At 43.2% G+C, this 576,716-nt stretch overlaps 3 protein-coding genes and 2 long non-coding RNA genes across 34 annotated transcripts; 2 read left to right on the plus strand and 3 right to left on the minus strand.

Moving 5' to 3' along the window:
• Positions 1–46,955: 46,955 nt before the first annotated feature.
• Positions 46,956–50,052, minus strand: LOC148162028 (epididymal-specific lipocalin-10-like). The gene is made up of 7 exons (XM_088020370.1): positions 49,944–50,052; positions 49,148–49,289; positions 48,635–48,797; positions 48,528–48,550; positions 48,326–48,390; positions 47,078–47,176; positions 46,956–46,984 (listed from the first exon to the last, which is right to left on the minus strand). The coding sequence occupies exons 1-7, from the start codon at positions 50,050–50,052 to the stop codon at positions 46,956–46,958; spliced, it is 630 nt and encodes a 209-aa protein (XP_087876496.1).
• Positions 50,053–70,330: 20,278 nt separating this feature from the next.
• Positions 70,331–311,167, minus strand: LOC148162029 (putative phospholipid-transporting ATPase IIB). 30 transcript variants are annotated; one of them, XM_088020417.1, is made up of 12 exons: positions 310,832–311,160; positions 289,958–290,131; positions 284,547–284,651; positions 283,173–283,323; positions 279,969–280,069; positions 271,888–271,996; positions 271,306–271,469; positions 261,800–262,037; positions 241,807–242,060; positions 241,019–241,196; positions 237,683–237,736; positions 232,797–234,652 (listed from the first exon to the last, which is right to left on the minus strand). In XM_088020417.1, the coding sequence occupies exons 1-5, from the start codon at positions 310,945–310,947 to the stop codon at positions 280,004–280,006; spliced, it is 612 nt and encodes a 203-aa protein (XP_087876543.1). In that variant the 5' UTR covers positions 310,948–311,160; the 3' UTR covers positions 232,797–234,652; positions 237,683–237,736; positions 241,019–241,196; positions 241,807–242,060; positions 261,800–262,037; positions 271,306–271,469; positions 271,888–271,996; positions 279,969–280,003. The 30 variants fall into 30 exon arrangements, with proteins under 30 accessions (XP_087876551.1, XP_087876543.1, XP_087876534.1 ...); XM_088020418.1 differs by lacking the exon at positions 232,797–234,652 and adding an exon at positions 235,659–236,332; XM_088020408.1 differs by having other exon boundaries at positions 237,683–241,196.
• LOC148162030 (uncharacterized) lies at positions 87,709–96,950 on the minus strand. The gene is made up of 3 exons (XR_015767221.1): positions 96,821–96,950; positions 95,094–95,174; positions 87,709–87,975 (listed from the first exon to the last, which is right to left on the minus strand). It is a non-coding gene; the product is annotated as an uncharacterized LOC148162030 (long non-coding RNA).
• LOC148162031 (uncharacterized) lies at positions 210,383–221,679 on the plus strand. The gene is made up of 3 exons (XR_015767220.1): positions 210,383–210,978; positions 220,330–220,505; positions 220,746–221,679. It is a non-coding gene; the product is annotated as an uncharacterized LOC148162031 (long non-coding RNA).
• A 177,646-nt stretch (positions 311,168–488,813) lies between the features above and the next one.
• LOC148162032 (putative phospholipid-transporting ATPase IIB) lies at positions 488,814–511,451 on the plus strand. Its single transcript, XM_088020369.1, has 3 exons — positions 488,814–488,938; positions 507,713–507,825; positions 510,986–511,451. Exons 1-3 carry the CDS (start codon positions 488,815–488,817, stop codon positions 511,310–511,312), a joined length of 564 nt encoding a protein of 187 aa, XP_087876495.1. The 5' UTR covers position 488,814; the 3' UTR covers positions 511,313–511,451.
• Positions 511,452–576,716: the final 65,265 nt, after the last annotated feature.

Here is a 576,716-nt window from a genome sequence, read left to right on the forward strand (position 1 = left end):
ACCCACAGAGCTATTGTGAATACTGTGGTCTGTAATCTTCAGTAAGGTGTCTTCCTGTGAATACATAACCAGATGGCAACCTTCATGGACTCACTGATGATTTATGTTTTCCTAAATCAACATGTAAGTGGGAGGTTTCCATGCCATTAACTACTTTTCTGTGCAATTTATAGTAGTGCCTGGAGCTGTTATAAGCATGGATTGTTCCCAATTTTTTTTAACTAAAAGAGCTCCAGTGTACATCTTTACAAATATTTGTCCTTAGGATAAATTTCTGCAATTCACTTTCTAGGTAAGCACACTTTAAAAGTTTTGAGAAGATGTTTGCTGATCCCGAAAAGCTGTGTGAATTCCACTAGTGGTTTCACTTTCACTGAGGGGCTCCTCTTCCCAGAATGTATCTTCATCAACTGTGGGTGGTACTTAAAACCTGCCAATTCAAGGAGTGCTTGGGTGTCACAGTTGGTTAAGTGTCCAACTCATGGTTTCTGCTCAGGGTCATGAGATTGAGTCCTGCATCAGGTTCCATGCTCAGTGCAGTCTACTTGAATTCTCTCTCTCTGCCCACCCCCCACCCCCTGCAATAAATCTTGAAAAAAAAAAAAGTTCCAGGTCAGAAATATGAAACATTTCCCCTCTTAAATGTACATTTCTTTAATTACTAGTAAGGATAGACATTTACAAAACATACTCAGAGGTCATTCATAGTTATTTTTTAGTAAATTGCCTACCTATGTTTCCTTTGCCCATTTTTACAGTGTTTTCCCCTCCTTTTTTTTTTAATTAAAATTTTAATTCCTGTTAGTTAACATACAGTGTAATATTAGCTTCAGGTGTAAGTGCAGTCCTTCAGCACTCCATACACTGCCCCGTGCTCATCCCAAGTGCTCTCCTTAATCGCTATCACCTATTTCATTCATCCCCCAACGACTCCCTCCCCTCTGGTAACCATCGGTTTGTTCTCTATAGTGAAGAGTCTGTTTCCTGGCTTGCCCCCCCCCCCTCTTTTGTCCGTTTGCTCATTTGTTTTGTTTCTTAAATTCCCCATATGAGTGAAATCATAGGGTATTTGTCTTTCTCTGACTGACTTATTTCTCCTGCATTATACTCTCACTCTATCCATGTTGTTGCAAATGGCAAGATTTCATTCCTTTTTACACTTGCAGTTTTTTTTTAAGTAATTAGTTGTCTCTCAGAGGTTAATTGCAAACATTTTCCTCCCATTTGTCCTTTAATACTGCTTAAACTGTTTTTTAACATGAAAAATTTTAACATTTTAGTTTAATCATATATTTGAATCTGGCCTTTGTGGTTTCTGTCATGCTTGAAAGTAGAAACAAATGGAGTCATGGTGCTCTGAAGACCAAATGAATTCAGTAAAATTAGGACTAATTATTAACTGAATAAAAAGAAATTACTCCATTTTTTTGCTTAGCAATTGAAAAAAACTGAATAAGCAAACTGAAATTGATACAAAACATAAATCCTCTACTGAAAAGTCAGCTATTATTATGAAAGGCAGGAGGCAACCTGGAAAGTAATGGCTATGAATGTTTTGGTGAGTTTTTTTTAGATGACATGTTTTTTGTTATTAAAAATACTTGGATAATATATAATTTAGAAAATGGTTTTTATATGTATTGTCTAAAATGTTTGAGGAAGACTGTTTGGCATGGTTCCCCTTGGCCCTAGCTTTCTGTAAAGCTATAGGTACTATAGCACATACATTTTTCAGGATTGGGCTCCAGGTGTTCTTACCAGCAGTGCAGGTGGTCTCAAGCTGGGCTAACCAGTATGACAGGTGAACTGGCCTTTGTTTCCAGTTTTACTGAGTAGAAATTGCATGCTATACTTAGTGACCTTCACATACTCTAAATCAAGGCTATTTCTTTTATTCTGTTTATGGACTGTAAGTAAGAGCTACTAACACATGACATGCCATATATTTGGAGGCCTTAACTCTGGAAGTAAATGTATTTGTTTTATTGGTAGTCTTTCTCATTATAATGTAAGGTCTGTAAGCTCAAATATTTTGTTTATAAATTAGGGCTTAGAACAATAATTCCCACATAGTGATTGCCTAATAAACCTATTGAATGAATATGTGATAGACAATAATTTTGAACTCCAATAAACCACATCATCTGAAAGTTGGGGAACTAGAGGAAGAACCTTCTAAATGATGTCACTGCTTCTAAATGTACCCTTAGGAATAGGTTTCAGGAGGCCTGGGATGTAAGCCCTGGAAATTTTCCTTGAGGGTTTTATGACCCCTGGCTTTGTTTCTGCTAAATCTTTGGTAGGTCTGTATCCTTTGCTGCATGTAGTGAATTTCGTAAATCTTTTAAATTCATCTTTCTCTTCTAAATTCATAGCTTTCTTTAACCTTGTCGATGACATTCAAGGGAGTGCTTATTATTAGTCCCTTAGATTGTCTTGGGGTTGAAGATTTGTCAACCTTAGACATACTTGCTTCTTGGCTTTTAAAAAATCATTAATGGGGCCAAATTATGGTAATACTAAGACATGCCCTGAGGCATGTTCTGTGTTCTAGACACGCTCTTCCTCACTTCTATTGTGGAGGAGGCGTCCAGGTTCCCCCTGGGGGTCAGAACTCCCTTCCTTGCTGGTTGATTGAGAGGCATGAGGACCGCAAAGTGCTGGACAGTAGTCTGAACTTCCATTTCAGTGGAATCATTGTTGTGTCTCCTGGTGGAAACGTTCCTCCCTTTGGAGCTAGAACTCTAGTCTAGCAGCACTGGTTCCTAAGGTTACAGGAACAGGAGACAGAAAGTTTGCTAGTGGGTCATTACGGATAATGGTGAGTGCTACCACTTCCGATTCTACTCCTCGATTCTACCTGTGAACCCCGGCGATGGGAGAAGTACCACCATATATTGAATACAGATTCAGGGCGAATACAACCTCCTAGAGTACCTTTCTTCAGCCCTGCGAGGTATGGCCACCTAGCGGGCACCGTAACAGTCTTCAGAAGGACATTCCACCATTCTGTCGAACCAGCTGCTTCAGGATCGTGGGAAACATGCATGACCAGTGAATTCCGAGGGCATGGGCCCATTGTTGTTCTTCTGCTGTGAAGTATTTCCTAGATCAGAAGCACTGCTGTGATGATGGTGGGCAAGGCATTCTGAAAGTCCACAGATAGTAGTTTTGGCAGCAGCTTTGCGCGAAGTTCAAGGCATATCTGTACCCAGAGTAAGTGTCTGTTCCAATAAGGACAAATTGCTGCCCTCTCCATGATGGGAGTGGCCCATTTCAGTGAACCCACCACCAGGTAGCTGGCTAATCTCCCCTGGGTATGGTGCCATATTGAGGTCTCAGTGTTGGTTTTTGCTGCTGGTGATTAGGCATGCAGTTGGTAGCCATAGCCAGGTGAGTGTGATGAGTAGACGTGCACACTGCTGAGCCCGTGCCTAATCTCTACCCTGCCATCGTGGCCACTTTGCTTCTGAGCCCATTGGATCATGACGGGTGGCGGGGAAAGAGGCTGACTGGTATCTGCAGAACAGGGAGTCCCATCCACTTGATTATTAAACTCCTCCTTTGCCAGGGTCCCCTTTTGATGAGCAGTCACATGGGACATGAATATCTTCATGTTTTTTTCCCCATTCAGAGAGCACTGTCTGTACTACCTCTGCCCCAAATTTCAATTTCCTTGTTACCAGTTTTCTAGTCATGTTTCTTCCTGACCTTCTAGCCAGATCACTGGACACAACCCATGAATTTATAATTACGTGTCTGGTCATTTCTCCTCCCAAGCAAAGTGAACAAACAGGGGCATCGGGAGGATTTCCCTTCACTGCTGTCTCAGAGGGCTCTGGTGCTGCAGCTGTCCACTCTGGGTGGTGTCGTGCAGAACCATCTGTAAACCAGGCCTGAGTCTTTTCTTCCCTCTGTCAGCTGATTGTAGGGAACTCCCTATGAGGCCCTAGGCGCTAGCTGGGGAAGAGAAGTAGTAGAGCAGGAGTGGAGACCATGGGCATTTGGGCCACTTGTTCACGTAACTTACTTGTACCTTCAGGGCCTGCTTGGGCCTGATCTTATGTATACCGCTTCTGTTTGATGATGGAGTATTGCTGTTGCATGTCTGATGTTACAGGTCGGTGGGTCAGATAACAAACACCCTGTTCATCATGGGCAGCTCCAGTCACATGGTAACTTGGTGGCTCATGGTCAAGTGTTCAGTCTCTTCTAAGGCCCAGTAACAGGCCAGATTTACTGTGTTAATTAAATTAAATTACAAGTGTTACTTAAACGAGAATGGTTATCTGTGCAGGGCTGTCCTTCAGGTATATCCCAGAGGGGCTGTAGTGCTGTAGGGCTTTGCTCTAAAGTCCTACGGGCCTATGCTGTGATCCATCTATAGCGCCTGCCAAAGGCTCCACGCAGCATTCCTGCCTGCCGTGGACACTTCAGGCGTCGCTGGGTTTGCGGATCAGATGGCCTACATAACAGAGCAACTTGTACAGCGGCCTATACTTGTTGCAGAACCTTCTCTTGTTCTGGACCCCACTGTAAACTGGCAGCTCTGGGCGTCACTTGGTAAGTGAGCTGCAGTAACACACCCAGAGGAGGAATAGGGGGCATATATTACCTTCAAAATCCCAAGAAGCCCATGGACTTTGTGCCTTTCTTGGTTGTAGGAAGAGCCAGATTCAACAACTCATCCTTCGCCTGAGAACAGAGATCCCCACGTCCACACACCACTAGACCCCTAGAAATTTCACTGACATAGAAGGCCCCTGAATTATTTTTGGATGTATTCTCCACCTTCTGACATGAAAATGTCTTACCAATAAGTCTAGAGTACTTGCTACTTCTCGCTCACTACATCCAGTCGGCACAGTGTCATCATTAGTATGGGCCACTGTGACATTTGGTGGAAGGGAAAGGCGATCAAAATTCCTGCAAATTAAATTGTAACAGGGCTGAGGAGTTGGGGTGTCCCTGAGGTAAGACAGTGAGGGTGCTTTGCTGGCCTTGCAGCTGAAAGTAAACTTCCTCTGGTGGGTCTTATGGACAGAGATGGAGACAGAGGCCTCTGTCACATCAGGAGTCATACACCAGGTACCACGGTATGTGTTAATTTACTTAAGCAGTGAAACCACATCTGGAACAGCAGCTACAGTGGGAGCCACCACCTAGTGAGGCTTACAGTAATCCACTGTCATTGTCCTAAGGTCTGTCTGTTTTGGGGATGTGGGAGTCACTACTTCTGCGTCTTTCAAACCCTTGATGGTGGCATTAATCTCTGCATTTCCTTTGGGGATGTGGCATGACTTTTGGTTTACTGTTTTCCTAGTTAGAGGCAATTCTGGGGGCTTCCACTTGGTGTTTCCCATTGTAATAGCCCTTACTACACAGGTCAGGGGACCAGAGTAGGGGTTCTGTTAGCTGTGAAGTATATCTATTCCTTATGCATTCTGGCACTGGGGATATGACCACAGACCTGGTTTGCAGACCCTCTGTGACACATGTGAGACCTGAGCTAACACTCAGTTGACCAGCTGACCTCCATAAGCCTTTGCTCTGACTGGTGGGCTGCAGTGATGTTTTGGGTCTCCAAAAGCAGTCCCTGAAAAGTCTGATGATTTCCTTTACCCCACTGCAGTTATATCATCCATATTCATTTGTCAATCATTTACCATCTTGTAACACTTAACGAGATTTTCTTAAGTTGTTACTTGTCTTTTTGTGTTAAGCTTTTGTGAATTTATGCCAAATTCTTTAAGGTCTCAGAATATGTCTGAAATTCTCTTAATCTCCCACGGATCACTGCTCCAGTACTTCCACACTGAAATTGTCCAATAAAGATTCATCGTTGAGTGAATAAAAGTTATTTATTGTGTCATTAGGAATACCTTGGTAAAAAGGAACTTAATTTGAAAACAAATGTAATGGCTTATCCTGTAAAATTGTCAGTATGGATGGTTTTGATCACTTGTGCCTTTAGTGTGTAAATCATATGGATTAGGCCACTGTATGTGTTGATAATGCTTTAGTATGTATAAAAATATTTAGTTTGAATTAAATATAGTGTCTGGATTTGGGCCACTTGGGTTTGAGATATTACATGTTAACCAGATTACGTCAGAATGCCACTTCACTTCTGTGGGCCAGAATTTAATAACATAAATAAATAAAATATTACCCTTAGTTTTAAATCTGTATCGTGTAGCAAGATGTATCTCTGTCTACAAGGGGAAAATGATTAAAATAGCTTGGAAAATGTGATATACAAAAATGATATTGGAGCTAGAATGGGGCAGAGTGGTAATCTGGTCATTGGCAGTTTTAGCCCAGGGTCTTTTTTGCTTGTCAGCTGGATGTTGTGAGGTGTGTCCCATCATTCACTTAGTGTGGGTATGACATGCCGGCAACTATAGTTATAGGATGGTACAAAGAGAGCAGAGATGACAAAATGGTAGCTAAAATTTGTATTGTCACTTTTATTGTTAAAATTGAAAAAGGGTAAAAAATGGACAGAAAAAGAAAGCATCTATTTGTATTCACTTTCTTTGTATCTTGTTAAAAACTTAGCAGAAAAATACGAAACTTTTCAGTTCCATAAATTGAAAAACTGATACAAATGCTTAATGGGTTTTCCTTTCGGGGTGATAGACATGTTTGGGGTGAGATGGTGGTAGTGGTAGCATGATTTGTGAATGCACTAAATGCATTGAATTACTTCCTTATTTAAATGGTAATTTTATGTAATGTGAGATTAAAGTTAAAAAATAAACAGGAATAAATCTTTGGAAGGTAGGAGAATGATGGAGTTAAGTTGTAGCCTTAAATAAAGTCAGGAAATAATTCTTCAGTTTTTTGAGGTATCCCCCACTGGGGGCCAATTTTTGCTAAGCCGTTCATACTTATTTATGAAAGAGACAGAGACACACGTTTATAACATGATTGCCTAGTTGACATTTAGGTCTGTTAAAAGATAACCACCATGAACCTGACTAGTCTTTTCAAGGTATGGGTGTTTTATTTTGATTTTTCAACAGGAATAGACAATATGCTATTGTGGATATCATGAAGGAACTATGCAAAATCCATCTTTAATTTAGCCATTTTCAAGTCCCACAGAAGATTAAAAAAAGACTTCTAGATTATAAGCAATTAAACTTAAAAATAAGTATTACATCTACTTATGTATAGATATTAAATCAAAGTCAGTCCTTCATAAAGTTTAATATACCGTTATTAGTTAAATGTTACTAGTAGTTTCTAATTAATTGGTCTTAATAGTCATTTGTCATAGTATGCATCACCGTAGTTACGGGATATTAATGGAGGTATTGTTTATAAAAATTTTAAAAATGAAACAATCTAAGTGTCAAAGTAAGAAATTTGCTTAATTGAATTTTGGTAAATCCTAACAGTGGAGTGCTTTCTTGGCCATTATAGATGATGATGTAGAAGAGTATTTGTTGATAGAGAAAGATGTTGAAAAACATGTTTTTCCCTGGGTGGTAGGATTAATTACAGGATATAAACATTTTTTTGGTGCTTGTATTGTATAATATTTCTGCAATGGACATGTATTGCTTTTTTGTTACAAGAAAAAAGTTATATTAAGGTAAAAAGTTTCACAACTCATTGCTAAAGTTGTTTTTTAATTTTTGTTTTTCTTCTAATAGACGGAAGCTGTTCTGATTCTGAGGTTCACACAATACTTACTGTTCAAAAGCAAACTTGTCTTTCTCTAAGGCTTCTGCTTTCTTGGTAGAATTTTTTTATTATATAACTCACTTTTTGACAATAGCGTTAGATCCTCAATTCCACTGCAATACTGATTTTAACTTAGATTTGTCATTTTAGAAATTATTGAATATGGCTGAACTCTGATTAATTTTCTGTTTTAAATTCATGAAGTGTTTGGTCTATATGATAAAATTGTAGATCATTTGTTTCATAGTATTTTATGTCAGATTTTGGAATATTTTGTGACTCCAGCAGATGGAGCTAGAAGTTAATGCATCCTATGGTGATCTGGCAATTCAGTTTGGTTTGGTTTGAAATGAAGTATTCCAGGATTAGTAAATAACCTTTGTTTAAGTTCAGATACATCTTTGGGAGATAGGCATAGGACATCTTTCAGAAAGGTTGTCACTGATACTGATTTAGACAAACTACAAGGTTTTTGAATTTTTTGGGTTATATTGAGGGATTTTAGCTATATGAAGTAATTTTAGCCTTTTGAAGTAGAGAAATTTGATTATTTTTATTTTATAAATTAATATGTAGTCATATAAATAAGTTATATTATAAATATTAGTCCTAATTTAAAATTAGGAAAGTTTCATCAAAATTACAGAATAATTCTTAAGCGATATTTATGTATATATGTCTGATGTATGTTTGTAAACTGTTGGAAACTAATTAAGTCTTAATTGTCAAGAATATAATTACTACTTAGGAATGTATGTTAGATATATTTCTCTATATTAGATGTTTTTCTCATAATAACTTTAACTTATATGTTATAGATTTAATAATTAAATTAGCATAAGCTAAGCCTGAAACTTTCACATTTACTTACTCTGGTAAATAAACTTAATTCTTTGCATTTAATTATTTAGACTTTGAATAAAAACTGGTTGTTTGTGTAGATGATTATTCTGTTAAGACCTCAGCTCTCAAATTCTTTGTGTTAAGTGAATATTTCTTGCAAAAATAAATACAGTGGAGGTTCTGTATCACATATCCCTTTCTACAATTGTGGTTGTCAAAACCATTAGTAGTAATGTTGAGTCTCCTGGAAAAGGGGCAATTGGGGGAAAATAAAAAAAAATTTAAATGATATATGTATATATATACACACACACTTATGTATTATATATGCACACATATATCGCATATACATATGTACACACATATATTACTTATATATAAAGTTCAGTATGTAAAAATGTAGGCATCTAATTTCCTGTCAAACTAAATGAGTTGGTATTCAGAATCTTTGTGATCATACTCATCATTTTCTCCACTTGTTCTGCAGACATTGCTGCTTGTTGATATCTGTTGATACAGATTTCTTTATTTAGCTTTTCTTAATTATCTTCATTTTAAGTGTGTAGGTTAGTCAGAGCAGATACTTTTTCTGATTTGTGAGCTTTTGCCCAAAGCAGAGTTTTATTTCTTTTTTCTTTTTGTCAAGATTTTATTTATTTATTTGACAGAGAGAGACACAGCGAGAGAGGGAACACAAGCAGGGGGATTGGGAGAGGGAGAAGCAGGCTTCCCGCAGAGCAGGGAGCCCTATGCGGGGCTTGATCCCAGGACCCTGGGATCATGACCTGAACCGAAGGCAGATGCTCAACGACTGAGCCACCCAGGCGCCCCCAGCGTTTTATTTCTTAACTTTTGATTTTCAGAGAACAATTTGTAGTTTTCCCTGCATGAAAGGAGACATATATGATCAGAAGGATGAATTCTGGGAGTACGTGTATTTATAGTTCAGTAACAATAAAAAAGTTCCTTTCTGTGCTACGAATGTTGTTTCAAATTACAAAAACTAATAAAGTTTTACCCCTTATTATAAAAGTATAGTGGATTTTAAGCATTCAGGGGTTTATATTCATGGTGGCAACTATTTGAGAGCAAGCTTTGAGCTCCCTCCTAAGTGGTAATCTGTGACTTGGCTGAAGCTTGGATTTGAACTGTGTTGTCAGTGAGGCTGGTAAATAGAGTGAATGGCATGGCTGACGGGAAGCCCAGCATTTTGTTGGGAGATTACCTAACAGGGATTTGGAGAATTGTGAGTTTCACAACAAGGTTTAAATATATTTCATTTTTTTTAAGGGTCTTTATTTGCTCCTTATAGAAAACTAATAATATGTAGAAAAGTAGGAAGCAAATCATCCATAATTTTAGTACATTCACATTGTTAGTAATTTGGTGTATTTCTTTGCAGCTTATTTTCTGTTTCTGTTTTTGGTCGTTGTTTATATATATATGTTTATATATATATATATTTAAAGATTTTATTTATATATGTGATGAAGAGAGAGACAGCGAGAGAGGGAAGACAAGCAGGGGGAGTGTGAGAGGGGAAGCAGACTCCCCGCTGAGCAGGGAGCCCGATGCGGGGCTACATCCCAGGACCTTGGGATCATGACCTGAGCCGAAGGCAGACACTTAATGACTGAGCCACCCAGGCACCCCTGTTTTTATATATTTTTAATGTGTGTATACAGGTTTTTGTTTTGTAAGCTTTTTGGGGTATAATTAATGAGAATCATGCTTTTTAAAAAAATTTTTAAAAGATTTTATTTGAGAGAGCAAGTGTGAGAGACCATGAGCTGGGGGATTGGCAGAGAGAGAGGGAGAAGCAGACTCCCTGCTGAGCAGGGAGCCCGAAGAGACTCGAAGAGACTCGGGGCTCCATCCCAGGACCCCAGGATCATGACCAGAGCTGAAGGCAGATGCTTAACTGACTGAGCCACCCAGGAAGCCCCTAATGAGAATAATTCTTTAGGGAAAGGTTGAGAGCTGATTTTAGCTGTAAATCACTGTCTTGTCTTTATCAGGTCAAAGCTGGTGTGCATTAGAATTTTTCAGTTGTTTGGAACATTTACATTATTTTGAGATGGCTGGCGGGAGGCACTGACATTTGTTTAGTATTTGGTATGTTATTTCTCTTCTTTATGAGAGCCCTATGAGTTAAGTTGTAGCCTATTTTATGAGGACACAGAGTTGAAGTTCCTCTTCCAGCTCATGTATAGCTGATAGATGCAATCTTAGGCTAGTCAGACATAAAGTGCCACTTACTCAGACATCTGGCCTCAGGACTTTTAGGCCTTTTAAATCATGAATAGTGTGAATGCCTTGTTTTGTTAGAGGACATTATAGCACACAGAGTACATATAGTACAGTCAGTGTTTTATCAGAGTTGGATTTGTTAAAACCTTTCTGTGTTTGATGTTTTCAGAGGCTTGGGTGTACATGTGCTCACATATAATGTAGAAGTGCTACATGTAGAAGTGCTGAATTCTGTTTCAGTGTCTTTCAAACTAGTGCTGAATTCTGTTTCAGTGTCTTTCAAACTGATCAGAAGCTCCACTAATTTTGTTTTACACCGATGGATAGAATTAATAAGCTGTCATATTCTCAGTTTAAACATTTCCTTTAGTAAAATCTTATTAAACTGATTGCTTTTTTCAGCAGATAATATTAACAAAATTCAAAATATTGTGCTTTTTTCATCCAGAATGGTAAGTGTGAGATCCATACAGTAGTGTAGAAAGAGCAAGAGATCTTGGATCTAATCCTTTGTCCATTATTTGTAAGTTTTGGAATTTGTGTGGCATTTATTTAACCACTTTTAAAAATTTTTAAAAAAGAATTTGGTTTCTGAGTGAATTAAACAAGGGATCTCAAAGTTCTTTTCTGCTCCAAAATTCTGTGTTTACTTGTTATTCTTGGTGCATTAAAAGTACACTTTTGCTTATTTTGAATAAATCTTAATTTCAGAATCTTACAAATGTATGTCTACCCTGCTTAAGTATTTTGCTAAAGAGATCTTTATTTAGACCAGTAGAAACAGGAAGAGAGGTCCTTTTAATTTAACACAATTCTTTGAGAAGATATAAAACTGGTACTTTTTTTCCTAAGTGATTTTTTTTTTCCTTTCAGAGTGTAAATTGAAAGTAGCAGGTATTGAATAGTATAATAGGAGCTTAACAAAGTGAGGCTTTGCAATGATTTCATTATGTTTAATATGTTTTTGGACACTATGTTTTTTTAAAAAAGATTTTATTTATTTAATGACAGCGAGAGAGAGAGAGAGAGAGAGAGAGAGACAAGCAGGGGGAGTGGCAGGCAGAGGGAGAAGCAGACTCCCTGCTGAGCAGAGAGCCCGATGCGATGCGGGACTCGATCCCAGGACCCTGGGATCATGACCTGAGCTGAAGGCAGATGCTTACTGACTGAGCCACCCAGGCGCCCCTAAGATACTATCCTATTTGATTAGAGTGCACTTTCTAAATGTATCAAAGAATATAATGGGCAGGGTATAGAAAAGGAAGAAAAAAGAATAAGCATGATGGTTTTGTGAACTATCCTAGAGGCCCACTATAGAATGTGTACTGGAGCAGTTATATTTTAGGAATTTAGGGCAAGAGAGTAAAGAGAATGGATATTTTACAATAGGGTAATAGGGAACAATTTTGTCTAAGACATAGGAGTTGAGGCTTAGGCTTTATTGAGTTGTGTGTTGAAACAATTTAAAAAAGGGTCAAGGACCTCAGTAAGTATTTGGGAAGTCAACTTCAAACAGTGGGTAACTACCCGTTAAAAACAGCTTTTTAAAGATTGACAAATCCATGAGGACAGTGAGTAAAGAATGAGTGATCTGCTATGGTATTTTATGCCCAGAACATTCCCTGTGTTTATTGTTTTATCAAAAACTAAGGCTCAGGTATGAAGTAAGAAAAATTAAAATCAGCATTCAAGTTTAAAAGGTACATATAGTCTGGCCAAGATGAAGTAAGAGAGACTGTATATACCCTGTCACCTAAAACAACTAAGTTTTCGAGAAAACCTAGGCACTGAAGAATAACAATTCAGCATATAAATAAATACATTCAACTGCTGGAGGGTGCTGCCGAGAGAATGGGGGTGCAGGCTATAGTTGGGGGGCAGGTGGCTGGAGGTTCTGGGCAGAGTACTAGACAGGTGAGAGTTGCACAGAGAAACATCTTGTTTTACAGATGAATAGAATTAAGGGACTATCATAATCTCAGTTTAAACATTTCTCTTTGTAAGATCTTATGAAATGGATGTTCTTTTGTGGGGGGAAGCTGAAATGAAGGTTTTCGTGAGGTTGCATTCCTTATTGGAGGCTCTGGGGAAGAATTTGCTTCCGGGCTCATTCAGGTTATTGGCTGAATTTGGTTCTTTGTGGTTGTAAGACTGAAGTCCTCCATTTCCTTGCCAGGTGCTGGTCTTTGCCCTAGAGGCTGCCCACCTCTTATGTTTTTCATGTGACCCCCTCCAGAAAAAGTGGCTTGAGTTCCTCCCTGATTTACCCTTCTACTGCTTCTCTCTGACTTCAGCTGGAGAAAGTTCTCTGCTTTTAAACGTTCATTGGGTAGGTTTCACCCACCTGGCTAATCTAAGATGATCTGTCTCCCTATATTAAGGTCTATAGCCTTAATAATTATATCTGCAGTCTTTTTGGCATGTATACTGGATTGAATAATGGTCCTCTTTCCTGCCCACCCTTCTTTCCCCCACCAGGTCCACCTAGAACCTCAGAATGTGGCCTTATTTGGAAATAATGTCTTTGAAGTTGTAATTAGTTAAGATAAGGTCACACTGGGTTAGGGTGGGCCCTAATTTAATTACTAGTATCCTTATAAGAAGATAAAACAGAGACACAGACACACCTGAAAAAGGCCATGTGAAGACAGGTAGATTTGGAGAGATACTTCTATAAGAACTAGGAATGCAGCTACCTTGTCTCTACCAGAGATAAGGAAGGATTCTTGTCTAGAGCCTTCCGAAGGGATATGGCCCTACTGATACCTTGATTTTGGACTTACAGCCTCCAGAACTGTGAAAGAACAAATTTCTGTTGTTGGAAGCCATCCAGTTTGTGGTACTTTGTTAGAGCAGCCCTAGAAAACTAATATACCATGTAATGTAACATATTCACAGATTCCAGGGATTAAGATACGGACATCTTTGGAGGTTCACTCTGCCTACCTTGAGTCTACAACTGAGTACAAAGCAGGAAAGGAAAACTCATAACAAAGAGAAAAATAAGTCAAAACTGACTTACAATTGACACAGATTCAGAATTGGTAGACAACGTTTTCATGAGGTTGCATTCCTTATTGAAGGCTCTTGGTAAGAATTTGCTTCCAGGCTCATTCAGGTTATTGGCTGAATTTTGTGGCAAAATATAAAAGTTTTTATTATATGTCTTTTAAAAAGATAATTGGGGGCACCTGGGTGGTTCAGTTGGTTAGCGTCTGACTTCGGCTCAGGTCACGATGCCAGGGTCCTGGGATTGAGCCCCTGCATCGGGCTCCCTGCTTAGTGGGGAGCCTGCCTCTCCCTCCCCCCCGGTTGTGCTCTCTCAAATAAATAAATAAAATCTTTAAAAAAATAAAAAGAGGGGCGCCTGGGTGGCTCAGTTGGTTGAGCGACTGCCTTCGGCTCATGTCATGATCCTGGAGTCCCGGGATCGAGTCCCACATCGGGCTCCCGAGTCTCCCTCTCCCTCTGACCCTCTTCCCTTTCATGCTCTCTCTCTCTCATTCTTTCTCTCGAATAAATAAAATCTTTAAAAAAAATAAAAATAATTGGCTGCTTAAAAAGTAGTAACAATGTATTGTGATTTTATAGTATATACAGGCAAAATTCATGACAACAATAGCACGGAGGCAGAAGGAAAGAAATGGAAATATACTATTGGAAGGTTATTATGCTGTACATGAAGTATTATATCACTTGAAAGCAGATTGTGATGAGTTAGGGTGTATGTGATAAACCTGCAGATAACCGTAAAATAGCTCAACAAGGAGATACAGTCAATAAGCAACTGTAAGAAATAAAATGGAATCATAAAAATTAATCCAAAGGAGCACAGAAAAAGAAGAAAAAGGGAAGATAAATGGGACAAATAGAAAACAAAGAGCAAATCAATAGACTTAAACCTGACCATATCAGTAAACATTAGTGGTCTAAACATTCCAATTAAAAGACAGAGATTGGGGACACCTGGTTGGGTCAGTCGGAAGAGCATGTAACTCTTGATCTTGGGGTTGTGAGTTCGAGCCCCACGTTGGGTGTAGACATTACTTAAAAATAAACAAATAAATAAACTTAAAAAAAAAGGCAGAGATTATCAGACTGAATAAAAAGGAAGGACTCAAGTATATGCTGCCTACAGTAAACCCATTTTAAATATACAGACACAAATAGGTTTAGAGCAATAGAAGAAAAAAGGTATACCATGCTAATTCTAATAAAAAGAAAGCTGGAGTAGGTATATTATTATTATTAGAAAAGGGTATAGATTTTGCCAGGCATAAATAAGATCATTTCATAATGACGAAATTCATCAAAACATAATAAACATGTATCTACCTAATAAGTAGCTATTAAATACATAAAGCAAAAACTTAATAGAAATGAAAGGATTAATGGTCAAAATCACAGTTCTATTCAGATTTATCAATATCTTCTTTTTAATAATTGATAGAACAAATTAAGAAGACAACACAGAAGATTTGAATAACATTCTTAACTAATTTGGCCTAATTTGCATTTATAGACCACTCTGCCCAACAGTTGTAGAGTATACATTCTTTTAGCACAGTAGGCACATTTACCAAGAGAGACCATATTCTGTGCCATAAAATAAATCTCAGTACTTTTAGAAGAATTTAAGTCATACAAGATAGGTTCTCTAATGAAATTAAATGGGAAACCAGTAAAAGAAACATATTTAGAAAATCACTCAATTATTTGGTAACTAAATAATAGGTCAAAGAAGAAATTAGAAGGGAAGTTTGGAAGTTCTTTGAACTTAATGAAAACAAAAATAAAACATTTGAAAATTTATAGCACTAAAATGTCTATTTTAGAAAAGAAAAAAGGTCTCAAATCAGTGCCCACAATTTCCACCTTAAGAAAACAGGAAGAGGGGAACAAATGAATACCGAATTAAGAAAATTGGAGGGCGCCTGGGTGGCTCAGTTGGTTAAGTGGCTGCCTTCGGCTCAGGTCATGATCCTGGAGTCCCGGGATCGAGTCCCGCATCGGGCTCCCTGCTCAGTGAGGAGCCTGCTTCTCCCTCTAACCCTCCCCCTCTCATGTACTCTCTCTCTTTCTCATTCTCGCTCTCTCAAATAAATAAGTAAGTCTTAAAAAAAAAGGAAAATTGGAAATAAAAAAAGGATAAGGGGAGAAATCAGTGAAATAGAAAACAGAAAATACAGAGAAAGTGAGATCGATAAAATTGATAAAGCTGCAGCAAGGTTGATTAGCAAAAAAAAGAGAAGACACCAATTACCAATATCAGGAATGAAATAGATGACATCACTATGGATTCTACAGGTATTTTTTTATTATTATTATGTTAATCACCATACATTACATCATTAGTTTTTGATGTAGTGTTCCATGATTCATTGTGTGCGTTTAACACCCAGTGCTCCATTCAGTACATGCCCTCTTTAATACCCATCACCAGGCTAACCCATCCCCCCACCCCTCTCCCCTCTAGAACCCTCAGTTTCTTTCTCAGAGTCCATAGTCTCTCATGGTTCGTCTCCCCCACCTATTTCCCCCCTTCATTTCTCCCTTCCTACTATCTTCTTTTTTTTAAAACATAAAAGGTATTATTTGTTTCAGGGGTACAGGTCTGTGATTCAACAGTCTTATACAATTCACAGTGCTCACCATAGCACATACCCTCCCCAATGTCTATCACCCAGCCACCCCATCCCTCCCACCCCCCCACTACTCCAGCAACCCTCAGTTTGTTTCCTGAGATTAAGAATTCCTCATATCAGTGAGGTCATATGATACATGTGGATTCTACAGGTATTAAAAGGATAATTAGTGCACATTGTGAAAACCTTTATGCCAATACAACACCTTAGAGAAATGGAAAAATTTGGAAGGCAAAAACTACTAAAGTCTCTCAGACATTGTAAAAATGTTACAAATGTTCTCACAAATAAAACTGTAGGCCAAGAAGACTTCACTGTCAATTCTATCAAATATTTAAGGACGAAGCAATACCAGTTCTACACAGACTCTTTTAGAAAATTAGAAATGAAGGAACACTTCCTAATTCATGGTGCCTAGCATTACCCTGATTCCAGAACCAGACAGACATTACATGAAAAGAAAATTACAGACTAATATCCCTCATGAACATATATGCATAAATTCTAAACAAAATTTAGCAAATCAAATACAGCAATATATAAAAAGGATAATACAGTATGACTTTTGAAAAATCAGTGAATGTAATTACTATATTCAAACCCTAAAAAAGAAAAGTCACCACAATACATGCAGAAAAAGCAGGAAAGAAATTCAACATTCATTCTTTTTTTTTTTTAAAGATTTTATTTATTTATTTGACAGAGACATAGCAAGAGCAGGAACACAAGCAGGGCGAGTGGGAGAGGGAGAAGCAGGTCTCCTGCAGAGCAGGGAGCCCGATGCAGGACTGTATCCCAGGATCCCGGGATCATGACCTAAGCCGAAGGCAGATGCTTAACGACTGAGCCACCCAGGCACCCTCAACATCCATTCTTGATAAAATCAGCAAACTAGGCATGAAAAGGAATTTCTTCATCCTAATAAAGAGCATCTGTAAAAACCATACAGATAACATCATGCTTAATAAAGACTGAATGCTCTTTTCCCTGCGAATAGAAATAAGGCAGGGATGTCCCCTCTCACCACTTCTATTCAACATTGTTCTGGTGATTTTTAGAAAGTAAAGGACATTGAGGTTGGAAAGGAAAAAGTGAAACTGTTTCTATTAACAGATGATAGGGTTTTCTATATAGAAATTGTGATGGAATCTGTTCTTAAAAAGCTATTAGAACCAATAAATGAATTTGCAGGGTTGCAGGATACACGATAAATATACAAAACTCAATTGCATTTCTATATTCTCGCAATGAATAATTGGATATTGATTAAAAAAAACAAGCCCACTTGTGTACAGTAGCATCATAAACCTGATATACTTAGGGATGTGTGGGACCTGTATACCATAAACTATAAAACACTGCTGACAAAAATTAAAGAATGCCACAATAAATGGAGAGATATACCATGTTCATGGATAAGAAGACAATGTTAAGATGTCAGTTTTCCCCAGATGGGTCTCCCAATTAAATGCAACCTCATTCAAAATCCCAGCAGGCTTTTTTTTTTTTTTGTAGAAATTTAAAATCTGATCTGAAATTCAGATAGGACTTCAAAGGACTTAGAATAGTCAAAACAACTTTGAGAGAGAACAAAATTGGAGGACTTACTACCCAACCCGAAGACTATATTAAGGCCATAGTAATCATTGATGGTGTGGTATTGGCATAAAGATAAATAGATCGACTCGATGGAATAGAGGATCCAGGAATATATCTACACATATATTGTCAATTTACTTTCAAAGAAGGTGCAAAGGCAATTTGGTGGAAAAAGGGTATTCTTTTCTACAAATGGTGTTGGAGCAATTGGATAATCATAGGGAAAAAAATGAACTTCAGTCCATACCTGGCACCATATACAAAAGTGACTCAGAGGGATCATAGATCTAAATGTAAATCTTAAAACTGTAACCCTTGTAGAAGGAACCATAGGAGAAAGTCTCAGTGTTACTGGGCTAGACCATATAATTTCTTGGGTAAGATGGTCTGTAAAAGAAAAAATTGGTAAATCGGACTTTGTCAAAATGAAGAAATTTTGTTCTTTGAAAGATACTTGTTAAAAAAATGAGAAGACAATCTACAGATGGGGAGAAAATATCTGCAAATTATATACCTGATAAAGGACTTGTATTCAGCATATATAAAGAACTTGACAGACTCAACAATAAGTAAACAATCTAATGAAACAATGGGCAACAGACTTGAAGAGACTCTTCACCAAAGAAGATATACATGGGTGGCAGATAAGTTAATGAAGATGTTCATGTTATTCTTTATTGATTAGGGAAATGTAAATTAAAACAGTAAGGAGATACCACTTTATACTTGTTAGAATGGCTAAAACTGAAAAGATTCCTCATAGCATATTTTGGTGAAAACAAAGGTTTTGTGTTTTGTTTGTTCCTGTGTCTCCTGTGCTTGGAACGGTGCCTTCTAAATAAGGGTGTTGAAAGAACGTTGGTTTCCCATTTTCCAAAGCACTGAATGATAAGTGCATGTGATAGATTGAATTTATGCTTAGCATAATTTTATCTTTAACTTTTGATTTTATAAGTATTATAGGCATTATTTTGGCACGCCTGGGTGGCTCAGTTGGTTAAGCGACTGCCTTCAGCTCAGGTCATGGTCCTGGAGTCCTGGGATTGAGTCCCACGTTGGGCTCCCTGCTCAGTGGGAAGTGTACTTCTCCCTCTGATCCTCCCCCCTCTCATGTTCTCTCTCTCTCTCTCTCTCTCTCTCATTCTCTCTCAAATAAATAAAAATCTAAAAAAAAAGTAGGCATTATTTTGAAAATTGTTTTAAATTTGAGTGTTATACTATAAAAGGTATAAGATGTTTGGCCAAACGTAATCCCAAAGACAGACTTAGTCTTCTTTTTCTAAATCTATTTTTATTGTCATCTTAGTATCTTTTTATTGTGGTTTTACAAGAGTACAGAATGTGTCAAAAAGGGAAAAGGTAATATGAATTTGCCTGCCTCTCTTACATTTTCCTTCCCACTTAGAATTGCTTACTTAAACTTCTATGATATAGTGGTTTTTAAAAATCCCAGGAGTTAGTTCTGCCACTGGCTCTGCAACCTTGGCTAAGTTATATAACCAGCCTGTTCCTCTGTCTTGTTGGGGGATTCCTATGAAGAGTATGTGAGTTTGTATAATATTGGTAAATCACTCAGAATAGTGCTTGGCACAGAAGGGCTCAATAGATGCTAATTATTACCCTTAGTGTTTTTACTAGGCTTAAGTTAAATGATATTATGCATGTACAATGTCTAGTAGAGTATCTGGCATTTATTAAGTGCTCAGTAAATGCTAGTGGATCTAATTTAAATATTCAGTTGCCAGTATGTCTAAAGAGACTGTGTCTTTGGATCTCTGCATTTGTCATATCTTTAGTGAATTTGTTTTAGGACATGAGGAAAAATATTTCTAGTTTCTATATTGGCTTTTCCTAATAGGTTACAAGTTACAAAGTTACAGAAATTTGGATGTGTAATTGTTTTCTCATTTCTAAGTTTAGGTGATTCGTTAGTCCACTGTCCTCAAGTTTATGTTTATTTTTATTAGTAAAAAGTATAGATCTTCGACTAATACCATAATTTAGCATAGTAATTTTTTTTTACAAGGCCTGTCTCTAATCTTTATTCTTTTTTTTGCTATCTCCTTATAGGCTTGTGGAATCTTGCTCCTCTCTTTTCCAACCTTTGTTTATTTGTGTTGATGCCCTTTGCCTTTTTCTTTCTGGAATCAGAAGGTTTTGCTGGCCTGAAAAAGGTAAGGGAATCATATTTTGGAATTAAACTTGTCAAATTAAGAAGTATACGTCATTCATGTTGAACTAGTAAAAGCAGGCTTGAGCCACCATTTGAAATACAAAAGTTTAATTAGTAATAATAACATCTTATTAATATTAATCATGTTGACAATACTATTAATAATAGTGCATATTGAATGATTTTGTGTGCCCACAGGGAGGAAGTCATCTTTTGGCCTTTGAATGTTTACTTGGTGGAATGTTTGTAGAGAATAAAGCTGATAAAATAGCCATTCTTCCTTTCCTAGGCTCTCTCGCATTTAGTTTAAAGCATGACATGAAATTCTCAAAATAGTAAAACATATCTTGATGTAAAAGTTATTTTATATCTAGTATTTTCAGAAGAGTAGCATTTTATAAAATCAAACATGCCCTGGAGATAGTCAAATTCTCAAGATACTGTGAGTTACTGATCTTAGTGAATGTGGGAGGTTAGAAGTGAGCAAAACAGGAGACTTTGCAAGGGCATCTTAAACAATCAGTCCAGACTGTATCACTGGTAATAACTTCATCTGTCTTTGAATATAACATTTTAAAGTGAAATGAACAATGTTTCTGTTTATAGCTCGTGGAGGTCTTTGCTATAAACATTTGGAATATAATACAAAGATTTATGTAGTTAATACTTTTTGGCAAAAATGAGTTCTAGGTTACAGTTTATTTATAGACACATTACACCTTTTTAGTTGTTAGTTCTATTCATATTGTGATACATGAAGTGAAAGTATGCCTATGTATCTTATTGTTGAATAATACTATAATGCCAGTTCCATAAATTTGGCAAGGGAAGCCATAAACTGTGAATTTATATGACTTTTTATTTCATATAACTTTTTGTAGGTACTTAGGAATGAAATTGTTTAGTTTCACATTTTGATAAGTCTTCTGATTTTAAACCTTAAGTGCAGCACTTTTTAGGTCTGTGTGTTGAAGGATGCTGGGAAAGAGTCACAGAGGTGATAAAGTATTGTTTTAGTGGATGCACCTTTTTGCTTTCTAGATATTATTCCATACTTGAATAGTTTGAAGCTGAAAAACTCAGCGTTGATTTCATATATAGTAAATGTGCTGAGATCAGAATGGATGGTTGTATTTGGTAGTCAACCCTGACATTGAGAAAACTGGCTTTGGTATATTGGAATTGTTTTTTATCATGATGTATTTGAATTATTTAAGTCATCTGTATAATGTGAAAGAATTGTGTAGTTTCAGTTTAAAAAGCTCTTTGAGTGTTTATGACTTCTTGAAGAAATTATAGGAGTTTTGCTGAATGGGATTCAATACAAACCTTCCTTTTGTAAGGAGAAAACTGAGGTCCAAATATATTAAATATTATTAAATTGTCTAAGGGCCATATATGTACAATTCCAGAACTGGTACTAAAACCTAGGGTCACTTTTAACCACCCCAAAGTGGTTGTGATCTTCACACGTCAACACTGTGGAGTGTACTGAGGCCGCCCAAGGGGATGAGGTGGCCGAGGACAAGTGAGGCTGGAGCAGAGAAGAGGGCTACACGGCCTGCTGCGGGGGGAGGAAGCGGAGGGGACTGCTGAGCAGGTCCTGCCAGAAGGCAGGGGAGCAAGAGAAGTGTGGTTTTCTGGGAGCCAGAAGACAGAGTTTCTAGAAGAATGGAATGGAAAGAACATCAAGAAGAAGTGAGAGCATAGGAGACACTTGAGAAAGCGATTTCTGTATAATTTTAGAGCCAAAGCTTTTGATGGATATTCATTCATTCAACAGAGTTTTACTAAGCACCTACTAGAAAGTAATTATTATGCTACTGTAGGACCTTGCTGGGGACAGAAATGAAGTCAGGGCTTCTGCCTCCCAGGGGTAGGCGGAAGGAGAAAGAAGAGGTGCAGTCTGCCAGGACGCAGTGTGATGGACTTTCATACCGCTGCGGTCGGGGGCACTGTGGAGTGAAGAGCTTGATTTGCCTAGGGAATTGGGGGAAGGCACGGGTTCTGACTGGATTGCGGGAATGGCTGACCCTTAGCTACAGAAGGGAGAATTGGTGAGAGATCAGGGTGCGTGGAATCTTGCTGGGGTCACATCCTGGAGGCCTTGAATCCTCTGCCAGTTAGTTTGGATTTTGTGCTCCATTATCTATAGATAATGGAGTTGGCAACAGAATTTTGAAAAAGATTTTTGCATCTACTGTTTTATTTGAGTATGGAGATAAATGCACATGTCAGAGTTTAAACATACGTCACTAAGGGAAGGAGTACATGTGGAGACACCACCATACTGAATCGGTCACGCACCTTGTCCTGCTAAACAGCCTTGCAGCATAGGTCCCCAACATTGTTGTGCTGATGTTTGCGTTAAATATGCAGATTGTTCTTTTGTCCTATCTCTGCCTTGTGTGTAATCTTGCCAAGTACAAAAACAATTGGTAAAGCTCAGTGTTAAGTGTAATTTCATATTTGGTAGTATACGCTTCTCTACCTAATTTATACTCTTTATAAAATTCTAGTTTTTAGTTAAATAGGTTATTTTAAAAAACAGTGTGTAATGTGGACAGACCTCTTGTCTCCAAATTGTCTTCCTCCCTTGTTGTGAACTAACCAACTAGAAGAGGGACTTGGCTACATTTATTGGAGTAGAATTACCATCTCTAGAATAAAAAAAAAACTGACAAAAACCCCAGTGACATGTCACTGTTCTCTTGTTCCCCCTTGTAGACTAAGGTCCAAGGGGAGAAGCAGCTTGAGGAAGGACACAAGAAGGTACTTGAAGATATTTCATACCTACCACTGTAGAGCATTCTTTCCTCTAAGTTTTTTACGTCTAGTCTCTCTATACGCACTTAAAAGACTATTCTTTTCTAAGGACATCTTTGTTAGTCTCCTCAGAATCCCTCAACATCACCAGCCCCATTTCGTGATCTCAGAGGGGACTGATGTGTTGGATGACTGTAGGGTACAGTCGACATGACCAGTCCAGGTGATTCCCCAGCTCAGCGAAGGATCTAAAGGAGGGCAAGGAGACAGAGCTCAGGATGGGTGGTTACCATTTGTCCAACTTGCATCTCTGGACAATGATTGGGCGTTGTAGGAACCAAATGAAAGAACTTGGTCTTTAAAACTCTTAGAGGAGGGAAGGGAAAATGGGGCTGTAGCCTGGAGGCAGAAGAGGCAGAATGATTCTGCTCTTTTTGCACTGAGGGGCCTGTGGCAGAGAGATGGAGGGTGAGGGTGCTAAGGTGAGGAAATCTGCCCTTTGAGTCTCACAGCCTGGGCCAGTTTTTCATCTGGACCTCACGTTCTCTTTCTGTAAAATGAGTATAGTAATGATTGTTACCTTACTGTATTATTTAAGGATTAAACGAGAGGAGATTATTCATGTAGAACACACAGCCCAGGGTATGGTAGCTATTAGTGCTGTCATTCTAGAGCTTAATGCATTTCACCAGTAAGTGTTCTATGGGGCCATCAGAAAGCAACGGAGTACAGTACAGTCAGTTCTTAATTATTCACATATTATCTTGGGCAATTTTAAGGTTACAAATTATTTTTCCCATTTTGAAATGACATGGACTGAAGCAAAATCAAACCTGCTTGAAGATAAGGTGCATTCTAGACCCTATTAGAATTGTTTGGAAAGCTTTAAAATTGAGGTAATTGTGACATATTATTTTAAATATTCATATTTTTCAGTTTTAAAATCAATTACGTGAAAGTTGCAGGGGTTATTAGCATTGCATGGTTAAGTCTTAAATGTGTAAACTATGTTTGAGCCTTTCATTGTTAGGCCTTTCTCTAATACACGATCCTAGGAGTTGAGTTGTGCAGGTTTTACATCGTGTTTGTTAAGATCTGTAGTTCTTTACACAGTGTTGTAGACTGTATCCCAGACTTGTACTGCTGCCTCACTGAAGCGAATGTATCACAGACATTGACTTTTAACACAGCTGGCTAGCAAGGATATTCCTTTGTGTATATCCTTTAAAGCTTTTTGCTCATTGGCATTAGACACATCTAGTCTGAAGGGATATTGAAGAGGGCTTAGAAAACACTTCTAATTGGTAGATTCCGCACAATGATTTGAGTAATGACAAACTTGAAATATGGTTAAGTTAAATTTCTTTTTTATTCCTTTGGCCACCCTCCTGGTGCTGTTTTACTATGTCTAAGTCTGGTGGAGTCCCTAAATGGCATATGGCTCCACCATACTCCCATTGATTCCCCTGGGCAATCGATTTTAAAACAGCCCCTTGCATATTGTGCCGAGACGCGGAAATTGGCCACTGGCCACGGGCGGATGTAGAGCTTCAATTGAAAATCAAATTAAGCAGAATTCTCTACTTAGTTTTTAATTAAACCACTATGTTAATTCAAACAGGACATTTTAGGCCTGGGGGGTTGACCATGCCCTTTTAAGGGCTTTAAATAAGCCTTTCTTCTCTCTCCTTACCATGGTGCATGTTTCTATTTTATTAGGACCATCTCCTCACTATTCCCATTCTTTATATTCTCAAGGGTAGGAGAATGTAAATGCTTTGGATAAAGCAAACCATTTTTTTAGTAAGAAGGTAACTTTTATGTTAGAACTCTAACTTATTATTAGCACCTAAATGTTTATCAAATTTATATTATTAGTCACCTTTATGTATTGTGTCAAGCATTATATTTGTTCATGTGTGTTTGAACCTGATCCCATGCTTGCATCTTAATGTTTGTTTCAGTTCTGATAAAAACGGTTGCATCTGCTGAGTGTTGTGTGTTGTGGTGGAGATCCTTTCTCTGCAGTTTTTGTCTTGGTCACTCAGTCATATACCAGAGTACAAGGGTATTGGGGCCGACAGCACTGCTGTTCCTGTCACACCTCAGATCAGCTGTGTGGTTTTCTCTTCCCATTCTGCCTCGGAGAGGCCTCTGGATTATGTGGGATGATGTCAGAAGATGTTTGCTGATTGCATCGTGAACTCTGAGGCTCTAACCTCCGGCCAGGGTTGAAATAAGGGTTAGGAATATATTTATTTCATATTATATTTTAACATCTTACTTTGAGTTCAGATGTTATGAAGTAAAAATTCAACAATTTAATGAAAGTGAAAAAAATATAATCAGTGACAGATTAATTCGCAAACCAAAGATGTTTCTGGGAGTAACTTTATATTGTGCCTCACCTTAGTGCCTATCTTTGATTTGAAGCCTTGGCATAAAATTTAACATAAGCGACAGCAACATCCTGACCAATTATCCAGCTATATCCAGACATCCCCAAATGTCCAGAACATAGCACACGGTCTGTAGGATTAAGAGGTTAACTCCTATAACTTCAAACGAAGTGCTTGATAATAAAAGCAAAAAGTACAGAATTTGAGGTAACTTCCTTTCTTAATTAATTAGACTGACCAGGTGGAAGCGAAGAGCCCGGTGCCGGTGCCGGGAAGGCCTATAAAGCTCAGCACTGTGGCAGCACAATGGAGGAGGAACAGAGATTGTTTGAATATGTTTCTATCCTGTGTCACAGTGTGAAATTGTCCTGGTTTATGTCCCTTTTGGCAAACTTACATAAGAGTGACCTTGTAGTGTATTTTATGACCAGATGACTTTTCCCCCCAGTGGCTAATTTGTATCAGGCCTCCATCTGAAAGAGACACAGAAATGAGTAGGAAGTCCAGCTTGGTCTCAGGGAGCTTTCATGGCATTCTTTCGTTATTTTTGCTCGTTTTTGCCACTGATCATCCATAAATTGTTGGACATGAGTGAATAAGGAAGTGCTGCTTAGTGTTAGCGGCACATGCGCGTGTTTGGCCTGGTTTTTGTGGGTGAGAGGAAATCACATACAAAAAGGAAAACTCCTGCTGGGGAACTTGCAAGGAAATTTACCTTGGGTGCGTTTTGATCTTGGTGTTTATTACAGAAAATGGAGTCATATCTCACTAACTGTTGTTATGTGTTAATTTGATTTTCCCAACACCTTCAAGAAAAAAAAAATCATTCAGTAATTTATTAATAGAATTCCTCTGCCCTCCCCCACTTGGGAACACTCACTGTTTTCCATAGAAACAACATGGATAAAGATGATTATTTTTAAAACGTTTGATTCTGGTAGTCTTGTTATGCTCAGGGTTCTTTTTGGAATTGTTAATCTACTGTAAAAGGCGTGGTTATAATGATTTATTGAAGCTTGGCATATGGGATCTCAGAGAAAGATGTATAAAAGTACTACTTTGAGGAAAAGAATACATTTGTTTCATTTAAAATTATTTGAGTTTATAAAGATTTTGAACTAAAAATCATTTACTTCATGAAATGATCTTAATTTTGTCACTGTTCTTAGTATAATGGCATATTGGAGGGAACTAAATTATAATTTCAGTAACAGTAACTGTTACTGTTAAATAGCAGCTGTGTTTCTAAAAGTTATCACTGGTATACCCATATACTTTGAGATGGTATGAGTGTTGAATTGGACCAATATATAGCACTTTCATCTTTCTGTCCTATCAGAAAATGAGAGATTTCTACTCTAAGGCTAAATTTTCTCTTTATTTGCATAATAGTATAGTGGACAAATTGTGAGCTTTGGCATTTAGACTGACTTAAATCCTGACTCTTCTCCTTACTGACGTGGGACTTCAGGCATGTTTCTTAGTGTCTGCATCTGTAAAATGGGCTGGCAGTACTTATCTCGGTGTGGAGTTGCTGAGGGTCTTGTTTGTCTCACCTACCATATGAGATGCAGTAGGAGCAGCCACTCTTAGTAAGTGCTTAAATGTATTGGCTATGTGGAAGTTGATATGAAACATCAGGAAGATTTGTGTAGGATTATTTTTTACATATGATAGCAAAGCTACATATAAGATACTATTGTGGTGTCAACATAGCTTTATTTATTTACTTTTTGAAATAGGAACTGCCTTATCTTGTAACAGTATAAGTTGTAAAAAAATAGGTATTATGTTTAATAGGTAACTAGACTTCAAACTTTATTTTATATGATGAATAAATTATTAACTAAAAGTCTCACAATTTGGGGCTCTTTGTTAAATGAAGAGTTTTAGTATGGAGGAAATAAAAAATAGGTTCAGATTTTAAAGTAATTATACTCGTAATTAAATTGGCCCTGCTACTTCCAACATTCATGAAACAATTTTATGGAAATAATCATTGTCGATTAGAGTCTCTTTTCCAAAACTTTTCTTGGGAGGGGACTTGAAAACTATCTACCCTTGGCTGGAATAAACTTTATTTGAAAGTAAAATTAATGTCTAATTTCATGCTGACTAGAGAGCTGCTTACCTGGTTATGGCACGTTATGGCACATGCCCACAGGTCCACAGGACGGCTGGAGTTTGGGCTGTTAAAATCTGTTTGGCATTTAAACATATTTATTTGTGTATAAAATAATTTATTCAGCATGGTACAGTGTTAATCTTCTGATCTCTATGAAATGTTTGCCAGTGTATAGTTGAAACTTGGTATATTACTTTACCAACCCATTTATTTGGCCCATTTGTATGGGAAATAAATGTTGCATAAGCAGATAAATCAAAGGCGATTGGATTGTTTGATAGTTTTTTTTTTTTAAAGATTTTATTTATTTGACAGAGAGAGAGAGACAGCGAGAGCAGGAACACAAGCAGGGGGAGTGGGAGAGGGAGAGGAAGAAGCAGGCTTCCCAGTGAGCAGGGAGCCCGATGCGGGGCTCGATCCCAGGACCCTGGGATCGTGATCTGAGCCGAAGGCAGACGCTTAACGACTGAGTCACCTAGGCGCCCCTGATAGTTTTGACATTAGGGAATATTTTAGGTTGTGATATACCTACTTTTTTAAAAAACTGAAGTTATTAGCAGTTTCATTACTTACAAATTTACTGGTTTGCACATCTGGTAAGCAAAGGAAGTTCTTATCTAAAAAAGACAAGTTCTTACTGTTCTAGAATGATTGAATTTTAAAGCACTGAATTGTCAGAAGTATATATATGAATGTATGTTCTTTTAGTTATTAAAAATAAGATTAGCAGGCAAAAACTGAAAAAATAAGGCTATATCAACAGAAGAAAAAGTTAGAATTAAGTACTGAAATGACCAGTTCTTAGAAAACATTTCCTGTTATCTTTTTTTTAGAACACAAAGAAGAAATTTGAAGTTGTTCAGAATGCTAGATTTAAATACTTGTATACTTTCATATTTTAGTTGGGATTACTTGATATTTAATGTTTCTCTTTACACATTAATTAATGAGTATTAATTTTTATTATAAGCGTGGGATTTTTTTTTTAAACAGGTGTGGGAAGGGCTTAAAATTTTTTAAAGCTTTTTTGAGTTATCATAAAGATTTGTCTGATCTCATGATGACTTTTGTTTCCTTCTTAAATGCCCAGAATTAAATTATACTTCTGATTTATTTTTTTTAGAAGAGATGTAATAAAGTACCTTACCTTGTAGTAAGAACTTAGTGCATTAGATAGCTTAAAAGTACTGGATTCACTACTATGAATAACTTCTGAATAAGTGTTCTGAATGTTCCTCTTTTCTTTTTGCCGTTACCTTAGTTCAGGCTTCATCATTTTTTGCTTGGATTTATTTAAACCACTGTCCTACTGTTTTTTCTGCTTCCAGTTTCCTTCCTATACAGTGTAATCTCCACACTGCCTTCCAGCATTGTTTTCTTAATGATATTGTGTAACTAACCTCCATAAAATCTTTTGATAGTTTTTAACTGCCAACAAAATGAAGTCTAAAATCTGTAACGTTATATCTACAACTCTGGAAATTTGGCTTCCATCTGTCATTTTGGCCACATTTTTCAGGAGGCTCCCCTGTTCCCCAAGCTGTATCCCCCTGAGCTCCTCACCTTGCCCAGGACTTTCCAGGTGCTTTCATGGCCTCCCGTCTTCATGTGCTGTTCTGCCAGGAAGCCCTCTACTCACTTCCCAGTGGAATCTGTCTTTTAGTGCTACCTCCTGGTGCTCCTTAAGTCTTTCCGGTGGGCCTCCTTTGTGGTGACCTGCTTCCTCCCCCTGCAGTTAGGGATTGTAATTCTATTGTGATTGTTTGTAGGTGTGTCTTTTTCTCTTATTTACCATGGTATTCCCAAATATATATACTTAGCCTACTGCAGACAAAGCTTTTGTACAGGAAAAATAAAGCATAAAAGCTGAGTAGGTCTTAGGTTCCATTGGTTTGTCAGAGGAAGGATCTAAAAATGCATCAATGCTCCCCTTTCTGGAGGGGGCTGGTTATGGGTTCCTGCGTGGTTATCTTTCAGGGTGTGTTATTTTTAGAATCATTTTAGAACCTCAACACAAATGAAGACATGAGAGTTTGCATTGTTTTAGTACAGCTTAGGCTTTTAGTCCAGAACCTCCAGGTTAAATTATAATGAGGCTCTTCACTAATGAAGTGAGTCTTTACAGGATCTTTACCATCCTTGGCTTGGTTTACAAAACCGTATCTCCCCCACCCCATCCTGGTTCTTTAGCTGGCTGTTAGGAATGAGCCCCACAGTCACCACCGTGTTTGCCTGTTGGGTGAGACTGGTAGTTCTAGCTCTCTTGTTGTGCTAGAGCTCAGCCTGACTGTAGCCTGCCTGGCAGGATGTTGACCACCTGCCAGGGTGTGAGGTCTTCCTTCTCCTGGCCATGCCTTTCAAGGGCCACGTGTTCAGCAGTGGAGCTTTCCTCTGTCCATAGTGCTCCATTCCCAGTTTCCTTCTCTGCCTGGCCTGTCAGTGGAGGACTAGCATGCCTCCTGCGTTGGAGTGCCTGAGAGGCAGGAAGACAGGTGCTAGTGTTTACTTGTGATAGAAATTGATGAAAAGTTAAACTTTGAAAATAGCGTTAATATTGTTAACCTAATGTCTTCTATGCCAAATCTGATTCTCACATAGAATAGGCACTAGCCTCTTTTTTTCCCTGCAGTCAGGTATTATTGAAGGTTCATGCTTGCTTTGTATTTTATTGTTTTTAAACTGCTTTCATATATTTCATTTGATTTGTTAAATATCTGAGAAGTAACCAAGGCAAGTTATATTGCACATTTCTTATAGATAATGTCTTGAAGCCCAGGTTTCTTGGGAAAGTTCCAGGACATGGTCCATGGCAAAGCTCGTAATAGACTCCGAAGAGTGTGTTTTCCCTGTGTTAGTATTTACTAATCAAATAATTCTCAAACCTTCTAAAGATTAGAGAAGGGTTCCTGCAGTGCAATTCTAAAAAGAGATCTCATAAAAGAACTAAAATTACATAAAATTAAAAATCAGCTCTTCATTCATAGTAACGACATTCTAAGTGCTTGATAAACACGTATGGCTAGTTGCTATCTTATTGGATAACACAGAACATTTCCATCATCACAGAAGGGTCTTTTGGACAGCACTTTTGTATGCTATTAAATCATAAATAATTTGTTTCATCTATATTTGTTTTGTCTTTAATTATTTTGTCTACCATCTAAACAGCAGAAGACAGAGTAAGACCCAGCTTTAAGGATCTATGTGTATAGCACCTCATTTTCTTAGAAGTGATGCTAATGAGATTTGATGTTTATGTGTTGTTGCATTAATGCACCTGTTTCCCTGTTGCTGGCCTGTACTTCTGTTAGCAAGTTCTGACTAAGAGTGACACGATCAGAGTTGTGTTTTGCAAAGATTGCATTCCCACTGCAATGTAGGCAACAGGTCAGGCAGAAAGAGTTAAGAGTTGCATTTTGGACTACTAGCTAGCAAAGTAGGGAGTTGTCCAGGTGAGTTGGATGTAGTGGCAGAAAGAGAAGCGGATGGATTTAGTTGTAATGACACAGTAGAATCAGAAGGACTTGGTGTTTGAATAGATCAGAGTCCAAGGTGTGTGTGAGAGAGAGAGAGAGAGCGAGAGAGAGAGAGAGAGGGTGCAGCAGCAAGGGGGATGATAAGGATGTTTGCAGCATCTGGAAAAAACAGTGGGTAATGGTGCCATTAATTGGGGTATGTAACACTGAAGGAGCTTGTTTAGGGGATAAAGTGATGAGTTTGACTTTAGAATTGTTTATGTACTTGTGAGATACTTGAGGGGAGGTGGCCGTTTAGATGTATGGATCTTGGTCTCAGTGGTGAGATTTGGACTAAAGATGGAAACTTTAGAGCTGTTGGTTACGTGAGGAGCCGAGATCACCCAGGGGAAGAACAGAGCAGTCTATCTGGTGTCTTCATCACATGAACTGGCTTCGTCAGAATTGACTGAAGTGTCTTTGGGCTGGTTCTCAGGGATTGGCAAGCCCCTTGGTAATGCTGACATACGCTGAAGTTTGAGAAGCACTAATCCGGCATGTTGAAAGGATGAACATCTAAGCCTGAGCCATGGAAAAAAGGGATCTGAGGCATTTTCCTTTATATAAAGAATGAAAGAAAGAATGGAGACAGAGAAACCAGAGATAGGGGAAGGAAGCTGAGGGATGTGCAGTCTCCCCAGTTATGTCCTACTAAGGAAGAGGTAAGGGCAGCTGCAATTTGCTAGAAAGCAGGGGATGAGATTTAGGGTCAAGGAGAATGGAAAACATTTAAAAAATCATTGAGGGAATCGTTAGCCAGAGATCAGCATAAGTATTGCCAGGTAACAGCAAAGACCCACTTTGGAATGTAGTAGCACATGTTTCTCAAGATTTTGTAAATTTCTTTCACAGGACTGAGAATTCAAAGGAATGAGCCACCAGTGGAATTAAGGTAGTCTGGTGGAAATCAAAGGGACCAGGAATATTAGAATATTATTGGTCCTGGATTTTCATTAAAATACACAGTTCAACATAGGGTTTAAGCAAGTGAAAACAAGACTGATTGGAGGAGTTGGGTGGATTGAGGGAGTGGAGGTTATAATGATGAAGACACAGTGTAGGTTAGAGAACTGGAGGTATCAGAGAAATATGGAGCTGAGAGACGAGGGAGTCAGGCTAGTGGATGTGCTGTCTTACAGGTCTGTGAATGATAGGTGACAGATGGAAAGAAGTTGATAAGCTGGCATTAGGAGAAATAAATTTAATCCAGAAACACAAATGATAGGTGAACTACAAAGCCTTGGAAAATTTAAAAACAAAGGCAGTAATTTGAGCTGTTACAGTTAACCCTTATATTGTGCTTACTAAACACCTAGCCTAATGCTAAGCATGTTACTTATTTTAACTTATTTGATCCTTATAATGACCCCATAAGGTAGGGATAAACCTATTTTATGAAGAAATAAACTGATGCACAGAGAGGTTTAGAAATTTGCACAGTGTTACACAGTTGGTCAGTGATGGGACCAGGCTTTGAACCCAAGCAGTCTGTTGCTGGAGTTGGGGTCCTGAACTAGCTCGCTATACTGTCTCATAAACTGAAGTTGGATATTTTAAAAATTATTTTTCTGAGTGTCAATCTCTTGGAAGTTAGTTCTTTTAAGAAAAAAATTAAAAATTAAAAACAACAGGGCGCCTGGGTGGCTCAGTTGGTTAAGCGACTGCCTTCGGCTCGGGTCGTGATCCTGGAGTCCCGGGATTGAGTCCCGCATCGGGCTCCCTGCTCGGCGGGGAGTCTGCTTCTCCCTCTGACCCTCTTCCCTCTTGTGCTCTCTATCTCTCATTCTCTCTCTCTCAAATAAATAAATAAAATCTTTAAAAAAAAATTAAAAACAACATTAATTTGTTCTCATATTACTTAAAGCCCTGCACATTCACTCTATGAAATTTGGAAAATACAGAAAAGGACAAAGTATACAAGAAAAATAGTTCCTTGTAATCATAGTCTTTTTAGTTGGCCTTGTAGGGCTTGGTGTTACACGAACATGATAACACCCCTACTCTCTGGGAGAAGGGGCTATGACCAAGCTCCACCTGTAGCTCAGCCTCTGACAGGCATTAGCACGTCAGGTCCTTGGGGGACTCATACTTCTCCCACTTGCCTACTGCTTGGGTAAGAGCATTCCCTGCTAGATCTTGGGAGTTTTCTCATTGCCCCTAACCCAACCTTGTGGGCCCTTATTTGTTCTTCTCTAGAAAGCCATGTTAGCTGCCTACCCTTGTCACCCAAAGCTGCAAGAATTGTGGAGGGTCTGAGATTTTACTGTACTTGCAAGCTGACAGTCTGCTAGATTCCTGCATGGTAGTTGTAGACATGAGACTCCTGGATCAGAGACAAAGGACTTCGTTACTCAGAACAGGCAAGCCATGAGTTTCCTGTTCTCCAGGACAACACCCCCACCCCCCAGCTTCATGGGGGCAGTGTGGCTCAGGTGGAGGCTGTTCCTACAGTGGGCTCAAGTCATAGCTGAGGAATCTCAGGGGAACCCACAAATGGGCTTCAAGCAAACTTGTCTGTGCTTTGCTCTGTATGAAACAGACCTGCTTCAGAGAGACAGCGTCTCTATTTTCCAAGGCTGTTTGCTATCCAGACATCCTTAATAAGATAGTCCAGGGGCTCCTGGGTGGCTCAGTTGGTTAAGCATCCAATTTGATTTCGGCTCAGGTCATGATCTCAGGGTCATGGGATTGAGCCACTTGTTGGGCTCCACTTTCAGTGGTTTGTCAGCTTGGGATTCTCTTTCCCTCACCCTCTCCCCCTCCCCCCTGCATGCATGCATGCTCTCTCTCCAAAATAAATAAATCTTAAAAAAAAAAAGTCCAGAACAAGGTCTATCCCTGCCTCTGAGATGCACAGAAATGAGAAAGGCCCATGGAGCATTAGCTCCCGAAGCAGAATAACATATTTGAAGAAATATACATTTAATTGCCAACAGATATTTCTTACCAAAATAACAGAGGAAGTGTATAAATCTTATGGTAGATTGATTCCCCAACACTTAATATCATCGTAATGGTTATATACTTATTACGTTATTACAATTGTTTAATAATTATATTATTAAAACACTTTTTGGGGACAGTGGGTCTCAGATGGTTCCAAGGATCACTACTGTTTTGTATCAAACATGGTTGCAGTGTTTAGCTCATATGTCATAACACTTAAGACACATGTGTTAGGTGTTTTGGGAGCCCTTAGTATTCCTAAGTTCTGGTTGGAGGCAGGCAGGATTTGGGCTCCAGTCAGAGATAGGAGGAGACAAGCTGAAAGGGTGTTACACATTCTCATCAAAGCACCTGTGCTTTTTATCTGTTACAAGCTTTCCACGTAATATTTGATGTGTAATAAGAAGATTCTTGCTTACAAAAAAAGACTATTGCTCAGAAAGAGAGAAGGAAGGAAAAAGAAATTACCATTAAAAGGTGGCTGTCTGGGCCACCTGGCTGGCTCACTTGGTAGAGCCTGTGACTCTTCATCTCAGGGTTGTGAGTTCAAGCCCCACACTGGGCGTGGAGCCTGCTTAAAAAAGAAAAAAGGGGGGTGGTGGTCATGTTTTGGTATCCTAAGTGGTTTGAAAGTTGTGAAGTGCGGGTTTGGAGAGTTCTTTCGGAAAGCTGGAGTGTGTTTTTTAGTAGTATGTTTGGGGACTGTTCATATTTCATCTTACTTGAGTCATAACTACTGTTAGATCTGATGCGTTAAATAAAATACAAGCGTCATTTACTCTGGTCCACCGACCTCCCTACTGGAAACACTTAAGGTGTGCTGACTCCACACCTGGGGACATCTTTTAACCGGCCGAGGGCAGTCCTGTGTAAGACTGGGCTATAAGAGCAGGCCCCTGCAACTCTTTTATCGAGAGACATGGATTTACTTCTAATTTTGTTTGTTGTATTCCATGTACATTATAGTATAAAACAACAATGTGAATCTTTGAATTTAGGTATGGATTCAATCATTTGGTGACTTTTCAGGAATATAAGAAAGTTGTTTTTATTCGTTTGTTTGTTTGGCTTGTCCAATAGGTTTCAAGTTTAGAAGCCTGGCCTCTGGTTTGGCCCTGAGGTCAGAATTTGTTTTATATTTAAAACAAAATTGTGCAGAAAGATGGTTTATTATATTCCAGGCACATGAAGTAATGGCGGTTTTATCTAATGTGAAGAAAGAAGTGTAGTACATAATCGATAACCGTGCACTGCGCCTGGCCTTGGTTTCTGCTGCGGGCTTTGCTCAGGGAGTCCCTGGGCTGCTGGCGGGAGCAGGGGGGACACGGGCTTCGGGAGCCGGAGGTGGTCGCTGGCAGAAGTCGGGGAGGGGGCACTGGCCGCTGCAGGGCGGGGGGAGAGGGGAGGGGGGCGCTGGCGGGAGCGGGGGAGGGGGCGCTGGCCCTGTGGGCTTGGGGGAAGGGGGTGGGGACGCTGGCGGCTGCACCCGCGGCTGCGGGAGCGGTGCAGGTGGCTGGCGCCCGGGGACTGGGGGCTGTGTGTGCTCGCGGGGTCTGTCGCTCCCATGGCTGCTTGGCCCCGGACCGTGGTCGTCCTCGAGGCCCTTGCTTAGAGCCACAGACAAAAATTCATCAATCTGTGTTTTAAAACCCGTTTTTGTTTTTTCTTTTAAGATTTTATTTATCTGAGAGAGAGAGAGGCGGTGATGGAGATAGCAAGAGAGAGTACAAGCAGGAGGGAGAGGGAGAAGCAGGTCCCCACTGAGCAGGGAGCCCCGCGTGGGGCTGGATCCATGACCTGAGCGGCAGGCAGGCACTTGACAGGCTGAGCCTCCCAGGCACCCCTTAAAACACTGCTCTGAAAAATGTTTTCATGACGAATTTTTTTGGTTTTTTAAAGCTTGATGGTATTCTACATAATTTGGTAAAACAAAGGTAGTCTAAACATGACACTGTAAAGCTAGTGTTTTCTGTCTTCCTTATAAATAGAAATTTCTTCCCTTTCCAAAGAATTTTTCTGCTTTCTTACAGATAGAAGCCTAATTAATCATGAGATGAAATGAAATACAGTTATATCTCCATTATCTTTTTCAGGGAATCCGAGCCCGAATTTTAGAAACTCTGGTCATGCTTGTCCTGCTTGCGCTCCTCATCCTGGGGATGGTGTGGGTGGCCTCCGCGCTCGTTGACAAGGACGCCGCGAGCATGGAGTCTTTGTACGGTCAGTCAGCTTCTCTCCGGGACCTTGAACCGGCCTATGACTACACGTTCGCTGTCGTGAACGTTGTAGTGATTCTTTGTGTGGTCAGCCCTTGTTGTTAATTTACAGAGTTAACAAGTCTTTAGACAGGTTTAAGAAAATAAATGAGTGTTCCTGTGTTTGCTGTATTCAGAACGAGCAAGCAGCTTTTTAAGATTTTTCTTTGTTTCTTAGTTGGTTTCTGTTCTTAAAATTCCATGGAGACTTTTTTTCTCCCTCCAAACAGGTTTTGCAAAAGGGGTATTTCCTTTTCTGTTTTAGATCTTTTTATTGTACAATTTAGAAATTATATGGTTTAGTAGACTCAAATAGACAATTATGATGTTTATCAAACATTATAGTCAACCTATATCTTAATGTACAATATTTTGGATTTACTAAAATATATTTGTGTTTCTTTACAGATCTCTGGGAGTTCTACCTACCCTATTTATATTCCTGTATATCTCGGACGGGATGTTTGTTACTTCTCTGTAAGTATTTTTCTGGCTTAATGTTGATGGGAAAATGGAGTTCTTTGTTCTAGAAAATTATACTAAGGTTTCCTGATGAAATTACTTAACAGCTTGGAGATGTTTTTAAAATTGGCCCTTAACTTTTTTTATGTTAAGATAAATTTTGATAAACTGAAGCCATGAAATAATACTCATGTGTTGTTCTTTAAGGAAAGCCTCTCTTGTGGAGAGACACACACACAGGCCCACACTCACTGAAGCATTAGATTCTACTTTTGAGTGGTAACATAGACCCTATGTGGTGAATTTGTGGTTTAATTTAGTTAAAATGTACTCAGTTTTACCTGAGGCATTACAGCATATCTCAGGGATATTATAAGCAGATAAATGTAGTTAAAAGGAGTTAAGATAATAGTTGTTTGGTTCTCAACTCCATCAGTACTTGAAATTTTAATCTGTTCTTTAGTTTTTTTTTTTAATTTTTTAAGTGAAAATACTATTATTCAACTGCTAGAGTCTTGCACGTGCTAAGCCTTCTTCAGTCTTTGGGTATCTTTCATCTTTCACCTGTCATCCTCTCTAGCTTCTTTATTGATGAAGGCTCCTCTGATAAAACACTGAGAGAATCTAAATTTGAGGCAAGACTTTTCTTACAACGATCGTCTTGGAGTCTGTTCTGTATTTTGCACTAGCCATTTATCAGCCTCCTCTCTGTGACCTCTCCTGCAGTGTGTACCCCTGTTGGCCTTTCCCGCATGTTCACAGTGATGGGTCAGTTGCTGGTGAAGCGAACAGTAAGTGTGTCATCTTGTTTGTTAAATGTGTTTACATTTGAACATCTTTTAGGTTGTGAATTAGCAATCAGAAACATTAGTGTATTTCTGTGGGCTTGTGACCTCCTTGTTATTGTTGCTTTTATTTTAATCTTTTTCATCTTTGGAAACAAATTTGTTTTTGCTTTTAAAATACTAACTATAGACACTCAGGTAGAAATTCTTCTAGCAAATTTTAAGACAAAATTTACAAATACTTACAGATATTTTAGGTGTCTGTTGCATCAGTAGTAACTCTGTTATGTTTCAAAATTTACCACATATATTCCTTGATTTACAGAGCAGTTATGTCTCTGAGAAGTTGTCTGCATGTTACATTTTGATTATACTTTTCACTTGAATCTCAGAGTTGCCATATATTCATTTTTGATTTTCAGTTGGTAGTAATTCTTAGCTGCATTTAAGGAACTTGCCATTTACATTCTTTTCATGGGTCCTCACTGCCTACAGACTCAGGTCTGAATGACTCACAGCCTCTTCCCTCGTCCGCTGACCTCCAGCCTGTGCTCCTGCCCCCGCGGCTCGGACTGCACGGTCGCTGCTAATGGGCTGTGCTCCCAACGGGCCGCGTGCTTTCACTTAGCAGGCGTGTCCGGGGCTTTCTCCTGTCAGTGCCCCCTGCCTGCTCCAGCCGCCCGACCGCCTCCTGAAGGCCGGGCTCTGATGTTGCTGCACCCACTGCCTACTCTTGAACCTTGCCTCACCTCTTCTTTAAGTTGAGATAATCAAGCTCCTTTCTCTGCACTTTTCATATTCCCCTTTGTTAGTACCTATTAAATTATTTTGGTTATATGTTTGTCTTTCCTACTGAGGTGATTAATCAGAAAAAATTTGAGAAAATATTGTAGTAGGCATTCCTTTAGTAATGCTTGCTTAATTTTGAAAGATTTAAAAAAATAAGTGACAAATAATTTTTTCCTGTCTTTTAAAAAAATAAAATTGGATTATTTAACTTGCTACATAAATGTATACACACTCAAAATATGCTATCAAATCTTGAAATTCACTTCCTTCTTGAAGAGGTTTCATGACACTGCATTCTTAATTTTTTCCTGATTCTCTGGCAGAGCTTTTCTTTTTGTTTTTTGGTCTCCTTTTCCGTTTTTATTTCCTAGCCCCCTAAGATAGGCAAATGTTCCAAGTTCTGTCCTTGGTCTAAAGTTGCTCTGCTCTGTTCTCCTTACCACCTCTGCCACTTTCATGACACTTCTAAATGTGTAGCTCTAGGGAGCAAAAGGCACCGAAAACAAACTACACCACATTGTAAATGCTATACCCGAATACTCAACAGAGCTAAAAGCTCAGCTTATAGAAAACCAAACTACTTACTTAGTGCCCTTCCCAAAGCTGATTTTTGTCCTAAACTTGTCTCTTTATTAACATTATTCTCGAAACTTTAATTATCTTCACCTCTTTTCTTGTTCCTAACATCCAATATTAATGATACTCAATTCAGTGTAGGCTCTATGTTTGTGATAAGTACTATATTTTACACACATTTCATTTAATTGTGTTAACAAACCCATAAGTTAGGTGGTGGTCTTATTTTATGGCTGAATTAACTGTAGTTCAGGGAGATTAAGTCACTTGTACGAGATTACAGATCAGTCATGATGGGGTGGGATTTGAACCCAGAGACTGGTTACAGACCCTGGGCTCTGGACCACTGTTTTGTTCTGCCATAAGCTCCAGAATACTCGAACCGCTTTATTGCTGAGTATACTTCATACCTCTTCATCTCTGTGTTTTGCTTACAGTGTTTTCTGATCCAAATGCCTTTCCCCTTTTTAGTAAGCTAAGCTATCAGCTAAGAGGCTACTATTATGAAAAACACTCGCCAAAACTTTTTTCTTCCCACCTAGAATTTGGGGGTCTTTCTTCCTCTGAACTTTTGTAACATTTTTGCTTCAGTTATGACAGTTATTTTCACCCTATAATTATTTTTTTGAGTTCATTCTGTTTTTCCTGGACACTAGAACGTAAGCTGTTTGAGGTCAGGGACTGTGTTTGACTCATATTTAGGTCCCCATCAGCTCAGAGTGTTTAAGAGTATAGGCTTTAAAAGGAAGATAACTTTTCTTTGCCAAACCCTTGTTTCTTGGCATATTATAAGATGGGGGTGATAACAGTCTGTTTTACATTGGATTGTTGTAGCATCAAGGGGATGAGGCACACAAGCATTTAACACAAATATCGGTGTGCCATTCATTGTCACTCACTCACATGAAGACAGACCCATGGTGGTAAGTCACTGATGGATAGTTTGCATCGTAAGAGGAAATCTTTTTGTATGGGCTAGACCTTAGGAAAAGTAAAAACTGGATTGTGATCCAAATGGTAGAAATGGTGAGAATATTGATGGGAAAGAAGCTTGATATCATGACCCAGAAAGATAGGGCCCCTGCCTACTGTAGGCTCAGAGCCTGTCTTGGATTAATTTAGCCCAGTCCGCTGCCTGTACCGGTGCTGTCCATCTGCCCAGTCTTTCCCATTTAGGACTCAAGGGTCATCTCCTGGGGGAGGCCCTCAGTGGTGGCCTGCTGAAGTGGGTCACCCCACCCTTTTCTCCTAGGTCGGTCAGCTTTTGTACTTATTTATTTGTGTGTTGGTATTTATTCTTATTTTACTATTTTATTTTGCTGTGAGTGTTAAACCTGTTGATAATAAGGGATTATCAATATTTGTTGAAATACTGGGAATTATTGGATTGCTCTAAATAAATTTTATAGAAATTAGGCAGATTTGATACCTGATAGGAGTTACATGCTTTGAGACTGCTTTTTATGAATGTACCTCATCAGGGAGCTGAAAGGATATACCTATATAGGGTTTCTACCCTTTTGCTTTGTCCATCAACTTCTCACAATTTATTGTTTTGTTGGGAATAAGTAGTTTGGGTTTGAATGACATTAAATATATCAGCTCTGGGCTTCTTTCAGATTTTCCCCAGAGCTAGGAAGATATTTAGGATCATTTCAAGAAGGATACCTATGTTAACAAAGCTAGAATTAAACATATTTTAGCCTTTATCAGTTGTGAAGATAGTGCAGATCATATCCTATGTAATTGGTGATTGATTAGTGGTTCTTGTTTTTTACTAGTGTTGTACGGTATGGTAGTGGGTGGGGTATATACAAGCATAATATTTCTCTCGGGTTATGTCTACAGAATGATTTTGATAATACCAGTATTATCGGGTCGGAGCTGGACGGGCTCTAGTCTGTGGGGGCACTGGCTCAGGCTCTCGAGCTGCTTCCGTGGCTGGCTCGAGTCAGCACTGGGGCAGGTTCCAGTGCGTCAGATGGTTCTAGATCTTAGCTGCCACCAGGGCGGGCCCAGCCCCATGCCTCCTGCAAGGTCTGGTGCTAGAGATGCTCTAGCTCTGTATCGCCCCCTTGCGGACTGTAGGTGAGATGCTGACCTACGGGTTGGGCTGGGAGCTCCGAGGGCAGGGAGGGTGTCTGGGGGTCCCCTCTGCATTCCAGCAAACAGACACAGGTGGGGATGCTGCACGAGTGGATGAAAGAGTGAACACAAGTCTGTGGCCCAGATCTCTCTTCTGTAAGCAACATCCCCCACATCAAGGGGCTGCTGGGGGATCCCTGTGATTCACTACAATGTGAACTGATACCACTACCAGGCACTGTTCTGGGGTTGGGGACCCAGCGGTGAGGAAGCACGGTCCCTGCTCGCGTGGGGCTGGCCGGAGCAGAGGTCAAACGAGGACTTCACGTCCCTGGCGAGAGTCTCTGATCAGGTGGGATCAGGTGCCGGGAGCAGCGGTTCAGGCCCTTCCCCCTTTCGGGCAGCTCAGGACCGACCTGTATGAGGCACGAGGTGAAGGTCATGCAGGATCCTTGGGCTGAATCCCCCCGTAGCCATTACCCCCAGGTAGCCGGTCCCGTCACCGCCCCGAGTTTTGTCATCCATGAAATGGGCAGGGGAGGAAAGCCGTTCGTGGGTTCAAGAGCCTTATCCAAGTGCGGAACCGGATCTAGATCATCTCTGGAGGGGGATTCAGCTCTAGCACCTGCCCCAGAGCTCGAGGCAGGTCCAACAGCGATGCGAGCCGCAGCTCCCGAGACTGGGGCAGCTGCAGCTTCAGCTCTCGCGCCAGCTCTGGGATCAGAGCCCGGTGTGCAGCCTGAGCAGCTCCGACACCAGCTACGGAACTGGCCAGCCAAGGGCCAGCACCTTCATCATCACACCCTCGCCATCGTGCACGAGGTCAGGAGAGGGGCTGGGGACCGAGAGGGTCCCTCCTGGGCAGGTCACCCCGTGTGCTTTGGTCACTCCATTCAGAGCTCCCCCTCCCCACCCCTCCCACAGGTCACAGCCCCGGGCGTCCCCACCCCTGCTTCCCAACCAAGGCTCAAGGTGGACAAGCAGACCATGGATGTTGGAATTCGAGACTTGTACCTTAAACACTGTATACGTGTTGACCCACAAACTCCCCTTTATGGATTCTGTTGCAAATAGGGGATTATGGACACGGGTCTTCCCTTCAACAAGCTGGGATTGAGCTGCTCACAGTAGGTGATGGGTGCACCTGCAGGCTGGGATGGGTGCTGCGCACTGTCCTCCCAGACAGGGGTGCCGTCACCCTTTCCTCCAGGGGACCTCCGCTTCCTCACGTTCTCCCCAGGGCTGCTGCTCCCCAGACCAGACACCTGCCGGTCTGAGGGTGACCAGCGCTGCCTCCATAGAGTTTTTTTTTTGCCAGAGTCCTTCCCTGGTAGCTCCGCTTCTCTGACTCCCCCCGTGCCTGTCCCCACTTGGACTTGCATGCGTGTGGTCTCTCCCTGTGGAACCCAGTGACTTGGAGCGTGGTTTGGACCAGAGTCCGCTGAAACCTTTCTCTGGCCTGGGGTTGTGAGCAATGCATTGCCCTTTGGGGTGTGTCTTCCAGCTTTCTGCATTTCCCTGGTTTCTGTGTGGGCCACAGGAGGAACCAGCCCTGTCCTGTCTGGGGTCAGGCTGAGGTGTCCCAGCAGGAACAGGGGTCTCGGCCCCAAGTTTGTGCGCATAATTCCTAAAGTGGCCTCTCTGATTACGTCTGATCTGTAACCCCCAGGCATTTCAATATCAAATAAGGGAAATTCTGTGTCCAATAAATACAGAAGGAAACGAGTTCCCTTTGAAAATAGGGGGGCAGACGCAAAAGCCCCTATTGCGTGATTCCACGTACAGGAAACACCCAGGAAAGGAACAGAGAGAGAAAGCAGCTTAGGGGTCGCCAGGGGCTGGGCTCGGGGAGAAATGGGCAGGGAGGCCTTCTGGTTCAGGGTGTCCTTTGCGGAAGCAGATATTGTGCAGCAATGTTCTGGGGTGCGGTGGCACAGCATTGGGAATATAATTAATGCTCCAGACTTGTCCAACAGAAAACAATTAATTTTATTTAAAATAAATAATAAACAGCGTAGAGGATAAGGAAAGATAATATAACAGTTAATATGTACCAGAGAGAAAGAACACAGGGGGAGGGGATGAAACAATCTGGCGGGGCATCAGGGTCGGGTGATGGAAATAAGGGGAATTGTACAAGGGGCTCTCCCCACGAGGATGTGGGCTCTGGCTGTGGTTCTGGGAGCCCTGCAGGAACAGGAGGATGGGCAGGGCCAGATGCAAGAGCAGGGACAGGGGCCGGATGCACAGTAGGAGCTGGGTCATGGGCAAGTACAGGAGCACAGGCAGGGCCAAGGGAAGGGCCCGCGGCCCTGGAAAGCAGGGGAAGGGGCATCGGCAGGAACAGGGACCCAGGCAGGGGAAGGGGCATCGGCTCTGGCAGGGGCAGGGGCAGGAGCAGGGACCCAGGCAGGGGAAAGGGCATTGGCTCTGGCAGGGGCACGGACAGGGACACAGGTAGAGGAACGGACAGGTGCAGGGGCAGGAGGCGGGTCATGGGCAGGAATGGGTGCACATGCAGGGGCAGGGAAACGGGTAGGGAAAGGGGAAGGAGCTGGGTCAGAGGCAAGCACCGGAGCACAGGGAGGGGCAGGGCAATGGACAGTTGCAGGGGCAGAAGCCGGGACATGGGCAAGAACAGGAATACAGGCAGGGGCAGGGGAAGGGGCAGGATCCAGGCCAGGGGCTGGGTCAGGATCCGGAGCAGGGGCAAGAACAGGTGCACAGGCAGGTGCTGGGGAAGTGGCACCTGCAGGGGCACGGGCAGGGGCAGGGACATGAGTGGGAGCAAGATTTGGGTCAGAGGCGAAAACAGGGACACAGGCATGGGCAGGGGAAGGGGCAGGACTTGGGTCAGGGGCCAGAACAGGAGCACAAGCAGGGGAAGGGGAAGGGGCAGGTGCAAGGGGAGGGACAGGGTCTGCAGCAATGGCACATAGAGGAACCAAGGCAGTATCTGGGTCAGGGGCAGGGACAGGGGCACTGGCAGGGGTAGGGATGGGTCAGGATCCAGGGCAGGAGCGGGGTCTGGGGAAGGAGCAGGGCCACAGTTCGGGGCAGGCACAGGGGCCCTGGCTCCGGCAGGAACAGTGGCAGGAACAGGGGCAGGCTCTCCGGGCACAGGTTCTCGAGCAGGCCCTTCCTGGTCGGCGTCAGGCTCTCCGTGGGCAGGTGCCGGGTCAACTGCCGGCTCCTGGGCTCCTGCTGAAGTCTCTGCAGGCACCACCCCTCCCTGGAGAGCTGCTGATGGAGTTGGAGCCGGCTCTAGCTCCTTAGGTCGTGGAACGTCTGTGAGAGGAGAAAAGCTCACCCCCGTGCCTGCTCTCCGTGGGTATTTGCAAGACAGAGCCCAGCCCAGAGCCTCCCAGAGAAGCTGCAGCCAGGAAGGAGCCCTCCCCGGGACGTCTCCCCGACTGCAGTCCACCCGCTGGGTGCTCTGCACACAGTCTTTGCTCCTGGCCCCACACCAGCCTCTCGGGGCTCCTCCCTGTGGGGCCGGCCCCGACCCGTCCCCACACACCCACAGGCACCCCGCCCCAGGCTTCTCAGCCTCGAGCTCGGTCTCCGTGGGCTCCATTCCTGGAGCACAATCCACTCAATGACCACCAGGGACAGTGGTCTGGGTGGTGTCGGAGGCCTTCCCCCGCAATCCCCAGCACCTGCTCCTGGGGACCCCTGTGGGGTCACGCCCCAGGTCGCGGAAACGTCACGGCTGTCCGCCAGCCTCCTCCCGATTTCATCCGTGGTCTGCAAAGACAGGGACGGGTAGCCGGCCCAGAGGCATCACAGCCCTGCCCAGCCAGCCTCCCTGTCCCCCTGCCCTGTCCCCCTCCTGCTCCCAGATCAGACACACCTGTGCGTGCCCAGCCCTGCACGCGGTACAGTGACCCCCGCTCCAGGGCAATTGGGATAAACCCAGGGCAGAAGCTCGCATCCGCACACACCCCGTCCCACCCAGCCACCCTTGACCTTGAACAAGACCTGCCCACTGGGTATCTGACCCCTCATCAGCCTGCTCTTGAATGGGGTTGGCCCACCCTACATGACCCCTCTTCACACACACACACACACACACACACACACACACGGGTGGGGACCTGGGGCTGCACAGGTGGATTAGACCCTGTGGGGCTGGGTGGCCGGCTCTGGGGCTCCTGGTGTCACCTTGTGGTCTTTCCGACCAAACGGCCAGAGGCGGTGGGGAGCCCTGAAAGGACATCTTGAGACAGCATTTGCTGGGCGCGCTTTCTTCCGTCGGCAACCTCCGGATCTGGGAACACAGCACGTGAACATCTTAGTTTCACTATCTGCAATGTAATGAGCTGGGCCGGGGGCTGTCTCTGGAATGTGGGTTCCTGGTTACCTGGGTTCCAAATTCTGATGGGCTCTGTTGTCAGGGAAGTGAGGTCACCATGGCCGGGGTCCCCTCACCCAACTTCCTCCTCAGACAAGAGCCCCAGCCGCGAGGGCCCCTCCCCCAGCTGTTCAATGCTGACCCCCCCCATGCCCCATCTATACAGTGACACCCTCCCACCCCACCCCACCCACAGCCCACGCAAGGCCTGGGTGCAGCCCTTGTGTGAGGACACAGAGCTGGGTTCACCCTGGGCTCCTGCGCGTGCCCAGGGCTGTGACCCTCGACAGACCCTGTGCAGGCCCTTCTGCACTTGGGGTTTGGCCCCTTGACATGCTTCACTTAGCCGCTGAGGCAGAAATGCAGTCCTGTGCTGAGCCCTTCCTCCCAGCCTGCTGTGGCCTCGCCTGCTGTGGCCTCGGCGTGGCCGTGAGACGAGCGGGACGTGGCCGCCCTCGGTGGGAGGGGGACACGGGCAGCAGAGCCGGCACGAACCAGTCACGGACAGTCACCCCCCAAGGCGGGCGCAAGCTGCGGAGACCCCCGCCGCCCAGCAGGGCCGGCCTGCGCCACCTGACCCCACGCTGCCCAGACGGGAAAGCTAAGTACATTCGTGTCGGTTCATAGCACAGAGATCCTGTGGGTGGTCCTTACGTGGTAGTAGCTGACTGATGCCATTCTACTGTGTTCTCCTCAGGTGGCCCTAACCGCACCAGCGAATTGCATCGCCAACTACATACTGGTGACTCCACGTGTCCGGCTCCCACATCTCTCTGTCCTCTGAACTCCAGCCCCCCACGTGGCATCTCCGTTTGGGGGTCCTGGGCTCCAAGCTCAGGCCCCGAGCCTGCCCGGGGCTCCCTGTCCTCGGACTGAACCTCCCTCCACGGCCTGTGCTCTCCCCCCCCTCACCCTTCCCTCCGCTTCCACCACTCTGGGGTTTTTCACAAGTGCTCTCCTCTTCCGCGGAAGCCCACACAACTTCCCTAACTACCTCTGTGCCTCAGCTCTCTTCCGAATGTCCCTTCCTCCGAGAAGCCCTCCCTGACCCCTCCTGCTCCACCCGGCGTGAGTCAGACCTGCCGTTGTTTTACGCTCTCTCCAGACACTTCCCCGAGTCTGCGGTCGTGTGAAGGGCGGCTGCGCTGGTGCGAGCCTGTCCTGGCATCAGATCTCTGAAACTGAATTTGCCAGTTTGCCTCTCTCCGGCAGCTAGCACGTGCCTGGCATGTCACGGGTGCTTGGAAATGTTGGGCGAATAAGTGGAAGACTTCCTGAGGAAGTGTAGGACGTCAGGGCCCACGGGGACTGGTGGCAGACGCGCTGTGGGACGCATACAGAAGGACGACATTGGTCCAAGAGCCGTGGTCTACTTCCCAGCAGAGAAGTGTGGCAGACTCTTTCCCCCACGGAATCTGGAGGGCGTGGGCAGAATGGGTCCGGTCGGGCATCCTCCTGCCTGGCCAACACCTGCCCTCCTACCGCCTTCCTATCCCCATCTCTCCAAGATCATAAAGGATCCCGCTTGGGCTACGGCCATGGCCCTGGACTTCACCCCATCAGTGGCCTGGGGTATTCCAACGCGTCCCAATAGGCCATTGGCTGTGCAGACCTGCAGTCTTGAGCGATGTTCCCGGGGTCAAGGGGGACCGCGGGTGGAGCCCCGAGGGGACGGGTGGGTGGACGCGGGCTCTCAGGGCAGGATGGTGTGGGCACACGAGGCTGCAGGAGGGAGAGAAGCACTGAGCTCGACGGGATGGATGGGGGCCGGGCGTGCTGTTGGCCTGCACGGGAGGGCCCGTGGCCGTCTGTTACCATCTTTTGGGAGAACAGTCACACCGTTTGCGAGCTCCAAAATCTCACATATGTCTACGAATTTTTTCATGCTCGGGAAGCTGGACCTGCTCTGTCTGCCTGCAGTTGAAAGCAGAGTCACAAGGTCAGAGTCCCCAGCTCTGGCCCTCTGGGGCCGTCCCTGAGCCCGTGGCCATCGCAGCGCCCTCCGAGCTGGCAGGACAGAGAAGCCAGTGTGCTGCCAAGGGAGGGGGCAGCAGGCGGGTGATGGGGAGTGTGCCTCTGTCCCCTCTGTGCTCCGAGGTAGGGGGGTGTCCCCAGTGCAGCCCCAAGGCGGGCACCACACAGGGCCACTTGGGGAGGCCCCTCTGCTCACAGGACCCATGGGCCGGAGCCTGATGCCCCTCCCGCTGCGCTCCTGGCCACGCCCTCCTCCACGGAGACTCCACGGGACCCCTCCGACCTCTCCGATGGCTGTCCTGCAGGCCTCGGTGCCCCGAAGTGGGTTTGTGCCCCCTTCCCCCCACCCCTCCCTGGACAGCAGCTCCCCGCCCACCCTCCCTTCACCACCTCCCCCTGCTTCCCAGATCCTGCCCTCAGCCCAGGGGGTCCCCTGCCTCCATGCAGAGGGTCAGTCCCACTCCGGGCCTGTTGCCCTCTGGGCTCCGCCCGTGCACTGGCCGCCCCCGCTCAGCCCCGTGGCAGCCACACCGGAGACCCGCCCACCTGGTCCCCCCGTCCGGGCACCACGCTCCGCCCGCCCACCTGGCCACCCGTTTGCTGTGTGTCCCGGCCCTGACCTCCTACCTCCCACTTCCTGCCAGCCCGCAGCGCAAGGGCCATGACAGGAACGGATGTGTGTTCGTGTCCCCCCAAATTCATCCATCAGAGCCCCAGAGGGATGGTGTGACGTCCTGGGGCTTTGGGAGGTGTGTGAGGTTAGCTGGGTGCTCATGATGGGGTCAGTGCCCGTATAAGAAGAGGAAGACACCGGAGCCCTCTCCCCGACACTTGACATAGTGAAGAGGCGGCCATCTGCAAACCAGGAATGGGGACCTCCCCGGAATTCGCCAGGTCGGCGCGCTGAGCCGTGAGAATCATGTCCATCGCGGGCGCCCGTGCGGTGCAGTCTGTGGTGCTCTGTCAGGGAGCCCGAGATGAGCTCTGTCAGGTGCTTCCATACCTTGCCCTCTGAGCTTGTCGCCCCTCCGTCCCCCACCTGACCCGCACCCCGCACGCCCCCTCCCCAGATTTTTCCACTGGACTCACTGAGGAGCAGCAGGGTCTTAGAGGTCCGGCCGGCCTGGCCCAGGCGCACGTAGACCACGCCGTAGCTGTAGTCGGTGGACAGCACGTGGAAGCCCTCGACTCCCTTCATTGGACCGGAAGAGAAGCGTGGGGCCGCCCGATCAGGCCTGCACAGCAGGGGCAACTGGGAAGGGTCAGGAGTCCCTCCCACACACCCAACCACCTTCCAGGCCTAGGCTGCGGGCACTTGCATGCTTGTGGGCTCTGGGACCGTGGCCTGCCTGCCCGCCCCGTGGGCCGCTGTCCATCCCATCCACCCAGCCCTGGGACAGAGGAGCGGCCTCTCCCGGGCCTGTGGCCGTGAAGCCGGGGACACAGCCACCCCCAGGTCTTTCTCTCCAGGCCCGGGCCTTCATACGCATAAGTATTCCTGAACATCGCCTTTTTCCTATCTTTCCGCAGAATTAATGTGTGTGACTGACACCCCTGTGACCTGGGGGGGGAGGGGCTCGGCAAGGCGGGAGCCCTTTGTTGGCTCTGGTTTCCTGGAATTTTCCAGTTTGGTGCACGGTCAGTCCCACAGCTTAAGGGAAACCCTCGGAACACCCACTCTCTGCCGAGTGCTCCCGTGTACGTGGTGGCCTCTCCCAAAACCAGGCCTTAATTTTTAGGGGCAGGAAGGGTTTCGGGGCCGCAGAGATGGTCTGTCAGATGTGCAGGTGATCGTGGGTCTGGCTCCCCCCGCCCCCGGCTCCCTTTCCCCTCTTGACAGGGAGATGTCTTGGCTGTTTGTGGTCAGGGCTCCGTGAAGAATGTGCTGGGCCCCCTCCCCGGTCCACTCACCGGCTGAAGGCAAGGACCACCTTCAGCTGGCCCGCTTTGTGGACCTGCAACATCGATGCCCCCAGCTTCCTCCTGTCTCTGCCTGGCAAGAATCTCTGGCCCTCAGAGGCGACAGCCAGAATGTACCAGAACCCTGAAAACTGTGGAGAGCGTGCTGGCGTAGCTGCCCGTGCCAGGCTCCCAGCCGGGCCCTCAGGAAGCCACCGGACACTGGCATTGGCCTGAGGCCCGGGCCGGGTCCAGCACCCACAGGTCGGCACAGCCCCTGCACAGGGCCCCGGCTGCCCCTCTGGGCCTTGGCGGGCAGGTGCCGGGTGTGCTGGGGCCCCGAGGGCTGGGCTGTGGTTACCATCTGCTGGAATTCCCTTCCCGTGATAGGCCTCCCCCTTCCTTCCAGCTCGGCCCTGGGCCCCATCCCTCTGACTTCCTGCCACAAACCCACATTCCCGGGGAGTCAGTTCCCACGACCACCTCCACTAGAACCTTCCACCTGCCAGCCATCTGGTTGTTCTGGAACACGCTCTGCTCGTTCGGCCTCTGCCCACCTAGCATCCCCGGGGCCCTGAGGCAGCACCTGCCTGGGGCCCTCGGCCCTCCCCCCTCTTGCGTGGCCACCAGCTCCTCAGAGAGAGGCCAGGGCCTGAAACTCCTTCCGCCCTCGCGGCACTGCCCCCTGTTCCAGGATGGCCCTTTGGAGATTTTCAGGGAGTGATCTTCCAGCCACCACACACACTGCATGCCTGGCCCCGGTCGGCCTGGCTGTCAGCCTTGGGGAACGCAGGTGTGTGGCTCATCTTGTTCCAGGTGAGGTTGTGGGACTCCCTGGGTAGCTGTCCCTGCGGCCGGGACCCCGTAGCAGGCATAAGCGCCAAGACCAGCACACACGTCAGCCTCCCTGGTCCCATTGTCACCCTCCTTCCTCGGCCACCGGGGCACTGAGTTTAAGTCTCCCCACCCACCTGACCCTGCCGTGGGCGTCCAGCCAACCCAGAGCCTTGAGCCAGCCTGGGGTGGGTCAATGTGGGGGGAGAGGGGCTTTGGGACACAGGCGGGCGGCCTAGGGGCTCGGCCTGGCGGGTGCTGCCTGAATTTGAAGGCCATCGTGTTCCCCTGTGAGACCCCTGGGCCTCCCATCCTAGCCCCCGCGGAAGAGAGGCAAGCAGCCGGGAGGCGTCCCTGTGAGTCACTTCATAGAGATATTTGCACGTGAGAAGCAGGACCACGGTGACGATGGGGCACAGACGGCACCAGCGTGACAGCAGGGCTCTCCGTCCCGAGCAGGTGCTGACGGACAGGGCTGCTGGATGTGTGTGAGCGTGCCCACCCCTAGCCTGCACGCACCGCCCCTCTCCATGAGTGATGGGCAGCCCCCAGCCCAGCTTCTGCCACGACGTCAGGCACGGCCCCACCAGACCACAGGAGGAGCCACAGGCTCGGTCCCTCTGGAATGCTGCCCCCTGCCCTTGCCCCAATGCACCAGGCCTGGGAAAGCCACACTCTTGTGCCCTGGACACTGTGGCACCCCAGCCGCGCACCCTGGTGGGCACCCACGCCCACTGCGTCAGCCCGTACCTGTCCAGACCCCCGAGGGTCTGCTCTAACTCAGACAGACAGTCCTGCCTCCAGCCCAGGGACTGTGGTGACCTCTGCTTGCGGAGGAGCTGCCCCCAGCCCAGCCCCCACTCAGGAGCCAAGACCCACGTCCACGTGCCCCCCACCCAGAGCTGGTTCTGGGCTGTATGGTCCAGCCCTCGGTGAGCCCCACGCACACCTCCTCCCCCTGCACCGACCGGAGCCCCGAGAGGGCAGCGCCCCGTCTGACATTGCCGTCCGCCCTCGGCACACAGGTGAGAGGCATCTGTAGGGCCTTGTGGGATCGTTTTATTTGGAACTGCCATGAGTCCTGAGAGCAGCCCGCCCCACACCAAGCTCCCAGGCAGCTGAGCAAGGAGGCCAGCGCCTGGCCAGCCTCACAGGACTCGGTGGGCACAGTCCCACCGGGAGGTCCATGCATTCACTGAAACCCAAGCAGAGCATTGCAGGACCCCAGATTCACCTCGAGGGGTGTCAGCCCCGTCCCGGGCCCCGGGCCTTCTCGGGGCAGAGCTCTGGGGTGTCGGATCTGGGGTGATGCTCAGGAGGACAGCTGACCTGGAAAGCCTTGTGTGCACAGGTGACTGGGGGGGAAGAGGACTTGTGAGGGTGGGCACCCAGGACACACCGCGGCCACCCCGCTCTGCCCACGGCCTCGCCCGAGACGGGGCCGGCCCTGCAGGCCTGTCTTTGGGCAGGAGCAGGGGACTCCGTGTAGAGCTCCCCACCCCCACCCTGCCTGACTCCCTGAGGCTCGGAGGGACCCCGAGACCCACAGAAGTCAGCCAGGGGCCCGTGGGCATCGGGTGACACTCACGGTCCGGCCTCAATGTGGCCTGCTGCTGAGACAGGAAGCCCAGGACTGGCTCTACCTAGCAAAGAGGCGCAGGGCCTCCTGGCTGGCCAGCTCTGTCCGGCCTGTGGGGCGGGAGGGGAGCCCTCACCACGTGTGCCCCGTGCCCCAGCCACCCCTCCTGCAGGGGGCCGAAGGGCAGGGATGCTGCTCTGGGACCCTGGAGGCCCGGCGCTCAGCACAGTCAGCGGGAGGTTGCCCAGCGTGGCCGCCCGTGGCAGGGAGTTCGTGGGGCCGGCCCGTGGTGTCCACCACTTACTGTACAGCTCCACGGTGTTGAACGCCTCATCCTTGAACTCTAGCTGGGTGAACACAATGGCGTAGTCCCTGAAGTTGGTGCCCAGCCCCCGGTAGTCCAACACTCCTAGGCCTAGGAAATACGTGCACCCCCCAGGGCGGAGCATCAGACCTCACGAGAGGCCCCCCCGGAAAGCATTGTCCCATTGACCCCAGAGCCAGCACACAGAGGGCCTCAGGGACAGATGCCCGGCGAGTGCCTGTCCCAACTCATGCCGGGGGAACCCTCCACCGATCATGTCCCCTCGGGGGCACCACCCCCGACGGAGGCCCAGGGTCACCGCGGGGCACGCCAGGGTGAGCCCTCTGTCTTCCAACCTCTGATAATAAAATCTTTTTGACATTAAAAAAAAAAAAGAAAGTTTTCCAGTGTGTGTCTTTCAAGGATGCCTGCGTCTCATCTAAGCTCTCTCAACTGTCGGCAAGCAGTTGTTACTAGTGTTCCCTTAAAATGCTTTCAGTTCCTGAATTATTCAGGTGTCAGCCCTCCTCTTCCGTTCCTGATTTTAGAGTCTTTGTGCCTCTCCCATTCCCTCTCTCTGCCCCACCGCACCTTCTGAGTTTGGTCAGTCACCTACTGCTTTATGCACTTGTGGTGCTCTTCCCAAAGAACTCGCGTTCGGTTTCACTGTTTTGTCCTTTTCTTGGTATTGTAGGTTCTTAGGGTCAAAATTTAAGCACCGACTTGATATTTTTTCTATTTCTATCCAGGCATTTACCGTCTAAGTTTCCCTCGAAACAGGACTTTGGCTCCGTCCCATGAATGTTGGCCTGTGGTACTCTCCTTTCCATGCAGCTCAGCAGACACGTCTCGGCCCCGCCGGTTATTGAGAGGCCTGCTGCTTCGTCCGCACGTGGTTGTGGGGCTCCCGAAGTGCCTCGTCGCTGCCCTTCTCACCTCGCTCCCTGTGGTGGGAGCGCGTGCTTCGTGTGAGAGCGATTCTCTTCAATGCTTCGCTCCTCGTTTTGTGACCGAGCACTTTTTGCACCTTGCAGGATGTTCCGTGTCCCGCTGAGGAGGGTGTGCATTTTGCCGTTTGCAGCACCGAGTGTGGTGGGTGCTGTCGGGCGGTCTAATCGGTTGGTGGTGTAGGATATCGAAATCTCCAACTACACCTGGAGGATGGACCATTTCTCCCTTCAGTTGTACCCGTGTTTGCCTCCTGTGTTTTGGTGCCAGGTTGCAAGGTGTGTGCCGGATTGTGCATGCTGTTCTATCTTCAGCGCGGTCCTCTAGTGCTCCTTTCAGCACCGTCATCTCAGACTCCAAGGAAAGGGGGTGCTCGGCGGAAAGAGGCCCTGGGGAGACCTGCCTACCTCTGGGATCCGTGGGGACGTCTGGGCGATATGCTGCGAGGGCGGAACGCCCTGCCCCCCTCCCTGCGAGTGAGAGAGAAGCCAGTGTTGGATCAGGTCGTCCAGATGCTGGTGGGATGCTCAAAGCACCTGCCAGAGGGAGGCGGCCTCCACGGGAGCTGATGTGAATCACACGCGAGGGACGTGGGCAGGTTGGGAGGAGCAGAGCGGAGTGATCCGGGTCCCACGGCTCTTTTCCAGGAGGAACACAAGGCTGCTCACGTCGCACCATGGCCTTCCTCCTGATACCGCCCGACTGGGTCCTCTTCGGGGAAGAAATGTGGACCCCCAACCGGAACTTGCAAGCAGCCGCGGCAGCAGGGAGCGACCTGTCCCCCGGCCGGCAGCTGTCCCCCACGCCAGCACCCCCATCGTCATGACAGGACTGATGAGCTGCCCCTCCACCCACACCCTCCCACTGAACCCCACCTTGTGGGGAGCTGCCCTCTCCCCACTTTATGAACGAGGAGCCATGTAGCTGGGGAGTCGGAAGGCCAGCGGGGAAGGCGTGCTGTTAGCTTCCAGAGGGAGAAGATTCGAGAACTATGGAGTAAAGGCCCGTGGCTGCTCTCCCGGGGCCTGGGGACAGGGCCGGGATTTGCTCCCTGGGGCAGCCTCTGCTGTGCTGTCCACACACAGGCCCCCCGCTGGCTTCTGGGGGGGGCAGCCTACATGCAGCACTGTGCGCAGTGACGCCCTCCTGCCACCTCCGTGGATGGGATGTGTCCCCCGGGCTCTGGGGGTAACTGCCCCTGGCCCTGCCCAAGCCCCTGCAGCTGCGCCAGGGAGCTCTGGGCTCCCCGCGGGGGCCCCTGCTCCTGCTTTGCACGGGGATGGATGGAAAGCCATCCCTGGCGCACCCTCCTCAGCAGTGGCCTTTGGTGGCTCTTTCCACAGCCCTGGCTTCCCAAGCCTGAGAAGCGTGATGCTAGGGGTCAGGGAAGCGGGGGCCAGGTAAGTGGGGTGAAGGCAGGGTCACGAAGCCTGACGGCCTCGGGGACTGGCTGTGTGCCGGGGGGCAGTGGGGGCTGCTTCACGGGCTGGCCCCGCACCCAGGCTGAGGCATCGGTGATCTGGGCCTCAGTCTCATCTCCCCGCTCTGCCCAGAGCGGACAGGCCACTCCTGTGACGTGTCCCTGGGAGGACGGACCCCCACCTGTCTGGCTTCAGCCTCGACCTCTCCTCTGACCTCCCACCTCCTGCCTCCAGTGTCACCTATGTGTCCCACCGTGACCCCCTGCTCTGCCCCGCTCCTGCTCTCAAGTCCCTGATTTAGTGAAAGTCCTCACCTTCCCCCAGCCCAAGCCAGGAAACAGGCAATCCTCCCTGCCTCCCCCCACCCCCGACACTGCTCAGAACAGGCCGGCCTCTCCTGCCTCTAGGTACCTGTCTGTCCCCACGGAGTATCTGCGTTCCCTGCCCTGCTCTAGGGGAGGCCCCGTCGTCTTTCCGGTACCTTCCAAGCTGTGTCCCTGTCCTCCGCTGCACAGAGCCCATCCTCCTTCGGGAGCCAGAGTGATCTTTCCAGAACAGACCTACGAGCCCCTCTGGGATCTGTTCCCCTAGTGTCAGCCACCTGCTGTGGGTCACAAACCACCCAGTTCGTGGTGGGAGATGTCCCAGCCACTGACGCCCACAACTCCCCAGATCCTGGGGGTGACTAGGCTCAGCTGGGCAGTTCTGGCCCAGCCCTGTCCTGTGAGTGTAGACGGAGGGTGCCGGGCTCGGGGGCAGCTTGAAGGTGTCCTCCCATTTCCAGGGTGGGCGCTGGCTCTGGGCTGAGAGCCCGCCTGGGCCCTGGCTCGGCCTGTGCTCCTTCTCAGCCTGTTTGGCGGTTCCGTGATCAGTGTCTCCAAGACACACACGGTTGTGTTGATGAAGTGGCTTCAGAGGCCCCACAGCACCCACGCCGCTGCACAGGATTTGTTAGACCCTCAAGAGCAAGGCCAGCTGGGTGCAGAGCCTGGGGAGGGAGACCCCCTGGATGGGAGGGGCCTCAGGCGCAGACATGGTCTGGAAGCAGCAGCTGCTGGGTCTCAGCTCAGGAGCGCGTGCAGACACGGGGGTACAGCCTGCGGGGACAGCTCCTTCTGGAAGGACCCAGAAGCTTGGGCACCTGTAGCAGCTCCCCAGCCCCACTGACCGGGCGCAGCCACCTCCCTGCAAACTCACATCACGCTATGTGATTTTCAGGATGCTTTACCCCCAGCCAAGGTGCTAACATCCCCGGGAATACATTCACTGAAATTTCCCCCCCTCCCCTTCCCTCTCTTCCCCTCCCTTTCTCAAACTTAGGGAAATTTAAGGTAGACAAGGAAGGGCGGGCTGATTGAAAACTCAGCGGGTGCACGATTGCCAGATTCTTTTCCTCTCCCTGTTTCTGAGATCTCGATTTGGAGCCCACAGATTATTCTCTGTCACTTTCTCTCTCTGTGCCTTGCATTTCCTGCTTTCTGTCCCTTGCCCACCAAAGAATGTGTGAGGGGGGCTTGTTCCCTCCCGGGGGAGGGCCCCCTGGCTTTGCTGGGAAATCCCTGCTCCCACTCTGAGGTCTGGCAGGGACCAGGTTTGCTTAGAGTTGGAAGGGATTTGCATAGGTTTGCGTTTGGGTTTCTTGCAAGTGTGAAGTGCTTCTGGAAGGAGGGTGCACCTGGTGGGCCCCTGAAGGCATGGGTCGGGGGATGGTGAGGTTCCAGGTGGGGGTGGTGAGCACCAGGGCCCTTGGTGCGCTCACCCTCCTCCCAGCTCGCACATTGCCATGCTGTTCTCTTGTGTTCCCGAGGAACGATGTCCTTGCCCTCACTCCTTGCCTGGCCCCCATCATCTGGGAAGGGACCTGCAACACTGACGTCCTGAATGAGCAGTTCTAGCTCCAGAACGTCACCATGGGACTATCGGTGTGTTGAGCACAGAGTGGGGGGACCCCGTCCTGGGGATTAATGCGAAAGTGCATGCATTCAGCAGTCTTACTGGGCTCTCGTGGGCCCGGTGAGGGGACAGCCCCTGGCTCCCTCTCAGGAGGCTGCCCGTCACAGTGGGTGACAGCCCCCGCCTGCTGCCACTCCCCTCGGACAGACACAGCCCTGACCCCAGGCCGCTATCCTGCTGAGTCAAGGGGCAGAGCACCCCAACAATGGGACTTCCGGGGAGCCCCCCACCAGAGAAGTGGAAGGGGGTCACGTGTGCCCTGTGGATCGGTAGCGAGGAGATGCCTGTCGGGCTGGCCCCTCCTGTGTGTCTCTTAGAGGATGAGGCTCAGGAGGGCACAGCCTCAGACAGCACTCGGGTCAGACAGCGCTCGGTGCCAGAGCCCAGGCCCCTGAGAGGGAGCTGAGCAGTGAGGCCCTGGGACCCCAGCGGACCCAGGAGCGCGCTGGGCATGGCTGCCGGCAAGTGGCCTGGCCCCTGGGAGCCTCTGGAAGACGGGGCTGGCCACAGCATCGGCAGTCAGAGCTTCCTTCCTCCACAGAGCTCCCCGAGGCCCACAGGATGGCCTGAGGCCCGTGCAACCCTTTTCCCAGGCCATCGCAAGGGAGGCATTCAGCCCCATGTGAGGGGGAACTAGGAAGGGCCCAGGTCTCCTGAGAGTCATCCTCCAGGTCCTGGAGAGCAGGGACTGAAATCACCAACCAGACCCTCACGGCCCAGGGTCCGCGGCCAGCGCCAGTGGCCCTGTCCCAACGCTGCCCGCACAGGCGGACCTCATGGGTCCCCCTCTGGGCCGGGAGCGCAGCCCCGGGGCGAGGGCAGGTGCCGGGCTTGCATGAGGGAGCCCTTGCCAGCAGCGTCCTTGAGGGAAGGGGCCGTGAAACCACACTCACAACGACTGGGCCTGGCCTTTCCCCTGGTGACCTGATCCGGGCCTGCGGGTTGTGTGCCTGTCCCCTGTTTCAAGGCAGTGGCCGCCTTCCCCGTGTGAGCCCTTGACTAAGCTGCCAGGTGTGGGGAAGGCCCAGGGAAGTAGCCTCAGTGCCTGCTCCAAAAAACCAGACTCAGAGGGCTCACCACACTTGCCTGACGATGGGGGAGCTGCTGTCCCCACGGTGGGGAGCAGGTAGACCCCTCACAGGGGGACCAGCCATGTGAGGGCTTTGGACTGAGGGAGGGGCATATGTCGACCTGGATCCAGAAGCTGACCCCCTTGGATTCAAGGCTGGGGTCTTAGCAACCCCCCTCAACTCCCCGGGTCCTCTTTCCCCTTCCCTGTCCCCGGGCTGCACCTGTTTCCCGGTCTGGGGGAGTTGAAGGTGACCCCTCCTAGGAATACCAGTGGTAGATTGAGGACCTTGTCAGCCAGAGGCTCAGTAGCCTTCACGGGGGGACCTTCCAGGGGGTGCAGCCAGCTGTGGGGACCAGCGACAGCCCACCCAAAGCAAGAGGGGCAGGTGGCTGGCCCTGCTTCTTCTAGCCGGTCTGTTGGGCCAAGGAACGAGGGCTGTGCCCAAAGGAGCTCTAGTCCTGGCAGGTGGGGAGGGGACCCGCAGGGGGGCGGCCAGGGGAGGGCACCTTCAGGGTTTGCCCGGGAGCTCAGCACGGGGCAGTGTCCCTGGCTCCAGCATGCTGACTGTGTGGCTGCATGGGTTTCCAGCCTCCCAAGCCTCGGGCTCCCGTTTGTAAGATGGGGTGCTGAGGGCCCCCATCTCTGGGAGCGGAAGGGAGGGAGGGCCCGCCGGCCGACTCTCTCAGGACAGGCCAGGAGGGTGGCTGTGGCTTAACGCAGCCCGGGGCGTGTCCCAGTGACGAAGGTGAACACGTGCACGGCCCCGAGCTCTGGGGTCCTGCCACCAGCCTCTGGCAGTGACTCTCCTCCCGCCCTATCCCCCGTCCCTGTAGCTACGTGGTCTTCCTGGAGCCGTTCCTGCAGCCGGCAGAGAAGCAGTTCACGGCGGGACACAGGGTCACCTACTATGTCTTCACCGACGGGCTGGCTGCTGGGCCCGAGTGCTGCTCCCGTAGGACCAGAGAGTGCTGGTTCCAGGTCCCCGGGGCTCCCTGCTGGCAGGATGTGCCCATGCACCGCATGGAGATCAGCAACTTCTCGCATTCGCCCTTCCTTCGCAAGGTGGACTACCTGGTGTCCGTGTAGTGGACATGAAGTTGAGCGACCACGTGGGCGTGGAGAGCCTGTCCCTCCTCTTAGGCACCCTGCACCCCGGTTTCTCCAGGGTGACCTTCTAGGACTTCAGCTACGAGTGCGGACAAGGTCCCAGGGGCACACCCCAGGGACCCGGGTGACTTTTACTACGCAGGAGGCTTTTCTGGGGGTTCGGTGCCGGAGGTTCCCCGACTGACCTCAGCCTGTCACCAGGCGATGGTGGTCGACTGGGCCAATGGGATCGAGGCCCTGTGGCATGATGAGAGCCACCTGAACAGGTATCTTCTCTACCACAAGCCCACCAAGGTCTGTCCCCAGAGTACCTGTGGGACCTGCAGCTGCTGGGCTGGCCCGGGGTCATGAAGAAGCTGAGGTTTGTGGCCATGCGCAAGAGTCACCGGGACATCCGCAACTCGTATGGGGCTGACCCCGACTCTGTCAGGTGGTGCCACGCCGAGCGGAGCTATCAGAGCAGATTCCGACCTCTGTCCCCTCAAGGGAGTCTCTGGAGCCCGGCACTGCCCACATGGCCATGTTCAGAGCCCCTAGCGCCCCCGCTCTCAGGAGGTCTGCTTGGGGGCCCAAGTTCCTCTCTTTGTGGTCGGTGTGTTTGGATCACTTCTGGGTCATTTGTAGCTGTGAAGGGGTCCAACGTGTATGTCGGATGTTTTCGGTGTCAATGCTGCAAATAACTGGAACTGCACCACAGAAACCCACATTTCAATTTATATTTGAACACCTGCAGAGATGGAGACTCCCCTTCCTTGTACTTTTCTCATATTTATATTTCAGGGCTCCCTTCTGCTGTCTGTCCGTGTTGGCCCCATCCATCAACTTTGCTGACACCCTACTACTGATCGATGCAGCTCAGCACCAGAACGGCTCTGGTGGACGGCTGACTGCATGCGCGGTCATTTACCAGCGCTCACGCTATGACAGTTATCGGCCGACTACACCTCCTCTCCACTTCAGCAGCTCATTTCATCAATAACTTATCTCATGGCCTTTTCCCTTTTATCCAGAAGACAGCAAAACAGAAACATTAAATAAAACGTTTTCACAATATTTTAAACTACTTATTTATTAGTATTGATGGCGTAACTTTCAGTGTCCTGGGTGAAAGGGGTTTTAACTTTAAAGGAAGATACAGAAATCGTAAGGTGACTGGTAGAGGGAAAGAGGTGAACAGCCTTACAAATAAGCCCATGACTGCTCACAGGCTGTAGTCACCCAGTAAAGAGAGGGCCTAAAACTTCCACTGTGGTGGCTTCTAAGTTGCTTAGATTCAGAAGACAGAAGCAGAAGATGCTGGCTGAGTTTTCTGATATCTAATAGAACCTGTTAAAAATCACTTATCCAGGGGGGCCCGGGTGGCTCAGTAAGTGAAGCGTCCAACTCTCGATTTCAGCCTGGGTCACGATCTCAGGGTCATGACACTGAGTCCACGCTTGGCGTCTGCTTAGGACTCTCTCTCCCTCTGCGTCCCGCCCACCTTTTCTCTTCCTCTCTCTCCCTCCAAAACAAAACAATCACTTGTCCAAAAAGCAGCTGAAATGATATGGTTATTTAACCGTGACATTGTTCAAGTAATTTCAAATGGTTAAAATAAACTATTAGATATTTATAATTAAAACAACAAAAATAAAACTGGATAGTGATGGGGAGGTTGTACATACTGACAAATGTTTGAAAGAGATTTACTGATAGCTTCAAAAATGGAAATACAGACTTGAAGATTTGGCAGCAAACCAGCAGACACGGCCAACTTGTACCCCAGCTCACGGGGCGCGGCTGCACCCTTCCTCACCACGGGCTCACACACAGCTTCTCTTCCGGGTGCACTCCAAATCCACACAACACCTACGACACTGAGAACATTCTTCCAGGGACCCCTGACCTCAGTAAGTGTTTCGTCTAATGATCAGAGAAGCAAATGAGCAAAATCCGAAGGAGTAAACAAGTTCTGGGAGACACATGTAGGACAGGGCTGACAAGTAACCCAGACTCAAGATTCTAAAGCAGAACCCACACTCGATCCCTTGGGGCACACCCCATGTCCTACTCTAGAAATGAGATGGAGCGGTTTCTGTGAAGGTGAGAGGGACGGGGATTCAGCTGGAAATGAAAAGCAGGTACCACCTGCAGTTCAGGGAAAGAAGACCCGTAGCATCCAGAACAGTCTCCTTTACAAAGCAGTATCCTAGCTCTGTGAGTGTAATTGTCTTTTCTGCCATGATGGGGATCCCTCTGAACCTCAAGGACCAAAGGACCACAATTACAGAGACCCCTGGGCAGGAGGGGGACAAAGTGCCAGGGAGAGGAATTCGGAGACATGGGATTTAATACAAGTCTACTTCTCTGGGGCCTGGCTCCTTTAGAAAATACCTTCCAAAGATCGTTACGGGGAGAAACTAACAGAACACTCCAAACTAAGAGGAAATAAATAGGGTATCTACTTTCTTGATTAGGAACTGTTCCACACTCCTCACAAAATATACAGAGACATACATGCATAATAAAAAGTCATTTCTCTCTGAACAAGAAAGTTACTAATATATACTGAGCATCTACTAAGTGCCAGTCCTGGCCTATATATATTTGAGGTCCTGTTGGACCGTCGGTAGGGAACAGGCCCCTATTTCAAGCTTAGAGGTGCACTGCCCTGAGGTCTCACCGGGACAGGCAGGATGAACGGCACAATGCCATCAGGAGGCCCATCTGACTTCAAACCCCTCTGCTGTACAATCACATAAAATTCACCAGAGTTGATGAGTGAACACTCTGAACTGTTACACAAACATCAAACATGTTGAGTGCTGGTTGTTGTTCAGACATGTTTCTTTTTTGTGACTTGGCTGACCTAATTCTGTGAAGTCCAATTACCCTGTAGCATGCACCACCCCTCTCCTGTCCCTGACCAGATTTGTATTCCTGGCTTTCTACGGGCTGCTCCTGGCCCCACACCAACTTCCTCTTGGTCAAAAGTGGTGTCTGAACTCACTGAGTCAGATTTTCACCCTTTACCACTGGATACATGTGGCTTAGAGGCTATTCTCCCCAACTGGGAAGTTGGTTCTTGATTCTGCCCCTAGTTCAGTCAGGAATGGACCAGCACCTTGCAGGTGGTCTCTGTCCACGCTCCTGGGCCCACAGCCATGGTTCCGGCACACGTACAATCTTCTAGACCAACGGGGAGGCATGCGATTCTATTTCTAAGCTCAGCTTCACAGGAACTACCACTAGCCGTGCGCAGTACACCCAGAGACTGTGCTCAGGGCCCCTGAGACAAGCAAGGCTTTGGCTTTGCTGATGGATGTGTGTCCTGGAGGCCTTTTCAAGACCGTCTCACTCTGACCACTCCTGAGCAGAGCAGACTAGCACATGCACGCAGTGTAGAGTGTGATTCTGTGGGACTCCTTCAGGCTGAATCTTTCCCTGGTTCTGGCAATAAAGTTTCTCACTGGGCTGCTCTGTCCTTTGTTGGTACGTATCATGGATCCTCCCTTTGAACGACGGACCACCAAGCTCTCCGCTGTTTTCACCACCTCCCGTAGGCATGAACTGGAGCAAGGTCTGCAAAGGTCTGGGCCAAGACACGGGGAATGGAAGAGGACAGCACCCAGCCTTATCTGGAGGGGCCCCTGCTGGCTTCTAAGTGGGCGCTGGGTTAGGGGAGGAGTTGTGGCAGCCCTTCCGGCCCTACAAGCTAGCCGGTGGGGCTGACCAGCTGGGGCTCCATTACTCCCAGACTGTCAAAACGGGGCAGTGCTCCTGCCTCTGAGTGGAAGCTGGTGAGCAGAAGGGAGGCCCAGTCCACCAGGCCTGGGGAAGTGGGCAGCTAGTGGACACCCCTGCAGGGGGACGCCCTGGCCTTAGCCTGGCAGCAGCAGGGACATGGAGCCAGCCCCTGAATTCTTGGCTGCACTGGCAGGAGCAGAAGCTTCTTCCCCACGGAGGCAAATACCACAGAATCAGTTTGTTCTTACTGAGAGCATCTCTGAAGAATATTAATTAGTCTCAAAAGATACATAACTGAACACTTAGGGATTCTCTTCAATGAAAAGAAAAAAGTCCTCCAGTGCTTTTCAACTAGGGGTGATTTCCCCCCTGGGGGGGCACTTGGAAACTTGTGGAGACCCTGTTTGTTTTCAAACCCGCTGCTGGTATCTTGTGACCTGGGGCAGGAGTGCTGCTCAGCAGCCTACGGCAGGTAAGACCAACGGCCCCAGTGAAGAGCAACGTGGCCCAGAGTGTCAGCCGCGCTCTAGGAGAGGGTCCTGTTCCCGGGGCACAGCGGGAAGGGCCAGTCTTGGGCGGAACACCAGCCCTGCACCTCACTCACCGATGCTCCCTGCCAGTTACCTCGCCCCACTAAAGTTTCCATCTGCACGGGGGGAAAAAATCGGACTGACTTCAGACTTGCGTTGTAAAATTTAGAGGAAAATCTACTGAAGTATGCCAGTGAGAGCCGTATGTCTGGAACTCATTTAGCGACCTCTTTCTCAAGTCTGGGGGACTAGTGAAGGTAGAACGTATCTTCACCGAGCCCAGTCCAGGACACCTCTCACATAACGTCCTAACACTAAAATGGGTCTGTGCAAACCCACATCCGTGCTAGACGCATTTTCCCTTGAGCGCTCTGTTAGAAACTGTAGTCCTGCACATACCACGAGCGTTTTCTTGCTCTTACTACTTTTCTCCGCCAGCCAATGTACCTTCAACTAATCACAGTTCAGGATCTGGAATGTGCCCCACGCAAACCCTTCACCAATGACACTTCCAACCCTTGGAGCGGCTCTCTGCCGTGGTGCTGCCAGCAGGATTCTAGGCGCCTCCACAGAAACCAAGTCACTTTCCCAAGGCTCCAAAAGACGGAGCGCTATGAAATGACTTCTCAATCATCTACTGTATCAAGAGAAGACTTACCCAGGAGACCTTTGTCTGATTACATGTACTTTGAAAGATATATCTAAATACATAAATAAATTTTGTTATGCATTACTTGCCAAAGGACCTACCACAAGGAGAATATTTTACAAACTGGTTTCAACTAAAAAGGAGAATAGGGAAATTTGTAGTGGATGTTATTTTACAGTTAAACAGTTTTTCAAACTTGATTTTTTTTCCTCTTAAAATATATGCATGTTTATACATGTGTGTGTATGTGCTTATGTGTGTTCTGATTCAAAAGTAACCACATACGGATCGGATTCTAGATTCTGTCGGACACATACTTTGAGATGTCAGTGCCAACAGCTCTGCTCTAGGTTTGCTTTCTAACATAGAAAATAAGAAGGGAGAATCTCTAGAGACTCTTATATTTCAAACATTCTGTTTCTAAAAGTGAAAGTAATACCTAGGTTCTGTAAACTTATTAAACACTGGAAGCAATACAGTTGTCTTTCTTTAAAGAAAAAAGGACATCTTCATGTTAAATAATTATATGCTGCTTTAAAAATTTAGGGGCAGGGCGCCTGGGTGGCTCAGTTGGTTGGGCGACTGCCTTCGGCTCAGGTCATGATCCTGGAGTCCCGGGATCGAGTCCCACATCGGCCTCCCTGCTCGGCGGGGAGTCTGCTTCTCCTTCTGACCCTCTTCCCTCTCGTGCTCTCTGTCTCTCATTCTCTCTCTCTCAAATAAATAAATAAAATCTTAAAAAAAAAATTCTTTAAAAAATTTAGGGGCAATAGACATATTACTTATTTTCGAGTACAGTTCACATTACTAACTTCGCAGTAACTGACAGAATTAAAGAAGAGAGAATGAACTGTAGCAAAATCAGAAGTATGGCCAACTTGCCATGTCTTACACACACCATATCTAATCATGTTTAACAGCAAGCACTAGCTACAACTGAGGCCAGTGAAGGCTCAGCAAAAATGAATTATTAAATTGGTCTGCTTATATCCCGTTACAGACTTCTTATGAATACTTGATTTTATTTTGTATAACTGACAAGAGCTGACAGGAAAGGACAGGTTTAATGACAATCAAATGAAGACCAACTAGACTATGTGTCCCACAGGAGAGCTGCCTCAAGTGGTGATAAAGTAACTGATGGGACACGACGAGACTGAGCACCGTAGTCTGTCATATACGGTGGTAAGTTATCCTGTAATATTAGTAGATTGTCTGCAACAGCTCATGAATCCAGTAGCTCTGAAAGAGATGGGTACAGTATATGCCCAACAAAAGAAAAATAGACATTGACTTCGCATATTTAATACCAGATCGTTTGCCATTAGACTTAATTTCTAAATCATTTATATGACTCAATGACGGCATGAAATTTTTAAGCTGGTGGGAAGATGAATAGCACCAGAGAGAGAATGTGGATGAGTACAGTGTCATTTACCTACCCCTGCCCCACTAACAGGTGAGGCCGAGCTATTGTAGTAGGTCCCAAACACTTAAACTATAAGGTCATCACTGAGGAGACAAGTGAAAAAGATATTGGCATTTATAAGAGATTGGTGAAAATTAGTTCTAAAGCATTAATTTCTCTTAATAGACTAAAAGAACTGTGTGCATTCAGGAGATATTTGATCTGAATTAAGAAACTGATGAAGCAACTGATTAATTGGAATTTAAGCCATCAGTCCCCAGATCCATCAACAGCTTCATCTGCATTCTAAACAATTAGATGCCGGCCCCACAGAAAGCCCTGTGTTAATACACAGTCAATAGGACACCACAAAGAGACTCCCTGAGCTGCAACTGTCCAAGCTCCGACACACCACACAGATTTAAGACTTTTATACTGGCGAGGGTTTGAAGATTTTTATTTTAGTAGACAATGCACTATCAGATTCTTCTGAACTGAAACTGAAAAGTAATAATATCAACAGTATTGATACACAAAAAATTCTGAGTATGTGTACTTTTGAAAATGAGACAATTAAAAAACTTAATCACTTAAAGTCACAGAAACAGAATTTCCAAAGCTAAGAATTACTGACTTAAAGCAGTATCATGACACACATTTTATCCAGCTGTGAAGCTATTTGGTCCATTTCAGAAGAAAAACAGCATGAAATAGCAATCTGACATTTTAATACCTGTACATCTACAGTCAGTGAATTTTAACAATTTAAATTTAATAGAAAAAAATAATGAAACCGAGAACTGTAAGCTTAGGGGGCGCCTGGGCGGCTCAGTCAGTTAAGCGTCTGCCTTCGGCTCAGGTCATGATCCCACCATCCTGGGATCGAGCCCTGAGTCAGGCTCCCTGCTCGGCGGGGAAGCCTGCTTCTCCCTCTCCCTAAGATGCTCCCAACTGCTTGTGCTCTGTCAAATAAATAAAAATCTTTCAAAAAATTTTTTTAAAAAAGTTTCCCAAAGAGATCCAGGACCTACAAAATATTAAGTATCATTATACTACAACATGTCCCTATAACATGAAACCCAAGGGAAAACTAGAGGGAAAGAAAATGTTTTTAAAACGTCATCAGTTTAGGGCACCTGGGTGGCTCAGTTAGTTAAGCGTCTGCCTTCAGCTCAGGTCGTGATCCCGGGGTCCCGGGATCGAGCTCCACATCAGGCTCCCCCTGCACGGTGGGGAGCCTGCTTCTCCCTCTCCCTCTGCCCGCCACTCCCCCTGCTTATGCTTGCTCTCTCTCTCTCTCCATCAAATAAATAAATAAAATCTCTTAAAAAAAAAGCCATCAGTTTAGATATGTTATTTATCCAAAGCTAACATAATAGTATCTCATTTGCCTAATGCTCTAATATACTATCTATGGTTTGCTGGCTATAAGTCATTCAGAGGCTGAAGAACTAAAACTGCTGTTAGTCACACGATCTTCAACAAGGCATTCATATTGTTCAGCCCTCAGACTCCTCCTCTAGAAAATGGACAGTTCTCATCATCTTCCAGTTTTAAAGTGCTGGATTTCCTTCATCTTTTATCCCCTCACGAAACCTGTATTTCCTTTAAGTTAATTATCTAAAAAACATTTCCATATTTAGGATAATGTTCTTAATCTCATATATATTTCTACCACAATCATTAGAAGGGCCATTAATATGAAAGCATTTCTCAAATGCAAAGAGTTTTCTATTCATTATATTGAATACATTTAGAAACAAAGACAAACATCATAAACAACAGGTGATGTAAACAGGGATGGCAATGTGAAAATCTCTGAAAATCCATTTCTCCAGAACTATAATGAAAACATCAGTAAAAATCATCCAAAGCAACTTTTTCAGAACTCTCGAGAATAATCCAAGCCTTGCAACAACCCCAGATGCATTTACTCGAGACACGTGGCTACATGGAGCTACAGAAGAGGTGAAGACCAGGCCTGGAAGCGGCCAGCTAGCCTCCTTTGGCCAGCCCTCAGAGCAAAGCCCCATCTCACTGGACAGGAAAGGGAGTCCAGCTGTATTTCTGAGAAGAAAGGGAATGGACTGGAAGAGAGGAGCTCTCTAGTCGGCTCCACAGGAAGAACAAAGGAAGAACAAAACCTCCCGTTGAGTAACACACAACAAAGTAAATGTATCAAGTGTATCTGATTATTAGGTGTAGCTGAACTCTTCTGTTAATGGCAGCCTTGTCTTACAATGCAAATAACCATAACTACAGTTGAAAAAACATTTTCCCCCCTCAGAATACCCCTTTAAAAGATTGCTGTTTACATATGGAGAAAAAACTAAATTAACAACTCTAGCGCCTGGCTGACTCAGCTGGAAGACCATGCGACTCTTGATTTCAGGGTCATGAGTTTGAGCCCCATATTGGGTGTAGAGAATATTTAAAAATTTTTTTTAAAAATTAATTAATTAATTAACAACTCTACAATTTAACTTTGTCCTTTCTAGAGTTTTCACCACACTACCAATAATACATACGCTGAGCTTCCAAAAAAATAAATAAATAATATGCTGAGCTTCCTATACAAATACTGTCCATTCGGCAGGGATGTCCACTATCACCACTGCTCTTCAACACAGTATTAGAAGTCCTAGCCACAGCAATCAGACAACAAAAAGAAATCAAAGGCATCCAAACTGGCCAAGAAGAAGTCAAACTCTCACTGTTTGCCGACGATAAGATACTTTATGTAGAAAACCCAAAAGACTCCACCCCAAAACTGCTAGAACTCATACAGGAATTCAGTAAAGTGGCAGGATATAAAATCAATGCACAGAGATCAGTGGCATTCCTATACACCAACAACAAGGCAGAAAAGAGAGAAATTAAGGAGTCGATCCCATTTACATTGCACCCAAAACCATAAGATGCCTAGGAATAAATCTAACCAAAGAGGCAAAGGATCTGTATTCAGAAAACTATAAAATACTCATGAAAGAAATTGAGGAAGACACAAAGAAATGGAAAAACGTTCCATGCTCATGGATTGGAAAAACAAATATTGTGAAGATGTCAATGCTACCTAGAGCAATCTACACATTCAATGCAATCCCCATCAAAATACCATCCACTTTTTTCAAAGACATGGAACAAATAATCCTAAAATTTGTATGGAACCAGAAAAGACCCCGAATAGCCAGAGGAATATTGAAAAAGAAAAGCAAAGCTGGTGGCATCACAATTCCGGACTTCCAGCTCTATTACAAAGCTGTCATCATCAAGACAGTAGGGTACTAGCACAAAAACAGACACATAGATCAATGGAACAGAATCGAGAGTCCAGAAATGGACCCTCAACTCTATGGTCAGCTAATCTTTGACGAAGCAGGAAAGAATGTCCAATGGAAAAAAGACAGTCGCTTCAACAAATGGTGTTGGGAAAATTGGACAGCCACATGCAGAAGAATGAAACTGGAACATTTCCTTACACCACACACAAAAACAGACTCCAAATGGCTGAAAGACCTAAATGGGAGACAGGAGTCTATCAAAATCCTAAAGGAGAACACAGGCAGCAACCTCTTCGACCTCAGCCGCAGCAACTTCTTCCTAGAAACATCGGCAAAGGCAAGGGAAGCAAGGGCAAAAATGAACTATTGGGATTTCATCAAGATAAAAAGCTTTCGCACAGCAAAAGAAACAGTCCATAAAACCAAAAGACAACCGACAGAATGGGAGAAGATATTCGCAAATGACATATCAGATAAAGGGCTAGTATCCAAAATCTATAAAGAACAGATCAAACTCAATACCCAAAGAACAAATAATCCAATCAAGAAATGGGCAGAAGACATGAACAGACATTTTTCCAAAGAAGACATCCAAATGGCCAACAGACACCTGAAAAAGTGCTCAACATCGCTTGGCATCAGGGAAATCCAAATCAAAACCTCAATGAGATACCACCTCACACCCGTCAGAATGGCTAAAATTAAAAAGTCAGGAAAGACAGATGTTGGCGGGGATGCGGAGAAAGGGGAACCCTCCTACACCGTTGGTGGGAATGCAAGCTGGTGCAACCACTCTGGAAAACAGTATGGAGGTTCCTCAAACAGTTGAAAATAGAGCTACCATACGATCCAGCAATTGCACTACTGGGTATTTATCACAAAGATACAAATGTAGGTATCCGAAGGGGTACGTGCACCCCAACGTTTATAGCAGCAATGTCCACAATAGCCAAACAGTGGAAAGAACCAAGATGTCCATCGACAGATGAATGGATAAAGAAGATGTGGTTCATATATACAATGGAATATTATGCAGCCATCAAAAGGAATGAGATCTTGCCATCTGCAATGACGTGGATGGAACTGGAGGGTGTTATGCTGAGCGAAATAAGTCAATCAGAGAAAGACATGTATCATATGACCTCACTGATATGAGGAATTCTTAATCTCAGGAAACAAACTGAGGGTTGCTGGAGAGGGTTGGGGTGGGAGGGATGGGGTGGCTGGGTGATGGACATTGGGGAGGGTATGTGCTATGGTGAGCGCTGTGAATTGTGCAAGACTGTTGAATCACAGACCTGTACTTCTGAAACAAATAATGCAATATATGTTAAAAAAAAAAAAAGAAGGAGATAGCAGGAGGGAAAGAATGAAGGGGGCGAACTGGAGGGGGAGACGAACCATGAGAGACGATGGACTCTGAAAAACAAACTGAGGGTTCTAGAGGGGAGGGCGGTGGGGGGATGGGTCAGCCTGGTGATGGGTATTAAGGAGGGCACATTCTGCGTGGAGCACTGGGTGTTATGCACAAACAATGAATCATGGAACACTACACCAAAAACTAATGAGGTAATGTATGGTGATTAACAGAACAATAAAAAAATTTAAAGAGAAAAAAATACTATTTATTTCACAGTCAGAAATGCAAGGCAGAAGGAACTTGGGTATTACCTGATAAACCTCTCTTCATTTTAGACATTAAGAAAATGGGTGACCATGTGTCTAGGTCATATAATTAAAAATTGGCCAAAGCAGACTAGATTTTGGGTTTCCTGACTTCCAACACACAGTTCTTCTCCTTGACCACATGAGGCTTCCGTCTCATTTCCCCTTTTCCACCTTCTCCTCACTGGTGAGAGCTCAGGTCATATAAATATCATGTATCCTGCGAAGCCCACTTCAACACACCTACACAAACTGCCTGCTTCCTCTTCTGTTCCCCCACCCATCTTAGCCCCCTTTGTATCCCAAGAGACAAGTAGTGCCTGGCACATAGTAGGTGGTAAATAAACGTTTGCTGAATTAATAAAACTGCAAATACAGAATAGCAATCAAATTTCAAGCAACATCATTTAATTACTTCGCTATCAATATAGCTTTGAACAAAAGCACTCATTTGATATAAAGGTTGTGATAGGATTATTGATAGGATTATATTTTTTAAAACAAACATATAAAGATTTTCATTTTAAATATCAACAGTTAAATGTGATTTAGAATTAATGAATTCAATGTATTATCATTCGAAGAAAACTTTTTATAAGAATAAATTTAACTTTTACCTTTCAAAATGAAAATTAAACTGCTAAAATACTAAATGATCAGCAATTTAAATACAAATATAAATACCTGCTTTTCTGAAGTCCTAAGAAATACCATGTCCAATGGAATTCTTTGATTCTGCAGAGAGTAATATAAAACACTAATTATCTATATGCAAGTTTATAAAATAATACCATTCTATTACAAAGTAGAAATAGCTAGTAAAAACAACTAAAAAAAGTTATAATTAAAATTTATACTGAAGCAATTAACATTAATAATTTGTTTTAACAATTTGTATAATTTATATTTAAATTCATTTTTTAGTTGGATTTTTTTTTAAAGATTTTATTTATTTATTTGAGAGAGAGAGCATGAGAGAGAGCATGAGAGGGAAGAGGGTCAGAGGGAGAAGCAGACTCCCTGCCGAGCAGGGAGCCTGATGCGGGACTCGATCCCGGGACTCCAGGATCATGACCTGAGCCGAAGGCAGTTGCTTAACCAACTGAGCCACCCAGGCGCCCTTTAGTTGGACTTTTTAACGATTCTTTCCCGTTAACAAACCATGAAAACAGCATTTATGATGACTTGAAAACGTCTCCATTTCTGAAAAATGTTAAATATTGCCTTTTCTGTGGCCTCTTTAACTGAACTCATACATACAATATAGCAGTTTTTGCCCTATAATAAATTATGTCCTCCCTAGTAGACTAACCCTCGAGAGTGAGAATAGGATTCTTCCAAAGCCTAACACAAAACAAAACACATCATAAATAAAACACTTACTGAATGTTGAATAAATGAATAAATGTACAACTGAGCAGACAAAAAAGTCAACCCTATAAATTTGAGAGATATTCTTTTATAAAGCAGAAAAGGACAAAAACTCAAAGGGACTTACAGCATATAAACTTAGACAAGTATTTGCTATTCGTGCATTTATTTAATCATTACTAATAATTTTGTCAATTGGAAAAGCTGTATCAAACTAAAGGAAAAATATATAATAAGAACACAATTTCATGAAGTACTTATATTTTTGGAGACCTAAGTAAAGATTTACCCACACATGAAAAAGAAATGGATTACCTGTCAGTAAGCAAGCAATAAAAACAAATATAAGTCGTTAAAGGTGAAAACGATATGTTGTGGGATAAAGCTACCTTTTTCTAACATGAATAAAGAAAGGTCAATTATTAAGATCTAAAGAACTCTTAGGTCAAAAAAGAAATCACAACGGAAATTAGAAAATATTTTTAACTGAATGATAATAAAAACTCAACGCAGCAACGTGTGTGAAACCATTCTGCCAGAGCCAAAAGAAAATGTTAAGAGGAAAATATTCACAATTCAATGCATACAATATATAAAGGAAGCTAAAAATACGAGCTAAATATCCACTTGAAAGCAGGGACAGGGGGAGCCAATGAACCCCAAAGAAAGTACAAGGATGTAAGCAAATATAAACACAGAAATTAATGACCTAGAAAACAAGTATATAAATAGAAGTAATGACAAGCAAGAAAGTATTTTTTAAATACGCCCATTTCAGCGATAAGAAAAACTAAGGTGAGACTATAACTAACGAAAGGCAAGTTCTCTAAACGAAAACTATCAAACATTATTGAAAGAAGTTAAAAAAAACCTAAACACACAGAATACATCATCCTCCAAAATCAGAATCTAAAGATGTCATGTGCCCATCAACTGGTAATATGTATTTAACACAAACCCAATCAAAATCGTAACATGTTTTTTGAGAGGAATTGACAAGGTATTCCTAATATTTAGAGGGAAATGCCAAGGCCAAGAATGAACAAGACAAATGTGAGAAACGTGGAAGGTGGATTCTACAATATAACAAAACTAAAGTATTAAAGTAGAGCAATTAAGACAAGATGGTATTCCTCTAAGATAGATAATTATACCAATGGGAACAGAGAGACTCCAGAAGGGAGGCCCACATAAGAATGGACACTAGATTAATGAGAAAGGCGCTCCTGCAGACCAACGAGGACACTGTGGTCTTCTCAATAAACAGTCCTGAGAAACTAATTTATTAGGTATCTATAGGAGATGACAGGAGCTAATAAATACTAAAGCTCTGTATCAATCAAAACATAAGAATATATTCCAAATGATTTCTGCTTCTAAATGTCAAAGTCAAAACTATAAAGCCCTAAAAGATATTACAGATATTTTCACAACTTTTTGGCAGAGAGTAATTTCTTCCCCACCAACCCTAACAAGATTCCTCCTTCTCCACAAACAAAAATTTAAAAAACAAAACAAAAATCCCCAACTAACTCCAAATGAAAAGATTAATAAAGTGGACTTAATCAAAATTAGGAACATCTCTTCAACAAGGCACACCAGGGAGGAAAAAATAATTGCAACATATAACTAATAAGAAACTCCCAGCCAGAATACACAATGGCCCATAAACAGTTAAGAAAAGAAGGGATAACTTAGAAGAAAAATGGCAAGGGATTTTAACAGGCTCTTCCCAAATAAGAAAGATTCCCCAAATCCTATGAAAAGGTGTCCAACTTATTTTTCAAGAAAATGCACGTTAAAACCACAACTACTACATAAATATTGGAAATGCTAAGTTAAAAAGGCTGACAATGCCAAGTGTCAGCAAACATGTGAAGCAACAGGAACTCTTCCACACGCTCATTACAGTATAATTGGATACATTACCTTGCAAAAGCATTTGCAGTATCTACTGAAGTGGAACATCGCACAATCCAAAACCCAACAATTCCACTCTTTAGGTATATAAACACTAGCAATGTGTGCCAACTGAGTCAAGTATGACATGGAATTATCATTTCTAATAGGCAAGACTGATAAGCTACCCAAATATCCAGCAACAGTAGAATGGATAAAAGACATACTACGTAACAACAAAATGAATGAATTACGGCTACCCACAACAAAATGGGAGAATCTCACCAACAGTACCGGGTCCAAAAAAAAAAAAGAGCACTCACCTAAATATACCCCTCTACCCCATGGAGTTTTCTAGGCACCCATGTTGAAAAGCAATTAACCACAAATTTAAGGCTTTGTTTCTGAACTTTCAATTCTGAATTTTTGCGAGTTCTATGCTGTCTAGATTATTCTAACGTTGAATAAAGTTTTGAAATGGAAAAGTGTGAATACTAAAATTTTATTCATCTTTTTCAAAACTGTTTTTCACTATTCTGGGTCCCTTGTGTTTCCATATAATTTTAAAATCAGCTTGTCAATTTCTGCAAAAAAGTCAGCTGGGATGTTGAGAGGGATAGCCCAGAATATGTAGATCAATTTGGGGAGTACTGCCATTTTAACAATATTAATACTTCTAATCCATGATATATAGGATGTCTTTCCATTTACTTAGGTGTCCTTTAGTATATTTTGACACTGCTTTGTAGTTTTCAAAGTATGAGTGTTGCACTTTTGTTGCTTATTCTTAACAATTATTTTATTTATAAGTATTTTATTCTTTCTAATGTTATCATAATGGAATTTTTTTCTTAAAATAATCACTTGAGCCTTTGGGTGTGTCTATTTCTGGGTTCTCCACACCATTCCACTGATCTTTATTTCTTCTTACACACTGTGTTGGTAAATAAAGCTAGGTAGTATGCCTTAACATCAGGAAGTGACCCTTCTCACTCTATTCTCCTTATGAAGGCCGTTTTTGCCATTTTAGCCTTGACAAATTAGTTTTAGAATAAGCTTATTGTGTCTAAAAAAGTAAAAACAAAAAACAAAACTTCGGGGCACCTGGGTGGCTCAGTTGTTAAGCATCTGCCTTCGGCTCAGGTCATGCTCTCAGGGTCCTGGGATCGAGCCCCGCGTCAGGCTCCCTGCTCCATGGGGAGCCTGCTTCTCCCTCTCCCACTCCCCCTGCTTGTGTTCCCCCTCTCGCTGTCTCTCTCTGTCAAATAAATAAATAAAATCTCTTAAAAAAAAAAAAAACCTCGCTGGGAGATTTTAATGGGAACTGTATTAAACCTATATTCAGTTTTAGGAAAACTTCAATTTTATAGTGTCTTTGATTACTTTCACGAACACAGTTATTTTCAGCATACCTACGATTTTGTTTTCATTAGTACTGCCTATAAGAGTACTTCATTTTTAATTTCAGTTTCCACATGTTGGAAATGGGATTGGTATTTGAGTGGTGATCGTATAATTGGCCACTTCGCTGAACCTATTCATTATCATTAGTTCCAGGTTTTTCATCAGTTCCTTGGGATTGTCTATATACACAATCATGTCGTCTGCAAATGGGGACATTTTTAGTTCTTCCTTTCCAATCTGAATTCCTTTAATTTCCTTTACTTGCCTTATTCTATGTACCTAGAAATGTCAGTTAAATAACAGTGGTTAAGAACAAACATCCCTGACTTACTCCCAGCCTGAAAGGAGAGGCATTCAGAATTTCACTGTTAAGTATGATGTTGGCTCTATGTTTTTACAGATGCCCTTTAAATATAATTAAGGTAATTACCATCTAATCCAAACTGTGGATAGTTTTTATCATGAATGGGTGTTGGATGTAGTCACATGTTGATATGATCCTATAATTTTCTTTTAACCTGTTCATAGAGTGGATTACACTGGGTGATTTTAGAATGTCGGAATGGGCCTTAAGTACCTGGAATAACCTCCACATCATCATGATGTCGAATTTTCTATCTATATTGCGGATATCAACAGGCAATTATTTTCTTAAAGAATTTGTTTTGTGTCTCTATTCACAAGGGATATTTGTTTTCTCTTGTTGTGCTGTCTTTCTCTTGTGCTGACAGGAGGATAGTAACTGGACTCCTAACACGAGCCTGGGCAGTGTTCCATCCTCAACTATATTCTGGAAACTACTGTGTAAAAATGACACTAGTCTTCTTTAAAAGTCTCAAGGAATTCTTCATGGAAAACATCTGGACCTAGATATTTCCTTCCTGGAGATTTTAAATTGCTAACTCCATTTCCTTACTGTTTGTAGAACCATTCATACGATCTGTTTAATTCTGACCGAGTTTGGATAGTCTGTGGTTTGGGAAGAATCGGTCCATCTCATCTAAGCTGGGGTACAGCTGTCGGTGGCGTATTCCGCAATGACCCTTTCAATGGCTCGGGACCAGCGGTAATGTCCCCTCTGTCATCCCTGAGATTAGTGAATGCTTTTGCTTTCACTGATTTACTATCTTGTCTTCCTATTCTCTGTTTCACTGATCTGCTCTGATATTTATTTCCTTTCTTCTGCATGCATTGGTTTAATTCTGCTCTTCTTCTTCTAGTTTCCCGAGCGAGGAACTTGGATTATTAATTTGAGATCTTGAGTCGGCACTGACTGCTATGAAATTCCCTCTCAGCACTGCTTCTCCCTCTCCCTCTGCCCCTCCCCACCTCAGGCTCACTCTTTCGCTCTCAAATAAATGGATAAAATCTTGAAAAAAAAAAAAAGAAAGATGCAACCACTGGGGGGAACTGGGTGAAGGATAAGCAGGACCCCTCTATACTAAGTTTGCAATTTCCTGTAAAGCTATAATTATTTCAAAAGAAAAGGTTTTTTTTTTTTTAAGATTTTATTTACTGAGAGAGAGGGGGGAGTGAGAGAGCAGGAGCAGGGGAGAGGGGCATGGGGAGAGGGAGAAGCAGGCTCCTGATGTGGGACTGGATCCCAGAACCCTGGGATCATGACATGAGCTGAAAGTAGATGCTTAACCAACCGAGCCACCCAGGCGCCCCCAGAAAAGTTTTTTTTTTAAAATAAAACAAAGTAAAAGGATGAAAATTATATACCATGCAAATACTAATCAGAGACAGCTGGGAGAGAGAGAGAGAGCAAAAGAGAGAGACAAACCAAGAAACAAGTGTTAATAACAGAGGACAGACTGACGCTCACCAGAGGGAGGTGGGTGGGGGAGGGACACAGGTGAAGGGGATGAAGGAGGGCACTTGTGTTAAGCACAGGGTGACGTATGGAAACCTGAAGCTGATATAACGCCGCATGTCAACTAACTGGAATTAAAATAAAGAAATAAAAATAAAGAAAGCTGGTATCATTTTATTGAAGATAGACATTATGAGCCCACATAGAAGAAATATTATCAGATAAAGATCAATCCAACAGTAAGTTAGTAACCCTACACTCGCATCATCTAATAACATACTCTAAAATATATAAAGCAAAACTGACATAATTTAAAGCAGTAGACACATCCTCAAAGATGTTGAGACTCACACAAGTTTCTCAGTAACTGATAAGTAAACTTCGAATATGAATACAGAAGATTCAAACAAGACTATTAACAAATTAATCAAATAAATGGATTTGAATTTAATTAAAAGAGAACATTCATGATTTCAGAATAAAGCTTATCCCTGCTAATTTTGAAAATTAATCTGATTTATTCCCACTTGGATTTCTAATGCTTCTGAAACAAATCTTTCAGAAAATGAATAGTGTATGGTTCCTTTTCAGTGACCTAACTACAGGAAATGATTGAGTGGCTTTCACAAATAATTCTTCATTTAATGCTACATGTTTATTTGCATGCTTTTTCTTATAAATATTATTCAAATAACAGGTTAAATCCCACTCCCAGGAGTAGGCCAGGAGCTAAGCAAGACAGACAACACTGTAAGAAGAACTGAGTGTGCAGCCTGAGAGGAACTGAGCCTCCTCACTTGTATTGATAAAGGCTGCTGACTCGGGAGCTTGGGCATTAGAACTGGTTATGAAGATAAATTGTAGCATCCCAGTTCCCTGGGATCTTCAAAACACACACGCGCGCACACACACACACACACACACACACACATCCAGAGGCAGCAGGCTGGGTAAGTTTTGAGATCCCAGACTTTAACTTTTTTTTTTTTTTGTGATCAGTATAACTTTTCTTTCTTTCTTTCTTTTTTTTAATTAACATATAATGTATTATTTGTTTCAGAGGTATAGGTCTGTGATTCAACAGTCTTGCACAATTCACAGCGCTCACCATAGCACATACCTCCCTCCCCAATGTCCATCACCCAGCCACCCCATCCCTCCCACCCCGCACCACTCCAGCAACGCTCCCTTTGTTTCCTGAGGTTAAGAGTCTCTTAAGGTTTGTCTCCCTCTCTGGTTTCGTCTTGTTTCATTTTTCCCTCCCTTCCCCTATGATTCTCTGCCAGACTTTAACTTTTAAAACAACCAAATGAACAAATCAATCTGTGCACGCACAGATGTGTGTCTGATCTGGGAGCAACAAGGGAACGGGGCAGGGGGACAGGGAGGTTGGCGGGGCAGGGCTGTGATGCCTCTGGGCCGGCTACCCGTCCCTGTCTTTGCAGGCCACAGATGAAATGGGGACGAGGCTGGCAGACACTTCCTCCTACTCCATGAGCTGGGGCGTGACCCCACAGGGGTCCCCAGGAGAAGGGGCTGGGGATTGTGGGGGAAGGCCTCCGAAACCACCCAGACCACTGTCCCTGGTGGTCATTGACTGGATTGTGCTCCAGGAGCCGGAGCCCATGGAGGTCAAGCCCGAGGCTGAGAAGCTTGGGGCTGGGTGCCTGTGGGTGTGTGGGGAGGGGTCGGGGCTGGCCCCACAGGGAGGAGCCCCAGAGGCTGGTGAGGGTCCAGGAGAAAAGACTGGGCTCAGAGGGCCCAGCGGGTGGATGGCAGGCGGGGAGACGCCCCAGAGAGGGCTCCTTCCTGGCTGCGGCTTCTCTGGGAGGCCCTGGGCTGGGCTCTGTCTTGCAAAGGCCCATGGAGAGGAGCCATGGGCTGAGCTCTTCTTCTCCTCTCTCAGCTGCTCCACCATCTCAGGAGCTAGAGCCAGGCTCCACCTGTGTCCCTAACTCGTGTGAGGAGCCAGGTGCAGGGGCAGAATCCATGCCACCTTCCATGGGGCTCTGGAAACACAGGAACTGTCACTTAGCTCGGAGGCATCACAGCCCTGCCCGATGTCCTCACTGTCCCCCTGCCCAGCCCCCCTGCTGCTCCCAGATCAGACACACACCTGTGCGTGCACAGCCCAGAGTCTCCCAGAGATGCCCCAGGTAGGAAGGAGACCTCCCTGGGACGTCTCCCGGACTGCAGTCCACCCACTGGACGCTCGGAGCCCAGTCTTTCCTCCAGGCCCCACACCAGCCTCCGGGGCTCCTCTCTGTGGGACCAGCCCTGACCCTTCCCCCCACACCCTCAGGCACCCAGCCCCGGTGTTCTCACCCTCAGGCTCGGCCACTGTGGGCTCTGCGTGCTCCAGCTGGGTCAGCAGAAGGTGGGCTTGGTGCTCCAGGTCGGAACAGGGCATGTGGAGCTGCACATGGGCCACCAGCTGCTTGAGGCAGGGAACGTCTTTGGCTGACAGAAGTCCTCCGAGTCTAGTCCAGCCATGTGCCCAGAACGGAGGAGATGGCCCTGGAGGTAGGTGGGCAAGAAACAAAGTCAGTGGCCGGGCCTGCCCTTCCACACACCCCCTGGGGCAGCCTTGGGGATGCTCCATCCAGAGGTCAGGCCCCCCCAGCCCACCCACACTGGACATCCAGGCAGGGGCAGGTGTGGCCAGCAGGTGCGGGGGGCCGGCAATCTGCATGAGAGGGAGCCCTCCATCACGGGTGTGAGCACCCCTGCCTTCCTCAGGGGAGCGTGCCCCACGCCTCTATCTGTCTGTGGTCCCTCCTGTTGAACTGGAAACCCAAGGAGGGGGTGGTGTGGGTGCAGTGTCTGCTCTGTCCCAGCGCTGGGGAATCACAGAGGAACTGCAGAAGTCTGTGAGGGAAGAGGGAACCCAGCGGGTCCTGGGTTGGGGCTTGCTGCGCGGAGCCCACTGGCTCTAGCTCTGCAGGGGGAGCGAGCGCCTGCTCCGTGTCCGGGGAACACCCGCAGCTGACTGTGGAGCTGGGCCAGCTCGGATTTTGCAGTGGCTCTAGCTCTGGAGTTGGTGATGGAGCCGTAGTTCCAGCGGGCTTACTCACACTGGGGCGCACTTGGCTCCAGCTCCCGGGCTCCCAAGCTCCCAGCAGTGGCACCGCAACAGAAGATCAAATGCCTCGAGCTGCGGAGCGGGCTTTGGGCCTGTAGCTGCTCCTGCATCCACGTCGACGGTATAGTGGTGACCAACCCCGCTGCAGTGGCCAGTCCGCCATCTGGAGATGGTGCCCAAGCAGTGAGGACGCACGGTCCCTGCTCGCGTGGGGCTGGCCGGAGTAGAGGTCAAATGAGGACTTCACGACCCAGGGGAGTGTCTCTGATCAGGTGGGATCAGGTGCCGGGAGCAGCGGTTCAGGCCCTTGCCCCTGTCGGGCACCTCAGGACCGACCTGTATGGGGCACGAGGTGAAGGGCATGCAGGATCCTTGGGCTGAATCCCCCCGTAGCCATGACCCCCATGTAGCCGGTCCCGTCACCGCCCCGAGTTTTGTCATCCATGAAATGGACAGGGGAGGAAAGCCGTTCGTGGGTTCAAGAGCCTTATCCAAGTGCGGAACCGGATCTAGATCATCTCTGGAGGGGGATTCAGCTCTAGCAGCTGCCCCAGAGCTCGAGGCAGGTCCAACAGCGATGCGAGCCGCAGCTCCCGAGACTGGGGCAGCTGCAGCTTCAGCTCTCGCGCCAGCTCTGGGATCAGAGCCCGGTGTGCAGCCTGAGCAGCTCCGACACCAGCTACGGAACTCGCCAGCCAAGGGCCAGCACCTTCATCATCACACCCTCGCCATCGTGCGCGAGGTCAGGAGAGGGGCTGGGGACCGAGAGGGTCCCTCCTGGGCAGGTCACCCCGTGTGCTTTGGTCACTCCATTCAGAGCTCGCCCTCCCCACCCCTCCCACAGGTCACAGCCCCGGGCGTCCCCACCCCTGCTTCCCAAACAAGGCTCAAGGTGGACAAGCAGACCATGGATGTTGGAATTCGAGACTTGTACCCTAAACACTGTATACGTGTTGACCCACAAACTCCCCTTTATGGATTCTGTTGCAAATAGGGGATTATGGACACGGGTCTTCCCTTCAACAAGCTGGGATTGGGCTGCCCACAGTAGGTGATGGGTGCACCTGCAGGCTGGGATGGGTGCTGCGCACTGTCCTCCCAGACAGGGGTGCCGTCACCCTTTCCTCCAGGGGACCTCCGCTTCCTCACGTTCTCCCCAGGGCTGCTGGTCCCCAGACCAGACACCTGCCCGTCTGAGGGTGACCAGCGCTGCCTCCATAGAGTTTTTTGTTTTTGCCAGAGTCCTTACCTGCTAGCTCCGCTTCTTTGACTCCCCCCGTGCCTGTCCCCACTTGGACTTGCATGCGTGTGGTCTCTCCCTGTGGAACCCAGTGACTTGGAGCATGGTTTGGACCAGAGTCCGCTGAAACCTTTCTCTGGCCTTGGGTTGTGAGCAATGCATTGCCTTTTGGGGTGTGTCTTCCAGCTTTCTGCATTTCCCTGGTTTCTGTGTGGGCCACAGGAGGAACCAGCCCTGTCCTGTCTGGGGTCAGGCTGAGGTGTCCCAGCAGGAACAGGGGTCTCGGCCCCAAGATTGTGCCCAGAATTCCTAAAGTGGCCTCTCTGATTACGTCTGATCTGTAACCCCCAGGCATTTCAATATTGAATAAGGGAAATTCTGTGTCCAATAAATACAGAAGAAAACGAGTTCCCTTTGAAAATAGGGGGGCAGACGCAAAAGCCCCTGTTGCGTGATTCCACGTACAGGAAACACCCAGGAAAGGAACAGAGAGAGAAAGCAGCTTAGGGGTCGCCAGGGGCTGGGCTCGGGGAGAAATGGGCAGGGAGGCCTTCTGGTTCAGGGTGTCCTTTGCGGAAGCAGATATTGTGCAGCAATGTTCTGTGGTGCGGTGGCACAGCATTGGGAATATAATTAATGCTGCAGACTTGTCCAACAGAAAACAATTAATTTTATTTAAAATAAATAATAAACAGCGTAGAGGATAAGGAAAGATAATATAACAGTTAATATGTACCAGAGAGAAAGAACACAGGGGGAGGGGATGAAACAATCTGGCGGGGCATCAGGGTCGGGTGATGGAAATAAGGGGAATTGTACAAGGGGCTCTCCCCACGAGGATGTGGGCTCTGGCTGTGGTTCTGGGAGCCCTGCAGGAACAGGAGGAGGGGCAGGGCCAGATGCAAGAGCAGAGCCAGATACAAGAGCAGGGACAGGGTCCGGATGCACGGTAGGAGCTGGGTCATGGGCAAGTACAGGAGCACAGGCAGGGCCAAGGGAAGGGCCCGCGGTGCTGGAAAGCAGGGGAAAGGGCATCGGCTCTGCCAGGGGCAGGGGCAGGAACAGGGACCCAGGCAGGGGAAGGGGCATAGGCTCTTGCAGGGGCAGGGACAGGGACAGGGACCCAGGTAGGGGAAAGGGCATTGGCTCTGGCAGGGGCAGGGGCAGGAACGGGGACCCAGGCAGGGGAAGGGGCATCGGCTCTGGCAGGGGCAGGGGCAGGAACGGGGACCCAGGCAGGGGAAAGGGCATTGGCTCTGGCAGGGGCAGGGGCAGGAGCAGGGACACAGGCAGGGGAATGGGCATAGGCTCTGGCAGGGGCACGGACAGGGACACAGGTAGAGGAACGGACAGGTGCAGGGGCAGGAGGTGGGTCATGGGCAGGAATGGGTGCACATGCAGGGGCAGGGAAACGGGTAGGGAAAGGGGAAGGAGCTGGGTCAGAGGCAAGCACCGGAGCACAGGGAGGGGCAGGGGAATGGACAGTTGCAGGGGCAGAAGCCGGGACAGGGGCAAGAACAGGAATACAGGCAGGGGCAGGGGAAGGGGCAGGATCCAGGGCAGGAGCTGGGTCAGGGGCAAGAACAGGTGCACACGTCGGGGAAGGGGCAGGTGCAGGGGCAGAAGCCGGGACAGGGGCAAGAACAGGAATAGAGCCAGGGGCAGGGGAAGGGGCAGGATCCAGCGCAGGAGCTGGGTCAGGGGCAAGAACAGGTGCACACGTCGGGGAAGGGGCAGGGGCAGGGGCAGAACCCGGGTCAGGGGCAAGAATCGGAGCACAGACCGGGGCAAGGGAAGGGGCAGGCTCCAGGCCAGGGGCTGGGTCAGGATCCGGAGCAGGGGCAAGAACAGGTGCACAGGCAGGTGCTGGGGAAGTGGCAGCTGCAGGGGCACGAGTAGGGGCAAGGGAAGGGCCATCGGCTCTAGCAGGGGCACGGGCAGGGGCAGGGACATGAGTGGGGGCAAGATTTGGGTCAGAGGCGAAAACAGGGACACAGGCATGGGCAGGGGAAGGGGCAGGACTTGGGTCAGGGGCCAGAACAGGAGCACAAGCAGGGGAAGGGGAAGGGGCAGGTGCAAGGGGAGGGACAGGGTCTGCAGCAGTGGCACATACAGGAACCCAGGTAGTATCTGGGTCAGGGGCAGGGACAGGGGCACTGGCAGGGGTAGGGACGGGTCAGGATCCAGGGCAGGAGCGGGGTCTGGGCAAGGAGCAGGGCCACAGTTCGGGGCAGGCACAGGGGCCCTGGCTCCGGCAGGAACAGTGGCAGGAACAGGGGCAGGCTCTCTGGGCACAGGTTCTCGAGCAGGCCCTTCCTGGTCGGCGTCAGGCTCTCCGTGGGCAGGTGCCGGGTCAACTGCCGGCTCCTGGGCTGCTGCTGAAGTCTCTGCAGGCACCACCCCTCCCTGCAGAGCTGCTGATGGAGTTGGAGCCGGCTCTAGCTCCTTAGGTCGTGGAACATCTGTGAGAGGAGAAAAGCTCACCCCCGTGCCTGCTCTCTGTGGGTATTTGCAAGACAGAGCCCAGCCCAGAGCCTCCCAGAGAAGCCGCAGCCAGGAAGGAGCCCTCCCCGGGACGTCTCCCCGACTGCAGTCCACCCGCTGGGTGCTCTGCACAGAGTCTTTCTCCTGGCCCCACACCAGCCTCTCGGGGCTCCTCCCTGTGGGGCCGGCCCCGACCCGTGCCCACACACCCACAGGCACCCCGCTCCAGGCTTCTCAGCCTCGAGCTCGGTCTCCGTGGGCTCCATTCCTGGAGCACAATCCAGTCAATGACCACCAGGGACAGTGGTCTGGGTGGTGTCGGAGGCCTTCCCCCGCAATCCCCAGCACCTGCTCCTGGGGACCCCTGTGGGGTCATGCCCCAGATCCCGGAAACGTCACGGCTGTCCGCCAGCCTCCTCCCGATTTCATCCGTGGTCTGCAAAGACAGGGACGGGTAGCCGGCCCAGAGGCATCACAGCCCTGCCCAGCCAGCCTCCCTGTCCCCCTGCCCTGTCCCCCTCCTGCTCCCAGATCAGACACATCTCTGCGTGCCCAGCCCTGCACGCGGTACGGTGACCCCCGCTCCAGGGCAATTGGGATAAACCCAGGGCAGAAGCTCGCATCCGCACACACCCCGTCCCACCCAGCCACCCTTGACCTTGAACAAGACCTGCCCACTGGGTATCTGACCCCTCATCAGCCTGCTCTTGAATGGGTTTGCCCCACCCTACGTGACCCCTCTTCACACACACACACACACACACACACACACACACACACACACACTGGTGGGGACCTGGGGCTGCCCCACCCTACGTGACCCCTCTTCACACACACACACACACACACACACACACACACACACACACACACACACACACTGGTGGGGACCTGGGGCTGCAGAGGTGGATTAGACCCTGTGGGGCTGGGTGGCCGGCTCTGGGACTCCTGGTGTCACCTTGTGGTCTTTCCGACCAAACGGCCAGAGGCGGTGGGGAGCCCTGAAAGGACATCTTGAGACAGCATTTGCTGGGCGCGCTTTCTTCCGTCGGCAACCTCCGGATCTGGGAATGCAACAAGTGAACATCTTGGTTTCACTATCTGCAATGTAATGAGCTGGGCCGGGGGCTGTCTCTGGAATGTGGGTTCCTGGTTACCTGGGTTCCAAATTCTGATGGGCTCTGTTGTCAGGGAAGTGAGGTCACCATGGCCGGGGTCCCCTCACCCAACTTCCTCCTCAGACAAGAGCCCCACCCGCGAGGGCCCCTCCCCCAGCTGTTCAATGCTGACCCCCCCCATGCCCCATCTATACAGTGACACCCTCACACCCCACCCCACCCACAGCCCACACAAGGCCTGGGTGCAGCCCTTGTGTGAGGACACAGAGCTGGGTTCAGCCTGGGCTCCTGCGCGTGCCCAGGGCTGTGACCCTCGACAGACCCTGTGCAGGCCCTTCTGCACTTGGGCTTTGGCCCCTCGACATGCTTCACTTAGCCGCTGAGGCAGAAATGCAGTCCTGTGCTGAGCCCTTCCTCCCAGCCTGCTGTGGCCTCGCCTGCTGTGGCCTCGGCGTGGCCGTGAGACGAGCAGGACGTGGCCGCCCTCGGTGGGAGGGGGACAATGGCAGCAGAGCCGGCGCGAACCAGTCATGGACAGTCACCCCCCAAGGCGGGCGCAAGCTGCGGAGACCCCCGCCGCCCAGCAGGGCCGGCCTGAGCCACCTGACCCCACGCTGCCCAGACGGGAAAGCTAAGTCCATTCGTGTCGGTTCATAGCACAGAGATCCTGTGGGTGGTCCTTACGTGGCAGTAGCTGACTGATGCCATTCTACTGTGTTCTCCTCAGGTGGCCCTGACCGCACCAGCGAATTGCATCGCCAACTACATACTGGTGACTCCACGAGTCCGGCTCCCACATCTCTCTGTCCTCTGAACTCCAGCCCCTCACGTGGCATCTCCGTTTGGGGGTCCTGGGCTCCAAGCTCAGGCCCCGAGCCTGCCTGGGGCTCCCTGTCCTCGGACTGAACCTCCCTCCACGGCCTGTGCTCTCCCCCCCTCACCCTTCCCTCTGCTTCCAGCACTCTGGGGTTTTTCACAAGTGGTCTCCTCTTCCGCGGAAGCCCACCCAACTTCCCTAACTACCTCTGTGCTTCAGCTCTCTTCTGAATGTCCCTTCCTCCGAGAAGCCCTCCCTGACCCCTCCTGCTCCACCCGGCGTGAGTCAGACCTGCCGTTGTTTTGCACTCTCTCCAGACACTCTTCCCCGATCTTGTGTGTTGTGTTCTGGGATCTCTCACCTGCTCAGGAAGGGCCAGACGGGCACACAGGGAGGATGGCCTGCAGAGATGGGGGCAGTTTTGGGGGACGCACCAGCCCTCGAGGAGCACCCATGGCCACCAGCAAACCACCAGGTGCCGGGGCAGAGGAAGCGGCAGTCTCCATCCCAGCCTCAGAAGAACCAGCCCTGGCTTGTGAGCCTTCGGGTGGACGGGAGCGGCACTCCTGTGGCCACCTCCGGCAGCCACTGGGCACCGCTGTTCAGCTCAGCACAATTCTGATGAAAACTCCATTGTTTATTCCTCGTGCAATGAGACTTTGGGGTCTTTGTTTCCAGGTCTGGGATCACTCTTGGGTGTCGTCCAGATATTTTAGCGTCTCGTCTAGGAGCCCTCATTGTAGTGGACTCTTCTTAAATCCTCGTCGGAGACACGGGTGCGGAATGTCCTTTAATTCCCTCTGATGTGTCCACGCTGAGCGAGCTCTTCAGCAGTCTTCTCGAGCCTGGGCTGGTGTGTGCAAGGCGGCCATCCGTCTTGGAGCACAGTGTCCTCAGCTTCTGCTTGCCACCACACCCTCCAGATGACCAGCGACCCTGTCCCACTGTGTCTGAGTCACGTTGGTGTCCCAGTTTCCCTCGGGAGCCAGCGCTGGAGGGCTGCATTTGTATTTCCCCTTCTCACCTCGGAGCCTGGGAAGGTGGGGTGGGGCTGAGGACACAGCGCAGATCAGCTGAGGCTGTGTGCAGGTGTCTCTACAGAATCTGAGCGCTTTAGTGATGTGCCACCCTGAGGTCAGCAGGGCCAAAGCCAGGGGAAATGTCATCATCTGCCTGGAGACGGGAAGGGGTGAGGGGCTGATGGAGGACCCTAAGAGTGAGCAAGAGGAGCATCGAGCCGAGGATACTGGGCTTCTGGGGGACACTGCTCCCTGATGGAGCGGAGGGGAGGTGACATTCTGAGCGGAAAGAACCTGGGTGAACTGAGTGGGGGGGGGGGAGTAAGGAATAGGAATTCCAGGACTGAGCGAGGCAGGAGGGCAGGTGATTCCACCCTCAGGGGTGCTTCCCTCCCTGAGTCTCAGCTTCCTCACCCGTGGAAGGAGGAGCACGCTAGCACCTATGGCAGGTGCCCTGCTGACTAGAAAGAAACCTCTGCCACGTGGCCGGCCATGTACTAGCTGGAGAGGAGGGGGCTATCGCGGGCATCCCGCCGGCCCTCAGAATGTCCCTTCCAGCCCCCCTGGCGGGGACGCAGTGTGGCGGCCCAGCCATCCTAGGGCACAGCCCTGGTGGCACCAAGGAGCGCTCAGCCAGCTTCCAGCAGGGGGCGAAGGGACCCCGGGGCCAAGGCGGTGAATGAGGTGCTCCACCTTGGGCGGGGTGGCCAGGCTGCCAGGGCCTCCTGCTGCTCCGGGCGGGGCCGCGGCTCTGTCCGGGCCCGGGTTCCGTCCGGACGTTGGGCTGGCCGAGCAGGGGACCCGGCTTGGGGAGCGGGACTGGGGACCCAGGCTGGTGCTCACGGGCAGGTCCCGGAAACCCCGTCTCTCCACCCGGCGGGGTCCTCAGGCCCCCAGAGATTTCCTCTCCGGACCCTGGTTCTCGCTCCCCTCGCTCCATCGGGCGTTGGGGAGTCGGGTCCCCCGGAGCCGTCCCAGTCCGACCCCGGGAAGCCGCGGCGCAAGGTCGCAAGTTCGCGGAGGGGCTGGGGTGCAGGCAGCGCCAAGAGTACGCGAGGAGGTCTCCGCGGGACCCGGGGCCATGGCTGAACTGCCCCAGAGTCAGGCCGCTGAGGGGCGGTCCCCGGGTCCCCTGGCAGGAGGGGCCGCGGCAGGGACGACGAGCAGCGCGCCCGAGGGCCTGCAGGGGGCGCCCCCATCCGCAGGGTGCAACGGGAGGTCCGGAGCTTCCTGGGACCGGTGTGCTGGGAGCCGGGAGACCGGGAAGCCGCGGGCGCCCCTGGGGTCAGCGGTCCTGGTCCCGCAGAGTTCCCCGGTCCTGCCAACGCCCCCTGTGCACCCGCTTCGGGCTCTCTCTGCACTGGGGTGCTCGGGGCTGGGCGAAGGGCTGTGCGGCCTGGGCTGGGGTGGGGAGCCGGCGAGCGGGCGCAGTGGGGGCCGCCCCCAGGACTCAACCCTGGGCGCAGAACACGGGAGAACGCGGGCTCAGGTGGGGACAGCCCTCCTGTGGCCCAGGCGCAGGGGCCCCGGGGCTCGCGGTGCGCTAACTTCCAGACTCTGTGCACCTGCGTCCTAGGGCAGGCAAGTGTTTGGGGGGTTAAGGTAGAACAGAGGCGTCACCAAGGTTGGGGGAGGAGGCCGCGGCCTGGAGTCTCTGGAAAGAGCTGTTGTGGGATGTGTGCTCAGGCTCGCTGTCCCCCAAATCACTCCCGAGTCGTCCCTGCTTACTGTCAGCCCGGGCTCTGCTCCTGTCACTGACCTTCAGGAAAGCCGGGTGGTGAGTGTGCTTCTCATTTCACTGGTGCAAAACTGGCTTAGGGAGATCAGAGTCGCCCTCCCGGGTCATAAGGCAGGAAGGGCCAGACCGGAGCCTGGGATCCAGGTCTCTTCAGCAGCAGCCCGTCCTTCCTGGTTCTGCTCTCAGCCTCCTTTATCATAGTTTGTTCCTTTTTTCCTTGAAAAATTCTTTCACAACATTGATACAATAAACCACACACGAAGCGTGCAGCTTAGTAAGTTGTGACCCATGTAGACACCTGCGGATCCGGCGCTCCTGTCAAGGCAACAACGCACGTGTCCCCCCACGGGCTGTCCCTCAGGCCTCTGGTACTTGCTGTGGAACACAAAGGCAAAAGAAATAGGGAAAAGAAAAATCAAACTTCCTTACAGTTCACAGCCCATAGACAAGTCCTTGAGACAGGCAGCGTGACCTTCCCCTGGGAGTTTAACTGCCCCAATGTTCACACTTGCTGGAGGCAGAAGACAGCCTTAGTTTGACATTAGCCTGACCTCCAGGATCCTGTAAAAATCCCCTTGGAAACTTCCTTTATCTCTGCGCCCCCACAATATGTGTTAGCCATCATCCCCCAAGCATATGACTGTTGATATACATCTGGAGAGTCTCACGACTAAGGTTTTACTGGGTGGGAGTAAGTGACGTTTTCCTAACCGCAGCTAGCCCCTTGGGGTCCTGGAAACCTTGCTTCCAAATTCCTTGGAGACTTAGCAGTATCCATTACACCCCCTAACTTGAAAGTATAGGATCAGTGTCTCCTCATGACCCCAGTGCAGCTCTCTCTACCCTCGGGTCCTACCCCCGTGCTTTAATAAATCTACCCTTTTTGAGCTAAACACATCTCAAGAATTCTTTCTTGATCGTTTTCTCCCGGACCCCATTTCCCAGCGTACTCTGCTGTCTAGGTTGACCTCAGGCTACGGGGACCAGTGCTCTACCTGCTCTGGGACTCTTGAGGAGCAGGGGCTCTGTCCTTGGTCTCCATACACTGTGGTTCCAGCAACATCTAGCCCATGACTGACCCCATGCAGACCTGAACATAGAGTTCAGGGCTTTTGAGAAACCTGGCAAACAGTCCCCATTCTCAGATTCCCTACATCCCTTCATCTGTTTATTTATTCATTCCACCGATATTTTTAAAGATTTGATAAGTACCAGGAGGCCTGGTGCTGGGTGGACACCAGGTGAGGAGGTGACCTGAGAGATATGAATGGGGAGCTACATTAGTTTTTCTTTTATTGTTTGTGCTTTTGGTATCCTATGTAAGAAATCAGGTTCACTCAACAGGTTCTCACTCTGGATGAGGGCTGTTTATGGCTGAAGCCGGGAACAGCCATGGCCGAGTGGATCTGCACTGAAAGCTCCTCGGCACCTCGGCTGCTCCTGGAGAACACACGCCACGGATCACAAAGAGGGTACGGGGTTGCGGCTCCCTGGCGATCTGAGAAGAGTCTCAGAATCTCAGAGATCGTCGTCTATCAAGCCTTGGTGCTCAAAAATATGACAGAACACCCAGGCCAGATGTGAGGAGACAAGGGGCAGTATGATTTCCGAGAGGCTGTGCATTTTGACTGGGGGATGGACCCACCGTGAGCTAGTTCAATACTGGAGTCCATCAGGCTACATTCTACATGAAAAAAGACGCAGGCAAAAGTGCTCCAGGCAAACAAAACATAAATGCATAAGTAACTGATTTACTTTGACAAGAGTAATTCCACACTAATAATTAACATAAAAGAGTTTTCATTTCTGGTCTGATTATTTTCAGACCTCTTATGACCTTAGCCATTTCCCACCCAACGGCCTTCCCCAAGTGCTGCTGCGTGATTCCCGTTGGTGGATCTTCCTAACTCCATCAGAGGTCAGCACTTGTGGCTGACCTCCCGGGAGCTTCGGTCTCCTCCTCCAGTCTGGCCTCCTGGGCCAGACACAGCCCAGCTGTGGATGCTCCCTGGGACTACTCATCCCCATAATCAGATCTCTGGTAGCACTTCCCTTTAACTACACATACTTCCACAAGGTCTATAAAATAAAGACTGGTCAAATTTTGCTTATCAAAATGTTTTTCTCCACTGTTTTTATCTAAATGTGGTAAAACTTGCTGACATGGCACCAACTACTTTGGGGAAAGCAGAACAGACTAAATCAAACGACTGACCAAAACCAACGACCAAGAAAGTAAACAGTCAACAAAGGCAAGTCTTTTATCCAGCAAAGTCATCAAAGGACAAATAACCCCACGGTACCTGCCTGTTCTACCTCAAGCCTTCCTTCCCACACTCTAAGTGGGTTCTACTGAGTTCCAAGCAGGGACGGGGCGGTGTGTGTGGAGCCCTGAGGTTCTGGGTCGGGCAGGAAGGTGTCCTCAAAGAGCCAGGGTGGGGGCACGTGGAAATGCAGTCCTGAAGGACTCCCAGAGATGCACTCTACACTCCTCTGTGTCCTTCAGCATCTCTCAGAGCCTTGATACTTGACTGATGATTAACTGTCCTTACAAAACAATGCTCTCAAGAAAACAGCAAGGTGAGACACATATTCCTCCCAAAGGATAATCCTATAACTTACATGAAGAGCATTTTAAACTATAGAAGAAGCTGCTGTGAATTGCCTGAAGTGAGTGTTGGTCATCAGATTTCCCTTAAACAATGATCCACCGCAGGTAAGCTAATTTTTCTTCAATTTCCTTTCAAAATAAGTATGGCATGATGGTAGGAAATGGCACCATAATGACTAGAATTTAAATGAATTAATTCTTCCCAGACTATTGTTAAGTACCTATAATCCACGGCGGCACAGCCCATCTTCCCACCTGCCTGTCACGACGACAACAGGCCTCAGGCAGGCTTTAGCTCACGTGTCTTCCCAGAGCTCAGGGGCTCACGCTCCATCCTGGGGCCCCACTCCACGAGAATGTTCCACGTGCACAGGGCTGCGTGCACAACGTCTGCGTGAAGTGCCACGATGTCATCTGGCCTGTGTGCAAATTCACCATCTTTGTTTCCTCTCTAGATGCACAACTAGTGACGGACTGTGGGCCGGAGACACACGGAGTACTGGCGGGCACGCGGGCAGAGCCTCGCCTCTCAGCCAGGCCAACTCAGCACCGCCAGGCCGCTGGCCCCACGCACCGCCCAGTGTGGCCCTTGGAAGCTCTTTCAAGGCGAGATACATCTGGGCCCACTGGGGTCTCTGGCTGAAAGGCACCCTCTCCACGGTGAGCCCTCTGCATGAATGACTCAGGCTGCCGGCCTGGGGTGCGGCCCTGGAACCTCTGCAGTCTGGCCCACAGCTGGAACAGGAGAACCGCTCACGGCAGCCAACCACCATCATTCTTGTTCTCATGTCATGATGAAGCATCTACTTCTCATTTGGTCTCATTTCTTTCAAATCCAAGCAAAAACACTGTTACAGAATAGCTGACTTGGAGGCTGCAGATCTTTCCCCCTTTTGAAATCCAATCATTGGAACAGCTTTCTCCAACAGGAGGTCATGTCGGCTCCTGGCCCCTCAGCCACTGGTCACACAGATCACCATCTCAACAGCGGAGGAAGAAGGCAGAAGTGAATTTCACAGCCTGTCCACATGGAGCTCGTGAGTGGGGTAGGGGCAGAAGAGTGACTCAGGACCGGTCAGGACGGTCAGGGGCAGGCTGCGCCCACAACTACTACGGAGCTGGCTCTGGCCTGGCCGATTCCATGAGTGAAGAGTAAGATCTGGACTTTGGCAAGCATCTTCAAAGCGACACCCCATCGCTCCGAACACACATGGGAGTGTATGGAGTTGGAATAAAAAGGGCGGGGCCGACGTGTTCAGGGTCATCCTGCACTATGGTCTTGCACATCAGCAGCCCAAACTGACAAGTCACTGTGCTTTCTTTTCCAGTGTTTCTGTGAGCCTCTGCACCTACACATCAGGGACCCACCATCTGCCTCCCTCACACAGACAGGAAATAGCTTCCCCAGGGCCCTGAGGCGGCCTCAGCACCTGACTAACAGCAGTGAAGTCTTGTGCTACAAGTCACCAAGTTTCTCATTTAAAAAACTATCAGCTGGCCAAACAGGGTAAATAATTTTTCTTAGAGGGGTGGGGCAGAGAGAGAGAGTGTTAAACGGGACAACCTGAGATCATGACCTGAGCCAAAATCAAGAGGCGGTCGCTTGACTGACTGAGCCCCCCAGGCGCCCCAAGACAGGGTAAATTCTTGAGACGACAGTGCTCAACATCTGACTGGGATCTGTAATTAAAATGCAAAGTATGCATTTAATATTTTTAATGGGAAACCAATTTGGGAATAAAAGGCTTCACTGCAACTATATTTTTATATGGCAATAAATAGAAAATGAAATTTTAAGAAGGTAACAAATGAAACAGCATCAACAAAATCTAACTACCTAAAAATAAATCAAACAAAAGGTGTACAAAACTCTACAGAGAACTACTGGGTATTTACCACAAAGATACAAATATAGGGATCCGAAGGGGTACGTGCACCCCAATGTTTATAGCAGCAATGTCCACAACAGCCAAACTGTGGAAAGAGCCAAGACGTCCATCGACAGATGAATGGATAAAGAAGATGTGGTATATATACACAATGGAATATTATGCCGCCATCAAAAGGAATGAGATCTTGCCATTTGCAATGACGTGGATGGAACTGGAGGGTGTTATGCTGAGTGAACTAAGGCAATCAGAGAGGGTGCCTGGGTGGCTCAGTTGGTTAAGCGACTGCCTTCGGCTCAGGTCATGATCCTGGAGGCCTGAGATCAAGTCCCGCGTCGGGCTCCCTGCTCAGCAGGGAGTCTGCTTCTCCCTCGGACCCTCTTCCCTCTCGTGCTCTCTATCTCTCATTCTCTCTCTCTCAAATAAATAAATAAAATCTTCAAAAAAAAAAAGAAAAGAAACTTATAAGTTAATCAGAGAAAGACATGTATCATATGATCTCACTGACATGAGGAATTCTTAATCTCAGGAAACAAACTGAGGGTTGCTGGAGTGGTGGGGGGTGGGAGGGATGGGGTGGCTGGGTGATAATTGGGGAGGGTATGTGCTACGGTGAGCGCTGTGAATTGTGCAAGACTGTTGAATCACAGATCTGTACTTCTGAAATAAATAATGCAATATATGTTAAGAAAAAAAAAAGAAGAAGATAGCAGGAGGGGAAGAATGAAGGGGAGTAAGTTGGAGGGGGAGACAAACCATGAGAGACGATGGACTCTGAAAAACAAACTGAGGGTTCTAGAGGGGAGGGGGGTGCGGGGATGGGTTAGCCTGGTGGTGGGTACTAAAGAGGGCACGTTCTGCGTGGAGCACTGGGTGTTATGCACAAACAATGAATCATGGAACACTACATCAAAAACTAATGATGTAATGTATGGTGATTAACATAACAATAAAAAATTAAAAAAAAAAAACTCTACAGAGAACTACAAAGCTGCCATCAGATCCAAATCCTGAGAGAAAATCCTTGTGCCCTCTCCTGGCTCTGGAGGTGACTGTGCTATGTGGGGTACTTTTCCTCACTACAGAAACTGGAGCTCACAGTGTTTTCTTTCTCCCCTGTGTGCTGCGTGCACGAGCTACAGGCAGCCCGAGCTCCCTGCACCTGACCCGTACGGTTTGGGGACACAGTGGGACGGGAGCAAATTCAGGTGACTGCCTTCATCCCAAGCAAACCGGAAGTCTAGAGGACTCTTTTACATACACCAATATTACAATCTCTCTTCTAAGCTGAAAATCCTTAAATGGCTTCTTCCTTCTTCTGACAAGACCTTCAGGAAGGAGCCTGGCTACCCTTCCCCCACATCTGCACGCTCACTCACATACAGTCTCACACGCTCGGCCATGCACACAGGTCACGCACTGTCCCATGCTCAGTCACGCACTGTGTGAACTGCGCTTTGCAGCCTGGCTGTGTTCAGCCAAACTCTCGCTCCCTCGCACTGATTTCAGGGGGATTCCACACATTGTCTAGCAGACATTTCCAACTCTTACCAAGTGATAAGCAATATAAATCTGTGAAACAGAAAGGAAGTAAGCAAATATTATACCAAAATATTAATAGTGGCTAAGTTAATAACTTTTTTTTTAATTTTATCCATTTTTTTGACAGAAGAAAGATTTGAGAGCGCACAAGCAGGGGGAGTGGCAGAGGCAGAAGGAGAAGCTGAGCAGGGAGCCTGATGTGAGGCTCAATCCCAGGACCCTGGGATCATGGCCTGAGCCAAAAGCAGACACTCAACTGACTGAGCCACCCAGGCGCCCCCTAAGTTAATAACTCTTATCGTACTAAGGAAGCCCTTTGGAAAGGCTTTTTCTCAAATAATGCTAAATTGTCTTTAATTAGAAGATGCTTTCTTCATAAATATTTTTACAAAAACACATAAAGATCTCGGTATTCTCTCCAGACCTCATTATGCACTGCCTCGTCTCCCTCATCTGTTTCCATGAACACCTTGAACATACTGTTACCGAAGCACTCGTAAAAATAAAGTTACAAAGCAATGGCCAATGACTATCTCCTCCACAGGCATCCTCATTTTTACATCCCCATAATTTCCTCATTATCTGGCATTAGCAAGTGCTTTCTCAGATGATGACAACTGCTCACTAATCCTGGTACGTGAACAAGAGGGAAACGAAGCAGACTATACCAACAGAAATCTGCAGCAATTAAAAGTAAACTATAGACATATACTAAAACCCCTTAAGGATTATATATATATTTTTAAAAGATTTTATTTATTTATTTGACAGAGAGAGACACAGCGAGAGAGGGAACATAAGCAGGGGGAGTGGGAGAGGGAGAAGCAGGCCTCCTGCTGAGCGGGGAGCCCGATGTGGGGCTCGATCCCAGGACCCTGGGACCGTGACCTGAGCCGAAGGCAGACGCTTAACGACTGAGCCATCCAGGTGCCCCCACAAACCCCTTAAGTATTATGAAGCATTTATAATATCAGCTGTTAAAATCAAAAGTTACTGAGTCCTCCAAATCTGATTGGGGAGTCACTGGGGAGAAGGGACTTCAAGCTATAGCAAAACACCATGATCGTGCAAAGAATCCAATGAAGCACACACGTGTACATGAGCAGATGCACAGCCATCCAGTCAATACAAACCAGGAAACAATGTGGGTATCACAGTCTATTAAATCCTATCCAAACTCACACTGAACTAGTGAAAGTACTTCATCTTACTGGCTCGTAATATTTTCAGGGAGAAGGACTTTCTCCAGAGTAAATATGCTAAACAAAAACACTGGACTGAGTATATCCCACAGAGACTGGATGTGGGAAAATTTAAGAACTTGAAACATTCTCTAGGCTTTCCCTTTTCAGTTCAAAGCTTCTGTTCTCATTTATTCAAATTTAAGGTTTGCTGTTTTTAACTTATATACACAATGAATATATTTGTATTTAACACAAGATTTAACTTACCCTGGTAAATGTGCCTTCAAAACTATGAATATCCAGTTGTGGCTTCTGGGCATACACATAAGCACTGACTGAAAAAAGGTCCTGGAATACAGAATATCTGAATTCATTACATTATAATTAGACAAAATTACTTGGAAATTTTTCATTCACCAACTAATATTTTTCATATGTTATGTACCAAAAGTGATGGTCGGTTTTCCTATACTTTGTGTGCCAACACTAGGTTAGGATGGAGGATAACTAAGGGAAATAATTTTTAAGCTCAACAGAGGTGTGGCAATTTCTCTTGGTTCTAAAAGACTACTACTTAATGATAGCTGTATGTCGAGCACTTGGGAGTTGCTCAAAAGCTCCATGTTGCCTGGGGCTGTCCCAGATTCCAAGTTTAAAGGTGGAAATATACTTCGTGGAGTTCTGTCATACTGTGTATGAGTACTCAGGAGTTACATGGGTACCCAAGAATTTAGTGGGATTTAAATAATCCTCACAATTCTGCATAAGTTCTATAAAACAATTTAGCAAATTCCTAAATTTACTTGCATGTTTTTCTAACAGCTACTGCATTTGCCATAAACAGGTGACTTCCTTGAAGCTATGAACATACTGCATTTCTCCCATGTGCCTGAAGCACATCCCCACGATCTACATTTATAAAATTGTATGGGAAGGCTTTAACTATTCACACATCACAGCAACTTTCCCAGAACTAGCTCTGAAGTAGAAAAAAGTCGTTTAGATTACCCGACTCACAGGCAACAGGTAAATGCTTAAACAGTAAGTCTCTGGACATGACACTGAAGCACCTTATTTTAAGGCAATTTATAAAAGTACATCTGTTGATTTATAAATTTTAGTTTTTAAAACTCTATATAATTTTATTAAAATAATGTTATAATAGGTGAAAATGTATTGATAACAAATTTTACTTTTTTAATGGTGCATGATTATGTTTACCAGGAGATCACAAAGAATTTATAGTACCAAAAAGTTCCTTGCCTGTATGGACTTTAACCACCAACACCCACACAGGATTCTGACTGTACTGCCTACTAGACAGCCCAAGGGCGAGTGACTTCCCATTTCTTCTGTGTGGTGATCCCACACATCCTAACGTGACCGGCGTGTAACTGACATTAGGAGACAAAACTCCAAAGCACACAGGTAGGAAGCATACCTGAGTTCACAGAGGGAGGATGCAAATGATCATGTGGATGTAGAGTGACCTACTGAATTTGTTATAATCTAAATATGCTCCTGTATTTTTCAAACTGATTCATGTGGACACAAGTAATATTCTTAGTGGGTGAGTTACATCCACCAATGGAGATGATACTGGAGCCTTTCAGAGTAAACTATCAGAAGTCTTTGAGTTCTTGGGATTTCAGTTGTTTTAAAATATATATATCTATTCTTAATTGGCTATCAGAAAGCTGGACAAGTACAATGCTATACGGAAGTTTCAGAAATCTGTCCTTATTACAGGCCTGAAATTTAAACAAGACCCACATCAGCTAGGAGGGAAAGAACCCCAGCCCGCTGTGTCCCCATGCTCCTCGCCAGGGCTGCTGCCTGCCTGCCCTCAGGACCCTGAAGCCACAGTGCCCTGGCCCATGCGCTGCCCGCATTGCCAGTCTCCCTGCTGCCCTCTGAAGGAAGACTAGGATTCCTTTTCCGTTTCGTTAATAATCTACGCGTTAACAACGGGCATCACGTACACCTGAAGATACCTGAAGGCATTTGGGGTCTGTTGAGTCCAGGGTTCCAGATGATGGGACTTCCAGGCCATGCTGTGAGAGCTGTGCTAAGACGCAGCATCAGCCCTGCTCCAAGGAGGGCTTCAAGATACCTGAAGGTACTCAACTGGAAAATGAAAAGAGACTTCTAAGTTTAAGGTAAATTCTGTAATACAAATGCAGGTTTGATACAACAATCTAGCGACTACTGAAAAAACTAATGGAAAAAGAGAAAACGAGCCACTCACACAAGAACTCGTCAGACTCAAGCTCACTGCACAGCAAGGTAAAAGCTGTGGATGGAGGGCCGAGCTGGTGTCTGAACAGGGTGGGCTTCCCAATGTGTCCTGAGTACGAGGCACCCCCCTCCCCCATCTCCACCGTCCCCTCAAGCCCTCCTTGGAGCAGGGCTGATGCTGCGTCTTAGCACAGCTCTCCCAGCATGGCCTGGAAGTCCCATCATCTGGAACCCTGGACTCAACAGACCCCAAATGCCTGCACTTGACTCTAAGCTGGACCCTACGTGGTCTGCCAGGGCCGTTTCAAGCATGGCACGATCAGCGCCAAGCTGAATCGAGGAACAGGCTCGCAATCAGAGCTGGGACCTGCAACAGGTGTAAGAATTCACAAGCCCTGAAGGGAAATTAACCATTAAAACAAGCCGGATGCTAGCTGGGCCATCTGGTTTCCCTGAGCTGCCCACGATCAAGGGCCCATGCTCTGATGGGCCATCTGAAATCAAGATGCTAGGGGCACCAACTTGTGACCCCTGCCCAAAGCTGCAAGAGGGAGGTCCATCCCATGCTGGTGACCCTCCACAGCCCCATCTGTCTCGGGAGTGTCTGGCTGCTGTTAACTTGTGCTTGGCATTCCAGATCAGCTGCAGTTTGCAACAGTGGACCACGAGCCTGAACCCACTTCCCTCACCTCCCCCTGTATGCACCTGAGAGTAAGGTAGTTTGATTAGTAAGTGCCGCTGCCCCAGAAAGTACATGATGTCTGTGGGCCATTCCCCAGATAAATGATGGGGACAAAAGCGGTGGTGGGGTATGTAAAGCCATTTTGAAATGGTCTGAAGATTCAGATTTCCTCTTGACCAATTCCTAAACATGATGTGTCTTCAGGATTAAGTTGTATGAAAGTATTTTCCTGTATGGGGAACCTGGGTGGCTCAGTCTCTTAAGAGTCTGACTCTTGATTTTGGCTCAGGTCATGATCTCAGGGTCATGAGCCTGCTTAAGATTCTCTCTCCTTCTCCCTCTGCCCCTCTGCCTCCACCCCCCCCCACACTATCTCTCTTTCTCTAAAGAAAAAAATAATTTCATGTAAAAAATGCTTTGTGCTTCTTCTTCTTTTTGTTTTTTAAGATTTATTTGAGAGAGAGCAGGAGAAAGAGCGAGCGGGGGTGGGGGGAGAGGCAGAGAAAGAATCTCAAGTGGACTCACCGCCAAGCACGGAGCCTCAATCTCATGACCCTGAGGTCCCTCGATCCCTCAATCTCATGACGTGAGCCAAAACCAAGAGTCAGACACTCAACAAAATGAGCCACCCAGGCTCCCCAAATGTTTTGTGCTTCTTGCATAAAACCCTTTCAGCTGAAAGTCTGGGAAGACAACATGAAGACCCCTGGTGGCACAACACTGGGGAGGAGCAGAGGAAAGAGGGCACTTTTGCTTCTCACAACTGTCGGCAGGCTCTCCAGTCCAGCAGGAAACCCTCCTGCTGCCAGTGATTGGCATCTGAGATTCAAAGGGGCTGCCAGGCCTACAGCACGTCTGGCAGCTGGGATTTCTCACTTGCACATGGTGGTAAAAGGTGAACGGTACTGTTTTAACGGGCTCTGGCCAGGGCCTATACGAGGCAGACCTGGCAGCAGGCATGCAGACTGGTCTCACCCGGCTGCGTGAGGTCCCAGAACAATACTGCTAGCACTTCTCCTGTGAAGACACCTTGGCTGAGGCAGTAGGCTGTGCAGAAAAAGGAACGCAGACTTGAGAAAGGCCTGCTCACAAGCAAGGCTGGCCCTTGGGTGAGGTCTAGAGATGTGGATTTCAGGAGCATTCCCACCATTCCCAGATAAGAAAGACTCCCTGTGCCTGAATGATTTATTCAAGCAGCGTGATTTATACCGAACATAGGCTTCCTTCTGGGAGTCTGGCACCTTGACAAGTGCCAGACAGAGGAATGCCTCCATGAGTCTCTCCTGTGTTTCCTTGGTAGGCACCATCTCACTTGTGTTCTCGTAACGAGCTGCTGGGGGTGTGCAGCGCGTCCTGTGAGGGTCCACTGGGAGGCGCTCCGGAACCGTGCACCATGCTTCCTCCAGATTCACCCCAGGGCCTTTCACTCGGCTGTCTGTGCCCTGGGTCCTGTTGCTAAAATCAATCATGGTCATGAGGAGGACTATGTGCTGAGTCCTGGGGGATTCTCCCCGGTAATCATTAAAACTGGGGGTGGTCTTGAAGGTCCCCCAAAACAGAGAGTTGACCATTTTTATAGTTCTCATTTTCATTTTTTGTTATTTGTTATATTTTGGGTTTGCCTCAGAATAAATGTTTTAGCGTGGCTTCCGCACTTAGAAAAATCACAGACTTGAAGGCATGAAGACTCAGAGGCCAAAGATGGGGGTAACCACAGCGGCTGAGGAGCGACGGGGGACGTGGAGACCTGAGGTGGGAGAGTGCCTCGGAGGGGCCCTAACTCTGGCATCCTCTCACCCCGACCCCACATGACCCACATGCGGGGCGGCTTTCCAGCAGTCCAGCTGAAAGAAGTGAACAAAGACCCCCAATTGCAGGGAAGCTAGAGCTCAGAGTTCGACTTCAGCCCAGTGAACTACCAAGTAGAACAAAACCAAATTCAAAAAACAGTACCCTTTAGAAGACCATAAGGCAATCCAGAGTGTCTATAATGTATCATTAGAAATGCTGAAGACACCATCCAAACAAACTTCTAGACGTATGAAGACATAAGAACACAAGATCCATATTCAGGAAAGAATTCCATCAATAAAGACGAATTCTGAGATGAGCAGATATCAGAATTAAGAGATGAGATTTTCAAAGCAATTTCAACATCTCAAAGAATTAAAGGAAAATCTTCTCCTAAAGCAATGGGAAACCACAGTACAGAAAAAAATATATATTTAAGGAAAAGAACCAAATGGAAATTCTAGCGTTAAAAAAATACAATATCTGAAGTAAACTTATTGGACGAACTTAACAGGAGATTGGAGATGAAAGAACGTTTGTATCCTTTGGGTAAATACCTAGTAGTGCAATTGCTGGGTCGTAGGGTAGATCTATTTTCAGTTTTTGAGGAAACTCCATACAGTTTTCCAGAGTGGCTATACCAGCTTGCATTCCCACCAGCAGTGTAAGAGGGTTCCCTTTTTGGAGAAGGAAGGTCTTGGTGGGAACGCTGAAGGGAAGCACTGACTCTGAATAGTAGGAAAGAGGATATGGAGTAAGTAAAGGGGCTGGCCCTTGGAATTGGGGATTGGAGAGGGGAGGAAACCCAGGCTGTAGCCAAGAGCTCTTCAGGGAATGAAGTGGGGGGATGTCTGGAAGGGTGGGGTGGGGCCCCAAAGTCCAGCTCCTGAATGCCAAGTTAAGGAGTTTAATTTAATTCTACAGTTAGTGAGAATAACTGCATTGCAGTACATTTAGCTGGGGAGAAAAACTGTTTTGGGAAGATTTATGTTTTAGAGGGATGCAAAAAAGAGTGTGTTAGATAGGTGCCAGAGAAAACTGGGATCCCTATCTCTAGCTTGGTTGGGGCTTATTTGCACAGTAGTGGTTGGAGGATGCCCAGGGGTGGTAAGAAGGGACCAGCCCTGATGCACAAGCACTTTTCAAAGTAGCTTCATAGCTTCTGCTGTCCTTCTGGCCAAAGCAAGTCACCTGTTCAGGCCCAGATTCAAGGGGGTGGAAAATAAACACCATTTCTCCTCTCCCTTCCCTTCTTCCCTTCCATTTCCTTCCCTTTCTTTCTTTCTTTTTTCTTTCTTTCTTTCCTTCCTTCCTTCCTCCCTCCCTTCCTTTTAAAAAGATTTTATTTATTGGACAGAGAGAGACAGCTAGAGAGGGAACACAAGCGGGGGGAATGGAAGAGGGAGAAGCAGGCTTTCTGCTGATGCAGGGCTCTATCTCAGGACCCTGGGATCATGACCTGAGCCGAACGCAGATGCTTAATGACTGAGCCACCCAGGCGCCCCAACACCACTTCTTGATGGAAGGAGGGGCAACACGGCAAGGCAAACAGGAGGCGTATAGGGAGGGGTGAGGTTCTGGCCATTTTTGAAGCCTCCTACCCTGGGCTAAGGGATGAAGAAAACATAAAGTTCTACATGCTTGGAGGTTGGGTTAGAAAGAGCAGAAATACATGCACCCACTTTGTGGAATGCGCCTAAATACCTTACATCTTAAAATCTGATCTGCTTACCCTCTGATCTGGAGAGATTAACCCAGAAGTTATGCAGAGCATTTTGGACAAGTATTTAACCCAGCTCTCAGAATCCGGGTGTCTCGAAAAACAGACTCAGATACTTTGTCTTTTCCTGGTTCTTTTGGATTCTGAGACACTTTAAAAATAAAAGTGAACACTGCATTTAAGCAGTTGGAAGCATTCCTGGTTTCTAATCAGCCTATGGCTGCAGGGGCACTCCCTCAGAACAAACCTCATGTTCTGAGTCCTCCCACTACCAACAGTTTACAGCCTACTGCATCATAAGCACAGTATATGGGGTTGACACGATTTTTGGAGACCTTAAAAACATTTTTTTTTGAGTCATGAAAACATTTTTAATTCAAAATTGCAAAAGATACTGAAAAATCTAAATGCACATATATCATTAAAATAATTTGAAGGCAATTTCTATGTATTTTTACTTCCTTAGAATTTTCGATTAGAGATGGCCCCCAACATCACACAGCCAATAGCAATTTAAATGACTTCTTTATAGTCAAATAAATCCAAAAGTGAAATGATAAATATTCCTTCAAACTTTTTTCATGGCAAGAATCCAAAAAATCCAAAAAAGATACTGAACGTACCATGGGGATGAATGACTGTGTTCGGTAGGTCTGGAGGTCCCTAATATAAACGTCTGCTGAGGGTCTCCGGGGGGTCGTAAAACACCCCCGGGGGCAGGGAGGCGACTCTACCGAGTTGGCAAGGGCCTCACATTCAGGGCTATCTACGCTTCCCGAGCGGGCAAACCCGTTAGCAGAGCCACAGAAGCCAGGGTTCCAGGGGTCCGCCCAAAACGTGTCCGAAGCCAGTCCTTCCTGGCCTTTGACCTGCTTTGGCCGAGCCCAAGTTTTCGTGGGAGACCGGCTTGACCCTGCGCAGTGCTCTGCCGGCGGGGCCGGGCGCCGGGCCACGATGATTCCCTTCTGCCGGGAACAACTGCACCGAGACTGTGGCCGGCCGCCCACCTGCCACTGCGACAGAGGGAAGAACCCGTTCCAGCAAACCGACCCGCGCCCCGTCCCCACCGGGCCGGGTACTGCTCCTGACAGCCTGGCTCCGGCCTCCACTTCCTGGGGGCGTGGCCCCGCCTCCTCTCCCCAGTAGGCCACGCCCCTCGGCGGCTCCCGTTCGCAGACGTCACGGCGCGCTTCTCTGACGCAAAAGCGCCTTCCTCTGACGTCAGGTCCCGCCCCAGCCCCGCCCCGCGCCTGGCCTCCGCAGCTAGAGCGGCTTCGCCTGAGGCGGCGGCTGGGGCGGCGGCTGAGGCGGCTGAGGCCGCTGAGGCGGTCGAGGGGGCCGAGGCGGCGGCGGCGGGGGTCGCGGTAGCCGACCCTGCGGGCGGCGGCCCGCTGTCAGTCCGCTCCCGTCCCGGACCGGCGGGCGATGGTGCGGCGGAGCGCGCGGATGCGGGCGGCGCGGTGGCGGGCATGAGGGAGGATGGAGGAGCAGGACGAGGTGTCGGCGCGGGAACAGCACTTCCAGAGCCAAGTGCCGGAGACCACGGTGAGTCGGCCCGGGCCCCCCGCCCCCTCCCGCCCCTCCCCCCGCCGCGCCCGGCGCCCCCGCCCTCGGTGCGGGGTGCCCCCTGCCCCTGAGCCCCCGCCTCCTCCACGGGCCCCCCGCGCCGGAGCTCCGGGGGGCGCAGCGCCGTGCCGTCGGGCGGGCGGACCTCCCGGCGGGGAGCACCTGCGTGGTCCCCTCGGCGCCCTTCTCGGAGCGCGCGTCGGGACCCGGGGGCGGGCCCGGCCCGGCCGCGGCGCGGGCTGTGCGGACTGCCGAGCGCCGTTGGCTCAGCCCTGCGGGTTTGCGTGGGGAGCCCGGCGGCGCGGGCGGCGGCGCGGGGGCTCCCTGTTCCGTCGCTGCGGCGCCGCCGGGACGTCCGCTGTGGTTGCCTTCCGCCGCGCGGCGCGGAGTGTGCTCGGCTCTGTGTCTCGTACGGGCCCGGGGCCCGTTGTACGTGTTCGCGTCCCCTCGCCCAGCGGCCGGCCCGCCCGTCAGCCCCGCGCTCGGCCGCGGCCCTCGCCGCGGCTGGGAAAGCTCTGCCGTGGCGTTGCCTCCTTCGGGCCCTTCTGGACCCTGCAGCCGGGGGACCGCCGCAGTCGTAGCTTGCGGTAGAGAGCGCTCTGAGCGAGTGGCCGTGTGGCTGTAGCCGCTCTCCGCCCTCGCGACGGGCGCTCCGGCAGTCCCCGGCCTGGGCTGCAGCGCGTCGTGTTTTCTGGTGCCCGGCCGTGTGCGCCTCTGGTCGGGGCTGTGCCTCGGAGAGGGACCCCTGCCTGCCGGTTCCCGGGTGCGCGGCCGCGGTGCCCTCCCGCAGCTCCGCGCCGGGCCCGCTGGCTGCTCTTTACCGACGCTCAGCATGTTCTTCTAAAGTAAGCCATTGCAGTAAGCGTCTCGTATTTATTGCACAAAAACTGTGTTCGCACTTCCCTGACGATTAATGAATTTGAGTACCTTTTCATATACTTACGGTCATTTGCCACTCTTGTGAAGCATCTTCAAGTCTTGTCCCCATTTTTAAATTAGTCCTTTAATCTCTTAAATATTGATTTGCAACTTTTATGTTTTCCGAATAGGATAGTTTGGTCGAATATAGGTATTGCAGTTTTTTTTCCATTTTGTGGATGCTTTAACACTCAGTGATATATCTTCTGAGGAGAAATTCTTAATTTTCATATAGTTCACTTTAACAGAAATTGTTTTCTGGTCAGTTCTTTCTGTGTCTTGTTTAAGAAATCTTTGCCTATTCCAAAATTATGAAGGTATTCTCTGTGTTTTCTTTAAATGCTTTATTGATCCTCTCCACCCATTTAGATCTGCAGTTCATCTGGAATTTATTTTTTGTGTATGTTTTGAGGTAGGAGTCTTTTTGTTTCCCCCCACCTGGATGTCCAGTCGCTTTAGCACCATTTAGGACCTTTGTCATGACTTAGGTAACTATAATCGTGGGGTTTAATTTTGTAATCCATGCTGTTCCATTGAGCTATTTGTTTTTGGCTTTACTTTTTAATTAATTAGATATTCTGTCATTTGGATTGAGAAAAAACTCATGTTATAGTAGCCAGGAGCTTTATTACCTTTGCCACTCTGAAAACGACTTAGTTTTGGCACTGATTTTAAAGTTCCTTAGTTCTGCCCCTTGTCACCCCAGCTTCCTCTGAGCCAGCACCTCTGGGTGGTGAACGTACTCCACCCTCTACAGAAGCTGTGCAGAAGTGAGCACGTTCACTGGGTTTCCCGTCTTTGGCATTCTTTTCTCAAATTATTCATATTTAGAGTGAACATAGATACTTGAGTTTTTTCTAGGACATGCTGCCAATTCTTAGTTAACTCTTTTTTGGTTTTGCCATGTAATGCTGTAAGTTTTACCTTTCTGATACAGTATACATCGCATGTGGTTAACATTTTTAAGTGTACAATTCAGTGGCATTAAGTACATTCACATCTTGTGCAACCGTCACCACTGCACATCTCTAGAACTTTGCTGTTATTCCAAGCTGAAACTGTCCCCATGAGTCATTAACTTACCATTCCTTTCTTCTTCCAGCTTTTGGTAACCACCATTCTACTTATGTCTCTATGAATCTGACTATTCCAGTTATCATATAAGTGGACTTGTACAGTATTTGTCCTCTCATGTCTGGCTTATTTCAATCAGCATAAGGTTTTCAGGTTTCATGCATCTCGTAGCATGTGTCCGAATTTTTTTCCTTTTTAACATTGGATGATATTCACTTGTATGGACATAACCCTATTTTGTTTACCCATTCATTCATCACTGGACATTTGGGTTGTTTCCTGGCCTTTGTAAATAGTGCTGCTATGAACACAGGTGTACAAATACAAATACCTCTTCGAAATCTTGCTTTCAGTTCTTTTAGGTATGTGTATACCGAGAAGTGGAATTGTGGCATCATATAAAAAAATTCTATGTTTAATTTTTTTGGGAAAAATTGCTGCAGTGGCTGTACCATTTGACAGTCCCACCAGCAGCGCTCCAGGATTCCAGTTTCTCCACTAACACGTGTTGTTTTAAAATATAATTGTTATCCTAACGGGTGTGCAGTGGTATCTCATTGTGGCTTTTATTTGCATTTCCCTGATGGTTAGTGATGTTGAGCACTGTTTTATGTTCTTCCTGGCCATTTGTATATCTTCTTTGGAGAAATATCTATTTGAATCCTTTGCCCGTTTTGAATTGGGTTGTTTTGTTGTTGACTTTCAGGAGTTCTTTATATATTCTGGATATTAATCCCTTATTAAATATCAAATTTGCAAATATTTTCTCCCATTCTGTGGGTTGCCTTTTTACTCTATTGATGATGTTCTTTCATACACAGCAGTTGTTAATTTTGATGAAGTTCATTTTATACATCTTTTTTTCTTTTTTTGCCTGTGTTTTTGGTGTTATATTAAAGAAATCATCACCAAATCTAATGTCATGAAGATTTCTATCTATGTTTTCTTTTTAAGAGTTTTAACTCTTACATTTGGGGTCTTTGATCCATTTTGAGTTAATTTTTGTATATTGTGTAGTGTTTAACTTATAAATACTCATGTAATAATCCTTTTTTGTCTTTAGTATTATGAATATCTGAGTTCTCTTTTCAATTACTTAAATGATTACGTAGCTAAAATCTATTAACCAGGTGGCAATGATCTATTTTCTTTCTTCCTGTTGCTGGCTTTTTTTTTTTCCTTTTTATTTTGAACTTCAGGTGCACAGAATTGGATTAATTATAATCCTTGGTTCATACACAAATTTTTCATTGGTTCATGTGTGACCTGCTTTTGATTAACCTATTTTTAAATAGTATGCACACATGAACTGTTACCCAGGATACTAAACCACTGACTCGAGCTTGTTAAGTATCCAGCAGGAGAACTGAAATATGGACAGTAATTTATATGTTCCTGTTCTTTATACCTGCCATAGTTGCACAGCATCACTTGTCTTTTGGTCCATCTCTTCTTTAAGTAGGCTCCACACCTAGCACGGAGCCCAGCAGGGGGCTTGAACTCACAACCCTGCGATCAAAACCTGAGCTGAGATCAAGAGCTGGTCGCTTAACTGACTGAGCCTCCCAGGCACCCCAGTACTCTATTCTTCAAGTGCATTTACTTAGATGGTACGTTCCAAATGGTTTTCTTATGTTGCCACTTTCACTGATATAGCTGTTACTTTAAAATGGTCACAGATTAATACATAACAGTACCAAAATAGCCTCATAATCCCTTCATTAAATTAATAATAAATAACATTTATTGAGTGCTTACTAGGTATCTCATTTGAGTTTCACAACAAGCATATGAAGTAGGTATTTCGCAGCATGTAGCCAAGGTGGCATAGTCAGTGTGTGATGGAATGAGAGTTTGAATCCAGGCAGGCAGATTTCATAGCCTGTACTATATTTACAGTCTTATAAAGTTTAAACCTCCACCATAACAGGGTTATGTCGGATCCAGCTAGATTGGTTACATAAAATGCTTGTTGTAAGGCTAATGAAAGGACCAAGGAGAACTGGTGAAACTAGCTGGCAGGGAATTTTGGGGTCTAGCTGCACAATTTAAATTCTTCCTTATTCTGGCTATGGTCTAAGCTCCCTAACTTGGCTGTAGTATTTTTGGTGCAGTTCTGGGGTTCACTAGGACTTTTACAACAGGGGAGATTTTAGGACCCTCTAATTTTCTTGGCTTCCTTTTGGCCACATAGAGTGGGGATATAATGGAGATGCCAGGAATCATGCTCTCTCTACTGCTTCCCTAGGTCAGTTTACCTGCCTTTTTCTACCAGGGTCTTGCCTTCATCTCCATGGCTCACTCCATGTACTGCAGATAAAAACTTTAGCCCTTCCCTCTTGAGAATAGAGGTTGGGCAGAAGATGGGAGCCAGTCATCAGTCTTGTATCTAAATATGAAATGCAGGTGTCTGGAGGTCTGTAAGTTTTTTCTGAGCTTTGTCACTGCTCTCCAGCAAAGACCACCAGGAATATACCTGTAGTTGGACAAGTTGGGTTGATTGCATGTTGCAGTAAGGGAAAATGCACACCATTGGGAATTGTGGGGTGTTTCAATAAGAGAGCATTTGAAAGGAACTTTTAAAAATAGGATTTGGGCTTGTGTGGGGTGATTTGGAAAGAGTTTAAAGAAATGGGGCTTTGATTTGTATTGGATGCTGTTAGGAAGCAGAGATAATTCTATGATTGAGTATCTTAATCTTATATAGAAGGAAAGAAGACTGGGTGGGTTGAACTTAAAACTTATTGTTAATAAGAAGCACGTCATTCATGTAAGCCATGGTGGGGAGATATTTAGTCATTTTTATGATTTGGATGGTATTCATGTTTTTGGCTTTGTTCAGGCATGATTACAGAGTGATGTTTATTCTTTGTCCATTATGGTCACAGAGTGCCCTTCTCTGATGTTGATGTTCTCTGAAGTTGTTTATTTTCAAGAGGAGAATCATCAAGACCTAGCTGTGAGTGCCTCACTCTGAGCTGCTAGCCAGTTTGTAGCAGCAACAAGGCCTAGCTGATAGTAGCAGGGCTTCCAGATGTCAGGGGCTGCTTTTCTCTTTCTCAGTGTGTTCCATAAAGTCTTACAGTTGAACGGCATAGTAGATACAAATCCAATAGCTGACATATATTGATTTTATAACATAGGTGAGCAAAAAGGAACGGGATAGAGGTATAGAGGATTCTTCGTATTTGATTTTGCTAAACTGGCTTAAATGAACTTCCGGGAGGTGGCACAGTAGCCCATGAAGATGTTCGTGTGGGAATCTCTGGAACCTGTATGTTACCATAAATGGCAGAAGGGCTTTGCAGCTGTGATTGTGTTAAGGGAGAGATGGTCCTAGGTTATCTGGGTGAATGCAGTGTAATCGCAAGGGTCCTTTAAGAGGGAGGTGGGAGAATCAGAGTCAGAGAAGGAGAGGTGACAACAAGCGGAGGGTGGAGTGAAGCACTCTGAAGGTAAGGAGATTGAATAGCCTCTAGAAGCTGGAAAAGTCAAGAAAATGGATTCTCCCTAGAGTCCACATCACGGAAGGTACTAGCCTTGCTGACATCTTGATTTTAGCCAGTGATACCCATGTTGGATTTGTGACCTTTAGAACTATGAGGTAATAAATTTACGTTAGGTGCTCAGTTGCGGTAGTTGGTTACAGCAGCCACTCAGAATCCTTTATCAGGAGGCTTTGACCTTCACCGCTCTCCTTGTGAGTATACTTCACTTCTCTCTAGTTTTTTACTTGGGGTTGAAGGAGACTGAGGCATTTCTGATTGCGTGTAAGATTTTTTTTTTCCTTTTTATTCTTTCCATCTTAAGTGATAGTTGGAAGTACATTTCCTGAGAGGTATAGGCATCCAAAGAATGCCGTATCATTTCAGGACGATTTCTAGTGTTAGTTTTCCTTTTGTTTCCAAGCTAATTTTATACAGTAGGATAGAATATACTCTGAGAGCTGTATGCTCTTGTTTTATTCTGCACTGTATTTGTAGAAGGTAATTGTAGATATTTACTCATGATATGGTTTTGAAGATTATATACAAATATAGTAATATAGGTTAATTTTCTGAAAACCTTGGTGGTAAGATAATTCAAAGAACTTAAGACATCATAAGAAAAAACACACATGAGGTGATAAAGTTCAGAATTTATCTTTGAAAGCCCTTGTAAATGTTTTAACACTTAAGATGAAACAGTTCAAAAAGGGTACACAATAAAGACAATAAATTCTAATTTTACAGTTAATATCTGTTATCTGTTGTATGTTAGAATTTTCAGAATCCCCTTCCCTAGAATTTCAGTGGGATCCTTGTGATGCATTTTGGATTGTTTTGAATAATATGCATTATGAGAAGTATTTCCTTATGTCTGTTCTTTCATCCAGATGTCTTTCTGATTTTTGGCTCAGAGTTGTTGACTCCTGGGACCCAACTCCTCACTATCATCCCACTGGCACAGAAGAACTTGTGTGCTGGAGGTGAGGGATGCTTTGGGTGACTTTTCCCGATTGCTGCGTGGAGAACCCTAGCTCTGTGTCAGAGCACTTGTTATCTTTTATGTTCCTGTTTTTCTCCTGCCCCCACAGATGGTAGTGGGGTCCCTTCTGCAGCTCGGATTTGCCTTCCCGAGGTGACATTGTAAAAACTACTTCTCTGTCATCCCACTTTACTTGTCTTTCCCTTGCTGACCCATCGCCACCAGGAGTGACTTGAAATTTGGTGGTGCCAGAAATTTTTTTTTTTTTAAAAGCTTTGTATAATTAAATTTGCATGGACTTCAAATTGTGTGAGGGGAACTTGAAGTTGGAGAGGGAATATAATATCATTTTCTTTTCTTTGTGGGTCTTTTTGTGGCAGTACTCATAATAAAACTTGTGTTTCAGTTGCGTAGGCCATAGATTCTCTAGATAGAATTGTTAAAGTATTCTGATACTTAATATCAGTTTTTCACATGTCTTCGGGGCTTAGCCTTCAGGAACATTCCACATATCCTTTAATAAATTAATTTTTTTTAGAGAGAGAAGGAGAGAGTGGGGGGGGAGGGGCAGAGGCAGAGGGAAAGAATCTTAAGCAGGCTCCCAGCACAGAGCCTGATACAGGGCTTGATCTCATGACCCTGATATCATGACCTTACCCGAAACCAAGAGTCAGATGCTTAACCGATTGAGCCACCTAGGTGCCACCTGCCCCACATAGTCTTTAAAGTACAGTTTTTGGCCTTTAGGAGTCATTCATCTAACAGTATTTTAATTTTTCTCAAATCTGTGTATTTTTCAAAGAGCACCATAACTAAATATGGAATTTGACAAAAAGCTGGCCATCCAGGACTGCAAGCAGGATTGTTTCACTAGCATGCTAATTCATGATTCTATAGTGATTCTATGGGATTCATGGATGAGTTTATTGATGTTGTATATTTGAATATCAGATGTATTATTGAGGCCTATACCGTTGTTATTCATAGTGTAATACTTTCTTTCAAAACTCCAAATTTTAACTATTTTATTGAGAGCCTGAGCTTCTCTTTATTGCACAACAGTGCTGAAAGCTGAACAAGGAGGTAGATTTGTTGGGTTTGGATTGGGGCAGTGTAGGTTCCAGTCATATATTTGCTATTTACTAGCTGTGTGCTACTGGGTTAGTTCCTTAATCTCTTGGAACCTTAATGTTTCTTTTCTTGTCTGTGAAAATAGGAATTATAACACCTACCTTAGGGATGCCTGGGTGGCTCAGTTGGTTAAGCATCTGCTGTTGGCTCAGATCATGATCCCAGGGTCCTGGGATCGAGTCCTGCATTGGGCTCCCTGCTCAGCGGGGATCCTGCTGCTCCCCCTGCTTGTGTGCTCTCTCTCTTTCTGACAAATAAATAAAATCTTTTTTTTGATTTTTTAAAATTAATTCAGAGTGATAGATACATTGCAAAAATAGCATGGTGAATCCTCATATACTCTTTTTTTTTATCATGTTAATCACCATACATCACATCATTAGCTTTTGATGTAGTGTTCCATGACTCATTGTTTGTGCATAACACCCAGTGCTCCACGCAGAACGTGCCCTCTTTAGTACCCATCACCAGGCTAACCCATCCCCCCACCCCCCTCCCCTCTAGAACCCTCAGTTTCTTTCTCAGAGTCCATAGTTTCTCATGGTTTGTCTCCCCCTCCAATTCCCCCCCTTCATTTTTCCCTTCCTGCTATCTTCTTTTTTTTTTTTAACATATAATGTATTATATGTATAATATAATGTATTATTTGTTTCAGAGGTACAGGTCTGTGATTCAACAGTCTTAGACAATTCACAGCATTCACCATAGCACGTACCCTCCCCCACTGTCTTTCACCCAGCCACCCCATCCCTCCCACCCCCCACCACTCCAGCAACACTCAGTTTGTTTCCTGAGATTAAGAATTCCTCATATCAGTGAGGTCATATGATACATGTCTTTCTCTGATTGACTTATTTCGCTCAGCATAGTACCCTCCAGTTCCATCCACGTTGTTGCAAATGGCAAGATTTCATTCCTTTTGATGGCTGTATAATATTCCATTGTGTATATACACCATATCTTCTTTATCCATTCATCTGTCAGTGGACATCTTGGCTCTTTCCGTAGTTTGGCTATTGTGGACATTGCTGCTATAAATATCGGGGTGCACATACACCTTCGGATCCCTCCATTTGTATCTTTGGGGTAAATACCCAGTAGTGCAATTGCTGGGTCGTAGGGTAGCTCTATTTTCAACTTTTTGAGGAACCTCTATACTGTTTTCCAGAGTGGTTGCACCAGCTTGCATTCCCACCAACAGTGTAGGAGGGTTCTCCTTTCTCCACATCCCGCCAACATCAGTTGTTTCCTGAATTGTTAATTTTAGCCATTCTGTGAGGTGTGAGGTGGTATCTCATTGAGGTTTTGATTTGGATTTCCCTGATGCCGAGCGATGTTGAGCACTTTTTCTTGTGTCTGTTGGCCATTTGGATGTCTTCTTTGGAAAAATGTCTATTCATGTCTTCTGCCCATTTCTTGATTGAATCATTGTTCTTTGTGTGTTGAGTTTGGTAAGTTCTTTATAGATTTTGGATACTAGCCCTTTATCTGACGTCATTTGCAAATATCTTCTCCCATTCTGTCGGTTGTCTTTTGGTTTTGTTGACTCTTTCTTTTGCCGTGCAGAAGCTTTTTATCTTGATGAAGTCCCAATAGTTCATTTTTGTCCTTGCTTCCCTTGCCTTTGGCGATGTTTCTGGGAAGAAGTTACTGCAGCTGAGGTCGAAGAGGTTGCTGCCTGTGTTCTCCTTTAGGATTTTGTTGGAATCCTGTCTCACATTTGGGTCTTTCAGCCATTTGGAGTCTATTTTTGTGTGTGATGTAAGGAAATGGTCCAGTTTCCTTCTTCTGCATATGGCTGTCCAGTTTTCCCAACACCATTTGTTGAAGAGACTGTCTTTTCTCCATTGGACAGTCTTTCCTGCTTTGTCAAAGATGAGTTGACCATAGAGTTGAGGGTCCATGTCTGGGCTCTCGATTCTGTTCCATTGATCTATGTGTCTGTTTTTGTGCCAGTACCATACTATCTTGATGATAACAGCTTCGTAATAGAGCTGGAAGTCCGGAATTGTGATGCCACCAGCTTTGCTTTTCTTTTTCAACATTCCTCTGGCTATTTAGGGTCTTTTCTGGTTCCATACACATTTTAGGATTATTTGCTCCATTTCTTTGAAAAAAGTGGATGGTATTTTGATAGGGATTGCATTGAATGTGTAGATTGCTCTAGGTAGCATTGACATCTTCACAGTATTTGTTCTTCCAATCCATGAGCATGGAACGTTTTTCTATTTCTTTGTGTCTTCCTCAATTTCTTTTATGAGTATTTTATAGTTTTCTGAGTACAGATTCTTTGCCTCTTTGGTTAGATTTATTCCTAGGTATCTTATGGTTTTGGGTGCAATTGTAAATGGGATCGACTCCTTAATTTCTCTCTCTTCTGTCTTGTTGTTGGTGTATAGGAATGCCACTGATTTCTGTGCATTGATTTTATATCCTGCCACTTTACTGAATTCCTGTATGAGTTCTAGCAGTTTTGGGGTGGAGTCTTTTGGGTTTTCCACATACCGTATCATATCATCTGCAAAGAGTGAGAGTTTGAGTTCTTCTTTGCTGGTTCGGATGCCTTTTATTTCTTTTTGTTGTGTGATTGCCGTGGCTAGGACTTCTAGTACTATGTTAAATAGCAGTGGTGATAGTGGACATCCCTGCCACGTTCCTGACCTTAGGGGGAAAGCTCCCAGTTTTTCCCCATTGAGAATGATACTCGCTGTAGGTTTTTCAAAGATGGCTTTTATGATATTGAGGTATGGACCCCCCCATGCCTATACTCTGAAGAGTTTTGATCAAGAAAGGATGCTGTACTTTGTCAAATGCTTTCTCTGCATCTATTGAGAGGATCATATGGTTCTTGTTCTTTCTTTTATCAATGTATTGCATCACATTGATTGATTCGCGGATGTTGAAGCAACCTTGCAGCCCAGGGATAAATCCCACTTGGTCGTGGTGAATAATCCTTTTAATGTACTGTTGGATCCTATTGGCTAGTATTCTGGTGAGAATTTTTGTATCCATGTTTATCAAGGATATTGGTCTGTAATTCTCCTTTTTGATGGGGTCTTTGTCTGGTTTTGGGATCAAGGTAATGGTGGCCTCATAAAACAAGTTTGGAAGTTTTCCTTCCATTTCTATTTTTTGGAACAGTTTCAGAAGAGTAGGTATTAATTCTTCTTTAAATGTTCGGTATAATTTCCGTGGGAAGCCATCTGGCCCTGGGCTCTTGCTTATTGGGAGATTTTTGATGGCTGCTTCAATTTCTGTAGTGGTTATAGGTCTATTCAGGCTTTCTATTTCTTCCTGGTTCAGTTTTGGTAGTTGATACATCTCTAGGAATGCATCCATTTCTTCCAGATTATCTAATTTGCTGGCGTATAGTTGCTCATAATATGTTTTTTTTTTAAAGATTTTATTTATTTATTTGAGAGAGAGAGAATGAGAGATAGAGAGCACGAGAGGGAAGAGGGTCAGAGGGAGAAGCAGACTCCCTGCTGAGCAGGGAGCCCGATGTGGGACTTGATCCCGGGACTCCGGGATCATGACCTGAGCCGAAGGCAGTCGCTTAACCAATTGAGCCAACTCAGGCGCCCCATAATATGTTCTTATAATTGTTTGTATTTCTTTGGTGTTAGATGTGATCTCTCTTCTTTCATTCATGATTTTATTTATTTGGGTCATTTCTCTTTTCTTTTTGATAAGTCTGGCTAGGGGTTTATCAATCTTGTTAATTCTTTCAGAGAACCAGCTCCTAGTTTCCTTGATCTGTTCTACTGTTCTTTTGGTTTCTATTTCATTGCTTTCTGCCCTGATCTTTATTATTTCTCTTCTCCTGCTGGGTTTAGGCTTTATTTGCTGTTCTTTCTCCAGCTCCTTTAGTTGTAGGGTCAGGTTGTGTATTTGAGACCTTTCTTGTTTCTTGAGAAAGGCTTGTATTGCTATATACTTTCCTCTCAGGACTGCCTTTGCTGCATCCCAAAGATTTTGAACATGTGTTTTCATTTTCATTGGTTTCCATGAATTTTTTTATTTAAAAAAATTTTAATTTTTGTTTTTTTAAAGATTTTATTTATTTATTTGACAGAGACAGAGATTGCAACACCAGGAATACAAGCAGTGGGAGTGGGAGAGGGAGAAGCAGGCTTCCCCCCGAGGAGGGAGCCCGATGTGGGACTTGATCCCAGGACCCTGGGATCATGACCTGAGCTGAAGGCAGACGCTTAATGCCTGAGCCACCCAGGCGCCCTCTATGAATTTTTTTAATTCTTCTTTAATTTCCTGGTTGACCCATTCATTATTTAGTAGGATGCTTTTTAGCCTCCATGTATTTGAGTTCTTTCTGACTTTCCTCTTGTGATTGAGTTCTAGTTTCAAAGCATTGTGGTCTGAAAATATGCAGGGAATGATCCCAATCTTTTGGTACCGGTTGATCCCTGATTTGTGACCTAGGATGTGATCAATTCTGGAGAATGTTCCATGGGCACTAGAGAAGAATGTGTATTCTGTTGCTTTGGGATGGAATGTTCTGAATATGTCTGTAAAGTCCATTTGGTCCAGTGTGTCATTTAAAGTCTTTATTTCCTTGTTGATGTTTTGCTTAGAGGATCTGTCCATTTCAGTCAGGGGGGTGTTAAAGTCCCCCACTATTATTGTATTGTTGTTGATGTGTTTCTTTGCTTTTGTTATTAATTGGCTTATATAATTGGCTGCTCCCATGTTCGGGGCATAGATATTTACAATTGTTAGATCTTCTTGTTGGATAGTCCCTTTAAATATGATATAGTGTCCTTGCTCCTCTCTTATTATAGTCTTTGGTTTAAAATCTAATTTGTCTGATATAAGGTTTGCCACCCCAGCTTTCTTTTGGTGTCCATTAGCGTGGCAAATGGTTTTTCACCACCTCACTTTCAATCTGGGAGTGTCTTTGGGTCCAAAATGAGTCTCTTGCAGACAGCATATCGATGGGTCTTGTGTTTTAATCCAATCTGATAGCCTGTGTCTTTTGATTAGGGCATTTAGCCCATTTACATTCAGGGTAACTATTGAAAGATAGGAATTTAGTGCCATTGTATTGCCAGTAAGGTGACTGTTACTGTATATTGTCTGTTCCTTTCTGGTCTATGTTACTTTGAGGCTCTCTCTTTGCTTAGGGGACCCCTTTCAATATTTCTTGTAGGGCTGGTTTCGTGTTTGCAAATTCCTTTAGTTTTTGTTTGTCCTGGAAGCTTTTTATCTCTCCTTCTATTTTCAATGACAGTCTAGCTGGATATAGGATTCTTGGCTGTATATTTTTCTCATTTAGTGCTCTGAAGATATCTTGCCAGTCCTTTCTGGCCTGCCAGGTCTCTGTGGATAGGTCTGTTGCCAATCTAATGTTTCTACCATTGTAGGTTACATATCTCTTCTCCCGAGCTGCTTTCAGGATTTTCTCTTTGTCTCTGAGACTCATAAGTTTTCCTATTAGTTGTCGGGGTGTTGACCTATTTTTATTGATTTTGAGGGGGTTTTTCTGTGCCTCTTGGATTTTGATGCCTGTTTCCTTCCCGAAATTAGGGAAGTTCTCTGCTTTAATTTGCTCCAATATACCTTCTGCCCCTCTCTCTCTTTCTTCTTCTTCTGGGATCCCAATTATTCTAATATTGTTTCATCTTACGGTATCACTTATCTCTTGAATTCTGCCCTCGTGATCCAGTAGTTGTTTATCTCTCTTTTTTTCTCAGCTTCTTTATTTTCCATCATTTGGTCTTCTATATCGCTGATTCTTTCTGCCTCATTTATCCTAGCAGTTAGAGCCTCCATTTTTGATTGCACCTCATTAATAGCCTTTTTGATTTCGACTTGGTTAGATTTTAGTTATTTTATTTCTCCAGAAAGGGTTTCTCTAATATCTTCCATGCGTTTTTCAGGCCCAGCTAGTATCTTTAAAATCATCATTCTGAACTCTAGTTCCGACATCTTACTAATGTCCATATTGATTAGGTCCCTGACAGTTGGTACTGCCTCTTGTTCTTTTTTTTGAGGTGATTTGTTCCATCTTGTCATTTTGTCCAGAGGAGAATAGATGAATGAGAGAACAAAATGCTAACAGGGTAACAACAACCCCAGAAAAATATACACTAAACAAATCAGAAGAGACCTGAAACGGGGGGGGGGGGGGGGGGAAGAAAGGGAAAGAAAAAGATAAAAACAAACAAACCAAAGAACAGATTATGATCAGATATGATCAGGCTGGTGCATAGATCAGTGCCACACACTAGATTTTGGGCATATTTTGGCCTGTTAGAAGAAAGTGTCTCCCAAGATATTAAAGAAAAACTTACATATGTACAAAAATAAGGGTAAATACGATGAAGGGAGGGAATATGACTAGAGGTGAAAATTATAAAAGATTTTATAAAAGGAATTGATAAGAAGTTGGTTGAAAAAAGAAAGGAGAGGATTAAAAAAAAGGGAGAGAATGTGATCAGGCAGGAGACTAGAACAAAGCCATACAATAGTGATTTAGGGTATATTTTGGTCTGTTAGAAGAAACTGTATCCCAAAATTTTAAAGAGAGAACAACTTATATATATATACCAAAAATAAGGTTAACTACTCTGAAAGGTTAGAATATGACTCTAAAAATGAAATATAAAAAAGATTTTTTAAAAAAAGGGATTGATAAGATGTTGAAAAAGGGAAAAAGAAAAATTCAAAAAAAGAAAAAAAGAGAAAGTTAAAAAAAATTAACTTTGAACGACTAAAGAATCATGGGAAAAAAGCCATGAATTCTATGTGCAGTATTCCCCTAGCGCTGGAGTTCTCCCGTTCTCCTTGATCGGTAAACTTGGTCTTGGCTGGCTGTTCGTGCTGATCTTCTGGGGGTGGGGCCTGTTGCCGTGGTTCCTAAATGTCTTTGCCGGAGGCCGAATTGCCCCACCCTTGCCAGGTCAGGCTAAGTAATCTGCTCGGGTTTGCTCTCGGGAGCTTTTGTTCCCTGCAAGCTTTCCGTGCAGCTTTGGAGGATGGAAGTGAAAATGGCAGCCTCCCAATCTCTGCCCCTGAGGAGCCGAGAACTCGGGGCCCCGCTCCTCAGTGCGCCCCCAGAGAAAAGCACTCAGTCACTCCCGTCTCCCCAGTCTCCTGCCGCACTCTATGCTCACCTGGCCTGTGACCAAGGGTTTCTATCTCTGGCTCAGGACCCCGTGTGGTGTCTCCAAACCCAGCAGATCCCTGCGGTGCGCTCCCGCGCCGCTCCTCCCGGGGGAGGAAGGGGAGTCTCCCCGGATCTGCCGCTTGTTGGGTCCCTGCTGGAGGAGCAGTGGCCCGACTGGGCCGCGGATCACAGTTTATGGCCACCCCGAGCTGAGAGCCCACTCCTTGGCTCTGTCTCTGCAGCCAGCTTCCCCACTCCGATACCTGGGAGCTCTGCCGCACTCAGGCACCCCCGGTGTTTCTGTGACCCCGAGGGTCCTGAGACCACACTGTCCCAGCGAGGGTTCCACCCCCCCCCCCCCCACCGGCTTAGCCACTGGAGCGACGTCCCTCAGCAGAGCCGACTTCTAAAATTTCTGATTTTGTGCTCTGCTGCTCTATCACTTGCCAGTGACGGTGGACGGAGGCCCCCTCCCCCGCCATCTATCTTCCCGAATGTTGCCTCGGGTTCACTTCTCGCATGTCCTGCCTTCCAGAAAGTGGTTGCTTTTCTGTTCAGAGAGTTGCTGCTATTCTTTTCTTCGATCTCCTGGTGAGTTCGTAGGTGTTCAGAATGGTTTGATCCCTATTCAGCTGAATTCATGGGACCAGACGAAATTTAGGTCTCCTCCTCCTCTGCTCTCTTGCTCCTCCCCCCCAATAAATAAAATCTTAAAAAAAAAAATAACACCTACCTTAAAGGTGTGACAATTAAGTGAGATAATGCTAGGAGAGTGCTTGGTATGGTACTGGAAACATGACCATTACTTAGTACCTTGGGATTTATTATTTCTGTTGACTTTGCTGTATTCAATTAAGCTTCTTTAAGAATAGATGATTTTTGAATGTGTTTCAGAGTTCTAGTTATCAAGAGCACTTGATGTAACTTTGTTAACTTGAGGGACATCTAGATAATGAAAGCAAGGTGATGGGAAATTTTTTCTTCATGTTCATGCTTTTGTACTTACTCTCTAGGAAGTTACATGCAGTAACTTTTAAATATGTTCCGGGGCTGGCTTCATAATTTTTTGGGTCCAGTTCAAAGTGAAAATATGGATGCTTTTTTCAAAAAGCAGGGAAAGAAGTGCTGTTAGAGGTACTAAAATATAAAGCTTTTCCTTTTATTATGTGGTTTTTTTTTTCTAAATCGCCATGGTGTTTTTTTGTTTGATATCCAATGTTCTAAATAAAAATTTTTTACTTTTAATTCCAGTGTAGTTAACATACTGTGTTATTATATTAGTTTCGGGTATCCAATACAGTAATTCACCAGTTCCATGTATTACTCAGTACTCATCAAGTTAAGTGTACTCTTCTTAATCCCCTTCACCTATTTTGCCCATCTCCCCACCAACCTCCCCCCTAGTAACCATCCCTGCTTGTTCTCTGTAGTTGAGTCTGTTTCTTGGTTTGTTTCTTTTTTCCCCCTTCCTCTGTTTCTTTTGTTTCTTAAATTCCACACATGAGTGAACTCATGGTATTTGTTTTGTCTGACTTAATTTTGCTTTGCATTATAATCTCTAGATACATACATGTTGCCATGGCAAGATTTCATTCTTTTTTATGGCTGAGTAATATTCCGTTGTATATACATACCACATCTTCTTTCTCCATTCGTCAGTTCCTGGACACTTGGGCTGCTTCCATATTTTGGCTATTGTAAACAATGCTGTAATAAACATAGGGGTGCATATATCCTTTTGAATTAGCGTTTTTATTTTTATTTTTTAAGATTTTATTTATTTGACAGAGAGACAGCAAGAGAGGGAACACAAGCAGGGGGAGTGGGAGAGGGAGAAGCAGGCTTCCTGCTGAGCAGGGAGCCCGATGCGGGGCTCGATCCCAGGACCCTGGGATCATGACCCGAGCTGAAGGCAGACGCTTAATGACTGAGCCACCCAGGCACCCCTAGTGTTTTTATATTCTTTGGGTAAATATCTAGTAGTGTGATTACTGGATCATAGGGTAGTTCTATTTTTAATTATTTGAGGAACCTCAGTACAGTTTTCCACAATGGCTGCACCAGTTTGTGTTCCCACCAACAGTGCCCAAGGGTTTTTTTCCTCCACATCCTCTCCAACACTTGTTGTTTCTTGTGTTTTTGATTTTAGCCATTCTGACAGGTGTGAGGTGATATCTTACTGTGATTTTGATTTATATTTCCTTGTGATGAGTGATGTTGAGCATCTTTTCATATGTCTGTTGGCCATCTTGATGTCTTTTTTGGAGAAATGTTTGTTAATGTCTTCTACCCATTTTTTAATTGGGTTTTTGGTTTTTGGGTGTTGCATAAATTTTTTTTTTAATATATTTTGGATACTCACCCTTTATTGGATATGCCATTTGCAAATATCTTCTCCCATATCATAGGTTTTCTTTTAGTTTTGTTGATTGTTTCCTTTGCTGTGCAGAAACTTTTTATTTTGGTGTAGCCCCAGTAGTTTATTCTGCTTCCCTTGCCTTAGGAGACATCTAGAAAAATGTTGTTATGGCTAGTGTCAGAGAAATTACTGCTTGTGATCTCTCCTAGGCTTTTAATGGTTTTGGGTCTCACATTTAGGTCCTTAATCCATTTTGAGTTTATTTTTATGTGTGGTGAAGAAAGTGGTGTGATTTCATTCTTGTACATGTAGCTGTCCAGTTTTCCCAAGATCATTTGTTGAAGAGACTGTTTTTCCCATTGTATATTCCTGCGTCCTTTGTTGAACATTAGTTGACCATATAATTGGGGGTTTATTTCTGGGTTTTCTATTCAGTTCCCTTGGTCTGTATATCTGTTTTTGTGCCAGTACCATACTGTTCTGATTACTACAGCTTAATAGTGGAACCTGTACATGAATGTTCACTTGAAATCTGGAATTGTGATTCCTCTAGTTTTGTTTTTCTTTTTCAGGATTACTTTGTTTATTCAGGGTCTTTTGTGGTTTCATACAAATTTTGGGATTGCTCATTTTAGTTCTGTGAAAAATGCTGTTGGTATTTTGATATGGATTACATTATATCTGTAGATTGCTTTAGTAGTATAGACATTTTAACAATATTTGGTCTAATCGATGAGCATAGAACGTCTTTCCATTTGTGTCATTTTCAGTTTCTTTCATCATTGATTTATAGTCTTCAGAGTACAGGTCTTTCGACTCCTTGGTTAAGCTTATTCCTAGGTATTTTATTATTTTTGGTGCAATTATAAATTGAATTGTTTTCTTAATTTCTTTTTGGTGCTTCATTATTAGTGTATAGAAATAATGCAGTATTAGTTTTAAATGCAAATGTAAGAGCATTGAACTCGTTCAAACACTGAAATTACGCAATTTATATTTAACAGTTAATATATGTGTATGTGTTTTCTTCTCACCAGAACAGTGGAAATGCTGCACAAAAACAAACTCAACTTTTTTTTTAAGTTTTATTGAGATGTGATTCACCTACCATATAATTCACCCAATTTAGTGGTTTTTAGTATATTCAAGAGTTGTGTAACCATCACCACAATTTAATCCTAGAATATTTTTATTTATCTCCAGAAGAAACCCTATACCCAGAATATTTTTATTTATCTCCAGAAGAAACCCTACACCCAGAATGACTGCCATACACTATAGCAGTCATTCCCCATTTCCTCCTGAATTCTCTTCCCTCCAGTCCTAGGCAACTGCTAATCTACTTTCTTCATGGATTTGCCCATTCTGTATATTTCATATAAATTGAATCATGCAATATGTGTTTTTTGGTGTGTCTAGCTTCTTTCAGTTAGCATGATGTTTTCGGGATTCATCCACATTGTAGCATGCATCAATACTTCATTTTTTTGTGGTCAAATAATATTTCATTATAGGGATGTGGCACATTTTGTTTATTCATTCTTTAGTTGATGGAACTTTAGATTTTTTCCACTTTTTGGCTCTTATAAAAAATGCTGCTGTGAATATTCATGTACAAGTTTCTGTGTGGATGTATGTTTTCATTTTTCTTGGATGGAATTTCTGGGTCGTATGATACCTCTGTGTTTAATATTTTGAGGAACCGTCAAACTGTTTTCCAAAGTTGGAGCACGATTTCCCATTTCTACCACATTTCAATTTTTCTACATCTTCTTTAACACTTGTTAACTGTCATTTTAATTCTTTTTTAAAATGACTTTATTCATTTGACAGAAAGAGAGCACAAGCAGATGGAGTGGCAGGCAGAGGGAGAGGGAGACAGAGGGAGAGGGAAAAGCAGGCTCCCCGCTGAGCGTAGAGCCTGACATAGGGCTCAATCCCAGGACCCTGGGATCATGACCTGAGCGGAAGGCAGACACTTAACTCACTGAGTAACCTAGGCACTCCTTGAGTTCTAACTGTAGTCATCCTAGTGAATATGAAGTGTTATCTCATTGTGTGTGTGTGTGTGTGTGTGTATTTTAAAGTTTTATTTATTTAAGTAATCAATCTCTGCACCCCACGTGGGGCTTGAACTCACAACCCCAAGATCAAGAGTCGCACTCTCTTCTGACTGAGACAACCAAGCATCCCTCATTGTGGTTTTGATTTGCATTTCCCTAATGACTAATGATGTTGAACATCTTCCCGTGTGTTTATTGGTCATTTGTGTATCTTCTTTGGAAGAGTGTCTATTCAGCCTTTGTCCTTTTTCAGATTGGGTTTCTTTTTTTTCTCATTATTGAGTTGTATATTTTCGATATAATGCCCTTATCAAACATATGACTTGCATATATTTTCTTCTATTCTGTGGGTCATCTTTTCACTTTCTTGATTGCACCACAGAAGTTTTTAATCTTGTTGAGATACAATTCACCTATAAAATTTTTTTGGTCACTTTTGTATTTATGTCATATTCTAGAAGGCCTTGCCAATCAAAGGTCATAAAGACTCTTGTACTTTTTCCCAAGAATTTTACCATTTTAGCTGTCACATTTATATCTGATCCACTTTGAGTTAATTCTTGTGTATGGTAAAGAAAGGGGCATATCTTTTTTGGTGAGCTGTCTCTTCAGAGCTCTAGCTCACTTTTTAATTTGTGTTGTTTTTTGAGTTTTAAGAGTTCTTTCTGTATTTTGGGTTCAACTTCTTTACTGGCTATGTGTTTTGTACAAATTTCCACCAGCCTGTGGCTTGTCTTCTCTTAGCAGTGTCTTTCACAGAGCAGAAGTTTTTATTTATTTATTTATTTATTTATCTATCTATCTATCTATTTATTTATATATCTATCTTAAGATTTTATTTGTTCATTTGACAGAGAGACACAGCGAGAGAGGGAACACAAGCAGGGGGAGTGGGAGAGGGAGCAGCAGGCTTCCCGCGGAGCAGGGAGCCCGATGCGGGGCTCGATCCCAGGACCCTGGGACTGTGACCTGAGCCGAAGGCAGACGCTTAACGACTGAGCCACCCAGGCGCCCCCAGAGCAGAAGTTTTTAATTATAATCCTGTCCAACTTATCATTTTTTTCCATGGATTATGCTTTTCAAGTCATATCTAAAAAGTCATTGCCAAACCTAAGATTACCTGCATTTTTTGCAGTTTCATGTTTTGCATTTAAGACTGATCTATTTTCCGGGTGCCTGGGTGGCTCAGTCGGTTAGGCGACTGCCTTCGGCTCAGGTCATGATCCCGGAGTCCCGGGATCGAGTCCCGCATCGGGCTCCCTGCTCAGCAGGGAGTCTGCTTCTCCCTCTGACCCTCTTCCCTCTCGTGCTTTCTATCTCTCATTCTCTCTCTCTCAAATAAATAAAGTCTTAAAAAAAAAACAGGAAGGATTATACTAAATGTGGAATTTCATATTTTTACTTTCTTCCTTATACTTCTTTGAATACATTAGATTTTTTTTTTAAAGATTTTATTTATTCATTTGAGACACAGAGATACAGAGAGAGAGCATGAGCAGGGAGAGAGGCAGAGGGAGAGGGAGAAGCAGGCTCCCCACTGAGCCAGGAGCCCGACGTGGGGCTCGATCCCAGGACCCTGGGATCACGACCTGAGCCGAAGGCAGACGTTTAGCCATCTGAGCCACCCAGGCGCCCCTGAATACATTAGATTTTTTAAAAAAATTTTATTTTTAGGTAATCTCCATACCCACTGTGGGGCTTGAACTTACAACCCTGAGATGAAGAGTTGCGTGTTCTACCCACTGAGCCAGCCAAGTGCCCCTGAATTGATTGAATTTTTAATAAGGATTTTTATTTATGTAATTGGGAAAAAAATAACACTATTTTCAATATGAACAAAATAAAATGGATTCTAATAACCATGCTGGAAAGCAATATGATGGAGTATTTATACACTATGATTCAATAACCTTATTCCTGGGAATTTATATTGCATTTATGTAAAAATGTGGCTTGTATGCATTAAAATTTTCTTTGTCTCATTATCTTAAGCCATGAAAAACTAAAGAGAACCATTCATCTATTGTTAGATAATTAGTTTTTTGTTTTTTTTTTTACTACTTATGATGATGTTAATAATCACAATAATGTAATAGCAGCTACTAGAGAATTTAGGAGCAGGAAGACATCTGTCAGCTACACCTTTGGGAATAAACTGGTAAGACAAGAAGTAAAGATTTAAATCCTTAGCGGGTTACCCAAGAGAATAACAAAGAGTAATAATATAATAAATGCCAGAGGAGGAAGTGGAAGACAGGTAGTAGTGGTAATAGTCATTGATTGGCGTAAATCCTCAGTATCAGAAAGCTAATCGGTAAATTCTGAACTTCTGTATTGGGTAGTCAGTATATATTGTTAATGTCAGTAAACTGAAACATTTCCTAGTATTACGGAAATGGCTTAGGAAAACAACAGATTGCCTATGGAGGAGAGTTGGATGGAAGTCTTTTTTTTTTTTTAATACTTTTTTTCCTGAGAGAGAGTTTGTGTGAGCAGGGGGAAGGGCAGAGGGAGAGTGAGAGAGAGGATCTCAAGTAGACTCCACGCTGAATGCGGAGCCTGATGTGGGGCTTGATCTCACAACCCCAAGATCATGACCTGAGCAGAAACGAAGAGTCGGCCACTTAACCAACCGAGGCACCGAGGCGCCCCTGGCAGTCTTTTCTTGAGGTCTGTATATCACATGCATGTATATCTCTGACACAACAATTTATATATATATATATATATATATATATATATATATATATATATTATTGTTATGTTAATCACCATACATTACATCATTAGTTCTTGATGTAGGGTTCCATGATTCATTGTTTGTGCATAACACCCAGTGCTCCATGCAGAACGTGCCCTCCTTAATACCCATCACCAGGCTAACCCATCCCCCCACCCCCCTCCCCTCTAGAACCCTCAGTTTGTTTTTCAGAGTCCATCGTCTCTCATGGTTCGTCTCCCCCTCCGACTTACTCCCCTTCATTCTTCCCCTCCTGCTATCTTCTTCTTTTTCTTTTTTCTTAACATATCTTGCATTATTTGTTTCAGAAGTACAGATCTGTGATTCAACAGTCTTGCACAATGACACAACAATTTTTAAGTCATTCCTTAGAGATTTAGCTTCCATTCCTTCACTTGAAAATTTACATTATTTGAAAAAATTAAAACCAAGTAATATAATTTTTACATTATTTCTTTTTTCCACATTTAGCATTCATTTCTTAGACCACTGGTTCTCAACTGGGTCCCCTCCCCACCCCCCCAGAAAACATGTAGTAGTGTAACAACTTGAGGGGTGGATTATGTGTTGGCATCTAGTGGGTAGAGGACCAAGATGATACTAAACTCCTACATTGCAAGGACCCTCACAGCAACAAGGAATTATTTGGCCTAAAATGTTAAGAGTGCCAGGGTGGAGGAACTCTCTTTTAGACTAACTGCCAAAAAATACATAAGCACAGAAATAATTACATAATCAACACAATTTGAATAGCCTCTTACAAGTAATGCTTGTTTTCTATTATAAGTTGCCTTGGTAGGGAATGCTTATATTAATTTAATTGGAACATTGTAATAACTGAATTCCTTTCTCCTTAAAAAAAAAAAAAGGCACATTAAGAGATTAAAGGATAGATCATTCCAAACTACTTAGTATTAAAATGGGGGAGAAAGCACTTTCCATTATGATCTTACACCTTGTGTTTTTTTAAAAAATGATTAAAATAATGTTTACTCTGTCAACCAGAAACTTATATTTAAAATTAAAAGTAAAACAGAATAAGTTAGAAAGAAGCCCTGGCATAACTCATCTGGATTAAGTCTATGCAGAGACTGCATATCAGAGGAAGATCCCAAGCAGCTGCCAAATGATGAATCCAAGAGAGTTCTCCAAGAGAATAAGTATTTTTAAAACAGTATTTTACATCATATACACCATACACAAAAAATAATTTCCAAGTAAATCAAAGACCTAAAGCTAAGAGCTAAAACAATAAAACATATAGGTGACTTCTGGTTTCCAGTCCAATTTGAAAAGAGCTTGGAGTCATCATTCCCAAACTCCCAATAGTGAGAAAAGCTGAAGAACTGGAAAATCAGCAGCTCTTCTTAGATTCGTCAGAGAATTGAGATCATAGGGCACATTGCTGCCTTGAAAACTGGAAAGAGAGGTGGGTACCTAGAATCATAGCTTACCCAGAACAAAAGCCTATATAGCAGAAGCCTGCTAAGTAGCTAGTACTGGTAGGAACACTTAAGCTGTAATTAATTAATTGATGGAGGTTTAGTGTGGACTAACCAGAGTTTGAACCTCCAGAGGTCTAGTCTTCATAGGGGGTGCTTCTACACTTTAATGAGTTTTACTTCTAAGAGCTCTATTGGGTTCTCAGGTAAAAAAAAAAAAAAAAAAAGTCCCCTAGTGCTTCTGGCAGGGGGGAGGGAAAGTAACCATTCTGGAAAATAACCAGAACATTTTGTTCACCTTGACAAAAGGCCTGCTCTCGAGGGAAATTGTTTTTACCAGAACCACCCCTTTCTACCATATCAGTCAGGCTTCTGTATAATAACAGGGGATTACAGCTAAAAGAACTGCAAGGCTCAGACTCTCTTTAAGAGGAAATCTCTATAGAAAACCAGAGGCAACAGGGGAGACAAAACCAAGCACCCTAGAGGACATTCTAGCCTCTGGCTCCTACAGCTTCATCAAACAGTAAACAGCCCAGCTCACAGCCAGATAAACATAAACCTCACTGAAGACCTATTTACCCTAGTTCCTCTTACCCTCTATATAATGTCTTTTTTTTTCTTTAAATTTTGTTATGTTAATCACCATACATTACATCATTAGTTTTGTTATGTTAATCACCATATATTACATCATTAGTTTTTGATGTAGTGTTCCATGATTCCTTGTTTGCATATAACACCCAGTGCTCCACACAGAATGTGCCCTCTCTAATACCCATCACCAGGCTAACCCATTCCCCCACCTCCCTCCCCTCTAGAACCCCCAATTTGTTTTTCAGAGTCCATCATCTCTCATGGTTCGTCTCCCCCGATTTACTCCCCTTCATTCTTCCCCTCCTGCTATCTTCTTTTTTTTTTCTTAACATATATTGCATTATTTGTTTCAGAGGTACAGATCTGTGATTCAACAGTCTTGCACAATTCACAGCGCTCACCATAGAACGTACCCTCCCCAATGCCTATCACCCAGCCACCCCACCCCTCCCACCCCCCACCACTCCAGCAACCCTCAGTTTGTTTCCTGAGATTAAGAATTCCTCATATCAGTGAGGTCATATGATACATGTCTTTCTCTGATTGACTTATTTCACTCAGCATAACAACCTCCGGTTCCATCCACGTCGTTGCAAATGGCAAGATCTCATTCCTTTTGATGGCTGCATAATATTCCATCGTGTATATATACCACATCTTCTTTATCCATTCATCTGTCGATGGACATCTTGGCTCTTTCTACAGTTTGGCTATTGTGGACATTGCTGCTATACACATCGGGGTGCACGTACCCCTTCTGATCCCTCCATTTGTAGCCTTGGGGTAAATACCCAGTAGTGCAATTGCCGGATCGTATGGTAGCTCCATTTTCAACATTTTTAGGAACCTCCACACTGTTTTCCAGGGTGGTTGCACCAGCTTGCATTCCCACCAACAGTGTAGGAGGGTTCCCCTTTCTCCGCATCCCCTCCAACATCTGTCGTTTCCTGACTTGTTAATTTTAGCCATTCTGACTGGTGTGAGGTGGTATCTCATTGAGGTTTTGATTTGGATTTCCCTGATGCTGAGCGATGTTGAGTACTTTTTCATGTGTCTGTTGGCCATTTGGATGGCTTCTTTGAAAAAATGTCTGTTCGTGTCTTCTGCCCATTTCTTGATTGGATTATTTGTTCTTTGGGTGTTGAGTTTGATGAGTTCTTTATAGATTTTGGATACTAGCCCTTTATCTGATATGTCATTTGCAAATATTTTCTCCCATTCTGTCGGTTGTCTTTTGGTTTTGTGGACTGTTTCTTTTGCTGTGCAAAAGCTTTTTATCTTGATGAAATCCCAATAGTTCATTTTTGCCCTTGCTTCCCTTGTCTTTGGCGATGTTGCTAGGAAGAAGCTGAGGTCGAAGAGGTTGCTACCTGTGTTCTCCTTTAGGATATTGATGGACTCCTGTCTCACATTTAGGTCTTTCAACCATTTGGAGTCTATTTTTGTGTGTGGTGTAAGGAAATGGTCCAGTTTCATTCTTCTGCATGCAGCTGTCCAATTTTCCCAACACCATTTGTTGAAGAGACTGTCTTTTTTCCATTGGACAGTCTTTCCTGCTTTGTCCAAGATGAGTTGACCATAGAGTTGAGGGTCCATTTCTGGGCTCTCGATTCTGTTCCATTGATCTATGTGTCTGTTTTTGTGCCAGGACCATACTGTCTTGATGACGGCAGCTTTGTAATAGAGCTGGAAGTCCGGAATGGTGATGCCGCCAGCTTTGCTTTTCTTTTTCAATATTCCTCTGGCTGTTCGGGGTCTCTTCTGGTTCCATACAAATTTTAGGATTATTTGTTCCATTTCTTTGAAAAAAGTGGATGGTATTTTGATGGGGATTGCATTGAATGTGTAGATTGCTCTAGGTAGAATTGACATCTTCACAACATTTGTTCTTCCAATCCATGAGCATGGAATGTTTTTCCATTTCTTTGTGTCTTCTTCAATTTCTTTCATGAGTATTTTATAGTTTTCTGAGTACAGATCCTTTGCCTCTTTGGTTAAATTTATTCCTGGGTATCTTATGGTTTTGGGTGCAATTGTAAATGGGATCGACTCCTTGATTTGTCTCTCTTCTTTCTTGTTGGTGTATAGGAATGCCACTGATTTCTGTGCATTGATTTTATATCCTGCCACTTTACTGAATTCCTGTATGAGTTCTAGCAGTTTTGGGGTGGAGTCTTTTGGGTTTTCCACATACAGTATCATATCATCTGCAAAGAGTGATAGTTTGACTTCCTCTTTGCTGTTTTGGATGCCTTTGATTTTGTTGTCTGATTGCTGTGTTTAGGAATTCTAGTAATATGTTGAATAGCAGCAGTGATAGTGGACATCCCTGCCACGTTCCTGACCTTAGGGGGAAAGCTCTCAGTTTTTCCCCATTGAGAATGATATTCGCTGTAGGTTTTTCATAGATGGCTTTTATGACATTGAGGTATGTACCCTTTATCCCTATACTCTGAAGAGTTTTGATCGAGAAGGGATGCTGTACTTTGTGAAATACTTTCTCTGCATCTATTGAGAGGATCAAATGATTCTTGTTCTTTCTTTTGTTAATATGTTATATCACATTGATTGGTTTGTGGATGTTGAACCAACCTTGCAGCCCAGGGATAAATCCCTCTTGGTCATGGTGAATAATCCTTTTAATGTACTGTTGGATCCTATTGGCTAGTATTTTGGTGAGAATTTTTGCATCTGTGTTCATCAAGGATATTGGTCTGTAATTCTCCTTTTTGATGGGGTCTTTGGTTTTGGGATCAAGGTAATGGTGGTCACATAAAATGGGTTTGGAAGTTTTCCTTCCATTTCTATTTTTTGGAACAGTTTCAGGAGAATAGGTATTAATTCTTCTTTAAATGTTTGGTAAATTCCCCTGGGAAGCCATCTGGCCCTGGGCTTTTGTTTGTTGGGAGATATTTGATGACTACTTCAATTTCTGTAGTGGTTATAGGTCTGTTCAGGTTTTCTATTTCTTCCTGGTTCAGTTTTGGTAGTTGATACATCTCTAGGAATGCATCCATTTCTTCCAGGTTATCTAATTTGCTGTCGTATAGTTGCTCATAATATGTTCTTATAATTGTTTGTATTTCTTTGGTGTTGGTTGTGATCTCTCCTCTTTCATTCATGATTTTGTTGATTTGGGTCATTTCTCTTTTCTTTTTGATAAGTCTGGCCTGGGGTTTATCAATCTTGTTAATTCTTTCAAAGAACCAGCTCCTAGTTTCGTTGATGTGTTCTACTGTTCTTTTGGTTTCTATTTCATTGATTTCTGCTCTGATCTTTATTATTTCTTTTCTCCTGCTGGGTTTAGGCTTTATTTGCTGTTTTTTCCCTAGCTCCTCTAGTATAATGTCTTTTTTAAAAAAGAGTTTTTTTATTTATTTGGCAGTTAGAGAAAGTACAAGCAGGGGGAGCACCAGAGGGAGAGGGAGAAGCAGGCTCCCCGCTGAGCTGGTAGCCCGATGTGGGGCTCGATCCCAGAACCCTGGGATCTTACCTGAGCCAAAGGCACATGCTTAACTGACTGAGTCACCCAGGTGCCCCTATAATGCCTTGACTTTTAATGAAAAAATTTAAAAACCAAAAGGCAAAATATACAGTTGAAAGATACAAAGCAAGCATCAGAAGCAGATTTAGATATGACAGAGACTTGGGGTTTATAAAGCCCGAATTTGAAATAACTAATTAATATGCCAAGGGTGGTAATGGAAATAGTGTACAATATGCAAGAACAGATGGATAATGTAAGCAAAGAGATGGAAACTTTAAGAACGAAGGAATGGTAGAAATCAAATAAAGTGTAATAGAATGAGAAACAGATAATCTGAGTAGGCCTGTATCTTTTAAAGAAATTGAATCAGCAATTGACCTTCCAAACAGTCCTAGATGGTTTCACCAGTGAATTCTACCAAATGGTTAAGGAAGATGTGATACCAATTCTCTGTAATCTCGAACAGAAAATAGAAGCAGAGCGAACACTTCTAGCTCATTCTAGGATGCCAGCATTACCTTAATACTAAAATTGGACAAAAACATTGCAATAAAGGAAAACTACAGAGCAGTATCTGTTGTGAGCATAAATGCACAGTTCTGCAAGAAAATATTAGCCAACTAAATCCAGTAGCGTATCAAAAGAATTATTATACACCACGACCAAGTGGGATTTATTCCAAGTATGCAAGGCTGGTTCTACATTCAGAAATCACTTGGTGTAATCCATCACATCAACAGACTCAAGAAGAAATAGCATATAATCCTATTAATATCCTATCGGAGAGAGCATTTGACAAAATCCAATACCCATTTATGATAAAAGCTCTCAATAAACCAAGAATAGAGGGGAACTTCCTCAACTTGATAAAGAACATCCACAAAATATCTACAGCTAATATCACACTAATGAAGAAACCAAAAGCTTTCCAACTAAGATCAGAAACAAGGCAAGGATGTCCCCTTTTATCACTGCTTTTTTGTGGAAGTCCTAGCTAATGCAGTGAGAAAAGGAAAGGAACTGATAGGTTTAAAAATTGGGGAGAGAAAAAGCAAACTGTCTTCATTCAGAGATGACATGATAGTCTAGGTAGACAATCCCAGGAAGTTAATAACAACAATAGAACTCCTGGGACTAACAGATTATAGCAAGACATTAAGATACAACGTTAATACACAAAAGTCTGTTGCTGTCCTGTATACCGGGATGAAAAATTGGAATTTGAAATTAAAAATACACCATTAACATTAGCATGAAGAAAAAAGTGCTTAGGTATAAAGCTAACAAAACATGTACCTGATCTATATGAGGAAAACTACTCTGATTTAAAAAAATCAAAGAAGATAATTAGTGGAGAGCTGTTCCTCTCCTGGAAGGAAGACTTAGTATCGTTCAGAGGTCGTACTTAACTGGTTATTGTGTGGGTAAACTTGGTAGGAAATAGTTGTAAAGCAGTTTCATTTTCTCCCACTGCTGCTTGCAAGGATCCTTTGTTGGATCTCTGTTCCCTTCCTTTGGTGACAACTTTGGCTCATCTAATAGTTTTATGGTCACTCTCACATACTGAAAAATCAAGTCCAGTCGATTTTAAACTTCTGTCTTTCATCCTATTCAAAGTGTCTCCCCTTTGCCGTGACTGGGCCTCATGGAGGTTAAGGAACCAGAAGTGGGAAGGATTGTAATTTACTCTGTTTATTTTAAAATTATTTATCTAGGCACTCAGGAAGATTCAAGAGATGTATAAGGTAGTTCCTGTTTGTATTAGTACCTTTAATGTGCCTAAACTATATATAATAAGAATTTTAGGAGACACATTTTATTTACATGAAACATTTAATGGAAATCAGTGGTTGTGCTGAAATACTGTGAACTAGGAGTATTGTGAGGGTTCGGAAGGTGGGGGCTTTGTGGGTAGAATAGCTGTGCTTGGGATGTAGAACACGAAGGACAAAGTGAGTGACAGCTGGCTCTGGTGGCAGCTTCTCTCAGGTAAAGCTGTCTTTCGTTTACGTTTTGCTGGAGTCTGGGTCTCAGAAGCTTTTATCATAAATGGGTATTGGATTTTGTCAAATGCTCTGGGTCTCTAAAAGTTCTTTTAGAGAACTTTTGGCTGGTGACATACAATGTAAGATTAGACAGAATCTGAAAAATCTCAATAAGTAATAGTGTAATATTGTAGATGACATTACTGAATTTGACATTTACTGTGATAATCTTGAAAAACAGAATATTTACTCCTTGTTAAAGGTCTCTGTTAGATGTTTATGAGGAAATACTGTTTTACCTTTATTGAAGCACAAGTTGATGGACACAGGGCAATTTATTATGATGGTGCCGATAACAGAAAAGTGGATATCAGCTTGTGTTTCAAAGTCATGTTAATTGTTTGGGAGATAGAATATTGCTAATTTTGTTTTCTTATCTCTTTAAAAGGTGGTTTGTTGCAGTTATAAACAATGAACATATGCAAATGTATCTGAAAGGAATGCTTGCAGCTGCTAGCAACAAAATATTCACTGTGTTTTTAATTACATAGTGTTTTATTTTTCTTGTAAAAAATCTGGAAGAACGATGTATTGGTACATGCTATAGCATGGATGAACCTTGAAAACATTATGCTAAGGGAAAGAAGACAGACACAAAAAGGCGCATATTATGTTTTCATTTATATGAAATATCCGGAATAGGCAAATCCATAGAAACAGAAAACAGTAGTTGTGAGGGGCTAGGACATTGGGGTGGCAGGACATGGATTTATAGGTATATAGCATTGAGTATGATAAAGCCATTTATTTACTGGAGTAATATTATTACTTTAAAAAAATTCATTTTTATTATTATGTATTTGGTTTGCATTTGCTTTTTCTTTGATGGTGAGTTGAAGACTCCCAACTAAAGTAGTGGTTTACATTTTCCCTTTCATACTCAGTTTTGAAAAATTATCTTGGTGTTTTTGGTACATGAGGATTCTTTTTTCATTGTGGGCGATACTGTTGTTCATAAAGTACCCTATTTTGTCTTCACACCTTATTAAAAAAAAAACGACAGCTTCTTTGTTAGCATCTGCCTGGTTTGTCTCTGTTTATCCTTTTGTTTTCAATCTTTTTGAGTCACTTTATTTTATTTCATTTTTTTAAAAGATTTTTTGAGAGGAAGAGTGAGAGCGAGAGCAAGGAAGAGAGGGAGAAGCAGGCTTCCCGCGGAGCAGGGAGCCCGGTGCGGGGCTCCACCCCAGAAGTCTGGGGTCAGGGACCTGAGCTGAAGGCAGGCGCTCAACCAGCTGAGCCACCCAAGCGCATGAGTCACTTTATTTTAGATATGTCTGTATCTGTGAGAGTTTTCTTTTAATCATTTGTCTCATTTACAATTTTGGTTTTAGTGTTTCATCTTTAATCTGTTGTATTATTATTTTCATAATGTTGGTGTCTTCCTGTCTTTTACTACATAGTCTGGATTTTTCTTTGTTTTATTGTTGTTTTCCTGGCTCTTAGGGTAACTTGAAGAATTTTAATTTTATTTTGGTGGTTAGCTTGTAATGTTAAAGGATACTTAACGTCTCTATTTTTTGATTTAGTGACCTTAAAATAAAGCAGTGTCTATTGGCTCTCAGCTGTGGTATGAGATTATTGGCTCAATTATAGTTTCCTCATTTCTCTGCCAAGATTTTGTCAGAAATGTGTTCACGGTAACAGTCCTTGAGCGTCTTTGCACCCATGACTCTTTTATGATACTCATTCCTTCTGGTTACCCTAAAATAGTTGAAGCCTATCGGCCTTGAGTGAAAAGCTACTAGGTAGTACCATTTGATTATAATGTACCAGTTTGAATTTAGGTTCAAATCTTATACCTGGAATTTAAGAATTTTAGCTTTTAACATTGTATTTTGAAAGCATTATTAGATTATTTGTGACCGGGTGATTCAGTTCCCAAATGCCTAGCCCTTTTTTTAATTAAAAAATTAAAATTTAAGTATAGTTAACATACAATGTTATATTAGTTTTAGGTGTACAACCTATTGATTCAACAATTTTGTACATTACCCAGTGCTCACGACAATAAATGTAGTCACCATTTGTCACCATATAACATTTTTACAATATTATTGACTATATTTCCTATGCTGTACTTTTCATCTCAGTGACTGACTTACTTTATAACTGGAAGTTTGTACCTCTTAATGCCCTTTATCTGTTTCACCCATCCTCCTACCCACCTTCCCTCTGGCAACCACCAGTTTATTTTCTGTATTTAAGAGTCCATTTTGTTTGGTTGTTTGCTTTTCATTTTTTTTAGATTCCACATGTAAGTGAAATCATATGGTATTTTGTCTTTCTTTGTCTGACTTATTTCACTCAGCATAATACCCTTAGGTCCATCCATGTTGTTGCAAATGGCAAGATATCATTCTCTTTTATGGCTGAGTAATACTCTATTTTATTTATATATATGTGCCACATATTCTTTACTCATTCATCTATTGGTAGACACTTGGGTTGTCTCTGTATCTTGGCTGTTGTAGAAAATGCTGCAATACACATGAGTATATACATCTTTTCAAATTAATGTTTTTGTTTTCTTTGGGTAAATACCCCATAGTGCAAATATTGGATCATATGGTATTTCTTTTTTTAATTTTTTGAGGATCGTCTATACTGTTTCACAGAGTGGCTGCACTGATTTGCATTCCCACTAACAGTGCACAAGGGGTCCTCTTTCTCCACATCTTCACCAACACTTGTTATTTTTTGTCTTTTTGATACTAACCATTCTGACTGGTGTGAGGTCGTATTTATTTGTTTGTTTGTTTTTGGTGTAAGGTGGTTCTGATTTGCATTTCCCTGATGTTGCACATCTTTTCACATAGGCTTATCTGTATGTGTTTTTTGGAAAAATGTCCATTCAGGTCCTCTGCCCATTTTTAAATTGGAGTGTTTGTTTTTTTGGTATTGAGTTGTGTAAGTTCTTTATGTATTTTGGATATTTGCTCCAAACATCTTCTCCAAGTCATTAAGTTGACTGTTTGTTTTGTGGATGGTTTTCTTTGCTGTGCAAAAAGCTTTTTGTTTCGGTGTAGTCCCAATGGTTTATTTTTACTTTTGTATCTCTTGCTTCAGGAGACATATCCACAACTATGTTGCTAAGGTGATTTCCAAGAGGTTACTAGCTCTGTTTGCTTCTGGAGTTTTATGATTTCAGGTCTCATATTTAGGTCTTTGATCTGTTTTGAATTTATTTTGGGGTATGTTGTAAGAAAATGGTCCAGTTTCATTCTTGTGCATGTAGCTGTCCAGTTTTCCCAGCACCATTTATTGAGAAGACTGTCTTTTCCCCATTGTATATTCTTGCCTCCTTTGTTGTAGATTAATTAACCATATAGATATGGGTTTGTTTCTGGTCTCTCTGTCCTGTTCTGTTGACCCGTGTTTCTTGTTTTTGTGCCAGTACTGTACTATTTTGATTACTTTAGCTTTGTAGTATATTTTTAAATCTGGGATTGTGATACCTCCAGTTTTGTTCTTCTTTCTCAAGATTGCTTTGGTTATTCAAGGTCTTTTGTGGTTCTCTACAAATTTTAGGATTATTTGTTCTAGTTCTGGGAAAAATGCTATTGGTATTTTGGTAGGGATTGCAGTGCATCTGTAGATAGCTTTAGTATGGACATTTTAATAATATTCTTCCAGTCCATGAGCATGGTGTATCTTTCTGTTTGTTTGTGTCATCTTTATTTCATGAATGTCTTATAGTTTTCAGAATATGGGTGTTTTACCTTTTTGATGAGTTTATTCCTAGGTATTTTATTATTTTTGGTACAATCGTAAATGGGATTGATACTTTCATTTCTCTTTCTGCTACTTTGTTATCAGTGTATAGAAATGCAAGTTTTCTGAATATTAATTTTGTGTCCTGCAACTTTACTGAATTCAGTATCAGTTCTAATAGTTTTTTGGTGGAGTCTCTAGTGTTTTCTGTATATTGTGTCATGTCATCTGCAAACAGTAGTAGTTTTACTTCTTCCGTAGCAATTTTTTTTTTTTAAATGTAGGCTCCATGCCTAGCATGGAGTCCAATGTGGGGCTTGAACTCACGACCCTGAGATCAAGACCTGATCTGAGATCAAGAGCTGGACACTTATCGAGTGAGCCACCCAGGCACCCCACTTCCTCAGCAATATGTCTTTTATTTCTTTTTCTTGCCTGATTGCTGCAGCTAGGACTTCTAGTACTTTGTTGAATAAAAGTGGTGAGAGTGAACATCCTTGCCTTGTTCCTGATCATAGAGAAAAAGCTTTCAGTTTTACATCATTGAGTATGATGTTAACTGTAGATTTTTCATATATGACCTTTATTATGTTGAGGTATTACTCCCTCTAAACTCACTTTGTTGAGTATTTTTATCATGAATGGATGTTGTCAGTTGCTTTTTCTGCATCTACGAAATGATCATATGGTTTTTATCCTGCCTCTTGTTAGTATGATGTATCACATTGATTGGTTTGTGAATATTGAACCATGTTTGAATCCCTGGAATAAATCCCACTTGATTGTGGTGAATGATTTTTTTCATGTATTGTTGGATTGGGTTTGCTAGTATTTTGTTGAAGAGTTTTTGCCTCTGTGTTCAGCAGAGATATCAGCTTGTTTTTTTTTCCCCTCAGGTTTTTGTCTGGTTTTGGTATCAGGGTAATGCTGGTCTTATAAGATGAATTTGGAAGTTTTTCTCCATCTTCTATCTTTTTGGAATAGTTTGAGAAGAATAGGTATTAACCATTCTTTAAATGTTTGGTAGATTCACCTGTGAAGCCATCAGGTCCTGGACTTTTGTTTGTTGGTGGTTTTTCATTACCCATTCAATTTTATTACTAGAAATCGGTCTGTTCAAATTTTCTATTTCTTCTTGTTTCAGTTTTGGAAGAGTGTATGTTTCTAGGATAGCCATCCTTGATCATCATCAGGACTAAAGCCATGTGGCCCCCGAGAGGGCTGAATTTTCTGCTGTCTAGTTTAGCTGGCATAGAAGACATGCAACTGGTATTGTTTCTGCTTGAGTTTCAGTAACCTTGCTCTTCCTCCCTGACCAGGAGGTAAGAGCTCAGTCTTCTTAGAGAACCATGAGAGCCTGTTCCTCTCCCTTTTTATCAGCTGTGTCTTACTCACTGTTAATGGCGAGGAGCTGTAATGACTTTCTTCTTTTTTTTTTTAAGATTTTATTTATTTATTAGAGAGAGAGAGAGCATAAGCAGGGGGAGTGGCAGAAGGGAGAGGGAGAAGCTGACTCCCCACTGAGCAGGGAGCCCCATGCGGGGCTAGATCCCAGGACCCTGGGATCATGACCTGAGCCAAAGGCAGGTGCGGAACCAGCTAAGCCACCCAGGGTGCCCTGCCTTTCTCCTTTTTTGGTTAGGAATTTCCTTTTGTTCCCACCAGATATAGGGACAATAAAAGGCATCACGACAGCTTGCTTTCATTTCACTCATCTCTGGGTTGCTTTCTGTTGAAGATGCACTCATTTAGGGGAGGCATTTGCTCCTAGTCTCACTTTTGGAACTAGAAAAATAGTCTAACCCATTCTGTGAGTTTTCTAATCCGTTATAGTTGTATTTTTATTTTCCTAATGCGTGGCTTTTATATTTAAATTAGTAATACTTATATTTGTTTTTATAATTGTTAGCCTTATTTCCGTTCTTAAATGAATCGCTTTCCATTAGTCTTTTCATTTTATGCCATGCATTTTGGTTTCTTAATTTCATTTTGTTCATTACCTCTCATGCCTTCTCATCTTCTGCTTCTGCATGAACTTTCTGGAATTCCTGACACTTTTGTTCTCTAAATTCAAATACTAAGTTTAAAAATCTATAAACATTCTTTAATCATAACCTTTTCTTCTTCCACGTTCCTTGGTTTCCTGCAGTTCTACTGGGAGCCTCAGTTGATAGACATCTCCACTTATCCATCACTCTGTACTTGGTTTCTTTTTTTCCTCCCCAATCTACTTAGGATTTATGGCCATTCATTTCACTCTTTTTTTTTTTAAAGATTTTATTTATGTTTTAGAGAGAGCGTGCGAGAGAGCGAGCACAAGCTGTGTGGGGGAGGGGCAGAGGGAGAGGGAGAAGCAGACTCCCTTATGAACAGGGAGCCTGACGCAGGGATCAATCCCAGCGTATTGCAACCTGAGCCTAAGGGAAACACCCAACCGATTGAGCCACCCAGGTGCCCTTTACTTACTTTTGCTAATCCCCTAATCCAGTGGTTTTCACACTGTTGTCCAGGGATTTCTGGGGTTGATGGTTAAAACCCTGGGAGCAGATTAGGTTACCTGTGAAGAGTTTGTGGATTGAGAACAGATTTCTGGCTCAGCCGTGAAATCATGGAGAAGAAAAATAGTGTGCTGTGTTTTGTTTTGTTTGTTTTAGAAGAATAATGTTTAAAGACTGGCAGGAAAAGGGAAGCTAGTGATGGAAAATGGGTGAATAATCAGAGAAGGAGGATGATTGCTGGAATAGGAGGGGCTGCTCAGAGATCAGGTGAAATTGTGAGAGTGGAATTCGGATGCTGGGTCTTGACTGACCACTGCCAGAGCACTTGGAGTTGGTCAGTGGACACGAAGTCAGATCTGTGACTGGAGGAGTGAGTGAGCCTTACCTAGCACAAGTCTGCCAGTGTAGGCTGTACAGGGGAGGAGAGAATAGGGTCGTTGTTAGAATCCTCAAAGCTCTGCTTGGTGTACCTGCAGCTTCCCCAGCACCTAAGAGCTAGGCCGTCGTGTTGTAGAGCAGCAGTAGGCCTCCTGCCTGGCTCGGAGGTTCAGCTTGGGCTTGCCTGGAGCTGTGAAGTCCATTTCATCTTGCCGTGGCTCTCAGGATTCCCTCATATTCTCTACTCCATTTACGGTGTCCTCCTCCTGTGTGCATTCTGTCTCCATGTGTAACTCTTATTTGAGGAACTTGGCTTCTATTTTACTAAGAAAATAGAAACCATCTAAAGGGAATGTTTTTGTGCTTTTACCACGCATCTGTTTACCTAGCTGCAGTGGAACTCAAATGTTCTGTCCTCTGCTCCTCCTCCTTCTGACTAGGGATACATTTATTTCTAGCTCCTCACCTTGAATGCATTGCTTTAGCACTTCTCCTTTTTCTTTCTTGCATCAATAATTTTTCTCTCTACCTGATTATTATTGCAATGTGTAACTTTTCTCATCTTAAAAAAAAAAAAGCCCTCTTCATAGTTCCCATCCCATTTCTTTTGCTTCCCTTTACCTTAAAATTCCTGGAAAGAACTGTCTATGTACATTTTATTTTCAGTGCTTCTTCTGTCTTAATTTACTTCAGTCAGGGTTTTACGTTCACTGCTTCAGAAAAACAGCTCTGGTCAAGGTCACCGATGACCTCCATGTTGCTAAATCCAGTTGTCAATTCTCAGTGCTCGTCTAACTTGGCCTGTCAGCAGCATTTGACACAGCTGATAATTCCCTTTTCCTACATGAACTTTCTTCATTTGACTTTTGGGACATCACAGTCTGTTGTTTGCCTCCTACCTGCTGACTGCTGCTTCTCAGTTAGCTCTTCTTGGTTCCTTCTGTCAAGTTGACTTCTAAATATTTGAGAGCTCCGGGGCTTGGTTCTCCGACTTCTCTGGTTGTACTCACTCCCTGGGGTGGAAATCTCATCTGGTCTCAGGGCTTTAGCTATCTATCTGCTTATGTCCCCCCTGCTCCTCAGCTTAAAAAAAAATTCTAGCCAGGCTCCTTTCCTTGGACTGTACAGATTTTTATATCCAACAGCTCATCCACCCTCTCCACCTGAGTGAATAATAAGTATTTCACATTCATCAGTGTAAACTGTAGTTTTTATTTCCAGCACAAAATAACTTTACTCATAATCTTTCCTGACTCAGGAAATGGCCACTCTCTCTTTCCAGTTTCTTCGACCAAGCCTTAATGCCTGCAAGCCCTCTCAAGTCTGTTTTCAAAACATACCTAGAACTTAATAATTTTTGATATTTCTACTACACAGGTCCAAGTGACCTGTCTTCTGGATGATTGCAGGGCACTCCTAACTGGTCTCTCTGCTTCTGACCTGTCCCTTCTAAGTTACTTTCCACATTGTACCTAGAGTGAGCCTTTTGCCCTCTGTCAGATCCTGTCACCCTTCTGCTCAGAGTCTCGTCGCACGGATTCCTGTCTCACTCAGGGTAAAAACCAACTCTTCACTGTTTGTGAGAACTGACGCTTAGTACGAACTCCTGTATGACCTCATCTCTTACTTCTCTCTTGCTGTTTGAACACACCAGAGCTTTTCCTGTCTCAGACCCTTGGTGTGACTGTTCTCTGTCCCTTGAGTACCCTCCCTCCAGATTTCTGCATGTCTTGCTCTCTCTTCTCCCATAAGTCCTTCCTCAGATGTCACCTTATTAGTGAAGCGTGCCCCCTCACCTGAGCTCGCACTCCCTGTTCCCGTAATCCTGCACCAATTGTCATTTGCCCCGTTGCCTGTTTATTGATGGGCTGTTTTCTTAGTGGAGTGTAAGCTCAGTGAGGGTGGGAGTTTTGTTTTGTTCACTGCTGTGTTCTCAGTTCTGAAAAGAATGCCTGGTGTACAGTAAGCTCATGACAAGTAATTGTTGAATGAATTGAATTCCATTTAGCTTCTGTAATAAATATTAATTGCCTTGGTCATTCGATCCCTCTGACTTTAACCTTGTAAGTCACGGAGTTTCTGCCCAGTTACCCTGTTTCTAGTGCTCTTGCAGCCCTACTCAGACTTCACCATTCCATTATAAACAGTCTCCCCCGACACTCAACATCTTCTTTTTTTTTTTTTAAAGATTTATTTATTTATTTTGAGAGAGTGAGAATGAGAGAGAGAGAGAGAGTACATGAAATGGGGGAGGGTTAGAGGGAGAAGCAGGCTCCTCACTGAGCAGGGAGCCCAATGTGGGACTCGATCCCGGGACTCCAGGATCATGACCTGAGCCGAAGGCAGTCACTTAACCGACTGAGCCACCCAGGCGCCCTCAACATCTTCTTAGGAGACCCCCTCCGTTTACATTTCTTCACCAATAACTGGTTTCCTTTATTGACCCATTTCCCCTACTCATAGGATTTTGGGAGGAAGTAGTGATGGTGCTAACATTCTCTTATCCATCTGGAGTTCTTAGTGGGCTCCCAGCAGTAGGCCAGTTTGATGCTTTTGACTCTTGGCTCCTTTTTGGTCACTGTCATTATGGTCCATTGTCACTTTCCCACTCCACTGGTATTGGAAGAACATGAGGCTCGTGGTCTTCCTGTCCACTCTTAGTTTGTCATTTCCTAGATGACATTTCACAGTGGCTGTTCACACCTAGATCTAAGGTCCTTTTTAGTCATGTGGCCAACAGTCCTTCAGAAATCTATGCATAGGGGTGCTCCCTAGACTATCGTCACTTTGAATTGTTTCATTTGAGAGTCTTCACATTATTTTTACCCTGGTTCATAGCTCTAGTGAGACGTATTTCTGCACACTTGGTCTTTGACAGGGACGAGGTCTCCCGTTCTTTGACCCACCCTCTTTTACCTATCGTTCCCATGAAATTAAATGGAATTTAATTTGAATTTAATATTTAAGAAGTTTCTCATTCAACTGCTGTTTATTTTGATATGTGGTTTATTTATTGAATGATTATTCCCCCCACATTGATTTGTGATGCTTTCTATATGTAGAACCAAATTATATAAATTTTGTGTAGTAGATGTTTCATTTGTCTGTCAAGTTTTGGTGCCATCACACTCTTTAAATGTTACTGAAGCTTTATAGTGTGTTTGATATTTGGAAGGGATAGTAGCGTCTCATTGACTTTGGTTTTCAGAATTGTTGGTGTTGGTCTTGCTCTTTACACTTCCATATGATTTTGAAAACAATTCGGTTAAGTTATGAAAAGAAAGATCTTCCTTGGGCTTTTTCTTCTGCAATGATATTAAACACTGGGCTATTTGAGTTATTAGTTCATATAAGTTAGTATTTTATCAAAACTTTATATTAGCAAAATATCTAAAAATTTTTACTTTTTTAATAGATCAAATCCTTCTTGCATATAAATACCAAAGATGTATCTTCTATAATTTATTAAAAAAATATGCCACAAATGTAAATGAACTGTTAATTTTTTTTTCCAGATATGTTTCCTTCTTTTTGCCATTCTCTACATTGTTTCCTACTTCATCATCACAAGATACAAGAGAAAATCAGGCAAGTAGAAACATTGTAGTTAAAACTTAGATCATCATGTCCGCTGGTCTGTGGTATTTGGGCTGTATACTGTGCCTGTCAGTGTGGTAGTATATATATTCAGTATGGCCATGATTGAAGGACACGATAGCCTGGTACTAAGAGTAAACAGTAACCTTCAGGGAATCTGACTGCTTGCAGGGTCGTCATTCTCAGACCTGAGCCCTCGTTTACTACCGTTCTTATGTCCAACCAAGAACAGTGTGGGGCTGCTCAGTATCTGGGAAATTCTAGAGTTTATAAGGATATATGAGTTCTTGTGACTGGCTCTGAGTTTGAACATGCATACCCTATCCCATCTTTTCTCTGACTACTAGACTATCTTTTCTTTCTCTAAAGTAATACAGAATGTAGAGTCTCCATGATACCATTTAGTATCAATTTAGGATTCAATCGTATATTATTCTTTTTATTATTTCATATATATCATGTCTACCAGAGGGACCACTAAATCTTTGTTCTTTTTTTATTTAAAAAATTATTTTTATTTTTTATTCATATTTTTTATTATTATGTTATGTTAATCACCATCCATTACATCATCAGTTTTTGATGTAGTGTTCCATGATTCATTGTGTGCGTTTTACACCGAGTGCTCCATGCAGAACGTGCCCTCTTTAATACCCATCACCAGGCTCACCCGTCCCCCCACCCCCTCCCCTCTAGAACCTCAGTTTGTTTCTCAGAGTCCATCGTCTCTCATGGTTCGTCTCCCCCTCTGAATCCCCCCCTTCATTTTTCCCTTCCTATGATCTTCTTTTTTTTTTTTTAACATATATTGCATTATTTGTTTCAGAGGTACAGGTCTGTGATTCAACAGTCTTGCACAATTCACAGCGCTCACCATAGCACATACCCTCCCCGATGTCTTTCACCCAGCCACCCCCTCCCTCCCACCCCCCACCACTCCAGCATTGTTATTATTTTTAAAGATTTTATATTTTTGAGAGAGAGAGGGAGCGAATGTGCATGTGCACGAGCAGGGGGAGGAGCAGAGGGACAGGGAGGGGGACAAGCAGACTTCCTGCTGAGCAGGGAGCCTGGTGTGGGGCTTGATCCCAGGACCCTGAGATCATGACCTGAGCTGAAGGCAGACACTTAACTGACTGAGCCACCCAGGCACCTGTTCTTTTTTTTTTTTTAAGATTTTATTTATTTGTAGAGAGAGGGAGAGAGAGTGAGTACAAGCAGGGGGAGCGGCAGGCAGAGGGAGAAGCAGGCTCCCCACTGAGCAGGGAGCCTGACGTGAGACTTGATCCCAGGACCCTGGGATCGTGATCTGAGCTGAAGGCACATTCTTAACTGACTGAGCCACCCATGCATCCCATCCCCTATTCTTTTTTTAAAAATGAACTTTGTGCTAATTCATTCACAGATTTTTGTGCCAGGGTTTTGTAAGGACCTAAAGAGTTGCCTTACTGCCCTCTGTTAAATCTCAGCTATTTTCTATAAATCACAGGATTTTCTACCTGTGATGCTGGGCTAATAGTAGGTACCATATGAATACTTAAGGATTCCATATAATAGGGACTCTTTATGTCATAATATTAAACTTGTTAGACTTTTGAAAGCAGTCAGTAAATGCTTGCTCTCTAGTGTTTTAGTTTGGCTCTATGATTACACTAAAATACTTCCTAGAATCTATAATCTCTCAAAAATTTGAAGACCTGCAGATTCAACACAGTATCTTAGCTATTTTTAAAGTTGTTTTGGCATCAGGTTTTAATGATTATGGACATAGAAGGTGGGGGGAGAATTAATGAATATAAATGCATCATTTTAGGGGAAATTAGGGGATGATGAGCAGGAAAATTGGAGATTTATTAGATGATTTAGATGATTTTTAAGTATTTATTTATTTTGAGAGAGAGTGAGCAGGGGTGGGGGGCAGAGACAGAGGAGGAGAGAGAGCCCCAAGCAGACTCCCCTGACCCCTTCAGTCAGCCCGGAGCCTGACGCAGGGCCTGATCCATGATCCCGAGACATGACCCCAGTGGAAATCAAGACCTGGATACTCAACTGACTGAGCCACCTGGGCACCCTTATCAGATGATTTTTAAAGTAATGGCAGGGAGAGGTGATGAATACCCTGGACTTTAGTAGAGTGTAGGGAGAAGAATTGAAATTTATATGAAGCTATTAAAACGTTCTTCAGTAGTGGATGGTTAATTGGGGGTGTGTACAACAGTATAAAAATTGTGACTGTTATTTTATGGTCCTTTTGGTTGTAAAGCTATTTTGGGCAGCCCATAATTAAGAATGGAGATTGGAGTAAGAGAATGGCTCAAATAAACCATTGACACGGAAGCAGGTGGACACTCATAATTACAGAGACTTAGAGAGAGAGCCTTTGAGGACAACCCCAGTTAGGTATTGAGGAGAAGGAGGGGCCAGGGGGTGCTGTGCAATATTCTTGTAATTGGATCAGACTTTCTTTAGCTGGTAAATTTATGTGGGAGGACAGAGAGAAGGCGAGCAGCCATGAGGGAGAGGTAGAGGAGGTGAGCGAGCATTGGGGCAGAGGGTATCTGCTACTTGTAAGAGATACAGAACTTGATACTTTCCACTCTATAACTTGCACAATAATTATGAAGTATTGAGGCAGTGGTATCTAAATGGTTTAGACTGGTCGAAGAGAATCTTCCTTAGTACCATTAATAATGACAAACTCAAATCATAGAAAACTACATGAGTTTTAAGATTCTGACTTCTAATTTTATAGTAAAGATTTTTGTTGGATACTATCAACGAAAACATTTCATTCATTAGCAATTATAATTTTACTTATATTGTATGACAGTAAACTTGATAGTGGTCCTAAGGTTCTACTGAGTTTTATTTTCTTGAGCAATAAATATTTGGAAAATTTCAATTTACATATGGTAGTTTTGTTAATCAGGATTTTGGTTAATCACAACACTCTTACCTAACTACATTCTATCTTACGTGATTTAATGAGATTTAAATTTGGATCCATGTTGAAATAAATACAGTGCATTTTGAAAATCAGTTCTTTTCAAAATAATTAAGTTTCTATTTTTGTTTAATTTCCTAATAAATTAATGAAACATTTTATTGAAGATAAAAAAATTAATACCTTAACCATTTTTACAGATGAACAAGAAGACGAAGATGCCATAGTCAACAGGATTTCGTATGTATTTTAAAATTCATTTGTTCTGTTTCAAATTTTGATGTCATAAATTCTTCAAATTTAATTCACACCTTTGGGCATAAATGTGGAAAAAATTCACCTGAAGTATTACAATGCTTTTATCGATATTAACCCTATCCTTAGAAACACATAGAGACAGATACCCAGTTGACTCTTGAACACCGTGGGGGTGAGGGACGCTGGCCCTGTGCAGTTGGAAATTGTGTATAATTTTTGACTTATCCAGAACTTAACTACTAATAGCTTACTATTGACTGGAAGTCTTACTGATGACATAAACAGGTGATTAACACATATTTTATATGTTATATGTATTATATACTGTATTCTCCCAATAAAGTAGCTAGAGAAAGGAAAACTATTAAGAAAATCATAAGGGAGAGAAAATACATTTATATTACTGTACTATATTTATTAAAAAAATTCACTTGTAAGTGGGCCTGTGCATTTCTAAGCCATATTGTTCAAGGATCAACTGTACATGGAAAAATGAGGATTGATTGTCTCCTGTTAAAATTTGCTTGTTTGAGGAGCTGACAATTTTACCTTCAGAGGTTTTAACCAGGAAGTGGGCTTATGGTTGGGGAAGTTGCTGGGCCATAAGAAAGAAAACTCTTGGCTGTTTAATGGTCTGCTGAGAAGGCTGTGACAGGCTTGGAATAGGGAACAGACATCTCTTCTAGTTAATCGAACATCTACCTGCTGTGAGCAGGGAGACGGACTCAGATGGTTCTTTAGGTTCCCGATAGCTCTTTTTCTGCTTATATATGCTGATATATGATTGATGTACCCTTTAATTTTTTTTTTTGAGGTATCAAACCAGATGGGAAGCAGTGAGTTTCTTTCTATCATATTTTGCTTGACTAAAATTTGAAATCACACAGATGTAACTACATTGGAGAGATTATTATTCCAGGATTCTTTGGATTCTTGAAAAATTTTTGGCGTAGTCCTGAATTTAGACAAAAGTTAGAAATATAACAAAAAAGAGCCTTTTTGCCCCAGAAGTGTTTGAGAAGTTGCTGACCTGGTTCTCCATTTCCTCAGGATACTTTTTTATATAATGCCTGTAAACAGTGCATTCTCCTGTGTAGCTACCATACAAACATCAAGATAATGAAACTGATGCTGTACCACTCCTGCCCCATTCAGATTTACCAGTTGTCCCGTTCATGTCCTTTGTTGCAAAAAGATCCCACTCAGAATCACACACTGCTTGTAGTTGTCATGTCCCTTTAGTTGCCTTCAGACTGAAACCCTTCAGTATTTTCTTGACTTCCCTTACCTTGATACTTCTGAAGATGACAGGCCAGTTATTTGGATTTGTTTCTTTGCGATTAGTATCAGATTATTCATCTTTTGCCTGGGGTGGGGAGGAGGTGAGGGAAAGGGAGAAAGGCTGCCCGCACTTACGCACACATTCACGGATACTCTCGTGTCCCCGGGGATATTATTCAGCCATAAAAAGGAATAAGGTACTGACACATACTACAGCATGTAGGAACCTTGAAAACATCATGCTAAGTGAAAGAAGCCAGACATGAAAGGCCATGTAGTGTAGGATTCCATTTATGAGAAATATCCAGAATAGGTAAACCCATCAGTGTCATATTGATGGTTACCAGGGACTGAGGGGAGGGCAAAATGGGGAGCAGCTGCTTAATGAATACAAGGTTTTATTTTGGGGTGATGGAATGTTCTGGAACTAGAAAGTGGTGGTGTTTGCACAACAGACCAGAACACATCACTTAGACGTTACCTTGCAGTGTATTCTGTGAAACGGTGGCTGTGCCTCGTTTCCTTGTGAGGAGGCTCAGGAGCCCTGACCTCCCCTTCTGCTTTCATCAGTTCTGCTGCCATCACTGTTGTGGCGGGTCTGAGGGTTCTCCTGGCAGGTGGCTCCTGCATCACGTGCCTGGAGCTGGCATCCCTTTCCTGCAGACCGATGGGTGTACTTACAATAAAGACAGGAGAGGGCGCGGGGCGGCGGGGGGGGGGGGCACCTGAGAGAATCAGGGCTGGTCCGTTCCCCCCCACCTTGCCCAGTAATCCTTTTGACTTTCACCGCCTGTTTTCCCCCTTGTGTGATGGAATGAGTGAGAATGGAAGAGGAAGGTAGATCTGGGTTCAAATTCCGAACTCAAGATTAACTTAAGATCAGAAGAGATTGAGAAAGATTTGTTTTCTCTGTGTGTGAAGGAGAGCTGCCACTTACTCTGTCATGCTGTTGTATGGATTCAATCACATCTGCAAAACAATCCAGGGTTGGTGCTCGTGCACAGTCTGTGGGAATTTGGGGTTGCCTCCCTTCTCTCCACCGTCTTTCCTTGCCTTGCCCCCTCCACCAAAAAGGAGGAAATGGAAGGAGAGTCCTGCTGAACAAAGAGAAAAAAGGGGAAGAGCTCCGACAAGTTTTTTTTTTTTTTAAGATTTTATTTATCCATTTGAGAGAGAGAATGAGAGATAGAGAGCACGAGAGGGAAGAGGGTCAGAGGGAGAAGCAGACTCCCCACTGAGCAGGGAGCCTGATGCGGGACTCGATCCCAGGACTCCAGGATCATGACCCGAGCCGAAGGCAGCCGCCCAACACACTGAGCCACCCAGGCGCCCTCAGACAAGTTTTTAAGTGTAATGATTGGCAGCACTACCTGGCCACTTGAAACAGGGATCTCTGCAGCTGGTTCAGCACCCATGTCAAAATGGAAAGCCTGTCCCTTGGCCGTTCTCACCTCCCGTTAGACCCATGTTTGCTTTCTCCTTTGCTCCTTTGTTCTGTTCTCTGTTTGTATCTACTTGTGCCCCCAAATTAACTTTGCAACCAAAAACTACATTTTATGAGAGCTACTGTTGGCTAGTTAGTTGATTTGATTTGGATTTAAGTTATTGATATAAAAATGGAATGCCTAACTGGTGAAACTTTTGGGAGTCCTTGCAGGTGAGAGGAGAGTCTCCATTGCAGGAAGTAGGCCTGGCATGAGGTATCAGAGCCCGGGGGTGACCTGGTGTGGGCTCTCAGGGTCCAGGAGCCGGGAGGGAATTTTCCCTGCAGAGGGAAATCCTTGGTGGAGTGTCAGCTTGAGCGGTGATGAGGGGCACTCGCGTGTGTTCAGGGGTGCTCTGTTACAGGGAGTCAGAGGTTGGGGAGGGCATCCAGGCAGGATGACAGAGCCCAAGCAGGCTGAGGAGGGTGTCCCCAGAGGGATGGCCTGGCCTAGGCATCAGAGGTCCGTGGGGAGGGAGGTGGGACGGTCCAGAATGGGGCGTCACCTGAGCAGGAGGGCACCTCCGCAGGGGGCGGGGTGTCAGATCATTTCCAGGGGGTTGGTCCATTAAAGGTGAGGGGAACCATTCTGTAGTTAAGGGAAAGGGAGAAAAATGAAAATGAACAGGGTTGTTGCATTGCAGTTGGACTTGCAAGTGAACTATCAGTGTGGACTCACGGTTTTCAATACAGAGTTGTTGCACCAGATCTAGATGTGAAGGTGGGTGCATGTTAGTGTGTATATGTACATGTAGGCGTAGTGCATACTTGCATTCCTTGCCTGTCCATTGGGAGCATGACACCCCAAGAGCAGTGAATATACTTAGCCCTAGATCTGTGCTTCTAAATACAACTTTCCACTGATAGGAACCAGGGCTCCTTGGGGAAGAAGCTGACTGCAGGGGTAAGAGAGGGGAAGTTCCAGGCTCATTTTGTACGTATGGTACTGCCAGAATGCAAGGAAGTGCTCCAAGAACGATGGCGTGCATGTCTAAAAGACCCAAGAGCCTTGAAGGGCTTTCACATCAATCAGGGACAATCTGAGTGTCCGGAGAACGATTGTAATGGATCCTGCACAGAATAAAATAGAACAATCTTGAGTCCATCCTGATAGGCATCAGTAAATGAATAAACTTTTTGGCAAGGAACAGGGTATTTTTCCTAGTTTCAAACTTAGCTTCCCACAAAATACTTACTAATTAAAAGTGGAAGAGTGATGTTAGAGTCAGAGAGCCCTGGCAGACACCGTCCTGCCCAGTGGTCAGTCAGAACGTAGCCAGCAATGGGGCAGACAGAAGTTCTAGGCCACCTGGTAGCCTGCGGAGAGGTGTGAAGCGTGGCCTCCGTGGTGCTCCTGCCTTGTGGACATGACAGACGAGGCGGGGCCAAAGGTGAGTCTCGTGTTTCCCCGCCGGCCCGCTCCAGCTGGGGCCTTCTCCGTCACGGGCGATACCAGCTCTACCCTTCCCATTCTCAGGCTGAAGGCTCAGCGTCAGCCTTGAGCCCTGGCTGCCCCGACCCCAGGAAGTCCTGTGGGTGCTGTCCTCAGAATCTGCTCCGCTTCGGAAGGTGACTTTTGAGAAATGGCACTTTAATCTGAAGGGCACTTCAGGAGGTCTGCAAGCTATGACCACTACTGCTCTTTTTCGATCTGGCCTTCCCTTGGGGACCCCTTGCCAGCATTGACCTGACCTGCATCGGCCTTTTCTGAGTAGCTTTCATGCTAGGTGCTCACAGGCAGGGTGAGAGGGTGGCGGTGGCACTCTGTATCCAGAGCCCAGGCACAGTACCTGAGATGCAGTAGATTCTGCAAGTGTTTGTTTATAGTTAGGCTTTTCTGGATCGTTTATGATTTCAAATACTTTACCTATTTGCCCTCATAAGCTTAGTTTTTTGTCAGATTACTGGTCCCGGTTTTTGATTTGGAAACTCTGGTTGGTCTTGCTGGTTATGTGGTCAGTGTCGTGTGAGCTGAGAGGAGAAGCATTGACTGTTGAGAGGAGTGTGGAGAGTGGTGCTGAGGCTGCTTCGCAGGGCAGATGACATAAAGCGACCCTAGGGGCAGAACTGACTGTGCCCCAGAGCACAGAACCGTGAGACGCATTGAGGTTTGGTGTGTGAGCAGGTGGGTACATCACACTGTATGTGGGAGTCTGTCGTGGCAAGAGGAGCCTGGCACACATAGTGGAATAGCTGTTCAGGACCTGGAATGGTGAACTTGTGGGTTTGATCCTATTTTTGGCATTGGAAGGAAGCAATGGTAGCGATTGGGATAACTTCCTCCCTTGACTTGCAAGGACAAAACCAGAGAAGCACGCTTCAGGCCACGGGCTGGTAGTTGCCAGAGTTGGCAGTAGACCTGGGTGGACATTTTTCCTAGTGCGTTTCCCAGGAAACATGCCCACTCAGCAAAACAGCTTCTAAGCCTTCTTCTGTGTCTGATTTGAGCTGCATTTTTGGTATGTATGATATGGTCTACATTTAAACATCATCGATGATTTACTGAACAGAGGTTTCGTGGTTGTTTTGGCTTTTAAGTAGGAAAACACTTCTGTTGGTTGCCACAAGATGGCATTGGTCTCAAAGTTACTCTAGTGGATGTGTATTTCAAGCGTTTATTACGTGTTTTTTTTTTCTTATGTGTTACATTTATTTTCACGTTCTTCCTATATTGACTTTAATGGGATGGATATTAAATTAAGATTCCATCTCTAATGTTGGTGAGGTTTTCTTTTCCTTTGCCTTTTAAGTCTTAAAAAAATCTTTTAAAAATTAGATAAAAAATTTTAAACATTTCAGACATATATATAACTGAGAAAGTGAAAGCCCTTTAGAATTCCACTCTCCTGTGGGATTGTTATATATTGTGCTAGGTTTGTGTGTGTGTGTGTGTGTGTGTGTGTGTACCTCTATTTTCCTGTGTGTATAAATGCATTTTTTTGTGGGGGGGAGCATGTTTTCTATTTATTGTCCGTGCCTTTTCAGTTTTTTTAACTTAATTTATCTTAGACATTTCTCTGTATCAGTATTTATTAGCAATATCTTATTTTTAAAAATGACAAATAGTGTTTTAAATACTGTTTAATAGTAGAATATTGTTTAATAGTTCTCTACGGTTTCTTAGTATAATTTATTTTGCCTTTACCCATTTTAAGAGGTAGCTGACCAATGGCTTTGTTAAGTTTTTTTCTCTTGAAATAACCATTTTGAATTGATTTGTTTTTCATACTGTTTTCACAAGTTTTTGTTTTTTTTTCATCTGAAATCAGCTTTTGCATTGCTGTTAGGATGTATTTGCCAATGTAGTTAATTAAATGCAATTGTGAAATAAATATTTAAACTTAAAAGAGGAAAGAGACTATGGCTTATTCTTTGTAAAATGTGCAAAGTACTCTGTCTTCTGTATGTGATTCTTCAAGGGCCTGCTCGTTCAACAAGTTAATGACCCTTTTCACAGAGTGAGTAGTTTTAGAGTATACCTAATTGAACTTCTAGTATCATATATATATCATTTGTCTCCCAACTACACATATTTAATGAAAATCTTATGTAACTTTTTGGATTAAAAGATTTAAGAGTTTTTATCCTTTTTAAATTCCTACCGTATTCCTTGCTTTTTTCAATTGCTGGTGACAATGATCTCTTCTCTTCCAGGTTGTTTTTGAGCACGTTCACTCTGGCAGTTTCAGCTGGGGCTGTTTTGCTTTTACCCTTTTCAATAATCAGCAATGAAATCCTGCTTTCTTTTCCTCAGAACTACTATATCCAATGGCTAAATGGCTCCCTGATTCATGGTTAGTATATATTGCTTAATATCACAATGAATGTTTTCATTTTTTACTGCACTGTATTTTTAGATTTGCCTTTTCTTAATTTCCTTCATAATTTGCATCTTCCTCCAATAAACCAGGAGTCCTTCATAAAATCAGAAAACCAGATTTTTACTTACTATTCCTATTCTTAGTTGTGAAAGGCTTTTCTGTTTTACTTAATCAAGAAGCAGTCTTTATACTTAATGATTTGGTAAGTTCTCATTTAAATATTTAGCAAGAGAATTTTGGTTTATCTGGATATGTCAAAAGAACTCAGCCTCCATTTAAGACCTAAGAATACTAGCCATAGTTTTCTACTTAATTTATTTTCTGTTACTTTTGTTATTTAAGAATGTATAATTGAAGGGGGAAAAACTCTTTTGTCAAGTACAAACTTTAAAATTAATGTGGTTAAAAAAGTGACTTACTTACTGTGGGCAACATGGTATATTGCTTGGAGGCCAATTAGACCTGCATTCCAATCTTGACTCTGCCATTTCCTGGAAATTTTTAGTGAGGTGTATGACATTTTAATTTTAATTTATAAAATATATTACAAGATCTAATACATAGATCTTTTTTATATGTTTCATTGTCCTTCCCCCTTTTATTCGTTTTGAATTGTGATATCTTTATATGGAAAGCACATCAGCTTTTTATTAGATTTTTGTAAATATGTTCTAGTTATTTTTCTTTTTAACTTTACTTGCTTTTTATTGACAGAATTTTTAACATTTGTATATTGTCCAGGGTCCAGTCTTTTTTCTTCCTTTGGTTTCTCTAATTGTTTTGTGTTTAGAAGATCCTTTCCCTTCCTGATGTGTGACAAATACTCTCTTTTTCCCCCTCATTTTCTAAAGGTGACTTTTTTTGTGCATAACTGTCTAATTCGTCTGGAATTTATACAGACAACTACCATTTCTCTCACTCCTTTGTGTTTAAAAAAAATGCTTCGTTTGCTGGAGAATATTTGGAAAACAATATATGGTGAAGAAAATTAATGTTACCCACAATCCTACAACCCACAGAGCTATTGTGAATACTGTGGTCTGTAATCTTCAGTACGGTGTCTTCCTGTGAATACATAACCAGATGGCAACCTTCATGGACTCACTGATGATTTATGTTTTCCTAAATCAACATGTAAGTGGGAGGTTTCCATGCCATTAACTACTTTTCTGTGCAATTTATAGTAGTGCCTGGAGCTGTTATAAGCATGGATTGTTCCCAATTTTTTTTAACTAAAAGAGCTCCAGTGTACATCTTTACAAATATTTGTCCTTAGGATAAATTTCTGCAATTCACTTTCTAGGTAAGCACACTTTAAAAGTTTTGAGAAGATGTTTGCTGATCCCGAAAAGCTGTGTGAATTCCGCTAGTGGTTTCACTTTCACTGAGGGGCTCCTCTTCCCAGAATGTATCTTCATCAACTGTGGGTGGTACTTAAAACCTGCCAATTCAAGGAGTGCTTGGGTGTCACAGTTGGTTAAGTGTCCAACTCATGGTTTCTGCTCAGGGTCATGAGATTGAGTCCTGCATCAGGTTCCATGCTCAGTGCAGTCTACTTGAATTCTCTCTCTCTGCCCACCCCCCACCCCCTGCAATAAATCTTGAAAAAAAAAAAAGTTCCAGGTCAGAAATATGAAACATTTCCCCTCTTAAATGTACATTTCTTTAATTACTAGTAAGGATAGACATTTACAAAACATACTCAGAGGTCATTCATAGTTATTTTTTAGTAAATTGCCTACCTATGTTTCCTTTGCCCATTTTTACAGTGTTTTCCCCTCCTTTTTTTTTTTAATTAAAATTTTAATTCCTGTTAGTTAACATACAGTGTAATATTAGTTTCAGGTGTACAGTGCAGTCCTTCAGCATTCCATACACTGCCCCGCGCTCATCCCAAGTGCTCTCCTTAATCGCTATCACCTATTTCATTCATCCCCCAACGACTCCCTCCCCTCTGGTAATCATCAGTTTGTTCTCTATAGGGAAGAGTCTGTTTCCTGGCTTGCCCCCCCTCTCTCTTTTGTCCGTTTGCTCATTTGTTTTGTTTCTTAAATTCCCCATATGAGTGAAATCATAGGGTATTTGTCTTTCTCTGACTGACTTATTTCTCCTGCATTATACTCTCACTCTATCCATGTTGTTGCAAATGGCAAGATTTCATTCCTTTTTACACTTGCAGTTTTTTTTAAGTAATTAGTTGTCTCTCAGAGGTTAATTGCAAACATTTTCCTCCCATTTGTCCTTTAATACTGCTTAAACTGTTTTTTAACATGAAAAATTTTAACATTTTAGTTTAATCATATATTTGAATCTGGCCTTTGTGGTTTCTGTCATGCTTGAAAGTAGAAACAAATGGAGTCATGATGCTCTGAAGACCAAATGAATTCAGTAAAATGAGGACTAATTATTAACTGAATAAAAAGAAATTACTCCATTTTTTTGCTTAGCAATTGAAAAAAACTGAATAAGCAAACTGAAATTGATACAAAACATAAATCCTCTACTGAAAAGTCAGCTATTATTATGAAAGGCAGGAGGCAACCTGGAAAGTAATGGCTATGAATGTTTTGGTGAGTTTTTTTTAGATGACATGTTTTTTGTTATTAAAAATACTTGGATAATATATAATTTAGAAAATGGTTTTTATATGTATTGTCTAAAATGTTTGAGGAAGACTGTTTGGCATGGTTCCCCTTGGCCCTAGCTTTCTGTAAAGCTATAGGTACTATAGCACATACATTTTTCAGGATTGGGCTCCAGGTGTTCTTACCAGCAGTGCAGGTGGTCTCAAGCTGGGTTAACCAGTATGACAGGTGAACTGGCCTTTGTTTCCAGTTTTACTGAGTAGAAATTGCATGCTATACTTAGTGACCTTCACATACTCTAAATCAAGGCTATTTCTTTTATTCTGTTTATGGACTGTAAGTAAGAGCTACTAACACATGACATGCCATATATTTGGAGGCCTTAACTCTGGAAGTAAATATATTTGTTTTATTGGTAGTCTTTCTCATTATAATGTAAGGTGTGTAAGCTCAAATATTTTGTTTATAAATTAGGGCTTAGAACAATGATTCCCACATAGTGATTGCCTAATAAACCTATTGAATGAATATGTGATAGACAATAATTTTGAACTCCGATAAACCACGTCATCTGAAAGTTGGGGAACTAGAGGAAGAACCTTCTAAATGATGTCACTGCTTCTAAATGTACCCTTAGGAATAGGTTTCAGGAGGCCTGGGATGTAAGCCCTGGAAATTTTCCTTGAGGGTTTTATGACCCCTGGCTTTGTTTCTGCTAAATCTTTGGTAGGTCTGTATCCTTTGCTGCATGTAGTGAATTTCGTAAATCTCTTAAATTCATCTTTCTCTTCTAAATTCATAGCTTTCTTTAACCTTGTCGATGACATTCAAGGGAGTGCTTATTATTAGTCCCTTAGATTGTCTTGGGGTTGAAGATTTGTCAACCTTAGACATACTTGCTTCTTGGCTTTTAAAAAATCATTAATGGGGCCAAATTATGGTAATACTAAGACATGCCCTGAGGCGTGTTCTGTGTTCTAGACACGCTCTTCCTCACTTCTATTGTGGAGGAGGCGTCCAGGTTCCCCCTGGGGGTCAGAACTCCCTTCCTTGCTGGTTGATTGAGAGGCATGAGGACCGCAAAGTGCTGGACAGTAGTCTGAACTTCCATTTCAGTGGAATCATTGTTGTGTCTCCTGGTGGAAACGTTCCTCCCTTTGGAGCTAGAACTCTAGTCTAGCAGCACTGGTTCCTAAGGTTACAGGAACAGGAGACAGAAAGTTTGCTAGTGGGTCATTACGGATAATGGTGAGTGCTACCACTCCCGATTCTACTCCTCGATTCTACCTGTGAACCCCGGCGATGGGAGAAGTACCACCATATATTGAATACAGATTCAGGGCGAATACAACCTCCTAGAGTACCTTTCTTCAGCCCTGCGAGGTATGGCCACCTAGCGGGCACCGTAACAGTCTTCAGAAGGACATTCCACCATTCTGTCGAACCAGCTGCTTCAGGATCGTGGGAAACATGCATGACCAGTGAATTCCGAGGGCCTGGGCCCATTGTTGTTCTTCTGCTGTGAAGTATTTCCTAGATCAGAAGCACTGCTGTGTTGATGGTGGGCAAGGCATTCTGAAAGTCCACAGATAGTAGTTTTGGCAGCAGCTTTGCGCGAAGTTCAAGGCATATCTGTACCCAGAGTAAGTGTCTGTTCCAATAAGGACAAATTGCTGCCCTCTCCATGATGGGAGTGGCCCATTTCAGGGAACCCACCACCAGGTAGCTGGCTAATCTCCCCTGGGTGTGGTGCCATATTGAGGTCTCAGTGTTGGTTTTTGCTGCTGGTGATTAGGCATGCAGTTGGTAGCCATAGCCAGGTGAGTGTGATGAGTAGACGTGCACACTGCTGAGCCCGTGCCTAATCTCTACCCTGCCATCGTGGCCACTTTGCTTATGAGCCCATTGGATCATGACGGGTGGCGGGGAAAGAGGCTGACTGGTATCTGCAGAACAGGGAGTCCCATCCACTTGATTATTAAACTCCTCCTTTGCCAGGGTCCCCTTTTGATGAGCAGTCACATGGGACATGAATATCTTCATGTTTTTTTCCCCATTCAGAGAGCACTGTCTGTACTACCTCTGCCCCAAATTTCAATTTCCTTGTTACCAGTTTTCTAGTCATGTTTCTTCCTGACCTTCTAGCCAGATCACTGGACACAACCCATGAATTTATAATTACGTGTCTGGTCATTTCTCCTCCCAAGCAAAGTGAACAACCAGGGGCATCGGGAGGATTTCCCTTCACTGCTCTCTTGGAGGGCTCTGGTGCTGCAGCTGTCCACTCTGGGTGGTGTTGTGCAGAACCATCTGTAAACCAGGCCTGAGTCTTTTCTTCCCTCAGTCAGCTGATTGTAGGGAACTCCCTATGAGGCCCTAGGCGCAAGTTGGGGAAGAGAAGTAGTAGAGCAGGAGTGGAGACCATGGGCATTTGGGCCACTTGTTCACGTAACTTACTTGTACCTTCAGGGCCTGCTTGGGCCTGATCTTATGTATACCGCTTCTGTTTGATGATGGAGTATTGCTGTTGCATGTCTGATGTTACAGGTCGGTGGGTCAGATAACAAACACCCTGTTCATCATGGGCAGCTCCAGTCACATGGTAACTTGGTGGCTCATGGTCAAGTGTTCAGTCTCTTCTAAGGCCCGGTAACAGGCCAAGATTTACTGTGTTAATTAAATTAAATTACAAGTGTTACTTAAACGAGAATGGTTATCTGTGCAGGGCTGTCCTTCAGGTATATCCCAGAGGGGCTGTAGTGCTGTAGGGCTTTGCTCTAAAGTCCTACGGGCCTGTGCTGTGATCGATCTATAGCGCCTGCCAAAGGCTCCACGCAGCATTCCTGCCTGCCGTGGACACTTCAGGCGTCGCTGGGTTTGCGGATCAGATGGCCTACATAACAGAGCAACTTGTACAGCGGCCTATACTTGTTGCAGAACCTTCTCTTGTTCTGGACCCCACTGTAAACTGGCAGCTCTGGGCGTCACTTGGTAAGTGAGCTGCAGTAACACACCCAGAGGAGGAATAGGGGGCATATATTACCTTCAAAATCCCAAGAAGCCCATGGACTTTGTGCCTTTCTTGGTTGTAGGAAGAGCCAGATTCAACAACTCATCCTTCGCCTGAGAACAGAGATCCCCACGTCCACACACCACTAGACCCCTAGAAATTTCACTGACATAGAAGGCCCCTGAATTATTTTTGGATGTATTCTCCACCTTCTGACATGAAAATGTCTTACCAATAAGTCTAGAGTACTTGCTACTTCTCGCTCACTACATCCAGTTGGCACAGTGTCATCATTAGTATGGGCCACTGTGACATTTGGTGGAAGGGAAAGGCGATCAAAATTCCTGCAAATTAAATTGTAACAGGGCTGAGGAGTTGGGGTGTCCCTGAGGTAAGACAGTGAGGGTGCTTTGCTGGCCTTGCAGCTGAAAGTAAACTTCCTCTGGTGGGTCTTATGGACAGAGATGGAGACAGAGGCCTCTGTCACATCAGGAGTCATAACCAGGTACCACGGTATGTGTTAATTTACTTAAGCAGTGAAACCACATCTGGAACAGCAGCTACAGTGGGAGCCACCACCTAGTGAGGCTTACAGTAATCCACTGTCATTGTCCTAAGGTCTGTCTGTTTTGGGGATGTGGGAGTCACTACTTCTGCGTCTTTCAAACCCTTGATGGTGGCATTAATCTCTGCATTTCCTTTGGGGATGTGGCATGACTTTTGGTTTACTGTTTTCCTAGTTAGAGGCAATTCTGGGGGCTTCCACTTGGTGTTTCCCATTGTAATAGCCCTTACTACACAGGTCAGGGGACCAGAGTAGGGGTTCTGTTAGCTGTGAAGTATATCTATTCCTTATGCATTCTGGCACTGGGGATATGACCACAGACCTGGTTTGCAGACCCACTGTGACACATGTGAGACCTGAGCTAACACTCAGTTGACCAGCTGACCTCCATAAGCCTTTGCTCTGACTGGTGGGCCGCAATGATGTTTTGGGTCTCCAAAAGCAGTCCCTGAAAAGTCTGATGATTTCCTTTACCCCAGTGCAGTTATATCATCCATATTCATTTGTCAATCATTTACCATCTTGTAACACTTAACGAGATTTTCTTAAGTTGTTACTTGTCTTTTTGTGTTAAGCTTTTGTGAATTTATGCCAAATTCTTTGAGGTCTCAGAATATGTCTGAAATTCTCTTAATCTCCCACGGATCACTGCTCCAGTACTTTCACACTGAAATTGTCCAATAAAGATTCATCGGTGAGTGAATAAAAGTTATTTATTGTGTCATTAGGAATACCTTGGTAAAAAGGAACTTAATTTGAAAACAAATGTAATGGCTTATCCTGTAAAAGTGTCAGTATGGATGGTTTTGATCACTTGTGCCTTTAGTGTGTAAATCATATGGATTAGGCCACTGTATGTGTTGATAATGCTTTAGTATGTATAAAAATATTTAGTTTGAATTAAATATAGTGTCTGGATTTGGGCCACTTGGGTTTGAGATGTTACATGTTAACCAGATTACGTTAGAATGCCACTTCACTTCTGTGGGCCAGAATTTAATAACATAAATAAATAAAATATTACCCTTAGTTTTAAATCTGTATCGTGTAGCAAGATGTATCTCTGTCTACATGGGGAAAATGATTAAAATAGCTTGGAAAATGTGATACACAAAAATGATATTGGAGCTAGAATGGGGCAGAATGGTAATCTGGTCATTGGCAGTTTTAGCCCAGGGTCTTTTTTGCTTGTCAGCTGGATGTTGTGAGGTGTGTCCCATCATTCACTTAGTGTGGGTATGACATGCCGGCAACGATAGTTATAGGATGGTACAAAGAGAGCAGAGATGACAAAATGGTAGCTAAAATTTGTATTGTCACTTTTATTGTTAAAATTGAAAAAGGGTAAAAAATGGACAGAAAAAGAAAGCATCTATTTGTATTCACTTTCTTTGTATCTTGTTAAAAACCTAGCAGAAAACTACGAAACTTTTCAGTTCCATAAATTGAAAAACTGATACAAATGCTTAATGGGTTTTCCTTTCGGGGTGATAGACATGTTTTGGGGTGAGATGGTGGTAGTGGTAGCATGATTTGTGAATGCACTAAATGCATTGAATTACTTCCTTATTTAAATGGTAATTTTATGTAATGTGAGATTAAAGTTAAAAAATAAACAGGAATAAATCTTTGGAAGGTAGGAGAATGATGGAGTTAAGTTGTAGCCTTAAATAAAGTCAGGAAATAATTCTTCAGTTTTTTGAGGTATCCCCCACTGGGGGCCAATTTTTGCTAAGCCGTTCATACTTATTTATGAAAGAGACAGAGACACACGTTTATAACATGATTGCCTAGTTGACATTTAGGTCTGTTAAAAGATAACCACCATGAACCTGACTAGTCTTTTCAAGGTATGGGTGTTTTATTTTGATTTTTCAACAGGAATAGACAATATGCTATTGTGGATATCATGAAGGAACTATGCAAAATCCATCTTTAATTTAGCCATTTTCAAGTCCCACAGAAGATTAAAAAAATCAGACTTCTAGATTATAAGCAATTAAACTTAAAAATAAGTATTACATCTACTTATGTATAGATATTAAATCAAAGTCAGTCCTTCATAAAGTTTAATATACCATTATTAGTTAAATGTGACTAGTAGTTTCTAATTAATTGGTCTTAATAGTCATTTGTCATAGTATGCATCACCGTAGTTACTGGATAGTAATGGAGGTATTGTTCATAAAAATTTTAAAAATGAAACAATCTAAGTGTCAAAGTAAGAAATTTGCTTAATTGAATTTTGGTAAATCCTAACAGTGGAGTGCTTTCTTGGCCATTATAGGTGATGATGTAGAAGAGTATTTGTTGATAGAGAAAGATGTTGAAAAACATGTTTTTCCCTGGGTGGTAGGATTAATTACAGGATATAGACATTTTTTTGGTGCTTGTATTGTATAATATTTCTGCAATGGACATGTATTGCTTTTTTGTTACAAGAAAAAGTTATATTAAGGTAAAAAGTTTCACAACTCATTGCTAACGTTGTTTTTTAATTTTTGTTTTTCTTCTAATAGACGGAAGCTGTTCTGATTCTGAGGTTCACACAATACTTACTGTTCAAAAGCAAACTTGTCTTTCTCTAAGGCTTCTGCTTTCTTGGTAGAATTTTTTTATTATATAACTCACTTTTTGACAATAGCGTTAGATCCTCAATTCCACTGCAATACTGATTTTAACTTAGATTTGTCATTTTAGAAATTATTGAATATGGCTGAACTCTGATTAATTTTCTGTTTTAAATTCATGAAGTGTTTGGTCTATATGATAAATTGTAGATCATTTGTTTCATAGTATTTTATGTCAGATTTTGGAATATTTTGTGACTCCAGCAGATGGAGCTAGAAGTTAATGCATCCTATGGTGATCTGGCAATTCAGTTTGGTTTGGTTTGAAATGAAGTATTCTAGGATTAGTAAATAACCTTTGTTTAAGTTCAGATACATCTTTGGGAGATAGGCATAGGACATCTTTCAGAAAGGCTGTCGCTCATACTGATTTAGACAAACTACAAGGTTTTTGAATTTTTTGGGTTATATTGAAGGATTTTAGCTATATGAAGTAATTTTAGCCTTTTGAAGTAGAGAAATTTGATTATTTTTATTTTATAAATTAATATGTAGTCATATAAATAAGTTATATTATAAATATTAGTCCTAATTTAAAATTAGGAAAGTTTCATCAAAATTACAGAATAATTCTTAAGGGATATTTACGTATATATGTCTGATGTATGTTTGTAAACTGTTGGAAACTAATTAAGTCTTAATTGTCAAGAATATAATTACTACTTAGGAATGTATGTTAGATATATTTCTCTATATTAGATGTTTTTCTCATAGTAACTTTAACTTATATGTTGTAGATTTAATAATTAAATTAGCATAAGCTAAGCCTGAAACTTTCACATTTACTTACTCTGGTAAATAAACTTAATTCTTTGCATTTAATTATTTACACTTTGAATAAAAACTGGTTATTTGTGTAGATGATTATTCTGTTAAGATAAGACCTCAGCTCTCAAATTCTTTGTGTTAAGTGAATATTTCTTGCAAAAATAAATACAGTGGAGGTTCTGTATCACATATCCCTTTCTACAATTGTGGTTGTCAAAACCATTAGTAGTAATGTTGAGTCTCCTGGAAAAGGGGCAATTGGGGGAAAATAAAAAAAAAATTTAAATGATATATGTATATATACACACACACTTATGTATTATATATGCACACATATATAGCATATACATATGTACACACATATATTACTTATATATAAAGTTCAGTATGTAAAAATGTAGGCATCTAATTTCCTGTCAAACTAAATGAGTTGGTGTTCAGAATCTTTGTGATCATACTCATCATTTTCTCCACTTGTTCTGCAGACATTGCTGCTTGTTGATATCTGTTGATACAGATTTCTTTATTTAGCTTTTCTTAATTATCTTCATTTTAAGTGTGTAGGTTAGTCAGAGCAGATACTTTTTCTGATTTGTGAGCTTTTGCCCAAGGCAGAGTTTTATTTCTTTTTTCTTTTTTTCAAGATTTTATTTATTTATTTGACAGAGAGAGACACAGCGAGAGAGGGAACACAAGCAGGGGGAGTGGGAGAGGGAGAAGCAGGCTTCCCGCGGAGCAGGGAGCCCAATGCGGGGCTTGATCCCAGGACCCTGGGATCATGACCTGAGCCGAAGGGAGATGCTCAACGACTGAGCCACCCAGGCGCCCCCAGCGTTTTATTTCTTAACTTTTGATTTTCAGAGAACAATTTGTAGTTTTCCCTGCATGAAAGGAGACATATATGATCAGAAGGATGAATTCTGGGAGTACGTGTATTTATAGTTCAATAACAATAAAAAAGTTCCTTTCTGTGGTACGAATGTTGTTTCAAATTACAAAAACTAATAAAGTTTTACCCCTTATTATAAAAGTATAGTGGATTTTAAGCATTCAGGGGTTTATATTCATGGTGGCAACTATTTGAGAGCAAGCTTTGAGCTCCCTCCTAAGTGGTAATCTGTGACTTGGCTGAAGCTTGGATTTGAACTGTGTTGTCAGTGAGGCTGGTAAATAGAGTGAATGGCATGGCTGACGGGAAGCCCAGCATTTTGTTGGGAGATTACCTAACAGGGATTTGGAGAATTGTGAGTTTCACAACAAGGTTTAAATATATTTCATTTTTTTTAAGGGTCTTTATTTGCTCCTTATAGAAAACTAATAATATGTAGAAAAGTAGGAAGCAAATCATCCATAATTTTAGTACATTCACATTGTTAGTAATTTGGTGTATTTCTTTGCAGCTTATTTTCTGTTTCTGTTTTTGGTCGTTGTTTATATATATATATATGTTTATATATATATATTTAAAGATTTTATTTATATATGTGATGAAGAGAGAGACAGCGAGAGAGGGAAGACAAGCAGGGGGAGTGTGAGAGGGGAAGCAGACTCCCCGCTGAGCAGGGAGCCCGATGCGGGGCTACATCCCAGGACCTTGGGATCATGACCTGAGCCGAAGGCAGACACTTAACGACTGAGCCACCCAGGTGCCCCTGTTTTTATATATTTTTAATGTGTGTATACAGGTTTTTGTTTTGTAAGCTTTTTGGGGTATAATTAATGAGAATCATGCTTTTTAAAAAAATTTTTAAAAGATTTTATTTGAGAGAGCAAGTGTGAGAGACCATGAGCTGGGGGATTGGCAGAGAGAGAGGGAGAAGCAGACTCCCTGCTGAGCAGGGAGCCCGAAGAGACTCGAAGAGACTCGGGGCTCCATCCCAGGACCCCAGGATCATGACCAGAGCTGAAGGCAGATGCTTAACTGACTGAGCCACCCAGGAAGCCCCTAATGAGAATAATTCTTTAGGGAAAGGTTGAGAGCTGATTTTAGCTGTAAATCACTGTCTTGTCTTTATCAGGTCAAAGCTGGTGTGCATTAGAATTTTTCAGTTGTTTGGAACATTTACATTATTTTGAGATGGCTGGCGGGAGGCACTGACATTTGTTTAGTATTTGGTATGTTATTTCTCTTCTTTATGAGAGCCCTATGAGTTAAGTTGTAGCCTATTTTATGAGGACACAGAGTTGAAGTTCCTCTTCCAGCTCATGTATAGCTGATAGATGCAATCTTAGGCTAGTCAGACATAAAGTGCCACTTACTCAGGCATCTGGCCTCAGGACTTTTAGGCCTTTTAAATCATGAATAGTGTGAATGCCTTGTTTTGTTAGAGGACATTATAGCACACAGAGTACATATAGTACAGTCAGTGTTTTATCAGAGTTGGATTTGTTAAAACCTTTCTGTGTTTGATGTTTTCAGAGGCTTGGGTGTACATGTGCTCACATATAATGTAGAAGTGCTACATGTAGAAGTGCTGAATTCTGTTTCAGTGTCTTTCAAACTAGTGCTGAATTCTGTTTCAGTGTCTTTCAAACTGATCAGAAGCTCCACTAATTTTGTTTTACACCGATGGATAGAATTAATAAGCTGTCATATTCTCAGTTTAAACATTTCCTTTAGTAAAATCTTATTAAACTGATTGCTTTTTTCAGCAGATAATATTAACAAAATTCAAAATATTGTGCTTTTTTCATCCAGAATGGTAAGTGTGAGATCCATACAGTAGTGTAGAAAGAGCAAGAGATCTTGGATCTAATCCTTTGTCCATTATTTGTAAGTTTTGGAATTTGTGTGGCATTTATTTAACCACTTTTAAAAATTTTAAAAAAAGAATTTGGTTTCTGAGTGAATTAAACAAGGGATCTCAAAGTGCTTTTCTGCTCCAAAATTCTGTGTTTACTTGTTATTCTTGGTGCATTAAAAGTACACTTTTGCTTATTTTGAATAAATCTTAATTTCAGAATCTTACAAATGTATGTCTACCCTGCTTAAGTATTTTGTTAAAGAGATCTTTATTTAGACCAGTAGAAACAGGAAGAGAGGTCCTTTTAATTTAACACAATTCTTTGAGAAGATATAAAACTGGTACTTTTTTTCCTAAGTGATTTTTTTTTTTTCCTTTCAGAGTGTAAATTGAAAGTAGCAGGTATTGAATAGTATAATAGGAGCTTAACAAAGTGAGGCTTTGCAATGATTTCATTATGTTTAATATGTTTTTAGGACACTATGTTTTTTTAAAAAATTTTATTTATTTATTGACAGCGAGAGAGAGAGAGAGAGAGAGAGACACAAGCAGGGGGAGTGGCAGGCAGAGGGAGAAGCAGACTCCCTGCTGAGCAGAGAGCCCGATGCGATGCGGGACTCGATCCCAGGACCCTGGGATCATGACCTGAGCTGAAGGCAGATGCTTACTGACTGAGCCACCCAGGCGCCCCTAAGATACTATCCTATTTGATTAGAGTGCACTTTCTAAATGTATCAAAGAATATAATGGGCAGGGTATAGAAAAGGGAGAAAAAAGAATAAGCATGATGGTTTTGTGAACTATCCTAGAGGCCCACTATAGAATGTGTACTGGAGCAGTTATATTTTAGGAATTTAGGGCAAGAGAGTAAAGAGAATGGATATTTTACAATAGGGTAATAGGGAACAATTTTGTCTAAGACATAGGAGTTGAGGCTTAGGCTTTATTGAGTTGTGTGTTGAAACAATTTAAAAAAGGGTCAAGGACCTCAGTAAGTATTTGGGAAGTCAACTTCAAACAGTGGGTAACTACCCGTTAAAAACAGCTTTTTAAAGATTAACAAATCCATGAGGACAGTGAGTAAAGAATGAGTGATCTGCTATGGTATTTTATGCCCAGAACATTCCCTGTGTTTATTGTTTTATCAAAAACTAAGGCTCAGGTATGAAGTAAGAAAAATTAAAATCAGCATTCAAGTTTAAAAGCTACATATAGTCTGGCCAAGATGAAGTAAGAGAGACTGTATATACCCTGTCACCTAAAACAACTAAGTTTTCAAGAAAACCTAGGCACTGAAGAATAGCAATTCAGCATATAAATAAATACATTCAACTGCTGGAGGGTGCTGCCGAAAGAATGGGGGTGCAGGCTATAGTTGGGGGGCAGGTGGCTGGAGGTTCTGGGCAGAGTACTAGACAGGTGAGAGTTGCACAGAGAAACATCTTGTTTTACAGATGAATAGAATTAAGGGACTATCATAATCTCAGTTTAAACATTTCTCTTTGTAAGATCTTATGAAATGGATGTTCTTTTGTGGGGGGAAGCTGAAATGAAGGTTTTCGTAAGGTTGCATTCCTTATTGGAGGCTCTGGGGAAGAATTTGCTTCCGGGCTCATTCAGGTTATTGGCTGAATTTGGTTCTTTGTGGTTGTAAGACTGAAGTCCTCCATTTCCTTGCCAGGTGCTGGTCTTTGCCCTAGAGGCTGCCCACCTCTTATGTTTTTCATGTGACCCCCTCCAGAAAAAGTGGCTTGAGTTCCTCCCTGATTTACCCTTCTACTGCTTCTCTCTGACTTCAGCTGGAGAAAGTTCTCTGCTTTTAAAGGTTCATTGGGTAGGTTTCACCCACCTGGCTAATCTAAGATGATCTGTCTCCCTATATTAAGGTCTATAGCCTTAATAATTATATCTGCAGTCTTTTTGGCATGTATACTGGATTGAATAATGGTCCTCTTTCCTGCCCACCCTTCTTTCCCCCACCAGGTCCACCTAGAACCTCAGAATGTGGCCTTATTTGGAAATAATGTCTTTGAAGTTGTAATTAGTTAAGATAAGGTCACACTGGGTTAGGGTGGGCCCTAATTTAATTACTAGTATCCTTATAAGAAGATAAAACAGAGACACAGACACACCTGAAAAAGGCCATGTGAAGACAGGTAGATTTGGAGAGATACTTCTATAAGAACTAGGAATGCAGCTACCTTGTCTCTACCAGAGATAAGGAAGGATTCTTGTCTAGAGCCTTCAGAAGGGATATGGCCCTACTGATACCTTGATTTTGGACTTACAGGCTCCAGAACTGTGAAAGAACAAATTTCTGTTGTTGGAAGCCATCCAGTTTGTGGTACTTTGTTAGAGCAGCCCTAGAAAACTAATATACCATGTAATGTAACATATTCACAGATTCCAGGGATTAAGATATGGACATCTTTGGAGGTTCACTCTGCCTACCTTGAGTCTACAACTGAGTACAAAGCAGGAAAGGAAAACTCATAACAAAGAGAAAAATAAGTCAAAACTGACTTACAATTGACACAGATTCAGAATTGGTAGACAACGTTTTCATGAGGTTGCATTCCTTATTGAAGGCTCTTGGTAAGAATTTGCTTCCAGGCTCATTCAGGTTATTGGCTGAATTTTGTGGCAAAATATAAAAGTTTTTATTATATGTCTTTTAAAAAGATAATTGGGGGCACCTGGGTGGTTCAGTTGGTTAGCGTCTGACTTCGGCTCAGGTCATGATGCCAGGGTCCTGGGATTGAGCCCCTGCATCGGGCTCCCTGCTTAGTGGGGAGCCTGCCTCTCCCTCCCCCCCCGGTTGTGCTCTCTCAAATAAATAAAATCTTTAAAAAAATAAAAAGAGGGGCGCCTGGGTGGCTCAGTTGGTTGAGCGACTGCCTTCGGCTCATGTCATGACCCTGGAGTCCCGGGATCGAGTCCCACATCGGGCTCCCTGCTCAGCAGGGAGTCTGCCTCTCCCTCTGACCCTCTTCCCTTTCATGCTCTCTATCTCTCATTCTTTCTCTTGAATAAATAAAATCTTTAAAAAAAATAAAAAGATAATTGGCTGCTTAAAAAGTAGTAACAATGTATTGTGATTTTATAGTATATACAGGCAAAATTCATGACAACAATAGCACAGAGGCAGAAGGAAAGAAATGGAAATATACTATTGGAAGGTTATTATGCTGTACATGAAGTATTAGATCACTTGAAAGCAGATTGTGATGAGTTAGGGTGTATGTGATAAACCTGCAGATGACCGTAAAATAGCTCAACAAGGAGATACAGTCAATAAGCAACTGTAAGAAATAAAATGGAATCATAAAAATTAATCCAAAGGAGCACAGAAAAAGAAGAAAAAGGGAAGATAAATGGGACAAATAGAAAACAAAGAGCAAATCAATAGACTTAAACCTGACCATATCAGTAAACATTAGTGGTCTAAACATTCCAATTAAAAGACAGATTGGGGACACCTGGTTGGGTCAGTCGGAAGAGCATGTAACTCTTGATCTTGGGGTTGTGAGTTCGAGCCCCACGTTGGGTGTAGACATTACTTAAAAATAAACAAATAAATAAACTTAAAAAAAAAGGCAGAGATTATCAGACTGAATAAAAAGGAAGGACTCAAGTATATGCTGCCTACAGTAAACCCATTTTAAATATACAGACACAAATAGGTTTAGAGCAATAGAAGAAAAAAGGTATACCATGCTAATTCTAATAAAAAGAAAGCTGGAGTAGGTATATTATTATTATTAGAAAAGGGTATAGATTTTACCAGGCATAAATAAGATCATTTCATAATGACGAAATTCATGAAAACATAATAAACATTTATCTACCTAATAAGTAGCTATTAAATACATAAAGCAAAAACTTAATAGAAATGAAAGGATTAATGGTCAAAATCACAGTTCTATTCAGATTTATCAATATCTTCTTTTTAATAATTGATAGAACAAATTAAGAAGACAACACAGAAGATTTGAATAACATTCTTAACTAATTTGGCCTAATTTGCATTTATAGACCACTCTGCCCAACAGTTGTAGAGTATACATTCTTTTAGTACAGTAGGCACATTTACCAAGAGAGACCATATTCTGTGCCATAAAATAAATCTCAGTACTTTTAGAAGAATTTAAGTCATACAAGATAGGTTCTGTAATGAAATTAAATGGGAAACCAGTAAAAGAAACATATTTAGAAAATCACTCAATTATTTGGTAACTAAATAATAGGTCAAAGAAGAAATTAGAAGGGAAGTTTGGAAGTTCTTTGAACTTAATGAAAACAAAAATAAAACATTTGAAAATTTATAGCACTAAAATGTCTATTTTAGAAAAGAAAAAAGGTCTCAAATCAGTGCCCACAATTTCCACCTTAAGAAAACAGGAAGAGGGGAACAAATGAATACCGAATTAAGAAAATTGGAGGGCGCCTGGGTGGCTCAGTTGGTTAAGTGGCTGCCTTCGGCTCAGGTCATGATCCTGGAGTCCCGGGATCGAGTCCCGCATCGGGCTCCCTGCTCAGCGAGGAGCCTGCTTCTCCCTCTAACCCTCCCCCTCTCATGTACTCTCTCTCTTTCTCATTCTCGCTCTCTCAAATAAATAAATAAGTCTTAAAAAAAAAGGAAAATTGGAAATAAAAAAAGGATAAGGGGAGAAATCAGTGAAATAGAAAACAGAAAATACAGAGAAAGTGAGATCGATAAAATTGATAAAGCTGCAGCAAGGTTGATTAGCAAAAAAAAGAGAAGACACCAATTACCAATATCAGGAATGAAATAGATGACATCACTATGGATTCTACAGGTATTTTTTTTATTATTATGTTATGTTAATCACCATACATTACATCATTAGTTTTTGATGTAGTGTTCCATGATTCATTGTGTGCGTTTAACACCCAGTGCTCCATTCAGTACATGCCCTCTTTAATACCCATCACCAGGCTAACCCATCCCCCCACCCCTCTCCCCTCTAGAACCCTCAGTTTCTTTCTCAGAGTCCATAGTCTCTCATGGTTCGTCTCCCCCACCTATTTCCCCCCCTTCATTTCTCCCTTCCTACTATCTTCTTTTTTTTAAAACATAAAATGTATTATTTGTTTCAGGGATACAGGTCTGTGATTCAACAGTCTTATACAATTCACAGTGCTCACCATAGCACATACCCTCCCCAATGTCTATCACCCAGCCACCCCATCCCTCCCACCCCCCCCCCACTACTCCAGGAAGCCTCAGTTTGTTTCCTGAGATTAAGAATTCCTCATATCAGTGAGGTCATATGATACATGTGGATTCTACAGGTATTAAAAGGATAATTAGTGCACATTGTGAAAACCTTTATGCCAATACAACACCTTAGAGAAATGGAAAAATTTGGAAGGCAAAAACTACTAAAGTCTCTCAGACATTGTAAAAATGTTACAAATGTTCTCACAAATAAAACTGTAGGCCAAGAAGACTTCACTGTCAATTCTATCAAATATTTAAGGAAGAAGCAATACCAGTTCTACACAGACTCTTTTAGAAAATTAGAAATGAAGGAACACTTCCTAATTCATGGTGCCTAGCATTACCCTGATTCCAGAACCAGACAGACATTACATGAAAAGAAAATTACAGACTAATATCCCTCATGAACATATATGCATAAATTCTAAACAAAATTTAGCAAATCAAATACAGCAATATATAAAAAGGATAATACAGTATGACTTTTGAAAAATCAATGAATGTAATTACTATATCCAAACCCTAAAAAGGAAAAGTCACCACAATACATGCAGAAAAAGCAGAAAAAAAATTCAACATTCATTCTTTTTTTTTTTTTAAAGATTTTATTTATTTATTTGACAGAGACATAGCAAGAGCAGGAACACAAGCAGGGCGAGTGGGAGAGGGAGAAGCAGGTCTCCTGCAGAGCAGGGAGCCCGATGCAGGACTCTATCCCAGGATCCCGGGATCATGACCTAAGCCGAAGGCAGACGATTAACGACTGAGCCACCCAGGCCCCTCAACATCCATTCTTGATAAAATCAGCAAACTAGGCATGAAAAGGAATTTCTTCATCCTAATAAAGAGCATCTGTAAAAACCCTACAGATAACATCATGCTTAATAAAGACTGAATGCTCTTTTCCCTGCGAATAGAAATAAGGCAAGGATGTCCCCTCTCACCACTTCTATTCAACATTGTTCTGGTGATTTTTAGAAAATAAAGGACATTGAGGTTGGAAAGGAAAAAGTGAAACTGTTTCTATTAACAGATGATAGGGTTGTCTATATAGAAATTGTGATGGAATCTGTTATTAAAAAGCTATTAGAACCAATAAATGAATTTGCAGGGTTGCAGGATACACAGTAAATATACAAAACTCAATTGCATTTCTATATTCTCGCAATGAATAATTGGATATTGATTAAAAAAAACAAGCCCACTTGTGTACAGTAGCATCATAAACCTGATATACTTAGGGATGTGTGGGACCTGTATACCATAAACTATAAAACACTGCTGACAAAAATTAAAGAATGCCACAATAAATGGAGAGATATACCATGTTCATGGATAAGAAGACAATGTTAAGATGTCAGTTTTCCCCAGATGGGTCTCCCAATTAAATGCAACCTCATTCAAAATCCCAGCAGGCTTTTTTTTTTTTTTTGTAGAAATTTAAAATCTGATCTGAAATTCAGATAGGACTTCAAAGGACTTAGAATAGTCAAAACAACTTTGAGAGAGAACAAAATTGGAGGACTTACTACCCAACTCGAAGACTATATTCAGGCCATAGTAATCATTGATGGTGTGGTATTGGCATAAAGATAAATAGATCGACTCGATGGAATAGAGGATCCAGGAATATATCTACACATATATTGTCAATTTACTTTCAAAGAAGGTGCAAAGGCAATTTGGTGGAAAAAGGGTATTCTTTTCTACAAATGGTGTTGGAGCAATTGGATAATCATAGGGAAAAAAATGAACTTCAGTCCATACCTGGCACCATATACAAAAGTGACTCAGAGGGATCATAGATCTAAATGTAAATCTTAAAACTGTAACCCTTGTAGAAGGAACCATAGGAGAAAGTCTCAGTGTTACTGGGCTAGACCATATAATTTCTTGGGTAAGATGGTCTGTAAAAGAAAAAATTGGTAAATTGGACTTTGTCAAAATGAAGAAATTTTGTTCTTTGAAAGATACTTGTTAAAAAAATGAAAAGACAATCTACAGATGGGGAGAAAATATCTGCAAATTATATACCTGATAAAGGACTTGTATTCAGCATATATAAAGAACTTGACAGACTCAACAATAAGTAAACAATCTAATGAAACAATGGGCAACAGACTTGAAGAGACTCTTCACCAAAGAAGATATACATGGGTGGCAGATAAGTTAATGAAGATGTTCATGTTATTCTTTATTGATTAGGGAAATGTAAATTAAAACAGTAAGGAGATACCACTTTATACTTGTTAGAATGGCTAAAACTGAAAAGATTCCTCATAGCATATTTTGGTGAAAACAAAGGTTTTGTGTTTTGTTTGTTCCTGTGTCTCCTGTGCTTGGAACGGTGCCTTCTAAATAAGGGTGTTGAAAGAACGTTGGTTTCCCATTTTCCAAAGCACTGAATGATAAGTGCATGTGATAGATTGAATTTATGCTTAGCATAATTTTATCTTTAACTTTTGATTTTATAAGTATTATAGGCATTATTTTGGCACGCCTGGGTGGCTCAGTTGGTTAAGCGACTGCCTTCAGCTCAGGTCATGGTCCTGGAGTCCTGGGATTGAGTCCCACGTTGGGCTCCCTGCTCAGTGGGAAGTGTACTTCTCCCTCTGATCCTCCCCCCTCTCATGTTCTCTCTCTCTCTCTCTCTCTCTCTCTCATTCTCTCTCAAATAAATAAAAATCTAAAAAAAAAGTAGGCATTATTTTGAAAATTGTTTTAAATTTGAGTGTTATACCTATAAAAGGTATAAGATGTTTGGCCAAACATAATCCCAAAGACAGACTTAGTCTTCTTTTTCTAAATCTATTTTTATTGTCATCTTAGTACCTTTTTATTGTGGTTTTACAAGAGTACAGAATGTGTCAAAAAGGGAAAAGGTAATATGAATTTGCCTGCCTCTCTTACATTTTCCTTCCCACTTAGAATTGCTTACTTAAATTTCTATGATATAGTGGTTTTTAAAAATCCCAGGAGTTAGTTCTGCCACTGGCTCTGCAACCTTGGCTAAGTTATATAACCAGCCTGTTCCTCTGTCTTGTTGGGGGATTCCTATGAAGAGTATGTGAGTTTGTATAATATTGGTAAATCACTCAGAATAGTGCTTGGCACAGAAGGGCTCAATAGATGCTAATTATTACCTTTAGTGTTTTTACTAGGCTTAAGTTAAATGATATTATGCATGTACAATGTCTAGTAGAGTATCTGGCATTTATTAAGTGCTCAGTAAATGCTAGTGGATCTAATTTAAATATTCAGTTGCCAGTATGTCTAAAGAGACTGTGTCTTTGGATCTCTGCATTTGTCATATCTTTAGTGAATTTGTTTTAGGACATGAGGAAAAATATTTCTAGTTTCTATATTGGCTTTTCCTAATAGGTTACAAGTTACAAAGTTACAGAAATTTGGATGTGTAATTATTTTCTCATTTCTAAGTTTAGGTGATTCGTTAGTCCACTGTCCTCAAGTTTATGTTTATTTTTATTAGTAAAAAGTATAGATCTTCGACTAATACCATAATTTAGCATAGTAATTTTTTTTTACAAGGCCTGTCTCTAATCTTTATTGTTTTTTTTGCTATCTCCTTATAGGCTTGTGGAATCTTGCTTCTCTCTTTTCCAACTTTTGTTTATTTGTGTTGATGCCCTTTGCCTTTTTCTTTCTGGAATCAGAAGGTTTTGCTGGCCTGAAAAAGGTAAGGGAATCATATTTTGGAATTAAACTTGTCAAATTAAGAAGTATACGTCATTCATGTTGAACTAGTAAAAGCAGGCTTGAGCCACCATTTGAAATACAAAAGTTTAATTAGTAATAATAACAGCTTATTAATATTAATCATGTTGACAATACTATTAATAATAGTGCATATTGAATGATTTTGTGTGCCCACAGGGAGGAAGTCATCTTTTGGCCTTTGAATGTTTACTTGGTGGAATGTTTGTAGAGAATAAAGCTGATAAAATAGCCATTCTTCCTTTCCTAGGCTCTCTCGCATTTAGTTTAAAGCATGACATGAAATTCTCAAAATAGTAAAACATATCTTGATGTAAAAGTTATTTTATATCTAGTATTTTCAGAAGAGTAGCATTTTATAAAATCAAACATGCCCTGGAGATAGTCAAATTCTCAAGATACTGTGAGTTACTGATCTTAGTGAATGTGGGAGGTTAGAAGTGAGCAAAACAGGAGACTTTGCAAGGGCATCTTAAACAATCAGTCCAGACTGTATCAGTGGTAATAACTTCATCTGTCTTTGAATATAACATTTTAAAGTGAAATGAACAATGTTTCTGTTTATAGCTTGTGGAGGTGTTTGCTATAAACATTTGGAATATAATGCAAAGATTTAAGTAGTTAATACTTTTTGGCAAAAATGAGTTCTAGGTTACAGTTTATTTATAGACACATTACACCTTTTTAGTTGTTAGTTCTATTCATATTGTGATACATGAAGTGAAAGTATGCCTGTGTATGTTATTGTTGAATAATACTATAATGCCAGTTCCATAAATTTGGCAAGGGAAGCCATAAACTGTGAATTTATATGACTTTTTATTTCATATAACTTTTTGTAGGTACTTAGGAATGAAATTGTTTAGTTTCACATTTTGATAAGTCTTCTGATTTTAAACCTTAAGTGCAGCACTTTTTAGGTCTGTGTGTTGAAGGATGCTGGGAAAGAGTCACAGAGGTGATAAAGTATTGTTTTAGTGGATGCACCTTTTTGCTTTCTAGATATTATTCCATACTTGAATAGTTTGAAGCTGAAAAACTCAGCGTTGATTTCATATATAGTAAATGTACTGAGATCAGAATGGATGGTTGTATTTGGTAGTCAACCCTGACATTGAGAAAACTGGCTTTGGTATATTGGAATTGTTTTTTATCATGATGTATTTGAATTATTTAAGTCATCTGTATAATGTGAAAGAATTGTGTAGTTTCAGTTTAAAAAGCTCTTTGAGTGTTTATGACTTCTTGAAGAAATTATAGGAGTTTTGCTGAATGGGATTCAATACAAACCTTCCTTTTGTAAGGAGAAAACTGAGGTCCAAATATATTAAATATTATTAAATTGTCTAAGGGCCTTGTATGTACAATTCCAGAACTGGTACTAAAACCTAGGGTCACTTTTAACCACCCCAAAGTGGTTGTGATCTTCACACGTCAACACTGTGGAGTGTACTGGGGCCGCCCAAGGGGATGAGGTGGCCGAGGACAAGTGAGGCTGGAGCAGAGAAGAGGGCTACACGGCCTGCTGCGGGGGGAGGAAGCGGAGGGGACTGCTGAGCAGGTCCCGCCAGAAGGCAGGGGAGCAAGAGAAGTGTGGTTTTCTGGGAGCCAGAAGACAGAGTTTCTAGAAGAATGGAATGTAAAATACTGTGTTAAAGAGGGCTGGAAAGAACATCAAGAAGAAGTGAGAGCATAGGAGACACTTGAGAAAGCGATTTCTGTATAATTTTAGAGCCAAAGCTTTTGGTGGATATTCATTCATTCAACAGAGTTTTACTAAGCACCTACTAGAAAGTAATTATTATGCTACTGTAGGACCTTGCTGGGGACAGAAATGAAGTCAGGGCTTCTGCCTCCCAGGGGTAGGCGGAAGGAGAAAGAAGAGGTGCAGTCTGCCAGGACGCAGTGTGATGGACTTTCATACCGCTGCGGTGGGGGGCACTGCGGAGTGAAGAGCTTGATTTGCCTAGGGAACTGGGGGAAGGCACGGGTTCTGACTGGATTGCGGGAATGGCTGACCCTTAGCTACAGAACGGAGAATTGGTGAGAGATCAGGGTGCGTGGAATCTTGTTGGGGTCACATCCTGGAGGCCTTGAATCCTCTGCCAGTTAGTTTGGATTTTGTGCTCCATTATCTATAGATAATGGAGTTGGCAACAGAATTTTGAAAAAGATTTTTGCATCTACTGTTTTATTTGAGTATGGAGATAAATGCATATGTCAGAGTTTAAACATATGTCACTAAGGGAAGGAGTACATGTGGAGACACCACCATACTGAATCGGTCACGCACCTTGTCCTGCTAAACAGCCTTGCAGCATGGGTCCCCAACATTGTTGTGCTGATGTTTGCATTAAATATGCAGATTGTTCTTTTGTCCTATCTCTGCCTTGTGTGTAATCTTGCCAAGTACAAAAACAATTGGTAAAGCTCAGTGTTAAGTGTAATTTCATATTTGGTAGTATACGTTTCTCTACCTAATTTATACTCTTTATAAAATTCTAGTTTTTAGTTAAATAGGTTATTTTAAAAAACAGTGTGTAATGTGGACAGACCTCTTGTCTCCAAATTGTTTTCCTCCCTTGTTGTGAACTAACCAACTAGAAGAGGGACTTGGCTACATTTATTGGAGTAGAATTACCATCTCTAGAATAAAAAAAAAACTGACAAAAACCCCAGTGACATGTCACTGTTCTCTTGTTCCCCCTTGTAGACTAAGGTCCAAGGGGAGAAGCAGCTTGAGGAAGGACACAAGAAGGTACTTGAAGGTATTTCATACCTACCACTGTAGAGCATTCTTTCCTCTAAGTTTTTTACGTCTAGTCTCTCTATACGCACTTAAAAGACTATTCTTTTCTAAGCACATCTTTGTTAGTCTCCTCAGAATCCCTCAACATCACCAGCCCCATTTCGTGATCTCAGAGGGGACTGATGTGTTGGATGACTGTAGGGTACAGTCGACATGACCAGTCCAGGTGATTCCCCAACTCAGCGAAGGATCTAAAGGAGGGCAAGGAGACAGAGCTCAGGATGGGTGGTTACCATTTGTCCAACTTGCATCTCTGGACAATGATTGGGCGTTGTAGGAACCAAATGAAAGAACTTGGTCTTTAAAACTCTTAGAGGAGGGAAGGGAAAATGGGGCTAAGAGGTAGAATGATTCTGCTCTTTTTGCACTGAGGGGCCTGTGGCAGAGAGATGGAGGGTGAGGGTGCTCAGGTGAGGAAATCTGCCCTTTGAGTCTCACAGCCTGGGCTGGTTTTTTCATCTGGACCTCACGTTCTCTTTCTGTAAAATGAGTATAGTAATGATTGTTACCTTACTGTATTATTTAAGGATTAAATGAGAGGAGATTATTCATGTAGAACACACAGCCCAGGGTATGGTAGCTATTAGTGCTGTCATTCTAGAGCTTAATGCATTTCACCAGTAAGTGTTCTATGGGGCCATCAGAAAGCAACGGAGTACAGTACAGTCAGTTCTTAATTATTCACATATTATCTTGGGCAATTTTAAGGTTACAAATTATTTTTCCCATTTTGAAATGACATGGACTGAAGCAAAATCAAACCTGCTTGAAGATAAGGTGCATTCTAGACCCTATTAGAATTGTTTGGAAAACTTTAAAATTGAGGTAATTGTGACATATTATTTTAAATATTCATATTTTTCAGTTTTAAAATCAATTATGTGAAAGTTGCAAGGGTTATTAGCATTGCATGGTTAAGTCTTAAATGTGTAAACTATGTTTGAGCCTTTCATTGTTAGGCCTTTCTCTAATACACGATCCTAGGAGTTGACTTGTGCAGGTTTTACATCGTGTTTGTTAAGATCTGTAGTTCTTTACACGGTGTTGTAGACTGTATCCCAGACTTGTACTGCTGCCTCACTGAAGCGAATGTATCACAGACATTGACTTTTAACACAGCTGGCTAGCAAGGATATTCCTTTGTGTATATCCTTTAAAGCTTTTTGCTCATTGGCATTAGACACATCTAGTCTGAAGGGATATTGAAGAGGGCTTAGAAAACACTTCTAATTGGTAGATTCCGCACAATGATTTGAGTAATGACAAACTTGAAATATGGTTAAGTTAAATTTCTTTTTTATTCCTTTGGCCACCCTCCTGGTGCTGTTTTACTATGTCTAAGTCTGGTGGAGTCCCTAAATGGCATATGGCTCCACCATACTCCCATTGATTCCCCTGGGCAATCGATTTTAAAACAGCCCCTTGCATATTGTGCCGAGACGCGGAAATTGGCCACTAGCCACGGGCGGATGCAGAGCTTGAATTGAAAATCAAATTAAGCAGAATTCTCTACTTAGTTTTTAATTAAACCACTATGTTAATTCAAACAGGACATTTTAGGCTGGGGGGTTGACCATGCCCTTTTAAGGGCCTTAAATGAGCCTTTCTTCTCTCTCCTTACCATGGTGCATGTTTCTATTTTATTAGGACCATCTCCTCACTATTCCCATTCTTTATATTCTCAAGGGTAGGAGAATGTAAATGGTTTGGTTAAAGCAAAACATTTTTTTAGTAAGAAGGTAACTTTTATCTTAGAACTCTAACTTCTTATTAGCACCTAAATGTTTATCAAATTTATATTATTAGTCACCTTTATGTATTGTGTCAAGCATTATATTTGTTCATGTGTGTTTGAACCTGATCCCATGCTTGCATCTTAATGTTTGTTTCAGTTCTGATAAAAACGGTTGCATCTGCTGAGTGTTGTGTGTTGTGGTGGAGATCCTTTCTCTGCAGTTTTTGTCTTGGTCACTCAGTCATATACCAGAGTACAAGGGTATTGGGGCCGACAGCACTGCTGTTCCTGTCACATCTCAGATCAGCTGTGTGGTTTTCTCTTCCCATTCTGCCTCGGAGAGGCCTCTGGATTATGTGGGATGATGTCAGAAGATGTTTGCTGATTGCATCGTTAACTCTGAGGCTCTAACCTCTGGCCAGGGTTGAAATAAGGGTTAGGAATATATTTATTTCATATTATATTTTAACATCTTACTTTGAGTTCAGATGTTACGAAGTAAAAATTCAACAATTTAATGAAAGTGAAAAAAATATAATCAGTGACAGATTAATTCGCAAACCAAAGATGTTTCTGGGAGTAACTTTATATCGTGCCTCACCTTAGTGCCTATCTTTGATTTGAAGCCTTGGCATAAAATTTAACATAAGCGACAGCAACATCCTGACCAATTATCCAGCTATATCCAGACATCCCCAAATGTCCAGAACATAGCACACGGTCTGTAGGATTAAGAGGTTAACTCCTATAACTTCAAACGAAGTGCTTGATAATAAAAGCAAAAAGCACAGAATTTGAGGTAACTTCCTTTCTTAATTAATTAGACTGACCAGGTGGAAGCGAAGAGCCCGGTGCCGGTGCCGGGAAGGCCTATAAAGCTGAGCACTGTGACAGCACAATGGAGGAGGAACAGAGATTGTTTGAATATGTTTCTATCCTGTGTCACAGTGTGAAATTGTCCTGGTTTATGTCCCTTTTGGCAAACTTACATAAGAGTGACCTTGTACTGTATTTTATGACCAGATGACTTTTCCCCCCAGTGGCTAATTTGTATCAGGCCTCCATCTGAAAGAGACACAGAAATGAGTAGGAAGTCCAGCTTGGTCTCAGGGAGCTTTCATGGCATTCTTTCGTTATTTTTGCTCGTTTTTGCCACTGATCATCCATAAATTGTTGGACATGAGTGAATAAGGAAGTGCTGCTTAGTGTTAGCGGCACATGCGCGTATTCGGCCTGGTTTTTGTGGGTGAGAGGAAATCACATACAAAAAGGAAAACTCCTGCTGGGGAACTTGCAAGGAAATGTACCTTGGGTGCGTTTTGATCTTGGTGTTTATTACAGAAAATGGAGTCATATCTCACTAACTATTGTTATGTGTTAATTTGATTTTCCCAACACCTTCAAGAAAAAAAAAATCATTCAGTAATTTATTAATAGAATTCCTCTGCCCTCCCCCACTTGGGAGCACTCACTGTTTTCCATAGAAACAACATGGATAAAGATGATTATTTTTAAAACGTTTGATTCTGGTAGTGTTGTTATGCTCAGGGTTCTTTTCGGAATTGTTAATCTACTGTAAAAGGCGTGGTTATAATGATTTATTGAAGCTTGGCATATGGGATCTCAGAGAAAGATGTATAAAAGTACTACTTTGAGGAAAAGAATACATTTGTTTCATTTAAAATTATTTGAGTTTATAAAGATTTTGAACTAAAAATCATTTACTTCATGAAATGATCTTAATTTTGTCACTGTTCTTAGTATAATGGCATATTGGAGGGAACTAAATTATAATTTCAGTAACAGTAACTGTTACTGTTAAATAGCAGCTGTGTTTCTAAAAGTTATCACTGGTATACCCATATACTTTGAGATGGTATGAGTGTTGAATTGGACCAATATATAGGACTTTCATCTTTCTGTCCTATCCGAAAATGAGAGATTTCTACTCTAAGGCTAAATTTTCTCTTTATTTGTATAATAGTATAGTGGACAAATTGTGAGCTTTGGCATTTAGACTGACTTAAATCCTGACTCTTCTCCTTACTGACGTGGGACTTCAGGCATGTTTCTTAGTGTCTGCATCTGTAAAATGGGCTGGCAGTACTTATCTCGGTGTGGAGTTGCTGAGGGTCTTGTTTGTCTCACCTACCATATGAGATGCAGTAGGAGCAGCCACTCTTAGTAAGTGCTTAAATGTATTGGCTATGTGGAAGTTGATATGAAACATCAGGAAGATTTGTGTAGGATTATTTTTTACATATGATAGCAAAGCTACATATAAGATACTATTGTGGTGTCAACATAGCTTTATTTATTTACTTTTTGAAATAGGAACTGCCTTATCTTGTAACAGTATCAGTTGTAAAAAAATAGGTATTATGTTTAATAGGTAACTAGACTTCAAACTTTATTTTATATGATGATTAAAGTATTAACTAAAAGTCTCACAATTTGGGGCTCTTTGTTAAATGAAGAGTTTTAGTATGGAGGAAATAAAAAATAGGTTCAGATTTTAAAGTAATTATACTCGTAATTAAATTGGCCCTACTACTTCCAACATTCATGAAACAATTTTATGGAAATAATCATTGTCGATTAGAGTCTCTTTTCCAAAACTTTTCTTGGGAGGGGACTTGAAAACTATCTACCCTTGGCTGGAATAAATTTTATTTGAAAGTAAAATTAATGTCTAATTTCATGCTGACTAGAGAGCTGCTTACCTGGTTATGGCACGTTATGGCACATGCCCACAGGTCCACAGGACGGCTGGAGTTTGGGCTGTTAAAATCTGTTTGGCATTTAAACATATTTATTTGTGTATAAAATAATTTATTCAGCATGGTACAGTGTTAATCTTCTGATCTCTATGAAATGTTTGCCAGTGTATAGTTGAAACTTGGTATATTACTTTACCGACCCATTTATTTGGCCCATTTGTATGGGAAATAAATGTTGCATAAGCAGATAAATCAAAGGCGATTGGATTGTTTGATAGTTTTTTTTTTTTTAAGATTTTATTTATTTGACAGAGAGAGAGAGACAGTGAGAGCAGGAACACAAGCAGGGGGAGTGGGAGAGGGAGAGGAAGAAGCAGGCTTCCCAGTGAGCAGGGAGCCCGATGCGGGGCTCGATCCCAGGACCCTGGGATCGTGATCTGAGCCGAAGGCAGACGCTTAACGACTGAGCCACCTAGGCGCCCCTGATAGTTTTGACATTAGGGAATATTTTAGGTTGTGATATACCTACTTTTTTTAAAAACTGAAGTTATTAGCAGTTTCATTACTTACAAATTTACTGGTTTGCACATCTGGTAAGCAAAGGAAGTTCTTATCTAAAAAAGACAAGTTCTTACTGTTCTAGAATGATTGAATTTTAAAGCACTGAATTGTCAGAAGTATATATATGAATGTATGTTCTTTTAGTTATTAAAAATAAGATTAGCAGGCAAAAACTGAAAAAATAAGGCTATATCAACAGAAGAAAAAGTTAGAATTAAGTACTGAAATGACCAGTTCTTAGAAAACATTTCCTGTTATCTTTTTTTTAGAACACAAAGAAGAAATTTGAAGTTGTTCAGAATGCTAGATTTAAATACTTGTATACTTTCATATTTTAGTTGGGATTACTTGATATTTAATGTTTCTCTTTACACATTAATTAATGAGTATTAATTTTTATTATAAGCGTGGGATTTTTTTTTTAAAGAGGTGTGGGAAGGGCTTAAAATTTTTTAAAGCTTTTTTGAGTTATCATAAAGATTTGTCTGATCTCATGATGACTTTTGTTTCCTTCTTAAATGCCCAGAATTAAATTATACTTCTGATTTATTTTTTTTAGAAGAGATGTAATAAAGTACCTTACCTTGTAGTAAGAACTTAGTGCATTAGATAGCTTAAAAGTACTGGATTCACTACTATGAATAACTTCTGAATAAGTGTTCTGAATGTTCCTCTTTTCTTTTTGCCGTTACCTTAGTTCAGGCTTCATCATTTTTTGCTTGGATTTATTTAAACCACTGTCCTACTGTTTTTTCTGCTTCCAGTTTCCTTCCTATACAATGTACTCTCCACACTGCCTTCCAGCATTGTTTTCTTAATGATATTGTGTAACTAACCTCCATAAAATCTTTTGATAGTTTTTAACTGCCAACAAAATGAAGTCTAAAATCTGTAACGTTATGTCTACAACTCTGGAAATTTGGCTTCCATCTGTCATTTCGGCCACATTTTTCAGGAGGCTCCCCTGTTCCCCAAGCTGTATCCCCCTGAGCTCCTCACCTTGCCCAGGACTTTCCAGGTGCTTTCATGGCCTCCTGTCTTCATGTGCTGTTCTGCCAGGAAGCCCTCTACTCACTTCCCAGTGGAATCTGTCTTTTAGTGCTACCTCCTGGTGCTCCTTAAGTCTTTCTGGTGGGCCTCCTTTGTGGTGACCTGCTTCCTCCCCCTGCAGTTAGGGATTGTAATTCTATTGTGATTGTTTGTAGGTGTGTCTTTTTCTCTTATTTACCATGGTATTCCCAAATATATATACTTAGCCTACTGCAGACAAAGCTTTTGTACAGGAAAAATAAAGCATAAAAGCTGAGTAGGTCTTAGGTTCCATTGGTTTGTCAGAGGAAGGATCTAAAAATGCATCAATGCTCCCCTTTCTGGAGGGGGCTGGTTATGGGTTCCTGCATGGTTATCTTTCAGGGTGTGTTATTTTTAGAATCATTTTAGAACCTCAACACAAATGAAGACATGAGAGTTTGCATTGTTTTAGTACAGCTTAGGCTTTTAGTCCAGAACCTCCAGGTTAAATTATAATGAGGCTCTTCACTAATGAAGTGAGTCTTTACAGGATCTTTACCATCCTTGGCTTGGTTTACAAAACCGTATCTCCCCCACCCCATCCTGGTTCTTTAGCTGGCTGTTAGGAATGAGCCCCACAGTCACCACCGTGTTTGCGTGTTGGGTGAGACTGGTAGTTCTAGCTCTCTTGTTGTGCTAGAGCTCAGCCTGACTGTAGCCTGCCTGGCAGGATGTTGACCACCTGCCAGGGTGTGAGGTCTTCCTTCTCCTGGCCATGCCTTTCAAGGGCCACGTGTTCAGCAGTGGAGCTTTCCTCTGTCCACAGTGCTCCATTCCCAGTTTCCTTCTCTGCCTGGCCTGTCAGTGGAGGACTAGCATGCCTCCTGGGTTGGAGTGCCTGAGAGGCAGGAAGACAGGTGCTAGTGTTTACTTGTGATAGAAATTGATGAAAAGTTAAACTTTGAAAATAGCGTTAATATTGTTAACCTAATGTCTTCTATGCCAAATCTGATTCTCACATAGAATAGGCACTAGCCTCTTTTTTTCCCTGCAGCCAGGTATTATTGAAGGTTCATGCTTGCTTTGTATTTTATTGTTTTTAAACTGCTTTCATATATTTCATTTGATTTGTTAAATATCTGAGAAGTAACCAAGGCAAGTTATATTGCACATTTCTTATAGATAATGTCTTGAAGCCCAGGTTTCTTGGGAAACTTCCAGGACATGGTCCATGGCAAAGCTCGTAATAGACTCCGAAGAGTGTGTTTTCCCTGTGTTAGTATTTACTAATCAAATAGTTCTCAAACCTTCTCAAGATTAGAGAAGGGTTACTGCAGTGCAATTCTAAAAAGAGATCTCATACTATTTCTATTTTTAAAAAATAAATAAATGTATACTTTTTCCTTAAAAGAAAATATCTTGAGAGCTTGTGAATGTGTATTTGGTGAGATTGCCAGGTTTTAGTGGAGATTCAGGGAGCATGCTCATGGTTGCAGTACTCCACTGATTGATCACTCAGGTGAACCCCACAAGCCACAGTAGTGGTTTTGAGCATTGTGTGTTTTCTTTTTTAAAAATTCTTAGTCATTTAGTGCTACAATGAATGATTGTTTAAATACCATGAATCTAAGGGGCACTGAGGTTTAAGTGCAATGTGGGTAGAGAACATACAACTAATAATGAGACAAATCATGATTCTGCAGACCCACCCAGTAACTCCTCACCGGGTTGTGGTGAAGGTATTTGCCTCATTAAAAATTCTGTACTGCACATTAAGATGGCCCTGGAGCTTCAAAATTAATGCTAACCAGAGAAAATTGAATAATAATTTTATCTAATTTGGCTTTTTATGTATTAAAAATAGACAACTTGGGCCTGGAGTGTTATTTATTGAGGAACATTTGCAAATAACTGCTTGAAATCTTCTCTTACTTCAATATGTAGAAATAAAATATGAAGGTTATAAGAAATAGTTTTTTAAAAGTTTGAGACGTTAGAGTTTAAAAAAATACTGTAAGATGTAATACATAGAGAAAATTTAGTCTATATATTTTATACATAAGGCTTTGTTTAGGTCTGCTTATATGATGTTTGATGCCAACTCATGAATTTTTTTTTAAAGATTTTACTTATTTGTTTGACAGAGAGACACAGTGAGAGAGGGAACACAAACAGGGGGAGTGGGAGAGGGAGAAGCCGGCTTTCCGCTGAGCAGGGAGCCCGATGCGGGGCTCAATCCCAGAACTCTGCGATCATGACCTGAGCCGAAGGCAGGTGCTTAACGACTGAGCCACCCAGGCGCCCCAACTCATGAGTTTTCTTACATAGTTAGTTTAAAGGAAGTTAAATAGCATCTATCATTGTTAAATAGAACCAAGTCAAAAATTTAATTGTATAACCAAATCCCTGTATGATTAAATGCATAGATAAGTTCCAGGAAAGCAAGAAGATCTCCAAAGACAAAACTGAAAAGGCACCAAAAACATGAATAGTGAGTAGGTGATGCCCTGGCTGCGTTGGTCAGGACAGCGAGGTGGTTATATGGTGACAGAGGATCATAGGCGCATAGAGGCAAGGAGATGGAACTGAGGCCCCTCTGAAAACCTTCAGCAAAAGGGCCTCCTTGTTTAACACAGACACACAGACACATACACACACACTCACACCCTTTGCCCACTGATAGGGGAAGACTGTACTCTCAGCCTTAGTTCTGGGTAGAGAGTTACTGCACAGGCCTTTACCTCCTAGGAGTTGGGGTTCAGTATTTAACAACTGCTGGGAAATCCCAAGACAAGAAATTAGCATAAAAGTTGTTTCAAAGCATTATGCATCATTTTGTCATTTTAACCTCATGTGTAATACTTTTAAGTAAAATTTAGTTAAAAATGGTTTATATAAGTATGTAATTAAAGTTGGTTTTAGAAAGTTCATTTACTATAATTCAAGATTCATAATCCATATATGTTTTTGACCTGGTCCTATTTAACTATGACATGTGTTGTTTAATTGCCTTTAAATTAATTGTGTGAGAAAACTCAGGTCTGACAATAAATGTTACATAAGCAGGCCTAAATAAAACCTGGTTTCATTTTATCCTAGCTTTTGTACACTTTAAACTTATACTCTTTCTTAGTAATTTGATATTGGTTTAGTTTGTTAAGTGTTATCATCCCTCAAAGTCAAGAATGAATAACGTAGTCTCTTTTATTTTAGCTACCCTTTTCTGTGAGTTTTTACAAAGATCTAGTATTTTAATCTATGTAGTTAATTTTGTGAGGTGATTAAAAAGAATGAATCTAAATTATTTTTCTCTGTATTATTCAATTCTAGGGCAATTTATATAAGAATATTACTCTTATCTATTATTTTAAATATTTTATTGTGTTCTGATCTTTTCTATATTTATCTGTAATTTTTGGATTTTTTGACTAGAAGCTTAGAGCTCTTAGAATCACTGCTCTTTTCTTATTTCCCCCTTTTTTTTAAGACTATAATTTCTCTATAGATTTGATCCCATCTACTTTCTATCATTTAGGGATTTCTTAACATTATTAGTCTACTGATGGCAGTCTTGTCTTCTAGCATAGTTCATTCAGTTAATTCCTGTTGGCCATTTATTGTATGCTTGGTATTATTACAGCTGCTAGGGATGGTGCGGATTAATTGATTGATTATTATATATTTTTCCTGTCTTCTATGATAATTCATCATCTTGAACCAATCTCCCTGATTCCTCTTTTCTCTCTACCTGTTAACTTTACTGGCCCTTTATCTGGAATACAGTGTTAATTTGCTAATTGTTAATTTGGGGACATTCTTGGGTCTTTTTCCAGATTGGGAGATTTTGTGGTCTCTGTTTGAATTGTCTCTGATTTTGTCAGCAAATATGGGGGTCCAGTCTTTTCTTTTGGCCTCTCCTCTTTAGCTTTGTAAACTGTTTTGGCCTCTCATGGCCTTACTGCTCAAAGAAGATCTTTTTCAATCTAATGTTCAGAAATCCTCAAGATTCCAAGATGGTTTCTACAAATGTACAAATCCTTCCTGAATGCATCTGTATTGTAGGATCCTTAATGTTTACTTTTCCTATGTCATATTGGGCTTGCATGAAGCATACTTATGAGGCTGATGATTTTGTTTGATTGTCCTATGTATCTTGACTTCTGTTGCTTTTTCATTAATATTTTAATTTTAGACAATTTCATAGAAAGCCAATTAATCTGTCATTATACTTTATATCATTCAGATTACCTGTCAATATTTGTGTTTGGAGTATTGTGTAATTATAATTAGTGTGTACATATAGTTTATATCCTTTTTATTTTAATAATTTATTTTGCATACATAAATTTTCTGGTGCCAGGAAGAGTTGTCCAAGACTTGGAAATGGGCAGAGGAGATCCTGGGTGTTCTGTCAGTGGAGTCCTAGGCATTGTGTAGTAGACCGTGGTGGTCATCCGATTTTGTAGGGGTGTGTATCTTTGGCTGACTTTCTATTGACTTGACTATTTTACATCTCTTTAGGATTAGAGTTAACTTGTAGGAAAGTAAGAGCAATGAAAATGATTCTGTCTGATAGAATTGATTCCTTTTCTATACAAAAGATAACCCCAAACATTTTATTATGTTGTCCCATAGGATACTATCCAGTTTTGCATCTATTAGCAAATTGATTTTAGCATTTCCAGTTACCTAAGTATATCTGTGTTTTTCACATTTTTTTAAAAAGATTTTATTTTATTATTTATTTGAGAGAGAGAGAATGAGAGATAGAGAGCACGAGAGGGAAGAGGGTCAGAGGGAGAAGCAGACTCCCCGTAGAGCAGGGAGCCTGATGTGGGACTCGATCCCGGGACTCCAGGATCATGACCTGAGCTGAAGGCAGTTGCTTAACCAACTGAGCCACCCAGGCGCCCTGTTTTTCACATTTTTGTTTGACCTGGTCTTAACAAAAATTAAAACCATCTGGCTCTGCTGGTAAAGGATGTGAGGAACAGAAAGGATCAGGGTACTCAGAGGGGAGCTGCAGTTAGCAAGCAGCAGTAATACTGTAGACGACATAGAAAATGGGGGTTCTGGTGGTAGAGCGTCTGGTAAATACTCAAAAGTGTCCACCAGGATACAAGCTACCAAGACACGTCACTCAGAATCAGATCCTGCCTATCTAGATCTATTTTCTAGATTCACTTACTAGTTCTATCGTCACCAGAGTCAGGAGGTGATAAAGAGAACTGGGAGGGACAAAAACTCTTAAATATAAGGATGAGTAGGGACTCAGAAGAGGACCTGACATTGGGAAAAGCCAACACTGTGAGAGGTACCGAACTCAATGTATTGCTCAGAATAAATAGACAAAGAGAAGATTTCAGGGAGATTTAAAAATATTTGATCTAGCATTTTAGACATTTTTTGGCGGAGGGAATTAAGGATATCTTATTCTCAATATTGCCAGAAATGAAAGTTCTATAGTCATTAGATTTAAAAAAAATCAAGTCCAGACAGTTTGCAAGATATTTTGACCAGACTTCAAAGAATAGGTGACTTCAGTTTCTTTCTTTTTTTTTTTTTTTTAAGATTTTTAAATTTATTTTTTGACAGAGAGAGAGAGACAGCGAGAGAGGGAACACAAGCAGGGGGAGTGGGAGAGGGAGAAGCAGGCTTCCCGCTGAGCAGGGAGCCCGATGTGGTGCTCGATCCCAGGACCCTGGGATCATGACCTGAGCTGAAGGCAGATGCTTAACGACTGAGCCACCCAGGCGCCCCTAGATGACTTCAGTTTCATACAAATTTGTTCAGAGATTTGAAGATGGAACGAACACTCACAGTTTTATGGGACTAATATAATCTCGATACTGAAAGTAGACAAGGACAGTATAAGAAAGGATCATTATAGGCCATTCTTATTTGCGAATACTTGTGAATCAGAAAATATTAAGCTGAATTCAGCCATGTATGCAAAAAAATCATCATCAAGGAAAATTTTATTTCAGGTATGTAAGATTGGTTTCATATTAGAAAATCAATGGCTGTAATTCATATTAGGAAAGTAAATGAGGAAAAAAAAAGTCAAGCGAGCACCTCCAAAGAGACACAAAACACATTTAGCAAAATCAGTAACCATTCATGATTAAAAAGCAAACTAAGAACTTGAGTGAACTTTCTTAACTTGATAATGGATATCTACTCTAAGTCTGTAACTGACATTGTACTTAATGGTAAAAATGTAAATAGTATTTACTTTAAAATTGGGATGCCGTCTTAAATCCTTTATTTCTAATAATAACACTGTAATGGAGTTACTAGTAGTACAATTTAGACAAGAAAAGGAAAACTTGAAAGGAACAAATAAAATAGTCATTATTTTATTTGTTAGATGATATTGTCTATTGAAAAATCCCGTAGAATCTAAAGATAAATTATTCAAGTAAAAAAAAATTTAGCAAGGAACCTGGATATAAGATTAACATAGAAAGGGCGCCTGGGTGGCTCAGTTGGTTGAGCGACTGCCTTCGGCTCAGGTCATGATCCTGGAGTCCCGGGATCGAGTCCCGCATCGGGCTCCCTGCTCAGCAGTGAGTCTGCTTCTCCCTCGGACCCTCCCCCCTCTCATGGTCTCTCTCTCTCTATCTCATTCTCTCTCTCAAATAAATAAATAAAATCTTTAAAAAAAAAAAATTAACATAGAAAAAATTAATATAGATTAAAATAGAAAATTAATATAGAAAAATCAAATAACAAAGAAAATCTAATTAAAAATATTTTTATAGTAGCAAGATAGCCTTAAGGTATTTTGAAATAAATTAGACAAATGATATGCAGAATCTTTATGGAAATAATATATGGAAACAAAAAATCTCATTGAAGGATGTTACAGGAGACTTAAACAAATGGATAGGTTATTCTGTGTTTATGACTTTCTTTATATGGTAAAAATAACAGTTCTCAAATTATTTTTTAGAGTTTATGCAATTCTAAAAAGAGTTCCAGCAAATTATCTTAAAGAATGTAATAAGCAGATAGTAAAATTCTTATGGAGGAACAGAGAGCCAAGAATAGCCAAAGCAATTTTGAAGAACATGGTGATGGTACCTGTTCTATCAAATAAAAAAGGAACAGAGGACTGGAATAGACATGTCTCCAAAGAAAACATACGTGTGACCAATAAGCACATGAAAGACCTCAGCAGCACTAGTCTTTGGGGAAACGTAAATCAAAACCGCAGTGAGGTACTTCTTCACACCCACTAGGATGGCTGCTAACAACTGCCAAAACCCCCAAAACAATAACAAGTCATGGTGAGGATGTAGAGAGAACGGGACTCTTGTACACTGTTGGTGGGCATGTAAGATTGTGTGGATGCTGCGGAAAACAGCATGGTGGTTGCTCAAAAAATTAACATAGAACTACTATATATGATCCAGCAATTCCACTTCTGGGTATACACACAAAAGAATTGAAAGCAAGAACTCCACAGATATTCCTTTATTTATTTATAAAAGTTTTTATTCAAATTCCAGTTAACATACAGAGTAATGTTAGTTTCAGGTGTACAACACAGTGAAACACTTGCATATACTTCCTGGTGCTCATCGCAAGTGCACTCCTTCATCCCCATCACCTATTTCCCCCGTCCTCTCGCCCACCTGCCCTCTGGTAACCAGTGAGCTTAGGGTCCTCCTTCTCCACCGCCGTCTTCCTCTCTTTCCTTCACAGACCTTTCTATGCTTATTTTCCTGGCAGCATTATTTATAATGGCCAAAAGGTGAAAACAACCTAAGTATCCACCAATGGATTAATAGATAAACAAAATGTAGTTTGCATCTACAATGGAATATTATTTCACCTTAAAAAGTAAAGAAATCTTCTGACACATGCTGCAACATGGGTGAGCCTTGAGAGCATTATGCTGAGTGAGGTAAGGCTGACACAACAAGGTAAATACTGTGATGCCACTTATATGAGGTCCCTAGAATGGTCAAATTCATTGAGACAGAAATAGGATGGTAAGTGCTAGGGGCTGGGGGTAGGAGCAGGAAGGAATGGGGAGTCATTGTTATAATGGGTGCAGAGTTTCAGCTGGAGAATGTGAAAAAGTTCTGGGGATGGATGGTGATGGTGATGGCAGAACAATGTGAATGAATGTATTTAATGCTCTAGAACTGTACATTTAAAAATGTTCAAAATGGTAAACTTTATGTTCTGTGTATGTTACCACAATCCAAAATAAAAGTAAATAAATGACAAAGATGGCAGTTCAAATTAGTGGTTCCATTTGGCCACTTTGGTATGGAAGTTTGGTGCAGTTGGGAGGGCCACATGGGTGCCGCAGTGGTTGTGATGATGTTCCTTTAAGTTGGGTGGGAAATCCACAAGTATTTAATAGACATACAGAGCTAAACAGTATCCTGTCATTATTTAAAAATAGGAAGGAACAAAAGGCTCTTTATGTCTTGGTGATGGGCTCACATTACCCAAATTGAAGCTGATAGGTAAAACTAAAATGCCAATTTATTGGTTTTCAGTGGAAAACTGTAAAATACACATGCGTGCACACCTATCCACCCAAAGCAGCTTTTATTGAGAGCTGGAGGGAATGTGGAAATCAGGGAGAGATGGGCCCAACTCAGATAATGGCGTGAGGGCAGATAGCCCTAAGGCTTATGTAGTATTTTGGAATTCCTAGTGCTTTTTGTGTGAATGTACTGTTTGCCATATAAGCGATGTGACGCTACATCTAAATCATGGGGCAGTATTTTCTATTATATTCTCCACTTTAGTATTTTGTACATTTTGCTCTAGTAATGTGATAAAAACCCTAATCTCTGTTTTGTTGTGTCTTTATTGGAGTTGATGCTTGGGTGTTTTATGAAACCAATAGTAAGGTATTGACTTCTTTTGTATTAAGTGTCTTACGGGACTGAGGATTTGACCTCAGCATGAGTTTGCTATTATGGGATTGAAAATTAATGTTCTAGTAAAAGAAGCTTTTATGTATTTTGCTTTATTTCTTTTACTAAATTAGAGGTTTGTCTTAAATATGTTTTAAGCATTCTCCCCCACCTCCCTATTTCCATGTCAGTTTGTCTTTGGTGTCTTATTTCTGTTGTGTGAGGAGGTGGAAAGCACAGGCTTTGAAAGCTGACAGACCTGTGTTTACTGTGAGTGCAGGCAAACCTTGAACAGGGTGACTCTAGGCAGATTATTTAACTTTTTGGGGTGTGAGCTTTCTCATTTATAATACAACTTACCTTCTAATTTATCATGAAGGTTCAGTGAGCACATATAAAACAACTGGTAGGAGCTTGGCAAATGTCATTTCCCATCTCTTTTCTGTGAAATTGATAACTAAAGATTATTGGAAAAGAAGTAGAAGGAAAGGTCTTTACTGGCTGTCCATTAAGTTATTTTGATATGATGTAGTATACCAAGAAATACTTTTTTTCCAAATTTAGAATTCCGTTTTAAAATTTTAATATAAATTCTTTGCAATCTTTTTATGGTTCAGTTCTTTTATTTACTTGTTTCATTTACTTGCCGTATTAATTTATTTACTTGCAATCTTGAGGATTTTTGTTTGTCTAACATCATGGGAAGTTTCTTATAAATTTGAATACAGTGAACATCTTAGTTAAATAAACTGGCAATCATAGTGTTTTTATTTTAACTTATCCTAAAATATATTCTCTCTGTCAAATTTTAATAGCTTGAACATCTTATAGTTTTAATCTTTCCATCTTAAATAGATTAAATGCAGAAAATATTAATATTAAAAATATTTCACTGTAGCTTAACAAAGCTTTCTGTAAAGCTGTTTTCTTTGCCCTGGGACCAAAACTTTTTTTTGTCCAAATTCTTAATGATCACCTTGGGAGCAAAGGGGGGAAATGTGTGACACTCTACTGATGCTTGTTTGTAGCTATTTTCATGGTTTAAAATAATTAATACCTGCCTTTATTTTCTGTTCCTTATTAGTGTTTCTGTCAATCTTCCCCAGATGACAGCATATATGTTTGGTGCAGTCTTTTTTTTTTTTAATTAATTTATTATTTTTTAAAGATTTTATTTATGTATTTGACAGAGAGAGAAACAGCGAGAGAGGGAACACAAGCAGGAGGAGTGGGAGAGGGAGAAGCAGGCTTCTTGACAAGCAGGGATCCCGATGTGGGGCTCGATCCCAGGACCCTGGGATCATGACCTGAGCCGAAGGCAGACACCTAACGACTGAGCCTGTTTGGTGCAGTCTTGATGGCATGCTGAGCAAACCGTATCTTAGTGTTACTAAGAGACTCTTTTTGTTAAATGAACAGTGGCTTGATACATATTTTAAATGTTCTATAATTGTAGAAATTTTTACCAGGCTTTCCTGATGGGTGGAGCCATAGTATATAATATGGTGTTTACATACGTTCTGAGAGGTCAAGATGTCCAGGCAAAATCTTGTTTAAATGTTCATCACCACAGAAACATGTCAGCTTATTGTTAGAGCTTTTGTGTATACGTTGTAATTGTCACTTCATTGATCTTCAGCACAAAGCAATTAAATGTGTAATTGACCAGCACGAAAAGTTCAAAAAGCAATAACTATTTTAATGTTTTAGACTTTTACCCATTCAGTGCTTATTTAAATGTAAAAAGAAATCTCTGTTTACATGTATTTCGTCTTTATTAGCCTACTTAATTTAACCTGTTACTATGTTGTGATGGTTGTAATTTTTCAAAATAATATTGATATGAAACTAGTGTAATTATGTAGCTTGCTTTTCTTAAAAACAATATAGTGTTTCAGAAAGTGTTAGCAGAAAGAAGTACTTAGTTTCGATGCTGTTTTTAACTAGTACATTGAGTGCTTATTGAACTATGATTTTAATAAAAGGGGTGGAGTTTCATTAAAGTAACTTAGGTTCATGGTTTTTGGGAGGGATTATCCCAGTATTTATACTGGGGATAAAAATATTATGGAGTTCTTGAAATCTTAGTAATATATGATAGAGGATAAGCATTCAAAGTACTTGAAGTACAACTGTTTAAGTTCAAGTTCTTATAGTTTGTGATCTTATTATATTCAGGAGACTTTCCTTACTTTTTAAGATAAACATGGAAACCTTTTCCCCTCTGACAATGTTTTGCCACTTTGTTATTTGCAGGGTATTTCAGTCAGTTATTCTGACATCTGGCACATCTTTCAGCTCAGCATATGCGAGCATAGAGTTGATAGGAACCTTCCCCTTGGGGATCCTAGCTCCTCATTCTGACTCTTAATGGAAAAATGAGCAGTAGGCATATTTTTTGCTTATATGCTGTCCTGCTGGTGATTAGTGGTAGCGATAAAAGCTCTCTCAATGCTTTCATTACTTTTGCAGGCAGAATCACGTACAAAAGTTTAAAAATCTCACATATTCCATGCCACAAAGCCTGTACTTTTTAGGCTTTGTCATACTTTTATGGTCTCAAGAAAGGTAGTAACCATAGTTCATGTATTTTTGGCACTTGCAGGAGCCAGTCAATTCTGAATTAACAAATGAAGTCTCTGGTTATTTACAGCCCCATTACCCCTCTTCTCTCTGTCCTAAAGTTGTTGAGGATAAAAAAAAGCTGCCACGTTGCATTTAATGAAAAAATTTATATTTTTCTATTGGTGTTGCTAAAGCTCATAAATGTGACACTTCACTGATTTCAAGTTGGGCTGATTTTTGTCTCGTTTAATTAAAAAAAAAAAGAATACAATTAAAAGAAAAACATAACTGTCCTGGCCTCCTAGTGGACTGAGTCAGAATTAACGGTTATTTCTTCCTACAGCAGTTATCAGTATTTCATAACACGCATAATCCTATCCAACAGTTTTGATGACCTGCTCTGTGGCAGCCTTTTCTGTACATGTAATATTGCTAATTCACTCTTTTGTGCTTAGATTGATAACTGAAAATGAGCAGATTTCTTTTTGTGTTATTTACTATTTTTTTAAAAAGATTTTATTTATTTATTTGACAGAGAGAGACACAGCGAGAGAGGGAACACAAGCAGGGGGAGTGGGAGAGGGAGAAGCAGGCTTCCCACGGAGCAGGGGGCCCGATGCGGGACTTGATCCCAGCATCCCGGGATCATGACCTGAGCCGAAGGCAGACGCTTGACGACTGAGCCACCCAGGCGCCCTATTTGGTACTTTTCAAAAGAAATATTGATAGTAAATTTGGAACCACTTATATGATTTGACTACAGAGGTCTTTTTTTGCTAAATGATTTTTATATGACTGCTTAAGCATGTGAGTATACATTTTAGACATTTCTTCTTGATATTATTCATATATCTGTAATAGAAAAAAGCATCTTCTTGGAATTACACAGCTTGTTTCTTTTTAGAAAAACTGTTCACATATAATTTATTTTTTTTTTAACACAAAGAGATTTATTGAAGGACTTGGTTTGTCAGTGTATGGGAATAAGTGTGTGGGTCTTGAACCTTAGTATCAGTGTTAGATGGGTCATATGTAGGCTGCATTTTAAAAACTTTTTCTTACTGAGAGAATGTAATTTTTCTTAATATAAACAGAAGGGGGCAGTTTTTGAATTAAAAGTAGATTACCTCTTTTTGACATAAATGCTAATGAAAATACTAAGTAGAGCAATAGCATGTTAAATGAGGTTACTTTAACCAAGCTGTTTTTCAAATAATTTTATATCAAGGTTAAATTTAGAAAAATAACCAGAGGTAGGGGCGCCTGGGTGGCTCAGTTGGTTAAGCAACTGCCTTCGGCGCAGGTCATGATCCTGGAGTCCCGGGATCGAGTCCCACATCGGGCTCCCTGCTCAGCAGGGAGTCTGCTTCTCCCTCTGACCCTCTTCCCTCTTGTGCTGTCTCTTTCTCTCTCTCTCAAATAAATAAATAAAATCTTAAAAAAAAACAGAATAACAAATGGATTAAAAAAAAATAACCAGAAAGTACTTGAGAGTACAGAGAGTACTTATATCAGATTTTATTAGCAACAGGCTGTTAATAATCTTCTCTGATCAATATGGTAACCATTAGCCATGTGTGGCTATATAAATTTAAAAGAACTAAAATTACATAAAATTAAAAATCAGCTCTTCGTTCATAGTAACGACATTCTAAGTGCTTGATAAACACGTATGGCTAGTTGCTATCTTCTTATTGGATAACACAGAACATTTCCATCATCACAGAAGGGTCTTTTGGACAGCACTTTTGTATGCTATTAAATCATAAATAATTTGTTTCATCTATATTTGTTTTGTCTTTAATTATTTTGTCTACCATCTAAACAGCAGAAGACAGAGTAAGACCCAGCTTTAAGGATCTATGTGTATAGCACCTCATTTTCTTAGAAGTGATGCTAATGAGATTTGATGTTTATGTGTTGTTGCATTAATGCACCTGTTTCCCTGTTGCTGGCCTGTACTTCTGTTAGCAAGTTCTGACTAAGAGTGACACGATCAGAGTTGTGTTTTGCAAAGATTGCATTCCCACTGCAATGTAGGCAACAGGTCAGGCAGAAAGAGTTAAGAGTTGCATTTTGGACTACTAGCTAGCAAAGTAGGGAGTTGTCCAGGTGAGTTGGATGTAGTGGGAGAAAGAGAAGCGGATGGATTTAGTTGTAATGACACAGTAGAATCAGAAGGACTTGGTGTTTGAATAGATCAGAGTCCAAGGTGTGTGTGTGTGTGAGAGAGAGAGAGAGAGAGCGAGAGAGAGAGAGAGAGGGTGCAGCAGCAAGGGGGATGATAAGGATGTTTGCAGCATCTGGAAAAAACAGTGGGTAATGGTGCCATTAATTGGGGTATGTAACACTGAAGGAGCTTGTTTAGGGGATAAAGTGATGAGTTTGACTTTAGAATTGTTTATGTACTTGTGAGATACTTGAGGGGAGGTGGCCGTTTAGATGTATGGATCTTGGTCTCAGTGGTGAGATTTGGACTAAAGATGGAAACTTTAGAGCCATTGGTTACGTGAGGAGCCAAGATCACCCAGGGGAAGAACAGAGCAGTCTATCTGGTGTCTTCATCACATGAACTGGCTTCGTCAGAATTGACTGAAGTGTCTTTGAGCTGGTTCTCAGGGATTGGCGAGCCCCTTGGTAATGCTGACATACGCTGAAGTTTGAGAAGCACTAATCCGGCATGTTGAAAGGATGAACATCTAAGCCTGAGCCATGGAAAAAAGGGATCTGAGGCATTTTCCCTTATATAAAGAATGAAAGAAAGAAGAGACAGAGAAACCAGAGATAGGGGAAGGAAGCTGAGGGATGTGCAGTCTCCCCAGTTATGTCCTACTAAGGAAGAGGTAAGGGCAGCTGCAATTTGCTAGAAAGCAGGGGATGAGATTTAGGGTCAAGGAGAATGGAAAACATTTAAAAAATCATTGAGGGAATCGTTAGCCAGAGATCAGCATAAGTATTGCCAGGTAACAGCAAAGACCCACTTTGGAATGTAGTAGCACATGTTTCTCAAGATTTTGTAAATTTCTTTCACAGGACTGAGAATTCAAAGGAATGAGCCGCCAGTGGAATTAAGGTAGTCTGGTGGAAATCAAAGGGACCAGGAATATTAGAATATTATTGGTACTGGATTTTCATTAAAATACACAGTTCAACATAGGGTTTAAGCAAGTGAAAACAAGACTGATTGGAGGAGTTGGGTGGATTGAGGGAGTGGAGGTTATAATGATGAAGACACAGTGTAGGTTAGAGGACTGGAGGTATCAGAGAAATATGGAGCAGTCTCACAGTCTGAGATCTCAGGATGGGTCTGAGAGACGAGGGAGTCAGGCTAGTGGATGTGCTGTCTTACAGGTCTGTGAATGATAGGTGACAGATGGGAAGAAGTTGATAAGCTGGCATTAGGAGAAATAAATTTAATCCAGAAACACAAATGATAGGTGAACTACAAAGCCTTGGATAATTTAAAAACAAAGGCAGTAATTTGAGCCGTTACAGTTAACCCTTATATTGTGCTTACTAAACACCTAGCCTAATGCTAAGCATGTTACTTATTTTAACTTATTTGATCCTTATAATGACCCCATAAGGTAGGGATAAACCTATTTTATGAAGAAATAAACTGATGCACAGAGAGGTTTAGAAATTTGCACAGTGTTACACAGTTGGTCAGTGATGGGACCAGGCTTTGAACCCAAGCAGTCTGTTGCTGGAGTTGGGGTCCTGAACTAGCTCGCTATACTGTCTCATAAACTGAAGTTGGATATTTTAAAAATTATTTTTCTGAGTGTCAATCTCTTGGAAGTTAGTTCTTTTAAGAAAAAAATTAAAAATTCAAAACAACATTAATTTGTTCTCCTATTACTTAAAGCCTTGCACATTCACTCTATGAAATTTGGAAAATACAGAAAAGGACAAAGTCTACAAGAAAAATAGTTCCTTGTAATCATAGTCTTTTTAGTTGGCCTTGTAGGGCTTGGTGTTACACGAACATGATAACACCCCTACTCTCTGGGAGAAGGGGCTATGACCAAGCTCCACCTGTAGCTCAGCCTCTGACAGGCATTAGCACGTCAGGTCCTTGGGGGACTCATACTTCTCCCACTTGCCTACTGCTTGGGTAAGAGCATTCCCTGCTAGATCTTGGGAGTTTTCTCATTGCCCCTAACCCAACCTTGTGGGCCCTTATTTGTTCTTCTCTAGAAAGCCATGTTAGCTGCCTACCCTTGTCACCCAAAGCTGCAAGAATTGTGGAGGGTCTGAGATTTTACTCTACTTGCAAGCTGACAGTCTGCTAGATTCCTGCATGGTAGTTGTAGACATGAGACTCCTGGATCAGAGACAAAGGACTTCATTACTCAGAACAGGCAAGCCATGAGTTTCCTGTTCTCCAGGACAACACCCCCACCCCCCAGCTTCATGGGGGCAGTGTGGCTCAGGTGGAGGCTGTTCCTACAGTGGGCTCAAGTCATAGCTGAGGAATCTCAGGGGAACCCACAAATGGGCTTCAAGCAAACTTGTCTGTGCTTTGCTCTGTATGAAACAGACCTGCTTCAGAGAGACAGCGTCTCTATTTTCCAAGGCTGTTTGCTATCCAGACATCCTTAATAAGATAGTCCAGGGGCTCCTGGGTGGCTCAGCTGGTTAAGCATCCAATTTGATTTCGGCTCAGGTCATGATCTCAGGGTCATGGGATTGAGCCACTTGTTGGGCTCCACTTTCAGTGGTTTGTCAGCTTGGGATTCTCTTTCCCTCACCCTCTCCCCCTCCCCCCTGCATGCATGCATGCTCTCTCTCCAAAATAAATAAATCTTAAAAAAAAAAGTCCAGAACAAGGTCTATCCCTGCCTCTGAGATGCACAGAAATGAGAGAGGCCCATGGAGCATTAGCTCCCGAAGCAGAATAACATATTTGAAGAAAAATACATTTAATTGCCAACAGATATTTCTTACCAAAATAACAGAGGAAGTGTGTAAATCTTATGGTAGATTGATTCCCCAACACCTAATATCATCGTAATGGTTATATACTTATTACGTTATTACAATTGTTTAATAATTATGTTATTAAAACACTTTTTGGGGACAGTGGGTCTCAGATGGTTCCAAGGATCACTACTGTTTTGTATCAAACATGGTTGCAGTGTTTAGCTCATATGTCATAACACTTAAGACACATGTGTTAGGTGTTTTGGGAGCCCTTAGTATTCCTAAGTTCTGGTTGGAGGCAGGCAGGATTTGGGCTCCAGTCAGAGATAGGAGGAGACAAGCTGAAAGGGTGTTACACATTCTCATCAAAGCACCTGTTCTTTTTATCTGTTACAAGCTTTCCACGTAATATTTGATGTGTAATAAGAAGATTCTTGCTTACAAAAAAAGACTATTGCTCAGAAAGAGAGAAGGAAGGAAAAAGAAATTACCATGAAAAGGTGGCTGTCTGGGCCACCTGGCTGGCTCACTTGGTAGAGCCTGTGACTCTTCATCTCAGGGTTGTGAGTTCAAGCCCCACACTGGGCGTGGAGCCTACTTAAAAAAGAAAAAAGGGGGGTGGTGGTCATGTTTTGGTATCCTAAGTGGTTTGAAAGTTGTGAAGTGCGGGTTTGGAGAGTTCTTTAGGAAAGCTGGAGTGTGTTTTTTAGTAGTATGTTTGGGGACTGTTCATATTTCATCTTACTTGAGTCATAACTACTGTTAGATCTGATGCGTTAAATAAAATACAAGCGTCATTTACTCTGGTCCACCGACCTCCCTACTGGAAACACTTAAGGTGTGCTGACTCCACACCTGGGGACATCTTTTAACCGGCCGAGGGCAGTCCTGTGTAAGACTGGGCTATAAGAGCAGGCCCCTCCAACTCTTTTATCGAGAGACATGGATTTACTTCTAATTGTGTTTGTTGTATTCCATGTACATTATAGTATAAAACAACAATGTGAATCTTTGAATTTAGGTATGGATTCAATCATTTGGTGACTTTTCAGGAATATAAGAAAGTTGTTTTTATTCGTTTGTTTGTTTGGCTTGTCCATTAGGTTTCAAGTTTAGGAGCCTGGCCTCTGGTTTGGCCCTGAGGTCAGAATTTGTTTTATATTTAAAACAAAATTGTGCAGAAAGATGGTTTATTATATTCCAGGCACATGAAGTAATGGCGGTTTTATCTAATGTGAAGAAAGAAGTGTAGTACATAATCGATAACCGTGCACTGCACCTGGCCTTGGTTTCTGCTGCGGGCTTTGCTCAGGGAGTCCCTGGGCTGCTGGCGGGAGCAGGGGGGACACGGGCTTCGGGAGCTGGAGGTGATCGCTGGCAGAAGTCGGGGAGGGGGCACTGGCCGCTGCAGGGCGGGGGGAGAGGGGAGGGGGGCGCTGGCGGGAGCGGGGGAGGGGGCGCTGGCCGCTGCAGGGCGTGGGGGAAGGGGGTGGGGACACTGGCGGCTGCACCCGCGGCTGCGGGAGCGGTGCAGGTGGCTGGCGCCCGGGGACTGGGGGCTGTGTGTGCTCGCGGGGTCCGTCGCTCCCATGGCTGCTTGGCCCCGGACCGTGGTCGTCCTCGAGGCTCTTGCTTAGAGCCACAGACAAAAATTCATCAATCTGTGTTTTAAAACCCGTTTTTGTTTTTTCTTTTAAGATTTTATTTATCTGAGAGAGAGAGAGGCGGTGACAGAGATAGCAAGAGAGAGTACAAGCGGGAGGGAGAGGGAGAAGCAGGTCCCCACTGAGCAGGGAGCCCCGCGTGGGGCTGGATCCATGACCTGAGCGGCAGGCAGGCACTTGACGGGCTGAGCCTCCCAGGCGCCCCTTAAAACAGTGCTCTGAAAAATGTTTTCGTGACGAATTTTTTTGGTTTTTTAATGCTTGATGGTATTCTACATAATTTGGTAAAACAAAGGTAGTCTAAACATGACACTGTAAAGCTAGTGTTTTCTGTCTTCCTTATAAATAGAAATTTCTTCCCTTTCCAAAGAATTTTTGTGCTTTCTTACAGATAGAAGCCTAATTAATCATGAGATGAAATGAAATACAGTTAGATCTCCATTATCTTTTTCAGGGAATCCGAGCCCGAATTTTAGAAACTCTGGTCATGCTTGTCCTGCTTGCGCTCCTCATCCTGGGGATGGTGTGGGTGGCCTCCGCGCTCGTTGACAAGGACGCCGCGAGCATGGAGTCTTTGTACGGTCAGTCGGCTTCTCTCCGGGACCTTGAACCGGCCTATGACTACACATTCGCTGTCGTGAACGTTGTAGTGATTCTTTGTGTGGTCAGCCCTTGTTGTTAATTTACAGAGTTAACAAGTCTTTAGACAGGTTTAAGAACATAAATGAGTGTTCCTGTGTTTGCTGTATTCAGAACGAGCAAGCAGCTTTTTAAGATTTTTCTTTGTTTCTTAGTTGGTTTCTGTTCTTAAAATTCCATGGAGACTTTTTTTCTCCCTCCAAACAGGTTTTGCAAAAGGGGTATTTCCTTTTCTGTTTTAGATCTTTTTATTGTACAATTTAGAAATTATATGGTTTAGTAGACTCAAATAGACAATTATGATGTTTATCAAACATTATAGTCAACCTATATCTTAATGTACAATATTTTGGATTTACTAAAATATATTTGTGTTTCTTTACAGATCTCTGGGAGTTCTACCTACCCTATTTATATTCCTGTATATCTCGGACGGGATGTTTGTTACTTCTCTGTATTTTTCTGGCTTAATGTTGATGGGAAAATGGAGTTCTTTGTTCTAGAAAATTATACTAAGGTTTCCTGATGAAATTACTTAACAGCTTGGAGATGTTTTTAAAATTGGCCCTTAACTTTTTTTATGTTAAGATAAATTTTGATAAACTGAAGCCATGAAATAATACTCATGTGTTGTTCTTTAAGGAAGCCTCTCTTGTGGAGAGACACACACACAGGCCCACACTCACTGAAGCATTAGATTCTACTTTTGAGTGGTAACATAGACCCTGTGTGGTGAATTTGTGGTTTAATTTAGTTAAAATGTACTCAGTTTTACCTGAGGCATTACAGCATATCTCAGGGATATTATAAGCAGATAAATGTAGTTAAAAGGAGTTAAGATAATAGTTGTTTGGTTCTCAACTCCATCAGTACTTGAAATTTTAATCTGTTCTTTAGTTTTTTTTTTTTAATTTTTTAAGTGAAAATACTATTATTCAACTGCTAGAGTCTTGCACGTGCTAAGCCTTCTTCAGTCTTTGGGTATCTTTCATCTTTCACCTGTCATCCTCTCTAGCTTCTTTATTGATGAAGGCTCCTCTGATAAAACACTGAGAGAATCTAAATTTGAGGCAAGACTTTTCTTACAACGATCGTCTTGGAGTCTGTTCTGTATTTTGCACTAGCCATTTATCAGCCTCCTCTCTGTGACCTCTCCTGCAGTGTGTACCCCTGTTGGCCTTTCCCGCATGTTCACAGTGATGGGTCAGTTGCTGGTGAAGCCAACAGTAAGTGTGTCATCTTGTTTGTTAAATGTGTTTACATTTGAACATCTTTTAGGTTGTGAATTAGCAATCAGAAACATTAGTGTATTTCTGTGGGCTTGTGACCTCCTTGTTATTGTTGCTTTTATTTTAATCTTTTTCATCTTTGGAAACAAATTTGTTTTTGCTTTTAAAATACTAACTATAGACACTCAGGTAGAAATTCTTCTAGCAAATTTTAAGACCAAATTTACAAATACTTACAGATATTTTAGGTGTCTGTTGTATCAGTAGTAACTCTGTTATGTTTCAAAATTTACCACATATATTCCTTGATTTACAGAGCAGTTATGTCTCTGAGAAGTTGTCTGCATGTTACATTTTGATTATACTTTTCACTTGAATCTCAGAGTTGCCATATATTCATTTTTGATTTTCAGTTGGTAGTAATTCTTAGCTGCATTTAAGGAACTTGCCATTTACATTCTTTTCATGGGTCCTCACTGCCTACAGACTCAGGTCTGAATGACTCACAGCCTCTTCCCTCGTCCGCTGACCTCCAGCCTGTGCTCCTGCCCCCGCGGCTCGGACTGCACGGTCGCTGCTAATGGGCTGTGCTCCCAACGGGCCGCGTGCTTTCACTTAGCAGGCGTGTCCGGGGCTTTCTCCTGTCAGTGCCCCCTGCCTGCTCCAGCCGCCCGACCGCCTCCTCAAGGCCGGGCTCTGATGTTGCTGCACCCACTGCCTACTCTTGAACCTTGCCTCACCTCTTCTTTAAGTTGAGATAATCAAGCTCCTTTCTCTGCACTTTTCATATTCCCCTTTGTTAGTACCTATTAAATTATTTTGGTTATATGTTTGTCTTTCCTACTGAGGTGATTAATCAGAAAAAATTTGAGAAAATATTGTAGTAGGCATTCCTTTAGTAATGCTTGCTTAATTTTGAAAGATTTAAAAAAATAAGTGACAAATAATTTTTTCCTGTCTTAAAAAAATAAAATTGGATTATTTAACTTGCTACATAAATGTATACACACTCAAAACATGCTATCAAATCTTGAAATTCACTTCCCTCTTGAAGAGGTTTCATGACACTGCATTCTTAATTTTTTCCTGATTCTCTGGCAGAGCTTTTCTTTTTGTTTTTTGGTCTCCTTTTCCGTTTTTATTTCCTAGCCCCCTAAGATAGGCAGATGTTCCAAGTTCTGTCCTTGGTCTAAAGTTGCTCTGCTCTGTTCTCCTTACCACCTCTGCCACTTTCATGACACTTCTAAATGTGTAGCTCTAGGGAGCAAAAGGCACCGAAAACAAACTACACCACATTGTAAATGCTATACCCGAATACTCAACGGAGCTGAAAGCTCAGCTTATAGAAAACCAAACTACTTACTTAGTGCCCTTCCCAAAGCTGATTTTTGTCCTAAACTTGTCTCTTTATTAACATTATTCTCGAAACTTTAATTATCTTCACCTCTTTTCTTGTTCCTAACATCCAATATTAATGATACTCAATTCAGTGTAGGCTCTATGTTTGTGATAAGTACTATATTTTACACACATTTCATTTAATTGTGTTAACAAACCCATAAGTTAGGTGGTGGTCTTATTTTATGGCTGAATTAACTGTAGTTCAGGGAGATTAAGTCACTTGTATGAGATTACAGATCAGTCATGATGGGGTGGGATTTGAACCCAGAGACTGGTTACAGACCCTGGGCTCTGGACCACTGTTTTGTTCTGCCATAAGCTCCAGAATACTCGAACCGCTTTATTGCTGAGTGTGCTTCATACCTCTTCATCTCTGTGTTTTGCTTACAGTGTTTTCTGATCCAAATGCCTTTCCCCTTTTTAGTAAGCTAAGCTATCAGCTAAGAGGCTACTATTATCAAAAACACTCGCCAAAACTTTTTTCTTCCCACCTAGAATTTGGGGGTGTTTCTTCCTCTGAACTTTTGTAACATTTTATTTTTGCTTCAGTTATGACAGTTATTTTCACCCTATAATTATTTTTTTGAGTTCATTCTGTTTTTCCTGGACACTAGAACGTAAGCTGTTTGAGGTCAGGGACTGTGTTTGACTCATATTTAGGTCCCCATCAGCTCAGAGTGTTTAAGAGTATAGGCTTTAAAAGGAAGATAACTTTTCTTTGCCAAACCCTTGTTTCTTGGCATATTATAAGATGGGGGTGATAACAGTCTGTTTTACATTGGATTGTTGTAGCATCAAGGGGATGAGGCACACAAGCATTTAACACAAATATCGGTGTGCCATTCATTGTCACTCACTCACATGAAGACAGACCCATGGTGGTAAGTCACTGATGGATAGTTTGCATCGTAAGAGGAAATCTTTTTGTATGGGCTAGACCTTAAGAAAAGTAAAAACTGGATTGTGATCCAAATGGTAGAAATGGTGAGAATATTGATGGGAAAGAAGCTTGATATCATGACCCACAAAGATAGGGCCCCTGCCTACTGTAGGCTCAGAGCCTGTCTTGGATTAATTTAGCCCAGTCCGCTGCCTGTACCGGTGCTGTCCATCTGCCCAGTCTTTCCCATTTAGGACTCAAGGGTCATCTCCTGGGGGAGGCCCTCAGTGGTGGCCTGCTGAAGTGGGTCACCCCACCCTTTTCTCCTAGGTCGGTCAGCTTTTCTACTTATTTATTTGTGTGTTGGTATTTATTCTTATTTTACTATTTTATTTTGCTGTGAGTGTTCAACCTGTTGATAATAAGGGATTATCAATATTTGTTGAAATACTGGGAATTATTGGATTGCTCTAAATAAATTTTATAGAAATTAGGCAGATTTGATACCTGATAGGAGTTACATGCTTTGAGACTGCTTTTTATGAATGTACCTCATCAGGGAGCTGAAAGGATATACATATATAGGGTTTCTACCCTTTTGCTTTGTCCATCAACTTCTCACAATTGATTGTTTTGTTGGGAATAAGTAGTTTGGGTTTGAATGACATTAAATATATCAGCTCTGGGCTTCTTTCAGATTTTCCCCAGAGCTAGGAAGATATTTAGGATCATTTCAAGAAGGATACCTATGTTAACAAAGCTAGAATTAAACATATTTTAGCCTTTATCAGTTGTGAAGATAGTGCAGATCATATCCTATGTAATTGGTGATTGATTAGTGGTTCTTGTTTTTTACTAGTGTTGTATGGTATGGTAGTGGGTGGGGTATATACAAGCATAATATTTCTCTCGGGTTCTGTCTACAGAATGATTTTGATAATACCAGTATTATCGGGTCGGAGCTGGACGGGCTCTAGTATGTGGGGGCACTGGCTCAGGCTCTCGAGCTCCTTCCACGGCTGGCTCGAGTCAGCACTGGGGCAGGTTCCAGTGCGTCAGATGGTTCTAGATCTTAGCTGCCACCAGGGCAGGCCCAGCTCCATGCCTCCTGCAAGGTCTGGTGCTAGAGATGCTCTAGCTCTGTATCGCCCCCTTGCGGACTGTAGGTGAGATGCTGACCTACGGGTTGGGCTGGGAGCTCCGAGGGCAGGGAGGGTGTCTGGGGGTCCCCTCTGAATTCCAGCAAACAGACACAGGTGGGGATGCTGCACGAGTGGATGAAAGAGTGAACACAAGTCTGTGGCCCAGATCTCTCTTCTGTAAGCAACATCCCCCACATCAAGGGGCTGCTGGGGGATCCCTGTGATTCACTACAATGTGAACTGATACCACTACCAGGCACTGTTCTGGGGTTGGGGACCCAGCGGTGAGGAAGCACGGTCCCTGCTCACGTGGGGCTGGCCGGAGCAGAGGTCAAACGACGACTTCACGTCCCTGGCGAGAGTCTCTGATCAGGTGGGATCAGGTGCCGGGAGCAGCGGTTCAGGCCCTTCCCCCTTTCGGGCAGCTCAGGACCGACCTGTATGAGGCACGAGGTGAAGGGCATGCAGGATCCTTGGGCTGAATCCCCCCGTAGCCATTACCCCCAGGTAGCCGGTCCCGTCACCGCCCCGAGTTTTGTCATCCATGAAATGGGCAGGGGAGGAAAGCCGTTCGTGGGTTCAAGAGCCTTGTCCAAGTGCGGAACCGGATCTAGATCATCTCTGGAGGGGGATTCAGCTCTAGTACCTGCCCCAGAGCTCGAGGCAGGTCCAACAGCGATGCGAGCCGCAGCTCCCGAGACTGGGGCAGCTGCAGCTTCAGCTCTCGCGCCAGCTCTGGGATCAGAGCCCGGTGTGGAGCCTGAGCAGCTCCGACACCAGCTACGGAACTGGCCAGCCAAGGGCCAGCACCTTCATCATCACACCCTCGCCATCGTGCGCGAGGTCAGGAGAGGGGCTGGGGCCCGAGAGAGTCCCTCCTGGGCAGGTCACCCCGTGTGCTTTGGTCACTCCATTCAGAGCTCCCCCTCCCCACCCCTCCCACAGGTCACAGCCCCGGGCGTCCCCACCCCTGCTTCCCAAACAAGGCTCAAGGTGGACAAGCAGACCATGGATGTTGGAATTCGAGACTTGTACCTTAAACACTGTATACGTGTTGACCCACAAACTCCCCTTTATGGATTCTGTTGCAAATAGGGGATTATGGACACGGGTCTTCCCTCCACAAGCTGGGATTGAGCTGCCCACAGTAGGTGATGGGTGCACCTGCAGGCTGGGATGGGTGCTGCGCACTGTCCTCCCAGACAGGGGTGCCGTCACCCTTTCCTCCAGGGGACCTCCGCTTCCTCACGTTCTCCCCAGGGCTGCTGGTCCCCAGACCAGACACCTGCCGGTCTGAGGGTGACCAGCGCTGCCTCCATAGAGTTTTTTTTTTTGCCAGAGTCCTTCCCTGGTAGCTCCGCTTCTCTGACTCCCCCCGTGCCTGTCCCCACTTGGACTTGCATGCATGTGGTCTCTCCCTGTGGAACCCAGTGACTTGGAGCGTGGTTTGGACCAGAGTCCGCTGAAACCTTTCTCTGACCTGGGGTTGTGAGCAATGCATTGCCCTTTGGGGTGTGTCTTCCAGCTTTCTGCATTTCCCTGGTTTCTGTGTGGGCCACAGGAGGAACCAGCCCTGTCCTGTCTGGGGTCAGGCTGAGGTGTCCCAGCAGGAACAAGGGTCTCGGCCCCAAGATTGTGCCCATAATTCCTAAAGTGGCCTCTCTGATTACGTCTGATCTGTAACCCCCAGGCATTTCAATATCGAATAAGGGAAATTCTGTGTCCAATAAATACAGAAGGAAACGAGTTCCCTTTGAAAATAGGGGGGCAGACGCAAAAGCCCCTGTTACGTGATTCCACGTACAGGAAACACCCAGGAAAGGAACAGAGAGAGAAAGCATCTTAGGGGTTGCCAGGGGCTGGGCTCGGGGAGAAATGGGCAGGGAGGCCTTCTGGTTCAGGGTGTCCTTTGCGGAAGCAGATATTGTGCAGCAATGTTCTGGGGTGCGGTGGCACAGCATTGAGAATATAATTAATGCTGCAGACTTGTCCAACAGAAAACAATTAATTTTATTTAAAATAAATAATAAACAGCGTAGAGGATAAGGAAAGATAATATAACAGTTAATATGTACCAGAGAGAAAGAACACAGTGGGAGGGGATGAAACAATCTGGCGGGGCATCAGGGTCGGGTGATGGAAATAAGGGGAATTGTACAAGGGGCTCTCCCCACGAGGATGTGGGCTCTGGCTGTGGTTCTGGGAGCCCTGCAGGAACAGGAGGATGGGCAGGGCCAGATGCAAGAGCAGGGACAGGGGCCGGATGCACAGTAGGAGCTGGGTCATGGGCAAGTACAGGAGCACAGGCAGGGCCAAGGGAAGGGCCCGCGGCCCTGGAAAGCAGGGGAAGGGGCATCGGCTCTGGCAGGGGCAGGGGCAGGAACAGGGACCCAGGCAGGGGAAGGGGCATCGGCTCTGGCAGGGGCAGGGGCAGGAGCAGGGACCCAGGCAGGGGAAAGGGCATTGGCTCTGGCAGGGGCACGGACAGGGACACAGGTAGAGGAACGGACAGGTGCAGGGGCAGGAGGTGGGTCATGGGCAGGAATGGGTGCACATGCAGGGGCAGGGAAACGGGTAGGGAAAGGGGAAGGAGCTGGGTCAGAGGCAAGCACCGGAGCAGAGGGAGGGGCAGGGCAATGGACAGTTGCAGGGGCAGAAGCCGGGACAGGGGCAAGAACAGGAATACAGGCAGGGGCAGGGGAAGGGGCAGGATCCAGGCCAGGGGCTGGGTCAGGATCCGGAGCAGGGGCAAGAACAGGTGCACAGGCAGGTGCTGGGGAAGTGGCAGCTGCAGGGGCACGGGCAGGGGCAGGGACATGAGTGGGAGCAAGATTTGGGTCAGAGGCGAAAACAGGGACACAGGCATGGGCAGGGGAAGGGGCAGGACTTGGGTCAGGGGCCAGAACAGGAGCACAAGCAGGGGAAGGGGAAGGGGCAGGTGCAAGGGGAGGGACAGGGTCTGCAGCAATGGCACATAGAGGAACCAAGGCAGTATCTGGGTCAGGGGCAGGGACAGGGGCACTGGCAGGGGTAGGGATGGGTCAGGATCCAGGGCAGGAGCGGGGTCTGGGGAAGGAGCAGGGCCACAGTTCAGGGCAGGCACAGGGGCCCTGGCTCCGGCAGGAACAGTGGCAGGAACAGGGGCAGGCTCTCCGGGCACAGGTTGTCGAGCAGGCCCTTCCGGGTCGGTGTCAGGCTCTCCGTGGGCAGGTGCCGGGTCAACTGCCGGCTCCTGGGCTCCTGCTGAAGTCTCTGCAGGCACCACCCCTCCCTGTAGAGCTGCTGAGGGAGTTGGAGCCGGCTCTAGCTCCTTAGGTCGTGGAACATCTGTGAGAGGAGAAAAGCTCACCCCCGTGCCTGCTCTCCGTGGGTATTTGCAAGACAGAGCCCAGCCCAGAGCCTCCCAGAGAAGCCGCAGCCAGGAAGGAGCCCTCCCCGGGACGTCTCCCCGACTGCAGTCCACCCGCTGGGTGCTCTGCACACAGTCTTTGCTCCTGGCCCCACACCAGCCTCTCAGGGCTCCTCCCTGTGGGGCCGGCCCCGACCCGTCCCCACACACCCACAGGCACCCCGCCCCAGGCTTCTCAGCCTCGAGCTCGGTCTCCGTGGGCTCCATTCCTGGAGCACAATCCACTCAATGACCACCAGGGACAGTGGTCTGGGTGGTGTCGGAGGCCTTCCCCCGCAATCCCCAGCACCTGCTCCTGGGGACCCCTGTGGGGTCACGCCCCAGGTCGCGGAAACGTCACGGCTGTCCGCCAGCCTCCTCCCGATTTCATCCGTGGTCTGCAAAGACAGGGACGGGTAGCCGGCCCAGAGGCATCACAGCCCTGCCCAGCCAGCCTCCCTGTCCCCCTGCCCTGTCCCCCTCCTGCTCCCAGATCAGACACATCTCTGCGTGCCCAGCCCTGCACGCGGTACAGTGACCCCCGCTCCAGGGCAATTGGGATAAACCCAGGGCAGAAGCTCGCATCCGCACACACCCCGTCCCACCCAGCCACCCTTGACCTTGAACAAGACCTGCCCACTGGGTATCTGACCCCTCATCAGCCTGCTCTTGAATGGGGTTGGCCCACCCTACATGACCCCTCTTCACACACACACACACACACACACACACACACACACACACACACACACACACACACACACACACACACACACACACACACACACACACACACGGGTGGGGACCTGGGGCTGCACAGGTGGATTAGACCCTGTGGGGCTGGGTGGCCGGCTCTGGGACTCCTGGTGTCACCTTGTGGTCTTTCCGACCAAACGGCCAGAGGCGGTGGGGAGCCCTGAAAGGACATCTTGAGACAGCATTTGCTGGGCGCGCTTTCTTCCGTCGGCAACCTCCGGATCTGGGAACACAGCACGTGAACATCTTGGTTTCACTATCTGCAATGTAATGAGCTGGGCCGGGGGCTGTCTCTGGAATGTGGGTTCCTGGTTACCTGGGTTCCAAATTCTGATGGGCTCTGTTGTCAGGGAAGTGAGGTCACCATGGCCGGGGTCCCCTCACCCAACTTCCTCCTCAGACAAGAGCCCCATTAGGCATTATCTATTTAGCTGAAATTAATACTAATGCCAGACACTTGGCCTGAAGTATCATCTTCTCATTTTGATGTAGAGTTTCCCTCTTCATTTGGTCTTCCTTTTTTTTTTTTCTTCTCAAATGATAAAGAATAAATAAGACTGAATATGCAGAGCACTATTTCGTTTTAAAATTGGCTTTCTCAGTACCAGGCATAAGTTTGTACTTTTCTACAACCCAAGGCCCATAGAACCCCTACTGTTAAGCTGCTCCATGATACATATGAGATCTCTGAAATTCTGGTCTGACAGTTCTGAGATGACTCAATCTTGCTCCAAGTTCAGAATGTAGCTTATTCACATATACAAGGAAAAGGCTATAGAAACTATTTTCTTTGGGAGTGGAGTCAAATACTTGGTGGGGGAAAAAATAGCTCCATGAAGATAAATCAAGAGGAAGATGGGTAGGCAAAACTAATACTCCATTAGGAAAGGATGTGTTTTTAATCTCTATAAATAATCAGGGTTGAACCAATAGGATATCTGTATCTACCTACCTACCTAGCTACCTACCTATCTATCTTGATACTATGTAGAAAGAGATTTATTATGAGAGACTGGCTCACATTATTACAGAGGCTGAGAAGTCCCATGATCTGCCATCTGCAAGCTGGAGAACAGGAAAGCTGATGGTGTAGTTCTAATCCGAACCGGAAGGCCTGAGAACCAGGGATGCCGACAGTGGTAAGTCCCAGTGTGAGTCTGAAGGCCTGAGAACTGGGGGTGATGGTGTAAGTCTTGGTCCACATTCAAAGGCCTGAGAACCAAGAAAACTGATATTGGAGGGCAGAGAGCAAATTCACCCTTCCTCTCTGTCTTTTTGTTCTATTCAGCCTCTCAAGATTGGAAGATTAGATGATGCCCACCTGCAATGGTGAGGGCAATCTTTACTCACTCAAATGATTCAAATGCTAATATCTTCCAGAAACATCCTTACAGACACACCCAGAAACAATGTTTTACCAGCTATCTGGGCATCCCTTAGTCCGGTCAAGTTGACAAATGAAATTAACTGTCATAATCTTCAATTAAAGCATTCTTATCTGAATAATCTTCAGGACAGCAGCTCTCATATTTTTTGATTGTGAATCATCCAAATTCATTACTCCTCTTTCTATTAAAAAATTTTCAGTTTCAATTACATGCTTCAATACCTGTTTTGTCTTGAGTAGCCATTATGATCTAGCAAAGCAATGAGTAGAAAGGGAGTGCAACCCTGATGTTTATAGCAGCATTATCAACAATAGCCAAATTATGGAAAGAGCCCAAATGTCCACTGAATGATGAATGGATAAAGAGATAAAGAAGACATGTGGATTTTATAGATACATATATACAATGGAGTATTATTCCACATATGTGTGTATATATGTACATATACATATACACAAATATATATAGTACAATATGTCTATAAATGGACTATTACTCAGCCATAAAAAAGAATGAGATCTTGCCATTTGTAACAACATGGATGGAGCTAGAGAGTATTATGCTAAGTGAAATAGTCAGAGAAAGACAAATACTATATGATTTCATTCATATGTGGAATTTAAGAAAGGAAACAGATGAACATGGGGGAAAGAGGCAAACTATAGAACAGATAAGACTCTTAACTATAGAGAACAAACTGAGGATTGCGGGAGGGGAGGTGGGTTGGGGGATGGGCTAAATGGGTGTTGGGTTAAGGAGGACACTTGCTGTGATAAGCTCTGGGTGTTCTGTGTAAGTGATGAATCACTAAATTCTACTCCTGAAACTAATATTACGCTTATGTTATTAACTGGAATTTAAATAAAAACTTGAAACTACAGAAAAGAGAAAGAAAGAAGTATATTAAATAAACTCATTTGGCTACCCAAATTTTGTATTCTAATAACAGCTCCATGGACTATAAAATTAGAATAATTGCGTAAAATGAAGCATAGATATTTATTGTCTATAGATTATATTACTGCTTGTGGTTTTTTGATGACTGCCATGAGTAATAAAGAATTAACTCTTTGTAAGTATGAAGACCTATATATAAGAGTGGCTAACATGGAGAGACAAGGATGATGAGATAGAAAATATTTTAAAAATAGGAATTATTAAATCTCATAAAAATAAAGGTAGTCTGAAAATCAGTAAAGATCAGGTATTTAAATGATGATGATGATGACGACGACGATGATAACACAAAGGTAATAATAATACAACCCCAAACTCATACTCTAGTACACTTATTTGAAAATAAGAATAGAGTCAGGTAGAAAAATTCAGAGAAGTAACTAGTTTGAGTCAACTGCTCTCCTCTTTTATGTACTTCCCCTACCCCAATCAAAACACTCTAGCACTGAAATGGAAAATGATGAACTAGGGCATTAACAACAGATCTCACTACCAACTTCATTAAGACCAATTGCAAATGACTTATCTCAGAGAAATGAAGAGCACCTTCATCCCAGCAATTTCAATGGGGGGTTGCGTTTCACAAGCACACACAAAATATTATGAAAATGAGCATGTGTGGAGGTTTAATAGCTAATTTTCCAAGTTGATTATCTTGGCCAGTTCATTGGGATGCTCTTGCTTCTTAGCTAATTTAATTTGTTTCATCCTTTTTATTGTCTCGCTTAAATAGCAATTAGGGGAGATAGCACTCCATTTAGCCTCCTACTTGCCCCTTTGCTAAATCATGATTTCACCCTGTGCCAGATAGTTACGGGTATATGAAGAGATGGCACTGGTGAAAGGCAGAGTGGGTGAACATACTTGACTCAAGCCTGACTAATCCAGGGAAAAGTTGCCAGTGATCAAAGTGTGTATGTGTGTATGTGTGTGGTGAATACCTTTGAACAACTCATTTATTCAGATATTCAGAAATGTGAAGCATTCCTGCTTGGAAATTCAGATTCACCTCCATGATGCCAACCAATATGCTACAGCTATTTAAAAGCCAGCTTTCAACCTAGGTAAAATATCAGAACCCATCCATTTTGTACTTCTGTTTTAGAACTATATATTTGTCTATGCGACAAAAAGCTATTAGATGCTATAATACTTTTTAGTATATTGTCATTTAAAAAAAGCTTATTAATTACTTGCTTACAGGTAGCCCCAGGTGAGTCGGAAGGGGCTTCCATGACCTGGAGTGCTCCGCTAATAGACTTTGCACACCGCTCTTAAAACTGTATATTCTGATGAGAACAGTACGAGAGGTCTCAATTCAACATGTATAGATTTTATGCCTTTTTTAATAGATAAAAAGGTAGAATTGGTCTCTGTTTGCAGACAGCTTTACTTGGGGATGAAAAGACAACATAAAACAGAATGCAAAAAACATATCCTGTAGCTGACTGAAGACTCTTCAGGGCCGACTGGTTAATGAAGTTCAGCTGGTAAACTCCTTGAGGTGGTGAAGCCTTGGTGAGAGAGAGTGACTGACATGGCCTGGATGTCAACCAGGGGACTTCTCTAGAGCCACTTGGCCCTTGCAGCTTTGTGAAATCCACAAAAAGCCACCAAAATAATGGCCCATATTTCCACCCTGTCCCTTAGTCCTCAGGTTCCTTATAGTTCAAAGTGTTGAGGGAAGATTGCAAACACCAGCTTCATTGGAACTTGCATCATTAAGGAGAAAGCAGAAAGGTATGGATCTTCCAGTAGTATTTGCCCTCAGGTATCTCATTATAAAGCATGATAGAACTCTATACACCGGGGCACCTGGGTGGCTCAGTCGTTAAATGTCTGCCTTTAGCTCAGTTCCTGCATCGGGCTCCCTGCTGGCCGGGAAGCCTGCTTCTCCCTCTCCTACCCCCCCTGCTTGTGTTCCTGCTCTCTCTATCTCTCTGTCAAATAAAAGCTTTAAAAAAAAAACAAAACCTCTCTAAACCTTTCGCATTACTAATTTCCTTTGTTTATCTTTCACTCTCTTGAATATGTGAAAGTAGAATCCACGCCCCTCCCAAATTGTAATATGATGAGGAAGTAGTAATCATCATCAGTAGTGGTAGTCTCACTCCCCTAGAAAGGCAAATGGAGCTCAGAAACCCGACTGAAAATGTGCCCTCAACTCAGCGATTTTTGCTTTAATGTTGTAGTTGTCCAGCAACAACAAATTGTCTCTATAGCAGAAAGGAACTTGTCACATGACTCTCTAGGGACTCTTGTAACTAGAATACATTCTAGTAACCGTAAAAGAGGTGTTTGTACACTAGGTAAAGGGCCCCGGTGTGTCTCTGAAACATAGGGGACACTCACTATTTACTGAGTGAATGAGAGAATGAATGCACAAAAATCTGGAAGGCCATTAGGAGGCTCCAAGATGCCAAGCCCTCCTTCCCTGACTGTGTGGTGTGGGAAAATGAGCAGCCTTCACTTTAATAGAGGAGGCAGCATCCTCAGTGGCAATTTTAAGATTTTTTTTTATTTATTTATTTGAGATAGAATGAGAGAGAGAGAGCACATGAGAGGGGGAAGGGTCAGAGGGAGAAGCAGACTCTCCGCCGAGCAGGGAGCCTGATGCGGGACTCGATCCAGGGACTCCAGGATCATGACCTGAGCCGAAGGCAGTCACTCAACCAACTGAGCCACCCAGGCGCCCAGTGGCAATTTTAGCAGGCAGGTAGAGAGAGAGTTTTGGGAAAAGACTGAGGGTTTAGGGGTGTTTATTTACTTTGGAGTTGGAATTCTAGAATGCATCGTGGAAAGGATTATCTAGGAGAGCAGCCGTGAGAAAAATCACTTGCCCAGGGAGAAATACAGAACCAGATCAGGAGAGGAGGATGGGAGAGAAGCAATGACTAGAGGGGTTTATACATTGACATTGAGGAAGACCTGGATGAAATGCAGAGTGGGATCCAGTGGCCCCCAGGCTTCCACTGGGAAACTTGTTTTCTATTCTGCATTGTGTCAAGGATGTGTGTGATCTCCTGATCTTCCTCTGTTTCAGTAACCCCCAGAAAGGCACATCCTGCATAGAGACTAGCACATATTAGGTATTCAACACAAACTTATTAGTAGCATGAATTCATTAAGAAGTACGGAAGCAGGAAATGCAGGATACAGGCTTGAAATGAAAGAATCTTTATTGCTTCTAACTGCTAGGCCTGCCTTGTGCTGCCAAATCACTTCTGGCCAATTAGTTGGTATACTTGCAGCACTCTCCTGTGGAAGATATTATCTGACCTGTTCTAAAGTACCTGAAAGGGCAGAACTGAGGACACACGCTACAAGTCAGAGGCAAGTAGATTTCAGCCCCAAATATTCTAACAGCTGAAGTTATTCAGAATAAAAAAAAATGCTGCCTTAAAAATGTAGAAAATTCCAACACAGAAAGGATGCAAGTAAAACTCAATGACTGTGTCTCAGGGATGTTTTAGCGGGGGTCCCTGCATTGGGAAAGAGCTTGGTCCCTTCTACCATTAAGAGTTTAGAATTATTTTTGTGCCTGGTATTATGATAGTCTAATACAATAAGATAAAAGCAAACTAGTTAGGAAAGGAGACACGGATCCAATTTATGAAAAGGGCAATAGAGAAAAAGATTGCATCTATATTATCATTATGAAAGCATTTGCCAATAGGTATAGTGCAGAAAGTTAGAAAATGCTGTAATGTTGGGCTGTAATAGGGAACTAAGATGTACTCTGCAGAATGTAGGAGCAAATCTAAATTACGAAGGCAGAGACTAAAGGGGTTTGGGGTCATTGAGAAAGGCTTCATGAAGCGGCTAGTTGTTTAGCTGGGCCTCCGGGAAAGGGTTAGAACTGGGACCTGTGCAGGGGGAGGTCCCTCCAGGGAGGTTTCGGGAGGAGGCTGAGTGATTGGGTGCACTCAGGCCCTCGGTGTGTGCTTTGAATGGAGATGGTGGGAACAATCAATAGTCATTTGAGGGAATGAAACACACTTAACTTCCTCTTGTCTGAAATCCTGCAGTACCCTGAGTCCATCGGCCTGCTAGTGAGGACACCTGGGAATCCCAGCTGGGTCCGTAACTAGCTGTTTGGTGACGACACATCACTTCACCTCCCTGAGCCTTATTTTCCTCAATTATAAGGCAAGGGAGTTGGTGAAATCAGTTCTTCTCAAACTTGAACGTACAAATGGGGATATTATCCAAATGCAGCTCTGATTTTGAAGGTCTGGGATAGGGCTTGAGATTGTGTATTTCTAATAAGCTCCCAGGCAGGTAGTGCTGATGTTGTTGGTAGTGCTGATACACTTTGAGTAGCATGGGGTTGGATGAACACTACACAGATTAGTTTTAATTACGTTCTCATACCGCCTTTCATAGTTGTTTCATAGTTGTATACAACTACATATAGTTTATATAACTAGGTTATAAGGTTAAGAGTGTCTAGCACAGAACTTAATCCGTGGTAGTTACCCAATAAATATTCATTTACTAACATACAGTTTCTCCCTTAAACACTGTGATTACCTATGTTGATGGTTCGATCCTGGCTTTCAAACATGTTGTGCGGATTTAGGAAATCTCATAAAAGTCAAAGAAAAATCTCAGGACTTCCCTAGATCTTGTCTCTCAAGGCTCCTGCTTCTTCCAGAATAAAAGGAAATAATGGGCCGCATAAATACCTGACTGTTGCATTGGTTGCTTTAGGGAAAAATAATTAGATTGGCTTGCCATGCGCTGAGTAGATGGAATGGAGGTTTTCATTCCATTAACACTCATTCCATGAGTCATTCTAAATTCTTGAAAGTATGCCAATGAACCCCAGTGAATTTACTGCAGTTGCCACTGGTAGCATTTTGCCTCTGCACGCAATCAGCAATACTGTAATAACTTATTTCACAAAGAAAATGAGATTGCATGGTTTATTATTTACGCTACTGTTTTGTTTTAATACTGTTATTGTTCCTTTTTATAAGAAAGCATATTGATCTCTATCCTAAAGGACTGAGAAAGAGGAGACTTGAGAGTTCCCGAACTAGCTATGAGAGTATAGTAATAGTATTGACTAGTATTTTGTAATAGTATTGGATATTACTGAAAATGGTGTTATTGCTTTTTGGATTGATGGTAGTAATATAGAAGTGTTCTAAAGAGGTTGCATTGATTGCATAACACATACCTGATTACGGGAGATTTTTACCAGACTTAAGATGGCTTCCAACAAATGGTCTGTGAAAGTAGTAAGATTTCTTTCAGTCCTGTGATGCCCTGATATCTGACCAAAAGTCATTTACATACAGGACAATTTACAGTGGGAAAATGACATTCACCAAAGGATTCCTGAAGTTTGCCGCTTGTCACCTAATACATACAAGACAATGTTGATCAAAGACAAGAAGAGGAAATATCACGTTCAGAGTCTTTCCATCAAAGTGATCTAATAGCCCAGTGATAAAATCTATCACACCGACTTGGTATGAAACCTCTGCTAATTAGAGAACTCCATTACAACATCAAGCCCATAGAATATCAGTATCAGGCTGAATCTGTTCTATCAAAAAATAGGCTGGTTGTACCCAAGCCATATTTAAGGATTGCTCCATAATATATGTGTGCTGGGAAAAATGTATTTGAGTCACTATACTTTAGACAGGTGTCTGAAATCCATATTCAAGTAGTTTAAGAAAAAGGAGGATTTATTGGAAAGATCTTGGGGGAGCTGCCATAATTGGAAGAAGAGTAGGCCGACCAAATCAGAGGAAGGGCCTCTTTCTTGGTTTCCACTTCTCTTAGTGCTGGCTTTATTTTCTCCCACTGCCAACCAGCTTTCTCTACTTGGCAGTTATAGGGTTATTGACACCTTGTTTAACAGTTTCCCATTTTACAACTTTTTTTCCACCAGGGAGACAGACTCTCTTTTTCCCAGATCCATGTCAAAAAAATACTGGGGAAGAACTGCAATTGGCCATTTCAGGTGGCTTCTCACCCTTGGACCAATCAGCTGTGACAAGGAGGGCTGGATCATGTAAGAGCATACCGGCTCCCGTTGTAACCACATGGCTGGAGTGGGGAGGAGAACAGAAATTTCCAAAATGAGGGAGGAGTGTCTTTGCCAGAATATGGAAATAAATGGCTGGGTGAGGGCTCCTAATGTGTTGGTTGACAGTAGCATCTAATCCTCGATTTGTTTAATATTCCTCGTGTCTCCTACTGGTCATAAATCCAAGGTTGCGAATTCTGTTCTAGATGTTCCATAGTCCCCATCGTACAAGCTGCAGGGATCTTCATTCTCCAGACCGTAGAAAACAAAGCTGCCAGAGTGTTTTCTGGGCCCCACACTTGCCTGGGTTAGTGGGGCTATTTTTGCTTCTGTAATTGATTCGCCTGAGTTACAGAAAGAAGGGGAAAGAAAAGGCTGACTGATGGCGTTTGCCGTGGGCACAGAAGGAAATCTGAGAGTCTCCTAATGCAAGTCCTCTTCCCTCCCCTCTGTTGCCACTAGCCCAGGAAACTTTGTGGTCCTCACAAGGAGAGTGTAAGCCACCCAGGAGCCAGGAACAATAGCATGTGTGTCTTTAAATTCTGGGAAGCTCTAACTATAGTCCTTACACAGGCAAAAGTATAACAAATATCTGTGGATCTGTTGTTAGCTTAAACCAAGCTTAACCTGTATAAAAGGTCAAAGAGGTACTTGGAGCTACATAGTGATTTGTAAACATCTCCAAACGTGAACATTTTACGTCTTGTTATTGTGTCCAGATGGGACTAACAGGGCAGAGTCCTCTATTTGTAATTCTATTTGTCAACCCCGTAATGTATTTTAAGGAAGAATATTATAGTTGATAGCAATTTTAATTATTTACCAATAATGAATGAATCTGGGTCCCTATTTAAGAAATGCAAGATTTGTATGATTCAAGCATATTATCTCTTACATGCAAACACTAATGAGTCCTATGAAGGTAACAAACTCCAGAAACAGAAGTAGAATCCAAACAAATGTGTTCGTTAGTCTTATTTGTCTTCTGATGATAGATCTTGAACTGGACACATGTCCAGATTTGAACTTTAAAACACAGGTATTCTATTTTAACAGAAAACTTTATAGTAAGTTGATTATGTGACCGTTTATTGTAGAAAAGAAGGGGTTCCTAATGCTTACCACGAAGATAATGCTTGTGAAGATAATGGGTTGCGTTTTTCCTAAGTGGAAATCTTTTTATCGTTTTCCCCCAATTTAGTAAGTAACACAGCATCATTGTAGAAAATTTTAACAATTCAGAAATGAGTATTAAATGTGGACAATTTGAATCCCCCCATGATCCTAATCCCTAGAAATAATTCTTAACAATTTGATGTATATGGGTTTATTTTACGTCACAAGCCCTTGTAGGGCAATTACTATATTCTAAGCACTTATCTAAACACTTTACAGCTGTACCTCATTGCATCCTCCTAACAACCCTACAAGGTAGATACTGTTTCCTTATTGACTGGGGAGGATATGGAGTTTCAGAGGCTTTCATAACTTGCACAAAGAAACATAGTTCTAAATGGCAGAATTGAGATTCAAACACAGCCTGACTCGAGTCCATGCTCTTACTCTATACACCTTTCCAGATCTCTGTTTATGCATATGATGAAAATGTATGTAACATGTTTCCAAGTTCACCTCCTATGGCTAACCTTTCCTTTAACATCCACTTAAAATGGCTTAACACCCCATTCCATGCAACGTGGGAGTCCAGTGTGCCTCCTCTGTAATATTTCTGTGATTTCTTGGAGGTATTTGTGTGGAATCTAAATCCTACTGCCTGGCAGCATCATGTCTAGGCATTTGCTCTCCTCTCTCTTCATCTCTGGATACCACCTTCTTTCTTCTTTTCCCCAGAGTACCACTGATATAAATAAGGCAGTTGTGTGTAGAGAACTTTTCGTGAAGATCTGGGGGTAAAAGAGAGGATTGCAAATAGGGGAAAAAATGAGTACAGTATTTACAATGATTGTTCTCAGAGCCTAAGGGAAAATTAAAACATAAACTTTTTTTTTTTTTAATGTAAACATTTTCCAAGTAGCTCCTCCTTGGGCACACTCCATTTCTCTCTCTCTCTCTCTCTCTCTCTCTTTTTTTTTTTTTAGGTTTTATTGACTTGAGAGTGAGAGCACAAGCAAGGTGAGAGGCTGAGAGTAAGAAGCAGACTCCCTGCCGAGCATGGAGACCGACGTGGGGCTCGATCTCAGGACCTGGGATCGTGACCTGAGCCGAAGGCAGACACCCAATAGACTGAGCCACCCAGGAGCGCCTCCATTTCTTGGTAGTACATACTGTCCTGTCTTGGGAACTTCTTTCTCTCAGACTCTGTCCTTCAGTTACTTTTTTCTCCGTCCAATATCCTTGTCCCCTTTACACCCAGGCCGTCACTCTTAAATACCACATCACTCTTCTCTTATTATGCAGAGTGATATTGCTCTGCTTCTAAATTTTCCTTTCCATTTCATGGTAAGCGTTATCTTTCACAACAGAAACATTTTATGGTTGGAACTTGTTTTTCCAGGGGTTCTCAATGGGGATTGATTTCATCCTCCAGAAGATATTTCTGTGTGGAAACAAAGAATTATCCAGCCCCAAATGTCAATAGTGCCAAGGCTGAGAAAATCTGGTGTACAAGAAGTGTCCACCTTCCTTTGGGGATTGTTTTCTCTGAGCTGGACAATGCAGTTTTGGTGGAGCCATAAACCATACACCTACTCTCTGACTCAGATGGCAAGGACCTCACTAGGCTGGGTCCAGGTTTGGAGCCCCACTTCCATGGCCATATGACCAAGAATGGACATTTGGATCAACCTGCACCGATCCTGGCCTGGGGATGTATCCTACAGATGCATTGCTACATATGTGCACGGCGATTGACCAGGATATTCAAGAATTATTTGTAATAGCAGTTACCACCCAAATTTTTATCAAAGGGTGACTGATTAAATTATGGTAAAGTCATACAAAGAAATACTGTCTTGTGTTTGTTTGTAAAGAGCTAACTGGGTAAGCTAGAACATTTCCCAGAATGCCCTTTCCTGGAGGATACCTGAGTTAGAATTGTCTAAAAGAGGAATTGGTGGAAGCCTTGGAAGATGGAAGTGATCAGCATCATGACTCTCTTAGGGGCGTAGAAGTGAGATGTAGTGCCAGACAGACTCAGGGGTGCTGGTGGTTTTTAGCAGGCCCTTGCTCTTTTTTACCCCATGTCCAGCTTTGCTCGATGTCCTTTTCTTTGCTCCATGTCTTCCTGACTGGTACTTTGCCACAGACCTGCAGAAGGAACAGCTGCCCATAGACTTGCCCCCCATTTTCCTTTTTGGTCCTGTTTTGGCAGCAGGATGTGCCTGGCTTCTTAGGTTGACTGGTTGGTGATTCCTCTGAAATGTCAACTCCCCCTTTTGGATCTCTGCTTCCCCAGCTACCCCCCAATATAGAGTCTAATTTCTATAATATATCCCTAATATCATAACTCTAAATGGTTTTGCTTCCCTGAGCGAACCCTGGCTGACACAACTGTGTAACCTTTGAAAGCAATGAGGCAGCTCTATATACGGATGTGAATTGATCTCCTAGATATATTACGTGAAAACAGCAAGGTGCTAAACTGATGAAAAATATTACAGATAAAGCTAGAGCCCGTTTTGACCAATAACTCTAATCCTGGTCCCCATTTCTTTTCCCCAGAGGTAAATACTGTTATTCACTCTAAATCAATTCTTATGGTCTGGGGAAGAGTCCTCAGCAAATTGCAACTCCTGTAGGAGTTGTCGTGACAAGATTATTTTATTGACATATAAGTAACATAGAATAAAATGCACACATTTTAAGTGCTCACCTTGGTGAGTTCTGATAATTGTATAAACCTGTGTAGCCACCGCCCCAAACAAGACGTAGACCATCCCTCCTCATTTTTCTGTGTTCTTTCCTGGTCAGTTATCCTACCCACTATTGTAACCACTACCTCATTTCTTTTCTTTCTTTCTTTTTTTAGATTTTATGTATTTATTTATTTATTTTAGAGGAGGGAGAGTGTGTCGGTGCATGCGTGAGTGGTGTCGGTGGGGGGATGGGTGGAGGGGCAGAGGGAGAAGGAACCTCAAGCCGACTCTGCACTCAGCACAGAGCCTGATGCGGGGCTCAAGATCATGAACCTGAGATCACGACCTGAGCTGAAGCCAAGTCGGTTGCTTAACTGACTGAGTCACCCAAGTGCCCCACCACTATCTCATTTCTGTCTCCATTAGTTTTACTTGGCTTTCATATAAATGGAATTATATAGTATGTATTCTTTGAGTCTGGCTTTTTTATTCAGCTTAATGTCTTTTGAGATTTGTCCATATTGTTTTTTATGTATCAGTAGTTGATTCTTTTTATGGCTGAGTAATATTCCATTATATAGATAGGCCCACAGTGTGTTTATCCACTTCCTGTTGCTGGACATTTGGGTTGTTTCCAGTTTGGGGCCGTTATAAACTCTTATAGCATTTTGAATGTAACTAAAAAGAGATTGCTGGGGCCCTTATTTGTAGTATTTTAAAGACTGTGCAAACCACTACCTTAATTTTCCCAGAGAACCTTTACTTCCTCTACAAAGAATCAGAAATTAGATAAGAAATTGTAATTTGTACTTTTTTCCCCCAAAGTCTTACTATAATTTTGGGTAAGAAAATGGATGAATTTATTCTTACTTTACAGATGAAAGACTCATGCCACGTCTTTAAAGGACCTCCAGAATCACAGAAGGAGTCACTTGTGAATCTAGGAGCAGAGGCCAGGCATGGTGTCTCCCTCCAGAGTGCCATCTAGTAGACCACATGTGTATCCAGACCCGTAGTCCTTGGGAAACAGTGGAATGCTGGATCCCTGTCCATAGGCCCCAAAGACAAGTCTAAAGTGCAGTTTTTAAAGGTATGAATGGAACAATTCTAAGCCCAGACCAGAACATAATTTAACAGGAAAGAATATCCAAAGGAAAAAAGACCATCTCTTCAACAAATGGTGTTAGGAAAATTGGACGGCCACATGCAGAAGAATGAAACTGGACCATTTCATTACACCATACACAAAAATAAACTCAAAATGGATGAAAGACTTAAAGATGAGACAGGAATCCATCAAAATCCTAGAGGAGAACACAGGTAGCAACCTCTTCAACCTCGGCCGCAGCAAGTTCTTCCTAGAAACATCTCCAAAGGCAAGGGAAACAAAGGCAAAAATGAACTATTGGGACTTCATCAGGATAAAAAGCTTTTGCACAGTACAGGAAACAGTCGACAAAACCAAAAGACAACTGACAGAATGGGAGAAGATATTTGCAAATGACATATCAGGTAACGGGTTAGTATCCAAAATCTATAAAGAACTTATCAAACTCAACACCCAAAGAACAAATAATTCGATCAAGGAATGGGCAGAAGACATGAACAGACATTTCTCCAAAGAAGACATCCAAATGGCCAACAGACACATGAAAAAGTGCTCAACATCGCTCGGCATCACGGAAATACAAATCAAAACCACAATGAGATACCACCTCACACCAGTGAGAATGGTTAAAATTAACAAGTCAGGAAATGACAGATGTTGGCGATGATGCAGAGAAAGGGAAACCCTCTTACACTGTTGGTGGGAATGCAAGCTGGTGCAGCCACTCGGGGGAACAGTATGGAAGTTCCTCAAAAAGCTGAAAATAGAGCTACCCTACGACCCAGTAATTGTACTACTAGGTATTTACGCCAAAGATAGAAATGTAGTGATCCGAAGGGGCACCTGCACCCCAATGTTTATAGCAGCAATGCCCACAATAGCCAAACTGTGGAAAGAGCCCAGATGTCCGTCGACAGATGAATGGAATACAGTGAATACAATGGAATAATATGCAGCCATCAAAAATGGAAATCTTACCATTTGCAATGACATGGATGGAACTAGAGGGTATTATGCTAAGTGAAATAAGTCAATCAGAGAGATAATTATCATATGATCTCACTGATAGGTGGAGTTTAAGAAACAAGGCAGAAGATCATATGGGAAGAGAGGAAAAAATGAAACAAGATGAAACCAGAGAGGGAGACAAACCATAAGAGACTCTTAGTTACAGGAAACAAACTGAGGGTTGGTGGAGGGGAGGGGTGTGGGAGGGATGGGTAACTGGGTGATGGACATTGGGGAGGGTATGTATTGTAATGAGCACTGGGTATTACATAAGACGTGAATGACAGACCTGTACCCCTAAAACAAATAATATATGTTAATTAATTGAATTTAAATTTTTTTAAAAAGGGAAAAAAACATAATTTAAGTTTTCTGTGACATGGTGATGAAAATCTTTACGGGAATTATGAGAGCTGAACTAACAGTTTCCAGATAATTGAAGTATGATAATAAATCCAAAGATGATTTCTTCTTTTTTCTGTGATAGGATTTAAGTGGAACTTTTATTTTTAACTCAAACTAGATCATTAAGACCATTGGAACTGTGACTTAGAGTGTTTCATATTTATTGGAAATTGAACTAAAAAGATTTTTGTTCTATAAACTTTAAAGATCAATGGATTATTTTCCTTTTAACATCTAGTGTTAATTAATGGGGCTGACACAATTAATGGCATCAAGAACATTTAATTATGTTTCTTATAATGATGTAATCACGTAAGTGTTTTAATAGGTTAAGTGATCAGCCTAATCTTTTATCTGTTTTTGCAGCAACTTTATCCTGATTTCTTCTTTGTGAGAAAGCTTTTAGTGCTTTAAAAAATTTGAGATAAACTTTTGTTAAATTAATATGCTAATGAAAAATAGTATGTATTCTTCAATAACGAGATTTTCCTGAACATCATCAAAAGATATGATATTAAGAGGTCTGTTTTTATGATAGCTGCTTTAAATCAAAGATGTTGATGAATTTTGAATTCGACTGCTAAATGTCCAGGCTGATGAGTTGCTTAGAAAACAATAAGAATATTTGCTGAATCCATTTTCAAGGAAGTCTCAATTAATAGAACTGACTCTTAAATCTCCTCCTAAAAGAAGGCATTTCTTTGAAAAAATGCTCTGGGCTCAAAGTTTAAGATATGCAATAATTTATTATGCTCTCAGAGTCTGATCTCAAGCAATTTAATATCATTGTGGCAGATATTTATTTACCATTGAAGTAGGAATCGTTATTTGCTGACACTTTGTGGTTTTTCTTTAAGTAGTCCTATTAGATGTGATAAGAATGAATCAACTTAATTTCATCATAATGCTCATACTTTATTTTTCCAACAGAGGCAGCAAAGCAGTGTTGTTCTATGTTATACACCTAGCTTCTTTCCCCTTAGTGCTGTTTTTATAGTTCATGCCTTCGTGGTAAAAATATGTATGGCTTCTAATTTAAAGGACATTCGACTGGGAACCCAGAATAGTCTTTAAATGTTCCTTAGGTATTTTGAGTGGGTCAGTGCTCTCAAAAGATTGCTTTCATCCAAATGCAGTGTCTATTTGCAGTTTTGTAGTGTAGAATAATGGGCAATGCATAAAAAAGAATAAATGCATTTTCAACATTGTTATTTACCTGTAAGTTCTTTACCTTTATTTTTGCTCTCTCTGCAAGTTAAGTGACCACCCCAAGGTCAGAGCCAGATTTGGAGCTTAGAATCTGAGTCATGAGAGTGCTTTATTCTCTGAGCCAAGCCACGCTTCTTCTTCAGTAAAGGAATTAGTGGAGGCCTCAGCTTTCCTTCCTGAAGATAACTGCTGAGACAGTAAGTCACGCCCTTGTTAAACATTAAAAAAACTTGTTCATCCTTGTTATTGTTTTATGACATCCTAATAGTGCAGAGTGAAGGCTTCTTTGTGAGGGATGTCGACTGAAATCAGGCTGCTGGACAAAGCCATGGGTCTGAGTTTTAGTGGACCACTCTGTATTAATCATGGAGAAATAAGAGACTGAAAGTCAGAAATGACAGTGCATGTGTGAAAAGAAAACCTACATTTTGTGATTTGCCTGAATGAGAAAGTGCTCTCTCCAATGTCTTCTCTGACCTTACCTGTATGCCTATAACACTTCATAGTCTAAATCAGCACACATTTTAGAACTTGCTGACTTATAATACCATGCGTTACCGTTTACTTACTATTTAGGTATCATTCATGTCTCCCTCAGTAGATACTGATCCTTTTGACCACAGAGACTTTTTAAGGATTTGGTGCATAATCATATGGATGCTCTTTCTTGCCCAGCAATACCTACTCTGTGATTTGTGGAGCATGGTTATTAAGAACTTGGGTTCTGGAATCAGAGTGCATTAGTTCTTCTGCTTGCTAACTTTGGGACCTGAGACAAATTCCTTAACCTCTTTGGGCCTCAGTTTCCTCATCTGTAAATGAGAATGACAATGGCAACTACCTCATAGCTTTGTTATGAGCTTGAGATGACTTAATATACACAAAGCACAGAAAACAGTGTCTAGCACATAAGCGTTCAGTATTGCTATTTTAAGACATATTTAATGTCATTGACATTTAGGTTGGCCATAACTTATGGATTCAGGAAACCTAAAGATTCTATTCACAGCTGGCCTAGGACTTCTGTGAGCAATTTTGAGTTATAATGGAGTGGTACGGCTCTGGAAAGTTCCCAGTTGTTCAAATGACATGTGAGAAATGGAGCTGAGCTATGAATATAGCCATTTGGGAGAAATTTGGCCTAAGGTTAAGCTGAAGTAAATGGATTGACTCAGAGATCATGACAGTAGGTTGGCACTATATACTCAAAATTATCTTAGCAAGAAATAATTAAAGACAATTCATTGGAGGATTCCAAGGCTCAATAAAATCCTGAATTCAAAATCTCTTTCAGCAAAGTCCTTTAAAGTTGTAGTAGGTTCCTTGGTTGAAATCCAGTAACTCCACTTTGGTTAAATAATCACGTGGTTCTGAAATACAAATGGTGGTGGAGAATGTGGCTGCTTGTATCCAAAGATGATCCTTGGGGCACCTGGGTGGCTCAGTTGGTGAAGCGTCTGCCTTCGGCTCAGGTCATGATCCCAGGGTCCTGGGATGGATCCCCGTGTTGGGCTCCCTACTCAGCGGGGAGCCTTTTCTCCCTTTCCTTCTGCCATTCCCCCTGCTTGTGCACGCTCTCTCTCTCTCTCAAATAAATAAATAAAATCTTAAAACAACAACAACAACAAAAATGGCCCCCAAAGAAGTCTACTTTCCAATATATACACTCGTTCAGTCTTCTCCCCATTACTCTAGGATGGCCATGAGACTTGCTTTTGACCCACAGAATGCAGTGGATGTGACACTCTAGGACGTAGGTCATAAGGCTTTTAGTTTTTGCCTGTTCTGTTGGAATACTAGCTCTGGAGGAAGCCAGTCATCAGGCAAAAAGTCCAATTATCCAGAGAGAGCCATATTATGAAGCAGTGGTGTACCAAGACAGTGGGAGAGGTCCACCAAGGATGTAGAGAATAAAGGGATGCATTGGATATAGAGAATTTGAAAACAATATTAAAATCAACTAAAGGGGCACCTGGGTGGCTCAGTCGTTAAGCCTCTTGCCTTCGGCTCAGGTCATGATCCCAGGGTCCTGGGATCGAATCCCACATTGAGCTCCCTGCTCAGCAGGAAGCCTGCTTCTCCCTCTCCCACTCCCCCTGCTTGTGTTCCCTCTCTCGCTCTGTCTCTCTCTGTCAAATAAATAAAGTCTTAAAAACAACTAAAAATTAGTCTGCTTTTTATTATTACCATGCACAACCAATTATAAACAGTGATAAAATATTCCTTTCCACTCTTGCTGCATCTGTCACTCACCCTACCCCCTGTAAGCCAGTGTGGTGGAGCCCAAAGCAGCCATATGGAAGGAGAGATGTCTGACCAGCCTCCATATGCACCAGCCATTGCAGACCAGGCACCAGGCACAAAGAGAAGAAGCTATCTAGGGTATCCAACCCACTCTGGCTTTCAGAAGACTCCAGCCCCTGCTGCCATCTGACTGCAATTGCACAAAAGATCAAAACCATAACCATTCAGCTGAGCCTAGTTAAACCACAGAACTCTAAGAGAGAATATAAGTAGTTGTTTTAGGCTACTAACTTTTGGAGTGGTTTATTATGCAGCAGTTGATAAGCAGAAGAGAAAAGAAACATACAAGAAGGAAAAAGCCTCATCTCTCTTTTTTTTTCCCCCTCCTTCTAGGGATAAAATAGCACTCAAGTCTCCTTTGCTGTGTAGGGTATCTAGATATCAGCTTACCTTCATATTAACAAAAATACTTGATTTCACCACTAGATGGAAATTATATCATAATGATGTTGCCAAGCAACAAGGGATTAAAAACCTCTAAGGAGTGGCCATAGAATGCAAAGAATTTGGTCGGCCTACTAAGTTCCTGCTGCACTTCTCTTTTAAAACCTGGTTGTAGGAAGAAGTGATGTCCACGGGGAGAGAAAGAGGAAGGTATCTAGGGACCTTAAAAAGACAGTGCCCACTTAATGATTATTAGCCTGAAATGATGAATGCACAAGAATGTCAACTTATAACCTTGAAAATAGTCATTGTTTGTGATTTAAAAGGACAATAATTTTTAGGAATAAATACTAGGAACTTTGTGTCTTCTCAACCTCACTTCATTTGAAAAAGCATTTGTAAAGGTTAAAATCCTTTTCCCTGAGATACCTTAAAGCTTTGGATATTTATTACAACACTCAAATTCATATGCAGTAATGGTTTTCTGAGCTTTACAAGCCTATTATTGAGTGATAAGCAAATTCAATGTTTTTTGGGGAGGAGAAAATCAATAGGTTGGGGGGGCTATAAACTTTTCCTTTGGCTGGTCAAAGAGTAGGGCGGAGACAGGGGTACTCCTACTGAGGGCTTTGGGGATAGCTTAGTAGCAGGTACATATGAAGACACTCATGATCAACATAAAGTGTATGTCCCTTAACTCACCAGAGGTCCTTTTCATTATTTCCTCTGGGTGACCTTTCAGCCCTCCATTTTTTCCTGATAATTAAGTTTTTTGTTTTTGTGTTGTTTTAATTTAAAAGTTGGGTGGGGGGAGGTAAACCCAGAAGAAGTCGAATAGGAATTGAATGTATTTTCAATGTTTTAGCAAAACCTATGTGGAACCCCAAACATGCACATTATGGGGGCACCCCCACATATCCCAAATCTTTCCTGAGACGTGGGTATTGAGGCAGAATAACCATGCACGGTGAGTGGCAGAAACCCGCCCTCAGCCTGCCCGCGTTGCTGTGGTGAACACTCTGCCGAGCGAGCGTGACTAGAGCAGACCCACCAAATCCCATGTAAGTGGTCAGAGCACAAATGAGGCTGTCGGTGGGTAGTCCTACCCTATTCATGAGCTCTTTCAGAACAATTTTCACTATTTTTTTTAAATACTGTTTTTGGCAAACACTTGCTACTTGAAATAAAAAATGCATGAGTCACCTACTGGGATAGGCACAGTGTGTGGTTCATTGAATTTAGCTAAATTGTGAGTCATCCATCAATAGTCCTCTTGGTGAACATACTTGTAATAATTTCACACGTTACAAACAAAAATCGGTATGATTTTCAGGATTCTTGAAGCTATTTCCCTTGGGGATTTTTTGGATTCTGTTTAGTGTTTTTTTTTGTTTGTTTTTTTGGGTTTTTTTTGTCTTGCTAGGTGGCGAGAAACTTAGCCTGGTTTTCGGATGGATCCAAGGCTTGTCTCTGTCATGTTGTAAAAGAGGGAGGCTTAAGGGGGGTGGGGGTAGAATGTGGAGCTGGAGACATGAGTTGAGGGAAATAATTAATGATTACTATTTGTCCTTGTCAGATCCTTGACTTGTAAGATTAATTGTGGCATCTGAAAAATAATCGGCCCCACTCTCAGAACAGTCTGAGAGCTGCAAGAGTATCCACTGGGGCCCCTTTCTCCTGATAGGGGAGGGCAGGGACGGTGGTCCCGAGTGTCTGTGCACCGCTGCCCTCTATCGGATGGCACTAGCGTCTCTCCGGACCTGCGCCCAGATGGAATGAGTATGTTGGGGGTGTTGACTGAGGGTATGGGAAAAGGAATTGACACCTTAGTCACTTTGGGAGCATTGTCACCTGCCACAGTCACTGTAACTTGACCTCCACAGCCTATATGTGGAAGACCCTGCTATAAGGTAGCTGGAGTTTATTGATTACTTGCTTTGTGCCAGGCATCGTCTAAGCAGTTCTCATATATTAATCATTGAATCCTCCCAACAACCCATAGAGGAGGCAGAGTGAGTGTAACTTGCCTAGAGTAACAGATATTTGTAACTTCCTGGGCTCTGAATCAAAGTGATAAGGGCAATAAATTCTTTTTTAGTGGTAACCACTCTGACCCAGGCTATTTTCCAGCTAATATAGATCATGAACTGATTTTTATTTTAACTTTTAAATTATGGGAAATGTACGGGAACTTTGATTATATCATGTCAGCTTTGGCAGTATCAGCTTGTGAGGTTATTGTTCGTTTAGAAGAGTTCCTTCCCCAGTCTCATGCTTAGGAGAAACTGGTCACCGGAAATGCGAATAAGATGTGAATGAAATGGGGAAGTTTGGTGATTTAATTACTCCAGTAATAAATATATTCCAAGCACCACTTTTTCCATTAGCGACCAGTGGCACCAGGGATGTGTAATAAGTCATCAACATTTATTTATTGCAGAAGCCTACAGAGTGTACCTGTGGGCCAGGTACAAGCATTAGTTCACATAATGAATCACAATTGTGATGAGTCCCGTTCTACAGATGAGGAAACCAAAGTTAGGAGAGGTTGAGTATCACAGCGAGTAAGGGGCAGAGCTGGGATTCAAACCAGCCTGTAGGGCTTCTGATCCATGCTGATAACCTGTAGGCTGTGCTACCTCCAGCAGTAAGGAAGCACATATGTTGGCAGGGAGTAGAGCAATTTAGTTAGAGTCAAAGACAGAAAGGAACACTCATGGTGTTGATTTCCTCCTACCTAACAAAAATCCTGGTATAGCAAATAATTTCTAGAAAAGTAAGAGTAAAGGGAAAGAGGAACTATAAAAAACAGGAAACTGCAGGGAGACCTACAGACGTTTCTTTAAATGAGTCTTAAAATTTACTTAGAACAATGATCCATTCTTCCACTGAAGGCTAAACAAGAGGAAGTTGCATTTTCAGAGTTGTGTTGGAGTGCACATTTGGTATCTTTACCCGCCACTCCTATAATGACATCAGCCCCCACTGCATCTTTCCTAGGAGAAAAAGTTTCTTTAACACTAATGTGCATGCAGATCACCTGGGGATCTTGATAAAAATCTGGATTGTGCTTAGATAGGTCTGGAGTGGGGCTTGAGATTCTGTATTTCTAAGCAGCTGCTGATACTGCTTCTGTCTGCCTGGCTCTGAGTGGCTAGCCTCCTCCCCGGTGTGGTCTGGACTTGGCCAAATAAGGTTCTTAACTCTTCTCTTGTCCCCAGCTCTCAAACACCTAGGAGAAAGCTGACTTTAGGAGGAGGCAATGAGGCCAATTCACTGAGAGACGCTGAAGGGAAGAAAAAAGGGGAGAAACAGAAAGAGAGAGAGAGAGACCTGCTAACATACCTTGAATTCTGGACACCAGCTCTGTCCTAGAACATCTCAGTCACACAAGCCAAAAAAACTTCCCTTTGGATTAAGCTAATTTGAACAGCTTCTGTTGCTTGTGATTAAAAGGGCTCTAGCTCAGAAGTGATTTAGGTTTGATATGAAAGTAGCTATACAAAAATACTGCAGATCCTGCGCCTGCTACAAATGGAGACCACCCATCCTCTGGACTAGAACAATGCCGGGCTGCTCCACAATGTTGCTTTCTTACGTCAAGGCCTTTTTACTCTTCCTGGAGAATCTTATGCTCTGCACCTGAGCTTGGTTAGTGTTCACTTTGAGAGCAATGAATAGCACCTTATTCCTAGGAAGAGATTCTTCCCTTTAGTTTGTTGTACTAAATGCTGTTGACAAAAAGACTGGGGCTCAGGGCACTGCTTGGAGAAAGGTGAGGTAGAGGTTCAGGGTGGATTGCCAAAAAGGCATTAGACTAAAACCCAGATCCCTGGGTTTGTATTGCTACTGAATTCTTTAAGCATATAATTTTTCAAAAGAGGTCTTCAGTCATGTTTATAAAAATACAATGTTCTTTTACTGCCTATACCTTTAAAATTTCCATTCTCCAGTGTTTTTACTCAGGGTGCAGTTTTCATGCCAGGTGACCACCATTATGCCTTCTAGAATAATCTTCAGAACTTCTTAAAAGTTAATTCCAATAGACAGAGCCTTCATTTAAAATAATATATTATTCTAAATGTATTAAGTGGAAATGAATATTACAAAAATGTAAGCCTTTAATCTTCAGGATTTTTAGAATGTTAAGTGAAGTTAAAAATATTACAATTTTGTTTTATTAAACATGGTAAAAACCTACCAAAAGGAGCCCAAGAAGAGTCAGTTTTTACAGAGTTATTACAACCATGGTGAACCCTATCTGTAAATGTGCTGTTAATTTCACCAGGAATAGAAGAAATTCTTTGGATTGGTGGACAAAGAACAATGGTGATGGGGAAATTTAATTTCTTTATTTGCTTTAGGCCTCATCACTTTTTTAAAGTAATCTCTACACCCTTGGGGCGTCTGGGTGGCTCAGTCGTTAAGCGTCTGCCTTCGGCTCCGGTCATGATTCCAGGGTCCTGGGATCGAGCCCCACATCGGGCTCCCTGCTCCGCGGGAAGCCTGCTTCTCCCTTTCCCACTCCCCCTGCTTGTGTTCCCTCTCACGCTGTCTCTCTCTCTCTGTCAATTAAATAAATAAATCTTTAAAGTAATCTCTATACCCAAAGTGGGACCTGAACTCATCACTCCAAGATCAAGAGTCATAGGCTCCACTGACTGAGCCAGCCAGAGGCCCTAGCCTAATCACTCTTTCAATGCTTTCTTTGCTTGCTTAGTTTTTTTAAAAAAAGATCTTATTTATCCACTTGAGAGAAAGAGAGCATGAGAGGGGGCAGGGTCAGAGGGAGAAGCAGACTGCCCGCCGAGCAGGGATCCCAATGCAGAACTCGATCCCGGAGCTCCAGGATCATGACCTGAGCCGAAGGCAGTCGCTCAACCAACTGAGACACCCAGGCGCCCCTGCTGACTTAGTTAAAAGGCAAGGGCTGTGCATTAGATGTTCAGGGATCTGGGTTTTAGTCTAATGCCTTTTTGGCAATCCACCCTGAACCTCTACCTCACCTTTCTCCAACCGGTGCCCTGAGCCCCAGTCTTTTTGTCAACAGCATTTAGTACAACAAACCAAAGGGAAGAATCTCCTCCTAGGAATAAGGTGCTATTCATTGCTCTCAAAGTGAACGCTAACCAAGCTCAGGTGCAGAGAGTAAGAATCTCCAGGAAGAGTAAAAAGGCCTCGATGTAAGGAAGCAACATTTTGGATCAGCCTGGCATTGTTCTAGTCCAGAGGATGAGTGGTTTCCAAACCCGGGACTGTGGAAATAGTACCCGAGATCTGTGAGTCCTAAACACACCTCCCAACTCGTGGACACACCGCATGTAGACCTCACACATCCTGGGCTGCTGTTTCCTAATACATGGAAGTGCTGCTTGAAGGATCAAATTCCAAAGTTCCTTCCACAAAGTGATGTGGAAATGAACTCACAGTAGCTTTCTGTTGGACTTTTTCTTAATATAAATATAAGCTCTAAAATAGAAGATCCTAGGTCAGGATCCTGCGGCAGTCTACTCCTTTAAAATTTTAAGCATGTTGGGCGCCTGGGTGGCTCAGTCGTTAAGCGTCTGCCTTCAGCTCAGGTCATGATCCCAGGCTCCTGGGATCGAGTCCCACATTAGGCTCCCTGCTCAGCGGGAAGCCTGCTTCTCCCTCTCCCACTCCCCCTGCTTGTTTTCCTGCTTTCGCTGTCTCTGTCAAATAAATAAATAAAATCTTAAAAAAAAATAAAATAAAATTTTAAGCATGTTAAATTAAGCCCGTAAAATTTTTTTTTCCAAACAAAAGAACTTAAATACAAAGTATTTATGATGAGGTTATTGGAAGGACGGGAGGATCAAAGAGAAGATTCTGCGGACGGGAGGCAAGCAGGAAATCAGAAGGGAGGGGCAGGGGGAGGGCGTGTGTTCTGCGTTTGGTGGGGATCTCCGTGGGTGGGCGCGGCTTCACTGACCGCAGTCCGGGGATTCTGCTCTGTCCTCACAACTCCACACAACCGCGGAGGATTTTAGCTTTGGCTTCTCCATCCCCATCCGTGATAGCTTCTTATTCATCTCTAGGTGCCTCCACCTAGAAGTGTGGGACTTGCTTTGACATTCTGTAGAGAGCAGGTTCCTCTTCACTTTCCACACAGCCAGATCACAATTCTAGCTCCTCAAACACAGCCCATAGAAGAAGGAAAGATTTTTCTTTCTAAAGAAATAAGACCAGAGTTTAACTATAGAGAACAAACTGATGGTCACCAGAGAGGAGGTAGGTGGGGGATGGGTGAAATAGGGGATGGGGATTAAGGAGGGCACTTGACGTGATGAGCACCCGGTAATGCATGGAAGTGTTGAATCATTATATTGTACACCTAAAACTAATATGACACTGTGTATTAACTACACTGAAATTCAAATCAAAACTTAAAAAAATAACACCAGAGAGAGTCTAGAATATGGGACACTAGGCGACATGGAGGCTGAAAACTAGAGGGTTTGGTTCCAGTCTACAGATAGAATGTGGATCCTCAGGATGCCTTCCTTAGCCTGTTTCCAGATCACTGGCAAACAGACATTACCCCACTGCCCTGCCTCAGACAGAGGGTTGCATTCGTGTTCTCTCAAACCTGCGCATCTACACCCCAGATACTGACATTGGGGGTTACCTCAGTGAGAAGGTCAACTATTTAATTTCTTTAAATTATATGCATCTGTTAAATTGCAAGAATGGGGTATGAAGATGTCCAGTGTCCTCCTCGGGAGGTTTGCTACTTCCTGGGGTGTGTAGTCATCCTCACTCTGCCTCAGTTTTTCTACTGTCCTTGAACCCTTGTTTTCATGACATTTTATAGGTAACCTGGACTTAAAAAGATGAAAACTGAAATTCTTTCAGCAGCAACTGTTTTTTTTTTTTTTTTTAATTCCCTGGACTGATCAGAGGGTGCTCCTTATATATCCTTAGGACTGTGAAGAATTACCTAGAGGCAAGATAAGAGCTCATTAATTAAATATTTCTGTACTGGACACTCATCATGCCTGACAGTTCTCTCATTATGCCTCTGAGAGGGACACTAGCTGTCAGCAGCTGATGTAAAATAATTTTCTCACTGCTGCAACTGGAGGAGAAAAGGCTTGATAGCAGTTTTTCATGTCTATTAGGTAAATTATTTGAGAAAAATGGTTTTGCACAGAAGGGAAAGTCAAAACATCTCATGTGAAATCTTAAATAATTTATTTTTCATGACAAGAAAAAAATTAACTTTCTTCAAATGTAAACATCTTTTACTGTGCCCTAGGGACCCCTCCACTTTAGCATTTGCTGCCTCTTTCCTCAGGTACATTTGTCTATTTATTATATAGAGAATATTCTACGTGCCCTGATGTACTGTAACAGAAATGCTGAGGTTAAAGAATTCAGTTGTTTTTAGTGAATGTTGTGAACTGAGAAATCCAGTACTCTGTGGACTTTTTGGTGGGTGAGATCTCTGGGTACTTTTCAACATTCTTTTCCTTGACAGAGATGAACATATTTAAAAATCCATATCTATGTCCATGATCTACATTTATATATCTATCTATACCCAAACCTGATGAAAAATTTTGCTTTGTGATTTCATTTTTACATTAATTATAAAAGCAGAGCTCTGGTTATTTGGCCGATCATGCTGGTTTCCATATATAAAACTAGTGGATCATATCCTGATTCCATAGCTGATTATAGCCACACGCAGAAGAATGAAACTGGACCATTTTCTTACACAATACACAAAAATAGACTCAAAATGGATGAAAGACCTAAAGGTGAGACAGGAATCCATCAAAATCCTAGAGGAGAACACAGGCAGCAACCTCTTTGACCTTGGCCACAGCAAGTTCTTGCTAGATGCATCTTCAAAGGCAAGGGAAACAAAGGCAAAAATGAACTGTTGGGACTTCATCAGGATAAAAAGCTTTTGCACAGTACAGGAAACAGTCAACAAAACCAAAAGACAACTGACAGAATGGGAGAAGATATTTGCAAATGACATATCAGGTAAAGGGTTAGTATCCAAAATCTATAAAGAACTTACCAAACTCAACACCCAAAGAACAATTCGATCAAGGAATGGGCAGAAGTCATGAACAGACATTTCTCCAAAGAAGACATCCAAATGGCCAACAGACACATGAAAAAGTGCTCAACATCGCTCGGCATCACGGAAATACAAATCAAAACCACAATGAGAGACCACCTCACACCAGTGAGAATGGTTAAAATTAACAAGTCAGGAAATGACAGATGTTGGCGATGATGCAGAGAAAGGGAAACCCTCTTACACTGTTGGTGGGAATGCAAGCTGGTGCAGCCACTCGGGGGAACAGTATGGAAGTTCCTCAAAAAGCTGAAAATAGAGCTACCCTACGACCCAGTAATTGTACTACTAGGTATTTACGCCAAAGATAGAAATGTAGTGATCCAAAGGGGCACCTGCACCCCAATGTTTATAGCAGCAATGCCCACAATAGCCAAACTGTGGAAAGAGCCCAGATGTCCATCGACAGATGAATGGAATACAGTGAATACAATGGAATATTATGCAGCCATCAAAATTGGAAATCTTGGGCGCCTGGGTGGCTCAGTTGGTTGAACGACTGCCTTCGGCTCAGGTCATGATCCTGGAGTCCCTGGATCGAGTCCCGCATCGGGCTCCTTGCTCAGCAGGGAGTCTGCTTCTCCCTCTGACCCTCTTCCCTCTCGTGCTCTCTCTCATTCTCTCTCTCTCAAATAAATAAATAAAATCTTTAAAAAAAAAATGGAAATCTTACCATTTGCAATGACATGGATGGAACTAGAGGGTATTATGCTAAGTGAAATAAGTCAATCAGAGAGATAATTATCATATGATCTCAATGATATGTGGAATTTAAGAAAAAAGGCAGAGGATCATAGGGGAAGAGAGAAAAAAAATGAAACAAGATGAAATCAGAGAGGGAGACAAACCATAAGAGACTCTGAATCAGAGGAAACAAACTGAGGGTTGCTGTGGGGGGAGAGGAGGTGGAGGGATCGTGTAACTGGGTGACGGACCTTGGGGAGGGTATGTGTTATAATGAGCACTGGGTATTATAGAAGACTGATGAATCACTGAACTCTACCTCTGAAACAAATAATATACTATATGTTAATTAATTGAATTTAAATTAATAATAATAGAATGAAGCAAAGGAAGGCACATCTTGAAGGTCGTCAGAGACTTACCTCCAGGGCAGCACTGGATCCAAAGAGTCTTACAAGCAATTCCTGGAAACTTTCCTGAAAGAAACACTATTTTAAATATTTCAACCCTTCACAATTGGGTTTTATAATAACTGATGCTCAAAGAAAACCATGTATAAAGCTAGCCTGATGCAGAAGTATCAGATTAGAAAAACAAGCGGGACTAAGGTTTATTCTGAAATACAGGTATTGTGGATGTGTTGATGCCCCGCCCACATCAGACTTCCACCAAAGTGAATCCTCAGCTATTCTGCCCCTGGGGCATCTCCCAGCCTAGGGGCTTGAGCTGTCTACAGGCAGGTGCAGCCCAGAGGTGTGCAGGAATTTATGCCTCAGAGACAACTCACAGCCATTGGGATGAAAACTCAATGAGGATGAATTACAAGGTGCATCATACACAATTCCTCTGAGGGAGCTTAAAAGAAATTGAACACTAGTTGCCCTCAGTAGTCATGAGCTTATCAATGCATCCTTTATTTTCTTCACCTCCTTCCCTGTCTTATTCTCCCCACTCCCTCACTCCAGTTTCCTGGTCACCTCTCAAGTAGACTACCTGTACCAACATACCTGCCTCTGGTTCTGCTCTTGGGGAAACACACTAAGATGTGGAAATGATTCAATATTAGGAAATCTCTTCATGTAATTAATTTCATGAGTATATCCACAGAGAAAAGCAATATAATCCTCTTAACAGATAAAAAAAAAATTCACTATAATTCAACATCCATTCTGATGAGAACTACTGTTAAAATTTGAATGGAAAACATTTCCTTACTATCTCTATCAGTTAGGGTCCATTTAAAAAAAATAGAAACCACTCTAGACTTGTAAAACAAAAGTAACTTGATATGGGAATTGATTACAAGCATAATGGAAGGACGGGAGGAAGGTAAGGTCACTAAAAACAGTAACCGCAGTGAATGACCAGTATCCTCGGGCTTGAGGGACGATGTTTTCCAGCAGTTAAGGGAATGATGCCACAGAGGCTCCTGCTTTTTGGTCAGCTGCTACGCAGGACTCAGGAGCCTGCACCCCCCAACCACTGTTGGCCATTGCCACGGTCACTGTTGGTGGTGGTGTTGCCACTGTCCTTGCTGTGCTGCCACCAGATATGCCATCAGAGACTGGAAGTAGGAAGAGGGTTCCATCCTCGTCTTCTGGTCTCCCACCAGCAGAAAGATCAAAAGTCAGCTGGTGACAATACCTGCGAAATGCGGTCTTTGGTATTCCAGCCCTCCTACTATATATATCAAAGTACAAACTTGGTAACCAAAATCATACAAAACGGAAATAGTAGCCTGGAATATTTTCCTTTATTGTCAGGGACAAGACAAAGAGGCAAGGTATCACAACTCCTTTAAAATATATATATATGTATATATGCATATATATATGATGATATACATATATATCATCATCCATTTTAGGTGTACAATTCAGTGATTTTTTAGTATATTCATAGATACATGCAACCAACAGCACAGTCAATTTTTGGCAATTTTTATCACCTCAGAGAGAAATCCTGTGCTCTTTGGCTTATCACCCCCTTTGCCCCCTCCCCTGTCTCCACATGTTTCCTCCATCCAGCCCTAAACAATTAATCTATTTTCTGTCTCTTCAGATTTACCTATTCTGGATTTTCATATAAATGTAGTCGTATAATACTTGGTCTTTTGTAACTGGCTTCTTTTGCTTAGAGTATTTTCAGTGTTCACCCATGTCTAGTATGTATCAGTACTTCATCACCCTTTATGGCCGAATAATATTGCATTGTATGAATATGCCCATATCTCACAACTCTTATTTAATATTTTCCTTAAAACTGTAATTTGGTTGGCTAATATTTTTCTTTAAGTTTCCTTTAAGTTGTAGCTCTTATTTAATATTTTCCTTTAAGTTATGAAAGTAAGCATGACTACTGGAAAATAAAAGAGAAAATTATCTTTATTTTCCGATTATATGATTGTCTACCTTGAAAACCAAAAGGATTAAGGAAAAATGATTATAACTAATTAAAAAGCTCTGCACAGTGACTTTCCTGTATAACAGCCAGTCAGCAAATACTGTAGAAAAATATTTCATCCATAATATCAACAAATGCTTCTATACTTATTAACAAAACTATGGTGCAATGTACAGGATACCCACACACACAAATCTCAGAAACATGAGACTTCCATAATGAAGCTGTCCTGTTGCTAAAGAGAATATTGTAAATGTACTGTAAATTAATTTATAAATATGTTGCTCTCAAATGAAAATCCTAATGACACTTATGTAGGAGCTTTATAAAACAGTTCTTAAGATTACCCAGAAGAATAAATGGATGGGAATATATCAGTAAAATTTTAAAAAAGAAAAAGAGTGAAGAGAGAATTTCATTATTAAATATTTAATGTATTACAAATAAAATAATTTAAGCAGTTTTCTTATGTACCAAGAATAGACAGAGTAATTGGTAAAATGTAATATATAATCCAGAGGCAGTGTTAAATATGAGTAAGAAATTAGTATATGATAAAAGTATAATTAAGATTCATCATTATTATTCAATAGGACACCTGACTAGTCATTGCAACCTTGCAGTCATGAACGCTCCTAGTTGCAGACATAAAGAAAAAAAAAAACACTTTAATAAGCTGTCTTATGCTACATTAGCTAACATTATTAGGTAGCTTTCAGAATTTTCAGAGTTGAAAGAGAATAACTTGTATACCTAGCAAAAATATCCTTCAGAAAGAAGGTGAAATGAAGGTATTTTCAGGTAAAAACTGAGAGGATTATTCACAAACAGATTTGCACTAAAAAAAAAAAAAGCTACTAAAGGAAGGTCTTTAGGCAAAAGCAAAATGATCCCAGAAGGAAATAGAGAAATACAGGAATAAATGAAGAACCACAGAAGAGGTAAATAGGTAGAAAGATATAATGGATAATGGAAAAATTGTATAAAAAAACCATAATAATGATGTTATTGGGTTTTAAATATATGCACAATTAAAAGGCATGAAAATAAGAGTTTAAAAAGGCGATGGTGATGTAAATGGAGTTGAAATATTCTAAGGACCTAATATTGTCTGGGGAGTGACAGAAGAATTGAATATAGATACAAAAGTTCTAAACAAAATATTTGCAAATAGAATATCAATTTATTAAAAAAGGTAATATATCATAATCAAGTTCTATTCTAGGTAGGCATGCAAGGTTCTTTAATATTAAAAATGTCAATCAATGTAACTCAACACATTAACAGAATAAAGGGGAAAAATAATATGATTTTCTCAGAAGATGAACACACAGTTGGTAAAATTCAGTACTTACATTTGTTATTTAAAAACTTAGGAATAGAGAAAGCTTCTTTAATCTGTAAATATGTGTCTTCAAAAAAACCTACAGTAAAATCATAGTTAATGGTGAGATACTGAAAACTTTCCCTCCGATCCCAGGAATGAGACAGATGCCTGCCATCATCACTTCTGTTCAACATTTCCTGGAAATCCTAGGCACAGAAAAAGGCAAACAAAAGAAATAAAATATATAAAAATTTGAAACAAATGAACAAACAAATACATCTTTCATGAATTGTAAATGTCATGATTACATGTCTAGACAATCAAACAAATCTGCAGAAACACTATTAGAATTAATGAGTGAATTTCGGAAGGTCACTAGATATAAGATCAGTATATAAAATTCAAGATGCAACAAACAATTAGAAAATAAAATTTTAAAAATAATATTACAATATCACTGAAAACATTAAATAACTAGGAGGAAGATCTAATAAAAGATATGCAAGACTTTTATACAGGAAACTATAAAACTTTATAAAAACCACAAAACTATATAACTAAACGAGAGATGTATCATTCTCATGGACTGTAAAGCTCAATATTGTAAAGACATAGTCCTCCTAAATTCATCTATAGATTCAATGCAATCCCAAGTAAAATTGCAGCCGACAATATTTACAACAAAACGAGGTGACCATGGGTGGGAGACAAGGACATGTGCCCCTGAAGGAAAGACTGGCTGCCCAGCTCCGAGGAGCTCTCAGCGATTTCAGGATCTGCCTCAGCTGCAGAGAGCCACCTTGCCTGCAATCATACCTTTCCCGGGGCAGGCCACTTCCAAGAGCTGAACAAGAGGAAGTATACACTTGGCGCCGTTTGCATCCACGGTGGGACAGTTGTGACAGGCAATACTTTCTCCAGACCTCTGCTGGGTTGCTGGAGGCATTGCCAGCATGCACTGAAGTTCTGCAAGTCCTTCTGCCCCATCATTCCTTTCATCTGTGTTGTTTCCTAAGAAGCACTCTGCCCTCTAAACTCCATCATAATGGATGCTTCTGGCAATCCCCAACCTGAGACATAAGGCATTCCTGTGAACTGTAAAATACTAGCAAGCAGGAAAAACCAGTAACTATCATGATACCTGCATGGGACCTGCATCTTCACTGGGGGAAAGCAGAGGGAAACAATGCAATGTTTGACCTGAGAAGAGCAGATCTCTAAAGTCGCCTCTAAGTATTTCCTAAAAAGCCTGATGGGCTAGGTTGCAATCCCTGAAAATGATATATCCCCTCTGGGAGAGGTTTTGCCAAGTCTGATAATGGGTTAGTGCAAGGGGACAGTGGTAAGGCCTGAAGAAGATGAAGAAATCTAGCCCTTGTGAATTTTCAAAACTGACCATCCAGGATTCCCTTCTTAGTGTCCCAGATGAGTATGACAGGGATAACAGGTGAGGGGAAGAGCAGGTGTAGGTAAAGGTGGGAGATGGGGACAGACCTGGGGAATATAAGAAGTTAAGCTGCTATATTTTTGAACACCAAGAAAGCAACAGAAGAGGGAGCTCTATAAAGAAAGCTGCCCCGAATTAGGCCTCCATATAAAAGTTTTTTTTTTTTTTTTTAAGATTTTATTTATTTAGGGCGCCTGGGTGGCTTAGTCATTGTGCGTCTCCCTTCGGCTCGGGTCATGGTCCCGGTGTCCTGGGATCGAGCCCCGCATCGGGCTCCCTGTTCAGCAGGGGGCCTGCTTCTCCCTCTCCCACTCCCCCTGCTTGTGTTGCCTCTCTCGCTGTGTCTCTCTCTCTCAAATAGATAGAATCTTTGAAAAAAAAAAAAAAGATTTTATTTACTTATTTGAGAGAGAGAGAGACAGAGCATGCTCAGGGGGCAAGAGGCAGAGGGAGAGGGAGAAGCAGGCTCCCTGCTGGGCAGGGAGCATGATGCGGGGCTCGATTCCAGGACCCCGATTCAGGGATCATGACCTGAGCTGAAGCCAGACACCTAACCGACTGAGCCACCAAGGCGCCCCTCCATATAAAAGTTTAGGAAAACAAATTTCATGTGATAAATAAGCCACAGAAATTATTGAGGTAAAATCCTACATAAAACTGTAAGAAAAAAAATCACTGTTAGAGATAATTATACCATTCCAGAAAGACAAGCCAATAGGACAGATGAAAACTGTACTCCTATTTTAATGTGAGCTAGAAGACATGAAGAAAATACAAGACATGACCCACTCCCCCCCGAAAAAAATCAGAATTAGAAAAACAGAGAAATGAAGTGATAGGACTCAGAAAGAATTAGAAGAAGAAATACCATATGACCCAGCAATCCTGCTTTATCTATCCAAAGGAATTGAAATCAGGGTCTTGAATTGCTATCTTCACTCTCAAATTTATTGCAGCATTATTTACAATAGCCAGGACATGGAAGCAACCTAACTGTTCATCACAAGATGAATGAATAAAGAAGATGTAATATATAAATGCAATGGAATATTCTTCAGCCTTAAAAAAGAAGGAAATCCTGCCATTGGTGACAACATGAATGAACCTGGAGGATATAAGGTAAGTGAAATAAGCCAGACATGGAAGGAAAATTGCTACATGGTACCACTGAAATGAGGAATCTAAAATAGTTAAACTCATAGGAGTTTAGAGAGTAAAATGGTTTAGAGAGTAAAATGGTTTAGTTTAGAGAGTAAAATGGTGGTTGCCACAGCTGGGGGCGGGGAGAAACAGGGAGGTATTAGTCAAAAGCTATGAAGTTTCATTTTTTCAAGATGAATAAGTCAGAGAGATTTACTGTAAAACAGACTGTCTATACATAATAATACTGTATTTTATACTTAAAAATTTGTTAAGAGATCTGATGTTAAGCGTTCTTATCACAAAGCAGTAAAAATAAAAAAAATAAGTAAATAAATAGGGCAGGAGGAAACTTTGGGAGGCAGTGGATATATTTATGGCATAGATTGTGGCAATGGTTTCACAAATGTATATTTACCTCCATATTCAAGTTGTGTCAATTAAATATATACAAATTTTTCTATGTCAATCATACCTCAATAAAGTGGTTTTTAAAAGAGAGAAAGAACTAGAAACTAAAAGAAAACAATAACTTCAGACATAAATACTAAACTAGAAAGAACACAGGGATAAACATTTTGGAAGAGCATTTAAATATTATTTTTATTTATCATGCATGTAGGTTTACATGCTTAATCATGAACATCTAGACTCTAGACTTCCATTCTTAAGAAAGATATTCACACAGAAAAAAATCTCTCAGTGAAAAATGATAGATTATGACATCATGAGTTAGGAAAAAAAAAACAAGTTCCCTGACTTCAGAGGAAGAACTTTTAAGTCACCCAGCCAATCTTCCCCTCCACCCGCTACCTTTCTTGCACACCTGGAATACTCTCTTGCCCAAGTTGCCAAGGGCTTTACTGCCACACTGACATGGGTTAGAATCTTATTGCATGATCTCAGACAAGTTATTCAACTTCTCTAGGCTCTATCTTCTTGATCTGTAAAAGCAGATAATATATATAATCTACCAATGGTTTAATATGTGAACTAATGTCTGCAAAGGATTTGGCACATAATAGTCAGTGCTCGGGAAATGTTAGCACCCTTTCTTATCACTCATGAATTGACCCTTCGGTTTATCATATTTGGCTAGGCCACAGTACCCAGATATTTGGTCAAACATTATTCTAGATGTTTCTGTGAAGATATTTAATTTTTTTTAAATTTTTTTAAATTTTTTTAAAAGATTTTATTTATTTATTTGACAGAGAGAGACACAGCATGAGAGAGAAACAAGCAGGGGGAGTGGGAGAGGGAGAAGCAGGCTTCCCGCCCGGTAGGGAGCGGGATGGGGGGCTCGATCCTAGGACCCTGGGATCATGACCTGAGCCCTGGGATCATGACCTGAGCTGAAGGCAGACGCTTAACCACTGAGCCACCCAGGCGCCCCAGGCTACTGATTTTAAATGTTAATCTCATCTTTAAAATACACAGAGGGGCGCCTGGGTGGCTCAGTCGTTAAGGTTAAGCATCTGCATTCGGCTCAGGTGAAAGAATGAAAGAATCTCTGAAATGTCCTTTTTCTTCTTTTTTTTTTTTTTAAGATTTTATTTATTTGAGAGACAGACAGAATGAGAGAGAAAGCACATGAGATGGGGGGAGGGTCAGAGGGAGAAGCCGACTCCCTGCTGAGCAGGGAGCCCGATGCGGGACTCGATCCCGGGACTCCAGGATCATGACCTGAGCCGAAGGCAGTCGCTCAACCAACTGAGCCACCCAGGCGCCCTGAAATGTCCTTTTTCCCCACTCCTGGCCAAACACTGTGCCCCAAAGCTACCCCTTTTCTCTTGCCTACCTCATCTTATGAATCCTGCTTATGACTGGGGCGCCTGGGGAGATGATGATGCTTTCGAATTGAATACGTTCGGTGCATTCTTCAAGGAGGGCCCTCTCTGGCTCTGACAAAGGCCGTTCAGATCCTAGAGGCTGGGACTTTTGTAGGGACAAACGGCTGAGGGAAAAGAGAAGCAGGCTTTGTGCGAAGCCCTGAATGAAGCACTTTCCATATAGAGAGTCTGAATGGGAGTGGTCTTATCTTGTATTTTTGTGAAAACCAGCTTTCTTTTCCTCTCTTCTCATTCCCTCTATCCCTCTCTGTCTTCCTTCCCTTCCTTCCAAAAAACAGTTAATTAGCTGGTACTATGTTCCTGACACTGTTTATATGTGCCAGAGATGCATCAATGACCAAGACAAAGTACCTGTACTCGTGAAGCATGAGTTCTAGTAGGGGAGAAACACATATAAAATACAGATAAGAACAGACAGTGGCAAGAGCTAGATAGAGAGAGACTGAGAGGTGCTGTTTATCAGGATTAGGCAGGGAAGTCCTCACATTGAGGTTGAAACCTGAATGGAAGGAGGCAACATACAGAACTCTATGGGAATATGATCCTGGACAGAGGGGACAGAGTCAAGAATGTGGTGTGTTTGAGGGATGAAAAGATCAAAGTATCAGGAGCATGGTGGGCGAGGGGAAAATGGCAAGAGATGAGATTGGAGAGGGAGGCAGAGGTCATATCACATGGACTTTGGAGGCCAAGGTAAAGAGTTTGGATTTTATTCTAATAATCGAGGGAAGCCATTGGCAGGTTTTAAGCAGGAGAGTGATGGCGATCTGATTTATGCATTCCATATATTTTTGACCTTTTCACTTGAACCCTGGCTAGTAATTTTGAGTCTGGCAGTGCCATTAGAAAGCCTCAAATTACCAGCTCTAAATCAAATTGGTCAGAAGTGCTGTCACCCTTAGTTGAGAGTTGAAGTCAACATAGGAATCAACCCAATTTAAAAATGAGCAAAGGATTTGAATGACGTTTCGTAAAAGAACATATATGAATGGTCATTAAGCACATAAATAGATGAATGAACATTAGTCAGGAAAATGCAAATTAAAATCACAGTGATATGTCACTATACACACACTAGAATGGCTAACATTAAAGACAGACAATATTGAGTGCTGGTAAGGATGTGAAGTAACTGGAACTCACATACAGTGCTGATGGGGCTGCATAATGGTACAGCCACTTTGGAAAATAGTTTGGCAATTTCTTATATTTTCACTTTACTGTAAGATTCAGAAATCCCCCCCTAAATATTTACCCAAGAGAAATGAAAGCATATGTCCACACAAAGACTTGTACACACATGTCCATAGCAGCTTTATTCATAACATCCAAAACCTGAAAACAATCCAAATATCCATCAACAGGTGAATGGATAAACAAACTGTGGTGTATTCGTACAGTGAAACTCTACTCAGCAGTAGAGAGGAATGAACTTCTGCTACAAACAAGCAGGAATAAATATGAAAAATATTTGTTTAATAAACAAAACATTGTTTAGCAAAAGAAGTGAGATGAAAAGACAGTGTTTAATGTGGGATTCCACTTATATGAAATACAAGAACAGACAATAATCCACATCGACTGAGAGGAGATCAGTGGTCGCCCCCGGGACTTGGGGTGAGACAATAAAAGCCTTGAGGAAATTTCGGGGGATGATGAAAATATCCTGTATCTTGACTGTGGTGATGATTACACTTGTGTAAACAAATCAAACCATATATTTAAAATGGGTGCATTTTATTTATGTGACTATAAAAACCAGCAGGAAATACTTGCAGGATATTCCCACGAGGGAGCCCCTGCCTTTCAGAAAAGCTTGTAATCCCAGGCTCTGTTAAGCCTTGGGGAGTCAATACAGAGACACACCTATCTTCTTCCTTCTTTCCTTCCGTTTCCCACTTCTAACTCCAAGTAACCCCAACTCCAAGTTTCCCCACCAACTGAGTCAAGTATGACATGGAATTATCATTTCTAATAGGCAAGACTAATAAGCTACCCAAATATCCAGCAACAGTAGAATGGATAAAAGACATACTACGTAACAACAAAATGAATGAATTACGGCTACCCACAACAAAATGGGAGAATCTCACCAACAGTACCAGGTCCAAAAAAAAAAAAGAGCACTCACCTAAATATACCCCTCTACCCCATGGAGTTTTCTAGGCACCCATGTTGAAAAGCAATTAACCACAAATTTAAGGCTTTGTTTCTGAACTTTCAATTCTGAATTTTTGCGAGTTCTATGCTGTCTACATTATTCTAACGTTGAATAAAGTTTTGGAATGGAAAAGTGTGAATACTAAAATTTTATTCATCTTTTTCAAAACTGTTTTTCACTATTCTGGGTCCCTTCTGTTTCCATATAATTTTAAAATCAGCTTGTCAATTTCTGCAAAAAAGTCAGCAGGGATGTTGAGAGGGATGGCACAGAATATGTAGATCAATTTGGGGAGTACTGCCATTTTAACAATATTAATACTTCTAATCCATGATATCTAGGATGTCTTTCCATTTACCTAGGTCTCCTTTAGTATATTTTGACACTGCTTTGTACTTTTCAAAGTACAAGTGTTGCACTTTTGTTGCTTATTCTTAACAATTATTTCATTTATAAGTATTTTATTCTTTTTAATGTTATCATAATGGAATTTTTTTCTTAAAAAAATCACTTGAGCCTTTGGGTGTGTCTATTTCTGGGTTCTCCACACCATTCCACTGATCTTTATTTCTTCTTACACACTGTGTTGGTAAATAAAGCTAGGTAGTATGCCTTAACATCAGGAAGTGACCCTTCTCACTCTATTCTCCTTATGAAGGCCGTTTTTGCCATTTTAGCCTTGACAAATTAGTTTTAGAATAAGCTTATTGTGTCTAAAAAAGTAAAAACAAAAAACAAAACTTCGGGGCACCTGGGTGGCTCAGTGGTTAAGCATCTGCCTTCGGCTCAGGTCATGCTCTCAGGGTCCTGGGATCCAGCCCCGTGTCAGGCTCCCTGCTCCATGGGGAGCCTGCTTCTCCCTCTCCCACTCCCCCTGCTTGTGTTCACTCTCTCGCTGTCTCTCTCTGTCAAATAAATAAATAAAATCTCTTAAAAAAAAAAAAAAACCTCGCTGAGATTTTAATGGGAACTGTATTAAACCTATATTCAATTTTAGGAAAACTGGAATTTTATAGTGTCTGATTACTTTCACGAACACAGTTATTTTCAGCATACCTACGATTTTGTTTTCATTAGTACTGCCTATAAGAGTACTTCATTTTTAATTTCAGTTTCCACATGTTGGAAATGGGATTGGTATTTGAGTGGTGATCTTATAATTGGCCACTTCGCTGAACCTATTCATTATCATTAGTTCCAGGTTTTTCATCAGTTCCTTGGGATTGTCTATATACACAATCATGTCGTCTGCAAATGGGGACATTTTTAGTTCTTCCTTTCCAATCTGAATTCCTTTAATTTCCTTTACTTGCCTTATTCTATGTAGCTAGAAATGTCAGTTAAATAACAGTGGTTAAGAACAAACATCCCTGACTTACTCCCAGTCTGAAAGGAGAGGCATTCAGAATTTCACTGTGAAGTATGATGTTGGCTCTATGTTTTTACAGATGCCCTTTAAATATAATTAAGGTAATTACCATCTAATCCAAACTGTGGATAGTTTTTATCATGAATGGGTGTTGGATGTAGTCACATGTTGATATGATCATATAATTTTCTTTTAACCTGTTCATAGAGTGGATTTCACTGGGTGATTTTAGAATGTCGGAATGGGCCTTAAGTACCTGGAATAACCTCCACATCATCATGATGTCGAATTTTCTATATATATTGCGGATATCAACACGCAATTATTTTCTTAAAGAATTTTTTTTGTGTCTCTATTCACAGGGAATATTTGTTTTCTCTTGTTGTGCTGTCTTTCTCTTGTGCTGACAGGAGGATAGTAACTGGACTCCTAACACGAGCCTGGGCAGTGTTCCATCCTCAACTATATTCTGGAAACTACTGTGTAAAAATGACACTAGTCTTCTTTAAGAGTCTCAAGGAATTCTTCATTGAAAACATCTGGCCCTAGATATTTCCTTCCTGGAGATTTTAAATTGCTAACTCCATTTCCTTACGGTTTGTAGAACCATTCATACGATCTGTTTAATTCTGACCGAGTTCGGATAGTCTGTGGTTTGGGAAGAATCGGTCCATCTCATCTAAGCTGGGGTACAGCTGTCAGTGGCGTATTCCGCAATGACCCTTTCAATGGCTCGGGACCAGCGGTAATGTCCCCTCTGTCATCCCTGAGATTGGTGAATACTTTTGCTTTCACTGATTTACTATCTTGTCTTCCTATTCTCTGTTTCACTGATCTGCTCTGATATTTATTTCCTTTCTTCTGCATGCATTGGTTTAATTCTGCTCTTCTTCTTCTAGTTTCCCAAGCGAGGAACTTGGATTATTAATTTGAGATCTTAAGTCGGCACTGACTGCTATGAAATTCCCTCTCAGCACTGCTGTACATGCATTCCGTGTACTTTGTTGTCTTTTCATTTTCATGCAGGTATATATATTTTGTTTCCGAGATACTTATCTCATAACTAGAGCGCACTGTTTACTTTTCACATATTTTAGAGTTCTCCTGTTGCGCTGTTTCTAGTTTCTACTTTGATTCTACTGTGATGAAACAACCGCTGTATGATTTCAAATTCTTTTCCAGTTTTTTGAGGTTTTATGGAAATGCTTTATCTTGGTACATGTTCTATGGACACCTGAAATAAATATGTGCTCTCCTCCTGTTTGGTAGAGTGATCTGTATACGTCAGTTAGATCTGACTGGCGGATTCAGTGAGGATCTTCTGTCACTGCTGATTTCCTGCCCAGCACTTCTATCCAAGGCTCAGAGAGTGGCGCTGAAGTTCTCACTCATAACTGTGGATTTGTCTATTTCTTTTGTTCAGCTCCAACAGTTTTTGATTCATGACTTTTCTGATTCCGTTATCTGGTGAGTGCAAATTGAGGATTATTTTCTTCTTCCTGATGGGTAACCCTGATATCATTATGTGATGTCCTTCTTTATCTCCAGTCATTTTCTTTACTCTGAGCTCTATTTCACTGGATATTAATATAGGCCCTCCTACTTCTGATCAATTTTTTGTGGTTTATCTTTCCCATCCTGTTACTTTCTTTCATCCTACCTGTGTCATTGGATTTAAATTCCTCGTGAATGGCACACAGCTGGGTCTCACTTCTTTATCCACTCTATCTCAGGATTGGTATATTCAGACTGCTCATAATAAAAGTAATTACTGACACATTAGAGTATAAGTCTGCATTTTATTATTTGTTTTCTATTGGTTTCCTCTGGTATTCATTCTTCGGTTTCAAATTTCCTGCTTTCTTGTGTGTTACCTGAACCCTTTTCGGGAGTCCATCTTAGGATCTCAGACTGTATCTCTATGCATATTTTTTGTAGTGTTTGTTCTGGGTACTAAAATATACATGCTAATACTTATTAAATTGTTTAAAATATTTATTAAATTGCATTCCCTCAAAAAAACAGGATAAAGAAACTGTCTTTCAAATTTACCTGTTAAAAAAGATGTTTAGGCTGAGTAACGAAGGAGGACCCCTCAAGTGTCACCTTCAGTCCTGCTCTGCTTGTGTCCCTCTGGATCCTTCTCAAACACCTGGACTTCAGAGCCGATGTTAGGACCTGGACAACCTTCAACTTTTAAGTCTCCTGTTCCAAACAGTTACCCTCCTTGACACATTCCTCAAGTAGTAATATTGAAGTCGACAGATTCGTCTACAATTTTAGGTACTTCTTAGGAGGGTGCCTTCTTAAGCCAGGAAACAATCTTCTTCGGGTTTTCCTTCTTCGCCCTGCAAGCATGATCTAACCTTGACTCTGCAGAGTTCTAGCCTACCACTTTCTAAGTGCATGTCAACGAGCTGCTTCTCCTACGGAGAGTTTGAGGCTGGAAAACGAGGAGTTTATACCCGGACTCATCTAACATGAAAGCCCACATTCTACTCTCTCCCATTGTCCAGGCTGCTGCTCTCCTGTGAGCTGTACAACACTCCCTATACCCGCAAACCTGGTCCAGGTTTGGTGAACACACTTCAAACACCCACACAATGACTATCAATACACTAAGTTTAATTTCACATTCAGATACAGAATTAAAAGGGCTACCCTCAAATGTAAAATCCACAATGGAAATATCCAAGCATTAATTCCTGAGTAGCAGTATGGTTAAATAACAGAGAAATTACTTTTCTGGTTAGTGATAAGTACTGCTAGGATCCTTAAATAAAAAATAAAAGGACAAAGCCATTTGCAACCATATTGTTACTATTTCTTTATGATGGTTAAGTCAACCAGTAACTTTTATCACTACAAAAATCACAAAATTGGTTTAACAAATATAAATCCACTAAAAATTTATCATTTCATAGTAATTACTAGAAATTATATCTCAAATTTTTCAATATGAGTGTAAAACTGGAAATATAAAAAAACTAAGTCAGGTACAGAGGCCACCCCTATTTTTTAGCGTACAACAACATTTCCTAAAGGCTAGTGAAAATATTTTAGAAGTCCTGCTGCTACCAAATCTGTAAACATCAGGGTCAGGTAGGGACCGTACACATGCTCATATACAATATGGATCTAGTGCGGGAGGACTACCCACACCGTGCTGCCCAGGGAGCACTGAAGTGACAAACAGAAAGAAAGACGTACAGCTACCACCGCATTCAAGTAAAACGTTTCCCTGGACGTCTACAAAGGCCCACGTCACTCATCCATCTCTCACAGGTGGAGAGCAACCTGGGGGCCAGAGAGAAGCTCAAGGGGAAGGCCCAGACACAGATCTAGATGTCTGTCTTTCACATCCATCTATAGAACTGAAGAGATGAGCTCTTACAACGTGGCCAAGATGGGCTCACGTGTGACTCAGTAAAAATGTGAGCACCAAAGGGTGCACCACTCCACCAACCTAGGCTGCAAAGGGAAGGAGAATGCGCATAAACAGGAGAGCAAAGGAAATGAGAAGGCCAAACAGCATTCCCTGAATCACAACGAGAGACTATCTGCTCTTCAAATCCCACCATCAACACTATACCGTCTCTTATAAGGGAAACAAGAGGTGATGGAAGTCACTGCTGACAGCAGGTCCCAGCCCCGAGTCCACACTGCTGGCACTCCCACCTTCTCCAGGCAGGCCACTGTGAGCTGCCCTGTGGAGGGCCCCCCCCACCCCCCCCACTGTGGACAGGAATGAGGGAGGCCTCCAGCCAAAATCTCATGGAACTGAGGCGCTGAACCTGCCAACAAGCCTCGAGTGAGCTGGAGGTGACGGCCACTTGGCTGACTACAGCCCCGAGAAGGACCCACACCAATCTATACCCCAATTCCTGACCACAGAAACTGTGAGGTAATCAACACTGGTGTTTGACTCACATATGGCTCAATCATCTCTCATGTCAGCATTTATCCTACAGAAACAGGCAGAGATGGATGTAGAAGGGTGCTCACACAGCACTTTATAATAACAGCACAACACAGACACCACCTGAAAATCTAAGCATGGATCAAAAGCTAGTAACTTACAGTGTCCAGACAACTGAATGCTATAGAAATGAGCTCCAAAATCAGTTTGTTCAATTTAGTCCCATTTTGTAAAATCAAACATACCCAAAAACATTCTCTGTATACAGATTACTGTAGCAAGATAAAGCCCACTTTAGTCTTGAGGAAAAAGACCTTCTTGTACCAAACATCTCCACGATGGGGCTCAGGCTGGGTACATGGCACCAGATGGCAGCATGGGCTCCAACTATTCTTGGAAGAGGCCCTAATACAACTTCTCAAACAAGAATGTTTTTTCAAAGCTGTTCTAGAGCTTTAAAAACAGAGAGAAAAAAAAGAAAGAAAGAAAAAGAAAAACCAGAGGTTGTGCATTCATGCACCGTTCCTCAGAGAAGTCAGGACATGCAGAAGTACTGCATCCACAGCAGGTGGCCCACCCAGTCACCCAGCAGGGCACCTGAAAACTTCCCAGTCTGACACTGAGGGATTTCTTAATGGCCTTTTCCTACAATGGCCTAATAAGCCTTTTCTTTCTAATATTCTCTTACTTCCACTGACCTTTCCTTCTTCAAGTTTCTCAATCCCAAGAATAATATCCAATTCCCATGTGTAATATATCTGTCTATAAAAAGAGGTTTTAGAAAATGAAACATATTCTAAATAGGTTCTAACTAATGTAATTCTTTGGTCCAATGAAATAATCCTAACAATGCAATATTAAGCAGTTCACACATGTCTTCTTTTAGACAAAATACACTTTCACCCGCACACACTGAGTGCACTGAGGCCGGCTCCGGAGAGTCTGGGTTTCCTTTATGTCCATCGTATCTTACACAAGGAGTCACGAGTTAGAATCAATGTCTCAGACCATTTCTCTTCAGATTCAAAGTTACTGCAATCAGGCTAAACGTTAATCACTGGCATAGACAGGTCTAAAATATATAAAAAATGCATCAACCTTTTCCACTATGATGAGGTCTCCAACTTGTATGTCTGAACTCTTAACTTGCACTTTACCTTAAAAAAAAAAAGAAGTATAATCAACTCAAGGAAACAGCACACCAGAGTTAAAGTTTCGATTGACAAATAATACTTTAGAAATAACTTTTGGGGAGGGGGGGAAACACTAGGAATTTATCTGTACTTATACTTTCAAAATAAATTTATTTCACACACAGTCACTAAAAATTAACTTCTCTCAGTCAGCTCCAAAGTGCAAACAGTTAACTGCCCCCCAATCAAAGATGCGGGGTGTGGGACATGGCTCCAGCCGGAAGGTTCTTCCCAAATCTGCCATTATTTCAGGTCTGGGTCCAGCAATGACGACGAGAAGCAGCACTAAAGATGATTTAATGAGTGAATAAAATGAAGATATAAGATCCTCATATTAATATTGTGAATGGCACTGATGGACACGGAACTGACAGAACAAAAGTAAAGAAAACGATACATAAAATCACCGTGCACTGGTAGCTTTACAGATGGTTCCGTACTGGTAACTGATACCGATAAGGCTGAAAGCCTTATCGAGAAGTGATTCTTCTACATGATACAGTGTGTAAATTCTTAGATTATCTATATAATATCTAGTATCATAATCATCTATAAAATTTAACAGACAGCACTATATAATGTGAAGATCATACAGAGTAGATGAAATGTTATATACATAACTCGAGATGCCATCCTACATAAGTAACAAAACTTACTCAAGTTCTCTCTCTCCCTGGGACTCTGGACCCTCCCTCCCTCCGTCAATCTCCCTTTTAGAACTGGCAACAGCCTTGTGGATCTGTTTTTACCTTTTAGTGGCTCTTTTAACATGGGAAAAGACCTATGTCTTTCCATTCAATTTATTCTGAAAGCTCACAGAACAAGAGGTAAGTTCATATCACATTATCAAAACCTAATATTACCAGCCATACCACTTTTAGACCACGTTCAACTTATTACAAACTTATTTCCTAAATACTTCTTGAAGCAGCTGAGTTTCATCAGTGTCACACCTGTTCCTAAAGATGTTTTGAGGACATCAAAAAAAAGTTCTGTAACTATTATATTTTTTCATGTTCCTCAAATATACAATAAACACATAAGGACTAGAACTAGTGGGGGGGAGCTATTTTTTTATTCATATTATAAAATAGCAATGTTCTTTAAAATTACATGTGAAACAAATCTTAAGATATCTTCATAAGTGGTAAGTATACGTCTATTCATAGCCAGAAAGTATACTTACAAAAGAATGTCTATTTTAATTATTTTTTCATTTGGTCCCTTCAAGCTTCATTGTCTGTGCTCCCACGATTATGTTTTCTATAGCTAAGCACCAGGCAGCAAAGTTACTCACTGATCTCATGCTGAGTATTACTCAACAGAATGCCTGTCTTATCACTTAATTTTATTTTCTCTCCTACTATCCAATCCACTTTTCCTTCCCTTCTGCTTTTCTATATTCTTTACAATGGACCCATTCAAAAAGGAGAGGTAGAGAAAGAGCTGTAATAAGATAAAATAAATGTATAAATAATTGATACATATTTTGAAACAGAAAAATATATCCTTTTCTGACTCCTTAATCAAGATCTTATATTTCTGAGAAAGAGAGATATTACTCACTCGGTCACATAACAAACACAATTTATATTTAATAGCCTTTAGTTTGGGGGCATTATATAGTGATTTTTATTCGTTTCTATGGAACTTACTTACAATTATATGTTTCAGGAAGACAAGTGAAAGTAAAATACACTGGAGAAAGTTCTCACGTTACAAATATGACAATATGAACAAAACAGAAGGCTATCATGTCAAACCAGTATGGCAATCTGCCTCACATACCTCCTCAAAGTACACACTTCTGAATTTTGAAGAATTGGTCAAATTGCTTAATGGCTCTTGGCTCTCTAACAATTTTAATTAATCTCTGTGCAGGGGACTCCTTGTACTTCCTTTACAGCCTTGGTCCCATGAACTCACTGACTTCTCTTCTCTTTCTTCAAGAGCAGTTAGGACATTAGACAGAAAAGATGGAGGAATATTACTTGCTCCCCAGGCACCTGACCCCCTGCAGTGACAGCCCAGCACCATGACCCTCGCTGCCCAATGGGAACAGCTCATGCCCACAAGAACGGTTTGATTTCCGGCCACCCTTTGTGAACTGAGCTGACAGATGACCATAGTGACATACTATTATCAGAGTTGGGGGACTGATAACAGAAGAAAAAAAAGAAAATCCCTAAATTTTACATGTCATAGCACAAAGAAAAGACAGAACTGCCACCTGCTCTCACAACCCAATAGAGCCATCAACAACGCAAAGTGTTTTTGAAATGGGCATTTAATATTTAATAATTTCAGGGGTGCCTGGGTGGCCCAGTTGTTAAGCATCTGCCTTCGGCTCAGGTCATGGTCCCGGGGTCCCGGGATCGAGCCCCGCATTGGGCTCCCTGCTCAGCGGGAAGCCTGCTTCTCCCTCTACCACTCCCCCTGCTTGTGTTCCCTCTCTCACTGTGTCTCTCCCTGTCAAACAAATAAATAAAATCTTAATGAAATAAAATAAAATTTAAGAATTTCAGAGTTACACTTGAGAGAAGCAAGTTCTAAATACAGTAATGATGTATAGGCCAGCACTTATACCTAAGGACAGTTGTTTTTAAAAATACTGTTTTCAATTTACCTGGAGTACAAGCTGGGGCCTTTTCTGGTGAAATGGTTAACAGTGAATGTTACCAAATAAGGTTAACAGCCATCCTTCCCCCTCTCTAAACGACTGCAATGAAATCCTTCCATTAAGCTCTCCTCCTAGCAAAAAATGTTCCCAGCCACCATGCTTCCAAAGTGCAGCAGCTTACATGTTTCTCACAGAAGAAAAGCATTCGACTGGCTTGTTGCATGAACCAAGTTTCACAGGCTTCTTTGAAAGATCAAGAAGTAACTCAAAGGACTACTTCTCCTTACTCCAAAGCTTCTTAAACATAGACCCTGCCCACCAATCTCAGTGCTATTCATTTTTTACCTGAATAAAGAGAATATTCCCCTGCCCACCAATCTCAGTGCTATTCATTTTTTACCTGAATAAAGAGAATATTCCCCTAAATGGTCTCCATTACTATCAACTCCCTAATTCAATATGAATTCCAGATGAAGTGGGTGGCAAAAGTAAGGATTATGTTTATCTCCACCAAAAAAAAATCTCCATTATTTGACAATTACTTAGAAGATAATTCAGACTTACATCATTATACACATATTCTTCACAACCAATCTCAAATTAATTTTCTGGCTTTAAAAGGGTCTACATTTGCTTTTAGCACTGTATGCTACAACTCTCTGGGGCCCGAGTTCTCTATACTTGCTGTTTCTTTTGACTGGAAGCCCTCCCTTCACAGCCCTCCTTAATTCCACAGCAAACAGAGCCTCCCAAAGCCTTCAGGGACCCACAGGAGCACCCAGTATGCACGCACACCTCTGACAATGTGCTTACCTGCTATGAACAGACTAACATCACAGTGTCTACTAAACCCAGATCCTGTGACAGGTTCAAAGCATAACTGAAATATACTTTTATGACATTTAGTTTGTTTTTTGCAAATGCATCAAACTTACCCCACTTCAAAACAAGACAAGTTTATGATCAATCTATTCTTATCAGTTAAATGAGCCAAATGTCGTAATGGACCAATGGCAAAGTAGCTCTATAAGCCACACTGAACCAGACACAGATTACCAAATAAGGATGAAATTATATCATTACTTCTTTCCCAACAAAACACACACAGGCAATAAGAGTGGAAGATAATTAAGCGACTTTTTAAAAAAGGAACTGATGACATATAAATGGCACTCTAGAAGGTCACCAGGGGATGACACATGTAGTTCCCAGGCAGACAACCGCACACTACATTAGCAGGTCGTGTGGCTTGTCTTTGTTGTTTGGGTGGGACCGGCACCCCCCACCAACTCTCTCAACACTTTAAGTGGCTGAGGAGGTCGAAGCCGAATTTAACATGGATTATGAAGCAAAGTGGGTAGCTGGGAAATGTAATTAATACGTTTATTTACATATAGAAGTAAACTATATTTTAAAAGAGACCTAGACTCTGAAAAGAAATATTGCTGAGAGAAATTTTAAAACTTAAATAAAGGGAAAGATCTATCTCATTCATGGGTCAGAAGACGTAGTATGAATAAGATGTTGATTCTCCCTCAAATTTATCTATAGATTCAATGCAATCCCAGTCCAAATCGTAGCAGGCATTTTCTACAGAAATCGACAAGCTGATTCTAAAAGTCATATTGAAATACACAGGACCTAGACGACACTCTGAAAATGAGAAACAAAGTTGAAGGGAAAACAGTACATGATTTCAAGAATTATTATACAGCAATGGTAATCAAAAAAGAATGGTATTAGCATAAAGAGAGACAAACAGATAAATGGAGAAGAGAGTCCAGAAATAAACCCACAGATAAAAGACAAGTGATTTTTTTTTTAAAGATTTTATGTATTTATTTGAGAGAGAAAGAGAGAGAGCACAAGCAGGGGAAGCAGCAGAGGGAGAGGCAGAAGCAGGCTGAGCAGGGAGCCAGATGCGGGACTCGATCCCAGGGCTCTGGGATCATGACCTGAGCCGAAAGCAGGCGCTTAATCGACTGAGCCACGCTTAACCAACTGAGCCACCCAGGCGCCCCAAAACACAACTGATTTTTGACAAAAGTGTAAGGCAATGCCATGTGAAAAACATCACTCTTCCAAAACATGGTGCTAGAAGCATTTGGATATCCACATGCGAAAAAAGTACTTACACAAACACCAGGTACTGGTACAAAACTTTACTCAAAATGGATATACCTAAGGCAAACCCTAAAACCAAAGAACTTCTAGAAGAAGAAACATAGGAGAAATATAGCAGAAAATCTTTCTGAACTTTAGTTAGGCCAAGCAAAAGCACAATCCTAAAGGAAAAAACTGCCAAATCAGACTTCTTCAGCTAGAACATGACAGGGGCTGGAAGCAGCGTGAAGGCATTAAGACCAAGGAATCGGCAGCTGAAAGCCACTGGATCGGGTGTAGGAGGGAGGAAGAGGGAGAGACAGGAGGAGTGCCTTGCGCCAGGTGAAGCAGCCCTAGGCCCTGCTTGAAAAACCACCAGCACGTGACAGGGCTGCAGAGGAAGAGCGCACTCAATGAAGTCCAGAAGGTACACCAGGTACATCGGAGAGGTCTGCGGTGGGAGCCAGAGGCAGGGAAGGAACCTGAGGGCTAGAAACACAGCGGAAAAGGCAAGGGTACGAATAGAGATGGACAAAGTCTCGTGACAATGAAGGGCGCTTTACAGTCTGAGGCTGTCCCCGGTAAGCGATGGAAACAAAGACGGGCCCCGTGAAACCCGTCTGGGAGCACACAGGCCAGGACTCTGCTCCGGCTGGGTGGCCCATTCTGCCTTCAGCTGAAGGCGGGCAGCGGCAGGGAGGCATGTGGTATCCCTCCCCCAACACAGGCTGGGGACAAAAGTGGGAACAAAATGGGCAAGGCCCTGCCCACAGGAAACCTACACTCCAGAGAGCTGACAGAAAGCAGAGCGAGATCAAATACAGTGATGTCTGAACGGTAGTAATTACAGCCTAGGAAGTTAAAAAAAAAAAAAAAAGGAAATACTGCTGTTTTGGGGTGAGGGTTATAAAGCATCTTGCTGGAAGTAACCAACTTTTACTCTTAAACATTCACTAGCAATAATTAGAGTAGTTTTAAAAAGCATTCTTTAGCAATAACAAAAAAATTAAGATGCTCAAGTTAAACAAAATCAAATCTTTTTCTTGTTCCATCAGTAAAAAAAATGAGATAGCTTTAGAAAGAATATGGAAATAATAAAATATTCTATCGTGGTAAGAAACATTTAAAGCACATAATGTTCTTTACTGGATCAATTATATGAGGCAACCACTTCCCCTCTAAAATGATGTCCCTAGCTAAAACAGTCTATACCATCCATGTAATTACCAACAGAGTTCAGAAGCTGCCAGAAGAGCGTATCCATACAGAATACTTTATAGCCCACCACGGCACACATCTTTTGCCTGAAGCAATATGCAGAACTAAATAATGAAATTAAGTATCGATTGCAATTCACTGCGTTAACTGAAGATTTTGTAGAAAAGTACAAGGGTTTGAAAAATTAGTATCTCAATACTAAATATTTTCTCAACTAACAGGTACAAATGAAAATTTTTAGGGTCTTACTACTGACAGGACATTTCAAAGTCTTGGTGAAGCCTGCTGGTGTTTGCATAAGAGAAATGTCTAATCTTTGTTTTCTGTGCTTAGAAAGAATTGTTATACATCTACCAAATGTTAAAATACAAAATATTGTTAATATGAACAGTCCATAATTAACAAGTTCTAAGGTTCTCAAACACGAAAACCAGAAGCTTTAGGAAAAAGCCTTCCTCTCTCCTGGGCCTACAAAGGTACAAAAACTCCAAGGCCCTACATGAATCAGCATGGTGACATTACTACTGAGAGGTATATGAACTAAAGATGGTTCAAAATTGTCCCTAGTCTCTCATTTCCTTAGATTTTCAATAATCCCATGGCAGTTTCTTACTGCTCAAAGACTCCCAAGTGTGGAGGCTGACATCGATCCTGGGTAGAAGAATGAAGAAATCACGGATGAAGACGGCAAGCCACCATGAGCCTATTTATGAGGTTTCGACGCCACTGGTCTAACTCACAAGCAGAAGGAAAAACTCCCAATCATCTTATATTTAGAGTGTTTCGTGTTTCTCAGGGAAAACAAGAAAAAAATGAAAACGAAAAATAACTGATGGAGAAAGGGAGGGGAGGAGGGAGCGAGGGAAAGATTTTCCAAGACACTAGAACATGCTAAAAAGGAACATTATTTAAAACTGGAATGGAACTGGCACGGAAATCTGGATGAGCCCGTGCAGCAGACAAGAAAGCGAAGAAAAGGGCCCAAACAAATCTGATCCATTTCTCCAAGGTCTGAGAAAAGAGCTTTAGTAACGTTAATAACTGCTTTTAAAGGAACTAACTAACCATTTGAGGAGAAAAAAGAAGACAGATCCCTTTCTCCATACAACGCACACCTGATATGTAAAATTACAAGCGGCTACGGAAAATGAACACACAGAAACACTGTAGGGAGATTAAAACACTCATTTACATCGGGGTTGAATGGACCTTCTAAGATTGAAGTAAAAACCACAGAGGAAAAGATCAGATCTACATACATAAAAAGTACAAATTTATCTACATTTAAAAGAAAAAGATACAAAAATGAGTCAAGACAAAAATATTTGTCACCAGATAAATTTCTTAGAGAAATTATGAAAAGGTAAAGATGTATGAAAAAAGATGAATAAACTTTTATCAAAGATCAAAATGAACAATGAAATGTTAAAAGGTAAGCAGCAGGCAAAACACAAGGAGAGCATTTTTCACCACGGAAGTTGGCAAGTTAAAGAAAGTAAAGCGGGCAAGGACGTCAGGAAAAGGGAACCCTCACTGGGCGGCTGGCTGACAAGATCAGGCTTCAAACTTTTCCTATTTGATCTGGAAATTCCTCGGGTGTCATCCCATTTCCTGAGTCCCTACATATGCCAGCCGCCCTACGTAACTCGGGAGAAAATAGCGGTATGAACACAGCTGAGAAGCCGATAATTAAGGGTGACCACCAGAGTGACACCAGGTAGCAGAGAGAGGTCCCAGATGCTAGCACATATAGGTACCTACACACAAAACAACAATCACTTCTCACCTGTGAAAAGGTACTTTGTGTTAGCCAGTTTTTTCCATTACTTTCTCGTGGCCCCTAATCTCCAAACGATGCAATAAAAAACACGGTGTAAAGGGGGATGCCTGGGTGGCTCAGTCGGTTAAGCGGCTGCCTTCGGCCCGGGTCATGATCCCAGGGTTCTGGGATCGAGTCCCACATCGGGCTCCTTGCTCAGCAGGGAGCCTGCTTCTCCCTCTCTCTCCCTCTGCTTGTGCTCTCTCTGTCAAATAAATAAGAAATCTTAAAAAACAAAACAAAACAAAACAAAACATGGTGTATGAATATCATGAAGTGAAGCTCATACAGATCCTCTTAGGGTGACGTGAGGAAGAAAGACTGGTGAGGGTAATGAGTACATACCTAGTTCCGGGTATCTATGTCCACCTTGGTACAGCCACAGAGAACTGAACTGATGAGATAACAAATCTCAACTGTCTGTGTGTTCCTGACACATACTAGGATCAAGAACTACTGGGCGCCTGAGTGGCTCAGTTGGTTAAGCGACTGCCTTCAGCTCAGGTCATGATCCTGGAGTCCTGGGATCGAGTCCCGCATCGGGCTCCCTGCTCAGCAGGGAGTCTGCTTCTCCCTCTGACCCTCCCCCCTCTCATGTGCTCTCTATCTCATTCTCTCTCTCAAATAAATAAATAAATAAATCTTAAAAAAAAAAACTACTATTCTATGGTACAAATGTAGTAATGTATACTGTACATTCTTCTATGGATGCTTTCCAAACGCTGCTCAGACCACAGACAGGAAAGAAGACCGCATGATGTAAACACGTGAGAAGGTGAGCACATTTATCAAAGGACTGCTCTGACTACATACAGAAAACACACAGAAAGGACTTCCAAGTACCCACTGTTCTTCACCTGCACTGTCACAAAAGTGGACCACTGAGAGATGAAACCACTCGAATAAGAGAAGGAAAGTCACTGACGCCTCTCTGCGGACTGCATGGCGACAATCCATTCTGATTACTTCTGAGTTTAGGAGCTCTCAAGCAATTTCTGATGGGAAAATTCTGCTAACATTTGAGAATACTGTTTTTTAAAAAACCCAACTATCTGAAGACATGACTGTCACAAAAGGAAATCCTTCTTACCAAGTGGAACATGCAGTAACTCATGAAACCAGTTACATATTAGGATTTCCCTGTGAAAGTGCACATCACCCACAATGTGTAAAAGGCAGTAAAGACGGATTTTAAGATCCCTTGATTTTTCAAGAATAACTATGACACACAATTTCATTAAAAGACGAATTTCATTAAGATAATTCATGATATTTTATGTAAAAAAAAGCTACTAAGAATTTTAACAAGTATGTAGCAACAGTGTTGACGGTAAGGATCAAAGATGCTAAAACAGACAGGAATAAAGGACATGGCCACTTTCTGTGGATAAAGTTCCTTTTTGGCAAGGAAACTGGAACACCAGAAGCATGTAAATATGTAAATGTTCTTCCTCGCATACACACACGTGCACACACGCACAATGCCCACAATGTTCAAAGACAACAGACTTCCCTCTCTCCTATGTCTGAATATTAGAAAGCACGTTAAATAACAAAATGCCGTAACCATGACAAGAAACAGCTAAGACTGACTGCAGTCATCACCTGCAGTCACCTGCATCATTCTGCAATCACAGAATTCCAGATCCATTTCTGAATCGAAAGTCCCACATTAGCTTTAGGTGTAAATTTGGAATTTCCACCAACAGTGGGTGACACGATGTTGTCCTGCTGAGATCTGGTGGCTGATGAAGACAAAAACAAAACTCTGAATTTATCGTCCCTGCTAGGATAGTGCATGAACTCTTTAAAAAGCGTCGTCCAGGACTTACTCATGTTTGAATCCCGTCAGGTCATCGCAGTGTCTCACACACACTGGGTTCTTAGGGACTATCGGGAACCGAACTGAGAGCCAGCCAGTGGAATGACTGCAGCCAAGTGTGCAGTTCAGACACCTCTCCTGAGCAAGAGGTAAAAAGAATCAAAGTACAGAACGGCCCCACAATTCAAAGTCCTCATCAGGGATTTTTGTAAGAGCTGCCAACAATTTCACATTCTCCTGCTAGGCTCTGACTCAGATGCTGTCCATTGGGCTAAACATGAAGAATAAAGTCATCACAAACAGGGAGAAAGCAGTGACAGGGGCAGCAGCAGACACAGAGAATTCCCACACGGCAAGAGAAGCAGCTTCTCAAGTAACGACACATGCAGCTAACTAAACAGCGTCCGTGTCAGGGCACCCGGCTGGCTCCACAGGAAGCACATAACACCCCTGATCTCACGGTCGTGAGTCTGAGCCCCACACTGGGTGCAAAGATGACTAAAACAATAAATCAATAAACTGAAAAAAATAAATAAAGAATCTCAGTGTTGACTGACACTGCATACCAGTTAAAATACTCTCTGCTTCTAACAAAGCACCCCAAAGATAGGAGCATACTTAAAAGTGGACATGGCTTTCCTTTTCCACAGAAAACATAGAGAAAACTTTTCCCAGAGTATTTCTACAAGAATGTGCTTAAGAACTCCAAATACAAAAAGATCAAATACTGTAAATATAACAAACCACAGTTAAGTCACATAAGGAAGTAGCCATCAATGCCATTCAAAGAACAGATCACTACGAAATACTAGAAATTAAGGAGATGAACGTATTCTTCACAAGAAAACAAATTTCAAACTAAAGTCAATGAGCATATACATGCATTTTTTTTTACATCCCAGATTTTACCTATCAGTCATTTGCATCAGAATAACCAGCCACGGAGCAAAGCACTACAGTTGAAAGAACACTGGGTTTGACATCAGAATGGTCTGGGTTCAAATATGAACTCTACCAAAACTGCAGTGGCTCAGGGCAAATCACATGGCCTGAGCTTCAGGTCCCTCACCTGTAACATGGAGATAAGCCAACCTACCTTGAATGGCAGTTATGCAAATGAGCAAGTTACTGACACTCACGAGGAAGTCAAAAAAAAAAGCAGTATCATCATCATCTACACGTAAAAATGTCCTTCCAAAGATCACCAATGATGATCTATCTTGTTTAAAAAGGTAAATTTGCATTTGTCTTTGAAATAAACCCACTGACAATTATTTTTAAAATATTCTGAGTTGGAGTGTCACAGAAGTGTAAATGATTAGTATGCCTTCTTCATTTTTTACTATTTTTAGGTGACAATGACATAACAAAATCAGCCATTTTAAAGTGAATACAGCACTGAGTCCATTCACGATGTTGTGCAACCCACTCTATCAAGCTCAAAAACATTTCCCTCACACAGAGGACGTGTCATGCCCACTAAGCAGCTGCCCCCCGCCCGCCGCTGCCGCCACTTCCCAGGGCCGTGGCAACCACAACCTGCTTTCTAGCTCCATTCATCTACCTGTTCTGATACTTCGTGTAAATGACATAGAGTCCGTGACCCTTTGTGTCTGATTTCTCTCACAGAGTGTAATGTTTCCAAGGGGCATCCGGGTTTATCAGTATTCATTAATTTTTATGGTTGGATAATATTCCAATGTGAAAAAACACCATAATTTGTCCATTCACCCACCGGTGGACATGTGGGCAATTATAAATAGTGCTGCATGAACATGGGTGGATGCCTATCTGCCTGAGTCCCTGTTTTCGATTCTAAAGGCATCTGGAAATGTCTCAATCCGCCTTCATTTGTGAATGAGAGGTTTACGGACATCCAATGCTTGGTGGATCATTTTTTTCTTTTCCCATCTTAATAATGTCACCCCACGTCCTTCTGACCTCCAGCGTTTCTGACTCAAGAGCCCTTCCTTGTGTGTTTCTCTCTTGCTGCTTTCAGAATATCCTCTTGGTCCTCGGGTTTCAACAGTTTGATTGTCATGTGTCTCAGTGCGGATTTCCTTGCATTTATCTTTCTAGGGATTCACTGATTTTCCCGAGTATGTAGAGTCATGTCTTTCATCAAATTTGGGAAGTTAATGGCTACTACTCCCTACAACATTCTCTCCACCCTTTCTCCCTTCCAAGATGCCCAGTGTGTGCACATGTAGTACACTTGGCACCACCCACAAGTCCCTTAGGACCTGCTTATTTTCCTTCACTCTTCCTTCTGCTTCTGAGAATGGGTAATTCCACTTGAAATTATCTAGTTATTGAAATTACCTAGGTTCAAGGTCACTGATTCCTTCTTCTGCCAGCTCAACTCTGCTGAAACTCTCCAGTGAGTTTTTCCTTTAATTTATTGTACTTTTCAGCACCAGAATTTTTGCCTTTTGCTTCTTTTATAATTTCTATACCTTTATTGGTATTCTGTATGTTAATACATCATTTTTCGGGGTGCCTGGGTGGCTCAGTCGATAAGTGTGTCTGCCTTCGTTTCAGGGCTCCCTGCTCAGCGGGAAGCCTGCTGCTCCCTCTCCCTTTGACCCTCCCCCTGCTTATGTGCCCTCTCTCGCTGTGTCTCTGTCAAAGAAAGAAATATAATCTCAAAAAAACAAAACAAAACAAAAAAACCCATCATTTTTCCTAATCCTGTCAGTGTTTTTCAGTTGTTTCCTTTAGCTCCTTGGACAGACTTAAGGCAGCTGATCTAGACTTTGTCTCCTAAGTCCAGAATCTGGGCTTCTGCAGGGACGGTTTCTGTTCATTTCCTCTGTGACTAGGCCACATGGTTTCTCTGCATGTTCTGTAAGTTTTTTGTGGAAACCTGTACACTTTGACTATTATAATCTGGTAACTCAGGAAATCAGGCACTTCCCCCTCTTCTGGGTTTGTTTTGTTGTTCGGTATATGCTGCAGCCATGCACATAGAGTGACTTTTGTAGACTCATTTTGTAAAGTGTGTATTCTTTGTCATGTATGGAGAGAAGTCTTTCAGCCAGTGTTTTGGAAAGGATTTCCTTGCATGGGGAGGGGGCGAGACTAAGAAAGGGAAGGATGGTGGGAGGGAAGAAGGAAGGCGTTGCGAGGGGGGAGGAACGAAGCAAGGGAGGGAGAAAGGGAGACCAACCTCTCCCGATCGTCGCAGACTGCCTCTGTGCTGGGGACTCCAACACAGAGCCAGGCTGCCTAGAACTCAGCCTGAGCTTTCACCTCTGCTTGCACTGAGCCTAGAGACTGGCCAGAGGCAAAACGCTTTCTCGGGGTCTTTTCTGAGTGTGATCTAGGGCTGGCCTTGGATGTGACTTTCAAAACTCCCCAGTAAACACGGGCACTTTTACATGCCCCAATTTTCCAAAGAAGTCCCCTCTCCAGCTTCCTCGGCTTGGCACGTGACCCTCTATTCTGTGTGTCGACTGTCAATGCTGGCCCCAAGCTACTGCTGCCTCTCCTCAGCCTGACATGGGCTTGAGAAATGCCCACCGGCTTTTGGCTCCTCTGTCCTGAGTGACATCCATGTTAGATGAAAGAAAGACATCCTGAGTCCGTCCTTCATGTGTCCCTCACAGGTTGGACAGACAGACACAATTCTCTGCAAGTAAGTTCTGCTCTACTCCCTTCAGAGCAGGGTCCAGAGTCCCCAGTCCAGATTGTGGGCTGCATTCCTCATGGCAGGAGCTTGACTTTTCCGTGCTTCTGTGGAAGAAAGGAAGGGCATGCAGGACTGCCTCCTCTGCCAGTTTCTCAGATGCCACCATACCATTTAGTTCTGAATGATACAATTAATACACAGAAACAAATCTTTACACAGTCCAAATACCACAGTTAAAAACAATTTAAAAAATAAGCCAGGATCTGTATTATATTCTAAAAAAGACATACCAAGGTTACACCTAATTTGCCTGGCCATTCTGGGGACTCTCTTTTCCAAAACGCAAGCATACCTCTTTTCTACAACACACCTAACCTCTATCATGCCACAGCTTTAAGCATCAAAGCTTCTTAATAGTTAATCATTCAACTTAACCTCAAAAGAATAGTCTTTTCAATAAATGGTACTGGGACAACTGGATACTCACATGCAAAGGAATGTGAACCCGTATCACACACCATACACAAAATATGAAATGAAAGTGGATCACACATCTGAATGTCAGAGCTAAAACTATAAAATCCCTGGAAGAAAATAAAGAAGTAAATCCTCGTGACCTCGGGTTGGTAAACTGTTTCTTAGCTCCAATGCCAAAGGCAAAAGCAACAGAAGAAAACACAGATGAGTTGGACATCATAACATGAAAACTCTGTGCGTCAGAGGATACCGAGAAGAAGAAAACACATGCCACAGAACGAGACAGAATATTTCCAAACCATATATTGACAAGAGATTTAAATCCAGATTGTATAAAGAATGCTTACAAGTCAATAATTAAAAAACAATTAATCCAGTTAAAACAGTAAGCCCGGGGACGGGTGAGCCTGGGGATGGGTATTTACGAGGGCATGTTCTGCATGGAGCACTGGGTGTTGTACGCAAACAGTGAATCGTGGAACCTACATCAAAAACCAATGATGTAATGGATGGTGACTAACATAACACAGTAAAATAAAATTTAAAAAAAAAAGGTTGTATGTTTTTTTTTTTTCTCATTAAACTTTTGTTTTAATGGGTCTCAAAATTCTGTGACAGATTTTTGGTCAAGTTGTTTCCATTAAAAAGTACTGATTTTAAAATCTAATAACTTAAAACTGCCACACACACACACAAAAAAAACATGGTCCACAAAACATTCTCCTTTCCTTCTGAAGGTTTTACGATGCATTGTTATCATTAACCCGTCTTTTACTATTAAACTTAAATGGCCAATTGACACAAACAGTTCTGAGACCGTTCTTCCACCACTGATTAAGACTGGGGTGGCAGGTATTGGGGATAATATTCATTTAGCCTTCTGAGCTTTCTGGGCAGACTTGGTGACCTTGCCAGCTCCAGCTGCCTTCTTGTCCACTGCTTTGATGACACCCACAGCAACCGTCTGTCTCATGTCACGAACAGCAAAACGGCCCAGAGGAGGATAGTCAGAGAAGCTCTCAACACACATAGGCTTGCCAGGAACCATATCAACAATGGCAGCATCACCAGATTTCAAGAACTTGGGACCATCTTCCAGCTTTTTATCAGATCGACGATCTATTTTCTCCTTCAGCTCAGCAAACTTGCAAGCAATGTGAGCCGTGTGACAATCCAGCACAGGTGCATATCCAGCACTGATTTGGCCTGGATGGTTCAGGATAATCACCTGAGCCGTGAAGCCAGCTGCTTCCATGGGTGGGTCATTTTTGCTGTCACCAGCCACATTGCCACGACGAACAATTTGACAGATACGTTCTTGACATTGAAGCCCACATTGTCCCCAGGAAGAGCCTCGCTCAAAGCTTCATGGTGCATTTCAACAGACTTTACTTCAGTTGTAACATTGACTGGAGCAAAGGTGACCACCATCCCAGGTTTAAGAACACCAGTCTCGACTCGGCCCACAGGGACAGTACCAATACCAATTTTGTAGACGTCCTGGAGAGGCAGACGCAAGGGCTTGTCAGCTGGACGAGTTGGTGGCAGGATGCAATCCAGAGCTTCAAGCAGTGTGGTGCCACTGGCATTCCCATCTTTACGGGTGACTTTCCATCCCTTGAACCAAGGCATGTTAGCACTTGGCTCCAGCATGTTGTCACCGTTCCAACCAGAAATTGGCACAAATGCTACTGTGTCGGGGTTGTAGCCAATTTTCTTAATGTAGGTGCTGACTTCCTTAACGATTTCCTCGTATCTCTTCTGGCTGTAGGGTGGCTCAGTGGAATCCATCTGGTTAACACCAACAATTAGTTGTTTTACACCCAGTGTGTAAGCCAGAAGGGCATGCTCACGGGTCTGCCCATTCTTGGAGATACCAGCTTCAAATTCACCAACACCAGCAGCAACAATCAGGACAGCACAGTCAGCCTGAGATGTGCCTGTAATCATGTTTTTGATAAAGTCTCTGTGTCCTGGGGCATCAATGATGGTCACGTAATACTTGCTGGTCTCGAATTTCCACAGGGAGATATCAATGGTGATACCACGTTCACGTTCAGCTTTCAGTTTATCCAAGACCCAGGCATACTTGAAGGAGCCCTTTCCCATCTCAGCAGCCTCCTTCTCAAATTTTTCAATAGTTCTTTTGTCGATCCCACCACATTTGTCGATCAGATGACCAGTAGTGGTAGACTTGCCCGAATCTACGTGTCCAATGACAACGATGTTGATGTGAGTCTTTTCCTTTCCCATTTTGGTTTAGGTTGAGCGGTGGTTTTCACGACACCTGTGTTCTGGCGGCAAACCCGTTGCAAAAAGCAAAAAAGGTGGTATCTTAAAAGAGGTACACACAATGAGAAAAAAAAAAAACAGTAAGCAAAAAATCTGAATAAACATCTCTCCAAAGACATACAACCACCTATTAAGCAGATGGAAAGATGCTCAATAGCACTAGTCGTCGGGGAAAGACAAATCAAGCCACAGTGAGATACCACTTCACACCCGACAGGACGGCCACAATAAAGAAGACAGACAGTAACAGTGCCCGTGAGGATGTGGAGAAACCGGAACCTTCACACACTGCCGGTGAGAATGCAAAATGGGTAGCCAATTAGGAAAACAGCTTGGCAGTTTATCAAAAACATAGTTACCATATAATCCAGCAATTTCACTTCTAGGTATATTTACAAAAGAAATAAAACAATGTTCACACAAAAACACTCACATACGGACATTCGCAGCAGCACTATTTACAACAGCCTAGAGTGGAAACAAACCAAACGTCCGTCTACAGATGAATCGGTGAACACAACGCGGAATACCCCAGAGTGGAATATTATTTGGCAACAAACAGAAATAAAGCCTGACAGGTGCCACAACACCGACGAACCTTGAACACAGAATGCCAAGTGAAAGAAGCCTGTGACAAAAGCCCACATACTGCACGATTCCACTTCTGTGACCTGTCCTAAGAGGCAAATCCACGGAGACAGAAAGCAGACCGGGGGCTGCCTGGGCCTGGAAGAGGGTCAGAAGGGGCAAGAATGGGATGATGGCTAATATATTCAGTTTCTTTCTAGAATGTTAAAAATGTTCCAAAATTAGGGGCGCCTGGGTGGCTCAGTTGGTTGGGCGGCTGCCTTCAGCTCAGGTCATGATCCTGGGGTCCTGGGATCAAGCCCCACGTCCAGCTCCCTGCTCAGCAGACAGCCTGCTTCTCCCTCTCCCTCTGCCTGCCACTCTGCCTACTTGTGCTCTCTGTCGAATAAATAAAATCTTTAAAAAAAAAAAAAAAGGTTCCAAAATTAGATGGTGCTAATAGTTTCATAACTCTGTGAACATACCAAAAACCACTGAACTGTATACTTTAAATGGATAAACTTTATGTTATATGAAATATATCCCAATAAGCTACAGAAATATTTTTTGGAGAATTATTTCAAATAAATAAATTCAGTGTACAAATGTCCACATGTAAACAGAAGATACAAACTCCATTTTAAACCTCATTTTATAAACAGGCTTCCAAGTTCTTATGCATACTTGTCTAGCTCTTCAGTGCCCTCCTTCACTGTCCCTCGCTGAGGTAATGACTGTCACGGTGTCACTTTCCGACAGGCATAATGCCCGCCTATAATGGCTTCTCCCACACTCCTCTACACATCGCTTCTTCTCCACTGGGACTGAGAGACCAAATAAACAAGCTCCTTAAAAACATAAAATTAGGGAAGGGTTAAAGCCCTGAATGAAGTGAAGGAGAAATGGGCATAAAGCAGTTATCATTTTGGATCATGACATTTATTGTAGGGGCTCCAAGTCCCTTCACTTAAGGCCATGGTACCAGATGTCTGTCCGACCTTTACGACTGCGTTTAAATAGAACACAAACAGAGATTTTAGGTAAGGTGATATTCACAGAAAATGTGCATACACCAGTTGGGTTTCACATGTGTTCTCTTGAAATTGTAGTCATGAGATTACTAAAAAAAATTAATTAGATACCATATGTAATCGAAAAATACTATTTTGTAACAGAATTAAGACACGTTTTCTTTCACTTATGTTCACTCTAAAATGATGATTACAGTTAGCAAATGATAAGCTAGATCAAAAGGGTCTTGCTAACCTCTTACTGTAAGCTTGCTGTATAGCTGTGAATTCACTTCCTTGTCTCGCTGAAAACGCCGGAATTCATCAATTGCTTCCCTCATGATAGTAACAGCCAAAACAAATCCCTATAAAACAAAATAAAATATGGTATTTGAGAAAACTAGCTTTAACAAAAAAGTTAAGGGAATATTCTTTTACCAAGCAGTTTTACTTCCCCCCCATTTATATTACTTCTAAAACATAAACGAAAACAAAGAAAAAAGACAAAAAAGTAATAATGAAACACTACAAGAGGAATATAACACATACTAAATGATTTACAATTCTCCCTATTCCCAAATAATTTTTTTAAATTCATATCATAACATGTACAAGCTAAACATCAGAAAATACTTAGTAACCCAAAGAAAAAAGAAATCAACAATCTGAAAAAACAAAAAAACAAAAAAAACCCCAGGAATTCTCTTTAGAACGCTCGTGCCTTTAAATATCAAATTACCAAAGGCTGACATAAAATCTTATGCTTTCTGCGCTTGAATTCTGTTGGTGGAAGAAAGCAGGAAGGAACGCGGCGCAATCCCAACACGACAGCCTCCTCCTGTGCAGGCTTGTCCTCTTTGTAAGCAAAACCTCAACAGGTCAACTTGAGGCTACAGAAATAAACTCTGATGTGCTTGTGATCTCTTGTGAAATCTGTTATGCCCCCGACATGTGGCTGACAGCTCAGAGGCTACACTTGTGTTTTCCGAGTGTGAACACTCTTCAAGTCTACCTCTCTATGACCACAGACTCTTCAGAAGGCTGCATGTTACACGGACGCGCATTCCCCAGGCTACTCTGTGAATGACCCAACGCTGGACAACTGCCCTCAAAGGACAACAGTCTGTCACTCCAGGGCTGTGTCTGTGTCACCAACAGGCCACATGAGGTGAGCCCTTGTGTTTACTCAAAGTTGATCCTCCCTGCTACGCTGAGTTGTACCATCACCGTCATCTGACTGTAGACTATTCTCATCACCCCAAAGAGAGAGAAATCCCACACTGGACAGTGGTCACCCTCAGCTCCTCCAGCCCCCAACCCCTGGCAACCACTAGTCCAACTTTCTGTCTCTATGAATTCGCCTCTTCTGGGTGATGTGGCCCGTTTAGCATTTTGATGAACAGCCAAGCTTCCTCCCAAAGTGGTTATAACCCTTAACGTGAGCTTATTGGCCATTCGTATCTTCTTGGGGTAAATGTGTGTTCAGATCCTACACCCACTTGTTAACGGTGTCATTTGTCTTTTCACTGTGAAGCTGTAAGAGCTCTTTGTATTATTCTGGAAACAAATACCTCGTTAGACATGGGATTAGCATATGTGAGAGTACAAATATTTTCCCCCACTCTAGGTTATCATTTTATTTTCCTGATGGTATCCTCTGATGTCCAGAAGTTTTTAATTTGGATAAATACAATTTAAGTTTTTCTTTAGTCACTTGGGCTTTTACCGTCCAAGATCACAAAAATTGGCCTCTATGTTTTCCGCCAGGAGTCTTACAGTTTTAGGTCTTCCGCTGAGGTCTATGATCCATTACGAGGGGTTTTCTGGGTATGACCTGAGGGAGGGGCCCAACTTCCTTCTTTCGCATCCAGCTGTCCAGGTGCCCCAGCACCATTCGTGGAGTGCACTGAACAATCCACCGGACGGTGTGAGCATCCTTGCCGAAAACCAATCTGTCATGAATGTAAAGGTTTATTCCTGGACTCTACGTTGTGTTCGTTGGTCTATTCATTTCTCCTTCTGCCAGTCCCACACCTTCTTGATTACTGTGGCTTTGAAATGAGCTCTGAAATGGGGAAGCAGGAGTCCTCCAATGCTGATCTTCTTTTCTGGGTTGCACTGGCTACTCTGGGTCTCCTGCATTTCCATATGAATTTTAGAGTCAGCTCGTGAGTTTCTGCCAAAAAGCCAAGTGGGATTTTTGACAGATTGTGCTGAATCTGCAGATCAATTTGGAGAGTGCTGCCACTGTAACAATACTGTCTTTCAATTCCTGAACATGGGATGACTTTTATTTATTTAGATCTTTGATTTTTTTTAAAAAAAATGTTTTATTAGTTTCCAGCAGGCAACCCTGTATTTTAGCTAAATCTATTCCTATTGTTTTCTTTCTGATGCCACAACAACGGAACTGTTATTGTAATTTCATTTTCAGATGATCACTGCTGGTATACAGAAATACAAGTGGTTTTGTGTATCTATGTTGTACCCGACAACATTCCTACCTCATTTCTTAGTTCTAACATTTCTCTGTGTGTGGACACCTCAGACTTCCCAGTGTACAAGATCACGCCACTGTGAAAAGAGCCCAGGCCTCCTTCTTCCCTTTCTATCTAGATGTGTTTTAGTACAGGTAAAGACAGAGAAAAAACTATGAAAATCCAAAGCAGGAGACACCAAAATATTCTCTTAACAAACTTAGTGTTATCAAAAGCCTTAAAGTTTGCACACACTTTAACCAAACAGTTTCACTTCTGGAAATTTATCCTAAAAAACAAAACAAAACAAAAAAACAAGGATCCCAGCAGCAGCCAATATAAAAAACTGGAAATAACCTGAATGTCTATAAATAGGAAATTCATGGTACACCCATATGTTGAAATACTGTATTTCCTGAATTCAAAGATGCGGTTAGTCTCAGGTGGGAAGACAATACCACTTTAAAAACAAACACTCTAAGTCTCAACTGAGTTTTAGTAACAGGAAACATAACGCATCCACCGAAGCAGGAAATACAGTTCTATGCAGCTGTTCTCATGCAGGAGAATATTTACTGTTGCACACCATGTTCACAGTGTATATGTAATTCTTACAATTCTACTTGTGACCCCCTTGCCTTGAGAGAGAGAGGGGACAATGGCTGTCAAGCCTATGTTCCTTAGAGACTGAAGACAGTATTGTCAGAGGAGTGGCTCTGAATCAGGCAAACGTGGCACCATCACCGGGAAGGTTTTCTGCACTACAGATCTGCTCGAGCCCTCTGCCTGGGACGTGTACTTTCACCTCCCCTCTCCAAGGAACAGGCCCACACATACATATGTCACCTAGACTCTCCAGGTCAGTCTGCCTTCCACCCTGGACACCTATGACTTAAAGACAGCAAAAGTTACTTCTCCATTCATCAAGTAATTATAAACCACAAAACATAATAGTTCCTAGTGCTTCCAAGAACTCAGGAAGTGAAAATAAGCTCTCATTTCTAAGGCAGTAATATTAGAGAAGATCACCAAATAGGGGCAGGTCCCAACTTCTGAAACTGGAGGGAAGCACTCTTCAAGGAGACAGAGCCCTGGTCACAGGCAAAGACTGCTAGGACCTGCAAGCCACTCTGGGCCACACCTCAAATCTAGGGTTGACCTGAATACAGGACAGATGTGCAGGACCAGCAACAACCAAGAGGTGTCACGCCCATACTACCATGTCAATCGCCGGCATATCTACCCTGAGAAAAGCCCCAAGAGCCAGCCTTGCAACATAAAGCAGGTGACGAGAAAGGCACAGCCGATGCCATGCCACCATTTCCTTCTTAACAACTGGAGTCTACCACATGGGCCTCCACCTTTAGGGTTTAGATCTACTGGGTCGTAACTGGATCAGAACAGACCGGTGGCCTATGGAAGATGTGGACAAGTGGCCCCACAGGAGTACCTGGACCTTCCCGTGACCTCAGCACCAAGCAGGTCAAAGATGGAAGCTACAGTAATGCCACCTAGAAGAGCCAAAAGCAAACCCAAGAGGGTGACGGTATTTCACAGCAAAACCACAGTATTTGTGGCATCAGTCTGTCAGTCACAATGCCTGACAGGAATGTGTCACACAGCCGGTTCATGGGCCGGGACTAAATCTTGTACCACAAAGTAGAATTCCTTCTTCCTACTTCTCCGGATGGCCCAGGGGCCATGTGGAGTAAGTGCCAAAACAAGAGGTATTTTTATAAAAAGAGAAAAAATTCTACTGATATATCATGTATTAAATATTAAATTATATAATTATATAATTCTATTGATAGAATATCAGTTTAACCACACCAGAAACTTTTCTATGTATTTTAAATAAGCTACCTTTTAAATGCCACAGAAACGCTCAGCTCTACTTAAGACAGGGAAACTCAGACACAAGCAGCACACGTACCTTTGCAAAGGTCACACTAAATGTGCAGCTTATGTTAAGCATGTTTGTCTCTGGACAGCAGGAGGTATAAGTCTAGGTATGATTTGGTTTCTCCTTTCTATACTCCATCCACACCTCCAACATGCAGAGACACTCAGAAGAAAGAGTGGACAGAAGGAAGGACCGAAAATCAGAGTCCTCGCAGACTGACTGATCACCTACGCAGTCTATCTGGCTTTCCATTAACAAAATACCACGAACACAGCTTATGTGGAAGATGCCGTGTTAACGATCCAGACCTCCTTTATCTAAGAACCGCTTGCATGGCTAGATCTATTCTACCCGATTAACTGATAGAAGCATTACAATCCGTTTTCTTACTATGATTACACTAGCTTTTCCTCAAAGAGCTGCTGTGGAAACTGAATGATGCAAAAGGTAATCTTCATTCTGACACAAGAATGCAGTAAAATCACTTATTTTCAGTTTGCTCTCCTGTTCTATGGCAAATGTAACAGAAATTAGATCAGAGCTGAAGCTAGTAAATAACATTGCCCAGAGTGCTTGATATAGAAAGATTATTAAACCATCACTGTCTTCAGAAATACCCTCGAGGTGGAGAGCAGAACAAATGTGAAGTGCCCTGTTTAAAACTAGTGGACGTGAGACGTAAGATTTTATAACTGCCGGCTGTATGATGGTTTTATGCTTCCCTGGCAGGCTTCTGGCAAGGAGGAATCTGGAAATGCTAACTAATTCCTTCCTCTGGGCAACCTTACAGGTACTTACAGAACCTGAGAAAGCAGGCAGAGAAAAGACGTCAAACACTGAGTGTGTGTGTAAGGACCACATGCTAGTGCAGGCCCTCGACACAGGACAGGGCCAAACACAGTGGTCAAGAAAGAGCAAGGAATCGGGAGCTAGGAAGGAATCCCGCTGAAGCACACCTCCTTTATTTAAAAAAAATATATATATAGGGCGCCTGGGTGGCTCAGTTGGTTAAGCGACTGCCTTCCGCTCAGGTCATGATCCTGGAGTCCCGGCATCGAGTCCCGCATCAGGCTCCCTGCTCAGCAGGGAGTCTGCTTCTCCCTCTGACCCTCCCTCCTCTCATGTGCTCTCTCTCTCTCTCTCTCTCATTCTCTCTCTCAAATAAATAATCTTTAAAAAAAATTAAAAAAAAAATAAAAAATATATATATTATGTGTGTGTGTATACATTTACACATTTTAGATGTAGATTTAGTTTAAAGGTTCTTTAAGTTTGCCTAGATTAATAAAAAAGATCTTCCGTATATAATATCTGAATTTGCAGTTTAAAAAAATTTTTTTCTGAGGTGACTTTGGATCAACGAACCAATATACCTCAGCCTGCCTCTTGGATTCAAAGGTGAATCTAATGGACACATCACCCTTTTAAGAGTTTTGCTAAATCAGAGGTTAAGATGTATATAGCAGTGCAAGCATAGATACTAACAAATCTTCAGTATCGATTATCTGATGAAAGGCATCGATCGTGGCTGCTACCCAACCAAAGAACAACAGGACATGGTTTCGTAAAGCAGACCACTTCTGAGGTCTAATGGTGCGGTATGAAAGCAGGGACATGAGAACCTGGCCAGGCATGTCACCAGGCAACATTAAGCGTTACGCAAATGGGAAAAATGGGCTTTTCATCTTTCTTTGGGGCCCCTGACACACAAGTGCAGCAGAGTAACAATGTCCCTTCCCTGAACACCGCAGCAGGGGCTGACCTAGGCACTTCTGTAAATGCAGTCGTTAATTCTCACACGCCAACAAGAGAAGGACTAAGTACTTCCAACGCCTCTAGCTGACAATCGAGTCAGAGGACGTAAACATCACACGGAAGCACAAGAAGGACAGGCACTGACGCTCACACGCACGCTCTCACTCCAGCTCTGGCCGACACAGTCAATTCTGTGCATGAATTCCTCATCAGGAATCCATCTAAAACTAACATTTTCTTTGGTTAAAAGCTACTGAAATCACAGTTAATAGGAAAGATGCAAAAGCAAAACAGAAATGAACACACTTTACCTTAGATTTTTAAGAAGATCTTAAATTCTGAGACTATCACTGCTAAAGTGAATTTCAACCCAAGATGGGAGTGAAACTGAAGAGGTTCAGGGCAACCTCGTGAAGCCGGGGATAGAAAAAGTGGCCAGAAATAAACACACTGAAATCGTAAGTATAGTTGTGTTTTTAGGATGAGCCAGTATTTTCTCTATGCTCTAAAATTTCTGTCATGCTCTACTGCTTTTATTGGAAACTGGGAAAAGTAAGGAGCAGTCTGTCACTCAGACTTCCAGGATGCACACAGCCTAAGGGGTCTCCGGCTCACGTGCACAGGGAACAACATACAATCACAGTGACCATTATAGCAAAGTCTGTAACTGTGAAAAATGAGAAGAAACCTCAAAGTCTCTTTTTCTGGAAAGATGGACATGTTCATTCAATGGAGTACTTCAGAGAAGTGAAAAGTGAATGTGTCATCATGGATCCATTTTAGAAATAAATGATAAGCCAAAAAAGCGTGATACAACAGGAAACGGACAGTAAGATAATCTTTATATAGATTTTTTAAAGCATGCAAACAATACTATTATTTTAGTGACACAAACATAAGTAGTAAAATTATTAGGAGATGTAACAACTGAATTTCAGACGCAGAACAGAAGTTGCCTGCGGGGGAAGAAAGGGGCGAGGAACAAAGCCAACAGTCTCTGTCCTCTCTCCAGAGCTGTCCGGCCTGAACCAGCTGTGCTGTCCTGTGACAAGTGGGGTCCGAGCCTCAGTGTCCTTTGTGTGCTGTGTGACACCCACAGACACAGACAGCTCCCTCTCCCGCTCAGGAGGAGATGGGAGCCCTCACTGACCTGCCTTCCAGCACAGCCACCGCGTCCCTGTGCTCCAGCAGCACCCCAGCACCCGGCCCCTTGGCCTGCACATCTCTTTTCCCTGTTCTGCACACGGCCCAGCCACTCTGCCATCTGGAGAGCATTTGAGTGCCGCCCCTCAGAGGGGCCTTCCTTGACCACCCTATTTAAACAACCCCACTGTCCTCCAACCTTGCTAATTTAAAGAGTGGACATGTATTCATTCATTCGGTGACTTTGTATTTGTAGGACAATGCAGTGACTTTCACCGCTCAAATCCATGCTACTCGAAAGTCTGTGTGGATGGGAGCAGGAGGGGCTAGTTGAAGGGACCCCGTCAGGGAGATTTCGGCCCCCTCTGCCAGTCCTCCCCGGTGCATCTGAGAAGACCCTCTCTGGGGGGCCAAAAGGAAGCAGTACGTTTTTCCAGGTGAGAGGAAGAAAGAAGGCACACATTTTGTCTGTATAAGCTGAAAATTAATGAAAATTATTGGCAAACAGCATCAAACCATTAAAACAGCATTATGTCTGAAGTTGAAATATTTGATGTTAAGTGTCATCTGCCTTCCAAAAACTTCCCCACACTGAGCTGCCAACCAGAAACTGTCTGGACTACTGACTGAGCTACTTCAGCCAAAAGGGAAGAAGTGCCCATCTCTCAGGATGCCAAGAGAGTCACTGAGGAGACCCCACCCCATCGTTCCCAACAGCGCCATCGGCATGGGGGAGCCGGGCTGGAGAGACAGACCTGGTATCACAGGGCACGTACAGGATGCCCCAAGGAGACCACCCCCCATGCCCGCCAGCAAAGGCGCCCAGTGGCCTTTGAGCCAAGACGCACAGGCAGCGCACAGGCCCAACACCCCTGGCGAGGCTGCGAAGTCGGTCAGTGGCAGAGCTCTGGAAAACCCTGTAAGTGAAGTCCAATGGTGCACAGCAGCAGTATCATGCTTCTGAAAACCTGATCGATTTATCTCTCAACCATCTCCACTCTGAAAACCAAATACTAAATATTAATAATTTAACTTAATTTCAAAAATCTTTTCTTTTACCAGAGAAGCCCAGTAGGTGTAGAGATAGCCTATTTTCAATGCTGGCACAAACTGTGAGCAGGATAGAGATTCAAGAAAAACTTGAATTGTTCATATAAAACCTAAAAAGGAAAAGAAAAAATTAACACAATCTCTCCACGGACAACCTTTAAAACTTCAATTAAATAATTAAATCAGCACAATAGCTAACTATATTTCCATCAAACAGTGACAATATGCCCTCAGTTACAGTAAATTAAGTAATTCTGACACTGGCTTCCCAATAACTAAATTACATATATATTTATTTAAAATTATATTTAAAATAAACTGAAAAAACAATTAGAACTTCCAATTATGTTAAAAGCATCCTCTAAAAGTTTTTATTTTCTTGTATACAATTTCCAGTTTTGCACACTCCTCTGTAAATCTCTGTATGTATATCAAAGCAAATGAGATAGCGAAATCTTCCCAATGTAAGTCAATAAATATATTATTTATATACACACAAATGTGTATCTTGATAACTCAGAAACTCTCAATGGGAAAGTTCTATTAACCTTATATTTATGAAACGGTAAAAAATAAAATATAATAGCCACGTTTCTGAACACGAACATCTGGGTAGCTTTAAAATAACTGAGCGAGGGGCGCCTGGGTGGCTCAGTTGGTTAAGCAACTGCCTTCGGCTCAGGTCATGATCCTGGAGTCCCGGGATCGAGTCCCACATCTGGCTCGCTGCTCAGCAGGGAGTCTGCTTCTCCCTCTGACCCTCTCCCCTCTCATGCTCTCTCTCTATCTCATTCTCTCTCTCAAATAAATAAATAAAATCTTTAAAAAATAAAATAAAATAAAATAACTGAGCGAACAAGCAAAACATACACAATTTGACTTCACAAAAACTGTCTTAATCTCCTCTATTTACTTCTCTCGAAGTATAAGAAATAATGACATAAAAAAGTATGTGAATTGCACACCAACTCCGGAAGACAGCGACCTATATATTCTTTATAATCTCTTGGCAGTTGATCTGCAATAATATTTTCAAATACAAAAGAAGTATCCTTCAACAAAATTTTAGGAATGCAAATCCTGCAACTTTGTTTTTGTTTTTTAATTCAAATAGAGTTATTTTTAAGGAAGAAAACCCAAGAGCCAGTATATTAAGACACTTCTATTTACAAATTCTCAAATTATTAAATTTAAATTGAAAATCAAAATGGAACAAATTTCATGTTTATAGATGAGAATAATTCAAACGGCACACTATCATTGCAATTAAACTTACAACCTTGCAACTTCCAAATCAAAATCTCTTTGGATGCCATTTTATATGCAACTTGGAGGGTATGGAAATTTTAACAAGAGCAGAGCAATGGGTTAAGTACTTATTGTTGACTTTTTAAAGAGTCTGGAACCACAGTTTTTATATAATGAAGTTTTCTACATTACCATACAGCTGTTTGTGCAACTCAAAAATCAGCTACAATGATAACACGTTTCTATTCATAATCATATTCAATTGCTGTCTAAAGATGTTTTGAGTCATTTCATAAATTAATCTCAGCAGGAGAGAAAGCTCTTTCTCCTCAGTGATTTCTTTAAAATCTCAGGTAGCATAAATTATATCTATTAGCAATTCAAAAATTGCCATTTGTGCTAAAAATGGCATAGAATTCCTACTGTGCAATTACCAAATGTTTCTAAAATACTACGTTTTAGATGAAAAGCCTAATTTAAGAGACAATCTAAGAACGAGAATTCACACGGTAACAGTGGTGCAGCCACACCAACAGGTGCTCTCAGGACACAGCCCATCCTGGTGGGCTGCAGGGATTTGCTCTGGTCAGAGTGAGGCTGCACTGTGGGCTTTAAGCCACTGTAATCAATACTCTGTTGTCTACTGAATGAACTTTGTGACCTTTAGGAAAATGTACAATGCTTCGCCAATCTGCGAGTATTTAAAATTTAAAGAAAACAGGGCGCCTGGGTGGCTCAGTTGGTTGGGCAACTGCCTTCGGCTCAGGTCATGATCCTGGAGTCCCCGGATCGAGTCCCGCATCGGGCTCCCTGCTCAGCGGGGAGTCTGCTTCTCCCTCTGACCCTCCCCCCTCTCATGTGCTCTCTCTCTCTCATTCTCTCTGTCTCAAATAAATAAAAAAATCTTTAAAAAAAAAAATAAAATTTAAAGAAAACAGTAACTTCATTCAAGAAAGATGAGAATATTTATCTGCCTGAAAGACAGCTTACATTTTATTGTCCTGACAAAAGAGCTGTCTTTTAATGACGGAGACAGTAGTTTTGTGTGTTTTACTAAAGAGTTAATTAGATATGAAGCATTCACCAACTATTAGATGGATGGGGGAGGGTGGTGAGGGGCAATCAATGCCCAGTATAAAATCAGCATGATTATTTAAATTAAAACATGAAAAATAAAACAGCCCTTATTTCACTTTACCAAGACATTTTCTTGTAAAGAGCGTAAGAGCAAATAACTAGAATGTGTCAGAAACTTTGATATAGAAATATAACCAGTACCAGCTTCCTTTTGTCTTTAGAAAGACGAATAAATTGGTCTATAAAAATAGGAAATGTACAAAAACCAAAAATTAGTCAATCATCCTAAATACATACTCAGTTTTGTAACTTAAGCCAAAAATACCACTAGCAACAAAAAAAGTAATCAAATATTTAAACTTCATTATTTACACCTAGCATAATACCTAATTAAAGATAACTAATGATATAACAACATAACATGGCTTGAAATTTATAATGTGAAGTAGAAAATATTATCTATAAATGCTTATAGATATTTTGTTACTGAGTCACGTTTCTATAAAAAATTATTTTACTTTCAGCATGAAGTTCCTTGGCAGGCTTTAAACTTAACATTCCACTTCACCTCCAAACAAAACTTAGGACTTATTTTCTGTTAATTTAATTTAGGCTTGATTATTTCTACAATAATATAAATATATTTATCTAGGACTGAAGTCAAACTATAAATTTTCTCACCTTGAACTTCATGATGTACCCATTAAAAGTGCGCATGAATTATTTAACAACTACTTGAAACATAAATGGTTCAAAAGCAAAAGGTCACTGATTTGGACAGGACACAATTAATGGGAAAAAAAATTAAAAAATAAAAAAAACAGTGAAAACAAAAGGAGCCAGCAATCTCTGATATGAAACCCATTCTTAAGAATGTAATAGTCTTACCCCAGGTATAAAGGTAAATACATTGTATTTTTGATTTTTTATAGAATTTCTGGGACGCTTTTCTTCACACTTTTCAGGATATCCAAGCCACACCGTGCGAGCTTTCAGTTCTCTCTTTCTTTGACAAATATTTATCAGCCAATCACAGCAACTGCATGAAACAAAAGACACTCGTTATATATGCTTTTTAAAAAATGTTTAAATTAATGCTACATATTTAGAGCCAATACTGATTGTTTCTGTATTTACCAGACACCGAAAGCATATCTAATGTTAATCTGTAAAGGTTATCTTCAAATAGGTTATACTGAAATAACTTTGACATAAAACACTGAAAGAGACTTGTATGAGTGCATAATGACTTCTAGAACCTCAGGCAAATGATCTTCCCTGTTTAGACCCTCTCACTGACAAAACCATTAAGTTTCTGAAGCAATCAATGCTCTTCTATGAGGAGAAAAGGAGAGCCGTGTCGTTTGCAATTCTCAATACACCGCTCAGTGATCCGATGACAAAGGTCCTCGGACATCTACTCTCTCAGGTAATCACTCTTTTCCTCTCTTAAAGAGGACTATTTTAGTAGCATTAATAAAAAATTAAGACTTACGGCTCCATTCAACATTGGGAAAGAACACTGATGTTTAAGGGGATAGGGCCAAAGCTATCTTCCAGTCCGTCCATGTGCCATAGTGTCAGGACTCCAGCAGCACAAACACTTCCACTTCCTGGACATCCAAACCATTATGTTTGGATAGAGAGAATAAACTTTTCTCAAAATACTTAAGAAAATGGTGAAAAGGTATCAAAATCGCCTAAACTAAGCATAAAATAAGAATCGTGAATTTAAACTTCAGCATTAACAGTTTGGCTTTGCTCAAATCTCCAAACTGCAGGAGACCTAGAATGGCTTATGAAGGCAGGTTGTTGAACTGTATCTTCTAGGTGTAGTCTGGGCTACAACAGCAAGCCAGCAGCAAAAGGCAGAAGCTCTGAACTTCACTCTGTGACAGACTCAGCTGAAAAATTAACATGAAATTTTGTGTGACAATGTCAGTCTCAGGAGGTGTGATTATAAAATGAAGTTGGCATATCAGGACTTCCATCTTGAAATCACTGCATGTCTTCCACGGCAGGTGGGGAGGGCGCACTAGCCCTTTACTCCAATCACACTGACATCAATCTTCAGAAGTCGCCTTACTTTGGATGGCACCCACGGTGGCATCCTAATATACAGGTAAAACATAATTCCTATCAAAATCCCTGAAAAGATTTTACAGACTGGGCTAGATTATTCTAAAATGTCTATGGAAAGGCCTAATAGCTAGAGGGCTAAGAAAACCTTGAAAAAGAATAAAATACAAGGAATCAACCTACCCCATTTGAAGACTTAGATAACGAGACAGTTCTCCAGACTGGGTAGCACTAGCAGGGCAGACGAAGGGACAATACAGGCAACAAGCCCCACTCGTGTGCAGCCAACTGACCAGAGACACAGGCATAAAATCAGTTCAACAATGGTGCTGGAGCATTTGGATATACATAGGCAAAAAATAAATCTAAACCAAAACTTCCCACCTTGTACAAAACTAACTCAAAAAGGATCTAAATAATGTTAAACTATAAAACTTACAGAAGAAAATCTTTGAGACACAGGGCTGGGTGAAAAGTCCTTAGACGTGACAATCAAAGCGCAGTGCTCAAAAGAAAAAAAACAAACAGTTGGACTTCATCAAAATGAAAGACTTTGGATCTGTGGAAAAACTCTTAGAGGATGAAAAGACAAGCTACAGAATGGAAGAAAATATTTGCAAACTACCCACCTAACAGAAGACTCACAAGTGAAATATATAAAGAACTCTTAAAACTTCACCAGGAAAAAAACCAAACCAAGAAGAAAATGGAATGGACCTACAGACACATTTACTGAAGAGGACATGCCTATGGCAAATAAGACAGTGAACCTCACTAGGCCTTTAGAAAATGCAAACAACCTGAGGCCACAATGAGCTGTCAGTACACACATATTCTAACAGCTAAAATAAAAAACAGTGACAACAAGGTTGACAAGGAGATACTGAATCTCTCCTTCACTGCTGGTGGGAATGTGAAATGGTACAACCACTCCGGGAAACAGTTCAGCACTTTCATAAAAAACTAAACATATGCTTATTATGCAACCCAGCAACCGTACTCCTGAGCATTTAGCCCAGAGAAAGGAAAACTTATGTCCATACAAAAAAAAAAAAAACCTGTACATGATGATTCATAGCAGCTTTATTTGGAACATCCAAAAACTTGGAACAATCTAAATGTCCTATCGTAGGTGAATGCTTAAACAAACATTCATCCATCCCCTGGAATGCCAGTCCGCAATTAAAAGGAAAAACTATCGATACAACTACGTGAGTGGTTATCAAGGGCCCTGTGTTGATTGGAGTAGGCCAATCTCCAAAAATCACAAATGGAATGGTTTCACTTATTTGACATTCTCAAAATTAAAATTATACAAATAGAGACGGATTAGTGGTTGCCAGAGGCTAGGGCCTGGGGTAGGAGAGAGAACATGACTATAGAAGGCAGCAGACAGGAGACACCTGCGGTAATGGGACAGTTCTGTATCTTTACTGCAGTGGTGGTTACACAGACCTGCACATGTAGTAAAACGTAGTGAACTATACACAGTTTACACCAGCATCAACTTTCTGGTTCGATGCAACCACTGGGGGGCGCCTGGGTGACTCAGTCAGTTAAGCGGCTGCCTTTGGCTCAGGGTCCCGTGATCCAGTTGCACCTGGGGCTCCCTGCTCAGCAGGGAGCCTGCTTCTCCCTCTCCCTCGGCCCCTCCCCACCTCAGGCTCACTCTTTCGCTCTCAAACAAATGGATAAAATCTTTAAAAAAAAAAAAAAAGAAAGATGCAACCACTGGGGGAAACTGGGTGAAGGATAAGCAGGACCCCTCTATACTAAGTTTGCAATTTCCTGTAAAGCTGTAATTATTTCAAAAGAAAAGGTTTTGTTTTTTAAGATTTTATTTACTGAGAGAGGGGGGGAGTGAGAGAGCATGAGCAGGAGAGAGGGGCACGGGTAGAGGGAGAAGCAGGCTCCTGATGTGGGACTGGATCCCAGAACCCTGGGATCATGACATGAGCTGAAAGCAGATGCTTAACGAACTGAGCCACCCAGGCGCCGCCAGAAAAGTTTTTTTTTTTTAAATAAAACAAAGTAAAAGGATGAAAATCATATACCATGCAAATACTAATCAAAGAAAGCTGGGAGAGAGAGAGAGCAAAAGAGAGAGACAAACCAAGAAACAAGTGTTAATAACAGAGGACAGACTGACGCTCACCAGAGGGAGGTGGGTGGGGGAGGGACACAGGTGAAGGGGATGAAGGAGGGCACTTGTGTTAAGCACAGGGTGATGTATGGAAACCTGAAGCTAATATAACGCCGCATGTCAACTAACTGGAATTAAAATAAATAAAAATAAAGAAAGCTGGTATCATTTCATAATGTCTATTGAAGATAGACATTATGAGCCCACACAGAAGAAATATTATCAGATAAAGATCAATCCAACAGTGAGTTAGTAACCCTACACTCGCATCATCTAATAACATACTCTAAAATATATAAAGCAAAATGACATAATTTAAAGCAGTAGACACATCCTCAAAGATGTTGAGACTCACACAAGCTTCTCAGTAACTGATAAGTAAACTTCGAATATGAATACAGAAGATTCAAACAAGACTATTAACAAATTAATCAAATAAGTGGATAAAATCTTTTTAAAAAAAAAAGCAACACAGAGCAACACAGTCAACAAAAAAGGACAAATTCTTTTCAAATACACACAGAAAATTGACTAACACTGCCCATATACGATGAATCATAAAGTAAGTCTCAACACATTACAGAGACTGAAAGAAAAAAATCCCAAGTATGTTCTCGGGCCACAGTGGAATTAAGATAAAGTCGATCACATGGCACCGGGGTGGCTCAGTCCATGAAGCGTCTGACTTCAACTCAGATCATGATCTCAGGACCCTGGGATCCAGCCCCAGTGTCTCCAGTCTCCCAGCTCAGCAGGGAGTCTGCTTCTCCCTCTCCATCTGCCCCCTCCCACCGCTTATGCTCTCTCTCTCTTGCTCTCACTTTCTCTCCCTCAAATAAAAAATAAAATCTTTAAAAAAAAAAAGATAACAGTCAATTACAAAAAGATAATCAGGAAAATTCCTGACTGGAAATTAATCAGCATGGTTCTAAACTGAACATCAACTAAAGCAGAAATGGCAATGTAAATCAAAATATTTTGAACTAAATAGTAATAATAATACCATGTGTCAAAACTGAAATGCATCTGTTTTTAAAAAAGAAAAAAGTACAATGCTGGTGACCTGAGAATCCATCTAACGAAGCCAGAAAAAGAAAGGCAAGTTAAACTCAGTATGAAAAAAATTAAGGGCAGACCAGACTTCAATGACACAGGAAGCAGACATCCTAAGAGGGACACAGTGTCACTCATACAGTGTCCCAGAGAATGTTTAACCTGAATCTAATGGCGAGGAGACCTCAGACAGACCAAAACCTGAAATGTTCTATAAAATACCTGTTGTGTAGTTCCCATAAACATCAATGGAATGCAAGACAAAGTTAGGGCAAGAGTGGCTCCAGATTCATGGAGATGGCTCATGGAGATGGCCACCTAAATGCCAGGCCAGCCTAGAGAGGAAGGGTGCTCTGTGGGCAGGAGACAGAGCTGTGTCAGAGCAAAATCTCCTGAACGTGGCAACTGCCTGGTGGCCATGTACGAAAATAGCCTCTTCCTAAGAAACATGCACGGAACACTAAGATCAAAGAGGAGTGAAGTAACAAGCAACCTCGTCTGAAATCACTCTGAAAATAACAGTGAGATATAAAGAGAATGGTCAATAAATGTGGCAAAAGATTAAACATTAGTGATCTTAGGCAAAGGGCATAGGAGGAATTCTTGCAACTTTTCTATAAGTTTGGATTTATTTCAAGATAAAAGTGAATTTATTTCAAGTCTGGATTTATTTCATGATAAAAGCTTAAAATTTCAAAAGCAAAGACAACACCAGAAGTTTGGCTCTTTGAAAAGAACTGATAACCTCCTATCAAGATTAACAGGGAAAAGGGAGAGATAAATTAACAATATCAGGAATAATAAAATGTGACATCCCTCCAGAACCTCATACATTTTCTATTACAGGAATTTATATATTTGAAAGTAGATAAACCCCTTGAAAAGCACAAAGCATCACAAGGGACACAAGAAAAAACAATTCTGCATAGCCCTGCAACTGTTAAAAGGAATTAAGTCTAGACAAGGTTAAGTACCCCCAAAGAATACTCCAGGAATATTGGCTATTTAACCTAGAAAATGTTTTGTGAAAAAACTGTCTCACTCATTAAAAATTAGTAACACAAGTCAGTGATTTCTAAAGCCTTGTTTAGCCATGAAATTGCTTCTTCATATGAACAGCTTACAATATACAGGAAAGATAAAGACAGACACTAATTGGAAGCTGAGAGGGGGTGATAAGCCTAAATCCTGCTCAGGCTCACTTCCCGATTCTGCGTGGTCGATCTCTTTGAGGGATTCCTCAGAGTCCCTGGGAGTCCACACACCACTGTTTGAATACCACTATGTGAGCCGACCCCAAAATCAAATTGGTTGTAAAAACATCTTTTTACAAACTTCTAAAGAGATAATGAGGATGATATATAAGGTATCTTTCTACAATGACTTGTATCTCTTTTATGGTCAAAGGGATCTAAGTTCATGATGGTTAAGAAAGGCACTGACCACAAACTTTAAAGAGCAGAAAGACTATCAAAGCAGTAATTTATTCGACATACCCCACTCAAGTTATGTTGGCATCAGTCAGCTGAAATCTTGCTCTACCCGTCCCTAGGGCTGGAGGACAGTCAATGGCCAAGTGTCCTAGACACAGAGTGTGGTTTCACAGACCAGCCTCTAAAGTCAAGGGTGAGCACAGCTGATGAAGTTTATCTCAACCACCAGTGAACTTGTTTAAATATGAGCAGGTCTTACCTTTGTTTCTTTCTGGTTAAATTTACTGAAGAATCTTCTTCCAAGTCAAAGCATTTGAGTCAAATAATACACAGAGTTCCAGTATTATTAAACTGCATTTTACAGGCCCATAATACACAGAGTTACAGTATTATTAAACTGCATTTTACAGGCCCCTACCTGCCTTTCTGGATGAGAGCAGGACCGAAGATGGAAGAGAGCACGGTTTACAAATGCTGACACAGTGACCAGAATTGACTCTACCATGCAATCAATACAAAACCACTAATCTTTCTCCACTTTCTAAACATTTAAACGTCGCATGAAAAAAGTGAACTTGAGGACGCCTGGGTGGTTCCGTCGATTAAGCGTCTGCCTTCAGCTCAAGGTCATGATCCCAGGGTCCTGGGATCGAGCCCCACATCAGGCTCCTTGCTCAGCGGGGAGTCTGCTTGTCCCTCTGCCGCTCCCCCTGCTTGTGCTCTCTGTTTCCCTCTGACCAATAAATAAATACAATCTTTAAAAAAAGAAAGTGACCTTGGCATTCTGTCCTTTTCTGATTAGCAATGTTTGGTTTTGACTAATGTTTAACACTTTCCGTTATGTCATTTCATTGAGAGTGTCTTCTTTATTTGATATAAAAATAAGTATGTTAGAAGCCGAGCTTCTAAATACCTTAACTGTATACCTGAGAGAATAGGAAATTAGGCAGCAAGAGATCACAAACCTGGTGCAGAGGAACTTCCATCCTCCACAGACAAACCACTCTAGTCCTCTTCTTCTCTGTCTGATCCTAGCTCGTGGTAACGTGTGGTAATCACTTTCATCATTCTCGAAGCCTTCTTCAGACATCATTAATGGCATTTCATCCAAATGGGCAGACTCATCTTCCAGCTGGTACCTGGTCAGAGGTAAGGAGAGAATGCTGAGGCAGGCCAAGCAGCCTTCTGTCACCAGTAAGGGTATTATTTAAGACAAGAGCTGGTCCCATTCTACTAACCACATTTTTCTTTTTTCTTCAAACTAAGCTGTCTACAGCAGAGGCAAACCATTATAAATAAGGGATGCTACTTTCCTTTACAAAAAATGTATTTAGCCAGGGTCAGAAGGAAAGGAACAGGCTGCCCAAGGAAGCGAACATGACCACGCTAGAAGGGGAGCCCTCCACAAAGCCACTGGTGTGAACAGTCAGCTCAACAGTACCACCCACTCATGGTGTTCAATTCAGGAATATAAAAACAATCACCCAAAATATTAGCAAAACATGTATACTTCCAGGTCATATCTAAATACTCTGCTACAGATCGATTGGATGTAAAATGTGCCCAACTTTACATTCATCAATCAAAGTCGTGGAAGTGACTTTTGAACTATGGAAGTATCTTCTTTTGAAAGGTGGGAACACGGTCCCTTGGTTTGTTGTCAGATTTGATATACGCAGCAAGGATGCTATGTCCCACTTACACTTACTCTCTGTCTCTGTTATTCCCTTTTCTGAATTTTCTATTCAAGGAAATAATTTCCTCCACAACCAGCATCCCTTTCAGAGTTCAATAATCCTCTTCTGATTCCAAAAACAGGCAGCCTACTGTATCAAGTTCCCATTTTATCTCTCCTCAATCACAGACATATGTACATTTTAAAACTAAAAGCTTACTTTGAGAACCAAAAATTCATCAGAAAGTAGATTGCAGAGCCCACGAATGCTATCTTATTTGATTTTACATCAAACCTGTGGTAGGTATTCACCTCAATTGTAAAAATCAGAGCACAGACCTGTGTGTCCCCGGGACATGATGGTAGTCACTGAAACTGAAATTTCCCATCGCACCCTCTGAAGTCCACAGACTTTATACAAGACAAATAAAACCAACCAAGCCCACAACTACAGCATAAATGAGTGCCAGACAATACTACAATCTACTTAAAGACAACAGCAAGCTGAAACAGGATAAAGTCAAAGGAAATCACAAAAAGCACACTAATCAAACTACTCGAAGCAAAGATGAAGGAAAAATTCTTGGAAGGAGCCAGAAGAAAACAACTCATTACATGGAGAAGCCCATCAATTCAAATGCCCATGGACTTCTCATGGAGAGAGATGAGGCCAGAGGACAGGAACTCCATGTCTAAGTGCTGAAAGGGAAAAAGGCTCAACCCAGAATTCTATATCCAGCAAAAAGATCCTCCAGGAATGAAGGCAGAACAAAAACATTCTCAGATGAAAGATAAAACTTGGAGGGTATGTTACCATCTGACCTCATACAAAAGAAAGCTAAAGAAAGTTTCAAGACGAAGAAAAATGATACCATCAGGAAACTTGGATTTTTGGAAATAAAGAACACAAAATTCTTTAAAACGTGTATGACTATTGAAAGCAAAAGCTGTCACATCATCTGGTGAAGTTTTCAGTGTAGAAAGATGTGAACTGATATGGCGGCTATCCTGTAAGAAGCAGGCGATTCCATAGCTTACATTAAGTGTAAAATATGAACAGTGAAAAGTTAGCTATGTATATTGCAATCCTTAGCGTGGAGCTTCTCAACAGCGGTACCATTAACATTTTGGGTCTCAGAATTCTGTTGACGGAGCTGTCCTGTGCATTGTGGAGCATTCACCAGCAAACCAGGCCACTACGCATTTGATGCCAGTAGCAGCATTCCCCCAGTCGTGACAATAAAAATGTGTCCAGATGTCACCAAATGTCACCTGGAGGACAAAAATCACTACCTACAAAAAAAAAAATACTTGAAATATAATGGCATATGTTAAAAGATTAAAAGTAAAAAGATGGAAGAAGATATGATGCAAACACTCGTTCAAAGGAAAACAAGTAGATACTATAAGACAAAGAAGACATCAAAAAAATAAAATGAAAGAACCGCCCAGGATAAAGAAGAACATTATATAATGATAAAAGATCAAATCACCCATAAGCTCTAACAATCATAAATGTGCATGCACCTACCACCAGTTTCAAAGTACACAAAGTATGAAATATGTAAGTAAAAGGAGAAACAAATCCATAATACTGCCGGAAGACTTCATAACTCCTCTCTCAGTAATTAATGGAAGAAACAGTATCAGAAAGGACAGAAAGACATGGTCAGCACTGTCAGCCAACCTACCCTGGCACTCTACCCTGTACGGCAGAATGTTCTCATCAAGTGCACCATGAACACTCATCCCCACGGACCGCAACCTGGGCCATAACACAAACTAACAAATTCAAAAGAACTGAAATTAGACAAAGTATGTTCTCTTACCATAAAGGAATTTCTTTTTTTATAAAGATTTTATTTATTTATTTCACAGAGAGAGACACAGCGAGAGAGGGAACACAAGCAGGGGAAGTGGGAGAGGGAGAAGCAGACTCCCCGCTGAGCAGGGAGCCCGATGTGGGGCTCGATGCCAGGACCCCGAGATCATGACCTGAGCTGAAGGCAGATGCTTAACGACTGAGCCACCCAGGCGCCCCATAAAGGAATTTCTTTTAAAAATCAGTAACAGAAAGGGACGCTTGGATGGCTCAGGTGCTTAAGGGTCTGCCTCAGCTCAGGTCATGATCTTAGGGTCCTGGGATCGAGTCCTGCTTCTGGCTCCATGCTCAGTGGGGAGTCTGCTTCTCCCTCTTCCCTTCCCCCCACTCATGCTTGCACTCTCTCTCTCTCTGAAACAAATAAATAAATCTTAAAAAAAAAAAAATCAGGGGCACCTAGGTGACTCAGCCAGTTAAGCGTCCGCCTACAGCTCAGGTCCTGATCCCAGGGTCCTGGGATCAAGCTCTCTGCTCAGCGGGGAGTCTGCTTCTCCCTCTGCCACTCTCTCCCTGCTCATGCTCTCTTTCTCTCACTCTCTCTCAAATAAAATCTTTAAAAATAAACTTAAAAATAAATCAGTAACAGAAAGATATTTGGAAAATCCACTAAAACCTGGGGGGGGGGGGATTTGGGAACAAATTTCGGAAGCACCATTTGGGAACAAAACTGTCACGATGCTGGAGAATCATCCAATTCTTCACAACTGCAAATGGAAACTTACGAACAGCAGAAATTCTACAGAGATCGGCACCTTAAGCTAGAACTCACACTCAGAACGAGTCACCACAGGACAACCTGATGTCTGCCTGCTGGTGTGATACAAGAAGCAGCAGATCCAGCATTCCTGCCAACACATGTACACATTTACCGTATTTACTCAATCCCAGAGCAGTGGTTCTCAAAGTGCAGTCCCCAGAAATTCTTGGAGCCACCCCCAGAAACAAGAAACTTCTGGAAGTAGCCTACAGTTGGTATCAAGAGCCCTCGCACTCTGCTGCTTGAGAAGCACTGCTCTGGGGCTAATTTTCACGTGACGGGAAGTGCACAAAATAAGAGCACTACACCCAACTCCAGGAGGTACTAATCCAGACACTACAAACCACCAGCCTGGACTCTTCAAAAATGCCACATGAGAAGAAAGAAAACCACCACAAAGATTTCTCCAAATTAAAAGAAATTAAAAAGATATAACCAAATGAGGGGCGCCTGGGTGGCTCAGTTGTTAAGCGTCTGCCTTGGGCTCAGGTCATGACCCCAGGATTCTGGGATCGGGGGACTCCCTGCTCTGTGGGAAGCCTGCTTCTCCCTCACCCACTCCCCCTGTTTGTGTTCCCTCTCTCACGGTGTCTCTCCCTATCAAATAAATAAAATCTTTAAAAAAAGAATGAAAATGGTGAGTGCTACTCCAGATGGTCAGGAATATCCAAGAACAGAATTATTTCCATTCTGCTCTAAGACGTTATTGAAATACATCTTCTACAGTACATAACAAGCTTTAAATGTATATGAAGTATACACACAGTGCAGAGTACATAAACGAGCTTTATATGTGCCAACTTAGCAGTCCCTCAGGGAATCTGTGGATGTGGGTGTTCACACACCTGCATGTGTGTGGGGGCGTGTGCATGTGCGGGTATATGCAGTGACGGTGCCAGGCAGTCCTTTGCTTACTAGGATTCTGTGAAAAGGTCAGAAGGCAAGATTCCAGAAGACTCCACCTTCTTGAAACTTTATTTTTTTGAAACAGGTGCCTAGCTGTCAAGAATCCAAACACAAGTGGGGCGCCTGGGTGGCTCAGTTGGTTAAGCGACTGCCTTCGGCTCGGGTCATGGTCCTGGAGTCCCAGGATCGAGTCCCGCATCGGGCTCCCTGCTCAGCAGGGAGTCTGCTTCTCCCTCTGACCCGCTTCCGTCTCGTCCTCTCCATCTCTCATTCTCTCTCAAGTAAATAAATACAATCTTTAAAAAAGAAAAAAAAGAATCCAAACACAAGTGGAATTCAATGACTATAAAGATGTCCTTGGACAATAAGGCCAATGCTGACCTGCTACCTAAGCTCCTCTTACCATCTTTTTAACATGTGGTAACTAAAAAAATAAGCCAGCAAGTGGATTACTGAGTTAAAGGTTACTGAGGTATCCCCCACTGTTGGACAGAGAAAACATTTATAAATTCCCACTAAATAACGTTTCCGTGCAAATATCTGTACACAGAACTTTCTCCATATTTTTACATGAATTCTTTCAAAGAATCCCAGAACTGCAATAGTTTGTACAAAGTCATAAGCTCTAAAACACTTGAAATATTATTGCCAACTGCAAATTTAAACTCCCACCACTGAGTGCTATGAATAATGCCAAAAGCAATTTTACCTCACCCTCATCAGATGAGAGCTAAATACATGTACCCTTCGCTTAAATAAAGGGAGGAAAATGGCATCTTGTCATCACCGGCACTGATTCACGTTTGCTAGCACACGGGGTCCTGCACTACTACTTACAAACTGTGGCTAAGGCTGCTCCCCATGCTGTTCAGTGGAGCTGGGCGTATTTGGGGCGTGTGCACTGGGGGCACCCCCGGAACTAGGACCCTCTCCCGTGGCACCAGCCTCCTCACAGGTAAATCTTCACTGGCCAGGAACTCAATGTGCCCCTTCAGCAAATGTCACCAGGACTATGACGGTTTTTGTTAGTGATGTGGTCCCCAGTGGTCTGCCCTAACTTACTTTTGCCCATAAACCCTGTTACTTCCAGCGAGCATTTCTACGAAATACGAAGTTTTGCAGGGATATATATACTATACAACAACAGAAATGGCGATGTTATTTATGCAAGAGTCCATCTCTTCCACACTGATTGGTAGTATCTCTTAAATGTATCGTATTAGAGTAATTTGGGCGCAAGAAAACAGGACTTTAACCTACAACCACATGGAACTGGACTCTCTGCAAGGACCTACAGGAGGAGATGCTGCATATTGACACCCTGACTGTAGCCCTGTGAGTCCATACGGTTCTGACCTTCAGAACTGGAAAATAATACATTTGTTTTAAGCCACTACATTTAGGATAATTTTAGAACAGCAATAGGACACTGATACAACTGCATAACAATTAATGACGATTTTTTTCTTTGTATTCTGAGTCAATTTGACAATCCTGCTTCCCGCGGCCTCGCTCTCATCTTTCCTCCCTCATGTGAAACGGCCCTCGGATAAGAGAGGGTGGTGAGGTGAAGACAGAGGTGCTCTCCTCGTGGAGGATGTAAGTGTGCCGACGGCCTGTGCTGAGGCTCCCCCGGGCACTCTGGTGCTTCAGTGCAGTGCCGATTAGGCATCGAGGGGACCCGACACACAGCACACGACAAACACAGGCACCACCTGCCCTGAGACCGTAAAGCAGAGAATAAGCCTGAGGAGACGGTGGGCAGATCTTTAGCAAACACTAACCACGCAAACACTTCTCCTCCTCCCAATATAATGTCATATAAAAAATAAAAACCACGAGACCTCTGAAAATACTGGAGTACAAAGAGTACGTTAGGCTGAGGACCCCAAGAAAAATCACCTCTCAAAATCCTTACAGGAAGGTGAGAAAACGCTCTGCAAGCCGTTTGGCTGTGCTGGGTACATACCCTCAGTCACCTGCTGAGCACCACTACATGCGTGCCCACACTGAAGACACGGCAGTCAGTAACGGACACAGCTTGTAACTCACAAGCTCAGACTCACTCACCAGGAAATCTTAAATGATAGCAGTGGCTACTGGCGAGACAGTCCCCTAGCCCTTGGAAGGTGCCGACTGAGCTCAGGCTGCAGGGGCTGCATCCAGGTAGAGGGGCAGGGTGCGTGTGGAATGACCACTGCGGACGGGAAGGTAGGGAAGGTAGGTGGGGCAGCGCACAGCTCAGGAAGGACTGCCAGTCCCCCAAGCTCAGCCACAGCTATCCGTGAGAATTCTGGAACTGGAGCTGGGACACAGAAGGCAGCCTGCTTCGAGATAACTACAACTGTCAACTCCTGTAAGGAGAGCGACGAGAGGTCTACACCGCTCTGCAGATTAGGACGCCCAGAACAGCTGTCTTCTGAAAGAGAAAACACAGACAGACAGACACACAGGTAGAAAGGATTAGAAAGTGTTTCCCATAAAAATGGAAGATTAAATACACGACTGCCTTCAATACCAAAAACACTGCTTTTTCTTAAAGCTGAAACCTACAGAACAGAAAACAAGAGATGATAACAAAATGCAGAAAGCTAGAGAGCAGAGAGATGGATGGTAAATAAGCAGATCCAAGAAAAACAGGAGTCTCAGCACAGCCGCGAGGAAGCAGGAGAACCCTGGGACCCTGGAGGGGCGGGCCTGGCGTCAGGGGGACCTCTGAAGCGGGTGGGGAGGGAGGAAAGAGTAGGAACCGACTGAAAGCTACTGAAGACCATCTGGATCCTCAGGTGACCCCTCCCAGCTACAGAGCAAGGGACAGCTACCCCCTGGGGGAGGGAAAGCAGAGGGCGAGGCTGAAGGAAGGACAGTGAACGTGGGTGCAAGCCAGCGTGGCCTCCCTTCCCTGCTGCCCAGGTAGAAATTCAGCGTTGAGAGGAGGAGGAGGGACAGGAGAAGCCGGCGGCCAGTGTTTGCTGAAACTGTCAGGCATGAATTTAAGCACCTCGCCTACGTTCATTTAATTCCTAGTTTTAGACAATTAACATAGGAAATTCTTACTATAAAAAAGAAAAATAACTGAAATGTCCAAGACCAAAGGTGGTCTACCCATACCACGTGACATCACCCGGTTTAAAAGAAGTAGGCAATGTGACGTGTGCTATGGCACGAAGCTTGAAAACATTTCGCTCAGTGCAATAAGCCAGACGCAATACGACAGACCCCGAAGGGCTCCACCTCCACGAGGTGACAGCAGTCAACTCCACAGACACGGAGGTACAGAAAGGCTACGGGGGCCGGGGAGGGGGGACAGCGAGGCGTCTCCCGGGTGCAGAGCTTGGGTTTGGGAGGAGGAAGGAGGCCTGGGGGCGGGAGGTGAGGACAGTGGTACAACAGCGTGAATGTGCTCACGGCCACTGCACTGCACGCTTGGGTAGACGTGCTTAAGATGGTAAGTTTTATGTTAGGTCTGATAAATTTTTTAAAAAGGAACACATTCTATAAATATCGCTGAAATCCAGCTCCCTAGCAGCCGCGTAACCCCCGGAAGATGGGTATTTCCTCATCACTACCCACATCTCCAACATACGAAGCTGGTTTCTACCCTGGGGTCGGCCTGAACGCACCACCAGGCCCCTTCCCCTCACCCTCCTGCCGGCTGCCGCAGTTAAGGAACTAGAATCGGTATGGCTATCCTGGAAAAGCCAAATCCTCACACACCAGGCACATTCAGGCAAGAGTTTGATCACTTGGGGAGCTGGCCTGTCAATGAGACCAAACACCAGAAGGAGAGAGAACACTCCTGAAGGCCTCCTGGACTGTGAGGCCCTGGAGAAGGGGGCTGGGGTCTACGGAGCCCTTCCCACAACCGGGCACCCAGGGTACCTGTATTCTGCATGGTCCAAGAAGAAAAGTTTAGCGCAAATGAGAAACTTTTACAGCACATGACAGTAAAACCATTCCTCAGAAACAGTTCTCACAAATAAAATTTAAAAAAAGCAAACACTTGGGTGCCTGGGTGGCTCAGTTGGTTAAGCGACTGCCTTCAGCTCAGGTCACGATCCTGGAGTCCCAGGATTGAGTCCCCCATCGGGCTCCCTGCTCAGTGGAGAGCCTGCTTCTCCCTCTCCCTCTGCCTGCCTCTCTGCCTACTTGTGCTCTCTCTCTATCTCCGTCAAATAAATAAATAAAATCTTTAAAAAAAAAAAAGCAAACACTTTGAATGACAGATGAGCAAAGACAATTCATAAAAAAAGAAATACAGCTGTACTTAGAGAACTATGTGCAGCCACATTAGGAACTCTAACCCTTCCCACACACACCTGAGGGACCGCCCTGGGCGAGCGCTGTCCCGACGAGGACAAGCACAAGAAGCGGGCTGCCTACTTGCAAAGGGAGACGTGCTGGGAAGACTCTAATACAGAAGGCGCGAGGGCCAGAAGGAAGCCGAGTCTCAAGAGGAGACACCTGCATGAAAGGAACCAACCACAGAAGGTCTTGGGAGACCTGGACGGGGCTGCAGAGCCTTGAGGGCTCAGGACTGGAGAGAAAGCCGGGGCAGCTGGAGTGGGCAAGGCACGGGAGGGACACCGGATGCGGCTGAAGGGGTGGGCAGGGCTGAGTCCCGTGGGCACGGCCTGCCAGGATAAGGAGTCTCACTTTAACTCTCAGGGGAAGGGAAGTCAGTGGAAGGTTTTAAGACTAGGAGTCATTTTTGTTTCCAAGAGAACTTCTAAAACACGCAAATTAAAACAACTGAAAAAAATTCTTCACCCTTAGCATTCTTAACAGTCTTGGCTAACGAAGCACTCTTAATGGCTAGCAAGAGTGTGAACAACTTTTATGGAGGACAGTTTGTGAAAATGCCCTGACAGCCCTTTTTTGTAATGGGAGTAACTTTAACCATAGCTTCTAATGATCCATGAAAGCAAATATTTGAAAACATGAAAAATGTACAAAAGATTGATCTACCAAGATGACCATGACTGTGCTGTGCTGCTTAAAAGTCTACCCAAAAAGCACGGAAGACTTTAGTTCCAGTGATGAGACCCGGTCCCGGGTGTCGGACACCCACACGCTGTCGCTGACAGCAGTAAGGCGGAGGGAGGGCCTTCCGAGAGTCACAGGGAGGAGCGGCAGCACCTGTCCCCGCCCCGACCAGCACCCAGGGTCCCCTCGCTCCAGTCACCATCCACACACCACACAACATCCCCACAACAGGAGACTCGTCATTTGAGGGGCTCACACAAAAGCTCCTCTCAGCTGTGAGGGAGCGGGCCTAAAACAGAGTCAATAGGTTTCCTCAGAAAAATTCCTTTTTTCTCATTCTCTGCATAAGATCACTTCTTTTAAAACAGTCAACTAGAAAATGAATATTTATACAAAATGCAATTAAAATTCAAAATGCCACTTAAATATATTATAATATAGTATACAAAATGAGATTTTTAGTCTTTTTCATTAAGTTCTTTCAGCGATTGTGCTGCATTTTAGCAAAAGTCACAATCTTATCAAGTTTCATGCTAGAAAAGTAGTACAAAGAGTCTGAAAGATAATGAACATAAGCAACATCACGTTTAGTAACCTCCACTTCAGAGATGGAGCCTTTGAACTGGCAAGCAATTTATTCCATTTCCAAAGCAATTTTCCTATCGTATTGAAAATTTTACCTCAGTATTTAAAAACAATAAGATGATGAATAATGGATTTTTTCAGAGACAGGATAAGCAGAAAATCCTAAGTGTCTGTGTTGCCTAGTGTCATACACACTTAATTGGTTTGTCACTCAAGAAAAATCAACGTTTCCAGCAATTAAGTATAATTCTGGAAACATATTTTTAAAAAGAGTAAAAACAATGTGAACAAAGAGACAGAACAGATGATACCAAACCCAAGAGTACTGCCACACTAAGAAACGGAGACAACTCTCTTAGCTGCTGCCAAAGGTTTAGAAAAATTGGGAACCTTCAACAAAAAACACTCAAGTACTAGAAGGTGCGTAATTTACATGTATCTAAGTAAAAGTAGGTCAATACAGTAACTAGCTTAAACTCACATTAAGTATGTAATAGCCTTATTGTTTCCATTTTGAGGAGAAGCATTGCTGAGAAGCCAACTGATAGTAAAGGGAGAAACCATTTAAAATATGCCTAATGCTTCAACCTTCTTTAAGAAAAATAAACACTGCCCTCTTTGCCTACATGTTAATAGAGTAGAAAAACAAAGCAACAAAGTACTATAAAGAAATGGGTATGTTTCCTTCATCAAACACAGCTTCCAAGTTCAAGCGTGTCACTGATGAGTCACTAATAAGCAGCAAAACTGTATACTGGGAAACTGGGACTCTTCCCTTCCTACAGTAGCAGAGGAGTTAAACAGCAGAATAGTTGTGTAAAAAAAAAAAAAAAAAAAAGGAAAGGAACATTGCCTGAAAGGCACGCCTTGACCTCAGCAATAAAAACAAGCAAGACGCGCAAGGGCCAGTCAGTGCCCACGCCCGGAGATGCCCCCCATGTGGACTATGGACACAGTAACCTCGGAGCCACCGACTCCTCTTCCACGGCGTTCTGTAAAAAAACCTCAATACCAATTTCTTAACATAAGAAATTACACCAACGCTATACATGAATCGAAACAAGCCTCTAAATTAGAGTAATGGGACAATATCTAATATTATGTAAACGCCAATCCAGAAATTAAAAACATACGTGGGCCGATTAGCTCAGGACACATGACCCAGTTATACCCAAAACTGTCATGTTCACAATCACCAAATCTATCTTCATGCTAATACTGTCAGCTGTAGAAACTACAGTGAAACAGACCTGTTCTGGCAGGTTTAAAGAATTTCATGAACTCGAGTGAACTACAGATCCTTAAAAATATGTCTCTGATTCCAAGGAGTCCTGGGCCTGAGCACTTTGATAAACACTATCTTAAGAATCATTTGGTAGCGGCACCTGGGCGGCTCAGTCACTAGCGTCTGCCTTCGGCTCAGGTCGTGATCCCAGGGTCCTGGGATCGAGTCCCACACTGGATTCCCAGGGGGTCCGCTTCTCCCTCTGCCCCTCCCCCTGCTTGTGCTCTCTCTTTCTCTCACTCTCTGTCAAATAAATAAATAAATCTTAAAAAAAAAAAGCAAAGGAAGAATCATTTGGTACTTGAAAAAACCTTTTCAGCTGTGAAAACACAAAAAAGAAGTTTCATCTTTATAACTAGAGTAAAGGCATTTTTTTAGATCATCATAACTGTAAAATTTTTAAAGATTCAGAGGAAATCGTGTATAGACACTCATTCTGAGTGTCTATAAAAAAAACTGTGTTGCCTCTATTAAGAAACACACGAATATTTTAGAGATAATCAGACAAGAGCCATCTGTTCTCAGCATGACTCTCTTCTCAAACACTAAAGTTTAACCATTATAATATTGCAAATGACTCTAGGCAGGGCCAAAAGCCACACTGCAACATGAAGCAAAGAATAGGTACTAATAGACATGGATAAACACAATGATGTCCAGTGTCAGTCATTCTCTTTTCAAATGTGAAGATAATTTGAATGACACGGGTACCATTTAAAAGACAGAAATGAAAAATATCAAATTAACAAATACCTTACTTTTACCCACCTATACATACTACAAGAAGAAAATCAATGCCTCACATTAGTTCACAGAAAACGATCTTAACAAGTAATTGCACTCTTACTGAACTATTAAATACTATGCGTGGGACACAGCATTTCATTCACCTAGTAACTTCCAAAAAAAAAAAAAAACCCACCCCCCCCAAAAAAAACCAAGAACATCCTCCTGTATTAACCATACTCAAATCATATCTAATTTGTCCCCTTGAAATTTTCATAAAGTACAAACCCAATGATGAAAAATTTTATACCAGTTGTAATAATTTATGATCACTACATGTTAAATATATTGTGTCCTAAACTAGCATGATTATAATGAAATAAAAGTAGTTTCACTCCAAGGAAAACCTGAAAACCTTTAAAATACATTACTACAGTTCCTTATACCTTATGAACACAAAATGACATTTTTATATGGTCAAAAAAAAGCCTTTTAAAGCTCACAAAGCAAGAAAAGCCCGTGTCAAAGCTGTTTTTCTAACAACTAATTAGCTTTCAATTGCCAATGTGGAAGAAAAAGACCCCATAATATAAACTTTTGTTATTGGAAATAGAAGACTGAATTTGCACTTTTTATTTTTTTATCTATTTTTTTAGCTGTCTTCTAATTTACAGCACACATTTCCCAAAACAGAAATACTAGAAAAGCCATAATTTGGATAAAAAACTTTACTCACTTTACAGTTCTGAAATATGAAATTAGAGATTTGTTATATATTAAGTCAAAAGTACCCTAAACACAGTTAGCTTTGTTAAGTATATCTCACTGCAGTAAGAAAACCTCCAGAGATGAGGTGCGGGGCGCTAGGTCTCTCTCAGAGGTGAAGAAAATCTTCCAACCCTGCCCGTGGTGATGGCTGCATTTACCTTGTGAATACATAAATAGTGTATTTTTTGAATACACTGAATTTTACACTCCAAACGGGAGGCCTGTAGCCAAAACTTGTTAGTGAATGGAAAAATAAATAATAAGACGGACTTTCAAATACAAAGAGTAAAGACAAAAACAGAACAAAGGTAAATGACTCCTTCCTGCCAGTTCCAGAACAAGACTTGAGCAGACAGGGCGCCCTCCCCCTCTCCCCCATAAGCTATAACCCTGGAGACGACAGAGGGAAAGGTGAAGAGAAGGAGGCAGACCAGGAGGGACCCAGACCCCAGAGGTCACACAACAGGGAGTTCCCAATGCGCTCCTTCAGCCTCATTTATCCCAAATTGTGTACCAGAGAGTCAGCAGCCAGAAAAACCACGGACATAAACCAAAGAGAGCCCCAAGAACAGCCCAGGCCCTCCTGCCCATCCCTACCACTGGGTTCACAGGAACCCAGACGTAAAGGCCCCCCAGGCCATACTGCAGGAGGCCAGAGGCTACAATAAACAGGCATTCCTCCCCTCCCCAGACAAGGGGACATCAGCAGAGCCCCACGCGGCACCGCAGACCCCATGTCTGCCCAGCGGTGAAGGGGGCACCCTCTTCTCCCAGGTGTCAAAGGGAACCCAGCTTTCACCCCATCTGCCAGCAACAAAGCAGCACCACCTCATCCCACCTCCCTAACCCCAGTCCCATGGGGTGTCAGAGGAGGCCTGATAAAACAGAAGATTATTTGAATAAAGTCCAGAACCTCCCAGCATAATACCCAAAATGTCCAGGATACAATTTAAAAAAAAAAAAAGGACTCATTATACCAAAAGCCAGGAAAATCTCTAATCCTGAAGGAAAAATAACCAACAAATGCCAACACCAAAGGGATGCATATGGTGAAATTATCTGACAAGGATTCTCATATCCATCATAAAAATGTGTCTATGGGCAATTACAAACATACTTGAAGCAAATGAAAACAAACAAACAGCTATTTCAGCAAAGAAAGCTAATATGAAGAAGAACCAAATGGAAATTCTAAAACTAAAAAATACAATAATGGAGATTTGAAAACAATGCATAGGGTTCAGGGGCAGAAAAGAAGAGACAAAGGAAAAGTCAATGAACTTGAAGAGTGAACAACAGAAACCAATCTGGACAGAAAATGGACTTAAAACAAATGAGGAGAAACTCAGGACGTTTGAGACACAAGAAAGATCTCACAAGGTGTCTCCAGAGAGAGTGTTAGAAGAGATGAAAGAGGGTGGGGCTCAAAAAGTTCTAGACAAATAATGGCTGAAAACTCCTAACCTGACAAAAGATAAAACTTGCAGATTCAATATGCTACGTGAACCCCAAACAGTATAAACCCAAAGAAATCTATGTCAAGACCCATAATAATCAAACTACTGAACTAAAGACAAGAAAAAAAGCTTGTAAGTAGTGAGAAATGACATCTTACCCACAGGAAAAGAAAACATTCCAATGACATCAGATTTCTCATCAGAAATCATGGAGGCCAGAAAGAAGTAGCATAACATTTTCCAAGGGCTTAAAATAGAAAAAGGACTGTCAACCCCAAATTGTGTATCTGGTGAAATTACCCTTCAGGAATGAAGCAGAAATAAGACCTTCTAAGACGAAAGAAAACTAAGAGAATTTGTTTTCAGCAGACCTACACTAAAAGAATAGCAAGGAATTCTTAGAACAGAAATAATAAGGAATTCAGGACCTTCAAGAAATAAGAGAACAACAGAAATAGTGAAAACATGGGTGAATAGAATAGGCATTTCTTCTCCTTTTGAGTTTTCTAGATTATGTTTGAGAGAGAGAAAAATTAACACTGATGTGTAACTCTAGTCATATGTAAGGGAAATATTTATGTACTTTTGCAAAATTAAAGTATTTATGTAATTGTACAAGATAATTACTTTACCAGTAAGGATGAGTAAAGGGATGTAAAGAGGTACTGATTCTTCACTTTACTAACACTGATAAAATATCAACACCAGAATACTGTGATGAATCACATATGTATAATGTCATATCTAGAACTACCACTAAATAACATCTATACAAAGACATACAGTGGAGAAACACCATAGGTAAATCAAAATGGAATTCCAAAAATTGTTCAAGTAACTCACAGAAAAACAGGAAAAAGAAAACAAAGAAACAACGCAGCAATCAAAAAGGAAAATGGCAGATATAAGCCCTAACTTGTCAATCATTACACTGAACATAAATGCTCTAAATATATCAATCATAAGACAGAGATTGGCACAGGCTCAGGTCTTGATCCTGGAGTCCCGGGATCGGGTCCCGCATCGGGCTCCCTGTTTGGCGGGGAGTCTGCTTCTCCCTCTGACCCTCTCCCCTCTCATGCTGTCTCTCTATCTCATTCTCTCTCTCAAATAAATAAATAAATTCTTTAAAAAAAAACAAAAACAAAACATAAGCCAACCATATGCTGACTACAACAAACTTACCTTAAATATAAGCAGGTGGAAAGTAAAAGGATGGAAAATTATATGCCAGGTAAACATTAGTCAAAATAAAGCATGAGTGGCTATATAAATGTCAGAAAAAGGAAAGCCCAGAGCAAAAATATTACTAGAGACAGATGGAAATTATAAAATAATAAAAGCATCAGTCCATCAAAACAGAGCAATCCCAAACATGTCTGCACCAAATGACAGACTGGCAAAACAGTAAAGTAAAAATTGATAAAACCAAAAGGAAAAATAGACAAATGCACAATTACAGTTAGAGACTTCAACGACCCACTCTCAACCAAGAAAACAACTAGAACATAAACTAGCAAAGATAACAGGATCTTATCAACATTTCAGAACATTTCACCCAACGACAGCACAATACACCTTCTTTTGGGCCCTGAAATTCTTACCAATACAGACCATATTCTTGGTCACAAGACAAACTACCAAAATTAAATGAAGTAACACGAAGCATGTTCTTTAACCACAAAGAAATCATGCTAGAAATTAGTAACAGAAAAATAACAGCAAATTTTCCATACACATTCCTAAGTAATCCATGAGACAGAGGGGAAGTCTCAAAGTAAAACAAAATGCCAAAATTTGTGGGACACCGATAAATCAGTGCTGAGAGGGAAATTGACAGCACAAAATCCTTATGTTAAAAAAAGAGGAAAAGTCTCCAATCAATAATCTAAACTCCCACCATAAGAAACAAGAATGAGAAGATAAAAAATAAAACCTAAAGAAGCAATCAAAAAGAAGGAAAAGTAAAGCACAGAAATTAATAAAAGTGAAAACAGACAACTACAAAAAAAATAAGAAAAATAAAGGATAGCTCTTTGAAAAAACTCAAACCTCTAGTAAGACTAACCAACAAAGGAGTGAAGGCACAAACCACCAATATCTGAATGAAACAACATCAAAAAGATAGTAAGAGAATAGATGATGAACAACACTACACACATAAATATGGCAACTTTCCTGAAAAGGACCGATTCCTCAAAGGGCACAATCACAACTCACCCCAAACAAAATAGCTCATTTGAATAGCCTAGTTAACTATTAAAGAAACTGAGTTTGTAAAGTGAAACACCCAAAAAAGAAATCTCTTAGGTCCAGACGGTTTCACTGGGAATTCTACCAAACACTTAAAGAAGAGAGCAACTCTATTCGAAGTCTTCCAGAAAGCAGGAGAGAAGGGAACACTTTCCAAGTCATCTCATGAGGCCAGGCATCAGGGCTAAAATCTGACAGTCACTGCCGTTCCATTCATGGAAAAGAGACATCTACAGTCAAGTGCAATCTGTGCTCTGAGGGGGAACAGGGGCCTGTAGGAGCCAGCAGGGGCATCTAACTCTATCCTGGCTGGGGTTGAGATAATGGAAGGCTTCAAAAGAAAAGTACTTTTCGATGCTGACAGAGTCAGAAATATAGCCACTGAAATATGGAGATTTTAAATGCCAGAAGAAACAGCTAGAAGAATCCAAAATAAGTGCCTTGGGGGTGAGAGGCTGGGGTAAGGAGGAAGCAATAAGCGGAGTACAGAGCCACAGTATATTCTCATTAGCCTTTTACCATATGTTATTATGATAAAATACAACCAACCTTCACAAAATAACGTAAAAGCACAACTTCCAGTTTAAGATCCATCTCTCCCTGCTCCTCTTCCCTAAGCCCAACTATAAGCTTGGAAATAAAGCAAGAGCCAAACAAAGGAGAGCTCTGGAAGGGGTCGAGAAGGCAGCAGTGAAGAGGAAGAGGGTTAGGGGGGCTTGGGACCAAGGACTGAGAAACGACACAGCGGCAGGACGTCCTACAGGCCCTCACCCAACAGCAGGAAGGAGACAGGCCTGGCATTCCCTAACTCCCAACCCAGCAAGGAAAGGCACCCCGGAAAGATCATTCCTCCCCTGGAGGGAGCAAGAGTACACCACCACCAGCAAGACAGATCAAAAAGTGCCGTGGGAAACGGCATCCTTCCCCATGGAACTAAGACTCCCCTGTCCCATCGAGGGACAGGGGTGCATCTGGGCGGCAGCAGTTAGAGGAACCCTGCCACAAAAACAGGTTAGAAGCCTCAGAAAGCCCCTGTGTCCCCGTGGGCCGAGACGCCCCTCTCTTCTAACCAGGAGGGAAACCAGGCAGCATCACCAAGCACAGCCCCACTTCAGAAGCAGCCAGTCCAGGAAACCGCTTCTATTCAGGGCCTGAACTCCCCTCCTCTGCCACCAGAGACCAGAGCAGCAGGAAGCACCAGCAAGAGGGATTCCAAGGGCCACAGCAGTGCTGAGGCTCCTCCCCTAACCAGACACACCAGAACAGCCAGCAGGCTCGTGCAGAGCGGGTACAATCACAACCACTGCCCATCCAACAAGGCCTTTTCATCACATGGACTGACCATTCCTTCTCTTACCAAGAGACACTGGGCCTGGGGAGATCGCCTCTTCCTTTCAGCACGATAAGCAGGGACAAAAAGGAGTCCCAGTACACCACATAAACCAAGCACACCAAAAACTGTAACACAAAATTAAACTGTCACTGGGATCACAACCCACAAATGTAGGCCAGGACCTACAAGGTAAACCTAAACAGGGCGATCACCTGCTAAAGTAAAAGATATAAACAGAACCCACATTCTCCAGACGTAAGAAACAGAATGTCCAGGATAAAATAAAAAATCATCCATCACATCAAGAACCAGAAGATTCACAGTGTGAGTTAGAAAGGATAATCAACAGACACCAAAACTCAAATTAACTCAGATACTGGAATTATGTGACAATCATTTTAAGCAGCAAACATAAACATGCTTCAACAAGCAATAACAATTCTCTTGAAACAAACAGAAATTATAAAACTGACAAACACACTAGTTCAAATGAAACACTGCTGCATGGAATCAACAGAAGAGTGAAAATGACAAAGGACAGAATTAGGGAATTTGCGAACAAAAATCAATACAATGCACACAATCTTAACACAGAAAAAAGAAACTGGGGGGGGCGGGGAACCTAAGGGAATTATGTAACACTAACAAAAGATCCAACATTTGTATCACCCCAGTACCAGCAGGAGAGAGAAGACAGTGGAAACCAGAGTCCTTGAAGAAACTCCCCAACTTTGGTGAAACAAAACCCAACAGATTAAAATCTCTTACTAAATACCAACCAAGATAAACCAAAAGAAATCCACACCAAGATACATCACAGTTAAACTTGTAAAAATGAAAAACAAATAAGACCTTGAAAGCAGTCAGAGAGAAATGACACGTTACCCGCAGGGAAACGCCAACTCGCGCAGCAGTGAACTTCTCATCAGGAATCATGAAGGCAAGGTGGGCAGTAGCCAGTTTTCAAGGCTAACGAAAGAACTGTCAACCAGGAATTCTATACCCAATACATCCATCCTTCCGGAATGAAGGGGAAATAAGAACATTCTAAGGTGGAAGAAATTTCAAAAATTGGCTATAGGAAGCACTTCAAATAGAAAGGAATGGGGAAAAAAGAATCCTGGAATACAAGGAAGGAGTAACAGAAAGAGTAGAAACATGGATACGTACATTAGACTATCCTTATAATCATGAGTTTTATAAATATTTGATGATTTAAACAAAAAGTGTAACACCATCTGATACTCAAGATAGGATATTTGAAGTGTAGGGGGAGAAGATGGGTAAAGGGACCAAAATGCAAGTAAGGTTTACACACTCTACTCCACAGACTAAAATACGAATCCCAACACCCCATGGTGAGAAGTCACATACGTATACTACAATACCCAACAGAGCACACACTACAAAAACTACAAGAAGACCTACACTCAAAAACCCCGCAGAGATCTCCAAAAAAAGTTCAAATGACCTAAAGGAAGTCAAAAAGAGAAACAGAAGAGGAATGAGAATCAGAAGAAACAAAATAAACAAATAATAAAATAGCACCTACACTCTAATGTAGCAATAATTAACTTAAATGTAAAGGGTCTAAATACACCAATCCAGAGAATGACAGAGTGCATAACGGAAAACAAGGATCCAACAAAGAGACTCCAAATTCAACTTAGGCTGAAAGCAAACACCATGCAAACATTAATCCACAATAAAGCAGGAGGAGATTTCAGAGCAAAGAAAATTGCCAGAGACAAAGAAGAACATTACGCAAAAAAAGAAACACTCTACCAGAAGACGTAAGAATCCTAAATATGTACACACCAAATGACAGAGCCTCAAAATACCTGCAGCAAAAACTGAGATGCAAGCCGCGACGGAAACCTATTGTGAAAGAAACAGCATATTTCCAAATAATGATCTCCCCAAATCAAGCACTCAGAGAATTTCTGACACAATCACTGTTACAGGTACTGTCAAGGAGGAAAAGAGAAATGGTACTTCTGGCCAAACGCTAAACACAGGCACCTCAGTAGGTTCTCCTGTAACCCTTCACCATCCTGTAGGAAAACAACAGTATTCCCCCCCATTTTACATCCCAGGAAATGGGCGTTCAGGTTAATGAGATCAAACAGCTAGTCAGTAAATGAGCCGCGATTCAATTCAGCTCTACAACATTACAACACATACTTTCTGACTCTATGTTACAGTTTCTCAAAGAGCCCAGAACCAAAGTTACTCTAAAACTCGAATCCTGAAGCAACTGGATATTGAAATTTTTTTTTCCTCTTCTGTACTAAAAGTTAGCAGCTTCTGCGGCACCTGTCCAACTCTCGATTTCAGCTCAGGTCGTGATCTCAGGTGCTGGGATCAAGGCCCGCCTAGGGCTCCACGCTCAGGGGGAGTCCGCTTGAGGTTCTCTCTCTCTCTCTGACCCTCCCCCCCCACGCACGGGCACTCTCTCAAATAAATTTTTTAAAAAGTAAATTGCTTCTACAATTCCTTAGGAATAAAATTTCGATTAACTGCAGAAGACAGTACTTCCTCTTTTTATAAGTTCCTTTTTTATAAAATATAGTATTCCTCTCTTCGGGCGAGAAACAAGTTAAGTGCGAGCTGAAACCAACTAGGGGAGGAGGCTTCCATTTTCAACGAAAGGTCTCTATGTTTTAAATGGACGACTGAAGTGGGGTCCCATTAAACAATCTAACCTTGTGAAGTTCCGTTTCTCGTTGCTAAAAGCAAAACTTCTGGCCAACGAACATGATTAAGTGCACCTGGGTTTGGCACATAACCTGAACCCTTTGCGTTTGTGACAGGCCGTGCTTCTCCACTCAGGTTTGGGCTTCGTGTCTGCACGTTCACGGTCCCTACGGGAACCACGCCGAGGCTCGGACAGCAGCAGTGTCTGCGGGATGAGGGCCCCGCCCGCCCGGCTCCCGTGAGAGCGCCGCAGCCGCACGCCGGCCCCCACCTCCGAGGGCGTCGATGGCCAAGGCAGCCCAGGACTGGGGCGGAGCTGGGGGTGACCCCGCCCGGCCCCGACGCTGAGTCCCGGGGCCTCTCCCAAGGGTGGACGCCCCCCCAGAGTGCAGGCGCGCGGGAGTCGGAGCACTGTGCGCGGCCTGCGAGCTGGGACAGACCCGCCGCCGGGGGCCGGGGGGCGGGGGGCCCGGACGGGGCGCGGGGGGAGGGCCGCCGCGGGGGGGAGGGAGGTCGGCGCCGTCGTTACCTGCTGGGCCGTTCGGCCCCCGGCCCAGGCCCGGCCGCGCTGTAGTAGGTCGCGCGTTTGCGGTTGGCCACGGCGGCCGCGCTGCGCACCGGGTACAGAGGGATCCGCTCCGCCATGTTCCGGCCGCCACCTTCCCGCCCCTTCTCGATTCGCTGCCTTTCCCCGCCCTCTCCGCTCAGCTCCAACCCGGCTGAGGCGCCGCCCGCGCGGCCGTGCCCGACCCGCGAGCGACGGAGCCCGAGAGCTTCACAGAGCGTCGGAGCCTGATGACGACAGCTTGCGGCGAAGGGAGGGCACAAAAGGCGGCGGCGTTAAGAGGCTCCGTCCCGCGTCCGGGCCCGAAGACGTCAACGCCGCGGCGCGGGCGCAAGCGGAGGCGGTGACGCGCTGAGGCTCCGCCTCCCGCGCGCCGGGGCCGGATGGCGTCCCCGAGGCGCGCGGAGGGGGTGTGTCCCGGCGGCCCCGCCCCGGGCTCTGGGCGCTGGGGGCTGGGCGCGTGCGCGTGCGCGAGGGCGCGCGCCGGAGGCCGGCCCGGGGCTGTGCCCCAGGTGCGCGTGTCCGGGGACGGCGGCGGCCGCGGCCCCCGGAATCCTGCCTTTACCGGTCGCCGGGGACTTCCCGGTCCCTTAACTCGCCGCCTTGTCGGGCTTCCCCTGCGCGCAGGTGTGTGCGGCGTTGTCCCGCACCTACGGAATACAATTCCCGTAAGTGGCCTCCAAAGAGTGGGCCAACAGTCGAGTCCAGAGAGTGCTCAACTTCGCGCTCCTGTTGTTAAAGTTTGTTACTGATTCATAGCTTGGAAGTGTGGTCTGAACTCTTTCCATGCTTTAACATTGAGGTTTTCTTCTGATCAAAAATAAAGCCAGCTGTCCGCGATGTAATTGACCCAGGACCCACAGAGTTAGCTGTGCCTGCTCCCCTCAGTCGTAATTTTTGACCGAAAAAACTTGACTTCCAATGCCTGCTGTTGGCCGGAAGCCTTACCGGTAAAGTAAACGGTGATGAACGCGTTTTGTATGTTGTATGTATAACATACTGTGTTCTTACGATAAAAAGCTAAAGAAAAGAAAATGTTATAGAGGAGCTCATGAGTTAGAGAAAATGCATTTACAGCACTGTTATCTATATTTATTGGGAAAAACCCCCGTAGAAACCCATATTATTCAGGGGCGCCTGGGTGGCTCAGTTGGTTAAGCCACTGCCTTAGGCTCAGGTCATGATCCCGGAGTCCCGGGATCGAGTCCCGGGATCGAGCCCCGCATCGAGCCCCGCATCGAGCCCCGCATCGAGCCCCGCATCGAGCCCCGCATCAGGCTCCCTGCTCGGCAGGGGGTCGACCTCTCTCTTTGACCCTCCCCCCTCTCATGCTCTCTCTCATTCTCTCTCTCCCTCTCTCAAAAAAAAAAAAAAGTTATTCAAGGGTCATGTGTCTTGGCAAATAGATTTTCTGTTCCAAGATGGAAATGCTAACGGAGTAGTGGTGTTCTTGGAGACCTCCTTCTAACCCACCCCAGTAGGTGGTCATTTCCTTAATGCTCCTTGAGAGTCGGTTTGGAGGCACCTTTATCATGGGGTCACTTCTCAAGAGGAGACTCACTCTAAAGAGTCCCCGCGGCCCCACTTGTTCCAAGGTGCAGCCCCCTGCAGAACACCTGTCTCTCCTAGCATCCCACAGTCCGTCTTCTTGGAAGTTGCCGAAACTGCTTCCTGGCCCCCTTCAGACAACCAAGGACGGTCAGAAGTACCTGCAGACAAACTGAAGTCTCTTCTACTCCAAAATCCCGCCTTAATAGGATGCTTCCCAGTCCAAGACTTTTCCCCTTCTACGTGATAAAACTTAATTTCCTTTCTAAAACCCTTGAAAGTGACATCAGAAGGGCTCCTCCCTTGCTGCAAGTTGATGGGTAAACAGCCTTTATTAATTTTGTCTTGAGGTCGTTTTGTTTGTGATAGTTTGAGGTATTTATTTCAATGACTTTTATTTTTTACTTTGAAGATTTTAATTGGTCCTTTTTCCTATGCATCTATTCTTATTTCATTTCTGTCTTTTGTTTCTTACTTTCAATTATCTAAGGAGAAGAAAATGTTTTGACTGTTGACTTGTTAACTTTCTTAGCATTGGGTTTCTTCACATGTCCTGGAATTTAGGTTTGCGGGCAGCGGGCAGGAGATAGCGGCTCTTCCCCCTTCCCCTCCTGCTCCTCACCCTTCCCTAGTCAGTGGCCTTGCCATCGCTTCCACCTGCAGCCCAGAACGGGGTCCCACGTGGCATGTCAAGGCTTTCAATAACAGGGAGAGCATGTCAGATGCAGGGTCTGCAGGCAGTGGTATTCATTCTTGGTCTTCAGTTTGGGTCTCTGTCTTTGTACTCCTAAGCCCCCACTGTGTTCAAAAGCCCTAGGCAGCTGTCAGCAACAGGGTTTTGTTGGTTGTTTGGTTTAGTTTCCTACACCACGTAGGACAGCCTCACCCAAGCCTGTGGGGTGAGCCCCTTGCCCACTCCGGTGGCCAACTTCCAGCCCCAGAAACCAGCCGACAGGAGCCACTCTCACCTCTGTTTCTGGTCCAATAACTTTGGTGTTTTCGAGCCCTGCTGTGTCTTTTTGTTTTCTGTTTCCATAATTTATAAATCCATTATGACTATGTGTTTGAAGCAATGTGTTCAACATAAACTTCTAAATTCTAGTCTCATCTTGACTATTTTCATGTATTACCTTCTCCATTTGAAAACTTATTTTTAAAAAAGTTAATATTCTTGAGTAGTTGCTCCAACTTTCTGGTTCCAGTTTGCTATTTCGCTGCTTTTTATGTGGCTTGAATACAGGCCACTTTGTGGACACCCCTCTCAAATGACGCCGTGGCCTCCTATGTGCAAAATGAACTTGTGCTCATTCTTTTCCTTACTCCGACTCACTGCGGCAGCTGACATTCACCTCTTTCAACAGCTGACATTTGTTACACCAAGTGCTCGACCACACTCCACAGAGGACACTGTTAACACAACAGCTCAACCACACTGAAGACTTAACATTGTAACACCAGGTCCTTACATGTTTCCCTTCTGTGATAACTTTGAGACAAATCCTCTGGCTCTCCTCGATTAACTCACTCTCTCCTGGATAGTTCTCTTTCACAACCTACCCACTTTAAATAAGAACCCCTCCAGTCTTTTTTCTACATGCTGACCTCTCCTGGCTCCATTTCTGCATTGCTAATTTAGGTCAGTTTAGCCAAGATTCTTCATTCCCATTTTGTGCCCAGGTGAGGGATGGGTGTGGTGGGGATGCAAATATAACTAAGACATGGCGTCTGCCCTGCAGGAGGCTCTTCCTGGGCAGGGAGGCCATTCTGCAAACTGCTGGCTGCAACTTGGGCCACAGTGGAATGAATACGTGCGTGCTGTAAGCCTAAAGTTCCGTTAGGGTCTTTGCAGGAGCTGGATGGCCTGCTGCAGCATTCAGTTGAAGAGTTTACTGGAGGAACTGTTTACAGATGTGTGGGTGGGAATAAAAAACCAAAGCAGTTGGAGGGACTTCCGGGGACAGGTAGATGGGAAACCGTTCTCACCTCCAGGCTCAAAGAGACCGGAAGAGGAAGAGTAGTACTGGAGCCAAGGGGAGCCCAGGAGCCAGATGCCCCCCCCAACCCCTACCCAGAGATGCTGAGGCTATAAAGCCGGGGTCACAGCACACTGCTCACAGGTAAAGTCTACCTGTCATCTGTTTGGTAAAGATAGTTTGTTTAGACATAACCATGCTATTTTATCAACATATCATCTATGGCCGCTTTCAAGCTATAATGGTGGAGTTGAGGAGGCCCTACAAAGCCTATGTGGCCCTTTACAGGGAAAGCTTGCAACCCCTGTTACAGAGGCCCAGGGCCTTGCTAATATCTGGGAACGGCAGGGGGGCATGCCCCGACAGCGCAGGGATGGACTGTTTCTATGGGGACAGCACTTCCCTTGAGCAGTCCCTGAAGGAATAATGAGAGAAGGCATAATAACACGTTAATGGAGGGGACTGGAGTGACAGAGAATACTTGCATAATCTTTAGGAAGGCATGGAACGAGTTTTCAAAAAAAGAACAGATGGAGGAAAGAGCAAACCAATAAGATGGTAGAGTTACACCTGAATGTCACTTCATGTACATTAAATGTAAGCCGACTAAGTACACCAATAAAAAGTCAAATTGTCAGATTGGACTACAAACCAAATCCAGATATATGCCTGAGGTCTAAGAGGCCTCATATGGAGAAGCAGAAAGTGAAAGGATAGAAGACCATGTGATCACTGGCCATAATGACGCCTCGTGAGTGTCCCTCACCTCCGCAGATGAGGACCCCGAGGCACACCATGGGTACGCAGCTGACCTGGCTCACAGCCAGAACTCGAACCCAGGCTCCAAAGGCCATGTTTAGCCTCTGAACCAGAGTTGCCAGCTGAGCGAGAATAAAGAGAATACTGACCGCCCGAGCTTGGACATAAGGCGAAAGGAGGCTGGCATGTCATTTCTTCTCACGTAAGGGTACAGGCCACCCGAAGACTGGGAAAATGGACTTCGTTCAACTGACTGCTATTTAGTAGAGGTCCCCAACTTAGTGAAATTAGACATTTGCGTGAAGGTTTTTGCCGGTAGAAAAGCAAATAATTTCGGTCCGGGAAGAAAATAGAACATCAAAGGATATAGTTTATTGTCCTTTACGATATTAACCACTTTTGTGTCTAACTAAGTGACCTGATCCTAACAGCTGTGAATTCTAGGTCCTGAAAAACTCTCCGAGGCTGTCTTAAGGTCCTACTCACCCGCAGTCAGCTAGCGGGCGATACAGAGCTAGAGCATCTCTAACACGAGACATTGCAGGAGGCATGGGGCAGAGTCAGCCCTGGCGGCAGCTAAGATCTAGAACCATCTGATGCACTAGAACGTACCCCCGAGTTGACTCGAGCCAGCCATGGAAGCAGCTCGAGAGCATGAGCCAGTGCCCCCACAGACGAGAGCCCCTCTGCTCCGACCCGTGGACCCCGTCCACAGGCAAAACCCGCTCCGGCATGAGGTCCGGAGCAAAGCCAACTGCACACCAGTTCTCTCATCCGATCCAGCATCATTGCCAGAGTGAGAGCCAGCCCGAGATCGAGAGCCACTTCTCAAGGCAGCTCAGTGCTGCTATGGGAGGCTGTGCGGGGTTTCCTGTGAAAGGCACAGGGACAGGCGGTGGGGATCAGCACAGGGTGATCACCCTGGCAGGGTGGTGATCTTCTCTCCTCCTGCCGCTTCGGCACCATCTGCAGATGGAGGACTGGCCACTGCAGCGGGGCTGGTCACCACTGCAGGGTTGACGGGGCTCAGAAGCAGCTACAGACCCAAAGCCCGCTCCAGAGCTCGAGGCATTTCCATCTTCTGCTGCGGTGCCTTTGTCGGGAGCTCGGGAGCTGGAGCCAAGTGCGCCCCAGTGTGGGTAAGCCCCCTGCCCCTGCAGCCAGCTCCTGCCCCCGCTGCACAAACACAGGGGCGCTTACCAACTAGCGAGCTAGAGCAGACACTCAGACGTGCGCCAAGCGAGCATTACCTCCACCCACAAAGCCAGAGCCACCGCACACAGCAGCCCCCGCACCGACTGCGGACGACGGCCCCCCCCGGCGGCAGCTCCCGGGCTAGAGGCCCCTCTACCTGCTCGCCTGGACCAGCTCCAGTGCAGCAGTCCTCTCTGCTGCCGGTTCCTCCACCAAATTTGGCAACAATGCCAGCCTGAGAGTTCACTGAGCCCTGGAGTGCATTCCAGAACCAGCTTGAGCCCCACCACCGGGGACGGAGCCAGCTCCAGCTGCAGCTCCAGCTCAGGTCCCGGGCTGGTTCCACGGCAGGAGCCGGGGGCATCCCTGGCATCGGCCGTAGCTCCGGCCCATGGCTCGAGCCACTCTGCCGAGGTCCACCTGTCACCGAACCTTTTTATTTTTTTCAAGAGAAACTTTTTTTTAGCATTTTATTTCTTAGAGAGAGGGAGGGAGCGCAGAAGCAGGGGGTGCAGCAGAGGGAGAGAGAGAGAGAGACCCCCCCGCTGAGCAGGGAGCCCGCACCAGGACTCGATCCCACGACCCTGAGGTCCTGACCTGAGCCGAAGGCAGATGCTTTAACCGACTGAGACACCCAGGAGTCCCCACCCTTCACCCTTTTCTGTTACAGGATTTATGATTTTTACATTTAACAGTTAATATTTAGATTCAGTAAAAGTTAAGCTTCCGTCACTTTCAGCTGTACCATTCAAGGCTACTTCCTCAGGCTCCTGCATGAGCTCAGGCTTGGGTCAGGTTGACCTGGGTTCAAAGCCACAGCGGAGCCATGTCACAGCCCTGGGACAGGCAAGCTCCTATGGGAACTCTTGGAATCATGCCCGCGGCCATTGCGTGGGGAGGGGTAACTTGCCAGTCTGAATGCCAGGGGTCCCCGTGATGCACAAAGTGCTGCCATGGGAACCTACATTCCAGAAACAGCCCCCTGCCCAGCTCATTTCGTTGGAGATCCTCGAACCAAAAACATGTTTGCATGTTGCATCCCAAAGACCGGAGGCTACAGGCTGAGGAAAGCAAACTGTGCAAACACTCCCTCGCTGGGGATGTCGTGTCAGGGCTCCCCGACGTCTCTGTCCATTTGGCTGGAAAGACCGAAAGGAGACACCAGGAGGCCCAGGGCCAGCCACCCAGCCCCACAGGGTCTAATCGATGTATGCAGCCCCAGGTCCCCTCCCCGTGTGTGCGTGTGTGTGTGTGAACAGGGGTCATGTGGGGCGGGCCAAGCCGTTCAAGAGCAGGCTGATGAGGGGTCAGATACCCAGGGGACAGGTCATGTTCAAGGTCAAGGCTGGGTGGGTGGGACGGGGTGTGGGGGGCTGCGCGCTTCTGCCTCAGGGTTTATCCCGATGGCCCTGCGGGGATGGGTCAGTGTCCCGCGTGCAGGGCTGTGCACGCACAGGTGTGGGTCTGATCTGGGAGCAACAAGGAAACGGGGCAGGGGGACAGGGAGGTTGGCGGGGCAGGGCTGTGATGCCTCTGGGCCGGCTACCCGTCCCTGTCTTTACAGGCCACAGATGAAATGGGGACGAGGCTGGCAGACACTTCCTCCTACTCCATGAGCTGGGGCGTGACCCCACAGGGGTCCCCAGGAGCAGGGGCTGGGGATTGTGGGGGAAGGCCTCTGAAACCACCCAGACCACTGTCCCTGGTGGTCATTGACTGGATTGTGCTCCAGGAGCCGGAGCCCATGGAGGTCAAGCCCGAGGCTGAGAAGCTTGGGGCTGGGTGCCTGTGGGTGTGTGGGGACGGGTCGGGGCTGGCCCCACAGGGAGGAGCCCCAGAGGCTGGTGAGGGTCCAGGAGAAAAGACTGGGCTCAGAGGGCCCAGCGGGTGGATGGCAGGCGGGGAGACGCCCCAGAGAGGGCTCCTTCCTGGCTGCGGCTTCTCTGGGAGGCCCTGGGCTGGGCTCTGTCTTGCAAAGGCCCATGGAGAGGAGCCATGGGCTGAGCTTTTCTTCTCCTCTCTCAGCTGCTCCACCATCTCAGGAGCTAGAGCCAGGCTCCACCTGTGTCCCTAACTCGTGTGAGGAGCCAGGTGCAGGGGCAGAATCCAAACCAGTTTCCATGGGGCTCTGGAAACACAGGAACTGTCACTCAGCTCGGAGGCATCACAGCCCTACCCGATGTCCTCACTATCCCCCTGCCCAGCCCCCTGCTGCTCCCAGATCAGACACACACCTGTGCGTGCACAGCCCAGAGTGTCCCAGAGATGCCCCAGGTAGGAAGGAGACCTCCCTGGGACGTCTCCCGGACTGCAGTCCACCCACTGGACGCTCGGAACCCAGTCTTTCCTCCAGGTCCCACACCAGCCTCCGGGGCTCATCTCTGTCGGACCAGCCCTGACCCTTTCCCCCACACACTCAGGCACCCAGCCCCGGTGTTCTCACCCTCAGGCTCGGCCACTGTGGGCTCTGCGTGCTCCAGCTGGGTCAGCAGAAAGTGGGCTTGGTGCTCCAGGTCGGAACAGGGCATGTTGAGCTTCACATGGGCCACCAGCTGCTTGAGGCAGGGAACGTCTTTGGCTGACAGAAGTCCTCCGAGTCTAGTCCAGCCATGTGCCCAGAACAGAGGAGATGGCCCTGGAGGTAGGTGGGCAAGAAGCAAAGTCAGTGGCCGGGCCTGCCCTTCCACACACCCCCTGGGCAGCCTTGGGGATGCTCCATGCAGAGGTCAGGCCCCCCCCAGCCCACCCACACTGGACATCCAGGCAGGGGCAGGTGTGGCCAGCAGGTGCGGGGGGCCGGCAATCTGCATGAGAGGGAGCCCTCCATCACGGGTGTGAGCACCCCTGCCTTCCTCAGGGGAGCGTGCCCCACGCCTCTATCTGTCTGTGGTCCCTCCTGTTGAACTGGAAACCCAAGGAGGGGGTGGTGTGGGTGCAGTGTCTGCTCTGTCCCAGCGCTGGGGAATCACAGAGGAACTGCAGAAGTCTGTGAGGGAAGAGGGAACCCAGCGGGTCCTGGGTTGGGGCTTGCTGCGCGGAGCCCACTGGCTCTAGCTCTGCAGGGGGAGCGAGCGCCTGCTCCGTGTCCGGGGAACACCCGCAGCTGACTGTGGAGCTGGGCCAGCTCGGATTTTGCATTGGCTCTAGCTCTGGAGTTGGTGATGGAGCCGTGGTTCCAGCGGGCTTACTCACACTGGGGCGCACTTGGCTCCAGCTCCCGGGCTCCCAAGCTCCCGGCAGTGGCACCGCAACAGAAGATCAAATGCCTCGAGCTGCGGAGCGGGCTTTGGGCCTGTAGCTGCTCCTGCATCCACGTCGATGGTATAGTGGTGACCAACCCCGCTGCAGTGGCCAGTCCGCCATCTGGAGATGGTGCCCAAGCAGTGAGGACGCACGGTCCCTGCTCGCGTGGGGCTGGCCGGAGTAGAGGTCAAACGAGGACTTCACGACCCAGGGGAGTGTCTCTGATCAGGTGGGATCAGGTGCCGGGAGCAGCGGTTCAGGCCCTTGCCCCTGTCGGGCACCTCAGGACCGACCTGTATGGGGCACGAGGTGAAGGGCATGCAGGATCCTTGGGCTGAATCCCCCCGTAGCCATTACCCCCAGGTAGCCAGTCCCGTCACCGCCCCGAGTTTTGTCATCCATGAAATGGGCAGGGGAGGAAAGCCGTTCGTGGGTTCAAGAGCCTTATCCAAGTGCGGAACCGGATCTAGATCATCTCTGGAGGGGGATTCAGCTCTAGCAGCTGCCCCAGAGCTCGAGGCAGGTCCAACAGCGATGCGAGCCGCAGCTCCCGAGACTGGGGCAGCTGCAGCTTCAGCTCTCGCGCCAGCTCTGGGATCAGAGCCCGGTGTGCAGCCTGAGCAGCTCCGACACCAGCTACGGAACTCGCCAGCCAAGGGCCAGCACCTTCATCATCACACCCTCGCCATCGTGCACGAGGTCAGGAGAGGGGCTGGGGACCGAGAGGGTCCCTCCTGGGCAGGTCACCCCGTGTGCTTTGGTCACTCCATTCAGAGCTCGCCCTCCCCACCCCTCCCACAAGTCACAGCCCCGGGCGTCCCCACCCCTGCTTCCCAAACAAGGCTCAAGGTGGACAAGCAGACCATGGATGTTGGAATTCGAGACTTGTACCCTAAACACTGTATACGTGTTGACCCACAAACTCCCCTTTATGGATTCTGTTGCAAATAGGGGATTATGGACACGGGTCTTCCCTTCAACAAGCTGGGATTGAGCTGCCCACAGTAGGTGATGGGTGCACCTGCAGGCTGGGATGGGTGCTGCGCACCGTCCTCCCAGACAGGGGTGCCGTCACCCTTTCCTCCAGGGGACCTCCGCTTCCTCACGTTCTCCCCAGGGCTGCTGGTCCCCAGACCAGACACCTGCCGGTCTGAGGGTGACCAGCGCTGCCTCCATAGGGTTTTTTGTTTTCCCAGAGTCCTTACCTGGTAGCTCCGCTTCTCTGATTCCCCCCGTGCCTGTCCCCACTTGGACTTGCATGCGTGTGGTCTCTCCCTGTGGAACCCAGTGACTTGGAGCATGGTTTGGACCAGAGTCCGCTGAAACCTTTCTCTGGCCTTGGGTTGTGAGCAATGCATTGCCTTTTGGGGTGTGTCTTCCAGCTTTCTGCATTTCCCTGGGTTCTGTGTGGGCCACAGGAGGAACCAGCCCTGTCCTGTCTGGGGTCAGGCTGAGGTGTCCCAGCAGGAACAGGGGTCTCAGCCCCAAGATTGTGCCCATAATTCTTAAAGTGGCCTCTCTGATTACGTCTGATCTGTAAGCCGCCCCAGGCATTTCAATATCGAATAAGGGAAATTCTGTGTCCAATAAACACAGAAGGAAACGAGTTCCCTTTGAAAATAGGGGGGCAGACACAAAGGCCCCTATTGCGTGATTCCACGTACAGGAAACACCCAGGAAAGGAACAGAGAGAGAAAGCAGCTTATGGGTCGCCAGGGGCTGGGCTCGGGGAGGAACGGGCAGGGAGGCCTTCTGGCTCAGGGTGTCCTTTGCGGAAGCAGATATTGTGCAGCAATGTTCTGTGGTGCGGTGGCACAGCATTGGGAATATAATTAATGCTGCAGACTTGTCCAACAGAAAACAATTAATTTTATTTAAAATAAATAATAAACAGCGTAGAGGATAAGGAAAGATAATATAACAGTTAATATGTACCAGAGAGAAAGAACACAGGGGGAGGGGATGAAACAATCTGGCGGGGCATCAGGGTCGGGTGATGGAAATAAGGGGAATTGTACAAGGGGCTCTCCCCACGAGGATGTGGGCTCTGGCTGTGGTTCTGGGAGCCCTGCAGGAACAGGAGGAGGGGCAGGGTCAGATGCAAGAGCAGGGCCAGATGCAAGAGCAGGGACAGGGGCCGGATCCACGGTAGGAGCTGGGTCATGGGCTAGTACAGGAGCACAGGCAGGGCCAAGGGAAGGGCCCGCGGTGCTGGAAAGCAGGGGAAGGGGCATCGGCTCTGGCAGGGGCAGGGGCAGGAACGGGGACCCAGGCAGGGGAAAGGGCATAGGCTCTGGCAGGGGCAGGGGCAGGAGCAGGGACCCAGGCAGGGGAAAGGGCATTGGCTCTGGCAGGGGCACGGACAGGGACACAGGTAGAGGAACGGACAGGTGCAGGGGCAGGAGGTGGGTCATGGGCAGGAATGGGTGCACATGCAGGGGCAGGGAAACGGGTAGGGAAAGGGGAAGGAGCTGGGTCAGAGGCAAGCACCGGAGCAGAGGGAGGGGCAGGGGAATGGACAGTTGCAGGGGCAGAAGCCGGGACAGGGGCAAGAACAGGAATAGAGCCAGGGGCAGGGGAAGGGGCAGGATCCAGGGCAGGAGCTGGGTCAGGGGCAAGAACAGTTGCACACGTCGGGGAAGGGGCAGGTGCAGGGGCAGAAGCCGGGACAGGGGCAAGAACAGGAATAGAGCCAAGGGCAGGGGAAGGGGCAGGATCCAGCGCAGGAGCTGGGTCAGGGGCAAGAACAGGTGGACACGTCGGGGAAGGGGCAGGGGCAGGGACAGAACCCGGGTCAGGGGCAAGAATCGGAGCACAGACCGGGGCAAGGGAAGGGGCAGGCTCCAGGCCAGGGGCTGGGTCAGGATCCGGAGCAGGGGCAAGAACAGGTGCACAGGCAGGTGCTGGGGAAGTGGCAGCTGCAGGGGCACGAGTAGGGGCAAGGGAAGGGCCATCGGCTCTAGCAGGGGCACGGGCAGGGGCAGGGACATGAGTGGGGGCAAGATTTGGGTCAGAGGCGAAAACAGGGACACAGGCATGGGCAGGGGAAGGGGCAGGATTTGGGTCAGGGGCCAGAACAGGAGCACAAGCAGGGGAAGGGGAAGGGGCAGGTGCAAGGGGAGGGACAGGGTCTGCAGCAATGGCACATACAGGAACCAAGGCAGTATCTGGGTCAGGGGCAGGGACAGGGGCACTGGCAGGGGTAGGGATGGGTCAGGATCCAGGGCAGGAGCAGGGTCTGGGGAAGGAGCAGGGCCACAGTTCGGGGCAGGCACAGGGGCCCTGGCTCCGGCAGGAACAGTGGCAGGAACAGGGGCAGGCTCTCCGGGCACAGGTTGTCGAGCAGGCCCTTCCTGGTCGGTGTCAGGCTCTCCGTGGGCAGGTGCCGGGTCAACTGCCGGCTCCTGGGCTCCTGCTGAAGTCTCTGCAGGCACCACCCCTCCCTGGAGAGCTGCTGATGGAGTTGGAGGCGGCTCTAGCTCCTTAGGTCGTGAAACGTCTGTGAGAGGAGAAAAGCTCACCCCCGTGCCTGCTCTCCGTGGGTATTTGCAAGACAGAGCCCAGCCCAGAGCCTCCCAGAGAAGCCGCAGCCAGGAAGGAGCCCTCCCCGGGACGTCTCCCCGACTGCAGTCCACCCGCTGGGTGCTCTGCACACAGTCTTTGCTCCTGGCCCCACACCAGCCTCTCGGGGCTCCTCCCTGTGGGGCCGGCCCCGACCCGTCCCCACACACCCACAGGCACCCCGCCCCAGGCTTCTCAGCCTCGAGCTCGGTCTCCGTGGGCTCCATTCCTGGAGCACAATCCAGTCAATGACCACCAGGGACAGTGGTCTGGGTGGTGTCGGAGGCCTTCCCCCGCAATCCCCAGCACCTGCTCCTGGGGACCCCTGTGGGGTCACGCCCCAGGTCGCGGAAACGTCACGGCTGTCCGCCAGCCTCCTCCCGATTTCATCCGTGGTCTGCAAAGACAGGGACGGGTAGCCGGCCCAGAGGCATCACAGCCCTGCCCAGCCAGCCTCCCTGTCCCCCTGCCCTGTCCCCCTCCTGCTCCCAGATCAGACACACCTGTGCGTGCCCAGCCCTGCACACGGTACAGTGACCCCCGCTCCAGGGCAATTGGGATAAACCCAGGGCAGAAGCTCGCATCCGCACACACCCCGTCCCACCCAGCCACCCTTGACTTTGAACAAGACCTGCCCACTGGGTATCTGACCCCTCATCAGCCTGCTCTTGAATGGGGTTGGCCCACCCTACATGACCCCTCTTCACACACACACACACACACACACACACACACACACACACACACACACACACACACGGGTGGGGACCTGGGGCTGCACAGGTGGATTAGACCCTGTGGGGCTGGGTGGCCGGCTCTGGGGCTCCTGGTGTCACCTTGTGGTCTTTCCGACCAAACGGCCAGAGGCGGTGGGGAGCCCTGAAAGGACATCTTGAGACAGCATTTGCTGGGCGCGCTTTCTTCCGTCGGCAACCTCCGGATCTGGGAACACAGCACGCGAACATGTTGGTTTGACTATCTCTAAAGTAATGAGCTGGGCCGGGGGCTGTCTCTGGAATGTGGGTTCCTGGTTACCTGGGTTCCAAATTCTGATGGGCTCTGTTGTCAGGGAAGTGAGGTCACCATGGCCGGGGTCCCCTCACCCAACTTCCTCCTCAGACAAGAGCCCCACCCGCGAGGGCCCCTCCCCCAGCTGTTCAATGCTGACCCCCCCCATGCCCCATCTATACAGTGACACCCTCCCACCCCACCCCACCCACAGCCCACGCAAGGCCTGGGTGCAGCCCTTGTGTGAGGACACAGAGCTGGGTTCACCCTGGGCTCCTGCGCGTGCCCAGGGCTGTGACCCTCGACAGACCCTGTGCAGGCCCTTCTGCACTTGGGGTTTGGCCCCTCGACATGCTTCACTTAGCCGCTGAGGCAGAAATGCAGTCCTGTGCTGAGCCCTTCCTCCCAGCCTGCTGTGGCCTCGCCTGCTGTGGCCTCGGCGTGGCCGTGAGACGAGCAGGACGTGGCCGCCCTCGGTGGGAGGGGGGACAATGGCAGCAGAGCCGGCGCGAACCAGTCACGGACAGCCACCCCCCAAGGCGGGCGCAAGCTGCGGAGACCCCCGCCGCCCAGTAGGGCCAGCCTGCACCACCTGACCCCATGCTGCCCAGACGGGAAAGCTAAGTACATTCGTGTCGGTTCATAGCACAGAGATCCTGTGGGTGGTCCTTACGTGGCAGTAGCTGACTGATGCCGTTCTACTGTGTTCTCCTTGGGTGGCCCTAACCGCACCAGCGAATTGCATCGCCAGCTACATACTGGTGACTCCACGTGTCCGGCTCCCACATCTCTCTGTCCTCTGAACTCCAGCCCCTCACGTGGCATCTCCGTTTGGGGGTCCTGGGCTCCAAGCTCAGCCCCCGAGCCTGCCCGGGGCTCCCTGTCCTCAGACTGAACCTCCCTCCACAGCCTGTGCTCTCCCCCCCCTCACCCTTCCCTCCGCTTCCACCACTCTGGGGTTTTTCACAAGTGGTCTCCTCTTCCGCGGAAGCCCACCCAACTTCCCTAACTACCTCTGTGCCTCAGCTCTCTTCCGAATGTCCCTTCCTCCGAGAAGCCCTCCCTGACCCCTTCTGCTCCACCCGGCGTGAGTCAGACCTGCCGTCGTTTTGCACTCTCTGCAGACACTCTTCCACGATCTTGTGTGTTGTGTTCTGGGATCTCTCACCTGCTCAGGAAGGGCCAGACGGGCACACACGGAGGATGGCCTGCAGAGATGGGGGCAGTTTTGGGGGACGCACCAGCCCTCGAGGAGCACCCATGGCCACCAGCAAACCCCCAGGTGCTGGGGCAGAGGAAGCGGCAGTCTCCATCCCAGCCTCAGAAGAACCAGCCCTGGCTCGTGAGCCTTCGGGTGGACGGGAGCGGCACTCCTGTGGCCTCCTCCGGCAGCCACTGTGCACCGCTGTTCAGCTCAGCACAATTCTGATGAAAACTCCTTTGTTTATTCCTCGTGCAATGAGACTTTGGGGTCTTTGTTTCCAGGTCTGGGATCACTCTTGGGTGTCGTCCAGATATTTTAGCGTCTCGTCTAAGAGCCCTCATTGTAGTGGACTCTTCTTAAATCCTCGTCGGAGACACAGGTGCGGAATGTCCTTTAATTCCCTCTGAGGTGTCCACGCTGAGCGAGCTCTTCAGCAGTCTTCTCGAGCCTGGGCTGGTGTGTGCAAGGCGGCCATCCGTCTTGGAGCACAGTGTCCTCAGCTTCTGCTTGCCACCACACCCTCCAGATGACCAGCGACCCTGTCCCACTGTGTCTGAGTCATGTTGGTGTCCCAGCTTCCCCCGTGAGCCAGCGCTGGAGGGCTGCATTTGTATTTCCCCTTCTCACCTCGGAGCCTGGGAAGGTGGGGTGGGGCTGAGGACACAGCGCAGATCAGCTGAGGCTGTGTGCAGGTGTCTCTACAGAATCTGAGCGCTTTAGAGATGTGCCACCCTGAGGTCAGCGGGGCCAAAGCCAGGGGAAATGTCATCATCTGCCTGGAGACGGGAAGGGGTGAGGGGCTGATGGAGGACCCTAAGAGTGAGCAAGAGGAGCATCGAGCCGAGGATACTGGGCTTCTGGGGGACACTGCTCCCTGATGGAGCGGAGGGGAGGTGACATTCTAAGCGGAAAGAACCTGGGTGAACTGAGTGGGGGGGGGGGAGTAAGGAATAGGAATTCCAGGACTGAGCGAGGCAGGAGGGCAGGTGAGTCCACCCTCAGGGGTGCTTCCCTCCCTGAGTCTCAGCTTCCTCACCCGTGGAAGGAGGAGCACCCTAGCACCTACCGCAGGTGCCCTGCTGACTAGAAAGAAACCTCTGCCACGTGGCCGGCCATGTACTAGCTGGAGAGGAGGGGGCGATCGCGGGCATCTCGCCGGCCCTCAGAATGTCCCTTCCAGCCCCCCTGGCGGGGACACAGTGTGGCGGCCCAGCCATCCTAGGGCACAGCCCTGGTGGCACCAAGGAGCGCTCAGCCAGCTTCCAGCAGGGGGCGAAGGGGCCCCAGGGCCAAGGCGGTGAATGAGGTGCTCCACCTTGGGCGGGATGGCCAGGCTGCCAGGGCCTCCTGCTGCTCCGGGCGGGGCGCGCGGATCTATCCGGGCCCGGGTTCCGTCCGGACGTTGGGCTGGCCGAGCAGGGGACCCGGCGTGGGGCGCGGGACTGGGGACCCAGGCTGGTGCTCACGGGCAGGTCCCGGAAACCCCGTCTCTCCACCCGGTGGGGTCCTCAGGCCCCCAGAGATTTCCTCTCTGGACCCTGGTTCTCGCTCCCCTCGCTCCATCGGGCGTTGGGGAGTCGGGTCCCCCGGAGCCGTCCCAGTCCGACCCCGGGAAGCCGCGGCGCAAGGTCGCAAGGTCGCGGAGGGGCTGGGGTGCAGGCAGCGCCAAGAGTACGCGAGGAGGTCTCCGCGGGACCCGGGGCCATGGCTGAACTGCCCCAGAGTCAGGCCGCTGACGGGAGGTCCCCGGGTCCCCTGGCAGGAGGGGCCGCGGCAGGGACGACGAACAGCGCGCCCGAGGGCCTGCAGGGGGCGCCCCCATCCGCAGGGTGCAACGGGAGGTCCGGAGCTTCCTGGGACCGGTGTGCTGGGAGCCGGGAGACCGGGAAGCCGCGGGCGCCCCTGGGGTCAGCGGTCCTGGTCCCGCAGAGTTCCCCGGTCCTGCCAACGCCCCCTGTGCACCCGCTTCGGGCTCTCTCTGCACTGGGGTGCTCGGGGCTGGGCGAAGGGCTGTGCGGCCTGGCCTGGGGTGGGGAGCCGGCGAGCGGGCGCAGTGGGGGCCGCCCCCAGGACTCAACCCTGGGCGCAGAACACGGGAGAACGCGGGCTCAGGTGGGGACAGCCCTCCTGTGGCCCAGGCGCAGGGGCCCCGGGGCTCGCGGTGCGCTAACTTCCAGACTGTGTGCACCTGCGTCCTAGGGCAGGCAAGTGTTTGGGGGGTTAAGGTAGAACAGAGGCGTCACCGAGGTTGGGGGAGGAGGCCGCGGCCTGGAGTCTCTGGAAAGAGCTGTTGTGGGATGTGTGCTCAGGCTCGCTGTCCCCCAAATCACTCCCGAGTCGTCCCTGCTTACTGTCAGCCCGGGCTCTGCTCCTGTCACTGACCTTCAGGAAAGCCGGGTGGTGAGTGTGCTTCTCATTTCACTGGTGCAAAACTGGCTTAGGGAGATCAGGGTCGCCCTCCTGGGTCATAAGGCAGGAAGGGCCAGACCGGAGCCTGGGATCCAGGTCTCTTCAGCAGCAGCCCGTCCTTCCTGGTTCTGCTCTCAGCCTCCTTTATCATAGTTTGTTCCTTTTTTCCTTGAAAGATTCTTTCACAGCATTGATACAATAAACCACACACGAAGCGTGCAGCTTAGTAAGTTGTGACCCATGTAGACACCTGCGGATCCGGCGCTCCTGTCAAGGCAACGACGCACGTGTCCCCCCACGGGCTGTCCCTCAGGCCTCTGGTACTTGCTGTGGAACACAAAGGCAAAAGAAATAGAGAAAAGAAAAATCAAACTTCCTTACAGTTCACAGCCCATCGACAAGTCCTTGAGACAGGCAGCGTGACCTTCCCCTGGGAGTTTAACTGCCCCAATGTTCACACTTGCTGGAGGCAGAAGACAGCCTTAGTTTGACATTAGCCTGACCTCCAGGATCCTGTAAAAATCCCCTTGGAAACTTCCTTTATCTCTGCGCCCCCACAATATGTGTTAGCCATCATCCCCCAAGCATATGACCGTTGATATACCTCTGGAGAGTCTCACGACTGAGGTTTTACTGGGCGGGAGTAAGTGACGTTTTCCTAACCGCAGCTAGCCCCTCGGGGTCCTGGAAACCTTGCTTCCAAATTCCTTGGAGACTTAGCAGTATCCATTACACCCCCTAACTTGAAAGTATAGGATCAGTGTCTCCTCATGACCCCAGTGCAGCTCTTTCTACCCTCGGGTCCTACCCCCGTGCTTTAATAAAACTACCCTTTTTGAGCTAAACACATCTCAAGAATTCTTTCTTGATCGTTTTCCCCCGGACCCCATTTCCCAGCGTACTCTGCTGTCTAGGTTGACCTCAGGCTACGGGGACCAGTGCTCTACCTGCTCTGGGACTCTTGAGGAGCAGGGGCTCTGTCCTTGGTCTCCATACACTGTGGTTCCAGCAACATCTAGCCCATGACTGACCCCATGCAGACCTGAACATAGAGTTCAGGGCTTTTGAGAAACCTGGCAAACAGTCCCCATTCTCAGATTCCCTACATCCCTTCATCTGTTTATTTATTCATTCCACCGATATTTTTAAAGATTTGATAAGTACCAGGAGGCCTGGTGCTGGGTGGACACCAGGTGAGGAGGTGACCTGAGAGATATGAATGGGGAGCTACATTAGTTTTTCTTTTATTGTTTGTGCTTTTGGTATCCTACGTAAGAAATCAGGTTCACTCAACAGGTTCTCACTCTGGATGAGGGCTGTTTATGGCTGAAGCCGGGAACAGCCATGGCCGAGTGGATCTGCACTGAAAGCTCCTCGGCACCTCGGCTGCTCCTGGAGAACACACACCATGGATCACAAAGAGGGTACGGGGTTGCGGCTCCTTGGCGATCTGAGAAGAGTCTCAGAATCTCAGAGATCGTCGTCTATCAAGCCTTGGTGCTCAAAAATATGACAGAACACCCAGGCCAGATGTGAGGAGACAAGGGGCAGTATGATTTCCGAGAGGCTGTGCATTTTGACTGGGGGATGGACCCACCGTGAGCTAGTTCAATACTGGAGTCCGTCAGGCTACATTCTACATGAAAAAAGACGCAGGCAAAAGTGCTCCAGGCAAACAAAACATAAATGCATAAGTAACTGATTTACTTTGACAAGAGTAATTCCACACTAATAATTAACATAAAAGAGTTTTCATTTCTGGTCTGATTATTTTCAGACCTCTTATGACCTTAGCCATTTCCCACCCAACGGCCTTCCCCAAGTGCTGCTGCGTGATTCCCGTTGGTGGATCTTCCTAACTCCATCAGAGGTCAGCACTTGTGGCTGACCTCCCGGGAGCTTCGGTCTCCTCCTCCAGTCTGGCCTCCTGGGCCAGACACAGCCCAGCTGTGGATGCTCCCTGGGACTACTCATCCCCATAATCAGATCTCTGGTAGCACTTCCCTTTAACTACACATACTTCCACAAGGTCCATAAAATAAAGACTGGTCAAATTTTGCTTATCAAAATGTTTTTCTCCACTGTTTTTATCTAAATGTGCTAAAACTTGCTGACATGGCACCAACTACTTTGGGGAAAGCAGAACAGACTAAATCAAACGACTGACCAAAACCAACGACCAAGAAAGTAAACAGTCAACAAAGGCAAGTCTTTTATCCAGCAAAGTCATCAAAGGACAAATAACCCCACGGTACCTGCCTGTTCTACCTCAAGCCTTCCTTCCCACACTCTAAGTGGGTTCTACTGAGTTCCAAGCAGGGACGGGGCGGTGTGTGTGGAGCCCTGAGGTTCTGGGTCGGGCAGGAAGGTGTCCTCAAAGAGCCAGGGTGGGGGCACGTGGAAATGCAGTCCTGAAGGACTCCCAGAGATGCACTCTACACTCCTCTGTGTCCTTCAGCATCTCTCAGAGCCTTGATACTTGACTGATGATTAACTGTCCTTACAAAACAATGCTCTCAAGAAAACAGCAAGTTGAGACACATATTCCTCCCAAAGGATAATCATATAACTTACATGAAGAGCATTTTAAACTATAGAAGAAGCTGCTGTGAATTGCCTGAAGTGAGTGTTGGTCATCAGATTTCCCTTAAACAATGATCCACCGCAGGTAAGCTAATTTTTCTTCAATTTCCTTTCAAAATAAGTATGACATGATGGTAGGAAATGGCACCATAATGACTAGAATTTAAATGAATTAATTCTTCCCAGACTATTGTTAAGTACCTATAATCCACGGCGGCACAGCCCATCTTCCCACCTGCCTGTCACGACGACAACAGGCCTCAGGCAGGCTTTAGCTCACGTGTCTTCCCAGAGCTCAGGGGCTCACGCTCCATCCTGGGGCCCCACTCCACGAGAATGGTCCACGTGCACAGGGCTGCGTGCACAACGTCTGCGTGAAGTGCCACGATGTCATCTGGCCTGTGTGCAAATTCACCATCTTTGTTTCCTCTCTAGATGCACAACTAGTGACGGACTGTGGGCAGGAGACACACGGAGTACTGGCGGGCACGCGGGCAGAGCCTCGCCTCTCAGCCAGGCCAACTCAGCACCGCCAGGCAGCTGGCCCCACGCACCGCCCAGTGTGGCCCTTGGAAGCTCTTTCAAGGCGAGATACATCTGGGCCCGCTGGGGTCTCTGGCTGAAAGGCACCCTCTCCACGGTGAGCCCTCTGCATGAACGACTCAGGCTGCCGGCCTGGGGTGCGGCCCTGGAACCTCTGCAGTCTGGCCCACAGCTGGAACAGGAGAACCGCTCATGGCAGCCAACCACCATCATTCTTGTTCTCATGTCATGATGAAGCATCTACTTCTCATTTGGTCTCATTTCTTTCAAATCCAAGCAAAAACACTGTTACAGAATAGCTGACTTGGAGGCTGCAGATCTTTCCCCCTTTTGAAATCCAATCATTGGAACAGCTTTCTCCAACAGGAGGTCATGTCGGCTCCTGGCCCCTCAGCCACTGGTCACACACATCACCATCTCAACAGCGGAGGAAGAAGAAAGAAGTGAATTTCACAGCCTGTCCACACAGAGCTCGTGAGTGGGGTAGGGGCAGAAGAGTGACTCAGGACCGGTCAGGACGGTCAGGGGCAGGCTGCGCCCACAACTACTGAGGAGCTGGCTCTGGCCTGGCCGATTCCATGAGTGAAGAGTAAGATCTGGACTTTGGCAAGCATCTTCAAAGCGACACCCCATCGCTCCGAACACACATGGGAGTGTATGGAGTTGGAATAAAAAGGGCGGGGCCGACGTGTTCAGGGTCATCCTGCACTATGGTCTTGCACATCAGCAGCCCAAACTGACAAGTCACTGTGCTTTCTTTACCAGTGTTTCTGTGAGCCTCTGCACCTACACATCAGGGACCCACCATCTGCCTCCCTCACACAGACAGGAAATAGCTTCCCCAGGGCCCTGAGGCGGCCTCAGCACCTGACCAACAGCAGTGAAGTCTTGTGCTACAAGTCACCAAGTTTCTCATTTAAAAAACTATCAGCTGGCCAAACAGGGTAAATAATTTTTCTTAGAGGGGTGGGGCAGAGAGAGAGAGTGTTAAACGGGACAACCTGAGATCATGACCTGAGCCAAAATCAAGAGGCGGTCGCTTGACTGACTGAGCCCCCCAGGCGCCCCAAGACAGGGTAAATTCTTGAGACGACAGTGCTCAACATCTGACTGGGATCTGTAATTAAAATGCAAAGTATGCATTTAATATTTTTAATGGGAAACCAATTTGGGAATAAAAGGCTTCACTGCAACTATATTTTTATATGGCAATAAATAGAAAATGAAATTTTAAGAAGGTAACAAATGAAACAGCATCAACAAAATCTAACTACCTAAAAATAAATCAAACAAAAGGTGTACAAAACTCTACAGAGAACTACTGGGTATTTACCACAAAGATACAAATGTAGGGACCCGAAGGGGTACGTGCACCCCAATGTTTATAGCAGCAATGTCCACAATAGCCAAACTGTGGAAAGAGCCAAGACGTCCATCAACAGATGAATGGATAAAGAAGATGTGGTATATATACACAATGGAATATTATGCAGCCATCAAAAGGAATGAGATCTTGCCATTTGCAATGACGTGGATGGAACTGGAGGGTGTTATGCTGAGTGAACTAAGGCAATCAGAGAGGGTGCCTGGGTGGCTCAGTTGGTTAAGCGACTGCCTTCGGCTCAGGTCATGATCCTGGAGGCCTGGGATCAAGTCCCGCATCGGGCTCCCTGCTCAGCAGGGAGTCTGCTTCTCCCTCTGACCCTCTTCCCTCTTGTGCTCTCTACCTCTCATTCTCTCTCTCTCAAATAAATAAATAAAATCTTTAAAAAAAAAAAAGAAAAGAAACTTATAAGTTAATCAGAGAAAGACATGTATCATATGATCTCACTGACATGAGGAATTCTTAATCTCAGGAAACAAACTGAGGGTTGCTGGAGTGGTGGGGGGTGGGAGGGATGGGGTGGCTGGGTGATAATTGGGGAGGGTATGTGCTACGGTGAGCACTGTGAATTGTGTAAGACTGAACCCACTTCCCTCACCTCCCCCTGTATGCACCTGAGAGTAAGGTAGTTTGATTAGTAAGTGCCGCTGCCCCAGAAAGTACATGATCTCTGTGGGCCATTCCCCAGATAAATGATGGGGACAAAAGCGGTGGTGGGGTATGTAAAGCCATTTTGAAATGGTCTGAAGATTCAGATTTCCTCTTGACCAATTCCTAAACATGATGTGTCTTCAGGATTAAGTTGTATGAAAGTATTTTCCTGTATGGGGAACCTGGGTGGCTCAGTCTCTTAAGAGTCTGACTCTTGATTTTGGCTCAGGTCATGATCTCAGGGTCATGAGCCTGCTTAAGATTCTCTCTCCTTCTCCCTCTGCCCCTCTGCCTCCACCCCCCCCCCACACTATCTCTCTTTCTCTAAAGAAAAAAATAATTTCATGTAAAAAATGCTTTGTGCTTCTTCTTCTTTTTTTTTTTTTAAGATTTATTTGAGAGAGAGCAGGAGAAAGAGCGAGCGGGGGTGGGGGGAGAGGCAGAGAAAGAATCTCAAGTGGACTCACCGCCAAGCACGGAGCCTCAATCTCATGACCCTGAGGTCCCTCGATCCCTCAATCTCATGACGTGAGCCAAAACCAAGAGTCAGACACTCAACAAAATGAGCCACCCAGGCTCCCCAAATGTTTTGTGCTTCTTGCATAAAACCCTTTCAGCTGAAAGTCTGGGAAGACAACATGAAGACCCCTGGTGGCACAACACTGGGGAGGAGCAGAGGAAAGAGGGCACTTTTGCTTCTCACAACTGTCGGCAGGCTCTCCAGTCCAGCAGGAAACCCTCCTGCTGCCAGTGATTGGCATCTGAGATTCAAAGGGGCTGCCAGGCCTACAGCACGTCTGGCAGCTGGGATTTCTCACTTGGACATGGTGGTAAAAGGTGAACGGTACTGTTTTAACGGGCTCTGGCCAGGGCCTATACGAGGCAGACCTGGCAGCAGGCATGCAGACTGGTCTCACCCGGCTGCGTGAGGTCCCAGAACAATACTGCTAGCACTTCTCCTGTGAAGACACCTTGGCTGAGGCAGTAGGCTGTGCAGAAAAAGGAACGCAGACTTGAGAAAGGCCTGCTCACAAGCAAGGCTGGCCCTTGGGTGAGGTCTAGAGATGTGGATTTCAGGAGCATTCCCACCATTCCCAGATAAGAAAGACTCACTGTGCCTGAATGATTTATTCAAGCAGCGTGGTTTATACCGAACATAGGCTTCCTTCTGGGAGTCTGGCACCTTGACATGTGCCAGACAGAGGAATGCCTCCATGAGTCTCTCCTGTGTTTCCTTGGTAGGCACCATCTCACTTGTGTTCTCGTAACGAGCTGGTGGGGGTGTGCAGCACGTCCTGTGAGGGTCCACTGGGAGGCGCTCCGGAACCGTGCGCCATGCTTCCTCCAGATGCACCCCAGGGCCTTTCACTTGGCTGTCTGTGCCCTGTGTCCCGTTGCTAAAATCAATCATGGTCATGAGGAGGACTATGTGCTGAGTCCTGGGGGATTCTCCCAGGTAATCATTAAAACTGGGGGTGGTCTTGAAGGTCCCCCAAAACAGAGAGTTTACCATTTTTATAGTTCTCATTTTCATTTTTTGTTATTTGTTATATTGTGGGTTTGCCTCAGAATAAATGTTTTAGCGTGGCTTCCGCACTTAGAAAAATCACAGACTTGAAGGCATGAAGACTCAGAGGCCAAAGATGGGGGTAACCACAGCGGCTGAGGAGCGACGGGGGACGTGGAGACCTGAGGTGGGAGAGTGCCTCGGAGGGGCCCTAACTCCGGCATCCTCTCACCCCGACCCCACATGACCCACATGCGGGGCGGCTTTCCAGCAGTCCAGCTGAAAGAAGTGAACAAAGACCCCCAATTGCAGGGAAGCTGGAGCTCAGAGTTCGACTTCAGCCCAGTGAACTACCAAGTAGAACAAAACCAAATTCAAAAAACAGTACCCTTTAGAAGACCATAAGGCAATCCAGAGTGTCTATAATGTATCATTAGAAATGCTGAAGACACCATCCAAACAAACTTCTAGACGTATGAAGACATAAGAACACAAGATCCATATTCAGGAAAGAACTCAATCAATAAAGACGAATTCTGAGATGAGCAGATATCAGAATTAAGAGATGAGATTTTCAAAGCAATTTCAACATCTCAAAGAATTAAAGGAAAATCTTCTCCTAAAGCAATGGGAAACCACAGTACAGAAAAAAAAATATATTTAAGGAAAAAGAACCAAATGGAAATTCTAGCGTTAAAAAAATACAATATCTGAAGTAAACTTATTGGACGAACTTAACAGGAGATTGGAGATGAAAGAACGTTTGTATCCTTTGGGTAAATACCTAGTAGTGCAATTGCTGGGTCGTAGGGTAGATCTATTTTCAGTTTTTGAGGAAACTCCATACTGTTTTCCAGAGTGGCTATACCAGCTTGCATTCCCACCAGCAGTGTAAGAGGGTTCCCTTTTCGGAGAAGGAAGGTCTTGGTGGGAACGCTGAAGGGTAGCACTGACTCTGAATAGTAGGAAAGAGGATATGGAGTAAGTAAAGGGACTGGCCCTTGGAATTGGGGATTGGAGAGGGAAGGAAGCCAGGCTGTAGCCAAGAGCTCTTCAGGGAATGAAGTGGGGGGATGTCTGGAAGGGTGGGGTGGGGCCCCAAAGTCCAGCTCCTGAATGCCAAGTTAAGGAGTTTAATTTAATTCTACAGTTAGTGAGAATAACTGCATTGCAGTACATTTAGCAGGGGAGAAAAACTGTTTTGGGAAGATTTATGTTTTAGAGGGATGCAAAAAAGAGTGTGTTAGATAGGTGCCAGAGAAAACTGGGATCCCTATCTCTAGCTTGGTTGGGGCTTACTTGCACAGTAGCGGTTGGAGGATGCCCAGGGGTGGTAAGAAGGGACCAGCCCTGATGCACAAGCACTTTTCAAAGTAGCTTCATAGCTTCTGCTGTCCTTCTGGCCAAAGCAAGTCACCTGTTCAGGCCCAGATTCAAGGGGGTGGAAAATAAACACCATTTCTCCTCTCCCTTCCCTTCTTCCCTTCCATTTCCTTCCCTTTCTTTCTTTCTTTTTTCTTTCTTTCCTTCCTTCCTTCCTCCCTCCCTTCCTTTTAAAAAGATTTTATTTATTTGACAGAGAGAGACAGCTAGAGAGGGAACACAAGCGGGGGGAATGGAAGAGGGAGAAGCAAGCTTTCTGCTGATGCAGGGCTCTATCTCAGGACCCTGGGATCATGACCCGAGCCGAACGCAGATGCTCAATGACTGAGCCACCCAGGCGCCCCAACACCACTTCTTGATGGAAGGAGGGGCAACACGGCAAGGCAAACAGGAGGCGTATAGGGAGGGGTGAGGTTCTGGCCATTTTTGAAGCCTCCTACCCTGGGCTAAGGGATGAAGAAAACATAAAGTTCTACATGCTTGGAGGTTGGGTTAGAAAGAGCAGAAATACATGCACCCACTTTGTGGAATGCGCCTAAATACCTTACATCTTAAAATCTGATCTGCTTACCCTCTGATCTGGAGAGATTAACCCAGAAGTTATGCAGAGCATTTTGGACAAGTATTTAACCCAGCTCTCAGAATCCGGGTGTCTCGAAAAACAGACTCAGATACTTTGTCTTTCCCTGGTTCTTTTGGATTCTGAGACATTTTAAAAATAAAAGTGAACACTGCATTTAAGCAGTTGGAAGCATTCCTGGTTTCTAATCAGCCTATGGCTGCAGGGGCACTCCCTCAGAACAAACCTCATGTTCTGAGTCCTCCCACTACCAACCGTTTACAGCCTACTGCATCATAAGCACAGTATATGGGGTTGACAGGATTTTTGGAGACCTTAAAAACATTTTTTTTTGAGTCATGAAAACATTTTTAATTCAAAATTGCAAAAGATACTGAAAAATCTAAATGCACATATATCATTAAAATAATTTGAAGGCAATTTCTAGGTATTTTTACTTCCTTAGAATTTTCGATTAGAGATGGCCCCCAAATCACACAGCCAATAGCAATTTAAATGACTTCTTTATAGTCAAATAAATCCAAAAGGAAAATGATAAATATTCCTTCAAACTTTTTTCATGGCAAGAATCCAAAAAATCCAAAAAAGATACTGAACGTACCATGGGGATGAATGACTGTGTTCGGTAGGTCTGGAGGTCCCTAATATCAACGTCTGCTGAGGGTCTCCGGGGGGTCGTAAAACACCCCGGGGGCAGGGAGGCGACTCTACCGAGTTGGCAAGGGCCTCACATTCAGGGCTATGTACGCTTTCCGAGCGGGCAAACCCGTTAGCAGAGCCACAGAAGCCAGGGTTCCAGGGGTCCGCCCAAAACATGTCCGAAGCCAGTCCTTCCTGGCCTTTGACCTGCTTTGGCCGAGCCCAAGTTTTCGTGGGAGACCGGCTTGACCCTGCGCAGCGCTCTGCCGGCGGGGCCGGGCGCCGGGCCACGATGATTCCCTTCTGCCGGGAACAACTGCACCGAGACTGTGGCCGGCCGCCCACCTGCCACTGCGACAGAGGGAAGAACCCGTTCCAGCAAACCGACCCGCGCCCCGTCCCCACCGGGCCGGGTACTGCTCCTGACAGCCTGGCTCCGGCCTCCACTTCCTGGGGGCGTGGCCCCGCCTCCTCTCCCCAGTAGGCCACGCCCCTCGGCGGCTCCCGTTCGCAGACGTCACGGCGCGCTTCTCTGACGCAAAAGCGCCTTTCTCTGACGTCAGGTCCCGCCCCAGCCCCGCCCTGCGCCCGCCCTCCGCAGCTAGAGCGGCTTCGCCTGAGGCGGCGGCTGGGGCGGCAGCTGAGGCGTCTGAGGCGGCTGAGGCGGCTGAGGCGGTCGAGGGGGCCGAGGCGGCGGCGGCGGGGGTCGCGGTAGCCGACCCTGCGGACGGCGGCCCGCTGTCAGTCCGCTCCCGTCCCGGACCGGCGGGCGATGGTGCGGCGGAGCGCGCGGATGCGGGCGGCGCGGCGGCGGGCATGAGGGAGGATGGAGGGGCAGGACGAGGTGTCGGCGCGGGAACAGCACTTCCAGAGCCAAGTGCGGGAGACCACGGTGAGTCGGCCCGCGCCCCCCGCCCCTCCCGCCCCCTCCCGCCCCTCCCCCCGCCGCGCCCGGCGCCCCCCGCCCTCGGTGCGGGGTGCCCCTGCCCCTGAGCCCCCGCCTCCTCCACGGGCCCCCCGCGCCGGAGCTCCGGGGGGCGCAGCGCCGTGCCGTCGGGCGGGCGGACCTCCCGGCGGGGAGCACCTGCGTGGTGCCCTCGGCGCCCTTCTCGGAGCGCGCGTCGGGACCCGGGGGCGGCCCCGGCCCGGCCGCGGCGCGGGCTGTGCGGACTGCCGAGCGCCGTTGGCTCAGCCCTGCGGGTTTGCGTGGGGAGCCCGGCGGCGCGGGCGGCGGCGCGGGGGCTCCCTGTTCCGTCGCTGCGGCGCCGCCGGGACGTCCGCTGTGGTTGCCTTCCGCCGCGCGGCGCGGAGTGTGCTCGGCTCTGTGTCTCGTACCGGCCCGGGGCCCGTTGTACGTGTTCGCGTCCCCTCGCCCAGCGGCCGGCCCGCCCGTCAGCCCCGCGCTCGGCCGCGACCCTCGCCGCGGCTGGGAAAGTTCTGCCGTGGCGTTGCCTCCTTCGGGCCCTTCTGGACCCTGCAGCCGGGGGACCGCCGCAGTCGTAGCTTGCGGTAGAGAGCGCTCTGAGCGAGTGGCCGTGTGGCTGTAGCCGCTCTCCGCCCTCGCGACGGGCGCTCCGGCAGTCCCCGGCCTGGGCTGCAGCGCGTCGTGTTTTCTGGTGCCCGGCCGTGTGCGCCTCTGGTCGGGGCTGTGCCTCGGAGAGGGACCCCTGCCTGCCGGTTCCCGGGTGCGCGGCCGCGGTGCCCTCCCGCAGCTCCGCGCCGGGCCCGCTGGCTGCTCTTCACCGACGCTCAGCATGTTCTTCTAATGTAAGCCATTGCAGTAAGCGTCTCGTATTTACTGCACAAAAACTGTGTTCGCACTTCCCTGACGATTCATGAATTTGAGTACCTTTTCATATACTTACGGTCATTTGCCACTCTTGTGAAGCATCTTCAAGTCTTGTCCCCATTTTTGAATTAGTCCTTTAATCTCTTAAATATTGATTTGCAACTTTTATGTTTTCCGAATAGGATAGTTTGGTCGAATATACGTATTGCAATTTTTTTTCCATTTTGTGGATGCTTTAACACTCAGTGATATATCTTCTGAGGAGAAATTCTTAATTTTCATATAGTTCACTTTAACAGAAATTGTTTTATGTTCAGTTCTTCGTCTTGTTTAAGAAATGTTTGCCTATTCCAAAATTATGAAGATATTCTCTGTGCTTTCTTTAAATGCTTTATTGATCCTCTCCACCCATTTAGATCTGCAGTTCATCTGGAATTTATTTTTTGTGTATGTTTTGAGGTAGGAGTCTTTTTTTTCCCCCCACCTGGATGTCCAGTCGCTTTAGCACCATTTAGGACCTTTGTCATGACTTAGGTAACTATAATCGTGGGGTTCAATTTTGTAATCCATGCTGTTCCATTGAGCTATTTGTTTTTGGCTTTACTTTTTAATTAATTAGATATTCTGTCATTTGGATTGAGAAAAAGACTCATGTTATAGTAGCCAGGAGCTTTGTTACCTTTGCCACTCTGAAAACGACTTAGTTTTGGCACTGATTTTAAAGTTCCTTAGTTCTGCCCCTTGTCACCCCAGCTTCCTCTGAGCCAGCACCTCTGGGTGGTGAACGTACTCCACCCTCTACAGAAGCTGTGCAGAAGTGAGCACGTTCACTGGGTTTCCCGTCTTTGGCATTCTTTTCTCAGATTATTCATATTTCGAGTGAACATAGATACTTGAGTTTTTTCTAGGACATGCTGCCAATTCTTAGTTAACTCCTTTTTGGTTTTGCCATGTAATGCTGTAAGTTTTACCTTTCTGATACAATATACATCGCATGTGGTTAACATTTTTAAGTGTACAATTCAGTGGCATTAAGTACAGTCACATCTTGTGCAACCGTCACCACTGCACATCTCTAGAACTTTGCTGCTATTCCAAGCTGAAACTGTCCCCATGAGTCATTAACTTACCATTCCTTTCTTCTTCCGGCTTTTGGTAACCACCATTCTACTTATGTCTCTATGAATCTGACTATTCCAGTTATCATATAAGTGGACTCGTACAGTATTTGTCCTCTCATGTCTGGCTTATTTCAATCAGCATAAGGTTTTCAGGTTTCATGCATCTCGTAGCATGTGTCTGAATTTTTTTCCTTTTTGACATTGGATGATATTCACTTGTATGGACATAACCCTATTTTGTTTACCCATTCATTCATCACTGGACATTTGGGTTGTTTCCTGGCCTTTGTAAATAGTGCTGCTATGAACACAGGTGTACAAATACAAATACCTCTTGGAAATCTTGCTTTCAGTTCTTTTAGGTATGTGTATACCGAGAAGTGGAATTGTGGCATCATATAAAAAAATTCTACGTTTAATTTTTTTGGGAAAAATTGCTGCAGTGGCTGTACCATTTCACAGTCCCACCAGCAGCGCTCCAGGATTCCAGTTTCTCCACTAACACGTGCTGTTTTAAAATATAATTGTTATCCTAACGGGTGTGCAGTGGTATCTCATTGTGGCTTTTATTTGCATTTCCCTGATGGTTAGTGATGTTGAGCACTGTTTGATGTTCTTCCTGGCCATTTGTATATCTTCTTTGGAGAAATATCTATTTGAATCCTTTGCCCGTTTTGAATTGGGTTGTTTTGTTGTTGACTTTCAGGAGTTCTTTATATATTCTGGATATTAATCCCTTATTAAATATCAAATTTGCAAATATTTTCTCCCATTCTGTGGGTTGCCTTTTTACTCTATTGATGATGTTCTTTGATGCACAGCAGTTCTTAATTTTGATGAAGTTCATTTTATACATCTTTTTTTCTTTTTTTGCCTGTGTTTTTGGTGTTATATTAAAGAAATCATCACCAAATCTAATGTCATGAAGATTTCTATCTATGTTTTCTTCTTAAGAGTTTTAACTCTTACATTTGGGGTCTTTGATCCATTTTGAGTTAATTTTTGTATATTGTGTAGTGTTTAACTTATAAATACTCATGTAATAATCCTTTTTTGTCTTTAGTATTATGAATATCTGAGTTCTCTTGTCAATTACTTCAATGATTACGTAGCTAAAACCTATTAACCAGGTGGCAATGATCTATTTTCTTTCTTCCTGTTGCTGGCTTTTTTTTTTCCTTTTTATTTTGAACTTCAGGTGCACAGAATTGGATTAATTATAATCCTTGGTTCATACACAAATTTTTCATTGGTTCATGTGTGACCTGCTTTTGATTAACCTATTTTTAAATAGTATGCACACATGAACTGTTACCCAGGATACTAAACCACTGACTCGAGCTTGTTAAGGATCCAGCAGGAGAACTGAAATATGGACAGTAATTTATATGTTCCTGTTCTTTATACCTGCCATAGTTGCACAGCATCACTTGTCTTTTGGTCCATCTCTTCTTTAAGTAGGCTCCACACCTAGCACGGAGCCCAGCATGGGGCTTGAACTCACAACCCTGCGATCAAAACCTGAGCTGAGATCAAGAGCTGGTCGCTTAACTGACTGAGCCTCCCAGGCACCCCAGTACTCTATTCTTCAAGTGCATTTACTTAGATGGTACATTCCAAATGGTTTTCTTATGTTGCCACTTTCACTGATATAGCTGTTACTTTAAAATGGTCACAGAGTAATACATAACAGTACCAAAATAGCCTCATAATCCCTTCATTAAATTAATAATAAATAACATTTATTGAGTGCTTACTAGGTATCTCATTTGAGTTTCACAACAAGCATATGAAGTAGGTATTTCGCAGCATGTAGCCAAGGTGGCATAGTCAGTGTGTGATGGAATGAGAGTTTGAATCCAGGCAGGCTGATTTCATAGCCTGTACTATATTTACAGTCTTATAAAGTTTAAACCTCCACCATAACAGGGTTATGTCGGCTCCAGCTAGATTGGTTACATAAAATGCTTGTTGTAAGGCTAATGAAAGGACCAAGGAGAACTGGTGAAACTAGCTGGCAGGGAATTTTGGGATCTAGCTGCACAATTTAAATTCTTCCTTATTCTGGCTATGGTTTAAGCTCCCTAACTTGGCTGTAGTATTTTTGGTGCAGTTCTGGGGTTCACTAGGACTTTTACAACAGGGGAGATTTTAGGACCCTCTAATTTTCTTGGCTTCCTTTTGGCCACATAGAGTGGGGATATAATGGAGATGCCAGGAATCATGCTCTCTCTACTGCTTCCCTAGGTCAGTTTACCTGCCTTTTTCTACCAGGGTCTTGCCTTCATCTCCATGGCTCACTCCATGTACTGCAGATAAAAACTTTAGCCCTTCCCTCTTGAGAATAGAGGTTGGGCAGAAGATGGGAGCCAGTCATCAGTCTTGTATCTAAATATGAAATGCAGGTGTCTGGAGGTCTGTAAGTTTTTTCTGAGCTTTGTCACTGCTCTCCAGCCAAAGACCACCAGGAATATACCTGTAGTTGGACAAGTTGGGTTGATTGCATGTTGCAGTAAGGGAAAATGCACACCATTGGGAATTGTGGGGTGTTTCAATAAGAGAGCATTTGAAAGGAACTTTTAAAAATAGGATTTGGGCTTGTGTGGGGTGATTTGGAAAGAGTTTAAAGAAATGGGGCTTTGATTTGTATTGGATGCTGTTAGGAAGCAGAGATAATTCTATGATTGAGTATCTTAATCTTATATAGAAGGAAAGAAGACGGGGTGGGTTGAACTTAAAACTTATTAATAAGAAGCACGTCATTCATGTAAGCCATGGTGGGGAGATATTTAGTCATTTTTATGATTTGGATGGTATTCATGTTTTTGGCTTTGTTCAGGCATGATTACAGAGTGATGTTTATTCTTTGTCCATTATGGTCACAGAGTGCCCTTCTCTGATGTTGATGTTCTCTGAAGTTGTTTATTTTCAAGAGGAGAATCATCAAGACCTAGCTGTGAGTGCCTCACTCTGAGCTGCTAGCCAGTTTGTAGCAGCAACAAGGCCTAGCTGATAGTAGCAGGGCTTCCAGATGTCAGGGGCTGCTTTTCTCTTTCTCAGTGTGTTCCGTAAAGTCTTACAGTTGAACGGCATAGTAGATACAAATCCAATAGCTGACATATATTGATTTTATAACATAGGTGAGCAAAAAGGAACGGGATAGAGGTATAGAGGATTCTTCGTATTTGATTTTGCTAAACTGGCTTAAATGAACTTCCGGGAGGTGGCACAGTAGCCCATGAAGATGTTCGTGTGGGAATCTCTGGAACCTGTATGTTACCATAAATGGCAGAAGGGCTTTGCAGCTGTGATTGTGTTAAGGGAGAGATGGTCCTAGGTTATCTGGGTGAATGCAGTGTAATCGCAAGGGTCCTTTAAGAGGGAGGTGGGAGAGTCAGAGTCAGAGAAGGAGAGGTGACAACAAGCGGAGGGTGGAGTGAAGCACTCTGAAGGTAAGGAGATTGAATAGCCTCTAGAAGCTGGAAAAGTCAAGAAAATGGATTCTCCCTAGAGTCCACATCACGGAAGGAACTAGCCTTGCTGACATCTTGATTTTAGCCAGTGATACCCATGTTGGATTTGTGACCTTTAGAACTATGAGGTAATAAATTTACGTTAGGTGCTCAGTTGCGGTAGTTGGTTACAGCAGCCACTCAGAATCCTTTATCAGGAGGCTTTGACCTTCACCGCTCTCCTTGTGAGTATACTTCACTTCTCTCTAGTTTTTTACTTGGGGTTGAAGGAGACTGAGGCATTTCTGATTGCGTGTAAGATTTTTTTTTTCCTTTTTATTCTTTCCATCTTAAGTGATAGTTGGAAGTACATTTCCTGAGAGGTATAGGCATCCAAAGAATGCCGTATCATTTCAGGACGATTTCTAGTGTTAGTTTTCCTTTTGTTTCCAAGCTAATTTTATACAGTAGGATAGAATATACTCTGAGAGCTGTATGCTCTTGTTTTATTCTGCACTGTATTTGTAGAAGGTAATTGTAGATATTTACTCATGATATGGTTTTGAAGATTATATACAAATATAGTAATATAGGTTAATTTTCTGAAAACCTTGGTGGTAAGATAATTCAAAGAACTTAAGACATCATAAGAAAAAACACACATGAGGTGATAAAGTTCAGAATTTATCTTTGAAAGCCCTTGTAAATGTTTTAACACTTAAGATGAAACAGTTCAAAAAGGGTACACAATAAAGACAATAAATTCTAATTTTACAGTTAATATCTGTTATCTGTTGTATGTTAGAATTTTCAGAATCCCCTTCCCTAGAATTTCAGTGGGATCCTTGTGATGCATTTTGGATTGTTTTGAATAATATGCATTATGAGAAGTATTTCCTTATGTCTGTTCTTTCATCCAGGTGTCTTTCTGATTTTTGGCTCAGAGTTGTTGACTCCTGGGACCTAACTCCTCACTATCATTCCACTGGCACAGAAGAACTTGTGTGCTGGAGGTGGGGGATGCTTTGGGTGACTTTTCCCGATTGCTGCGTGGAGAACCCTAGCTCTGTGTCAGAGCACTTGTTATCTTTTATGTTCCTGTTTTTCTCCTGCCCCCACAGATGGTAGTGGGGTCCCTTCTGCAGCTCGGATTTGCCTTCCCGAGGTGACGTTGTAAAAACTACTTCTCTGTCATCCCACTTTACTTGTCTTTCCATTGCTGACCCATCGCCACCAGGAGTGACTTGAAATTTGGTGGTGCCAGAAATTTTTTTTTTTTTAAAAGCTTTGTATAATTAAATTTGCATGGACTTCAAATTGTGTGAGGGGAACTTGAAGTTGGAGAGGGAATAGAATATCATTTTCTTTTCTTTGTGGGTCTTTTTGTGGCAGTACTCATAATAAAACTTGTGTTTCAGTTGCGTAGGCCATAGATTCTCTAATAGAATTGTTAAAGTATTCTGATACTTAATATCAGTTTTTCACATGTCTTCAGGGCTTAGGCTTCAGGAACATTCCACATATCCTTTAATAAATTAATTTTTTTTAGAGAGAGAAGGAGAGAGTGGGGGGGAAGGGGCAGAGGCAGAGGGAAAGAATCTTAAGCAGGCTCCCAGCACAGAGCCTGATACAGGGCTTGATCTCATGACCCTGATATCATGACCTTACCCGAAACCAAGAGTCAGATGCTTAACCGATTGAGCCACCTAGGTGCCACCTGCCCCACATAGTCTTTAAAGTACAGTTTTTGGCCTTTAGAAGTCATTCATCTAACAGTATTTTAATTTTTCTCAAATCTGTGTATTTTTCAAAGAGCACCATAACTAAATATGGAATTTGACAAAAAGCTGGCCATCCAGAACTGCAAGCAGGATTGTTTCACTAGCATGCTAATTCATGATTCTATAGTGATTCTATGGGATTCATGGATGAGTTTATTGATGTTGTATATTTGAATATCAGATGTATTATTGAGGCCTATACTGTTGTTATTCATAGTGTAATACTTTCTTTCAAAACTCCAAATTTTAACTATTTTATTGAGAGCCTGAGCTTCTCTTTATTGCACAACAGTGCTGAAAGCTGAACAAGGAGGTAGATTTGTTGGGTTTGGATTGGGGCAGTGTAGGTTCCAGTCATATATTTGCTATTTACTAGCTGTGTGCTACTGGGTGAATTCCTTAATCTCTTGGAACCTTAATGTTTCTTTTCTTGTCTGTGAAAATAGGAATTATAACACCTACCTTAGGGATGCCTGGGTGGCTCAGTTGGTTAAGCATCTGCTGTTGGCTCAGATCATGATCCCAGGGTCCTGGGATCGAGTCCTGCATTGGGCTCCCTGCTCAGCGGGGAGCCTGCTGCTCCCCCTGCTTGTGTGCTCTCTCTCTTTCTGACAAATAAATAAAATCTTTTTTTTGATTTTTTAAAATTAATTCAGAGTGATAGATACATTGCAAAAATAGCATGGTGAATCCTCATATACTCTTTTTTTTTTATCATGTTAATCACCATACATCACATCATTAGCTTTTGATGGAGTGTTCCATGACTCATTGTTTGTGCATAACACCCAGTGCTCCACGCAGAACGTGCCCTCTTTAGTACCCATCACCAGGCTAACCCATCCCCCCACCCCCCTCCCCTCTAGAACCCTCAGTTTCTTTCTCAGAGTCCATAGTTTCTCATGGTTTGTCTCCCCCTCCAATTCCCCCCCTTCATTTTTCCCTTCCTGCTATCTTCTTTTTTTTTTTAACATATAATGTATTATATGTATAATATAATGTATTATTTGTTTCAGAGGTACAGGTCTGTGATTCAACAGTCTTAGACAATTCACAGCATTCACCATAGCACGTACCCTCCCCCACTGTCTTTCACCCAGCCACCACATCCCTCCCACCCCCCACCACTCCAGCAACACTCAGTTTGTTTCCTGAGATTAAGAATTCCTCATATCAGTGAGGTCATATGATACATGTCTTTCTCTGATTGACTTATTTCGCTCAGCATAATACCCTCCAGTTCCATCCACGTTGTTGCAAATGGCAAGATTTCATTCCTTTTGATGGCTGTATAATATTCCATTGTGTATATACACCATATCTTCTCTATCCATTCATCTATCAGTGGACATCTTGGCTCTTTCCGTAGTTTGGCTATTGTGGACATTGCTGCTATAAATATCAGGGTGCACATACACCTTCGGATCCCTCCATTTGTATCTTTGGGGTAAATACCCAGTAGTGCAATTGCTGGGTCGTAGGGTAGCTCTATTTTCAACTTTTTGAGGAACCTCTATACTGTTTTCCAGAGTGGTTGCACCAGCTTGCATTCCCACCAACAGTGTAGGAGGGTTCTCCTTTCTCCACATCCCGCCAACATCAGTTGTTTCCTGAATTGTTAATTTTAGCCATTCTGTGAGGTGTGAGGTGGTATCTCATTGAGGTTTTGATTTGGATTTCCCTGATGCCGAGCGATGTTGAGCACTTTTTCTTGTGTCTGTTGGCCATTTGGATGTCTTCTTTGGAAAAATGTCTATTCATGTCTTCTGCCCATTTCTTGATTGAATCATTGTTCTTTGTGTGTTGAGTTTGGTAAGTTCTTTATAGATTTTGGATACTAGCCCTTTATCTGATATGTCATTTGCAAATATCTTCTCCCATTCTGTCGGTTGTCTTTTGGTTTTGTTGACTCTTTCTTTTGCCGTGCAGAAGCTTTTTATCTTGATGAAGTCCCAATAGTTCATTTTTGTCCTTGCTTCCCTTGCCTTTGGCGATGTTTCTGGGAAGAAGTTACTGCAGCTGAGGTCGAAGAGGTTGCTGCCTGTGTTCTCCTTTAGGATTTTGTTGGAATCCTGTCTCACATTTGGGTCTTTCAGCCATTTGGAGTCTATTTTTGTGTGTGATGTAAGGAAATGGTCCAGTTTCCTTCTTCTGCATATGGCTGTCCAGTTTTCCCAACACCATTTGTTGAAGAGACTGTCTTTTCTCCATTGGACAGTCTTTCCTGCTTTGTCAAAGATGAGTTGACCATAGAGTTGAGGGTCCATTTCTGGGCTCTCGATTCTGTTCCATTGATCTATGTGTCTGTTTTTGTGCCAGTACCATACTATCTTGATGATAACAGCTTCGTAATAGAGCTGGAAGTCCGGAATTGTGATGCCACCAGCTTTGCTTTTCTTTTTCAACATTCCTCTGGCTATTTAGGGTCTTTTCTGGTTCCATACACATTTTAGGATTATTTGCTCCATTTCTTTGAAAAAAGTGGGTGGTATTTTGATAGGGATTGCATTGAATGTGTAGATTGCTCTAGGTAGCATTGACATCTTCACAGTATTTGTTCTTCCAATCCATGAGCATGGAACGTTTTTCTATTTCTTTGTGTCTTCCTCAATTTCTTTTATGAGTATTTTATAGTGTTCTGAGTACAGATTCTTTGCCTCTTTGGTTAGATTTATTCCTAGGTATCTTATGGTTTTGGGTGCAATTGTAAATGGGATCGACTCCTTAATTTCTCTCTCTTCTGTCTTGTTGTTGGTGTATAGGAATGCCACTGATTTCTGTGCATTGATTTTATATCCTGCCACTTTACTGAATTCCTGTATGAGTTCTAGCAGTTTTGGGGTGGAGTCTTTTGGGTTTTCCACATACCGTATCATATCATCTGCAAAGAGTGAGAGTTTGAGTTCTTCTTTGCTGGTTCGGACGCCTTTTATTTCTTTTTGTTGTGTGATTGCCGTGGCTAGGACTTCTAGTACTATGTTAAATAGCAGTGGTGATAGTGGACATCCCTGCCACGTTCCTGACCTTAGGGGGAAAGCTCCCAGTTTTTCCCCATTGAGAATGATACTCACTGTAGGTTTTTCATAGATGGCTTTTATGATATTGAGGTATGTACCCTTTATCCCTATACTCTGAAGAGTTTTGATCAAGAAAGGATGCTGTACTTTGTCAAATGCTTTCTCTGCATCTATTGAGAGGATCATATGGTTCTTGTTCTTTCTTTTATCAATGTATTGCATCACATTGATTGATTCGCGGATGTTGAAGCAACCTTGCAGCCCAGGGATAAATCCCACTTGGTCGTGGTGAATAATCCTTTTAATGTACTGTTGGATCCTATTGGCTAGTATTCTGGTGAGAATTTTTGTATCCATGTTTATCAAGGATATTGGTCTGTAATTCTCCTTTTTGATGGGGTCTTTGTCTGGTTTTGGGATCAAGGTAATGGTGGCCTCATAAAACAAGTTTGGAAGTTTTCCTTCCATTTCTATTTTTTGGAACAGTTTCAGAAGAGTAGGTATTAATTCTTCTTTAAATGTTCGGTAGAATTTCCGTGGGAAGCCATCTGGCCCTGGGCTCTTGCTTATTGGGAGATTTTTGATGACTGCTTCAATTTCTGTAGTGGTTATAGGTCTGTTCAGGCTTTCTATTTCTTCCTGGTTCAGTTTTGGTAGTTCATACATCTCTAGGAATGCATCCATTTCTTCCAGATTATCTAATTTGCTGGCGTATAGTTGCTCATAATATGTTTTTTTTTTTTAAGATTTTTATTTATTTGAGAGAGAGAGAATGAGAGATAGAGAGCACGAGAGGGAAGAGGGTCAGAGGGAGAAGCAGACTCCCTGCTGAGCAGGGAGCCCGATGTGGGACTTGATCCCGGGACTCCGGGATCATGACCTGAGCCGAAGGCAGTCGCTTAACCAATTGAGCCAACTCAGGCGCCCCATAGTATGTTCTTATAATTGTTTGTATTTCTTTGGTGTTAGATGTGATCTCTCTTCTTTCATTCATGATTTTATTTATTTGGGTCATTTCTCTTTTCTTTTTGATAAGTCTGGCTAGGGGTTTATCAATCTTGTTAATTCTTTCAGAGAACCAGCTCCTAGTTTCCTTGATCTGTTCTACTGTTCTTTTGGTTTCTATTTCATTGCTTTCTGCCCTGATCTTTATTATTTCTCTTCTCCTGCTGGGTTTAGGCTTTATTTGCTGTTCTTTCTCCAGCTCCTTTAGTTGTAGGGTCAGATTGTGTATTTGAGACCTTTCTTGTTTCTTGAGAAAGGCTTGTATTGCTATATACTTTCCTCTCAGGACTGCCTTTGCTGCATCCCAAAGATTTTGAACATGTGTTTTCATTTTCATTGGTTTCCATGAATTTTTTTATTTAAAAAAATTTTAATTTTTGTTTTTTTAAAGATTTTATTTATTTATTTGACAGAGACAGAGATTGCAACACCAGGAATACAAGCAGTGGGAGTGGGAGAGGGAGAAGCAGGCTTCCCCCCGAGGAGGGAGCCCGATGTGGGACTTGATCCCAGGACCCTGGGATCATGACCTGAGCTGAAGGCAGACGCTTAATGCCTGAGCCACCCAGGCGCCCTCTATGAATTTTTTTAATTCTTCTTTAATTTCCTGGTTGACCCATTCATTATTTAGTAGGATGCTTTTTAGCCTCCATGTATTTGAGTTCTTTCTGACTTTCCTCTTGTGATTGAGTTCTAGTTTCAAAGCATTGTGGTCTGAAAATATGCAGGGAATGATCCCAATCTTTTGGTACCGGTTGATCCCTGATTTGTGACCTAGGATGTGATCAATTCTGGAGAATGTTCCATGGGCACTAGAGAAGAATGTGCATTCTCTTGCTTTGGGATGGAATGTTCTGAATATGTCTGTAAAGTCCATTTGGTCCAGTGTGTCATTTAAAGTCTTTATTTCCTTGTTGATGTTTTGCTTAGAGGATCTGTCCATTTCAGTCAGGGGGGTGTTAAAGTCCCCCACTATTATTGTATTGTTGTTGATGTGTTTCTTTGCTTTTGTTATTAATTGGCTTATATAATTGGCTGCTCCCATGTTCGGGGCATAGATATTTACAATTGTTAGATCTTCTTGTTGGATAGTCCCTTTAAATATGATATAGTGTCCTTGCTCCTCTCTTATTATAGTCTTTGGTTTAAAATCTAATTTGTCTGATATAAGGTTTGCCACCCCAGCTTTCTTTTGGTGTCCATTAGCGTGGCAAATGGTTTTTCACCACCTCACTTTCAATCTGGGAGTGTCTTTGGGTCCAAAATGAGTCTCTTGCAGACAGCATATCGATGGGTCTTGTGTTTTAATCCAATCTGATAGCCTGTGTCTTTTGATTGGGGCATTTAGCCCATTTACATTCAGGGTAACTATTGAAAGATAGGAATTTAGTGCCATTGTATTGCCAGTAAGGTGACTGTTACTGTATATTGTCTGTTCCTTTCTGGTCTATGTTACTTTGAGGCTCTCTCTTTGCTTAGGGGACCCCTTTCAATATTTCTTGTAGGACTGGTTTCGTGTTTGCAAATTCCTTTAGTTTTTGTTTGTCCTGGAAGCTTTTTATCTCTCCTTCTATTTTCAATGACAGTCTAGCTGGATATAGGATTCTTGGCTGCATATTTTTCTCATTTAGTGCTCTGAAGATATCTTGCCAGTCCTTTCTGGCCTGCCAGGTCTCTGTGGATAGGTCTGTTGCCAATCTAATGTTTCTACCATTGTAGGTTACATATCTCTTCTCCCGAGCTGCTTTCAGGATTTTCTCTTTGTCTCTGAGACTCATAAGTTTTCCTATTAGTTGTCGGGGTGTTGACCTATTTTTATTGATTTTGAGGGGGTTTTTCTGTGCCTCTTGGATTTTGATGCCTGTTTCCTTCCCGAAATTAGGGAAGTTCTCTGCTTTAATTTGCTCCAATATACCTTCTGCCCCTCTCTCTCTTTCTTTTTCTTCTGGGATCCCAATTATTCTAATATTGTTTCATCTTATGGTATCACTTATCTCTTGAATTCTGCCCTCGTGATCCAGTAGTTGTTTATCTCTCTTTTTTTCTCAGCTTCTTTATTTTCCATCATTTGGTCTTCTATATCACTGATTCTTTCTGCCTCATTTATCCTAGCAGTTAGAGCCTCCATTTTTGATTGCACCTCATTAATAGCCTTTTTGATTTCGACTTGGTTAGATTTTAGTTATTTTATTTCTCCAGAAAGGGTTTCTCTAATATCTTCCATGCGTTTTTCAGGCCCAGCTAGTATCTTTAAAATCATCATTCTGAACTCTAGTTCCGACATCTTACTAATGTCCATATTGATTAGGTCCCTGACAGTTGGTACTGCCTCTTGTTCTTTTTTTTGAGGTGATTTGTTCCATCTTGTCATTTTGTCCAGAGGAGAATAGATGAATGAGAGAACAAAATGCTAACAGGGTAACAACAACCCCAGAAAAATATACACTAAACAAATCAGAAGAGACCTGAAACAGGGGGGCGGGGGGGGGGGGGAAGAAAGGGAAAGAAAAATATAAAAACAAACCAAAGAACAGATTATGATCAAATATGATCAGGCTGGTGCATAGATCAGTGCCACACACTAGATTTTGGGCATATTTTGGTCTGTTAGAAGAAAGTGTCTCCCAAAATATTAAAGAAAAACTTCCATATGTACAAAAATAAGGGTAAATACGATGAAGGGAGGGAATATGACTAGAGGTGAAAATTATAAAAGATTTTATAAAAGGAATTGATAAGAAGTTGGTTGAAAAAAGAAAGGAGAGGATTAAAAAAAAGGGAGAGAATGTGATCAGGCAGGAGACTAGAACAAAGCCATACACTAGTGATTTAGGGTATTTTTTGGTCTGTTAGAAGAAACTGTATCCCAAAATTTTAAAGAGAGAACAACTTATATGTATATACCAAAAATAAGGTTAACTACTCTGAAAGGTTAGAATATGACTCTAAAAATGAAATATAAAAAAGATTTTTTAAAAAAAGGGATTGATAAGATGTTGAAAAAGGGAAAAAGAAAAATTCAAAAAAAGAAAAAAAGAGAAAGTTAAAAAAAATTAACTTTGAACGACTAAAGAATCATGGGAAAAAAGCCATGAATTCTATGTGCAGTATTCCCCTAGCGCTGGAGTACTCCCGTTCTCCTTGATCGGTAAACTTGGTCTTGGCTGGCTGTTCGTGCTGATCTTCTGGGGGTGGGGCCTGTTGCCGTGGTTCCTAAATGTCTTTGCCGGAGGCCGAATTGCCCCACCCTTGCCAGGTCAGGCTAAGTAATCTGCTCGGGTTTGCTCTCGGGAGCTTTTGTTCCCTGCAAGCTTTCCGTGCAGCTTTGGAGGATGGAAGTGAAAATGGCAGCCTCCCAATCTCTGCCCCTGAGGAGCCGAGAACTCGGGGCCCCGCTCCTCAGTGCGCCCCCAGAGAAAAGCAGTCAGTCACTCCCGTCTCCCCGGTCTCCTGCCGCACTCTGTGCTCACCTGGCCTGTGACCAAGGGTTTCTATCTCTGGCTCAGGACCCCGTGTGGTGTCTCCAAACCCAGCAGATCCCTGCGGTGCGCTCCCGCGCCGCTCCTCCCGGGGGAGGAAGGGGAGTCTCCCCGGATCTGCCGCTTGTTGGGTCCCTGCTGGAGGAGCAGTGGCCCGACTGGGCCGCGGATCACAGTTTATGGCCACCCCGAGCTGAGAGCCCACTCCTTGGCTCTGTCTCTGCAGCCAGCTTCCCCACTCCGATACCTGGGAGCTCTGCCGCACTCAGGCACCCCCGGTGTTTCTGTGACCCCGAGGGTCCTGAGACCACACTGTCCCAGCGAGGGTTCCACCCCCCCCCCCCCCCACCGGCTTAGCCACTGGAGCGACGTCCCTCAGCAGAGCCGACTTCAAAAGTTTCTGATTTTGTGCTCTGCTGCTCTATGACTTGCCAGTGACGGTGGACGGAGGCCCCCTCCCCCGCCATCTATCTTCCCGAATGTTGCCTCGGGTTCACTTCTCGCATGTCCTGCCTTCCAGAAAGTGGTTGCTTTTCTGTTCAGAGGGTTGCTGCTATTCTTTTCTTCGATCTCCTGGTGAGTTCGTAGGTGTTCAGAATGGTTTGATCCCTATTCAGCTGAATTCATGGGACCAGACGAAATTTAGGTCTCCTCCTCCTCTGCTCTCTTGCTCCTCCCCCCCAATAAATAAAATCTTAAAAAAAAAATAACACCTACCTTAAAGGTGTGACAATTAAGTGAGATAATGCTAGGAGAGTGCTTGGTATGGTACTGGAAACATGACCATTACTTAGTACCTTGGGATTTATTATTTCTGTTGACTTTGCTGTATTCAATTAAGCTTCTTTAAGAATAGATGATTTTTGAATGTGTTTCAGAGTTCTAGTTATCAAGAGCACTTGATGTAACTTTGTTAACTTGAGGGACATCTAGATAATGAAAGCAAGGTGATGGGAAATTTTTTCTTCATGTTCATGCTTTTGTACTTACTCTCTAGGAAGTTACATGCAGTAACTTTTAAATATGTTCCGGGGCTGGCTTCATAATTTTTTGGGTCCAGTTCAAAGTGAAAATATGGATGCTTTTTTCAAAAAGCAGGGAAAGAAGTGCTGTTAGAGGTACTAAAATATAAAGCTTTTCCTTTTATTATGTGGTTTTTTTTTTCTAAATCGCCATGGTGTTTTTTTGTTTGATATCCAATGTTCTAAATAAAAATTTTTTACTTTTAATTCCAGTGTAGTTAACATACTGTGTTATTATATTAGTTTCGGGTATCCAATACAGTAATTCACCAGTTCCATGTATTACTCAGTACTCATCAAGTTTAGTGTACTCTTCTTAATCCCCTTCACCTATTTGGCCCATCTCCCCACCAACCTCCCCCCTAGTAACCATCCCTGCTTGTTCTCTGTAGTTGAGTCTGTTTCTTGGTTTGTTTCTTTTTTCCCCCTTCCTCTGTTTCTTTTGTTTCTTAAATTCCACACATGAGTGAACTCATGGTATTTGTTTTGTCTGACTTAATTTTGCTTTGCATTATAATCTCTAGATACATACATGTTGCCATGGCAGGATTTCATTCTTTTTTATGGCTGAGTAATATTCCGTTGTATATACATACCACATCTTCTTTCTCCATTCGTCAGTTCCTGGACACTTGGGCTGCTTCCATATTTTGGCTATTGTAAACAATGCTGTAATAAACATAGGGGTGCATATATCCTTTTGAATTAGCGTTTTTATTTTTATTTTTTAAGATTTTATTTATTTGACAGAGAGACAGCAAGAGAGGGAACACAAGCAGGGGGAGTGGGAGAGGGAGAAGCAGGCTTCCTGCTGAGCAGGGAGCCCGATGCGGGGCTCGATCCCAGGACCCTGGGATCATGACCCGAGCTGAAGGCAGACGCTTAATGACTGAGCCACCCAGGCACCCCTAGTGTTTTTATATTCTTTGGGTAAATATCTAGTAGTGTGATTACTGGATCATAGGGTAGTTCTATTTTTAATTATTTGAGGAACCTCAGTACAGTTTTCCACAATGGCTGCACCAGTTTGTGTTCCCACCAACAGTGCCCAAGGGTTTTTTTCCTCCACATCCTCTCCAACACTTGTTGTTTCTTGTGTTTTTGATTTTAGCCATTCTGACAGGTGTGAGGTGATATCTTACTGTGATTTTGATTTATATTTCCTTGTGATGAGTGATGTTGAGCATCTTTTCATATGTCTGTTGGCCATCTTGATGTCTTTTTTGGAGAAATGTTTGTTAATGTCTTCTACCCATTTTTTAATTGGGTTTTTGGTTTTTGGGTGTTGCATAAATTTTTTTAAAATATATTTTGGATACTCACCCTTTATTGGATATGCCATTTGCAAATATCTTCTCCCATATCATAGGTTTTCTTTTAGTTTTGTTGATTGTTTCCTTTGCTGTGCAGAAACTTTTTATTTTGGTGTAGCCCCAGTAGTTTATTCTGCTTCCCTTGCCTTAGGAGACATCTAGAAAAATGTTGTTATGGCTAGTGTCAGAGAAATTACTGCTTGTGATCTGTTCTAGGCTTTTAATGGTTTTGGGTCTCACATTTAGGTCCTTAATCCATTTTGAGTTTATTTTTATGTGTGGTGAAGAAAGTGGTGTGATTTCATTCTTGTACATGTAGCTGTCCAGTTTTCCCAAGATCTTTTGTTGAAGAGACTGTTTTTCCCATTGTATATTCCTGCGTCCTTTGTTGAACATTAGTTGACCATATAATTGGGGGTTTATTTCTGGGTTTTCTATTCAGTTCCCTTGGTCTGTATATCTGTTTTTGTGCCAGTACCATACTGTTCTGATTACTACAGCTTAATAGTGGAACCTGTACATGAATGTTCACTTGAAACCTGGAATTGTGATACCTCTAGTTTTGTTTTTCTTTTTCAGGATTACTTTGTTTATTCAGGGTCTTTTGTGGTTTCATACAAATTTTGGGATTGCTCATTTTAGTTCTGTGAAAAATGCTGTTGGTATTTTGATATGGATTACATTATATCTGTAGATTGCTTTAGTAGTACAGACATTTTAACAATATTTGGTCTAATCGATGAGCATAGAACGTCTTTCCATTTGTGTCATTTTCAGTTTCTTTCATCATTGATTTATAGTCTTCAGAGTACAGGTCTTTCGACTCCTTGGTTAAGCTTATTCCTAGGTATTTTATTATTTTTGGTGCAATTATAAATTGAATTGTTTTCTTAATTTCTTTTTGCTGCTTCATTATTAGTGTATAGAAATAATGCAGCATTAGTTTTAAATGCAAATGTAAGAGCATTGAACTCGTTCAAACACTGAAATTACGCAATTTATATTTAACAGTTAATATATGTGTATGTGTTTTCTTCTCACCAGAACAGTGGAAATGCTGCACAAAAACAAACTCAACTTTTTTTTTTAAGTTTTATTGAGATGTGATTCACCTACCATATAATTCACCCAATTTAGTGGTTTTTAGTATATTCAAGAGTTGTGTAACCATCACCACCATTTAATCCTAGAATATTTTTATTTATCTCTAGAAGAAACCCTATACCCAGAATATTTTTATTTATCTCCAGAAGAAACCCTACACCCAGAATGACTACCATACACTATAGCAGTCATTCCCCATTTCCTCCTGAATTCTCTTCCCTCCAGTCCTAGGCAACTGCTAATCTACTTTCTTCATGGATTTGCCCATTCTGTATATTTCATATAAATTGAATCATGCAATATGTGTTTTTTGGTGTGTCTAGCTTCTTTCAGTTAGCATGATGTTTTCAGGATTCATCCACATTGTAGCATGCATCAATACTTCATTTTTTTGTGGTCAAATAATATTTCATTATAGGGATGTGCCACATTTTGTTTATTCATTCTTTAGTTGATGGAACTTTAGATTTTTTCCACTTTTTGGCTCTTATAAAAAATGCTGCTGTGAACATTCATGTACAAGTTTTTGTGTGGATGTATGTTTTCATTTCTCTTGGATGGAATTTCTGGGTCGTATGATACCTCTGTGTTTAATATTTTGAGGAACCGTCAAACTGTTTTCCAAAGTTGGAGCACGATTTCCCATTTCTACCACATTTCAATTTTTCTACATCTTCTTTAACACTTGTTAACTGTCATTTTAATTCTTTTTTAAAATGACTTTATTCGTTTGACAGAAAGAGAGCACAAGCAGATGGAGTGGCAGGCAGAGGGAGAGGGAGACAGAGGGAGAGGGAAAAGCAGGCTCCCCGCTGAGCGTAGAGCCTGACATAGGGCTCAATCCCAGGACCCTGGGATCATGACCTGAGCGGAAGGCAGACACTTAACTGACTGAGTAACCTAGGCGCTCCTTGAGTTCTAACTGTAGTCATCCTAGTGAATATGAAGTGTTATCTCATTGTGTGTGTGTGTGTGTGTGTGTGTGTGTATTTTAAAGTTTTATTTATTTAAGTAATCAATCTCTGCACCCCACCTGGGGCTTGAACTCACAACCCCAAGATCAAGAGTCGCACTCTCTTCTGACTGAGACAACCAAGCATCCCTCATTGTGGTTTTGATTTGCATTTCCCTAATGACTAATGATGTTGAACATCTTCCCGTGTGTTTATTGGTCATTTGTGTATCTTCTTTGGAAGAGTGTCTATTCAGCCTTTGTCCTTTTTCAGATTGGGTTTCTTTTTTTTCTCATTATTGAGTTGTATATTTTCGATATAATGCCCTTATCAAACATATGACTTGCATATATTTTCTTCTATTCTGTGGGTCATCTTTTCACTTTCTTGATTGCACTACAGAAGTTTTTAATCTTGTTGAAATACAATTCACCTATAAAATTTTTTTGGTCACTTTTGTATTTATGTCATATTCTAGAAGGCCTTGCCAATCAAAGGTCATAAAGACTCTTGTACTTTTTCCCAAGAATTTTACCATTTTAGCTGTCACATTTATATCTGATCCACTTTGAGTTAATTCTTGTGTATGGTAAAGAAAGGGGCATATCTTTTTTGGTGAGCTGTCTCTTCAGATCTCTAGCTCACTTTTTAATTTGTGTTGTTTTTTGAGTTTTAAGAGTTCTTTCTGTATTTTGGGTTCAACTTCTTTACTGGCTATGTGTTTTGTACAAATTTCCACCAGCCTGTGGCTTGTCTTCTCTTAGCAGTGTCTTTCACAGAGCAGAAGTTTTTATTTATTTATTTATTTATTTATTTATTTATCTATCTATCTATTTATTTATATATCTATCTTAAGATTTTATTTGTTCATTTGACAGAGAGAGACACAGCGAGAGAGGGAACACAAGCAGGGGGAGTGGGAGAGGGAGCAAGCAGCAGGCTTCCCGCGGAGCAGGGAGCCCGATGCGGGGCTCGATCCCAGGACCCTGGGACTGTGACCTGAGCCAAAGGCAGACGCTTAACGACTGAGCCACCCAGGCGCCCCCAGAGCAGAAGTTTTTAATTATAATCCTGTCCAACTTATCATTTTTTTCCATGGATTATGCTTTTCAAGTCATATCTAAAAAGTCATTGCCAAACCTAAGATTACCTGCATTTTTTGCAGTTTCATGTTTTGCATTTAAGACTGATCTATTTTCCGGGCGCCTGGGTGGCTCAGTCGGTTAGGCGACTGCCTTCGGCTCAGGTCATGATCCCGGAGTCCCGGGATCGAGTCCCGCATCGGGCTCCCTGCTCAGCAGGGAGTCTGCTTCTCCCTCTGACCCTCCCCCCTCTCATGTGCTCTCTCTCTCTCTCATTCTCTCTCTCAAATAAATAAATAAAATCTTTAAAAAAAAAGACTGATCTATTTTGAGTTAATTTTTGTGAAAGATATATCTGCATCTAGATTCATTTTCTTTATATATATATATATATATATATGTTTAAATGCAGTTAACCAACATATATAGTATGTCATTAGTTTCAGATGTGGTGTTCAATAATTTATCAGTTATGTATAACACCCAGTGCTCATCACATCACATGCCCTCCTTAATGCCCATCCTTCCACCCATGACCCCTCCCGCAACCCTCAGTTTGTTTCCTAGAGTTAAGAGTCTCTCATGGTTTTTCTCCTTCTCTGATGACTTCTCATTCAGTTTTCCCTCCCTTCCCCTATGATCCTCTTTGCTATTTCTTTCTCTCTTTTTTAATTATGTTATGTTAATCACCATACATTACATCGTTAGTTTTTGATTCTCTGTGCTATTTCTTATATTCCACATATGAGTGAAACCATATAATTGTCTTTCTGTGATTGACTTACTTCGCTCAGCATAATATCCTCCAGTTCCATCCACGTTGATGTAAATGGTAAGTATTCACCCTGTCTAATGGCTGAGTAATATTCCATTCTATGTATATACACCACATCTTCTTTATCCATTCATCTGTCGGTGGACATCTCGGCTCTTTCCATAGTTTGGCTGTTGTGGACATTGCTGCTATAAACATTGGGGTGTAGGTCCCCCTTCGGATCACTACATTTGTATCTTTGTGGTAAATACCTAGTAGTGCAATTTCTGGGTCCTAGGGTAGCTCTATTTTCAGTTTTTGAGGAAACTCCATACTGTTTTCCAGAGTGGCTGCACCAGCTTGCATTCCCACCAACAGCGTAGGAGGGTTCCCTTTTCTCTGCATCCTCACCAACATTTGTCATTTCCTGACTTGTTAATTTTAGCCATTCTGACTGGTGTGAGGTGGTATCTCATTGTGGTTTTGATTTGTATTTCCCTGATGCTGAGCGATGTGGAGCATTTTTTTATGTGTCTGTTGGCCATTTGGATGTCTTCTTTGGAGAAATGTCTGTTCATGTCTTCTGCCCATTTCTTGATTGGATTATTTGTTCTTTGGGTGTTGAGTTGGTAAGTTCTTTATAGATTTTGGATACTAGCCTTTTATCTGATATGTCATTTGCAAATATCTTCTCCCATTCTGTTGGTTTTTTTGGTTTTGTCAACTGTTTCCTTTGCTGTGCAGAAGCTTTTTATCTTGATGAAGTCCCAATATTTCATTTTTGCCCTTGCTTCCCTTGCCTTTGGCGATGTTTCTTGGAAGAAGTTGCTGTGGCTGAGGTCGAAGAGGCTGCTGCCTGTGTTCTCCTCTAGGATTTCGATGGATTCCTGTCTCACATTTAGGTCTTTCATCCATTTTGAGTCTATTTTTGTGTATGGTTTAAGGAAATGGCCCAGTTTCATTTTCTGCAGTGGCTGTCCAATTTTCCCATCACCATTTGTTGAAGAGACCACCCTTTTTCCATTGGATATTCTTCCCTGCTTTGTCGAAGATTAATTGACCATAGAGTTGAAGGACTTTTTCTGGGTTCTTTATTCTATTCCATTGATCTGTGTGTCTGTTTTTGTGCTGGTACCATACTGTCTTGATGACTACAGCTTTGTAATAGAGCTTGAAGTCCAGAATTGTGATGCCACAAGGTTTGGTTTCTTTTTCAATATTCCTTTGGCTATTCGGGGTCTTTTCTGGTTCCATACAAATTTTAGGATTATTTGCTCCAGTTCTGTGAAAAAAGTTGATGGTATTTAGATAGGGATTGCATTGAATGTGTAGATTGCTCTAGGTAGCGTAGACATTTTAACAGTATTTGTTCTTTCAATCCATGAGCATGGAATGTTTCCATTTCTTTGTGTCTTCCTCAATTTCTTTCATGAGTGTTCTATGGTTTTCTGAGTGCAGATCCTTTGCCACTTTGGTTAGGTTTACTCCTAGGTATCTTGCGGTTTTGGGTGCAATTTTAAACGGGATTGACTCCTTAATTTCTCTTTCTTCTGTCTCATTGTTAGTGTATAGAAATGTAACTGATTTCTGAGCAATGATTTTATATCCTGCCGACTTCCCTGAATTCGTTTATGAGTTCTAGCAATTTTGGCGTGGATTCTTTTGGGTTTTCCACGTAGAGTATCATGTCCTCTGCAAAGAGTGGGAGTTTGACTTCTTCTTTGCCGATTTGGATGCCTTTTATTTCTTTTTGTTGTCTGATTGAGGAGGCTAGGACTTCCAGTACTATGTTGAACAGCAATGGTGAGAGTGAACATCCCTGCCATGTTCCTGACCTTAGGGGAAAAGCTCTCAGTTTTTCCCCATTGAGAATGATATTCTCTGTGGGCTTTTCATATATGGCTTTTATGATGTTGAGGTATGTTCCCTCTATCCCTACACTGTGAAGAGTTTTAATCAAGAAAGGATGCTGTACTTTGTCAGATGCTTTTTCTGCATCTATTGAGAGTATTATTCGGTTCTTGCCCTTTCTTTTATTTATGTGGTGTATCACATTGATTGATTTGAGGATGTTGAACCATCCTTGCAGCCCAGGAATAAATCCCGCTTGGTTGTGGTGAATAATCTTTTTAATGTACTGTTGGATCCTATTGGCTAGTATTTTGGTGAGAATTTTTGCATCCATGTTCATCAGGGAAATTGGTCTTTAATTCTCCTTTTTGGTGGGGTCTTTTTCTGGTTTTAGGATCAAGGTAATGCTGGCCTCATAGAGTTTGAAAGTTTTCCTTCCATTTCTATTTTTTGAAACAGCTTCAGAACAATAGGTATTAATTCTTCTTTAAATGTTCGGTAGAATTCCCCTGGGAAGCCATCCAGCCCTGGGCTTTTGTTTGTTGGGAGATTTTTGATTACTTCTTCAATTTCCTTGCTGGTTATGGGTCTGTTCAGGCTTTCAATTTCTCCCTGTTTCAGTTTTGGTAGTTTACATGTCTCTAGGAATGCATCCATTTCTTCCAGATTGCCTAGTTTGTTGGCATATAGTTGCTCATAATATGTTCTTATAATTGTTTATATTTCTTCGGTGTTGGTTGTGATCTCTCCTCTTTCATTCATGATTTTATTTATTTGTGTCCTTTCTCTTTTCTTTTTGATAAGTCTGGCCAGGAGTTTATCAGTCTTATTAATTTTTTAAAAGAACCAGCTTCTAGTTTCATTGATCTGTTCTATTCTTTTGGCTTCTCGTTCACTGATTGCTGCTCTAGTCTTTATTATTTCTCTTCTGCTTGGTTTAGGCTTCATTTGCTATTCTTTCTCCAGCTCTTTTAGGTGTGAGATTAGCTTGTGTATTTGAGACTTTTCTAAATTTTTTAAAAAGATTTTATTTATTTATTTGACAGAGAGAGACACAGTGAGAGAGGGAACACAAGCAAGGGGAGTGGGAGAGGGAGAAGAAGGCTTCCCGCCGAGCAGGGATCCCAATGCGGGGCTCAATCCCAGGACCCTGGGATCATGACCTGAGCCAAAGGCAGACACTTAATGACTGAGCCACCCGGGCACCCCAAGACTTTTCTAATTTTTTGAGAAAGGCTTGTATTGTTATGTACTTCCCTCTTACGACCGCCTTTGCTGTATCCGAAAGTTTTTGAATAGTTGTGTTTTCCTTTTCATTTGTTTCCATGAATTTAAAATTCTTTAATTTCCTGTTTGACCCATTCATTCTTTAGTAGGATGCGCTTTAACCTCCATGTATTTCAGTTCTTTCCAAATTTCCTCTTGTGATTGAGTTCAAGTTTCATAACATTGTGGTCTGAAAATATGCAGGGGATTTTCCCAATCTTTTTGTACCAGTTGAGACCTGATTTGTGACCCAGTATGTGATCTGTTATGGAGAATGTTCCATGTGCACTTGAGAAGAATGTGTTCTGTTGCTTTAGGATGGAATGTTCTGTATATATCTGTGAAGTCCATCTGGTCTAGTGTGTCATTCAAAGCCCTTGTTTCCATGTTGATCCTCTGCTTAGATGATCTGTGCATTACTGTGAGTGGGGTTGAAGTTCCCTACTATTACTGTATTATTATCAAAGTGTTTCTTTAATTTGGTTATTTATTGGTTTATATAATTGGCTACTCCCAAATTAGGCAATAAATATTTATAATCATTAGATCTTCTTGTTGGATAGACCCTTTAAGTATGATAAGAGGGTCCCTCTTCATCCCTTACTATGGTCTTTAGTTTAATTTGTCTAATGTGAAGATTGCTACCCTAGCTTTCTTTTGATATCCATTGGCATGATAAATGGTTCTCCACCCCCTCACCTTCAATGTGGAGGTGTCTTTAGGTCTAAAATGTGTCTCTTGTAGACAGCATATGCATGGGTCTTGCTTTTTTTAAATCCAATCTGATACCCTATGTCTTTTGATTGGAGCACTTAGCCCATTTACAGTCAGTAATTATTGAAAGATATGAATTTAGTGCCACTGTATTACCTGTAAAGTCTCTGTTTCTGTAGATTGTTTCTGTCTGGTCTGTGTTACTTTTGGGCTCTGTCTTTGCTTAGAGAATCCCCTTTAATATTTCTTGCAGGGCTGGTTTAGTGGTCACCAATTCTTTTATTTTCTGTTTGTCCTGGAAGCTCTTTATCTCTCCTTCCATTCTGAATGACAGCCTTGCTGGATGAAGAATTCTTGGCTGCATGTTTTTCTCATTTAGTACCCTGAATATATCATGCCAGCCCTTTCTGGCCTGCCGGCTCTCTGTGGATAGGTCTGCTGCCAGCCTGATGTTTCTACCCCTGTAGGTTAAGAACCTCTTGTCTTGAGCTGCTTTCTTTGTTTTTTTTCCTTTAAATTTTTTATTGTTATGTTAATTACCATACATTACATCATTAGTTTTTGATGTAGTGTTCCATGATTCGTTGTTTGTGCATAACACCCAGTGCTCCACGCAGAACGTGCCCTCTTTAATACCCATCACCAGGCTAACCCATCCCCCCCCTCCCCTCTAGAACCCTCAGTTTGTTTTTCAGAGTCCATCGTTTGAGCTGCTTTCAAGATTTTCTCTGTATTTCTGAAATTTGCTAGCTTCACTTTTAGGTTGGTTTGTTGATCTTTTTTTTTTGATTTTGAGAGTGGTCCTCTCTACCTCTTGGACTTGAATGTCTGTGTCCTTCCCCAGATTAGGGAAGTTCTCAGGTATGATTTGCTCAAATATACCTTCTGTTCCTCTCTTTTTCTTCTTCTTCAGGGACCCCAGTAATTCTAATATTGTTTCACTTCATGGTATCGCTGATTTCTTGAAGCCTCCTCTCATGGTCCATTAGTGGTTTTTTTTCGTTTCTAGCTTCACTATTATGTTGGGTTGTTGATCTTTTTTTTTGATTTTGAGAGTGGTCCTCTCTACCTCTTGGACTTGAATGTCTGTGTCCTTCCCCAGATTAGGGAAGTTCTCAGGTATGATTTGGTCAAATATACCTTCTGTCCCTCTCTCTTTCTTCTTCTTCAGGGACCCCAGTAATTCTAATATTGTTTCACTTTATGGTATCGCTGATTTCTCGAAGCCTCCTCTCATGGTCCATTAGTGTTTTTTTTCTCATTTCCTCAGCTTCCTTCCTTTCCATCAACTTTCTTCTATGTTACTTATTCTGTCCTCTGCCTCATTTACCTTAGCTGTTAGAGCATCCAACTTAGACTGCATCTCAGTTAAAGCATTTTTAATTTCGGCCTGATTAGATTTTATTTCTGCACCAAGAGATTCTCTAGTGTCTTTTATGCCTTTTCAAGCCCAGCCAGTAACATTATAATCGTTATCCTGAATTCCAGCTCTAACATTTTACTTAAATCCATATCGATTAGATCTCTGGCAGAGAGTATTACCTCTGGTTCTTTCTTTGGTTGTGAATTCCTCCTCCTAGTAATTTTGCCCAGAGAAGAATAGATGAATGAGAGAACAAAAAAAATGGCTCAGTCGGTTAAGCATCTGTCTTTGGCTCAGGTCATGATCTCAGGGTCTTGGGATCGAGCCCTGTGTTGGGCTCCCTGCTGGGTGGGGAGTCTGCTTCTCCTTCTGCCCCTCCCCCACTGGTGCTTGCTCTCGCTCTCAAATAAATAAAATCTTTAAAAAAAATATTAACCACAACCGAAGTGAAATACACACTAGAGAAATCCGAAGAGGTTGGAAACCAAAAAAGAAAAGAAAAAAAAATGGGAAAAAGGGAGAATATAATCTCCCAGGTGGACAAAACAGGGTGATCCACTTGGTCCTGGGTGTATCTGGTTTGTTTGTTAGAAGGCACTAAATCCCCAAATTGTAAAGAAAGCAAAACTTATGTCTACACAAAAATAAAGTTGAATACAGTGAAAGGAAGCGAAAAATGAATATATCTATAAAATGTAAATGTAAAAATGAAAGTTAAAGACTTAACAGAGTTGATAAAATAAGAAACTAGTTGAAAAGGAAAAAAAGAAAAAAAAGGAAAATTTTAAACTGAAAGATAAAAGAATCATGAAAAAAAACCCTTGAATTGTATATACTATTTTCCCCTAGTGCTGGAGTTTTGCAGTTCTGTGAGCTCAGTAAACTTGGTATTCACCTGATGTTCCAGCTGGTCTTCTGGGGGAGGGGCCTGCTGCACTGATTCTTAGGTGTCTTTGCTTGGGTGGAGTTGAACTGCCCCTTGCCAGGGGGCTGGGCTCAGTGTAAGCTGCTTGGGGTTGTTCTATGTGGCTTTTATTCCCTGGAGGCTTTGCGTGCTGCTTTAGAGGATGAAAATAAAAATGACTATGCCCTGATCTCCAACCCCAGAGCTGAGAGACCATGGCCCCTCTCTTCAGTAACCCTCAAGGAAGAGCAGTCTTCACTTTTGTGTGTGCTAAACTCTGCAGACTCCCGCAGTGCCCACCCGCGCCCCTCCTCCCCGGGGGAGGGGGGAGGGAGAAGTTTGCTGCCTTTCTGCCCTTTGCAGGGCCCCTGCACAGAGAGTGGTCGCCAAATGGTACCGTGGTTTGCAGTTCATGGCAAACCGAGCTGAGAGCCTGGGCTCACTGACTGTAACTGGTTTCCCTGCTCCAGTGCTTGGGAACTCTGCTGGCTCAGGCAGCCCTGTTCTTTCTGTGACCTGGGGCAGCCTGAGACCACACTGTCCCACCTAGGATTCTGCCTTGCTTTGCCACCTGAGCACCTTTCAGGCAGGGACGTCTCTCACTGGAGCAGACTGCTAAAAGTTCAGATTTTGCAGTCCACTGCTATATCACTTTCCTGTAGTTGGCTCCCTCCCTCCTGCTGTTTATCTTCCGATGTATCCCCTCAGATTCACTTCTCTGTACCTCCTACCTTGCAAAATGTGGTCGCTTTTCTATTTGTAGAATTGCAGCAATTCTTTTCTTATATCTCAGGTTGAATTCATAGGTGTTCAGAATGATTTCATAGTTATTTAGCTAAATTCAAGGGACCAGATGAAACGAGGTCCCCTACTCTTCTGCCCATCTTGCCTCCCTCCTAGATTCATTTTCTTTCACCAAGGTAAAATCTAAAACCTTGAGTTAGTTATATATCATAGAAGACACTGGAGATGTGTTTAATACTCTCTATCACATAAAATATTGGGACCTGATGACTTCATAGCCGAATTCTGTATCACCCTTCAAGATAATAATGATTATTATTATTTGATGTAACTCACACAAAAAGGAGGAAAGCTCCCAATTTCATATTATGAAGTTACCATAACCTCAAAATCTGAATAAAAAAGAATTATAAAAAAATTTAAATATAGTACAATATAATAATGTATGAAAGGATTAATACACAGTAAATAAAATGGATTTATTCCAGGGGAATGGGTCAGTATCAGGATGGCTTAGGACCATGAAACATACTAACATAATTTATCATCTCAAGAATTTATTTATTGATTGATTTTTCAAGAGAGGGAGGGGTTACGGGCAGAGAGAGAGGCAGAGAGAGAATCTTAAGCAGGCTCCACATGAGGCTTGATTTCACAATCCTGAGATCATGACCTGAGCTGAAATCAGGAGTTGGATGCTTAATCAACTGAGCCACTCAGGCGCCTCTATCATCTCAAGAATTTAAAAGAAAAATTGATTATTCCAGTAAATGTTGATAAAATTAAGCAGCCATTCCTAACAAAAGTGCCAAATAAGATGGAAATTAATGACAATTACTTAAATATTTTTTTTAAAGATTTTATTTATTTATTTGAGAGAGAGAGAGAACGAGAGATAGAAAGCACGCGAGGGAAGAGGGTCAGAGGGAGAAGCAGACTCCCCGCTGAGCAGGAAGCCCGATGTAGGACTCGATCCCGGGACTCCAGGATCATGACCTGAGCCGAAGGCAGTCGCCTAACCAACTGAGCCACCCAGGCGCCCATTACTTAAATATTTTTTAAAAAGAACAGGAAGGGGCACCTGGGTGGCTCAGTTGGTTAGGCGACTGCCTTCGGCTCAGGTCATGATCCTGGAGTCCTGGGATCGAGTCCCACATCGGGCTCCCAGCTCAGCGGGGAGTCTGCTTCTCCCTCTGACCCTCTTCCCTCTCGTGCTTTCTATCTCTCATTCTCTCTCTCTCAAATAAATAAAATCTTAAAAAAAAACCAGGAAGGATTATACTAAATGTGGACTTTCATATTTTTACTTTCTTCCTTATACTTCTTTGAATACATTAGATTTTTAAAAAAAATTTTATTTTTAGGTAATCTCCATACCCACTGTGGGGCTTGAACTTACAACCCTGAGATGAAGAGTTGCATGTTCTACCCACTGAGCCAGCCAAGTGCCCCTGAATTGATTGAATTGTTAATAAGGATTTTTATTTATGTAATGGGAAAAAAATAACACTATTTTCAATATGAACAAAATAAAATGGATTCTAATAACCATGCTGGAAAGCAATATGATGGAGTATTTATACGCTATGATTCAATAACCTTATTCCTGGGAATTTATATTGCATTTATGTAAAAATGTGGCTTGTATGCATTAAAATTTTCTTTGTCTCATTATCTTAAACCATGAAAAACTAAAGAGAACCATTCATCTATTGTTAGATAATTAGTTTTTTTTTTTTTTTTTACTAAGGATGATGTTAATAATCACAATAATGTAATAGCAGCTACTAGAGAATTTAGGAGCAGGAAGACATCTGTCAGCTACACCTTTGGGAATAAACTGGTAAGACAAGAAGTAAAGATTTAAATCCTTAGCGGGTTACCCAAGAGAATAACAAAGAGTAATAATATAATAAATGCCAGAGGAGGAAGTGGAAGACAGGTAGTAGTGGTAATAGTCATAGATTGGCGTAAATCCTCAGTATCAGAAAGCTAATCGGTAAATTCTGAACTTCTGTATTGGGTAGTCAGTATATATTGTTAATGTCAGTAAACTGAAACATTTCCTAGTATTACGGAAATGGCTTAGGAAAACAACAGATTGCCTATGGAGGAGAGTTGGATGGAAGTCTTTTTTTTTTTTTAATACTTTTTTTCCTGAGAGAGAGTTTGTGTGAGCAGGGGGAGGGGCAGAGGGAGAGTGAGAGAGAGGATCTCAAGTAGACTCCACGCTGAATGCAGAGCCTGATGTGGGGCTTGATCTCACAACCCCAAGATCATGACCTGAGCAGAAACGAAGAGTCGGCCACTTAACCAACCGAGGCACCGGGGCGCCCCTGGCAGTCTTTCCTTGAGGTCTGTATATCACATGCATATATATCTCTGACACAACAATTTATATATATATATATATTATTGTTATGTTAATCACCATACATTACATCATTAGTTCTTGATGTAGGGTTCCATGATTCATTGTTTGTGCATAACACCCAGTGCTCCATGCAGAACGTGCCCTCCTTAATACCCATCACCAGGCTAACCCATCCCCCCACCCCCCTCCCCTCTAGAACCCTCAGTTTGTTTTTCAGAGTCCATCGTCTCTCATGGTACGTCTCCCCCTCCGACTTACTCCCCTTCATTCTTCCCCTCCTGCTATCTTCTTCTTTTTCTTTTTTCTTAACATATCTTGCATTATTTGTTTCAGAAGTACAGATCTGTGATTCAACAGTCTTGCACGATGACACAACAATTTTTAAGTCATTCCTTAGAGATTTAGCTTCCATTCCTTCACTTGAAAATTTACATTATTTGAAAAAATTAAAACCAAGTAATATAATTTTTACATTATTTCTTTTTTCCACATTTAGCATTCATTTCTTAGACCACTGGTTCTCAACTGGGTCCCCTCCCCACCCCCCCAGAAAACATGTGGTAGTGTAACAACTTGAGGGGTGGATTATGTGTTGGCATCTAGCGGGTAGAGGACCAAGATGATACTACACTCCTACATTGCAAGGACCCTCACAGCAACAAGGAATTATTTGGCCTAAAATGTTAAGAGTGCCAGGGTAGAGGAACTCTCTTTTAGACTAACTGCCAAAAAATACATAAGCACAGAAATAATTACATAATCAACACAATTTGAATAGCCTCTTACAAGTAATGCTTGTTTTCTATTATAAGTTGCCTTAGTAGGGAATGCTTATATTAATTTAATTGGAACATTGTAATAACTGAATTCCTTTCTCTTTAAAAAAAAAATAGGCACATTAAGAGATTAAAGGATAGATCATTCCAAACTACTTAGTATTAAAATGGGGGAGAAAGCACTTTCCATTATGATCTTACACCTTGTGTTTTTTTAAAAAATGATTAAAATAATGTTTACTCTGTCAACCAGAAACTTATATTTAAAATTAAAAGTAAAACAGAATATGTTAGAAAGAAGCCCTGGCATAACTCATCTGGATTAAGTCTATGCAGAGACTGCATATCAGAGGAAGATCCCAAGCAGCTGCCAAATGATGAATCCAAGAGAGTTCTCCAAGAGAATAAGTATTTTTAAAACAGTATTTTACATCATATACACCATACACAAAAAATAATTTCCAAGTAAATCAAAGACCTAAAGCTAAGAGCTAAAACAATAAAACATATAGGTGACTTCTGGTTTCCAGTCCAATTTGAAAAGAGCTTGGAGTCATCATTCCCAAACTCCCAATAGTGAGAAAAGCTGAAGAACTGGAAAATCAGCAGCTCTTCTTAGATTCGTCAGAGAATTGAGATCATAGGGCACATTGCTGCCTTGAAAACTGGAAAGAGAGGTGGGTACCTAGAATCATAGCTTACCCAGAACAAAAGCCTATATAGCAGAAGCCTGCTAAGTAGCTAGTACTGGTAGGAACACTTAAGCTGTAATTAATTAATTGATGGAGGTTTAGTGTGGACTAACCAGAGTTTGAACCTCCAGAGGTCTAGTCTTCATAGGGGGTGCTTCTACACTTTAATGAGTTTTACTTCTAAGAGCTCTATTGGGTTCTCAGGTTAAAAAAAAAAAAAAAAGTCCCCTAGTGCTTCTGGCAGGGGGGAAGGAAAGTAACCATTCTGGAAAATAACCAGAACATTTTGTTCACCTTGACAAAAGGCCTGCTCTCGAGGGAAATTGTTTTTACCAGAACCACCCCTTTCTACCATATCAGTCAGGCTTCTGTATAATAACAGGGGATTACAGCTAAAAGAACTGCAAGGCTCAGACTCTCTTTAAGAGGAAGTCTCTCTAGAAAACCAGAGGCAACAGGGGAGACAAAACCAAGCACCCTAGAGGACATTCTAGCCTCTGGCTCCTACAGCTTCATCAAACAGTAAACAGCCCAGCTCACAGCCAGATAAACATAAACCTCACTGAAGACCTATTTACCCTAGTTCCTCTTACCCTCTATATAATGTCTTTTTTTTCTTTAAATTTTGTTATGTTAATCAGCATACATTACATCATTAGTTTTGTTATGTTAATCACCATATATTACATCATTAGTTTTTGATGTAGTGTTCCATGATTCATTGTTTGCATATAACACCCAGTGCTCCACACAGAATGTGCCCTCTTTAATACCCATCACCAGGCTAACCCATTCCCCCACCTCCCTCCCCTCTAGAACCCCCAATTTGTTTTTCAGAGTCCATCATCTCTCATGGTTCGTCTCCCCCGATTTACTCCCCTTCATTCTTCCTCTCCTGCTATCTTCTTTTTTTTTCTTAACATATATTGCATTATTTGTTTCAGAGGTACAGATCTGTGATTCAACAGTCTTGCACAATTCACAGCGCTCACCATAGAACGTACCCTCCCCAATGCCTATCACCCAGCCACCCCACCCCTCCCACCCCCCACCACTCCAGCAACCCTCAGTTTGTTTCCTGAGATTAAGAATTCCTCATATCAGTGAGGTCATATGATACATGTCTTTCTCTGATTGACTTATATCACTCAGCATAACAACCTCCGGTTCCATCCACGTCGTTGCAAATGGCAAGATCTCATTCCTTTTCATGGCTGCATAATATTCCATCGTGTATATATACCACATCTTCTTTATCCATTCATCTGTCGATGGACATCTTGGCTCTTTCCACAGTTTGGCTATTGTGGACATTGCTGCTATACACATCGGGGTGCACGTACCCCTTCGGATCCCTCCATTTGTAGCCTTTGGGTAAATACCCAGTAGTGCAATTGCTGGATCGTATGGTAGCTCCATTTTCAACTTTTTTAGGAACCTCCACACTGTTTTCCAGGGTGGTTGCACCAGCTTGCATTCCCACCAACAGTGTAGGAGGGTTCCCCTTTCTCCGCATCCCCTCCAACATCTGTCGTTTCCTGACTTGTTAATTTTAGCCATTCTGACTGGTGTGAGGTGGTATCTCATTGAGGTTTTGATTTGGATTTCCCTGATGCTGAGCGATGTTGAGCACTTTTTCATGTGTCTGTTGGCCATTTGGATGTCTTCTTTGGAAAAATGTCTGTTCGTGTCTTCGGCCCATTTCTTGATTGGATTATTTGTTCTTTGGGTGTTGAGTTTGATGAGTTCTTTATAGATTTTGGATACTAGCCCTTTATCTGATATGTCATTTGCAAATATTTTCTCCCATTCTGTCTGTTGTCTTTTGGTTTTGTGGACTGTTTCTTTTGCTGTGCAAAAGCTTTTTATCTTGATGAAATCCCAATAGTTCATTTTTGCCCTTGCTTCCCTTGCCTCTGGCGATGTTGCTAGGAAGAAGCTGAGGTCGAAGAGGTTGCTACCTGTGTTCTCCTTTAGGATATTGATGGACTCCTGTCTCACATTTAGGTCTTTCAACCATTTGGAGTCTATTTTTGTGTGTGGTGTAAGGAAATGGTCCAGTTTCATTCTTCTGCATGCAGCTGTCCAATTTTCCCAACACCATTTGTTGAAGAGACTGTCTTTTTTCCATTGGACATTCTTTCCTGCTTTGTCCAAGATGAGTTGACCATAGAGTTGAGGGTCCATTTCTGGGCTCTCGATTCTGTTCCATTGATCTATGTGTCTGTTTTTGTGCCAGGACCATACTGTCTTGATGATGGCAGCTTTGTAATAGAGCTGGAAGTCCGGAATTGTGATGCCGCCAGCTTTGCTTTTCTTTTTCAATATTCCTCTGGCTGTTCGGGGTCTCTTCTGGTTCCATACAAATTTTAGGATTATTTGTTCCATTTCTTTGAAAAAAGTGGATGGTATTTTGATGGGGATTGCATTGAATGTGTAGATTGCTCTAGGTAGCATTGACATCTTCACAACATTTGTTCTTCCAATCCATGAGCATGGAACGTTTTTCCATTTCTTTGTGTCTTCTTCAATTTCTTTCATGAGTATTTTATAGTTTTCTGAGTACAGATCCTTTGCCTCTTTGGTTAAATTTATTCCTGGGTATCTTATGGTTTTGGGTGCAATTGTAAATGGGATCGACTCCTTGATTTGTCTCTCTTCTGTCTTGTTGGTGTATAGGAATGCCACTGATTTCTGTGCATTGATTTTATATCCTGCCACTTTACTGAATTCCTGTATGAGTTCTAGCAGTTTTGGGGTGGAGTCTTTTGGGTTTTCCACATACAGTATCATATCATCTGCAAAGAGTGAGAGTTTGACTTCCTCTTTGCTGTTTTGGATGCCTTTGATTTTGTTGTCTGATTGCCGTGTTTAGGACTTCTAGTAATATGTTGAAAAGCAGTGGTGATAGTGGACATCCCTGCCACGTTCCTGACCTTAGGGGGAAAGCTCTCAGTTTTTCCCCATTGAGAATGATATTCGCTGTAGATTTTTCATAGATGGCTTTTATGATATTGAGGTATGTACCCTTTATCCCTATACTCTGAAGAGTTTTGATCGAGAAGGGATGCTGTACTTTGTGAAATACTTTCTCTGCATCTATTGAGAGGATCAAATGATTGTTGTTCTTTCTTTTGTTAATATGTTATATCACATTGATTGGTTTGTGGATGTTGAACCAACCTTGCAGCCCAGGGATAAATCCCTCTTGGTCATGGTGAATAATCCTTTTAATGTACTGTTGGATCCTATTGGCTAGTATTTTGGTGAGAATTTTTGCATCTGTGTTCATCAAGGATATTGGTCTGTAATTCTCCTTTTTGATGGGGTCTTTGGTTTTGGGATCAAGGTAATGGTGGTCACATAAAATGGGTTTGGAAGTTTTCCTTCCATTTCTATTTTTTGGAACAGTTTCAGGAGAATAGGTATTAATTCTTCTTTAAATGTTTGATAAATTCCCCTGGGAAGCCATCTGGCCCTGGGCTTTTGTTTGTTGGGAGATATTTGATGACTACTTCAATTTCTGTAGTGGTTATAGGTCTGTTCAGGTTTTCTATTTCTTCCTGGTTCAGTTTTGGTAGTTGTTACATCTCTAGGAATGCATCCATTTCTTCTAGGTTATCTAATTTGCTGTCGTATAGTTGCTCATAATATGTTCTTATAATTGTTTGTATTTTTTTGGTGTTGGTTGTGATCTCTCCTCTTTCATTCATGATTTTGTTGATTTGGGTCATTTCTCTTTTCTTTTTGATAAGTCTGGCCTGGGGTTTATCAATCTTGTTAATTCTTTCAAAGAACCAGCTCCTAGTTTCGTTGATGTGTTCTACTGTTCTTTTGGTTTCTATTTCATTGATTTCTGCTCTGATCTTTATTATTTCTCTTCTCCTGCTGGGTTTAGGCTTTATTTGCTGTTTTTTCCCTAGCTCCTCTAGTATAATGTCTTTTTTAAAAAAGAGTTTATTTATTTATTTGGCAGTTAGAGAAAGTACAAGCAGGGGGAGCACCAGAGGGAGAGGGAGAAGCAGGCTCCCCGCTGAGCTGGTAGCCCGATGTGGGGCTCGATCCCAGAACCCTGGGATCTTACCTGAGCCAAAGGCACATGCTTAACTGACTGAGTCACCCAGGTGCCCCTATAATGCCTTGACTTTTAATGAAAAAATTTAAAAACCAAAAGGCAAAATATACAGTTGAAAGATACAAAGCAAGCATCAGAAGCAGATTTAGATATGACAGAGACTTGGGGTTTATAAAGCCCGAATTTGAAATAACTAATTAATATGCCAAGGGTGGTAATGGAAACAGTGCACAATATGCAAGAACAGATGGATAATGTAAGCAAAGAGATGGAAACTTTAAGAACGAAGGAATGGTAGAAATCAAATAAAGTGTAATAGAATGAGAAACAGATAATCTGAGTAGGCCTGTATCTTTTAAAGAAATTGAATCAGCAATTGACCTTCCAAACAGTCCTAGATGGTTTCACCGGTGAATTCTACCAAATGGTTAAGGAAGATGTGATACCAATTCTCTGTAATCTCAAACAGAAAATAGAAGCAGAGCGAACACTTCTAGCTCATTCTAGGACGCCAGCATTACCTTAATACTAAAATTGGACAAAAACATTGCAATAAAGGAAAACTACAGACCAGTATCTGTTGTGAGCATAAATGCACAGTTCTGCAAGAAAATATTAGCAAACTAAATCCAGTAGCATATCAAAAGAATTATTATACACCACGACCAAGTGGGATGTATTCCAAGTATGCAAGGCTGGTTCTACATTCAGAAATCACTTGGTGTAATCCATCACATCAACAGACTCAAGAAGAAATAGCATATAATCCTATTAATATCCTATCGGAGAGAGCATTTGACAAAATCCAATACCCATTTATGATAAAAGCTCTCAATAAACCAAGAATAGAGGGGAACTTCCTCAGCTTGATAAAGAACATCCACAAAATATCTACAGCTAATATCACACTAATGAAGAAACCAAAAGCTTTCCAACTAAGATCAGAAACAAGGCAAGGATGTCCCCTTTTATCACTGCTTTTTTGTGGAAGTCCTAGCTAATGCAGTGAGAAAAGGAAAGGAACTGATAGGTTTACAAATTGGGGAGAGAAAAAGCAAACTGTCTTCATTCAGAGATGACATGATAGTCTAGGTAGACAATCCCAGAAAGTTAATAACAACAATAGAACTCCTGGGACTAATAGATTATAGCAAGACATTAAGATACAACGTTAATACACAAAAGTCCGTTGCTGTCCTGTATACCGGGATGAAAAATTGGAATTTGAAATTAAAAATACACCATTAACATTAGCATGAAGAAAAAAGTGCTTAGGTATAAAGCTAACAAAACATGTACCTGATCTATATGAGGAAAACTACTCTGATTTAAAAAAATCAAAGAAGATAATTAGTGGAGAGCTGTTCCTCTCCTGGAAGGAAGACTTAGTATCGGTTCGGAGGTCGTACTTAACTGGTTATTGTGTGGGTAAACTTGGTAGGAAATAGTTGTAAAGCAGTTTCATTTTCTCCCACTGCTGCTTGCAAGGATCCTTTGTTGGATCTCTGTTCCCTTCCTTTGGTGACAACTTTGGCTCATCTAATAGTTTTATGGTCACTCTCACATACTGAAAAATCAAGTCCAGTCGATTTTAAACTTCTGTCTTTCATCCTATTCAAAGTGTCTCCCCTTTGCCGTGACTGGGCCTCATGGAGGTTAAGGAACCAGAAGTGGGAAGGATTGTAATTTACTCTGTTTATTTTAAAATTATTTATCTAGGCACTCAGGAAGATTCAAGAGATGTATAAGGTAGTTCCTGTTTGTATTAGTACCTTTAATGTGCCTAAACTATATATAATAAGAATTTTAGGAGACACATTTTATTTACATGAAACATTTAATGGAAATCAGTGGTTGTGCTGAAATACTGTGAATTAGGAGTATTGTGAGGGTTCAGAAGGGGGGGCTTTGTGGGTAGAATAGCTGTGCTTGGGATGTAGAACACGAAGGACAAAGTGAGTGACAGCTGGCTCTGGTGGCAGCTTCTCTCAGGTAAAGCTGTCTTTCGTTTACGTTTTGCTGGAGTCTGGGTCTCAGAAGCTTTTATCATAAATGGGTATTGGATTTTGTCAAATGCTCTGGGTCTCTAGAAGTTCTTTTAGAGAACTTTTGGCTGGTGACATACAATGTAAGATTAGACAGAATCTGAAAAATCTCAATAAGTAATAAGGTGTAATATTGTAGATGACATTACTGAATTTGACATTTACTGTGATAATCTTGAAAAACAGAATATTTACTCCTTGTTAAAGGTCTCTATTAGATGTTTATGAGGAAATACTGTTTTACCTTTACTGAAGCACAAGTTGATGGACACAGGGCAATTTATTATGATGGTGCCGATAACAGAAAAGTGGATATCAGCTTGTGTTTCAAAGTCATGTTAATTGTTTGGGAGATAGAATATTGCTAATTTTGTTTTCTTATCTCTTTAAAAGGTGGTTTGTTGCAGTTATAAACAATGAACATATGCAAATGTATCTGAAAGGAATGCTTGCAGCTGCTAGCAACAAAATATTCACTGTGTTTTTAATTACATAGTGTTTTATTTTTCTTGTAAAAAGTCTGGAAGAACGATGTATTGGTACATGCTATAGCATGGATAAACCTTGAAAACATTATGCTAAGGGAAAGAAGACAGACACAAAAAGGCGCATATTATGTTTTCATTTATATGAAATATCTGGAATAGGCAAATCCATAGAAACAGAAAACAGTAGTTGTGAGGGGCTAGGATATTGGGGTGGCAGGACATGGATTTATAGGTATATACCATTGAGTATGATAAAGCCATGTATTTACTGGAGCAATATTATTACTTTAAAAAAATTCATTTTTATTATTATGTATTTGGTTTGCATTTGCTTTTTCTTTGATGGTGAGTTGAAGACTCCCAACTAAAGTAGTGGTTTACATTTTCCCTTTCATACTCAGTTTTGAAAAATTATCTTGGTGTTTTTGGTACATGAGGATTCTTTCTTCATTGTGGGCGATACTGTTGTTCATAAAGTACCCTATTTTGTCTTCACACCTTATTAAAAAAAAAAAAACGACAGCTTCTTTGTTAGCATCTGCCTGGTTTGTCTCTGTTTATCCTTTTGTTTTCAATCTTTTTGAGTCACTTTATTTTATTTCATTTTTTTAAAAGATTTTTTGAGAGGAAGAGTGAGAGCGAGAGCAAGGAAGAGAGGGAGAAGCAGGCTTCCCGCGGAGCAGGGAGCCCGGTGCGGGGCTCCACCCCAGAAGTCTGGGGTCAGGGACCTGAGCTGAAGGCAGGCGCTCAACCAGCTGAGCCACCCAAGCGCATGAGTCACTTTATTTTAGATATGTCTGTATCTGTGAGAGTTTTCTTTTAATCATTTGTCTCATTTACAATTTTGGTTTTAGTGTTTCATCTTTAATCTGTTGTATTATTATTTTCATAATGTTGGTGTCTTCCTGTCTTTTACTACATAGTCTGGATTTGTCTTTGTTTTATTGTTGTTTTCCTGGCTCTTAGGGTAACTTGAAGAATTTTAATTTTATTTTAGTGGTTAGCTTGTAATGTTAAAGGATACTTAACATCTCTATTTTTGATTTAGTGACCTTAAAATAAAGCAGTGTCTATTGGCTCTCAGCTGTGGTATGAGATTATTGGCTCAATTATAATTTCCTCATTTCTCTGCCAAGATTTTGTCAGAAATGTGTTCACGGTAACAGTCCTTGAGCGTCTTTGCACCCATGACTCTTTTATGATACTCATTCCTTCTGGTTACCCTAAAATAGTTGAAGCCTATCGGCCTTGAATGAAAAGCTACTAGGTAGTACCATTTGATTATAATGTACCAGTTTGAATTTAGGTTCAAATCTTATACCTGGAATTTAAGAATTTTAGCTTTTAACATTGTATTTTGAAAGCATTATTAGATTATTTGTGACCGGGTGATTCAGTTCCCAAATGCCTAGCCCTTTTTTTAATTAAAAAATTATAATTTAAGTATAGTTAACATACAATGTTATATTAGTTTTAGGTGTACAGCCTATTGATTCAACAATTTTGTACATTACCCAGTGCTCACGACAATAAATGTAGTCACCATTTGTCACCATATAACATTTTTACAATATTATTGACTATATTTCCTATGCTGTACTTTTCATCTCAGTGACTGACTTACTTTATAACTGGAAGTTTGTACCTCTTAATGCCCTTTATCTGTTTCACCCATCCTCCTACCCACCTTCCCTCTGGCAACCACCAGTTTATTTTCTGTATTTAAGAGTCCATTTTGTTTGGTTGTTTGCTTTTCATTTTTTTTAGATTCCACATGTAAGTGAAATCATACGGTATTTTGTCTTTCTTTGTCTGACTTATTTCACTCAGCATAATACCCTTAGGTCCATCCATGTTGTTGCAAATGGCAAGATATCATTCTCTTTTATGGCTGAGTAATACTCTATTTTATTTATATATATGTGCCACATATTCTTTACTCATTCATCTATTGGTAGACACTTGGGTTGTCTCTGTATCTTGGCTGTTGTAGAAAATGCTGCAATACACATGAGTATATACATCTTTTCAAATTAATGTTTTTGTTTTCTTTGGGTAAATACCCCGTAGTGCAAATATTGGATCATATGGTATTTCTTTCTTTAATGTTTTGAGGATCGTCTATACTGTTTCACAGAGTGGCTGCACTGATTTGCATTCCCGCTAACAGTGCACAAGGGGTCCTCTTTCTCCACATCTTCACCAACACTTGTTATTTTTTGTCTTTTTGATACTAACCATTCTGACTGGTGTGAGGTCGTATTTATTTGTTTGTTTTTGGTGTAAGGTGGTTCTGATTTGCATTTCCCTGATGTTGCACATCTTTTCACATAGGCTTATCTGTATGTGTTTTTTGGAAAAATGTCTATTCAGGTCCTCTGCCCATTTTTAAATTGGAGTGTTTGTTTTTTTGGTATTGAGTTGTGTAAGTTCTTTATGTATTTTGGATATTTGCTCCAAATATCTTCTCCCAGTCATTAAGTTGACTGTTTGTTTTGTGGATGGTTTTCTTTGCTGTGCAAAAAGCTTTTTGTTTCGGTGTAGTCCCAATGGTTTATTTTTACTTTTGTATCTCTTGCTTCAGGAGACATATCCACAACTATGTTGCTAAGGTGATTTCCAAGAGGTTACTAGCTCTGTTTGCTTCTGGAGTTTTATGATTTCAGGTCTCATATTTAGGTCTTTGATCTGTTTTGAATTTATTTTGGGGTATGTTGTAAGAAAATGGTCCAGTTTCATTCTTGTGCATGTAGCTGTCCAGTTTTCCCAGCACCATTTATTGAGAAGACTGTCTTTTCCCCATTGTATATTCTTGCCTCCTTTGTTGTAGATTAATTAACCATATAGATATGGGTTTGTTTCTGGTCTCTCTGTCCTGTTCTGTTGACCCGTGTTTCTTGTTTTTGTGCCAGTACTGTACTATTTTGATTACTTTAGCTTTGTAGTATATTTTTAAATCTGCGATTGTGATACCTCCAGTTTTGTTCTTCTTTCTCAAGATTGCTTTGGTTATTCAAGGTCTTCTGTGGTTCTCTACAAATTTTAGGATTATTTGTTCTAGTTCTGGGAAAAATGCTATTGGTATTTTGGTAGGGATTGCAGTGCATCTGTAGATAGCTTTAGTATGGACATTTTAATAATATTCTTCCAGTCCATGAGCATGGTGTATCTTTCTGTTTGTTTGTGTCATCTTTATTTCATGAATGTCTTATAGTTTTCAGAATATGGGTGTTTTACCTTTTTGATGAGTTTATTCCTAGGTATTTTATTATTTTTGGTACAATCGTAAATGGGATTGATACTTTCATTTCTCTTTCTGCTACTTTGTTATCAGTGTATAGAAATGCAAGTTTTCTGAATATTAATTTTGTGTCCTGCAACTTTACTGAATTCAGTATCAGTTCTAATAGTTTTTTGGTGGAGTCTCTAGTGTTTTCTATATATTGTGTCATGTCATCTGCAAACAGTAGTAGTTTTACTTCTTCCTTAGCAATTTTTTTTTTTTTAAATGTAGGCTCCATGCCTAGCATGGAGTCCAGTGTGGGGCTTGAACTCACGACCCTGAGATCAAGACCTGATCTGAGATCAAGAGCTGGACACTTATCGAGTGAGCCACCCAGGCACCCCACTTCCTCAGCAATATATGTCTTTTATTTCTTTTTCTTGCCTGATTGCTGCAGCTAGGACTTCTAGTACTTTGTTGAATAAAAGTGGTGAGAGTGAACATCCTTGCCTGGTTCCTGATCATAGAGAAAAAGCTTTCAGTTTTACATCATTGAGTATGATGTTAACTGTAGATTTTTCATATATGACCTTTATTATGTTGAGGTATTACTCCCTCTAAACTCACTTTGTTGAGTGTTTTTATCATGAATGGATGTTGTCAGTTGCTTTTTCTGCATCTACGAAATGATCATATGGTTTTTATCCTGCCTCTTGTTAGTATGATGTATCACATTGATTGGTTTGTGACTATTGAACCATGTTTGAATCCCTGGAATAAATCCCACTTGATTGTGGTGAATGATTTTTTTCATGTATTGTTGGATTGGGTTTGCTAGTATTTTGTTGAAGAGTTTTTGCCTCTATGTTCAGCAGAGATATCAGCTTGTTTTTTTTTCCCCTCAGGTTTTTGTCTGGTTTTGGTATCAGGGTAATGCTGGTCTTATAAGATGAATTTGGAAGCTTTTCTCCATCTTCTATCTTTTTGGAATAGTTTGAGAAGAATAGGTATTAACCATTCTTTAAATGTTTGGTAGATTCACCTGTGAAGCCATCAGGTCCTGGACTTTTGTTTGTTGGTGGTTTTTCATTACCCATTCAATTTTATTACTAGAAATCGGTCTGTTCAAATTTTCTATTTCTTCTTGTTTCAGTTTTGGAAGAGTGTATGTTTCTAGGATAGCCATCCTTGATCATCATCAGGACTAAAGCCATGTGGCCCCCGAGAGGGCTGAATTTTCTGCTGTCTAGTTTAGCTGGCATAGAAGACATGCAACTGGTATTGTTTCTGCTTGAGTTTCAGTAACCTTGCTCTTCCTCCCTGACCAGGAGGGAAGAGCTCAGTCTTCTTAGAGAACCATGAGAGCCTGTTCCTCTCCCTTTTTATCAGCTGTGTCTTACTCACTGTTAATGGCGAGGAGCTGTAATGACTTTCTTCTCCTTTTTTTTTTTTAAGATTTTATTTATTTATTAGAGAGAGAGAGAGCATAAGCAGGGGGAGTGGCAGAGGGAGAGGGAGAAGCTGACTCCCCACTGAGCAGGGAGCCCCATGCGGGGCTAGATCCCAGGACCCTGGGATCATGACCTGAGCCAAAGGCAGGTGCGGACCCAGCTAAGCCACCCAGGGTGCCCCCGCCTTTCTCCTTTTTTGGTTAGGAATTTCCTTTTGTTCCCACCAGATATAGGGACAATAAAAGGCATACGACAGCTTGCTTTCATTTCACTCATCTCTGGGTTGCTTTCTGTTGAAGATGCACTCATTTAGGGGAGGCATTTGCTCCTAGTCTCACTTTTGGAACTAGAAAAATAGTCTAACCCATTCTGTGAGTTTTCTAATCCGTTATAGTTGTATTTTTATTTTCCTAATGTGTGGCTTTTATATTTAAATTAGTAATACTTATATTTGTTTTTATAATTGTTAGCCTTATTTCCGTTCTTAAATGAATCGCTTTCCATTAGTCTTTTCATTTTATGCCGTGCATTTTGGTTTCTTAATTTCATTTTGTTCATTACCTCTCATGCCTTCTCATCTTCTGCTTCTGCATGAACTTTCTGGAATTCCTGACACTGTTGTTCTCTAAATTCAAATACTAAGTTTAAAAATCTATAAACATTCTTTAATCATAACCTTTTCTTCTTCCACGTTCCTTGGTCTCCTGCAGTTCTACTGGAAGCCTCAGTTGATAGACATCTCCACTTATCCATCACTCTGTACTTGGTTTCTTTTTCTCCTCCCCAATCTACTTAGGATTCATGGCCATTCATTTTACTCTTTTTTTTTTTTAAAGATTTTATTTATGTTTTAGAGAGAGCGTGAGAGAGAGCGAGCACAAGCTGTGTGGGGGAGGGGCAGAGGGAGAGGGAGAAGCAGACTCCCTTATGAACAGGGAGCCTGACGCAGGGATCAATCCCAGCGTATTGCAACCTAAGCCTAAGGGAAACACCCAACCGACTGAGCCACCCTGGTGCCCTTTACTTACTTTTGCTAATACCCTAATCCAGTGGTTTTCACACTGTTGTCCAGGGATTTCTGGGGTTGATGGTTAAAACCCTGGGAGCAGATTAGGTTACCTGTGAAGAGTTTGTGGATTCAGAACAGATTTCTGGCTCAGCCCTGAAATCATGGAGAAGAAAAATAGTGTGCTGTGTTTTGTTTTGTTTGTTTTAGAAGAATAATGTTTAAAGACTGGCAGGAAAAGGGAAGCTAGTGATGGAAAATGGGTGAATAATCAGAGAAGGAGGATGATTGCTGAAATAGGAGGGGCTGCTCAGAGATCAGGTGAAATTGTGAGAGTGGAATTCGGATGCTGGGTCTTGACTGACCACTGCCAGAGCACTTGGAGTTGGTCAGTGGACATGAAGTCACATCTGTGACTGGAGGAGTGAGTGAGCGGTACCTAGCACAAGTCTGCCAGTGTAGGCTGTACAGGGGAGGAGAGAATAGGGTCGTTGTTAGAATCCTCAAAGCTCTGCTTGGTGTACCTGCAGCTTCCCCAGCACCTAAGAGCTAGGCCGTCGTGTTGTAGAGCAGCAGTAGGCCTCCTGCCTGGCTCGGAGGTTCAGCTTGGGCTTGCCTGGAGCTGTGAAGTCCATTTCATCTTGCCGTGGCTCTCAGGATTCCCTCATATTCTCTACTCCATTTACGGTGTCCTCCTCCTGTGTGCATTCTGTCTCCATGTGTAACTCTTATTTGAGGAACTTGGCTTCTATTTTACTAAGAAAATAGAAACCATCTAAAGGGAATGTTTTTGTGCTTTTACCCCGCATCTGTTTACCTAGCTGCAGTGGAACTCAAATGTTCTGTCCTCTGCTCCTCCTCCTTCTGACTAGGGATACATTTATTTCTAGCTCCTCACCTTGAATGCATTGCTTTAGCACTTCTCCTTTTTCTTTCTTGCATCAATAATTTTTCTCTCTACCTGATTATTATTGCAATGTGTAACTTTTCTCATCTTAAAAAAAAAAAAAGCCCTCTTCATAGTTCCCATCCCATTTCTTTTGCTTCCCTTTACCTTAAAATTTCTGGAAAGAACTGTCTATGTACATTTTATTTTCAGTGCTTCTTCTGTCTTAATTTACTTCAGTCAGGGTTTTACGTTCACTGCTTCAGAAAAACAGCTCTGGTCAAGGTCACCGATGACCTCCATGTTGCTAAATCCAGTTGTCAATTCTCAGTGCTCGTCTAACTTGGCCTGTCAGCAGCATTTGACACAGCTGATAATTCCCTTTTCCTACATGAACTTTCTTCATTTGACTTTTGGGACATCACAGTCTGTTGTTTGCCTCCTACCTGCTGACTGCTGCTTCTCAGTTAGCTCTTCCTGGTTCCTTCTGTCAAGTTGACTTCTAAATATTTGAGAGCTCCGGGGCTTGGTTCTCCGACTTCTCTGGTTGTACTCACTCCCTGGGGTGGAAATCTCATCTGGTCTCAGGGCTTTAGCTATCTATCTGCTTATATCCCCCCTGCTCCTCAGCTTAGAAAAAAATTCTAGCCAGGCTCCTTTCCTTGGACTGTACAGATTTGTATATCCAACAGCTCATCCACCCTCTCCACCTGAGTGAATAATAAGTATTTCACATTCATCAGTGTAAACTGTACTTTTTATTTCCAGCACAAAATAACTTTACTCATAATCTTTCCTGACTCAGGAAATGGCCACTCTCTCTTTCCAGTTTCTTCGGCCAAGCCTTAATGCCTGCAAGCCCTCTCAAGTCTGTTTTCAAAACATACCTAGAACTTAATAATTTTTGATATTTCTACTACACAGGTCCAAGTGACCTGTCTTCTGGATGATTGCAGGGCACTCCTAACTGGTCTCTCTGCTTCTGACCTGTCCCTTCTAAGTTACTTTCCACATTGTACCTAGAGTGAGCCTTTTGCCCTCTGTCAGATCCTGTCACCCTTCTGCTCAGAGTCTCGTCGCATGGATTCCTGTCTCACTCAGGGTAAAAACCAACTCTTCACTGTTTGTGAGAACTGACACTTAGTACGAACTCCTGTATGACCTCATCTCTTACTTCTCTCTTGCTGTTTGAACACACCAGAGCTTTTCCTGTCTCAGACCCTTGGTGTGACTGTTCTCTGTCCCTTGAGAACAGAATACCCTCCCTCCAGATTTCTGCATGTCTTGCTCTCTCTTCTCCCATAAGTCCTTCCTCAGATGTCACCTTATTAGTGAAGCGTGCCCCCTCACCTGAGCTCGCACTCCCTGTTCCCGTAATCCTGCACCAATTGTCATTTGCCCCGTTGCCTGTTTATTGATGGGCTGTTTTCTTAGTGGAGTGTAAGCTCAGTGAGGGTGAGAGTTTTGTTTTGTTCACTGCTGTGTTCTCAGTTCTGAAAAGAATGCCTGGTGTACAGTAAGCTCATGACAAGTAATTGTTGAATGAATTGAATTTCATTTAGCTTCTGTAATAAATATTAATTGCCTTGGTCATTCGATCCCTCTGACTTTAACCTTGTAAGTCACGGAGTTTCTGCCCAGTTACCCTGTTTCTAGTGCTCTTGCAGCCCTACTCAGACTTCACTATTCCATTATAAACAGTCTCCCCCGACGCTCAACATCTTCTTTTTTTTTTTTAAAGATTTATTTATTTATTTTGAGAGAGTGAGAATGAGAGAGAGAGAGAGAGTACATGAAATGGGGGAGGGTTAGAGGGAGAAGCAGGCTCCTCGCTGAGCAGGGAGCCCAATGTGGGACTCGATCCCAGGACTCCAGGATCATGACCTGAGCCGAAGGCAGTCACTTAACCGACTGAGCCACCCAGGCGCCCTCAACATCTTCTTAGGAGACCCCCTCCGTTTACATTTCTTCACCAATAACTGGTTTCCTTTTTTGACCCATTTTCCCTACTCATAGGATTTTGGGAGGAAGTAGTGATGGTGCTAACATTCTCTTATCCATCTGGAGTTCTTAGTGGGCTCCCAGCAGTAGGCCAGTTTGATGCTTTTGACTCTTGGCTCCTTTTTGGTCACTGTCATTATGGTCCATTGTCACTTTCCCACTCCACTGGTATTGGAAGAACATGAGGCTCGTGGTCTTCCTGTCCACTCTTAGTTTGTCATTTCCTAGATGACATTTCACAGTGGCTGTTCTCACCTAGATCTAAGGTCCTTTTTAGTCATGTGGCCAACAGTCCTTCAGAAATCTATGCATAGGGGTGCTCCCTAGACTATCGTCACTTTGAATTGTTTCATTTGAGAGTCTTCACATTATTTTTACCCTGGTTCATAGCTCTAGTGAGACTGTATTTCTGCACACTTGGTCTTTGACAGGGACGAGGTCTCCCGTTCTTTGACCCACCCTCTTTTACCTATCGTTCCCATGAAATTAAATGGAATTTAATTTGAATTTAATATTTAAGAAGTTTCTCATTCAGCTGCTGTTTATTTTGATATGTGGTTTATTTATTGAATGATTATTCCCCCCACATTGATTTGTGATGCTTTCTATATGTAGAACCAAATTGTATAAATTTTGTGTAGTAGATGTTTCATTTGTCTGTCAAGTTTTGGTGCCATCACACTCTTTAAATGTTACTGAAGCTTTATAGTGTGTTTGATATTTGGAAGGGATAGTAGCGTCTCATTGACTTTGGTTTTCAGAATTGTTGGTGTTGGTCTTGCTCTTTACACTTCCATATGATTTTGAAAACAGTTCGGTTAAGTTATGAAAAGAAAGATCTTCCTTGGGCTTTTTCTTCTGCAATGATATTAAACACTGGGCTATTTGAGTTATTAGTTCATATAAGTTAGTATTTTATCAAAACTTTATATTAGCAAAATATCTAAAAATTTTTACTTTTTTAATAGATCAAATCCTTCTTGCATATAAATACCAAAGATGTATCTTCTATAATTTATTAAAAAAAAATGCCACAAATGTAAATGAACTGTTAATTTTTTTTTCCAGATATGTTTCCTTCTTTTTGCCATTCTCTACATTGTTTCCTACTTCATCATCACAAGATACAAGAGAAAATCAGGCAAGTAGAAACATTGTAGTTAAAACTTAGATCATCATGTCCGCTGGTCTGTGGTATTTGGGCTGTATACTGTGCCTGTCAGTGTGGTAGTATATATATTCAGTATGGCCATGATTGAAGGACACGATAGCCTGGTACTAAGAGTAAACAGTAACCTTCAGGGAATCTGACTGCTTGCAGGGTCGTCATTCTCAGACCTGAGCCCTCGTTTACTACCGTTCTTATGTCCAACCAAGAACAGTGTGGGGCTGCTCAGTATCTGGGAAATTCTAGAGTTTATAAGGATATATGAGTTCTTGTGACTGGCTCTGAGTTTGAACATGCATACCCTATCCCATCTTTTCTCTGACTACTAGACTATCTTTTCTTTCTCTAAAGTAATACAGAATGTAGAGTCTCCATGATACCATTTAGTATCAATTTAGGATTCAATCGTATATTATTCTTTTTATTATTTCATATATATCGTGTCTACCGGAGGGACCACTAAATCTTTGTTCTTTTTTTATTTAAAAAATTATTTTTATTTTTTATTCATATTTTTTATTATTATGTTATGTTAATCACCATCCATTACATCATCAGTTTTTGATCTAGTGTTCCGTGATTCATTGTGTGCGTTTAACACCCAGTTCTCCATGCAGAACGTGCCCTCTTTAATACCCATCACCAGGCTCACCCGTCCCCCCACCCCCTCCCCTCTAGAACCCTCAGTTTGTTTCTCAGAGTCCATCGTCTCTCATGGTTCCTCTCCTCCCTCTGAATCCCCCCCTTCATTTTTCCCTTCCTATGATCTTCTTTTTTTTTTTTTAACATATATTGCATTATTTGTTTCAGAGGTACAGGTCTGTGATTCAACAGTCTTACACAATTCACAGCGCTCACCATAGAACGTACCCTCCCCAATGTCCATCACCCAGCCACCCCATCCCTCCCACCCCCCACCACTCCAGCATTGTTATTAATTATTTTTAAAGATTTTATATTTTTGAGAGAGAGAGGGAGCGAATGTGCATGTGCACGAGCAGGGGGAGGAGCAGAGGGACAGGGAGGGGGACAAGCAGACTTCCTGCTGAGCAGGGAGCCTGGTGTGGGGCTTGATCCCAGGACCCTGAGATCATGACCTGAGCTGAAGGCAGACACTTAACTGACTGAGCCACCCAGGCACCTGTTCTTTTTTTTTTTTTTAAGATTTTATTTATTTGTAGAGAGAGGGAGAGAGAGTGAGTCCAAGCAGGGGGAGCGGCAGGCAGAGGGAGAAGCAGGCTCCCCACTGAACAGGGAGCCTGATGTGAGACTTGATCCCAGGACCCTGGGATCGTGATCTGAGCTGAAGGCACGTTCTCAACTGACTGAGCCACCCATGCATCCCATCCCCTATTCTTTTTTTAAAAATGAACTTTGTGCTAATTCATTCACAGATTTTTGTGCCAGGGTTTTGTAAGGACCTAAAGAGTTGCCTTACTGCCTTCTGTTAAATCTCAGCTATTTTCTATAAATCACAGGATTTTCTACCTGTGATGCTGGGCTAATAGTAGGTACCATATGAATACTTAAGGATTCCATATAATAGGGACTCTTTATGTCATAATATTAAACTTGTTAGACTTTTGAAAGCAGTCAGTAAATGCTTGCTCTCTAGTGTTTTAGTTTGGCTCTATGATTACACTAAAATACTTCCTAGAATCTATAATCTCTCAAAAATTTGAAGACCTGCAGATTCAACACAGTATCTTAGCTATTTTTAAAGTTGTTTTGGCATCAGGTTTTAATGATTATGGACATAGAAGGTGGGGGGAGAATTAATGAATATAAATGCATCATTTTAGGGGAAATTAGGGGATGATGAGCAGGAAAATTAGAGATTTATTAGATGATTTAGATGATTTTTAAGTATTTATTTATTTTGAGAGAGAGTGAGCAGGGGTAGGGGGCAGAGACAGAGGAGGAGAGAGAGCCCCAAGCAGACTCCCCTGACCCCTTCAGTCAGCCCGGAGCCTGACGCAGGGCCTGATCCATGATCCCGAGACATGACCCCAGTGGAAATCAAGACCTGGATACACAACTGACTGAGCCACCTGGGCACCCTTATCAGATGATTTTTAAAGTAATGGCAGGGAGAGGTGATGAATACCCTGGACTTTAGTAGAGTGTAGGGAGAAGAATTGAAATTTATATGAAGCAATTAAAACGTTCTTCAGTAGTGGATGGTTAATTGGGGGTGTGTACAACAGTATGAAAATTGTGACTGTTATTTTATGGTCCTTTTGGTTGTAAAGCTATTTTGGGCAGCCCATAATTAAGAATGGAAATTGGAGTAAGAGAATGGCTCAAATAAACCATTGACACGGAAGCAGGTGGACGCTCATAATTACAGAGACTTAGAGAGAGAGCCTTTGAGGACAACCCCAGTTAGGTATTGAGGAGAAGGAGGGGCCAGGGGGTGCTGTGCAATATTCTTGTAATTGGATCAGATTTTCTTTAGCTGGTAAATTTATGTGGGAGGACAGAGAGAAGGCGAGCAGCCATGAGGGAGAGGTAGAGGAGGTGAGCGAGCATTGGGGCAGAGGGTATCTGCTACTTGTAAGAGATACAGAACTTGATACTTTCCACTGTATAACTTGCACAATAATTATGAAGTATTGAGGCAGTGGTATCTAAATGGTTTAGACTGGTCGAAGAGAATCTTCCTTATTACCATTAATAATGACCAACTCAAATCATAGAAAACTACATGAGTTTTAAGATTCTGACTTCTAATTTTATAGTAAAGATTTTTGTTGGATACTATCAACGAAAACATTTCATTCATTAGCAATTATAATTTTACTTATATCGTATGACAGTAAACTTGATAGTGGTCCTAAGGTTCTACTGAGTTTTATTTTCTTGAGCAATAAATATTTGGAAAATTTCAATGTACATATGGTAGTTTTGTTAATCAGGATTTTGGTTAATCACAACCCTCTTACCTAACTACATTCTATCTTACGTGATTTAATGAGATTTAAATTTGGATCCATGTTGAAATAAATACAGTGCATTTTGAAAATCAGTTCTTTTCAAAATAATTAAGTTTCTATTTTTGTTTAATTTCCTAATAAATTAATGAAACATTTTATTGAAGATAAAAAAATTAATACCTTAACCATTTTTACAGATGAACAAGAAGACGAAGATGCCATAGTCAACAGGATTTCGTATGTATTTTAAAATTCATTTGTTCTGTTTCAAATTTTGATGTCATAAATTCTTCAAATTTAATTCACACCTTTGGCCATAAATGTGGAAAAAATTCACCTGAAGTATTACAATGCTTTTATCGATATTAACCCTATCCTTAGAAACACATAGAAACAGATACCCAGTTGACTCTTGAACACCGTGGGGGTGAGGGACGCTGGCCCTGTGCAGTTGGAAATTGTGTATAATTTTTGACTTATCCAAAACTTAACTACTAATAGCTTACTATTGACTGGAAGTCTTACTGATGACATAAACAGCTGATTAACACATATTTTATATGTTATATGTATTATATACTGTATTCTCCCAATAAAGTAGCTAGAGAAAAGAAAACTATTAAGAAAATCATAAGGGAGAGAAAATACATTTATATTACTGTACTATATTTATTAAAAAAATTCACTTGTAAGTGGACCTGTGCATTTCTAAGCCATATTGTTCAAGGATCAACTGTACATGGAAAAATGAGGATTGATTGTCTCCTGTTAAAATTTGCTTGTTTGAGGAGCTGACAATTTTACCTTCAGAGGTTTTAACCAGGAAGTGGGCTTATGGTTGGGGAAGTTGCTGGGCCATAAGAAAGAAAACTCTTGGCTGTTTAATGGTCTGCTGAGAAGGCTGTGACAGTCTTGGAATAGGGAACAGACATCTCTTCTAGTTAATCGAACATCTACCTGCTGTGAGCAGGGAGACGGACTCAGATGGTTCTTTAGGTTCCCGATAGCTCCTTTTCTGCTTATATATGCTGATATATGATTGATGTACCCTTTAATTTTTTTTTTTGAGGTATCAAACCAGATGGGAAGCAGTGAGTTTCTTTCTATCATATTTTGCTTGACTAAAATTTGAAATCACACAGATGTAACTACATTGGAGAGATTATTATTCCAGGATTCTTTGGATTCTTGAAAAATTTTTGGCGTAGTCCTGAATTTAGACAAAAGTTAGAAATATAACAAAAAAGAGCCTTTTTGCCCCAGAACTGTTTGAGAAGTTGCTGACCTGGTTCTCCATTTCCTCAGGATACTTTTGTATATAATGCCTATAAACAGTGCATTCTCCTGTGTAGCTACCATACAAACATCAAGGTAATGAAACTGATGCTGTACCACTCCTGCCCCATTCAGATTTACCAGTTGTCCCGTTCATGTCCTTTGTTGCAAAAAGATCCCACTCAGAATCACACACTGCTTGTAGTTGTCATGTCCCTTTAGTTGCCTTCAGACTGAAACCCTTCAGTATTTTCTTGACTTCCCTTACCTTGATACTTCTGAAGATGACAGGCCAGTTATTTGGATTTGTTTCTTCGCGATTAGTATCAGATTATTCATGTTTTGCCTGGGGTGGGGAGGAGGTGAGGGGAAGGGAGAAAGGCTGCCCGCACTTACGCACACATTCACGGATACTCTCATGTCCCCGGGGATATTATTCAGCCATAAAAAGGAATAAGGTACTGACACATACTACAGCATGTAGGAACCTTGAAAACATCATGCTAAGTGAAAGAAGCCAGACATGAAAGGCCATGTAGTGTAGGATTCCACTTATGAGAAATGTCCAGAATAGGTAAACCCATCAGTGTCATATTGATGGTTACCAGGGACTGAGGGGCGGGCAAAATGGGGAGCAACTGCTTAATACAAGGTTTTATTTTGGGGTGATGGAATGTTCTGGAACTAGAAAGTGGTGGTGTTTGCACAACAGACCAGAACACATCACTTAGACTTTACCTTGCAGTGTATTCTGTGAAACGGTGGCTGTGCCTCGTTTCCTTGTGAGGAGGCTCAGGAGCCCTGAGTTCCCCTTCTGCTTTCATCAGTTCTGCTGCCATCGCTGTTGTGGCGGGTCTGAGGGTTCTCCTGGCAGGTGGCTCCTGCATCACGTGCCTGGAGCTGGCATCCCTTTCCTGCAGGCCGACGGGTGTACTTACAATAAAGACAGGAGAGGGCGCGGGGCGGCCGGGGGGGGGCACCTGAGAGAATCAGGGCTGGTCCGTTCCCCCCCCTTGCCCAGTAATCCTTTTGACTTTCACCGCCTGTTTTCCCCCTTGTGTGATAGAATGAGTGAGAATGGAAGAGGAAGGTAGATCTGGGTTCAAATTCCGAACTCAAGATTAACTTAAGATCAGAAGAGATTGAGAAAGATTTGTTTTCTCTGTGTGTGAAGGAGAGCTGCCACTTACTCTGTCATGCTGTTGTGTGGATTCAATCACATCTGCAGAACAATCCAGGGTTGGTGCTCGTGCACAGTGTGTGGGAATTTGGGGTTGCCTCCCTTCTCTCCACCGTCTTTCCTTGCCTTGCCCCCTCCACCAAAAAGGAGGAAATGGAAGGAGAGTCCTGCTGAACAAAGAGAAAAAAGGGGAAGAGCTCCGACAAGTTTTTTTTTTTTTAAGATTTTATTTATCCATTTGAGAGAGAGAGAGAATGAGAGATAGAGAGCACGAGAGGGAAGAGGGTCAGAGGGAGAAGCAGACTCCCCGCCAAGCAGGGAGCCCAATGCGGGACTCGATCCCAGGACTCCAGGATCATGCCCCGAGCCGAAGGCAGCCGCCCAACACACTGAGCCACCCAGGCGCCCTCAGACAAGTTTTTAAGTGTAATGATTGGCAGCACTACCTGGCCACTTGAAACAGGGATCTCTGCAGCTGGTTCAGCACCCATGTCAAAATGGAAAGCCTGTCCCTTGGCCGTTCTCACCTCCCGTTAGACCCACGTTTGCTTTCTCCTTTGCTCCTTTGTTCTGTTCTCTGTTTGTATCTACTTGTGACCCCAAATTAACTTTGCAACCAAAAACTACATTTTATGAGAGCTACTGTTGGCTAGTTAGTTGATTTGATTTGGATTTAAGTTATTGATATAAAAATGGAATGCCTAACTGGTGAAACTTTTGGGAGCCCTTGCAGGTGAGAGGAGAGTCTCCATTGCAGGAAGTAGGCCTGGCATGAGGTATCAGAGCCCGGGGGTGACCTGGTGTGGGCTCTCAGGGTCCAGGAGCAGGGAGGGAATTTTCCCTGCAGAGGGAAATCCTTGGTGGAGTGTCAGCTTGAGCGGTGATGAGGGGCACTCGCGTGTGTTCAGGGGTGCTCTGTTACAGGGAGTCAGAGGTTGGGGAGGGCATCCAGGCAGGATGACAGAGCCCAAGCAGGCTGAGGAGGGTGTCCCCAGAGGGATGGCCTGGCCTAGGCATCAGAGGTCCGTGGGGAGGGAGGTGGGACGGTCCAGAATGGGGCGTCACCTGAGCAGGAGGGCGCCTCCGCAGGGGGCGGGGTGTCAGATCATTTCCAGGGGGTTGGTCCATTAAAGGTGAGGGGAACCATTCTGTAGTTAAGGGAAAGGGAGAAAAATGAAAATGAACAGGGTTGTTGCATTGCAGTTGGACTTGCAAGTGAACTATCAGTGTGGACTCACGGTTTTCAATACAGAGTTGGTGCACCAGATCTAGATGTGAAGGTGGGTGCGTGTTAGTGTGTATATGTACATGCAGGCGTAGTGCATACTTGCATTCCTTGCCTGTCCATTGGGAGCATGACACCCCAGGAGCAGTGAATATACTTAGCACTAGATCTGTGCTTCTAAATACAACTTTCCACTGATAGGAACCAGGGCTCCTTGGGGAAGAAGCTGACTGCAGGGGTAGGAGAGGGGAAGTTCCAGGCTCATTTTGTATGTATGGTACTGCCAGAATGCAAGGAAGTGCTCCAAGAACGATGGGGTGCATGTCTAAAAGACCCAAGAGCCTTGAAGGGCTTTCACATCAATCAGGGACAATCTGAGTGTCCGGAGAACGATTGTAATGGATCCTGCACAGAATAAAATAGAACAATCTTGAGTCCATCCTGATAGGCATCAGTAAATGAATAAACTTTTTGGCAAGGAACAGGGTATTTTTCCTAGTTTCAAACTTAGCTTCCCACAAAATACTTACTAATTAAAAGTGGAAGAGTGATGTTAGAGTCAGAGAGCCCTGGCAGACACTGTCCTGCCCAGTGGTCAGTCAGAACGTAACCAGCAATGGGGCAGACAGAAGTTCTAGGCCACCTGGTAGCCTGCGGAGAGGTGTGAAGCGTGGCCTCCGTGGTGCTCCTGCGTTGTGGACATGACAGACGAGGCCGGGCCAAAGCTGAGTCCCGTGTTTCTCCGCCGGCCCGCTCCAGCTGGGGCCTTCTCCGTCACGGGCGATACCAGCTCTACCCTTCCCGTTGTCAGGCTGAAGGCTCAGCGTCAGCCTTGAGCCCTGGCTGCCCCGACCCCAGGAAGTCCTGTGGGTGCTGTCCTCAGAATCTGCTCCGTTTCGGAAGGTGACTTCTGTGAAACGGCACTTTAATCTGAAGGGCACTTCAGGAGGTCTGCAAGCTGTGACCACTACTGCTCTTTTTCGATCTGGCCTTCCTTTGGGGACCCCTTGCCAGCATTGACCTGACCTGCATCGGCCTTTTCTGAGTAGCTTTCATGCTAGGTGCTCACAGGCAGGGTGAGAGGGTGGCAGCGGCGCTCTGTATCCAGAGCCTAGGCACAGTACCTGAGATGCAGTAGATTCTGCAAGTGTTTGTTTATAGTTAGGTTTTTCTGGATCGTTTATGATTTCAAATACTTTACCTATTTGCCGTCATAAGCTTAGTTTTTTGTCAGATTACTGGTCCCGGTTTTTGATTTGGAAACTCTGGTTGGTCTTGCTGGTTCTGTGGTCAGTGTCGTGTGAGCTGAGAGGAGAAGCATTGACTGTTGAGAGGAGTGTGGAGAGTGGTGCTGAGGCTGCTTCGCAGGGCAGATGACATAAAGCGACCCTAGGGGCAGAGCTGACTGTGCCCCAGAGCACAGAACCGTGAGACGCATTGAGGTTTGGTGTGTGAGCAGGTGGGTACATCACACTGTATGTGGGAGTCTGTCGTGGCAGGAGGAGCCTGGCACACATAGTGGAATAGCTGTTCAGGACCTGGAATGGTGAACTTGTGGGTTTGATCCTCTTTTTAGCATTGGAAGGAAGCAGTGGGAGCGATTGGGATAACTTCCTCCCTTGACTTGCAAGGACAAAACCAGAGAAGCACGCTTCAGGCCACTGGCTGGTAGTTGCCAGAGTTGGCAGTGGACCTGGCTGGACATTTTTCCTAGTGCGTTTCCCAGGAAACATGCCCACTCAGCAAAACAGCTTCTAAGCCTTCTTCTGTGTCTGATTTGAGCTGTAGTTTTGGTATGTATGATATGGTCTACATTTAAACATTATCGATGATTTACTGAACAGAGGTTTCGTGGTTGTTTTGGCTTTTAAGTAGGAAAACACTTCTGTTGGTTGCCACAAGATGGCATTGGTCTCAAAGTTACTCTAGTGGATGTGTATTTCAAGCGTTTATTACGTGTTTTTTTTTTCTTATGTGTTACATTTATTTTCACGTTCTTCCTATATTGACTTTAATGGGATGGATATTAAATTAAGATTCCATCTCTAATGTTGGTGAGGTTTTCTTTTCCTTTGCCTTTTAAGTCTTAAAAAAATCTTTTAAAAATTAGATAAAAAATTTTAAACATTTCAGACATATATATAACTGAGAAAGTGAAAGCCCTTTAGAATTCCACTCTCCTGTGGGATTGTTATATATTGTGCTAGGTGTGTGTGTGTGTGTGTGTGTGTGTGTGTGTGTGTGTGTGTGTGTGTGTACCTCTATTTTCCTGTGTGTATAAATGCATTTTTTTGGGGGGGGGGAGCATGTTTTCTATTTATTGTCCGTGCCTTTTCAGTTTTTTTAACTTAATTTATCTTAGACATTTCTCTGTATCAGTATTTATGAGCAATATCTTATTTTTAAAAATGACAAATAGTGTTTTAAATACTGTTTAATAGTAGAATATTGTTTAATAGTTCTCTACGGTTTCTTAGTATAATTTATTTTGCCTTTACCCATTTTAAGAGGTAGCTGACCAATGGCTTTGTTAAGTTTTTTTCTCTTGAAATAACCATTTTGAATTGATTTGTTTTTCATACTGTTTTCACAAGTTTTTGTTTTTTTTTCATCTGAAATCAGCTTTTGCATTGCTTGTTAGGATGTATTTGCCAATGTAGTTAATTAAATGCAATTGTGAAATAAATATTTAAATTTAAAAGAGGAAAGAGACTATGGCTTATTCTTTGTAAAATGTGCAAAGTACTCTGTCTTCTGTATGTGATTCTTCTAGGGCCTGCTCGTTCAACAAGTTAATGACCCTTTTCACAGAGTGAGTAGTTTTAGAGTATACCTAATTGAACTTCTAGTATCATATATATATCATTTGTCTCCCAACTACACATATTTAATGAAAATCTTATGTAACTTTTTGGATTAAAAGATTTAAGAGTTTTTATCCTTTTTAAATTCCTACCGTATTCCTTGCTTTTTTCAATTGCTGGTGACAATGATCTCTTCTCTTCCAGGTTGTTTTTGAGCACGTTCACTCTGGCAGTTTCAGCTGGGGCTGTTTTGCTTTTACCCTTTTCAATAATCAGCAATGAAATCCTGCTTTCTTTTCCTCAGAACTACTATATTCAATGGCTAAATGGCTCCCTGATTCATGGTTAGTATATATTGCTTAATATCACAATGAATGTTTTCATTTTTTACTGCACTGTATTTTTAGATTTGCCTTTTCTTAATTTCCTTCATAATTTGCATCTTCCTCCAATAAACCATGAGTCCTTCATAAAATCAGAAAACCAGATTTTTACTTACTATTCCTATTCTTAGTTGTGAAAGGCTTTTCTGTTTTACTTAATCAAGAAGCAGTCTTTATACTTAATGATTTGGTAAGTTCTCATTTAAATATTTAGCAAGAGAATTTTGGTTTATCTGGATATGTCAAAAGAACTCAGCCTCCATTTAAGACCTAAGAATACTAGCCATAGTTTTCTACTTAATTTATTTTCTGTTACTTTTGTTATTTAAGAATGTATAATTGAAGGGGGAAAAACTCTTTTGTCAAGTACAAACTTTAAAATTAATGTGGTTAAAAAAGTGACTTACTTACTGTGGGCAACATGGTATATTGCTTGGAGGCCAATTAGACCTGCATTCCAATCTTGACTCTGCCATTTCCTGGAGATTTTTAGTGAGGTGTATGACATTTTAATTTTAATTTATAAAATATATTACAAGATCTAATACATAGATCTTTTTTATATGTTTCATTGTCCTTCCCCCTTTTATTCTTTTTGAATTGTGATATCTTTATATGGAAAGCACATCAGCTTTTTATTAAATTTTTGTAAATATGTTCTAGTTATTTTTCTTTTTAACTTTACTTGCTTTTTATTGACAGAATTTTTAACATTTGTATATTGTCCAGGGTCCAGTCTTTTTTCTTCCTTTGGTTTCTCTAATTGTTTTGTGTTTAGAAGATCCTTTCCCTTCCTGATATGTGACAAATACTCTCTTTTTCCCCCTCATTTTCTAAAGGTGACTTTTTTTGTGCATAACTGTTTAATTCGTCTGGAATTTATACAGACAACTACCATTTCTCTCACTCCTTTGTGTTTAAAAAAAATGCGTCGTTTGCTGGAGAATATTTGGAAAACAATATATGGTGAAGAAAATTAATGTTACCCACAATCCTACAACCCACCGAGCTATTGTGAATACTGTGGTCTGTAATCTTCAGTAAGGTGTCTTCCTGTGAATACATAACCAGATGGCAACCTTCACGGACTCACTGATGATTTATGTTTTCCTAAATCAACATGTGAGTGGGAGGTTTCCATGCCATTAACTACTTTTCTGTGCAATTTATAGTAGTGCCTGGAGCTGTTATAAGCATGGATTGTTCCCAATTTTTTTTAACTAAAAGAGCTCCAGTGTACATCTTTACAAATATTTGTCCTTAGGATAAATTTCTGCAATTCACTTTCTAGGTAAGCACACTTTAAAAGTTTTGAGAAGATGTTTCCTGATTCCGAAAAGCTGTGTGAATTCCACTAGTGGTTTCACTTTCACTGAGGGGCTCCTCTTCCCAGAATGTATCTTCATCAACTGTGGGTGGTACTTAAAACCTGCCAATTCAAGGAGTGCTTGGGTGTCACAGTTGGTTAAGTGTCCAACTCATGGTTTCTGCTCAGGGTCATGAGATTGAGTCCTGCATCAGGTTCCATGCTCAGTGCAGTCTACTTGAATTCTCTCTCTCTGCCCACCCCCCACCCCCTGCAGTAAATCTTAAAAAAAGAAAAAGTTCCAGGTCAGAAATATGAAACATTTCCCCTCTTAAATGTACATTTCTTTAATTACTAGTAAGGATAGACATTTACAAAACATACTCAGAGGTCATTCATAGTTATTTTTTAGTAAATTGCCTACCTATGTTTCCTTTGCCCATTTTTACAGTGTTTTCCCCTCCTTTTTTTTTTTAATTAAAATTTTAATTCCTGTTAGTTAACATACAGTGTAATATTAGTTTCAGGTGTACAGTGCAGTCCTTCAGCACTCCATACACTGCCCCGTGCTCATCCCAAGTGCTCTCCTTAATCGCTATCACCTATTTCATTCATCCCCCAACGACTCCCTCCCCTCTGGTAACCATGGGTTTGTTCTCTATAGTGAAGAGTCTGTTTCCTGGCTTGCCCCCCCTCTCTCTTTTGTCCGTTTGCTCATTTGTTTTGTTTCTTAAATTCCCCATATGAGTGAAATCATAGGGTATTTGTCTTTCTCTGACTGACTTATTTCTCCTGCATTATACTCTCACTCTATCCATGTTGTTGCAAATGGCAAGATTTCATTCCTTTTTACACTTGCAGTTTTTTTTTAAGTAATTAGTTGTCTCTCAGAGGTTAATTGCAAACATTTTCCTCCCATTTGTCCTTTAATACTGCTTAAACTGTTTTTTAACATGAAAAATTTTAACATTTTAGTTTAATCATATATTTGAATCTGGCCTTTGTGGTTTCTGTCATGCTTGAAAGTAGAAACAAATGGAGTCATGATGCTCTGTAGGCCAAATGAATTCAGTAAAATGAGGACTACTTATTAACTGAATAAAAAGAAATTACTCCATTTTTTTGCTTAGCAATTGAAAAAAACTGAATAAGCAAACTGAAATTGATACAAAACATAAATCCTCTACTGAAAAGTCAGCTATTATTATGAAAGGCAGGAGGCAACCTGGAAAGTAATGGCTATGAATGTTTTGGTGAGTTTTTTTTAGATGACATGTTTTTTGTTATTAAAAATACTTGGATAATATATAATTTAGAAAATGGTTTTTATATGTATTGTCTAAAATGTTTGAGGAAGACTGTTTGGCATGGTTCCCCTTGGCCCTAGCTTTCTGTAAAGCTATAGGTACTATAGCACATACATTTTTCAGGATTGGGCTCCAGGTGTTCTTACCAGCAGTGCAGGTGGTCTCAAGCTGGGCTAACCAGTATGACAGGTGAACTGGCCTTTGTTTCCAGTTTTACTGAGTAGAAATTGCATGCTATACTTAGTGACCTTCACATACTCTAAATCAAGGCTATTTCTTTTATTCTGTTTATGGACTGTAAGTAAGAGCTACTAACACATGACATGCCATATATTTGGAGGCCTTAACTCTGGAAGTAAATATATTTGTTTTATTGGTAGTCTTTCTCATTATAATGTAAGGTGTGTAAGCTCAAATATTTTGTTTATAAATTAGGGCTTAGAACAATGATTCCCACATAGTGATTGCCTAATAAACCTATTGAATGAATATGTGATAGACAATAATTTTGAACTCCAATAAACCACATCATCTGAAAGTTGGGGAACTAGAGGAAGAACCTTCTAAATGATGTCACTGCTTCTAAATGTACCCTTAGGAATAGGTTTCAGGAGGCCTGGGATGTAAGCCCTGGAAATTTTCCTTGAGGGTTTTATGACCCCTGGCTTTGTTTCTGCTAAATCTTTGGTAGGTCTGTATCCTTTGCTGCATGTAGTGAATTTCGTAAATCTTTTAAATTCATCTTTCTCTTAATTCATAGCTTTCTTTAACCTTGTCGATGACATTCAAGGGAGTGCTTATTATTAGTCCCTTAGATTGTCTTGGGGTTGAAGATTTGTCAACCTTAGACATACTTGCTTCTTGGCTTTTAAAAAATCATTAATGGGGCCAAATTATGGTAATACTAAGACATGCCCTGAGGCGTGTTCTGTGTTCTAGACACGCTCTTCCTCACTTCTGTTGTGGAGGAGGCGTCCAGGTTCCCCCTGGGGGTCAGAACTCCCTTCCTTGCTGGTTGATTGAGAGGCATGAGGACCGCAAAGTGCTGGACAGTAGTCTGAACTTCCATTTCAGTGGAATCATTGTTGTGTCTCCTGGTGGAAACGTTCCTCCCTTTGGAGCTAGAACTCTAGTCTAGCAGCACTGGTTCCTAAGGTTACAGGAACAGGAGACAGAAAGTTTGCTAGTGGGTCATTACGGATAATGGTGAGTGCTACCACTCCCGATTCTACTCCTCGATTCTACCTGTGAACCCCGGCGATGGGAGAAGTACCACCATATATTGAATACAGATTCAGGGCGAATACAACCTCCTAGAGTACCTTTCTTCAGCCCTGCGAGGTATGGCCACCTAGCGGGCACCGTAACAGTCTTCAGAAGGACATTCCACCATTCTGTCGAACCAGCTGCTTCAGGATCGTGGGAAACATGCATGACCAGTGAATTCCGAGGGCATGGGCCCATTGTTGTTGTTCTGCTGTGAAGTATTTCCTAGATCAGAAGCACTGCTGTGATGATGGTGGGCAAGGCATTCTGAAAGTCCACAGATAGTAGTTTTGGCAGCAGCTTTGCGCGAAGTTCAAGGCATATCTGTACCCAGAGTAAGTGTCTGTTCCAATAAGGACAAATTGCTGCCCTCTCCATGATGGGAGTGGCCCATTTCAGGGAACCCACCACCAGGTAGCTGGCTAATCTCCCCTGGGTGTGGTGCCATATTGAGGTCTCAGTGTTGGTTTTTGCTGCTGGTGATTAGGCATGCAGTTGGTAGCCATAGCCAGGTGAGTGTGATGAGTAGACGTGCACACTGCTGAGCCCGTGCCTAATCTCTACCCTGCCATCGTGGCCACTTTGCTTCTGAGCCCATTGGATCATGACGGGTGGCGGGGAAAGAGGCTGACTGGTATCTGCAGAACAGGGAGTCCCATCCACTTGATTATTAAACTCCTCCTTTGCCAGGGTCCCCTTTTGATGAGCAGTCACATGGGAGATGAATATCTTCATGTTTTTTTTCCCCATTCAGAGAGCACTGTCTGTACTACCTCTGCCCCAAATTTCAATTTCCTTGTTACCAGTTTTCTAGTCATGTTTCTTGCTGACCTTCTAGCCAGATCACTGGACACAACCCATGAATTTATAATTACGTGTCTGGTCATTTCTCCTCCCAAGCAAAGTGAACAACCAGGGGCATCGGGAGGATTTCCCTTCACTGCTGTCTCAGAGGGCTCTGGTGCTGCAGCTGTCCACTCTGGGTGGTGTCGTGCAGAACCATCTGTAAACCAGGCCTGAGTCTTTTCTTCCCTCTGTCAGCTGATTGTAGGGAACTCCCTATGAGGCCCTAGGCGCAAGTTGGGGAAGAGAAGTAGTAGAGCAGGGGTGGAGACCATGGGCATTTGGGCCACTTGTTCACGTAACTTACTTGTACCTTCAGGGCCTGCTTGGGCCTGATCTTATGTATACCACTTCTGTTTGATGATGGAGTATTGCTGTTGCATGTCTGATGTTACAGGTCGGTGGGTCAGATAACAAACACCCTGTTCATCATGGGCAGCTCCAGTCACATGGTAACTTGGTGGCTCATGGTCAAGTGTTCAGTCTCTTCTAAGGCCCGGTAACAGGCCAAGATTTAGTGTGTTAATTAAATTAAATTACAAGTGTTACTTAAACGAGAATGGTTATCTGTGCAGGGCTGTCTTTCAGGTATATCCCAGAGGGGCTGTAGTGCTGTAGGGCTTTGCTCTAAAGTCCTACGGGCCTGTGCTGTGATCCATCTATAGCACCTGCCAAAGGCTCCACGCAGCATTCCTGCCTGCCGTGGACACTTCAGGCATCTCTGGGTTTGCGGATCAGATGGCCTACATAACAGAGCAACTTGTACAGCGGCCTATACTTGTTGCAGAACCTTCTCTTGTTCTGGACCCCACTGTAAACTGGCAGCTCTGGGTGTCACTTGGTAAGTGAGCTGCAGTAACACACCCAGAGGAGGAATAGGGGGCATATGTTACCTTCAAAATCCCAAGAAGCCCATGGACTTTGTGCCTTTCTTGGTTGTAGGAAGAGCCAGATTCAACAACTCATCCTTCGCCTGAGAACAGAGATCCCCACGTCCACACACCACTAGACCCCTAGAAATTTCACTGACCCTTCACTGAAGGCCCCTGAATTATTTTTGGATTTATTCTCCACCTTCTGACATGAAAATGTCTTACCAATAAGTCTAGAGTAGTGCTCTAAGTAGTAGTGCTACTTCTCGCTCACTACATCCAGTCGGCACAGTGTCATCATTAGTATGGGCCACTGTGACATTTGGTGGAAGGGAAAGGCGATCAAAATTCCTGCAAATTAAATTGTAACAGGGCTGAGGAGTTGGGGTGTCCCTGAGGTAAGACAGTGAGGGTGCTTTGCTGGCCTTGCAGCTGAAAGTAAACTTCCTCTGGTGGGTCTTATGGACAGAGATGGAGACAGAGGCCTCTGTCACATCAGGAGTCATACACCAGGTACCACGGTATGTGTTAATTTACTTAAGCAGTGAAACCACATCTGGAACAGCAGCTACAGTGGGAGCCACCACCTAGTGAGGCTTACAGTAATCCACTGTCATTGTCCTAAGGTCTGTCTGTTTTGGGGATGTGGGAGTCACTACTTCTGCGTCTTTCAAACCCTTGATGGTGGCATTAATCTCTGCATTTCCTTTGGGGATGTGGCATGACTTTTGGTTTACTGTTTTCCTAGTTAGAGGCAATTCTGGGGGCTTCCACTTGGCGTTTCCCATTGTAATAGCCCTTACTACACAGGTCAGGGGACCAGAGTAGGGGTTCTGTTAGCTGTGAAGTATATCTATTCCTTATGCATTCTGGCACTGGGGATATGACCACAGACCTGGTTTGCAGACCCACTGTGACACATGTGAGACCTGAGCTAACACTCAGTTGACCAGCTGACCTCCATAAGCCTTTGCTCTGACTGGTGGGCCGCAATGATGTTTTGGGTCTCCAAAAGCAGTCCCTGAAAAGTCTGATGATTTCCTTTACCCCAGTGCAGTTATATCATCCATATTCATTTGTCAATCATTTACCATCTTGTAACACTTAACGAGATTTTCTTAAGTTGTTACTTGTCTTTTTGTGTTAAGCTTTTGTGAATTTATGCCAAATTCTTTGAGATCTCAGAATATGTCTGAAATTCTCTTAATCTCCCACGGATCACTGCTCCAGTACTTTCACACTGAAATTGTCCAATAAAGATTCATCGGTGAGTGAATAAAAGTTATTTATTGTGTCATTAGGAATACCTTGGTAAAAAGGAACTTAATTTGAAAACAAATGTAATGGCTTATCCTGTAAAAGTGTCAGTATGGATGGTTTTGATCACTTGTGCCTTTAGTGTGTAAATCATATGGATTAGGCCACTGTATGTGTTGATAATGCTTTAGTATGTATAAAAATATTTAGTTTGAATTAAATATAGTGTCTGGATTTGGGCCACTTGCGTTTGAGATGTTACATGTTAACCAGATTACGTTAGAATGCCACTTCACTTCTGTGGGCCAGAATTTAATAACATAAATAAATAAAATATTACCCTTAGTTTTAAATCTGTATCGTGTAGCAAGATGTATCTCTGTCTACATGGGGAAAATGATTAAAATAGCTTGGAAAATGTGATACACAAAAATGATATTGGAGCTAGAATGGGGCAGAATGGTAATCTGGTCATTGGCAGTTTTAGCCCAGGGTCTTTTTTGCTTGTCAGCTGGATGTCGTGAGGTGTGTCCCATCATTCACTTAGTGTGGGTATGACATGCCGGCAACGATAGTTATAGGATGGTACAAAGAGAGCAGAGATGACAAAATGGTAGCTAAAATTTGTATTGTCACTTTTATTGTTAAAATTGAAAAAGGGTAAAAAATGGACAGAAAAAGAAAGCATCTATTTGTATTCACTTTCTTTGTATCTTGTTAAAAACTTAGCAGAAAAATACGAAACTTTTCAGTTCCATAAATTGAAAAACTGATACAAATGCTTAATGGGTTTTCCTTTCGGGGTGATAGACATGTTTTGGGGTGAGATGGTGGTAGTGGTAGCATGATTTGTGAATGCACTAAATGCATTGAATTACTTCCTTATTTAAATGGTAATTTTATGTAATGTGAGATTAAAGTTAAAAAATAAGCAGGAATAAATCTTTGGAAGGTAGGAGAATGATGGAGTTAAGTTGTAGCCTTAAATAAAGTCAGGAAAGAATTCTTCAGTTTTTTGAGGTATCCCCCACTGGGGGCCAATTTTTGCTAAGCCGTTCATACTTATTTATGAAAGAGACAGAGACACACGTTTATAACATGATTGCCTAGTTGACATTTAGGTCTGTTAAAAGATAACCACCATGAACCTGACTAGTCTTTTCAAGGTATGGGTGTTTTATTTTGATTTTTCAACAGGAATAGACAATATGCTATTGTGGATATCATGAAGGAACTATGCAAAATCCATCTTTAATTTAGCCATTTTCAAGTCCCACAGAAGATTAAAAAAATCAGACTTCTAGATTATAAGCAATTAAACTTAAAAATAAGTATTACATCTACTTATGTATAGATATTAAATCAAAGTCAGTCCTTCATAAAGTTTAATATACCATTATTAGTTAAATGTTACTAGTAGTTTCTAATTAATTGGTCTTAATAGTCATTTGTCATAGTATGCATCACCGTAGTTACTGGATAGTAATGGAGGTATTGTTTATAAAAATTTTAAAAAGGAAACAATCTAAGTGTCAAAGTAAGAAATTTGCTTAATTGAATTTTGGTAAATCCTAACAGTGGAGTGCTTTCTTGGCCATTATAGATGATGATGTAGAAGAGTATTTGTTGATAGAGAAAGATGTTGAAAAACATGTTTTTCCCTGGGTGGTAGGATTAATTACAGGATATAGACATTTTTTTGGTGCTTGTATTGTATAATATTTCTGCAATGGACATGTATTGCTTTTTTGTTACAAGAAAAAGTTATATTAAGGTAAAAAGTTTCACAACTCATTGCTAAAGTTGTTTTTTAATTTTTGTTTTTCTTCTCATAGACGGAAGCTGTTCTGATTCTGAGGTTCACACAATACTTACTGTTCAAAAGCAAACTTGTCTTTCTCTAAGGCTTCTGCTTTCTTGGTAGAATTTTTTTATTATATAACTCACTTTTTGACAATAGCGTTAGATCCTCAATTCCACTGCAATACTGATTTTAACTTAGATTTGTCATTTTAGAAATTATTGAATATGGCTGAACTCTGATTAATTTTCTGTTTTAAATTCATGAAGTGTTTGGTCTATATGATAAATTGTAGATCATTTGTTTCATAGTATTTTATGTCAGATTTTGGAATATTTTGTGACTCCAGCAGATGGAGCTAGAAGTTAATGCATCCTACGGTGATCTGGCAATTCAGTTTGGTTTGGTTTGAAATGAAGTATTCTAGGATTAGTAAATAACCTTTGTTTAAGTTCAGATACATCTTTGGGAGATAGGCATAGGACATCTTTCAGAAAGGTTGTCACTGATACTGATTTAGACAAACTACAAGGTTTTTGAATTTTTGGGGTTATATTGAAGGATTTTAGCTATATGAAGTAATTTTAGCCTTTGGAAGTAGAGAAATTTGATTATTTTTATTTTATAAATTAATATGTAGTCATATAAATAAGTTATATTATAAATATTCGTCCTAATTTAAAATTAGGAAAGTTTCATCAAAATTACAGAATAATTCTTAAGGGATATTTACGTATATATGTCTGATGTATGTTTGTAAACTGTTGGAAACTAATTAAGTCTTAATTGTCAAGAATATAATTACTACTTAGGAATGTATGTTAGATATATTTCTCTATATTAGATGTTTTTCTCATAGTAACTTTAACTTATATGTTGTAGATTTAATAATTAAATTAGCATAAGCTAAGCCTGAAACTTTCACATTTACTTACTCTGGTAAATACACTTAATTCTTTGCATTTAATTATTTAGACTTTGAATAAAAACTGGTTATTTGTGTAGATGATTATTCTGTTAAGATAAGACCTCAGCTCTCAAATTCTTTGTGTTAAGTGAATATTTCTTGCAAAAATAAATACAGTGGAGGTTCTGTATCACATATCCCTTTCTACAATTGTGGTTGTCAAAACCATTAGTAGCAATGTTGAGTCTCCTGGAAAAGGGGCAATTGGGGGAAAATAAAAAAAAAATTTAAATGATATATGTATATATATACACACACACTTATGTATTATATATGCACACATATATAGCATATACATATGTACACACATATATTACTTATATATAAAGTTCAGTATGTAAAAATGTAGGCATCTAATTTCCTGTCAAACTAAATGAGTTGGTATTCAGAATCTTTGTGATCATACTCATCATTTTCTCCACTTGTTCTGCAGACATTGCTGCTTGTTGATATCTGTTGATACAGATTTCTTTATTTAGCTTTTCTTAATTATCTTCATTTTAAGTGTGTAGGTTAGTCAGAGCAGATACTTTTTCTGATTTGTGAGCTTTTGCCCAAGGCAGAGTTTTATTTCTTTTTTCTTTTTTTCAAGATTTTATTTATTTATTTGACAGAGAGAGACACAGCGAGAGAGGGAACACAAGCAGGGGGAGTGGGAGAGGGAGAAGCAGGCTTCCCGCGGAGCAGGGAGCCCGATGCGGGGCTTGATCCCAGGACCCTGGGATCATGACCTGAGCCGAAGGCAGATGCTCAACGACTGAGCCACCCAGGCGCCCCCAGCGTTTTATTTCTTAACTTTTGATTTTCAGAGAACAATTTGTAGTTTTCCCTGCATGAAAGGAGACATATATGATCAGAAGGATGAATTCTGGGAGTACGTGTATTTATAGTTCAATAACAATAAAAAAGTTCCTTTCTGTGCTACGAATGTTGTTTCAAATTACAAAAACTAATAAAGTTTTACCCCTTATTATAAAAGTATAGTGGATTTTAAGCATTCAGGGGTTTATATTCATGGTGGCAACTATTTGAGAGCAAGCTTTGAGCTCCCTCCTAAGTGGTAATCTGTGACTTGGCTGAAGCTTGGATTTGAACTGTGTTGTCAGTGAGGCTGGTAAATAGAGTGAATGGCATGGCTGACGGGAAGCCCAGCATTTTGTTGGGAGATTACCTAGCAGGGATTTGGAGAATTTTGAGTTTCACAACAAGGTTTAAATATATTTCATTTTTTTTAAGGGTCTTTATTTGCTCCTTATAGAAAACTAATAATATGTAGAAAAGTAGGAAGCAAATCATCCATAATTTTAGTACATTCACATTGTTAGTAATTTGGTGTATTTCTTTGCAGCTTATTTTCTGTTTCTGTTTTTGGTCGTTGTTTATATATATATGTTTATATATATATATTTTTAAAGATTTTATTTATATATGTGATGAAGAGAGAGACAGCGAGAGAGGGAAGACAAGCAGGGGGAGTGTGAGAGGGGAAGCAGACTCCCCGCTGAGCAGGGAGCCCGATGCGGGGCTCGATCCCAGGACCTTGGGATCATGACCTGAGCCGAAGGCAGACACTTAACGACTGAGCCACCCAGGCGCCCCTGTTTTTATATATTTTTAATGTGTGTATACAGGTTTTTGTTTTGTAAGCTTTTGGGGGTATAATTAATGAGAATCATGCTTTTTAAAAAAATTTTTAAAAGATTTTATTTGAGAGAGCAAGTGTGAGAGACCATGAGCTGGGGAATTGGCAGAGAGAGAGGGAGAAGCAGACTCCCTGCTGAGCAGGGAGCCCGAAGAGACTCGAAGAGACTCGGGGCTCCATCCCAGGACCCCAGGATCATGACCAGAGCTGAAGGCAGATGCTTAACTGACTGAGCCACCCAGGAAGCCCCTAATGAGAATAATTCCTTAGGGAAAGGTTGAGAGCTGATTTTAGCTGTAAATCACTGTCTTGTCTTTATCAGGTCAAAGCTGGTGTGCATTAGAATTTTTCAGTTGTTTGGAACATTTACATTATTTTGAGATGGCTGGCGGGAGGCACTGACATTGGTTTAGTATTTGGTATGTTATTTCTCTTCTTTATGAGAGCCCTATGAGTTAAGTTGTAGCCTATTTTATGAGGACACAGAGTTGAAGTTCCTTTTCCAGCTCATGTATAGCTGATAGATGCAATCTTAGGCTAGTCAGACATAAAGTGCCACTTACTCAGACATCTGGCCTCAGGACTTTTAGGCTTTTTAAATCATGAATAGTGTGAATGCCTTGTTTTGTTAGAGGACATTATAGCACACAGAGTACATATAGTACAGTCAGTGTTTTATCAGAGTTGGATTTGTTAAAACCTTTCTGTGTTTGATGTTTTCAGAGGCTTGGGTGTACATGTGCTCACATATAATGTAGAAGTGCTACATGTAGAAGTGCTGAATTCTGTTTCAGTGTCTTTCAAACTAGTGCTGAATTCTGTTTCAGTGTCTTTCAAACTGATCAGAAGCTCCACTAATTTTGTTTTACACTGATGGATAGAATTAATAAGCTGTCATATTCTCAGTTTAAACATTTCCTTTAGTAAAATCTTATTAAACTGATTGCTTTTTTCAGCAGATAATATTAACAAAATTCAAAATATTGTGCTTTTTTCATCCAGAATGGTAAGTGTGAGATCCATACAGTAGTGTAGAAAGAGCAAGAGATCTTGGATCTAATCCTTTGTCCATTATTTGTAAGTTTTGGAATTTGTGTGGCATTTATTTAACCACTTTTAAAAATTTTAAAAAAAGAATTTGGTTTCTGAGTGAATTAAACAAGGGATCTCAAAGTTCTTTTCTGCTCCAAAATTCTGTGTTTACTTGTTATTCTTGGTGCATTAAAAGTACACTTTTGCTTATTTTGAATAAATCTTAATTTCAGAATCTTACAAATGTATGTCTACCCTGCTTAAGTATTTTGTTAAAGAGATCTTTATTTAGACCAGTAGAAACAGGAAGAGAGGTCCTTTTAATTTAATACAATTCTTTGAGAAGATATAAAACTGGTACTTTTTTTCCTAAGTGATTTTTTTTTTCCTTTCAGAGTGTAAATTGAAAGTAGCAGGTATTGAATAGTATAATAGGAGCTTAACAAAGTGAGGCTTTGCAATGATTTCATTATGTTTAATATGTTTTTAGGACACTATGTTTTTTTAAAAAAGATTTTATTTATTTATTGACAGCGAGAGAGAGAGAGAGAGAGAGAGAGAGAGAGAGAGACAAGCAGGGGGAGTGGCAGGCAGAGGGAGAAGCAGACTCCCTGCTGAGCAGAGAGCCCGATGCGATGCGGGACTCGATCCCAGGACCCTGGGATCATGACCTGAGCTGAAGGCAGATGCTTACTGACTGAGCCACCCAGGCGCCCCTAAGATACTATCCTATTTGATTAGAGTGCACTTTCTAAATGTATCAAAGAATATAATGGGCAGGGTATAGAAAAGGGAGAAAAAAGAATAAGCATGATGGTTTTGTGAACTATCCTAGAGGCCCACTATAGAATGTGTACTGGAGCAGTTATATTTTAGGAATTTAGGGCAAGAGAGTAAAGAGAATGGATATTTTACAATAGGGTAATAGGGAACAATTTTGTCTAAGACATAGGAGTTGAGACTTAGGCTTTATTGAGTTGTGTGTTGAAACAATTTAAAAAAGGGTCAAGGACCTCAATAAGTATTTGGGAAGTCAACTTCAAACAGTGGGTAACTACCCGTTAAAAACAGCTTTTTAAAGATTAACAAATCCATGAGGACAGTGAGTAAAGAATGAGTGATCTGCTATGGTATTTTATGCCCAGAACATTCCCTGTGTTTATTGTTTTATCAAAAACTAAGGCTCAGGTATGAAGTAAGAAAAATTAAAATCAGCATTCAAGTTTAAAAGCTACATATAGTCTGGCCAAGATGAAGTAAGAGAGACTGTATATACCCTGTCACCTAAAACAACTAAGTTTTCAAGAAAACCTAGGCACTGAAGAATAGCAATTCAGCATATAAATAAATACATTCAACTGCTGGAGGGTGCTGCCGAGAGAATGGGGGTGCAGGCTATAGTTGGGGGGCAGGTGGCTGGAGGTTCTGGGCAGAGTACTAGACAGGTGAGAGTTGCACAGAGAAACATCTTGTTTTACAGATGAATAGAATTAATGGACTATCATATTCTCAGTTTAAACATTTCTCTTTGTAAGATCTTATGAAATGGATGTTCTTTTGTGGGGGGAAGCTGAAATGAAGGTTTTCGTGAGGTTGCATTCCTTATTGGAGGCTCTGGGGAAGAATTTGCTTCCGGGCTCATTCAGGTTATTGGCTGAATTTGGTTCTTTGTGGTTGTAAGACTGAAGTCCTCCATTTCCTTGCCAGGTGCTGGTCTTTGCCCTAGAGGCTGCCCACCTCTTATGTTTTTCATGTGACCCCCTCCAGAAAAAGTGGCTTGAGTTCCTCCCTGATTTACCCTTCTACTGCTTCTCTCTGACTTCAGCTGGAGAAAGTTCTCTGCTTTTAAAGGTTCATTGGGTAGGTTTCACCCACCTGGCTAATCTAAGATGATCTGTCTCCCTATATTAAGGTCTATAGCCTTAATAATTATACCTGCAGTCTTTTTGGCATGTATACTGGATTGAATAATGGTCCTCTTTCCTGCCCACCCTTCTTTCCCCCACCAGGTCCACCTAGAACCTCAGAATGTGGCCTTATTTGGAAATAATGTCTTTGAAGTTGTAATTAGTTAAGATAAGGTCACACTGGGTTAGGGTGGGCCCTAATTTAATTACTAGTATCCTTTTTTTTTATTTTTATTTTTTTAAACATTTTATTTATTTATTTGAGAGAGAGAATGAGATAGAGAGAGAGAGAGCACGAGAGGGAAGATGGTCCGAGGGAGAAGCAGACTCCCTGCTGAGCAGGGAGCCCCATGCGGGACTTGATCCTGGGACTCCAGGATCACGACCTGAGCCGAAGGCAGTCGCTTAACCAACTGAGCCACCCAGGCACCCTAATTACTAGTATCCTTATAAGAAGATAAAACAGAGACACAGACACACCTGAAAAAGGCCATGTGAAGACAGGTAGATTTGGAGAGATACTTCTATAGGAACTAGGAATGCAGCTACCTTGTCTCTACCAGAGATAAGGAAGGATTCTTGTCTAGAGCCTTCAGAAGGGATATGGCCCTACTGATACCTTGATTTTGGACTTACAGCCTCCAGAACTGTGAAAGAACAAATTTCTGTTGTTGGAAGCCATCCAATTTGTGGTACTTTGTTAGAGCAGCCCTAGAACACTAATATACCATGTAATGTAACATATTCACAGATTCTAGGGATTAAGATATGGACATCTTTGGAGGTTCACTCTGCCTACCTTGAGTCTACAACTGAGTACAAAGCAGGAAAGGAAAACTCATAACAAAGAGAAAAATAAGTCAAAACTGACTTACAATTGACACAGATTCAGAATTGGTAGACAACGTTTTCATGAGGTTGCATTCCTTATTGAAGGCTCTTGGTAAGAATTTGCTTCCAGGCTCATTCAGGTTATTGGCTGAATTTTGTGGCAAAATATAAAAGTTTTTATTATATGTTTTTTAAAAAGATAATTGGGGGCACCTGGGTGGTTCAGTTGGTTAGCGTCTGACTTCGGCTCAGGTCATGATGCCAGGGTCCTGGGATTGAGCCCCTGCATCGGGCTCCCTGCTTAGTGGGGAGCCTGCCTCTCCCTCCCCCCCCGGTTGTGCTCTCTCAAATAAATAAATAAAATCTTTAAAAAAATAAAAAGAGGGGCGCCTGGGTGGCTCAGTTGGTTGAGCGACTGCCTTCGGCTCATGTCATGATCCTGGAGTCCCGGGATCGAGTCCCACATCGGGCTCCCTGCTCAGCAGGGAGTCTGCCTCTCCCTCTGACCCTCTTCCCTTTCATGCTCTCTATCTCTCATTCTTTCTCTCGAATAAATAAAATCTTTAAAAAAAATAAAAAGATAATTGGCTGCTTAAAAAGTAGTAACAATGTATTGTGATTTTATAGTATATACAGGCAAAATTCATGACAACAATAGCACAGAGGCAGAAGGAAAGAAACGGAAATATACTATTGGAAGGTTATTATGCTGTACATGAAGTATTATATCACTTGAAAGCAGATTGTGATGAGTTAGGGTGTATGTGATAAACCTGCAGATAACCGTAAAATAGCTCAACAAGGAGATACAGTCAATAAGCAACTGTAAGAAATAAAATGGAATCATAAAAATTAATCCAAAGGAGCACAGAAAAAGAAGAAAAAGGGAAGATAAATGGGACAAATAGAAAACAAAGAGCAAATCAATAGACTTAAACCTGACCATATCAGTAAACATTAGTGGTCTAAACATTCCAATTAAAAGACAGAGATTGGGGACACCTGGTTGGGTCAGTCGGAAGAGCATGTAACTCTTGATCTTGGGGTTGTGAGTTCGAGCCCCACGTTGGGTGTAGACATTACTTAAAAATAAACCAATAAATAAACTTAAAAAAAAAGGCAGAGATTATCAGACTGAATAAAAAGGAAGGACTCAAGTATATGCTGCCTACAGTAAACCCATTTTAAATATACAGACGCAAATAGGTTTAGAGCAATAGAAGAAAAAAGGTATACCATGCTAATTCTAATAAAAAGAAAGCTGGAGTAGGTATATTATTATTATTAGAAAAGGGTATAGATTTTGCCAGGCATAAATAAGATCATTTCATAATGACGAAATTCATGAAAACATAATAAACATTTATCTACCTAATAAGTAGCTATTAAATACATAAAGCAAAAACTTAATAGAAATGAAAGGATTAATGGTCAAAATCACAGTTCTATTCAGATTTATCAATATCTTCTTTTTAATAATTGATAGAACAAATTAAGAAGACAACACAGAAGATTTGAATAACATTCTTAACTAATTTGGCCTAATTTGCATTTATAGACCACTCTGCCCAACAGTTGTAGAATATACATTCTTTTAGTACAGTAGGCACATTTACCAAGAGAGACCATATTCTGTGCCATAAAATAAATCTCAGTACTTTTAGAAGAATTTAAGTCATACAAGATAGGTTCTCTAATGAAATTAAATGGGAAACCAGTAAAAGAAACATATTTAGAAAATCACTCAATTATTTGGTAACTAAATAATAGGTCAAAGAAGAAATTAGAAGGGAAGTTTGGAAGTTCTTTGAACTAAATGAAAACAAAAATAAAACATTTGAAAATTTATAGCACTAAAATGTCTATTTTAGGAAAGAGAAAAGGTCTCAAATCAGTGCCCACAATTTCCACCTTAAGAAAACAGGAAGAGGGGAACAAATGAATACCGAATTAAGAAAATTGGAGGGCGCCTGGGTGGCTCAGTTGGTTAAGTGGCTGCCTTCGGCTCAGGTCATGATCCTGGAGTCCCGGGATCGAGTCCCGCATCGGGCTCCCTGCTCAGTGAGGAGCCTGCTTCTCCCTCTAACCCTCCCCCTCTCATGTACTCTCTCTCTTTCTCATTCTCGCTCTCTCAAATAAATAAATAAGTCTTAAAAAAAAGGAAAATTGGAAATAAAAAAAGGATAAGGGGGAAATCAATGAAATAGAAAACAGAAAATACAGAGAAAGTGAGATCGATAAAATTGATAAAGCTGCAGCAAGGTTGATTAGCAAAAATAAGAGAAGACACCAATTACCAATATCAGGAATGAAATAGATGACATCACTATGGATTCTACAGGTATTTTTTTTTATTATTATGTTATGTTAATCACCATACATTACATCGTTAGTTTTTGATGTGGTGTTCCATGATTCATTGTGTGCGTTTAACACCCAGTGCTCCATTCAGTACATGCCCTCTTTAATACCCATCACCAGGCTAACCCATCCCCCCACCCCTCTCCCCTCTAGAACCCTCAGTTTCTTTCTCAGAGTCCATAGTCTCTCATGGTTCGTCTCCCCCACCTATTTCCCCCCCTTCATTTCTCCCTTCCTACTATCTTCTTTTTTTTAAAACATAAAATGTATTATTTGTTTCAGGGGTACAGGTCTGTGATTCAACAGTCTTATACAATTCACAGTGCTCACCATAGCACATACCCTCCCCAATGTCTATCACCCAGCCACCCCATCCTTCCCACCCCCCCACTACTCCAGCAACCCTCAGTTTGTTTCCTGAGATTAAGAATTCCTCATATCAGTGAGGTCCTATGATACATGTGGATTCTACAGGTATTAAAAGGATAATTAGTGCACATTGTGAAAACCTTTATGCCAATACAACACCTTAGAGAAATGGAAAAATTTGGAAGGCAAAAACTACTAAAGTCTCTCAGACATTGTAAAAATGTTACAAATGTTCTCACAAATAAAACTGTAGGCCAAGAAGACTTCACTGTCAATTCTATCAAATATTTAAGGACGAAGCAATACCAGTTCTACACAGACTCTTTTAGAAAATTAGAAATGAAGGAACACTTCCTAATTCATGGTGCCTAGCATTACCCTGATTCCAGAACTAGACAGACATTACATGAAAAGAAAATTACAGACTAATATCCCTCATGAACATATATGCATAAATTCTAAACAAAATTTAGCAAATCAAATACAGCAATATATAAAAAGGATAATACAGTATGACTTTTGAAAAATCAGTGAATGTAATTACTATATTCAAACCCTAAAAAAGAAAAGTCACCACAATACATGCAGAAAAAGCAGGAAAAAAATTCAACATTCATTCTTTTTTTTTTTTTAAAGATTTTATTTATTTATTTGACAGAGACATAGCAAGAGCAGGAACACAAGCAGGGCGAGTGGGAGAGGGAGAAGCAGGTCTCCTGCAGAGCAGGGAGCCCGATGCAGGACTGTATCCCAGGATCCCGGGATCATGACCTAAGCCGAAGGCAGACGCTTAACGACTGAGCCACCCAGGCACCCTCAACATCCATTCTTGATAAAATCAGCAAACTAGGCATGAAAAGGAATTTCTTCATCCTAATAAAGAGCATCTGTAAAAACCCTACAGATAACATCATGCTTAATAAAGACTGAATGCTCTTTTTCCTGCGAATAGAAATAAGGCAGGGATGTCCCCTCTCACCACTTCTATTCAACATTGTTCTGGTGATTTTTAGAAAGTAAAGGACATTGAGGTTGGAAAGGAAAAAGTGAAACTGTTTCTATTAACAGATGATATGGTTGTCTATATAGAAATTGTGATGGAATCTGTTCTTAAAAAGCTATTAGAACCAATAAATGAATTTGCAGGGTTGCAGGATACACGATAAATATACAAAACTCAATTGCATTTCTATATTCTCGCAATGAATAATTGGATATTGATTAAAAAAAAACAAGCCCACTTGTGTACAGTAGCATCAGAAACCTGATATACTTAGGGATGTGTGGGACCTATATACCATAAACTATAAAACACTGCTGACAAAAATTAAAGAATGCCACAATAAATGGAGAGATATACCATGTTCATGGATAAGAAGACAATGTTAAGATGTCAGTTTTCCCCAGATGGGTCTCCCAATTAAATGCAACCTCATTCAAAATCCCAGCAGGCTTTTTTTTTTTTTTTTGTAGAAATTTAAAAGCTGATCTGAAATTCAGATAGGACTTCAAAGGACTTAGAATAGTCAAAACAACTTTGAGAGAGAACAAAATTGGAGGACTTACTACCCAACTCGAAGACTATATTCAGGCCATAGTAATCATTGATGGTGTGGTATTGGCATAAAGATAAATAGATCGACTCGATGGAATAGAGGATCCAGGAATATATCTACACATATATTGTCAATTTACTTTCAAAGAAGGTGCAAAGGCAATTTGGTGGAAAAAGGGTATTCTTTTCTACAAATGGTGTTGGAGCAATTGGATAATCATAGGGAAAAAAATGAACTTCAGTCCATACCTGGCACCATATACAAAAGGGACTCAGAGGGATCATAGATCTAAATGTAAATCTTAAAACTGTAACCCTTGTAGAAGGAACCATAGGAGAAAGTCTTAGTGTTACTGGGCTAGACCATATAATTTCTTGGGTAAGATGGTCTGTAAAAGAAAAAATTGGTAAATTGGACTTTGTCAAAATGAAGAAATTTTGTTCTTTGAAAGATACTTGTTAAAAAAATGAAAAGACAATCTACAGATGGGGAGAAAATATCTGCAAATTATATACCTGATAAAGGACTTGTATTCAGCATATATAAAGAACTTGACAGACTCAACAATAAGTAAACAATCTAATGAAACAATGGGCAACAGACTTGAAGAGACTCTTCACCAAAGAAGATATACATGGGTGGCAGATAAGTTAATGAAGATGTTCATGTTATTCTTTATTGATTAGGGAAATGTAAATTAAAACAGTAAGGAGATACCACTTTATACTTGTTAGAATGGCTAAAACTGAAAAGATTCCTCATACCATATTTTGGTGAAAACAAAGGTTTTGTGTTTTGTTTGTTCCTGTGTCTCCTGTGCTTGGAACAGTGCCTTCTAAATAAGGGTGTTGAAAGAACGTTGGTTTCCCATTTTCCAAAGCACTGAATGATAAGTGCATGTGATAGATTGAATTTATGCTTAGCATAATTTTATCTTTAACTTTTGATTTTATAAGTATTATAGGCATTATTTTGGCACGCCTGGGTGGCTCAGTTGGTTAAGCGACTGCCTTCAGCTCAGGTCATGGTCCTGGAGTCCTGGGATTGAGTCCCACGTTGGGCTCCCTGCTCAGTGGGAAGTGTACTTCTCCCTCTGATCCTCCCCCCTCTCATGTTCTCTCTCTCTCTCTCTCTCTCATTCTCTCTCAAATAAATAAAAATCTAAAAAAAAAGTAGGCATTATTTTGAAAATTGTTTTAAATTTGAGTGTTATACCTATAAAAGGTATAAGATGTTTGGCCAAACATAATCCCAAAGACAGACTTAGTCTTCTTTTTCTAAATCTATTTTTATTGTCATCTTAGTACCTTTTTATTGTGGTTTGACAAGAGTACAGAATGTGTCAAAAAGGGAAGAGGTAATATGAATTTGCCTGCCTCTCTTACATTTTCCTTCCCACTTAGAATTGCTTACTTAAACTTCTATGATATAGTGGTTTTTAAAAATCCCAGGAGTTAGTTCTGCCACTGGCTCTGCAACCTTGGCTAAGTTATATAACCAGCCTGTTCCTCTGTCTTGTTGGGGGATTCCTATGAAGAGTATGTGAGTTTGTATAATATTGGTAAATCACTCAGAATAGTGCTTGGCACAGAAGGGCTCAATAGATGCTAATTATTACCCTTAGTGTTTTTACTAGGCTTAAGTTAAATGATATTATGCATGTACAGTGTCTAGTAGAGTATCTGGCATTTATTAAGTGCTCAGTAAATGCTAGTGGATCTAATTTAAATATTCAGTTGCCAGTATGTCTAAAGAGACTGTGTCTTTGGATCTCTGCATTTGTCATATCTTTAGTGAATTTGTTTTAGGACATGAGGAAAAATATTTCTAGTTTCTATATTGGCTTTTCCTAATAGGTTACAAGTTACAAAGTTACAGAAATTTGGATGTGTAATTATTTTCTCATTTCTAAGTTTAGGTGATTCGTTAGTCCACTGTCCTCAAGTTTATGTTTATTTTTATTAGTAAAAAGTATAGATCTTCGACTAATACCATAATTTAGCATAGTCATTTTTTTTTACAAGGCCTGTCTCTAATCTTTATTCTTTTTTTTGCTATCTCCTTATAGGCTTGTGGAATCTTGCTTCTCTCTTTTCCAACCTTTGTTTATTTGTGTTGATGCCCTTTGCCTTTTTCTTTCTGGAATCAGAAGGTTTTGCTGGCCTGAAAAAGGTAAGGGAATCATATTTTGGAATTAAACTTGTCAAATTAAGAAGTATACGTCATTCATGTTGAACTAGTAAAAGCAGGCTTGAGCCACCATTTGAAATACAAAAGTTTAATTAGTAATAATAACATCTTATTAATATTAATCATGTTGACAATACTATTAATAATAGTGCATATTGAATGATTTTGTGTGCCCACAGGGAGGAAGTCATCTTTTGGCCTTTGAATGTTTACTTGGTGGAATGTTTGTAGAGAATAAAGCTGATAAAATAGCCATTCTTCCTTTCCTAGGCTCTCTCGCATTTAGTTTAAAGCATGACATGAAATTCTCAAAATAGTAAAACATATCTTGATGTAAAAGTTATTTTATATCTAGTATTTTCAGAAGAGTAGCATTTTATAAAATCAAACATGCCCTGGAGATAGTCAAATTCTCAAGATTCTGTGAGTTACTGATCTTAGTGAATGTGGGAGGTTAGAAGTGAGCAAAACAGGAGACTTTGCAAGGGCATCTTAAACAATCAGTCCAGACTGTATCAGTGGTAATAACTTCATCTGTCTTTGAATATAACATTTTAAAGTGAAATGAACAATGTTTCTGTTTATAGCTCGTGGAGGTCTTTGCTATAAACATTTGGAATATAATACAAAGATTTAAGTAGTTAATACTTTTTGGCAAAAATGAGTTCTAGGTTACAGTTTATTTATAGACACATTACACCTTTTTAGTTGTTAGTTCTATTCATATTGTGATACATGAAGTGAAAGTATGCCTATGTATCTTATTGTTGAATAATACTATAATGCCAGTTCCATAAATTTGGCAAGGGAAGCCATAAACTGTGAATTTATATGACTTTTTATTTCATATAACTTTTTGTAGGTACTTAGGAATGAAATTGTTTAGTTTCACATTTTGATAAGTCTTCTGATTTTAAACCTTAAGTGCAGCACTTTTTAGGTCTGTGTGTTGAAGGATGCTGGGAAAGAGTCACAGAGGTGATAAAGTATTGTTTTAGTGGATGCACCTTTTTGCTTTCTAGATATTATTCCATACTTGAATAGTTTGAAGCTGAAAAACTCAGCGTTGATTTCATATATAGTAAATGTGCTGAGATCAGAATGGATGGTTGTATTTGGTAGTCAACCCTGACATTGAGAAAACTGGCTTTGGTATATTGGAATTGTTTTTTATCATGATGTATTTGAATTATTTAAGTCATCTGTATAATGTGAAAGAATTGTGTAGTTTCAGTTTAAAAAGCTCTTTGAGTGTTTATGACTTCTTGAAGAAATTATAGGAGTTTTGCTGAATGGGATTCAATACAAACCTTCCTTTTGTAAGGAGAAAACTGAGGTCCAAATATATTAAATATTATTAAATTGTCTAAGGGCCATATATGTACAATTCCAGAACTGGTACTAAAACCTAGGGTCACTTTTAACCACCCCAAAGTGGTTGTGATCTTCACACGTCAACACTGTGGAGTGTACTGAGGCCGCCCAAGGGGATGAGGTGGCCGAGGACAAGTGAGGCTGGAGCAGAGAAGAGGGCTACACGGCCTGCTGCGGGGGGAGGAAGCGGAGGGGACTGCTGAGCAGGTCCTGCCAGAAGGCAGGGGAGCAAGAGAAGTGTGGTTTTCTGGGAGCCAGAAGACAGAGTTTCTAGAAGAATGGAATGGAAAGAACATCAAAAGAAGTGAGGGCATAGGAGACACTTGAGAAAGCGATTTCTGTATAATTTTAGAGCCAAAGCTTTTGATGGATATTCATTCATTCAACAGAGTTTTACTAAGCACCTACTAGAAAGTAATTATTATGCTACTGTAGGACCTTGCTGGGGACAGAAATGAAGTCAGGGCTTCTGCCTCCCAGGGGTAGGTGGAAGGAGAAAGAAGAGGTGCAGTCGGCCAGGACGCAGTGTGATGGACTTTCACACCGCTGCGGTGGGGGGCACTGCGGAGTGAAGAGCTTGATTTGCCTAGGGAATTGGGGGAAGGCACGGGTTCTGACTGGATTGCGGGAATGGCTGACCCTTAGCTACAGAACGGAGAATTGGTGAGAGATCAGGGTGCGTGGAATCTTGCTGGGGTCACATCCTGGAGGCCTTGAATCCTCTGCCAGTTAGTTTGGATTTTGTGCTCCATTATCTATAGATAATGGTGTTGGCAACAGAATTTTGAAAAAGATTTTTGCATCTACTGTTTTATTTGAGTATGGAGATAAATGCACATGTCAGAGTTTAAACATATGTCACTAAGGGAAGGAGTACATGTGGAGACACCACCATACTGAATCGATCACGCACCTTGTCCTGCTAAACAGCGTTGCAGCATAGGTCCCCAACGTTGTTGTGCTGATGTTTGCGTTAAATATGCAGATTGTTCTTTTGTCCTATCTCTGCCTTATGTGTAATCTTGCCAAGTACAAAAACAATTGGTAAAGCTCAGTGTTAAGTGTAATTTCATATTTGGTAGTATACGCTTCTCTACCTAATTTATACTCTTTATAAAATTCTAGTTTTTAGTTAAATAGGTTATTTTAAAAAACAGTGTGTAATGTGGACAGACCTCTTGTCTCCAAATTGTTTTCCTCCCTTGTTGTGAACTAACCAACTAGAAGAGGGACTTGGCTACATTTATTGGAGTAGAATTACCATCTCTAGAATAAAAAAAAGACTGACAAAAACCCCAGTGACATGTCACTGTTCTCTTGTTCCCCCTTGTAGACTAAGGTCTAAGGGGAGAAGCAGCTTGAGGAAGGACACAAGAAGGTACTTGAAGATATTTCATACCTACCACTGTAGAGCATTCTTTCCTCTAAGTTTTTTACGTCTAGTCTCTCTATACGCACTTAAAAGACTATTCTTTTCTAAGCACATCTTTGTTAGTCTCCTCAGAATCCCTCAACATCACCAGCCCCATTTCGTGATCTCAGAGGGGACTGATGTGTTGGATGACTGTAGGGTACAGTCGACATGACCAGTCCAGGTGATTCCCCAGCTCAGCGAAGGATCTAAAGGAGGGCAAGGAGACAGAGCTCAGGATGGTTGGTTACCATTTGTCCGACTTGCATCTCTGGACAATGATTGGGCGTTGTAGGAACCAAATGAAAGAACTTGGTCTTTAAAACTCTTAGAGGAGGGAAGGGAAAATGGGGCTGTAGCCTGGAGGCAGAAGAGGCAGAATGATTCTGCTCTTTTTGCACTGAGGGGCCTGTGGCAGAGAGATGGAGGGTGAGGGTGCTAAGGTGAGGAAATCTGCCCTTTGAGTCTCACAGCCTGGGCCAGTTTTTCATCTGGACCTCACGTTCTCTTTCTGTAAAATGAGTATAGTAATGATTGTTACCTTACTGTATTATTTAAGGATTAAATGAGAGGAGATTATTCATGTAGAACACACAGCCCAGGGTTTGGTAGCTATTAGTGCTGTCATTCTAGAGCTTAATGCATTTCACCAGTAAGTGTTCTATGGGGCCATCAGAAAGCAACGGAGTACAGTACAGTCGGTTCTTAATTATTCACATATTATCTTGGGCAATTTTAAGGTTACAAATTATTTTTCCCATTTTGAAATGACATGGACTGAAGCAAAATCAAACCTGCTTGAAGATAAGGTGCATTCTAGACCCTATTAGAATTGTTTGGAAAGCTTTAAAATTGAGGTAATTGTGACATATTATTTTAAATATTCATATTTTTCAGTTTTAAAATCAGTTACGTGAAAGTTGCAAGGGTTATTAGCATTGCATGGTTAAGTCTTAAATGTGTAAACTATGTTTGAGCCTTTCATTGTTAGGCCTTTCTCTAATACACGATCCTAGGAGTTGACTTGTGCAGGTTTTACATCGTGTTTGTTAAGATCTGTAGTTCTTTACACAGTGTTGTAGACTGTATCCCAGACTTGTACTGCTGCCTCACTGAAGCGAATGTATCACAGACATTGACTTTTAACACAGCTGGCTAGCAAGGATATTCCTTTGTGTATATCCTTTAAAGCTTTTTGCTCATTGGCATTAGACACATCTAGTCTGAAGGGATATTGAAGAGGGCTTAGAAAACACTTCTAATTGGTAGATTCTGCACAATGATTTGAGTAATGACAAACTTGAAATATGGTTAAGTTAAATTTCTTTTTTATTCCTTTGGCCACCCTCCTGGTGCTGTTTTACTATGTCTAAGTCTGGTGGAGTCCCTAAATGGCATATGGCTCCACCATACTCCCATTGATTCCCCTGGGCAATCGATTTTAAAACAGCCCCTTGCATATTGTGCCGAGACGCGGAAATTGGCCACTGGCCACGGGCGGATGCAGAGCTTGAATTGAAAATCAAATTAAGCAGAATTCTCTACTTAGTTTTTAATTAAACCACTATGTTAATTCAAACAGGACATTTTAGGCCTGGGGGGTTGACCATGCCCTTTTAAGGGCCTTAAATAAGCCTTTCTTCTCTCTCCTTACCATGGTGCATGTTTCTATTTTATTAGGACCATCTCCTCACTATTCCCATTCTTTATATTCTCAAGGGTAGGAGAATGTAAATGGTTTGGATAAAGCAAAACATTTTTTTAGTAAGAAGGTAACTTTTATCTTAGAACTCTAACTTATTATTAGCACTTAAATGTTTATCAAATTTATATTAGTCACCTTTATGTATTGTGTCAAGCATTATATTTGTTCATGTGTGTTTGAACCTGATCCCATGCTTGCATCTTAATGTTTGTTTCAGTTCTGATAAAAACGGTTGCATCTGCTGAGTGTTGTGTGTTGTGGTGGAGATCCTTTCTCTGCAGTTTTTGTCTTGGTCACTCAGTCATATACCAGAGTACAAGGGTATTGGGGCCGACAGCACTGCTGTTCCTGTCACACCTCAGATCAGCTGTGTGGTTTTCTCTTCCCATTCTGCCTCGGGGAGGCCTCTGGATTATGTGGGATGATGTCAGAAGATGTTTGCTGATTGCATCGTGAACTCTGAGGGTCTAACCTCTGGCCAGGGTTGAAATAAGGGTTAGGAATATATTTATTTCATATTATATTTTAACATCTTACTTTGAGTTCAGATGTTACGAAGTAAAAATTCAACAATTTAATGAAAGTGAAAAAAATATAATCAGTGACAGATTAATTCGCAAACCAAAGATGTTTCTGGGAGTAACTTTATATCGTGCCTCACCTTAGTGCCTATCTTTGATTTGAAGCCTTGGCATAAAATTTAACATAAGCGACAGCAACATCCTGACCAATTATCCAGCTATATCCAGACATCCCCAAATGTCCAGAACATAGCACACGGTCTGTAGGATTAAGAGGTTAACTCCTATAACTTCAAACGAAGTGCTTGATAATAAAAGCAAAAAGTACAGAATTTGAGGTAACTTCCTTTCTTAATTAATTAGACTGACCAGGTGGAAGCGAAGAGCCCGGTGCCGGTGCCGGGAAGGCCTATAAAGCTGAGCACTGTGACAGCACAATGGAGGAGGAACAGAGATTGTTTGAATATGTTTCTATCCTGTGTCACAGTGTGAAATTGTCCTGGTTTATGTCCCTTTTGGCAAACTTACATAAAAGTGACCTTGTACTGTATTTTATGACCAGATGACTTTTCCCCCCAGTGGCTAATTTGTATCAGGCCTCCATCTGAAAGAGACACAGAAATGAGTAGGAAGTCCAGCTTGGTCTCAGGGAGCTTTCATGGCATTCTTTCGTTATTTTTGCTCGTTTTTGCCACTGATCATCCATAAATTGTTGGACATGAGTGAATAAGGAAGTGCTGCTTAGTGTTAGCGGCACATGCGCGTATTTGGCCTGGTTTTTGTGGGTGAGAGGAAATCGCATACAAACAGGAAAACTCCTGCTGGGGAACTTGCAAGGAAATTTACCTTGGGTGCGTTTTGATCTTGGTGTTTATTACAGAAAATGGAGTCATATCTCACTAACTATTGTTATGTGTTAATTTGATTTTCCCAACACCTTCAAGAAAAAAAAAATCATTCAGTAATTTATTAATAGAATTCCTCTGCCCTCCCCCACTTGGGAGCACTCACTGTTTTCCATAGAAACAACATGGATAAAGATGATTATTTTTAAAACGTTTGATTCTGGTAGTGTTGTTATGCTCAGGGTTCTTTTTGGAATTGTTAATCTACTGTAAAAGGCGTGGTTATAATGATTTATTGAAGCTTGGCATATGGGATCTCAGAGAAAGATGTATAAAAGTACTACTTTGAGGAAAAGAATACATTTGTTTCATTTAAAATTATTTGAGTTTATAAAGATTTTGAACTAAAAATCATTTACTTCATGAAATGATCTTAATTTTGTCACTGTTCTTAGTATAATGGCATATTGGAGGGAACTAAATTATAATTTCAGTAACAGTAACTGTTACTGTTAAATAGCAGCTGTGTTTCTAAAAGTTATCACTGGTATACCCATATACTTTGAGATGGTATGAGTGTTGAATTGGACCAATATATAGCACTTTCATCTTTCTGTCCTATCAGAAAATGAGAGATTTCTACTCTAAGGCTAAATTTTCTCTTTATTTGCATAATAGTATAGTGTACAAATTGTGAGCTTTGGCATTTAGACTGACTTAAATCCTGACTCTTCTCCTTACTGACGTGGGACTTCAGGCATGTTTCTTAGTGTCTGCATCTGTAAAATGGGCTGGCAGTACTTATCTCGGTGTGGAGTTGCTGAGGGTCTTGTTTGTCTCACCTACCATATGAGATGCAGTAGGAGCAGCCACTCTTAGTAGGTGCTTAAATGTATTGGCTGTGTGGAAGTTGATATGAAACATCAGGAAGATTTGTGTAGGATTATTTTTTACATATGATAGCAAAGCTACATATAAGATATTATTGTGGTGTCAACATAGCTTTATTTATTTGCTTTTTGAAATAGGAACTGCCTTATCTTGTAACAGTATAAGTTGTAAAAATATAGGTATTATGTTTAATAGGTAACTAGACTTCAAACTTTATTTTATATGATGATTAAAGTATTAACTAAAAGTCTCACAATTTTGGGCTCCTTGTTAAATGAAGAGTTTTAGTATGGACGAAATAAAAAATAGGTTCAGATTTTAAAGTAATTATACTCGTAATTAAATTGGCCCTACTACTTCCAACATTCATGAAACAATTTTATGGAAATAATCATTGTCGATTAGAGTCTCTTTTCCAAAACTTTTCTTGGGGGGGGACTTGAAAACTATCTACCCTTGGCTGGAATAAACTTTATTTGAAAGTAAAATTAATGTCTAATTTCATGCTGACTAGAGAGCTGCTTACCTGGTTATGGCACGTTATGGCACATGCCCACAGGTCCACAGGACGGCTGGAGTTTGGGCTGTTAAAATCTGTTTGGCATTTAAACATATTTATTTGTCTATAAAATAATTTATTCAGCATGGTACAGTGTTAATCTTCTGATCTCTATGAAATGTTTGCCAGTGTATAGTTGAAACTTGGTATATTACTTTACCAACCCATTTATTTGGCCCATTTGTATGGGAAATAAATGTTGCATAAGCAGATAAATCAAAGGCGATTGGATTGTTTGATAGGTTTTCTTTTTTTAAAGATTTTATTTATTTGACAGAGAGAGAGAGACAGCGAGAGCAGGAACACAAGCAGGGGGAGTGGGAGAGGGAGAGGAAGAAGCAGGCTTCTCAGTGAGCAGGGAGCCCGATGCGGGCTCGATCCCAGGACCCTGGGATCGTGATCTGAGCCGAAGACAGACGCTTAATGACTGAGCCACCTAGGCGCCCCTGATAGTTTTGACATTAGGGAATATTTTAGGTTGTGATGTACCTACTTTTTTTAAAAACTGAAGTTATTAGCAGTTTCATTACTTACAAATTTACTGGTTTGCACATCTGGTAAGCAAAGGAAGTTCTTATCTAAAAAAGACAAGTTCTTACTGTTCTAGAATGATTGAATTTTAAAGCACTGAATTGTCAGAAGTATATATATGAATGTATGTTCTTTTAGTTATTAAAAATAAGATTAGCAGGCAAAAACTGAAAAAATAAGGCTATATCAACAGAAGAAAAAGTTAGAATTAAGTACTGAAATGACCAGTTCTTAGAAAACATTTCCTGTTATCTTTTTTTTAGAACACAAAGAAGAAATTTGAAGTTGTTCAGAATGCTAGATTTAAATACTTGTATACTTTCATATTTTAGTTGGGATTACTTGATATTTAATGTTTCTCTTTACACATTAATTAATGAGTATTAATTTTTATTATAAGCGTGGGATTTTTTTTTTTAAACAGGCGTGGGAAGGGCTTAAAATGTTTTAAAGCTTTTTTGAGTTATCATAAAGATTTGTCTGATCTCATGATGACTTTTGTTTCCTTCTTAAATGCCCAGAATTAAATTATACTTCTGATTTATTTTTTTTAGAAGAGATGTAATAAAGTACCTTACCTTGTAATAAGAACTTAGTGCATTAGATAGCTTAAAAGTACTGGATTCACTACTATGAATAACTTCTGAATAAGTGTTCTGAATGTTCCTCTTTTCTTTTTGCCGTTACCTTAGTTCAGGCTTCATCATTTTTTGCTTGGATTTATTTAAACCACTGTCCTACTGTTTTTTCTGCTTCCAGTTTCCTTCCTATACAATGTACTCTCCACACTGCTTTCCAGCATTGTTTTCTTAATGATATTGTGTAACTAACCTCCATAAAATCTTTTGATAGTTTTTAACTGCCAACAAAATGAAGTCTAAAATCTGTAACGTTATATCTACAACTCTGGAAATTTGGCTTCCGTCTGTCATTTCGGCCACATTTTTCAGGAGGCTCCCCTATTCCCCAAGCTGTATCCCCCTGAGCTCCTCACCTTGCCCAGGACTTTCCAGGTGCTTTCATGGCCTCCTGTCTTCATGTGCTGTTCTGCCAGGAAGCCCTCTACTCACTTCCCAGTGGAATCTGTCTTTTAGTGCTACCTCCTGGTGCTCCTTAAGTCTTTCCGGTGGGCCTCCTTTGTGGTGACCTGCTTCCTCCCCCTGCAGTTAGGGATTGTAATTCTATTGTGATTGTTTGTAGGTGTGTCTTTTTCTCTTATTTACCATGGTATTCCCAAATATATATACTTAGCCTACTGCAGACAAAGCTTTTGTACAGGAAAAATAAAGCATAAAAGCTGAGTAGGTCTTAGGTTCCATTGGTTTGTCAGAGGAAGGATCTAAAAATGCATCAATGCTCCCCTTTCTGGAGGGGGCTGGTTATGGGTTCCTGCATGGTTATCTTTCAGGGTGTGTTATTTTTAGAATCATTTTAGAACCTCAACACAAATGAAGACATGAGAGTTTGCATTGTTTTAGTACAGCTTAGGCTTTTAGTCCAGAACCTCCAGGTTAAATTATACTGAGGCTCTTCACTAATGAAGTGAGTCTTTACAGGATCTTTACCATCCTTGGCTTGGTTTACAAAACCGTATCTCCCCCACCCCATCCTGGTTCTTTAGCTGGCTGTTAGGAATGAGCCCCACAGTCACCACCGTGTTTGCGTGTTGGGTGAGACTGGTAGTTCTAGCTCTCTTGTTGTGCTAGAGCTCAGCCTGACTGTAGCCTGCCTGGCAGGATGTTGACCACCTGCCAGGGTGTGAGGTCTTCCTTCTCCTGGCCATGCCCTTCAAGGGCCATGTGTTCAGCAGTGGAGCTTTCCTCTGTCCATAGTGCTCCATTCCCAGTTTCCTTCTCTGCCTGGCCTGTCAGTGGAGGACTAGCATGCCTCCTGGGTTGGAGTGCCTGAGAGGCAGGAAGACAGGTGCTAGTGTTTACTTGTGATAGAAATTGATGAAAAGTTAAACTTTGAAAATAGCGTTAATATTGTTAACCTAATGTCTTCTATGCCAAATCTGATTCTCACATAGAATAGGCACTAGCCTCTTTTTTCCCTGCAGCCAGGTATTATTGAAGGTTCATGCCTGCTTTGTATTTTATTGTTTTTAAACTGCTTTCATATATTTCATTTGATTTGTTAAATATCTGAGAAGTAACCAAGGCAAGTTATATTGCACATTTCTTATAGATAATGTCTTGAAGCCCAGGTTTCTTGGGAAACTTCCAGGACATGGTCCATGGCAAAGCTCGTAATAGACTCCGAAGAGTGTGTTTTCCCTGTGTTAGTATTTACTAATCAAATAGTTCTCAAACCTTCTCAAGATTAGAGAAGGGTTACTGCAGTGCAATTCTAAAAAGAGATCTCATACTATTTCTATTTTTAAAAAATCAATAAATGTATATTTTTTCCTTAAAAGAAAATATCTTGAGAGCTTGTGAATGTGTATTTGGTGAGATTGCCAGGTTTTAGTGGAGATTCAGGGAGCATGCTCATGGTTGCAGTACTCCACTGATTGATCACTCAGGTGAACCCCACAAGCCACAGTAGTGGTTTTGAGCATTGTGTGTTTTCTTTTTTAAAAATTCTTAGTCATTTAGTGCTACAATGAATGATTGTTTAAATACCATGAATCTAAGGGGCACTGAGGTTTAAGTGCAATGTGGATAGAGAACATGCAACTAATAATGAGACAAATCATGATTCTGCAGACCCACCCAGTAACTCCTCACCGGGTTGTGGTGAAGGTATTTGCCTCATTAAAAATTCTGTACTGCACATTAAGATGGCCCTGGAGCTTCAAAATTAATGCTAACCAGAGAAAATTGAATAATAATTTTATCTAATTTGGCTTTTTATGTATTAAAAATAGACAACTTGGGCCTGGAGTGTTATTTATTGAGGAACATTTGCAAATAACTGCTTGAAATCTTCTCTTACTTCAATATGTAGAAATAAAATATGAAGGTTATAAGAAATAGTTTTTTAAAAGTTAGAGACGTTAGAGTTTAAAAAAATAATGTAAGATGTAATACATAGAGAAAATTTAGTCTATATATTTTATACATAAGGCTTTGTTTAGGTCTGCTTATATGATGTTTGATGCCAACTCATGAATTTTTTTTTAAAGATTTTACTTACTTGTTTGACAGAGAGACACAGTGAGAGAGGGAACACAAACAGGGGGAGTGGGAGAGGGAGAAGCAGGCTTTCCGCTGAGCAGGGAGCCCGATGCGGGGCTCAATCCCAGAACCCTGCGATCATGACCTGAGCCGAAGGCAGATGCTTAACGACTGAGCCACCCAGGCGCCCCCAACTCATGAGTTTTCTTACATAGTTAGTTTAAAGGAAGTTAAATAGCATCTATCATTGTTAAAGAGAACCAAGTCAAAAATTTAATTGTATAACCAAATCCCTGTATGATTAAATGCATAGATAAGTTCCAGGAAAGCAAGAAGATCTCCAAAGACTAAACTGAAAAGGCACCAAAAACATGAATAGTGAGTAGGTGATGCCCTGGCTGCATTGGTCAGGACAGCGAGGTGGTTATATGGTGACAGAGGATCATAGGCGCATAGAGGCAAGGAGATGGAACTGAGGCCCCTCTGAAAACCTTCAGCAAAAGGGCCTCCTTGTTTAACACAGACACACAGACACATACACACACACTCACACCCTTTGCCCACTGATAGGGGAAGACTGTACTGTCAGACTTAGTTCTGGGTAGAGAGTTACTGCACAGGCCTTTACCTCCTAGGAGTTGGGGTTCAGTATTTAACAACTGCTGGGAAATCCCAAGACAAGAAATTAGCATAAAAGTTGTTTCAAAGCATTATGCATCATTTTGTCATTTTAACCTAGTGTGTAATACTTTTAAGTAAATTTTAGTTAAAAATGGTTTATATAAATATGTAATTAAAGTTGGTTTTAGAAAGTTCATTTACTATAATTCAAGATTCATAATCCATATATGTTTTTGACCTGGTCCTATTTAACTATGACATGTGTTGTTTAATTGCCTTTAAATTAATTGTGTGAGAAAACTCAGGCCTGACAATAAATGTTACATAAGCAGGCCTAAATAAAACCTGGTTTCATTTTATCCTAGCTTTTGTACACTTTAAACTTATACTCTTTCTTAGTAATTTGATATTGGTTTAGTTTGTTAAGTGTTATCATCCCTCAAAGTCAAGAATGAATAATGTAGTCTCTTTTATTTTAGCTACCCTTTTCTGTGAGTTTTTACAAAGATCTAGTATTTTAATCTATGTAGTTAATTTTGTGAGGTGATTAAAAAGAATGAATCTAAATTATTTTTCTCTGTATTATTCAATTCTAAGGCAATTTATATAAGAATATTACTCTTATCTATTATTTTAAATATTTTATTGTGTTCTGATCTTTTCTATATTTATCTATAATTTTTGGATTTTTTGACTAGAAGCTTATAGCTCTTAGAATCACTGCTCTTTTCTTATTTCCCCCCTTTTTTTAAGACTATAATTTCTCTATAGATTTGATCCCATCTACTTTCTATCATTTAGGGATTTCTTAACATTATTAGTCTACTGATGGCAGTCTTGTCTTCTAGCATAGTTCATTCAGTTAATTCCTGTTGGCCATTTATTGTATGCTTGGTATTATTACAGCTGCTAGGGATGGTGCGGATTAATTGATTGATTGATTATTATATATTTTTCCTGTCTTCTATGATAATTCATCATCTTGAACCAATCTCCCTGATTGCTCTTTTCTCTCTACCTGTTAACTTTACTGGCCCTTTATCTGGAATACAGTGTTAATTTGCTAATTGTTAATTTGGGGACATTCTTGGGTCTTTTTCCAGATTGGGAGATTTTGTGGTCTCTGTTTGAATTGTCTCTGATTTTGTCAGCAAATATGGGGGTCCAGTCTTTCCTTTTGGCCTCTCCTCTTTAGCTTTGTAAACTGTTTTGGCCTCTCATGGCCTTACTGTTCAAAGAAGATCTTTTTCAATCTAATGTTCAGAAATCCTCAAGATTCCAAGATGGTTTCTACAAATGTACACATCCTTCCTGAATGCATCTGTATTGTAGGATCCTTAATGTTTACTTTTCCTATGTCATATTGGGCTTGCATGAAGCATACTTATGAGGCTGATGATTTTGTTTGATTGTCCTATGTATCTTGACTTCTGTTGCTTTTTCATTAATATTTTAATTTTAGACAATTTCATAGAAAGCCAATTAATCTGTCATTATACTTTATATCATTCAGATTACCTGTCAATATTTGTGTTTGGAGTATTGTGTAATTATAATTAGTGTGTACATATAGTTTATATCCTTTTTATTTTAATAATTTATTTTGCATACATAAATTTTCTGGTGCCAGGAAGAGTTGTCCAAGACTTGGAAATGGGCAGAGGAGATCCTGGGTGTTCTGTCAGTGGAGTCCTAGGCATTGTGTAGTAGACTGTGGTGGTCATCCGATTTTGTAGGGGTGTGTATCTTTGGCTGACTTTCTATTGACTTGACTATTTTACATCTCTTTAGGATTAGAGTTAACTTGTAGGAAAGTAAGAGCAATGAAAATGATTCTGTCTGATAGAATTGATTCCTTTTCTATACAAAAGATAACGCCAAACATTTTATTATGTTGTCCCATAGGATACTATCCAGTTTTGCATCTATTAGCAAATTGATTTTAGCATTTCCAGTTACCTAAGTATATCTGTGTTTTTCACATTTTTTTTAAAAGATTTTATTTTATTATTTATTTGAGAGAGAGAGAATGAGAGATAGAGAGCACGAGAGGGAAGAGGGTCAGAGGGAGAAGCAGACTCCCCGCAGAGCAGGGAGCCTGATGTGGGACTCGATCCCGGGACTCCAGGATCATGACCTGAGCTGAAGGCAGTTGCTTAACCAACTGAGCCACCCAGGTGCCCTGTTTTTCACATTTTTGTTTGACCTGGTCTTAACAAAAATTAAAACCATCTGGCTCTGCTGGTAAAGGATGTGAGGAACAGAAAGGATCAGGGTACTCAGAGGGGAGCTGCAGTTAGCAAGCAGCAGTAATACTGTAGACGACATAGAAAATGGGGGTTCTGGTGGTAGAGCGTCTGGTAAATACTTAAAAGTGTCCACCAGGATACAAGCTACCAAGACACGTCACTCAGAATCAGATCCTGCCTATCTAGATCTATTTTCTAGATTCACTTACTAGTTCTACCGTCACCAGAGTCAGGAGGTGATAAAGAGAACTGGGAGGGACAAAAACTCTTAAATATAAGGATGAGTAGGGACTCAGAAGATGACCTGACATTGGGAAAAGCCAACACTGTGAGAGGTACCGAACTCAATGTATTGCTCAGAATAAATAGACAAAGAGAAGATTTCAGGGAGATTTAAAAATATTTGATCTAGCATTTTAGACATTTTTTGGCGGAGGGAATTAAGGATATCTTATTCTCAATATTGCCAGAAATGAAAGTTCTATAGTCATTAGATTTAAAAAAAATCAAGTCCAGACAGTTTGCAAGATATTTTGACCAGACTTCAAAGAATAGGTGACTTCAGTTTCTTTCTTTTTTTTTTTTTTTAAGATTTTTAAATTTATTTTTTGACAGAGAGAGAGAGACAGCGAGAGAGGGAACACAAGCAGGGGGAGTGGGAGAGGGAGAAGCAGGCTTCCCGCTGAGCAGGGAGCCCGATGTGGTGCTCGATCCCAGGACCCTGGGATCATGACCTGAGCTGAAGGCAGATGCTTAACGACTGAGCCACCCAGGCGCCCCTAGATGACTTCAGTTTCATACAAATTTGTTCAGAGATTTGAAGATGGAACGAACACTCAGAGTTTTATGGGACTAATATAATCTCGATACTGAAAGTAGACAAGGACAGTATAAGAAAGGATCATTATAGGCCATTCTTATTTGCGAATACTTGTGAATCAGAAAATATTAAGCTGAATTCAGCCATGTATGCAAAAAATCATCATCAAGGAAAATTTTATTTCAGGTATGTAAGATTGGTTTCACATTAGAAAATCAATGGCTGTAATTCATATTAGGAAAGTAAATGAGGAAAAAAAAAGTCAAGCGAGCACCTCCAAAGAGACACAAAACACATTTAGCAAAATCAGTAACCATTCATGATTAAAAAGCAAACTAAGAACTTGAGTGAACTTTCTTAACTTGATAATGGATATCTACTCTAAGTCTGTAACTGACATTGTACTTAATGGTAAAAATGTAAATAGTATTTACTTTAAAATTGGGATGCCGTCTTAAATCCTTTATTTCTAATAATAACACTGTAATGGAGTTACTAGTAGTACAATTTAGACAAGAAAAGGAAAACTTGAAAGGAACAAATAAAATAGTCATTATTTTATTTGTTAGATGATATTGTCTATTGAAAAATCCCATAGAATCTAAAGATAAATTATTCAAGTAAAAAAAAATTTAGCAAGGAACCTGGATATAAGATTAACATAGAAAGGGCGCCTGGGTGGCTCAGTTGGTTGAGCGACTGCCTTCAGCTCAGGTCATGATCCTGGAGTCCCGGGATCGAGTCCCGTATCGGGCTCCCTGCTCAGCAGTGAGTCTGCTTCTCCCTCGGACCCTCCCCCCTCTCATGGTCTCTCTCTCTCTATCTCATTCTCTCTCTCAAATAAATAAATAAAATCTTTAAAAAAAAAAGATTAACATAGAAAAAATTAATATAGATTAAAATAGAAAATTAATATAGAAAAATCAAATAACAAAGAAAATCTAAATAAAAATATTTTTATAGTAGCAAGATAGCCTTAAGGTATTTTGAAATAAATTAGACAAATGATATGCAGAATCTTTATGGAAATAATATATGGAAATAAAAAATCTCATTGAAGGATGTTACAGGAGACTTAAACAAATGGATAGGTTATTCTGTGTTTATGACTTTCTTTATATGGTAAAAATAACAGTTCTCAAATTATTTTTTAGAGTTTATGCAATTCTAAAAAGAGTTCCAGCAAATTATCTTAAAGAATGTAATAAGCAGATAGTAAAATTCTTATGGAGGAACAGAGAGCCAAGAATAGCCAAAGCAATTTTGAAGAACATGGTGATGGTACCTGTTCTATCAAATAAAAAAGGAACAGAGGACTGGAATAGACATGTCTCCAAAGAAAACATACGTGTGACCAATAAGCACATGAAAGACCTCAGCAGCACTAGTCTTTGGGGAAACGTAAATCAAAACCACAGTGAGGTACTTCTTCACCCCCACTAGGATGGCTGCGAACAACTGCCAAAACCCCCAAAACAATAACAAGTGATGGTGAGGATGTAGAGAGAACGGGACTCTTGTACACTGTTGGTGGGCATGTAAGATTGTGTGGATGCTGCGGAAAACAGCATGGTGGTTGCTCAAAAAATTAACATAGAACTACTATATATGATCCAGCAATTCCACTTCTGGGTATACACACCAAAGAATTGAAAGCAAGAACTCCACAGATATTCCTTTATTTATTTATAAAAGTTTTTATTCAAATTCCAGTTAACATACAGAGTAATGTTAGTTTCAGGTGTACAACACAGTGAAACACTTGCATATACTTCCTGGTGCTCATCGCAAGTGCACTCCTTCATCCGCATCACCTATTTCCCCCGTCCTCTCGCCCACCTGCCCTCTGGTAACCAGTGAGCCTAGGGTCCTCCTTCTCCACCGCCGTCTTCCTCTCTTTCCTTCACAGACCTTTCTATGCTTATTTTCCTGGCAGCATTATTTATAATGGCCAAAAGGTGAAAACAACCTAAGTATCCACCAATGGATTAATAGATAAACAAAATGTAGTTTGCATCTACAATGGAATATTATTTCACCTTAAAAAGTAAAGAAATCTTCTGACACATGCTGCAACATGGGTGAGCCTTGAGAGCATTATGCTGAGTGAGGTAAGGCTGACACAACAAGGTAAATACTGTGATGCCCCTTATATGAGGTCCCTAGAATGGTCAAATTCATTGAGACAGAAATAGGATGGTAAGTGCTAGGGGCTGGGGGTAGGAGCAGGAAGGAATGAGGAGTCATTGTTATAATGGGTGCAGAGTTTCAGTTGGAGAATGTGAAAAAGTTCTGGGGATGGATGGTGATGGTGATGGCAGAACAATGTGAATGAATGTATTTAATGCTCTAGAACTGTACATTTAAAAATGTTCAAAATGGTAAACTTTATGTTCTGTGTATGTTACCACAATCCAAAATAAAAGTAAATAAATGACAAAGATGGCAGTTCAAATTAGTGGTTCCATTTGGCCACTTTGGTATGGAAGTTTGGTGCAGTTGGGAGGGCCACATGGGTGCCGCAGTGGTTGTGATGATGTTCCTTTAAGTTGGGTGGTAAATCCACAAGTATTTAATAGACATACAGAGCTAAACAGTATCCTGTCATTATTTAAAAATAGGAAGGAACAAAAGGCTGTTTATTTCTTGGTGATGGGCTCACATTACCCAAATTGAAGCTGATAGGTAAAACTAAAATGCCAATTTATTGGTTTTCAGTGGAAAACTGTAAAATACACATGCGTGCACACCTATCCACCCAAAGCAGCTTTTATTGAGAGCTGGAGGGAATGTGGAAATCAGGGAGAGATGGGCCCAACTCAGATAATGGAGTGAGAGCAGATAGCCCTAAGGTTTATGTAGTATTTTGGAATTCCTAGTGCTTTTTGTGTGAATGTACTGTTTGCCATATAAGCGATGTGACGCTACATCTAAATCATGTGGCAGTATTTTCTATTATATTCTACACTTTAGTATTTTGTACATTTTGCTCTAGTAATGTGATAAAAACCCTAATCTCTGTTTTGTTGTGTCTTTATTGGAGTTTATGCTTGGGTGTTTTATGAAACCAATAGTAAGGTATTGACTTCTTTTGTATTAAGTGTCTTACGGGACTGAGGATTTGACCTCAGCATGAGTTTGCTATTATGGGATTGAAAATTAATGTTCTAGTAAAAGAAGCTTTTATGTATTTTGCTTTATTTCTTTTACTAAATTAGAGGTTTGTCTTAAATATGTTTTAAGCATTCTCCCCCACCTCCCTATTTCCATGTCAGTTTGTCTTTGGTGTCTTATTTCTGTTGTGTGAGGAGGTGGAAAGCACAGGCTTTGAAAGCTGACAGACCTGTGTTTACTGTGAGTGCAGGCAAACCTTGAACAGGGTGACTGTAGGCAGATTATTTAACTTTTTGGGGTGTGAGCTTTCTCATTTATAATACAACTTACCTTCTAATTTATCATGAAGGTTCAGTGAGCACATATAAAACAACTGGTAGGAGCTTGGCAAATGTCATTTCCCATCTCTTTTCTGTGAAATTGATAACTAAAGATTATTGGAAAAGAAGTAGAAGGAAAGGTCTTTACTGGCTGTCCATTAAGTTATTTTGATATGATGTAGTATACCGAGAAATACTTTTTTTCCAAATTTAGAATTACATTTTAAAATTTTAATATAAATTCTTTGCAATCTTTTTATGGTTCAGTTCTTTTATTTACTTGTTTCATTTACTTGCCGTATTAATTTATTTACTTGCAATCTTGAGGATTTTTGTTTGTCTAACATCATGGGAAGTTTCTTATAAATTTGAATACAGTGAACATCTTAGTTAAATAAACTGGCAATCATAGTGTTTTTATTTTATCTTATCCTAAAATATATTCTCTCTGTCAAATTTTAATAGCTTGAACATCTTATAGTTTTAATCTTTCCATCTTAAATAGATTAAATGCAGAAAATATTAATATTAAAAATATTTCACTGTAGCTTAACAAAGCTTTCTGTAAAGCTGTTTTCTTTGCCCTGGGACCAAAACTTTTTTTTGTCCAAATTCTTAATGATTACCTTGGGAGCAAAGGGGGGAAATGTGTGACACTCTACTGATGCTTGTTTGTAGCTATTTTCATGGTTTAAAATAATTAATACCTGCCTTTATTTTCTGTTCCTTATTAGTGTTTCTGTCAGTCTTCCCCAGATGACAGCATATATGTTTGGTGCAGTCTTTTTTTTTTTTTAATTAATTTATTATTTTTTAAAGATTTTATTTATGTATTTGACAGAGAGAGAAACAGCGAGAGAGGGAACACAAGCAGGAGGAGTGGGAGAGGGAGAAGCAGGCTTCTTGACAAGCAGGGATCCCGATGTGGGGCTCGATCCCAGGACCCTGGGATCATGACCTGAGCCAAAGGCAGACACCTAACGACTGAGCCTGTTTGGTGCAGTCTTGATGGCATGCTGAGCAAACCGTATCTTAGTGTTACTAAGAGACTCTTTTTGTTAAATGAACAGTGGCTTGATACATATTTTAAATGTTCTATAATTGTAGAAATTTTTACCAGGCTTTCCTGATGGGTGGAGCCATAGTATATAATATGGTGTTTACATACCTTCTGAGAGGTCAAGATGTCCAGGCAAAATCTTGTTTAAATGTTCATCACCACAGAAACATGTCAGCTTATTGTTAGAGCTTTTGTGTATACGTTGTAATTGTCACTTCATTGATCTTCAGCACAAAGCAATTAAATGTGTAATTGACCAGCACGAAAAGTTCAAAAAGCAATAACTATTTTAATGTTTTAGACTTTTACCCATTCAGTGCTTATTTAAATGTAAAAAGAAATCTCTGTTTACATGTATTTCGTCTTTATTAGCCTACTTAATTTAACCTGTTACTATGTTGTGATGGTTGTAATTTTTCAAAATGATATTGATATGAAACTAGTGTAATTATGTAGCTTGCTTTTCTTAAAAACAAGGTAGTGTTTCAGAAAGTGTTAGCAGAAAGAAGTACTTAGTTTCGATGCTGTTTTTAACTAGTACATTGAGTGCTTATTGAACTATGATTTTAATAAAAGGGGTGGAGTTTCATTAAAGTAACTTAGGTTCATGGTTTTTGGGAAGGATTATCCCAGTATTTATACTGGGGATAAAAATGTTATGGAGTTCTTGAAATCTTAGTAATATATGATAGAGGATAAGCATTCAAAAGTACTTGAAGTACAACTGTTTAAGTTCAAGTTCTTATAGTTTGTGATCTTATTATATTTAGGAGACTTTCCTTACTTTTTAAGATAAACATGGAAACCTTTTCCCCTCTGACAATGTTTTGCCACTTTGTTAGTTGCAGGGTATTTCAGTAAGTTATTCTGACATCTGGCACATCTTTCAGCTCAGCATATGTGAGAATAGAGTTGATAGGAACCTTCCCCTTGGGGATCCTAGCTCCTCATTCTGACTCTTAATGGAAAAATGAGCAGTAGGCATATTTTTTGCTTATATGCTGTCCTGCTGGTGATTAGTGGTAGCGATAAAAGCTCTCTCAATGCTTTCATTACTTTTGCAGGCAGAATCACGTACAAAAGTTTAAAAATCTCACATATTCCATGCCACAAAGCCTGTACTTTTTAGGCTTTGTCATACTTTTATGGTCTCAAGAAAGGTAGTAACCATACTTTATGTATTTTTGGCACTTGCAGGAGCCAGTCAATTCTGAATTAACAGATGAAGTCTCTGGTTATTTAGAGCCCCATTACCCCTCTTCTCTCTGTCCTAAAGTTGTTGAGGATAAAAAAAAGCTGCCACGTTGCATTTAATGAAAAAATTTATATTTTTCTCTTGGTGTTGCTAAAGCTCATAACTGTGACACTTCACTGATTTCAAGTTGGGCTGATTTTTGTCTCGTTTAATTAAAAAAAAAAAAGAATACAATTAAAAGAAAAACATAACTGTCCTGGCCTCCTAGTGGACTGAGTCAGAATAACGGTTATTTCTTCCTACAGCAGTTATCAGTATTTCATAACAGGCATAATCCTATCCAACAGTTTTGATGACCTGCTCTGTGGCAGCCTTTTCTGTACATGTAATATTGCTAATTCACTCTTTTGTGCTTAGATTGATAACTGAAAATGAGCAGATTTCTTTTTGTGTTATTTACTATTTTTTTTAAAAGATTTTATTTATTTATTTGACAGAGAGAGACACAGCGAGAGAGGGAACACAAGCAGGGGGAGTGGGAGAGGGAGAAGCAGGCTTCCCACGGAGCAGGGGGCCCGATGCGGGACTCGATCCCAGCATCCCGGGATCATGACCTGAGCCGAAGGCAGACGCTTGACGACTGAGCCACCCAGGCGCCCTATTTAGTACTTTTCAAAAGAAATATTGATAGTAAATTTTGAACCACTTATATGATTTGACTACAGAGGTCTTTTTTTGCTAAATGATTTTTATATGACTGCTTAAGCATGTGAGTATACATTTTAGACATTTCTTCTTGATATTATTCATATATCTGTAATAGAAAAAAGCATCTTCTTGGAATTACACAGCTTGTTTCTTTTTAGAAAAACTGTTCACATATAATTTATTTTTTTTTAACACAAAGAGATTTATTGAAGGACTTGGTTTGTCAGTGTATGGGAATAAGTGTGTGGGTCTTGAACCTTAGTATCAGTGTTAGATGGGTCATATGTAGACTGCATTTTAAAAACTTTTTCTTAATGAGAGAATGTAATTTTTCTTAATATAAACAGAAGGGGGCAGTTTTTGAATTAAAAGTAGATTACCTCTTTTTGACATAAATGCTAATGAAAATACTAAGTAGAGCAATAGCATGTTAAATGAGGTTACTTTAACCAAGCTGTTTTTCAAATAATTTTATATCAAGGTTAAATTTAGAAAAATAACCAGAAGGTAGGGGCGCCTGGGTGGCTCAGTTGGTTAAGCAACTGCCTTCGGCTCAGGTCATGATCCTGGAGTCCCGGGATCGAGTCCCACATCGGGCTCCCTGCTCAGCAGGGAGTCTGCTTCTCCCTCTGACCCTCTTCCCTCTTGTGCTGTCTCTTTCTCTCTCTCTCAAATAAATAAATAAAATCTTAAAAAAAAACAGAATAACAAATGGATTAAAAAAAATAACCAGAAAGTACTTGAGAGTACAGAGAGTACTTATATCAGATTTTATTAGCAACAGGCTGTTAATAATCTTCTCTGATCAATATGGTAACCATTAGCCATGTGTGGCTATATAAATTTAAAAGAACTAAAATTACATAAAATTAAAAATCAGCTCTTCATTCATAGTAACGACATTCTAAGTGCTTGATAAACACGTATGGCTAGTTGCTATCTTATTGGATAACACAGAACATTTCCATCATCACAGAAGGGTCTTTTGGACAGCACTTTTGTATGCTATTAAATCATAAATAATTTGTTTCATCTATATTTGTTTTGTCTTTAATTATTTTGTCTACCATCTATACAGCAGAAGACAGAGTAAGACCCAGCTTTAAGGATCTATGTGTATAGCACCTCATTTTCTTAGAAGTGATGCTAATGAGATTTGATGTTTATGTGTTGTTGCATTAATGCACCTGTTTCCCTGTTGCTGGCCTGTACTTCTGTTAGCAAGTTCTGACTAAGAGTGACACGATCAGAGTTGTGTTTTGCAAAGATTGCATTCCCACTGCAATGTAGGCAACAGGTCAGGCAGAAAGAGTTAAGAGTTGCATTTTGGACTACTAGCTAGCAAAGTAGGGAGTTGTCCAGGTGAGTTGGATGTAGTGGCAGAAAGAGAAGTGGATGGATTTAGTTGTAATGACACAGTAGAATCAGAAGGACTTGGTGTTTGAATAGATCAGAGTCCAAGGTGTGTGTGTGTGTGAGAGAGAGAGAGAGAGAGCGAGAGAGAGAGAGAGAGGGTGCAGCAGCAAGGGGGATGATAAGGATGTTTGCAGCATCTGGAAAAAACAGTGGGTAATGGTGCCATTAATTGGGGTATGTAACACTGAAGGAGCTTGTTTAGGGGATAAAGTGATGAGTTTGACTTTAGAATTGTTTATGTACTTGTGAGATACTTGAGGGGAGGTGGCCGTTTAGATGTATGGATCTTGGTCTCAGTGGTGAGATTTGGACTAAAGATAGAAACTTTAGAGCCGTTGGTTACGTGAGGAGCCGAGATCACCCAGGGGAAGAACAGAGCAGTCTATCTGGTGTCTTCATCACATGAACTGGCTTCGTCAGAATTGACTGAAGTGTCTTTGGGCTGGTTCTCAGGGATTGGCAAGCCCCTTGGTAATGCTGACATATGCTGAAGTTTGAGAAGCACTAATCCGGCATGTTGAAAGGATGAACATCTAAGCCTGAGCCATGGAAAAAAGGGATCTGAGGCATTTTCCTTTATATAAAGAATGAAAGAAAGAATGGAGACAGAGAAACCAGAGATAGGGGAAGGAAGCTGAGGGATGTGCAGTCTCCCCAGTTATGTCCTACTAAGGAAGAGGTAAGGGCAGCTGCAATTTGCTAGAAAGCAGGGGATGAGATTTAGGGTCAAGGAGAATGGAAAACATTTAAAAAATCATTGAGGGAATCGTTAGCCAGAGATCAGCATAAGTATTGCCAGGTAACAGCAAAGACCCACTTTGGAATGTAGTAGCACATGTTTCTCAAGATTTTGTAAATTTCTTTCACAGGACTGAGAATTCAAAGGAATGAGCCGCCAGTGGAATTAAGGTAGTCTGGTGGAAATCAAAGGGACCAGGAATATTAGAATATTATTGGTACTGGATTTTCATTAAAATACACAGTTCAACATAGGGTTTAAGCAAGTGAAAACAAGACTGATTGGAGGAGTTGGGTGGATTGAGGGAGTGGAGGTTATAATGATGAAGACACAGTGTAGGTTAGAGGACTGGAGGTATCAGAGAAATATGGAGCAGTCTCACAGTCTGAGATCTCAGGATGGGTCTGAGAGACGAGGGAGTCAGGTTAGTGGATGTGCTGTCTTACAGGTCTGTGAATGATAGGTGACAGATGGAAAGAAGTTGATAAGCTGGCATTAGGAGAAATAAATTTAATCCAGAAACACAAATGATAGGTGAACTACAAAGCCTTGGATAATTTAAAAACAAAGGCAGTAATTTGAGCCGTTACAGTTAACCCTTATATTGTGCTTACTAAACACCTAGCCTAATGCTAAGCATGTTACTTATTTTAACTTATTTGATCCTTATAATGACCCCATAAGGTAGGGATAAACCTATTTTATGAAGAAATAAACTGATGCACAGAGAGGTTTAGAAATTTGCACAGTGTTACACAGTTGGTCAGTGATGGGACCAGGCTTTGAACCCAAGCAGTCTGTTGCTGGAGTTGGGGTCCTGAACTAGCTCGCTATACTGTCTCATAAACTGAAGTTGGATATTTTAAAAATTATTTTTCTGAGTGTCAATCTCTTGGAAGTTAGTTCTTTTAAGAAAAAAATTAAAAATTCAAAACAACATTAATTTGTTCTCCTATTACTTAAAGCCTTGCACATTCACTCTATGAAATTTGGAAAATACAGAAAAGGACAAAGTCTACAAGAAAAATAGTTCCTTGTAATCATAGTCTTTTTAGTTGGCCTTGTAGGGCTTGGTGTTACACGAACATGATAACACCCCTACTCTCTGGGAGAAGGGGCTATGACCAAGCTCCACCTGTAGCTCAGCCTCTGACAGGCATTAGCACGTCAGGTCCTTGGGGGACTCATACTTCTCCCACTTGCCTACTGCTTGGGTAAGAGCATTCCCTGCTAGATCTTGGGAGTTTTCTCATTGCCCCTAACCCAACCTTGTGGGCCCTTATTTGTTCTTCTCTAGAAAGCCATGTTAGCTGCCTACCCTTGTCACCCAAAGCTGCAAGAATTGTGGAGGGTCTGAGATTTTACTGTACTTGCAAGCTGACAGTCTGCTAGATTCCTGCATGGTAGTTGTAGACATGAGACTCCTGGATCAGAGACAAAGGACTTCATTACTCAGAACAGGCAAGCCATGAGTTTCCTGTTCTCCAGGACAACACCCCCACCCCCCAGCTTCATGGGGGCAGTGTGGCTCAGGTGGAGGCTGTTCCTACAGTGGGCTCAAGTCATAGCTGAGGAATCTCAGGGGAACCCACAAATGGGCTTCAAGCAAACTTGTCTGTGCTTTGCTCTGTATGAAACAGACCTGCTTCAGAGAGACAGCGTCTCTATTTTCCAAGGCTGTTTGCTATCCAGACATCCTTAATAAGATAGTCCAGGGGCTCCTGGGTGGCTCAGCTGGTTAAGCATCCAATTTGATTTCGGCTCAGGTCATGATCTCAGGGTCATGGGATTGAGCCACTTGTTGGGCTCCACTTTCAGTGGTTTGTCAGCTTGGGATTCTCTTTCCCTCACCCTCTCCCCCTCCCCCCTGCATGCATGCATGCTCTCTCTCCAAAATAAATAAATCTTAAAAAAAAAAGTCCAGAACAAGGTCTATCCCTGCCTCTGAGATGCACAGAAATGAGAGAGGCCCATGGAGCATTAGCTCCCGAAGCAGAATAACATATTTGAAGAAAAATACATTTAATTGCCAACAGATATTTCTTACCAAAATAACAGAGGAAGTATGTAAATCTTATGGTAGATTGATTCCCCAACACCTAATATCATCGTAATGGTTATATACTTATTACGTTATTACAATTGTTTAATAATTATATTATTAAAACACTTTTTGGGGACAGTGGGTCTCAGATGGTTCCAAGGATCACTACTGTTTTGTATCAAACATGGTTGCAGTGTTTAGCTCATATGTCATAACACTTAAGACACATGTGTTAGGTGTTTTGGGAGCCCTTAGTATTCCTAAGTTCTGGTTGGAGGCAGGCAGGATTTGGGCTCCAGTCAGAGATAGGAGGAGACAAGCTGAAAGGGTGTTACACATTCTCATCAAAGCACCCGTTCTTTTTATCTGTTACAAGCTTTCCACGTAATATTTGATGTGTAATAAGAAGATTCTTGCTTACAAAAAAAGACTATTGCTCAGAAAGAGAGAAGGAAGGAAAAAGAAATTACCATTAAAAGGTGGCTGTCTGGGCCACCTGGCTGGCTCACTTGGTAGAGCCTGTGACTCTTCATCTCAGGGTTGTGAGTTCAAGCCCCACACTGGGCGTGGAGCCTACTTAAAAAAGAAAAAAGGGGGGTGGTGGTCATGTTTTGGTATCCTAAGTGGTTTGAAAGTTGTGAAGTGCGGGTTTGGAGAGTTCTTTCGGAAAGCTGGAGTGTGTTTTTTAGTAGTATGTTTGGGGACTGTTCATATTTCATCTTACTTGAGTCATAACTACTGTTAGATCTGATGCGTTAAATAAAATACAAGCGTCATTTACTCTGGTCCACCGACCTCCCTACTGGAAACACTTAAGGTGTGCTGACTCCACACCTGGGGACATCTTTTAACCGGCCGAGGGCAGTCCTGTGTAAGACTGGGCAATAAGAGCAGGCCCCTCCAACTCTTTTATCGAGAGACATGGATTTACTTCTAATTGTGTTTGTTGTATTCCATGTACATTATAGTATAAAACAACAATGTGAATCTTTGAATTTAGGTATGGATTCAATCATTTGGTGACTTTTCAGGAATATAAGAAAGTTGTTTTTATTCGTTTGTTTGTTTGGCTTGTCCAATAGGTTTCAAGTTTAGGAGCCTGGACTCTGGTTTGGCCCTGAGGTCAGAATTTGTTTTATATTTAAAACAAAATTGTGCAGAAAGATGGTTTATTATATTCCAGGCACATGAAGTAATGGCGGTTTTATCTAATGTGAAGAAAGAAGTGTAGTACATAATCGATAACCGTGCACTGCACCTGGCCTTGGTTTCTGCTGCGGGCTTTGCTCAGGGAGTCCCTGGGCTGCTGGCGGGAGCAGGGGGGACACGGGCTTCGGGAGCCGGAGGTGATCGCTGGCAGAAGTCGGGGAGGGGGCACTGGCCGCTGCAGGGCGGGGGGAGAGGGGAGGGGGGCACTGGCGGGAGCGGGGGAGGGGGCGCTGGCCGCTGCAGGGCGTGGGGGAAGGGGGTGGGGACACTGGCGGCTGCACCCGTGGCTGCGGGAGCGGTGCAGGTGGCTGGCGCCCGGGGACTGGGGGCTGTGTGTGCTCGCGGGGTCCGTCGCTCCCATGGCTGCTTGGCCCCGGACCGTGGTCGTCCTCGAGGCCCTTGCTTAGAGCCACAGACAAAAATTCATCAATCTGTGTTTTAAAACCCGTTTTTGTTTTTTCTTTTAAGATTTTATTTATCTGAGAGAGAGAGAGGCGGTGACAGAGATAGCAAGAGAGAGTACAAGCGGGAGGGAGAGGGAGAAGCAGGTCCCCACTGAGCAGGGAGCCCCACGTGGGGCTGGATCCATGACCTGAGCGGCAGGCAGGCACTTGACGGGCTGAGCCTCCCAGGCGCCCCTTAAAACACTGCTCTGAAAAATGTTTTCGTGACGAATTTTTTTGGTTTTTTAAAGCTTGATGGTATTCTACATAATTTGGTAAAACAAAGGTAGTCTAAACATGACACTGTAAAGCTAGTGTTTTCTGTCTTCCTTATAAATAGAAATTTCTTCCCTTTCCAAAGAATTTTTGTGCTTTCTTACAGATAGAAGCCTAATTAATCATGAGATGAAATGAAATACAGTTAGATCTCCATTATCTTTTTCAGGGAATCCGAGCCCAAATTTTAGAAACTCTGGTCATGCTTGTCCTGCTTGCGCTCCTCATCCTGGGGATGGTGTGGGTGGCCTCCGCGCTCGTTGACAAGGACGCCGCGAGCATGGAGTCTTTGTACGGTCAGTCGGCTTCTCTCCGGGACCTTGAACCGGCCTATGACTACACGTTCGCTGTCGTGAACGTTGTAGTGATTCTTTGTGTGGTCAGCCCTTGTTGTTAATTTACAGAGTTAACAAGTCTTTAGACAGGTTTAAGAACATAAATGAGTGTTCCTGTGTTTGCTGTATTCAGAACGAGCAAGCAGCTTTTTAAGATTTTTCTTTGTTTCTTAGTTGGTTTCTGTTCTTAAAATTCCATGGAGACTTTTTTTCTCCCTCCAAACAGGTTTTGCAAAAGGGGTATTTCCGTTTCTGTTTTAGATCTTTTTATTGTACAATTTAGAAATTATATGGTTTAGTAGACTCAAATAGACAATTATGATGTTTATCAAACATTATAGTCAACCTATATCTTAATGTACAATATTTTGGATTTACTAAAATATATTTGTGTTTCTTTACAGATCTCTGGGAGTTCTACCTACCCTATTTATATTCCTGTATATCTCGGACGGGATGTTTGTTACTTCTCTGTAAGTATTTTTCTGGCTTAATGTTGATGGGAAAATGGAGTTCTTTGTTCTAGAAAATTATACTAAGGTTTCCTGATGAAATTACTTAACAGCTTGGAGATGTTTTTAAAATTGGCCCTTAACTTTTTTTATGTTAAGATAAATTTTGATAAACTGAAGCCATGAAATAATACTCATGTGTTGTTCTTTAAGGAAAGCCTCTCTTGTGGAGAGACACACACACAGGCCCACACTCACTGAAGCATTAGATTCTACTTTTGAGTGGTAACATAGACCCTGTGTGGTGAATTTGTGGTTTAATTTAGTTAAAATGTACTCAGTTTTACCTGAGGCATTACAGCATATCTCAGGGATATTATAAGCAGATAAATGTAGTTAAAAGGAGTTAAGATAATAGTTGTTTGGTTCTCAACTCCATCAGTACTTGAAATTTTAATCTGTTCTTTAGTTTTTTTTTTTAATTTTTTAAGTGAAAATACTATTATTCAACTGCTAGAGTCTTGCACGTGCTAAGCCTTCTTCAGTCTTTGGGTATCTTTCATCTTTCACCTGTCATCCTCTCTAGCTTCTTTATTGATGAAGGCTCCTCTGATAAAACACTGAGAGAATCTAAATTTGAGGCAAGACTTTTCTTACAACGATCGTCTTGGAGTCTGTTCTGTATTTTGCACTAGCCATTTATCAGCCTCCTCTCTGTGACCTCTCCTGCAGTGTGTACCCCTGTTGGCCTTTCCCGCATGTTCACAGTGATGGGTCAGTTGCTGGTGAAGCGAACAGTAAGTGTGTCATCTTGTTTGTTAAATGTGTTTACATTTGAACATCTTTTAGGTTGTGAATTAGCAATCAGAAACATTAGTGTATTTCTGTGGGCTTGTGACCTCCTTGTTATTGTTGCTTTTATTTTAATCTTTTTCATCTTTGGAAACAAATTTGTTTTTGCTTTTAAAATACTAACTATAGACACTCAGGTAGAAAGTCTTCTGGCAAATTTTAAGACAAAATTTACAAATACTTACAGGTATTTTAGGTGTCTGTTGTATCAGTAGTAACTCTGTTATGTTTCAAAATTTACCACATATATTCCTTGATTTACAGAGCAGTTATGTCTCTGAGAAGTTGTCTGCATGTTACATTTTGATTATACTTTTCACTTGAATCTCAGAGTTGCCATATATTCATTTTTGATTTTCAGTTGGTAGTAATTCTTAGCTGCATTTAAGGAACTTGCCATTTACATTCTTTTCATGGGTCCTCACTGCCTACAGACTCAGGTCTGAATGACTCACAGCCTCTTCCCTCGTCCGCTGACCTCCAGCCTGTGCTCCTGCCCCCGCGGCTCGGACTGCACGGTCGCTGCTAATGGGCTGTGCTCCCAACGGGCCGCGTGCTTTCACTTAGCAGGCGTGTCCGGGGCTTTCTCCTGTCAGTGCCCCCTGCCTGCTCCAGCCGCCCGACCGCCTCCTCAAGGCCGGGCTCTGATGTTGCTGCACCCACTGCCTACTCTTGAACCTTGCCTCACCTCTTCTTTAAGTTGAGATAATCAAGCTCCTTTCTCTGCACTTTTCATATTCCCCTTTGTTAGTACCTATTAAATTATTTTGGTTATATGTTTGTCTTTCCTACTGAGGTGATTAATCAGAAAAAATTTGAGAAAATATTGTAGTAGGCATTCCTTTAGTAATGCTTGCTTAATTTTGAAAGATTTAAAAAAATAAGTGACAAATAATTTTTTCCTGTCTTTTAAAAAAATAAAATTGGATTATTTAACTTGCTACATAAATGTATACACACTCAAAATATGCTATCAAATCTTGAAATTCACTTCCCTCTTGAAGAGGTTTCATGACACTGCATTCTTAATTTTTTCCTGATTCTCTGGCAGAGCTTTTCTTTTTGTTTTTTGGTCTCCTTTTCCGTTTTTATTTCCTAGCCCCCTAAGATAGGCAAATGTTCCAAGTTCTGTCCTTGGTCTAAAGTTGCTCTGCTCTGTTCTCCTTACCACCTCTGCCACTTTCATGACACTTCTAAATGTGTAGCTCTAGGGAGCAAAAGGCACCGAAAACAAACTACACCACATTGTAAATGCTATACCCGAATACTCAACGGAGCTGAAAGCTCAGCTTATAGAAAACCAAACTACTTACTTAGTGCCCTTCCCAAAGCTGATTTTTGTCCTAAACTTGTCTCTTTATTAACATTATTCTCGAAACTTTAATTATCTTCACCTCTTTTCTTGTTCCTAACATCCAATATTAATGATACTCAATTCAGTGTAGGCTCTATGTTTGTGATAAGTACTATATTTTACACACATTTCATTTAATTGTGTTAACAAACCCATAAGTTAGGTGGTGGTCTTATTTTATGGCTGAATTAACTGTAGTTCAGGGAGATTAAGTCACTTGTACGAGATTACAGATCAGTCATGATGGGGTGGGATTTGAACCCAGAGACTGGTTACAGACCCTGGGCTCTGGACCACTGTTTTGTTCTGCCATAAGCTCCAGAATACTCGAACCGCTTTATTGCTGAGTGTACTTCATACCTCTTCATCTCTGTGTTTTGCTTACAGTGTTTTCTGATCCAAATGCCTTTCCCCTTTTTAGTAAGCTAAGCTATCAGCTAAGAGGCTACTATTATGAAAAACACTCGCCAAAACTTTTTTCTTCCCACCTAGAATTTGGGGGTCTTTCTTCCTCTGAACTTTTGTAACATTTTATTTTTGCTTCAGTTATGACAGTTATTTTCACCCTATAATTATTTTTTTGAGTTCATTCTGTTTTTCCTGGACACTAGAACGTAAGCTGTTTGAGGTCAGGGACTGTGTTTGACTCATATTTAGGTCCCCATCAGCTCAGAGTGTTTAAGAGTATAGGCTTTAAAAGGAAGATAACTTTTCTTTGCCAAACCCTTGTTTCTTGGCATATTATAAGATGGGGGTGATAACAGTCTGTTTTTCATTGGATTGTTGTAGAATCAAGGGGATGAGGCACACAAGCATTTAACACAAATATCGGTGTGCCATTCATTGTCACTCACTCACATGAAGACAGACCCATGGTGGTAAGTCACTAATGGATAGTTTGCATCGTAAGAGGAAATCTTTTTGTATGGGCTAGACCTTAAGAAAAGTAAAAACTGGATTGTGATCCAAATGGTAGAAATGGTGAGAATATTGATGGGAAAGAAGCTTGATATCATGACCCACAAAGATAGGGCCCCTGCCTACTGTAGGCTCAGAGCCTGTCTTGGATTAATTTAGCCCAGTCCGCTGCCTGTACCGGTGCTGTCCATCTGCCCAGTCTTTCCCATTTAGGAATCAAGGGTCATCTCCTGGGGGAGGCCCTCAGTGGTGGCCTGCTGAAGTGGGTCACCCCACCCTTTTCTCCTAGGTCGGTCAGCTTTTGTACTTATTTATTTGTGTGTTGGTATTTATTCTTATTTTACTATTTTATTTTGCTGTGCGTGTTAAACCTGTTGATAATAAGGGATTATCAATATTTGTTGAAATACTGGGAATTATTGGATTGCTCTAAATAAATTTTATAGAAATTAGGCAGATTTGATACCTGATAGGAGTTACATGCTTTGAGACTGCTTTTTATGAATGTACCTCGTCAGGGAGCTGAAAGGATATACATATATAGGGTTTCTACCCTTTTGCTTTGTCCATCAACTTCTCACAATTGATTGTTTTGTTGGGAATAAGTAGTTTGGGTTTGAATGACATTAAATATATCAGCTCTGGGCTTCTTTCAGATTTTCCCCAGAGCTAGGAAGATATTTAGGATCATTTCAAGAAGGATACCTATGTTAACAAAGCTAGAATTAAACTTATTTTAGCCTTTATCAGTTGTGAAGATAGTGCAGATCATATCCTATGTAATTGGTGATTGATTAGTGGTTCTTGTTTTTTACTAGTGTTGTACGGTATGGTAGTGAGTGGGGTATATACAAGCATAATATTTCTCTCGGGTTCTGTCTACAGAATGATTTTGATAATACCAGTATTATCGGGTCGGAGCTGGACGGGCTCTAGTCTGTGGGGGCACTGGCTCAGGCTCTCGAGCTGCTTCCACGGCTGGCTCGAGTCAGCACTGGGGCAGGTTCTAGTGCGTCAGATGGTTCTAGACCTTAGCTGCCACCAGGGCGGGCCCAGCCCCATGCCTCCTGCAAGGTCTGGTGCTAGAGATGCTCTAGCTCTGTGTCGCCCCCTTGCGGACTGTAGGTGAGATGCTGACCTACGGGTTGGGCTGGGAGCTCCGAGGGCAGGGAGGGTGTCTGGGGGTCCCCTCTGAATTCCAGCAAACAGACACAGGTGGGGATGCTGCACGAGTGGATGAAAGAGTGAACACAAGTCTGTGGCCCAGATCTCTCTTCTGTAAGCAACATCCCCCACATCAAGGGGCTGCTGGGGGATCCCTGTGATTCACTACAATGTGAACTGATACCACTACCAGGCACTGTTCTGGGGTTGGGGACCCAGCGGTGAGGAAGCACGGTCACTGCTCACGTGGGGCTGGCCGGAGCAGAGGTCAAACGAGGACTTCACGTCTCTGGCGAGAGTCTCTGATCAGGTGGGATCAGGTGCCGGGAGCAGCGGTTCAGGCCCTTCCCCCTTTCGGGCAGCTCAGGACCGACCTGTATGAGGCACGAGGTGAAGGTCATGCGGGATCCTTGGGCTGAATCCCCCCGTAGCCATTACCCCCAGGTAGCCGGTCCCGTCACCGCCCCGAGTTTTGTCATCCATGAAATGGGCAGGGGAGGAAAGCCGTTCGTGGGTTCAAGAGCCTTATCCAAGTGCGGAACCGGATCTAGATCATCTCTGGAGGGGGATTCAGCTCTAGTACCTGCCCCAGAGCTTGAGCCAGGTCCAACAGCGATGCGAGCCGCAGCTCCCGAGACTGGGGCAGCTGCAGCTTCAGCTCTCGCGCCAGCTCTGGGATCAGAGCCCGGTGTGGAGCCTGAGCAGCTCCGACACCAGCTACGGAACTCGCCAGCCAAGGGCCAGCACCTTCATCATCACACCCTCGCCATCGTGCACGAGGTCAGGAGAGGGGCTGGGGACCGAGAGGGTCCTTCCTGGGCAGGTCACCCCGTGTGCTTTGGTCACTCCATTCAGAGCTCCCCCTCCCCACCCCTCCCACAGGTCACAGCCCCGGGCGTCCCCACCCCTGCTTCCCAAACAAGGCTCAAGGTGAACAAGCAGACCATGGATGTTGGAATTCGAGACTTGTACCTTAAACACTGTATACGTGTTGAACCACAAACTCCCCTTTATGGATTCTGTTGCAAATAGGGGATTATGGACACGGGTCTTCCCTCCACAAGCTGGGATTGAGCTGCTCACAGTAGGTGATGGGTGCACCTGCAGGCTGGGATGGGTGCTGCGCACTGTCCTCCCAGACAGGGGTGCCGTCACCCTTTCCTCCAGGGGACCTCCGCTTCCTCACGTTCTCCCCAGGGCTGCTGGTCCCCAGACCAGACACCTGCCGGTCTGAGGGTGACCAGCGCTGCCTCCATAGAGTTTTTTTTTTTTGCCAGAGTCCTTCCCTGGTAGCTCCGCTTCTCTGACTCCCCCCGTGCCTGTCCCCACTTGGACTTGCATGCGTGTGGTCTCTCCCTGTGGAACCCAGTGACTTGGAGCGTGGTTTGGACCAGAGTCCGCTGAAACCTTTCTCTGGCCTGGGGTTGTGAGCAATGCATTGCCCTTTGGGGTGTGTCTTCCAGCTTTCTGCATTTCCCTGGTTTCTGTGTGGGCCACAGGAGGAACCAGCCCTGTCCTGTCTGGGGTCAGGCTGAGGTGTCCCAGCAGGAACAGGGGTCTCGGCCCCAAGATTGTGCGCATAATTCCTAAAGTGGCCTCTCTGATTACGTCTGATCTGTAACCCCCAGGCATTTCAATATCGAATAAGGGAAATTCTGTGTCCAATAAATACAGAAGGAAACGAGTTCCCTTTGAAAATAGGGGGGCAGACGCAAAAGCCCCTATTGCGTGATTCCACGTACAGGAAACACCCAGGAAAGGAACAGAGATAGAAAGCAGCTTAGGGGTCGCCAGGGCCTGGGCTCGGGGAGGAATGGGCAGGGAGGCCTTCTGGTTCAGGGTGTCCTTTGCGGAAGCAGATATTGTGCAGCAATGTTCTGGGGTGCGGTGGCACAGCATTGGGAATATAATTAATGCTCCAGACTTGTCCAACAGAAAACAATTAATTTTATTTAAAATAAATAATAAACAGTGTAGAGGATAAGGAAAGATAATATAACAGTTAATATGTACCAGAGAGAAAGAACACAGGGGGAGGGGATGAAACAATCTGGCGGGGCATCAGGGTCGGGTGATGGAAATAAGGGTAATTGTACAAGCGGCTCTCCCCACGAGGATGTGGGCTCTGGCTGTGGTTCTGGGAGCCCTGCAGGAACAGGAGGATGGGCAGGGCCAGATGCAAGAGCAGGGACAGGGGCCGGATGCACAGTAGGAGCTGGGTCATGGGCAAGTACAGGAGCACAGGCAGGGCCAAGGGAAGGGCCCGCGGCCCTGGAAAGCAGGGGAAGGGGCATCGGCTCTGGCAGGGGCAGGGGCAGGAACAGGGACCCAGGCAGGGGAAGGGGCATCGGCTCTGGCAGGGGCAGGGGAAGGAGCAGGAACCCAGGCAGGGGAAAGGGCATTGGCTCTGGCAGGGGCACGGACAGGGACACAGGTAGAGGAACGGACAGGTGCAGGGGCAGGAGGCGGGTCATGGGCAGGAATGGGTGCACATGCAGGGGCAGGGAAACGGGTAGGGAAAGGGGAAGGAGCTGGGTCAGAGGCAAGCACCAGAGCACAGGGAGGGGCAGGGCAATGGACAGTTGCAGGGGCAGAAGTCGGGACAGGGGCAAGAACAGGAATACAGGCAGGGGCAGGTGAAGGGACAGGATCCAGGGCAGGAGCTGGGTCAGGGGCAAGAACAGTTGCACACGTCGGGGAAGGGGCAGGTGCAGGGGCAGAAGCCGGGACGGGGGCAAGAACAGGAATAGAGCCAGGGGCAGGGGAAGGGGCAGGATCCAGGCCAGGGGCTGGGTCAGGATCCGGAGCAGGGGCAAGAACAGGTGCACAGGCAGGTGCTGGGGAAGTGGCAGCTGCAGGGGCACGGGCAGGGGCAGGGACATGAGTGGGGGCAAGATTTGGGTCAGAGGCGAAAACAGGGACACAGGCATGGGCAGGGGAAGGGGCAGGACTTGGGTCAGGGGCCAGAACAGGAGCACAAGCAGGGGAAGGGGTAGGGGCAGGTGCAAGGGGAGGGACAGGGTCTGCAGCAATGGCACATACAGGAACCAAGGCAGTATCTGGGTCAGGGGCAGGGACAGGGGCACTGGCAGGGGTAGGGACGGGTCAGGATCCAGGGCAGGAGCGGGGTCTGGGCAAGGAGCAGGGCCACAGTTCGGGGCAGGCACAGGGGCCCTGGCTCCGGCAGGAACAGTGGCAGGAACAGGGGCAGGCTCTCCGGGCACAGGTTCTCGAGCAGGCCCTTCCTGGTCGGCGTCAGGCTCTCCGTGGGCAGGTGCCGGGTCAACTGCCGGCTCCTGGGCTCCTGCTGAAGTCTCTGCAGGCACCACCCCTCCCTGTAGAGCTGCTGATGGAGTTGGAGCCGGCTCTAGCTCCTTAGGTCGTGGAACATCTGTGAGAGGAGGAAAGCTCACCCCCGTGCCTGCTCTCCGTGGGTATTTGCAAGACAGAGCCCAGCCCAGAGCCTCCCAGAGAAGCCGCAGCCAGGAAGGAGCCCTCCCCGGGACGTCTCCCCGACTGCAGTCCACCCGCTGGGTGCTCTGCACACAGTCTTTGCTCCTGGCCCCACACCAGCCTCTCGGGGCTCCTCCCTGTGGGGCCTGCCACGACCCGTCCCCACACACCCACAGGCACCCCGCCCCAGGCTTCTCAGCCTCGAGCTCGGTCTCCGTGGGCTCCATTCCTGGAGCACAATCCAGTCAATGACCACCAGGGACAGTGGTCTGGGTGGTGTCGGAGGCCTTCCCCCGCAATCCCCAGCACCTGCTCCTAGGGACCCCTGTGGGGTCACGCCCCAGGTCCCGGAAATATCATGGCTGTCCGCCAGCCTCCTCCCGATTTCATCCGTGGTCTGCAAAGACAGGGACGGGTAGCCGGCCCAGAGGCATCACAGCCCTGCCCAGCCAGCCTCCCTGTCCCCCTGCCCTGTCCCCCTCCTGCTCCCAGATCAGACACATCTCTGCGTGCCCAGCCCTGCACGCGGTACAGTGACCCCCGCTCCAGGGCAATTGGGATAAACCCAGGGCAGAAGCTCGCATCCGCGCACACCCCGTCCCACCCAGCCACCCTTGACCTTGAACAAGACCTGCCCACTGGGTATCTGACCCCTCGTCAGCCTGCTCTTGAATGGGGTTGGCCCACCCTACATGACCCCTCTTCACACACACACACACACACACACACACACACACACACACGGGTGGGGACCTGGGGCTGCACAGGTGGATTAGACCCTGTGGGGCTGGGTGGCCGGCTCTGGGACTCCTGGTGTCACCTTGTGGTCTTTCCGACCAAACGGCCAGAGGCGGTGGGGAGCCCTGAAAGGACATCTTGAGACAGCATTTGCTGGGCGCGCTTTCTTCCGTCGGCAACCTCCGGATCTGGGAACACAGCACGTGAACATCTTGGTTTCACTATGTCCAATGTAATGAGCTGGGCCGGGGGCTGTCTCTGGAATGTGGGTTCCTGGTTACCTGGGTTCCAAATTCTGATGGGCTCTGTTGTCAGGGAAGTGAGGTCACCATGGCCGGGGTCCCCTCACCCAACTTCCTCCTCAGACAAGAGCCCCAGCCGCGAGGGCCCCTCCCCCAGCTGTTCAATGCTGACCCCCCCCATGCCCCATCTATACAGTGACACCCTCCCACCCCACCCCACCCACAGCCCACGCAAGGCCTGGGTGCAGCCCTTGTGTGAGGACACAGAGCTGGGTTCAGCCTGGGCTCCTGCGCGTGCCCAGGGCTGTGACCCTCGACAGACCCTGTGCAGGCCCTTCTGCACTTGGGGTTTGGCCCCTTGACATGCTTCACTTAGTCGCTGAGGCAGAAATGCAGTCCTGTGCTGAGCCCTTCCTCCCAGCCTGCTGTGGCCTCGCCTGCTGTGGCCTCGGCGTGGCCGTGAGACGAGCAGGACGTGGCCGCCCTCGGTGGGAGGGGGACAATGGCAGCAGAGCCGGCACGAACCAGTCACGGACAGTCACTCCCCAAGGCGGGCGCAAGCTGCGGAGACCCCCGCCGCCCAGCAGGGCCGGCCTGCGCCACCTGACCCCATGCTGCCCAGACGGGAAAGCTAAGTTCATTCATGTCGGTTCATAGCACAGAGATCCTGTGGGTGGTCCTTACGTGGTAGTAGCTGACTGATGCCATTCTACTGTGTTCTCCTCGGGTGGCCCTAACCGCACCAGCGAATTGCATCGCCAACTACATACTGGTGACTCCACGTGTCCGGCTCCCACATCTCTCTGTCCTCTGAACTCCAGCCCCCCACGTGGCATCTCCGTTTGGGGGTCCTGGGCTCCAAGCTCAGCCCCCGAGCCTGCCCGGGGCTCCCTGTCCTCGGACTGAACCTCCCTCCACGGCCTGTGCTCTCCCCCCCCTCACCCTTCCCTCCGCTTCCACCACTCTGGGGTTTTTCACAAGTGGTCTCCTCTTCCGCGGAAGCCCACCCAACTTCCCTAACTACCTCTGTGCCTCAGCTCTCTTCCGAATGTCCCTTCCTCCGAGAAGCCCTCCCTGACCCCTCCTGCTCCACCCGGCGTGAGTCAGACCTGCCGTTGTTTTGCACTCTCTCCAGACACTTTTCCCCGAGTCTGCGGTCGTGTGAAGGGCGGCTGCGCTGGTGCGAGCCTGTCCTGGCATCAGATCTCTGAAACTGAATTTGCCAGTTTGCCTCTCTCCGGCCGCTAGCACGTGCTTGGCCTGTCACGGGTGCTTGGAAATGTTGGGCAAATAAGTGGAAGACTTCCTGAGGAAGTGTAGGACGTCAGGGCCCACGGGGACTGGTGGCAGACGCGCTGTGGGACGCATACAGAAGGACGACATTGGTCCAATAGCCGTGGTCTACTTCCCAGCAGAGAAGTGTGGCAGACTCTTTCCCCCACGGAATCTGGAGGGCGTGGGCAGAATGGGTCCGGTCGGGCATCCTCCTGCCTGGCCAACACCTGCCCTCCTATCGCCTTCCTATCCCCATCTCTCCAAGATCATAAAGGCGCAGCCACCTCCCTGCAAACTCACATCACGTTGTGTGATTTTTCAGGATGCTTTATCCCCAGCCAAGGTGCTAACACCCCCGGGAATACATTCACTGAAATTTCCCCCCCTCCCCTTCCCTCTCTTCCCCTCCCTTTCTCAAACTTAGGGAAATTTAAGGTAGGCAAGGAAGGGCGGGTTGATTGAAAACTCAGCGGATGCACGATTGCCAGATTCTTTTCCTCTCCCTGTTTCAGAGATCTCGATTTGGAGCCCACAGATTATTCTCTGTCCCTTTCTCTCTCTGTGCCTTGCATTTCCTGCTTTCTATCCCTTGCCCACCAAAGAATGTGTGAGGGGGGCTTGTTCCCTCCCGGGGGAGGGCCCCCTGGCTTTGCTGGGAAATCCCTGCTCCCACTCTGAGGTCTGGCAGGGACCAGGTTTGCTTAGAGCTGGAAGGGATTTGCATAGGTTTGAGTCTGGGTTTTTTGCAAGTGTGAAGTCCTTCTGGAAGGAGGGTGCACCTGGTGGGCCCCTGAAGGCATGGGGCGGGGGATGGTGAGGTTCCAGGTGGGGGTGGTGAGCACCAGGGCCCTTGGTGCGCTCACCCTCCTCCCAGCTCGCACATCGCCATGCTGTTCTCTTGTGTTCCCGGAGGAACGATGTCCTTGCCCTCACCCCTTGCCTGGCCCCCATCTTCTGGGAAGGGACCTGCAACACTGACGTCCTGAACGAGCAGTTCTAGCTGCAGAACGTCACCATGGGACTGTCGGTGTGTTGAGCACAGAGTGGGGGGACCCTGTCCTGGGGATTAATGCGAAAGTGCATGCATTCAGTAGTCTTACTGGGCTCTCGTGGGCCCGGTGAGGGGACAGCACCTGGCTCCCTCTCAGGAGGCTGCCCGTCACAGTGGGTGACAGCCCCCGCCTGCTGCCACTCCCCTCGGACAGACACAGCCCTGACCCCAGGCCGCTATCCTGCTGAGTCAAGGGGCAGAGCACCGCAACAATGGGGCTTCCGGGGAGCCCACCACCAGAGAAGTGGAAGGGGGTCACGTGTGCCCTGTGCATTGGTAGCGAGGAGATGCTTGTCGGGCTGGCCCCTCCTGTGTGTCTCTTAGAGGATGAGGCTCAGGAGGGCACAGCCTCAGATAGCACTCGGGTCAGACAGCACTCGGTGCCAGAGCCCAGGCCCCTGAGAGGGAGCTGAGCAGTGAGGCCCTGGGACCCCAGCGGACCCAGGAGCGCGCTGGGCATGGCTGCCGGCAAGTGGCCTGGCCCCTGGGAGCCTCTGGAAGCCGGGGCTGGCGACAGCATCGGCAGTCAGAGCTTCCTTCCTCCACAGAGCTCGCCGAGGCCCGCAGGATGGCCTGAGGCATGTGCAACCCTTTTCCCAGGCCATCGCAAGGGAGGCCTTCAGCCCCATGTGCGGGGGGCACTAGGAAGGGCCCAGGTCGCCTCAGAGTCGTCCTCCAGGTCCTGGAGAGCAGGGACTGAAATCACCAACCAGACCCTCACGGCCCAGGGTCCGCGGCCAGCGCCAGTGGCCCTGTCCCAACGCTGCCCGCACAGGCGGGCCTCATGCGTCCCCCTCTGGGCCGGGAGCGCAGCCCTGGGGCGAGGGCAGGTGCCGGGCTTGCATGAGGGAGCCCTTGCCGGCAGCGTCCTTGAGGGAAGGGGCCGTGAAACCACACTCACAACGACTGGGCCTGGCCTTTCCCCTGCTGACCTGATCCGGGCCTGTGGGTTGTGTGCCTGTCCCCTGTTTCAAGGCAGTGGCCGCCTTCCCCGTGTGAGCCCTTGACTAAGCTGCCAGGTGTGGGGCAGGCCCAGGGAAGTAGCCTCAGTGCCTGCTCCAAAAAACCAGACTCAGAGGGCTCACCACACTTGCCTGACGTTGGGGGAGCTGCTGTCCCCACGTTGCGGAGCAGGTAGACCCCTCACAGGGGGACCAGCCATGTGAGGGCTTTGGACTGAGGGAGGGGCATATGTCGACCTGGATCCAGAAGCTTACCCCCTTGGATTCAAGGCTGGGGTCTAAGCAACCCCCAACTCCCAGGGTCCTCTTTCCCCTTCCCTGTCCCCGGGCTGCACCTGATTCCCGGTCTGGGGGAGTTCAGGGTGACCCCTCCTAGGAATACCAGTGGTAGATTGAGGACCTTGTCAGCAAGAGGCCCCGTAGCCTTCACGGGGGGACCCTCCAGGGAGTGCAGCGAGCTGTGGGGACCAGCGACAGCCCACCCAAAGCAAGAGGGGCAGGTGGCTGGCCCTGCTTCTTCTAGCCGGTCTGTTGGGCAAAGGAACGAGGGCTGTGCCCAAAGGAGCTCCAGTCCTGGCAGGTGGGGAGGGGACCCGCAGGGGGGCGGCCAGGGGAGGGCACCTGCAGGGTTTGCCCGGGAGCTCAGCACGGGGCAGTGTCCCTGGCTCCAGCATGCTGACTGTGTGGCTGCATGGGTTTCCAGCCTCCCAAGCCTCGGGCTCCCGTTTGTAAGATGGGGTGCTGAGGGCCCCCATCTCTGGGAGCAGAAGGGAGGGAGGGCCCGCCGGCGGACTCTCTCAGGACAGGCCAGGATGGTGGCTGTGGCTTAACGCAGCCCGGGGCGTGTCCCAGTGACGAAGGTGAACACGTGCACGGCCCCGAGCTCTGGGGTCCTGCCACCAGCCTCTGGCAGTGACTCTCCTCCCACCCTATCCCCCGTCCCTGTAGCTACGTGGTCTTCCTGGAGCCGTTCCTGCAGCCGGCGGAGAAGCAGTTCACAGCGGGGCACAGGGTCACCTACTGTGTCTTCACCGACGGGCCAGCTGCTGGGCCCGAGTGCTGCTCCCGTAGGACCAGAGAGTGCTGGTTCCAGGTCCCCGGGGCTCCCTGCTGGCAGGATGTGCCCATGCACCACATGGAGATCAGCAACTTCTCGCATTCGCTCTTCCTTCGCAAGGTGGACTACCTGGTGTCCGTTTAGTGGACATGAAGTTGAGCGACCACGTGGGCGTGGAGAGCCTGTCCCTCCTCTTAGGCACCCTGCACCCCGGTTTCTCCAGGGTGACCTTCTAGGACTTCAGCTACGAGCGCGGACAAGGTCCCAGGGGCACACCCCAGGGACCCGGGTGACTTTTACTACGCAGGAGGCTTTTCTGGGGGTTTGGTGCCGGAGGTTCCCCGACTGACCTCAGCCTGTCACCAGGCGATGGTGGTCGACTGGGCCAATGGGATCGAGGCCCTGTGGCATGACGAGAGCCACCTGAACAGGTATCTTCTCTACCACAAGCCCACCAAGGTCTGTCCCCAGAGTACCTGTGGGACCTGCAGCTGCTGGGCTGGCCCGGGGTCATGAAGAAGCTGAGGTTTGTGGCCGTGCGCAAGAGTCACCGGGACATCCGCAACTCGTATGGGGCTGACCCCGACTCTGTCAGGTGGTGCCACGCCGAGCGGAGCTATCAGAGCAGATTCCGACCTCTGTCCCCTCAAGGGAGTCTCTGGAGCCCGGCACTGCCCACATGGCCATGTTCAGAGCCCCTAGCGCCCCCGCTCTCAGGAGGTCTGCTTGGGGGCCCAAGTTCCTCTCTTTGTGGTCGGTGTGTTTGGATCACTTCTGGGTCATTTGTAGCTGTGAAGGGGTCCAACGTGTATGTCGGATGTTTTCGGTGTCAATGCTGCAAATAACTGGAACTGCACCACAGAAACCCACATTTCAATTTATATTTGAACACCTGCAGAGATGGAGACTCCCCTTCCTTGTACTTTTCTCATATTTATATTTCAGGGCTCCCTTCTGCTGTCTGACCGTGTTGGCCCCATCCATCAACTTCGCTGACACCCTACTACTGATCGATGCAGCTCAGCACCAGAACGGCTCTGGTGGACGGCTGACTGCATGCGCAGTCATTTACCAGCGCTCACGCTATGACAGTTATCGGCCGACTACACCTCCTCTCCACTTCAGCAGCTCATTTCATCAATAACTTATCTCATGGCCTTTTCCCTTTTATCCAGAAGACAGCAAAACAGAAACATTAAATAAAACGTTTTCACAATATTTTAAACTACTTACTTATTAGTATTGATGGCGTAACTTTCAGTGTCCTGGGTGAAAGGGGTTTTAACTTTAAAGGAAGATACAGAAATCGTAAGGTGACTGGTAGAGGGAAAGAGGTGAACAGCCTTACAAAAAAGCCCATGGCTGCTCACAGGCTGTAGTCACCCAGTAAAGAGAGGGCCTAAAACTTCCACTGTGGTGGCTTCTAAGTTGCTTAGATTCAGAAGACAGAAGCAGAAGATGCTGGCTGAGTTTTCTGATATCTAATAGAACCTGTTAAAAATCACTTATCCAGGGGGGCCCGGGTGGCTCAGTAAGTGAAGCGCCCAACTCTCGATTTCAGCCTGGGTCACGATCTCAGGGTCATGACACTGAGTCCACGCTTGGCGTCTGCTTAGGATTCTCTCTCCCTCTGCGTCCCGCCCACCTTTTCTCTTCCTCTCTCTCCCTCCAAAACAAAACAATCACTTGTCCAAAAAGCAGCTGAAATGATATGGTTATTTAACCGTGACATTGTTCAAGTAATTTCAAATGGTTAAAATAAACTATTAGATATTTATAATTAAAACAACAAAAATAAAACTGGATAGTGATGGGGAGGTTGTACATACTGACAAATGTTTGAAAGAGATTTACTGATAGCTTCAAAAATGGAAATACAGACTTGAAGATTTGGCAGCAAACCAGCAGACACGGCCAACTTGTACCCCAGCTCACGGGGCGCGGCTGCACCCTTCCTCACCACGGGCTCACACACAGCTTCTCTTCCGGGTGCACTCCAAATCCACACAACACCTACGACACTGAGAACATTCTTCCAGGGACCCCTGACCTCAGTAAGTGTTTCGTCTAATGATCAGAGAAGCAAATGAGCAAAATCCGAAGGAGTAAAACAAGTTCTGGGAGACACATGTAGGACAGGGCTGACAAGTAACCCAGACTCAAGATTCTAAAACAGAACCCACACTCGATCTCTTGGGGCACACCCAATGTCCTACTCTAGAAATGAGATGGAGCGGTTTCTGTGAAGGTGAGAGGGACGGGGATTCAGCTGGAAATGAAAAGCAGGTACCACCTGCAGTTCAGGGAAAGAAGACCCGTAGCATCCAGAAAAGTCTCCTTTACAAAGCAGTATACTAGCTCTGTGAGTGTAATTGTCTTCTCTGCCACGACGGGGATCCCTCTGAACCTCAAGGACCAAAGGACCACAATTACAGAGACCCCTGGGGGGTGGGCAGGAGGAGGGACAACGTGCCAGGGAGAGGAATTCAGGGACATGGGATTTAATACAAGTCTACTTCTCTGGGGCCTAGCTCCTTTAGAAAATACCTTCCAAAGATCGTTATGGGGAGAAACTAACAGAACACTCCAAACTAAGAGGAAATAAATAGGGTATCTACTTTCTTGATTAGAAACTGTTCCACACTCCTCACAAAATATACAGAGACATACATGCATAATAAAAAGTCATTTCTCTCTGAACAAGAAAGTTACTAATATATACTGAGCATCTACTAAGTGCCAGTCCTGGCCTATATATATTTGAGGTCCTGTTGGACCGTCGGTAGGGAACAGGCCCCTATTTCAAGCTTAGAGGTGCACTGCCCTGAGGTCTCACCGGGACAGGCAGGATGAACGGCACAATGCCATCAGGAGGCCCATCTGACTTCAAACCCCTCTGCTGTACAATCACATAAAATTCACCAGAGTTGATGAGTGAACACTCTGAACTGTTACACAAACATCAAACATGTTGAGTGCTGGTTGTTGTTCAGACATGTTTCTTTTTTGTGACTTGGCTGACCTAATTCTGTGAAGTCCAATTACCCTGTAGCATGCACCACCCCTCTCCTGTCCCTGACCAGATTTGTATTCCTGGCTTTCTACGGGCTGCTCCTGGCCCCACACCAACTTCCTCTTGGTCAAAAGTGGTGTCTGAACTCACTGAGTCAGATTTTCACCCTTTACCACTGGATACATGTGGCTTAGAGGCTATTCTCCCCAACTGGGAAGTTGGTTCTTGATTCTGCCCCTAGTTCAGTCAGGAATGGACCAGCACCTTGCAGGTGGTCTCTGTCCACGCTCCTGGGCCCACAGCCATGGTTCCGGCACACGTACAATCTTCTAGACCAACGGGGAGGCATGCGATTCTATTTCTAAGCTCAGCTTCACAGGAACTACCACTAGCCGTGCGCAGTACACCCAGAGACTGTGCTCAGGGCCCCTGAGACAAGCAAGGCTTTGGCTTTGCTGATGGATGTGTGTCCTGGAGGCCTTTTCAAGACCGTCTCGCTCTGACCACTCCTGAGCAGAGCAGACTAGCACATGCACGCAGTGTAGAGTGTGATTCTGTGGGACTCCTTTAGGCTGAATCTTTCCCTGGTTCTGGCAATAAAGTTTCTCACTGGGCTGCTCTGTCCTTTGTTGGTACGTATCATGGATCCTCCCTTTGAACGACGGACCACCAAGCTCTCCGCTGTTTTCACCACCTCCCGTAGGCATGAACTGGAGCGAGGTCTGCAAAGGTCTGGGCCAAGACACGGGGAATGGAAGAGGACAGCACCCAGCCTTATCTGGAGGGGCCCCTGCTTGCTTCTAAGTGGGCGCTGGGTTAGGGGAGGAGTTGTGGCAGCCCTTCCGGCCCTACAAGCTAGCCGGTGGGGCTGACCAGCTGGGGCTCCATTACTCCCAGACTGTCAAAACGGGGCAGAGCTCCTGCCTCTGAGTGGAAGCTGGTGAGCAGAAGGGAGGCCCAGTCCACCAGGCCTGGGGAAGTGGGCAGCTAGTGGACACCCCTGCAGGGGGACGCCCTGGCCTTAGCCTGGCAGCAGCAGGGACATGGAGCCAGCCCCTGAATTCTTGGCTGCACTGGCAGGAGCAGAAGCTTCTTCCCCACGGAGGCAAATACCACAGAATCAGTTTGTTCTTACTGAGAGCATCTCTGAAGAATATTAATTAGTCTCAAAAGATACATAACTGAACACTTAGGGATTCTCTTCAATGAAAAGAAAAAAGTCCTCCAGTGCTTTTCAACTAGGGGTGATTTCCCCCCTGGGGGGGCACTTGGAAACTTGTGGAGACCCTGTTTGTTTTCAAACCCGCTGCTGGTATCTTGTGACCTGGGGCAGGAGTGCTGCTCAGCAGCCTACGGCAGGTAAGACCAACGGCCCCAGTGAAGAGCAACGTGGCCCAGAGTGTCAGCCGAGCTCTAGGAGAGGCTCCTGTTCCTGGGGCACAGCAGGAAGGGCCAGTCTTGGGCTGAACACCAGCTCTGCACCTCACTCACCGATGCTCCCTGCCAGTTACCTCGCCCCACTAAAGCTTCCATCTGCACGGGGGGAGAAAATCGCACTGACTTCAGACTTGCGTTGTAAAATTTAGAGGAAAATCTACTGAAGTATGCCAGTGAGAGCCGTACGCCTGGAACTCATTTAGCGACCTCTTTCTCAAGTCTGGGGGACTAGTGAAGGTAGAACGTATCTTCACCGAGCCCAGTCCAGGACACCTCTCACATAACGTCCTAACACTAAAATGGGTCTGTGCAAACCCACATCCGTGCTAGACGCATTTTCCCTTGAGCGCTCTGTTAGAAACTGTAGTCCTGCACATACCACGAGCGTTTTCTTGCTCTTACTACTTTTCTCTGCCAGCCAATGCACCTTCAACTAATCACAGTTCAGGATCTGGAATGTGCCCCACGCAAACCCTTCACCAATGACACTTCCAACCCTTGGAGTGGCTCTCTGCCGTGGTGCTGCCAGCAGGATTCTAGGCGCCTCCACAGAAACCAAGTCACTTTCCCAAGGCTCCAAAAGACGGAGCGCTATGAAATGACTTCTGAATCATCTACTGTATCAAGAGAAGACTTACCCAGGAGACCTTTGTCTGATTCCATGTATTTTGAAAGATATATCTAAATACATAAATAAATTTTGTTATGCATTACTTGCCAAAGGACCTAGCACAAGGAGAATATTTTACAAACTGGTTTCAACTAAAAAGGAGAATAGGGAAATTTGTAGTGGATGTTATTTTACAGTTCAACAGTTTTTCAAACTTGATTTTTTTTCCTCTTAAAATATATGCATGTTTATACATGTGTGTGTATGTGCTTATGTGTGTTCTGATTCAAAAGTAACCGCATACGGATCAGATTCTAGATTCTGTCGGACACATACTTTGAGATGTCAGTGCCAACAGCTCTGCTCTAGGTTTGCTTTCTAACATAGAAAATAAGAAGGGAGAATCTCTAGAGACTCTTATATTTCAAACATTCTGTTTCTAAAAGTGAAAGTAATACCTAGGTTCTGTAAACTTATTAAACACTGGAAGCAATACAGTTGTCTTTCTTTAAAGAAAAAAGGACATCTTCATGTTAAATAATTATATGCTGCTTTAAAAATTTAGGGGCAGGGCGCCTGGGTGGCTCAGTTGGTTGGGCGACTGCCTTCAGCTCAGGTCATGATCCTGGAGTCCCGGGATCGAGTCCCACATCGGCCTCCCTGCTCGGCGGGGAGTCTGCTTCTCCTTCTGACCCTCTTCCCTCTCGTGCTCTCTGTCTCTCATTCTCTCTCTCTCAAATAAATAAATAAAATCTTAAAAAAAAAATTCTTTAAAAAATTTAGGGGCAATAGACATATTACTTATTTTCGAGTACAGTTCACATTACTAACTTCGCAGTAACTGACAGAATTAAAGAAGAGAGAATGAACTGTAGCAAAATCAGAAGTATGGCCAACTTGCCATGTCTTACACACACCATATCTAATCATGTTTAACAGCAAGCACTAGCTACAACTGAGGCCAGTGAAGGCTCAGCAAAAATGAATTATTAAATTGGTCTGCTTATATCCCGTTACAGACTTCTTATGAATACTTGATTTTATTTTGTATAACTGACAAGAGCTGACAGGAAAGGACAGGTTTAATGACAATCAAATGAAGATCAACTAGACTATGTGTCCCACAGGAGAGCTGCCTCAAGTGGTGATAAAGTAACTGATGGGACACGACGAGACTGAGCACCGTAGTCTGTCATATACGGTGGTAAGTTATCCTGTAATATTAGTAGATTGTCTGCAACAGCTCATGAATCCAGTAGCTCTGAAAGAGATGGGTACAGTATATGCCCAACAAAAGAAAAATAGACATTGACTTCGCATATTTAATACCAGATCGTTTGCCATTAAACTTAATTTCTAAATCATTTATATGACTCAATGACGGCATGAAATTTTTAAGCTGGTGGGAAGATGAATAGCACCAGAGAGAGAATGTGGATGAGTACAGTGTCATTTACCTACCCCTGCCCCACTAACAGGTGAGGCCGAGCTATTGTAGTAGGTCCCAAACACTTAAACTATAAGGTCATCACTGAGGAGACAAGTGAAAAAGATACTGGCATTTATAAGAGATTGGTGAAAATTAGTTCTAAAGCATTAATTTCTCTTAATAGACTAAAAGAACTGTGTGCATTCAGGAGATATTTGATCTGAATTAAGAAACTGATGAAGCAACTGATTAATTGGAATTTAAGCCATCAGTCCCCAGATCCATCAACAGCTTCATCTGCATTCTAAACAATTAGATGCCGGCCCCACAGAAAGCCCTGTGTTAATACACAGTCAATAGGACACCACAAAGAGACTCCCTGAGCTGCAACTGTCCAAGCTCCGACACACCACACAGATTTAAGACTTTTATACTGGCTAGGGTTTGAAGATTTTTATTTTAGTAGACAATGCACTATCAGATTCTTCTGAACTGAAACTGAAAAGTAATAATATCAAGAGTATTGATACACAAAAAATTCTGAGTATGTGTACTTTTGAAAATGAGACAATTAAAAAACGTAATCACTTAAAGTCACAGAAACAGAATTTCCAAAGCTAAGAATTACTGACTTAAAGCAGTATCATGACACACATTTTATCCAGCTGTGAAGCTATTTGGTCCATTTCAGAAGAAAAACAGCATGAAATAGCAATCTCACATTTTAATACCTGTATATCTACAATCAGTGAATTTTAACCATTTAAATTTAATAGAAAAAAATAAAGAAACCGAGAACTGTAAGCTTAGGGGGTGCCTGGGCGGCTCAGTCAGTTAAGCGTCTGCCTTCGGCTCAGGTCATGATCCCACCATCCTGGGATCGAGTCCTGAGTCAGGCTCCCTGCTCGGCGGAGAAGCCTGCTTCTCCCTCTCCCTAAGATGCTCCCAACTGCTTGTGCTCTGTCAAGTAAATAAAAATCTTTCAAAAAAATTAAAAAAAAAGATTCTCAAAGAGATCCAGGACCTACAAAATATTAAGTATCATTATACTACAACATGTCCCTATAACATGAAACCCAAGGGAAAACTAGAGGGAAAGAAAATGTTTTTAAAACGTCATCAGTTTAGGGCACCTGGGTGGCTCAGTTAGTTAAGCGTCTGCGTTCAGCTCAGGTCGTGATCCCGGGGTCCCGGGATCGAGCTCCACATCAGGCTCCCCTGCACGGTGGGGAGCCTGCTTCTCCATCCCCCTCTGCCCGCCACTCCCCCTGCTTATGCTTGCTCTCTCTCTCTCTCTCCATCAAATAAATACATAAAATCTCTTAAAAAACAAGCCATCAGTTTAGATATGTTATTTATCCAAAGCTAACATAATATAGAGTATCTCATTTGCCTAATGCTCTAATATTCTATCTATGTTTCGCTGGCTATAAGTCATTCAGAGGCTGAAGAACTGAAACTGCTGTTAGTCACACGATCTTCAACAAGGCATTCATATTGTTCAGCCCTCAGACTCCTCCTCTAGAAAATGGACAGTTCTCATCATCTTCCAGTTTTAAAGTGCTGGATTTCCTTCATCTTTTATCCCCTAGTGAAACCTGTATTTCCTTTAATTTTAATTATCTAAAAAACATTTCCATATTTAGGATAATGTTCTTAATCTCATATATATTTCTACCACAATCATTAGAAGGGCCATTAATATGAAAGCATTTCTCAAATGCAAAGGTTTTTCTATTCATGATATTGAATACATTTAGAAACAAAGACAAACATCATAAACAATAGGTGATGTAAACAGGGATGGCAATGTGAAAATCTCTGAAAATCCATTTCTCCAGAACTATAATGAAAACAACAGTAAAAATCATCCAAAGCAACTTTTTCAAACTCTGCAGAATAATCCAAGCCTTGCAACAACCCCAGGTGCATTGACTCGAGACACATGGCTACATGGAGCTACAGAAGAGGTGAAGACCAGGCCTGGAAGCGGCCAGCTAGCCTCCTTTGGCCAGCCCTCAGAGCAAAGCCCCATCTCACTGGACAGGAAAGGGAGTCCAGCTGTATTTCTGAGAAGAAAGGGAATGGACTGGAAGAGAGGAGCTCTCTAGTCTGCTCCACAGGAAGAACAAAACCTCCCGTTGAGTAACACACGATAAAGTAAATGTATCAAGTGTACCTGATTATTAGGTGTAGCTGAACTCTTCTGTTAATGGCAGCCTTGTCTTACAATGCAAATAACCATAACTACAGTTGAAAAAACATTTCCCCCCCCCCTCAGAATACCCCTTTAAAAAAATGCTGTTTACATATGGAGAAAAAACTAAATTAACAACTCTAGCGCCTGGCTGACTCAGCTGGAAGACCATGCGACTCTTGATTTCAGGGTCATGAGTTTGAGCCCCATATTGGGTGTAGAGAATATTTAAAAATTTTTTAAAAAAAATTAATTAACAACTCTACAATTTAACTTTGTCCTTTCTAGAGTTTTCACCACACTACCAATAATACATATGCTGAGCTTCCAAAAAAATAAATAAATAATATGCTGAGCTTCCTATAAAAATACTGTCCATTCGGCAGGGATGTCCACTATCACCACTGCTATTCAACACAGTATTAGAAGTCCTAGCCACAGCAATCAGACAACAAAAAGAAATCAAAGGCATCCAAACCAGCAAAGAAGAAGTCAAACTCTCACTGTTTGCAGACGATAAGATACTTTATGTAGAAAACCCAAAAGACTCCACCCCAAAACTGCTAGAACTCATACAGGAATTCAGTAAAGTGGCAGGATATAAAATCAATGCACAGAGATCAGTGGCATTCCTATACACCAACAACAAGACAGAAGAGAGAGAAATTAAGGAGTCGATCCCATTTACATTGCCCCCAAAACCATAAGATGCCTAGGAATAAATCTAACCAAAGAGGCAAAGGATCTGTATTCAGAAAACTATAAAATACTCATGAAAGAAATTGAAGAAGACACAAAGAAATGGAAAAACGTTCCATGCTCATGGATTGGAAAAACAAATATTGTGAAGATGTCAATGCTACCTAGAGCAACCTACACATGCAATGCAATCCCCATCAAAATACCATCCACTTTTTTCAAAGAAATGGAACAAATAATCCTAAAATTTGTATGGAACCAGAAGAGACCCCGAATAGCCAGAGGAATGCTGAAAAAGAAAAGCAAAGCTGGCGGCATCACAATTCCGGACTTCCAGCTCTATTACAAAGCTGTCATCATCAAGACAGTACGGTACTGGCACAAAAACAGACACATAGATCAATGGAACAGAATCGAGAGTCCAGAAATGGACCCTCTACTCTATGGTCAGCTAATCTTTGACAAAGCAGGAAAGAATGTCCAATGGAAAAAAGACAGTCTCTTCAACAAATGGTGTTGGGAAAATTGGACAGCCCCATGCAGAAGAATGAAACTGGACCATTTCCTTACACCACACACAAAAACAGACTCCAAATGGCTGAAAGACCTAAATGGGAGACAGGAGTCTATCAAAATCCTAAAGGAGAACACAGGCAGCAACCTCGTCGACCTCAGCCGCAGCAACTTCTTCCTAGAAACATCGCCAAAGGCAAGGGAAGCAAGGGCAAAAATGAACTATTGGGATTTCATCAAGATAAAAAGCTTTCGCACAGCAAAAGAAACAGTCCATAAAACCAAAAGACAACCGACAGAATGGGAGAAGATATTCGCAAATGACATATCAGATAAAGGGCTAGTATCCAAAATCTATAAAGAACAGATCAAACTCAATACCCAAAGAACAAATAATCCAATCAAGAAATGGGCAGAAGACATGAACAGACATTTTTCCAAAGAAGACATCCAAATGGCCAACAGACACATGAAAAAGTGCTCAACATCGCTTGGCATCAGGGAAATCCAAATCAAAACCTCAATGAGATACCACCTCACCCCAGTCAGAATAGCTAAAATTAACAAGTCAGGAAATGACAGATGTTGGCGGGGATGCGGAGAAAGGGGAACCCTCCTACACCGTTGGTGGGAATGTAAGCTGGTGCAACCCCTCTGGAAAACAGTGTGGAGGTTCCTCAAACAGTTGAAAATAGAGCTACCATACGATCCAGCAGTTGCACTACTGGGTATTTATCACAAAGATACAAATGTAGGTATCCGAAGGGGTATGTGCACCCCAACGTTTATAGCAGCAATGTCCACAATAGCCAAACTGTGGAAAGAGCCAAGATGTCCATCGACAGATGAATGGATAAAGAAGATGTGGTTCATATATACAATGGAATATTATGCAGCCATCAAAAGGAATGAGATCTTGCCATCTGCAATGACGTGGATGGAACTGGAGGGTGTTATGCTGAGCGAAATAAGTCAATCAGAGAAAGACAGGTATCATATGACCTCACTGATACGAGGAATTCTTTATCTCAGGAAACAAACAGGGTTGCTGGAGGGGGGTTGGGGTGGGAGGGATGGGGTGGCTGGGTGATGGACATTGGGGAGGGTATGTGCTATGGTGAGCGCTGTGAATTGTGCAAGACTGTTGAATCACAGAACTGTACTTCTGAAACAAATAATGCAATATATGTTAAGAAAAAAAAAAAAAGGAGATAGCAGGAGGGAAAGAATGAAGGGGGCGAACTGGAGGGGGAGACGAACCATGAGAGACGATGGACTCTGAAAAACAAACTGAGGGTTCTAGAGGGGAGGGCGGTGGGGGGATGGGTCAGCCTGGTGATGGGTATTAAAGAGGGCACATTCTGCGTGGAGCACTGGGTGTTATGCACAAACAATGAATCATGGAACACTACATCAAAAACTAACGATGTAATGTATGGTGATTAACAGAACAATAAAAAAATTTAAAGAGAAAAAAATACTATTTATTTAACAGTCAGAAATGCAAGGCAGAAGGAACTTGGGTATTACCTGATAAACCTCTCATCATTTTAGACATTAAGAAAATGGGTGACCATGTGTCTAGGTCATATAATTAAAAATTGGCCAAAGCAGACTAGATTTTGGGTTTCCTGACTTCCAACACACAGTTCTTCTCCTTGACCACATGAGGCTTCCATTTCATTTCCCCTTTTCCACCTTCCCCTCACTGGTGAGAGCTCAGGTCATATAAATATCATTTATCCTGCGAAGCCCACTTCAACTCACCTACACAAACTGTCTGCTTCCTCTTCTGTTCCCTGACCCATCTTATCCCCCTTTGTATCCCAAGAGACAAGTAGTGCCTGGCACATAGTAGGTGGTAAATAAACGTTTGCTGAATTAATAAAACTGCAAATACAGAATAGCAATCAAATTTCAAGCAACATCATCTAATTACTTCACTATCAATATAGCTTTGAACAAAAGCACTCATTTGATATAAAGGTTGTGATAGGATTATATTTTTTAAAACAAACGTATACACTAAAGATTTTCATTTTAAATATCAACAGTTAAATGTGATTTAGAATTAATGAATTCAATGTATTATCATTCGAAGAAAACTTTTTATAAGAATAAATTTAACTTTTACCTTTCAAAATGAAAATTAAACTGCTAAAATACTAAATGATCAGCCATTTAAATACAAATATAAATACCTGCTTTTTCTGAAGTCCTAAGAAACACCATGTCCGATGGAGTTCTTTGATTCTGCAGAGAGTAATATAAAACACTAATTATCTATATGCAAGTTTATAAAGTAATACCATTCTATTACAAAGTAGAAATAGCTAGTAAAAACAACTAAAAAAAAGTTATAATTAAAATTTATACTGAAGCAATTAACATTAATAATTTGTTTTAACAATTTGTATAATTTATATTTAAATTCATCTTGTAGTTGGACATTTTAACGATTCTTTCCCGTTAACAAACCATGAAAACAGCATTTATGATGACTTGAAAACGTCTCCATTTCTGAAAAATGTTAAATATTGCCTTTTCTGTGGCCTCTTTGTTAACTGAACTCATACATACAATATAGCAGTTTTTGCCCTATAATAAATTATGTCCTCCCTAGTAGACTAACCCTCGAGAGTGAGAATAGGATTCTTCCAAAGCCTAACACAAAACAAACCACATCATAAATAAAACACTTACTGAATGTTGAATAAATGAATAAATGAATAAATGTACAACTGAGCAGACAAAAAAGTCAACCCTATAAATTTGAGAGATATTCTTTTATAAAGCAGAAAAGGACAAAAACTCAAAGGGACTTACAGCATATAAACTTAGACAAGTATTTGCTATTCGTGCATTTATTTAATCATTACTAATAATTTTGTCAATTGGAAAAGCTGTATCAAACTAAAGGAAAAATATATAATAAGAACACAATTTCATGAAGTACTTATATTTTTTGAGACCTAGGTAAAGATTTACCCATACATGAAAAAGAAATGGATTACCTGTCAGTAAGCAAGCAATAAAAACAAATATAAGTCGTTAAAGGTGAAAACGATATGTTCTGGGATAAAGCTACCTTTTTCTAACATGAATAAAGAAAGGTCAATTATTAAGATCTAAAGAACTCTTAGGTCAAAAAAGAAATCACAACGGAAATTAGAAAATATTTTTAACTGAACCATTCTGCCAGAGCCAAAAGAAAATGTTAAGAGGAAAATATTCACAATTCAATGCATACAATATATAAAGGAAGCTAAAAATACAAGCTAAATATCCACTTGAAAGCAGGGGCAGGGGGAGCCAATGAACCCCAAAGAAAGTACAAGGATGTAAGCAAATATAAACACAGAAATTAATGACCTAGAAAACAAGTATAGAAATAGAAGTAATGACAAGCAAGAAAGTATTTTTTAAATACGCCCATTTCAGCAATAAGAAAAACTAAGGTGAGACTATAACTAACAAAAGGCAAGTTCTCTAAACGAAAACTATCAAACATTATTGAAAGAAGTTAAATAAAACCTAAACACACAGAATACATCATTCTCCAAAATCAGAATCTAAAGATGTCATGTGCCCATCAACTGGTAATATGTATTTAACACAAACCCAATCAAAATCGTAACATGTTTTTTGAGAGGAATTGACAAGGTATTCCTAATATGTAGAGGGAAATGCCAAGGCCAAGAATGAACAAGACAAATGTGAGAAACGTGGAAGGTGGATTCCACAATATAACAAAAGTAAAATATTAAAGTAGAGCAATGAAGACAAGATGGTATTCCTCTAAGATAGATAATTCTACCAATGGGAACATGGTGACTCCAGAAGGGAGGCCCACATAAGAATGGACACTAGATTAATGAGAAAGGCGCTCCTGCAGACCAACGAGGACACTGTGGTCTTCTCAATAAACAGTCCTGAGAAACTAATTTATTAGGTATCTATAGGAGATGACAGGAGCTAATAAATACTAAAGCTCTGTATCAATCAAAACATAAGAATATATTCCAAATGATTTCTGCTTCTAAATGTCAAAGTCAAAACTATAAAGCCCTAAAAGATATTACAGATATTTTCACAACTTTTTGGCAGAGAGTAATTTCTTCCCCACCAACCCTAACAAGATTCCTCCTTCTCCACACACAAACATTTAAAAAACAAAACAAAAATTCCCAACTAACCCCAAATGAAAAGATTAATAAAGTGGACTTAATCAAAATTAGGAACATCTCTTCAACAAAGCACACCAGGGACGAAAAAATAATTGCAACATATAACTAATAAGAAACTCCCAGCCAGAATACACAATGGCCCATAAACAGTTAAGAAAAGAAGGGATAACGTAGAAGAAAAATGGCAAGGGATTTTAACAGGCTCTTCCCAAATAAGAAAGATTCCCCAAATCCTATGAAAAGGTGTCCAACTTATTTTTCAAGAAAATACATGTTAAAACCACAACTACTACATAAATATTGGAAATGCTAAGTTAAAAAGGCTGACAATGCCAAGTGTCAGCAAACATGTGAAGCAACAGGAAGTCTTCCACACGCTCATTACAGTATAATTGGATACATTACCTTGCAAAATCATTTGCAGTATCTACTGAAGTGGAACATCGCACAATCCAAAACCCAACAATTCCACTCTTTAGGTATATAAACACTAGCAATGTGTGCCAACTGAGTCAAGTATGACATGGAATTATCATTTCTAATAGGCAAGACTAATAAGCTACCCAAATATCCAGCAACAGTAGAATGGATAAAAGACATACTACGTAACAACAAAATGAATGAATTACGGCTACCCACAACAAAATGGGAGAATCTCACCAACAGTACCGGGTCCAAAAAAAAAAAAAAGAGCACTCACCTAAATATACCCCTCTACCCCATGGAGTTTTCTAGGCACCCATGTTGAAAAGCAATTAACCACAAATTTAAGGCTTTGTTTCTGAACTTTCAATTCTGAATTTTTGCGAGTTCTATGCTGTCTAGATTATTCTAACATTGAATAAAGTTTTGAAATGGAAAAGTGTGAATACTAAAATTTTATTCATCTTTTTCAAAACTGTTTTTCACTATTCTGGGTCCCTTGTGTTTCCATATAATTTTAAAATCAGCTTGTCAATTTCTGCAAAAAAGTCAGCTGGGATGTTGAGAGGGATAGCCCAGAATATGTAGATCAATTTGGGGAGTACTGCCATTTTAACAATATTAATACTTCTAATCCATGATATCTAGGATGTCTTTCCATTTACTTAGGTCTCCTTTAGTATATTTTGACACTGCTTTGTAGTTTTCAAAGTACGAGTGTTGCACTTTTGTTGCTTATTCTTAACAATTATTTTATTTATAAGTATTTTATTCTTTCTAATGTTATCATAATGGAATTCTTTTCTTAAAAAAATCACTTGAGCCTTTGGGTGTGTCTATTTCTGGGTTCTCCACACCATTCCACTGATCTTTATTTCTTCTTACACACTGTGTTGGTAAATAAAGCTAGGTAGTATGCCTTAACATCAGGAAGTGACCCTTCTCACTCTATTCTCCTTATGAAGGCCGTTTTTGCCATTTTAGCCTTGACAAATTAGTTTTAGAATAAGCTTATTGTGTCTAAAAAAGTAAAAACAAAAAATAAAACTTCGGGGCACCTGGGTGGCTCAGTTGTTAAGCATCTGCCTTCGGCTCAGGTCATGCTCTCGGGGTCCTGGGATCGAGCCCCGCGTCAGGCTCCCTGCTCCATGGGGAGCCTGCTTCTCCCTCTCCCACTCCCCCTGCTTGTGTTCCCTCTCTCGCTGTCTCTCTCTGTCAAATAAATAAATAAAATCTCTTAAAAAAAAAAAACCTCGCTGGGAGATTTTAATGGGAACTGTATTAAACCTATATTCAGTTTTAGGAAAACTGGAATTTTATAGTGTCTTTGATTACTTTCACGAACACAGTTATTTTCAGCATACCTACGATTTTGTTTTCATTAGTACTGCCTATAAGAGTACTTCATTTTTAATTTCAGTTTCCACATGTTGGAAATGGGATTGGTATTTGAGTGGTGATCTTATAATTGGCCACTTCGCTGAACCTATTCATTATCATTAGTTCCAGGTTTTTCATCAGTTCCTTGGGATTGTCTATATACACAATCATGTCGTCTGCAAATGGGGACATTTTTAGTTCTTCCTTTCCAATCTGAATTCCTTTAATTTCCTTTACTTGCCTTATTCTATGTACCTAGAAATGTCAGTTAAATAACAGTGGTTAAGAACAAACATCCCTGACTTACTCCCAGCCTGAAAGGAGAGGCATTCAGAATTTCACTGTTAAGTATGATGTTGGCTCTATGTTTTTACAGATGCCCTTTAAATATAATTAAGGTAATTACCATCTAATCCAAGCTGTGGATAGTTTTTATCATGAATGGGTGTTGGATGTAGTCACATGTTGATATGATCCTATAATTTTCTTTTAACCTGTTCATAGAGTGGATTACACTGAGTGATTTTAGAATGTCGGAATGGGCCTTAAGTACCTGGAATAACCTCCACATCATCATGATGTCGAATTTTCTATATATATTGCGGATATCAACACGCAACTATTTTCTTAAAGAATTTGTTTTGTGTCTCTATTCACAAGGGATATTTATTTTCTCTTGTGCTGTCTTTCTCTTGTGCTGACAGGAGGATAGTAACTGGACTCCTAACACGAGCCTGGGCAGTGTTCCATCCTCAACTATATTCTGGAAACTACTGTGTAAAAATGACACTAGTCTTCTTTAAAAGTCTCAAGGAATTCTTCATTGAAAACATCTGGACCTAGATATTTCCTTCCTGGAGATTTTAAATTGCTAACTCCATTTCCTTACTGTTTGTAGAACCATTCATACGATCTGTTTAATTCTGACCGAGTTTGGATAGTCTGTGGTTTGGGAAGAATCGGTCCATCTCATCTAAGCTGGGGTACAGCTGTCGGTGGCGTATTCCGCAATGACCCTTTCAATGGCTCGGGACCAGCAGTAATGTCCCCTCTGTCATCCCTGAGATTGGTGAATGCTTTTGCTTTCACTGATTTACTATCTTGTCTTCCTATTCTCTGTTTCACTGATCTGCTCTGATATTTATTTCCTTTCTTCTGCATGCATTGGTTTAATTCTGCTCTTCTTCTTCTAGTTTCCTGAGTGCGGAACTTGGATTATTAATTTGAGATCTTGAGTCGGCACTGACTGCTATGAAATTCCCTCTCAGCACTGCTTCTCCCTCTCCCTCTGCCCCTCCCCACCTCAGGCTCACTCTTTCGCTCTCAAATAAATGGATAAAATCTTTAAAAAAAAAAAAAAAGATGCAACCACTGGGGGGAACTGGGTGAAGGATAAGCAGGACCCCTCTATACTAAGTTTGCAATTTCCTGTAAAGCTATAATTATTTCAAAAGAAAAGGTTTTTTTTTTTTAAGATTTTATTTACTGAGAGAGAGGGGGGAGTGAGAGAGCATGAGCAGGGGAGAGGGGCACGGGTAGAGGGAGAAGCAGGCTCCTGATGTGGGACTGGATCCCAGAACCCTGGGATCATGACATGAGCTGAAAGCAGATGCTTAACCAACCGAGCCACCCAGGTGCCCCCAGAAGAGTTTTTTTTTTTAAATAAAACAAAGTAAAAGGATGAAAATTATATACCATGCAAATACTAATCAAAGAAAGATGGGAGAGAGAGAGAGAGCAAAAGAGGGAGACAAACCAAGAAACAAGTGTTAATAACAGAGGACAGACTGACGCTCACCAGAGGGAGGTGGGTGGGGGAGGGACACAGGTGAAGGGGATGAAGGAGGGCACTTGTGTTAAGCACAGGGTGACGTATGGAAACCTGAAGCTGATATAACGCCGCATGTCAACTAACTGGAATTAAAATAAAGAAATAAAAATAAAGAAAGCTGGTATCATTTCATTGAAGATAGACATTATGAGCCCACATAGAAGAAATATTATCAGATAAAGATCAATCCAACAGTAAGTTAGTAACCCTACACTCGCATCATCTAATAACATACTCTAAAATATATAAAGCAAAACTGACATAATTTAAAGCAGTAGACACATCCTCAAAGATGTTGAGACTCACACAAGTTTCTCAGTAACTGATAAGTAAACTTCGAATATGAATACAGAAGATTCAAACAAGACTATTAACAAATTAATCAAATGAATGGATTTGAATTTAATTAAAAGAGAGCATTCATGATTTCAGAATAAAGCTTGTCCCTGCTAATTTTGAAAATTAATCTGATTTATTCCCACTTGGATTTCTAATGCTTCTGAAACAAATCTTTCAGAAAATGAATAGTGTATGGTTCCTTTTCAGTGACCTAACTACAGGAAATGATTGAGTGGCTTTCACAAATAATTCTTCATTTAATGCTACATGTTTATTTGCATGCTTTTTCTTATAAATATTATTCAACTAACAGGTTAAATCCCACTCCCAGGAGTAGGCCAGGAGCTAAGCAAGACAGACATCACTGTAAGAAGAACTGAGTGTGCAGCGTGAGAGGAACTGAGCCTCCTCACTTGTATTGATAAAGGCTGCTGACTCGGGAGCTTGGGCATTAGAACTGGTTATGAAGATAAATTGTAGCATCCCAGTTCCCTGGGATCTTCAAAACACACACGCGCGCACACACACACGCACACACACACACACACACACACATCCAGAGGCAGCAGGCTGGGTAAGTTTTGAGATCCCAGACTTTAACTTTTTTTTTCAATGTGATCAGTATAACTTTTCTTTCTTTCTTTTTTTTAATTAACATATAATGTATTATTTGTTTCAGAGGTATAGGTCTGTGATTCAACAGTCTTGCACAATTCACAGCGCTCACCATAGCACATACCTCCCTCCCCAATGTCCATCACCCAGCCACCCCATCCCTCCCACCCCCCACCACTCCAGCAACGCTCCGTTTGTTTCCTGAGGTTAAGAGTCTCTTACGGTTTGTCTCCCTCTCTGGTTTCGTCTTGTTTCATTTTTCCCTCCCTTCCCCTATTCTCTGCCAGACTTTAACTTTTAAAACAACCAAATGAACAAATCAATCCTCATATTCTTTTTAAAGATTGATTTATTTATTTGAGAGAGCGAGTAGGGGGAGGGGCAGAGGGAGAGAGAGAGAGGAACCTCAAGCAGACTCCCCACTGAGCATGGAGCCCGACATGGGGCTCCATCCCACCACCCTGAGATCATGACCTGAGCCAAAATCAGGAGGAGTCAGACGCTTAACCGACTGAGCCACCCAGGTGCCCCATCAAACCCCATATCGTAACGATACAGTGACAGGACAGAAAGTGAAGAGAGTACCAACTGCCCTGTGAATGTAGACAGTGTGGACGGTATGTATCATTTAGCCCAAACACTTACTCTGTCCTCAGTCCACACGAAATTGTTATTTTTTGCATTGCAACCGTGCCTCTATGGTCTCTGGATGATGTAAGACAATATACCATGGGCAGCGTAATGCAACACAACACTGCACAGTACCTGAAGCAACATGAAGTCACACGACACTAAACAGGACAGTGTCTCCAGCCAGACCTCTGCTTCTGTGCTCCCCAAGCTCCCCCCGGACAGACAGCCCAGGCGCGGGTACAGCCGGACATTGCACATCGAGGCTTCCACCGATGCTGCTTTATGTTGGAAAAATCACAATAACGAAACAACCTTAGGCTGCATAATAGAGATGTGCAATTTTGATAATGTGAGTAATAAACATTAGAGGCAGGCAAACAAATGAGTACAAAAATGTTTTTCCAGATCAGCAGTTTTCAGTGCCCACAATAAACATTTATCAAGACAGCCAATGAAAATGAAAACACCTACATCTCCTTAGAATACCAAAGCATATTCCGGGAGCATCTGAATTCATAAATTGTGGGATGAAAGTTTTCAACAGGCTGGCCTAATATAATTCACAGAGATATTATTTCTTGCCCTAAGAGCACTCTCTTGCACTGTGCATTATAGGAATGTCAGGTTGGATTTATATGAAGGAGGATTTCTCTTGGAGGCATTATTGATGGCAAATGGAAGATTCACCAGACATTGGAAATCGGAAGTATTTCTGAAAAACCCCTTTTTCACTTGAAAGGGCTATAAATCTAAAAATAATTTTGAATTCACAAGCAATCCTTTTATGCAATAAGTTGATAGCAAATATATTACTGAAGAGACACATAATTACCTTAAAATCTACCATGGTTAGAAATGTATTGAAGCTCTTAAATTATAATTTAATTTTATAATAGTAAAACATAAAACAAATATTTTTACTGTTTTTTTTTGTTTCCCTTCTATCCTTGCATATATAAAGACAAAGTAGAATTATTTATAAACTACTCTCCCACGCTGTCCCAGGAAGCTCCAAAATTTTCCAACTACATAGAATGTTGATTTTGATGAACAAGAGAGAGGGAAATTTTATCATGCCTTTGAGTCTATGGAACCAGCGTCCTGCACTCCCTGGCATGGCGTCCCTTCAGCAAGGAGTTCTGTGGACTGAAGGAAGCCAGGAGCTACAGTCTCTAGACCCAGGCTTTCTAGTTGCATCTCAGAATTTTAATTTGGGGGGCACCTGGGTGGCTCAGTCAGTTAAGCGTCTGCTTTTGGCTCAGGTCATGATCCCAGGGTCCCGGGATCGAGTCCTGCATCGGGCTCCCTGCTCAGCGGGGAGCTTGCTTCTCCCTCTCCCTCTGCCTCTCCCCCTGCTTGTGCTCTCTCTCTCTAGCTTTCTCTGTCAAATAAATAAAATTAAAAAAAAATTTTTAATTTGGCCAGCTCAAAGGAGCACTTTGTATCTGTCTCTATCTTTGTCAATGTCTATCTATGACCATATATTTACCTCTGCATCCATAACCATCGGATCGACAGTCACAGTGTATCAATGACGGTAACTATGTTTATGGTCTCTAGATCCATAGCTACATCTGTCTCTGCTGCAGCCCCTTCTATATCCACAGGTCTATGCTCCCCTGTCCCATCCCCCATTCACTCCCTTTCTCCTGGACTGGCCGAGGGGCACTTCACAGAGGGTTCTGGGCTTGGGACAGAGGTCAGGAATTCAGAGCTGCCTCTGCTGCTCATTCTCTGTGCCAGCCTGGGTGCGCTAATCACCATATATTTCAGACTCCTCATCTGTTGAAAAGGGGTGATAACCTAGTTTATCTTGGCGGGTTACTGTGAATTTAAATAACGAGTAAAGTACCACATACCAGCAGAAGGTTCTTAGTGATGGGCTGTTCAGGCCCCGCTGGGGAGGCCATCCCACTTCAAGGCCTATTCCCCAGGGAAGCGTGCAGTTGGTTCGGCTGGGCTCCCAGGGGGAGAGCCTGCGGGCAGCAAGGAGGACGGAGGAGCGGGCCGCCCGGCCTGTGCTGGGACAAGACCACGCAGAGGACCATATGCTGAGCACGGACCCCTCCCAGCCTCAGCTTCCTTCTGTGTAACATCGTCTCTCGGTTCCGTTATAAGACGTCGCCCTAAGATCTGGGCTAAGTCCACGAGGAAGGAAAAATGAAGTGTAAAGATAAGCAGGATAAATAGTGTCATCTTTGGTCCAAAAGATGTCAGTACTCTGACTTGTGACGGGCTCCTGAGCTCAAAGCCTGGGAGCCCTGGGGACAGGGGACCGAGAGCCGGCTCTGGAGGCCACAAGTCCCCAGCCGCCTGAGCGGCTCACGTAGCACGACTGCCCCCTAGCTCCGCCAGGGCTCCCAGGGACGCCGACGGCCTCCTTCAGGGCCCCTCTGCCAAGAGGACGGGGTGCAGGCTGGTGGGACCCGGCTGGTGGAGCCAGGGGGAGGTGGGGGAGCCGAGGCTGCAGCCCAGGTACCAGCCTTTGTCGGGGATGGATCCCAACCTCCCGTTAATGTTTCCAACACCGCAAGCCCAGGCGTGCAGCACCCCCATCACACAAACGGCAAGCTATGCCTCTCTACCGGCAGCATCTTCCGAACCAGGGCTTGTGTGTGTGTGGTTCTTGTGTTGAATTTCTAAGTGTCCAGCTCGGAGGGCATTTTGCCTCCGTTGAAGATTTCTTGATGAGGTGAGCAAGCAAGGCATTTCGAGGCATCTGTGATGGTCTGTGACCTCCGAGTCGTTGTCTACGGCAAGCCTTTCCTGCGCAGCCCAGGGAGAGCCGAAGCAACACCAGGGAGAGAAATTACAGGGGCCGCGCCCTGCCCTTAGAGGGCTGATACTAACGGAGACAAGACGCGCACGCAGATACATAAACAACGACAGGGGAACTTCGGCTGTGCCATACATCACATTAGAACAGAGCCGCGCAGGGTCTCGGGCTAATGTTTTGTTTGTGTGCTCGTCTTGATGTTTTATGGTCAAAGAAACCTTCCCAGAAGGCAAACGCACGAATGAGCAGGACCTGCGCCGATGGCGTAATGCTTCTGTGTCCTCTCAGATCGCAGTTTCTCACGAAACCTAACGTGTCCCCAGCGACAGCCGAGCGGGTCCTCTGTTCCGTTCCCCGGTGTGGATCCTCATGTCCCGCTGAGCTGCCGGTAACTTCCCGAAGGAGCACATTGTGAGAGCACATCAGGGTGTCCCAACAGCATTCTGTATCTTGTTGTCCAAGTTTATGTCGTGGAGATTACGGCGCTGACTTCCTGGATAGAGTGATTTTTATGACACTCACTTGAAAACTGGGTTAGAAAGACGATAAAAGAGGAACATAAGCAGCAGGATGTTTAGGCATGCCACAGCTCAGGAGTGCAAAAGGTAACCAAGATATTTTTGTCAGTGTTACAAGCTATATGTTATAAGCCTTTCTAGTTCCTTAAGTAACACTGGGCGAGATGCCTGCCTCACGCCCTTGAGGTTACAGCCGACAGCTGGAGGCTGGTGCTTGTTCAGTGACTGCTCGTTATGACAGTGAACCTGGACTGTGCCCCTCCCGCCACCGCCCCTCCTGCCGCCATCCCTCCCTCCCGGGCCCAGTTCTCAAGCATGGAGCCTGGGCACTCGGGCTAAATTAGTGTTTTCTTTTCTTTTTTTTTTTTTTTAAGATTGTGTTTATTTATTTGACAGAGAGAGACACAGCCACCGCTCTTTGCCATGTGGTAGCTGGCACCCTGGGGCCCTCCTCTTGCTCTGAGTCTGTTTTTGCTTTGAAAGAAGGGGGATGTGAGGACCTGGCCTATATTTATTTTTCTTGGGGCCACTGTGGAAGTGAAATGAGATGATTGACATGCAGGCACATTTAATAGTAAAACTCTCTGGGTGGATAAGGCATTATTATTTCATTCTGAAGTACTTTGATGGGATTAATAATTTATGTAGCACACTAAGTTCATCCTTTGAGGCCAAGTGCTCCTAATATAACGTACCTAAGCCAACCTTGAAAATTTACAGCATTGCAGAGAGAAGAGGGTCAGTGAGCATGTTGCTGTGTGATTTTTACTGAGTTGGGTTTTTCCAGAGAGTTCTGAGCTCTTCATAATTATCCTTAAGTGATTAAGAAACAGTCCAAAGGTGCCATACTTCATAGAGAGTGCAGTTTATAGTTATCTGTAGTATGACACAGGTAATAATCATCCATAATACAATTAACTCTGAACAGCATGGGAGTTAGGGGCGCTGACTGACCTCCCTAGCAGTTGAAAATCTCTGTATAACTTTTGACTCCCCCAAAACTTAACTCCTAATAGCTCACTGGTGGCTGGAAGCCTGACCAATAACATTGCAGTCGATTTTTTTAAAAAGATTTTATTTATTTATTTGTCAGAGAGAGAGCACACAAGCAGGGAGAGGGGCAGAGGCAGAAGGAGAAGCAGGCTCCCTGCTGAACAAGGAGCCCAATATGGGACTCGATCCCAGGACACTGGGATCATGACCTGAGCCAAAGGCAGATACTTAACTGACTGAGCCACCCAGGCACTCCCAACATAGCAGTTGATTAACACATATTTTGTGTGTTATATGTATTATATGCTGCATTCTTACAGTAAGGTAATGTAGAGGAAAAAAATTATAAGATTAAGAAAATCATAAGGAAAAAGATCATAAAGAAGAGAAAATACATTTACAGTACTATATTGTATTTATAGAGAAAAATTATGTGTAAGTGGACCTGCGCAATCCAAATCCATGTTCAAGGAAAGGGTCAATAGTATTTAGTGTCCCAGACAGTTGTTTGAGTTTTCATGGAATTTTAAACATAGGATATTAAAAAAATAGGAGATTTTATAACAGAACTATGTTTCTTACCAATGTCTTTCATAACTCCTTTTGATTAAACTGTTGCTGCATTTTCTAGACTTTATTACCTCATTAATTACACAGATAATACTGAAGCAGATTGTTTTGCTAATTAAAAAATTGTTAATCTTGAGGTAGCCACACTTCTCTAGGTCCACTTAGGAATCTGAAAGTTTCGGTTTAATGGTCTTTTCAAATGCGGGTGTTAATCCATGTGGGTTAGCATGGAGGCTGATATTGAGAGAAGGTGTGTAAAGCTGCTTTTCATCTCAGGGCCTAGGAATGAGCGTCCATGTGAGCATCTGTGACCTTGTTTTGGCCACCTCCCTTCCCTACCTCCTGAAGCTCCCAAACCTGGGCTCCAGCCCCCATATGGCACTCCCCCTTTCCCCTGACACAGGTGGATCCCCAGGGGCCTCTTGCTCTTAGACACGTCCCACATGGCACCCATCATTTATTTCTCCTCCTCTGGACATGTATTTCTGGGCCAGCTTCTCCTAGGCCAACAGTGATGCCCTAGAGTTGGTAGAGTGTCCCTACTGCCTGGTGCTCTGTGCAGGGTCCCAAGAGATTCTCCCATGTTGACAACAGAGCATGGTTGAGGCGAGGCTCTATGCTTTACTGGATTTTGTGAGGCTAGCCTGGCTCTCAGGCCTCCCTTCCTTTAGGCTCAGAAGTAAGTGTGTGGGAGGAGTGGGATGTGGGGTCCGGTCAGTGGGCAGGCACTGTGGTGCCTCAGAATTCCCCCCACCTCCTCTCTGATGCTGGGGCTGAGGTGCTCGGTGGGGCCTGTCTGCCCAGTGTCAGATCGGATTCAGGTGGGCATACCCCCTCAGACAGGCCCCTGCTCTGCACTGTTCCTGCAGCACCCTCTAGACAGAACATCAGTTGGAATGTCCAGCTGTGAGGGAGTCACAGTCCCTGCTGAACAGAGGATTGAATTTTGCCCTGAAAGGGCAGGACTCTCTGATGAGTAGGCCTGGGGCTCTCGGTGATGAAGCCCCAGAATGGTCAGGCTCAGGGCCAGGTGTGGTAGATGCATTGCTTTGCCCCTGAAGGCCTGCCTGGGACTCCAGCTCAGGAATGTGTTATCCATGTAGCTCTGGAGCACTATGGGATGCCCCTGAGAGCTCTGTTCTGTGGGCCTTCGAGATGCTTGGAAGCCCTTTGAGGGGGTTGGTGAGGTCAAAACTGTTTTCATAAGGGTACTGAGCCATTATTTCCTTTCTCATTGTGTTGACATTTGAGCTGATGACACAAAGCAATAGAGGGTACAACTGCTGGCGCCTAAGCGCCATCGCGGCGGGGCTGCAAACTCTGCCAATAGTCCTAGTGTCCTTTACTGCTGCCACTAGCTCTAAAAAGCCAGCGTCATTTAACACTGTCCTGAGATCATGACCTGAGCTGAAACCAAGAGTTGGACACTTAACTGATGCTTAACTACCCCACCTAGGCGCCCCTGAAATGCAGCTGATATTTGTATGTTGACTGTGTGGCCTGCTGCTTTGCTGAATTCATTTGTTAGGTCAATCTTCTTGTGGAATCTTCAGTGTTTTTTACATACAAGATCATATCTGCAAACAAGTAATTTTACTTATTCCTTCCCAATAACGTGGCTTTTATTTCTTTTTCTTTCATAATTGCTGTAGCTAGAACTTCCAGTACTATGTTCTAAGCTGAATAGACATAGTGAAAGTGGGCATCCTGACCAAAAAAAAGGTTTCAGTCTTTCACCATCTGGTATGGTGCTCACTGTGGGCTTCTCATGTATGGCTTGTATTATGTTGATGTAGCTTCCCCCCCCCGCTTTTGTTTTTAAGGTTTTATTTAAATTATTTGACAGAGCGAGCATAAGCAGGGGGAGGGGCAGTGGGAGAGGGAGCAGCAGGCTCCCCGCTGAGCAGGGAGCCCAATGTAGGACTCGATCCCAGGACCCTGGGATCATGACCTGAGCTGAAGGCAGGCGCTTAACCTACTGAGCCACCCAGGCATCCCTGCCTTCCACCTGTTCATCTGGTCTTTTTTAGCCTGGCTATAGCTTTCTTATGAATATTTTGACACAACCGCTACATGCTTAATTTGGGGTCTTATACACCTTTGCCATTCCTTTATTCTTAGACTACCAGAGACATTTCATTTTAAGGTGTATCAAATTGCATTTAATTAGTACTCTTATTTATGAACTACAGGAAGTGCTGGCCCTTTAATAGGAATATTTATCTCTTTCACGTATTGACACAAAATATTTGGCCTCACTCCTGCAGAAATATCTTTATGCTGTTGCTGTATGGTGTGTTTTACCTGTCAGTACACACACACACACACACACACACACACACACACACACACACACACACACACACACCCTCTCTCGGCTCCAGCTGGTGCATAGTGTAGTTCATGTGGTCCCCCCACGTAAACACTGAAACAACTCTGAATGGTTGGGAAGGCTAAATTACCTGTTGCCATTCACCCTGATAATCTGAGCCTATGATTAATATTTGATTGTGGGGGATGTTGAGGAGCTGGGGCTGACATCACTCTGAACAGAAGGCGAAAAGGCGAGTCTCCCTGAAGACCGTCCTTACTGTGCCCCCGTCTCCCTAAGTGTGGCACGGAGCAAGGGTGTGTTCTCGGAGCCCTCCGGGGGGCCCCAGGTCCTGGCACACTCCCGGGCATCCCGCTGCCTCGTGTGCAGCTTCTGACTCTCCTTGTGGCTCTGGCATTTTTTGCTTCACTTGATCTGGAACCTCGATGCTCCGTTTATTTCTCCTATTTCATTTCCAATCTCTAATCTTCCCACACCCATTCAACAACTTAATAATGTGATGTAGAATTTGCATATGCCAATTTAAACTACTTTCATACCTTACCAGATTTTTTGTTTCTTAGGGCTGAAGGCTGTACGTTCTTTGTGTCTGTGTGTGTAGTTGATGCGGTTCAGGTGGACTCTCGGTGGATTTAGGTGTGTACCCACCTTTGTTCCACTTACGTGCCATCGGTACCTTCCAAGCTCAGGAGGTTTGCTGACGACCCGCCTTCCCCTAGTGGTGCGCAACATGCTGCCCGCCCGGGTCCGTTCCATTTTAGCTCAGGGCTCATCTTTTCTATAAAACCTTCTCCCGACTGTTGAGACAGTGATATTCTGCTCCAGTAACATAATTCAGTAACCTGCTTTTATGCATTAGTGCCGATACCGACAGTGACCTTCCCTGTAGATGGCATTTTAGAGGTACTATGACAGGCTCAGAAAGATCAAGTGTGTCATTTGTCCAAGATCACAGAACTGGTAAATTTGGAAATTAAAAAATCAGTACAAGTCATACCTAGCCTTAACCCTGTAAAATTCAGTTGGCCATGCCTCTTCCTGATGGAGCATAGAAAGAGGGTTCGGAGAATTGGGGAGGTTGAGTGGGCCAGAGTTGATTATTGAGATAAGGGAAATGAAAGGGAAAAGGAGCCTGGAGTCCTTCGGCAGTTCTGGCTCAGGTGACAGGTGGTCCCAAGGAGTGTTTCCTCCTCCTTGAGAAAGAGTAGATTTCTCTGTTTTGTTTTGTCTGGCACCGGAAGACGAGGAAGGGGGAATGTTACCCTCCCTTGTATATATCCATGTAGAGGGGATCTGTGATGAGTCTGAGGTAGGATCGTCTGCAGGCAACAGAATACACTGGTCTCAAGCCCAGGGCAGAGGTCCAGATTCCCAGAAGAGACTTGAATGTTCCCCTCCACGTGCCCAGCGTTGGGAGAGTTCAGCCAGTGAGGATCTTGGTGCCATCCCTTGCCATCCACGGTGTGTCAGGAAGAGGTGCATGGGGCGCCTGGATGGCTTACTCAGTGGGCATCCGACTCTTTGTCTCACCTCGGGTCTTGATTTTGGGGTCATGGGTTTAGACCCCACATTGGGCTCCGCACCCCAAAAAAGAGGTTAAAGATGTCCCAAAATGAAAAATTTGCGGGGAGATTCAGATAAAACGGTATCTGTGCCATTTCCCACAGATGACAATTTACAGGAAAAAGCTTTGATTACTTTTGATAGAACTTCTCATTAAAATGACTTTTCTTTTGCTCAGATTAAGATCTACACATACGCCTCAGTCAGGCAGGAGTGTGTGAGGCCTTTTGGGCGGCTGCGTTCCCTGGGGAGCGCTGCAGGCGCAGGGCCTGGCTCAGCCGGGAGCCCGAGTGCCGCCCAGCGCCACTGCACCGTCGTATCACAGGACAGTCTGAATGCAGCAGGCAGCGGGTGGGCTGAGTGGGGTCCTGGCCCCACCGTGGCACTGAGGGAAATAGGCCTCCTGTTTCTCCAGGGCTCGGGTTCCCTCCTCCGACATTTCCCGGTGGTGAGGTGAGGCCAGGTGGGACTGTTTGGTCAGGAAGGAGCCCCCAGGAGGCGCCTGCTCCCCGGTCAGCCTTGTGCTCGGCTGCGGCGCCCCTTCTTGACACTCCTGACGCTGCGCAGAGTCCAGGGGCTCCGTTTCGGTGTGTGTGACAGCGAGGGCCACCGTGGCCTTCTTGTTCACGTGACTGTCTAAAATGGCAGACAGCTTTTCCACTTCATTTGAAATGGATCTCTTGATCACAAAATCACAGTTGGTCAGTTAGCAATAAAATGAGCTTAAGAGAACTGGTATCCATTACCTTTTGATCTATCTCTGTAATTCTCAAAATGGTAGGCTTAATGTTTTCTTGTTCATAGGTCATGTTACTGTAAAGTACTTTACTAGACGTGCGGAGGTCTAAATTTTAAAATTCTATAAATTAGCACATTACTAAGTATAGTGATGATAATTATACTTACTCTGTCAACTTAGTGTTTGAGGTTTGAGCTTCTAGAGATTTTTAACATTAAAAAGCAAACTATACGAACATTTGACCAAAATATACAATGCGTGTAAACTCAAGCTTCTGCTTCCTGTGTGGTATTTCAGTCTTAGTTGAAGATACATTTTCTATGATAGTTTTCACCTGTAAAGTGAACTTGTGTTTTATTTTTCCTTGAAGATTATCCGCATTCTCTGTTCACTGGCCTTGAGGGTGTGTGCCGTCAGCCGAAAATAGTCTACTGACGTTTATTTGTGACTCAGTATTTCGTGAAATAACAAATTCTTACAGCTATGTGACAATAGCAGTGGTTTTATTAAGCCCTAACCGTTCATGATTTGAAGAGAGCACCGCAGATGAACCCAGAAGGTGCTCCTTGGGTTTCCACTCCGCCCCAAGCCCAGCAGCACCCTGTGAACTCTTGAAAACTTCCTGCCTGCCTGTGGAAGTCTGTGTACTTGTCAATTAAAACTCTTCTTTCTGACCCGCAGAGTTCTTAGGATTTTTAAGATGTGAGCTTTATGGACAAATAGCTCATTATGATTATTTTAATTTTCTTTAACTTACCTACAAATTGGACTCTCTCCACTGACTCTGAGTCCTCCACGTTGCTTCTCAAGGGTGCGTTTCTTAGTAGGTAGATCTGTATGAATTGCCGTGTTGGTCATAATGAGTGACTGTCAACAGCTTCCCTGCATTGTGTAGGTATATCACATACCACATCTGCTCTTTTCTTGACAAAATCCAATCAGGCACAGATTTTTTTCTAGAATTGGAAGCATATCTGAATGGTCTTGAGTCTGAATGTGAACGAGAGCAAAGCTGGTTGTGTGTGAAGTTGGGAGCAGAGTGAGCACGTCAGTAAGCCCCGCAGGGAGCTGAGTGCCGCTGGGGTCACAGAGGAGCCCTTCATCCGTTGCCCTGACTGTGAAACCCATACTCTGCACCATGGTCTGGCCCCTGCCACGTCTGATCCCACCTCCTGCCACTCTCCCCCGCTGTGCTTCTGCTCAGGCCACACCACCGCCCCAGTCCTCAGGGAGGTCCCTGCTCGGGAGCCTGGTATTGTGAGGGGCCTAGTCTTCCCAGGATGTGTTCGGTCCGGCATTCATCGTCCCAGGAGAGCATCCTGTTTGTTCTTGTAAAATGAGCGGATCAAGGTCATGATGCATTTTGAATATCTGTTCCGAGTGGGATGCTGCCTAAACCCCTTACACACGCACCATCTCTCCTTTGTGTCTGAGCGGGGGTACTTAACGCACATCCACCTTCTCCTCCCACATCTGCCTCCGCACGCCCCACTGGAGGACCAGGATGAGGAGCCTGTTTACTGTCGCCTACAAACATGATAAGGGGCCTCAAAAGGTTTGTTGGCTTAAGTGTCAACAAATTCATTTATTTTAAAGTCTGAAATACAGTATTACCTACTTAGTTCCCGTGAGGTTAAAGATAATACGCCTGTATGGAAAACGTGAGTTTGAACATATCGTGTAGGTTTGGACCCTGCTAACGATTGTAATGAACCGGTTTTGTTTGGCAGTTTGCGTGTGAACTTGGACATGGGCAAAGCCGCATATGGATGGAAGATCATGAAGGACGAGAGCATCCCCGGCACGGTTGTGCGGACCAGCACCATCCCAGAGGAGCTGGGGCGCCTGGTGTACTTGCTCACGGACAAAACAGGTACCGCTCCTGGTTCATGTTTGCCTTTGCGTGCTCGCCGGCGTCCAGGGCAGGGTGACGATGGTGTGCATGTGCCTGTGTGCGCTCACCGGCATCCAGTGCAGGGTGACCCTGGCGCGTCTGTGTGTGCATGCATGTGTGCGTGCGTGCATGTGTAGCGGCGTATTGAAGTCATTCAAATTTAGGATTTTCCAGACTCCGCTGAACACTGGCACACAACTAACCTTCACCTTTGAATAAACACAGTATCATTAGAATTAGCAAAATGTTAAATCCTTAGAGATTTAAATGACATGTTTATATATTTTTGATTCTCTGCTGCCATAGCGTTCTTTGTTTTATTAGTGCGGCTTCTGGAGAGGAAATACTGCTTGCCTGTTTATTACAGGATGATACTTGTGAGCTGTTGGAAGAATGTAACACGATGTGTGTGGGTTTGGTCTTTTGACAGTAATGTTCTCCTGAAGAGCCTTCCAAGTGACTATCCCACCCTCAGGTCCCTGCCCCAAATTTTATTTGCCCTTATTCCATCAAAGAATCCTTGTCAATCCTTAACATAATAAATAAAACATAAACTGAATCCAGTGAAAATCCTAGCAACAGGTGAAATCCCTTCCTGATTTCTTCATTCATAGTTTAAATTCCTGGTAACTCTTGGGGCGCCTGGTGGCTCAGTCCCTTGCCCATTGACTCTTGATCTCAGCTCCGGTCATGGTCTTAGGGTCGTGAGATCAAGCCCCGTGTTGGGCTCTGTGCTCAGTGGGGGAATCTGCTTGAGATTCTCCCTCCCTCCGCCTCTCTCCTCAGTCACATATGCTCTCTCTTTAAAATAAATAAGTCTTAAAAAATATCTCATAGTAATTCTTAGTGAACTAGAACTAAGGATACTTGTATAATATGATAAAATGTGTCTCAAGTAAAATTCAACATTATTTTTAATAAAATACTAGAAAAAGCTTAGTCTGGAAAGAGAGAAATCTAACCGCCCTATTAACATGTTTCATTCTGGCCGTTGCAGTAAGACAAGAACTAGAAATAAGCTCTCTGCCTGAAAGATGGAGCAAATATTTGTAGATGAAATAATGAACCAAGGGAATCAACTGCTAAGAGTACGAACCAATGAAGTGTCAGGTCACAGGTCAGAATAATAAAGTAGCTCCCTGCGTGTCAAGCGGACGGAAGAGGGAAGGCCCCACTCGTGGTAGCGCAAGCACGTGTGAAACACGTGGGCATACCGACGTGAGGGGAGTGAAGGGCGTGTGTGAGGATGATCAGACCTTACAGAGAAACGTGAAGGAAGACGTAAACCAGTGAAGGGACAGACTGCAGTCTCCAGCGCAAGGTCCCCAGCGCGAAGATACGGGATTGCGTAGAGCCTGCCTTCACGATGAAGTGATAGGTTTACTGCAGTTCCAGTCAAAATCCAGTTGCCTGTGGCACGTGGTTTTGTTTTGTTTTTTAATTTAGAGTGGGTTTTTTTGTTTTTAGTTAAGTAATCTCTATCCCCAGCGTGGGGCTCGAACCCACAACCCTGAGATCAGGCGTCACACACTCCACTGACTGAGCCAGCCGGGCACCCCAGCGGCATTTGGTTGTGGTCAGGGTTGGTCATTATGGCACGTCGGGGGCTGTCCCGTCAGGTGATGCTCGTAAGTCCGAAGAACTCCAAAGTAACGAGGAGCTCAGACTCAAGAAGGTAGGCAGCGAAAATGCCATCAGATTTCTCCCTTCCCATCCTCACTGAGCCGACAGGAAAAGATCCAGAGAATAAAGTGTGGGAGACACGCAGGCGTGCCTCCGCAGAGGTTGAGTTATTTCTGGGAGACAGGTGGGACTATTTTGATGGAGAAGCTGGAGTGAAGCAAACCCAAACTCAAAAAGATTCCTGAAGTGACCCCACAGAAGAGCGTCCTGGGGAATCTGTGAGTTTACAGCACACAGGTCTGTGGGGGGCGGCACGGGAGGCTGTCAGGCTGCCCACCGGCGGCAGGAAAAGCCCAGCTATGCTCAGCCCTGCACTCAGCAGCCTGGACCTTGTGCATAAATACAATCGGAAACCAGGAACAGCAGCATGCACTCGGAGTCCCGCACAAACAGGCACGCTGTGCCCCAAGTGCACAGATCTGTGCGTGTTCACAGAGAAGCCCAACGGAGCCCTGAGGCAAGGGTGCCGCATGACAGAAGGACTTAGTCACACCTGCAAATTCAGTGTCAGAATTAAACTACATTTCCACATACCAGCAACAGTGGGGGCACTTAATTCCAAAAAGGCCAATTAGAATAGCAGCAAAATGTATAAAGTAATTAGAAATAAATCCAAGCAGAACTTGTGTAAAGCCTGCATGGATATAAGTTTGAAGACCTGAGCAGGAGCTAAGCGAGAGGGTGGGCATCTCAGTGCCACACCCCGTGTGGAAAAGTCCGACCTGTCTGAGGCGCACACTGCCCCAGGACCTTGTCTGCACCATTGGTGGGAGCGTTACCTGGTGGCCACCGCTCTGTCCGAACGGACGAGCCCCGACAGCCTGCGCACCGCGGTGCCCCTCTGGCTCCTGCTCCCCAAGGAGACACGTGCGCATGCGCAGCAGGAGACAAGCCCAGGGATGTCCATGGCATCATCTTGGACAACAAAACCAGACTGAACATAACAAAAGCGGTTATCAGTACAATGCATAAATTGTGGAGTGTTTGCAGTTGAATGCTAACTAGCAATGACGGTGTCACGGTTTAATGTTGAACCCAGAAAGGTCTGGGGCCTTCCCCTCTCGGAATTCTGTGCTCCCCTCCTGCCCTGTGTGTGAGGTGCGCGGCGTGCTTATCCGGGGAGCAGGTGCGGGCTGGGCTGTCCTGTCTGCAGCCCACCTGCTCTCGTGGCCACTGAAATCTGCATGTAACACAGCTAAGTGTGGTGCCTGTGATTTCACGTCGGTTCGCAAACGAGAAGCATGTGTCAGCACACAGTATGCTTGAGAGTGACTGGTTCTCTCTCCTCTTCCCGTGTCTCTGGATGTGTGATATCAGCAAGGGAAGAAGGATTTTGTGACATCATTTCTTCTTAAAATGCTAACTTTTTAGTATGCATTTTAAATGGTGATGGGGTCATCATTCTCCTTTGTTTCATCATAGCTCCTCCATTTGTCTTTGAATTCTGAGTTCCATCCAGGATAAGGAAGAGTGGTTTTGCCCAGAGTCATAAAGTAAAACCCCATTTTCCTCATGTCTCACTCTGCTGCTTTCACAAAGCAAAAATAAATAATCTGGGCTTCTGAGATTTAAAAAGAATTACAGAACATTATATAAAATATGTGAGTGAGAGAATCTTACACATTTCATTTTCCAAAAGGCCTTTTTGTTCCAGAAGTCACTGAAGGGACCCTCTGTCACCACTTCCTAGTGTTGGAGCCACATGGAGTTTTAAACATTTTTAGTGTTTTTAAAAATTTTTGGTCTTGAGCTTTTTCAGACCCTTTCTCCGTAATCGGAAGGTGAACGCCACCCACGGCACATCAGGCGAGCCACACGCTGTGCCAGCCCTGTGCCTGTCCTCGCCCTGGGGCCATGGGGCCGCGGGCACTTGCCCTTCACGGGTCCTCCTCCCTGAGGGCACTCAGGAGGGAGTGTTGCCTTGGCTGCTTCTAAAGGCCACACGGACCAAATCGCAGGAGAAGGACATTGAGGACGAGTTGTGTAATTGTCACCACACTGCCAGCACATAGTAGGACGAGTCTAGAAACCAGCTTCTCACACAGATGGAGGCCGCCGGCACACGGGGGTTGGGCCCTCACCTCTGGGCAGCGTGCGGCCTCCGGGGACCCCCAAGCCTCCGAGCGGAGCCATGCGTTGTCTGCCGGGAGGGCTGCATGGCTCGAACTTGCGCTCACCTGCCCTGCCGGGGGGTCCGGCGCAGCTGCGTATCTGTTGTTACTGGGAAGCGTCGTCCGGCAGGGACTGAAGTAACTGTGCTCTGTGTTGTAGTAGTCTCGTCGTGTGACTGATTCAGGTCCTCTGCAGTTGGCCGGGGCCCAGTGGTCACTATGGTGGGCTCCACCATCGCAGAGGGTCTGACGGGGGTGGTGGTTTGGCAGAGGGTAGAGAACTTGGGGTGTAAGACCGTACGCAGACATCATCTGCTTAATCGAATGAGCTGCTGTGTGAGGAGCCTTTCGCTGCTGACCTGCCCATAAGGCGGTCCTCGGTGTGATCGTGATCGGGCTTGTGCCTCATCAATACGCTTTCTGACAAGAAGCGTCCATCACGCGGCCTCTCGTTTGCCCCAGCAGAACAGAGAACGAAGTGTCCCGCAATTGCATTACAGTTTCCTTCTTGTGGACAAGAAAGCGGTGTGGTGTAATTAGGTTTGATTGGGGTGCACGTTTCCGGTAAGATCTGAAATGAATGATGTTGCCATAGTGACGCGTGTGGCCAGCAGTGCGTGAAACATGAAGCAGTTCATTCGACAAGAGCGGACATCTGTTAGCTGCCAGGGTGCAGAGCATGTTGACACTGCCCAGAAATGGTGGACGTGCCGTGATAAATGAGCAGACGGCGCTGGCATGCTAGGGCAGGTCGTCTGCACCGAGTCCGCTGGGGAGCCCCCATCTCTACGCCGGCTGCTCCTGAGAGCGGTGCTGCGGAGGGCTCGGAAATCATAAAACTTCGCTCCGGCTGCAGCCTGTTAGAGTGAGCCGCGAATTCCTTTGTTGGGAATCTTTATGCTCCTGTATGACAGAGCATTCCCAAACCACGCCCTGAGACAGGTCATTTAGGATGCGCACCGTGTCGATAGCACCCGTTACCTGGCTTGGCCGTGCGGTTTGCACCCGGCTCGTGTCAGCTCCCAAGGCCGCATCCTCTGCAGCGGGAAGCGCCGTGTCCACAGTGGCAGGGGCAGCGGACCATGGCGTGCGTGCCTCGCCGGGGAGACCTGGAGCTGGGGGTTATGTCCCGTAAGCCAGGGGCCCTGTAAGCTGGGGCCAGGCACAGGCTCTCTGGCCTGCAGATGACAGCTGGGGCCTCTGGCGCCAACACACCTGCAGGGTCTGGCACTGTGCATGACCGGAGCGCGCACTTGTGTGTGTGCTGGGCTGTTCACCCCAGGTGAGGCACTTGATGCAGGCAGTGGTTGAACAGAGGCCTATTGTACTGGGAACCGCGGTCTTCTGAGAAAGCCTCATTTACAGCAAATACAGATTAACAAAGAATATGGCCACAGTCTGCAGGGTATTAGAAGTTGTGTTTCCATCCCTCATTGCTTCGTGGTAAAGTCTGAGTAGCTTTGTGTTGATCTCACGTGATCATTGCTCACGGCCTGGATCCTGCGCTGGAAGTCCATGGGGTTGGGTGGGTGGCCTGTCCCCAGTGTGCCGCGGGCAGACTTTCCTTTGTTTCTGTGTGGTTGCCACGCCCTGGCTGTCCCACGCACGAGCTGCGGTGTGGCCGTGCCACCCGCCAAACACTGGGTCAGAACACTTTGCAGCTGCGTCTCCAGCAACGTGTCCTCTGCCTGCCTGTGAATCGTCTCCGTCGCTGCCCTGAGACGTGTGCCTGCAGGACTTTGTCCTTAGAAATTGAGTTCCCCTCTACCTGCTTTGCTGCTCGTCCTCCAGAGCCCTCTGCCTTATTAAGGAGCTACAGCATTTTCCTTCTTCAGGAATCACAAAACACGCCTTTTGTCCAAAGACATTTTCCGTCCCTGGCGCTCTCCTAACGGCCAGGTCGCGGGGAAGCCTTCTGGTGGCGTCTGCCCATCCCTATCATGAAGCTTCAGACTTGGGACATACTAACAGTTGAATTAAGATGACAAAAATTGTATGACCTATCAATTGATTGAAATCATGAAAATTGTTTAAGATTTGAAAAGCGGTTTTGCATTACTGACTCTTTTAGTAACTGGCTTAACCTTAGACGCCCCTGCTGTACAAGAGGGTGTAGAAAGTCTCAAACTCGCCCTGACTTTCCTGCTCAGCGTTTTACAGGGTCTGCTGTGAAATAGAAACATCATTGAAAGTTAAAAAGATCCTTCCAGGATTCACCTTAGTATGTTAGAAGATACGCGCCCCTACATAAAGGAGCGTCTGCATCCATAACCCAGTCTCTCACCCAGCGAGATGCAGATGCATTCATCCAAATGGCAAAATAACTGAGCCAAAAATTTCATCGTTTATTTGATGAAATGATAGTCATTTGTTTGAATATGTCTGTTATAACCTCCATAAAACGTGATTTATCAGCAACTAGGACGAGGGTACCAGATGCAGCGTTTGACTCGGACGGCAGGCCACTGGGGCAGGTCGCGCCAGCGTTGGGCACAACCACCGTGTGCTGTCAGTGCGGTCCGAGCTCCCTCACAAGGCCACCTGGTGCACAGCAGCAACCCCCTTGCTTCCCTGCCCTCGCTCAGCCCTCGGTGACCCCTGGTCGACCGTATGCCTCAGCCGGTCTGCCTGTGCTGGACTTCTCCCAGGAGTGGAAGCTCACACCGTGTGGCCTTCTGTGTCTGGCTTCATTTGCTCAGCAGACACTTTCCAGGTTCACCCGCACTGTCGCGTGTCTCAGTACCTGACTGCTTTCTATTGCAGGCGATACTCCGTCGTGTGGATAGACCACATTTCATTTCCATCTCAGTTGAGGGACATTAGTGTAGGTTTTCCTGTTTCTGTTTGGAAGAATGCTGCTATGAGCAAGGTTCTAGCCAGGGCGGGTAGGCAAGAAGAGAAAGGCATCCATGCTATAAAGGGGAGTGAAGCTAGTTGTGTGTGACATGGTCTTCAAACAGAAAATCATAAGGAGGGGTGCCTGGGTGACTCAGTCGTTAAATGTCTGCCTTTGGCTCAGGTCATGGTCCCGGGGTCCTGGGATCAAGCCCCTGCTCCCCAGGAAGCCTGCTTCTCCCTCTCCCACTCCCCCTGCTTGTGTTACCTCTCTCACTGTGTCTCTCTCTGTCAAATAAATAAAATCTTTAAAAAAAGAAAATCATAAGGAATCCCCTAAAATCTGTTAGAAGCAATAAATGAATTTAGTAAGGTTTGAGATACAAGATGAATATACAAAAATGAATTGTATTTCTATACGCTAGCAACGAACTATCCAAAAATAGAATTAAGAACACAATTCTGTTTATGATGGCATCAAAAAAATGAAATCAGTATTTTATAGTGTTAAGATGGCAATAGGATTCCCCAAATTGATTTACAGATTCTACACGATTCCTCTCAACATCCCAGCTGCCTTCTTTGGAGAAATTGACAAGCTGATCCTAGAATTCCTGTGGAAATGCAGGGAGGGTGGGCGCCCAGAGTGGTGTAAACAATCTTGGGACAAGAGCAAATGGAAGGACTCCACAGTTCCTCATCCCAGAGCCTGCCACCAGGCTGCAGGGATCAAGACAGGATGGTGCTGGTGTGAGGACAGACCTTGAGATCGAGGGGGTGGCATCCACAGTCCGGACATCAGTCCCTAGCTGGACACTCAGACGACTTCCAATAAGGCTGCCAGGACGGTGTGCCGGGAGGAACTAAAGCCTGACGCTGCCGGTCGACTGGATTCCAGCACGGGTGCCGCCATCCTCACTGGGGAGGACCAGCCCCTTCAACTGACAGGCAGGGAGAGCAGGACGTCCACATACAGAAGAATGAAGGGGGACCCCTACCTCACACCACACACAAAAACTAGCTCCAGATGGATCACAGACCTACATTTAAGACCTAAAATGATCATTTTTTTAAACTGCTGAGTTTTCAGAAACTACTCTAAACTTGTCTTTTGTTTCATTCTCTTTGGCTCCATGAAGCACCAGAATAAAGAACTTCTAGGTATCTATCTTAATAGAAAGCTTTATAGGGCACCTGGGTGGCTCAGTTGGTTAAGCGACTGCCTTCAGCTCAGGTCATGATCCTGGAGTCCCGGGATCGAGTCCCACATCGGGCTCCCTGCTCAGCGGGGAGTCTGCTTCTCCCTCTGACCTTCCTTCCTCTCGTGCTCTCTCTCTACCATTCGCTCTCAATAAATAAATAAATAAATAAATAATCTTTATAAAAAAATAAAATAAAAATCTTTATAAACATAACCCAAAAAATAAAAAATAAATGTAAACAAAGCCCAAAAGAAGAAAGAAATAGTTTAAATCTGGATATGTTATCTTTTAATTATTTTAAACTAAATTTTTAAATGCAACAGTGTATTTACTATTTTAGTATGTGCTTGTATGTGTCTATGGGAACTCTGTGGCCTCCCATAATTTCAAGGGGTCTTTGTGCATTACTCTAGAGAGTTCTCCAAACGGCAGCAGGAAGCAAACGTAACTGCGTAGTTGGAGTTTTCATCTCAGAACTTAAAATGCTATCACCAGGCTGACTGAGGACAGTGAGCTAAAGCAGTGTATTAAGGTAGCAGTCACTCGGGGCACCTGGGTGGCTCAGTTGGTTAAGCGACTGCCTTCGGCTCAGGTCATGATCCTGGAGTCCTGGGATCGAGTCCCGCATCGGGCTCCCTGCTCAGCGAGGAGCCTGCTTCTCCCTCTAACCCTCCCCCCTCTCATGTACTCTCTCTCTCTCATTCTTGCTCTCTCAAATAAATAAATCTTTAAAAATAAATAAATAAAAAATAAAATAAAATAGCAGTCACTCTACAGCTCCAGATTTGCTGTCTAGAAACAGTCTGTGATCGGAGCAGTAATCATGATGTGCCTTTGGTTTTGGAAAATACTTGCTGTCCACATGGAGTATTGCATTTGGGAATGCCAGAATGCTCGTCTTCAGTAGTCTCGGGAGCAAGATGCTCTGAGTAAACCATCTACCATGTGACTCAGAGAGATGCCACCCTCAAGCTGTGGTGGGTTAATGGGCATAGGACCTGATCGTTGGCACAGGAAGAGGCGGGCGGATGTGCCTCTGACAGAGGGGCTCTGCCTCTGCACAGAGTGTCTGCAGAGCCCAGAGGCCCATCAGCACCCAAGTCCAGACCGTAGGGAACACACTGGAGCAAGTTCATTTACAAGGAAGAACGAGAGAGCAGAGAAGACTGTGGCCTTGGGCTCAGGAGGCTTCACCTGGACCCACACTCAAGCAAACAGTGTAGAAACACAACGGGAACCAGGCCTGGCCTTGGTATTTGATGCTGAGGAGCTCCTGCTGTTTGTTGCTGTGATAACATGGGGGTTACATTTATTGTAGCAGCCCCTTCTGTTGTTAATAGCTGACACGCTCAGGCAGGAAGTGGCAGGTCCCAGGAGCGTGGCCCTGAGGTGGTCCTTGCTGATGTGAGGCCTCCATTCGCCACTTTACATGATGCCATTCTGTCCGCTTTGGGGTACGTTGGACATTTCCCTTAAGAAACGCAGACGGGTTGGGACAGAAAACACATTGCCGGAAGTCAGTTCCTGGCACTTCTTGTTCTCACATTTGTAGTTGAAATTTCTTGCATGTTCTGCTTTATCCCCGCAGTCGGTACACCTGTGTACACGCATGTGCACATGCACACGTACGCACACACAGCACTGTGAGAGCGATGCTCCAGCACACGCCCCGAGGGTGTCCCGGGTGCGTTTGCACACAGTCGGGCGTCTGGCCATAAGACATTCTAAGTCAGCGTTGTTCTCCTGAGGTCAGCTCCCATACTAGAGCAGCATACGTGTGCCGGCGCCTGGTTATCCTCGGGACCGCCCAGCGGGACCAGCTCCTCGTCAGCCCCTCCAGGGAAGCCGCATGAGCATGGAAGTCTGTAGACCCTCCTCTCCACAAACTCGCCCAGGTTCCCCTTGCTTCTCTCCGGCCCACCGAGGCAGAGGCGCAGAGGGGCTCACACCTGAGGGCAGGATGAGGTACCTGTCTGAAGAACCGTCAGCCGCACCTCCCACACACAACCCCGTCGTGTCTCAGGTGCGCTTCCCGCCGCAGCGCGGCTTCCTGCTCGCACTCCGAGGCTGCCTCGTGGCGTTGACCGCCAGCCGTTAATAACTCCGTGCGTGGCTCCAAAAACCAGTTCAGGGGGACACGTGGTTTTTCTCTAAACATATTGTCATCTGCTTTTAAAAATATTCGCGTATTCCTAAATCCGTGTTAAGTACCACAAGTAACAATAGTCTGCAAAGTCAGGAAATTAAAAAAAGAAAAAAAAACAGTTTTTCCAACAGATCCAGTTTTCAGGACAGGAGGGTATTATGTAACAAAGCGTCTTCTGCTTTTTTGTTCAGTGCTTTCCAGCCTTGGGCTCTAGCTAGAAAACTTTTTCATCTGGTTGAGAAACAGTAATGTAATTGTTTCCGTTTCTGTCCTTTGGTGTCAGCATCCTGTATCTTTCTGCCAAACCTCCCCTTCCTCTTTATTTATTCATTTATAATTAAAATCAGTTAGCATATAACATTAGTTTCAGAAGTACAGGTCAGTGATCTGTCAGTCTCATATTACACCCAGTGCACGTTACATCACGTGCCCTCCTTACTGCCCATCACCCAGTTACCCCATCCCCCACTTACCCATCTCCCCTCCAGCAACCCTCAACTTGTTTCCTAGAGGTAAGAGGTTTGTCTTATGGTTTGTCTCCCTCTCTGGTTTCATCTTGTTTGATTTTTTCCCTCTCTTCCCCTATGATTCTCTGCCTTGTTTCTTAAGTTCCTTGTTTCAGTGAGATCATATGATAACTGTCTTTCTCTGATTGACTTATTTCGCTCAGTATAATGCCCTCTAGTTCCAACCACATTGATGTAAATGTTCAGTATTCATCCTTTCTGATGGCTGAGTCATATTCCATTGTATATATGGACCACGTCTTCTTTATCCATTCGTCTGTCGATGGACATTTGGGCTCTGTCTACAGTTTGGCTATTGTGGACATTGCTGCTATAAACATTGAGGGTCAGGTGCCCCTTCTTTTCACTACATCTGTATCTTTGGGGTAAATACCCCAAAGTATTTGGGGTATTTAGTAATTGGGTAAATACCCAATTGCTGGGTTGTAAGGTAGCTCTATTTTCAACATCTTGAACCTCCATACTGTTTTCCAGAGTGACTGCCCCAGCTTTGCATTCTCACCAACAGTGTAGGAGGGTTCCCCTTTCTCCACATCCTTGCCAACATTTGGGACGTTAAAATATGTGATATTACACTTAGCTTAATGAAGGACGAGATGTAGCTAAATCAGGTGCTTAGGCATATTTTGCCTTGATAAAACTAAACTGTCATTCAATCATTATACTTAGTACTATATTTAATTCCATGAACCTTAGAATTACTTCCTAATCTTGCCGTTGGGAAGCAGAGGTTGATGACCTGACAGAGTCAGCACGTGCATGAAGAGCAGAGGCATCCCCAGTGTCAGGTGCCCGAGCTTACAGACGCCAGAGGCCATGCGTGCTGCCGTGCTCCACGTATCAATGTCTCCTCCGGCGTGAGGAGGAGGTCTCCTGCAGTACTGCTTTAGGAGAATCTTTGGTGCTGGAGAGGCCAGTGTGACCCCGGGTCCTGGAGAAGACGCAGGAGAACGCAGTCCGACCTGTGCCCTCTGCGCACGTCCTGTTCATTCCTGTGTCTTCGGTGAAGTGTCGTAGCAGGTTTCTTCCAGTGGCTGGTTGTCTGCTGCGTGCGGTACTGATGCAGCCAAGGGGTCTGGGTTTCTTTGTCATACTTTTTACTTCGATGCACTTTTGTATTCCTTACGTCGTGCGGACTGTGAACTCGTGGTAAGCGTGTGTTCGCCCCCGCCTTTGTTCACATGCTGTCTGGGTTTGTGAGTTGGGCGTGCCCACACCCTCTCCCAGACAGGCTGGCTGTGACTTGGGACGGCTCGCTCACGCTGGGTCATGGGGACGTGCTTGTTGGACAGCAGTATCATGTCACCGCCTTGGCAATGGAGGCAATCGTGTGTTTCAATTCCTTTTTCCATGATGAGTGGAGAGTGTGGGAGGAGGACACGCTGATACCAAGCGTGAAATAAACATAGTTCTCATACACACGGTACAGTTGAGGTGATCATGGAAGTGCGTTTGAAAGGGAGCGAGGTCAAGCAGCCATCACTGAGCTTTGTCTCTTCGGTGTCTTGGCCCTGATCCAGTTGACAGCATACTCAATGGTGAAGGGAAAGAATCAACGTGAGGGGGACCGATTGCTGGAAGCGTGGTGTCTTAACACCGAGGCACAGGAGTGTGGGGTTTACGTTCCTCTTAATTCTCTGAAGCTGATCCTTCCTTTTCCCACACTCCAGATATTGCGTGGAACCACCATTGCCTTGTGTAGAGACCAGCTCTCTCCCCGGGCACTCTGGTCCAGGTGATAAGGGGCTGTGACTTGGGTATCAGGATTTAAAATCTCCCAGGTGGTGAGTGGGCAGCAGTGCTCAGGGTCTGCTGGGATGCACACAGTCAGACACAGAGCCACTGCCCAGCCTGAACGCAGCATCCCCACCCTGTTGATCTGAGGCCGTGGAGCAGGAGACCTAATCTCATGGGCACCTTGGAGGTCCTACCCACTCTGCTGCCTTGATGTAAAATACATGCAATCTTCAAAGAAAAACTATTCATTTAAAACCAAAATGTTTTATTATAACAGTGTGTAGTCTCAAGACTTCTTAAGAACGTGAGCATTTGCAAGGTATATATGGATAGGGGCACCTGGGTGGCTCAGTTGGTTAAGCGACTGCCTTCGGCTCGGGTCATGATCGTGGAGTCCCGGGATCGAGTCCCGCATCGGGCTCCCTGCTCGGCGAGGGGACTGCTTCTCCCTCTGACCCTCCCCACTCTCCTGTACTCTCTCTCTCTCTCATTCTCACTCTCTCAAAATAAATAAGTAAATCTTTTTTAAAAAAAAGGCATATATGGATAGTAGAATTTACATAAGGAGACCAGTATAAATGTAAATTTATCACTAGGTAAGTAAATGTGTAACTGTCAAATCTTAACATAATTTAGGGCGAGTGCCTCTGAACAGTTCTGTGATTCTGAGCTGATGCCAGTCGACGGCCTTGCTGAGCACCCGATGTGGGCGGAAGGCATCCTGGTCAGTATAACGTGTGGGTCACTGGCATGGCCCTATATGTAAATTCAAACTGTACTCTCCGAAATCTCATCTTTAAGAATCTACCCCACATAAATAATGGTTTTGTAGCTGCATTTTTTGGTGATAACAAAAAATTTTAAACCATCTGAGTATCCGTGTTTGGGAGGAAGATCCAGCAGAACCTTGTGTACCATACTGGGTTTATGGTATACCCCCTAAAAATAACGTGGAATACCCCTGTGTGTAGTCATGTGAAAAAATAGTTTATAAATGCATACTTGTCTCTACCAGTGGAAAAGTTGGAAGAGGTTATATACCTAAACTAGGTGATCCCAGGGTGTGAGAAGGTACAACAAGTATTTACAACTTTTAATATAAATGAAGGCCTCCAATTCCAGAACGATGGAGTGGATGTTCTTCTCCCTGTCTGTCCTGCTGAGCACACCGTGCACCTGACGTGCTACGTGCAGCGCACACAAGAAGACTGTGAGCGGGGAGGGAGGAAGGCAGGCTCGCCCCATCAGGAGGACCAGCAGTCAGTTCCCTGGTGTTCCGCTTCATGCCCAGACTGGGGCCTGGAGAAGCCAGCGATGCAGAAATGCCAGTGGCACAGACAGGCCGAGAAGAGCTGCTCTCTGTGACCGAAGGAGCAGCCTGGCAAGACAGGAACACTCACGCTTCCATTCCAGCCGTTGGAGAAAGCACAGCACACGTGGCCCTGTGATGATGTGACGGACGGAGGAGTCACCACGGCGGTGGCCATCCCATGGCCACATGTAAGTGTGTCCAGTCAGCGCATGGTGCAGCAGCAGCTTGCACAGTGTTCCCTGTCCATTTGTGCTCAGCAAAGGCCCCACCCTCTGTCTCCGAAGACCAAGTGGGGACCCTAGACTTCCAACCTCTCCTGGCTGTCCAGATGACCCAGCTCCCAGGCCAGCATGGAGTCCAAGAAGGCTAAGGGTCGGACTTTCATGTCTGCTGGGCGGGCAGCCTGGACGGCCATTGTCACAAACAGAATCAGCGCGGTGAAGAACTGATGGGTTGTGCCAGACTAGGGGTGGGCGAGGGCATGGATGTGGCCACGGATGCAGGCGAGGACCATGTTGGTGCAGATGGGACGCCTCTGCATCTTGATGGCCATGCTGGCCGTGCAGATCCACACATGACGGTGACGTGAAGCTGATATGCTGCGCGGTGCCGGGCACTGGTCTGATCCTGCGCCACTCAACACAGGGACGGCCAGTGGGGTGCCAGGCGGGGGATGCGGGCAGCCCCCTGTGCCGCTGTGGAATCCAGAATTGCTGCAGGAGAAGTCAGAAGAGAGGCCAGCAGCCCTTACTCAGGAGGCTGGCGGACACGAGAAAGGCCTGTGGTAGGCATGCCACCCAGGGGGAGGAATCACACATTTCCTTGTGAGGTAGCAGTTTTTTCTTTAAACTAGAGTTGTTTCTTATGAAATGCATATGTTTCTTATTTTTTCCTATCATTTCATTGAGATTCCTGGTAGTTGCTATTTTCTAAACTGGAGAGCTCTAATTCTGTAATCGTCTAGCATTTCAGGGGCCTGGCAGGTCCCAGCAGCCGTGAAGTGCACTGCCCAGCTGACATTTCATGTAGACGGTGGACATTGCTGGTTGTGTTTGAGGGAGGGAGGAGAATGAAGGGTCCTTATTCTAGGAAGGCGGCACCAGTCAGGAGGTCAGAAGCCATTCCCGAGTCTCGCAAGTCGGGATGAGCGGTGAGGGCCCCAGAGTACATGTAGCCGCGGCAGAGCCCCCGCACCACACCTGTGCGGCTGGTGTGAGGAGGTCTGAGGGTTGGCAGAAAGGACGGAGGATGATGAGGGCGGCGTGTGGGGCAGCTCCGTCACCCGCCTCCGCCTGCGTGCCTGTGGACCCCCTCGCCAGCCTCAGCCGGTGTTTCACGGTGAGGGGGTGGGCGGCAGGGGGGCGGCAGTGCCCGCAGTCAGGCGCTCAGGGGGCGCTCCGGCAGGGGCGGGTGCTGCTGGTCAGGAGGCGTGCGGGCCAGGTGGCGGAAGGGGAGGCCAAGGCTGTGCGTCCACAGGGTAGAACAACCATCCTAGAGGAAGAGTGGGTGGAGCTGGGCACCATGAGATCTGGGAATGGTGACACCTTAGACCCTAGAATGTCTGCAAAGCCAGAGAATCCTAACAGTGTGGCCCCAGCACGACACACACACAGACCAGGGGAACAGAAAAAAACCGCACCCGTAAATGGGCAACTAAGGCAGGACGAGGAGGGCAAGAGCGGACAGTGTCCTCGCACGTGGTGCCACAAGAGCTGGACAGCAGCGTGCAGAAGAAGGAAACCGGCCCTTTGTCCCGCACCACACAAGATGAACCCAGGACTGAAGACCAGAAACCATAGAGGTTCCAGAGGAGAACACAGGCAGTAATCTCTTTGACATCGGCCTTATCAACATTTATTTGGAACTGTCTCTCCAGGGAAGGGCAACAAAAGCTAAAAGAAACAGACAGGATTCCATCAAATGGGATTTCATCAGACTACAAAGCCTCTTCAGAGCCAAGGAAACCCATCAACAAAATGAAAAAGGAACCTATTGAATGGGAGCAGATATTTTCAAGTCATCCATCCTGTAAGGGGTTAATATCCAAAAACATATGAAGAACTTAGACAACTTAGTATCAAACAATTAAAACGCCCCAGTTTAAAAATAGGCAGAGGATCTGAAAGGACATTTTTTCAAAGAATACCTGTAGACACATGAAAAGATGCACAACATCACTAATCGTGGGAGAAATACAAATTAAAACTACGATGATACATCTCCTTCACACAGGTCACAGTGGCTAAAATCAACAGGTGTTGGCAAGGATGCAGAGAAAGGGGAACCGCCGTGCACGGCTGGTGGGAACGCAAGCGGGCGCAGCCCCTCTGGAAAACGGTGTGGAGGTTCCTCAAGACATTAAAAGGAATCACCATGTGATCCAGCAATTGCACTTCTGGGTGTTTATCCAAACAAAATGAACACTAATTCACAAAGATACACACCACCCCTATGTTTGCAGCAGCATTATTTACAATATCTGAGATCTGGAAACATCCCAAGCATCCATCCGTAGATGAATGGATACGGGAGAGGTGGTAGAGACCTATGTTACTCAGCCATAAAAATGAAATCTTGCCATTTTTGACAAAAAGGATGGACCTAGAGGGTATGGTGCTCAGTGAAATGAGTCCGAGAAAGCCAAAGTTGCAGAATCTAAATAACCAAACACAAGAGAAACAGACTCAAAGACATGGAGACAAATGGGTGGTTGCCAGAGGGGAGGGGGCGGAGGAGGGTGGAGAGCCGCAAACCTCCGGTTATCAAATGAGTCCCGGGGATGTACAGTACCGCATGGGGAGTGTGGCTGGTGATACTGTACTAGGGCTGTGCGGTGACCGATGGCGACCGCACTTAGACGGGGAGCATTTTGTATAAAAATAGCGAACCGCTGCCGTGTACACCTGAAACAGATAGTGTATGTCAGCCTTCAGTTTTCACAAAAAAGAAACACGGAAGTGATCCACCCAGTTCCAGCAACAGCACTGTGAGACGGTGGGTCTTCGCACTGGGTGAACTGGGCGCATCCCCGTTCCATCCCCGCGGATCCCGCGGTGTGAGCCAGTGAGCAGGGCAGAGCACCCTTCGCTTAGGGTCTTTTGCCACTTGCGTTCAGTGGTTTACAAACCTAAAGAAATAGTAGTTTATTCTTGGTAGGAACTGTGCAGGCGTAGTATTCTTATTTTTGCCATACGTGTAAAATTCTTAGTAATAAAAAGGTTGAAAAGTATTATTTATTGTCATCGTATTTATAAACTGCCTCATACCACAGCCCACCGTAGATTCGAAGCCTCACATTCAGTGTATGTCAGAGGAAAAAGTGTCTACAGGAAATTCTTTAATTATGTCAATCTGATGAGTAACATATTTTTTTTTAAATAATAAATTTTCAGGGAACTGCTCATTTGGGCACACGTAACAGAGGTGAGCTTGGTGCTTATTCTAATAGGAATTAATGTACAATTTCATTAGCTTTTGATGATAGGTAACTATTGTCTTCATCTCAAATCTGTGATGTAAATAATTTCTAGAACTTCCTTATTTCATTTGGAAGCTGAATTGTTTTTAATTACATTCTTTAAACTATTTTAATTAATTTTGCTTTACTTAATGAGGATGACATAACCAGGAAACCCTTTTAAACTGTACTTCTCACATAATTTTGATTTCAGGAAACTTAGGTGCCATTTAATTGAGGTACTAAACGGGCTAAATAGAATTTTGAAAAAGCAAAATTTCTAAAACTGATCAGCATCCCTGAGAAGAGCTGCTCTTTGAAATTTATGAGACCCTAATGTATGTATTCTATCCATTCTTGTAAGAAGGTTATTCAAAACAGTCTCTGAAACAGTGTTATGAAATACGGATTTTCCTTCATGTTAACGTAGCCTTCCTGTCCTGTAGTGGGAGTTCTGAGCTATTTTGTTTTGAACACCAATGTGTATGGAGTCATGGATAGATGTGAAAACACTTTTTATTATATCTTCCACATCACATGTGCCAAAGAAAACAGAAGTTAGTTAATATTTTATGGGTGCCTTGTAACCGTGTGGAAAGCCCAGCTTCTAACTGACTGGGGATAGGATTGTTCATATCCACATTGATAATTACATCAGTCAGTGGGTGACCCTTCTGTGAGCTGTGAGGTAAGTGCAGAAAAGCCCGGGGGCCTACATGACCGCACTTTTCGTTACCGTACCTGACGCCCCTGCTCACAGGTGTTCACACTTCCCCAGGTTGCTTTACTTCTAGAAAACCCAGTAAGCAAAAATCATATGTGCGTATTGTGTGTGCATTTTTATATTAAGTGATACACATACACAATGTTTAGGGTTTTCAGAGTCATGAAGATGTGTAACATTGTGAATTTATGTGTCACTTTTAATGAAAATTCACCGTTTTTGAAATAATGTTAACGTCTCGCTGCCTTTCATGATGTTACTTCACTGCATTTGGCAGACCCAAGACATCTCATAAAATTGACCTGTGCGTGCTCCTCTCTTAACTGACTTCCTTACACACCAGGGGTGAAGCACTTCCTCATGCTCAAGCACACATGAGTGCCTGGCCTACATGGACTGGCTGTCCCCAGGAGTGAGCCCTGGCCATCTGGAGGGACGTGAGCACCTCCAGGCAGCTCACCGGGCAGAAGCCCAGCTAAAGAGAACGTGCCTCCCTGCTCACTGACCTTTCTGTTGCTCCACATGATGCAAGTGGTGCTAAGGGTTAAATGCATCTGTTTCTGTTCAATGAAAAATACTTAATTTTTCAAAATTGGGTGTTTTTTTTAAAAAACTGGTAGGCACGCTAATTTGGGACTAGTTGATGTCTTTCTCAGGCAGTGTTCTAGAGTATAATTACAAAGGTAGTGACTCTGTTTTCCAGTTTCACGCCTGTCTCTTTCAGAACAGGCAGAAGTTATATTTGTACCAAACAATGCATCTGAACTGAAAGACAGAGGCCACACTTTCTTCAGGTAGTTAGAGCCCTTCACGTTATCGCGCTCTTCCGGAGGGATCTGGGAGGGACACTTGTCCTCAGTGGGGAAGGACATTCCTAGCTGCTGGAATTACAGAGCAGAGCATTCTCAATGCCGAGGGGCGCCCAGCTATGAGAGCTCGGCCCAGGGAGGTCCACGTACGGGATGGGGAGTCCTGGTCCCGTTGATGAGCTTTCCTCTGTGACCTGGTCTTTGTTGCAGGAACCCTCACCCAGAACGAGATGGTGTTTAAGAGGCTGCACCTGGGGACTGTGTCTTATGGAGCAGACACGATGGAGGAGATCCAGAGCCACCTCAGGAATCCATACTCACAGGTAAGCTCATTGGCATCCGCACGGGAGCTGCCTGCAAAAGTGCCTGGCTCTGTCGAACCAGCCTGAACCCACTGTATCCGCTGATCTGGAAATCGGCGAACATCTTTGAATGTCCTAAAACACTCAGTTTTAATTTATAAATCAAGAAGCAGGTTTTGAACCAATTTTATTTTATTTTTTTATACTTTGTAAAGATTTTATTTATTTATTTGTTTGTTTGTTTGTTTGTTTGATAGAGATAGAGGGAGAGCACAAGCAGGGGGAGGGAGAAGCAGGCTCCCCGCTGAGGAAGGAGCCCGATGTAGGGCTCGCTCCCAGGACCCTGGGATCATGACCTGAGCCGAAGGCAGCCACTTAACCGACTGAGCCACTGAACAATTTTGAATGAGCATTTCTATATTGTAAAATAATAGAAAGGATATAATGACCTTAAACCATTTATTCATATTAAATAATTTTCTTAGTGAAATATTCCAAAAGATTACTCAGGATAGGTAGTATCTTTAAGACTATTAAGTAGAATACTGCATCACAGGTGTTTCTTACCAGTTCCTCTGGGTTTCTTCATAATTAGTAAGACTTTCTCATATTTTTTTGCCTTTTCCATAAACAGAAGTAGTCACACGGTATCGTGAGCCCTATGTCCCTGTCATTCGGCCTCAGCAGCTGTCCATGCACCGCAGACCTGGTTCCCTCCGTAGCCCTGCTCCTCCTTCACCATATCACTGTGAAGTGAAACTCAAATGTCATGTTATTTCATCTGCAAATACCTCGTCTGTGTCTGGATTAGATAAGGACTCCTTGGGTGGAGGCAGGGGGCGTATATCCTAAGTCTTGGCCTTTCCCTGGAGCTTCAGGAGCTCTCTGAAGTTGCAGGAACAGGAAATACACAGCCTAGTAGCCACAGTGTTTGCCAGAGACTTGGTAGGCCGTGCGCTCTGCAAGTGCGTCTGTGGCCCGGGAAGGTCCTGACACGCCAGATCCTGACATGGGGCCCACAGGGCCACGTGTTCCCACAGATGACAGGGTGTGGGGCAGGCAGACACAGGCCACTCTGCAAAGGTCAGTTTAGGCCGCAGAGGTCCCCTAGCCTGTTCTCAGGTAGCGTTCGTGTTGCACTCATTTGAATTCACTGATTCTGAGTAACCAAACCTTGCAAGCCCAGGGTGTCTAAGATGCTGCACACACAAGGCTGTGGTTTGAACCCAGAGCCAGCCATCACTTCCCTAGGCTGCTTTTCTGCCTCTCTGCTGGCCTCTTGTGAGGTTCGGGCACCCCCGTTGTAACAGGCCAGCATATATCAGGTGCAAACGTGCCATCACCCGCCCCCCAGGGAAGCGGGGCCTCACATGTACACAGACCACTGCCGCCTCGAGGCTCCCACGGGCCGTCTGGCAGCGGCGCCCCCAGAGGCTGTAGGCCCTGTGTATTGATGGTCATACTTCTGACTTGACTTCCACAGACGGGGCTGAGCCACACACGCCCTGAGCAGTTTCTGCTCTGACCGAATTCAGCTGTACTGTCTGCCTTACATTCAGTTTGTGAAAACCTTCTCTTTCTTCTGTAATGTTTACCAGAACGGCGTATACTTTACTTTTCAAGACGCTGTCAAAAGAAAAGTATCTAATGCATATGTGTTTATTGGATGTAATGATCACTTACACAAGCACACATATACTGAAAACCAAGCCCTTTCTTCAGTTGGATGTCACTCAGTGCAATACAGAGCATTTTGTAACCTAGAACATTTATTAACAGAAGGAAAATCTAAAAAGGAGAAGGAATAGGTCTTCCCTTCTCCTGGTAATCTAGGTCTAGGTCGAAACAGTACCAGGTAAAATCTGTTTTTAAAAAATAAATTTACATTATGCATGAATATGATTTTAATAGCTCCAAATAAGCTGTTTTCTAGAAAATTTAGAAACAGAAAGGATGAGTCAGTGTATAAAAATAGCAGATATTTAATACTTATTTCCACGGAGGAGGTCTTTTAAAAATCTTTTTTCGAAGCTGTCTGTTGGTTGGCTGGTTAGATAGTACTCTTTTGTAAAATTGATTTTATTCCTGAGATTCTGTCTTTTTATTAAGATGATAATAGTCTACCAGGTCCACTGCAATGTAACATGAATCTTTCATAATCTGATTATATTTCCCCTCCGGAAGCATTTGGTGATGGAGGGCATAATCTTTAATGGCATTTGTGTGAAATGAAATTCTACAGCCATCGATAAACAGAGTCCTAAGGGGAGTCAGCCGTGTTGCGTGCCGCTCTCCCTTTGCCGTGCAAGCAGCAGGCGGGTGGGAGGCGAGCGCAGGGGAGAGGCAGTGCCAGCTGCTGAGCTGCACGAGCAAACCCTTCATTAGACAGCACTGTGACTTCACGGGCAGAGTAGTCACGGCTCGGTGGCTCTGCATGCCCCGTCCAAAAGCGAGAGCCTGGCTTTCTCGGGAGGGCCGTCACAAGTGGCCATGAAGGTAACCGAGGAGCCTCTGTGGTCCTGCTCCACCTCCCCCCGGGAGCGGGGGGGAATGGCCACTCTACTGGCCGAGGCGAGTGCCCTCGAATGCAGCCTGGTGCGGGGGGAGCCAAATGGAGGGAGCGGGGAGTCACGTCCAGAGCGCAAGAGTCTGAAATAGGAGGTGAGGATCAGTTTTCGTCAGATGCCGGGGTTACTGTCATGCACAAAACTAGCTCTTAATACAGAGGCTGTGACAGGCTGGATTCCTTTATTGTATTAAAGGAAGATTCGTAAGTATTTTTTCCTGCTTTTAGCTTTAGTCCACTTCAGGTACAGCACTTTTTAACGAAACATGAAAGCAGTTAGGAGTATATGGCTCTGGTTTGCTCTTTAACTCACCCCATCTTTACAAGGAGAACAAACATGACTTATTACGGACTTAGCAAGCCAATGCTATGGATCAAGTGAATGTAGAAAAGGAAAACCCTCCGACTCTAAGTACTGCAACAGTTTGGTAGCCGTGCCGACCAGGAGACGCGAGTGCTTACAGCGCTAGCACGGACACGTCACGTGAGCGAGCCCGTTCCCTAAGAGCTGCTTGTCTCATCCCTCACTGATGCACTCATAAAAATCACACGTGCTGGTAACTCCAGTATCAACTACGTTGTCTCTTTAATTTTGTGACGTTCGTATTTTATCAGATGCAGTCTCAAGCTAGCGGGAATGCTACCAGTTCAACACCACCAAGAAAGGCCCAGTCCTCAGCTCCCAAAGTGAGAAAAAGTGTTAGCAGTCGAGTCCACGAAGCTGTGAAGGCCATTGCGCTGTGCCACAACGTGACCCCCGTGTATGAGCCTCGAGCCGGCGTGATCGCGGAGGCCGAGTACGCAGAGGCGGACCAGGACTTCAGCGACAGGAACCGCACCTACCAGGCCGCCAGCCCTGACGAGGTCAGTCGGGGCCTCTTAGAGGATGTCAGATACAAACCTGCATCAGAGGCACAAGAATTCGTTCTTCCAGGGGCATGAATGCAAGGGGAGCTTTATTATCGTGTCTAATGGTGCCTTAGCTCCAGGCCTGAAGGCCACATGGCTCTCTCGGATTCGTGCATTTGGTCCTGGTGTGTCCACTTACCCCAGAAAGCCTAAGAGTTGAGTTACTGGAAAACACATGAGAAAAATCAGAGTTTTACTGATTTGTAAACTGATTTGTGACCGAGTCAGATCTTAATAAAGCTGCTGGCGCCTGGACTGTTCCTCCCTCATCATCCCATCTTCTTACTTCCACATGAATTGTCAGGCTTACGTGTTAAATTTCCAGGTTTGTTCGTTTGTTTTGCCAGAATTTAGCTATAGCATATCTATTTCAAAAGAGAATTGGGCTATAAATCATTTCAAAAATCTACAGAAGACAGAAACAGTAAAATCTTCAATGTGGCAAATTAGTCATTTCTGACCTTACATCATTTTTTTACTTTTTTTTTTTTAAAGATTTTATTTATTTGTTTTTGTCAGAGAGAGACAGAGCACAAGCAGGGGGAGCAGCAGAGAGGAGAAGCAGACTCCCTGCTGAGCGGAGAGCTCGATCCCAGGACCCTGGGATCATGATCTGAGCCAAAGTCAGACACTTAACCGACTGAGCCACCCAGACGCCCCCATTTTTTTTATTTTTAGATTGATAAAAGTCATTGTTAAATTAATTTGCCCAATTCCTGTTCAGCCAGTATATTTTAAATAACGTTTTCTTATGCCCTCCCTTTTAGTCAAGGTTCTTGAGATGATTCTGTAATCAAACCAACCATGGAAGCAATATAAGCAAACAACCTTCTTTTTTTTTTTTAAATACTGTATGAAATTGGATCATGTAATAACTCCCAAAAAGTACCATCAATCACAGTTTAAAAAAGAAAAATCTGATCTAATGTTTTTTTTTTTTTAAAGATTTTATTTATTTATTTGAGAGAATGAGAGAGAGAGAGAGCATATGAGAGGAGGGAGGGTCAGAGGGAGAAGCAGACTCCCTGCTGAGCAGGGAGCCCGATGCGGGACTCGATCCCGGGACTCCAGGATCATGACCTGAGCCGAAGGCAGTCACTTAACCAACTGAGCCACCCAGGCGCCCCTGATCTAATGTTTTAAAGAGAGGAGCCCAGTGATTCTCGTAAACGAGTATTTCAGAAGAGCGAGGTCCTTCTGTAATGACATCACAGCAAGGAACTTGCGCGCCGCTTTCCCCTGAGATATCTGTGTTGGGGAGGCTGAAGGGCTGGGGCCTTAGGCTGCCGCTGGGAACCACAGCATGAAACCAAGAGCGCCAAGGTGCTGGGGTGTAACGTGTACTGCAGAGTCTGGAGCGCTGACAAGAGCGTCCCTGTTGTGCTGAATAAAATTAATTAAGAGGTCAGAAGATAAATCTGTGAGTTTCCCGTGTTAGGAAAGGCGTTCTGTGAGTCATAGCTAGAGCCGGCTTGGGACCTGGGCCAGAGAGGACTGTGTAGTTGTGTGTTGTGGGTGCCGGCTTGCAGGGGCTCGTGTCCTGCTTCCCTGCAGCTGGGAGCAGCCAGTCCTGCCTGTTTATTCCTCGAAAGCTGCTTGCGACCATCCTGATGGGTTTCGTTCCCAGAGGCGCCCTCAGTCCATGTCTGCCGTCTCCTGGGAGCCACAGGGGACACACCGGCACCCTTCATCCTGTCTGCGTGGCACGGGGACTGACAATTTTGTTTTCTTCAGTCTTTTTTGTGTATCTGCCTTTTTCTGTACCTGTGCTTGGTTCCAGAAGTGCTGATTGCTGGGCCTGGTGTGAAGCCAGTGCTTCTCCATTCTGGGAACGCACTAAGTGGCCCCCATAGCTTAGAACCACTGAGTCTCGTGAGTCTTCCTGGGCGCTCCCTATGGTGTGCGGGAAGCACCTCGGCGGAGCAGGTGGGGAGTGCCGGTGTGCGTGGTCCCTCCACAGTGCCCCCCACAGGCCGCACGGTGGAGACAGACACTTGGGACCCCTTTACCTTGTTCTGACTTCATAATGACGAAGAACAGTAGCAAGAAACCCGAAGTGCACCAGCAGACGCTTGGTGTTTTACTAAGCTTTATGCACCGCTGTATGATTTGAATACCAAATTTATTTTGAAGAGGTAGTTACATAGGCACTGCCTTATTTATTTAGTCAGGAAATTATCCCACGGTAACCAAAACAAGCTACTTTAGAAATTATGACATGTCATTACTCAGGGGAAAAACAGCCAAAAAGATGAAAGTTCAGTTTTTCTTTAAACGTGGAAAGCTGAGACCGGTTTCACTAGCTCCAGCCTCCCCTCAGTGCTCGCTCACATGGAGACACCTCCCTGTCTCCCCCCCCCCCCCCCAGCCCCCGCAGCTGCCTGCCACACCCCTGCGGCCCTGGGCCCCCTCCACTGCGGAGGGTCAGCTCAGGGGTGATTTAGCTGGAGCAGACCTGCTGATGCACCCCCAGTGTCCCAGGCACACTGCGGGTCACACAGCTTGCGTGGGGCTCAGAGTGCCTCCCAGACATGAAGCGTTCAGGGAGCTGTGCTCAAATCATTCCCATGCACCCCAACTTCTCCCCACGCCTCTGCCTGCACCCCACCCAGGATGCTCTTGTTGGTTCACAACCAGCTGACGGTGGGCTCGTCAGGGCTGGGGTAAAGGGAACTTCCACTCTTAAACACTGTTGTATTACTATTAGACATTTTTACAGTAACTTTATTATTCCTATAATTAGTTTTTAAATTAAACTGAAAAGAATGAAAGAGGCTGAAGACAAAGAAGGATCTCAAAGCCTGTTTGATCCTGAACCATCACCTTCATAGCAGCTTGTGTGGGTCGACCTGGCACGTTTTGGGTGTGGTGTGGTGCCACAGGTGTTTGAGGGGAGGGGTAGTGCTCTTTCTCAACCTCCTCAGACTCTTGTCTTCTTTTGTGCCCTGTGAAGGTCTCACCCGGACCGCCCCCCACACGGTGTGCAGGTCTCAGCCACCGCCCCCCCCTCCCAGCAGGTGAGCTGGTCTCACCCGGACCACCCCCCACACGGGTGTGCAGGTCTCAGCCACCGCCCCCCCCTCCCCGCAGGTGAGCAGGTCTCACCCGGACCGCCCCCCACACGGTGTGCAGGTCTCAGCCACCGCCCCCCCTCCCCGCAGGTGAGCTGGTCTCACCCGGACCACCCCCCACACGGGTGTCCGGGTCTCAGCCACTGCCCTCCGCCACCCCACCCCCCCACCCCCCGGCGCGTGTGTGCAGGTCTCAGCGGGACCCTTGAGGCCCAGGCTGCAGGGAGGTGCTGGGATTGCCCTGCCTAGGGTAGAAAGGAGGGAGCTGTCCGTGGTATTTATCTAGAAACCAGTTTCCTGGGAGTATCAGGCCTTGATGTTCAAGCAGGAGCCCGAGCCCTGGAGTCCATAGCCAGGCCGAGTCTCAAGTCTCGCAGTAAAAGGTCTTTCCCCGTTCTGCTGCCTGATGACCTTGTGATGGCGAACCCCCATCACTGTGGAGTCCCAGCATCACCCAGCTCTTCTCAGGATCACCGGCACGGCCTGTGAACACGGGGACTGGCCGCGGTGTGGCAGGTGGTTGAGGAACTGCGCAGCGCAGCCGGCTCATCACGGGGAGGCGGGCTTGGGGCACGTGGGGAGGCCCAGTTCCGCCATCTCTCCCGCTCTCCTCCTCGGTGTGCTTGGTCTGGAGTCTGCTGGTCAGGGGATGGGACTTCATTAGCACCACTGGTACACTCTGTAGATTGTGTTGACCACTAAATATGGAGACATCTGTTGTGGCCAAACTGCATGCGGCTTTGGGAATCGTGTATATAGCACATATGTTTATTTGGTAATAGGAAATCTAGGAGAAACTGCTAAGAGGAAGAGCTAAGATTCAGATGATGTATAAATTGCCATCTTAGCATTCCATTATATGCTTTGAAACAGATGTGGGCCCCTGGTCACGGCCCTTTAAAGGAAAGGGGCCATGTTCCTTTTCATACAAAGAAAGGATTGAACACATTTTTTTCTGTATTATATAACAGTCTAGAAATTCTCAAAAATTGCATGTGATTATATATTGAAAAAGGACTATTTCCCAGTCTTAAGCATAGGAAACTGAGACCACAGATGTTTCTCAAGAAAAATCTTATTAGAAGTTGTAAAAATACTATATTCCATGTTTACCTTGTTACCTGCCAAAAGTAAATATAAATTTTATTGAAAATACATGGAATTTTTCATCTTTAGGTTTTTATATAATTCATAACACTTTTTAAATCTTAGGTATGCACAATAGAGAGGGGTCTCATCAATTCCAAGATTACCGGAATCAAATAGAAACTGCCAATCTTATAATTGAATTTGTTCCTTGTTTAAAAATTCTTTCTACTTTGGAGATTGGACAATGATTAAAAGTAGCAGCCCTTTTAAATAACCTTAAAAAAAATCCCTAACACATAGTCTAAATCTGAAAATGAAGAAAATAGAGTTCATCATAATTTTTAAAGAGCTCTATTGATGCAACGTTTGCAAATCCCTAAGGCCCAAGGAAAATAATCTAAATGGTTCATTATTTAGCTTATTGAACTTTGCTGCAGTTAGGTTGACGGATGATGGCAATGCTTCCCAATCACCAAAGCACCGTTTTAAAAGCATTTTTTATTGAATAAAGTGCTTAGAATATTGCACCCTGGAGCTTTATTCAGGAAAATGGTTCAGTTGATGTTTTCTGTTTGACCTCAGCTTTGACCTATCACAACATGGATGGTTAATAAGCAACATTATCATTTCAGAGATGTCACTGGTTTTGTCCATTCTGCATCAACACTCTGCTCTTACAATCCCTACGTGTTTATGGCTCTTGTGTTCTCTTCGTCTTTAGAAAGAATGTAATTTAAGTAGAATGTTCTTGTTTCTGAGTCCCTGGTATCACAGTTGCAATTCTTCACAACATAAGTGGCCTTCATTTTCATTTTCCTGAAAACAGAAAGGATCTCTTACCTTACCTACAGATGTGCACAAAGGAATGTTTTATACACATAATGAAATTCTGGGGGAGTTAATGTTAAATCCTTAAAGGCTCTGTGAGGTACAGTCATGAAATACTTGCTGGGACGTGTCATCGGGGAACATCGGTGATACTTTAAGGTGTAGCAAGCGGTGGTAATAGTCGAGTGTCAGTAACTCATCTTGTATTCACCACGTGGAGCCCACTGATGCCCTGTCCCTGTTTCTTATGATAAGTGATCAATATTTCATTTTCTCTGAAAGAGTAGAAAGTTTCACTTGCCTGTCGCTTTATCTCTAGAGCCTGAGCATAGCAAACTGCAGCTTAGTAAACATTAGATGTTCCCTGGAAATTCCTAGACAGAATTAAGACCCATCCTCCTTCAGTTGTGGTGTGTCCCGTGCGAGACCCCGAATGTTGTGAGCCGTCAGAGCGGATATGCGCTCCGTGGGCAGAGCCTTGGTGCTCACAGTCCCTAGCTCCAGGGATCAGGGCACACGGTGACACAAACCCTAAAGGCCTCTGGCCTCTTTGGGCCCAAAAAGACTGATTGGCCATGATTTTTAATGACCGCTTCCTTCTGAAAACTAGCTGTTTACTGGTAATATTCTTCTCCGCACTGTGGCAAGAACATTCTGTGTTTACATGTTATTTTCAGGTATAGATATCAGCTCCTCACTTGGACATTTATTTGCAAGAATCAGCTAAAATTTATGCCAAACCGCAAGTGGATTATTTAAGTATGGAAGTCTATACCGTCCTTAATGGCCTTGCTTTGGGGTTTCCCAAAGCAAGCTGTCGTGCGTGGGGTGTGTCCCGTTGTATACTCGCTGTATTGTGCACACTCACTGGCGTGGGGCTAACTGTGGTGTTGCATTAGTGCATGTGGGGGCGGGCCCCCGGCTGACGGATGCCCCCTCCCAGGAGCAGCGGACAGTGTGTGCACAGCCGACCGTGACTGCTGATCGGAAGGTTTTCCAGGTGATCAGACTGCATTTCATGTTCATAATCTGCCAAGTTATAACAATGATGGTAATACCACACTCAAGAATGAAGACAAGTCTGTGATCAGGTTATGATCTATCAAATGCCTGGTGAGACAGGCATCCCTGGCTTATACCTGGCAGGTATGTGTATGTCATTGCTAATATGATCAAAGAAAGTTCTCCCAAGCTTTTCAGTAATGGCACAGAAGCTTCTGAATAATGGAATTGTAGAGAAAGACTAACGTTAAGATCTTGCCTCATATTTTCTCTCCTACGGAAGGACCCTTGGGAACACCTTCCTATACTGGTTACTTAGCGTGGAAAAGTGTGATGTGTACATAAGTTGCCTGTGACAAAGATTGTGTGTTACTAAGTGGCCTGTGGATGAGATTTAGCCCAGGCTCCCTCTTACATATATTTTTCATATTCACATTTTAACTAATTTTACCTCTGTGTTATTGTCAGTAGTTACATTGTTAGAAATTTCTAAAAGCTCAGTAGTCATGGAAATAGTCATTTTGAAATGTATTAAGCCTTTAAGTTTAGAGTTATCTTTACATTTCAGAGAATGATCTCTCAGCATTACATGCTGTTAGAACGTCAGGCAGCAGCTTCCGGAGGAACATGGCAGCACACAAGGAGGATTTGATAAACCACTTTCCCCACGTTTTATTCCAGTACTGACAAAACTGCCAAAACAGATCAAATCAAGCAGTAGCACTGGAAACTTCCTTACTAAAGAACCCATACCTGAGCACCAGGACAATTTTGTGTTCTGTGGGCCACGGATACAGGGCGAGGGGTGCTAGATGGCCCACCATCACAGAGAGCATCCCCCGGGAGCAAGAAAAGACGTGCACCCCACCTCTGCCCTCTGCCTGAGTTAGAGGGCCTCACTGATGGAGAAGGCAGGTGGCTGTGTGTTCCCTGCTCCTGAGATAATTCTGAGCCAAAGACCTGACCGTTTCTACCCAGCCCTCAGCAGCTTTGTATGTATGTCCTGTTAGTACAGAGAAGACAACCAAAGAGAAGCCCTGGTCAGGAGAGGCCAGAGATCCAAAGCGACGTCCGTGCAAACACTGAACAACTCCCGCTCGCGCTCCAGCTCCCAGGGCACGGCCAGCAGCATGGTGGGGGGCACGGCAGACGGACCTGCGTTCCCCTTGGAGGACGTACCCGGGAGCACCTTGCAGACCAGACGAGAATGCTCCCCAAGAAGAACAGTAAGTGAAGTCGCATCAACTAAAACATTCAGAAGGATAAAACAAAACCAGAGGAAAGTAGGAGAAAGAAAAGGTAAGGAGAACAAAAAGTCATGATTGAGAAGCCAATAAATTCAGAAATTGTTGGCAAAAATCAAAACAAAACTAATACAAACCAGTGAGTGCAAACTAAGTGCAAAATTAACCGAACACAAAACTTTTCTGGAACAAGGAAGGCTATTCCAAAGGTTTCTAAATCATTTCATGAAGCCAACTTAATTCTAAATTCTAAAATCTGATCAAGATAACATAAATATACACACAGTAAGAAAGAGATTTACAGATGAATCTTATGACCATAGAGACAGAAATCCTGTAGTACCCACAAACCTACAGTATGTTGAAAGACCATGACCCAGGAGCATTTTTCCTAGGAATATGAGAATGATACAGGACATACATTAGCATGGCTCTGTCGGAGTCAGAAATCACTTGATAATCTCACTTTCATTAGTGAGTGCCTTAAAAAAGGCATTTAAGTTAAAATTCAGTACCCATTCCTGGATCAAAACAAACAAACTAGGCCCCTCTCCACATCTAGTAATAGTCAATGCAAAATAGAGAGGTCCTTTCCTAGCATGATTCATGATACCAGTCTTAAATCAATACTCACCATCACACCAGATAAACTCTACAACCGTCCCAAGTGAAGAATAAAACAAGGATGTCTGCTAACTGCAGTACCATTTCATACTGTCCCGGATGTTCTATCCAGACAGTGTGTCAGAAAAAAATCATTATCGTTATTACAAGGAAATAAAATTACTGCTTAGACATGACATGACTGTATATCTAGGCAACCGAAGAATCATCATTCAGGAGACCCCAATAAAAATACACAAACTCATAGTTTCTTATATATCAACAACCACCTGCTGCACTGAAGATGATGGCCCATTCACAAAGCTACAACAATAAAAATATTTAATCATGAACTTAAGTAGAAATACGTCCTATGGGGAAAAAAAACCAGCTAATTTTAAAGCTGTGCTTCAAAGCACTGTTATTAATGCTTTACCTACATCAGTCTTCTAACAGATTCTGAAAGAGGTGTCCTCATTGATTGTTCAGGTAATTGTCAGCCCTGGCTCCCGTTCAGAAACACCTGAGGAGTTTTAAACCCTCCAATGTCTAGATTTCTTCCAAACCTACTGAAACTAAATCTGCAGAATGAAACATTCTTCACCAATTCCTTATATTATTCCTGATTGATGTGTTTTAAAAACAGTTAATTTCAGTAAATGTGAGGGTTGCGGTGTACGTTGCTTAATTAGTTAAGTAGGTACACATGTTCATATTAGACTGTTCTGCAAATCTACGTTTTACCAGCATGGAAGAACCTCCTGTGAAAAGCACTGTGCCGGGAGTCTGTAGTCTTGAGTCCTAGAAACCCCTCACCCCTGTTAGGCCTCCGTTACCCATCAAAGGAGAGCAGGGCTGTCTATTTATGCCTGTACCGGTGATACCCCACCTCTCCCTCCCCCCAGCTCCCTCACAGTTACTGGAATACCCAAAGCAGTCTCGGGCCTTATATCTAATTGAATGTGATTGCAATTGCATACCTTCCCACATCCAGGCCCAAGTGGCTTCAGGTGAATTCAACCAAACATTTAAGGGGAAATAATACCAATTCTATAGAAACTCTTCCCAAATACAGTAGGGAAGAAACACTTGTCTGTGCTAAACTGACACCAGTATCAGACAAAGGCATCACGAGAGAGCTACAAACCAAATCACTATGAGCATAGGTGCAGAAATCCCACAGAGTGGGGGCAGGTAAAGCCCAACAGGAGGTGAAAAAGATAACACATCCTGATTAAGTGGAGCTTACCCCAGGAATGGAAGGTTGGTTTGACAGTTGTAAATCGATCGATGTAATTTCCTGCAGACTATAGGGGGAAATCCCTATGATCATTGCAGGAGCTTCATGGGGAAAAACACTTGGCAAAAATCCAGCATCTGTTTCTGATAAAATCTCTCAGTAAACTAGGAGTAAAAGAGTTTGTGCAGCCTAATAAGGACATCTTTGAAAAATCCTGCTGTTAACATGATACTTCATAGGAAACAATGAGTAAGTTCCTTGTAATGTTTGGAGCAGGCAGAGGAGGTGTCCTCTCTTTCCACGCAGAACTAGCCAGGGCACTAACACAAGAAAAGAGAAATAAAAGGCATACAAGCTGGAGAAGAAGAAATAAAACTGTCTTTTTTGGTGGAGGATATGAGTATCTTCATAGAAAATCCCAAAGGCTCTACTAAAAAAAAAAAATAGTAATGTTTAAGAAGTGAATTTACCAAGATAGCACATCATAACGCCCATATACAAAAATTACTTGTATTTTTATATACTAGCAGTGAGCAATTACAAATTGAGATTTTTTTAATGTACCATTTAAAATGCACCAAAAGCACATGAAATACTTAAGGATGGATCTAACCAAACATGCATAGATCTGTGTACTGTCAGCACCGAGACAGTGGAGAGTTGAAGAGGGCCTGTGTGTGAGGGCGCATCGTGCTCACGGACCGGAAGACCTGTTGCCGAGGTGCCGACTGATTTCCTGCCAAGGAGGTGCAGTGCAGAGGGGGTGATGCTTGAAGAAGTGGTGCCCAGAACAACGGGACTGTCATACACAAAGCCTCAACTAGTATCTCTCCCCATGTACAAAAATTAAGTCAAGGGGCACCTGGCTGGCGCAGTCAGTTGAGCGTCTGCCTTCGGCTCAGGTCATCATCCTGGGGTCCTGGGATCGAGCCCCGAGTCAGGCTCCCTGCTCAGAGGGGAGCCTGCTTCTCCCTCTCCTCCCGCTCATGCTCACTCTCTCTGTCGCTCTCTCTCAAATAAAATCTTTAAAAGAATTAACTCAAATTGGTCACAGACATATGAAAAACCTAAAAGTATAAAATTTCTCGAAAAAAAGTCTATAGGCTTGAGTCAGACAGTGATTTCACGGGACACAAACAGCACAGTTTGTAAAAGAAGTTGATGAATTGGACTTGATGGTAAACATCACATTGTTCAGAGACACCATTAAGACAAGGACAAGCCACAGATCTGCAGAATATGTTTGTGAAATACATACCTGATCAATGAGTGGAAACCAAGATACATGAAGACTTCTCAGAACCCGCTAATGAGAGAACTCCCCCCACACAATTCAAGCGTTGGCAAGAGATCGAACGGCACCGCCAAAAAGAGATATTGACCATATAAAACCATAGGAATAGTGAGGCTTCGTGCATCTGTCAAGTGACTGGCGTTTTGTGGGCAAGAATTGGCTGAAAGGTAGACTGGCAACTTGAGGGGAAGAGAGACATTGCTTAGACCCCAGGCCAGTGACACTGGGCACCCGGGGGCATGCCGCTCACGAGCAGGTGCTCAGGACTGTCCCGTTTACGCTTAGGCGTGTGTCATAGGCGCCCGTCAGCCCTCCATTCCAGATAAGAGGTTGTTAGTTCTCTCTTATTGAAGGAATGTTTGTGCTGGCCCCGACCAGTGAGCTGGGGGAGAGTGAGCCCGGTAGAGCTCGGGGGCCTCAGGCATGGAGGTCCTCAAACCACTGCGGGTTTGGGTGTGGAAGGTGACACGCAAGCAGACCCGTCGACGTGTGTGTGTTGTAGTGAGTGCCACAGCGGAGGGAACAGGTGGATGAAGGGGAGAGTGGGAGGGGGCCAGGACAGGAGCCCCCCCAGGCTGGACTAGGGATGCTGGACTCATATCTGACCCAGCCGCTCAGCTCAGGAGCAAGACAGCCCCCACGTGTTACTGTTCCTGCAAACCAACCACCCAGCATGGATCCTGGGGGGTGGCCGGTGGGGAGGAGTAGAAAAGAGCCACTTGAGAGCACTCCTGGTGCGTGGGTCTGGAGTCGGGGGCTCACCCAGCCTGCGGAGCGTGTGCACCCTGGGAGGCCGCCACGGATGCCCCACCCCAGGCAGTACAGTCAGCCACGGAGACCACCCTTCGCTCAGCAGCCTGCGGGGGGCGTGTCCACCCCTGCGGGGCTGTCCCATCGTCTGGTGCTGAGTGGGGACCTGAGAACATGTGAACACTCAGGCCCCTACGTCCTCACTGCCGTGGGAAGACCTGCCTGCCTTCAGTTCTGCCACATCTAACGCACAGTCTCCACTTGTGGCCCTGGTCACCCCGATTCAGACACGCAGATCCTTTCTAGGACCAGAGATGTTGCCTTTCTGGATGGCTTTCCTTAATTTTAAAAAGCAGTGAAAAATCCTGGCATCTCCATGCGGCTTTTCAGTTCTCTGCCCAACCTGGGAGTTCCCTCTCCTGACCCGGTCGGGTGGTCCTGGGGAGGCTCAGCTGGCGGGGGGGTGGGGGGGGCGCGTCGCTGGTGCTCGGTACACACGTATTCTGCATGTGGTCAGACACGCGCTGCAGTTTGGGGTCCGCGAGACCTTCTGCCGGCCTGGGTTCCCCAGCAGGACTGCGCAGCCGTCAGACTCACTTCCTGGCGGTGACCAGAAGAGGACGAGTGGGAGCAGTGTAAGGGGTGCCCAGGCCGGGGGTCCCTCCCCGGGGGTCCTGTGGACAGCGCTCACTCATCAAAGCAACGATGCGTGACACCATGCACGGAGCGCTGCCCACCCAGGAAGCCCACCTGAGCCTTGGCGTCCAGGGTTTTCACTGGGGGTCATTCGTGTAGGTGCGGGTGACCCCCACATGGCTGACCTTCGTTTCCAGCCCCTGCAGGTCAAGGGGACACCACGAGACTGGCGCCCCTCCATAAAGCACAAGGATGGTGCCGACCACGTGTAGCTGGCCCCCCGTTCCCAGGGCTCGTTCCCGCGGCGTGGAGGTCACCCCCAGAAGCACAGGCCCAGCAGGCCATAGAGTCAGGCAGTCACCCCTACGCAGGGGAGCGTTCTGACCTTGCATTCGCTCCCCGGCAGAGGTCAGGGGTCACAGCGTGCTCTCCTGACTCTCTGACCCCATCTGAGGCAGCTTTGGGCCTTCACTGTTTTCCGGCAAAACATTTCTAGACAGCAGTTTCTCACAGTATTTGACAAACATAAACATTCAAGTTGTTACTAGTTGTCTAATTTATCTAATGGAAAAAGGAGAACAGAGATCTTACTGAAACAGTTAATTAAAATAGATAAAAGTAAAAGTTTGCTCATTTCCTTTATTTCCCAGAAATAGGGGAGAGGCATCAATTACACATTGAGAGTGGGGCTTCACATTTATAAAGGTAAGGTGCTGGGTGTTCCTAGAACAGCGGGCTCCCGAAATGCAGCAGAGGAAATCCAGCATGTCAGACATGGTCTGACCATCCCGAATATTGTACAGATTCAGGGCCTTGGGCTTATTCTTGTTTCGAGTTTTGCCTTAGCTCTTTAAACTCAGTCTTCCAGCCTTTTGAGCACATTGTCTCTGGTCAGTGGTTTTGGGTACTAGGCAGGTACCTCCTATCTAAGGACACCTGGTAGTGTCCAGGCTGCTCCAGGCACACAGAAGGTCAAGGTGGACACAGCAGAAAAGGCCCAATGTCAGAATTTTCCCTTCAGTGAGACCGTGGGAACACCCCCTGACTGGGGGTGTCTGTGCAGATGCCCTCGTGGGCGGACCTGGCCCAGCGCGTGTGGATGGCACTCTCCTAGATGCCAGAGCTGATTGCATGGCGTTGCTCACAGCAAAATGAGAATTCTGCACCATTAGATCTTACTGGTTGGCAATCTAATATGTAACATTTTGCTGTCTTGAATTTATAGTTCAGCTAATAGTATGATTTTATTAACTTAAATGAAACTTGTATCTTTAAAGGGAAAATTGGGGAGCAGAAATTGGCACACTGCACATAGCTGTTCCTACCTCACCAAGCAGACTTGTGCCCAGCAACAGGCGGGGGGCCAGGCGTGGGCAGTCGGGCCAGACACCGTTTCCGGTGTCCCGTGATAGTATTTGCCAGCAGGGCCCAGAATGATGTAGGGTCCAGAGAGGAAATCTCTGGGTGCCTGAGGACCCCGCCGGGTGGAGAGACGGGGTTTCCAGGACCTGCCTGTGAGCACCAGCCTGGGTCCCCAGTCCTGCGCCCCAAGCCGGGTCCCCTGCTCGGCCAGCCCAACGTCCGGACGGAACCCGGGCCCGGACAGATCCGCGCGCCCCGCCCGGAGCAGCAGGAGGCCCTGGCAGCCTGGCCATCCCGCCCAAGGTGGAACACCTCATTCACCGCCTTGACCCCGGGGCCCCTTCGCCCCCTGCTGGAAGCTGGCTGAGCGCTCCTTGGTGCCACCAGGGCTTTGCCCTAGGATGGCTGGGCCGCCACACTGCATCCCCGCCAGGGCGGCTGGAAGGGACATTCTGAGGGCCGGCGGGATGCCCGCGATAGCCCCCTCCTCTCCAGCTAGTACATGGCCGGCCACGTGGCAGAGGTTTCTTTCTAGTCAGGGCACCTGCGGTAGGTGCTAGGGTGCTCCTCCTTCCACGGGTGAGGAAGCTGAGACTCAGGGAGGGAAGCACCCCTGAGGGTGGACTCACCTGCCCTCCTGCCTCGCTCAGTCCTGGAATTCCTATTCCTTACTCCCCCCCCCCCCACTCAGTTCACCCAGGTTCTTTCCGCTCAGAATGTCACCTCCCCTCCGCTCCATCAGGGAGCAGTGTCCCCCAGAAGCCCAGTATCCTCGGCTCGATGCTCCTCTTGCTCACTCTTAGGGTCCTCCATCAGCCCCTCACCCCTTCCCGTCTCCAGGCAGATGATGACATTTCCCCTGGCTTTGGCCCCGCTGACCTCAGGGTGGCACATCACTAAAGCGCTCAGATTCCGTAGAGACACCTGCACACAGCCTCAGCTGATCTGCGCTGTGTCCTCAGCCCCACCCCACCTTCCCAGGCTCCGAGATGAGAAGGGGAAATACAAATGCAGCCCTCCAGCGGGGGCTCACGAGGGAAGCTGGGACACCAACATGACTCAGACGCAGTGGGACAGGGTCGCTGGTCATCTGGAGGGTGTGGTGGCAAGCAGAAGCTGAGGACACTGTGCTCCAAGACGGATGGCCGCCTTGCACACACCAGCCCAGGCTCGAGAAGACTCCTGAAGAGCTCGCTCAGCGTGGACACCTCAGAGGGAATTAAAGGACATTCCGCACCCGTGTCTCCGACGAGGATTTAAGAAGAGTCCACTACAATGAGGGCTCCTAGACGAGACGCTAAAATATCTGGACGACACCCAAGAGTGATCCCAGACCTGGAAACAAAGACCCCAAAGTCTCATTGCACGAGGAATAAACAAAGGAGTTTTCATCAGAATTGTGCTGAGCTGAACAGCGGTGCCCAGTGGCTGCCGGAGGCGGCCACAGGAGTGCCGCTCCCGTCCACCCGAAGGCTCACGAGCCAGGGCTGGTTCTTCTGAGGCTGGGATGGAGACTGCCGCTTCCTCTGCCCCAGCACCTGGGGGTTTGCTGGTGGCCATGGGTGCTCCTCGAGGGCTGGTGCGTCCCCCAAAACTGCCCCCATCTCTGCAGGCCATCCTCCCTGTGTGCCCGTCTGGCCCTTCCTGAGCAGGTGAGAGATCCCAGAACACAACACACAAGATCGTGGAAGAGTGTCTGCAGAGAGTGCAAAACGACGGCAGGTCTGACTCACGCCGGGTGGAGCAGAAGGGGTCAGGGAGGGCTTCTCGGAGGAAGGGACATTCGGAAGAGAGCTGAGGCACAGAGGTAGTTAGGGAAGTTGGGTGGGCTTCCGCGGAAGAGGAGACCACTTGTGAAAAACCCCAGAGTGGTGGAAGCGGAGGGAAGGGTGGGGGGGGGAGAGCACAGGCCGTGGAGAGAGGTTCAGTCCGAGGACAGGGAGCCCCGGGCAGGCTCGGGGCCTGAGCTTGGAGCCCAGGACCCCCAAACGGAGATGCCACGTGAGGGGCTGGAGTTCAGAGGACAGAGAGATGTGGGAGCCGGACTCGTGGAGTCACCAGTATGTAGCTGGCGATGCAATTCGCTGGTGCAGTCAGGGCCACCCAAGGAGAACACAGTAGAACGGCATCAGTCAGCTACTACCACGTAAGGACCACCCACAGGATCTCTGTGCTATGAACCGACACGAATGTACTTAGCTTTCCCGTCTGGGCAGCATGGGGTCAGGTGGTGCAGGCTGGCCCTGCTGGGCGGCGGGGGTCTCCGCAGCTTGCGCCCGCCTTGGGGGGTGGCTGTCCGTGACTGGTTCGCGCCGGCTCTGCTGCCATTGTCCCCCCTCCCACCGAGGGCGGCCACGTCCTGCTCGTCTCACGGCCACGCCGAGGCCACAGCAGGCGAGGCCACAGCAGGCTGGGAGGAAGGGCTCAGCACAGGACTGCATTTCTGACTCAGCGGCTAAGTGAAGCATGTCGAGGGGCCAAACCCCAAGTGCAGAAGGGCCTGCACAGGGTCTGTCGAGGGTCACAGCCCTGGGCACGCGCAGGAGCCCAGGCTGAACCCAGCTCTGTGTCCTCACACGAGGGCTGCACCCAGGCCTTGCGTGGGCTGTGGGTGGGGTGGGGTGGGAGGGTGTCACTGTATAGATGGGGCATGGGGGGGGTCAGCATTGAACAGCTGGGGGAGGGGCCCTCGCGGGTGGGGCTCTTGTCTGAGGAGGAAGTTGGGTGAGGGGACCCCGGCCATGGTGACCTCACTTCCCTGACAACAGAGCCCATCAGAATTTGGAACCCAGGTAACCAGGAACCCACATTCCAGAGACAGCCCCCGGCCCAGCTCATTACATTGCAGATAGTGAAACCAAGATGTTCACGTGCTGTGTTCCCAGATCCGGAGGTTGCCGACGGAAGAAAGCACGCCCAGCAAATGCTGTCTCAAGATGTCCTTTCAGGGCTCCCCACCGCCTCTGGCCGTTTGGTCGGAAAGACCACAAGGTGACACCAGGAGCCCCAGAGCCGGCCACCCAGCCCCACAGGGTCTAATCCACCTGTGCAGCCCCAGGTCCCCACCCGTGTGTGTGTGTGTGTGTGTGTGTGTGTGTGTGTGAAGAGGGGTCATGTAGGGTGGGCCAACCCCATTCAAGAGCAGGCTGATGAGGGGTCAGATACCCAGTGCGCAGGTCTTGTTCAAGGTCAAGGGTGGCTGGGTGGGACGGGGTGTGTGCGGATGCGAGCTTCTGCCCTGGGTTTATCCCAATTGCCCTGGAGCGGGGGTCACTGTACCGCGTGCAGGCCTGGGCACGCACAGGTGTGTCTGATCTGGGAGCAGGAGGGGGACAGGGCAGGGGGACAGGGAGGCTGGCTGGGCAGGGCTGTGATGCCTCTGGGCCGGCTACCCGTCCCTGTCTTTGCAGACCACGGATGAAATCGGGAGGAGGCTGGCGGACAGCCGTGACGTTTCCGCGACCTGGGGCGTGACCCCACAGGGGTCCCCAGGAGCAGGTGCTGGGGATTGCGGGGGAAGGCCTCCGACACCACCCAGACCACTGTCCCTGGTGGTCATTGACTGGATTGTGCTCCAGGAATGGAGCCCACGGAGACCGAGCTCGAGGCTGAGAAGCCTGGGGCGGGGTGCCTGTGGGTGTGTGGGGACGGGTCGTGGCAGGCCCCACAGGGAGGAGCCCCGAGAGGCTGGTGTGGGGCCAGGAGCAAAGACTGTGTGCAGAGCACCCAGCGGATGGACTGCAGTCGGGGAGACGTCCCGGGGAGGGCTCCTTCCTGGCTGCGGCTTCTCTGGGAGGCTCTGGGCTGGGCTCTGTCTTGCAAATACCCACGGAGAGCAGGCACGGGGGTGAGCTTTTCTCCTCTCACAGATGTTCCACGACCTAAGGAGCTAGAGCCGGCTCCAACTCCCTCAGCAGCTCTACAGGGAGGGGTGGTGCCTGCAGAGACTTCAGCAGGAGCCCAGGAGCCGGCAGTTGACCCGGCACCTGCCTACGGAGAGCCTGACGCCGACCAGGAAGGGCCTGCTCGAGAACCTGTGCCCGGAGAGCCTGCCCCTGTTCCTGCCACTGTTCCTGCCGGAGCCAGAGCCCCTGTGCCTGCCCCGAACTGTGGCCCTGCTCCTTCCCCAGACCCCGCTCCTGCCCTGGATCCTGACCCATCCCTACCCCTGCCAGTGCCCCTGTCCCTGCCCCTGACCCAGATACTGCCTTGGTTCCTCTATGTGCCATTGCTGCAGACCCTGTCCCTCCCCTTGCACCTGCCCCTTCCCCTTCCCCTGCTTGTGCTCCTGTTCTGGCCCCTGACCCAAGTCCTGCCCCTTCCCCTGCCCATGCCTGTGTCCCTGTTTTCGCCTCTGACCCAAATCTTGCTCCCACTCATGTCCCTGCCCCTGCCCGTGCCCCTGCAGCTGCCACTTCCCCAGCACCTGCCTGTGCACCTGTTCTTGCCCCTGCTCCGGATCCTGACCCAGCCCCTGGCCTGGATCCTGCCCCTTCCCCTGCCCCTGCCTGTATTCCTGTTCTTGCCCCTGTCCCGGCTTCTGCCCCTGCAACTGTCCATTGCCCTGCCCCTCCCTCTGCTCCGGTGCTTGCCTCTGACCCAGCTCCTTCCCCTTTCCCTACCCGTTTCCCTGCCCCTGCATGTGCACCCATTCCTGCCCATGACCCACCTCCTGCCCCTGCACCTGTCCGTTCCTCTACCTGTGTCCCTGTCCGTGCCCCTGCCAGAGCCAATGCCCTTTCCCCTGCCTGGGTCCCTGCTCCTGCCCCTGCCCCTGCCAGAGCCGATGCCCCTTCCCCTGCTTTCCAGCACCGCGGGCCCTTCCCTTGGCCCTGCCTGTGCTCCTGTACTTGCCCATGACCCAGCTCCTACTGTGCATCCGGCCCCTGTCCCTGCTCTTGCATCTGGCCCTGCCCATCCTCCTGTTCCTGCAGGGCTCCCAGAACCACAGCCAGAGCCCACATCCTCGTGGGGAGAGCCCCTTGTACAATTCCCCTTGTTTCCATCACCCGACCCTGATGCCCCGCCAGATTGTTTCATCCCCTCCCACTGTGTTCTTTCTCTCTGGTACATATTAACTGTTATATTATCTTTCCTTATCCTCTACGCTGTTTATTATTTATTTTAAATAAAATTAATTGTTTTCTGTTGGACAAGTCTGCAGCATTAATTATATTCCCAATGCTGTGCCACCGCACCACAGAACATTGCTGCACAATATCTGCTTCCGCAAAGGACACCCTGAGCCAGAAGGCCTTCCTGCCCGTTCCTCCCCGAGCCCAGCCCCTGGCGACCCCTAAGCTGCTTTCTCTCTCTGTTCCTTTCCTGGGTGTTTCCTGTACGTGGAATCACGCAACAGGGGCCTTTGTGTCTGCCCCCCTATTTTCAAAGGGAACTCGTTTCCTTCTGTATTTATTGGACACAGAATTTCCCTTATTCGATATTGAAATGCCTGGGGGTTACAGATCAGACGTAATCAGAGAGGCCACTTTAGGAATTATGGGCACAATCTTGGGGCCGAGACCCCTGTTCCTGCTGGGACACCTCAGCCTGACCCCAGACAGGACAGGGCTGGTTCCTCCTGTGGCCCACACAGAAACCAGGGAAATGCAGAAAGCTGGAAGACACACCCCAAAGGGCAATGCATTGCTCACAACCCCAGGCCAGAGAAAGGTTTCAGCGGACTCTGGTCCAAACCACGCTCCAAGTCACTGGGTTCCACAGGGAGAGACCACATGCATGCAAGTCCAAGTGGGGACAGGCACGGGGGGAGTCAGAGAAGCGGAGCTACCAGGGAAGGACTCTGGCAAAAAAAAAAACTCTATGGAGGCAGCGCTGGTCACCCTCAGACCGGCAGGTGTCTGGTCTGGGGACCAGCAGCCCTGGGGAGAACGTGAGGAAGCGGAGGTCCCCTGGAGGAAAGGGTGACGGCACCCCTATCTGGGAGGACAGTGCGCAGCACCCATCCCAGCCTGCAGGTGCACCCATCACCTACTGTGGGCAGCTCAATCCCAGCTTGTTGAAGGGAAGACCCGTGTCCATAATCCCCTATTTGCAACAGAATCCATAAAGGGGAGTTTGTGGGTCAACACGTATACAGTGTTTAAGGTACAAGTCTCGAATTCCAACATCCATGGTCTGCTTGTCCACCTTGAGGCTTGTTTGGGAAGCAGGGGTGGGCACGCCCGGGGCTGTGACCTGTGGGAGGGGTGGGGAGGGGGAGCTCTGAATGGAGTGACCAAAGCACACGGGGTGACCTGCCCAGGAGGGACTCTCTCGGGCCCCAGCCCCTCTCCTGACCTCGCGCACGATGGCGAGGGTGTGATGATGAAGGTGCTGGCCCTTGGCTGGCCAGTTCCGTAGCTGGTGTCGGAGCTGCTCAGGCTCCACACCGGGCTCTGATCCCAGAGCTGGCGCGAGAGCTGAAGCTGCAGCTGCCCCAGTCTCGGGAGCTGCGGCTCGCATTGCTGTTGGACCTGCCTCGAGCTCTGGGGCAGGTACTAGAGCTGAATCCCCCTCCAGAGATGATCTAGATCCGGTTCCGCACTTGGATAAGGCTCTTGAACCCACGAACGGCTTTCCTCCCCTGCCCATTTCATGGATGACAAAACTCGGGGCGGTGACGGGACCGGCTACCTGGGGGTAATGGCTACGGGGGGATTCAGCCCAAGGATCCTGCATGACCTTCACCTCGTGCCTCATACAGGTCGGTCCTGAGCTGCCCGAAAGGGGGAAGGGCCTGAACCGCTGCTCCCGGCACCTGATCCCACCTGATCAGAGACTCTCGCCAGGGACGTGAAGTCCTCGTTTGACCTCTGCTCCGGCCAGCCCCACGTGAGCAGGGACCGTGCTTCCTCACCGCTGGGTCCCCAACCCCAGAACAGTGCCTGGTAGTGGTATCAGTTCACATTGTAGTGAATCACAGGGATCCCCCAGCAGCCCCTTGATGTGGGGGATGTTGCTTACAGAAGAGAGATCTGGGCCACAGACTTGTGTTCACTCTTTCATCCACTCGTGCAGCATCCCCACCTGTGTCTGTTTGCTGGAATTCAGAGGGGACCCCCAGACACCCTCCCTGCCCTCGGAGCTCCCAGCCCAACCCGTAGGTCAGCATCTCACCTACAGTCCGCAAGGGGGCGATACAGAGCTAGAGCATCTCTAGCACCAGACCTTGCAGGAGGCATGGGGCTGGGCCCGCCCTGGTGGCAGCTAAGATCTAGAACCATCTGACGCACTGGAACCTGCCCCAGTGCTGACTCGAGCCAGCCACGGAAGCAGCTCGAGAGCCTGAGCCAGTGCCCCCACAGACTAGAGCCCGTCCAGCTCCGACCCCATAATACTGGTATTATCAAAATCATTCTGTAGACAGAACCCGAGAGAAATATTATGCTTGTATATACCCCACCCACTACCATACCGTACAACACTAGTAAAAAACAAGAACCACTAATCAATCACCAATTACATAGGATATGATCTGCACTATCTTCACAACTGATAAAGGCTAAAATATGTTTAATTCTAGCTTTGTTAACATAGGTATCCTTCTTGAAATGATCCTAAATATCTTCCTAGCTCTGGGGAAAATCTGAAAGAAGCCCAGAGCTGATATATTTAATGTCATTCAAACCCAAACTACTTATTCCCAACAAAACAATAAATTGTGAGAAGTTGATGGACAAAGCAAAAGGGTAGAAACCCTATATATGTATATCCTTTCAGCTCCCTGATGAGGTACATTCATAAAAAGCACTCTCAAAGCATGTAACTCCTATCAGGTATCAAATCTGCCTAATTTCTATAAAATTTATTTAGAGCAATCCAATAATTCCCAGTATTTCAACAAATATTGATAATCCCTTATTATCAACAGGTTGAACACTCACAGCAAAATAAAATAGTAAAATAAGAATAAATACCAACACACAAATAAATAAGTACAAAAGCTGACCGACCTAGGAGAAAAGGGTGGGGTGACCCACTTCAGCAGGCCACCACTGAGGGCCTCCCCCAGGAGATGACCCTTGAGTCCTAAATGGGAAAGACTGGGCAGATGGACAGCACCGGTACAGGCAGCGGACTGGGCTAAATTAATCCAAGACAGGTCTGAGCCTACAGTAGGCAGGGGCCCTATCTTTGTGGGTCATGATATCAAGCTTCTTTCCCACCAATATTCTCACCATTTCTACCATTTGGATCACAATCCAGTTTTTACTTTTCTTAAGGTCTAGCCCATACAAAAAGATTTCCTCTTACGATGCAAACTATCCATCAGTGACTTACCACCATGGGTCTGTCTTCATGTGAGTGAGTGACAATGAATGGCACACCGATATTTGTGTTAAATGCTTGTGTGCCTCATCCCCTTGATTCTACAACAATCCAATGTAAAACAGACTGTTATCACCCCCATCTTATAATATGCCAAGAAACAAGGGTTTGGCAAAGAAAAGTTATCTTCCTTTTAAAGCCTATACTCTTAAACACTCTGAGCTGATGGGGACCTAAATATGAGTCAAACACAGTCCCTGACCTCAAACAGCTTATGTTCTAGTGTCCAGGAAAAACAGAATGAACTCAAAAAAATAATTATAGGGTGAAAATAACTGTCATAACTGAAGCAAAAATAAAATGTTACAAAAGTTCAGAGGAAGAAAGACCCCCAAATTCTAGGTGGGAAGAAAAAAGTTTTGGCGAGTGTTTTTCATAATAGTAGCCTCTTAGCTGATAGCTTAGCTTACTAAAAAGGGGAAAGGCATTTGGATCAGAAAACACTGTAAGCAAAACACAGAGATGAAGAGGTATGAAGTACACTCAGCAATAAAGCGGTTCGAGTATTCTGGAGCTTATGGCAGAACAAAACAGTGGTCCAGAGCCCAGGGTCTGTAACCAGTCTCTGGGTTCAAATCCCACCCCATCATGACTGATCTGTAATCTCGTACAAGTGACTTAATCTCCCTGAACTACAGTTAATTCAGCCATAAAATAAGACCACCACCTAACTTATGGGTTTGTTAACACAATTAAATGAAATGTGTGTAAAATATAGTACTTATCACAAACATAGAGCCTACACTGAATTGAGTATCATTAATATTGGATGTTAGGAACAAGAAAAGAGGTGAAGATAATTAAAGTTTCGAGAATAATGTTAATAAAGAGACAAGTTTAGGACAAAAATCAGCTTTGGGAAGGGCACTAAGTAAGTAGTTTGGTTTTCTATAAGCTGAGCTTTCAGCTCCGTTGAGTATTCGGGTATAGCATTTACAATGTGGTGTAGTTTGTTTTCGGTGCCTTTTGCTCCCTAGAGCTACACATTTAGAAGTGTCATGAAAGTGGCAGAGGTGGTAAGGAGAACAGAGCAGAGCAACTTTAGACCAAGGACAGAACTTGGAACATCTGCCTATCTTAGGGGGCTAGGAAATAAAAACGGAAAAGGAGACCAAAAAACAAAAAGAAAAGCTCTGCCAGAGAATCAGGAAAAAATTAAGAATGCAGTGTCATGAAACCTCTTCAAGAGGGAAGTGAATTTCAAGATTTGATAGCATATTTTGAGTGTGTATACATTTATGTAGCAAGTTAAATAATCCAATTTTATTTTTTTAAAAGACAGGAAAAAATTATTTGTCACTTATTTTTTTAAATCTTTCAAAATTAAGCAAGCATTACTAAAGGAATGCCTACTACAATATTTTCTCAAATTTTTTCTGATTAATCACCTCAGTAGGAAAGACAAACATATAACCAAAATAATTTAATAGGTACTAACAAAGGGGAATATGAAAAGTGCAGAGAAAGGAGCTTGATTATCTCAACTTAAAGAAGAGGTGAGGCAAGGTTCAAGAGTAGGCAGTGGGTGCAGCAACATCAGAGCCCGGCCTTGAGGAGGCGGTCGGGCGGCTGGAGCAGGCAGGGGGCACTGACAGGAGAAAGCCCCGGACACGCCTGCTAAGTGAAAGCATGCGGCCCGTTGGGAGCACAGCCCATTAGCAGCGACCGTGCAGTCCGAGCCGCGGGGGCAGGAGCACAGGCTGGAGGTCAGCGGACGAGGGAAGAGGCTGTGAGTCATTCAGACCTGAGTCTGTAGGCAGTGAGGACCCATGAAAAGAATGTAAATGGCAAGTTCCTTAAATGCAGCTAAGAATTACTACCAACTGAAAATCAAAAATGAATATATGGCAACTCTGAGATTCAAGTGAAAAGTATAATCAAAATGTAACATGCAGACAACTTCTCAGAGACATAACTGCTCTGTAAATCAAGGAATATATGTGGTAAATTTTGAAACATAACAGAGTTACTACTGATACAACAGACACCTAAAATACCTGTAAGTATTTGTAAATTTTGTCTTAAAATTTGCCAGAAGAATTTCTACCTGAGTGTCTATAGTTAGTATTTTAAAAGCAAAAACAAATTTGTTTCCAAAGATGAAAAAGATTAAAATAAAAGCAACAATAACAAGGAGGTCACAAGCCCACAGAAATACACTAATGTTTCTGATTGCTAATTCACAACCTAAAAGATGTTCAAATGTAAACACATTTAACAAACAAAATGACACACTTACTGTTCGCTTCACCAGCAACTGACCCATCACTGTGAACATGCGGGAAAGGCCAACAGGGGTACACACTGCAGGAGAGGTCACAGAGAGGAGGCTGATAAATGGCTAGTGCAAAATACAGAACAGACTCCAAGACGATCGTTGTAAGAAAAGTCTTGCCTCAAATTTAGATTCTCTCAGTGTTTTATCAGAGGAGCCTTCATCAATAAAGAAGCTAGAGAGGATGACAGGTGAAAGATGAAAGATACCCAAAGACTGAAGAAGGCTTAGCACGTGCAAGACTCTAGCAGTTGAATAATAGTATTTTCACTTAAAAAATTAAAAAAAAAAAACTAAAGAACAGATTAAAATTTCAAGTACTGATGGAGTTGAGAACCAAACAACTATTATCTTAACTCCTTTTAACTACATTTATCTGCTTATAATATCCCTGAGATATGCTGTAATGCCTCAGGTAAAACTGAGTACATTTTAACTAAATTAAACCACAAATTCACCACACAGGGTCTATGTTACCACTCAAAAGTAGAATCTAATGCTTCAGTGAATGTGGGCCTGTGTGTGTGTCTCTCCACAAGAGAGGCTTTCCTTAAAGAACAACACATGAGTATTATTTCATGGCTTCAGTTTATCAAAATTTATCTTAACATAAAAAAACTTAAGGGCCAATTTTAAAAACATCTCCAAGCTGTTAAGTAATTTCATCAGGAAACCTTAGTATAATTTTCTAGAACAAAGAACTCCATTTTCCCATCAACATTAAGCCAGAAAAATACTTACAGAGAAGTAACAAACATCCCGTCCGAGATATACAGGAATATAAATAGGGTAGGTAGAACTCCCAGAGATCTGTAAAGAAACACAAATATATTTTAGTAAATCCAAAATATTGTACATTAAGATATAGGTTGACTATAATGTTTGATAAACATCATAATTGTCTATTTGAGTCTACTAAACCATATAATTTCTAAATTGTACAATAAAAAGATCTAAAACAGAAACGGAAATACCCCTTTTGCAAAACCTGTTTGGAGGGAGAAAAAAAGTCTCCATGGAATTTTAAGAACAGAAACCAACTAAGAAACAAAGAAAAATCTTAAAAAGCTGCTTGCTCGTTCTGAATACAGCAAACACAGGAACACTCATTTATGTTCTTAAACCTGTCTAAAGACTTGTTAACTCTGTAAATTAACAACAAGGGCTGACCACACAAAGAATCACTACAACGTTCACGACAGCGAACGTGTAGTCATAGGCCGGTTCAAGGTCCCGGAGAGAAGCCGACTGACCGTACAAAGACTCCATGCTCACGGCGTCCTTGTCAACAAGCGCGGAGGCCACCCACACGATCCCCAGGATGAGGAGCGCAAGCAGGACAAGCATGACCAGAGTTTCTAAAATTCGGGCTCGGATTCCCTGAAAAAGATAATGGAGATCTAACTGTATTTCATTTCATCTCATGATTAATTAGGCTTCTATCTGTAAGAAAGCACAAAAATTCTTTGGAAAGGGAAGAAATTTCTATTTATAAGGAAGACAGAAAACACTAGCTTTACAGTGTCATGTTTAGACTACCTTTGTTTTACCAAATTATGTAGAATACCATCAAGCTTTAAAAAACCAAAAAAATTCGTCACGAAAACATTTTTCAGAGCAGTGTTTTAAGGGGCGCCTGGGAGGCTCAGCCCGTCAAGTGCCTGCCTGCCGCTCAGGTCATGGATCCAGCCCCACGCGGGGCTCCCTGCTCAGTGGGGACCTGCCTCTCCCTCTCCCTCCCGCTTGTACTCTCTCTTGCTATCTCTGTCACCGCCTCTCTCTCTCTCAGATAAATAAAATCTTAAAAGAAAAAACAAAAACGGGTTTTAAAACACAGATTGATGAATTTTTGTCTGTGGCTCTAAGCAAGGGCCTCGAGGACGACCACGGTCCGGGGCCAAGCAGCCATGGGAGCGACGGACCCCGCGAGCACACACAGCCCCCAGTCCCCGGGCGCCAGCCACCTGCACCGCTCCCGCAGCCACGGGTGCAGCCGCCAGTGTCCCCACCCCCTTCCCCCACGCCCTGCAGCGGCCAGCACCCCCTCCCCCGCTCCCGCCAGCGCCCCCCTCCCCTCTCCCCCCGCCCTGCAGCGGCCAGTGCCCCCTCCCCGACTTCTGCCAGCGATCACCTCCGGCTCCCGAAGCCCGTGTTCCCCCTGCTCCCGCCAGCAGCCCAGGGACTCCCTGAGCAAAGCCCGCAGCAGAAACCAAGGCCAGGTGCAGTGCACGGTTATCGATTATGTACTACACTTCTTTCTTCACATTAGATAAAACCGCCATTACTTCATGTGCCTGGAATATAATAAACCATCTTTCTGCACAATTTTGTTTTAAATATAAAACAAATTCTGACCTCAGGGCCAAACCAGAGGCCAGGCTCCTAAACTTGAAACCTATTGGACAAGCCAAACAAACAAACGAATAAAAACAACTTTCTTATATTCTTGAAAAGTCACCAAATGATTGAATCCATACCTAAATTCAAAGATTCACATTGTTGTTTTATACTATAATGTACATGGAATACAACAAACACAATTAGAAGTAAATCCATGTCTCTCGATAAAAGAGTTGGAGGGGCCTGCTCTTATAGCCCAGTCTTACACAGGACTGCCCTCGGCCGGTTAAAAGATGTCCCCAGGTGTGGAGTCAGCACACCTTAAGTGTTTCCAGTAGGGAGGTCGGTGGACCAGAGTAAATGACGCTTGTATTTTATTTAACGCATCAGATCTAACAGTAGTTATGACTCAAGTAAGATGAAATATGAACAGTCCCCAAACATACTACTAAAAAACACACTCCAGCTTTCCTAAAGAACTCTCCAAACCCGCACTTCACAACTTTCAAACCACTTAGGATACCAAAACATGACCACCACCCCCCTTTTTTCTTTTTTAAGTAGGCTCCACGCCCAGTGTGGGGCTTGAACTCACAACCCTGAGATGAAGAGTCACAGGCTCTACCAAGTGAGCCAGCCAGGTGGCCCAGACAGCCACCTTTTAATGGTAATTTCTTTTTCCTTCCTTCTCTCTTTCTGAGCAATAGTCTTTTTTTGTAAGCAAGAATCTTCTTATTACACATCAAATATTACGTGGAAAGCTTGTAACAGATAAAAAGAACGGGTGCTTTGATGAGAATGTGTAACACCCTCTCAGCTTGTCTCCTCCTATCTCTGACTGGAGCCCAAATCCTGCCTGCCTCCAACCAGAACTTAGGAATACTAAGGGCTCCCAAAACACCTAACACATGTGTCTTAAGTGTTATGACATATGAGCTAAACACTGCAACCATGTTTGATACAAAACAGTAGTGATCCTTGGAACCATCTGAGACCCACTGTCCCCAAAAAGTGTTTTAATAATATAATTATTAAACAATTGTAATAACGTAATAAGTATATAACCATTACGATGATATTAGGTGTTGGGGAATCAATCTACCATAAGATTTACACACTTCCTCTGTTATTTTGGTAAGAAATATCTGTTGGCAATTAAATGTATTTTTCTTCAAATATGTTATTCTGCTTCGGGAGCTAATGCTCCATGGGCCTCTCTCATTTCTGTGCATCTCAGAGGCAGGGATAGACCTTGTTCTGGACTTTTTTTTTTAAGATTTATTTATTTTGGAGAGAGAGCATGCATGCATGCAGGGGGGAGGGGGAGAGGGTGAGGGAAAGAGAATCCCAAGCTGACAAACCACTGAAAGTGGAGCCCAACAAGTGGCTCAATCCCATGACCCTGAGATCATGACCTGAGCCGAAATCAAATTGGATGCTTAACCAGCTGAGCCACCCAGGAGCCCCTGGACTATCTTATTAAGGATGTCTGGATAGCAAACAGCCTTGGAAAATAGAGACGCTGTCTCTCTGAAGCAGGTCTGTTTCATACAGAGCAAAGCACAGACAAGTTTGCTTGAAGCCCATTTGTGGGTTCCCCTGAGATTCCTCAGCTATGACTTGAGCCCACTGTAGGAACAGCCTCCACCTGAGCCACACTGCCCCCATGAAGCTGGGGGGTGGGGGTGTTGTCCTGGAGAACAGGAAACTCATGGCTTGCCTGTTCTGAGTAATGAAGTCCTTTGTCTCTGATCCAGGAGTCTCATGTCTACAACTACCATGCAGGAATCTAGCAGACTGTCAGCTTGCAAGTACAGTAAAATCTCAGACCCTCCACAATTCTTGCAGCTTTGGGTCACAAGGGTAGGCAGCTAACATGGCTTTCTAGAGAAGAACAAATAAGGGCCCACAAGGTTGGGTTAGGGGCAATGAGAAAACTCCCAAGATCTAGCAGGGAATGCTCTTACCCAAGCAGTAGGCAAGTGGGAGAAGTATGAGTCCCCCAAGGACCTGACGTGCTAATGCCTGTCAGAGGCTGAGCTACAAGTGGAGCTTGGTCATAGCCCCTTCTCCCAGAGAGTAGGGGTGTTATCATGTTCGTGTAACACCAAGCCCTACAAGGCCAACTAAAAAGACTATGATTACAAGGAACTATTTTTCTTGTAGACTTTGTCCTTTTCTGTATTTTCCAAATTTCATAGAGTGAATGTGCAAGGCTTTAAGTAATAGGAGAACAAATTAATGTTGTTTTTAATTTTTAATTTTTTTCTTAAAAGAACTAACTTCCAAGAGATTGACACTCAGAAAAATAATTTTTAAAATATCCAACTTCAGTTTATGAGACAGTATAGCGAGCTAGTTCAGGACCCCAACTCCAGCAACAGACTGCTTGGGTTCAAAGCCTGGTCCCATCACTGACCAACTGTGTAACACTGTGCAAATTTCTAAACCTCTCTGTGCATCAGTTTATTTCTTCATAAAATAGGTTTATCCCTACCTTATGGGGTCATTATAAGGATCAAATAAGTTAAAATAAGTAACATGCTTAGCATTAGGCTAGGTGTTTAGTAAGCACAATATAAGGGTTAACTGTAACGGCTCAAATTACTGCCTTTGTTTTTAAATTATCCAAGGCTTTGTAGTTCACCTATCATTTGTGTTTCTGGATTAAATTTATTTCTCCTAATGCCAGCTTATCAACTTCTTTCCATCTGTCACCTATCATTCACAGACCTGTAAGACAGCACATCCACTAGCCTGACTCCCTCGTCTCTCAGACCCATCCTGAGATCTCAGACTGTGAGACTGCTCCATATTTCTCTGATACCTCCAGTCCTCTAACCTACACTGTGTCTTCATCATTATAACCTCCACTCCCTCAATCCACCCAACTCCTCCAATCAGTCTTGTTTTCACTTGCTTAAACCCTATGTTGAACTGTGTATTTTAATGAAAATCCAGTACCAATAATATTCTAATATTCCTGGTCCCTTTGATTTCCACCAGACTACCTTAATTCCACTGGCGGCTCATTCCTTTGAATTCTCAGTCCTGTGAAAGAAATTTACAAAATCTTGAGAAACATGTGCTACTACATTCCAAAGTGGGTCTTTGCTGTTACCTGGCAATACTTATGCTGATCTCTGGCTAACGATTCCCTCAATGATTTTTTAAATGTTTTCCATTCTCCTTGACCCTAAATCTCATCCCCTGCTTTCTAGCAAATTGCAGCTGCCCTTACCTCTTCCTTAGTAGGACATAACTGGGGAGACTGCACATCCCTCAGCTTCCTTCCCCTATCTCTGGTTTCTCTGTCTCCATTCTTTCTTTCATTCTTTATATAAGGGAAAATGCCTCAGATCCCTTTTTTCCATGGCTCAGGCTTAGATGTTCATCCTTTCAACATGCCGGATTAGTGCTTCTCAAACTTCAGCGTATGTCAGCATTACCAAGGGGCTTGCCAATCCCTGAGAACCAGCCCAAAGACACTTCAGTCAATTCTGACGAAGCCAGTTCATGTGATGAAGACACCAGATAGACTGCTCTGTTCTTCCCCTGGGTGATCTCGGCTCCTCACGTAACCAACGGCTCTAAAGTTTCCATCTTTAGTCCAAATCTCACCACTGAGACCAAGATCCATACATCTAAACGGCCACCTCCCCTCAAGTATCTCACAAGTACATAAACAATTCTAAAGTCAAACTCATCACTTTATCCCCTAAACAAGCTCCTTCAGTGTTACATACCCCAATTAATGGCACCATTACCCACTGTTTTTTCCAGATGCTGCAAACATCCTTATCATCCCCCTTGCTGCTGCACCCTCTCTCTCTCTCTCTCGCTCTCTCTCTCTCTCTCTCACACACACACACACCTTGGACTCTGATCTATTCAAACACCAAGTCCTTCTGATTCTACTGTGTCATTACAACTAAATCCATCCGCTTCTCTTTCTGCCACTACATCCAACTCACCTGGACAACTCCCTACTTTGCTAGCTAGTAGTCCAAAATGCAACTCTTAACTCTTTCTGCCTGACCTGTTGCCTACATTGCAGTGGGAATGCAATCTTTGCAAAACACAACTGTGATCGTGTCACTCTTAGTCAGAACTTGCTAACAGAAGTACAGGCCAGCAACAGGGAAACAGGTGCATTAATGCAACAACACATAAACATCAAATCTCATTAGCATCACTTCTAAGAAAATGAGGTGCTATACACATAGATCCTTAAAGCTGGGTCTTACTCTGTCTTCTGCTGTTTAGATGGTAGACAAAATAATTAAAGACAAAACAAATATAGATGAAACAAATTATTTATGATTTAATAGCATACAAAAGTGCTGTCCAAAAGACCCTTCTGTGATGATGGAAATGTTCTGTGTTATCCAATAAGAAGATAGCAACTAGCCATACGTGTTTATCAAGCACTTAGAATGTCGTTACTATGAACGAAGAGCTGATTTTTAATTTTATGTAATTTTAGTTCTTTTAAATTTATATAGCCACACATGGCTAATGGTTACCATATTGATCAGAGAAGATTATTAACAGCCTGTTGCTAATAAAATCTGATATAAGTACTCTCTGTACTCTCAAGTACTTTCTGGTTATTTTTTTTTAATCCATTTGTTATTCTGTTTTTTTTTAAGATTTTATTTATTTATTTGAGAGAGAGAGAAAGAGACAGCACAAGAGGGAAGAGGGTCAGAGGGAGAAGCAGACTCCCTGCTGAGCAGGGAGCCCGATGTGGGACTCGATCCCGGGACTCCAGGATCATGACCTGAGCCGAAGGCAGTTGCTTAACCAACTGAGCCACCCAGGCGCCCCTACCTTCTGGTTATTTTTCTAAATTTAACCTTGATATAAAATTATTTGAAAAACAGCTTGGTTAAAGTAACCTCATTTAACATGCTATTGCTCTACTTAGTATTTTCATTAGCATTTATGTCAAAAAGAGGTAATCTACTTTTAATTCAAAAACTGCCCCCTTCTGTTTATATTAAGAAAAATTACATTCTCTCATTAAGAAAAAGTTTTTAAAATGCAGCCTACATATGACCCATCTAACACTGATACTAAGGTTCAAGACCCACACACTTATTCCCATACACTGACAAACCAAGTCCTTCAATAAATCTCTTTGTGTTAAAAAAAAAATAAATTATATGTGAACAGTTTTTCTAAAAAGAAACAAGCTGTGTAATTCCAAGAAGATGCTTTTTTCTATTACAGATATATGAATAATATCAAGAAGAAATGTCTAAAATGTATACTCACATGCTTAAGCAGTCATATAAAAATCATTTAGCAAAAAAAGACCTCTGTAGTCAAATCATATAAGTGGTTCAAAATTTACTATCAATATTTCTTTTGAAAAGTACCAAATAGGGCGCCTGGGTGGCTCAGTCGTCAAGCGTCTGCCTTCGGCTCAGGTCATGATCCCGGGATGCTGGGATCGAGTCCCGCATCGGGCCCCCTGCTCCGTGGGAAGCCTGCTTCTCCCTCTCCCACTCCCCCTGCTTGTGTTCCCTCTCTCGCTGTGTCTCTCTCTGTCAAATAAATAAATAAAATCTTTTAAAAAAAATAGTAAATAACACAAAAAGAAATCTGCTCATTTTCAGTTATCAATCTAAGCACAAAAGAGTGAATTAGCAATATTACATGTACAGAAAAGGCTGCCACAGAGCAGGTCATCAAAACTGTTGGATAGGATTATGCCTGTTATGAAATACTGATAACTGCTGTAGGAAGAAATAACCGTTATTCTGACTCAGTCCACTAGGAGGCCAGGACAGTTATGTTTTTCTTTTAATTGTATTCTTTTTTTTTTTAATTAAACGAGACAAAAATCAGCCCAACTTGAAATCAGTGAAGTGTCACATTTATGAGCTTTAGCAACACCAATAGAAAAATATAAATTTTTTCATTAAATGCAACGTGGCAGCTTTTTTTTATCCTCAACAACTTTAGGACAGAGAGAAGAGGGGTAATGGGGCTGTAAATAACCAGAGACTTCATCTGTTAATTCAGAATTGACTGGCTCTTGCAAGTGCCAAAAATACATAAACTATGGTTACTACCTTTCTTGAGACCATAAAAGTATGACAAAGCCTAAAAAGGACAGGCTTTGTGGCATGGAATATGTGAGATTTTTAAACTTTTGTACGTGATTCTGCCTGCAAAAGTAATGAAAGCACTGAGAGAGCTTTTATCGCTACCACTAATCACCAGCAGGACAGCATATAAGCAAAAAATATGCCTACTGCTCATTTTTCCATTAAGAGTCAGAATGAGGAGCTAGGATCCCCAAGGGGAAGGTTCCTATCAACTCTATTCTCGCATATGCTGAGCTGAAAGATGTGCCAGATGTCAGAATAACTTACTGAAATACCCTGCAAATAACAAAGTGGCAAAACATTGTCAGAGGGGAAAAGGTTTCCATGTTTATCTTAAAAAGTAAGGAAAGTCTCCTGAATATAATAAGATCACAAACTATAAGAACTTGAACTTAAACAGTTGTACTTCTTTCAAGTACTTTTGAATGCTTATCCTCTATCATATATTACTAAGATTTCAAGAACTCCATAATATTTTTATCCCCAGTATAAATACTGGGATAATCCCTCCCAAAAACCATGAACCTAAATTACTTTAATGAAACTCCACCCCTTTTATTAAAATCATAGTTCAATAAGCACTCAATGTACTAGTTAAAAACAGCATCGAAACTAAGTACTTCTTTCTGCTAACACTTTCTGAAACACTACATTGTTTTTAAGAAAAGCAAGCTACATAATTACACTAGTTTCATATCAATATCATTTTGAAAAATTACAACCATCACAACATAGTAACAGGTTAAATTAAGTAGGCTAATAAAGACGAAATACATGTAAACAGAGATTTCTTTTTACATTTAAATAAGCACTGAATGGGTAAAAGTCTAAAACATTAAAATAGTTATTGCTTTTTGAACTTTTCGTGCTGGTCAATTACACATTTAATTGCTTTGTGCTGAAGATCAATGAAGTGACAATTACAACGTATACACAAAAGCTCTAACAATAAGCTGACATGTTTCTGTGGTGATGAACATTTAAACAAGATTTTACCTGGACATCTTGACCTCTCAGAAGGTATGTAAACACCATATTATATACTATGGTTCCACCCATCAGGAAAGCCTGGTAAAAATTTCTACAATTATAGAACATTTAAAATATGTATCAAGCCACTGTTCATTTAACAAAAAGAGTCTCTTAGTAACACTAAGATATGGTTTGCTCAGCATGCCATCAAGACTGCACCAAACAGGCTCAGTCGTTAGGTGTCTGCCTTCGGCTCAGGTCATGATCCCAGGGTCCTGGGATCGAGCCCCACATCGGGCTCCCTGCTCATCGGGAAGCCTGCTTCTCCCTCTCCCACTCCCCCTGCTTGTGTTCCCTCTCTCGCTGTCTCTCTCTCTGTCAAAAAATAAATTTAAAAATCTTAAAAAAAAAAAAAGAAACTGAAGTCACCTATTCTTTGAAGTCTGGTAAAAATATCTTGCAAACTGTCTGGACTTGATTTTTTTTAAATCTAATGACTATAGAACTTTCATTTCTGGCAATATTGAGAATAAGATATCCTTAATTCCCTCTGCCAAAAAATGTCTAAAATGCTAGATCAAATATTTTTAAATCTCCCTGAAATCTTCTCTTTGTCTATTTATTCTGAGCAATACATTGAGTTCGGTACCTCTCACAGTGTTGGCTTTTCCCAATGTCAGGTCATCTTCTGAGTCCCTACTCATCCTTATATTTAAGAGTTTTTGTCCCTCCCAGTTCTCTTTATCACCTCCTGACTCTGGTGATGGTAGAACTAGTAAGTGAATCTAGAAAATAGATCTAGATAGGCAGGATCTGATTCTGAGTGACGTGTCTTGGTAGCTTGTATCCTGGTGGACACTTTTGAGTATTTACCAGACGCTCTACCACCAGAACCCCCATTTTCTATGTCGTCTACAGTATTACTGCTGCTTGCTAACTGCAGCTCCCCTCTGAGTACCCTGATCCTTTCTGTTCCTCACATCCTTTACCAGCAGAGCCAGATGGTTTTAATTTTTGTTAAGATCAGGTCAAACAAAAATGTGAAAAACAGGGCGCCTGGGTGGCTCAGTTGGTTAAGCAACTGCCTTCAGCTCAGGTCATGATCCTGGAGTCCCGGGATCGAGTCCCACATCAGGCTCCCTGCTCTGCGGGGAGTCTGCTTCTCCCTCTCACCCTCTTCCCTCTCGTGCTCTCTCTCTCTCATTCTCTCTCTCTCAAATAAATAATAAAATAAAATCTTTTAAAAAAATGTGAAAAACACAGATATACTTAGGTAACTGGAAATGCTAAAATCAATTTGCTAATAGATGCAAAACTGGATAGTATCCTATGGGACAACATAATTAAATGTTTGGGGTTATCTTTTGTATAGAAAAGGAATCAATTCTATCAGACAGAATCATTTTCATTGCTCTTACTTTCCTACAAGTTAACTCTAATCCTAAAGAGATGTAAAATAGTCAAGTCAATAGAAAGTCAGCCAAAGATACACACCCCTACAAAATCGGATGACCACCACGGTCTACTACACAATGCCTAGGACTCCACTGACAGAACACCCAGGATCTCCTCTGCCCATTTCCAAGTCTTGGACAACTCTTCCTGGCACCAGAAAATTTATGTATGCAAAATAAATTATTAAAATAAAAAGGATATAAACTATATGTACACACTAATTATAATTACACAATACTCCAAACACAAATACTGACAGGTAATCTGGAATGATATAAAGTATAATGACAGATTAATTGGCTTTCTATGAAATTGTCTAAAATTAAAATATTAATGAAAAAGCAACAGAAGTCAAGATACATAGGACAATCAAACAAAATCATCAGCCTCATAAGTATGCTTCATGCAAGCCCAATATGACATAGGAAAAGTAAACATTAAGGATCCTACAATACAGATGCATTCAGGAAGGATTTGTACATTTGTAGAAACCATCTTGGAATCTTGAGGATTTCTGAACATTAGATTGAAAAAGATCTTCTTTGAACAGTAAGGCCACGAGAGGCCAAAACAGTTTACAACGCTAAAGAGGAAAGGCCAAAAGAAAAGACTGGACCCCAATATTTGCTGACAAAATCAGAGACAATTCAAACAGAGACCACAAAATCTCCCAATCTGGAAAAAGACCCAAGAATGTCCCCAAATTAACAATTAGCAAATTAACACTGTATTCCAGATAAAGGGCCAGTAAAGTTAACAGGTAGAGAGAAAAGAGGAATCAGGGAGATTGGTTCAAGATGATGAATTATCATAGAAGACAGGAAAAATATATAATAATCAATCAATCAATTAATCCGCACCATCCCTAGCAGCTGTAATAATACCAAGCATACAATAAATGGCCAACAGGAATTAACTGAATGAACTATGCTAGAAGACAAGACTGCCATCAGTAGACTAATAATGTTAAGAAATCCCTAAATGATAGAAAGTAGATGGGATCAAATCTATAGAGAAATTATAGTCTTAAAAAAAAGGGGGAAATAAGAAAAGAGCAGTGATTCTAAGAGCTATAAGCTTCTAGTCAAAAAATCCAAAAATTATAGATAAATATAGAAAAGATCAGAACACAATAAAATATTTAAGATAATAGATAAGAGTAATATTCTTATATAAATTGCCTTAGAATTGAATAATACAGAGAAAAATAATTTAGATTCATTCTTTTTAATCACCTCACAAAATTAACTACATAGATTAAAATACTAGATCTTTGTAAAAACTCACAGAAAAGGGTAGCTAAAATAAAAGAGACTATGTTATTCATTCTTGACTTTGAGGGATGATAACACTTAACAAACTAAACCAATATCAAATTACTAAGAAAGAGTATAAGTTTAAAGTGTACAAAAGCTAGGATAAAATGAAACCAGGTTTTATTTAGGCCTGCTTATGTAACATTTATTGTCAGGCCTGAGTTTTCTCACACAATTAATTTAAAGGCAATTAAACAACACATGTCATAGTTAAATAGGACCAGGTCAAAAACATATATGGATTATGAATCTTGAATTATAGTAAATGAACTTTCTAAAACCAACTTTAATTACATATTTATATAAACCATTTTTAACTAAAATTTACTTAAAAGTATTACACATTAGGTTAAAATGACAAAATGATGCATAATGCTTTGAAACAACTTTTATGCTAATTTCTTGTCTTGGGATTTCCCAGCAGTTGTTAAATACTGAACCCCAACTCCTAGGAGGTAAAGGCCTGTGCAGTAACTCTCTACCCAGAACTAAGGCTGACAGTACAGTCTTCCCCTATCAGTGGGCAAAGGGTGTGAGTGTGTGTGTATGTGTCTGTGTGTCTGTGTTAAACAAGGAGGCCCTTTTGCTGAAGGTTTTCAGAGGGGCCTCAGTTCCATCTCCTTGCCTCTATGCGCCTATGATCCTCTGTCACCATATAACCACCTCGCTGTCCTGACCAACGCAGCCAGGGCATCACCTACTCACTATTCATGTTTTTGGTGCCTTTTCAGTTTTGTCTTTGGAGATCTTCTTGCTTTCCTGGAACTTATCTATGCATTTAATCATACAGGGATTTGGTTATACAATTAAATTTTTGACTTGGTTCTATTTAACAATGATAGATGCTATTTAACTTCCTTTAAACTAACTATGTAAGAAAACTCATGAGTTGGGGCGCCTGGGTGGCTCAGTCGTTAAGCATCTGCCTTCGGCTCAGGTCATGATCGCAGGGTTCTGGGATCGAGCCCCGCATCGGGCTCCCTGCTCAGCGGAAAGCCGGCTTCTCCCTCTCCCACTCCCCCTGTTTCTGCTCCCTCTCTCACTGTGTCTCTCTGTCAAACAAATAAGTAAAATCTTTAAAAAAAAATTCATGAGTTGGCATCAAACATCATATAAGCAGACCTAAACAAAGCCTTATGTATAAAATATATAGACTAAATTTTCTCTATGTATTACATCTTACAGTATTTTTTTAAACTCTAACGTCTCAAACTTTTAAAAAACTATTTCTTATAACCTTCATATTTTATTTCTACATATTGAAGTAAGAGAAGATTTCAAGCAGTTATTTGCAAATGTTCCTCAATAAATAACACTCCAGGCCCAAGTTGTCTATTTTTAATACATAAAAAGCCAAATTAGATAAAATTATTATTCAATTTTCTCTGGTTAGCATTAATTTTGAAGCTCCAGGGCCATCTTAATGTGCAGTACAGAATTTTTAATGAGGCCAATACCTTCACCACGACCCGGTGAGGAGTTACTGGGTGGGTCTGCAGAATCATGATTTGTCTCGTTATTAGTTGTGTGTTCTCTATCCACATTGCACTTAAACCTCAGTGCCCCTTAGATTCATGGTATTTAAACAATCATTCATTGTAGCACTAAATGACTAAGAATTTTTAAAAAAGAAAACACACAATGCTCAAAACCACTACTGTGGCTTGTGGGGTTCACCTGAGTGATCAATCAGTGGAGTACTGCAACCATGAGCATGCTCCCTGAATCTCCACTAAAACCTGGCAATCTCACCAAATACACATTCACAAGCTCTCAAGATATTTTCTTTTAAGGAAAAAGTATACATTTATTGATTTTTTAAAAATAGAAATAGTATGAAATCTCTTTTTAGAATTGCACTGCAGTAACCCTTCTCTAATCTTTAGAAGGTTTGAGAATTATTTGATTAGTAAATACTAACACAGGGAAAACACACTCTTCGGAGTCTATTACAAGCTTTGCCATGGACCATGTCCTGGAACTTTCCCAAGAAACCTGGGCTTCAAGACATTATCTATAAGAAATGTGCAATATAACTTGCCTTGGTTACTTCTCAGATATTTAACAAATCAAATGAAATATATGAAAGCAGTTTAAAAACAATAAAATACAAAGCAAGCATGAACCTTCAATAATACCTGGCTGCAGGGAAAAAAGAGGCTAGTGCCTATTCTATGTGAGAATCAGATTTGGCATAGAAGACATTAGGTTAACAATATTAACACTATTTTCAAAGTTTAACTTTTCATCAATTTCTATCACAAGTAAACACTAGCACCTGTCTTCCTGCCTCTCAGGCACTCCAACCCAGGAGGCATGCTAGTCCTCCACTGACAGGCCAGGCAGAGAAGGAAACTGGGAATGGAGCACTGTGGACAGAGGAAAGCTCCACTGCTGAACACGTGGCCCTTGAAAGGCATGGCCAGGAGAAGGAAGACCTCACACCCTGGCAGGTGGTCAACATCCTGCCAGGCAGGCTACAGTCAGGCTGAGCTCTAGCACAACAAGAGAGCTAGAACTACCAGTCTCACCCAACAGGCAAACACGGTGGTGACTGTGGGGCTCATTCCTAACAGCCAGCTAAAGAACCAGGATGGGGTGGGGGAGATACGGTTTTGTAAACCAAGCCAAGGATGGTAAAGATCCTGTAAAGACTCACTTCATTAGTGAAGAGCCTCATTATAATTTAACCTGGAGGTTCTGGACTAAAAGCCTAAGCTGTACTAAAACAATGCAAACTCTCATGTCTTCATTTGTCTTGAGGTTCTAAAATGATTCTAAAAATAACACACCCTGAAAGATAACCATGCAGGAACCCATAACCAGCCCCCTCCAGAAAGGGGAGCATTGATGCATTTTTAGATCCTTCCTCTGACAAACCAATGGAACCTAAGACCTACTCAGCTTTTATGCTTTATTTTTCCTGTACAAAAGCTTTGTCTGCAGTAGGCTAAGTATATATATTTGGGAATACCATGGTAAATAAGAGAAAAAGACACACCTACAAACAATCACAATAGAATTACAATCCCTAACTGCAGGGGGAGGAAGCAGGTCACCACAAAGGAGGCCCACCGGAAAGACTTAAGGAGCACCAGGAGGTAGCACTAAAAGACAGATTCCACTGGGAAGTGAGTAGAGGGCTTCCTGGCAGAACAGCACATGAAGACAGGAGGCCATGAAAGCACCTGGAAAGTCCTGGGCAAGGTGAGGAGCTCAGGGGGATACAGCTTGGGGAATAGGGGAGCCTCCTGAAAAATGTGGCCGAAATGACAGATGGAAGCCAAATTTCCAGAGTTGTAGATATAACGTTACAGATTTTAGACTTCATTTTGTTGGCAGTTAAAAACTATCAAAAGATTTTATGGAGGTAAGTTACACAATATCATTAAGAAAACAATGCTGGAAGGCAGTGTGGAGAGTACATTGTATAGGAAGGAAACTGGAAGCAGAAAAAACAGTAGGACAGTGGTTTAAATAAATCCAAGCAAAAAATGATGAAGCCTGAACTAAGGTAACAGCAAAAAGAAAAGAGGAACATTCAGAACACTTATTCAGAAGTTATTCATAGTAGTGAATCCAGTACTTTTAAGCTATCTAATGCACTAAGTTCTTACTACAAGGTAAGGTACTTTATTACATCTCTTCTAAAAAAAATAAATCAGAAGTATAATTTAATTCTGGGCATTTAAGAAGGAAACAAAAGTCATCATGAGATCAGACAAATCTTTATGATAACTCAAAAAAGCTTTAAAAAATTTTAAGCCCTTCCCACGCCTGTTTTAAAAAAAAAAATCCCACGCTTATAATAAAAATTAATACTCATTAATTAATGTGTAAAGAGAAACATTAAATATCAAGTAATCCCAACTAAAATATGAAAGTATACAAGTATTTAAATCTAGCATTCTGAACAACTTCAAATTTCTTCTTTGTGTTCTAAAAAAAAGATAACAGGAAATGTTTTCTAAGAACTGGTCATTTCAGTACTTAATTCTAACTTTTTCTTCTGTTGATATAGCCTTATTTTTTCAGTTTTTGCCTGCTAATCTTATTTTTAATAACTAAAAGAACATACATTCATATATATACTTCTGACAATTCAGTGCTTTAAAATTCAATCATTCTAGAACAGTAAGAACTTGTCTTTTTTAGATAAGAACTTCCTTTGCTTACCAGATGTGCAAACCAGTAAATTTCTAAGTAATGAAACTGCTAATAACTTCAGTTTTTAAAAAAAGTAGGTATATCACAACCTAAAATATTCCCTAATGTCAAAACTATCAGGGGCGCCTAGGTGGCTCAGTCGTTAAGCGTCTGCCTTCGGCTCAGATCACGATCCCAGGGTCCTGGGATCGAGCCCCGCATCGGGCTCCCTGCTCACTGGGAAGCCTCCTTCTTCCTCTCCCTCTCCCACTCCCCCTGCTTGTGTTCCTGCTCTCGCTGTCTCTCTCTCTCTGTCAAATAAATAAAATCTTTAAAAAAAAAAACTATCAAACAATCCAATCGCCTTTGATTTATCTGCTTACGCAACATTTATTTCCCATACAAATGGGCCAAATAAATGGGTTGGTAAAGTAATATACCAAGTTTCAACTATACACTGGCAAACATTTCATAGAGATCAGAAGATTAACACTGTACCATGCTGAATAAATTATTTTATACACAAATAAATATGTTTAAATGCCAAACAGATTTTCACAGCCCAAACTCCAGCCGTCCTGTGGACCTGTGGGCATGTGCCATAACGTGCCATAACCAGGTAAGGAGCTCTCTAGTCAGCATGAAATTAGACATTAATTTTACTTTCAAATAAAGTTTATTCCAGCCAAGGGTAGATAGTTTTCAAGTCCCCCCCCAAGAAAAGTTTTGGAAAAGAGACTCTAATCGACAATGATTATTTCCATAAAATTGTTTCATGAATGTTGGAAGTAGTAGGGCCATTTTAATTACGAGTATAATTACTTTAAAATCTGAACCTATTTTTTATTTCCTCCATACTAAAACTCTTCATTTAACAAGGAGCCCAAAATTGTGAGACTTTTAGTTAATACTTTAATCATCATATAAAATAAAGTTTGAAGTCTAGTTACCTATTAAACATAATACCTATATTTTTAGAACTTATACTGTTACAAGATAAGGCAGTTCCTATTTCAAAAAGTAAATAAATAAAGCTATGTTGACACCACAATAGTATCTTATATGTAGCTTTGCTATCATATGTAAAAAATAATCCTACACAAATCTTCCTGATGTTTCATATCAACTTCCACACAGCCAATACATTTAAGCACCTACTAAGAGTTGCTGCTCTTACTGCATCTCATATGGTAGGTGAGACAAACAAGACCCTCAGCAACTCCACACCGAGATAAGTACTGCCAGCCCATTTTACAGATGCAGACACTAAGAAACATGCCTGAAGTCCCACGTCAGTAAGGAGAAGAGTCAGGATTTAAGTCAGTCTAAATGCCAAACCTCACAATTTGTCCACTATACTATTATGCAAATAAAGAGAAAATTTAGCCTTAGAGTAGAAATCTCTCATTTTCTGATAGGACAGAAAGATGAAAGTGCTATATATTGGTCCAATTCAACACTCATACCATCTCAAAGTATATGGGTATACCAGTGATAACTTTTAGAAACACAGCTGCTATTTAACAGTAACAGTTACTGTTACTGAAATTATAATTTAGTTCCCTCCAATATGCCGTTATACTAAGAACAGTGACAAAATTAAGATCATTTCATGAAGTAAATGATTTTTAGTTCAAAATCTTTATAAACTCAAATAATTTTAAATGAAACAAATGTATTCTTTTCCTCAAAGTAGTACTTTTATACATCTTTCTCTGAGATCCCATATGCCAAGCTTCAATAAATCATTATAACCACGCCTTTTACAGTAGATTAACAATTCCAAAAAGAACCCTGAGCATAACAACACTACCAGAATCAAACGTTTTAAAAATAATCATCTTTATCCATGTTGTTTCTATGGAAAACAGTGAGTGCTCCCAAGTGGGGGAGGGCAGAGGAATTCTATTAATAAATTACCGAATGATTTTTTTTTTCTTGAAGGTGTTGGGAAAATCAAATTAACACATAACAACAGTTAGTGAGATATGACTCCATTTTCTGTAATAAACACCAAGATCAAAACGCACCCAAGGTAAATTTCCTTGCAAGTTCCCCAGCAGGAGTTTTCCTTTTTGTATGCGATTTCCTCTCACCCACAAAAACCAGGCCAAATACGCGCATGTGCCGCTAACACTAAGCAGCACTTCCTTATTCACTCATGTCCAACAATTTATGGATGATCAGTGGCAAAAACAAGCAAAAATAATGAAAGAATGCCATGAAAGCTCCCTGAGACCAAGCTGGACTTCCTACTCATTTCTGTGTCTCTTTCACATGGAGGCCTGATACAAATTAGCCACTGGGGGGAAAAGTCATCTGGTCATAAAATACAGTACAAGGTCACTTTTATGTAAGTTTGCCAAAAGGGACATAAACCAGGACAATTTCACACTGTGACACAGGATAGAAACATATTCAAACAATCTCTGTTCCTCCTCCATTGTGCTGTCACAGTGCTCAGCTTTATAGGCCTTCCCGGCACCGGCACCGGGCTCTTCGCTTCCACCTGGTCAGTCTAATTAATTAAGAAAGGAAGTTACCTCAAATTCTGTACTTTTTGCTTTTATTATCAAGCACTTCGTTTGAAGTTATAGGAGTTAACCTCTTAAGCCTACAGACCGTGTGCTATGTTCTGGACATTTGGGGATGTCTGGATATAGCTGGATAATTGGTCAGGATGTTGCTGTCGCTTATGTTAAATTTTATGCCAAGGCTTCAAATCAAAGATAGGCACTAAGGTGAGGCACAATATAAAGTTACTCCCAGAAACAGCTTTGGTTTGCGAATTAATCTGTCACTGATTATATTTTTTTCACTTTCATTAAATTGTTGAATTTTTACTTCGTAACATCTGAACTCAAAGTAAGATGTTAAAATATAATATGAAATAAATATATTCCTAACCCTTATTTCAACCCTGGCCAGAGGTTAGACCCTCAGAGTTCACGATGCAATCAGCAAACATCTTCTGACATCAACCCACATAATCCAGAGGCCTCCCCGAGGCAGAATGGGAAGAGAAAACCACACAGCTGATCTGAGGTGTGACAGGAACAGCAGTGCTGTCGGCCCCAATACCCTTGTACTCTGGTATATGACTGAGTGACCAAGACAAAAACTGCAGAGAAAGGATCTCCACCACAACACACAACACTCAGCAGATGCAACCGTTTTTATCAGAACTGAAACAAACATTAAGATGCAAGCATAGGATCAGGTTCAAACACACATGAACAAATATAATGCTTGACACAATACATAAAGGTGACTAATAATATAAATTTGATAAACATTTAAGTGCTAATAATAAGTTAGAGTTCTAAGATAAAAGTTACCTTCTTACTAAAAAAATGGTTTGCTTTATCCAAACCATTTACATTCTCCTACCCTTGAGAATATAAAGAATGGGAATAGTGAGGAGATGGTCCTAATAAAATAGAAACATGCACCATGGTAAGGAGAGAGAAGAAAGGCTCATTTACGGCCCTTAAAAGGGCATGGTCAACCCCCCAGGCCTAAAATGTCCTGTTTGAATTAACATAGTGGTTTAATTAAAAACTAAGTAGAGAATTCTGCTTAATTTGATTTTCAATTCAAGCTCTGCATCCGCCCGTGGCCAGTGGCCAATTTCCGCGTCTCGGCACAATATGCAAGGGGCTGTTTTAAAATCGATTGCCCAGGGGAATCAATGGGAGTATGGTGGAGCCATATGCCATTTAGGGACTCCACCAGACTTAGACATAGTAAAACAGCACCAGGAGGGTGGCCAAAGGAATAAAAAAGAAATTTAACTTAACCATATTTCAAGTTTGTCATTACTCAAATCATTGTGCGGAATCTACCAATTAGAAGTGTTTTCTAAGCCCTCTTCAATATCCCTTCAGACTAGATGTGTCTAATGCCAATGAGCAAAAAGCTTTAAAGGATATACACAAAGGAATATCCTTGCTAGCCAGCTGTGTTAAAAGTCAATGTCTGTGATACATTCGCTTCAGTGAGGCAGCAGTACAAGTCTGGGATACAGTCTACAACAGTGTGTAAAGAACTACAGATCTTAACAAACACGATGTAAAACCTGCACAAGTCAACTCCTAGGATCGTTTATTAGAGAAAGGCCTAACAATGAAAGGCTCAAACATAGTTTACACATTTAAGACTTAACCATGCAATGCTAATAACCCTTGCAACTTTCACGTAATTGATTTTAAAACTGAAAAATATGAATATTTAAAATAATATGTCACAATTACCTCAATTTTAAAGCTTTCCAAACAATTCTAATAGGGTCTAGAATGCACCTTATCTTCAAGCAGGTTTGATTTTGCTTCAGTCCATGTCATTTCAAAATGGGAAAAATAATTTGTAACCTTAAAATTGCCCAAGATAATATGTGAATAATTAAGAACTGACTGTACTGTACTCCGTTGCTTTCTGATGGCCCCATAGAACACTTACTGGTGAAATGCATTAAGCTCTAGAATGACAGCACTAATAGCTACCATACCCTGGGCTGTGTGTTCTACATGAATAATCTCCTCTCATTTAATCCTTAAATAATACAGTAAGGTAACAATCATTACTATACTCATTTTACAGAAAGAGAACGTGAGGTCCAGATGAAAAACTGGCCCAGGCTGTGAGACTCAAAGGGCAGATTTCCTCACCTTAGCACCCTCACCCTCCATCTCTCTGCCACAGGCCCCTCAGTGCAAAAAGAGCAGAATCATTCTGCCTCTTCTGCCTCCAGGCTACAGCCCCATTTTCCCTTCCCTCCTCTAATAGTTTTAAAGACCAAGTTCTTTCATTTGGTTCCTACAACGCCCAATCATTGTCCAGAGATGCAAGTTGGACAAATGGTAACCAACCATCCTGAGCTCTGTCTCCTTGCCCTCCTTTAGATCCTTCGCTGAGCTGGGGAATCACCTGGACTGGTCATGTCGACTGTACCCTACAGTCATCCAGCACATCAGTCCCCTCTGAGATCACGAAATGGGGCTGGTGATGTTGAGGGATTCTGAGGAGACTAACAAAGATGTGCTTAGAAAAGAATAGTCTTTTAAGTGCGTATAGAGAGACTAGACGTAAAAAACTTAGAGGAAAGAATGCTCTACAGTGGTAGGTATGAAATATCTTCAAGTACCTTCTTGTGTCCTTCCTCAAGCTGCTTCTCCCCTTGGACCTTAGTCTACAAGGGGGAACAAGAGAACAGTGACATGTCACTGGGGTTTTTGTCAGTTTTTTTTTTATTCTAGAGATGGTAATTCTACTCCAATAAATGTAGCCAAGTCCCTCTTCTAGTTGGTTAGTTCACAACAAGGGAGGAAGACAATTTGGAGACAAGAGGTCTGTCCACATTACACACTGTTTTTTAAAATAACCTATTTAACTAAAAACTAGAATTTTATAAAGAGTATAAATTAGGTAGAGAAGCGTATACTACCAAATATGAAATTACACTTAACACTGAGCTTTACCAATTGTTTTTGTACTTGGCAAGATTACACACAAGGCAGAGATAGGACAAAAGAACAATCTGCATATTTAACGCAAACATCAGCACAACAATGTTGGGGACCTATGCTGCAATGCTGTTTAGCAGGACAAGGTGCGTGACCGATTCAGTATGGTGGTGTCTCCACATGTACTCCTTCCCTTAGTGACATATGTTTAAACTCTGACATGTGCATTTATCTCCATACTCAAATAAAACAGTAGATGCAAAAATCTTTTTCAAAATTCTGTTGCCAACTCCATTATCTATAGATAATGGAGCACAAAATCCAAACTAACTGGCAGAGGATTCAAGGCCTCCAGGATGTGACCTCAGCAAGATTCCACGCACCCTGATCTCTCACCAATTCTCCGTTCTGTAGCTAAGGGTCAGCCATTCCCGCAATCCAGTCAGAACCCGTGCCTTCCCCCAATTCCCTAGGCAAATCAAGCTCTTCGCTCCGCAGTGCCCCCCACCGCAGCGGTATGAAAGTCCATCACACTCCGTCCTGGCAGACTGCACCTCTTCTTTCTCCTTCCGCCTACCCCTGGGAGGCAGAAGCCCTGACTTCATTTCTGTCCCCAGCAAGGTCCTACAGTAGCATAATAATTACTTTCTAGTAGGTGCTTAGTAAAACTCTGTTGAATGAATGAATATCCATCAAAAGCTTTGGCTCTAAAATTATACAGAAATCGCTTTCTCAAGTGTCTCCTATGCTCTCACTTCTTCTTGATGTTCTTTCCAGCCCTCTTTAACACAGTATTTTACATTCCATTCTTCTAGAAACTCTGTCTTCTGGCTCCCAGAAAACCACACCTCTCTTGCTCCCCTGCCTTCTGGCAGGATCTGCTCAGCAGTCCCCTCCGCTTCCTCCCCCCGCAGCAGGCCGTGTAGCCCTCTTCTCTGCTCCAGCCTCACTTGTCCTCGGCCACCTCATCCCCTTGGGCGGCCCCAGTACACTCCACAGTGTTGACGTGTGAAGATCACAACCACTTTGGGGTGGTTAAAAGTGACCCTAGGTTTTAGTACCAGTTCTGGAATTGTACATACAAGGCCCTTAGACAATTTAATAATATTTAATATATTTGGACCTCAGTTTTCTCCTTACAAAAGGAAGGTTTGTATTAAATCCCATTCAGCAAAACTCCTATAATTTCTTCAAGAAGTCATAAACACTCAAAGAGCTTTTTAAACTGAAACTACACAATTCTTTCACATTATACAGATGACTTAAATAATTCAAATACATCATGATAAAAAACAATTCCAATATACCAAAGCCAGTTTTCTCAATGTCAGGGTTGACTACCAAATACAACCATCCATTCTGATCTCAGTACATTTACTATATATGAAATCAACGCTGAGTTTTTCAGCTTCAAACTATTCAAGTATGGAATAATATCTAGAAAGCAAAAAGGTGCATCCACTAAAACAATACTTTATCACCTCTGTGACTCTTTCCCAGCATCCTTCAACACACAGACCTAAAAAGTGCTGCACTTAAGGTTTAAAATCAGAAGACTTATCAAAATGTGAAACTAAACAATTTCATTCCTAAGTACCTACAAAAAGTTATATGAAATAAAAAGTCATATAAATTCACAGTTTATGGCTTCCCTTGCCAAATTTATGGAACTGGCATTATAGTATTATTCAACAATAAGATACATAGGCATACTTTCACTTCATGTATCACAATATGAATAGAACTAACAACTAAAAAGGTGTAATGTGTCTATAAATAAACTGTAACCTAGAACTCATTTTTGCCAAAAAGTATTAACTACTTAAATCTTTGTATTATATTCCAAATGTTTATAGCAAAGACCTCCACAAGCTATAAACAGAAACATTGTTCATTTCACTTTAAAATGTTATATTCAAAGACAGATGAAGTTATTACCACTGGATACAGTCTGGACTGATTGTTTAAGATGCCCTTGCAAAGTCTCCTGTTTTGCTTACTTCTAACCTCCCACATTCACTAAGATCAGTAACTCACAGTATCTTGAGAATTTGACTATCTCCAGGGCATGTTTGATTTTATAAAATGCTACTCTTCTGAAAATACTAGATATAAAATAACTTTTACATCAAGATATGTTTTACTATTTTGAGAATTTCATGTCATGCTTTAAACTAAATGCGAGAGAGCCTAGGAAAGGAAGAATGGCTATTTTATCAGCTTTATTCTCTACAAACATTCCACCAAGTAAACATTCAAAGGCCAAAAGATGACTTCCTCCCTGTGGGCACACAAAATCATTCAATATGCACTATTATTAATAGTATTGTCAACATGATTAATATTAATAAGATGTTATTATTACTAATTAAACTTTTGTATTTCAAATGGTGGCTCAAGCCTGCTTTTACTAGTTCAACATGAATGACGTATACTTCTTAATTTGACAAGTTTAATTCCAAAATATGATTCCCTTACCTTTTTCAGGCCAGCAAAACCTTCTGATTCCAGAAAGAAAAAGGCAAAGGGCATCAACACAAATAAACAAAGGTTGGAAAAGAGAGAAGCAAGATTCCACAAGCCTATAAGGAGATAGCAAAAAAAACAATAAAGATTAGAGACAGGCCTTGTAAAAAAAAATTACTATGCTAAATTATGGTATTAGTCGAAGATCTATACTTTTTACTAATAAAAATAAACATAAACTTGAGGACAGTGGACTAACGAATCACCTAAACTTAGAAATGAGAAAACAATTACACATCCAAATTTCTGTAACTTTGTAACTTGTAACCTATTAGGAAAAGCCAATATAGAAACTAGAAATATTTTTCCTCATGTCCTAAAACAAATTCACTAAAGATATGACAAATGCAGAGATCCAAAGACACAGTCTCTTTAGACATGCTGGCAACTGAATATTTAAATTAGATCCACTAGCATTTACTGAGCACTTAATAAATGCCAGATACTCTACTAGACATTGTACATGCATAATATCATTTAACTTAAGCCTAGTAAAAACACTAAGGGTAATAATTAGCATCTATTGAGCCCTTCTGTGCCAGGCACTATCCTGAGTGATTTACCAATATTATACAAACTCACATACTCTTCATAGGAATCCCCCAACAAGACAGAGGAACAGGCTGGTTATATAACTTAGCCAAGGTTGCAGAGCCAGTGGCAGAACTAACTCCTGGGATTTTTAAAAACCACTATATCATAGAAATTTAAGTAAGCAATTTTAAGTGGGAAGGAAAATGTAAGAGAGGCAGGCAAATTCATATTACCTTTTCCCTTTTTGACACATTCTGTACTCTTGTCAAACCACAATAAAAAGGTACTAAGATGACAATAAAAATAGATTTAGAAAAAGAAGACTAAGTCTGTCTTTGGGATTATGTTTGGCCAAACATCTTATACCTTTTATAGGTATAACACTCAAATTTAAAACAATTTTCAAAATAATGCCTACTTTTTTTTTAGATTTTTATTTATTTGAGAGAGAATGAGAGAGAGAGAGAGAGAGAGAGAGAGAGAACATGAGAGGGGGGAGGATCAGAGGGAGAAGTACACTTCCCACTGAGCAGTGAGCCCAACGTGGGACTCAATCCCAGGACTCCAGGACCTCATGACCTGAGCTGAAGGCAGTCGCTTAACCAACTGAGCCACCCAGGCGTGCCAAAATAATGCCTATAATACTTATAAAATCAAAAGTTAAAGATAAAATTATGCTAAGCATAAATTCAATCTATCACATGCACTTATCATTCAGTGCTTTGGAAAATGGGAAACCAACGTTCTTTCAACACCCTTATTTAGAAGGCACCGTTCCAAGCACAGGAGACACAGGAACAAACAAAACACAAAACCTTTGTTTTCACCAAAATATGGTATGAGGAATCTTTTCAGTTTTAGCCATTCTAACAAGTATAAAGTGGTATCTCCTTACTGTTTTAATTTACATTTCCCTAATCAATAAAGAATAACATGAACATCTTCATTAACTTATCTGCCACCCATGTATATCTTCTTTGGTGAAGAGTCTCTTCAAGTCTGTTGCCCATTGTTTCATTAGATTGTTTACTTATTGTTGAGTCTGTCAAGTTCTTTATATATGCTGAATACAAGTCCTTTATCAGGTATATAATTTGCAGATATTTTCTCCCCATCTGTAGATTGCCTTTTCATTTTTTTCACAAGTATCTTTCAAAGAACAATATTTCTTCATTTTGACAAAGTCCAATTTACCAATTTTTTCTTTTACAAACCATCTTACCCAAGAAATTATATGGTCTAGCCCAGTAACACTGAGACTTTCTCCTATGGTTCCTTCTACAAGGGTTACAGTTTTAAGATTTACATTTAGATCTATGATCCCTCTGAGTCACTTTTGTATATGGTGCCAGGTATGGACTGAAGTTCATTTTTTTCCCTATGATTATCCAATTGCTCCAACACCATTTGTAGAAAAGAATACCCTTTTTCCACCAAATTGCCTTTGCACCTTCTTTGAAAGTAAATTGACAATTTATGTGTAGATATATTCCTGGATCCTCTATTCCATCGAGTCGATCTATTTATCTTTATGCCAATACCACACCATCAATGATTACTATGGCCTTAATATAGTCTTCGAGTTGGGTAGTAAGTCCTCCAATTTTGTTCTCTCTCAAAGTTGTTTTAACTATTCTAAGTCCTTTGAAGTCCTATCTGAATTTCAGATCAGCTTTTAAATTTCTACAAAAAAAAAAAAGAAGCCTGCTGGGATTTTGAATGAGGTTGCATTTAATTGGGAGACCCATCTGGGGAAAACTGTTAAGATGGGAAAACCCATCTTAACATTGTCTTCTTATCCATGAACATGGAATATCTCTCCATTTATTGTGGCATTCTTTAATTTTTGTCAGCAGTGTTTTATAGTTTATGGTATACAGGTCCCACACATCCCTAAGTATATCAGGTTTCTGATGCTACTGTACACAAGTGGGCTTGTTTTTTTTAATCAATATCCAATTATTCATTGCGAGAATACAGAAATGCAATTGAGTTTTGTATATTTACCGTGTATCCTGCAACCCTGCAAATTCATTTATTGGTTCTAATAGCTTTTTAATAACAGATTCCATCACAATTTCTATATAGACAACCCTATCATCTGTTAATAGAAACAGTTTCACTTTTTCCTTTCCAACCTCAATGTCCTTTATTTTCTAAAAATCACCAGAACAATGTTGAATAGAAGTGGTGAGAGGGGACATCCTTGCCTTATTTCTATTCGCAGGGAAAAGAGCATTCAGTCTTTATTAAGCATGATGTTATCTGTAGGGTTTTTACAGATGCTCTTTATTAGGATGAAGAAATTCCTTTTCATGCCTAGTTTGCTGATTTTATCAAGAATGGATGTTGAGGGTGCCTGGGTGGCTCAGTCGTTAAGCGTCTGCCTTCGGCTTAGGTCATGATCCCGGGATCTTGGGATAGAGTCCTGCATCGGGCTCCCTGTTCTGCAGGAGACCTGCTTCTCCCTCTCCCACTCGCCCTGCTTGTGTTCCTGCTCTTGCTATGTCTCTGTCAAATAAATAAATAAAATCTTTAAAAAAAAAAAAAGAATGAATGTTGAATTTTTTTTCTGCTTTTTCTGCATGTATTGTGGTGACTTTTCCTTTTTAGGGTTTGAATATAGTAATTACATTCATTGATTTTTCAAAAGTCATACTGTATTATCCTTTTTATATATTGCTGTATTTGATTTGCTAAATTTTGTTTAGAATTTATGCATATATGTTCATGAGGGATATTAGTCTGTAATTTTCTTTTCATGTAATGTCTGTCTGGTTCTGGAATCAGGGTAATGCTAGGCACCATGAATTAGGAAGTGTTCCTTCATTTCTAATTTTCTAAAAGAGTCTGTGTAGAACTGGTATTGCTTCGTCCTTAAATATTTGATAGAATTGACAGTGAAGTCTTCTTGGCCTACAGTTTTATTTGTGAGAACATTTGTAACATTTTTACAATGTCTGAGAGACTTTAGTAGTTTTTGCCTTCCAAATTTTTCCATTTCTCTAAGGTGTTGTATTGGCATAAAGGTTTTCACAATGTGCACTAATTATCCTTTTAATACCTGTAGAATCCACATGTATCATATGACCTCACTGATATGAGGAATTCTTAATCTCAGGAAACAAACTGAGGGTTGCTGGAGTAGTGGGGGGGTGGGAGGGATGGGGTGGCTGGGTGATAGACATTGGGGAGGGTATGTGCTATGGTGAGCACTGTGAATTGTATAAGACTGTTGAATCACAGACCTGTATCCCTGAAACAAATAATACATTTTATGTTTTAAAAAAAAGAAGATAGTAGGAAGGGAGAAAGGAAGGGGGGGAAATAGGTGGGGGAGACGAACCATGAGAGACTATGGACTCTGAGAAAGAAACTGAGGGTTCTAGAGGGGAGAGGGGTGGGGGGGATGGGTTAGCCTGGTGATGGGTATTAAAGAGGGCATGTACTGAATGGAGCACTGGGTGTTAAACGCACACAATGAATCATGGAACACTACATCAAAAACTAATGATGTAATGTATGGTGATTAACATAACATAATAATAAAAAAAAATACCTGTAGAATCCATAGTGATGTCATCTATTTCATTCCTGATATTGGTAATTGGTGTCTTCTCTTTTTTTTGCTAATCAACCTTGCTGCAGCTTTATCAATTTTATCGATCTCACTTTCTCTGTATTTTCTGTTTTCTATTTCACTGATTTCTCCCCTTATCCTTTTATTTCCAATTTTCCTTTTTTTTTAAGACTTATTTATTTATTTGAGAGAGCGAGAATGAGAAAGAGAGAGAGTACACGAGAGGGGGAGGGTTAGAGGGAGAAGCAGGCTCCTCACTGAGCAGGGAGCCCGATGCGGGACTCGATCCCGGGACTCCAGGATCATGACCTGAGCCGAAGGCAGCCACTTAACCAACTGAGCCACCCAGGCGCCCTCCAATTTTCTTAATTCGGTATTCATTTGTTCCCCTCTTCCTGTTTTCTTAAGGTGGAAATTGTGGGCACTGATTTGAGACCTTTTTTCTTTTCTAAAATAGACATTTTAGTGCTATAAATTTTTAAATGTTTTATTTTTGTTTTCATTAAGTTCAAAGAACTTCCAAACTTCCCTTCTCATTTCTTCTTTGACCTATTATTTAGTTACCAAATAATTGAGTGATTTTCTAAATATGTTTCTTTTACTGGTTTCCCATTTAATTTCATTAGAGAACCTATCTTGTATGACTTAAATTCTTCTAAAAGTACTGAGATTTATTTTATGGCACAGAATATGGTCTCTCTTGGTAAATGTGCCTACTGTGCTAAAAGAATGTATACTCTACAACTGTTGGGCAGAGTGGTCTATAAATGCAAATTAGGCCAAATTAGTTAAGAATGTTATTCAAATCTTCTGTGTTGTCTTAATTTGTTCTATCAATTATTAAAAAGAAGATATTGATAAATCTGAATAGAACTGTGATTTTGACCATTAATCCTTTCATTTCTATTAAGTTTTTGCTTTATGTATTTAATAGCTACTTATTAGGTAGATACATGTTTATTATGTTTTGATGAATTTCGTCATTATGAAATGATCTTATTTATGCCTGGCAAAATCTATACCCTTTTCTAATAATAATAATATACCTACTCCAGCTTTCTTTTTATTAGAATTAGCATGGTATACCTTTTTTCTTCTATTGCTCTAAACCTATTTGTGTCTGTATATTTAAAATGGGTTTACTGTAGGCAGCATGTACTTGAGTCCTTCCTTTTTATTCAGTCTGATAATCTCTGCCTTTTTTTTTAAGTTTATTTATTTGTTTATTTTTAAGTAATGTCTACACCCAACGTGGGGCTCGAACTCACAACCCCAAGATCAAGAGTTACATGCTCTTCCGACTGACCCAACCAGGTGTCCCCAATCTGTCTTTTAATTGGAATGTTTAGACCACTAATGTTTACTGATATGGTCAGGTTTAAGTCTATTGATTTGCTCTTTGTTTTCTATTTGTCCCATTTATCTTCCCTTTTTCTTCTTTTTCTGTGCTCCTTTGGATTAATTTTTATGATTCCATTTTATTTCTTACAGTTGCTTATTGACTGTATCTCCTTGTTGAGCTATTTTACGGTTATCTGCAGGTTTATCACATACACCCTAACTCATCACAATCTGCTTTCAAGTGATCTAATACTTCATGTACAGCATAATAACCTTCCAATAGTATATTTCCATTTCTTTCCTTCTGCCTCTGTGCTATTGTTGTCATGAATTTTGCCTGTATATACTATAAAATCACAATACATTGTTACTACTTTTTAAGCAGCCAATTATCTTTTTATTTTTTTTAAAGATTTTATTTATTCGAGAGAAAGAATGAGAGATAGAGAGCATGAAAGGGAAGAGGGTCAGAGGGAGAGGCAGACTCCCTGCTGAGCAGGGAGCCCGATGTGGGACTCGATCCCGGGACTCCAGGATCATGACATGAGCCGAAGGCAGTCGCTCAACCAACTGAGCCACCCAGGCGCCCCTCTTTTTATTTTTTTAAAGATTTTATTTATTTATTTGAGAGAGCACAACCGGGGGGGAGGGAGAGGCAGGCTCCCCACTAAGCAGGGAGCCCGATGCAGGGGCTCAATCCCAGGACCCTGGCATCGTGACCTGAGCCGAAGTCAGACGCTAACCAACTGAACCACCCAGGTGCCCCCAATTATCTTTTTAAAAGACATATAATAAAAACTTTTATATTTTGCCACAAAATTCAGCCAATAACCTGAATGAGCCTGGAAGCAAATTCTTACCAAGAGCCTTCAATAAGGAATGCAACCTCATGAAAACGTTGTCTACCAATTCTGAATCTGTGTCAATTGTAAGTCAGTTTTGACTTATTTTTCTCTTTGTTATGAGTTTTCCTTTCCTGCTTTGTACTCAGTTGTAGACTCAAGGTAGGCAGAGTGAACCTCCAAAGATGTCCATATCTTAATCCCTGGAATCTGTGAATATGTTACATTACATGGTATATTAGTTTTCTAGGGCTGCTCTAACAAAGTACCACAAACTGGATGGCTTCCAACAACAGAAATTTGTTCTTTCACAGTTCTGGAGGCTGTAAGTCCAAAATCAAGGTATCAGTAGGGCCATATCCCTTCTGAAGGCTCTAGACAAGAATCCTTCCTTATCTCTGGTAGAGACAAGGTAGCTGCATTCCTAGTTCTTATACAAGTATCTCTCCAAATCTACCTGTCTTCACATGGCCTTTTTCAGGTGTGTCTGTGTCTCTGTTTTATCTTCTTATAAGGATACTAGTAATTAAATTAGGGCCCACCCTAACCCAGTGTGACCTTATCTTAACTAATTACAACTTCAAAGACATTATTTCCAAATAAGGCCACATTCTGAGGTTCTAGGTGGACCTGGTGGGGGAAAGAAGGGTGGGCAGGAAAGAGGACCATTATTCAATCCAGTATACATGCCAAAAAGACTGCAGGTATAATTATTAAGGCTATAGACCTTAATATAGGGAGACAGATCATCTTAGATTAGCCAGGTGGGTGAAACCTACCCAATGAACCTTTAAAAGCAGAGAACTTTCTCCAGCTGAAGTCAGAGAGAAGCAGTAGAAGGGTAAATCAGGGAGGAACTCAAGCCACTTTTTCTGGAGTGGGTCACATGAAAAACATAAGAGGTGGGCAGCCTCTAGGGCAAAGACCAGCACCTGGCAAGGAAATGGAGGACTTCAGTCTTACAACCACAAAGAACCAAATTCAGCCAATAACCTGAATGAGCCCGGAAGCAAATTCTTCCCCAGAGCCTCCAATAAGGAATGCAACCTCACGAAAACCTTCATTTCAGCTTCCCCCCACAAAAGAACATCCATTTCATAAGATCTTACAAAGAGAAATGTTTAAACTGAGATTATGATAGTCCCTTAATTCTATTCATCTGTAAAACAAGATGTTTCTCTGTGCAACTCTCACCTGTCTAGTACTCTGCCCAGAACCTCCAGCCACCTGCCCCCCAACTATAGCCTGCACCCCCATTCTCTCGGCAGCACCCTCCAGCAGTTGAATGTATTTATTTATATGCTGAATTGCTATTCTTCAGTGCCTAGGTTTTCTTGAAAACTTAGTTGTTTTAGGTGACAGGGTATATACAGTCTCTCTTACTTCATCTTGGCCAGACTATATGTAGCTTTTAAACTTGAATGCTGATTTTAATTTTTCTTACTTCATACCTGAGCCTTAGTTTTTGATAAAACAATAAACACAGGGAATGTTCTGGGCATAAAATACCATAGCAGATCACTCATTCTTTACTCACTGTCCTCATGGATTTGTTAATCTTTAAAAAGCTGTTTTTAACGGGTAGTTACCCACTGTTTGAAGTTGACTTCCCAAATACTTATTGAGGTCCTTGACCCTTTTTTAAATTGTTTCAACACACAACTCAATAAAGCCTAGGCCTCAACTCCTATGTCTTAGACAAAATTGTTCCCTATTACCCTATTGTAAAATATCCATTCTCTTTACTCTCTTGCCCTAAATTCCTAAAATATAACTGCTCCAGTACACATTCTATAGTGGGCCTCTAGGATAGTTCAAAAACCATCATGCTTATTCTTTTTTCTCCCTTTTCTATACCCTGCCCATTATATTCTTTGATACATTTAGAAAGTGCACTCTAATCAAATAGGATAGTATCTTAGGGGCGCCTGGGTGGCTCAGTCAGTAAGCATCTGCCTTCAGCTCAGGTCATGATCCCAGGGTCCTGGGATCGAGTCCCGCATCGCATCGGGCTCTCTGCTCAGCAGGGAGTCTGCTTCTCCCTCTGCCTGCCACTCCCCCTGCTTGTCTCTCTCTCTCTCTCTCTCTCTCTCTCTCGCTGTCATTAAATAAATAAAATCTTTTTTAAAAAAACATAGTGTCCTAAAAACATATTAAACATAATGAAATCATTGCAAAGCCTCACTTTGTTAAGCTCCTATTATACTATTCAATACCTGCTACTTTCAATTTACACTCTGAAAGGAAAAAAAAAATCACTTAGGAAAAAAAGTACCAGTTTTATATCTTCTCAAAGAATTGTGTTAAATTAAAAGGACCTCTCTTCCTGTTTCTACTGGTCTAAATAAAGATCTCTTTAGCAAAATACTTAAGAGGGTAGACATACATTTGTAAGATTCTGAAATTAAGATTTATTCAAAATAAGCAAAAGTGTACTTTTAATGCACCAAGAATAACAAGTAAACACAGAATTTTGGAGCAGAAGAGAACTTTGAGATCCCTTGTTTAATTCACTCAGAAACCAAATTCTTTTTTAAAAATTTTTAAAAGTGGTTAAATAAATGCCACACAAATTCCAAAACTTACAAATAATGGACAAAGGATTAGATCCAAGATCTCTTGCTCTTTCTACACTACTGTATGGATCTCACACTTACCATTCTGGATGAAAAAAGCACAATATTTTGAATTTTGTTAATATTATCTGCTGAAAAAAGCAATCAGTTTAATAAGATTTTACTAAAGGAAATGTTTAAACTGAGAATATGACAGCTTATTAATTCTATCCATCGGTGTAAAACAAAATTAGTGGAGCTTCTGATCAGTTTGAAAGACACTGAAACAGAATTCAGCACTAGTTTGAAAGACACTGAAACAGAATTCAGCACTTCTACATGTAGCACTTCTACATTATATGTGAGCACATGTACACCCAAGCCTCTGAAAACATCAAATACAGAAAGGTTTTAACAAATCCAACTCTGATAAAACACTGACTGTACTATATGTACTCTGTGTGCTATAATGTCCTCTAACAAAACAAGGCATTCACACTATTCATGATTTAAAAGGCCTAAAAGTCCTGAGGCCAGATGTCTGAGTAAGTGGCACTTTATGTCTGACTAGCCTAAGATTGCATCTATCAGCTATACATGAGCTGGAAGAGGAACTTCAACTCTGTGTCCTCATAAAATAGGCTACAACTTAACTCATAGGGCTCTCATAAAGAAGAGAAATAACATACCAAATACTAAACCAATGTCAGTGCCTCCCGCCAGCCATCTCAAAATAATGTAAATGTTCCAAACAACTGAAAAATTCTAATGCACACCAGCTTTGACCTGATAAAGACAAGACAGTGATTTACAGCTAAAATCAGCTCTCAACCTTTCCCTAAAGAATTATTCTCATTAGGGGCTTCCTGGGTGGCTCAGTCAGTTAAGCATCTGCCTTCAGCTCTGGTCATGATCCTGGGGTCCTGGGATGGAGCCCCGAGTCTCTTCGAGTCTCTTCGGGCTCCCTGCTCAGCAGGGAGTCTGCTTCTCCCTCTCTCTCTGCCAATCCCCCAGCTCATGGTCTCTCACACTTGCTCTCTCAAATAAAATCTTTTAAAAATTTTTTTAAAAAGCATGATTCTCATTAATTATACCCCAAAAAGCTTACAAAACAAAAACCTGTATACACACATTAAAAATATATAAAAACAGGGGCGCCTGGGTGGCTCAGTCGTTAAGTGTCTGCCTTCGGCTCAGGTCATGATCCCAAGGTCCTGGGATGTAGCCCCGCATCGGGCTCCCTGCTCAGCGGGGAGTCTGCTTCCCCTCTCACACTCCCCCTGCTTGTCTTCCCTCTCTCGCTGTCTCTCTCTTCATCACATATATAAATAAAATCTTTAAATATATATATATAAACATATATATATATAAACAACGACCAAAAACAGAAACAGAAAATAAGCTGCAAAGAAATACACCAAATTACTAACAATGTGAATGTACTAAAATTATGGATGATTTGCTTCCTACTTTTCTACATATCATTAGTTTTCTATAAGGAGCAAATAAAGACCCTTAAAAAAATGAAATATATTTAAACCTTGTTGTGAAACTCACAATTCTCCAAATCCCTGTTAGGTAATCTCCCAACAAAATGCTGGGCTTCCCGTCAGCCATGCCATTCACTCTATTTACCAGCCTCACTGACAACACAGTTCAAATCCAAGCTTCAGCCAAGTCACAGATTACCACTTAGGAGGGAGCTCAAAGCTTGCTCTCAAATAGTTGCCACCATGAATATAAACCCCTGAATGCTTAAAATCCACTATACTTTTATAATAAGGGGTAAAACTTTATTAGTTTTTGTAATTTGAAACAACATTCGTAGCACAGAAAGGAACGTTTTTATTGTTATTGAACTATAAATACACGTACTCCCAGAATTCATCCTTCTGATCATATATGTCTCCTTTCATGCAGGGAAAACTACAAATTGTTCTCTGAAAATCAAAAGTTAAGAAATAAAACGCTGGGGGCGCCTGGGTGGCTCAGTCGTTGAGCATCTGCCTTCGGCTCAGGTCATGATCCCAGGGTCCTGGGATCAAGCCCCGCATCGGGCTCCCTGCTCCGCGGGAAGCCTGCTTCTCCCTCTCCCACTCCCCCTGCTTGTGTTCCCTCTCTCGCTGTGTCTCTCTCTGTCAAATAAATAAATAAAATCTTGAAAAAAAGAAAAAAGAAATAAAACTCTGCCTTGGGCAAAAGCTCACAAATCAGAAAAAGTATCTGCTCTGACTAACCTACACACTTAAAATGAAGATAATTAAGAAAAGCTAAATAAAGAAATCTGTATCAACAGATATCAACAAGCAGCAATGTCTGCAGAACAAGTGGAGAAAATGATGAGTATGATCACAAAGATTCTGAATACCAACTCATTATTTTGACAGGAAATTAGATGCTTACATTTTTACATACTGAACTTTATATGTAAGTAATATATGTGTGTACATATGTATATGCTCTATATGTGTGCATATATAATACATAAGTGTGTGTGTATATATATACATATATCATTTAAATTTTTTTTTTATTTTCCCCCACTTGCCCCTTTTCCAGGAGACTCAACATTACTACTAATGGTTTTGACAACCACAATTGTAGAAAGGGATATGTGATACAGAACCTCCACTGTATTTATTTTTACAAGAAATATTCACTTAACACAAAGAATTTGAGAGCTGAGGTCTTATCTTAACAGAATAATCATCTACACAAATAACCAGTTTTTATTCAAAGTCTAAATAATTAAATGCAAAGAATTAAGTGTATTTACCAGAGTAAGTAAATGTGAAAGTTTCAGGCTTAGCTTATGCTAATTTAATTATTAAATCTACAACATATAAGTTAAAGTTACTATGAGAAAAACATCTAATATAGAGAAATATATCTAACATACATTCCTAAGTAGTAATTATATTCTTGACAATTAAGACTTAATTAGTTTCCAACATTTTACAAACATACATCAGACATATATACATAAATATCCCTTAAGAATTATTCTGTAATTTTGATGAAACTTTCCTAATTTTAAATTAGGACTAATATTTATAATATAACTTATTTATATGACTACATATTAATTTATAAAATAAAAATAATCAAATTTCTCTACTTCCAAAGGCTAAAATTACTTCATATAGCTAAAATCCTTCAATATAACCCCAAAAATTCAAAAACCTTGTAGTTTGTCTAAATCAGTATCAGTGACAACCTTTCTGAAAGATGTCCTATGCCTATCTCCCAAAGATGTATCTGAACTTAAACAAAGGTTATTTACTAATCCTAGAATACTTCATTTCAAACCAAACCAAACTGAATTGCCAGATCACCGTAGGATGCATTAACTTCTTGCTCCATCTGCTGGAGTCACAAAATATTCCAAAATCTGACATAAAATACTATGAAACAAATGATCTACAATTTATCATATAGACCAAACACTTCATGAATTTAAAACAGAAAATTAATCAGAGTTCAGCCATATTCAATAATTTCTAAAATGACAAATCTAAGTTAAAATCAGTATTGCAGTGGAATTGAGGATCTAACGCTATTGTCAAAAAGTGAGTTATATAATAAAAAAATTCTACCAAGAAAGCAGAAGCCTTAGAGAAAGACAAGTTTGCTTTTGAACAGTAAGTATTGTGTGAACCTCAGAATTAGAACAGCTTCCGTCTATTAGAAGAAAAACAAAAATTAAAAAACAACTTTAGCAATGAGTTGTGAAACTTTTTACCTTAATATAACTTTTTTCTTGTAACAAAAAAGCAATACATGTCCATTGCAGAAATATTATACAATACAAGCACCAAAAAAATGTCTATATCCTGTAATTAATCCTACCACAGAGGGAAAAACATGTTTTTCAACATCTTTCTCTATCAACAAATACTCTTCTACATGATCATCTATAATGGCCAAGAAAGCACTCCACTGTTAGGATTTACCAAAATTCAATTAAGCAAATTTCTTACTTTGACACTTAGATTGTTTCATTTTTAAAATTTTTATAAACAATACCTCCATTACTATCCAGTAACTACGGTGATGCATACTATGACAAATGACTATTAAGACCAATTAATTAGAAACTACTAGTAACATTTAACTAATAATGGTATATTAAACTTTATGAAGGACTGACTTTGATTTAATATCTATACATAAGTAGATGTAATACTTATTTTTAAGTTTAATTGCTTATAATCTAGAAGTCTGATTTTTTTAATCTTCTGTGGGACTTGAAAATGGCTAAATTAAAGATGGATTTTGCATAGTTCCTTCATGATATCCACAATAGCATATTGTCTATTCCTGTTGAAAAATCAAAATAAAACACCCATACCTTGAAAAGACTAGTCAGGTTCATGGTGGTTATCTTTTAACAGACCTAAATGTCAACTAGGCAATCATGTTATAAACGTGTGTCTCTGTCTCTTTCATAAATAAGTATGAACGTCTTAGCAAAAATTGGCCCCCAGTGGGGGATACCTCAAAAAACTGAAGAATTATTTCCTGACTTTATTTAAGGCTACAACTTAACTCCATCATTCTCCTACCTTCCAAAGATTTATTCCTGTTTATTTTTTAACTTTAATCTCACATTACATAAAATTACCATTTAAATAAGGAAGTAATTCAATGCATTTAGTGCATTCACAAATCATGCTACCACTACCACCATCTCACCCCAAAACATGTCTATCACCCCGAAAGGAAAACCCATTAAGCATTTGTATCAGTTTTTCAATTTATGGAACTGAAAAGTTTTGTATTTTTCTGCTAAGTTTTTAACAAGATACAAAGAAAGTGAATACAAAGAGATGCTTTCTTTTTCTGTCCATTTTTTACCCTTTTTCAATTTTAACAATAAAAGTGACAATACAAATTTTAGCTACCATTTTGTCATCTCTGCTCTCTTTGTACCATCCTATAACTATAGTTGCCGGCATGTCATACCCACACTAAGTGAATGATGGGACACACCTCACAACATCCAGCTGACAAGCAAAAAAGACCCTGGGCTAAAACTGCCAATGACCAGATTACCACTCTGCCCCATTCTAGCTCCAATATCATTTTTGTATATCACATTTTCCAAGCTATTTTAATCATTTTCCCCTTGTAGACAGAGATACATCTTGCTACACGATACAGATTTAAAACTAAGGGTAATATTTTATTTATTTATGTTATTAAATTCTGGCCCACAGAAGTGAAGTGGCATTCTAACGTAATCTGGTTAACATGTAACATCTCAAACCCAAGTGGCCCAAATCCAGACACTATATTTAATTCAAACTAAATATTTTTATACATACTAAAGCATTATCAACACATACAGTGGCCTAATCCATATGATTTACACACTAAAGGCACAAGTGATCAAAACCATCCATACTGACAATTTTACAGGATAAGCCATTACATTTGTTTTCAAATTAAGTTCCTTTTTACCAAGGTATTCCTAATGACACAATAAATAACTTTTATTCACTCAACGATGAATCTTTATTGGACAATTTCAGTGTGAAAGTACTGGAGCAGTGATCCGTGGGAGATTAAGAGAATTTCAGACATATTCTGAGACCTCAAAGAATTTGGCATAAGTTCACAAAAGCTTAACACAAAAAGACAAGTAACAACTTAAGAAAATCTCGTTAAGTGTTACAAGATGGTAAATGATTGACAAATGAATATGGATGATATAACTGCACTGGGGTAAAGGAAATCATCAGACTTTTCAGGGACTGCTTTTGGGAGACCCAACACATCACTGCGGCCCACCAGTCAGAGCAAAGGCTTATGGAGGTCAGCTGGTCAACTGAGTGTTAGCTCAGGTCTCACATGTGTCACAGTGGGTCTGCAAACCAGGTCTGTGGTCATATCCCCAGTGCCAGAATGCATAAGGAATAGATATACTTCACAGCTAACAGAACCCCTACTCTGGTCCCCTGACCTGTGTAGTAAGGGCTATTACAATGGGAAACGCCAAGTGGAAGCCCCCAGAATTGCCTCTAACTAGGAAAACAGTACACCAAAAGTCATGCCACATCCCCAAAGGAAATGCAGAGATTAATGCCACCATCAAGGGTTTGAAAGACGCAGAAGTAGTGACTCCCACATCCCCAAAACAGACAGACCTTAGGACAATGACAGTGGATTACTGTAAGCCTCACTAGGTGGTGGCTCCCACTGTAGCTGCTGTTCCAGATGTGGTTTCACTGCTTAAGTAAATTAACACATACCGTGGTACCTGGTGTATGACTCCTGATGTGACAGAGGCCTCTGTCTCCATCTCTGTCCATAAGACCCACCAGAGGAAGTTTACTTTCAGCTGCAAGGCCAGCAAAGCACCCTCACTGTCTTACCTCAGGGACACCCCAACTCCTCAGCCCTGTTACAATTTAATTTGCAGGAATTTTGATCGCCTTTCCCTTCCACCAAATGTCACAGTGGCCCATACTAATGATGACACTGTGCCGACTGGATGTAGTGAGCGAGAAGTAGCACTACTACTTAGAGCACTACTCTAGACTTATTGGTAAGACATTTTCATGTCAGAAGGTGGAGAATAAATCCAAAAATAATTCAGGGGCCTTCAGTGAAGGGTCAGTGAAATTTCTAGGGGTCTAGTGGTGTGTGGACGTGGGGATCTCTGTTCTCAGGCGAAGGATGAGTTGTTGAATCTGGCTCTTCCTACAACCAAGAAAGGCACAAAGTCCATGGGCTTCTTGGGATTTTGAAGGTAACATATGCCCCCTATTCCTCCTCTGGGTGTGTTACTGCAGCTCACTTACCAAGTGACACCCAGAGCTGCCAGTTTACAGTGGGGTCCAGAACAAGAGAAGGTTCTGCAACAAGTATAGGCCGCTGTACAAGTTGCTCTGTTATGTAGGCCATCTGATCCGCAAACCCAGCGATGCCTGAAGTGTCCACGGCAGGCAGGAATGCTGCATGGAGCCTTTGGCAGCCGCTATAGATGGATCACAGCACAGGCCCGTAGGACTTTAGAGCAAAGCCCTACAGCACTACAGCCCCTCTGGGATATACCTGAAGGACAGCCCTGCACAGATAACCATTCTCGTTTAAGTAACACTTGTAATTTAATTTAATTAACACAGTAAATCTTGGCCTGTTACCGGGCCTTAGAAGAGACTGAACACTTGACCATGAGCCACCAAGTTACCATGTGACTGGAGCTGCCCATGATGAACAGGGTGTTTGTTATCTGACCCACCGACCTGTAACATCAGACATGCAACAGCAATACTCCATCATCAAACAGAAGTGGTATACATAAGATCAGGCCCAAGCAGGCCCTGAAGGTACAAGTAAGTTACGTGAACAAGTGGCCCAAATGCCCATGGTCTCCACTCCTGCTCTACTACTTCTCTTCCCCAACTTGCGCCTAGGGCCTCATAGGGAGTTCCCTACAATCAGCTGACAGAGGGAAGAAAAGACTCAGGCCTGGTTTACAGATGGTTCTGCACGACACCACCCAGAGTGGACAGCTGCAGCACCAGAGCCCTCTGAGACAGCAGTGAAGGGAAATCCTCCCGATGCCCCTGGTTGTTCACTTTGCTTGGGAGGAGAAATGACCAGACACGTAATTATAAATTCATGGGTTGTGTCCAGTGATCTGGCTAGAAGGTCAGGAAGAAACATGACTAGAAAACTGGTAACAGGGAAATTGAAATTTGGGGCAGAGGTAGTACAGACAGTGCTCTCTGAATGGGGAAAAAAAACATGAAGATATTCATGTCCCATGTGACTGCTCATCAAAAGGGGACCCTGGCAAAGGAGGAGTTTAATAATCAAGTGGATGGGACTCCCTGTTCTGCAGATACCAGTCAGCCTCTTTCCCCGCCACCCGTCATGATCCAATGGGCTCAGAAGCAAAGTGGCCACGATGGCAGGGTAGAGATTAGGCACGGGCTCAGCAGTGTGCACGTCTACTCATCACACTCACCTGGCTATGGCTACCAACTGCATGCCTAATCACCAGCAGCAAAAACCAACACTGAGACCTCAATATGGCACCACACCCAGGGGAGATTAGCCAGCTACCTGGTGGTGGGTTCCCTGAAATGGGCCACTCCCATCATGGAGAGGGCAACAATTTGTCCTTATTGGAACAGACACTTACTCTGGGTACAGATATGCCTTGAACTTCGCGCAAAGCTGCTGCCAAAACTACTATCTGTGGACTTTCAGAATGCCTTGCCCACCATCATCACAGCAGTGCTTCTGATCTAGGAAATACTTCACAGCAGAAGAACAACAATGGGCCCAGGCCCTCGGAATTCACTGGTCATGCATGTTTCCCACGATCCTGAAGCAGCTGGTTCGACAGAATGGTGGAATGTCCTTCTGAAGACTGTTACGGTGCCCGCTAGGTGGCCATACCTCGCAGGGCTGAAGAAAGGTACTCTAGGAGGTTGTATTCGCCCTGAATCTGTATTCAATATATGGTGGTACTTCTCCCATCGCCGGGGTTCACAGGTAGAATCGAGGA

The sequence above is a fragment of the Eumetopias jubatus genome, unplaced genomic scaffold (assembly GCF_037043125.1).
Source record: "Eumetopias jubatus isolate StellerSeaLion01/CBP00866 unplaced genomic scaffold, mEumJub1_p1.0 scaffold_26, whole genome shotgun sequence".
Classification (NCBI taxonomy): Eukaryota; Metazoa; Chordata; class Mammalia; order Carnivora; family Otariidae; genus Eumetopias; species Eumetopias jubatus.

Excerpts from the sequence above, each read along its gene's own strand:
- LOC148162028 (XM_088020370.1), bottom strand. The coding sequence starts at position 50,052 with ATGGGACCAGGGAGGCTGACGTGTGTGCTGGTCTTGGCGCTTATGCCT. Across the intron at positions 48,551-48,634 it reads CCGGGAGAGGCCGCTCCTCT|TGCCCGCAGCCTAGGCCTGG; the intron begins GTCCCAGGGCTG and ends CAAGCATGCAAG. Across the intron at positions 47,177-48,325 it reads TAAGACCCTGCTGCTCCTCA|GCAGACAGAGCAGGTCCAGC; the intron begins GTGAGTCCAGTG and ends TTTCAACTGCAG.
- LOC148162032 (XM_088020369.1), top strand. The coding sequence starts at position 488,815 with ATGGGCAAAGCCGCATATGGATGGAAGATCATGAAGGACGAGAGCATC. Across the intron at positions 488,939-507,712 it reads CTTGCTCACGGACAAAACAG|GAACCCTCACCCAGAACGAG; the intron begins GTACCGCTCCTG and ends TCTTTGTTGCAG. Across the intron at positions 507,826-510,985 it reads TCAGGAATCCATACTCACAG|ATGCAGTCTCAAGCTAGCGG; the intron begins GTAAGCTCATTG and ends GTATTTTATCAG.
- LOC148162029 (XM_088020425.1), bottom strand. The coding sequence starts at position 310,947 with ATGGCGGAGCGGATCCCTCTGTACCCGGTGCGCAGCGCGGCCGCCGTG. Across the intron at positions 284,652-289,957 it reads TGGAAGTTCCTCTGCACCAG|TTGGCTGCACACGAGTGGGG; the intron begins GTTTGTGATCTC and ends GTCTCTGGTCAG. Across the intron at positions 283,324-284,546 it reads TATCTAAGTCTTCAAATGGG|TTGCTGTGATTGGCTGATAA; the intron begins GTAGGTTGATTC and ends TGTTTCATGCAG.